The sequence below is a fragment of the Myodes glareolus genome, chromosome X, assembly GCF_982192425.1.
Source record: "Myodes glareolus chromosome X, mMyoGla1.1, whole genome shotgun sequence".
NCBI classification, from domain to species: domain Eukaryota; kingdom Metazoa; phylum Chordata; class Mammalia; order Rodentia; family Cricetidae; genus Myodes; species Myodes glareolus.
Genome location: NC_142053.1, coordinates 32,494,726 through 33,062,399, shown reverse-complemented (window position 1 = coordinate 33,062,399; position 567,674 = coordinate 32,494,726). Strand labels below are relative to the sequence as shown.

Sequence of the window (567,674 nt, the reverse complement as noted above, 5' to 3'; positions counted from 1 at the left end):
TGAAACTTTTTTTGTTCCCAAGTATATGGTCACTTTTGGACAATGTTCTATAATGTGCTGAGAAGATACACTCTTTTATCTTTGGGTAGAATGTTCTGACAGTATTGATAAGATAAAACGTAGATTATTGAATCTACTTTTAAAGAGAAACTATGAGCTTTAAATGTTTTACATTCGATTGGCCTTTTGTATATTGCATATACATGCAAATTTTATATATTGATACAAATTTGAAATTAATTTTGTTAAAACACACTGTACATACATTTCTAATCTTGCTCTAAGTATTGTGCTTATCTAACTCACTTAGCAATGTATTTTGAATTTCTAATCCTTTAAAATTATTATTTTCAACTGTTTGGGATAATAAGAAAATAGAGTTTAGTAGTTAATCACCTAGTATAATAGAACTTTTAGTCATATTAGGTATGTTTTCATGATCAAAGGTATATTTTAGATAGACAGGTCATCTTCAAACAGTTCAGAGATCTAAAGAATATGGCATTTAAGAAGTTTTAATAACCTATGCTCTTTTTTATGACAATGAGACATGTCTGTTCCTGGTAGCACTAATCTAATTCACAGAAGAAGAATGGGTATCAAAGAAAGTCCATGTGGAGTTTACTTTATTTGTGTCAAAAGTAATCCACTGGGCAAGAAAATGCCCCTACCTCAACTGCTGACAGTATGCTGTCCTCATTAGACAAGCAGAACACAAAAGAAAGCAACTGACGAACTTTGTCATTACAAGGCAGAACAGATCTTCAGAATATCCTGCTTCACAGAAAAGTCTGTTGGGTATGCTAGGTCTTTAGGCTGAAGATGTATGCTTCCACCTTGTAGAGGAACTTTGGGTGACTTATCCAGGCAGCCAGCTGTTTCTGTCATTACTCACATTTTTTTTTAGAAGTTGCTTGCTCTCATTTCCTGCTTAGTTAATGTTATTTCCTTCTTGGGTCTTTGATGGAGTTGAATTGTGTTTCAGAATATTTCCTATGCCCATTTATTTTATGATGTCATTTAGCTCTAGCACTTCTCTGTTTAGTTTTTGTCTGGATGACCTCTCTATTGGTGAGAACAAGGTATAGAAGCTAACCAGTATCAGTGTGTGAGAGTCAATGTGATTTTAGCTGTAGTAGTTTCTTTTATAAACTTGCCTTCCTTTTTTGGTACAGAGCTGTTTAGAATTGCAAATTTTCTTGGTGGATTTTTCCTTTGGTGAGTATGTAGTGTCCTTCCCTATTTCTTCAGATTAGTTTTAGTTTGAAGTCTATTTTTCCTAATAGTAAAGTGGCTGAACTAGCTCCTTATTGGGTCCATTTGCTTGGAATGTCTTTTTCCATCCTTTTACCCTGAGGTGATGTTTATTCTTGATGTTAATGATGAATCCTATTTTCAAATATAATCTACTAGTCTGTCTTATTATTGGGGAATTGAGACCATTAATGTTGAGAGTTATCAACGAGCAGTTTTTGTTGATTTCCAATAATTTGTTGTTGTGATTTATTTTTACTCCTCCTTTGATTTGCCTGCTTGAGATTAATTCTTCATGTGTTCTTGGGTGTGGTTAACCTCTTCAGGTTGAAGTTTTTCTTCTAGCACCTTCTTTTTATTTGGATTTGTAAATATGTGTTGCTTAAATTTGGTTTCATTGTGGAATGTCTTTCTTTCTCCATTTATTGTGATTGAGAGTTTTGCTGGGTATAGAAGCCTGGACTGGTATCTATGGTCTCAGAATTTGTAAAAAATCTGTCTGGGTCCCTCTGGCTTTTAGAATCTCCATTGATAAGACATATATTATTTTAATATGTTTGCCTTTATATGTTAGTTGGTCTTTTCCCCTTGCAGCTTTTAATACTCCTTCATTGTAATACATGTTTTGTGTTTTGATTATTATATGTCATGGGGATTTCTTTTCTAGTCCAGTCCATTTGGTATTCTTTCTGCTTCTTGTACCTTTGTATGCACACCTTTCTTTAGGTTAAGGAAATTTTATTTTATAATTTTGTTGAAAATATTTTTTTGTACCTTTGACCTGGATTTCTTCTCCTTCCTCATTACTGTTATTCATAGATTTTGTCTTTTCATAGTGTCCCTGATTTCCTGCATATTTTATACCTGGATATTTTATTTATTTATTTATTTATTTACTTACTTATTTATTTACTTATTTATAAAAATTTCCACTTTCTCCCCTCCTCCCAGTACCCCCCCATTCCCCCCACTCCCTCTCCTCCTCCCTCTCCAGTCCTAAGAGCAGTCAGGGTTTCCTGCCCTGTGGAAAGTTCAAGTTCCTTCCCCCTCCCTCCAGGTCTAGGAAGCTGAGCATCCAAACAGACTAGGATCCCAAAAAGCCAGTACATGCAGACGAAACAAGACCCAGTGCCATTGTCTATGGCTTCTCAGTCAGCCCCCATGTCAGCCACATTCAGAGACTCTGGTTTGATCACATGCTCGTTCAGTCCCAGTCCAGCTGGCCTTGGTGAGCTCTCATTCGATCAGTCCCCATGTATCAGTGGGTGAACGCACCCCTCGTGGTCCTGACTTCCTTTTTCATGTTCTCCCTCCTTCTGATCCTCATTTGGACCTTGGGAGCTCAGTCCAGTGCTCCAGTGTGGGTCTTCGTCTCTATCTCCATCCATCGTCGGATGAGGATTCCCTCTGATTCTGCCTTCCTTGCTCACATTCTCCCTTCATCTGCTTCTCATTTGGACCTAGGGAGTTAAGTCCAGTGTTCCAATGTGTGTCTCTGTCTCTATCTCCATCTATCGCCAGATGAAGGTTCTATGGTGATATGCAAAATATTCATCAGTATGGTTATGGGCCAAGGCCAGTTCAGGCACCCTCTCCTCTGCTGCCCAGGGAACAATCTGGGGACCTCTCCTTGGGCCTGGGAACCCCTCCAGAATCAAGTCATATTTTTATGTTTTGCATTTTCTTTTACTGAAGTATCCATTTCTTCTGTTGTGCCTGAGATTTTCTCTTCCATCACTTACATTCTGTTGGTGAGGCTTGCCTCTGAGTTTCCTGTTCAACTTCCTAAAACTTCCATCTATATTTATTTATTTATTTATTTATTTATTTACTTGCTTGCTTATTTCCATCCTGACTGCAGGTTCTCTCCCTCTTCTACTCCTAGTCCCTCCCCGACCTCACCTCTTTCTCCCCATCCATTCCTCCCCTGTTTCTCTCCAGAAAAACTTCTTCTCTTCAGCAGGCCTCCCATGGATATCAACTAATCATGGCATATCAAATTGCAGTGAGACTAGGCACCTCCTCTCCCATTAAGACTAGACAAGGCAATCCAGTAGGAAAAAAGGGACCCAAAAGCAGGCAAAAGAGTCAGAGATAGCCCGTGCTCCAAACTTTTAGGAGTCCCACAAGAAGACCAAGCTACATAACTGTAACATATATGCATAGGGCCTGTGTCAGTCTCATGCAGGTTCCCTGGTTAGTTGTTCAGTCTCTGTGAGCATCTCTGATCCCAGATTAGTTGATTCTATGAGTTTTCTGTGGTGTCCTTTTACCGCTCTGGCTCCTACGACCCTTCATCCCCTTCTGTAGGATTCCCTGACCTCTGCCTAATGTTTGACTGTGGGTCTCTGCATTTGTTTCGATTAGTTGCTGGATAAAGCCTCCATGATGACAATTGGACTAGACACCAATCTATGAGTATAACAGAATATTATTAGGTATGATTTCATTTTCTTTTTTCTTTTTGACAGTCATGTTTTGTTCTATTCTGTGTCTCTGGGCTATCCATTCTCTGGATCTAGGCAGTGTCAGGGATGGGCTCCCTCTACGGGTATGAGTCTCAAACTAGACCAGTTATTGGCTGGCCACTCCCACAAGTTCTGTGTCACCTTTCCCCAAGCACATCTACATCTTGTAGGCAGAACAAATTGTAGGTTGTAACATGGAGGAGTCGGCTGCGTCCTGCCGCCCAGCTAGCTTAACACCCCAAAAAAACACAAAGAAATTGTATTAATTTAATTACTGCCTGGCCCATTATATCTAGCCTCTTCTTGGCCAACTCTCACATCCTGATCTAACCCATTTCCGTTAATCTGTGTATCATCACTCGTGGCCTACCAGAAAAGATTCAGCATCTCTGAAATGGTGACTTCATGGTGGCTCTCCCTGTCTGCCTTCCTCCTCCCAGCATTCAATTCTATCTTCCCATCTATTTAAGTATTGCCCTATCAAAAGGCCAAGACAGTTTCATTGTTTAACCAATGAAAGCAATACAAATACAGAAGGACCTCCTACACCATTTCCCCTTTTTCTGTTTAAATAAAAAAGAAAGGCTTTTACTTTAACATAGTAAAATTACATATAACAAAACAGTTATCAAGCAAGAATTACAGTTACCATATTTATATCTACTTTATCATTTATCATAACTAAGGAAAACTATTATTATAGCTATCAGTTCTTCAACTCCATCAAAGACTCCAGAAGGATATAATATTACCTAATAAACGAGAAGTAAGCAACTTTCAAAACTCTAGAAGTGACAGAGACATCTCACTTCCTGGACAATCACCCAAAGTTGTTTTGTATCGTTGGGGCATCCATCTTCAGCCTACAGGCTCATAGTATCCAGCAAGCTTTTTCATAAAGCAGGAACTTTCAAAGACAGTTCAGTCACTTTCTTCTGTATCCTGCAGAATGTCTCACAGACTCTTTCATGAATCAGGAACCTCAAAGGATCATCTCACCTTTAGGCAAGTTTATCAGTCCTCTCTCTTCCGGTTTTTTGTGTCCAGTTTATGCAACAGTCCAGGCAAAAAGCAGTTTCTTGCCTAAATGGCTAACCATCTCCATAAGGAGCCACTTCGATGCCCATTTTTCTCTTGAAGTAGATTGGTGCTGCCAGGAGCAGATGTGTATCATGAAAAGCCCTAAGTTATTAAAACATTCAATGCCATATTCTGTAGTCTTTGAAAGATATGAAGAATGCCTATTTAACTGAAATATATCTCTATATATCTAGAAAATCTAACTAACATGACTACAAACTTGACTATTATAGATGAATATCTATTAACCTATATTTCTTAATTATATATTACATTTTTGAATGAACTGCATAATCACAATACCTTAATCAATATCAGAAATATATATATATATACACATATATATAAAAGAAAATTGACCTTAAATTTATATCAATAAAGCAAAATTTATACCAATGTAAATTATTCATATCTATATCATATCCCCCTTTAAATGTAAAAGAACATTTATAAATAATATTTGGGAATATGGGTGTTTTTTTTCTCCAAACTGCTTCATGCTGTATGGGGGTGCTGTTAATCAAGTCTTTCATGGTATATCCTGTTTGCTAGGTTTATTTCAGTCAGCAGTTTAGCAAAGTAATTTTTTGAGGATGTTCATAGCAACCTTTCAGGAGGGCGTGGTCTATCATGCCATATTGGTCTAGAAGCAATCCACAGGGTCTCATCTTCTGTATAAACAAAAGAAGAACCTCTTTTCCAAAGCATCATATCCTTCGACCCAAATTCTGAAGTCAAGATACCTTTATGATGTACATGCTGGATTAGCTTAGATCATACAATGAAATGTCTCTCTGTACCTAGCTCCTTTACAGTTAAAAAATTCAAAGAAAATACAATAATATATAGAATCCAGACTTTATGTGAATTTTCCATTTTTATGTGGCTTATATTTTTTTACTTTCTTTAATCTATGATTATCTATACTCTGTCTCTTCAAAGACTTTACCCCCCCTTTTTAAGCATTAACTTTATATTATGACTCTGTATACTCTTTATCTTTTCTCTTCCAAGCCTACGCACTTTATCTAGCACCGTGATCCATTTAGAGGTCTTTCATGTCTGAATCTGTCCTATTGTGAATCTGTAATTCTTTACTGCCTAGGAACACTTTAGCTTTGTGGTTTTAAAATGCTAAGCTCTTAAGAATCTAAGCTGTGACAATCCTAGGTCAAATACAGGTACTGCTTGTTCGCCCTGCCCAGTCCAACATGACAGAGCCGCTTGTGCCTCTGAGCCATATGCATTGCACCGCTATCATGGCAGAGTTGCTTGTGCCTCTGAGTCACTTGTGCCTCTGAGCCATGGTGCGCAATGCCCCCCTTTTAGACACACAGTGAGTCCAGTTGCCAATTAAACAAACCATAGCACTTTAATCACAAACCCCATTGAAATGCTCTGTCTCCCGCAAGAGACAGAGTTCGCACTGGCAGCACAGTCCAGAAACTGGTATTTCAAAACCACCACTTTTTAGTAGACCTGATCCCACTGCCTACCCAGGCATGGAGCACCAAGCCACAGGCATGGTGTCAGATACTTTGTTCCCGACCCTGAGTGGGCACAGAAACATCTGGGTCCACAAATGTCATTGAAATGCTTTATATACAGAGTTTGCTCTGGTGGCAGAGCCTAGGAAGCCTCGTTTTAAAATGGCGCAGGCTTTTTTTTTTTTAACTGAATCAGGAAAATCTCTCTGTGGCATGCCACCAGCAAACAGCAAAAAGCTGTGTTAAACTGTATTTTTGTGTCTAGAATTCCTTTTCAAGCCCTTTCAAGTTTTATGTGGAGTTAGTCAATCACGTTGGGCACCAATCGGTTCTTCTTCCCAGAATTCTGTTCTGTCTTCCCCGCCTACCTGAGTTCTGCCCTATCAACTGGTCAAGGCAGTTTCTTTACCAATGAAAGCAACACAAATACAGAAGGGCCTCCTACACCAGTAGGTCAAAGACTTTGTGGCTGTTCTGGTATTTCAATTCTTCCACTGGAAGTCTTGCCTGGTTACAGGAGATGACCAGTTCAGGTTCCATATTACCCATTGCTATCTAGGGTCAATTTCACAGATTCTTGGGAGTTTCCATTGTGCTAGGTTTCTTGCCCATCCCAGAAATGTTCCTGGATTCCAGCTGTTTCTCCCAGTATTGTCTTCCTCCATCCTCCCCATCTGATCCTTCCTGTTCCCATCCCCCCACTTCAGAACCCTCACCCTATCCACCAGTATTTTCTGTTCTATTTCCACTTCCCAGAGGGATCCATGTGTCATCTTTTAAGCCCTCCTTGTTACCTAGCCTCTTTGGGGTTGTGAATTATAGCATGATTATCCTTTGCTTTATGGTTAATATCTACTTATGAGTGAGTACATACCATGTTTGTCTTTTTGGGTCTGGGTTACCTCACTCATGATGTGGGAGATCCTTTTGTCTTGATTAATGAATAAAGAAACTGTCTTGGCCTGTTGATAGGGAAGAACTTAGGTAGGCAGGAAAGATAGAACTGAATGCTAGGAGAAAGAAGGATGGAGTAGGAGAGAGACACCATGGATCTGCTGGAGATAGACACTGGGAATTTTACCCGGTAAGCCACTGCCACGTAGTGATATACAGATTAATAGAAATGAATTACATTTAGATGTAAGAATTAGCCAATAAAAACTAGAACTAATGGGTCAAGCAGTGATTTAATTAATACAGTTTCTGTGTGGTTATTTTGGGGCTAAGCTAGTCGGACAGCCAAGATAAACAAGCAGTCCCCTGCAATACACTCAAAATGATCTTTTCTAGTTCCATCCATTTGCCTGCATATTTCCTGATGCTGTTGTCTTTAACAGCTGAGTGATACTCCATTATGTAAATGAACCACATTTTCTTTATCTGTTCTTTGGTTGAGGGACATCTAGGTTGTTTCCAGTTTCCGGTTATTATGAATAAAGCTGCTATGAACATAGTTGAGCAAGTGGCCTTGTATGTAAAGCATTCTTTGGTTATATGCCCAGGAGTGGTATAGCTGGATCTTGAGGTAGATTTATTCTCAGTTTTCTGAGAAACCACCATATTGATTTCCAAAGTGGTTGTACAGTTTATATTCCCACCAGCAATGAAGAAGTGTTCACATCCTCAACAGTGTGAACTGTCATTTCTGTTATTGATCTTAGCCATGTTCACAGGTGTAAAATGGAATCTCAAAATAGCATTGATTTATATTTCCCTAAAGCTAAGGATGTTGAAAATTTTCTTAGCCATTTGAGAATCCTCCGTTGAGAGTTCTCTGTTAAGATTTGTACATTTTTAAATGTTTTTTATTGAGCTCTACATTTTTCTCTGCTCCCCTTCTTGCCATTCCCCTTCAACCCTCTCCCAAGGCCCCCATGCTTCCAATTTACACAGGAGATCTTGTCTTTTTCTACTTCCCATGTAGATTAGATCTATGTAAGTCTCTCTTAGGATTCTCATTGTTGTCTAGGTCCTCTGAGATTGTGGTTTGTAGGCTGGTTTTCTTTGCTTTATGTTTAAAAACCACCTATGAGTGAGTACATGAGATAATTGTCTTTCTGGGTCTGGATTACCTCACTCAAAATAATGTTTTCTAGCTCCATCCATTTTTCTGTAAAGTTCAAGATGTCATTATTTTTTTCTGCTGTATAATACTCCACTGTGTAAATGTACCACACTTTCCATATCCATTTTTCAGTCGAGGGGCATTTAGGTTGTTTCCAGGTTCTAACTATGACAAACAGTGTTGAACATAGTTGAGCACATATCCTTGTGGCACGATTGAACATCCTTTGGATATATACCAAAAAGTGGTATTAGTGGGTCTTGAGGAAGGTTGTTTCCTAATTTTCTGAGAAATCATCAAACTGACATCCAAAGGGGCTGTACCAGCTTACATTCCCACCAGCAATGCAGGAGTGTTCCCTTTAAACCACAACATCTCCAGCATAAGTTGTCATCAGTGTTTTTCATCTTCATCATTCTTACAGGCATAGGATGGAATCTCAGAGTTGTTTTGATTTGCATTTCTCTGATGACTAAGGATATTGAACATTTCCTTAAGTGTCTTTCAGTCATTTTTGATTCCTCTGCTTAGAGTTTGATTCCTCTGTTGAGAGTTCTCTGCTTAGGTCTGTACTCTATTTTTTTATTGTATTATTTGTTCTTTTGATGACCAATTTCTTGAGTTCTTTGTATATTTTGGTGATCAGACTTCTGTCTGATGTGGGGTTGGTGAAGATGTTTTATTATTCTGTAGGCTGTCATTTTGTCTTGTTGATCATGTCCTTTGCCTTACAAAAGCTTTTCAGATTCAGGCAGTCCCACTTATTAATTGTTGCTCTCAGTGTCTGCACTGCTGGGGTTATATTCAGGAAGTGGTCTTTTGTGCCAATGTGTTCAAGTGTACTTCCCACTTTCTCTTCTATAAGGTTCAGTGTGGCTGGCTTTATGTTGAGGTCTTTGATCCATTTGGACTTGAATTTTGTGCATGGTGATAGATATGGGTCTATTTTCATTCTTCTATATGTTGATATCCAGTTATGCCAGCACCATTTGTTAAATATGCTTTCTTTTTTCCAGAAGCCCAGGTAGATAGTTTCATCTCAGAATTCTACAAGACTTTCAAAGAAGAACTAATAACAATACTCCTCAAATTATTCCACACAATAGAAACAGAAGGAACATTGCCAAACTCTTTTTATGAGGCTACAATTACCCTGATAACCAAACTTCAGAAATATAATACTAGAAAGAGAATTATAGACTAATCTTACTCATGAACATTGATGCAAAAATACTAAATAAAATACTTGCAAATCGAATCCAAGAGCATAGCAGAATCATCATTGACCATGATCAAGTTGGCTTCATCCCAGAGATGTAGGAATGGTTCAACATCTGAAAATCTGTCAATGTAATCCACCATGTAATAAACAAACTGAAAAACAAACCACATGTTCATCTCATTAGATTTCAAAAAAGCTTTTGACAAAATACAACATCCCTTCATTATAAAGGTCTTGGAGAGAACAGGGATATAAGGAACATACCTAAGCATAATAAAGGCTGTTGTAGAAGGTCCGCTTGTTCGTTCTGGCCACCCAGTTAGTTTAGGCCCAAAATAACCACACAGAAACTGTATTAATTAAACCACTGCTTTGCCTATTAGTTCTAGTTTCTTATTGGCTAATTCTTACACCTTAATTTAACCTATTTCTATTGATCTGTATAATGCCACGTGACAGTGGCTTACTGGAAAAGAGTCGGCATGTCTGTCTCTGGCAGCTCCATGATGTCTCTCTGACTTTGCTTTCTTCCTCCCAGAATTCAGTTCTGTCTTTTATGCCTACCTAAGTTCTGCCCTATCAGTTTCTTTATTAACCAATGAAAGCAACATAAAGACAGAAGGACCTCCTACACCATTTCCCCTTTTCTGTTTAAACAAAAAGGAAGGTTTTAACTCTAACATAGTAAAATTACATATAACAAAACAGTTATCAAGCAAGAATTACACTATTTATATTTACTTTATCTTTTATTGGAACAAAGGAAAACTATAACTATAAATTCTTTAACTCCATCAAAGACTCTGAAAGGATATAATATTACCTAAGTAAACAGGAAGTGTATCATAAGCAACTTCCAAAACTCTAGAAAAGACAGAGACATCTTGCTGCCTGAACAGTCACCCAAAGTTCTATATCCTGCAGAATGTCTCACAGACTCTTTCATGAAGCTAGAATTCTAAAGTATTGTCTCACCTTTAGGCACATTTAGCAGTCATTTCTCTGTGGGTCCTGCATGCCCAGGCAAGAGCAGTCCAGGCAAGAACAGTTTCTTGCCCAAATGGCTAAGGAGCATCTTTGATGCCCATCTTCCTCTTGAAGTAACTTGTGCTGCCAGCAGCAGATGTGTCTCATTGTCATGAAAAGCCCTAAATTTTTAAAACATTTATAAGGCAATATACAGCAAGCCAAGAGCCAACATCAAAGTAAATGGAGAGAAACTCCCAGCGATCCCACTGAGATCAGAAACAAGACAAGGTTGTTCACTCTCTCCATATCTATTCAATATAGTTCTTGAGGTCCTAGCTAGAGCAATAAGACACCAAAAGGAGATCAAGGGGATACAAAACAAAAAAGAAGAAGTCAAATTCTCACTATTTGCTGATGATATGATAGTTTACATAAGCAATTTCAAAAATTCTACCAAGGAACTTCTACAACTCATAAACACTTTCAGGAATGTAGCAGGATACAAGATTAATTAAAAAAATCAGTAGCCCTCCTATACACAGATGATAAATGGGCTGAGAAAGAAATCAGAGAAACATCAACCTTCACAATAGCCACAAATAGCATAAAATATCTCAGAGCAACTCTAACCAAACAAGTGGAAGACTTGTATTACAAGAACTTTAAATCTTTGAAGAAAGAAATTGAAAAAGACACCAGAAAGTGAAAAGATCTCCCATGCTCTTGGGTAAGTAGAGTTAATATAGTAAAAATGGCAATCTTAACAAAAGCAATCTACAGATTCAATGCAATGCCCATCAGAATCCCAGCAAATTCTTCACAGACCAAGAAAGAATGGTACTCAACTTTATATGGAAAAGCAAAAAACCCAGGATAGCCAAAACAATCCTGTACAATAAAAGAACTTCTGGAGGCATCACAATCTTTGACTTCAAACTCTACTACAGAGCTACAGTACTGAAAACAACCTGGTATTGGCATAAGAACAGACAGGAGAACCAATGAAACTGAATGAAAGACCTGGATATCAATCCACACACCTTCAAACACCTGTACCACATTTTTTAACTGAATTATTTTGTTTCCTGATATGCAGTTTCTTGAGTTCTCTGTATATTTTGAATGTTAGCTGTCTGCTAGATATGAGGCTGGGGAAGATCTTTTTCCATTTTCTAGGCTACCATTTTGACCTTTTGACAGTGTCCTTTGCCCTTACAGAACCTTTTCAGTTTCATAAGATATGCTATGAACTTTCCTCTTAGCACTGCTTTTATTGTTTCCCCTAAGTTTGAGTATATTGTGCATTAATTTTCACTGAATTCTAGGATTGATTTCCTAAAATTTTCATTTACATTTTTCTCTCAGTTTGATCTTTCTTTATTGGTTCTTTTTCTACTTTTTGTTTTTAACAATTTTCTTCATTTATTTCACTGTGCATTTTCATTAATGGATTTATTCAAATCCTTTATACAGAACTCTGACATAATGAGAAAGGGTATTTTGAAGCCCTTGTCTTGTCCTTCAGTTACATTGTAGTTCTCAGGACTACTTTAAGGTTTGTAGTAGGGTTGCTGGGTTCTAGTGGAGACTTCTTGTTTTCGCTGTTAAAGATTGTGTTTTATGGTGTTTTAGGTACCTATGTTTGGGATGCTTATAATTCTAGGTGTTGACATCTGATCTTGCCTTTGTTGTGCGGCTGGTTTTTGTTCCATGGTTTCCATTGCCCTGTCTGGATCTTAGGAATGTGTGATAACTGTAGCTTGCCTGTTAAGGAATGCTTCTTAGTCCCTAATAGGTGTGATCACTGGGGATCTCAGGTAAGCTTGTTTTTGGGTTTTAGGAGCTGGCATGCAAGAATCAGGATGGGCTAGAAAGAAAGGGGCCTGCCAGGTGGTGGTTGTGCATGCCTTTAATCCCAGCACTTGGGAGGCAGAGGTAGGCAGATCTCTGTGAGTTCATGGCCAGCCTGGTCTACAAGAGCTAGTTCCAGGTTAGGCTCCAAAGCTGCAGAGAAACCCTGTCTCGATAAACCAAAATAAAAATAAAATAAAAGGGGGGGGGGCTTGAGAAGGTGCACAGGAAGGAGAGCTGAGTCTGCCAGGAAGATCTGATTCCCTGACTAGTGTGTTTCATGAAGAGTTTCTTGGGTGTTGTTGGGTGAGACAAAGGTATTGGGTGAGGAAGCAGTGCTGTAGGTGAGGATCTGCTTCGTTCCCTTTGTTCTTAGTTGAGTGTAAATGCAGAGAGAAAAGAGAGGCTTAGCAGTTGCTCTGCTACTAAACTGGGGATAAGAATGGGGAATTGGGTGGGAGGGTAGGAAGGAGAGTGAAAGTCGTTCATTTGATTACCTGTCCAGCCCTGCCAGTGGATTTACAAGGAGAGAGACTGCTTTAGGTGTTTGCAGGTGAGACAAAGGGATGGAGTGGGAAAGGAAGGCTGTAGGAGAAGATGTGCTTAGTTTCCTTATACCCTGCTGGTTTCCTGACATTCCTTTTTTTGTATAAGATATTTATAAAAATCAGAGACTCATGCAGTCATTGTTACCATGGTTCAAATATTATGAAAATATTTCTGTTTTGAAAACTGCATCTGGCTATGACTTTTATGTTTTGTTTTTGTGGTTATAAATTTCTGATGCTGCGTCTAATGAAGCTAAAATACACTAGTTTAGGATTTTGCATCATTGTTTAGAAGCATGATTTAATTTCTAAAAAGGAATTTATTTTTTATTATGCGAATTTTTCTGTGTCTGAGTTTGGATTTGTAGTTCCCCTGGAAGTCAGCAAAAGGTGTCAGATCCTCATGGAGTTTCAGTTATAGGTCATTGTAAGCCATTCAAGAACTCTGATCCTGAAAGAGCCCTTTCTTTCAAAATAGTCCTTAGAAGACATGGGTTGTATAGGATCTAATATACTTATTTCCTACAGGGGTAAGAAACCTATAAATGAAATTTATCTAAATGAGAACAGAAATGCTGGGATTCTGTGTTGGTTAAATTCCATATTTTGCAAATGCTATTTCTACATTAAAATCACCCAAGAAACTTCTAAATTTATTCCATTATTCATCTAAAGGGTTTCTGATTCAATGTAGTTATGTAGGGACTTCTAATGATTCCTAGTTTGTAAATATATTACCAGTAAGAATGAAAATTGATTGCCTGTTATTGAGTACCTACTATATAATAGGCCCTGTTTTAGGTGCTTTACATATACTATTAAGATTTAATTCATTGTGGACCAAGCAGTGGTGGCACATGCCTTTAATCCCAGCACTTGGGAGGCAGAGACAGGTAGATCTCTGTGAATTTGAGGCCAACCTGGTCTACAGAGTGAGTGCCAGGACAGGCTCCAAAGCTACACAGAGAAACCCTGTCTCAAAAAAGCAAAAAAAACCCAAAAAACCAAAACCAAAAAATCCAACCCCCCAAAACAAACAAACAAGCAAGCAAATAAACAAACAAACAAAAATAAAACAAAAAAAGAAATATTGTGCACAACAGGTGAGGAAGTGTAATTTATTAGCATTCATCACAAAAGTAAAAATGGACAAAAAAAGTGATCTAGATATGCTGGGAACAGTTTTTCTTACATAGAGATACTGAAAATAAGGTTAATATTGATCATTGTATGGCGTAGGAGATCCTTCTCTCTATGTGTTGCTTTCATTGATTATAGGCTTTGGGTCTATAGCAGAACTGTAGGGTAACAGAGCTAGGCAAGGAAAACCAAATGGAATGCTGGGAGGAAGAAGGCAGAATCAGGGAGAGACACCATAGAGTTGCCAGAGACAGATGCTGGTCAGAACTTTAGCAAGTAAGCCACAGCCACATGGCGATACACAGATTAATAGAAATGGGTTAAATTAATATAACAGTTAGCCAATAAGAAGCTAGAGCTAATGGGCCAAGCAGTGATTTAATTAATAAAGTTCTGTGTGATTATTTTGGTTCTGGGCAGCCAGGACAAACAAGTGGCCTCCTTGCAACAAGTGTAATAAAAAGATTAGTGATGTTATGCTTAGATTTTTTTCAGGATGAATAAAAAGACTTCCTCCACAAAATGTTGAAAGAGAGCATGGAATAATATCCACACAGAATTTACCTCTCAAATCTCATTTACTCCTGGGTTAGTATAATTAATTGCTCCATAATTAGTCTGGAATCCAAGTTCAACATTTCCTGTCCATCAGTACCAACTTACAATTAAATATGATATCCAAACACCTACACTGTCTAGGTCTACATCCTTCACTGAATCTTTCTAGATGAAGCTGTGGAAAGAGTATTTATTCCATCACTGTTAGTCTTAGGTAATTCTTCAGTATACACAATCCTCTTCAAATGCTTTCCAGACACGTGGTATTTTACAACTCATTTCATACTTGTCATAAATAATCACAAATTAAAAATTTATAATTTTTATTTTGATATTTTTGTATTTGTTATTGATGCTTTGAATCAATCATCCCAGAATGCATAAAATGTACATATCTCATAGTGCCCAGCAGAGACACATCCAATAACAATTCATAAATGTTATTTGTTAATGATGAGATATACAACTAGAGATAGGATTTTATACAGCATAAAATTAGGATCATAAAAAATCCATAAACGTATCACAATATCTTTGTGGTTCTGATAAAAGATAATTTATGGATACAGAAGAATTAGTAGCTTTTTAATAACTCAGATACTTGAGTCTGATGACATCATGCTGTTATCTAACAAAAAACAGGTCAACCTAAACTAGGGGTTTAGTAATAGGCCATTTTCTAGCTTATATTCCTGAAATGAAGGCTATTTCTGATTTACAATTGCATACTTATGCATTTTATGTGTGCTATGCCCAATCAGAGCCTTCTCCTTTCCCTCTGTTCCATCCATTAACCACCTCCATTTAGCAACATATCAAAGAAATTAAGCTTTTAAAGCCTGGCCCAGGTAGAAACAACCTTTTAAAAAGTTTCTAAGAATCAGAGCAAGAGGTGGAGGAAGCAATGTACTCACATCAAAATTGCCACATTTTTAGTTGAGATTTCTAATATCCCTTCTCTTGTTATTCTCATCATGTCTAGTTGTATCAGGTAAATACAACAAAACTGATATTGAATTGACAATAATTAGATTCTTTTGAGCAGTTCTTATTGTTTTGAATATGTGTGGATATTTTGCTTGCATGTCTTTCTGTGAAACACATGCATATCTAGTACCCACAGAGACCAGAGGAGGGCATTACATTTTCTGGGACTGTAGTTACAGACAGTTGTGTGACACCATGTGGGTGCTGGAAATCAAACCCAGGTCCTCTGGAAGAGCAGTCAGTGCTCTACACTGCTGAGCTGTCTCTCCATCCCCAAACAGTCCTTTTATATTCAACTCTACATGCAAGAAAAATCTTCTTGGCCCTGACTAAAAGTGTCTCTAGAAATATGATTTCAATTTATATTATTGAATATAAATAAATATAAGTAAAAAATTAATGGGGCTAGAGAGATGATTCAGTAATTAGAGCACATATCTATACCTGCCATCTCCCTGGCTCAATCTCTGCCTTTTGATTGTTTTTTTTATTAATTAGATTTATTTATTTTATGTATTGTTTTCATCATGTATCTTGCTTGATCCCATTCATTCTGTCTCTTTGCATCTACTCTCCACCCCTGCACTCCCACTCCAATAAAAGAAAATTCAAGGGGAAAACATGAAGCACATAAAATGGGAAGAACAAAAAAGGGAAGGAATTAAAAATCTCATCATGGAAGCTGTCAACAAGTCATGCTACATACCCCTACTTGGAAGTGTTCATTTCACAGGTCACTGGTCTGGCTTGAATCCCCTGGTCTCCACTACATGTTTAATACTGGACCCCCACTATGACTCTTTCTGGACATCCTGCTGGCTCCCTGTGTTGTGGAGATCCTGCAGTTTTGGGTCTGTGGGTCAGGTCCTTCCACGTGCTCCAGCAGATCATAGATGGAGTGAATATTGGGGAAGGACACGTCATAACCCAGGATCTGGGCCTGGGCAGCTGTAGGGTTGTTTTGTCAGATGGGAAATGGGGACAGCTGTCCCATACTCATGATTTCAGAGCTGGTTCACCCAGACATCCTCTAACATTATTGAATCTATTGTGCTGTCGCTGGTGGGGAACAGGGCCTGCTCTCCCAAGTATTGCAGCTGATAGGGATTGGGGATAGCTCTGTTACACTTATGATTACTGGGGCAGTTCTCTTATCTGTCCCAGACATTCATGAGCATTGGGGAGGGCTTATCCCTCCACCCATGCTGCTACAATGTTAGAGGTTTCTGTCCTGCCTGGTTCCACAGCTGTTCAGTCCTAATAAAACACACAGAGGTCTACACTAATTATAAACTGGTTGGCTTGTTAGCTCAGGCTTCTTATTAACTCTTATATCTAATATTTCAACCCATAATTTGTGTCTGTGTTAGTCACGTGGCTTGGTACCTATATCAGTGAGGCATTCTCATCTTGTTTCCTCTACGTCTGGGTGACAACTGCAGACTGAGCTTTCCTCTTCACAGAATTCTCCTGTTCTCATCAGCCCGCCTCTATTTCCTGCCTGGTCACCTCGCCTCAATTTTCTGCCTGATTGCCCCACCTATACTTCCTGCCTGGCTACTGGCCAATCAGCGATTTATTAAAATATAAATGACAAATCTTTGCAAAGTACAAGACCATTGTCCCACAGCACTTCCCCCTCTTTTTTCAGAACAAGAATTCTGAATCTAATCTCTCTTGTTTAGCTTTCTTCCTGACCATTATCCATATCAACTTGTAACCAACAGTCTAAACAAAGAAAAATATCCACAGTCCATTTTTTTTTGAAATGTGGGCATAGTTTTCCAGGATATTTCCTGCTGATTAGGGGTTCTAATAATCTTATGGGGACCTATAGAAAATTTAGAATTATGATCAAGTCCTGACTGGAGTATCCTGTGAGTCTTGATCATCTCAGGCAGCAGTCTTGAATCTGTTCTGAATGTAGAACTCAGACATCTCGGTCATCTGCTCCTATCAGAGATTTCTTAGGGGGTCTTCCTTGATCAAACCTGATTTTTCTTAACCTGAAATGATTCCACAGTCTCTCATTTCCTGTGGAAACAAAAGAAGAATCTTTTTTCCAAGGCAACATATCCTTAGACCCAAATTTTGAAATCAAGGTATCTTTAGAGTATATATGCTAGTTTAGTTTGACAGTCTGTACAATGAAATGTATCTTTGTGCTTAGCTCATTGACAGTCAAAGAATTCAAATAAAAGACAATAATATACATAATACAGGCTCTCTGAGTATATTCCATCTTTACGTGGCTTATTTTTCTTTACTCCTTTTAATTAATTACTGTCTGTACTCTGTCTCTTTAAGACTCTGTTTTATTTTTTAAATAATTTATTTCTTTGTATAACTCTCTATATTCTTTTTCTTCTCTCTCCAAAGCCTATGTACATTTATCCAACACTGAGACCCATTTAGAGGTCTTTTCTATCTGAATTTGTCTTTATTGTGTATCTGTAATCCTTTCCGGACCAGGACTGCTTCTTAAAATGCTAATTTTTTTTGTTCTTTTTTTTTTCCTCAAAGTTTATTAAAATACAAAAGTCTCAATTTCCGCCCCTCCTCCCAACACCCTCCCACTCCCCCCACTCCCTCCCCTCCTCCCTCTCCATCCCCATTAGCAATCAGGGTCTCCCGCCCTGCGGGCAGTCCAAGTCCAAGATCCTCCCCCCTCCCTCCAGGTCCAGGAAGGTGAGCATCCAAACAGACTGGATCCCAAAAATCCAGTATATGCAGAGGAAACAAGTCCCAGTGTCATTGTCGATGACTTTTCAGAAAGACTCCAGGCCAGCCACATTCAGAGAATCCGACCTCAATCAGAGAATATGGCTGGATTATGTGTTCGCTCAATCCCAGACAACTGGCCTTGGTGAATTCTCATTAGATCAGTCCCCTTGTATCAGTGGGTGATCGCACCTCTCACGGTCCTGATTTCCTTTTTCATTTTCTTCCTCCTTCTGCTCCTCATTTGGACCTTTGGGGACTCAGTCCGGTGCTCCAATGTGGGTCTCCGTCTGTATCGCCATCCCTCGTTGGATGAAGGTTCCCTCTGATCTTGCCTTCCTTGCTCACGTTCTCTTTCCTTCTGCTTCTCGTTTGGACCTAGGGAGTTAAGTCCAGTGTTCCAATGTGGGTCTCCGTCTCCATCTCCATCCATCGCCAGCTGAAGGATCTATGGTGATAAGCAAAATATACATCAGCATGGTTATGGGCCAAGGCCAGTTCAGGCACCCTCTCCTCTATCCAGAGAACAATCTGGGGATCTCTCCTTGGACCTGGGATCCCATTTATAATCAAGTCTCTAGTAAACCCTAAACTGACTCCCTTAGTTGAGAAATATTCTTCCCTGATCCCATAGCTATCCTTCCTCCCTCCCCCGCTCTCAGTCCCCCGAGCATTCCCCATTCCTCCCCTGCTCCCTTCTCTCTAACCCTCTCCCCTTCCAGCAACCCTCCCACCCCCCCAAGCACCCGAGGTTACCTGGGACTCTTGTCTATTTCCAATCTCCAGGAGGAAAACTACCTGAATTTTCTTCAGGTTCACCCTCCTATCCAGCTTCTCTAGGATCACGAATAATAGGCTCAAAGACCTTTAATTATGGCTAGAATCCATTTATGAGTGAATACATACCATATTCCTCTTTTTGGGTCTGGCTTACCTGACTCAGTAAAGCGTTTTCTGTTTTGTTTTTTTTAATTATTATTATTATTTTTTATTTTTTTATTTTTTATTTAATTATTACTGGGAACCCCTCCAGAATCAAGTCTCCTGCAAACCCTAAAATGGCTCCCTTAGCTGAGATAAAAACCTCCCTGCTCCCACAGACATCCTTCCTCCCTCCCTCCCTCCCATTCCCCCAAGCCATCCCCAATCCTTCCCCTCTCCCTTCTCCCCTCTCCCTGAACATAGTCCCTTACTACCACCCCCCACCCCCCATGCACCCGAGTTTGCCTGGCAATCTTGCCTAGTTCCACTATCCAGGGGGATAACTATATGATTTTCTTCAGGTTCACCTTCTTATTTAGCTTCTCTACGATCACAAATTCTAGACTCAAAGACCTTTAACTATGGCTAGAAACCACTTATGAGTGAGTACATACCATATTCCTCTTTTTGGGTCTGGGTTACCTCACTCAGTAAAGCGTTTTCTATTTCCATCCATTTGCATGCAAAATTCAAGATGTCATTGTTTTTTACCGCTGAGTAAAACTCTAATGTATATATGTTCCACACCTTCTTTAACCATTCTTCTATTGAGGGGAACCTAGGTTGTTTCCAGGTTCTGGCTATTACAAATAGTGCAGCTATGAACATAGTTGAACAAATACTTTTGTAGTATGATAGGGCATCTCTTGGGTATATTCCCAAGAGTAGAATTGCTGGGTCCTGAGGGAGGTTGACTCCCAGTTTCCTGAGAAACCGCCACACTAATTTCCACAGTGGCTGCACAAGTTTGCATTCCCACCAACAATGGATGAGTGTTCCCCTCACTCCACATCCTCTCCAGCATAGGCTATCATTGGTGTTTTTGACTTTAGCTATTCTGACAGGTGTAAAATGGTATCTCAAAGTGGTTTTGATTTGTATTTCCCTTATCGCTAAGGAGGTTGAGCATGACCTTAAGTGTCTTCTGGCCATTCGAAGTTCATCTGTTGTGAATTCTCTGTTCAGTTCAGTACCCCATTTTTTAATTGGGTTAATTAGAGTTTTAGTGCCTAGTTTCTTGAGTTCTTTGTATATTTTGGAGATCAGACCTATGTCTGATGAGGGGTTGGTGAAGACCTTCTCCCAGTCAGAAGGCAGCCTTTTTGTCTTACTGACAGTGTCCTTTGCTTTACAGAAGCTTCTCAGTTTCAGTAGGTCCCATTTATTCATTGATTCTCTTATTGTCTGTGCTACTGGGGTCCTACTTAGGAAGTGGCCTCCTATGCCTATATCTTGTTGAGTATTTCCCACTTTCTCCTCTATCAGGTTCAAAGTGGACAGATTAATGTTGATGTCTTTAATCCATTTGAACTTGAGTTTTGTGCATGGTGATAGATATGGATCTACTTTCATTCTTCTACAGGTTGACATCCAGTTATGCCAGCACTATTTGTTAAAGATGCTTTCCTTCTTCCATTGTATACCTTTAGCTCCCTTGTCAAAAATTAGGTGTTCATAGGTTTGTGGGTTAGTATCCGGGTCTTCTATTCGATTCCATAGGTCGACTTCTCTGTTGTTATGCCAATACCAAGCTGTTTTCAATACTGTAGCTCTGTAATAGAGTTTGAAGTCAGGGAAGGTAATGCCTCCAGAAGTTCCTTTATTGTATAAGATTGTTTTGGCTATCCTGGGTTTTTTGTTTTGCCATATAAACTTGATTATTGTTCTCTCAAGGTCTGTGAAGAAGTTTGATGGGATTTTGATGGGGATTGCATTGAATCTATAGATTGCTTTTGGTAGAATTGCCACTTTTACTGTGTTGATTCTCCCAATCCAAGAGCAAGGGAGGTCTTTCCATTTTCTGGTATCCTCCTCAATTTCTTTCTTCAAAGACTTAAAGTTCTTGTCAAATAGGTCTTTCACTTCCTTGGTTAGAGTAACTCCAAGATATTTTATGCTATTTGTGGCTATCATGAAAGGTGATGTTTCTCTGATTTCCCTCTCTGCTTCTTTATCCTTTGTGTATAAGAGGGCCACTGATTTTTTGGAGTTGATCTTGTATCCTGCCACGTTACTAAAGGTGTTTATCAGCTGTAGGAGTTCTTTGGTAGAGTTTTTGGGGTCGCTTATGTACACTATCATATCGTCAGCAAATAACAAAAGTTTAAGTTCATCCTTTCCAATTCGAATTCCCTTGATCTCCTTATGTGGTCTTATTGCTATTGCTAGAACTTCAAGCACTATATTGAAGAGGTATGGAGAGAGTGGACAGCCTTGTCGTGTTCCTGATTTTAGTGGAAAGGCTTTGAGTTTCTCTCCATTCAATTTGATGTTAGCTGTCGGCTTGCTGTATATTGCTTTTATTATATTTAGGTATGATCCTTGTATCCCCAGTCTCTCCAACACCTTTATCATAAATGGGTGTTGAATTTTGTCAAATGCTTTTTTCAGCATCCAATGATATGATCATATGGTTTTTTTCTTTCAGTTTATTTATATGATGGATTACATTGATAGATTTGCATATGTTGAACCAGCTCTGCATCTCTGGGATGAAGCCTACTTGATCATAATGAATAATTTTTCTAATGTGTTCTTGGATTCGGTTTGCCAGTATTTTATTGAGAATTTTCGCGTCGATGTTCATGAGTGAGATTGGCCTGTAATTCTCTTTCTTGGTTGTGTCTTTGTGTGGTTTTGGTATTAGGGTAACTGTATCTTCATAAAAGGAGTTTGGCAATGACTCTTCTGCTTCTATATTGTGGAATACATTAAGGAGTATAGGTATTAGCTCTTCCTGGAAGTTCTGGTAGAATTCTGCATTGAAACCATCTGGTCCTGGGCTTTTTTTGGTAGGGAGATTTTTGATAACAGCTTCTAATTCTTTGTGACTAACAGGTCTATTTAGATTGTTCACCTGTTCTTGGTTAAACTTTGGTATATGGTACTTATCTAAAAAATGTCCATTTCTTTTTCATTTTCCAACTTTGTGGCATATAAACTTTCGTAGTAAGATCTAATGATTCTCTGAATTTCCTCTGTGTCTGTGGTTATGTCCCCCTTTTCATTTCTGATCTTGTTAATTTGTGTGTTCTCTCTCTGCCTTTTGATTAGTTTGGCTAGGGGTTTGTCAATCTTGTTGATTTTCTCCAAGAACCAGCTTTTTGATTCATTGATTCTTTGGATTGTTTTCTGTATTTCTATTTTGTTGATTTCAGCCCTCAGTTTGATTATTTCCAGTCTTCTAGACCTCCTGGATGAATCAGCTTCTTTTTTTTCGAGAGCTTTCAAGTGTGCTGTTAAGTCTCCAATGTGTGCTTTCTCCGTTTTCTTTAATTGGGCACTTAGTGCTATGAACTTTCCTCTTAGCACTGCCTTCATAGTGTTCCATAGGTTTGCGTATGTTGTCATTAAATTCAAGGAAGACTTTTAATTTCTTTCTTTATTTCTTCCTTGACCCAGGGGTGATTTAGTAGTTGACTGTTCAACTTCCATGAGTTTGTTGGCTTCCTGGGGGAAGCATTGTTGTTGAATTCTAATTTTAATCCATGGTGATCTGACAAGACACAGGTGGTTACTAATATTTTTTGTATCTGTGGAAGTTTGCTTTGTTACCGAGTATGTGGTCAATTTTCGAGAAGGTTCCATGAGCTGCAGAGAAGAAGGTATATTCTTTCCTATTTGGGTGGAGTGTTCTATAGATATCTGTTAAGTCCATTTGATTCAATACCTCCAATAAATCTCTTATTTCTCTGTTTGGTTTCTGTCTGATTGACCTGTCCATTGGTGAGAGAGGAGTGTTGAAGTCTCCTACTATTAGTGTGTGTGGTTTGATGACTGCCTTGAGTTCTAGAAGAGTTTCTTTTACATATGTGGGTGCCTTTATATTAGGGGCATAGATATTCAGGATTGAGACTTCTTCCTGATGAAATGTTCCTGTTATGAGTATGAAATGTCCATCTCCATCTCTTCTGATTGATTTTAGTTTGAAGTCGATTTTGTTAGATATTAGAATAGCCACATCTGCTTGTTTCTTAGATCCATTTGCTTGGAAAACCTTTTCCCAACCCTTTACTCTGAGTAGGTGTCTGTCTTTGTGGTTGAGGTGTGTTTCTTGTAAACAGCAGAATGTTGGATCCTGTTTTCGTATCCAATCTCTAAGTCTGTGCCTCTTTATAGGTGAATTGAGTCCATTGATATTAGGTGATATTCATGACCAGTGGTTGTTGACTCCGGTCATTTTTTTGGGTAGTAGAGTATATGTGTTTTCCTTCTTTGAGTTGTGCTTGTGAAGGGTCGCTAGATGTTTGAGTTATTGTAGGCAGTGTTGGGAATGTTGGATTCCTTGGGTTGTGATTTTTCTTCTAATATTCTCTGTAAGACTGGATTAGTAGCTACGTATTGTTTAAATTTGTTCTTATCCTGGAATATTTTGTTTTCTCCGTTGATAGTGAATGATAGCTTGGCTGGGTATAGTAGTCTGGGCTTGCATCCATGGTCTCTTAGTTTCTGCAGTACCTCTATCCAGAACCTTCTGGCTTTCATGGTTTCCATAGAGAAGTCTGGTGTAAGTCTGATAGGTTTACCTTTATAAGTTACTTGACCTTTTCCTTTGCAGCTCTTAATATCCTTTCTTTAATCTGGATGCTTTGTGTTTTGATTATTATATGGCGAGGGGATGTTTTTTTCTGATCCAGTCTATTCAGTGTTCTGTATGCTTCTTGAACCTTCATAGGAATATCGTTTTTTAGGATGGGAAAGTTTTCTTCTATAATTTTGTTGAATATATTTTCTGAACCTTTGATCTGCAATTCTTCTCCTTCTTCTATTCCTATTATTCTTAGATTTAGTTTTTTTTTATTATGTCCCATATTTCCTGAATGTTTTGTGCTGAGAATTTGTTGGATTTGCTGTTTTCTTTGGTCAGGGCGTTTATTTTCTCTATGGTGTCTTCATAATCTGAGATTCGTTCTTCTATCTCTTGTATTCTATTGGTTCTGCTTGTTTCTGAAGTCTCTGTTTGTTTCCCTAGATTTTCCATATCCAGCCGGCCCTCGGTTTGTGTTTTCTTCACTGCCTCCATTTCAGTTTTCAATTCTTGAATTGATTCCATTACCTGTTTGATTATTTTTTCTTGGTTTCCCAGGGTATCATTTAAGAATTTACTCATTTCTTCAAACTTTTTGTTATATTTCTCTTCCATTTCTTTACTCATTTCTTCCATTTTTTTGTTATATTTCTCTTCTATTTCTTTAAGTGAGTTATTCATACCCTGTTTAAGAGACTCTATTGCTTTCATAATGACACCGTTTTCCACTTCTTCCAGAATAGGGTGTTCAAGTCCTTCTGTTGTAAGATCGCTGGGATCTGGTGTTTTCATGTTGTTTTTCAGATTGTTGGAGGAATTCTTGCCTTGGCGCCTGCCCATCTCTTCCTTCAGATGCTCTCCAATGGCTCTTTCCCTCTGCTGGTTCTTCTGCTACCAGATTATTGCTCCTTGCTATCCAGGAATCACTTTGCCTGCAGTCCTACCTTGCTGCAGGCAGGCTATTAAAACAAAGGAACTCCCTCCTGTTTGCACTCACCGCCCAGTCCCAGCCGCCACCCAGGCTGAGTTGGAAGAATTTAAGCCCCGAAAAAGGGAGAGAGGAAGGGTAGGGGTTCCAGGCAGAAAGCCGGGATGGCGTAGGAGGAGAGGGGGTTTAGCTCGGGGAAGCCGCCCCTTTGGAGTAGCCAGGGAGATAAGGATGGCGGGAAGATTGTGTGTTCCCTTTCCGGACTTGAGTGGCAGTCAGGAACACACTTACCCCTCCATTGTACCTTCTGCTACAGGATCAGAGCACTTGCTGGTCAGAAGTCTCCCTGCCTGCAGTCTTACCTTGCTGCAGGCAGGCTTCTAGAACAAAGGGACTCCCTCCCGTTTGCATTCACCGCCGCCCGTTCCAGCCGCCACCCAGGCTGAGTTGGAGGAATTTAAGCCCCGACAAAGGGAGAGAGGATGGGTAGGGGTTCCAGGCAGAAAGCCAGGATGGCGCAGGAGGAGAGGGTGTTTAGCTGGGGGATGCTGCCCCTTTGGCGTAGCCAGGGAGATAAGGATGGCGGGAAGATTGTGAGTTCCCTTTCTGGATTTGTGTGGTGGTCAGGAACATACTTACCCCTCCATTGTATCCTCTGCCACAGGATCAGAGCACTTGCTGGTCAGAAGTCTCCCTGCCTGCAGTCTTACCTTGCTGCAGGCAGGCCTCCAGAACAAAGGGACTCTGGAAATTCTATTCTTAGTTGTTAGCGAAACTCCATACTGATTTCCATAGAAATCACTACATTAGATTATAGCCCCTTAAATCATGCGTAAGGTCCCTCTTTCTTTACGTCCTCATCCACATTTATCCTTTCTTTGTTTGATTTTAACGTATCCATTTCGACTATGATGAGATGGAATGTCAGGGTAATTTTAAATTGCACTTCTCTGATGGCTAAGGATGTTGAATACTTTTCAAGGATTATATGGTCACGGTATTTCTCCTTTTGAGAAAAATGGATCAGATCATTCATCTATTATTTGAATTATTTGATTCTTGTGTTTAATTTTGTGGGACTTTGTATGTTCTAGACATGAATCACCTCTCTAATGTGCTTATTTCCCATTATATCTCTGTTTATTAATGCCAGTGAAGAAATGAACTTGCCAGTAAGAGTGAGGGCAACCAGGAAAAGAGCAAAAGCTTCCTTCTCCCATGTCTTTTTATAGGCTGCCACCAGAAGATATGGCCTAGATTAAGTGTGGATCTTCCCACCTCCTATGATCCAGATTTAAGGTGGAGTCTTCCCACCTCAAATGATCTAATTAAGAAAAAATTCCACACAGGTGTATCCAGCCACTTGAGTCTTAATTAATTCCAGATAGAGTCAAGTGAACAGCCAAGAATAGCGATCACAATGTGTAATCTTCAAAGTTCATGAAATGAACAAAAGCTCAATGTTTCACTTAGTATAATGTTGTCAAGGCTCAACCTCATTATACAATGTGTTAGCACTTTATTATTGTTTGGGAAAAATCACATTCCCCACTCTTCTTTTCCTTCCTCACTCCTTCTCTTCCTTTCTCTCTTCTTTTCTCCCCTCCCATTTCTCTTTTTGATATAATCTCACCCTCCCCTTACTTCTGTTTGAGACAGTTTCTCCCTTTGTATCCCAGCCAGGCTGGGAATTCTCAAACTTCCTGCCTTAACTACCCTTCCAGCATCCTGGGATACAGACATGCACCACAGCACTTGGTTTCTCTTTCTTTCTTTCTTTCTTTCTTTCTTTCTTTCTTTCTTTCTTTCTTTCTTTCTTTCTTCTTTCCTTCCTTTCTTTCTTTCTTTCTTTCTTTCTTTCTTTCTTTCTTTCTTTCTTGGATTTTTGAGACAGGGTTTCTCTGTAGCTTTGGAGTCTGTCCTTGAACTTGCTCTGTAGACAAGGATGGCCTTGAACTCACAGAGATCCACCTGTCTCTGCCTCTTAAGTGCTGGAATTAAAGGCATCCTCTTCTCTTTTTTTCAAGTAAAGTTAGAGGTGAACAGAGGTTCTGAACACTAAGTGTGGGTGTGCTTCTGATAGAATAAAATCATATCCTTTTGAAGTGGATTTATATCTACTCAGACTAATATTGATGGCTAGTGCTATCAATATTACTACTTTTCCCTTGACGATAATGACTTAGATGTTTAATACTTCCATTTTTTTATTGTTACAAACAATGTAGTGACAAACATTTGCCTACAGTTCTACACAGATGTATGATTATTAGCGGTCAAAATTAGTAGCATCACCTGAATGGCGACCTGAATGTGGTTGAAGCTCCAGCTTTTCTGGTGGTAGGATGGGTAAAAGCTCCTCTCACGTCCCACATTCCCAGTTGACAAGCTGCTCAAATGGTGTTCAGAAACCACAAAGTTCTCTGTGCCATTGGATGACTTGGTCCTAAGTCCTTGGTTACTCTGAGTGGAAAGGAGACAGGTTTTTTTGAAAAGTTATTTGTGGAGCCCTAACAGGAAATATCTAAAAGCTGTTAGTTGCATTGAGGGTGTCTGATTACTATCCCAGAGGCTGAATTGGGGTCCTAAGGTGAAATACATCTGTATATAACTTTTGTTTTATTTGGAATATAGTGAAAATATATTCTTTTTTAGTAAAGAAAAAGAAAAATCACATTCCATTGATGAACTTTTGTTTATTAATTGAACACCAGGATTTTATTCACTTTTTCAAATAAAAATTTATTTTTAATTATTCATTTATGTGTATGTGGGTGTGTATATGTATTACATGTATGTAGGTGCCTGTGGAGGTCAGAAATTTTGATCTCCAAGATCTGAGTTACATGTGGTTGTGAACTGTCAAATATGGGTGCTGGGACCCTAACACCAGTTCTCTGTAAGAGCAGCAAGCATTCTTAACTATCAAGTCATCTCTCCAACCACTTACTCACTTTCAAGAAGTGTGACTCATGGTATTATGAACATTTGTATACAGGTATATATCTAGGCATGGAATTGGTGGGTGAAAGTATAATTTTAGTTGAGAATAGTCAGATTATTTTTGCAAATTTGAACCTAATACTATGTTGTCACAAACAACATATAAAATTCTTATTTCTCGGTGATGGAGAGATGGCTCAGAGGTAGGAGCACTGGCTGCTCTTTTCGAGGTTCTGAGTTCAATTTCCAGCAATCACATGGTGGCTCACAACCCTCTGTAATGAGATCTGGTGTCCTCTTCTTGACTGTAGGCACACAAGCAAACAGAATACTGTATACATAATAAATAAATAAATTCTTATTTTTGCAATATCCCAGATAATATTTCCTACTATCTTTCTCATCATAGTCATCCCAGTTGTAGTGGAGTACTATCTACTTGTGATATTGATGTGCATTTATTTCTCTGATAGCTAATAAAATTGATTCATTTGTTGGATGTTCATCTTCAGGGTGATAGTTATTCAAAGTCATTTCCTATTTTCAGTTGGGTTGTGTGACTTTTTATTATTCATATGTATTTATTAATTTCATCGTTTACAGATATTTAATATAAATCAAATATATAATATACAAAATATATTATCTTATTACCAATTGTTGTGTTTCTATGGTCTAGGTATTAGTTCCTAGTTAAATATGTAGTTTCCAAATGTTTTATTCCCTTCTTTGGGTTGTATTTTCATTTTTAAAATTTTGTACTTAAAGCAAAAAAATTTTACTATTAACAAAGTTTGATTCATCTGATTTTCCTTTTTTGTAATGAATGTGACATAGTCACTGGTAAGTTGCCTATTGTCCTGTAAATTATCTCTCACCTATGTTCCTTACATAAATTTAATCAAGCTCATTGGTTGGCAAAAAAAGACATGGAAGCAGAAAGGTGTTATTGGAAGTGAGATGGGAACAAGAAAGGGTAATAGGAGAGGAGCTGGGCATGTTCAAAGTATAAAAATGTCATGATGAAATGTACTTTATATAATTAATATAAGCAAATAAAAATTTTAAGGAAATAATGAGAGAAAAGTTCCATCTAAATGACAAAAAATTAAAGGGGGATATGAGAAAGAAGAAAGAATATAGAAACATGTCCAGCTAGAGGTGACAGTAAGTCCTTATAGCTGAAGACACTATGCACTTTAGAAACAGGGCCCAGAGACCCCTGAGCTGTAACTAGCATGAATTCCCCTCCCTGGGTATTAGCTTACATGGTACCAGAAGGAACCATGCAAGCATCCATAAAAGACAAGGAAACAACAATCTTACCCATCTATGACACTTATGAACCATATCAGTAACCACTGTGACATAAAATAACACTAATTGTGCAATAGTGGCACACATACCCTGGCAGTAACCAAAAGCTCTCTAATTGGACTTAAGACTCATTCAACAAGAGGAAGACCATGCCTGATGCCAAAAACTCAACTAACTACTCAGCACTATTGAAGTCATGGTTATTGGCCAACAACAATCAATAAATATTGTCCTTATAGCCACATATAAGTGTAGACGTCACCCCTCATCAAGGAAACTTCTCTTTGCAACAGATGGAGGCCACTCCAGAAAACCACAACCAATCAAAACACAGAGTTGTGGTACCCAGTCCTGATGGACACATCTATAAAATACTCCCACACTGACACTCAGGAAACACTTCACAAGAGGGCATTGAAAGACTGTAAGAGCCAGAAGATGAGGGAATTTGCTAAGAGATTGTATCTTCTAGTAATATCAGAAACTGCATTCATAAAGTCTCATCAGCATGCTGTCCAAATGTTTTCTGAACAAGGATAATGTGATTAAACATGCCAAACTAGATAGAGGAACACCCATAAGGACTCAACCCTAGATAGTTGGTTTCTTACTCTCTCTCTTTGGGGGCCTGCCACCCAGCTCCCAAATAAATACAGGGAGACTTATTCTTACTTATGACTGCTCAGCCTTAGTTTGGTTTGTTTCTAACCAGCTTTTTAAACTTAACTTATCCCATCTCTTTACCTATATTTTGTTCTGGGCTTTTTACCTTCTTTTACTCTACATATCTTCCTTTCCTTCTTACTCTGTGACTCGCTGTGTGACTAGGTGGCTGGACCCTGGCATCTTCCCCTCCCTCTCCTTTTATCACTCCTCCCTCTTTTCCTTAGCCTAGATTTCTCCTCCTATTTAATCTCTCTGCCTAACAGACCCACCTATTTTTCTCTCCTGCCTTACTATTGGTGGTTCAGCTCATTATTAGACCAATCAGGTATTTTAGATAGGCAAAGTAACACAGCTTTACAAAGTTAAACAAATGCAACATAAAAATGCAACACATCTTTTCAGCATTAAACAAATATTTCACAGCATAAATGAGTGCAACACATCTTAAACTATATTCCACAACAACCCTCCACAAAGAACTATAGGAAACTGAGGAAAGCTGGGAGGAGAGGTGGTCTTCACTAGGAAAGATCACACTAACCATTCATCCAGTGCCAAACATTCAGCCCCGAAAACAAACACAAAAACAACATTATATGGATTCAACAGGTTATATTTAGGAACATATGCATAACCAAATGCACATATGCATGCAATAAAATTAGTGAAAAGAGGCCATTAATGTAAAAGAGAATGGGGAAAGCATATGGGAGGTTGGAGGGAAGGAAGGGAAGGGAGAAATGTAATGAAATTATAATCTCAAACATTAAAAAATGAAAAAAGAGGTAAAGTAGAAAGAGAAAGAAGAATAAATGATTAAAAGCAGGTCATATCTGAAATATTATGAATAACAGCAACATTAAATAGACCCAGCAAGTTTTATTTAAATATTTATCCATGTGTCTTAGTTAGGGACCTTATTACTGTGAAGAGACACCGTGACCATAGCAACTCTTATAATTGAAAATGTTTCATTGGGATGACTTGCTTACAGTTTCAGAGGTTCAATCCCTTATCATCATGGCATGCTGCGGGAGTACCTTCTGCTGCTTCAGCCAATAGTCACTGAAGCACAAGCCCACAGTGTTGCGGGAGCGCCTTCTGCTCCGTCAGCCAATAGCCGCTGAAATATCAGCCCACTGGCGCGTGGTATATTTCTCTTTAAAAGAAGAGCGGCAAGCTCAGCTCGGCCTCTTGGTTCCGGCGCTTGGTTCTGGCTCCTGCTCCCGGCTCCTGCTCCAGTGACTAGGCTCCCTTCCGGACAGTTTATGGTATATGTAAGTTTTACCCCAAAAAATAAATACCCCCTTAAAACATAATTGGTGTGGGATTGATTTGCCATTATTTGGCGCCCGGACATGGACCCTTTTTCCCACCTCGTGGCGTGGGCCTAACAGCCTGAGCACACACAGCACCTTGGCGGCCCCATGGCCTTTACAGTAAAGCCTGCACTGGATCCCAGCTCTGTTCAATAGAATCGGGCTGAGGACTTTCTGGTTTCTGCAAACACTGCAGAACTCGGGCAAGTGGCAACACTCTACCCCCACTCAGGCAGTGTATTCCCTGCAGCCCTGGCTGAGTTTGGCTTGTGCTGCTAGCCTGAAAGTAACCTCTGGATTTGAGTGTATATATATTTCAGAATCTTTCCAGGTCAGCGCCATTGCCACGTGGATTCAGATGTGCCCCCACCACTTACTGGCAGGCAAGGGTCATTACAGGTAAGATTTTTCTTTTCCATTGAAAACAAATAAATAAATACAATTTCTTTTGATTGAACATGTCAGAAAATATTACTATCCAAAAATTCAATGGCCTTTTTAATTGCACCATGGAGGATATCCTCCATGAGGTTTCTGATATTCCTCTTACTTGGTTATTTCTGGGACTTGTCGCTTTTCTGGTGTTTGGATATTTTTTAAGGACGATGCAGTCCTTCAAGATTGAATCAGCAATGCTGAGGGCAGAGATTAAAACCTTTAGGACAATTCAGACTGACACCAACCTCCTCAAAAAAGAATTTGGAGTTTTCAAGGAGGAGACTAGATCAGAGTTTGGAGTTTTCAAGCAGGAGACTAGATCAGAGTTTGGAGTTCTCAAGGAGGAGACTAGATCTTTGTCTGATATGACTTGGTCGACTGACCAAAATATCAGGAAGGTACAGTCTGATATTGCTTCTTTAGAAGGGAACTTCACTGCTCTGGAGGAGGGGACAACCAAAATGACTCGTAACCTCCAGTCCATGACTGTAAGTGCTGAAACATTAGCTGAGAGGATTATAACCATTGAATGTGAAAATCGGACTTTATCAAAAGGGTATAATAGATTAATTGACAGGATTACCATACAAAAAGGCACAGTACATGCCATGAGGATTATGTCCAAGGAGGATATGGTATCTCTAATGGGCAAGCTCCACGCCTTAGAATTATCAATGAAGGCGATTGTGTCCAAGGAGGAAATGGTGTCTCTGACTGACAAGCTCCATGCCTTAGAATCGTTAATGAAGGCTTTGGAACATAATACTGGACAGGAAATTCAGGACTTACAGAAGGCAATGGTGAGCAGATTTAATAAGATTGAGGAAATCATAGACTCTGATAAACAGGAGCAAAATGTAGAAAGGCAACATTCACCTCAAAAAACTCTCAGTCTACATAGAGTTATACCTGCCTTTCCAGTAATAACATCAGAAAAGATAACTGGCTCCAAAATCCCTAAGGTTATTAAAGAACATACATGGGAGCCTATATGTATGAATGATCTAAAAGAATTTAAACAAGCAATTGTGAATTTTGGACTACATTCATCCTTTGTTAGGGAGATGTTAAAATCCTGGGCTCTGAGCAGCAGGGCCACTCCTCAAGATTGGAATCAATTAACGTCAGCTGTCCTCGAGAACGGACGTTTATGGCATTTCAAATGCCTATTCAAACAAGAGGCCAGACTTTTACAACAACAAGAATCAGCGAAAGGAATTGAGGTTTCACTAGATCAAAGTCTAGGGGAAGGACTTTACTCTGATCCTCAGGAACAAGCTCTTTATGATGAAAACATTTTATCCATATGTGTCACAGCAGCTCTAAGGGCCTGGGACAGGGTTCAAGACTCAGGTCAGAGAGTAGAATCGTATGTCAGGGTCAAACAGGGTCAGAGAGAACCCTTTAGTGACTTTTTACAAAGACTAACTAAGGCTGTACAAATAGGGATACCTGATCCAGAAGCAAGAAATATAGTAATTGAGTCTTTGGCTTATGAGAATGCCAATGTAGAATGCAAAAGGATCCTGAGGCCTTTAAAGATCAGATCAGCGCCTTTGGGTGAGTGGGTTTTACATACAATGAATGTTGATACATTTGATTATGGCAATGAAACATGGGCGCAAGAAGCAATTTCCAAAGGTAAAAGGAGACATCAGATTACAAAATGCTTTCATTGTGGCAAAATGGAACACATGAAAAGGGACTGCAGACAATGGAATTCCAGGAATAATGCCTCTTATAGGAATAACAGGAATAGGAGGACTCAGCCTTCAGGTTTATGTAGGAGATGTGGAAAGGACAGGCTTTGGACGAATGAGTGTAGGTCAACAAGAGATAAACAGGGCAACCTGTTGCCATCGGGAAACTCAATAGGGGGCCTCTCGAAGGCCCCCATGGCAAATGTAGTCCAGTCATTTCTGATCACTGCAGAAAACATGCCTCTTCAAGGAAATTAGAATGCCCCATGCCTGCTGTTAATAGCAATAACGGCCTGAAGGATGAGTTAAATGTGGTGAATGAATCAAGAAATCTAAGAGGACAAAGTAAACAAATATTCTGGCTGACTTCTATAAATGAACAAAGACCACAGCTAAGAGTGTGTGTAAATGGCAAATTTATTACTGGCTTACTGGACACAGGTGTGGATGTAAGTATCATTACTCCAGAATCTTGGCATCCGCATTGGCCTCTTCAGGAGGTAGATATTCAGTTCTTAGGAATTGGAACCCTATCTCAAGTAAGACAAAGCACGAGATGGGTCAATTGTATAGGTCGAGATGGACAAATAGGAAAACTAAGGCCATATGTAGCCAATATTGCTGTGAATTTATGGGGCCGTGACCTATTGCAGCAATGGAATACCCAAATTAACATTCCTGCTGCTTCCAGAGCCTATATTTCTGAGGACAATATTACAAGATATTACAGATGGTGGAAACCAGCCATTAGAGCTATAAGAGAACACAACACAATTGATGACCCTTCAGAGGTACCAACAGCCATGCCTCTACAATTGTTGACTGAGAAACCAATATGGACTAAACAGTGGCCTTTAGCTGAGGAAAAGTTACAGGCTTTAGAACAGCTGGTACAAGAGCAATTAGATGCTGGACATATAGAAGAATCTACCAGCCCTTGGAACTCTTCTGTATTTGTTGTTAAGAAAATATCTGGTAAATGGAGAATGGAGACAGATCTTAGAGCTATCAACAAGGTTCTAATAGCTTGTTAAAATAATTGTTGAAAGAGTTATTCAACCTATGGGCCCTCTGCAATCTGGAATTCCTCTGCCCTCCCTGTTACCAAAGGGATGGCCTCTTATAGTTATTGATCTGAAAGATTGTTTCTTCACTATACCATTACAAGAAAAAGATAGAGAAAAGTTTGCCTTCACAGTGCCTACTTATAATAACTCTCAGCCTGCAAGGAGGTACCAGTGGACCGTCCTCCCACAGGGAATGTTAAACTCTCCCACCCTGTGCCAATATTTTGTAAGCCAACATTGAAAATTATATGCAAACAATTTCCTAAGTCCATAACATACCACTATATGGATGATATCCTGATATCTGATCAAAACAAAGACACCTTAGAAAGGCTGTTTGAAGAAGTAAAAATAGTATTACCTAAATGGGGATTGCAAATTGCTCCTGAAAAAATTCAGAGAGGAGATTCTGTTAATTATTTAGGTTATAAAATAGGTTTACAAAGAATTAAGACTCAAAAGGCACAAGTCAGGAGAGACTGGTTACGAACTCTTAATGACTTTCAAAGATTATTAGGAGACATTTCCAGTCTACGACCAGCTGTTGGGATGACACCTGATCTAATAATTCATTTAAACAAAACCTTAGATGCTGACAAAGATTTGAATAGTCCCAGAATGTTAACAGCTGAAGCAGAAAAGGAACTGACGATGGTTGAGGAAAAATTACAGGAGGCACATGTAGATAGGGTGGATCCAAATCTTAGTTGCATTCTAGTCATATTGCCTTCCAGAATTTCTCCTACGGGAATTTTAATGCAGAGGGAAGATACTATTTTAGAATGGATCTTTTTACCACACAAACCAAGTGAAAAATTGAAAACATATGTAGAAAAGGTCTCTGAATTAATTATAAAAGATAAACTGAGACTTCATCAACTAGCAGGTATAGACCCAGCAAAAATTATAGTGCTTTTCACTACTGATGAAATAAGAAAGTTATGGGAAGACAATGAACCATGGCAAAGAGCTTGTGCTAATTTTTTGGGAGAAATCAATAACAATTACCCAAAAAGCAAGAGACTTAACTTTATAAAGAGAACTTCTTGGATCCTTCCTCGAATTGTCCGTGATGCTCAAATTAACCGGAGCTTGTACATTTTATACTGATGGTAATAAATCAGGGAAAGCAGGTTACAAATCAGAAGAATTGAGTAAAGTGGAACAAAGTCCTTATGATTCTGTCCAGAAGGCAGAATTATATGCCATCCTTATGGTGCTTAGGGATTTTAAAGAACCTCTTAATATAATTACTGACTCACAATATGAAGAAAGAGTTATTTTGCATATTGAAACTGCTGACTTTATACCTGATGATACAGAACTGACCTCATTGTTTATCCAGGTACAAGACATGATCAGGAACAGGCTCTGCCCTATGTATATAATGCATATCTGATCCCATAAAGGTCTGTCAGGTCCTCTAGCACAAGGTAATGCAGATATTGATCAATTATTGATTGGTAGTGTGCTGCAGGCATCTGAATTTTATAAGAAACATCATGTCAATAGCAAAGGCTTGAAAAAAGAGTTTTCTATTACATGGCAACAAGGTAAGGAGATTGTAAAGAAATGCCCTACTTGCTCTTTTTATAACAAAACACCATTGCCTGCAGGGACTAATCCAAAAGGTATTAAAAGGAATGAAATTTGGCAGATGGATATGTTTCACTTTCCAGAATTTGGCAAATTAAAATACATACATCACACCAGTGACACATACTCAGGTTTCCAATGGGCAACTGCTTTAAGCTCAGAAAAAGCTGATTCAGTAATCACTCATTTATTAGAAGTTATGGCCATCATGGGTATACCTACACAGATAAAGACGGATAATGGTCCAGCTTATGTTTCTAGGAAAATGACACGATTTTTTGCTTATTATAATATTAAGCATGTTACAGGTATACCATACAATCCCACAGGTCAAGCAGTTATAGAAAGATCAAATCGAACTATTAAAAGATATGTTGAACAAACAGAAAGGGGTGGAAAATACCCCCAGGAATAGGTTACATAATGCTTTATTAACCTTGAATTTTCTCACTGCTAATGAGAAGGGGACAACGGCTGCAGAAAGACATTGGATATTGGAAAAGTCTGCTAAATTAAATCAACCAATTTATTTCAAGGATGTGCTGACCTCACAGTGGAAGCCAGGAGATGTGCTATGTTGGGGAAGGTGTTTTGTTCTTGTTTCCACAGGAGAAGAAAAATTGTGGATACCATCAAAATTAATAAAGGTTGGGGGTGAGTGTGATTCGGGCCCACGGCAGGGGCCCGGCGAGGAGGAGCTAGGACTTTTCCCGACCCCATAGACTCCCAGGTCACTCTGTACTGCTGCCTCCACCCTGCTAGCTCCCCCGCCAGCCATCCCAGCTGCCATCCAGAGGGCCATCTGAGGGGTGAGTGTGATTCGGGCCCACGGCAGGGGCCCGGCGAGGAGGAGCTAGGACTTTCCCCAACCCCATAGACTCCCAGGTCAGCCTGCTCTGCTGGCTCCACCCTGCTAGCGCCTCCGCCAGCCATCCCAGCTTCCATACAGAGGGCCATCGGAGGGGTGAGTGTGATTCAGGCCCGCGGCAGGGGCCTGGCGAGGAGGAGCTAGGACTTTCCCCGACCCCATAGACTCCCAGGTCAGCCTGCACTGCTGGCTCCACCCTGCTACCGTCCCCGCCAGCCATCCCAGCTTCCATCCAGAGGGCCATCGGAGGGGTGAGTTTGCTTTGGGCCTGGGGCAGGGGCCCTGCGAAGAGGAGCTCGGTCTTTCCCCAACCCCATAGACTCCCAGGTCAGCCTGCTCTGCTGGCTCCACCCTGCTAGCGCCCCCGCCAGCCATCCCAGCCTCCAGCCAGTGGGCCATTGGAGGGGTGAGTTTGTTTCAGGCCAGCGGCAGGGGCCCGGTGAGGAGGAGCTCGGACTTTCCCCGACCCCATAGACTCCCAGGTCAACCTGCAGTGCTGGTTCCACCCTGCTAAGCTCTCCCGCCTGCCATCCCAGCTTCCATCCAGGTACAAATTTCTATATTTCTCCCCTCCCACTGGGGCCATAAAATTTTCCCCAGCTCAGCTGCCTTGCACGCTGGGCCTGCACTGTAGGCGCATCCCGGAAAGAGGGAGTGCCTGTGCTTCAATAGCCTGCCTGAGGAAAGGTAGGCATTCTATCAGTGAACTCCCTGCCCAACAAGGGAACCTGACCCGCTACCAGAAGTTCCAATAGAGAGCATTTGAACGAAGAGATGGGCAGACGCCAAGGCAAGACCTCCTCCAACAATCTGAAAAACAACATGAAAACACCAGATCCCAACGACCCTACAACAGAAGGATTTGAACACTCTAACCCAGATGAAGTGGAAAAAAGTGCCATTATGAAAGCAATAGAGTCCCTTAAACAGGATATGAATAACTCCCTTAAGGAACTGGTCGAGAAGTATAACAAAAAGTTTGAAGAAATGAGTATAGAAATGGATGAGAAATATAACAAAAAGTTTGAAGAAATAAGTAAATCCATGAATGATACCCTGAGAAACCAAGAAAAAACAATCAAACAGGTAAAGGAAACAGTGCAAGAATTGAAAACTGAAATGGAGGCAATGAAGAAAACACAAAACGAGAACCGGGTGAATATGGAAAACCTAGGTAAACGAGCGAAGACTACAGAATCAAGCATAACCAATAGAATAAAAGAGATAGAAGAACGAATCTCAGATTCTGAAGACACCATAGAGAAAATAAATGCTCTGGTCAAAGAAAACAGCAAATTCAACAAATTCTCTTCACAAAACATTCAGGAAATCTGGGACACAATAAAAAAACCAAATCTAAGAATAATAGGGATTGAAGAAGGAGAAGAACTGCAGATCAAAGGCCCAGAAAATATATTTAAAAATATTATAGAAGAAAACTTTCCCAATCTAAGAATGATATTCCTATGAAGGTTCAGGAAGCATACAGAACGCCGAATAGACTGGATCAAAAAAAAAAAACGTCCCCTCGCCATATAATAATCAAAACACAAAACATCCAGATTAAAGAAAGAATATTAAGTGCTGCAAAGGAAAAAGGTCAAGTGACTTATAAAGGTAAACCTATCAGGCTTACACCAGACTTCTCTATGGAAATCATGAAAGCCAGAAGGTCCTGGATAGAGGTACTGCAGAAACTAAGAGACCATGGATGCAAACCCAGACTACTATACCCAGCCAAGCTATCATTCACTATCAACGGAGAAAACAAAATATTCCAGGATAAAAATAAACTTAAACAATTCGTAGCCACAAATCCAGCCTTACAGAAAGTAATAGAAGGAAAATCGCAACCCAAGGAATCCAACATTGCCATCACTGCCTACAATAACCCAGACAACTAGCGACCCTTCACAACCACAACTCAAAGAAGAGAAACACACAAACTCTACTACACACACACACACACACACACACACACACACACACACACACAAATAATAAACGGAATCAACAACCACTGGTCATTAATATCACTTAATATTAATGGACTCAACTCACCTATAAAAAGGCACAGACTTAGAGACTGGATAAGAAAACAGGATCCAACATTCTGCTGTTTACAAGAAACACACCTCAACCACAGAGATAGACATCTACTCAGAGTCAAGGGTTGGGAAAAGGTTTTCCAAGCAAACGGACCTAAGAAACAAGCTGGTGTGGCCATTCTAATATCTAACAAAATTGACTTCAAACTAAAATCAATCAGAAGAGATGGAGATGGACATTTCATACTCTTAACAGGAACAATTCATCAGGAGGAAGTCTCAATCCTGAATATCTACGCCCCTAATATAAAGCCTCCTACTTATGTAAAAGAAACACTTCTAGAACTCAAGGCAGTCATCAAACCACACACACTAATCGTAGGAGACTTCAACACTCCTCTCTCACCAATGGACAGGTCAATCAGACAGAAACCTAACAGAGAAATAAGAGAATTATTTGAGGTATTGAATCAAATGGACTTAACAGACATCTATAGAACATTCCACCCAAATAGGAAAGAATATACCTTCTTCTCTGCAGCTCATGGAACCTTCTCGAAAATTGACCACATACTTGGTAACAAAGCAAACTTCCACAGATACAAAAAAAATATTAGTAACCACCTGTGTCTTGTCAGACCACCATGGATTAAAGTTAGAATTCAAGAACAGTGCTACCCCCAGGAAGCCATCAAATTCATGGAAGTTGAACAGTCAACTACTGAATCACCCCTGGGTCAAGGAAGAAATAAAGAAAGAAATTAAAGTCTTCCTTGAATTTAATGAAAATAAAGACACAACATACTCAAACCTAAGGGACACTATGAAAGCAGTGCAAGAGGAAAGTTCATAGCACTAAGTGCCCAATTAAAGAAAACGGAGAAAGCACACATTGGAGACTTAACAGCACACTTGAAAGCTCTCGAAAAAAAAGAAGCTGATTCATCCAGGAGGTCTAGAAGACTGGAAATAATCAAACTGAGGGCTGAAATCAACAAAATAGAAATATAGAAAACAATCCAAAGAATCAATGAATCAAAAAGCTGGTTCTTGGAGAAAATCAACAAGATCGACAAACCCCTATCCAAATTAATCAAACGGCAGAGAGAGAACATGCAAATTAATAAGATCAGAAATGAAAAGGGGGACATAACCACAGACACAGAGGAAATCCAGAGAATCATTAGATCTTACTACGAAAGTTTATATGCCACAAAGTTGGAAAATGTAAAAGAAATGGACATTTTTTTAGATAAGTACCATATACCAAAGTTGAACCAAGAACAGGTGAGCAATCTAAATAGACCTGTCAGTCGTGAAGAATTAGAAGCTGTTATTAAAAATCTCCCTACCAAAAAAAGCCCAGGACCAGATGGTTTCAATGCAGAATTCTACCAGAACTTCCAGGAAGAGCTAATACCTATACTCCTTAATGTATTTCACAATATAGAAACAGAAGAATCACTGCAAAACTCTTTTTATGAAGCTACAGTTACCCTGATACCAAAACCACACAAAGACACAACCAGGAAAGAGAATTACATACCAATATCACTCATGAACATTGACGCAAAAATACTCAATAAAATACTGGCAAACCGAATCCAAGAATACATTAGGAAAATTATCCATTATGATCAAGTGGGCTTCATCCCAGAGATGCAGGGTTGGTTCAACATACGCAAATCTATCAAAGTAATCCATCATATAAATAAACTGAAAGATAAAAACCATATGATCATTGCATTGGATGCTGAAAAAGCATTTGACAAAATTCAACACCCATTTATGATAAAGGTGTTGGAGAGACTGGGGATACAAGGATCATACCTAAATATAATAAAAGCAATATACAGCAAGCTGACAGCTAACATCAAATTGAATGGAGAGAAACTCAAAGCCTTTCCACTAAAATCAGGAACACGACAAGGCTGTCCACTCTCACCATTCCTCTTCAATATAGTGCTTGAAGTTCTAGCAATAGCAATAAGACAACATAAGGGGATCAAGGGGATTCAAATTGGAAAAGATGAAGTTAAACTTTCGTTATTTGCAGATGATATGATAGTGTACATCAGCGACCCCAAAAACTCTACCAAAGAACACCTACAGTTGATAAACACCTTTAGTAATATGGCAGGATATAAGATCAACTCCAAAAAATCAGTAGCCCTCCTTTACACAAAGGATAAAGAAGCAGAGAGGGAAATCAGAGAAACATCACCTTTCATGATAGCCACAAATAGCATAAAATATCTTGGGGTAACTCTAACCAAGGAAGTGAAAGACCTATTTGACAAGAACTTTAAGTCTTTGAAGAAAGAAATTGAGGAGGATACCAGAAAATGGAAAGACCTTCCCTGTTCTTGGATTGGGAGAATCAACATAGTAAAAATGGCAATTCTACCAAAAGCAATCTATAGATTCAATGCAATTCCCATCAAAATCCCATCAAACTTCTTCACAGACCTTGAGAGAACAATAATCAAGTTTATATGGCAAAACAAAAAGCCCAGGATAGCCAAAACAACTTATACAATAAAGGAACCTCTGGAGGCATTACCATCCCTGACTTCAAACTCTATTACAGAGCAACAGTATTGAAAACAGCTTGGTATTGTCATAACAACAGAGAAGTCGACCTATGGAATCGAATAGAAGACCCGGGTATTAACCCACAAACTTATGAACACCTGATTTTCGACAAGGGAGCTAAAGCTATACAATGGAAGAAAGATAGCATCTTTAACAAATGGTGCTGGCATAACTGGATGTCAACCTGTAGAAGAATGAAAATAGATCCATATCTATCACCATGCACAAAACTCAGGTCCAAATGGATAAAAGACATCAACATTAATCCGACCACTTTGAACCTGATAGAAGAGAAAGTGGGAAGTAGTCTACAAGATATAGGCACAGGAGACCAGTTCCTAAGCAGAACCCCAGGAGCGCAGACAATAAGAGAAACAATAAATAAATGGGACCTACTGAAACTGAGAAGCTTCTGTAAAGCAAAGGACACTGTCAGTAAGACAAAAAGGCTACCTTCTGACTGGGAGAAGATCTTCACAAACCCTTCAACAGATAAAGGTCTGATCTCCAAAATATACAAAGAACTCAAGAAACTAGACACTAAAACTCTAACTAACCCAATTAAAAAATGGGGTACTGAACTGAACAGAGAATTCACAACAGATGAACTTCGAATGGCTAAAAAGCACTTAAGGTCATGCTCAACCTCCTTAGCGATCAGGGAAATGCAAATCAAAACAACTTTGAGATATCATCTTACACCTGTCAGAATAGCCAAACTCAAAAACACCAATGATAGCCTATGCTGGAGAGGATGTGGAGTGAGGGGAACACTCATCCATTGTTGGTGGGAATGCAAACTTGTGCAGCCACTGTGGAAATCAGTGTGGCGGTTTCTCAGGAAACTGGGAGTCAACCTCCCTCAGGACCCAGCAATTCCACTCTTGGGAATATACCCTAGAGATTCCCTAACATACTACAAAAGCATTTGTTCTACTGTGTTCATAGCAGCACTATTTATAATAGCCAGAACCTGGAAACAGCCTAGGTGCCCCTCAATAGAAGAATGGTTAAAAAAGGTGTGGAACATATACACATTAGAGTTTTACTCAGCGGTAAAAAACAATGACATCTTGAATTTTGCATGCAAATGGATGGAAATAGAAAACGCTTTACTGAGTGAGGTAAGCCAGACCCAAAAAGAAGAACACGGTATGTATTCACTCATAAGTGGATTCTAACCATAATTAAAGGTCTTTGAGCCTATTATTCGTGATCCTAGAGAAGCTAAATAAGAAGATGAACCTGATGAAGATTATTTAGCTATCCGCCAGGAGGTAGGAAATAGAGAAGTGTCCCAGGTAACCTCGGGTGCATGGGGGGGTGGGAGGGTTGTCGGAAAGGGAGAGGGTTAGAGAGAAGGGAGTAGGGGAGGATTGGGGAAAGATCAGGGGACTGGGATGGGGGGGAGGGAGGAAGGATGGATATGAGATCAGGCAAGTATATACCTCAACTAAGGGAATCATTTTAGGGTTTACAAGAGACTTGATTATAAAGGGGATCCCCGGTCCAAGGAGAGATCCCCAGATGGTTCTCTGGACAGAGGAGAGGGTGCCTGAACCGGCCTTGGCCCACAACCATACTGATCAATATTTTGCATGTCACCATAGAACCCTCATCTGGCGATGGATGGAGATGGAGGCGGAGAACCACGTTGGAACACTGGACCTAGCTCCCTAGGTCCAAATGAGAGGCAGAAGGAAAGAGATCGTGAGCAAAGAAGGCAAGGGCACAGGAAACCTTCATCCGACGTTGGATGGCGATACAGATGGAGACCCATATTGGAACACCGAACTGAGCACTCCACAGTCCAAATGAGGAACAGAACGATGAAGAAAATAAAAAAAGTAATCAGGACTGTGAGGGATGTGAGCACCCACTGATACAAGGGGACTGATATAATGAGAGTTCACCAAGGCCTGTTGGACTGGGACTGAACGAGGACGTGATCCAACCAGATTCTCTGAATGTGGCTGGCCCGGAGCCTTTTTGAAAAGCCATTGACAATGACACTGGGACTTGTTTCCTCTGCATATACTGGATTTTGGCGCTCCAGTCTGTTTGGACTCTCACCTTCCCTGGACCTGGAGGGAGGGGGGAGGAACTTGAACTTCCTACAGGGCAGGAAACCCTGACTGCTCTAGGGGATGGAGAGGGAGGAGGAGAGGGAGTGGGGGGAGTGGGAGGGTGTTGGGAGGAGGGGCTGAAATCAAACTTTTATAATTTAATAAAAAAAATAAAAAAAATAATGACATCTTGAATTTTGCATGCAAATGGATGGAAATAGAAAACGCCTTACTGAGTGAGGTAAGCCAGACCCAAAAAGAGGAATATGGTATGTATTCACTCATAAGTGGATTCTAACCACAATTTAAAGGTCTTTGTGCCTATTATTCGTGATCCTAGAGAAGCTAAATAAGAAGACGAACCTGATGAAGATTATTTAGCTATCCGCCAGGAGGTAGGAAATAGTCAAGAGTCCCAGGTAACCTTGGGTGCATGGGGGGGGGGGTGGGAGGGTTGTTGGAAGGGGAGAGGGTTAGAGAGAAGGTAGTAGGGGAGGAATGGAGAAAGCTTGGTTGACCGGGATGGGGGGAAGGGAGGAAGGATGAATATGGGATCAGGGAAGAATATATTTCAACTAAGGGAGTCATTTTAGGGTTTATAGGAAACTTGATTATATATGGGATCCCAGGTCCAAGGAGAGATCCCCAGATTGTTCTCTGGACAGAGGAGAGGGTGCCTGAACTGGCCTTGGCCCATAACCATACTGATGAATATTTTGCTTATCACCATAGATCCTTCATCTGGCGATGGATGGCGATACAGACGGAGACCCACATTGGAGCACCGGACTGAGCCCCCCAAGGTCAAAATGAGGAGCAGAAGAACGAAGAAAATGACGAAGGACTGCGAGGGATGCTATCACCCACTGATACAAGGGGTCGGATCTAATGAGAGTTTTCCAAGGGCAGTTGGACTGCGACTGAACGAGCACGTGATCCAACCAGATTCTCTGAATGTCACCGGATTTTCTGAATGTGGCTGGCCCGGAGTCTTTCTGAGAAGCCATTGACAATGTCACTGGGACTAGTTTTCTCTGCATATACTGGATTTTTGGGATCCAGTCTGTTTGGATACTCACCTTCCTAGACCTGGAGGGAGGGGGGACGATCTTGAACTTCCCACAAGGCTTGAAACCCTGACTGACCTTAGGGACAAAGAGGAAGGAGGAGGGGGGGAGTGGGAGGGTGTTGGGAAGAGGGGCGTAAATGGAAACTTTTATAATTTAATAAAATTACTTAAAAAAACAAATGGTGCTGGCATAACTGGAAGTCAACCTGTAGAAGAATGAAAATAGATCCATATCTATCACCATGCACAAAACTCAAATCCAAATGGATTAAAGACCTCAACATTAATCTGACCACTTTGAACCTGATAGAAGAGAAAGTGGGAAGTAGTCTACAAGATATAGGCACAGTAGACCAGTTCCTAAGCAGAACCTTAGGAGCTCAGACAATAAGAGAAGCAATGAATAAATGGGACCTCCTGAAACTGAGAAGCTTCTGTAAAGCAAAGGACACTGTCAGTAAGACCAAAAGGCTACCTTCCAACTGGGAGAAGATCTTCACAAATCCCTCATCAGACAAAGGTCTGATCTCCAAAATATACAAAGAACTCAAGAAACTAGACACTAAAACTCTAACTAACCCAATTAAAAAATGGGGTACTGAACTGAACAGAGAACTCACAACAGATGAACTCTGAATGGCCAAAAGGCACTTAAGGTCATGCTCAGCCTCCTTAGCGATCAGGGAAATGCAAATCAAAACCACTTTGAGATATCATCTTACACCTGTCAGAATAGCTAAAGTCAAAAACACCAATGATAGCCTATGCTGGAGAGGATGTGGAGTGAGGGGAACACTCATCCATTGTTGGTGGGAATGCAAACTTGTGCAGCCACTGTGGAAATCAGTGTGGCGGTTTCTCAGGAAACTGGGAGTCAACCTCCCTCAGGACCCAGCAATTCCACTCTTGGGAATATACCCAAGAGATGCCCTATCATACCACAAAAGCATTTGTTCAACTATGTTCATAGCAGCACTATTTGTAATAGCCAGAACCTGGAAACAACCTAGGTGCCCCTCAATAGAAGAATGGTTAATAAAGGTGTGGAACATATACACACTAGAGTTTTACTCGGCGGTAAAAAACAATGACATCTTGAATTTTGTATGTCATTGTTTGCAAATGGATGGAAATAGAAAACGCCTTACTGAGTGAGGTAAGCCAGACCCAAAAAGAGGAATATGGTATGTATTCACTCATATGTGGATTCTAACCATAATTAAAGGCCTTTGAGCCTATTATTCGTGATCCTAGAGAAGCTAAATAAGAAGGTGAACCTGTTGAAAATCATGTAGCTATCTGCCTGGAGATTGGAAATAGACAAGAGTCCCAGGTAACCTCGGGTGCATGAGGGGGTGGGAGGGTTGTTGGAAGGGGAGAGTGTTAGAGAGAAGGGAGTAGTGGAGGAATGGGGAAAGCTAGGTGGACTGGGATGGGGGGAGGGAGGAAGGATGGATATGAGATCAGGGAAGAATATATCTCAACTAAGGGAGTCATTTTAGGGTTTACAGGAGACTTGATTATAAATGGGATCCTAGGTTCAAGGAGAGATCCCTAGACTGTTCTCTAGACAGAGGAGAAGGTGCCTGAACTGGCCTTGGCCTATAACCATACTGATGAAGATTTTGCTTATCACCATAGATCCTTCATCTGACGTTGGATGGCGATACAGATGGAGACCCATATTGGAGCACCGGACTGAGCCCCCCATGGTCTAAATGAGGGGCAGAAAAAGGAAGAACATGAAAAAAACTCAGGACCGCGAGGGGTGCGATCACCCACTGATACAAGGGGACTGATCTAATGAGAGTTCACCAAGGCCAGTTGGACTGGGACTCAACGAGCATGTGATCCAACCAGATTTTCTGAATGTGGCTGGCCCGGAGCCTTTCTGAAAAGCCACTGACAATGACACTGGGACTTGTTTCCTCTGCATATGCTGAATATTTGGGATCCAGTCTGTTCGGATACTCACCTTCAGGGACCTGGAAGGAGTGGGGAGAAACTTGAACTTCCCACAGGGCTGGAAGCCCTGACTGCTCTTAGGGATGAAGAGGGAGGAGGAGGGGGAGGGCGGAGTGGGAGGATGTTGGGAGGAGGGGCGGAAATGAAAACTTTCATAATTTAATAAACTTTAAAAAAAATTAATAAAGGTTAGATCTGAAGAGAAGAAACCACTTGGAAAGGAGAAATGACAGCATCTACAATGATGATGACCATACAGGTGGTAAGAAAAACATAAAATGGGGGCAAGGTTCTGTTCTTGTCTCCACAGGAAAATACTCATCTTTGAAAAATTCAAAGGACCCTGGATGTTTGAATACTGACAGATGGAAAAATAACTACCCAATATGGATTATCAAGAAAACTGAATAGGATCTGTGAGTATGAAGCTCTGGAATATACTAAATCATATTTCTGAATTTATAGAGCTGGTTTTGGAGTTGGACTCTTGGCTCGGTCCCTCTCTAATTCCAAGCCTGTTGTTAGGAGAAAAACCCAGAGTTTCTGGAGTTTCTGTCTTATGTCAGGAGCCATGATATGAGACAGAAAGAAATATGAGTTTAGAAAACATCTTTGCTTTTCTTCATATCTATCATACTTTTCATTGAATATGTCTATCATACCTTTCATTGAATATATGTTTGTATATGTCTATATAATTATTGTTTAAGTTTTCCACAATGAACAATGAGTTCTTTCTGCACTGACATTTGAAGTTTCCAGGAAGAAGATGGGATCCCCACAACAACAACTCCACTTGGTTGATATGACATCATGATACTGATAGTGCTACTACAAGTCCTGTTTTAGGTATCAGCTGCACAGATGATTCCAACTTGGTTAGCTGAAATGGTGCACATCTTGTACAACATTCTGGCCAGACCTCCACAAAATACTCAGAGACTGTTTGCAATTTTAAAAGACATTGACCTTGAAATTTAACCATCATTTTAGTTTCACAGGATCCTCCAGAAAGAACCATACCCCCATGACAGCTGGAAGTAATTCTAGAGGATGATGTCCCCTCTCTCAGCAAAGTTTGTCCTCAGGTTTAGGAACAATATTTAGGGATTGATTATAATTAGTATACGGTTGAGAGTTGGGAAAGGAATTTTATAAGCTCAGGGATATTTTTGAAAAAAAGGGGGGGATAATTGGATAGATAATAATGGTATTTGTGAGTTATTGTTTATAGATAATTACATCGGCATATATTGAATATTGTATGTATGCATGCTTCTACCTGTTAAAACATTTTTATGTATTGATATATATTATATTGATATATGTATACCATATTGCAGTGTAGTGTACATTTTTACCTCTGATTAAGATACTCATATGTTGTTTATGTATTGATATTTATTGTTTACATTTGGAGGTCATTGTCCTCATTTATTGCACAGTTGTTTATTCTCTTAGTCTTTAAGTTAGATACATGTTAAGAATTGTAGATCAATAGTCATCTATGTCTGTCATATTTATGGTTAGACTAATCAGGTTCTTTAGATACATAGAGATTATATATAAATAATCTTCAACCTCTTCGAAGAGCTATAGAAAATGGCATTTAATTTAATCTTAGAGTTCTGTGTAGTGAGACACAGTCACTCCTGGCAACACCAACCTATTCCCGAGAGATTGTTGAGCACCAAAGACACTCCACTTGAAGCTTGTCTTCTTGACAAAACTGGCCTCTGGGCAAGGAACTGCCCATACCTCAACTACTGACAAATACACGGTATTCGGAAATGGATAAACAGAACTGTCAAATCTTGCCAAGACAGGGTAAGATGGTTTTAAAAAATCTCTTGCCTGTTAAAATCCGGAAATGGATAAAATCCGGAAATGAATAAACAGAATTGTTAAATCTTGCCAAGACAGGGTAAGATGGTTTTGAAAAATCTCTTGTCTGTTAAAAATAATCTGTCAGTTATTCTAGGCCTTAGTCAAATTTGGTTGCCTCAACGCTGCAAACAGGTCTTTGGTGATTGCCCAGTTAGCCAGTTGTTTCTGTGATTTGTTGCATGTTTTGGAAGTTCTTTGATTGCACTTCCTAATTACTCGGGTAACATTATTTCCCTTCTCGGATCTTCTATGGGGTTGAAGACTAGATAAATGTAGCTACTTTCCTCTCATGACTTGGCCAAGTTATTTATTATACAAGACTTTAGCTAATTGGAATAAGATATTTGTACTTTTTGTATATAATTGTGTAGGTTTGTACTTACTGTATATAATTTCGTAGTAGGCTTAGAACTCTCTTACTTAAACAAAAAGGGGAGGTGCTGCGGGATTACCTTCCACTGCTTCAGGCAATAGTTGCTGAAGCACGAGCCCACAGTGTTGTGGGAGTGCCTTCTGTTCCGTCAGCCAATAGCCACTGAAATACCAGCCCACTGGGGCGTGGTATATTTCTCTTTAAAAGAAGAGCGGCAAGCTCGGCTCGGCCTCTTGGTTCCGGCGCTTGGTCCTGGCTCCTGCTCCAGCGACTAGGCTCCCTTCCTGACGGTTTATGGTGTATGTAAGTTTTACCCCCCAAAATAAATACCCCCTTAAAACATAATTGGTGTGGGATTGATTCGCCATTAATGGCAGGGAGCATGGTGGTGTGCAGGCATGCATTGTACTGGAGTAGCAGTTGAGAGTCCTACATTTTACAACCAACAGGAAATCATCTGAGACACTAGTCAGTATCCTGAGCATAGAAAACCTCAAAGACCACCCCTATAGTGACACACTTCCTCCAACAAGGCCATACCTACTCCAACAAGGCCACACCTCCTAATAGTGTCACTCCCTTTGGGGATCATTTCCTTTCAAAGCTCCACACCATGAATGTATAATGAATGTATAACAGTAAAAAAGGAAGAGGTCATGGAGTGAAGAGAGTGTAAGGAGGGGAACACAAGAGGGGTTGAAGGGAGAGGACAGAGGGGGAGTGGGAGAGAGGGAAAAGAAGAGAAAAATTATGCAATTATAATGACATTTTAATTAAAATAAAATAAATATTTATAAAAGGCAGGATGTGGTGGCCTATATCTATACCTCCAGAAATTAGCATCCTGAGGCTAGTCTGGACTATATAACAAGACCCTCTCTCAAGAAACAACACAAGGCAAAGAAAAAAAAGGAAAAATATGTTAAAAGGAATAAAAGGAAAAGATAAAAGTAAAAGGACAGAAATTGGGGCTCAATGAGTAAAGTGCCTGCCATACAACATGAGGAGTTGCTTACCCTTAATACTCAGTTGAAAGCTGAACAGGTTATATTTAGGAACACATACACACACACACACACACACACACACACACACACACATATATATATATATAAAATTTGCAACAATTAGTTAAAAAAAAGGAGCCATAATTTAAAGGAAATCAGGGAGGCATGTATTAGAGGGTCTGGACTATATACCATAATCTCAAAATTAAATTTTTAAGAATGTTTAAAGAGTAAAATGGGGACTGGAGAGATGACTCAGTGGTTAAGAGCATTGCCTGTTCTTCCAAAGGTACTGAGTTCAATTCCCAGCAACCACATGGTGGCTCACAACCATCTGTAATGAGGTCTGGTGCCCTCTTCTAACCTGCAGACATACACACAGACAGAATATTGTATACATAATAAATAAATAAATATTTTTTTAAAAAAGTAAAATGGGTCTGGGCGGTGGTGGCGCACACCTTTAATCCCAGTACTCGGGAGCCAGAGGCAGGCAGATCTCTGTGAGTTCGAGACCAGCCTGGTCTACAAGAGCTAGTTCCAGGACAGGCTCTAAAGCTACAGAGAATCCCTGTCTTGGAAAAAAAACCAAAACCAAAACAAACAAACAAAAAAAGGAAAATGAGTGCAATGACTGCATCTGTGATCTCAGTGTTGACAAAATGACAGGCAAGGATAGGAGAATCATTGGGATCTATTGACCAGTTGGTGAATTCCAGCCTCAGTGAGAGACCCTGTCTCAGAAACTAATGTGTAAAGCAATTGAGAAAGATACCTCACATTGTCTTCTGGCCTCCACACACATGTACACACATATGCATGTGCATATACACACATAAATACATATGTACACATAAAATACAAATAAAGAAAAAAGATTTTAAAATTTATGTAAATATTCAAAGTAATCAGATATGAGCATAAGTTTCCATAGGAAAAATAAACAATATGCCATTAAAATAAAGAAATGAAAAAAGAGACAGGTTTCCTGACTTTTAAGGTTAATAGCACAGACAGAAGTGAAATATCTCAACCTATGCCAAAGAGACCTTACTGTGACTGTGTTTGCTGCAGACCATTGTTGAGGCTGTGTATTGTTTAGGTTTTTCTCCCATTTGTGATACTTTGCTTGCCTAGCAACCAGAGGGCATAGTTTGTGGGCAAAGCTGGATGTAATTATGCTTGGCTGCCCTTCTCGGAACAGGGTGGGGTGGAAAGGAAGATTTCAACTGTCTAATCTGAGCTCTAGTGGCATCCTCTACGAGTTCATTAGACAGGCAAGCCCAGTGGAGCTGAAGCAATCCACATTGCAGGGCAGGCATCAGTGGGATGTGCGCACCTTTTTTCTCAAACATTCTGTGATTTAGAATCCACACGAAATCATGTACAAGTGCTCCTCCCCACTCCCAGAGCTTATACTTGCTGAAAAAACCAGGGGTCTGAACAGGAAGTGGGTTCTCCCTTCTGTGCTCCAGAGTACCTTCTGAGTGCACGGAGTGCTCACAGTCTGATTCAAGGCCCTTCCATTGTAATTAAACTACATTCCCAGACTAACAACAACTAGGCTGGGTCTTCTAATGACCCTTGCTATGAAAAAATGCAAAGACATTTGACTCCCAAAGTCATATGGTCAAACAGGGTCCACTCAAGATGGTGCCCAGTCACTGTATTTTAACCAAATGCAGACCGGGAAGACCATTCACTGGACCAATGAGCTATGCAGATTCCAGGATCTATCTAATTAGGCACAGTGCTAAGACCTGGCCTGGTTGTTTTCTGAATCTCTCATTCTTTCTCTCTCCTCGTCCCCTGCCCGCTATTGCCGAGCCACTCCACTCTCACACAGGACAACGCTCCCTCTATTTCACTCACCAAATTTCCTTGATTTTTTTCACCTTTCAAACACGCATTCTATTCAGCTAAAACTTTATCCCATCAACCTCCTCGCATTATTATATCACAGATGAAAACATTGAGGTTCACAAACACACAACTATAAAGTAAGATTTGTTCAATTAAAATACACATATTTAATACACATATTTCCCTCCTTCCTTTTTCTCCTTTCAGTCCCTCTCATATCCACCTTTGCTTCCTCTTGAATTCATGACCCCTTTTCTCATTGTTATATATATATATTGTCTTAGGTAAGGTTACTATTGCTGCAGTGAAGCGCCATGACCGAAAAGCAAGTTGGGGAGGGAAAGGCTTTGTTTGACTTACACTTCCACTTTGCTGGTCATCACTGAAGGAAGTCAGGACAAGAACTCAAAGAGATCAGGATCCTCGAGGCAGGAGCTAATGGAGAGGCGTTGGAGGGGAACTGCTTACCGGCCTGTTCCCAATGGTGTGCTCAGCCTGCTTACTTATAGACCCCAGGACAACCAGCCCAGGGATGGCACCACCCACAGTTGGCTGGGCCCTCCCCAACTGATCACTATTTCAGAAAATGCCTTTCAGTTGGATCTCATGGAGGCACTTCCTCAACTGAGGCTCCTTCCTCTCTGATGACTCCAACTTGTATCAAGTTGACACGCCAAACCAACCAGTACATATATAAATGCATAAATACGTAACTACAACCTGCTGAGTCCATTTAGGGTTACTTGTGGGTATATGATTTTGGGGATGACCAGTGAGTACTGGTTAAACAACTGGAGGGCTCTCTCCTAGGCAGGACTATTTTTTCTGGTCTCAGTATTTCTTAGTTGCCTGTAGTTCTTTGTCTAGGATTGAGGCCCTGTGAGCTTTCCCTCTTCCATGTTGACATGTCTGTTTTCCTTGCTCAAGTCCTGTTTATACTAACGTCTTTGAGATATCATGGGTGAAGTGTCCCTGTCATTTCTAGAAGACTCAATATCACAGCATATTTTATTAAGAACTTAGGTGACAACAAAAACGTCAGTGCATTCTCTAGCCACCCACCTTGCATGGCAGTTGCTGTCCAACTATTTGTTTCTACTGTGATCAGTGGGTTATAGGAAATTCTGCTATCTTGAGCTGCCCGTTTTCTGAATTTGTAGTTCTTTTGACAAATTTACTCCTAAATAATTCCGTATTTTTGATGGTGTGAAATTACGTTCCTATTAAGTTCCTCTGCTTACTTTCACTGTACAGAAACACAGTTGACTTCTGGTGTGGGAGAATTGTCTGTATTCTGTCAATCATATTTTAATAAAATGCTGATTGGCCAGGCAGGCAGTATAGGTGGGAAAGCCAGACAGGAAGTAGAGGTGGAGCAAAGAGACTGGGAGTATTCTGCCCAGACCACCGGAGAGGTCATGTTATATATGGTGCCAACGTGTGGACAACTGTATCCACATAAAGCCTGAGACTGCTTGGGAAGTAATTCTAGAACAAAATAACAGCATTATGCATGATTTCTTGGTAGCAGCAATTTCTCGGGTCTGCTCTGCTTGCTAGAGACAAACAAATGCTCTCATCTAAGAGAGGCTTCCTGACTCAGCTTTAGCTGCAAAACCTTGCAGCTCTTTAAGAGGTCCTGCCACGAAACACTTGAATGGTGTTGATGAAAAGCTGAATGCATGCTTTTCGGTTTTCAGCCATAGCAGGAAAAAAGCTGCGCTGTTTTAAAATGCTGGCTTTCTGGGCTGTCCTGCCAGAGCAAACTCTGACTCTTTCAGGCAGGCAGTTCGACTAAATGTGGTCTGTGAACAGAATGCTGCAGCTTGCTTGCTGGCAAGGACCTTGAAACACCATAGAGTTGTGGCAGTGAACACAGCTCTGGCTGGTATCTCAGCCATGAGGCTGAAAAGGTAAGGAATGGGCTGGATCTAACTGTCAAAGCTACGGCTTTAGTCCTACCCATTAAAGACTCGTGTGGTCAGAAAAAGAGAGATATACAGTAAAGAGAGATTCAAAGAGGAAGAAAACCTCTACATGGTTTACAAAGTGTTAAAAATATATACAGGCTAAAGGTTAAAGTCATTAAAAATAAAAAAGAGAAATAGGGTGTGGTGGTACACACCTTTAATCCCAATGCCTGGGAGGCAGAGGCATATTGACCTCTGTGACTTCAAGGGGAAGAGGTAGATTGACCTCTGTGACCTCAAGGTGTGGTAGTACACGCCTTTAATCCCAATGCCTGGGAGGCAGAGACAGACAGATCTCTGTGAGTTCAAGGTGTGGTAGCACACACCTTTAATCCCAGTACTGGGGAGGCTGAGACAGTGGGATCTCTGAGTTCAAAGACAGCCTGGTCTACAGAGTTATTCCAGGACAAAGATATACAGAGAACCAGTCTCAAAAAGTAAAAGTAAAAATAAAAGAAATAGAGGTTAAAATAAAGCCATCATAAAGATGGAAAATACACAGAGAATCTTGATACTATATGCTATTATGCTCTCTTTGAATTGTTTGAATGCTGAGGAAGGAGCAACAGTCGCCAAAACACATTTGCTTATAAATACTGAAGAATTTATCCAAGATAGATATTTTGAAAATACCTTGGCTTCAAAATTGAAGTCAAAAGATATGTTACTTTGGAGAAGAGATTGTGCTTTTGTTTCCACAGGAAATGAGAGGCTGTGGATTCATTCTGAGTTAAGAAAAATCAGGTTCGAAAAAGGAAGACCACCTGAGAAATCTCCGATAGGAACAGTTGGCCCAGATGACAGAGTTCTACATCCAGAACAGATTCAAGACTGTTGCCTGAGATGATCAAGACTCACAGGATACTCCAGTCAGGACTTGATTATAACTCTAAATTTTCTTTAGGTCCCCATAAGATCATCAGCGCCCCCAACCAGCAGGAAGTAGCCTGAAATACTATGCCCACATTCCCAACAAATGGACTATAGGTATTTTCCTTTCTTTAAAAAAAAGAGAGGGAAATGGTGTGGGAGAATTGTCTGTATTCTGTCAATCATATTTTAATAAAACGCTGATTGGCCAGGCAGGCAGTATAGGTGGGAAAGCCAGACAGGAAGTAGAGGTGGAGCAAAAAGACTGGGAGTATTCTGGAAAGCAGGAAGCTCCCTCCGCAGTTCTGCCCAGACCGCCAGAGAGGAAAGATGTAAGCTGCCCAGCTGAAATGGTACTGAGCTATGTGGCTAACGTAGATAAAAATAATGGGGTAACATAAGTTATAAGAACTAATAAGTAGCCTGACCTAATGGGCCAATCAGCTTTATAATCTTATGGAGTCCTGTGTGTGATTTTCTTTGGGATTTGCCGGCTGTGGGGTACCAGGCGGGATAGAAACCCCAACAAGCCAGCCCTCATGTTACAGACTTCTGTGTGTTAATCCTGTACTTTTTAAACATTGCCCAATTTATCCTCCTATTTCATTTATTACTTCCAATAATTTTTAGTATTTCCTTTGAATTTTCTACATAACAAAATCATATGATCTTCAGTTTTTCTTCTTTCTTTACTTTTTAGCTGTCTTGTATTTCACTATATTGTCTTCTTCAGCCCCGAACAACAAAATTATGTCGTATTTAGAAAAGTGGAACACGAAGGCATCATGACAAGAGAAATAAACCCAACACAGAAAAACAAATATAATATGTTTTCTTGTATATCTGGATTCTAAAAAGAACACTACTGATTAAAAGAAAGGAACAGAGGAAGAAGTTGTGATGAAGTAGAGAAATAAGGGGATAAATATGATCCATATATGTTATATACACATATAGAATATCAAATGAAACACACTATTTTATACAACGAATGTACATGTTAATAAAAATCATAAACTATAAAACATTAAAAATAACAGGTGTCAGAGAAATGGCTCTGCAGTTGAGTACCTTCTGCTCTTGAAGAGGATGACAATCTGATTCCCAATACCCATATGGGAGCTTAAAACCATCTGTAACTCCAGTTCCAGGAGATCCAATACCTTCTTCTGATCTCTGTGGACCCTGCACACATGTGGTGCACAGACATACATGGAAGCAAAATGCCCATATTTATCGATAAAAACGAATTTTAAAAATGAAATAGATAATCAAGTCTCCTGTAAACCCTAAAATGACTCCCTTAGTTGAAATATATTCTTCCAGGTCCAAGGAGAGATCCCCAGATTGTTCTCTGGACAGAGGAGAGGGTGCCTGAACTGGCCTTGGCCCATAACCATACTGATGAATATTTTGCTTATCACCATAGATCTTTTATCTGGCGATGGTTGGAGATAGAGACAGAGACCCACATTGGAACACTGGACTTAACTCCCTAGGTCCAAACGAGAAGCAGAAGGAAAGAGAACGTGAGCAAAGAAGGCAAGACCAGAGGGAACCTTCATCCGACGATGGATGGCGATACAGACGGAGACCCACATTGGAGCACCGGACTGAGCCCCCCAAGGTCCAAATGAGGAGCAGAAGGAGGAAGAACATGAAAAAGGAAATCAGGACTGCGAGGGATGCTACAACCCACTGATACAAGGGGTCGGATCTAATGAGAGTTCACCAAGGCCAGTTGGACTGGGACTGAACGAGCATGTGATCCAACCAGATTCTCTGAATGTGGCCGGTTTCTCGGAATGTGGCTGGCCCGGAGTCTTTCTGAAAAGCCATTGACAATGACACTGGGACTTGTTTCCTCTGCATATACTGGATTTTTGGGATCCAGTCTGTTTGGATACTCACCTTCCTGGACCTGGAGGGAGGGGGGAGGAACTTGAACTTCCCACAGGGCAGGAAACCCTGACTGCTCTTAGGAAAGGAGAGGGAGGAGGAGAGGGAGTGGGGGGAGTGGGAGGGTATTGGGAGGAGGGGCGGAAATGGAAACTTTCATAATTTAATAAACTTTGAAAAAAAAGAAAGGTTCATTCTCTGCATTAACATACAATGCAAGTATTGATGAAGACAATGCTGTTGTCCTCCTACCAAATGGAAAATTAATTTTATCACTGGATAAAGATACTTATGAGGAAACAGGGCTTCAGGGTCATCCATCTCAGTGTTCTGGCAGAAAACCTATGAAGTTTGTTATTTCCATTGATTTAATGGATTTATCCCTTAACCTGGATTCTAAGAAGTATGAAAGAATATCTTGGTCCTTCAAAGAAAAGAAGCTTTTGAAGTTTGATTTTCTTTTGTCATGGCATCCTACAGAAGAATCAACAATGAAGTCATACTTCTCCAAATACCAAATTCAGGAGCATCAGCCAAAAGTGGCATTGAGCACAGTGAGAGAGGTACAGTGCCCGGTGCTGCAGAGCAGCTCACTTGCAGGAGAGCTGGAGGAGGCCTGCAGTGCCCTGGAGCTCCTTGACTGGCTTGGCGCTGTCTTCTGCAGTGCGGACCTGAATAACCAGCCTTACAATTTAATATCTACCTACTGCTGTCCCCAGCCAAGCACAGCGATAGCTCAAGCTTGTCTGTGCACAATCACGCGTTTCATACTGCCAGAGAAGATACAGGCCCTTCTGGAACAGCTGTGCCACTACTTTGATGAACCAAAGCTAGCACCGTGGGTCACCTTGTCAGTTCAAGGCTTTGCAGACAGCCCTGTTTCCTAGAGAGAGAACGAACATGGCTTCCAGAAAGGAGGAGAGCACTTGTACAACTTTGTGGTTTTTAGAAATCAGGACTATTGGCTTCAGATGGCCGTTGGGGCCAATGATGACTGTCCACCATAAGAAAATGCAAAATGTAAAACTGAAAAAAAAATGAAATAGATAAACAAAAATAACAAAAAGATCCAATCAAACCACATAATCAAGTAAAATTTCTACTCAGATGTACCACATGTCACATGGCTTCCCCAGTCTAACCAGACCTAGGAACTGTTGAAAAGAACTTTCCCAGGTTTCTTTTGTTTGTTTGTTTGTTTGTTTGTTTGTTTTACAGTGCAATAGCAAGAAGCCACCTGTAGTGGGTGCTGTATGAAGTTATAGCTTTGCCAACCAAGTCCCTGTGTTTTCCAACCTTCAGGCAACCAAAACCAATAAGATGTCTGTCTCAATTCATCCCACAAGAGGCACAGCAAGTCCTCTGGGAATGGTCAGTAATATGTAATCATGGTGTTTCTTCCTGAGACAAGTCTCACAAGGTAGCCCTGACTGACCACAAACTCAAGATCCTTGAGCCTCACCCTCACAGTGCTATGATTTAGAAAAGGTGGGGAGAAATATCATCAATCCTACTACTGTTAATTTCTATTACATCTAAGAATTATGAAAATTTCTTAACTAAGCCATAAGTTCAATTAAAAATATTATTATAAAAATATATTGAGACCAGAATTCTTTTTGTGTTCAAGATCACTCTTTAGAATTTGTCCAAGGTCACAGAGAAGATTGTTCTGGAGGAAACAAAACTTGAAAATAAGGGAAAATGATGACTACATCACTTGTTAAGTATAATGGGAACACATTTTCTTCTAAACTTGACTGCTAGCCAGAAGACTGACTCAATGTTTTTAATTTTCACTAACTATCCACAACTAATTTGAGCCAGAAGATGTTAGTCTCATAGAATTAAAAGCTAACTTCCAGATACTACTGATTTGCTTTGGCCAGCAGTCAACTCAAAAAGCTTCAGTGTATTGCACAATAAAAATTAGCCAGAACTGAATGTGAATTAGCAATCTTATTGTGGTGCCTTCCCCCCCCCCAACTCATGATATGAGTTTGTGTTCCTCAAATGTTTTTTGTAGTATTCTGTTTATCTATAGGTTTTTCTCATTAACTGAATAAACCTATGAAGCTGGGTAAAGTGAAAATTTTCAACTTTAAGGCTAGCCTAGGCTACATTGTGAGACACTTCCTCAAGGGAAAAAAATGCAAAGACAGCCACCAGGAAATGAGAGGACTGAGAATGCAGGACCCTGAGTAAGCCTGTCAGACAAAGGACAAAAAGACACCCTCCCACTCATACAATACCCAGAAGCCATTTCTTGTGCTCCAAGTCTTCCCATTTGAGGACCAAGGACCAAGAACAGGACAGGTTTTTAAATACGTCCATGAATACCACAAATTTTATGCAGCCTCTTAGAGACTTGCAATCAAAGTCAAAGGTAGCTCCTCTGCCATTTGTGAGTCTCACCATGGTTAAAACAAAGTCTCCAGAACACTCCCCCCAAAAAATATGACAATATTTCATTCAAGAGTGACATTACCAAATGTCTTTGTGCTTTTATTGACATCTACTCCAGAGTTTGACCTGAATACTTCTCTTTCTAATAATTTGAAAAGAAGAATATATGATGCACATCTATTTGCTGTAGAGACAAAGAATTCAGACCTCATTTGGTTCAGTAAGTTAGAATTCAACCAGGCAGTGGTGACACACACCTTTAACCCAGCACTTGGGAGACAGAGGCAGGTGCATCATTGTGAGTTTGAGGCCAGCCTGGTCTACAAGAGCTAGTTTCATGACAGCTAGGGCTGTTACACAGAGAAACCTCGTCTTGAAAAACTAAAAGAAGAAGGATGAGGAGGAGGAGGAAAAGAAGAAGAAGAAGAAGAAGGAGGAGGGGGAGGAGGAGGAGGAGGAGGAGGAGGAGGAGAGGAGGAGGAGAGGAAGAGGAAGAGGAAGAGGAAGAAGAAGAAGAAGAAGAAGAAGAAGAAGAAGAAGAAGAAGAAGAAGAAGAAGAAGAAGAAGAAGAAGAAGAAGAAGAAGAAGAAGACGACGACAGAATTCACCTGGACACATCTCATAGAAGTGTGTATTGCCATTTGAAATCTATCATTTGGCAACTTATTTAGTTCAACTTTTTAAAATGTCTTCTTATTTAGGTGTTTTAGTTCCTTGTATACCATATATATTAAATTTCTGCAAATGTTGTAACAGTTTCCTGTTGCTATGATAAAAAAAAATGAGACAGAGACCCACATTGGAGCACCGGACTGAGCCCCCCAAGGTCCAAATGAGGAGCAGAAGGAGGAAGAACATGAAAAAGTAAATCAGGACTGTGAGGGATGCGATCACCCACTGATACAAGGGGACTGATCTAATGAGAGTTCTCCAAGGCCAGTTGGACTGGGACTGAACGAGCACATGATCCAACCAGATTCTCTGAATGTGGCCGGATTCTCGGAATGTGGCTGGCCCGGAGTCTTTCTGAAAAGCCATTGACAATGACACTGGGACTTGTTTCCTCTGCATATACTGGATTTTTGGGATCCAGTCTGTTTGGATACTCACCTTCCTGGACCTGGAGGGAGGGGGGAGGAACTTGAACTTCCCACAGGGCAGGAAACCCTGACTGCTCTTAGGGCTGGAGAGGGAGGAGGAGAGGGAGTGGGGGGAGAGGGAGGGTATTGGAAGGAGGGGAGGAAGTGGAAATTTTTATAAATTAATAATAATAAAAAAATGTACCCTGACAAAATCGACTTATGTGAGAACGGATTCATTTTGGCTCACAGTTTTAGAGTACGGTTCATCATGTTAAGGAAGGCATGGCAACAGGAGCTTAAGGCCACTGGTCACATTGCAACCACAGTCAGGAAACAGAGACTGGTGAACGCTGGGGCATAGCTCACTTTCTTCATGACCCCAGCCCAGTAAATGTAAAGTGGGTCCTCGCGCATTAGTAAACCTAATCTAGACAGTGTGTCACAATCTTTCCCAGAGATTTTTCTCTGAGGTAATTCGACCCTGTCTGGTTGACTATCAATTTAAACCATTACAGATGTATACTTAGAAAAGATTTTCTAATTCTGTATGCATTCCTTTCATGTACTGAACTGTTTCTTTTGCTATGCAGAAGTTTTTCGATTTCATGAGATCCCAGCAGTCAAGTGTTGATGTTAATTCCTGAACAATCAATCCTTTTAGGAAGGCTCTGCCTATGCCTATATCTTCACACATTTTCCCTACTTTTTTCATCCATTGATTTCAGAGTTTAGGGTCTTACATTAAGGTCTTTGACACATTTGTACAAAGTGATTTTTTGTACAAAGTGAATGTTAAGGATCTAGCTTCATCATTCTGAATGTGTTTTCCTGATTTTCTCAGCACTATTTATGGAATAGGTTGTGTTTCCCTATTGTATAATTTTTGTCATCTTTACAAAAACAGGTGGCTGTGTTTGCATGGGTTTATAGCTGAGTCCTATGTCCTATCCCATTGATCTGTGTCTATTTATGTGCCAGTAGTAGGAAGATTTTGTTACTATAGCTCTGCAGGATAACTTGAAATCAGATATGATGCTACTGTCAGCATTATTCTTTTTGATAAAAGTTGCTTTGGATATCCAGAATCTATTCTGATTCCTTATTAATTTTATCATGATTTTCTGTATTTCTTTGCTGAATGGTTCTGGAAATTTGGTTCTAATTGCATTGAACCTGCAAATTGAAAATAAAAATCTTCTCCAGGGGCTGGGAGACAGGAGGGGTGGCAAAAATTTCTGTGTTCGTATTTGGGTACAGCAACCTTGTAAGTGTTGTTAGATTATCACTTGATTAAAGAAAGTGACCAGATTCAACACCATGGGGGAAGATGAGAGAGTTCTAGAGTCACAGATGTCAGAAAAGAGCATTCAAACTGACTGAGGTAAGCTGAACTCACTGCGGTGATTACATAGGTGCCATCAACAGCTCTCAACAACAGAGAGATCAACTAGGGGAAGAACAATGGGAAAGGGCAGTTTAGCACCACAATGGATGGACGAGTCCAGTAGTTTTTGTGCTGTAGTGAGTTCACAAGTGCAAAGGTCATGGAGTGCTTTTCCCAATTTCTTCCTCATCTTTTCTTTTTTGTATGTTACTTATGTGTCCTGTCACTTTGCTCAAGTGTTTATCAGATCTAAGAGCTTTCTGGCTGAATCTTTAGGGGTCTCTTATATATCATATGATAGCAAATAAGGATATCTTGATTTATTGCTTTCCTATTTGTATCCCTTTTACTTCTTTCTCTTGTCTTAATACTCTAGATAAGACTTATCTTTCAAAAAAAACCCAGCTAGGTCTTTGTTTCATTGATTCTGAGTTTTTGTTTTGTGTGTATGTGTTTGTTTTGTTGTTTTTCATTTATTTCATTTCATTTGAAAAAGGGTATCCTGTTGTAGAATATTATTTTAACTAGGCAAAGATGTGTTACCTTTGTTTATGCTGCAGAATAATATTTTAACTATGTAAAGAAAGGTATGTTACTTTTGTTTATGTAGAATTTGTTTAATTATGAACAGTTGTTTTTCCTTGCCTGCTTAAGGCACCTGATTGGTCTTGTAAAGAGCTGAACAGTCAATAGCTGGGAAAAGAAAGGATAGACAGGGCTGACAGGGGGAGAGAATAAATAAGAGGAGAAATCTAGTCTCAAGACAGAAAGGAAGAACAAGAAAAGAAAGAAGAGAGAATGAAGGACATGCTCAGGGCAAGAAGCCAGGCACATGCCTGCCAGTTAGACATAGAGAAACAATGAAAGTAAGATATACAGAAGTAAGAAATGTGAAAAGTCTCAAAGCAAAGGGTAGATAAAGAGAAACATGTTAGTTTAAGTTAAAAAGAGCAAGCCAGAAAAGAGTTAAGTGAAAGCCAAACATTTCAAACTAACACGAATTCTCTATGTCATGATTTGGGAGTTGGTTGGTGGCCTAAAAGAAAAAGCCTGGGCGGGTGCTGGAGAGACGACTCAAAGGTTAAGCGCACTGACTGCTCTTCCAGAGGTCCTGAGTTCAATTCCCAGCAACCACATGGAGGCTCACAACCATCTATACTGAGATCTGGATCCCTCTTCTGGCATGCAGGCAGACATGCAGGCAGAGCACTATATACATAATAAATAAATATTTTTAAAAAGTCAGTTCTCAGAAAAAAAACTACAAAAAAAATGACCACCCCTTGACAAAGAGCTGATCGTTTAAAAAAAAAAAGAAAGAAAGAAAACAAAAGAAAAGAAAAAGCGTGGAGCAGTTTCCAGCTCAGATAGGCCTCAAACTTCCTAGGTAACAGAGGATGTCCTTCAATTTCTGGTCATTATGCCTCCATCTTCCAAATGCTGGAATTGCAAAGCTATACTGTGACATCTTCCTTATGCTATGCTATGCTGAAGAGCAAAGCCAAGTTGTATGCATTCTAGGCAAGCACTCTGTCAAGTAAACTCTAACCCTGGTTTCATTGATTCTTTGTTTTTGATACTGTTTTTCATTTCCATTGCATTCATATTTGCCCTGATCTTATTCCCTTTGATTTACTAGTTAGGAATTTGGCTTGTTTCTTGTTTTTCCAAAGCCCTAAAGTATGTCATTAAGTTATTTATTTAAGATCTCATTTTTTAATGGAGGCATATGTAGCTGTAAATTTGTTTCATAGGCTTACTGTTGCTGTATCCCATAGGTTTTTATATTTTATGTTTTCCTTTTCATTTGATTATAGGATTCCTTGTTGGTTTCTTTATTAATTCATTAATTGTTCAATAAAATGTTGTTCATTCTCCATGAATTTGTGCATGTTCAGTTTTTCTCTTGCTGTGCATTTTTAATTTTATTCTACTGTGGTCAGAAAAAAAATGTAAGTTATTTCAATTTTCTATATTTGTTCATATTTTCTTTATGATTTATTATATAATCTATGTTCAAGAAAGTTCTATAAGCTGTTCAAAATAATGTGTATTAGTCATTGTTTGGATGTAATAGTCTGTACAATGTCAAATAGGTTTATTTAAACAATTATGCCACTTAGCTTATGCATTTTCCTGTGTATGTTTTGTTTAGGAGACCAGGCATAATCACCAGTACTACTCTGACACTAGAATAGTGTCTGCAAACTGCAAAAAATATCACTATGAAAGGATACCCCCAAACAGGAATGATCAAATCACATCTTCAGTAATTATATATGTATGTAAATACATAGAAATATATTTTATATAAATGATCATTGCTAATATTTAGTGCACTAAGATATTAGTCACTGAGAATATGAGTGGAAAGAAAAAACAGGGGCATACTAGCAATTAGTATTGTGATAGATGAAAACTAGTGGAGAGAAAGGTAGCTATAAGACACAGGTAACAATATTCCAAGTGGGAAAGACGAAGATCTGGTGAAGGTAGAAAGAAAAGAGGGGCAAAAAATGCAAGCAGACAGCCTAAAGCAACTCCAGCTCTTTTTTATTTTATTTTTTCAAAAAGAAAACAAACTATCCTTTTTCATTTTACATACCAATCCCAGTTCCCACTTCCTCCCCTCCTCCCAATCCCTCCACCTTACACCTGCCTCACCCCAGCCCCCATCCACTCCCCAGAGAAGGTGAGGCACATTGTTTTGGGGAAGGTCAAAGTCCCTCCCTATTATATCTAGGCTAAGCAAGGTATCCATCCATAGAGAATGGATTCCAAAAAGCGAGTTCAAGCAGCAGGGACAAATCCTGGTGCCACTGCTAGTGGCCCTCCAGTCTGTCCCAGCCATACAACTGTCACCCACATTCAGAGGGTCTAGGTTGGTCCTATGCTGGTTCCTTCCCTGTCTGGCTAGAGTTGGTGAGCTCCCATTAGCTCAGTGGGTGACCCCCCTTCATGGTCTTGACCTCTTTGCTCATATTCTCATTCCTCCCACCCTTTAACTGGACTTTGGGAGCTCAGCCCAGTGTTCTGCTGTGGATCTCTGCCCCTGTCTCCATCAGTTGCTGGATGAAGGTTCTATGGTGACATTTAAGATAATCATCAGTCTGACTACAGGGCAAAGCCAATTCAGGCACCCTCTCCACTATTGCTTAGGGTCTTAGCTGGGGTCATCCTTATGGATTCCTGGAAATTTTTCTGGTGCCAGGTTTATTGCTAGCCCCATAATGGCTCCCTCAATCAAAATATCTCTTTCCTTGCTCTCCCTCTCTGTCCTTCCTCCATTCTGACTATCCCACTCCCTCAAGTTCTCCTCCCAACTCCCCTTCTCCCCCTACCCTATGTTATTAATTTTGTCAGGAGATCTTGTCTATTTCCCCTTCCCAAGGTGATTCATATTTACTTCTCTAAGAGTTCACCTTGTTACTTAGCTTCTCCAGGATCATGGACTATAGGCTCATTATCCTTTGCTTTACAGTTAGTATCCACTTATGAGTTAGTACATACCATGTTCATCTTTCTGGGTCTGGACTACCTCACTCAGGATGGGTTTTTTTTTCTAGTTCCATCCATTTGCATACAAATTTCAAGATAACATTGTTTTTTTTTTTTACCACTGAGTAGTACTCTATTGTGTAAATGTACCACGTTTCCTTTATTCATTCTTTGGTTGAGGGGCATCTAGATTGTTTCCAGGTTCCGGCTATTACAAATAATGCTGCTGTGAACACAGTTGAACAAATGTCCTTGTAGTGTGACTGTATATGCCCCAACGAGGTATTACTGGGTCTAGAGGTAGGTTGAGTCCCAAATTTCTGAGATACAGCCATACTGATTTCCAGAGTGGTTGTACAAGTTTGCATTCCCACCAGCAATAGAGGAAGGTTCCTCTTACTCCACATCTTCTCCAGTATAAACTATGATTGGTGCTTTTGATATTAGCCATTCTGACTGGTGTAAAATGGTATCTCAGAGTCGTTTTGATTTATATTTCCCTGGTGGCTAAAGATGTTGAGCAGTTCCTTAAGCGCCTTTTAGCCATTTTAGATTCTTCTGTTGAGAATTCTCTGTTTAGATGTGTATCTCATTTTTAATTGGATTATTTGGAATTTTGATATCTAATTTCTGGAGTTCTTTGTATATTTTGGAGAACAGTCCTCTGTCTGCTGTGGGATTAGTAAAAATCTTTTCCCATTCAGTAGGTTGACCTTTTTGTCTTACTGTGTCCTTTGCTTTACAGAAGCTTCTCAGTTTCAGGAGGTCCCATTTATTTATTGTAGCTCTCAGTGTCTGTGCTATATTTAGGAAGTGGTCTCCTGTGTCCATGCCTTGAAGCTTACTTACCACTTTCTCTTCTATCAGGCTCAGTGAGGGTGGATTTATGTTGAGGTCGTTAATCCATTTGGACTTGAGTTTTGTGCATGGGGATACATATGAATCTATTTACATTCTTCTACATGTTGACATCAATTTATTGAAGATAATTGCTTTTTTTCCATTGTATAATTTTAGTTTCTTTGTCAAAAATCAAGTGTCCATAGGTGTGTGGATTAATATCCGGGCTCCCAGTTGCCAGTCATACCCCTTGGCAATTCTTCGCAAAGTTGGATCACACATGCTAGTCCTGTCTTCAAGGGTCAAGCTGTGAATGCTAGTCTCAGACCTGAGTGGTCTTTTGTGATATCACAGTAGCTGGGCTAGTTTTCATTGTTCAGGTTCTGACTATGGGCTAGAGTCCTTGCATATCACTTAGAACCTGTGTCTATGTTCCCCTGCAGATTCAGAATCTAACCAGGTTTTCACTTTATTGAATATTGCATAGTTCTAATGTAGTGTTACTTCACAGATTCTAGAAACCAAGTTTCTTCATATAGTCAGTTTCATGTGTTTTTCTTTTGGTTTCCTAAGACTGTGGTTCATGCAGGGTCTGAGGTGGCATGCCAATTCAAAGAGCTCTTCTGCTCTTCTCCTCCTCCTCATTTTTTGTTGTTGTTGTTTGAGAGACATTTTACTGTGTGGCCTTGACTGGCCTGGAATTCATTGTGTAGACCAGGCTGGCCTTGAGCACACAAAGATGTGCTTGCCTCTGTAACCAAAATGCTGGGCTTAAAGACATTCACCACCACACCTGGACCAAGGTATTTTTAAAATGGCATTCATTTCTGAGAGGCCTAAGAGATATAACTTCATAGGTAAATTCGCTTGCAGTCAAACCTGATGACCTGAGTTCAAATCCAGAAACAAACCCTAGAAAGTTGTCCTCTGACCTCCACACATGTGCACATGAACACACTGCCTGCTCTCCCATAGATAGATAAATAGATAGATGGATGGATAGATAGATAAAAATAAAAATAAAATGGTACTTTTACTGGTTGTATGTTGCAAATAGAAGATTTGCTTGAAATCTCCGTTCTCTCTCCCAGGGCCATGCATTACAGTCCATGCACACAAACACACCCAAATTTTTCTGCTCTTAAAAATGTTTGTTACTGAAAGCAGAGTGGAAATTTTCTGAGACTCTGTGACTTAAGCTATGGTTCCCAGGCACTGTTGTGCACTCCCTCTCTCTAGGAGAAAGAAGAGCTCCCCAAGCAAAATCAGTCTCCAGGACAGATTCAGGACTTGCTTCATTGTTCTGCTTTGCAAACTTTCTTATTTTGCTTTGCTACTGAAAATAAGTTTTCTGCTGTTACCCACCTCTTCTGATATCTTGTTTTTGATGTTCCCTGGTTTGTTTGCCAGAGAGTCTAGCAAAATGTGCCTACATGTAAGACACCATTTCAAACCTGTCTTGTATTCACTATTACCATCTCAGTCTAAGCATTGTGCATACCTCCAAGAGACAGATGCAGCCTGTTGATGCTCTCTCATAGGACAAGGTGGGAAGTCATCTGAGATTCCAGCCTCTCCTTCCTGCACCTCACTCGCAGCTGTATCTACTAGTGACTCTGGTGCACATGGTCTCAGACAGTACTATCATATGGGAGATGAATGACTAGTCGACGGGAGAACTAAATCTATGCAGCTATAGGGAAATCATCATTCATGCAGGAATGGGGCTCTTTGATGAAGCAACTGTTTTTAAGATAGCCATACTCCTATAAGTAGTCTCTCACTCATCTTTCTTAAGAAACAAAGTAATTACTTCAACAAGCGATAATTGAGGTGGAGTTGCTACTTTGTTCCATTGTCACTGTCCTCTCTGGAATGAGTAGACATTTGCTCATGTCTCCTCATGAAAAGTTCACACAACATTCACCTTTGATTAAAAGTAATTATACCAACCCTGAGAAAAATAAAAAAACTTCTACAATAATTGTTCTATAATTAGAGAAAAGGAGTAAGAACCATTATGGTACAGTGTACAATCTGGAAATCTAGTTACTAAGGCTTCCTACAGGAGAGAGAATGTCTGATTAGACTATCAATCTTCTCCAGTTTATCAATGAGTAGTTCTCCAAAGTTAATCAGTAAGTCAACTGTTTGAAACTTAAGATATAAGTTCCTAAAAGAACAAAGGGTTATTGAGACCTCAGACAAGCTTCTCAAATCCTATTGTAAACTGACTTAAATTATGTGACTGCAACTATTAATCTGTATTCTGGGTCTTGAAAGCTATAGGGAGACCAAGCCTAGGTGTGACATCCTCTACTCTAGGTGTGACTCTCCAAAAGTATTTAGCACTCCCCCCCCAAACCCTTAAGGATATCACAATCCTTAGTTTCAGGTGTGTGCTGTAGCAGGGGATGGAAGTCTGGGCAGCAGGTATTAGAAATCCAGCCATAGTATACCCTCTGTAAGACAGGGACACCAGTTGTTGACAAACTGAGATACAGAACAATGATTTTGTCTATTGAACATGTGTGCACAAATGTGGCTTGCCATGGGGCCAAGAGAAAAATTCCATTAACAAAATCTTCCCTCAAGCTTGAAGCAGATCCAGCAGTTTTAATCCCACTGGGCAAGACTAAGACCACCACTGTAGTTTTTGAGCTAAATTTGAAGCAAGTTTTATTGAATACTGGCTAGGATGATGGACACTAGCCAGGTCCATATCTAGCATTCCCAGAGTATGACACCAAATTACATTAGTCAGAGGCTTATACTGACAAATCCACAAGGCTGGGCACTTCCCACCTTTGTCCAATCAGGGGCAAACATACATCCCAATGTACTTTCTGCCTATGTACCTCCTGCATACCTACTCTTATATCTGAGCAAGCATATCCTGTGCAGCTGGGGCAACCAAGATTGTTTGTGGAAGCAAAAACACATGACTCATTATCTTACATGAGTAACAGCCATCAGCATTCCAGAAAGTCATCTGTCCTTGGGCAAGTGGGGCTCACAGATTACAATCTTTTTTCATTTTGTAGACCTCTTAAGAAAAGTAATTTAAACTTAAAGCATAGCTTTAGCCATCCCAACAGCAAAACTAATCCTAACTTTCAAAAATAACTTCTAAAATTTTCACATTCCTTCAGCCCAGGAAACATAATTGAGACTAGTCTGGAGCTCAGTTTATACGAGGTTAGTGGTCCAAATGATATGAGCTGATGGAAGACAATGGTGGGAATCAAATGCACAATAATCTGTTGAGCTGATTTTAAAAGCATTTCTATTCATTAAAAAAATAGTTCAGTTGGGTGGCGGTGGCACACACCTTTAATCCCAGCACTTTGGAGGGAGAGGCAGGCAGATCTCTGTGAGTTCAAGGCCAGCCTTGAGTTCTGACTTCTGACTGAGTTCCGGGATAGAAACTAAAGCTACAGAGAAACCATATCTTGAAAAAAAACACAATAGTTCATTCCTTTTTCCACCTTTTATTGAAAATAAGTTCTTTTTTTTATACAATATATCCTGATTACAATTTCCCCTCCCTCTACTCCTCCCAGTTCTGCCCCACTCTACCTCCTCTCAGGATCCATTCCATTTCTCTCCTTTGAAAAGAACAGTTTCAAAAAAAACCAATTTCTACAAGATAACAACAAAGCATGACAAAATAAAATGTAATAAGATAAAAACAAAAATAAACAAACAGCACATCAAAGTTGAACAAGGGAAACCAAACAAGGAAAAGATTTCAAGGGAAGACACAAAGATCAGAGATCACTACTTTACACAATCAGGAGTCCCGTAAAATACACTAAACTGAAAGCCATAATGTGTAAGCACAGGTCCTGATATAGACACATGCAGGCTTTCCCCTGGCTTTTCCCTATGCAATACTTACCTTCCCAACCTCTCAGTGTTACTAGGAAATGTAGCATGAGGGGCCGGCTTGTTGGGGTTTCTGTCCCGCCCGGTACCCCACAACCAGCAAACCCCAAAGAAAATCAATCACACAGAGATCTCTATAAGTTATAAAGCTGATTTGCCCATTTGGCCAGGCTACTTATTAGCTCTTTTTTTTCAAAGTTTATTAAATTATCCTTCATCTGGCGAAGGACGGCTATACAGATGGATACCCACATTGGAGCACCGGACTGAGCCCCCCAAGGTCCAAATGAGGAGCAGAAGGAAAGAGAACGTGAGCAAGGAAGGCAAGATCAGAGGGAACCTTCATCCGACGATGGATGGCGATACAGACAGAGTCCCACATTGGAGCACTGGACTGAGCCCCCCAAGGTCCAAATGAGGAGCAGAAGGAGGAAGAACATGAAAAAGGAAATCAGGACTGCGAGGGATGCTACAACCCACTGATACAAGGGGACGGATCTAATGAGAGTTTACCAAGGCCAGTTGGACTGGGACTGAATGAGGACGTGATCTAACCAGATTCTCGGAATTTGGCTGGATTCTCTGAATGTGACTGGCCCGAAGTCTTTCTGAAAAGCCATTGACAATGACACTGGGACTTGTTTCCTCTGCATATACTGTATTTTGGGGATCCAGTCTGTTTGGATACTCACCTTCCTGGACCTGGAGGGAGGGGGGAGGAACTTGAACTTCCTACAGGGCAGGAAACCCTGACTGCCCTAAGGGACGAAGAGGGAGGAGGAGAGGGAGTGGGGGGAGTGGGAGGGTGTTGGGAAGAGGGGCAGAAATGGAAACTTTTATAATTTAATAAAATTACTTTCAAAAAAAAGTTTCCATTTCCGCCCCTCCTCCCAACACCCTCCCACTTCCACTTCCCCCACTTCCTCTCCTCCTCCCTCTCCATCCCTAAGAGTAGTCAGGGTTTCCTGCCCTGTGGGAAGTTCAAGTTCCTCCCCCCTCCCTCCAGGTCCAGGAAGGTGGGTATCCAAACAGACTGGATCCCAAATATCCAGCATATGCAGAGGAAACAAGTCCGACATCAACATTAATCCGACCACTTTGAACCTGATAGAAGAGAAAGTAGGAAGTAGTCTACAAGACATAGGCACAGGAGACCACTTCCTAAGCAGAACCCCAGGAGCACAGACAATAAGAGAAACAATAAATAAATGGGACCTACTGAAACTGAGAAGCTTCTGTAAAGCAAAGGACACTGTCAGTAAGACAAAAAGGCTACCTTCTGACTGGGAGAAGATCTTCACAAACCCCTCAACAGACAAAGGTCTGATCTCCAAAATATACAAAGAACTCAAGAAACTAGACACTAAAACTCTAATTAACCCAATTAAAAAATGGGGTACTGAACTGAACAGAGAATTCACAACAGATGAACTGTGAATGGCTAAAAAGCACTTAAGGTCATGCTCAACCTCCTTAGCGATCAAGGAAATGCAAATCAAAACAACTTATTAGCTCTTATAACTTATGTTACCCCATTATCCTTATCTACGTTAGCCACATGTCTCAGTACCTTTCTCAGCTGGGCAGCTTACATCTTTCCTCTCCGGTGGTCTGGGCAGAACTGTGGAGGAGCTTCCTGCTTCCCAGAATACTCCCAGTCTCTTTGCTCCACCCCTACTTCCTGTCTGGCTTTCCCACCTATACTGCCTGCCTGGCCAATCAGCGTTTTATTAAAACATGATTGACAGAATACAGACAATTCTCCCACACCATTTCCCGCTTTTTTTTTTAACAAAGGAAAATTCCCATAGTCCATTTGTTGGGAATGTGGGCATAGTATTTCAGGCTACTTCCTGCTGGTTGGGGGCACTGATGATCTTATGGGGACCTAAAGAAAATTTAGAGTTATAATCAAGTCCTGACTGGAGATTTCTCAGGTGGCCTCCCTTGATCAAAGCTGATTTTTCTTAAATCAGAATGAATCCACAGCCTCTCATTTTCTCTGGAAACAAAAGCAAAATCTCTTTTCCAAAGTAACATACATTTTGACTTCAGTTTTGAAGCCAAGGTATTTTCAAAATACCTATCTTGGGTTAGTTCAGCAGCATTTATAAACAAAAGTCTTTTAGCAGCTGTTGCTCCTTCCTCAGCATTCAAACAATTCAAAGAGAGCATAATAGCATACAGTATCAAGATTCTCTGTTTATTTTCCATCTTTATGCAGCTTTATTTCAACCTCTATTTCTTTTATTTTTACTTTTAATTTTTTGAAACAGGTTCTCTGTATATCTTTGTCCTGGAATAACTTTATAGACCAGGCTGTCCTTGAACTCAGAGATCCCACTGTCTCTGCCTCCCCAGTGCTGGGATTAAAGGTGTATGCTACCACACCTTGAACTCACAGAGATCTTTCTGTCTCTGCCTCCCAGGCATTGGGATTAAAGGCATGTACTACCACACCTTAAAGTCACAGAGATCAATCTACCTCTGTCTCCCAAGTGTTGGGATTAAAGGTGTATACCACCACACCCAACTACTCTCTTTCTTTCTTTACTTTAAGAACTTTAGCTTATATCTTGCATATATTTTTAACACACTGTAAACCATTTAGAGGTTTTCTTCAACTTTGAATCTTTCTTTTACTATATATCTCTCTTTTTCTGACTACGGGCGTCTTTAAGGAGAGGATGAAAGCTGTGGCTTTGATGGCTGAATCCAGTCCATTCCTTAGCTTTCCAGCCTCATGGCTGAGGTACCGGCTGCAGCCATTTTTCTTGCCACAACTCTATGGCGTTTCAAGGTCCTTACCAGCAAGCAAGCTGCAGAATTCTGCTCACAGACCACACTCAGTCAGCCGGCCTGCCTGAAAGAGTCAAAGTTTGCCCTGGCAGGACAGTCTAGAAAGCCAGCATTTTAAAATGGTGCAGCTTTTTTCCTGCTATGGCTGAAAACCGAAAAGCATGCATTCAGCTTTTCATCAACACCATTTAAGTGTTTCGTGGCAGGACCTCTTAAAGAGCTGCAAGGTTTTGCAGCTAAAGCTGAGTCAGGAAGCCTCTCTTAGATGAGAGCATTTGTTTGTCTCTAGCAAGCAGAGCAGACCCGAGAAACTGCTGCTACCAAGAAATCATGCATAATGCTGTTATTTTGTTCTAGAATTACTTCCCAAGCAGTCTCAGGCTTTATGTGGATACAGTTGTCCACACATTGGCACCATATGTAACATGAGGGCCGGCTTGTTGGGGTTTCTATCCCGCCCGGTACCCCACAGCCGGCAAATCCCAAAGAAAATCACACACAGGACTCCATAAGATTATAAAGTTGATTGGCTCATTAGATCAGGCTACTTATTAGTTCTTATAACTTATGTTACCCCATTATCCCTTGACTTCAAACTCTACTACAGAGCTATAGTACTGAAAACAGCCTGGTATTTGCATAAAGACAGGAGGACCAATGGAACTGAATCAAAGACCCAGATATTGATCCACAAACCTACAAACACCTAATTTTTGACAAAGAAGCAAAAATATCAAATGGAAAAAGGAAGTATATTTAACAAATGGTGTTGGAATAACTGGATATCAATGTGAAGAAGAATGAAAATAGACCCATATCTATCACCATGCACAAAACTCAAGTCCAAATGGATCAAAGACCTCAACATAAAGCCAGCCACACTGAACCTTATAGAAGAGAAAGTGGGAAGTACACTTGAACACATTGGCACAGGAGACCACTCCCTAAATATAACCCCAGTACCATAGACACTGAAAGAAATAATTAATAAAGGGGACTTCTGGAATCTGAAAAGCTTCTGTAAAGCAAAGGATATGATCAACAGGGCAAAATGACAGCCTACAGAATAGGAAAATATCTTCTCCAACCCTACATTAGACAGAGATCTGATCTCTAAAATATACAAAGAACTCAAGTAATTGGTCATCAAAAGAACAAATAATCCAATAAAAATGGAGTACAGACCTAAACAGAAAACTCTCAACAGAGGTATCTAAAATGACTGAAAGAAACTTAAGGAAATGTTCAACATCCTTAGTCATCAGAAAAATGCAAATCAAAACAACTCTGAGATTCCATCTTACACATGTAAGAATGGCCAAGATCAAAAACATTGATGACAACTTATGCTGGAGAGGCTGTGGGGAAAAGGGAACACTTCTGTACTGTTGGTGGGAATGTAAGCTGGTACAACCCCTTTGGATGTCAGTGTAGTGATTTCTCAGAAAATTAGGAAACAATTTTCCTCAAGACCCAGTAATACGACTTTTTGGTATATATCCAAAGAATGCTCAATTGTGCCACAAGGATATGTGTTCAAATATGTTCAGCATTGTTTGTCATAGTCAAAACCTGGAAACAACCTAAATGCCCCTCGACCAATGAATGAATAAGAAAAATGTGGTACATTTACACAACAAGTACTACACAGCAGAAAAAAACGACATCTTAAAATTTGCAGGCAAATTGATGGATCTAGAAAACATCATTTTGAGTGAGGTAACCCAGACCCAGAAAGACAATTATCACATGTATTCACTCAGTGGTTTTTAAACATAAAGCAAAAAAGCCAGTCCACAAATCACAATCCCAGAGAACGTAGACAACAATGCAGACCCTAAGAGAAACATACATAGATCTAATCTACATGAGAAGGAGAAAAAGACAAGATCTCCTGAGTAAATTGGGAACATGGAGACCTTGGGAGAGGGTTGAAGGCAAGGGGAGAGGCAGGGATGGGAGCAGAGAAAAATGTAGAGCTCAATTAAAAATTAATAAAAAAGAGTTAATAAGAAGCCTGAGCTAATAGGTCAACCAGCTTATAATTAATGTAGACCTCTGTGTGTTTCATTGGGACTGAATGGCTGCAGGACCAGGTGGGACAGATATCTCCACCAACAGATGGTACCAACACTGTGTACTGTATTCATGCTAAACCAGAGAAAGCCTAAAAAGGAATTCTAGACAGAAAAGAACAGAGTTAAGCCTGGCTCAATGATGTGGCTCCTTTAAAAGAGGTTTTCCTGATTTATTGGTAACAGAAGAAAAGCTGCATGGTTTTGAAATGGCAGCTTCCTAGGCCATGCTACCAGTGAAAATTCTGGCTCTTTCAGGAGGCCGAGCATTTAAATGGGGTTTGTGGGTAGCATGCCTGCAAGTTACTTGGTGGCAGCTTGGACCAAGATCAACTGGTTATCAGAGTTGAAGTGGAGAGGATGGCTCCTATCCAGCAGTCTCAGGCAATGAGCGAAGTTCCACCATGTTGGCTTGGGCAGAACAAGTAGGCAGGGCCTTATTTGCCCTAGGAATGTCACTGCTTAGGTTTTTAAGAAGCACTTAATTAGCATTTTAAGGCAGGCAGGGAAACTTCTGACCAGCGAGTGCTCTGATACTGTGGCAGAGGATACAATGGAGGGAAGTCTGCCTGCAGAAAGGTAAGACAGCAGGCAGGGAGACTTCTGACCAGCAAGTGCTCTGATCCTGTGGCAGAGGATACAATGGAGGGGTAAGTGTGTTTCTGACCGCCACACAAGTCCGGAAAGGGAACACACAATCTTCCCGCCATCCTTATCTCCCTGGCCACTCCAAAGGGGCGGCTTCCCCCAGCTAAACCCCCTCTCCTCCTACGCCATCCCGGCTTTCTGCCTCGAACCCCTACCCTTCCTCTCTCCCTTTTTCAGGGCTTAAATTCCTCCAACTCAGCCTGGGTGGGCACCTTGGCCAGAACAGGCGGTGAGTGCAAATGGGACGGAGTTCCTTTGTTTTAATAGCCTGCCTGCAGCAAGGTAGGACTACAGGCAAAGTGATTCCTGGATAGCAAGGAGCAATAATCCGGTAGCAGAAGACCCAGCAGAGGGAAGAGCCATTGGAGAGCATCTGAAGGAAGAGATGGGCAGGCGTCAAGGCAAGAATTCCTCCAACAATCTGAAAAAGAACATGAAAACACCAGATCCCAGCGATCTTACGACAGAAGGACTTGAACACCCTATTCTGGAAGAAGTGGAAAACAGTGTCATTATGAAAGCAATAGAGTCTCTCAAACAGGGTATGAATAACTCACTTAAAGAAATAAAAGAGAAATATAACAAAAAAATGGAAGAAATGAGTAAAGAAATGGAAGAGAAATATAACAAAAAGTTTGAAGAAATGAGTAAATTCTTAAATGATACCCTGGGAAACCAAGAAAAAACAATCAAACAGGTAATGGAATCAGTTCAAGAATTGAAAACTGAAATGGAGGCAGTGAAGAAAACACAAACCGAGGGCCGGCTGGATATGGAAAATCTAGGGAAACAAACAGAGACTTCAGAAGCAAGCAGAACCAATAGAATACAAGAGATAGAAGAACTAATCTCAGATTATGAAGACACCATAGAGAAAATAAACGCTCTGACCAAAGAAAATAGAAAATCCAACAAATTCTCATCACAAAACATTCAGGAAATATGGGACATAATAAAAAAACTAAATCTAAGAATAATAGGAATAGAAGAAGGAGAAGAATTGCAGATCAAAGGTCCAGAAAATATATTCAACAAAATTATAGAAGAAAACTTTCCCATCCTAAAAAACGATATTCCTATGAAGGTTCATGAAGCATACAGAACACCGAATAGACTGGATCAGAAAAAATCATCCCCTCGCCATATAATAATCAAAACACAAAGCATCCAGATTAAAGAAAGGATATTAAGAGCTGCAAAGGAAAAAGGTCAAGTAACTTATAAAGGTAAACCTATCAGACTTACACCAGACTTCTCCATGGAAACCATGAAAGCCAGAAGGTTCTGGATAGAGGTACTGCAGAAACTAAGAGACCATGGATGCAAGCCCAGACTACTATACCCAGCCAAGCTATCGTTCACTATCAACGGAGAAAACAAAATATTCCAGGATAAAAACAAATTTAAACAATACGTAGCTACTAATCCAGCCTTACAGAGAATATTAGAAGGAAAATCACAACCCAAGGAATCCAACATTCCCAACACTGCCTACAATAACTCAAACATCTAGCGACCCTTCACAAGCACAACTCAAAGAAGGAAAACACATACACTCTACTACCCAAAAAATGACTAGAGTCAACAACCACTGGTCATGAATATCACCTAATATCAATGGACTCAATTCACCTATAAAGAGGCACAGACTTAGAGATTGGATACGAAAACAGGATCCAACATTCTGCTGTTTACAAGAAACACACCTCAACCACAAAGACAGACACCTACTCAGAGTAAAGGGTTGGGAAAAGGTTTACCAAGCAAATAGACCTAAGAAACAAGCAGGTGTGGCCATTCTAATTTCTAACAAAATTGACTTCAAACTAAAATCAATCAGAAGAAATGGAGACGGACATTTCATACTCATAACAGAAACAATTCATCAGGAGGAAGTCTCAATCCTGAATATCTATGCCCCTAATATAAAGGCACCCACATATGTAAAAGAAACTCTTCTAGAACTCAAGGCAGTCATGAACCACACACACTAATAGTAGGAGACGTCAACACTCCTCTTTCACCAATGGACAGTTCAATCAGACAGAAACCAAACAGAGAAATAAGAGATTTATTGGTGGTATTGAATCAAATGACTTAATAGATATCTATAGAACACTCCACCCAAATAGGAAAGAATATACCTTCTTCTCTGCAGCTCATGGAACCTTCTCGAAAATTGACCATATACTCGGTAACAAAGCAAACTTCCACAGATACAAAAAAATATTAGTAACCACCTGTGTCTTGTCAGATCACCATGGATTAAAATTAGAATTCAACAACAATGCTTCCCCCAGGAAGCCAACAAACTCATGGAAGTTGAACAGTCAACTACTAAATCACCCCTGGGTCAAGGAAGAAATAAAGAAAGAAATTAAAGTCTTCCTTGAATTTAATGACAACATACTCAAACCTATGGGACACTATGAAAGCAGTGCTAAGAGGAAAGTTCATAGCACTAAGTGCCCAATTAAAGAAAACGGAGAAAGCACACATTGGAGACTTAACAGCACACTTGAAAGCTCTCGAAAAAAAAGAAGCTGATTCATCCAGGAGGTCTAGAAGACTGGAAATAATCAAACTGAGGGCTGAAATCAACAAAATAGAAACACAGAAAACAATCCAAAGAATCAATGATTCAAAAAGCTGGTTCTTGGAGAAAATCAACAAGATTGACAAACCCCTAGCCAAACTAATCAAAAGGCAGAGAGAGAACACACAAATTAACAAGATCAGAAATGAAAAGGGGGACATAACCACAGACACAGAGGAAATTCAGAGAATCATTAGATCTTACTACGAAAGTTTATATGCCACAAAGTTGGAAAATGTAAAAGAAATGGACATTTTTTAGATAAGTACCATATACCAAAGTTGAACCAAGAACAGGTAAACAATCTTAATAGACCTGTTACTCACGAAGAATTAGAAGCTGTTATCAAAAATCTCCCTACCAAAAAAAGCCCAGGACCAGATGGTTTCAATGCAGAATTCTACCAGAACTTCCAGGAAGAGCTAATACCTATACTCCTTAATGTATTCCACAATATAGAAACAGAAGAGTCATTGCCAAACTCCTTTTATGAAGCTACAGTTACCCTAATACCAAAACCACACAAAGACACAACCAAGAAAGAGAATTACAGGCCAATCTCACTCATGAACATCGACGCGAAAATTCTCAATAAAATACTGGCAAACCGAATCCAAGAACACATTAGAAAAATTATCCATTATGATCAAGTAGGCTTCATCCCAGAGATGCAGGGCTGGTTCAACATATGCAAATCTATCAATGTAATCCATCATATAAATAAACTGAAAGAAAAAAACCATATGATCATTTCATTGGATGCTGAAAAAGCATTTGACAAAATTCAACACCCCTTTATGATAAAGGTGTTGGAGAGACTGGGGATACAAGGATCATACCTAAATATAATAGAAGCAATATACAGTAAGCTGACAGCTAACATCAAATTGAATGGAGAGAAACTCAAAGCCTTTCCACTAAAATCAGGAACACGACAAGGCTGTCCACTCTCTCCATACCTCTTCAATACAGTGCTTGAAGTTCTAGCAATAGCAATAAGACAACATAAGGAGATCAAGGGGATTCGAATTGGAAAGGATGAAGTTAAACTTTCGTTATTTGCTGACAATATGATAGTATACATAAATGACCCCAAAAACTCTACCAAAGAACTCCTACAGTTGATAAACACCTTTAGTAACGTGGCAGGATACAAGATCAACTCCAAAAAATCAGTGGCCCTCTTATACACAAAGGATAAAGTGTAACATAAGGGCCGGCTTGTTGGGGTATCTGTCCTGCCCAGTACCCCAACAAGCCAGCAAGTCCCAAGGAAAATCACACGGAGTCTACATCAGGTTATAAACTGATTGGCCCATTAGGTCAGGCTTCTTGTTAACTCTTATAACTTATGTTACCCCATTATCCTTATCTATGTTAGCACATGGCTCCGTACCTTTCTCAGCTGGGCAGGTTACATGCTGCCTCTTCAGTGGTCTGCACAGGAATGGCTTAGGGAGTTTCCTCCTCCCTAGCCTTATCCTATTCTTATTGCCCCGCCTCTACTTCCTGTCTGGTTGACCCACCTATACTTCCTGCCTGGCCAATTAGCGTTTTATTAAAATACATGATTGACAGAATACAGACAATTCTCCCGCAATAAAGAAGCAGAGAGGGAAATCAGAGAAACATCACCTTTCATGATAGCCACAAATAGAATAAAATATCTTGGGGTTATTCTAACCAAGGAAGTGAAAGACCTATTTAACAAGAACTTTAAGTCTTTGAAGAAAGAAATTGAGGAGGATACCAGAAAATGGAAAGACCTCCCCTGCTCTTGGATTGAGAGAATCAACATAGTAAAAATGGCAATTCTACCAAAAGCAATCTATAGATTCAATGCAGTCCCCATCAAAACCCCATCAAACTTCTTCACAGACCTTGAGAGAACAATAATCAAGTTTATATGGAAAAACAAAAAACCCAGGATAGACAAAACAATCTTATACAATAAAGGAACTTCTGGAAGTATTACCTTCCCTGACTTCAAATTCTATTACAGAGCTACAGTATTGAAAACAGCTTGGTATTGGCATAAGAACAGAGAAGTCGACCTATGGAATCGAGTAGAAGACCCAGATACTAACCCACAAACCTATGAACACCTAATTTTCGACAAGGGAGCTAAAAGTATACAATGGAAGAAGGATAGCATCTTTAACAAATGGTGCTGGGATAACTGGATGTCAACCTGTAGAAGAATCAAAGTAGATCCATATCTATCACCATGCACAAAAATCAAGTCCAAATGGATTAAAGACATCAACATTAATCTGTCCACTTTGAACCTTATAGAAGAGAAAGTGTGAAGTAGTCTACAAGATATAGGCACAGGAGGCCACTTCCTAAGTAGGACCCCAGTAGCACAGACAATAAGAGAAACAATGAATAAATGGGACCTACTGAAACTGAGAAGCTTCTGTAAAGCAAAGGACACTGTCAGTAAGACAAAAAGGCTGCCTTCTGACTGGGAGAATATCTTCACCAACCCCTCATCAGACAAAGGTCTGATCTCCAAAATATACAAAGAACTCAAGAAACTAGACACTAAAACTCTAATTAACCCAATTAAAAACTGGGGTACTGAACTGAACAGAGAATTCACAACAGGTGAACTTCGAATGGCCAAAGGACACTTAAGGTCATGCTCAGCCTCCTTAGCGATCAGGGAAATGCAAATCAAAACCACTTTGAGATACCATCTTACACCTGTCAGAATAGCTAAAGTCAAAAACACCAATGATAGCCTATGCTGGAGAGGATGTGGAGTGAGGGGAACACTCATCCATTGTTGGTGGGAATGCAAACTTGTGCAGCCACTGTGGAAATCAGTGTGGCGGTTTCTCAGGAAACTGGGAGTCAACCTCCCTCAGGTCCCAGCAATTCCACTCTTGGGAATATACCCAAGAGATGCCCTATCATACTACAAAAGTATTTGTTCAACTATGTTCATAGCAGCACTATTTGTAATAGCCAGAACCTGGAAACAACCTAGGTTCCCCTCAATAGAAGAATGGTTAAAGAAGGTGTGGAACATATACACATTAGAGTTTTACTCAGCGGTAAAAAACAATGACATCTTGAATTTTGCATGCAAGTGGATGGAAATAGAAAACGTTTTACTGAGTGAGGTAACCCAGACCCCAAAAGAGGAATATGGTATGTACTCACTCATAAGTGGATTCCAGCCATAATTAAAGGTCTTTGAGTCTAGAATTTGTGATCCTAGAGAAGCTAACTAAGAAGGTGAACCTGAAGAAAATCATATAGTTATCCCCCTGGATGGTGGAACTAGGCAAGATTGCCAGGCAAACTCGGGTGCATGGGGGGTGGGGGGTGGTAGTAAGGGAAGATGTTCAGGGAGAGGGGAGAGGGGAGAGGGGAGAGGTGGAGGATTGGGGATGGCTTGGGGGAATGGGAGGGAGGGAGGGAGGAAGGATGGCTGTGGGAGCAGGGAGGTTTATATCTCAGCTAAGGGAGCCATTTTAGGGTTTGCAGGAGACTTGATTCTGGAGGGGTTCCCAGTAAAAATTAAATAAAAAAAATAAAAAAATAAAAAAATAATAATTAAAAAAAAAAGAAAATGCTTTACTGAGTCAGGTAAGCCAGACCCAAAAGGAGGAATATGGTATGTATTCACTCATAAGTGGATTCTAGCCATAATTAAAGGTCTTTGAGCCTACTATTCGTGATCCTAGAGAAGCTGGATAGGAGGGTGAACCTGAAGAAAATTCAGGTAGTTTTCCTCCTGGAGATTGGAAATAGACAAGAGTCCCAGGTAACCTCGGGTGCTTGGGGGAGGTGGGATGGTTGCTGGAAGGGGAGAGGGTTAGAGAGAAGGGAGCAGGGGAGGAATGGGGAATGCTCGGGGGACTGGGAGCAGGGGAGGGAGGAAGGATAGATATGGGATCAGGGAAGAATATATCTCAACTAAGGGAGTCAGTTTAGGGTTTACTAGAGACTTGATTATAAATGGGATCCCAGGTCCAAGGAGAGATCCCCAGATTGTTCTCAGGATAGAGGAGAGGGTGCCTGAACTGGCCTTGGCCCATAACCATGCTGATGTATATTTTGCTTATCCCCATAGATCCTTCAGTTGGCGATGGATGGAGATGGAGACGGAGACCCACTTTGGAACATTGAACTTAACTCCCTAGGTCCAAACGAGAAGCATAAGGAAAGAGAACGTGATCAAGGAAGGCAAGATCAGAGGGAACCTTCATCGAACGAGGGATGGCGATACAGATGGAGACCCACATTGGAGCACCGGACTGAGTCCCCAAATGTCCAAACGAGGAGCAGAAGGAGGAAGAACATGAGGAAGGACATCGGGACCCCGAGGGGTGCGATCACCCACTGATACAAGGGGACTGATCTAATGAGAGTTCACCAAGGCCAATTGTCTGGGACTGAGCGAGCACGTAATCCAGCCAGATTCTCTGATTGAGGTCGGATTCTCTGAATGTGGCTGGCCCGGAGTCTTTCTGAAAAGCCATCGACAAAGACACTGGGATTTGTTTCCTCTGCATATACTGGATTTTTGGAATCCAGTCTGTTTGGATGCTCACCTTCCTGGACCTGGAGGGAGGGGGGAGGAGCTTGGATTGCCAGCAGGACGGGAGACCCTGACTGCTATTGGGGATGGAGAGGGAGGAGGGGAGGGAGTGGGGGGAGTGGGAGGGTGTTGGGAGGAGGGGTGGAAATGGAGACCTTTGTATTTTAATAAACTTTGAGGAAAAAAAAAGAATAGAATTTCCACGTGATTCAACTATATTTATCACTCCTTGGTATAAACCCCAAGGACTCTAAGTTAACATTCCACAGATATATTAGCACATCCTTCTTTATTTCTACAATATTCGATGTACCTAAGAAATGGAAAGGCATTTGGACCTGAGGAAATTCCTGGCTAGCTTCAAGCTCAATGAGAAACATTGTTTGGAGGGGATAAGGTGGGTAGTGATAGAAGAAGGCATCCAATGTCCTGATATGATCTCTGCATATGCACACATATGTATATCTCCAAAACCAGGGAAGGAGGGAGGGTGTATATATACATACACACACACATAGATAGATAGATACACACACACACACACACACACACACACACACACACACACAGAGAGAGAGAGATAGAGAGAGAGAGAGAGAGAGAGAGAGAGAGAGAGAACACGAGAGAGTTCAGTGTAAATTTTTACAGGTGTAAAAAATGAAGCCATAACGTTTTCCAGAAAATATGAAACCATGACTTTTTTTTCTGGAAAAATTAAAGGAACTAGAGATCGTATACCAAGTAAAATAAGCCAGATTCAGAATGACATATCACATATTTTAGGCAAAGGACACAGTCAACAAGACAAAATCACAATCTGCAAAATAGGAGAAAAAAACTTCACCAACCCCACTTCAAACAGAGGGCTGATCTCCAACATATGCGAAGAACTCAAGAAATTAGATATCAAAATATCAAATAATACAATTAAAAATGGGGTACAGATCTAAGCAGAGAACTCTCAATAAAGGAGTCTCTAATGGCTGAAAGACACTTAAAGAACTGCTCAACATCCTTACCCATCAGAGATATGCAAATCAAAATGACTCTGATATAACATCTTACACCAGTCAGAATGACTAAGGTCAAAAATGCTAATGACAGCTTATCTTGAAAGGAATGCAGAGTAAGGGGAACACTCCTCTATTGCTGGTGGGAGTGCAAACTTTTACAGCCACTTTGGAAATCAATATGGAGGTTTCTCAAAAAATTGGGAATCAGTCTACCTCAAGACCAACAATACCACTCTTGATACCCAAAGGATGCAAATCCATATCACAAGAAAATTTGTTCAACTATGTCTGCAGCAGCATTAATCATAATACCCAGAACCTGAAAACAACCTAGGTGCCCCTCAACAGAAGAATAGGTAAAGAAAATGTAGTACATTTACACAACGGAGTACTACTCAGTTGTAAAAAACAATGACATCTTGAAATCTGCAGGCAAATGGATGGAACTAGAAAAATAAACCATCCTGAGTGAGATAACCCAGACTCAGAAAGACAAACATAGTATTTACTCACTCATAAGTGGATACTAGAAGTAAAACAAAGGATAACCATCCTACAGTCCACAACCCCAGAGAAGAGAGGAAACAAGGAAACCCTAAGAGAGACATAAATGGATCAACTGGGAAGGGGAAGTAGATAAAATCTTCTTGTAAATCGTCAGCATGGGGGAAAGGGAGAAGGGGAGCAATAAGGAGAACAGGAGGGATCTGGAAGATCTAGTTGGGTAAAGGACAAAGAGGAAGAGCAAGGAAAAAGATACCTTGAAACAGGGAGCACTTGTGGGGTTAGTAGGAAACCGGAACTAGGGAAACTCCCAGGAAACCACAAGGATGACCCCAGTTAATAATCTAAGCAATAGTAGATAGGGTGCCTAAACTGCCCTTCCTGTAATCAGATTGAAGACTACCTTAATTGTCATCATAGAACCTTCACCCAGTGACTGATGGAAGCAGATGCAGAGATCCACAGCTAAGCACTGGGTCGAACTCCTGGAGTCCAGTCAGAGAGAGGGAGGAGTGATATTGTGAACAAAGGGGCCAAGACCATGATGGGGGATACCCACAGAAACAACTGAGTTTAACTAGTCGGAGCTCAGCGACTTTGGACTGACAGTTGGGAAACCAGCATAAGACCAAACTAGTCCCCCTGATTGTGGGTGACAGTTGTGTAGCTTGGGCAGTCTCTGGGGCCACTGGCAGTGGTACCAGTATTTATTCCTAGTGCATGATCTGGTCTTTGGAGCCCCTTCCCTATGGAGGAATACCTTACTCAGTCTATACATGGGGAAGAGGTCCCTGGTCCTGCCTCAAGTAATGTGACAGTCTTTGCTGACTTCCCACGAGAGGCCTTTCTGAGGAGTTGATGGGGGTGGTGTGGTGAGAAGGTGGTGGGGGAAGTGGGAGGATGGGAGAGAAAGGGAACTGTGATTGGTATGTAAAATAAGATTGTCTTAAAAATAAATAATATTTTAATTCATGTGTGATATCTATATTTAAAGTCATAGTGTGTGTGTGTGCGTGCGTGCATGCATGCGTGTGTGTGTGTGTGTGTGTGTGTGTGTATGTGTGTGTGTGCATGTGTGTGTGTGTATCAAAGTAGGAGTGGGACCGTGAGATGGAGGAAGAGATTGAGAGCAAGGAGAGAGTGAGTGATGGAATTCATTTGTCATGGAAACAGAAAGGAGTACTGTGAAGGTTCATTTTAAATGTTAACTTGACACAACCTAGAATCTCCCAGGAAGAGAGATTTAATGAGGGATTGTCTACATCGAGTTAGCCTGTGGGATGTCTGTGGGAGGTTGTCTTGATTGCCTTAACTGATGTGGGAAGAGCCACGCTAAATGTGAGTGGCAGCTTTGGATGGTGGCCTAGATAAAAGGCTAGGGAAGAAGGAGAGCTTGTTGCTCCTTTCCTGCCTGGTATTTGCTGTTCATGCTGAGTTTGTCTACTCTGTTGCTGCTGCTGCTATTCTTCAATAATATTAGAAACAGCTTCTTCATGCTTCTGACATGGGTTAGTGAGTAGAGGCTCCAGAGAAACCCTCCAGGCCAGGACTCTGCCAGATTGGGACTGCTGAAGACATGCAGCCTTGTGGATCCAGCAACCACTACGTTCTCAGCCTCTCTGATGTTGACATTGCCATTACTGGACTACCCAGATCATACTATGTAAGCCAATCTAATAAATCTTGCTTAGATATTCATTCTCTGAGCTCTGTTCTTTCAGAGAACCCTGACTAAATATTATTTGGTTAGATGGAGGCAAGCAGAAGGTCAGGAGAGATGAGGGCAGAACAGTGGGCAAGGGAAACAAAAAAGACAAAAGTATATTTGCATTTTCGTGCAACTCTACCCTCAATTGTGAAGCCTCTAGGACAAATTCCACAGCCATGAAGGAGCTTCAGATTTCTGAATGGAAAACCTTCATTGAAAATGGAATATGTCGAAGGCGTCTGGTGTGTTAAGGGTTCACAAGCAGCAATATCTAGAATTAGAGAAAGTGTAAATCTGGTGTCCACTTCAGATCCACTTGGGCTCCAGAAATCTGAATTTTGGTATATTATACAGATGGCTGTGACCCCCCCCCCCCCGCACTATATTTTGTGACCCATTTCCTTGGGGAAAATGGGATGCACATGAACTGAGAAAATTTTCCATAATCAGTGGAGTATCATCCTCCATGTTGTTCAGATTTCACATTTTGTGCTCAAAGGTGAGTGAAAATGACAAGAAAGAGACACTAGAGTCTAGCAACGAAGAGAAGCCCTGGCTGCTAAGGGAGCTTGGAGCTGGTGTAAGTCCTGTACTTCCTCTGAGAATGAGCTACTGTTCTTTCCAGGCCAGAGACTAGAATAACTTCCCAGCCTGGCAATAAGATCAGGTGCAGGCAAGGGGAAGAGAAATTGGAGAACCCAAGTGAAGGAGAGCTTTTAAGTCCATTGCATCTTACAGACACTACAAAAAGGTTTGCATTGAGGAATGCAGGGAGCTGATCACAACAGGTCTTCATCTATCACCATGTTTCTACTGCCTAGGGGTAGCTTCCATTGGAATTCAGAGAAGGGGTGAGAGTGATGTGTGGAGGGGGAGGGAGGTAGATGGAGGGAGAGGAGAGAGAGAGAGAGAGAGAGAGAGAGAGAGAGAGAGAGAGAGAGAGAGAGAGAGATATCCAGAAGGTGAAGAAAGCCAGGAAGAGACTGAGTAAGGCTTTGGAGGCAAATAAACTTACCAGACAGGCAGAAAGCATGAGGAGTTCAAGTGAACAGTCTGAAAAATAGATGAAAACTAGGCAAGGTGAGTGAGGTGGCTTCTGAAAAGTGGTTCTCTGCGAAGGAATTTGGTTTTACTCTAGTGTCTTTTAGTAGTAATCCTGCCCTAATAAGGATGTTGTTATACCCAAATTACTCTTTATTATACTTTTTGTGAAAAGTAGACACTTGAACAGCGATTTAAATAATAAAGATTCTTCTCAAGTTTAAGAAAACAGAGAAATATTTGTTGTGTTGACATATGTATGAAAATTAAACTGTCTTTGTATGCAACTTTAAAATTAAGTCTAGATGATAAAAAATTACTTCTACAAAAAGGAACATTTAGTGGAAGAAATAACATTGATTTGTATTATTCCAAATCTCTTTGATGTTTATCTTAGTAAAAAAGGAGTTAGATTATTTTATTCTTTTGTATCACTCTGCTATCATGTTATGCTTAAAAGACAAAAGCATTTTAGTAGCCTGTTTAGGAAATGGTGGGTATTGTTTCATAACATTCCAAAATAGGATAAGTGACATTTCTTTGTAGAACCTGAGATTATATAATGAACATTTTGAGTCCTTATACAGAAAAAAATCCTCTAGTTAATCCTTATTTAAAATGGAGTGCTTATTCATGCATGCTTTTTCAAAATTATGAATCGATGTTTGAAAAATGTTACATAGTGTGAATCCATGAGAGTCTGGTAAAGGTTCTCAAGAGTTTATTTAGATATAAAACCGTTCACTGATACAGGACGGTTAGATGCTGCTGCTGATTCAGCTGCATTTGTCCAGTCGTTCTGCGCAAGGCCTGAAGAGCACCAACCACAAGCTACCTCCTCTGTTCCTACCACCCAAGAGAGTGAGAGAGCAAGAGAGTGAGAGATCCTTTCCCTCATCTTATAATTTGTCAGGTAGGCAGACAAGACCATGCCCTAGACCTTGCTGCCCCAAAAGTCATTGGTTAAATGGATTGAAATCCCACAACAATGTTATATCACCTGGTTATTTAGATGCTCTAAATAGTGACATATTTTATGATATAGAATAAAAATCATACTTGTTACTAGATTTTATCAGGAAGATATTTGTGTCATGAAAGCTATAAAATTTATAATGATAATAGCAGTAGATACAAGTTTTCCAAAATTCTAATTTTTACTTGAAAGCTTGAAATTCTTCTTCTTCTTCTTCTTCTTCTTCTTCTTCTTCTTCTTCTTCTTCTTCTTCTTCTTCTTCTTCTTCTTCTTCTTCTTCTTCTTCTTCTTCTTCTTCTTCTTTTCTTCTGCTTCTGCTGCTTCTGCTTCTGTTGCTTCTGCTTCTGCTTCTTCTGCTGCTTCTTCTGCTGCTGCTGCTGCTGCTTCTGCTTCTGCTTCTTCTTTTGCTAACCCAGTTAACTTACCTTCTTTGAAGTGACAGATTAATTCTTGTTAATTTTAGACAATTATCTGCTAAAAACTCCAAAACTGAATAACCAAAAATTTGTTAGTAATTATATTTGGTTAAGATAAGATATTGATGTGTGCTGGTTGAATGAGAATGGCTCCCATCAGCTCAATATTTGAATACTTAGTTCCCAGTTGGTAGACTATTTTGGAATGGTTACAAATTGTGTTACTGGGAGTGGGCTTTGAGCTTTCAAAAAATCCCATACAGGCTCAATCTCTCTCTCTCTCTCTCTCTCTCTCTCTCTCTCTCTCTCTCTCTCTCTCTCTCTCTCTCTTTTTCTCTCCCTCCCTCCCTGTTTCCCTCCCTTCCTCCCTCCTCTTTGCAGATCAGAATGTGAGCTCTCTACTACTGCTCCAATGCCATACCTGCCTGCTTGCCATCATACTCCCTGCCATGACAGTCATGGACTTATGCTCTGAAACTGTAAGCAAGCCCCCAGTTAAATGCTTTCTTTTATATTCTGTCTTGGTCATAGTGTCTCTTCACAGCAAATAGAAAAGTAACTAAAATGTGCTGTGTTGCTGTGGGACAATGGTCTGTACCCTGCCACTTGTATTTTAAATAAATGCTAGTTGGCCAGAGCCAGGAAGGAAGTATAGGTGGGGCAACCAGGCAGGAAGTAGAGGTGGAGCAACGAGAATGCTGGAAAGAGGGAAGTTTCAGTCTGCAGCTGTGATCCAGACACAGAGGAAACAAGATGTGACTGCCTTGCTGAAAAAGGACCGGGTGGGACAAAAACCTCTGTCAACAGAATGGTGTGCCAATGTGGGGCTGAACAAATCCACTTAAAAGCCTGAGAGAGCTTGGGAAATAATTCTAGACAAAAATAGTAGAGTTAAGCATGGCTTATTGATAGCAGCATTTTCTTAGGTGGGCACTGTTTGCTAAAGGCAAGCGCTCTCATTTAAGAGAGGCTTCCTGATTCAGCTTTAGCTATGAAACTTTGCAGCTCTTTTAAGAAGTCCTTCCACAAAACAATTAAATGGTATTGATGAAAATCTGACTGTATACTTTTTGGTGGTGGTAGGGACCTTGAAATGCCATAGAGTTGTGGCAATAAGCATGGCTCCGGCTGGCACTTCTGCCATGAGGCTGGACTCTCAGAAAGCTAAGAAATGGGCTGGATCCAGCCATCAAAACCCTGGTTTTAATTAACCATATTGTATAGCAAATTAAAGACTCGTGTGGTCAGAAAAAGAGAGATACAGTAAAGATAGTTTCAGATGAAAAGGCCTCTAAACAGTTTGCAGTATGTTTAAAAATATATGTAGGCTTGGGAGAGAGAAGAAAAAGGAATAAATCCTTGAAATAAAAAAGAAAAAAAGAGAGTAGTTGGGTGTGGTGGCATACACCTTTAATCCCAATACTTGTGAGGGCAGAGGCAGACAGGTCTCTGTGAGTTCAAGGTGTGATGGCACACACCTTTAATACCAGAACTTGGTGAGTTCAAGGACATCCTGGTCTACAGAGTTAATTCCAGGACAGTAAAAGATACACAGAGAACCTGTCTCAAAAAGTCAAATATTAAAAATAAAAAGAAAAAAATAAAAGAAATAGAGTTTAAAATAAAGCCACATAAAGATGGAAAATACACAGAGAGTCTGAATACTCTATGTTATTGTGTTGTCTTTGAATTGCATGACTGTTGAGGAAGGATCAACAGCTACTAAAAAACATTTGATTATAAATGCTGCTGAATTAATCCAACATATATATTTTGGAAATGCCTTGACTTTAAAAGATAAGTCAAAAGATATGTTAGTTTGGAGAAGAGGTTTTGCTTTTGTTTCCACAGGAAATGAGAAGCTGTGGATTTATTATGTGTTAAGAAAACTCAGATTTGACCAAGGAAGACCCCCTGAGAAATCTCTGATAAAAAGAATGGCCCAGATGTCTGAGTTCTATATCCAAAACAGTTCAAAGACTGCTGCCTAAGATGATCAAGTCTTACAGATTACTCCAGTCAGGACTTGATTATAGTTCTAAATTTTCCTTAAGACTTTCAGTGCCCCCAATTAGCAGGAAGTAGTTTGGAAAACTATGCCCACATTTCCAAAAAATGGATTATGGATGTTTGCCTTTGTTTAGAATGTTGGTTACAAGTTGTTATGGATAATGGTCAGTAGAAAAACTAAACAAAGAAGATTAGATTCAGAGTTCTTGTTTAAAAGAAAGGTGGGGGAAGTGCTGTGGGACAATGGTCTGTACTCTGTCACTTGTATCTTAAATAAATGCTGATTGGCCAGTAGCCAGGCAGGAAGTATAGGTGAAGCAACCAGGCAGGAAATAGAGGCAAAGGAACAAGAATTCTGGGAAGAGGGAAGTTTCAGTCTGCAGTAGTGACCCAGACTCAGAGGAAGCAAGATGGTCCTACAGTAGTGACCCAGACTCAGAGGAAGCAAGCAACTTGGTCCTTGCTGGAAAAGGACCAGGTGGGACAGAAACCTCTCTCAACAGAATGGTGCTCGATCAACAAAGCTGCAGAGGAAGCAAGATGTGACTGTCTTGCCAAAAAAGGTACCAAGCCACGTGGCTAACACAGACAAAAATTATGGACTAATATAAGTTATAAGGGTTAAAAAGAAGCCTGAGCTACTAGGCCAATCAGTTTATAATTAATGTAGACCTCTGTGTGTTTTTTTGGGACTGAATGACTGCAGGACTGGGTGAGACAGAAACCTCTGTCAACAGAATGATGTTTGGTCAACACTGTATCTCCCAAAGCTCGTGTTCTCTTAACCTCAGCCTTCTGAGTGACACGATTATTGATGTGCTTCCACGCCTAGCTTGCCAGTAATTCTTTTAATTAAAAATGGTGTTTCATGAAAAGACTAGATTTTTCTTATTTAGTTGAAATTTTACGTACCATTCCCAGTTCCCACTCTCTCTCCTCCTTCCACTTCCACCACCTTCCTCCAACTCCACCCCTATGTACTTCTCAGAAAGGGTAAGGCTTCTATAATGGGAAGTCAACAAAGTCTAGCACATCACTTTGAGGCAGGACCAAGATCCTCCCTGCTATATCTAGGCTGAGCAAGGTATCCCTCCAGAGAGGATGGGCTCCAAAAAAAAAAAAAAAAGACGAAAAAAGTTCAATAAGTAGGGATAAATCCTGGCTACATTGCCAGTGGCCCTACAGACTGTCCCAGCCATACAGCTGTCACCAACATTCAGAGGGCCTAGTTCGGTCCTATGCTGGTTCCCCCACTGTCAGTTCAGAATAGTGAGCTTCCATTAGCTCAGGGAAGCTGTTTCTGTGGGTTAAACCATCAAGGTCTTGACCCCTTTGCTCATACTATCACTCCTCTCTCTCTTTGACTGGACTTTGGGAGCTTAGCCCAGTACTTCGCTGTGGATCTTTGCATTTACTTCCATCAGTTGCAAAAACACTAGTTTTTAATGGCATAGATGTTTTTTTCTGAGGTAATTGTAGCTCAGAGGCAGCAGAAGTGCTTTTCCTTTTGTCATGTGATAAACATAGCTCCCCACCCCCAGTTCTCAAGGGTCAATATTTATAATACCAATAATTTTCCAATTGCATGTAAAAAATTCTTAGACACAGTAGAATTTGGATAGCTGGCATTTGTGATAAAAGTCCATACCATGGATAGGACACTGGTTACACCAGTGTTTGCTAATACTGCATTAATCTATGTCGGGGTGATAGTGGTCTCATTTTGGCAACTGTCAATTTCCTCAGGCTGGTGGTGCAATGCTGTACAAGGATAATGGTTTCAAACCACACACATCATTTGCTTAATGTTCTTCAGGTCAGAAGTCTGAAATAAGCTCCATTTGGCTAAAATAAAGGTGTTGACGGGGCCAGCCTCCCTCCAGAAGTGTTAGGAGAGAATCTGTTGCTTCACCCTTGGGGGATTCTGTACTTGTATTCGGCTAGCAGTGCCATCCTTGAAGGCACAGGCCTTCCTTTTGCCATAGCAGTCATTCCTGCCTTCTATTCAGTTCTTCCTCTGCCGTGCCAGCACTGCTCATTCTGGAGGGACAGAATGGATGCCCACCTGAAAATTATTTTCGATGTTCAGACTTCTGACTACACGCTCGCTCACCCACCCAGGAGGTAGGAAAGTGTATGTGCTGGTTGTAGGGTAGAAGGACCAGTGGAAGCAGGAAAACCGACCAATCCCTGAGCACCATGACTCTGAACCCAGAGCCAGTGAGAGAAACACACCCTGGACTGAGACCTGAGCCAGAGAAAGAAACATCTCTAGGCCTGAACCCGGAACCAAAGAAACATGCCCCTGACTCTTAAAACAGTGCCAAAGAAACATATACTTTGTCACTAGAATTAGAACCAGTGAAAGAAATATGCCCTGGCACCAAGATTAGAGTTGAAAGACTAAAAAGGACCAGTGAAAGAAACACAGTTTGGACCTGAAATTAGAGCCATCTCTGTCCCTGATCATCTAAACTAGTCAATCCCTGATATATATAGACAGGATTTCTCTGTGAAACAGCCCTGGCTGTTCTTGAACTCACTCTGTGAACCTGGCTGGCCTCAAACTCAGAGAACCACCTGCCTCTGCCTCCCAAGTGCTGAAATTAAAGGCTTGTGCTACTATTGCTCAGCTCAATTCTAAGTTATTTAGTTATTTTCCTCTCTTATCGCCTTTTTTGTGACCTTCAGTATAATCATATATGATGGTGAAGATATTTTTGGCAAATTTATTCTTGCCTTCTTCTTAACATCAGTGGAAATGCCTCTAAAATTTCACAATAATCTTAAGTACAGATGGTTTGGGAATCCCTTTTTATTTTTAAGCTCATTTCTATTCCTGATCCTAGTTCTTCCTCACATTGAAGTTTATTTAGTTCCAATAATCTTTATAAAAATATCTTGGGCCTGGGAAAATCTTACTAGAGAAAAAGAAAAGGATCTGGAGAGATGGCTCAGTGGTTAAGAGCACTGGCTGCTCTTCCAGGGAACCCAGATTCCTTTCTCGGCACCCATACAACAGCTCACTGCCCTTTGTGACTTCAAATCCAGAGTATCTGATACCTTCTACTTGTCTCTACATGCACTTGTCATGGTGCAATACATGTATACAGGCAAAATAACCATATATATATAATGTTAAATAATAAATACAATTTGAAACTCTATTTTGTTCCATATTTTAGGACCTTTGAAACTTGCATGTCTACACAGTTAAAATAACAGATATGAATTTAAAGTTTAGTTTTAAAAATATAGGCTCCTGCTTCTTCCCTTTTCAGAGACAGCCATATCTTCGCATGCAGAGCCAGCCTCTTTCCTGAGACATGGTGGTGAAGGTTGGACTGATTGAATTTGGTGTTCTTGTGTGCCTGGTTATCAGGGCTGCCTCCAACTCTGGCAAAGTAGATATTTTTGCTGTCAATGACTCCTACACTGACCTCAACTATGTGGTCAACGTGTCCCAGTATGCCTCTACCCACAGCAAGTTCCATGGGACAGTTATGGCTGAGAATTGGAAACTTGTCATCCATTGGGAATGTGGGAATGCCATCTCCATCTTCCAGGATTGAGATCATGCCAACATTGAATGAGGCAATGCTGATGCTGGGTATGTTGTGAAGTCTAATGGTGTTTTGACCACTATGGAGAAGGCTGGGGCATACTTGAAGGGTGGAGCTGAAAGAATGATCATCATATTTTCCCCTTCTGCTGATGTCCCCATATTTGTGATAGGTGGGGACCATGAGGGGTATGACAACTCACCTCGACATCATCAACAGTGCCTCCTATGCTGTGGTTGTTTAAATACGAATGGCCCCCATAGGCTCATATATGTGGGTACTTGGTCATTAGGGAGTCGTGCTAATTGAAAGGAATTAGGCGATATGGAGTAGATGTGGCCTTATGGGAGGAAGTGTGTCACTAGGGGTGGGCTTTGGGGTTTCAAAAGGTCAAGCCAGGCCACTGTCTGTCTCTCTTCCTGCTGCCTGGGGAACCAGATGTAGAACTCTCAGCTACCATGCCTGCCTGTGTGCTCCTATGGTTCCCACCATAAGGAGAATGGACTAAACTTCTGAAACTCTAAGTAAGCCCCAATTAAATGTTTCATTTTTATAAGACTAGTCATGGTCATGGTATCTCTTCACAACTGCAAGACACCATTTATGACATACACACTATCCCCTGACAAATTTTGACATTGTGAAAAGACTAATGGTCACAGTCCACGACTTCACTACTATCTAGAAAACTGTGGTTGACCACCCCCTGCCCCGGAAGCTGTGGCATGGTGGTTGTGGGACTGATTAGAACATCATCCCTGTATCCACGGGTGCTGCCAAGGCTATGGGCAAGGCCACCCCGGAGCTGAAAAGGAAGCTCACTGCTGTGGCTTTCTGTGTTTCTACCCTCAGTGTGTCTGTCGTGGAACTGACACACCACCTGGAGAAAGCTGCCAAGAATGGTGACATCAAGAAAGGGGTGAAGTAGGCATCAGAGGCCCTGCATTAGGGGGTCTCTAGAGGAACAGAACTGATAGAATAAACACACACACACACACACACACACACACACACACACTCATCTCTCTCTCTCTCTCTCTCTCACACACACACACACACACACACACACTCATCTCTCTCTCTCTCTCTCTCACACACACACACACACACACACACACACACACACAGGGTATTTATTAGAGTTACTTACAAGCTAGTCTAGCTAGTCCAACAATGTCTGTCTACAAATGGAAAGTTCAAGAATCAAATCCATGAAGCTGGATGTCTCAGCAGGTCTTCAATCTAAGCCAGCATCCTGAAGAAGTAGACTGTAACGCCTGTGAAGGAATGAAGTGGATAGCAAGGTGATGGCCAGGAGGCAAAGAGAAAAGCTTCCTTCCTCTGTGTCCTTTATATAGACTGCTACTAGAAGATGTGGCCCAGATTAAAGGTGGATCTCCCTGCCTCAAAGTACATAGACTAAAAGTGAGTCTTTCCTTCCAGTGGAGAGACTGGGACCTTTCCTTCCAGTGGAGAGACTGGGACACCAACACAGACACAAACACTTTGGCCTACAATTTGTCCTGTTTACAAACTGTGCTGGGGTAAATATGGCACAGAAATTGTAGCTGGAGATGCGTACCCTGAGAGGGAGCTTCCCTTTGAGGGCCAGGACCCACAAGTGGGATACCCCAGAGACCTAGGATAGACCCAAACAGGAATTGCAAAAAAATCAATGAAATGATTCCTAATGATATTCTGCTATACTCATAGGTGGGTGTCTAGCCCAACTGCCATCAGAGAGACTTCATGCAGCAACTGATGAGAGCCAATGCAGATACCCACAGCCAAATATTAGGAAGAGTTTGGGAAATCCTATGGAAGAGGGGAAGGAAGGATTTCAGGACTCAGTAGTGCCAAGGGCACCAAAATAAAAACCTGGTCTGATACGGGCTCATAGAGTTTGAACTAACAACCATGGGACTGACTTAGGCCCTCTGCATATATGTTACAGTTGTATAGCTTGGTCGTCATGAGGATTCCTAGCAGTAAGAGCAGAGGATATCTCTGACTCTGTTGTCTGCTTTTGGGACCCATTCCTTCTGCCAGATTGCCTCATCCAATTTAGTGGAGAAGGGAGTGCCTAGTCTCACTGCAACTTGATGTACCATTGGTAGCTGATATCCAGGCATCAGATGCCTGCCAGTATCTGAAGAGAAACCCTGGAGGAGGAGTAGATGGAGCATGGGGAAGATGGGAGGCACTGGGAAGAGGGGAGGGATTGGAAGCTTTGATGGGCATAGGAATAAGTAGAACAAGAAAATCCATATCCTTATGGAGCTGGTGCTTATAGTCACAAGGCTGTGAGAGGCTCAGATAAGACAATGATGAATCTCTGTCATGTTTTTTTCTTTTTTAAAAAATTTAGATGTTTTTATTTTATCTTGTAGGTATAAATACTTTGCTTGCATGTATTATGTTCATCACACGTGCACAGTGTCCTCAGAAGCTAGAGGGAACTGGCTATAGATAGTTGTGTCTACTTGGATGCTAGGAATTGAACCCTCATTCTGTTTTTGGTTTTTTTTCTTTTTTCTCTTTCTTTCTTTCTTTCTTCTTCTTCTTTTTTTTTTTTTTGGTTTCTGGAGACAGGGTTTCTCTGTAGCTTTGGGGCCTGTCCTGGAACTCGCTCTTGTAGACCAAGTTGGCCTTGAAGTCACAGAGATCTGCCTGCCTTTGCCTCCTGAGTGCTGGGATTAAAAGCATGTGCCACCACTGCCTGGCCCAAGAACAAGTGTTCTTACTGTAGACAGTAGCTGCCTCTCTTCCAAAGTCCACTAGTAATCGATAAGCTCAGGAGGTGGGATGTGGTCTCGTGTGCCATTCCCAAGCCATATTTGATTGATGGCAGGCCTAGTCTTGTGTTGGTCCAGCAACTTATAAATTTTGAGGTTGAAACTTCAAATAGCATAGAGCTGACTCTGGAGAGGGACTCCTTGCATGGCATCATGGTAGATGTTATTATGATGAGAACTTGTCATGTGCTTAACCAGGAAGCTTGAGGACATGGAGAGGGGCCAGACTTGTAATCTCTCACTAGGTTTACCTCTTAAAGTTTCCACTGCTTCTCAACATCACCACATTGGGGACAAAGCTTCCAAGACATAAATTCTTGGACTAACACTCAAGCTATATTCAAATAATGCCATATGGATATGAAGTTTGAATTTAACAGAATTTTCATGAAATTAGCTTGCCCACAGCTTATATAAAAATAAACTGCAGACCACAGTTTTTATAAGCTCTGGATAAGTGTTTCACAGTAGATGGGAGAAATAATATCACACTACATTTATTTTTGGACATATTATTTTATGTCTGAAACGATTTATGAAGCACATATTCTCATCACCCCCTTTTTAGAGTTGAGAAAGTTAAGGCTCAATGATCACTGTAATGTAGTGGCTTTTAACCTTGGTTGCAAGTTGGCATCACTAGGGGGTATTTTTTTAAAGAACATCATGCTGCACCCAGAGAACTTAATTGGTTTAGAACCGCAGCCCTCAACATTGGATGGCTTTGCTTACCTTCCCCTAGGGAGTTATTTGGCAATGTCAAGAGATATTTTTGGTTGTACTGATGTAACATTGGCACATCAAGGGTAGAGTCTCTGTTTCTAAATGGCCAGAAAAGACAGTGTAGCCTTGTCACAACGGAGACTCATCCAGCCTCAAATGTTAATAGAAGCAGAGTTAATCCCAGATGTGCCAGAGGCAATGGAAGACACCAAGGAAACTGCCTTCCAGTTACAGAAGGACTGACACATTATGGTCTAAAAGACAGGTCCAAGTCAAGTGGGGTCACAGTGCTAAGAAGGGAAGTAGATATGATCCCTCAATTCCTAATCCAGGCGGAATACTAAATTGACAACCCCTCGAAAAGGCTGAATTAGTTTTCTCTAATGGAGTCTCTAATGAGTATACAAATTAAACTTAAGGCAGGCCCCATGCCCAACAGTAGATAATACAAAACTAACTCAATGGTATTTTTGGAGGTTTTTTTCCCACTTAAGGTGCTCATTTTATTTTATTTTAATTTATTTTATTTTGAGAAAGTAATTTTATTAAATTATAAAAGTTTCCATTTCCACCCCTCCTCCCAACACCCTCCCACTCCCCCCACTCCCTCTCCTCCTCCCTCTTCTTCCCTAAGGGCAGTCAGGGTTTCCTGCCCTGTGGGAAGTTCAAGTTCCTCCCCCCTCCCTCCAGGTCCAGGGAGGTGAGTATCCAAACAGACTGGATCTCCAAAATCCAGTATATGCAGAGGAAACAAGTCCCAGTGTCATTGTCAATGGCTTTTCAGAAAGACTCCGGGCCACCCACATTCCGAGAATCCGGCCACATTCAGAGAATCTGGTTGGATCACGTGCTCATTCAGTCCCAGTCCAACTGGCCTTGGTGAACGCTCATTAGATCAGTCCCCTTGTATCAGTGGGTGATAGCATCCCTCGCAGTCCTGATTTACTTTTTCATTTTCTTCCTCCTTCTGCTCCTCATTTGGACCTTGGGGGCTCAGTCCGGTGCTCCAATGTGGGTCTCTGTCTCTTATCTCCATCCATCGCCAGATGAAGGATCTATGGTGATAAGCAAAATATTCATCAGTATGGTTATGGGCCAAGGCCAGTTCAGGCACCCTCTCGTCTGTCCAGAGAACAATCTGGGGATCTCTCCTTGGACCTGGGATCCCATATATAATCAAGTCTCCTGTAAACCCTAAAATGACTCCCTTAGTTGTAATATATTCTTCCCTGAACCCATATTCATCCTTCCTCCCTCCCCCCCCCCCCATCCCGGTCAACCGAGCTTTCCCCATTCCTCCCCTACTCACTTCTCTCTAACCCTCTCCCCTTCCAACAACCCTCCCACCCCCCCCCCCCCATGCACCCGAGGTTACCTGGGACACTTGTCTATTTCCTACCTCCTGGCGGATAGCTAAATAATCTTCATCAGGTTCATCTTCTTGTTTAGCTTCTCTAGAATCACGAATAATAGGCTCAAAAACCTTTAATTATGGTTAGAATCCACTTATGAGTGAATACATACCGTGTTCTTCTTTTTGGGTATGGCTTACCTCACTCAGTAAAGCGTTTTCTATTTCCATCCATTTGCATGCAAAATTCAAGATGTCATTGTTTTTTACCGCTGAGTAAAACTCTAATGTGTATATGTTCCACACCCTTTTTAACCATTCTTCTATTGAGGGGCACCTAGGTTGTTTCCAGGTTCTGGCTATTACAAATATTGCTGCTATGAACATAGTTGAACAAATGCTTTTGTAGTATGTTAGGGAATCTCTAGGGTATATTCCCAAGAGTGGAATTGCTGGGTCCTGAGGGAGGTTGACTCCCAGTTTCCTGAGAAACCGCCACACTGATTTCCACAGTGGCTGCACAAGTTTGCATTCCTACCAACAATGAATGAGTGTTCCCCTCATTCCACATCCTCTCCAGCATAGGCTATCATTGGTGTTTTTGACTTTAGCTATTCTGACAGGTGTAAGATGATATCTCAAAGTTGTTTTGATTTGCATTTCCCTGATCGCTAAGGAGGTTGAGCATGAACTTAAGTGCCTTTTGGCCATTCAAAGTTCATCTGTTGTGAATTCTCTGTTCAGTTCAGTACCCCATTTTTTAATTGGGTTAATTAGGGTTTTAGTGTCTAGTTTCTTGAGTTCTTTGTATATTTTGGAGATCAGACCTTTGTCTGATGAGGAGTTTATGAAGATCTTCTCCCAGTCAGAAGGCAGCCTTTTTGTCTTACTGACAGTGTCCTTTGCTTTACAGAAGCTTCTCAGTTTCTGTAGGTCCCATTTATTCATTGTTTCTCTTATTGTCTGTGCTACTGGGGTTCTGCTTAGGAACTGGTCTCCTGTGCCTATATCTTGTAGACTACTTCCCACTTTCTCTTCTATCAGGTTCAAAGTGGTCGGATTAATGTTGATGTCTTTAATCCATTTGGACCTGAGTTTTGTGCATGGTGATAGATATGGATCTATTTTCATTCTTCTACGGGTTGACATTCAGTTATGCCAGCACCATTTGTTAAAGATGCTATCCTTCTTCCATTGTATACCTTTAGCTCCCTTGTCAAAAATCAGGTGGTCATAGGTTTGTGGGTTAATACCCGGGTCTTCTATTTGATTCCATAGGTTGACTTCTCTGTTCTTATTCCAATACCAAGCTGTTTTCAATACTGTTGCTCTGTAATAGAGTTTGAAGTCAGGAATGGTAATGCCTCCTGAAGTTCCTTTATTGTATAAGATTGTTTTGGCTATCCTGGGTTTGTTGTTTTTCCATATAAACTTGATTATTGTTCTTTCAAGGTCTGTGAAGAAGTTTGATGGGGTTTTGATGGGGATTGCATTGAATCTATAGATTGCTTTTGGCAGAATTGCCATTTTTACTATGTTGATTCTCCCAATCCGAGAGCAGGGGAGGTCTTTCCATTTTCTGGTATCCTCCTCTGTTTCTTTCTTCAAAGACTTAAAGTTCTTGTCAAATAGGTCTTTCACTTCCTTGGTTGGAGTTACCCCAAGATATTTTATGCTATTTGTGGCTATCATGAAAGGTGATGTTTCTCTGATTTCCCTCTCTGCTTCTTTATCCTTTGTGTATAGGAGGGCCACTGATTTTTTGGAGTTGATCTTGTATCCTGCCACGTTACTAAAGGTGTTTATCAGCTGTAGGAGTTCTTTGGTAGAGTTTTTGGGGTCACTTATGTACACTATCATATTGTCAGCAAATAATGAAAGTTTAACTTCATCCTTTCCAATTCGAATCCCCTTGATCTCCTTATGTTGTCTTATTGTGTTGGGAGCCACCTGGAGGCACAGGTGGTCCTGCAGTTTGGAGGTAGCCACGTGGGGCTGAGCAACCCTGCCTGCACCCTTGCCTGCACATGCTCAGACCAGCAGAATGGCATTAACCAATCAGGACAGCGTTCAAGCCGCTCCACCGTTTAAAAGCAGATGCCTCGGGACCCTACTCTCTCTCTAAGCTTTCTCTCGTCCCTGCTCTATCTTCCCTTCCCCCAATTTTCCTCAAGGGAATGCTCCAAATAAAGATGTGACCAGAGAAGGAATTCTCGTTTTTGGTGGCGTTCATTCCTGCGGGACAGGATGGCCCCCCGCAACTGGTGCTCGAAACTCCGGGACGCTGAGGGACCCTGACAACTACGCCGGGGGACCCTGAGAAAGCCCGGGAGAAAAAGCCAAGATCAGACACCAGCACAGAGAGCCTTGAATTTCAGAACTCTGAGAACATGGAGCGGTGAGTGACGTCGGTTAAAATCCCCAGAAAGGGGAGGAAAAGAAATGTAAAAAGGAATTTCAAAGGATAGGCCTAAATAGAAAAGAAAAAAAAAAAAAAAAAAATCAAAGTTAAGGTATCTGAAAGAAGGTACAAAAAGCAACGGGGAAGAAAAATCCCTTAAGTTCAGTGCAGGTGGAGCTGAGAAAAAGCGAGGTTTACGGTTGGGAGATCCGCGGCTTCCTCCGTGCATACTCGCTGATAGAGACTGGAGGCAACAGTCTCGTAGGGAGGCGAGCTTGATCACTGCCTTCCCTGTTCTTAAAGAGCCACAGAGCTTTTGGAGGTGATTTTCGCCTAATTTTGTTAAGAGAGCTCAGTCTCTAGCTCTCACGTACAAAAAACTTTAATTTTTGACTGAGAAAGACAAGCTGCTTGATCGTGCTGAGAGTGCTGGCGGCAGCCGGCCCGCCTTTGAGCGGTAATGCCTGATTAGAAACACGGAAGTGGGCCAGGCACGGTGGTGCACACCTGTGATCCCAGCTACTCAGGAGGGAGACGCAACCAGTTGCTGGCGGGGAGTTTGCTGGAGGCCTGCGAATAGCCAGGTCGCGGGCGGGCTAAAGTCCGTGTGACATCAGAGGCCTTCTGGCGGGGCTATGGTTTTTGGAGGACTTTTTCAGCACCTGAGCGGACTCGCCTGACTGAGGCGGAAGCTGCGTGGTGAGCAGCGGCGCCATAGAAAGCAGAGAGGAGCTGAATCGGCTCTGCGGAAAAACTGTGTTTCCATAGCAACATGGGCGAGCGGGGAGGTGAGTTCCCAGAGAACGGGGCTCTGCGCGCGGGCGGACCGGGCAGGAGAAGCCCCTCCACGGGTGGGCGGATGCCCCCCCTCGCCGGAGCTTGGAAAAGGCTCACAGCCGGCGGTGCGAGTTCATTGCCTGAGGTGAACCGGCGAGCCCGCGCACGGCCCGGGGCGGAGCCATGCCTTTGGGCCATGCGGAGCGCGCCACGGTGGGCCGCGCCTCAGAGGCGGAGCCGCCGCCGTCCGCTGCTGCCGCCCTCAGCCAAGGTCGCCAAGAATTCAGTCAGATAAAAACATTTGTCGCCAAAAATTCAGTCAGATAAAAACATTTATCCCCTAAACAACGTCCCTTCGTCAGCAGGAAGTAGCCAGATTGATGAGCAACGCCCATTCTCCCTTAAAGAACTGGTCGTGATTATCATAATAAAGGCATGTTTACCTGGTTACCGTATCCTAGGTAACAAAGAAAGGCGGACCTTTTGCCTGAGGCACCTGGTGAGATAAACAATGCTACCTAGAGGTTTTTTCCATCTGAATAGGGGAGCTGGAGAGATGGCTCAGAGGTTAAGGGCATTGCCTGCTCTTCCAAAGGTTATGAGTTCAATTCCCAATGACAACTGCTTTGGTTTTTAAACAATAGAGGGGGACTACACTACCAGTGACAGCTTCCCCCAGAGAAAGGATTTCTCTTGCATTCTTTACACTTAATTTTAATTCAAAATTTTGCTGGTACAGGCAAACAAGATTTGCTCTTTGAAACGGAGACATGCAAGTCTCTAAGTTCAAAACCAGCCTACTTCCAGTACTGATTGTGCTGAATTTTTACACTGAGAGTTTTTAATACTCTTAAATGTTTATTTGGGAGGAGAGTTTTGTTTATGTTTTTCTAGGAATGCTGACATACATCTGGATGCCAGCGAGACCGACCAGAGAGATAAAGAAGATGACCCAATGGATGCTGAATGTCCTGCTGTGGAAGATTTGTGCGGAGACAGCAGAGATGACCTTCTGGGCGGTGCCAAGAGCAGCTGTTTCACACCATCGACTTGAGCAACACCCTGTGCAACCTCTTATCTCTTACTCTACTTTGCCTTTTCCTTCCTTAGGAATGGGTGGGAGCAGAGATATCCTTGGCATGCTGCGTCTAGGTGGGGACCAGATTGGAAAATAGTTTTGCCTTATTGCTCTTAAAGACAATAATTAGGGGGAGATGTTGGGAGCCACCTGGAGGCACAGGTGGTCCTGCAGTTTGGAGGTAGCCACGTGGGGCTGAGCAACCCTGCCTGCACCCTTGCCTGCACATGCTCAGACCAGCAGAATGGCATTAACCAATCAGGACAGCGTTCAAGCCGCTCCACCGTTTAAAAGCAGATGCCTCGGGACCCTACTCTCTCTCTAAGCTTTCTCTCGTCCCTGCTCTATCTTCCCTTCCCCCAATTTTCCTCAAGGGAATGCTCCAAATAAAGATGTGACCAGAGAAGGAATTCTCGTTTTTGGTGGCGTTCATTCCTGCGGGACAGGATGGCCCCCCGCATTATTGCTATTGCTAGAACTTCAAGCACTATATTGAAGAGGTATGGAGAGAGTGGACAGCCTTGTCGTGTTCCTGATTTTAGTGGAAAGGCTTTGAGTTTCTCTCCATTCAATTTGATGTTAGCTGTCGGCTTGCTGTATATTGCTTTTATTATATTTAGGTATGATCCTTGTATCCCCAGTCTCTCCAACACCTTTATCATAAATGGGTGTTGAATTTATTCAAATGCTTTTTCATCATCCAATGAAATGATCATATGGTTTTTTTCTTTCAGTTTATTTATATGATGGATTACATTGATAGATTTGTGTATGTTGAACCAACCCTGCATCTCTGGGATGAAGCCCACTTGATCATAATGGATAATTTTTCTAATGTATTCCTGGATTCGGTTTGCCAGTATTTTATTTAGTATTTTAGCGTCAATGTTCATGAGTGAGATTGGTCTGTAATTTTCTTTCTTGGTTGTGTCTTTGTGTGGTTTTGGTATCAGAGTAACTGTAGCTTCATAAAAAGAATTTGGCAATGATTCTTCTTTTTCTATATTGTGAAATACATTAAGGAGTATAGGTATTAGCTCTTCCTGGAAGTTCTGGTAGAATTCTGCAATGAAACCATCTGGTCCTGGGCTTTTTTTGGTAAGGAGATTTTTGATACAGCCTCTAATTCTTCACGACTAACAGGTCTATTCAGATTGTTCACTTCGTCTTGATTTAACTTTGGTAAATGGTATTTATCTAAAAACCAATCCATTTCTTGTACATTTTCCAACTTTGTGGCATATAAACTCTCGTAGTAAGATCTAATGATTCTCTGAATTTCCTCTGTGTCTGTTGTTATGTCCCCCTTTTCATTTCTGATCTTATTAATTTGAGTGTTCTCTCTCTGCCGTTTGATTAGTTTGGCTAGGGGTTTGTCAATCTTGTTGATTTTCTCCAAGAACCAGCTTTTTGTTTCGTTGATTTTTTGAATTGCTTTCTGTGTTTCTATTTTGTTGATTTCAGCCCTCAGTTTGATTATTTCCAATCTTCTACTCCTCCTGGGAGAGTCTGCTCCTTTTTTTTTCAGAGCTTTTAGGTGTGCTGTTAAGTCTCCAATATATGTTTTCTCTGTTTTCTTTAATTGGGCACTTAGTGCTATCAACTTTCTTCTTAGAACTGCTTTCATTGTGCCATACAGGTTTGAGTATGTTGTGTCTTTATTTTCATTAAATTCAAGGAAGACTTTTATTTCTTTCTTTATTTCTTCCTTGACCCAAGGATGATTCAGTAGTTGACTGTTCAACTTCCACACATTTGTAGGCTTTCTGGTATTCGAATTGTTATTGAATTCTAACTTTATTCTGTGGTGATCCGACAAGACACAGGTGATTACTAATATTTTTTTGTATCTGTGTAAGTTTGCTTTGTTACCGAGTATGTGGTCAATTTTCGAGAAGGTTCCATGAGCTGCAGAGAAGAAGGTATATTCTTTCCTTTTTGGGTAGAATGTTCTATAGATATCTGTTAAGTGCATTTGATTCATTACCTCTAACAATTCTCTTATTTGTCTGTTGAGTTTCTGTTTGATTGATCTGTCCATTGGTGAGAGAGGTGTGTTGAAGTCTCCTACTATTAATGTGTGTGGTTTGATGACTGCCTTGAGTTCTAAAAGTTTTTCTTTTACATAAGTGGGTGCTTTTATATTAGGGGCATAGATATTCAGGATTGAGACTTCCTCCTGATTAATTGTTCCTGTTATGAGTATGAAATGTCCATCTCCATCTCTTCTGATTGATTTTAGTTTAAAGTCAATTTTGTTAGATATTAGATTGGCCACACCAGCTTGTTTCTTAGGTTCCTTTGCTTGGAAAACCTTTTCCCACCCCTTTACTCTGAGTAGATGTCTATCTTTGTGGTTGAGGTGTGATTCTTGTAAACAGCAGAATGATGGATCCTGTTTTCTTATCCAGTCTCTAAGTCTGTGCCTTTTTATAGGTGAGTTGAGTCCATTTATATTAAGTGATATTATTGACCAGTGGTTGTTGATTCCGTTTATTATTTTTTTTTGTGTGTGTGTGTGTAGTAGAGTTTGTGTGTTTCTCTTCTTTGAGTTGTGGTTGTGAAGGGTCGCTAGTTGTCTGGGTTATTGTAGGCAGTGATGGCAATGTTGGATTCCTTGGGTTGTGATTTTCCTTCTATTACTTTCTGTAAGGCTGGATTTGTGGCTACGAATTGTTTAAATTTATTTTTATCCTGGAATATTTTGTTTTCTCCGTTGATAGTGAATGATAGCTTGGCTGGGTATAGTAGTCTGTGTTTGCATCCATGGTCTCTTAGTTTCTGCAGTACCTCTATCCAGGACCTTCTGACTTTCATTGTTTCCATAGAGAAGTCTGGTGTAATCCTGATAGGTTTACCTTTATAAGTCACTTGACCTTTTTCCTTTGCAGCTCTTAATATTCTTTCTTTAATCTGAATGTTTTGTGTTTTGATTATTATATGGCGAGGGGACTTTTTTTTTTTGATCCAGTCTATTCGGCGTTCTGTATGCTTCTTGAACCTTCATAGGAATATCGTTCTTTAGATTGGGAAAGTTTTTTCTTCTATAATTTTGTTAAATATATTTTCTGGGCCTTTGATCTGCAGTTCTTTCCTTCTTCAATCCCTATTATTCTTAGATTTGGTTTTTTTATTGTGTCCCATATTTCCTGAATGTTTTGTGAAGAGAATTTGTTGGATTTGCCGTTTTCTTTGACCAGAGCATTTTTTTCTCTATGGTATCTTCAGAATCTGAGATTCGTTCTTCTATCTCTTGTATTCTATTGGTTATGCTTGTTTTTGTAGTCTCCGTTCGTTTACCTAGGTTTTCTATATCCACCTGGTTCTCGTTTTGTGTTTTCTTCATTGCCTCCATTTCAGTTTTCAATTCTTGCACTGTTTCCTTTACTTGTTTGATCGCTTTTTCTTGGTTTCTCAGGGTATCATTCACGGATTTACTTATTTCTTCAACGTTTTTGTTATATTTCTCATTCATTTCTATACTCATTTCTTCAAACTTTTTGTTATACTTCTCATCCAGTTCTTTAAGGGAGTTATTCATATGCTGTTTACAGGGCTCTATTGCTTTCATAATGACACTTTTTTCCACTTCTTCTGGGTTAGAGTGTTCAAGTCCTTCTGTTGTAGGGTCGTTGGGATCTGGTGTTTTCATGTTGTTTTTCAGATTGTTGGAGGAGGTCTTGCCTTGGCTTCTGCCCATCTCTTCCTTCAAATGCTCTCTACTGGAACCTCTGGTAGCTGGTCAGGTTCCCTTGTTGGGCAGGGAATTCACTGATAAAATGCCTACCTTTCCTCAGGTAGGCTATTGAAGCACAGGCACTCCCTCTTTCCGGGATGCGCCTACAGAGCAGGCCCAGTGTGCAAGGCAGCTGAGCTGGGGAAATTTTATGGCCCCAGTGTGAAGGGAGAAATATAGGAATTTGTACCTGGATGGAAGCTGGGATGGCAAGTGGGAGAGCTTAGCAGGGTGGAATCAGCACTGCAGGGTGACCTGGGAATCTATGGGGTCTGGGAAAGTCCGAGTTCCTCCTTGCCGGGCCCCTGCCGCGGGCCTGAACCATACTCACCCCTCCGATGGCCCTCTGGCTGGAAGCTGGGATGGGTGGCAGGGGAGCTAGCAGGGTGGAGCCAGCAGTGCAGAGTGACCTGGGAGTCTATGGGATCGGGGGAAGTCTGAGCTCCTCCTCGCAGGGCCCCTGCCGTGGGCCCGAAGCAAACTCACCCCTCCAATGACCCTCTGGATGGAAGCTGGGATGGGTGGCAGGGGAGCTAGCAGGGTGGAGCCAGCAGTGCAGAGTGACCTGGGAGTCTATGGGATCGGGGGAAGTCTGAGCTCCTCCTCACCGGGCCCCTGCTGCGGGCCCGAACAAACTCACCCCTCCGATGGCCCTCTGGATAGAAGCTGGGATGGCTGGCTGGGGAGCTAGCAGGGTGGAGCCAGGAATATCATTCTTTAGGTTGGGAAAGTTTTCTTCTATAATTTTGTTGAATATATTTTCTGGGCCGTTGATCTGCAGTTCTTCTCCTTCTTCAATCCCTATTATTCTTAGATTTGGTTTTTTTATTGTGTCCCAGATTTCTTGAATGTTTTGTGATGAGAATTTGTTGGATTTGCTGTTTTCTTTGATCTGAGCATTTATTTTCTCTATGGTATCTTCAGACTCTGAGATTCGTTCTTCCATCTCTTGTATCCTATTGGTTATGCTTGATTCTGTAGTCTCTGTTTGTTTACCTAGATTTTCCATATCCACCCGGTTCTCGTTTTTTGTTTTCTTCATTGCCTCCATTTCAGTTTTCAATTCTTGAACTGTTTCCATTACCTGTTTGATTGTTTTTTTCTTGGTTTCCCAGTGTACCATTCACGGATTTACTCATTTCTTCAAACATTTTGTTATACTTCTCATCCATTCCTTTACTCATTTCTTCAATCCTTTTTTTGTACTTCTCATCCAGTTCTTTAAGGGAATTATTCATATCCTGTTTAAGGAACTCTATTGCTTTCATCATGGCATTTTTTTCCAATTCTTCTGAATTAAGAGGTTCAAGTCCTTCTATTGTAGGGTCGTTGGGATCTGGTGATTTCATGTTGTTTTTTAGATTGTTGGAGGAGTTCTTGCCTTGGCATCTGCCCATCTCTTTCTTCAACTGCTCTATATTGGATCTTCTGGTACCAGGTTAGGTTCCCTTGTTGGGCAGGGACTTCACTGACAGAAGGTCTACCTTTCCTCAGGCAGTCTATTGAAACACAGGCACTCCCTCCTGCCGGGTTGTACTCACAGCCCGGCCCAGCGCGCAAGGGAGCTGCTCTGGGGAGATCTTGTGGCCCCAGGGGGAAGGGAGAAAGAGAGGAAGGTGTACCTGGATGAAGGCTGGGATGGGATTCGGGAGAGCTCCACAGGGTGTAGCCACCACTGCAGGGCGACCAGAAAGTCGAGGCGGGTGGGGAAAGTCTGAATTCCTCCTAGCCGAAGCCCTCGGTCCAGGAGCAAACTCACCCCTCCTCCAATGGATGTCTGCTAGAAGATCACTGTCTCTTGCTGGCCAGGAATGTGGCTGAGTTGATTTAGGGCCTGCCTGTCAGGCAGGCTCTTAAAGCACAGGAACTGCCCCTGCCCGGCTGAGCCCACAGCCCAGGCTCAGCGTGCAAGGGAGCAGCTCTGGGGAGATCTTGTGGCCACAGGGGGAAGGGAGAAAGAGACTGGAGTTTTTTTTTGTCTCATAATGGTTTGTATGGACATTTTTTTTGTAGTGTTGCTGGTCTTTGCTTATATATTATGGTTTCCAGTTTTGTGTTTTTATGGTATGTGCATTTCTTGTGCTTTTCTCTCTGTGTTTTTTTTCTTCTGGTTTGTTTATTTATTTGTTTACCTGTTTGTTTTTGAGAGAGAGAGAGAGAGAGAGAGAGAGAGAGAGAGAGAGAGGGAGAGAAGGCATGGATTTGGATGAATGGGGGAGGATCTGACAGGAGATGAGGAACAGGAAACCATGATCAGAATATATTAAATGAAAAAGTTGATTTTCAAATAATTGCGGATGTAAGGCTGGGTCCAGGCACTGACTGATAGTAAAGACTCTCCCAGTGAATTCCCACCTAATAGTTTTCTCGGTGATTTAGCAAGACCTGGTGCATGAGAACTAGCAATAACTTCTGAGAGGTGGGTGAGTGAATGCAATTTATTAGGAATTTAAGGACAGAGCATGTTGGTGCTAGCAAGGCAGGAAACAACCACACACACCAGGATAAGGAAGCAGAGGCTTATATGCTAATCTAGGTTGTGAGCTGTTGCCAATCAAAATATAGCAGGGATTTCATAAGAACAAAACAAATGCAAAAATTATACTAGTATTGTGGTGATGAATTCCTGTCACTTCAGCACTTGAGAGATTCAGTCACCAGGATTTTCATTATGAGGTTAGACTAGGAGAAGTAGCGAAACAGACAGAGAGTAACAGGAGGGAGAGAAAAGAAAAGAAAAGAGAAGGAAGGTGAGGACGAGACAGAGGAGGGAAGGAAGGAGGAAGAAATCCAAATATCAGTGGCTGGCACCAAAGTACTTGGTGATTAATCTTAATGACTTTGTTTATTCCGTAGGGTTTGGAATACATGCCAAGGTTACTTGGCAGGATAATGGAGAGCACATTCAAGAGGACTATAGCCATCTCAATGATAACTTGTATAGTTCATATCAACAGACAATTGTGAGTTTTTAAGAAAAGACAATTGCAGCTTTACGTTGGCAAGTTTCTTTTTCATGAGCTGCCAATAAGGTGCTAAATGGACCAGTTTGAGAGCCTTCTTTTGTTTTCTTCTCTATTGTGCAGAGTAATATTGAGGACACCAAAGGTTTCGATAATGCACTCCTTGATAGGTGGGAGGCTTGAGTAAAGAAACAGCTTGTGCATCTACTTCAAGTGGCTCCTGCTCCCAAACTTCTTGGGAGAAGGAAGGCTGAAAACTAAGCTCTGAGGAAAGGTGCAGTTTTTTATGTTTTCCAAAGAAATGCATGCATGAAGACCCCAGAGGTGGAAATATGGAGAAAGAAAGTGTCAGAACTGTATAATGTTTTCTAGACCAGCCTAATGAGATGTGGTTGCTAGATAACATAGGTGGAGGTTAAATAGAGCATGCAGAAAGCACTCCAGAGTGATACTGGAAATATTCATAATGCAAGGATTCTGAATAATGGAATGCCAGGGCGGGAGGAAAATTCTGTGTAGCAATGTTTCACAAGGTTCTTTGACTACAATAAAACTACCTTCCATGGTTGTTAAAATAGAGATTTTTCAGGTTCAGCTGAGGGGTGTGTGTGCAAGAGTACATGTTTGTGTGTGTGCATGCATGACTATGTGTGTGTGTTTGCGGTTTTGTGTACATGTATGTGCAGGCCAGAGGTTGTAAGTAGAAGTTTCCATTGATCATTGATGCCTTTATTTTCTTTCTTTCTTTCTTTCTTTCTTTCTTTCTTTCTTTCTTTCTTTCTTTCCTTCCTTCCTTCCTTCCTTCCTTCCTTCTTTCCTTCCTTCCTTCCTTCCTTCCTTCCTTCCTTCCTTCCATCTTTCTTTTGGTTTTCAAGACAAGGTTTCTCTGTGTAGCCCTGCTCTCCAGGAACTCACTCTGTAGACCAGGTTGGTCGTGAACTCACAGAGATCCTCCTGTCTCTGCCTCCAAAGCGCTGGGATTAAAGGTGTATGCCACCACTGCCCTGCTGGATGTCTTTCTTAATTGCTTTCTGGTTCGGGAGAATTGTCTGCAATCTTTCAATCATGTTTTAAATAAACGCTGATTGGCCAGGCAGGAAGTGTAGGTGGGAAAACCAGACAGGAAGTAGAGGTGATGCAATGAGAACAGGAGAATTCTGGGAAGAAGGAAGCTGATTGCTCCCACTCCTACCCAGATCACCGAAGCAGCAGGATGTGATCTGCCCAGCTGAAAAAGGTACCAAGCCACATGGCTAACATAGATCAGAATAATGGGTTAAGATAAGTCATAAGAACTAATAAGTATCCTGAACTAATGGGCCAATCAGCTTTATAATTTATAGAGACCTCTATGTGATTTTCTTTGGGGCTTGCCAGCTGTGGGGTAACGGGCGGGACAGAAAGACCCCAACGAACAAGCTGGCCCATCATGTTACAGTTTTCTACCTTATTATTGTTCTTATTTAAAAATTTTATTTATGTTTATGCATTTAGGTGAATGTATTCTATGTGCATATTGGTACCCATAGTGGTCAGAAGAGGGCATCAAATCCCCTGAAGCTGGAGTTTCAGTCAATAGCCCAATGTGGGCACTGGGGGCTGAACTGGGGTACTCTGGAAAAGCAGCAAGTGCTCTTTACTTGCTAAGATATCTCTAAATCTCTTCATTATCTGACAATTTTATACAAGTATACACTAAATTTTGATCATTTTTACTTCCCCCATCACACTCTCTCATCCATCCTCCTTTCCTTTACTTCCTAACAAGCCCCTCCTAATTTAATGGTATTTTTCTTATTGAATTTAATTATGAAGGTGTGTGGTGTGTGTGTGTGTGTGTGATGTTCAGTGGTGTAATCACTGATTTGTCCCCTTTTGTTTTTGAGATATAAGTTCTCTCTGACTGTGGAAGATATTGATTTGGCTAAACTGACTTGCCAGAAAGCCCAAGGGATTATCCTGCCTGTCTTCCCAGTACTTGGATTACAGGCTATTATAGAGTGTCAATTGTCAACCCAGCACACCTTGGAAAAGAGGAAACCTCAAATGAGGAATCACCTCCATCTGACTGACCTGTGGGCAAGTTTGTTGGGCATTTTTTTTGGTTGCTAACTGATGTAGGAGGGTCCAGCCCACTTAAGGTGATGTAACCTCTGGGCAGGTGAGCCTTTGCTGTCTAAGAAAGGTAACTGAGCAAGCCAGGAAAGGGAAACAGTAAGCAGCATTGTGCCATGGTTTCTGCTATAAGTTCTTGCTTTGAGTTCCTTCGATGGCTTACTTTAATGACAGACTATAACTTGTAAGCCAAAGGGACCTTTCTTCCCTGAAGTTGCTTTTGGTTGTGGTGTGTATTGCAGCAACAGAAGAGCAAACTAGGGTCCAGGCAAACTTTGCCTTACCTGGAATTTAATGTGCTTGCTAGAGATCCAAACTTAGGTCCTCATTTGTATACAACAGGTACTTTACCAACTGAGCCTTTGCTCCAGTCTTTGCTGAGAACTTCAGAATGAAGCACGTAGCAAGACCTCAGAATATGTATATTGAACAGGTTTTGCAAGTGTTTCTGATCTAGGCTGAAGTTTAAGAAACATTGGTGTAGGCAGACCACTGGTTATGCCTGGAAGATGATCAAGTTGTTGGTGTAATATGAAATACAGACATCCCTTGCTTAGGAGAGAATGTCTTCCTGAGAAGTGTGAGTTAATAGAAGTTTTTCAAACTTTCTTTTGTTGTAATTGTACCGATGGGAATTATTATCACTTACTAGAAGCCAAAGCTTAAAACTTGTACAGAGAAAATGTTCACATTCTCCTAAACTCTTCAATTTTGCAGGGGGGAGGTGCGGCTAGTCTCTTATAATCAGTTATTAGCTAGCTCTTTCATTTAATCTAAGCAAACTTCAGGCATTAAAAATTAATTGTTGTACCTGCTTCTTCAATTCTTTAGCATTTTTGCCTTTCACCAAATATTTTATGTAAAATTTAAATTTAGAAAACAGAGTAAATTAGGTTTCATTAATTTTGACAACTGCGATAACATGCTAGTTATGATTATATAAATGAGATTTTTGTGGCTTCCATATCTGTTGTATCTCATGATTACACAAAGATTTCACATTGGGACAAGAATATGCTGATTAGATAAGTAACATTTAGTACAAAATTATATTGTACTGGGTGCATTTAAATTTTAGACAAAGAACCAATTCAGAGTCTGATTATTCAAGTCTCTGATTGCTTTGTCATTCATAGTTTTGATAAATGGTTTAAACATTTAATGAATTGATAATTTGCTATTGAGTCAATAAAATACCACATTGTAAACCTTACTTCTGAAAATGTGAAGATTAGTTGGATTCTCATTCTTTGCATCATTTAACAGTGTATGTATAATTATTCTATTTTTTTTACTGTCCTTAATCACTTCCACTTGATTTGATAAGCCCTTTGCCAGCTCTCTGGAAGATTTTCATTTTGACAGGATGATAATACTACACGGCGTAATGAAATTACCACAATTCCACTGGAGGAGGAGAATGCCTTTCTAGTGTGGAGATGTAGAGTCTCTATTTAGAAAATCCAGTCAGAGGGCAAATGAAATGCCTTCCCAACTTGTTTCCAAATTATCCATTAACGAAAGCCCATGTCAATCCACTATGTTTTCAGCTTAAAGGAATCTAGGAGAATATAGAAAAGATTGTTAGAGCTGGTAGGAACTTGGGCGCTCTTTAACTCAAATATCTCAAAGTGCCAGGTAATTATCATAAATGAGTGACAATAGACTCAATTCAATAGACTGCAATTCAAGAGGAATTCTTCCTAGGTTGCCTGTGGAAACATGGACTTGGTATTAGCAAGTATTTTGAATTTGAAAGTGACTTCCAAATGTCATCTTTCCTGGTCAGCCTAGGACCTACTACTTCCCCTCTTCATCACAGACACTTGGACTTTGGATAACTGCCTGTCTCTGAGGAATGTTGTCTACGTATACATGGCACTTGACCCTTGCAACCAGTCTTTTTTTTTCCCCATGGAAAACAAATAAGTGTGTTTTGTTTCTATAACAGAGTCAAACAGACATTTGAAAGTATTAATTGCTGAAATAATGTAATGAAATTTACTGATTAATTGACCTAAAATATTTTTCACATTCATGCAAATTTTTCCTGGGCCATAATTTTGTAACAAATATACCATAGATGGGGTAGCTTAAACAAACAAAATTTGGCTTGTTTCTCACAGTCCTGGAGTCTAGGACACACATGATTAAGATATCAGCAAATTTGGTACCAGGTGGTGATACTCCTCTGATTTGCAGATGTCTTCATTCTTATTTATTTATGTATTTATTTAAAATTTCCACCTCTTCCCCGCCTCGCTTTACCCTCCCCCTCCCAACCTCCCCCTCCCTCTCTAGTCTTAAGAGCAGTCAGGGTTCCCTGCCCCGTGGGAAGTCCAAGGTCCTCCCCCATCCACACAGGTCTTTAAAAGTAAACATCCAAACAAACTAGGCTCCCACAAAGATAGTCCATGCAATAGAATTAAATCTCAATGCCATTGTCCTTGGCTTCTCAGTCACCTTTCATTGCCAGCCACGTTCAGAGTGTCCATTTTGATCACATGCTCCATCGCTCCCAGTCCAGCTGGCCTTGGTGAGCTCCCATTAGATCAGTTCCACCGTCTCAGTGGGTGGACGCACCCTTGGTGATCCTGACTTCCTTGCTCACGTTCTCCCTCCTTCTGCTCCTCATTTGAACCTAGGGAGCTAAGTCCAGTGCTCCAATGTGGGACTCTGTCTCTATCTCCATCCATCGCCAGATGAAGGTTCTATGGTGATATGCAAAATATTCATCAGTATGGTTATGAGACGAGGCCAGTTCATGCACCCTCTCCTCTGCTGCCCAGTGAACAATCTGGGGATCTCTTCTTAGACCTGGGACCCCTTCTAGAATCAAGTCTCTTACAAACCCTAAAATGGCTCCCTTAGTTGAGATATTTACTTCCCTGCTCCCATATCAATCCTTCCTCCATCCCACCCATCCCATTCCCCCAAACTGTCCCGAATCCTCCCCTTCTCCCTTCTCTCTACCCATCTTCCCTTACATCCACCCCCCACCCCGTGCACCCAAGCCTGCCTGGCAATCTTGTCTACTTCCAATATCCAGGAGGAAAACTATATGATTTTCTTCAGGTTCACTTTCTTATATAGCTTCTCTAGGATCACAAATTATAGGCTCAAAGACCTTTAATTATGGCTAGAATCCACTTATGAGTGAGAACATACCATATTCCTCTTTTTGGGTCTGGGTTACCTCACTCAGTAAAGCGTTTTCTATTTCCATCCATTTGCATGCAAAATTCAAGATGTCACTGTTTTTTACCGCTGAGTAAAACTCTAATGTGTATATGCTCCACACCTTCTTTAACCATTCTTCTATTGAGGGGAACCTAGGTTGTTTCTAGGTTCTGGCTATTACAAATAGTGCTGCTATGAATATAGTTGAACAAATGCTTTTGTAGTATGATAGGGCATCTCTTGGGAATATACCCAAGAGTGGAATTGCTGGGTCCTGAGGGAGGTTGACTTCCAGTTTCCTGAGAAACCGCCACACTGATTTCCACAGTGGCTGCACAAGTTTGCATTCCCACCAACAATAGATGAGTGTTCCCCTCACTTTACATCCTCTCCAGCATAGGCTATCATTGGTGTTTTTGAGTTTAGCTATTCTGACAGGTGTAAGATGGTATCTCAAAGTGGTTTTGATTTGCATTTCCCTGATCGCTAATGAGGTTGAGCATGACCTTAAGTGTCTTTTGGCCTTTCGAAGTTCTTCTGTGGAGAATTCTCTGTTCAGTTCAGTACCCCATTTTTTAATTGGGTTAATTAGAATTTGCATGTCAAGTTTCTTGAGTTCTTTATATATTTTGGAGATCAGACCTTTGTCTGATGCGGGGTTGGTGAAGATCTTCTCCCAGTCAGAAGGTAGCTTTTTTGCCTTAGTGACAGTGTCCGTTGCTTTACAGAACCTTCTCAGTTTCAGGAGGTCCCATTTATTCATTGCTTTTCTTAGTGTCTGTGCTACTGGGGTTCTACCTAGGAAGTGGTCTCCTGTGCCCAAGACTATTTCCCACTTTCTCTTCTGTCAGGTTCAATGTGGTCAGATTAATCTTGAGGTCTTTAATCCATTTGAACTTGAGTTTTGTGCATGATGATAGATATGGATCTACTTTCATTCTTCTACAGGTTGACATCCAGTTATACCAGCACCATTTGTTAAGGATACTTTCCTTCTTCCATTGTATACCTTTAGCTCCTTTGTCAAAAATCAGGTGTTCATAGGTTTGTGGATTAATATCCGGGTCCTCTATTCGATTCCGTAGGTCGACTTCTCTGTTCTTATGCCAATACCAAGCTGTTTTCAATACTGTAGCTCTGTAACAGAGTTTGAAGTCAGGGATGGTAATGCCTCCAGAAGTTCCTTTATTGTATAAAATTATTTTGACTATCCTGGGTTTTTTGTTTTTCCATATAAACTTGATTATTGTTCTCTCAAGGTCTGTGAAGAATTTTGATGGGGATTGCGTTGAATTTATAGATTGCTTTTGGTAGAATTGCCATTTTAACTATGTTGATCCTCTCAATCCAAGAGCAAGGGAGATCTTTCCATTTTCTGGTATCCTCCTCAATTTCTTTCTTCAAAGACTTAAAGTTCTTGTCAAATACGTCTTTCACTTCCTTTGTTAGAGTTACCCCAAGATATTTTATGCTATTTGTGGCTATCGTGAAAGATGATGTTTCTTTGATTTCCCTCTCTGCTTCTTTATCCTTTGTGTATAGGAGGGCCACATTACTAAAGGTGTTTATCAGATGTAGGAGTTCTTTGGTAGAGATTTTAGGGTCGCTTATGTACACTATCATATCATCGGTAAATAACGAAAGTTTAACTTCTTCCTTTCCAATTCGAATCCCCTTGATCCCCTTATGTTGTCTTATTGCTATTGCTAGAACTTCAAGCACTATATTGAAGAGGTATGGTGAGAGTGGACAGCCTTGTCGTGTTCCTGATTTTAGTGGAATGGTTTTTGAGGTTCTCTCCAATCAATTTGATGTTAGCTGTCAGCTTGCTGTAAATAGCTTTTATTTTTTTCCTTATTTATTTATTTAAAGGATTTCCACTTCCTCCCCTCCTCCCAATACCCTCCCGCTCCCCCCACTCCCTCTCCTCCTCCCTCACCATTCCCAAGAGCAGTCAGGGTTTCCTGCCCTGTGGGAAATCCAAGTTCCTCCCCACTCCCTCCAGGTCCAGGAAGGTGAACATCCAAACAGGCCAGGCTCCCAAAAAGCCAGTCCATGCAGACGAAACAAGACCCATTGCCATTATCAATGGCTTCTCAGTCAGCCCCCATGTCAGCCACATTCAGAGAATCTGGTTTGATCACATGCTTGTTCAGTCCCAGTCCAGCTGGCCTTGGTGAGCTCTCATTCGATCAGTCCCCTTGTATCAGTGGGTGAACGCACCCTTCACGGTCCTGACTTCCTTTTTCATGGTCTCCTTCCTTCTGCTCTTCATTTGGAGATCAGACCTTTGTCTGATGAGGGGTTGGTGAAGATCTTCTTCCAGTCAGAAGGTAGCCTTTTTGTCTTAGTGACAGTGTCCTTTGCTTTACAGAACCTTCTCAGTTTCAGGAGGTCCCATTTATTCATTGTTTCTCTTATTGTCTGTGCTACTGGGGTTCTACCTAGGAAGTGGTCTCCTGTGCCTATATCTTTGTAGACTATTTCCCACTTTCTCTTCTATCAGTTTCAAAGTGGACAGATTAATGCTGATGTCTTTAATCCATTTGGACTTGAGTTTTGTGCATGGTGATAGATATGGATCTATTTTGATTCTTCTACAGGTTGACATCCAGTTATACCAGCACCATTTGTTAAGGATGCTTTCCTTCTTCCATTGTATACCTTTAGCTCCTTTGTCGAAAATTAGGTGTTCATAGGTTTTTGTGTTAATATCCGGGTCTTCTATTTGATTCCGTAGGTCGACTTCTCTGTTCTTATGCCAATACCAAGCTGTTTTCAATACTGTATCTCTGTAATAGAGTTTGAAGTCAGGGATGGTAATGCCTCCAGAAGTTCCTTTATTGTATAAGATTGTTTCGACTATCCTGGGTTTTTTGTTTTTCCATGTAAACTTGATTATTGTTCTCTCAAGGTCTGTGAAGAAGTTTGATGGGATTTTGATGGGGATTGCATTGAATCTATAGATTGCTTTTGGTAGAATTGCCATTTTTACTATGTTGATTCTCCCAATCCGAGAGCAGGGGAGGTCTTTCCATTTTCTGGTATCCTCCTCAATTTCCTTCTTCAAAGACTTAAAGTTCTTGTCAAATAGGTCTTTCACTTCCTTGGTTAGAGTAACCCCAAGATATTTTATGCTATTTGTGGCTATCGTGAAAGGTGATGTTTCTCTGATTTCCCTCTCTGCTTCTTTATCCTTTGAGTATAGGAGGGCAACCGATTTTTTGGAGTTGATCTTGTATCCTGCCACATTACTAAAGGTGTTTACCAGCTGTAGGAGTTCTTTGGTAGAGTTTTTGGGGTCGCTTATGTACACTATCATATCGTCAACAAATAACGAAAGTTTAACTTCATCCTTTCCAATTCGAATCCCCTTGATCCCCTTATGTTGTCTTATTGCTATTGCTAGAACTTCAAGCACTGTATTGAAGAGGTATGGAGAGAGTGGACAGCCTTGTCGTGTTCCTGATTTTAGTGGAAAGGCTTTGAGTTTCTCTCCATTCAATTTGATGTTAGCTGTCGGCTTGCTGTATATTGCTTTTATTATATTTAGGTATGATCCTTGTATCCCCAGTCTCTCCAACACCTTTATCATAAATGGGTGTTGAATTTTGTCAAATGCTTTTTCAGCATCCAGTGAAATGATCATATGGTTTTTTTTCTTTCAGTTTATTTATATGATGGATTACATTGATAGATATGCATATGTTGAACCAGTCCTGCATCTCTGGGATGAAGCCTACTTGATCATAATGGATAATTTTTCTAATGTGTTCTTGGATTCGGTTTGCCAGTATTCTATTGAGAATTTTTGCGTTGATGTTCATGAGTGAGATTGGTCTGTAATTTTCTTTCTTGGTTGTGTCTTTGTGTGGTTTTAATATCAGGGTAACTGTAGCATCATAAAAAGAGTTTGGCAATGACTCTTCTGTTTCTATATTGTGAAATACATTAAGGAGTATAGGTATTAGCTCTTCCTGGAAGTTCTGGTAGAATTCTGCATTGAAGTCATCTGGTCCTGGGCTTTTTTTGGTAAGGAGATTTTTGATAACAACTTCTAATTCTTCGCCACTAACAGGTCTATTTAGACTGTTCACCTGGTCTTGGTTCAACTTTGGTATATGGTACTTATCTAAAAAAATGTCCATTTCTTTTCATTTTCCAACTTTGTGGCATATAAACTTTCGTAGTAAGATCTAATAATTCTCTGAATTTCCTCTGTGTCTGTGGTTATGTTCCCTTTTTCATTTCTGATTTTATTAATTTGCATGTTGTCTGTCTGCCGTTTGATTAGTTTGGATAGGGGTTTGTCGATCTTGTTGATTTTCTCCAAGAACCAGCTTTTTATTTCATTGATTCTTTGGATTGTTTTCTGTGTTTCTTTTTTGTTTATTTCAGCCCTCAGTCTGATTATTTCCAATCTTCTACTCCTCCTGCGTGAATCTGCTTCTTTTTTTTCTAGAGCTTTCATGTGTGCTGTTAAGTCTTCAATGTGTGCTTTCTCCATTTCTTTAATTGGGCACCTAGTGCTATGAACTTTCCTCTTAGCACTGCTTTCATAGTGTCCCATATGTTTGAGTATGTTGTGCCTTTATTTTCATTAAATTCAAGGAAGACTTTAATTTCTTTCTTTATTTCTTCCTTGACTCAAGGGTGATTCAGTACTTGACTGTTCAGCTTCCATTAGTGTGTTGGCTTCCTGGGGGTAGCATTGTTGTTGAATTCTAACTTTAATCCATGGTGATCTGAAAAGACATAGGTGGTTACTAATATTTTTTTTGTATTTGTGGAAGTTTGTTTTGTTACCGAGTATGTGGTCAATTTTTGAAAAGGTTCTATGAGCTGCAGAGAAGAAGGTATATTCTTTCCTATTTGGGTGGAATGTTCTATAGTTGTCTGTTAAGACCTTTTGATACAATACCTCCAATAATTCTCTTATTTCTCTGTTAGGTTTCTGTCTGATTGTCCTGTCCATTGGTGAGAGAGGTGTGTTGAAGTCTCCTACTATTAGTGGTTTGATGACTGCCTTGAGTTCTAGAAGAGTTTCTTTTACATAAGTGGGTGCCTTTATATTAGGGGCATAGATATTCAGGATTGAGACTTCCTCCTGATGAATTGTTTCTGTTATGAGTATGAATTGTCCGTCTCCATTTCTTCTGATTGATTTTAGTTTGAAGTCAATTTTGTTAGAAATTAGAATGGCCACACCTGCTTGTTTCTTAGGTCCATTTGCTTGGAAAACCTTTTCCCAACCCTTTACTCTGAGTAGGTGTCTGTCTTTGTGGTTGAGGTGTGTTTCTTGTAAACAGCAGAATGTTGGATCCTGTTTTCATATCCGATCTCTAAGTCTGTGCCTTTTTATAGGTGAATTGAGTCCATTGATATTAAGTGACATTAATGACCAGTGGTTGTTGACTCTGGTTATTTTCTCTTTTTTTGGGGGGGGGTAGTAGAATGTGTGTGTTTCCCTTCTTTGAGTTGTGCTTGTGAAGGGTCGCTAGATGTCTGAGTTATTGTAGGCATGCTGGCAATGTTAGATTCCTTGGGTTGTTATTTTCCTTCTAATACTTTCTGTAAGGCTGGATTTGTGGCTATGTATTGTTTAAATTTTTTTATCCTGGAATATTTTGTTTTCTCCATTGATAGTGAACGATAGCTTGGCTGGGTATAGCAGTCTGGGCTTGCATCCATGGTCTCTTAGTTTCTGCAGTACCTCTATCCAGGACCTTCTGGCTTTCATGGTTTCCATAGAGATGTCTGGTGTAAGTCTGATAGGTTTACCTTTATGCCACCAGTCCTGAGAGTGAACAATGACAGGTTGTTTCCTTAGAAAGTTTCGAGGGAAAAGGGAGACTTTGCGTGTTGGTAGTAGAATAGAGTCAGACTCAGAGATGGAGTGAAGTTTTGCAAATCATGGTTTATGAAAGGTCTTCAGCTGCTACAACAGAGGTCCCCAGAGTGGGACCCCTGACTGTCTGGATCCTCAATGCTACATAAGAAGCCTTATTTAAACAGTTATCAAAAGTCAAGTAAAATGGACACAGTGTTCCAGGAATATGTGTATGGTGCTAATTGGGGATAATTGTTCTTACCTTCTAGAGTTGTGGAATACGATAGTAAGAATTCCACGTAGGAAAGAGGTTGAAGTTCAAGGCTATCCTAGGCTATGTAGTAATTCAAGACCAGTCTCAGTTACAGAGTGAGGTTCCTGTCTGAAATAAAACGAGAAAACAAGCAAACAGATAGCAAGGAGAATACGCGCACGTGTCTAGGTTAATACCTGATACAAGGAAGGAATTAGTGTTACCCCTTTGGCTCCTTTCTTGTTTTCTCCCCTGTCTGTGTAAATACATAGTAGCATTGACCTCAACCAAGGCAGGCAGGGTGCCAGTGTCTGTGGCTTAAGCCCCCCATCCCCATTTGCTGGCTATTACCTGAGCATACCATTGTCCATACCCATAATTTTCCAGACTCAGGTCTTCAGGGAAACTGATGAAAGATTCTAGATCAGACTCTGGCTGCAGTAATTGGAAGCAATTGAGCTAGGTAGTTGAAGTTTAAGTTGATTTAATGAGGAAATTTAATAAGGGAAATTAAGGCCTCCTTTTGCTGCCAATCTTCCTGTACTCTGGCTCTTCAATTCTCTTTACCCCTCTCCTATGGTGTTTCTGAACCTTGGAGGGGTTGTTAGAGCCATCAAATTTAGGGCTCAGCAATTCACTGTCACTTATTCTTGGGACTTTGGCCAGTTCTGAGTTTGGGCATTAACTGTTGCTTGTCAAATGTGTCTCTGATGCAGGGTGGGCGCGACATCAGTCTCTGGATAAAACGGGAGTGTTTAGAAGGCAACATGACCCTCAAATGAAGTCTTTTGGTTTGTTCCTTTGGCAACTGGGTGAAGACAAACTGTGTTTGATGGCAGTCTTGGCTTGTGTCCAACCTGTCTCTTATTAGTACTGTGCTCTAATTTCAGAAGCAACCGTCACAGCCAGTTAGATGGAGTAGCTGGAAGAAAGTTCTTAGGAAGATTACTTTATGCCTTTCTGTAGGAAAATACAAGTGTTTTCTCTGCCACTTGTTTTCAGCCTTCACTGGCCACTGAATGTCACTGTGGTTCCAAGGAAATGCAATAAAAATAAGACTCCTTTGGTCTTAGCAATGACTCTGAAGGCTTGGTTTTAAAAAAATGTATAGTTAAATTGGCTCCAATATTCTCTAGACGCCTTGTGCAATAACTGCAGTGCACCATTTCTGTTTAATAATTCATTGGTGGTGGTAAATCAACAACGGGAACAAAATATCTGAGTCAATACTTCCAAGTCTTCAAGTCCTATATAGCAAAACCCAAAAGCCTCAGGTTGTGATTCTGGTTGTGCCTAACTCTGATTAGATTTCTTCAATGGAAAAACGGAGAAAGTTACCTACTACAGGGCAGACACAGAGAGGCAGGAAGGAGTTACTGCTGGTGGCCATGTCAGAGGGGCAGCATGTGGATGTTTAGGTTTGGGGGAAGCCAGCCCAAAAGGATGCAAAACTCAAATGACTGCATCTTGGATAGAAAAGGCCCCTAGAGCCTCAGCCCCAGAATGTGTCTTGCTACTGCTGTGTTTGCTGCTGCCATTTTTTTCTCTAGTATCTGGTGTGGTGTGAATGGGTGTGGAGATATCTCCACTGCCCCTAATGTGGTGTGATTATCTCATGGAAACATCCCATTCTACTGGGCATTTTTACCTGTGGATTATTATGAAAACAATTTCTTCGTAAGCTGTACTGTTTAACTAAAGCAATGATTTTATACAGTAAGTGTTAGTTGAAATAGGATTTTGGTGATTGAGGGTCTTTAATAAATAAAGTAAGGGATTATGATAGAGGTTAGCTTAGTGTGAAAACTAATACAGCTAAAAGTAAGATATGGTGTTGCCCCTGCCTGTGATAAAACTGGGGCTGCAGAGGATAGAAAAATAGGAATAAGAAAATGTAACACAGCTAGTTTCTTTTGAGGAGCTGAATAGACTGTGACTTAGGTTAATGAAACAGTTGAGTCTCAGAAGCCCAGATAGTTTAGGTACTTTTAATCTTAATGCTGAGAGATGTGTTTACAGGTTTTGGTATGCCTCATAGCTAAAACAAAGCTTTTTAAGGTGAGATTAAGGGCAATCTTACCAAAAGCATTCTACAGATTCAACGCAATGCCTTTCAAAAATCCCAGCAAAATTCTTCAAAGACCTCAAAAGAACAGTACTCAACTTCATATGGCAAAGCAAAAAACCCAGGATAGCCAAAACAATCCTGTATAGTTAAAGAACTTCTGGAGACATCACAATCCCTGACTTCAAACTGTACTACAGAGCTACAGTACTGAAAACAGCCTGGTATTGGCATAAGAACAGACAGGAGGACCAATGGAACCGAATAGAAGACCCAGATATCAATCCACACTTCTGCAAGCACCTGATCTTTGATAAAGAAGCAAAAGATATCAAATGGAAAAAAGAAAGCATATTTAACAAGTGGTGCTGGCATAACTGGACATAACATGTAGTAGAATGAAAATAGACCATTATCTATCACCATGCACAAAATTTAAGTCCAAATGGATCAAAGACCTCAAGATAAAGCCAGCCACATTGAATCTTATAGAACAGAAAGTGGGAGGAAATACACCTGAACGCATTGGCACAGGGAACCACTACCTAAATATAACTCTAGCAGCACAGACACTGAGAGAAACAATTAATAAATGGGACCTTCTGAAACTGAAAAGCTTCTGTAAACCAAAGAACACGGTCAACAAGACAGCCTACAGATTGGGAAAAGATCTTCACTAACCCCACATCAGACAGAGGTCTGATCTCCAAAGTATACAAAGAACTCAATAAATTGGTCACCAAAAGAACACATAATCCAATAAAATAAATGAAGTACAGACCTAAACAGAGAACTCTCAACAGAGGAATCTAAACATGGCTTAAAGACACGTAAGGAAATAAATGTTCAACATCCTTAGTCACCATAGAAATGCAAATCAAAACAACTCTGAGATTCCATCTTACACCTGTAAGAATGGCCAAAATCAAAAATACTGATGACAAGTTATGCTGGAGAGGTGGTGGAAGAAAAGGGAACACTTCTGCATTGCTGGTGGGAATGCAAACTGGTACAGCCTCTTTGGATATCAGTGTGGTGATGTCTCAGAAAATTAGGAAACAACCTTCCTCAAGACCCAGCAATACCACTTCTAGGTATATATCCAAAGGATGCTCAATCGTGCCACAAGGACATGTGCTCAGCTTTGTTTGTCATATCCAGAACCTGGAAACAACCTAAATGCCCCTCGACTGAAGAATGAATAAGGAAAATGTGGTACATTTACACAATGGAGTACTACACAGCACATCTTGAATTTTGCAGGAAAATGAATGGAGCTAGAAAACATTATTTTGAGTGAGATTACCCAGACACAGAGAGATAATTATCACATGTACTCACTCATTGGTGGTTTTTAAACATAAAGCAAAGAAAACCAGCCTATAAACCACAGTCCCAGAGAATTTAGACAACAAAGCGGACACTGAGAGAGACTTATATAGATTTAATCTACATGGGAAGTAGAAAAAGACAAGATCTCCTGAGTAAATTGGGAGCATGGGAACCTTGGGGGAGGGTTGAAGTCCTGGGGAGGGGAGAAGCAGGGAAGGGAGCAGAGAAAAATGTAGAGCTCATTAAAAATCAATAAAGATGAACCAAAGATAAACAACAACAACAACAACAAAAGGTTAGATTAAATTTTTTTAAAAAATGATTTTGAAGTAAAAGAATCTTGGAAAACAATTTAAAGGCATACTTCTAATAGCTGAGCAAGGCAATTGTTGACGTCAGGAAACAAGAACAATGAAAGCCTGGCTATTGCAGGCTGACCTTTCTTGCTAAGATTGGTTGGTGATGCAAGATGATGATTAATTCTTGTACCCATTTCTTCCCTCAGCTTCCTGATATAAAAAAAACCTGTTGATGAGTGGGTGCATGCTCTGAGGATTTAAAATAGAGCTGGAGTGGTTTTTATTTATATTTTTTATATATGAAAGTTTAGGCTTGTGATTCTTTTAAGATTTTTTAATAAGATTACCTTTTGAGATAAATAATAAAATAATTTGTTCTTTCTTTGTAATGGCAAAATGAAGCCTGACAGTAAAAGGACTGGCTGAGAAAAATACCTTACTTGCTTATACTATGTTAATCTATTACAAGTTGCTTGGACATGAATGTATGTAGGTTCTTGGGATAATTTTTTCATCTATAATATGTAGGATGTTTAGTCCCGTTAAGGGAATAGAGAATTATGTTTTTTATCTGTATTCATTATAATCATTCATTTGAAAAATAATCATTAATTTGAAAATCATTTGAAAAACCACATTGTGATTTTTATATTACCTGAAAGATTTTGCTGGGGAATGAAAACTATGATAGAAAAGAATATAGTTAGTTAGAAGGAAGACATCAAGAGAGATAGAAAGGCTACATCTAGATAGAGGTAAGAAAAGAAATAATAAAAAGAGATCAGAGAAAGACCCAAAATGTGTGTGTGTGTGTCCTTTCCCTTTTTCTTACCCTCAGAGAATTAAGTTTAGCCCCCATTATTGGCCCCGGAGAATTAAGTTTTACTCCCTCAGATATAAAAATCAAATTGAGTGATAGTCCACAGATGCTGTAGGCTTCCCCTCAAACCCTGAACTGCTTGAGATTGGTCCTCAGGACAGTGGTAAGTTTCCTACTAGAGGGCAGACTTAAGAGGTAGGAAGGCCTTACCTAGTAGACAGCCTAAGCACCTGCTGGCTACCAGCAAAATAAAAGCACCAGCTAGTGATGCTCCCTTTGGAGATAGAGGCTTTGTAGGATTCATTTCTATACCACAGAGGTATCATACAGTGCCTGGCCTCTACTAGGAATTTAGTAAATATTTAAATGACTTCCCATACTCTTTTAGTGAAAAGTCCCTCTCCTTTATGATATGAACCTGTACATATTTCCATCATAACACTTATGCCAGTGAATTGCATGATCCATTTGCATTTTCATTGGATAACAGAGAGTATGGTGTCTTTTGATATAGTTTTTCATGCACAAAAGTTTTCAAATTCTTCCCTGCTTTTCTCATCTACCAACTACTCAAGATGTCATAGTATTATGAAGATCCCTGACTGAGTTACAATTTAGAAAAGCTAAAGTGGGTTAGGGATAGGAAGGAAAAGAATGTATTAGCCATTCCTCTTCACACAATAGAAAGGGGCAGGAAAATAGTTATGGAAAGATTTACTCTGCATTCTGACAGTGATTATTTCTAGTGGAAAGTGGTCCTCCTGTCATAACAACCATTGCCCTCCCTCTGTGTGTGTTTGTGTTTTAATCTGCTTATTTTATCATTTTATTGATTTTTTTCATATTTTCCTATAATGTATTCTGATCACAGGTGACCCTTTCCCAACTCTTCCCACATCTTTTCACCTCCCCACCCATTCAGAGGATGTGCAAAGAGCTCTGGGTATGGTCCACTCCAAGGAAACTGTCTTTCAGACATAACGGGACTGATGCACACATGAACTCACAGACACTGTGGCAGACATTACCTTCTTTTTGTCTGTTTTTTTTTAAAGACATAGTCCAGGCTGTCCTCAAACCCACAGAGATCTACCTATTCTTCCTCCCAAGTGCTGGGACTAAAGGCATGCACCATTATACCTGGATAACCACTATCTTTTTAATCCAAGAAGCAGGGATTAGTCCCAAGAGACTGCTAGGAAGGTCAGGTCTATTGGTAGTTCATCATAGAAGGTGATGGAGGGAGGGAAGAACCCATTAAACACTCAAGTGAGATTCCACCTAGTCCCTAACTTCTATGACCCCTCCCAGCTGCATGTAATTCTGCCCCTAGCACATGTGATCTTGGGAGATGCTAGAATATGTAGGAGAAGGAGAGATAACTTAAGGAAGGGACTCTATTTTGCAGATATGGGGAATCTTTCATCTAAGCTGGGGTGGAACTCTACAGTGACACAGCTATTTGGAGGTCGTCCACACTCCTGCATGTAATCCTCTACCCATACGCTTGTAAGTAAGCTCAATAAAGTCATTGATTCACTTAAGCTATAGTTAAATAGAATCATTTCTTGATTTATTGCTAGTGCCCTTTTTGGGGTAAATAGACATTTGTTCTTGTCTCTCCAAGAAGTTAATGCAATGTCCTTCTTCCCTGGACTCCCCTTATCTGTCCTCCACATCATTCATTTCTTCCCTGAATTAACTCTTCTCATTTCTGTTCCCCATTCCTTCACAGAACCAAGATCATCTTTAATGTCTCCATTAGAATGTTAAATTAGGAATCTAAAAATTTTCATGTCCAAACTCTACATCTGAGATTTTCCTACAAATATGATTTTATTCCAGGTTTCTGTATTTCAGTTAATGGACTATTTAATCATTTTAATCCTAGGAGTTGGTAGATGTCTTTGATCCTTCTCTTTCTCTTATAGGCCTCACCAAGTCCTTCGGCAATTTCTGTAGTTATGCATCAAAATACATCTAGAAGTGGATTTGTTTGTAACAACTTGACAGCTACTACACTGCTGTAAACATTATTTTCACTTCCATCTAGACTCAATTATCTTCTAAATGTCCTTTGCCTTCTACAGTCTCTTTCTCAACATAAAGGCTAGATGGCCCTCTCAAAACTTGAGTTAAATTATATCATTCTCTTGTGGAAAGCTCCAATAGATCTTCCTTTATCTCAGAGCAAATCCCCCTCATCCTGGTGACCTGTAAGTGTCTTCATGGCATCACTCACTGACTTATCACCTATTACTCTCACCTCTCTTTGTTTGCTGCGCTACAGCCTTAGTAAGTTTATTGCTGCTCCTAAACACACCCACTGTTCTTATACCTCCATGGTTGCATTTGATATTCTAAATCCCTTAGTGATCTTTACCTAAATATGAACAGAGATCACGTACCATTTAAAGGCCTTCCCTTAAATGTTGACCACAATTATTTTTATGCAAATTGTTTCTTTAGGAATGTGATCTCAGGAACCAGCAGTGAAGAGGAAAAGAAGCACACGAAGGAGGGGGTGAGTTTATATGATGACCACCTAGAGAGTTGTCCACAGTGATGGGCAATTGCTTTTCCAATCCTGCTGGGTGTCTTAAGTGGTTTAGGATATGTGCATCAGCACCGTGTTCTGGGGATTACAAAAAGGCAGACTTTCTCACTAACTGCTTATCCCCTACGTAGAAATGGCTATGTAAACTGTGGGACTCAACACAGAATAGCATAGGACACCTTGCCAAAAGTTATTAGGAGGCTCAAGACAGAAGTGGCAGTAGTCAGAGAAACCTGGAGTATGAGGCAGGAGCTTCAGTGTACAGCTTTTATAAGATAGAGTCTCATTGACTCCACTTGAAGCTGTTTGAATCCTCTGAAACTACTTAACCACTGCTATGACTGAAATAAAGAAAAAAATCTAAGGGAATTCTGAAGTGTTTCACAAGGGGAGTCTAATGAACCCTGTCATGCTTTATGTTTTCTCCTATCTTAATTATCTTTATAGCATTTATTTGCAAGATACTTGCCTACTTCTTCTTTTAGAATGTAAGCGATGCAATACAGGAACTATATTTTATTTTTATTACGGTCACTGCACCTAGAACTTTCTCTGGGTTATAATGAGTACTCGTTCCATTTCTGTTGAATAAATGAATTAGCAAATAAATAGGAATCTGATTCTGAAGCCCAATGGCCTACATTGAATGATCCATGTCAAAGTATATTAATTGTGTGTCAAAGCCTCTCTGTTTGTGGTTCCATTATATTTACATAGGAAGCTGGTTGAGTTATCAGTAATATTTATAGCTGTTCAGTTCATGCTCAAGCATTTTTAACATGCATTATTATTATGCAGTTTTATAGATACAGTAAACAAGAAAGAATATTCTTAAAGTAGCCTAACTGAAACTGGAGAAGAGTACTAGAATAGAGTGAGTTGTTAATTTTGCATTTTGATTACTGGGTGCACTTGTGGTCTGTAAATCTCTAACCTGGTGGCTCTGGACTGTTTACAAAAGCTGGCTCAGCACAGGTTGGAGACAGCAGGACAGTAAATGACACTCCTCTTTGGTTGCTGTTTCAGTTCTTACTTGAGTTCCTGTCCTGACTTCCTCAGTGATGAACAGCTATGTGGAAGTCTAAGCCAAGTAAATCCTTTTCTCCCCACATTGATCTTGGTCAGAGTGTTTTATTGCAGCAACAAAAAGCAATTCAGAACATGACCTGATATTTGGAGGAGTCAGTTGGCTGAGTCATGCAGAGATGAAAATATAAACACAAAGTTAAGATTTCTTGGACATGTGTTTTTAGCATCATTGCACTCAATGAAACGAATGTAAAGGGGGCACAAAGAAGGGTTAGAGTGGAAAGTCAAGACAGAAACTAACATGGCAAGAAATCTTCCTCACTCAACTCAGAAAACATGCAAAGTATTTTGCCTTCTTATACAGAGATCAGTCACACTTTCATTAAATTTTAGAGGTTTTTCTGGAGGTAGATTTGGGATAGAGAAGACTATTGCTAATGATGGAAGTTCAGAACTTTTGAAACTTAATGTATACAATTTGCATATGCATATGATCATGGAATTAATATATTAGGAATATGTAGTACAGTTGTTCATTTCTATTTTTCTTATGTCTATTATTTTTGTCTAGATTGATATATGTTTTGTATTTTTTGATTTTGTTTGTGTGATAGATTTGAAAAGTTCTATCTTAGAACTTACATTGGGTCAGCTCCTCTTGCTAGAAAAAAGCTTTAGTATGGACATAGCAAATAAGGATGATTCTTACTTTTCATTTGTAACGAAGACCACTGGTTGACTGACAAATAACACAGTGCATAACTATTTTCTAGTCCTCATTTAGAGATTGATTTGACCACTGGATTATGTTCTGTCCAGTTGAATGTAAATGCAAATTACATGTCACATTTCCAGACCTTGGATGTGTAATTACGTCTTTTTACATTATAACCTATGATAACCTGTGACCAAGCAGATGACATCTATAGGCTGAAGGGATCAATGAACTGAAGTCAGATTACTAAATGAGAGTGGAGAAGTGCTGTTTTCCTTACCAGGTCAAAATAATTGTCATATTACCTAAAATACATATCATTCACGTACATTTTTATTTATTTAATTTGACCTGTATGGGTACTTTTTGCCCACATATATTTTCTTTTTTACTAAAATTATATATATATATATATATAATTATTTAAAAAAGAAAACAAACTATCTTTTTTTATTATACATACTAATCTAAGTTCCCACTCCCTCTCCTCCTCCCATTCCCTCCTCCTATCCCCCCATCACATCCCTCATCCACTCCTCAGAGAGGGTAAGGCACATTGCTTTGGGGAAGGTCCAAGGCCCTCCTTTGGTGTGAGACAACTGTCTATATTCTGTCGATTATGTTTTATTTTTTCTCTATTTGTTCTTTATTTTTTTCCATTCAAAAATTTACACTTCCTCCCCTCCTCCCATTCCCCTCCCACTCCCAAACTCCCCATCCTCCCTCCCCCTCCCTCCTTAAGAGATGGCAAGAAATCCTGCCCTGTGGGAAGTTCAAGGCCCTCCCCCCTACATCCAGGCCTAGGAAGTTTTGCATCCAAATAGACTAGGGTCCCAAAAAGCCAGTACATGCAGTAGAAACAAGTCCCAGTGCCTTTATTAATGGCTTCTCAGTGAGCCCCCATTGTCAGCCACATTCAGAGAGCCCGGTTTGATCACATGCTCATTCAGTCCCGCTGCAGCTGGATTTGGTGAGCTCCCATTAGAACTGGCACACTGTCTCAGTGGGTGGACCAACCCCTCGTGGTCCTGACTTCCTTACTCATCTTCTCCCTCCTTCTGTCCTTCAGTTGGACATTGGGAGCTCAGTCCGTTGCTCTGATAAGGCTCTCTGTCTCTATCTCCATTCATCACGGGATGAAGATTCTATGGTGATATTTGAGATAATCATCAGTGTGATCGTGGGGCAAGGCCAGTTCAGTCACCCTCTCCTCTGCTGCCTAAGGACCTAGCTAGGGACATACCCGTGGACACCTGGGATACCCTCTAGAGCCAAGTCTCTTGCCAACCCTAAATGGCTCCCTTAATGTAGATATCTTCTTCCCTGCTCCTATATTTGCCCTTCCTCCATCTCCACCCTCCCACTCCCCCAAGCTCTCTCCAGTCTTTCCTTTCTCCCTTCTCTCTCCCTGTCTCCCCTACCCCCACCCCATGCTCCCAACTTTTGCCGGGCAATCTTGTTTGCTTCCAATTTCCAGGAGGATCTATATATGTTTTTCTTGGGGTTCACCTTGTTATTTGGCTTCTCTAGGCTTAATGTCCTTTGTTTATGGCTAGAGTCCACTAATGAGTGAGTATATACCATATTCATCTTTTTGGGTCTGGGTTATTTAACTCAGGATAGTCTCTGTTTTTATGCCAATACCAAGTTGTTTTCATTACTGTAGCTCTGTAATAGAGTTTGAAGTCAGGGATGGTAATGCCTCCAAAAGTACTTTTATTGTATAGGATTGTTTTGGCTATCATGGGTTTTTTCTTTTTCCATATAAAGTTGCTTATTGTTCTCTCAAGGTCTGTGAAGAATTTTGTTGGGATTTTGATGGGGATTGCATTGTATCTATAGATTGCCTTGGGTAGAATTGCCATTTTTACTATGTTGATCCTACCCATCCAAGAGCATGGGAGATCCTTCCTTTTTTTTTTTTTGATATCCTCTTCAATTTCTGTCTTCAAAGACGTAAAGTTCTTGTCAAATAGATCTTTCACTTCCTTGGTTAGAGTTACCTCAAGATACTTTATGCTATTTGTGGCTATCGTGAGAGGTGAAGTTTCTCTGATTTCCCTCTCTGCCTCTCTATCCTTTGTTTATAGGAGGACTACTGATTTTTTGGAGTTGATCTTGTATCCTGCCACATCACTGAAGGTATTTATCAGCTATATGAGTTCTTTGGAATAGTTTTTGGGGTCACTGATGTACACAATCATATCATCTGCAAATAATGAAAGTTTGACTTCTTCCTTTCCGATTCGAATCCCCTTGATCTCCTTATGTTCTCCTTATGATCTTCCTTTCCGATTCGAATCCCCTTGATCTCCTTATGTTCTCCTTATGATCTTCCTTTCCGATTTGAATCTCCTTGATCTCCTTATGATCAATATGTCTTATTGCTATTGCTAGAACTTCAAGTATTATATTGAAGAGGTATGGAGAGAGTGTACAGCCTTGTCTTGTTTTTGATTTTAGTGGAATGGCTTTAAGTTTCTCTCCATTTAATTTGATGTTAGCTACTGGCTTGCTGTATATTTCTTTTATTATATTTAGGTATGAACTTTGTATCCCTAATCTCTCTAAGATCTTTATCATAAAGGGGTGTTGAATTTGATCAAATGCTTTTTTAGCATCTAATGAAATGATCATATGGTTTTTTTCTTTCAGTTTATTTATATGATGAATTACATCGATAGATTTTCATATGTTGAACCAGTCCTGCATCTCTGGGATAAAGCCTACTTGATCATAATGGACATTTTTTTGATGTGTTCTTGGATTCGGTTTGTCAGTATTTTATTGAGAATTTTTGCGTCAATATTCATTGTTCCCATTTCAGTTTTCAGGTCTTGAACTGTTTCCCTTACCTGTTTGATTGCTTTTTCTTGGTTTTCTTGGGAATCTTTGAGGGATTTATTCATTTCTTCTAACTTTTTGTTAGTGTTTTCATCCATTTTTTTAAAGGAGTTTTTCACATCCTGTTTAATGGTCTCTAACATTTTCACAATGTTACATCTAAAGTCTATTTCTTCTACTTCTTCTGGATTAGGGTGTTCAAGTCTTCCTGTTGTGTGTTCGCTAGATTCTGTTGTTTTCATGTTTTTCAGATTGTTGGAGTAATTCTTGCATTGGCGCCTGACCTTCAAATGCTGTTAGGAGAGTCTTGGTGGCTTGGTCCAATCTTTGCTGTGGCTACCTGTGTACTTGAAGGTTTTTCTTGGTCTGCCCTCTCTTAGGTACCCTCAGCACTGGAGTTGTCTCTCAGCTCCTCTCCACTCTGAAGTAGGCCCTCCGGATGGAACTTCTGGTACAGGATCAGGGCCCCTTCCTGGCCAGGGACCTCTCTGGATGGCTCTCCTGGTACAGGATCAGGGCCACTTGCTGGCCAGGGACCTTACAGATAAAAGGGCGGCCTCGCTGGGTGCAGGCTTTGTGGGACAAAGAAACTCCTGCAGTGGTTGCACTCACCACTTTGTCCCCAGACCCCCAGCCCGGAAGCAGGCTGAGTTGGGGGATCCTATGACCTTGCAGATGGAAAGGGGGTGCTTGCAGGGCAAGCTGGGATGGGATAAGAAGAGAAGGCAGTAGCCAGGGAGAAGCCCCCACTGAATGGCCAGAGAGTTTAGGGAAAAGGAGGGTGCTTGTGCTCTATTTTCGGAGCATCTGGCCTGCTGCCTGTTGGGCTCACACTCACCCCTCTGGAAGGACGGATCTTCTGGTCTGTCGATTATGTTTTAAATAAACACTGGTTGGCCAGTAGCCAGGCAGGAAGTAGAGGCAGGACAACTAGACATGAAGTAGAAGTGGGTCAATGAGAATAGGAGAATTCTGGGAAGAGGGAAGCCCCCTCTGCAGTTTGACCCAGCCAGAGAAGAAGCAAGATATGACAGCCCTGCTGAAAAGGGTACCAAACCATGCGGTTACTATGTATAGAATAATGGGCTAATATAAATTATAAGAGTTAATAAGAAGCCTGAGCTAATGGATCAATCAGTTTATAGTTAATGTAGACTTCTGTGTAATTTCTTTGGGACTTAATGATTGTGGGAACTGTGCAGAACAGAAAACTCAGTCAACACTCCCTACTATATCTAGGCTGTGCAAAGTATCTGTCCAAAGAGAATAGGTTCCCAAAAGGCCAGTACAAGCAGTAGGGATAAATCCCGCTGCCACTGCCAGTGGCCCCTCATTCTGCCCCAGCCATGCAACTGTCAACCACATTCAGAGGGACTAGTTTGGTCCTATGCTTGTTCTTTCCCAGTCTGGCTGGTGGTGGAGCTCCCATTAGCTCAGGTAGACTGTTTCCTTGGGTGTGCCCATCATGGTCTTGACCTATTTACTCATATTCTCTTTCCTTCCACTCTTCAACTGGACTTTGGGAGCTCAGTCCAGTTCTCCAATGGAGGTCTCTGTCTCTCTTTCCATCAGTGGCTGAATGAAGGTTCTATGGTGATATTTAAGATATTCATCAGTGTCTGTGCTGCTGAGGTTATATTTAGGAAGTGGTCTCCTGTGCCCATGCATCGAAGGCTACTTCCCACTTTCTCTTCTATCAGGTTCAGTGTGGTCAGATTTATATTGAGGTCTTTAATGCATTTGGACTTGAGTTTTGTGCATGGGAATAGATATGGATGTATTTTCATTCTTTTGCATGTTGACATCCAGTTATGCCAGCACCATTTGTTGAAGATGCTTTCTTTTTTATTGTGTAATTTTAGTTTCTTTGCAAAAAATCAGGTGTTCATAGGTGTGTGGATTAATATCCAGGACTTCGGTTTGATTCCATTGGTCAACCTCTCCGCTTTTATGCCAGGACCATGCTGTTTTCATTACTGTAGCTCTGTAATAAAGTTTGATGTCAGGAATGGTAATGCCTCCAGAAGTTTCTTTATTGTACAGGATTGTTTTGACTATCCTGTTTTTTTTTCTCATATGAAGTTGATTATTGTTCAACTTCTGTGAAGTTGTGTGAAGGTCTGTGAAGAAGTGTGTTGGGGTTTTGATGGGAATTGTATTGAATCTATAGAGTGCTTTTGGTAGGATTGCCATTTTTATTTTGTTGATCCTACCTATCCAAGAGCATGGAAGATATTTTTATTTTCTGGCATCTTCTTCAATTTCTTTCTTCAATGATTTAAAGTTCTTGTCGAATAGGTCTTTCACTTTTTTTGTTAGTGTTACCCCAAGATATTTTATGTTATTTGTGGCTATTGTGAAAGGTGATATTTCTCTGACTTCTCTCCCAGCTTCTTTATCATTTGTGTATAGGAGGGTTACTGACTTTCTGAGCTGATCTTGTATCCTGCCACATTACTGGATGTATTTATCAGCTGTAGGAGTTCCCTAGTAGAGTTTTTGGGATCACTTATATATACTATCATATCACCTGCAATTAACAAAAGTTTGACTTCTTCCTTTCCAATTTGAATCCCCTTGATCTCCTTTTGTTGTCTTATTGCTATAGCCAGAACTTCAAGCACTATGTTGAAGAGATATGGAGAGAGTGTACAGCCTTGTCTTGTTTCTGCTTTTAGTAGAATCGCTTTGAGTTTCTCTTCATTTAATTTGGTGTTGACTGTTGGCTTGCTGTATATTGCTTTTGTTATATTTAGATATGTTTCTTGTATCCCTGGTCTCTCCAAGACCTTAATTATGAAGGGGTGCTGGATTTTATCTAATGCTGTTTTCAGCATCTAATAAATAATTATATGTTTTTTCTTTCAGTTTATTTATGTGGAGGATTACATTAATAGATTTTCATGTGTTGAACCAGCCCTGCATCTCTGGGATGAAGTTGACTTGATCATGATGGATGATTTTTTTGATGTGTTTTTGGATTCAGTTTGCCAGTATTTTATTGAGTATTTTTGCATCAATGTTCTTGAGTGAAATTGGTCTGTAATTTCCTTTTTGGTTGAGTCTTTGTGTGGTTTTGGTATTGGGCAATTGCAGCCTCATAAAAAGAGTTTGGCAATGTTCCTTCTGTTTCCACTATGTGAAACACTTGGAGGAGTATAGATATTAGCTCTTCTTGGAAGTTCTGGTAGCATTCTGCACTAAAACCATCTGGCCCTGGGCTTATTTTGGTTGGAAGTTTTTTGATAGCAGCTTTTATTTCCTTGCAGTTTATAGGTCTACTTAAATTGTACACTTGGTCTTGATTTAATTTTGGTATATAGTACCTATCTAGAAAATTGTCCATTTCTTTTACATTTTCAAATTTAGTGGAGTACAGGTTTTTGTAGTATGACCTAATGATTCTCTGAATTTCCTCAGTGTCTGTTGTTATGTCCCCCTTTTCATTTCTGCTTTTGTTAATTTGGATATTCTCTCTCTGTCTTTTGAATTGGTTTAGATATGGGTTTGTCTATCTTGTTGATTTTCTTAATGAACCAGTTCTTTGTCTCACTGATTCTTTGTATTATTTTCTTTGCTTCTATTTTGTTGATTTCAGTCCTCAATTTGATTATTTCCTGTTTTTACTCCTCCTGGGTGAGTCTGCTTCTTTTTGTTCAAGAGATTTCAGGTGTGTTGTTAAGTCACTGATGTGAGCTTTTTCCACTTTCTTTATGTGAACACTTAGTGCTATGAACTTTCCTCTTAGCATTGCTTTCATAGTGTCCCATAGATTTAGGCACATTGTGCATTTATTTTCATTGAATTCTAGGAAATCTTTAATTTCTTTATTTCTTCCTTGACCAAGGGGTGGTTCAATAGTTCACTGTTTAATTCCTGTGAGTTTGTTGGCTCTCTGAGAGTAGTGCTATTGTTAAATTCTAACTTTCAACCATGGTGAACAGATAAGACACAGGGGATTGCTTAATTTTTTTTGTATTTGTGGAGGTTTGTTTTGTTACTGAGTATGTGATCAATTTTATAGAAGGTTCCATGAGGTGCTGAGAAGAAGGTATATTCTTTTTTGTTTGGGTGGAATGTTCTCTACAGGTGTCTGTTAAGTCCATTTGAGTCCTGACATCTACTCGTTCTCTTATTTCTATGTTAAGTTTCTGTCTGGTTAACCTGTCCATTTGTGAGAGTGGGGTGTTGAAGTCGCCTACTGTTAGTGTGGGGGGCTTGATGTGCAATTTAAGCTTTAGTAATGTGTCTTTTACATATATGGGTGTTCTTGTATTAGGGGTATAGATGTTCAGGATTGAGACTTCATCTTGATGAATTGTTTCTGTTATGAGTTTAAAGTGTCTTTCTCCATCTCTTCTGATTGAGTTTAGTTTGAAATCTATCTTGTTAGATATTAGGGTAGCTACACCCGCTTGTTTCTTAGGTCCATTTGACTGGAAAACCTTTTCCTAATCTTTTATTCCGAGGTAATGTCTGTCTTTGAGGTTGAGGTGTGTTTCTTGTATACACCAGAAGGCTGGATCCTCTTTTTGTATCCATTCTCTGAGTCTGTGTCTTTTTATAGGTGAATTGAGTCTATTGATATTAAGAGATATTAATGACCAGTGGTTGTTAGTTCCTGTTATTTTTTGGTAGTGTTGTTTGTCTGTTATCCTTCTTTGGATTTTGCTGGTGGGAAATTATCTGTTGCCTATGTTTTTGTGGGTGCAGTTAGCTTCCTTGGGTTGGGGTTTTCCTTCTAGTATTTGCTGTAGGGCTGAGTTTGTTGATACATATTGTTTAAATCTGTTTTTTTTCATAGAATATTTTGTTTTCTCCATCGATGGTGATTGAAAACTTTGGTGGGTATAGTAGTCTGGGCTTTCATCTGAGGTCTCTTAGTGTCTGCAGCACATCTGCCCAGAACCTTCTGGCTTTCATGGTTTCCACTGAGTGTAATTCTGATAGGTCTACCTTTATATGTTACTTGATCTATTTCCTTTACATCTCTTAATATTCTTTCTTTATTCTGTATATTTTTTTAAAAATTATTATATGACAAGGGAGCATTTTTTTTAATCCAGTCTATTTGGTATTCTGTAAGCTTCTTGTACCTTCATAAGGATATCCTTCTTTAGGCTGGGAAAGTTTTCTTCTATGATTTTGTTGAATATATTTTCTGAGCCTTTGAGCTGGAGTGCTTCTCCTTCTTTTATCCCTATTATTCCTAGGTTTGGTCTTCTCATGGTGTCCCAGATTTCCTGGATGTTTTGTGTTAAGAATTTGTTGGATTTAGCGTTTTCTTTGACCAACAAATCTGTTTCCTCTATAGTATCTTCAACACCTGAGATTTATTCTTCTGTCTTTTGCATTCAGTTGGTTATACTTGCCTCTGTAGTTCCTGCTTGTTTACCCAGCTTTTCCATATCCAGAATTCCCTCGGTTTGTGTTTTCTTTATTGCCTCTATTTTAGTCTTCAAGTCTTGAACTGTTTGTTTTACCTGTTTGATTGCTTTTTTCTTGGTTTTCTTGGGTTTCTTTGAGGGATTTATTAATTTCTTCCATTTTTTGTTTGTGTTTTCCTTCATTTCTTTAAGGGAGCTTTTATTTTCTCTTTAAAGGTCTCCATCATCTTCATAAAGTTATGTTTCATGTTGTTTTCTTCTGCTTCTTCTGGGTTAGGATAATCAAGTCTTTCCATTGTATAACCACTGGCTTTTAGTGTTACCATGTTGCTTTTTAGGTTGGTGGATGCATTCTTGCATAGACACCTACCCATCTCTTCCTTCAAATGATACTGGCAGTGTCTTTGTGTCTTGGTCCAATCCTTGTAGTGACTGTCTGAGTTTTGGGAATTGTTTTTGGTCTGCTCTGTACTGTCAATGTCTGTGTCTCAGAGAGCCACTGAGGTCTCTCTAGTCCTTCTCTTTTTGTCTTTTCTCCTGGGTCACTCTCTTGGTCCTCTCTCTTGGTCTCCACAGTGTTATAGCCAGATGCAGGAAACTATCCTGTTGGCTGGCTCTTGGTCTTCTCAGTATTGTAGCAAGCTGTGTTTCAGAGTTCCAGCGAGGTTGCAGGAGGATAGGTGAGTTTGGGGAGAGGATGGATCTAATAGCTTGCAGGGTCTAGTGGGTGGGAGTGGGTATTGGCAGTCTACCTGCAGGAGACTCTCCTGCTGGCTAGCTAGAAAAGCCCAGGCAGTTGGAGGAGGGGCCAGGGGTTTTGTCTCACTATAGAGTTCCTAGTGAGTGGGGTGTCCTACCATGTGGCTGATCATTCACCTTTTGGTTCCCTCAGTATTGTAGCAAGCTGTCTTTCAGAGTTTCAGAGAGGTTTCAGGATGATCACCTGCATATATTTCTATGAACCATATGCATGACTGCTGCTCATGGGAGCCAGAAGAACAATGGATATCCTGAAACTCTTAGCCACCATATGGGTTCTGGGAATTAAACCTAGGTCCTCTGAAAAAGCAAGCAGTGCTCTTGATGATTGAACCATGTCTCTAGCTCATGTAATTAATTTGTATTGGGAAGTTCAAAATAGAAGAAAATACATCATCGTGATAAAGGATATATATGACCATCTGATAGTCAACATTAGACCAAATTGGGAAAAATTGAAACATTTTTTTCTATACTCTGGAATGAAATAAACATTTAATGTTCTGAATGCTCATTTATTACAGTGCTCAGAGTCTTAGACATAACAATATGAAAAAGAAATAAAAGGGATACTAATAGGGAAATGTCAGGGTCCAGGCTTGATGGGGTTTGTGGGTTCTAGGGTAGGGGTGTGAGGATTAGAAATATTAGACAGGTGGAGCAGAGATATGAAGGAAAAAGAACAGAGGTACAGAATAGTACCAGGAGGGTGATCCAGTGAATATTGAACTTGCCTGTGCTTATTTTCCATATGCTTATGTGCCCCAATGCAAAAGAGTGGAAAGAAAGCAAAAGACTGCTTTAACATAATACAAAGAACAGAGTAATTACCTGTTTCAATACCTGAAACATCATGCAACTCTATCCTGAGTTAAACATTCTGTTTTTTAGGCAGGCCATGCAGTGACCACACCTTAGACTAGGCATCCTGTAAACAATCACTCCCTGGATCAAACCTCCTGTCATATCCTTGAGGAGCAGGAATAGGCTTGAATTCTCTGATCTTTGGTCAAGGTTGAATGGACCCATTTTTTGGGGGGGCTTACACAGGAAAAGAAACCAAATTACTTCTATTTTCAGATGACAAGATCCTATATGTAAAAGGTCCTAAATCTGAACATTTTCAGTAAAATATCAGGATGAAACATATCAGGGTATGAAAATAATGTGCAAACTCAGTAACTTTTCTATAGGTCTATAAAACTTGCTGAGATAGAAATTAAAAAATACCCTATTTATAATAACTTCAAAGATACCTAGAACAAGCCTATCCAAGGGTATGAAAGACCTCTGAAAAGAAGACTTTAAGACAATGAAGAAAGACATTTAAAATGATACTAGAAAATGAAAACACCTTTGATTCTCAGGGATGGTCAGAATTAGATTGTGAAAATGGGTGTATGAAATATGGTCTACATAATCAATGAAATATCCCTTATAATTCAAATGACATTCTTCATAGAATTATAAAATCAATTTCAAAATTCATGTGGAAACAAAGAAATCCTGATAGTGAATGCAGTCAGATGCAGGAAGAACAATATAGAAGATCACAAACCTGATCTCCAATTATGCCATAGTGACAAAGACAATGTGATATTGACACAAACAGATATCTAGACCAATAGTATAGAATAAGGACCCAGTAATAAGCCAGCATAACTGTAGTTATCTAATTTTTGACAGAGGCATTAAAAACAGACATCCTCTACAACAACTGGTACTGGCAAGGCTTGGTATCCACATACAGATGAAAGAAATTGAATCCATAATTCTCACGCTGCACAAAAATAAACCTTAAAAAGATGAAAGACATTAATATAAGACCTGAAACTATGAAAACTTTGAAAGAAAACATGTGACATTACTCCAAGACATAGTTGTAGGTAAGAACTTTCTTAAAGGGGCTCCAATAGTACTGAAAGAAATCCTGATAACTCACAAATGGAATTACATGAAATTTAAAATCTTCTGCACAGCATAGGAAGCTATCAGAAAAGAGAAGAGGCAACCTATAACATGGGAGAAAATGTTTGCCTATATCAGATGTGGTTAATTACTACAATAACTGCAAAAGTTAAAATGTCCCTCCCCAAAGAAAACAAATCCAATCAATAAATTGGGTAATGAATTGAGTTGAACACTGTTGAAAAAAGAAACACAAGTGGACAATTAATATGTTTAAAGGAATTCAACATTATAAGCCATTATAGAAAAACAAATTAAGACTATTTTGAGACTCCACATCACCCCAGTCCAAAAGGCTAACCTCAAGGAAATATGTCAAAAAGCAGGCATGGATGTGGAGAATGAGGAACTGATACTCACTGATGATAGCAATGTGAACTAGGATGGCCATTATGAAAATTAGTACAAAATTTTCAAAATCTTGTAACTAAAATTGCCATGTGATGCAGGTATTACACTCCAGAGTATTTACGCAAATCAGTCTATAACTTTTCCCAGAGCAAACTCAAGGTCAATCCTGCACCATTAACAGTAGCTCAGAAGTTAAAATAGCCTAGATACCCATTGATAGGTGAATGGATAAAGAACATATGATACAAATACAAGGTGGGCTTTTAATCAGCAGCAAACAACAAAGAAGTCAAGACATTTTCAGAAAATAGATGGAATTAGAGATTATTATAGTAAGAAAAAAATCAAACTCTGAAAGACAAATACTGCATAGCTTCTTTTATATGTAGATTCTAGGTTTTAGTGTATATATGTGTATGTGTGTGTGTATGAGTGTGTATGTATGTGTGTAGGTCATGAAAAAAGAAAGACTATTATAAGAAGAAGAGATCCTGAGGGAAGCAGAAAGGAGAACTGAAAAGACAAGAATATAGGTAACTTAAAGGCAGAAGGCAGCTACTGGTTGGGGAAGGAAGATGTGGAGTAGTAAGAGGTGGCCAGTGGGATGGGGAAAGAGGGTTAGAAGAGGGTTAGGGAAACTAAATAAATAAAAACAAAGTGTGTGTGGAAAGGACATAACCAAACTCATTATTTTGTGTAATAACTTAAAAAATAATGAAAAGTTGGTATGTACAAACAACCTGAAAAATAACTGATGGTAGATATATTCTATATAGACAGGTCATCTTCCAACACTTCAGAGAGATCTACAGAATATGGCATTTAAGATGTTTTTATAACATAGGTTTTTTTTTAAATGACAATGAGACGTGTCTGCTCCTGGCAATCTACTTCAGAGAAGATATTGACATTGAAGAAAGTCTACATAAAGTTTACTTTCTCTGTGGCAAATGTAAGCCACTGGGCAAGAAAATGCCCTTGCCTCAACTGTTGACAGTATGTTGTCCTAATTCGACAAGCAGAACACAAAAGAAAGTGACTGCCAAGCATTGTCATGACAAGGCAGGACAGCCCTTCAGACTATCCTGCTTCACATTAAAGTCTGTCAAATATACTAGGCCTGTAGACCAAAGAAATCAACTGAGCCGCTCATCTGAAAGCTGCCTTTCCAGATGTTGGTGAGGGAGATAGCCTAGGATTTCAAAACCAACTTGAGGATTCTGAGTGCAGCTATTGATGCCCTTCAGGAGGCTGGTGAAGTGTGCCTTGTGGGGTTATTTGCAGATACCAACCTGTGTGTCACCATGCCAAGAGAGTCACCATCATTCTCAAAGACATCCAGTTGACTTGCCGAATACACGGGGAGAGAGCATAAGTTAAAATGTTTTTTTTTTTTAAATGGCATTGTGTAGTAAATTCTGTAAAATACTTTGGTTTAATTTGTGACTTTTTTGGGAAGAAACTGTTTATAATATGTTGCCTTTGTACTTAAGCCATTCCATCTTTCACTAAGGATGAATGGGAAGAGGGGCTGTTCACAGACCTCAGTGATGGCTGTGGCTCAGAAGTGACAGGTTGCTACTATGCAGAAGGGATGGGATACTACTTGCTTCTCATGATGCATGTTTCTGTATGTTAATGACTTGTTGGGTAGCTATTAAAGTATACGAGTTCTTTTACAATAAAGGTACAAAGTACATGGTACAAGGTCCTTTTGCAATAAAACTGATTATGATTTGATCCATCCATACATCACTTTGATAGAATATGGCTATGCTGGAGAGGATGTGGAGAGAGGGGAACACTCATCCATTGTTGGTGGGAATGCAAACTTGTGCAGCCACTGTGGAAATCAGTGTGGCGGTTTCTCAGGAAACTGGAAGTCAACTTCCCTCAGGACCCAGCAATTCCACTCTTGGGAATATACCCAAGAGATGCCCTATCACACTACAAAAGTATTTGTTCAACTATGTTCATAGCTGCACTATTTGTAATAGCCAGAACCTGGAAACAACCTAGGTGCCCCTCAATAGAAGAATGGTTAAAGAAGGTGTGGAACATATATACATTAGAGTTTTACTCAGCGGTAAAAAACAATGACATCTTGAATTTTGCATGCAAATGGATGGAAATAGAAAATGCTTTACTGAGTGAGGTAACCCAGACCCCAAAAGAGGAATATGGTATGTTCTCACTCATAAGTGGATTCCAGCCATAATTAAAGGTCTTTGAGTCTAGAATTTGTGATCCTAGAGAAGCTAAATAAGAAGGTGAACCTGAAGAAAATCATATAGTTATCCTCCTGGATAGTGGAACTAGGCAAGATTGCCAGGCAAACTCGGGTGCATGGGGGGTGGGGGGGTGGAAGTAAGGGAAGATGGTCAGGGAGAGGGGAGAGGGGAGAGGGGAGAGGGGGAGGATTGGGGAAGGCTTTGGGGAATGGGAGGGGGAGGGAGGAAGGATGGTGGGGGAAGCAGGAAGGTTTATATCTCAGCTAAGGGAGCCATTTTAGGGTTTGCAAGAGGCTTGATTCTGGAGGGATTCCCAGTAAAAATTAAATAAAAAAATTTAAAAAATTAAAAAAATAATAAAGAGAAGAAAACGCTTTACTGAGTCAGGTAAGTCAGACCCAAAAAGAGGAATATGGTATGTATTCACTCATAAATGGATTCTAGCCATAACTAAAGGTCTTTGAGCCTATTATTCGTGATCCTAGAGAAGCTGGATAGGAGGGTGAACCTGAAGAAAATTCAGGTAGTTTTCCTCCTGGAGATTGGAAATAGACAAGAGTCCCAGGTAACCTCGGGTGCATGGGGGGGGGGTAGGAGGGTTGTTGGAAGGGGAGAGGGTTAGAGAGAAGGGAGCAGGGGAGGAATGGGGAATGCTCGGGGAACTGGGAGGAGGGGGATGGAGGAAGGATGGATACGGGATCAGGGAAGAATATATCTCAACTAAGGGAGTCAGTTTAGGGTTTAGAAGAGACTTGATTATAAGGGGGATCCCAGGTCCAAGGAGAGATCCCCAGATTGTTCTCTGGACAGAGGAGAGGGTGCCTGAACTGGCCTTGGCCCATAACCATACTGATGAATATTTTGCTTTATCATCAAAGGTTGAATATACAAGTTTTAACCACAGTAACTGTTTCCCCCCCAAAAAGAAGAAGAAAGTAAAGCTGGCAGCTATAGAATACACTATGTACATATATAATAGCTATTTTATATATGTAGTGTTCAACATTTTAAAATTAATGTTTTACATTCGTAAGTGGTGAGGAGTCTTGTCATGAAGGTGTGTGTAATTTAGTCCAGTTGGCATGTCCTGACTTGACTGCATTTGTTTTTAACAAAGTAGAAAAATACTGTACATATGAAACCTTGCACAAGTCCTCATTTTACTGTGTTAACTAACCCTCTAGTTGATAAAGCATTCACTAGTGGGGATTTTATTTATAATGGCTCTAGAATAAAATAATAAGTTATTCACACCAGCACCACCTGTTACTAATCTAGTTAGTGCAGTTTTTCATTGTGTTGTTTTGTCTTATACATAGTTCGAGTTTGGTTTTGTTGTTGGGTCCTATACCTACCTTGAGCTCAGTTTTGCGTCTTTTTTAATCTTTAAAGGGAAAAGCAGCACAAGGCTTTTTTTCCTTGTGTAGTTTAAACATGGGGGTAAAGAGTACAGCTTCAGCTTATTGAACCTCTGCCAATGAAGATAGGTTAGGTTATACCTGGCTACTGTCTTGGTAAAATCTCTTTTATAGAGATGACCTTCAAGTAGGTTTTAAAAGCATCCTATTGAAATTTTTAGGCCAATTATGTATGCTGACTAAATTTCCAAATAAACTTGTTATATATATATATATATATATATATATATATATATATATATATATATATATATATATATCCAGCAATACTTCACTGGTGAAAACTGATTTTTTCCTGTGCCAGAATGTATCCATTGCAGATAGCTTTTTGGTTTGGTTTGGGACTCTATGTCCACTTCATCCTCTCAGTGTTGAGACCCTGCCTGACTTGAACCCATGTAGGTTTCATATGTTCTACCACAGAGATATGAGTTCATATCTACATCACTGTTGTTCTATCTGGAGGACACTGTTTCCTTGGAGTCATCCACCACCACCTCTGACTCTGACACTCTTTCTGCTTTCTCTCCCACACAGACCCCTGAACCCTGAGAGGAGGAGTTTGATGAAGCCATCCTATTTAGGACTGAGTGCTCTAAAGTCTCTTACTCTGCCCATTGTCCAGTTGCGGGTCTCTATGTTAGTTATTTCCCATCTACAGCAAGAAGGAGCTTTTCAGGTGAGGATTAAGTGAGGCACTGATCTATAAATGTAGCAATATGTCATTAGGAATCATTTCATCACAGTGTTACTTTAGCAGAATAATAATAATAGCAAACAAATTGGTTGGAAGCTTATTGAAAGAAAAAAATGACAGAAAACTCCCCAAACATGTGTGTTCATGGATCAAATATCTACAATCACAGAGCACAATTACCTTCAAATTAGATTGAATGTAAAGAAGCATTTAACATGATACATTATAATCTTTAAAAAGTTAAGGGGAAGTAGTTGTTTGAAATAACTCATATAACATACAACATACAAGAGACTCCACATAAGAAACATTGTAGAACAAGAAGCAGGGAATGGAAATATTCAAAAGTAAGAAAGAAGAAAGACTTCCAACCAACCAAGAATGCATAATTGTAATTACCACTAAAGAAATATTAAAAATTAAAACTAGCCAGGTGGTGGTTGTTCAAAAAAAAGGAATAAAGCTATTTGGTAATGATAAAAGTCTAAAGAATACTCTAATAATGTAATGACAGCACATAAATCACTTAGTATAAAGGATAAAAGACAGTAGGTTATGCTTTATTATTTTTCATTTCTTTAATTCGAGACAGGGTTTCTCTGTAGCTTTGGGGTCCGTCCTGGAACTTGCTCTGTAGACCAGGCTGGCCTTGAACTCACAGAGATTTGACTGCCTCTGTCTCCCAAGTGCTAGGATTAAAGGTGCGCACCAACACTGCTTGGTTATGTTTTCAATGGTTGTGACATGCACTGATAATAGAGTATCACAGCTCTTCTCTCTATTTTCGGGCTCTTTAGATGCTCCTGATTAAAATCAAAACAAAACAAAAAGTCAGAATTGTGGTAAAGGAACCTGAAAGAAAAGGGCAGAATGGCAGGACTGGGAGGGAGATAAAAGAGGGTAAGAATGAACATAAAGCAAATGTACTATATACATGTCCAAAATTGCCTAAGAACAAATTTAATCAATAAAAACGAAGAAGATTATATGGGGCCTATAGATCACTTTCAGTAATAAAACCATTTTCACAATATTAATTCTCCCAATCCAAATCTGGGAATTCTTTCCATGGACGAGAATCTTCTTCAATTTCTTTCTTCAATATTTCAAAATTTAATGATCTGTAGATTCAGGACAATTCTACCCGAATTCCAATAAAATTCTTCACAGAAATAGAAACACACCACTCTAAAATACATACAGAAGCAAAAAAAGGAGAACTAAAAAAGAACACTAAAAAGGGCAGTGTAACTCTAAGTAGAAAGATGAATGTTTGAGACAATACAGTACCAGTTCTTGAATTATTTGACAGAGTCATAATAACAAAAACAACATGCTATTGGCAAAAAAAAACCCCACGAACCAATGGAATTAAATATAGGACCCAGAAATAAACCCACACAGAGAAAGGACAACTCCTTTGACAAATGTTCTGGGAAAACACGATATATATGAATGATGAGTCCAGATCTTTTTGTCTCTTACCCTGCAAAAAAAAACCCTATTCAATTCAAAATGGATCAAACAAGTTATTGTAAAATCTGAAACCCTGAAGTTGCTAGAGGAGCGCATGGGTAAGACAGACATGTCAAGACTGGGCATAAGCAAGGACTTTCGGAAAAGATTTACTTCAAGAATAAATAATCTTAAAACTAGATAAATGGGATCACATGAAACTAAAAAGCTGTTGCTCAGCAAGAGGTAACAATCAGTTAAGTGAAAACAGCCTACAGAATGGGAGAAAATCTTTGCCAGCTCTATGTATGGCCAGGATTTAATGTCCAGACTATATGAAAACTCAGATATTAAAATCTTTGCCAGCTCTATGTATGGCCAGGGTTTAATGTCCAGACTATATGAAAACTCAGATATTAAATATCCCCTTCAAATAAATTATGCAAGTCAGCCAGCAGAAAATGAATTACTAAATTGTCCTCCAAAGGAGAAATACAAATGGTCAATAAATATTTTTAAAAATGTTTAATACCCCTAGTTATCAGACAAACACAAATTAAAACTAATCTGAGAGTTTATTACACCCCAGCCAGTATATCTAACATCAAGAAAACAAATAGTAATAAATGCTGGTGAGTGTGTAGTGCAAAGAAAATTCTAATCACTATTGGTATGCATGTAAACTGGTGTAGCCACTATGTAAATCAGTGTGGAGGGTTTGAAAAAAAATATTATAAGAGCAAGAGGGGTCAAAGACATCACAATAAACACACAGGAACAACTAACCTGGCTCATAGGCACTCACAGAGACTGGACCAACAACCAGGGAGCCTGCCTGTGACTGACTTAGGCCCTTTACATATATGTGACAGTTATATAGCTTGATCTGCTTGTGAGACTCCTAACAATAGGCTGTCCCTAATGCTTTGGCTGGTTCCTGAGAACCTATTCCTTATACTGGGTTGTCTTGCCTGGCTTGAGTACAACGGGAGGTGCTCAATCTTACTGCAACTTGGTTTTCCATGTTTTATTAATATTCATGTGAGGCCTGCCACTTTCTGAACAGAAACAGAGGAGAAGTGGATTGGGGGAGGCGAAGTGGAGGTGGAGAGAGGGTTTGGGAGGGGAAAATGCAGTTGGGATGCAAAATAAATAAATTCATTAATTAAAAAAATAAAAATAAAGGCAGAGTTACAACATGACACAGCTATACCATTCTAGTGTATATACCCAAAGAACTATATGTCAACATTCTACAGGAATATTTGACCTCAGTGTTTATTGTTATACTACTTAAAGCACTAATGAAATGGATCCAGCCTAGATGTTCATCAGCAGACAAATGGATAAAAACACATAACAATAAACAGTGGAATTCATGTAGACATAATGAAAATGAAATAATTGCATTTGTAGAAGAAATGGATGCCAACTAGAAATCATGTTGAAATAAGCCAGACTCAGAAAGACAACAATGCTATATATGTTATAGGTGGAACATAGTTTTAAATTTATATGTGTGATAAATATTATAAAATATATCACACATAAATAACCCTTGATAAATAAACTTATAAGAAACTTGTGATGTATATACACACAAAGGAATATTATTCAACCTTAGAAGGAAGGAAATTCTGACATTTCCTACAGTAAATGGTCTGAAGAACATTTACTAGGTGAAATAGCTTAAGTATACTATAAGATCTTACTTATCTATGGAATCTATAATTGTTAAATTCATAGAAACAGAGTAGAATGAGTAGGTGATTGCTAGTTATTGCATAGAAGGGAGAAATTCAGTTATGCAAGAATGCTATATTTGCTGCATTAGATTTTACATCTAAATAATAATACTGCATTCAATATAAAGCTTCTTAGGTCTTATTTCCATATCTCCCCCCCACACACACATGCTCACACAATAATAGCAAAGAGAAGGACCTTTGGAACGTGATGTACATATATTATGATGGTAATTTCATGCATGTATATGTATCTTCAAAATTATTGAGTTGTATATATTAAATGACTATAGATTTTTACATGTCAATAATATCTAGATAAAGTGGTATTATAAGGAGATAGCTTATGAGGAAAATAAAAATCATCAATAATCTTAGGAGTGGGAGAAATGGCCCAGAGGTTAAGAGCACAGGCTGTTCTTCCAGAGGGTCATGAGTTAAATTTCCAGGTACCACATGGTGGTTCACAATCACCCACAATGAGATCTGGTGCCTTCTTGTAGTGTACAGGCATGTATGTAGACAGAATACTGCATATACAATAAATAAATATTTTTAAACTTTTATTCATCTCTACATTTTTCTCTGCTCCCCCTCCGCATCTCCCCTCCTCTTCAACTCTCTCCCATGGTCCCCATGCTCCCAATTTACTCAGGAGATCTTGTCTTTCTCTACTTCCCATGTAGATTAGATCTATGTAAGTCTCTCTTAGGGTCCTCACTGTTGTCTAAGTTCTCTGGGATTGTGGTTTGTAGGATGATTTTCTTTGCTTTATGTTTAAAAACAAATTACAAGTGAGAACATATGATAATTTTCTTTCCAGTTCTGGGTAACCTCACTCAATATTATGTTTTCTAGTTCCATCCATTTGCCTGCAAAATTCAAGATGTTATTTTTTTCTGCTGTGTAGTATTCCATTGTGTGAATGCACCACATTTTTTCTTATCCATTCTTAAGTCAAGGGGGCATTTTAGGTTGTTTCCAGGCTCTGGCTATTCCAAACAATGCTGTTATGAACATAATTGAGCATATGTCCTGTGGCGCTATTGAGCATCCTTTGGATATATACCCAAAAGTGATATTGCTGGGTCTTGAGTAAGGTTGTTTCCTAATTTTCTGAGAAATAGCCACACTGATATCCAAAGGGGCTGTATCAGCTTGCACTCTCACAAGCAATGCAGAAGTTTTCCCTTTTCCCCACAACCTCTCAAGCAAAAGTTGTCATTAGTGTTTTTGACCTTGCCATTCTTACAGGTGTAAGATGGAATCTCAGAGTTGTTTTGATTTGCATTTCTTTGATGACTAAGAATATTGAGCCTTTCCTTATTTCCTTCTTTCAGCCATTTTAGATTCCTCTGTTGAGAGTTCTCTGTTTATATCTGCACTCCATTTTTTATTGGATTATGTGATCTTTTGGTGCCCAATTTCTTGAGTTCTCTGTGTATTTTGGAGATCAGACCTCTGTCTAATGTGTGGTTAGTGAATATCTTTTCTCATTCTGTAGGCTGTTGTTTTGTCTTGTTGACTGTGTCCTTTGCCTTACAGAAGCATTTCAGTTTCAAGAGGTCCCATTTATTAATTGTTTCTCTCAGTGTCTGTGCTGCTGGGTTTATATTTAGGAAGTGGTCTCCAGTGCCATTGCATTCAAGTGTACTTCCCACTTTATCTTCTAGAAGGTTCAGTGTGGCTGGCTTTATGTTGAGGTCTTTGATTCACTTGGCCTTAAGTTTTGTGTATGGTGATAGATATGAATCTATTTTCATTCTTCTCCATGTTGATATCCAGTTATGCCAGCACCATTTGTTAAATATGCTTTCTTTTTTCCATTTGATATTTTTTGCTTCTTTGTCAAAAATCAGGTGCTCAAACGTGTGTGGATTAAAATCTGGGTCTTCCACATTGGAACACTGGACTTAACTCCCTAGGTCCAAACGAGAAGCAGAAGGAAAGAGAACGTGAGCAAAGAAGGCAAGACCAGAGGGAACCTTCATCCGACGATGGATGGTGATACAGATGGAGACCCACATTGGAGCACCAGACTGAGCCCCCCAAGGTCCAAATGAGGAGCAGAAGGAGGAAGAACATGAGAAAGGAAATCAGGACCGCGAGGGATGTGATCACCCACTGATACAAGGGGACTGATCTAATGAGAGTTCACCAAGGCCAGTTGGACTGGGACTGAACGAGCACGTGATCCAGCCAGATTCTCTGAATGTGGCTGGCCCGGAATCTTTCTGAAAAGCCATTGACAATGACACTGGGACTTGTTTCTTCTGCATATACTGGATTTTTGGGATCCAGTCTGTTTGGATACTCACCTTCCTAGACCTGGAGGGAGGGGGGAGGAACTTGAACTTCCCACAGGGCAGGAAACCCTGACTGCTCTTAGGGATGGAGAGGGAGGAGGAGAGGGAGTGGGGGGGAGTGGGAGGGTGTTGGGAGGAGGGGCGGAAATGGAAACTTTTATAATTTAATAAACTTTGAAAAAAAAATCTGAGTCTTCTATTCAGTTCCATTGGTCCTCCTGTCTGTTTTTATGCCAATATCAGGCTGTTTTCAGTACTGTAGCTCTGTAGTAGAGTTTGAAGTCAGTCAGTTGTGATGTCTCCAGATGTTCTTTTATTGTACAGGATTATTTTGGCTATACTGGGTTTTTTGCTTTTCCATATGAAGTTGAGTACCATTCTTTCAAGGTCTTTGAAGAATTTTGCTGGGATTTTGCTGGGCATTGCATTGAATTTGTAGATTGCTTTTGGTAAGATTGCCATTTTTACTATGTTAGTTCTACCTACCCAAGAGCATGGGAGATATTTCCACTTTCTGATGTCTTTTTCAGTTTCTTTCTTCAAAGGTTTAAATTTCTTGTAATACAAGTCTTCCACTTGTTTGGCTCGAGTTACTCTGAGATATGTTATACTATTTGTGGCTATTGTGAAGGGTCATGTTTCTCTGATTACTTTCTTAGCCCATTTATTATCTGGTAAAGGAGGGCTACTGATTTTTTTTAATCTTTTATACTGCAACATTCATGAAAGTGTTTATGAGTTATAGAAGTTCTTTGGCAGAATTTTTGGGGTCGCTTATGTAACAAATAGTGAGAGTTTGACTTCTTATTTATTTTTTTTTCTCAAAGTTTATTAAAATACAAAAGTCTCCATTTCCGCCCCTCCTCCCAACACCCTCCCACTCCCCCCACTCCCTTCCCTCCTCCCTCTCCATCCCCAAGAGCAGTCAGGGTCTCCCGCCTTTGATTTCCTTTTGTTGTCTTTTTTTCTTTTTTTCTTTATAAAAGTTTATTAAATTATAAAAGTTTCCATTTCCGCCCCTCCTCCCAACACCCTCCCAATCCCCCCACTCCCTCTCCTCCTCCCTCTCCATCCCTAAGAGGAGTCAGGGTTTCTTGCCCTGTGGGAAGTTCAAGTTCCTCCCCCCTCACTCCAGGTCCAGGAAGGTGAGCATCCAAACAGACTGGATCCCAAAAATCCAGTATATGCAGAGGAAACAAGTCCCAGTGTCATTGTAATGGCTTTTCAGAAAGAACCCGTGCCAGTCACATTCAGAGAATCTGGCTGGATCACGTGCTCGTTCAGTCCCAGTCCAACTGGCCTTGGTGAACTCTCATTAGATCAGTCCCCTTGTATCAGTGGGTGAACGCACTCCTCACGGTCCTGCCTTTCTTGTTCATGTTCTCCCTCCTTCTGCTCCTCATTTAGACCTTGGGGGCACAGTCCAGTGCTCCAATGTGGGTCTCTGTCTCAATCTCCATCCATCAACGGGTGAAGGTTCCCTCTGGTCTTGCCTTCTTTGCTCACGTTCTCTTTCCTTCTGCTTCTCGTTTGGACCTAGGGAGTTAAGTCCAGTGTTCCAATGTGGGTCTCTGTCTCTATCTCCATCCATCGCCAGATGAAGGTTCTATGGTGATATGCAAAATATTCATCGTATGGTTATGGGCCAAGGCTGGTTCAGGCACCCTCTCCTCTGTCCAGAGAACAATCTGGGATCTCTCCTTGGACCTGGGATCCCATTTATAATCAAGTCTCCTGTAAACCCTAAAATGACTCCCTTAGTTGAGATATATACTTCCCTGATCCCATATCCATCCTTCCTCCCTCCCCCCATCCCAATCCCCTGAGCTTTCCCCATTCCTCCCCTACTCCCTTTTCTCTAACCCTCTCCCCTTCCAACAAGCCCCCAACCCTCCCATGCACCCGAGGTTGCCTGGCACTCTTGTCTACTTCCAATCTCCAGGAGGACAACTACATGATTTTCTTCAGGTTCACCTTCTTATTTAGCTTCTCTAGGATCACGAATAATAGACTCAAAGACCTTTAATTATGGCTAGAATCCACTTATGAGTGAATACATACCATATTCCTCTTTTTGGGTCTGGGTTACCTCACTCAGTAAAGCGTTTTCTATGTCCATCCATTTGCATGCAAAATTCAAGATGTCATTGTTTTTTACCGCTGAGTAAAACTCTAATGTATATATGTTCCACACCTTCTTTAACCATTCTTCTATTGAGAGGCACCTAGGTTGTTTCCAGGTTCTGGCTATTACAAATAGTGCTGCTATGAATATAGTTGAATAAATGCTTTTGTGGTATGATAGGGCATCTCTTGGGTATATTCCCAAGAGTGGAATTGCTGGGTCCTGAGGGAGGTTGACTCCCAGTTTCCTGAGAAACTGCCACACTGATTTCCACAGTGGCTGCACAAGTTTGCATTCCCACCAACAATGGATGAGAGTTCCCCTCTCTCCACATCCTCTCCAGCATAGGCTATCATTGGTGTTTTTGATTTTAGCTAATCTGACCCGTGTAAAATGGTATCTCATAGTTGTTTTGTTTTGCATTTCCCTGATCGCTAAGGAGGTAGAGCATGACCTTAAGTGTCTTTTGGCCATTCGAAGTTCTTCTGTTGAGAATTCTCTGTTCAGATCAACACCCCATTTTTTAAATTGGGTTAATTAGAGTTTTAGTGTCTAGTTTCTTAGGTTCTTTGTACATTTTGGATATCAGACCTTGGTCTGATGAGGGGTTGGTGAAGATCTTCTCCCAGTCAGAAGGTAGCCTTTTTGTCTTAATGACAGTGTCCTTTGCTTTACAGAAGCTTCTCAGTTTCAGGAGGTCCCATTTATTCATTGATTCTCTTATTGTCTGTGCTACCGGGGTTCTACCTAGGAAGTGGTCTCCTGTGCCTATGTCTTGTAGCCTACTTCCCACTTTCTCTTCTATCTGGGTCAAAGTGGTCAGATTAATATTGAGGTTTTTAATCCATTTGAACTTGAGTTTTGTGCATGGTGATAGATATGGATCTACTTTCATTCTTCTACAGGTTGACATCCAGTTATGCCAGCACCATTTGTTAAAGATGCTATCCTTCTTCCATTGCATACCTTTAGCTCCCTTGTCGAAAATCAAGTGTTCATAGGTTTATGGGTTAATATCTGGGTCTTCTATTCGATTCCATAGGTCGACTTCTCTGTTCTTATGCCAATACCAAGCTGTTTTCAATACTGTAGCTTTGTCATAGAGTTTGAAGTCAGGGATGGTTACACCTCCAGACGTTCCTTTATTATATAAGATTGTTTTGGCTATCCTGGGTTTTTTGTTTTTCCATATATAATTGATTATTATTCTCTCAAGGTCTGTGAAGAAGTTTGATGGGATTTTGATGGGGATTGCATTGAATCTATAGATTGCTTTTGGTAGAATTGCCATTTTTACTATGTTGATCCTCCCAATCCAAGAGCAGGGGAGATCTTTCCATTTTCTGGTATCCTCCTCAATTTCTTTCTTCAAAGACTTAAAGTTCTTGTCAAATAGGTCTTTCAATTCCTTGGTTAGAGTTACCCCAAGATATTTTATGTTATTTGTGGGTATCGTGAAAGGTGAAGTTTCTCTGATTTCCCTCTCTGCTTCTTTATCCTTTGTGTATAGGAGGGCAACTGATTTTTTGGAGTTGATTTTGTATCCTGCCACATTACTAAAGGTGTTTATCAGCTATGGGAGTTCTTTGGTAGAGTTTTCGGGGTCGCTCATGTATACTACCATATCATCTGAAAATAATGAGAGTTTAACTTCATCCTTTCCAATTCGAATCCCCTTGATCCCCTTATGTTGTCTTATTGCTATTACTAGAACTTCAAGCACTATATTGAAGAGGTATGGAGAGAGTGGACAGCCTTGTCTTGTTCCTGATTTCATTGGAATGGCTTTGAGTTTCTCTCCATTCAGTTTGATGTTAGCTGTTGGTTTGCTGTAAATAGCTTTTATTATATTTAGTTATGATCCTTGTATCCCTAATCTCTTCAACACCTTTATCATAAAGGGATGTTGAATTTTGTCAAATGTTTTTTCAGCATCCAATGAAATGATCATATTTTTTTTTCTTTCAGTTTATTTATATGATGGATTACATTTGCGTATGTTGAACCAGCCCTGCATCTCTGGGATGAAGCCTACTTGATCATAATGGATAATTTTTCTAATGTGTTTGTGGATTCAGTTTGCCAGTATTTTATTGAGAATTTTCGCGTCGGTGTTCATGAGTGAGATTGGCCTGTAATTCTCTTTCTTGGTTGTGTCTTTATGTGGTTTTGGTATCAGGGTAACTGTAGCTTCATAAAAAGAGTTTGGCAATGACTCTTCTGTTTCTATATTGTGAAATACCTTAAGGAGTATAGGTATCAGCTCTTCTTGGAAGTTCTGGTGAATTCTGCATTGAAACCATTTGTCCCTGGGCTTTTTTTGGTCGGGAGGTTTTTGATAACAACTTCTAATTCTTCGCGACTAACAGGTCTATTTAGATTGTTCACCTGGTCTTGATTTAACTTTGGTAAATGGTATTTATCTAAAAACCTATACATTTCTTGTACATTTTCCAACTTTGTGGCATATAAACTTTCATAGTAAGATCTAATGATTCTCTGAATTTCCTCTGTGTCTGTTGTTATGCCCCCCTTTTTATTTCTGATCTTATTAATTTGAGTGTTCTCTTTCTTCCATTTAATTTGTTTGGCTAGGGGTTTTTCAATCTTGTTGATTTTCTCCAAGAACCAACTGTTTGTTTCGTTGATTCTTTGGATTGTTTTCTGTGTTTCTATTTTGTTGATTTCAGCCCCTCAGTTTGATTATTTCCAGTCTTCTATTCCTCCTGGGTGAGTCTTTTTTTTCCCAGAGCTTTCAGGTGTGCTGTTAAGTCTTCAATGTGTGCTTTCTCTGTTTTCTTTAATTGGTCACTTAGTGTTTTAAACTTTCCTCTAGCACTGCTTTAATTGTGTTCCATAGGTTTGAGTATGTTGTGTCTTTATTTTCATTAAATTCAAGGAAGACTTTAATTTCTTTCTTTATTTCTTCCTTGACCCAGGAATTATTCAGTAGTTGACTGTCCAACTTCCATGCGTTTGTAGGCTTTCTCGTGTTCGAATTGTTATTGAATTCTAACTTTAATCCATGGTGATCTGACAAGACACAGGTGGTTAGTAATTTTTTTTGTATCTGTGAAAGTTTGCTTTGTTATCGAGTATGTGGTCAATTTCGAGAAAGTTCCATGAGCTGCAAAGAAGAAGGTATATTCTTTCCTATTTAGGTGGAATGCTCTATAGGTATCTGTTAAGTCCATTTGATTCATTACCTCTAGTAATTCTCTTATTTCTCTGTTGAGTTTCTTTCTGATTTACCTGTCCATTGGTGAGAGAGGTATGTTGAAGTCTCCTACTATTAGTGTGTGTGGTTTGATGACTGCCTTGAGTTCTAAAAATTTTTCTTTTACATAAGTGGATGCTTTTATATTAGGGGCATAGATATTCAGGATTTAGACTTCCTCCTGATGAATTGTTCCTTTTATCTGTATGAAATGTCCATCTCCATCTCTTCTGATTGATTTTAGTTTGAAGTCAATTTTGTTAGATATTAGAATGGCCACACCTGCTTGTTTCTTAGTTCCGTTTGCTAGGAAAACCTTTTCCCAACCTTTTACTCTGAGTAGATGTCTATCTTTGTGGTTGAGATATGTTTCTTGTAAACAGCAGAATGTTGGATCCTGTTTTTATATCCATTCTCTTAGTCTGTGCCTTTTTATAGGTGTGTTGAGTTCATTAATATTAAGTGATATTAATTACCAGTAGTTGTTGATTCTGGTTATTATTATTTTTTTTGTGTGTGTGTAGTAGAGTTTGTTTGTTTCTCTTCTTTGATCTGTGTTTGTGAAGGGTTGCTAGATGTCTGGGTTATTGTAGGCAGTGTTGGCAATGTTGGATTCCTTGGCTTGCGATTTTCCTTCTGTTACTTTCTGTAAGGCTGGATTTGTGGCTATGAATTGTTTAAATTTATTTTTATCCTGGAATATTTTGTTTTCTCTGTTGATAGTGAATGATAGCTTGACTGGGTATAGTAGTCTGGGTTTGCACCCATGGTCTCTTAGTTTCTGCAGTACCTCTATCCAGGACCTTCTGGATTTCATGGTTTCCATAGAGAAGTCCTGTGTGAGCCTGATAGGTTTACCTTTATAAGTTACTTGACCTTTTTCCTTTGCAGCTGTTAATATTCTTTCTTTAATCTGTATGTTTTGTGTTTTGATTATTATATGATGAGGGGATTTTTTTTTGATCCAGTCTTTTCGGTGTTCTGTATGCTTCTTGAACCTTCATAGGAATATCATTCTTTAGGATATTTTAAGAAAACTTTGGGAAAGTTTTCTTCTATAATTTTGTTGAATATATTTTCTGGGCCTTTGATCTGCAATTCTTCTCCTTCTTCAATCCCTATTATTCTTAGGTTTGGTTCTTTTTTATTGTGTCCCAGATTTCTTGAATGTTTTGTGTTGAGAATTTGTTGGATTTGCCGTTTTCTTTGATCAGAGCGTTTATTTTCTCTATGGTATCTTCAGAATCTGAGATTCGTTCTTCTATCTCTTGTATTCTATTGGTTATGCTTGATTCTGTAGTCTCCGTTCATTTACCTAAGTTTTCCATATCCAGCCGGTTCTCGGTTTGTGTTTTCTTCACTGTCTCCATTTCAGTTTTCAATTCTTGAACTGTTTCCTTTACCTGTTTGATTGTTGTTTTTGGTTTCCCATGGTTTCATTTACAGATTTGCTCATTTCTTCAAACTTTATGTTATACTTCTCATCCATTTCTTCAAACTTTTTGTTATACTTCTCATCCAATTCTTTAATGGAGTTATTCATATCCTGTTTAAGGGTCTCTATTGTTTTCATAATGGCACTTTTTCCACTTCTTCTGGATTAAGGTGTTCAAGTCCTTCTGTTGTAGAGTCATTGGGATCTGGTGTTTTCATGTTGTTTTTTAGATTGTTGGAGGAGGTCTTGCCTTGGCGTCTGCCCATCTCTTCCTTCAAATGCTCTCTATTGGATCTTCTGGTGCCAGGTCAGCTTTCCATGTTGGGCAGGGACTTCACTGACAGAAAGCCTACCTTTCCTCAGGCAGGCTATTGAAGCACAGGCACTCCCTCCTTCCGGGTTGTGCCTACATCCCAAGTCCAGTGCACAAGGCAGCTGAGCTGGGGAAATTTTATGGCCCCAGGGGGAAGGGAGAAATATAGGAAGGTGTACCTGGATGGAAGCTGGGATTGCAGGCGTGAGAGCTTAGCAGGGTGGAGCCGCCACTGCAGGTTGACCTGGGAGTCTAAGGGGTTGGGGAAAGTCTGACCTCTTCCTCGCCGGGCTCCTGCCGTGGGCCAGAAGCAAACTCACCCCTCCAATGGCTGTCTGCAAGAAGTCAATGCCCCTTGCTGGTCAGGAATGTCGCTGAGCTGACACAGGGCCCACCTGTCCTCAGACAGGCTTTTAAAACACAGGAACTGCCTCCTGCCAGGATGCGCCTACAGCCCAGGCCCAGCGCACAAGGCAGCTGAGCTGAGTAAATTTTATGGCCCCAGGGGGAAGGGAGAAATATAGAAAGGTGTACCTGGATGGAAGCTGGGATGGCAGGCAGGAGAGCTTAGCAGGTTGGAGCCACCACTGCAGGTTGACCTGGGAGTCTAGGGGGTCGGGGAAAGTTTGATCTCTTCCTTGCCAGGCTCCTGCCACGGGCCAGAAGCAAATTCACCCCTCTGATGGCTGTCTGCTAGAAGTCAGTGCCCCTTGCTGTTCAGGAATGTCCTTTTGTTGTCTTATTGCTCTAGCTAGGACCTCCAGAACTATTTTGAATAGATATGGAGAGGGTGGACAACCTTGTCTTTTTCCTGATTTCAGTGAGATCACTGTGAGTTTCTTTCCATTTAGTTTGATGTTGGCTGTTGGCTTGCTGTATATTGCCTTTATTATGTTTAGGTATATTCCTTGTATTCCTGCTCTCTCCAAGACCTTTATCATGAAGGGATGATGTATTTTATCAAAAGCTTTTCCAGTGTCTAATGAGATGATTATGTAACTTTTATTTTTCAGTTTGTTTATATGGTGGATTATGTTGATAGATTTTTGCTTGATGAACCATCCTGCATCTCTGGAATGAAGCTGACTTGATCATGGTGGATGTTGGTTCTGATGTGTTCTTAGATTCGATTTGCCAGTATTTTATTTAGTAGTTTTCATCAATGTTCATGAGTGAGATTGGTCTGTAATTCTCTTTCTTAGTTATGTCTTTATGTTGTTTGGGTATCAGGGTATGTTATTTGGGTATTTATGTAGCCGCATAAAAAGAGTTGGCAATGTTTCTTCTGTTTCTATTGTGTGGAACAATTTGAGGAGTATTGATATTAGTTCTTCTTTGAACATCTTGTAGAATTGTGAACTGAAAACATCTGATCCTGGGCTGTTTTTGGTTGGGAGACTTTTGATGACTATTTCTATTTCTTCAACAGTTATAGGTCTGTTTAATTTGCTTATCTGGTCTTGATTTAATTTTAGTAAGTGATATTTTTACAGAAAGTTATCCATTTCCTTTACGTTTTCCATTTTATGGAGTACAGGTTTTCAAAATATGACCTGATGATTCTCTTTATTTCCCCTGTGTCTGTTATTATGTCTCCCTTTTAATTTCTGATTTTGTTAATTTGGATATTCTCTCTCTGCCTATTGGTTAGTTTGGATAAAGGTTTTTCCATTTTGTTGATTTTCTCGAAGAACCAATTCTTTGTCTCATTGATTCTTTTTATTGTTTTCTTTGTTTTTCTTTTGTTGATTTCAGGTTTTAATTTGATTATTCCCTGCTGCCTAGTTCTCTTGGGTGAGTTTGCTAACTTTTGTTCTAAAGTTTTCAAATGTTCTGTTAATTCACTAGTGTGGGATTTTCCCAGCTTTTTTATTAGGCATTTAATGATATGAACTTTCCTCTTACCAGGCAGGAAGTAGAGGTGGGGCAATGAGAACAGGAGAATTCTGGGATGAGGGAAGCTTAGTCTTCAGTCATGACTCAGTCACAGAAGAAGCAAGATATGACTGCCTCACTGAATAAGGTACTGAGCCACATGGCTAACATAGACAAGAATAATGAGCTAACATATGTTTTAAGAGTTAATAAGAAGTCTGAGCTACTAGGCCAATCAGTTTATTACTAACAAAGACCTCTGTGTGATTTCTTTGGTACTTAACGACTGCAGGAACCTGGCAGGACAGAAACCTCAGACTACACTCTAGTCTGGATTTGCTCCTGCTCCCATAGAGTTTATCATCCTAGGCCTGCTCTAGCCCAGTTTGGTAGCTCAGTCCTGCACTTGTGGAGTTTGCTGCCTCAGGTCTGCTCTGGCCTAGGTCACTGGCTCTGTCCCACCCCTGTGTAAATAAATAAATCTTAAAACAATCATCTTAGTTGTATTTGTTGTATCTACTCACTATTTGTCTCTAAAACACTGTGCATGTGTACTCATTCCAGGTCCCAAGTTTAACTCAATATCCTTTTTTTTTCAGTTAAATTTTGTGCAGGTACAACAATCATATTTTCTGCACAAGAACTGGGTAAGATTTGCTCCATCAACATTCTGTCATGAAAGTAGGAGGGTTCCCAAAATTCTGAGGATCTGTACGCAGGTAATGATTGGAAGGGGAGAGGTAGAGACATTTTCTTCAGTGGTGTAGCCACTGAAATGTTGCTGATGCTTCTGTAACTAACTCCTCACCTTTGCTTCTGGTACCTGAATTCAACTCATTGGGTCACAAAAAGACATGGAAATCTATCTAGAAAGAGAATTGAGGATTATTGGGAGTGAAAGGAAGAGAATAACAGAAAGCAATGGTGTGAAAGTATAAATAAAATATATAATTTATATATTTATGAAAATGTCATAATAAAATTTATATTGAATAATTAATATAAGGTAATAAAGCCTGTGTGAAGGTGGCAAAAATTATACCTGTTATTAAAGATTAGCTTCTTCCCACAGTGGGGATGTTAGCAAAGATGTAGCCCTAATAGCCTTTTGCCCTTCCTGAGACTAAGGTCATATGTCAGATTAGCATTGGAGTCAAATGTGCAGGCAATGTCAATGGAGAGCCACCTGAAACACATTGGGATGGAATCCATCCAGACCTCAGCCTTGTGAACAAGTACAAATAAACTTGATTAAAGACCCTCAACTTGTCCTCAGCTTTCCCCAAAGTGTAGAAAAATGTTTTATTAAAAAAATATTAGGGATACTAAACCATTTCAATTCTAATAAAAGATCCCAGGCACAGAAAAGAAAATCAACATTCCCATCATTCTAACTCAGTTCCATGCTCTCTAAAGATTGTCTTCTATGGGAAGTTTCACTTGACTGGTTTACCAGAGCCTCAGATTTTCTTGAGTAAAGGAAAGTAAAATTGTCAAAGAACTTCCAAACTTCAAAGACACAAAGTTTAAGGAATTTCAAATCTTCCTAGAACTGTGAAGCTACCCTTCCTTCAAGGAATCTTTTGTCTTCACAGAAATCCCCAGAAGGCCATTGTTGATGCCATAAAAGCGGATTTGTGGTTTTAAAAGCATTGGCTGGGGCACTTCCTTGATGATATTGAGAAATGCACACTGTTTAAACATGAAAGAAGTAGACTAGGAATTATTTTAGCTGGAAGATTAAAAGGTGATTTTAGAGATGCAATTCTTTAACAAGTAAGATTTACTTCTCTTGTATAATTGGGGGAGAGGAGGTAAAGCTGTGAGAATTAAGCCCACATTAGAATTACATATTCATTTGCCTTCTAAAGGTGGTTGAAACAATAATCACTAAGTAAAAATCTTCAAAAATTTCTCATTGTGTTCAAGGTGGCAATATCTACCACCCAGCTAGAATCAGGCATTATAAGTAGTTGATAAAGTTTTTTTTTAAAAAAAAATTAAGCAGAGTGTATTTTAAATTAACTGGTAGCCATGCACGTTCATTTTTTCTAAAAGAGAAAGGTATGGGATAAGCACATTTACATTCTGGGAACTTTCTGCTACCTCACATCATTGGAATCTGTGGGATCAATTTTGTTCATTCATATTTAGGTGATATCTAATGTTGGCATTACAACCAGTCATTCTAAAATATAGTGGCTTAATTCCATGAACATATTATTTAATTTTTCTTTATTTGAAGAATTTCATACATATAAAAAATGAAATATGCTCAAACAATATTTTCACACCCCCACCTCCCCCAGATTCCTTAGATTCCTGTTGACACAGGCTACTAATCTTTTGGTGTTTTTTAAAATTATCCATTAATTGCACTTAGCGTTGACCATGTGTACATGGGTGTGAAGCCATTTGTAGGTGGAATTTCTCTGTGTCTCAGAAGCCACTCCCAAATAACCACAAAGAGGCTTAATAGTAATTATAAATGCTTGGATGATAGTTCAGGCTTATTATTAACTAGCTCTTAGAATTTAAATTAACCCATTTATATTAATCTACATTCTGCCACACGGTGTTAACTTTCTTTCATCTTGTACTTCCTGTTTTCTCTCTGTGTCTCACTGGTGACTCCTCTGACTGCACCATCCTTCTTCCCAGTGTCCTGAGCCTGGTTTTCCCACCTAACCTTATCCTATCCAGCTATTGGCCAATCAGCTTCTTTATTAACCAATCGCAGTATAATTTACACAGTTTACAGAAGGATTATTCCACAGCAGTTATTTAATAGAGCACGGAGTTTTACCATGGCTTTGGTAAGATTGACTCAAAAAGAGTAATTCTCTGTCCCCAAGTAACTATCAACTGCTCCTCAGGAAGGGGTTGGGGCTTAAGATCATTTAAACAATCTATGCTGAGATTTTGGCTGTCTTAATTTTGTGTGGGTCCTGTGCAGGTAACCATAGGCCAGATGTATTGATAAGTCAACCTTATCTAGATAATTCCTCAATTATTACTCTCTTCCCAGGTGATTTAAAGTTGTGTCAAATTGATGTTTAAAGCTTACATAGAGTCACTTATGTAGCTATGGTCACCTAGTGGCCTGGATGATTTTTGTGAACTAGCATGGTTTTACATTTCTAATGGTTGATTTTTGACTGTTGTCTTGGCCATATATTTTAAGTGGGATATCCTGGGCTTCCTCACATAACATCTAGGTACTAATATGAGTAGCTACAATACCCAGTTTCCAGCTACTGATTAGATTATATTTGTTGATGTTCTAGTGACCTAAGCAAATAACATGGCAAAGTCTTGAATTAATTTGGAAGGGAACCAACAAAGAAAAATGATAATAGATGTGATTTACTAGCCATGCACTATTACTAAAATAATTTATTAAAGGTAGTAAATCTTGGGGTAGAGGCACTTAAGATCCCGAGGGAAAGATCAATAAATATTTTGATATTTTAACAACAGGTATGTTATCAAAAGATAGAAATAAATACAGGTGCATATAACTTATATTTAAATACTGACTGAAAGACTCTGCTTGTTCTAGGAATGAGTAATGCTATCTTGGATTGCTAATAGTAAAGAAAAATAATACAATATGGAGAAAGCCTTTACCATTTGAGAAATGACACTCTTTACAGAAGTATTCTCATCAAAAGTATCATTTGCTGTGTTTGGTGCGAGTCTTTAAAAACATTTTTCTTTATTCAGAAGACATTTGGTGAAGGCCTACTATATTACTGACAAGAGATATGAGAAATTCAACTAAGAAAAGAGACACTAATTCTTCCAAGTTGCAGAATGCAAAACCAACTCACAAAGTAGTATCAGTTGTATGTCTATATAGTAACAATGAGAAATATACATTAAAATGAAATTAAGAAAGCAGTTTTATTTATAATAGCATAATCAAGAATAGAATATTTAGTTATAGACTTAACCAAGACATAAAAAATCTTGTATGCATGATGTGGGAGTCTCCTCTGTGTGCTGTGATTACCGTTAATAAATAAAGAAACTGCCTTGACCTGTTGATAGGACAGAACTTAGGTAGGTGGGCAAGATAGAACTGAATGCTGGGAGAAAGAAGGGCAGAGTCAGGGGGACGCCATGGAGCTGCTGCCAGAGTCAGACATGCCAAATCGTTGCCAGTAAGCCACTGCCATGTGGCAATATGCATATTAATAGAAATGGGTAAAATTGATATAAGTTAGCTAATAAGAAGTTAGAGTTAATGGGCCAGGCAGTGTCTTAATTAATACAGTTTCTGTGTCATTATTTCAGTGCTAAGCTAGCCGGGTGGTTGGGACAAACAAGCAGCTCACTCCTCTTCCTCCTACATATGCGGGCTAGAAAGATGATTGAGAGGTTAAGAGCACTGGCTGTTCTTCCAGAGGTCCTGAACTCAATTCCCAGCAACCGCATGGTGGCTCACTATCATCTCAAGTGAGATCTGGTACCCTCTTCTGACCTGCAGGAATACATGCAGTACAGAACACTATATACATAACTAAATTAATAAAAAAATCTGTATATTATAAATTCAAAATTGTTGCTGAACAAAAATTAAAGAAGGCACATATTAACAGAATGGCATGTGTACTCATGATAGAATCTTTAGTATTGGTAAGATGTAATACTCCTCAAAGCAAACAAAAGATTCAATATTCAATTAAATCCCTGTTAACACTCCATGGTATTCTTTGGAAAAAGCAGAAAAATACGGCTTAGATTAATTCTATTTCCCATTCTCTTCTTCCTCCCTTTTTTCTCCTCTGTCCTTTCCTCCTCCTCTATCATTGATTTCCCTTTACTCCTCCACCTTTTTTTTGCATTTTTACCTGCCCAGGCCAGTCTTGAACATGCAATCTTTTTGCTTCAGGCTCCTTGAGTATCTGGGAGAATAGCTTGTATCTTAAAATTCCTTTGAAAATTCAAGGGACCTTGAATTGCTGACACTGAGCATAGTTGGAAGTCCTGCACTTTCTGATTTTAAAACTTAAAGTATGGTATGCTACGGCATGCATGACAATATGGGAGTGGCATGAACAGACTTTAAGAAAAACGGAAGAGAGCATCCAGCCCAGACATAAACCCTAACATATATTGCCACCTTAGTTTTGAAAAGGGTCAAGACCATTTCGTGAGCACTGCCAGAACTCTTCCAGAAAGTCATCTCTTTGACACACTTGGTACAGTTGCTTTTGTGGCCCACTACATGTTTTATTATATACATGAAAATGATGACACCAAACTCAGTTGCAAATATTAAGTGCCTCTCCCGAGCACAACCCAAGGACAAACATCATAAGGTGTAATAAGGTGCAACAACAGGGCTGTATCCGTAGGCCCACCCTCCACCACTGTTGAATGGAAGGAGGTTCAAGGAAGAAAAGGTCCAAGCCAGAAGACAGAAGCTAATATAAAATCTACCCCAGGTGGTGAGTTACTAGGCTTTGTGGAAGAAATCAAGAGGTTTGAGGGCTTTCTTTACAGGGGAAGGAAACCGTAGTTGCTGGTACACTGGTTTGTGAAGCCGAAGTAAAAGGATGCCAAAATTCTGCAAGTAATTAATGAACCTGGACGGTATCCCTGTCCTGTGCCATTGATGTTATCCCCGTTCATGGTTATGGAAGCTGTGAATGAAGCATTTCATCCAGGGTCCCAAGATATGCAGAGCTCAGGCTTTGGGATTTAGCTTCCTACTAGACAGAGCTGGCACTGCCCATCCCATTTTCTTTTTCTTATGCTGCTTCTTTCTTAGCCGTCTACTCTCTTCTTCCTCTGAAGTTATAATCCAGAGGTCTCCTAGAAAGTGCTTGGTAGTCAGTGAGAGGGGAAACTGTTCAGAGGCCCAAGTACAAATGTCAAGTATCATCCTTGACTCCATGTCATCAGAAAGACCCCAGCTTCCTGCACTGACATTCTGCAGACTCGGGGTCTCTGTCTCTTCATCTACACTGCCAGACCAACAAACAGTCAAGTCATCAACTAATATAAACATGAAAATAAGGCATATGACACGTTTTCAGAAAAATAATCGGTGCCTGAGTTAACCACCTTGGGAAATGGGGAAGGATCAGTATCCCTCTTCTTAACAAATTATCTAGGGTTTTCTCTGTTCTTGAAAGTTTTGCAGCTCAGAATTAAAGATTAAGTTCATTTTGTAGATTTATTTTAGTTTTTAATTTTGTGTGTGTGTGTGTATGTGTGTGAGTATTCATGTGTATGTATTTGTACATGTGTATGGGTGTCTTCAGTGTTCAGGTGAGGACACTGGATGCCCTGGGGCTGGAGCTATAGGTGGTTGTGACATAGCTTATGTGGGCTGTGGGAGCCGAACTCTGGTCCTCTGCTAGAGCAGCAAGGGCTCTTGATCACTGAACCATCTATCTATCCAGTCCCCCATCGTGTGTTTTTAGCAAAAGTTTTATGTAAGCGATTTAAAGACTTCCATCTTTGCACTTTCTCTAAAGAAAGCTCTTTCAAAATCTAATGATTCACAGAGATTCACAAGAGAAAATAAAATCAAATGATTCAAAGACATCTGCAGCCAAGCACTGGGCTGAGTTCTGGGAGTCCTCCTGAGGAAGGGGGGAGGGATTGTATGAGCCAGAGGGGTCAAGATCATGACAGAAGAACCACAGACACAGCTGATCTAAGCTCGTGGGACTACATGGGCTCTGGACCAACAGTTCGGGAGCTGGCATGGACCTGACCTAGGTCCTCTGCATGTGTGTGACAATTGTGTAGCTTTCTCTGTTTGTAAGGTTCTGGCTGTGAGATCAGGACCTGTCCCTGGTGCTAGGCTGACATTTTGGAACCAAGTCCCCATGCTGGATTACCTTAACCAGCCTTTATACAAGGGAAAGAGCTTGGTCCTCCCTCAACTTGATGTGCCCTGCTATGTTCAAGTTCATGGGAGGCCCACCCCTTTCTGGATGGAGACCAAGGAGCAGTGGGTAGAAGGGAAGGGGGATAGATGGGTGTTGGGGAAAGGGAGAGGATGAGAGGAGAGGAAGGAAGGGAAACTGTGGGCTAGAGAAATGGCTCAGACGTTGAGATCACTGGCTGCTCTTCCAGAGGTCCTGAGTTCAATTCCCAGCAACCACATGGTGGCTCACAACCATCTATGATGAAATCTGGTGCCCTCTTCTGGTGTGCAGGAAGAATGCTATATAAATAATAAATAAATCTTTTAAAAAAAGAGGTTTTAGCCTCTTCCCCTGTATAAAGTACTGCATTATTCTACAATAAAGATTATTAATGCTTAAAAATAAAAAGAGAAAGAAAAATTAAATGATTCCTTATTCAATAACTGTAAACAGATTTAGCCATTCATTTTAATTCTATATTGTGTGTATGGTGTTAATGTATATAAGTGCTGATTCCAAAAATTCCAAGAACAAGGAAAATTCTAGGAAATCTGTCAGGACGAGGGTTACTTAATCTCCCCGACATCCAACCTTGGATAACTCAGACACCTATTCTTTTGTTGAAAATGTGTCACATGCTATATGTCATAGGTCAAATCTTATTCTAAATGTTGCCTGAATATTTATATATTTACCTTCAGTCCAACAGGAGTAAGGAACCACATCAACACCCTCAGAGATAAGATCTGATGCAAATGTTACACATAAAATTTAACAGAAATTATTAAAAATCTGACAAAATTATTATCATTATTATTATTATTTTGGCTTTTTGAGACATGGTTTCTGTGTTACTGTCCTACAAGTCCTGAAACTAGCTCTTTTTTTTTTTTTTTTTGCTTTTTCGAGACAGGTTTTCTCTGTAGGTTGGAGCCTGTCCTGGAACTAGCTCTTTTAGACCAGGCTTGCCTAGAACTCAGAGAGATCTGCCTGCCTCAGGCTTCCGAGTGCTGGGATTAAAGGTGTGCCACTATTGCCCGTCAAAATAATTACTTACTAAGCAGATCATTTTTCTTTGGGAGGAGCGTACCATTTGTTTGCTTTTCGAAAGTGTCATTAGCTAGCATTCTATTCAAACCCAGTCCTAAAATCTTGATGTTGTACTTGAAAAGCAATGGCTGGCTAGCATTCAGTATGCTAACAGGCATTCCTGAACTAGTGGTCTCTAAAGCTGATCATGTCCACTTGGTTCTAAACCCATTCTCTGAGCTGCTAGTCCTGGGTGGTGGGTGGGGGTCACAGAAATTCTTACATGTTCACTCGAGGATCCTGGAGTCCAGTGTGTGCCTTTCTCCCATACTCCATTCCAAATTATCTTGCACTTCCACACAATCCACCCGTTAACTCCTCCTTACAAGCTAGAAGGAACGGGCACCATGCAGACAAGCATTAAAGCTCATTCTGGAAGAATGGCCTAGGAGAAAGATTTAACTCCATGCTACGTTTCCACATCCCCGTTCAGTCTCCCTCAGGTCCTCCTCGTTTGGGCCACACCCATCCTTTGTGCACTGAAACAGACAGCACCGACCTCAGCAAGTGGGCAGAAGGGCCAGCGCAACCAGTCAGGTAGCAGTGAGTGGAGGGTGCACAATTCAACAGCTCCTGCATGCAAGCAAGCGCCTGGACGTCGAGCATGAAGAACTGGGCAGCATGCTCGGATCTGAGCATTGACACAATGACGTCACCCTTTCCTCCGTCCTCTCATTGTTTTGTCTGTAGCAGTGCCGAGATTCTAGAACTCGAGGTCACTCATTTTCGGGACCCCAGTCTGTCTGTGGCTCACAGTTGGAGTCATGGCCAAGAAGCTTTATTATGAGTTTCAACTTAATACTACGCAAGATTATGGGGATGAAATAGTGTATGAGGACGGGGTTGTGGCCTCCTCCTCAGCCGCAGCCAAGGAAGCAGTTGGTGGCCATTGTGGATGCTGCATAGGTCTCCCATATATCAGACTCTATGACAGCATCCAGGGCCAGGATAGCGAGAGAGACTCTGAGGAAAGTGATGCCAACGTGGGAGAAAGCAGTGGCCACCCGGAATGTTCTTTGGAGCTTGACCCGGAAGATCTGAACACCTCAGTGGCTGGTGTGGCAAGGATTCCTCAGAGGCACCAGGGTCCTCAAAACCATTTCCGTTTCACACAGCGCCAGATCCAGAAAATGGAAAGAGTCTTTAAAAAATCCCAGTACCCAGATTTGGCTGCCAGGTATGTGGCTTGGACCAAGAGCTCCCCACCCTCCCTGGCCTCTGGTTCATGTTGAGGTGTCCTTTTGTGCTTCAAGACCCTGTATTCCCTATCGCCCATCTCCAAGTCACAGGGGTCTTCTCCTTTGGTGGTGGGTACGGGAGGGTGCCCTGTGTGGGGGCTGAGCTCAGTAACAACATGTAGTGCTGGCGTGAAGCAAGTGTCCCTAGTCAACACCTCTCATTCCAAGTAATATTTTAATTTCTGTGAAATATAGAGACCAGAGTTTAGTGGACCCAAACAACTTACTAGCATCAAGTTCACGAGTGCTAGGGGTTTATACTGTGTTTGGTGACCTCCCCACCAGTAGTCTCCTCATCTTTTCAGGGACTTTGTACCTAACCATCAACTCCTTTTGGGTTCTCTTTCCCCTCCCCAGTGCTTTTTTCTTTTCTTTTCTTTTCTTTTCTTTTCTTTTCTTTTCTTCTCTTCTCTTCTCTTTTCTTTTCTCTTCTTTTCTTTTGTTTCTTTCTTTCTTCCTTTCTTTTTTGGTTTTTTCGAGACAGGGTTTCTCTTTAGCTTTTGGAGCCTATCCTGGAACTAGTTCTTGTAGAGCAGCTGGCCTGGGACTCACAGACATCTGCCTGCCTCTGCCTCCTGAGTGCTGGGATTAAAGGCATGTGCCACCACTGCCAGGCCCCAAGTGCTGTTTTTAAATTAGCATACTTTGCTCAGCATAGACTTTGACATTTATTTTTAATTTTTGAAAGTTTGTTAAAATTATTTGTCTCTATCATTTAGAAACTTTTGCAGGAAATTAAGACATATCAAAAGTATGACTGCCTCTAAGAATGAAAGTTAATACTGAGTGTGAGGGTAGAGGATGGTGATATTTTAAAAGGCATAGAATTCATATATGACATTGTATTGCATGTAAAACAGAATGATAAACATCCGTGGTTGTCTTTACACAGGGAAGAACTTGCGAGAGCTCTGAACGTGCCTGAAGACAAACTGAAGGTCAGTGAATCCAAACACAGCAATTGGACAGACAATCTATGGCCTTCTTTAGGGTTAGCTAGCCTTAACCTAGGCACTTTTAAATGAATGGATTTCATTTTTCCCTCTTTGAATGTTTGATTTTTGGCACAGGGTTTCTCTATGTAACCCTTGCTGTCCTAGAACTCGGGGTTCTTTTACCTCCAGTCCCCCAAGAGCTGAGATTACAGCACCTGACAAACTGAGCTGTATTAACTCTATTTTTACATTAATTAAAACACTGCATAAAAGGGTCATCATCTCTAGGTGGACAACCATCATAGCATATGTTGTTCACTGTGATGCAGTTCCTGACCCTCAGCTGGCCAGACACTTGGCCTCCTACTGAAATACTCCTTGCCCCTCTAACTCTTTGATTGTTCCCGTCTTTCTGTTTTGTGTCTGGAATATCAGGTTAAAAGTACTACACTGCATAAAGAAAAAAATGATCATATCTTGGGACGATGGTAATACATAGTGGCATCCCTTAATGTTAATTTTCTGGCATTCTGTGTTGTGTCTAGTCAAACACGTTACCAAAAGTTATATTAGGATTGAGTGGAGGTAAGGACTGATAGATATGGAAGAACAACACTTAAAACACAGAGATTAATATTGTGCAGGGCAGGATTCTGGAAGTCTTGCTGAAGCAGAGATAATATTCCTCATCCTAATGCTGGAGAACTTTGTATAACATGAAAGAATATGCTGGTCAGATTTACCATGGGTGGAAGTCCCCACTGAAGTGTTTATACTGCAGGAAAAAGACAAAATCATGGCCCTATTTGCAGAGGTTGACACACAGCCGGGGCTTATTTTGTGAGCTGAGTAGGAAGTTCCATGTTAGATGCCTTAAAGTGACTTTTTTCTCTTGTCTCTGGGGGTGGAAGCCAATGCTAAAACAATCTTGTCTCCCTCTGATTTTAAGTGTGGTTTGCCAACCGAAGAGCCAAAGAGAGGAAGAAGAAAACACTCGTACGGTAGAAAACACACCTCCAGTTGAAGACATCATTATACTTAGAGACATAGAAGAAGATTCTTCCTAGAATGACATCATCCTTCGTTCAGGAGCCAAATGGCTAATTGGTGACCCATGTGCCCATTGTTAAGCTTAACTAATATTGAACACTCATGTTAACAATAAAAACATAACCTCCACATGCTTTCTGGTATTTTGTAGGCTATGATGTACACTTTTCAGGAAATTCCTTTTAAACAGAATGACAAAGTCTAGTTTCATGGGGTATCATTTCTAAGTCATGAGTGTTGCTTGCATAGATGAATATTCCCAATATGTGGTGATTGGGAGACAGTGGGTCACATAAGCCTTCTTGATTCAGGCTCAATTGATCCTTTGAGCAAGAGATTCAGAAGTAATCCTGCAAACAAGAAATCTAAGGAGAAGCTGGCATAGATGATATTGATGGTTTGAATGCATTTTACTTGGGAGATTGTACCATTTTTTTCCTCATAATGAAAATAGATTTTTTTTTGTCATATCCTGATTGTGGTTTCCCTTCTCCCTACTTCTCCCAGTTCCTCCCCACTTACCCTCCCATCTGGATACATTCCCCTTTCTGCCCCTCTTCAAAAAAGAAAAAGCCCAGGTGGGTGGACAATGCCCAAAGGCCGGCCTGGACCGGCTGAAGACATTCATGGGCAGAGAGGGTCACTGTGATGAGCAAATGTGTGGTGGAAAGCCATACCGCTGCTGGGGCCATACAGATCTGGATGACCTAGGCTGCCACAGCTGCCATGGTGACATCTGAGCCAGAGATGATGCAGAAGGCCATGTCTGGGTCTGTGGTCCTGGTGCAGCTGAGATTTGTGTTGATGTCTCTGGTCTATGTTACCATAGAAGGCCATGTGTGATGAATGCCAAGGGCCGTACTGAGCCAGCCCTGCCCTTCACTAGCCCTGGCAAAGTTGGCCCTGAACCATGCTAGACACTGTGGCAAGAGAGCTGACCCTGACACTCATGGTCGAGCTGGTCCCAGTGGCCCAGGCATGGAGGACTGGTCCCTGTACTCAGGAGAGATGGCCCCACCCCTCAACACAGGCATGCAGCAGCTGACCCAGATGGAATTGGTGTAGGAGAGCTGGCTCCACTGATCACCTGAGGGGGCAGCTTGAGGACCAGTACTGATGAGGTTACCTACCTCCCAGGGCAATAATATCAGGGCTTTGAGTTCACACACCATAGCATCTGCCCATCTAGGACCTGCTGGCACATGTGAAGGGACTGGTTCTGCAGGATCTCCCCGACTTGGGGCAGCTGCGGGATAGTGGAGAGGAGTTTCTGTCAGGGTCCAGATACCAGAGACCTTTAACCAGACCAATGACTCATCACAATGAACGTTTTTGGGTGGGTCTGATTGGACAGAAAGGTATACTGCATGTCACACCATGGCTCCCAAGCCACTAAAATAATTGGAGTGGCAGGAAAGACAAAGGAGTGATCTAGGGGTTTTTGTTTGTTTGTTTGGTTGGCTGGTTTGGTTTTTTTTTTTAATTTTCTTTTCTGGGAGGGATGCCACACGGGTAAAGGGAGGATATAGAGGGACTGGGAAATGAGCAGACTTGCATGTTGTGAAATTCCCAAAGAATCAGTAAAGTAATTGCATATATTATATATTATATGTAATATATATATATATATATATATATATATATATATAAACATACAGGTTTCTAAGGAGTAATAATAAAAGAAAATATAATAGGGAAAATAGATGCCAATGTTAAAATTGAACAAAATGTTGTGGGTCTGGGATCACTCAGAGATTCACTGTGACCATGAATAAATTTTAATAAGAAGGGGCTTTATCAAATAAATACTAGTGCTGTATACTCATGACCCCAGGACTAAAACTGAGAGCTCTCCCTAGATGTAGAACCTGGATAGAGTAATCCAAGGTTTGTAGAGTCAAACCACAAGATTACAATGTATTGCAGTGCTGAGGAGTTTCATCCAGAGGGTTGAGTGTGTGCTAACCTGGGGCAGACTGTCCCGGAAGAGAGCACAACTCCCCACCTCAACTCCTGCTGCAGGGGCTTCTTTGTTACACGCGACCCTGCCTTCCCCAAGCCTGCCGTATTGTCTGCAAGGTCCTTGGCCCAGAAACAGTTCCTGCTCCTGCACTAAGGCTATCCACCCAAAGGGGTGAGTGTCTGCAGGCCAGGCAGGCCGGAAAGTCCTCATAAGGGAGTGCAGGGCACTTTCAGCTTCTGCTGTAGGGTCTTCTGTGTTCTACTCGACACTGCCCTGCACCCACATTCACCCTTTTGTCTGCAGTGTCCTTGGACTACCAGGAGACTCTGTGTCTGTGCTGAGGAGTTCCATCCAGAAAGGATCAGTTCCTGCTCCTGCACTGAGGAGACCCACCCAGAGAGTCAGTCACAGCAGACTAGACCAAGACACCAAGACCCTCCTGGCTCCTTTTGAAGGAAGAGATGGGCAGGCTCCAAGGCAAGAATTCCTCCAACAACCTAAAAGGCAACATGACATCACCAGAAACCAGGGATCATGAAACAAGAAGAATTGAATACCCTACTCCAGAAGAAATAGAAGAAATCGACTTTAAACAGAACATTATGAAAGTATTAGAGGACCTTAAACAGGAGGTGAAAACCTGCCATAAAAAATAGAGATGACTTGATAGAGGAGGATCATCTGTCTATGTGTTACTTTCATTGGTTAATAAAGAAACTGCCTTGGCCCTTTGATAGGACAGAAAATTAGGTAGGAGGAGTAAACAGAACAGGATGCTGGGAGGAAGAAGGCAGTGAGGCAGTCGCCATGACTCTCCTCTCTGAGACAGACCCAGGTTAGGATCCTCCCGGTAGGCCATGAAATCGTGGTAATATACAGATTATTAGAAAGGGGTTGAATCAATATGTGAAAGTTAACCAATAAGGAGCTGGAGACAATGGGCCAGGCAGTGTTTAAAAGAATACAGTTTTCATGTAATTATTTCGGGGTAAGCTATACAGGATCCAGGTGGGAACACAGCCCGCCATTCTTTCCACAGATGACAAAAAAAGGTAGAGTAAATGGATAAATCTCTCAAATATACCCAAGAAAAATAAGAGAAAGCAATCAAACAGGTAAGGGAAACAGTTCAAGACTTAAAAATGAAATGGAGGCAATGAAGAAAACACAAACCGAGGGAAGGCTGGATGGAAAATATGGGTAAACAAACAGGAACTACAGAGACAAGTATTACCAACAGAATACATGAGATAGAAGAAAGAATCTCAAACACTGAAGATACTACAGAGGAAATAAACTCACTGATTAAAGAACAAAACAAATCCAACAAATACTTAACACAAAACATCCAGGAAATCTGTGACACCGTGAAAAGTCCAAACCTAAGAATAATAGGTGTAGAAGAAAAAGAAGAGTTACAACTCAAAGGCCCAGAAAATATATTCAACAAAATTATAGAAGAAAACTTTCCCAACCTAAAGAAGGATATTTCTATGAAGGTACAAGGAGCATACAGAACACCAAGTAGACTGGATCAAAAAAAAGCATCCCCTCACTATATAATAATCAAAACACAAAACATACAGAATAAAGAACAAATATTAAGAGCTGCAAGGGGAAAAGGTCAAGTAACATATAAAGGGAAACCTATCAGAATTACACTTGACTTCTCAATGGAAACCATGAAAGCCAGAAGGTCTTGCATAGATTACTGCAGACACTAAGAGACCATGGATGGAAGCCCAGACTACTATATCCAGCAAAGCTTGCATTCACCATTGATGGAGAAAACAAGATATTCCAGGACAAAAACAGATTTAAACAATACATTGTCACAACCCAGCCTTACAGAAAATACAAGAGGAAAAATCACAAACCAAGGAAACGAACAACACCCATAATAACACAAGCATCTGACAACCCTCCACCAGCACAACTCAAAGAAGGGAAACACACAAACTCTACCACCAGAAAAAAATAACCAGAGTTAACAACCACTGGTCATTAATATCACTTAAGATCAATGGAATCATTTAACCTATAAAAAGGCACAGGTTAAGAGAATGGATACAAAATCAGGATCCAACATTCTACTGTTTACAAGAAACACACCGCAAACTTAAAGACAGACACTACCTCAGGGTAAAGGGTTGGGGAAAGGTTTTCCAATCAAATGGACCAAAGAAACAAGCGGGTGAGTCTATACTAATATCTAACAAAATTAATTTAAAACTAAAATCAATCAGAAGAGATGGAGATGGACACTTTATACTCATAACAGGAACAATTAATCAGGAGGAAGTCTCAATTCTGAATATCTACGCCCCTAATATAAAAGCACCCACATATGTAAAAGAAACATTACTAGAACTCAGAGCATACATCAAACCACACAGTCTAATAGTAGGAGATTACAACACTCCACCCTCACCAATGGATAAGTCAACCAGATAGAAACTTAACAAAGAAATAAGAGAACTATCAGATGTAATGAACCAAATGGACCTAACAGACATGTATAGAACATTTCACGCTAAAAGAAAAGAATATACCTTCTCAGCATCTCATGGAACCTTCTCAAACATTGATCACATAATTGGTAACAAAGTAAACATCTATAGATACAAAGAAATTGTAGTAACCACATGTGTACTATCGGATCACCATGGAATAAAGCTAGAATTCAACAACAATTCTAACCCAAGAAAACCTACAAACTCATGGAAACTGAACACTCAACTACTGAACCACCCCTGCATCAAGGAAGAAATAAAGAAAGAAATTAAAGTCTTCCTTGAATTCAATGAAAACAAAGACACATCATACCCAAACCTATGGGACACTATAAAAGCAGTGCTAAAAGGAAAGTTCATAGCACTAAGTGTCCACATAAAGAAAACGGAGAAAGCACACATTAGAAACTTAACAGCACATCTGAAAGCTCTAGAAAAAAAAGAAACTGATTCACCCAGGAGGAGTAGAAGACTGGAAATAATCAAACTGAGGGCTGAAATCAACAAAATAGAAACACAGAAAACAATCCAAAGAATCAATGAAACAAAAAGCTGGTTCCTGGAGAAAATCAACAAGATTGACAAACCCCTATCCAAACTAATCAAAAGGCAGAGAGAGAACACACAAGATCACAACTGAAAAGGGGGACATAACTACAGACACAAAGAAAATTCAGAGAATCATTAGATCTTACTACAAAAGCCTGTATGCCACAAAATTGGAAAATGTGAAAGAAATGGACACTTTTTTAGATAGGTACCATATACCAAAATTGAATCAAGATCAGGTGAACAATTTAAACAGACCTGTAAGTCGTGAGGATTTAGAAGCTGCCATCAGAAAACTCCCTACCAAAAAAAGCCCTGGAACAGATGGTTTCAATGCAGAATTCGACCAGAACTTCCAAGAGGAGCTAATACCTATACTCCTTAATGTGTTTCACAAAATAGAAACAGAAGAGTCATTGCCAAACTCCTTTTATGAAGCTACAGTCACCCTGATACCAAAACCACACAAAGTCTTAACCAAGAAAGAGAATTACAGACCAATGTCACTCATGAACATCGATGCAAAAATTCTCAATAAAATACTGGCAAACCGAATCCAAGAACACATCCAAAAAATTATCCATTATGATCAAGTGGGCTTCATCCCAGAGAGGTAGGGCTGGTTCAACATATGCAAATCTATCAATGTAATCCATTATATAAACAAACTGAAGTAAAAAAAAATCATATGATCATTTCATTAGATGCTGAAAAAACATTTGATAAAATCCAACATCCCTTTATGATAAATGTCTTGGAGAGATTAGGGATGCAAGGTTCATTCTTAAATATAATAAAAGCAATGTACAACAAGCTGACAGCTAACATTAAATTAAATGGAGAGAAACTCAAAGCCATTCCACTAAAATCAGAAACAAAACAAGGCTGTCCACTCTCTCCATACTTCTTCAATATAGTGCTTGAAGTTCTAGTAATAGCAATAAGACAGCATAAGGAGATCAAGGGGATTCGAATTGGAAAGGAAGAAGTCAAACTTTCATTATTTGCAGATGTCATGATAGTGTACATAAGCGACCCCAAAAACTCTACCAAAAAACTCCTACAGCTGATAAACACCTTTAGCAATGTGACAGGATACAAGATCAACTTCAAAAAATCAGTTGCCCTCCTATACACAAAGAACAAAGAAGCAGAGAGGGAAATCAGAGAAACATCACCTTTCACAATAGCCACAAATAGTATAAAGTATCTTGGGGTAACTCTAACCAAGGAAGTGAAAGACCTATTTGACAAGAACTTTAAGTCTTTGAAGATAGAAATTGAAGAGGATACCAGAAAATGGAAGGATCTCCCTTGCTCTTGGATTGGGAGAACCAATATAGTAAAAATGGCAATTCTACCAAAAGCAACCTAAAGAATCAATGCAATCTCCATCAAAATCCCAACAAAATTCTTCACAGACCTTGAGAGAACAGTAATCAACTTTATATGGCAAAACAAAAATCCCAGGATAGCCAAAACAATCCTATACAATAAAAGTACTTCCAGAGGCATTACCATCTCTGACTTCAAACTCTATTACAGAGCCACAGTAATGAAAACAGCTTGGTATTGGCACAAAAACAGGGATGCTGACCAATGGAATCGAATCAAAGCCCCAGATATTAATCCACAAACTTATGAACACTTAATTTTTGACAAAGGAGCTAAAATGTTACAATGAAAGAAAGAAAGCATCATTCTTCCAGCACAAATGATGCTGGCATAACTGGATGTCAACCTGTAGAAGAATGAAAGTAGATCCATTTCTATTACCATCCAGTTTTTTTTGAAAAAATAATTTTGAGGAATTTAACGCTCACTAAAATTTCAGACTTACTCAAGGACTACTGGAAACATATAGTTTGTATTTCAGTTTTCAAGCACTATTGAGATATAATGCACAAACAAATTTATGTGCATATAAAATGTACAGTTTTGGTATATTATTATAGTCAAACTGATTAAAATACCCATCATCTCACAGCAAATATTTTATTTATAATAAAACTGTTTAAGAAGTAGTTTTCAGGGGATGTATAGGGAATTGGAATTGGAATGTAAGTTGAGAAAAGATTGTTTTAAAACTAACTAAATAAATATCTTAAAAACTACTCTCCCAAACATTTTAAGTATATAGTATGTTATCAAATGCATTGACCAAGAAATATAGTAGGGCTCTAGAACATATTAATCTTGCAATCAAAAGCTTTTTCTTTGCTTTTCATGTGTTGATTATACAAAATAATAAGTTGTGTTCTGTCATTCTCATATATCTTTAATACACTGATAATATTCACCCTCAGTACCTGTTTTGTTCTCTCTTTACAAATTTTCTCCCTTCTACTTTCATGTCTTTACATTTTTGTTGTTTCCAATTTCCAAGAGGATCTATATATGCTTTTCTTTGGGTTCACCTTGTTATTTGGCTTCTCTAGGCTTAATGTCCTTTGTTTATGGCTAGAGTTCACTAATGAGTGAGTACATACCATGTTCATCTTTTTGGGTCTGGGTTATCTCACTCAGGAGAGTGTTTTTATTTCCATCCATTTGCATGCAAAATTCAAAATGTCATTATTTTTTACCAACGTCACATCCAATAGAAGACTAATATCCAAAATATATAAAGAACTCAAGAAACTAGATATTAAAAACCCAACAATGAACAAACCAAATAATAAAATTAAAATGGAGTATAGATCTAACCAGAGAGTTATTGAATGTAGAGAGGTCAAGCTGATGCTTACATGGAGCCTTCATCTCTATGTTCTAGTCTGTTTGATTCAGGAAAGTACTCTAAAGGTCATGAAAAGAGAAATGTGGACACTGATTGAGCCACAAAACCTTTGACCCACATTCCATCCTGCCTGCAAGAGGTGCTGAGCAATGGTGATACAGAATTTGTGGAAGAGGTCAACCAATGTCTGATTTAACTTGAGGCCCACACCACAAGAGTCTACACATGTTCTACACTGCCTGGATGACCAGAAACAGAAACTGGATATCTCAGAGACCTAGGGTAGAACCAAACATGACTGCCCCCCATCAATGAAATGATTCCTGACGATATTCTACTATACTCATAGATTGGTGTTTTGCCCAGTTGTCTTCAGAGAGGCTTCATCCAGCTGCAGAGAGTCATAGTTAGACATTATGCAGAGAGAGTCTCAATTTAAAGTCTTCATTGATTTCTTCCCCTTGAAGCTCAGGGAACCCTGTGGAAGAAGGGGAGGAAAGACTGTAGGAGTCAAAGGTGATGAAAGATGCCAAGAGAACATGGCTCACTGAATCAACTAAACAGAACTCATATGGGCTAATGAGACTTAAACAGCAGGCATGGAGCCTACATGGATCTACACCATTTCTCTGTATATGTTGTCCCTATTAGCTTGGTGTTTTGTGAGATTTCTAACAGTGGAAGTGAGTGTGTCTCTGACTCTTGCCTGTTCTTGGGACTCTTTCCTCCTATTGGGTTGCCTTGCCCAGCCTTGATAGGAGGGTTTTTACTTTGTCTTATTCTGTAACATGAAAAGGCCTGTTTGTTGGGGGGTTTTCTGTCCTGCATGCCCCCCCAGCTTTTTAGTCTCAGAGAAAAATCACACAAAGGACTCCGTAAGTTATAAAGCTGATTGGCCCCTTAGATCAGGTTTCTTAACTGGCTAACTCTCACATCTTGATTAACTCATTTTTCTGACCTATGTTAGCCATGTGGCTCAGTACCTTTTTCAGTGGGGCAGCTCACATCCTGCTGCTTCGGTGATCTGGGTAGGAGTGGGGGAATCAGCTTCCTCCTTCCCAGAATTCTACTGCTCTCCTTGCATCATTTCCACTTCCTGTCTGGTTTTCCTGTCTACACTTCCTGCCTGGCCAATCAGCGTTTATTTAAAACATGATTGACAGAATATAGACAATTCTCCTTCACCATTTCCCCCTCTTTTTTTAAAAAGACAAAGGAAAATATCCATAGTCCATTTTTTGGGAATGTGAGTGTAGTATTCCAGGCTACTTCCAGCTGGTTGGGGGCACTGATAATCTTATAGGGACCTAAAGAAAATTTAGAGTTATGATCAAGTCCTGATTGAAGTATCTTGTGAGTCTTGATCATCTCAGGCAGCAGTCTTGAACCTGTTCTGGATGAAGAACTCAGACATCTGGGCCATTTGTTCCTACTGGAGATTGCTCAGGTGGTCTCCCTTGGTCAAAGATGATTTCCCAGAATTCTCCTGCTCTTCTTGCATCATTTCCACTTCCCATCTACACTTCCTGCCTGGCCAATCAGCGTTTATTTAAAACATGATTAACAGAATACAGACAATTCTCCCGCACCATTGTTGTATCTTGTTTTGACTTGCTTGGTTGTTGTCTCTTGTTGCCTGCTCCCTTTTGAAAGGAATCAATAGATCTTGGGGATAGGAAAGTGGGATGGGGCCAGCATACCATTGCCATTAGGAATGACTGGTGGTGATATTTTTTTCTTCAGGTTCCATCTTTCTGTCCTAGTTAGGGTTAATATTGTTATGATGAAACACTATGACCAAAGCAACTTGGAGAAAAAAGGGTTTAATTTAAACTTATACTTCCAGGTAACAGTCCACCACTGAAGGAAGTCAGGACAAAAACTCAAACAGGGCAGGAACTTGGACACAGGAGCTGATGTAAAGGTCATGGAGGGGTGCTGCTTACTGGCTTGTTTCCCTGGCTTGCTCAGCCTACTTTCTTATAGACTCTAGGACCATGTGCCCAGTGATGACACCACCCACAGTGAAATGGAACCTCCCCAATGAATCATTAATTAAGAAAATACCCTATGTCTAGATCTCATGGAGATATTTTTCTCAATTATGGTTCTTTCCTTTCAGATAACCCTAGTTTGTGTTGCATAGAAATAGCTAACACAGTACTTTTCACCTGCCCCTTCATCCCATTGCCTATGCTCTCCTCAAAGACAAACAGACAAACAAAATACCTCCAGCAAAACAAGATAAGACTCAGAGCACAGAGCGTGATATAAAGTGACCAATCCAAATGCTTTTCACTGTTTTCCTTGCTAGTGGAAGGAATACAGTATAGTCTCCTAGGTCTGTGGCTATGATTTAAGCCTGTGTATGATTTTAGCATTGCCAGTGGCTGTTTCTGCTGTCATGTGGAGAAGAATGCAGTAGGAATGAATTAATAGAATCAGAGAAAGGCTGTCATCAAAGATAGAGGAGAAATCCCTGATGGCACTGTGTTTCATTCCTCCATGGCTCTGGCTCTGTTTCATTTCCTTCAATTCTCTGGTATAAACTTACATATTTCCTGGCCATGTGTGGACACCAAATCACATATTTTTCTCCTAAGCTACTTTGAGGCAGATCTCTGTCATAGCATATTAGAGTCTTGAATTGAAATGCATGAAACTCCCCCTTAGAGATTCAAAGAAATACTGGGGAGACATTTCTGAAGTGGTTGTGGCTATCTTGGGGATTCACCAATAGGAAAGAAAGATGAAAGGATAAATTTGTGGGGTAATAGATGTTACTGATAACTCATCTGTGTTTAGAAGTTGGTTAGGACAGGGACATTTTTATATTATTTCTGAAATGGGATAATGACAATACCTATCACAAATGGTTTTTGAAAAAGATTATTGTAATGATTTCTTCTATTGAAGCACTGTCAGAAATCACACTAAGTGTTTATACCAGATGGAGATTTAATATAGGAAATGAATTGCAAGCATTTCAGAAAGGCTAGAGATGCAGAAGGAGGAGGTTGCTTGTAGCTGGGGACTGTTATTTTGTTTCCCTGCCTCCAAGACATGGATAATCACAAAAAACTATATTAATTACAACACTGCTTGGCTAATGGCTTAGGCACATTCCTACCTAGCTATTATATCTTAAATTAACCCTTTTCTATTAATCTGTGTATCGCCACTAGGCTGTGGCTTACCAGGTAAGGTTCTACCATTTTTCTCCTTTGGTAGCTACATGGGGTCTGCCTGACTCTGTCTTCTTTCTCTCTGCATTCAGTTTAGCTTTCCCTTCTAGTCCTATTCTACCCTGCCAGAGGTCAAAGTAGCTTCTTTATTAACCAATGTTAATAATACATATTCACAGCATGCAGAGGAAACTTCCACATCAGTTGCTATTGTGAGTAACTGCTGGAAGGCATAACTCTACAAGGATAGATAAACAAAAATAAGAGAAGTTAATGTACTTAATCTGTAAGCATGCATAGACAACATTTCTGGAGTTCCTGAAACTAACCTGGACTCCTAGGAGCCTGTAGGAGCCAGAACCACATGTAGTTACCTGAAGTCACTGCAGAAGTCAAGCACAGAATGACTTCTTTATCACAAGTAATGGCCTTCTATTGGCTGAAGTTAGAATGTAGCTGGCAAGAGAGACTGGAGCTATGGGATTCCTAGCTCCCAGACCCAGCAATGCATGGACAATCACAAGGTCAGATGCACACCAAAGCACCTAAGACAACGTCTACAAACCTACCTCAAAGGAAGTTGAAGGATTAATGAGATAATATGTTCAAATCTCGTAATATGGTTCTTAGCACCTAGCAGAAATGCAAAAGGTTCGTTAAAGTGTTGAGTGTGTTTCCGATTCTGAGTATACATACTTGATGTGGGAGTCCCCTCTGTGTGCTGTGATTTCCATTAATGAATAAAGAAATTCCATGGGACCTATAGCAAGGCTGAATTTAGGTAGGCAGGGAAAACTAAGCTGAATGCTGGGAGAAAGGAGGCAGAGTCAGAGAGAAGCCATGGAGTCACTACTGGAGACAAATGTGCTGAAACTTTGCTGGTAGGCCATGACCTCATGGTGATGCACAGATTAATGGAGATAGGTTAAATTAATAATTAAGAGTTAGCCAATAAGAAGCTAGAGCTAATGGGCCAAGCAGTGATTTAAATAATATAGTTTCTGTGTGATTATATCTGTGCTAAGCTGCCAGGAACTAATTAACGGCCTCCCTTCTACACATACCAATTTTATTAAAGGAAATTTCTCATCTAGGCTAATATTTTCCTCTTTTTTACACCCACCTTCTCTTATATGATGTCAAGGGCAGCATGTAGGAGATTTTCTTATTTATTGCAATACATTTCACAGCCACAAGTAAATTTTAACACTCCAGTGCCATGGTGTGCTCTATAAATGTTAATGTAGCATGTACACTGCTTACCTGTTTCATTTTGCTTCAATATCTACAACGCATGGGCTACCATTTTGTCTATGGTGGGATTGTTGAACTCTTGTAAGCATGAATATTGCTGTGACCCAATTTCATTTCATTTCTCTTCTAATTTTTACATTTCATTGCTCAAAATTCTGAGCTTTAAAGGGCAATGAAGCTTTCATTCATGTAAATCTTGGGAATGATGGTTGTATTTATATTCTTCTATGTAGGCAGCCTCAAGTTAGAGACCTCTACCCTGCAGCATTTTAACTCATTCTGATAAGCGTGTGCTAACTTCTTAGACATCTTCACAGTAGCCATCTGCAGGGAGCAGAGGAAGTCCTGAATGAATGTGTGTTTTAACACGTCATGGACTTGTCAAAACTCCAGAGCCTCAGACCCATGAAGAAAATCACAAAGCCTTCTCCAAGGATGGGGTATGTGTGTGAGGCTCAGAGGGAAATAAAAAAGCCTTCCTTATGTCTGAGTGTGAATGTTGACAGTGTGCAGAACATTGCCACCTTAGCTTTGTCTCTGGAATATTTAAAGCCTGAAGATGGTTGCCTCACAGAGACTTATCTACAGAGATTAGTTAAATATGTCCCCTGGACCCAGTTGTATATTATAAACCCTGTATCTTTGGAGTTCAGGGAACTCCTTAGAAGAGGAAGAGGAAAAATGTAGGAGGCAGAGGGATCGAGGATTCTAGGACAACTCAAACCACAAACATCAACTAACTGGGGCTCACAGGTGCTCCAGGTGGCAATCAAGGACCTGCATGGGTCTGTGCTGGGTTCTCTTTATATATGTTATGGTTGTATAGCTTTGTGTTTTTGTGGGACTAATACCAGTGGGATGAGGTGCCTCTGGCTCTTTCGCCTGCTCTTGGGACTCTTTCCTCCTACTCTTTCCTACCTTACTTAGACTTAATATGAGGGTTCTTGCCTAGTCTTAGTGTATCTTGTTATTTCATTTTCAGTGGATATCCCTGAGAAGCCTGATCTTTTTAAAAGGGAAATGGAAGAGGAGTGGATCTGGGGAAGAGGGGAGATGGGTGGTGTAGGAAATGGGAAAATGGAAGGAGGAGAAACTGCAGTTGGGATGTGTTGAAAACAAAAAATAACACACACACACACACACACACACACACACACACACACACAAACCCTACACTCTTACTTATCTCTGTGTAATAAGTCTGCCTCCATATCCAGCTATGTGCAACAATCCTACTTCTTTGATTAACTCTATATAACAAACACACAGAACTTCCAGCATGTTTCAGTTTCTCTAGCTGAGAGAGTAGACCACTCACTCCCAGCTTTCTGTCTCTATGTAAGTCTGACTGTCTTTTCTTCATCCCTTTACAGTCGCATTCAGGTCTAAGTTCCCAGAGGCATGCTGGATGCAACAGCCATTGAAATAGTCCTCCATTTCTCTAAAGGCACACAGTTCTCCCACTCAAGCAGTTTCTGAATTGTCAAAGTATCTTTAAATTTGATATTCAAATGGTCCTGGTTAATGGTAGAACAATGCCACTACATGGCAGGGAGTGAGTCAGAAAAGTGAAAATGGAATTTGAAAATGAAAACAAACAAACAAACAAAAACCCCGAGAAGAAAGAGTATCCCAGTTTGACTTTATTTAACCAGTTCTGGAATTTCCCAAAGTATCACAAATTATGGCTGGAAATTTTTATTACCAAGTCTTGAAGTCTTGAAACACACACACTATTTTGTTGGTCAGCTACCTTTAGCCTTGTGTATCACTTGGTTTTCTCAGTTTGCATTTGTCCATGTGCTTGAAGCATCATCTGGAAGATATTTAAACTAATCAGAGGCTAGACATATAGTTCAGTTGATATGAGTATCTACCAAGCCTGCAGAAAGCCCTGGGCTCTATCTCTAACACAGTGTTAGTCAGGCATGGTTTTGTGTATCTGCATTCCTAGTATGCAGGAAGTGGGGTAGGTAGATCAAAAGTCCAAGATTATCCTTGGCTGCATAGAAACTTTGAGAACAGCTTTGACTAAAGGAGACCCTGTGTTAAAATGTTTTCTATTATGATAAACACAAACTGTATATGATGGTGGTCAAACCCTAACCTATTTGGATCTTAGATTTTCCATTAAGACTAAAATTGTATAGCTCTCTACCTTATCTGGTACTGAATTTCAGCATGCACAAATACCACCCACTATTCATCACTCACTATCAATAATCAACATCCACTAACTAAGCTCAATTGCCAGGCATGATGCTTAAGTTGGACAGTCCATTAGTCCTCTATGTCCCCAGTCTCACCTCAATAACCCTGGTTACCATCACCATTTCTGCCTCTCACCTATGTGTGAGTTCAGCTGCTCTGTTTACCCTTATTACGAGCTGTATTTTAATTTTGTAAATTTTTATTTTTATTTTTCAGTGGTGAGTACCTGAAATCAAACTCAGGTCATTGGACTTAGCTGCTAGTGCCTTTGCCCACTGGCCTGGTCTAAAACTTTCTTTTTGAGTTCAAGGACAGTCTTTTTTTGTTAATGGTTAGTCCGCCTTTTTGTCTGCAAGGTCCTTGGAGCCAGGCAAGAGGTTCCTGCTCCAGTGCTGAGAGGATCCAGACAGGTGAGTGAATGGGCCCGTGGCCGGACCAGGAACTGAATACAGGCCCCCTCCAACTCCAAAGCTTTTTTGGCCATCCAGCAGGGTGTTTCCCAGCTGCTGGCTCTCTTTACCACATTCCCGCCTTTCCCCAAGCACCCCTTTGCATCTGCGAGGTCCTTGGATCCCTCAACTCAGCCTGCTTTAGGGCAGAGGGCATCTGAGAGCCAGCTCCAGTGCTGAGGGGACCTAGGAGAGGGCAGACCAAGAAAAACCCCCAAGTACACAGTCAACCACAGCAAAGATTGGACCAAGATGCTAAGACTCTGCTGGCTACATTTGAAGGAAGAGATGAGCAGGTGCCAATTCATGAATTCCCCCAACAACCTGAAAAGCAACATGAGAACACCAGAATCCAGCGAACATGCAACAGGAAGACTTGAACACCCTAACCCAGAAAAAGTAGAAGAAATCTACTTTAAATGTAACCTTATGAAAATGATCGAGACCCTTAAACAGGAAGCGAAAAACTCCCTTAAAGAAATGGAAGAAAAGACAAACAAAAAGTTAGAAGAAATTAATAAATCTCTCAAAGATACCCAAGAAAACCCAGAACAAGCAATCAAACAGGTAAAGGAAATGGTTTAAGACTTGAAAACCGAAATGGAGGTAATGAAGGAAAAACAAACAGAGAGATGGCTGGATATGAAAAGTCTGAGTAAACAAACAGGAACTACAGAGACAAGTATAACCAACAGAATTCAAGAGATAGAAGAAAGAATATCAGGCACTGAGGATACAATAGAGGAAATAGATTCATTGATCAAAGAAAACAGCAAACCTAACAAATTCTTAACACAAAACATCCAGGAAAACTGGGATACCATGAAAAAAATCAAACCTAAGAGTAATAGGGGTAGAAGAAGAAGAATTCTAGCTCAAAGGCCCAGAAAATATATTCAACAAAATTATAGAAGAAAACTTTCCCAATCTAAAGAATGATATTCCTATGAAGGTACAAGAAGCTTACAGAACACCAAATAGACTGGATAAAAAAGAATCCCCTCACCATATAATAATCAAAGCATAAAACATACAGAATAAAGAAAGAATATTGAGAGCTGCAAAGGACAAAGGTCAAGTAACATATAAAGGTAAACCTATCAGAATTACACCTGACTTCTCAATGGAAACCACGAAAGCCAGAAGGTCTTGGATAGATGTGCTGCAGACACTAAGAGACCATGAATGCAAGCCCAGACTACTATACCCAGCAAAGCTTTCTTTCACCATAAATGGAGAAAACAAGATATTCCATGACAAAAACAGATTTAAACAATATGTATCGACAAACCCAGACTTACAGAAAGTAGTAGAAGGAAAACCTCAACCCAAGGAAGCCAACAACACCCACAATAGCACAGACATCTGACAACCCTCCACCAATACAACTCAAAGAAGGGAAACACACAAACACTACCACCAAAAGAATAAACCAGAGTTAACAACCACTATATGTTTTGAGTTAACAATTCATCTATTAAAAGGCACAGGTTAAGAGAATGGATATGAAGACAGGAACCAACATTCTGCTGTTTACAAGAAACACACCTCAACTTCAAAGACAGACACTACCTCAGAGTAAAGGGTTGGGAAAATGTTTTCCAAGTAAATGGACCTAAGAAACAATTGGATGTGGCTATCCTAATATCTAACAAAATTGATTTCAAACTAAAATCAGTCAGAAGAGATGGAGGACACTTTATACTCATAACAGGAACAATTCTTCACGATGAAGTCTTAGTCCCCTAATATAAAAGCACCAACATATGTAAAAAAACTTTCTAAACTCAAATCACACATCAAACCCCACACACTAATATAGAAGATTTCAACACTCCTCTCTCACCAATGGACAGGTCAATCAGACAGAAGCTTAACAGAGAAATAAGAGAACTAACAGATATAATGAATCAAATGGACTTAACTGACATCTATAGAACATTCCACCAAACAAGAAAGAATATACCTTCTACTCGGAACCTTGTGGAACCTTCTTGAAAATTGATCACATACTCGGTAACAAAGCAAACATCCACAGATACAAAAAAAAAATTGGAATAACCACCTGTGTCTTATCAGATCACCATGGAGTAAAGCAAGAATATAACAACAATTCCACCCCCATAAAGCCTACAAACTCATGGAAACTGAACAGTCAACTACTGAACCACCCCTGGGTCAAGGAAGAAATAAAGAAAAAAATTAAAGTCTTCCTTGAATACAATAAAAATGAGGATACAAGATACCCAAACCTATGGGATATTATGAAAGCAGTGCTAAGAGGAAAGTTCATGGCACTAAGTGCCCATATAAAGAAAACGGAGAAAATTCACATTAGAGACTTAACAGCACAGCTGAAAGCTCTAGAAAAAAAAAAAGAAGCAGACTCACCCAGGAGAAGTAGAAGACTGGAAATAATCAAACTGAGGGCTGAAATAATCAAAATAAAAACCCAGAAAACAATCCAAAGAATCAATGAAACAAAGAGCTGGTTCTTTGAGAAAATCAACAAGGTTGACAAACCCCTATCCAAACTAATCAAAAGGCCTCTGCTTTTTGAGAACACTCAAAGTAACAAGATCAGAAATGAAAAGGGGGACATAACAACAGACACTGAGGAAATTCAGAGAATCATTAGGTCTTACTACAAAAGCTTGTACTCCAATAAATTGGAAAATGTAAAAGAAATGGACATTTTTAGATAAATACCATATACCAAAATTAAATCAAGACCAGGTGAAAAATTTAGATAGACCTATAAATTGCTAGGAAATAGAAGCTGTCATCAAAAACCTTCCAACCAAAAAAAGCCCAGGACCAGATGGTTTTAGTGCAGAATTCTACCAGACCTTCAAAAAAGTGTTAATACCTATACTCCTTAATGTGTTCCACATAATAGAACAGAAGAGTCATTGCCAAATTCTTTTTATGAAGCTACAGTTATCCTGATACCAAAATCACACAAAGAATCAACCAGGAAAGAGAATTGCAAACCAATCTTACTCATGAACATTGATGCATAAATTCTCAATAAAATACTGGCAAACCGAATCCAAGAACACATAAAAAAAATAATCCATTATAACCAAGTAGGCTTCATCCCAGAGATGCAGGGCTGGTTCAACATATGAAAATCTATCAATGTAATTCATCATATAAATAAACTGAAAGGAAAAAAACCGTATGATAATTTCATTAGATGCTGAAAAAGCATTTGACAATATTCAACACCCCTTTATGATAAAGGTCTTAGAGAGATTAGGGATACAAGGTTCAAAAATAAATATAATAAAAGCAATATACAGCAAGCCAACAGCCAACATCAAAATAAAGGGAGAGAAACTCAAAGTGATTCCACTAAAATCGGTAACAAGACAGGGCTGTCCACTCTCTTCATATCTCTTCAGCATAGTGCTTGAAGTTCTAGCAATAGCAATAAGACAACATAAGGAGATCAAGGAGATTCGAATTGGAAAGGAAGAAGTCAAACTTTCATTATTTGCAGATGATATAATTGTGTACATCAGAGACCCCAAAAACTCTATTATAGATCTCTGACAGCTAATAAATACCTTCAGTGATTTGGGAGAATGCAAGATCAACTCCAAAAAATCAGTAGCCCTTCTATACACAAAGGATAAAGAAGCAGAGAGGGAAATCAGAGAAACATCACCTTTCATGATAGCCACAAATAGCATAAAATATCTTGGGGTAACACTAACCAAGGAAGTGAAAGATCTATTTGATAAGAACTTTAAGTCTTTGAAGACAGAAATTGAAGAGGATATCAAAAAAAAAGGAAAGATCTCCCATGCTCTTGGATGGGTAGCATCAACATAGTTAAAATGGCAATTCTACCAAAAGCAATCTATAAATTCAATGCAATCCCCATCAAAACCCCAACAAAATTCTTCACAGACCTTGAGAGAACAATAATCAAGTTTATATGGAAAAACAAAAAACCCAGGATAGCCAAAACAATCCTATATAATAAAGGAACTTCTGGAGGCATTACCATCCCTGACTTCAAACTCTATTACCGAGTCACAGTAATGAAAACTGCTTGGTATTGGCATAAAAACAGAGATGTTGACCAATGGAATCGAAATGAAGACCTGGTTATTAATCCACAAACCTGTGAACATCTGATTTTTGACAAAGGGGCTAAAATTATACAATGGAAGAAAGAAAACATCTTTAACAAATGATACTGGCATAACTGGATGTCAACCTGTAGAATAATGAAAATAGTTCCATATCTATCACCATGCACAAAACTCAAGTCCAAATAGATTATAGACCTTAATATAAATCTGATCACACTGAACCTGATAGAAGAGAAAGTGGGAAGTAGCCTGCAATGCATGAGCACTGGAGAGCTATTAACGAATCAATCCCACACCAGTTATGTTTTAAGGGGTTATTTATTTGGCGGGGGGTAAAACTTACATACACCATAAACCGTCAGGAAGGGAGCCTAGTCGCTGGAGCAGGAGCCGGGAGCAGCAGCTGAGACCGAGCACCGGAACCAAGAGCCGGAACCAAGAGAGCCTTATCCGGAACTGCTTCTCTTTTTAAGAGAGAAATATACTACGCCCCAGTGGGCTGGTACTTCAGCAGCTATTGGCTGACGGAGCGGAAGTCGCTCCCCGCTGCACTGTGGGCTCCTGCTTCAGTGATTATTGGTTGAGGCAGCGGAAGTTACTCCCACAACACCTCCCCCTTTTGTTTAAGTAAGAGAGTTCTAAGCCTACTACGAAATTATATACAGTAAGTACAAACCTACACAATTATATACAATAAATACAAATATCCTATTCTAACTAGCTTAAGTCTTGTATAAGAAATAACTTGGCCACATCATAAAAGGAAAGTAACTACGTTTATATAATCTTCAATCCCATCAAAGATCTGAGAAGGGAAATAATGTTACCTAAGTAATTAGGAAGTGCAATCAAACTTCCAGAACATGTAACAAATCACAGAGACAACTGGCTACCTGGGCAATCACCCAAAATCACGTTTGCAGCGTTGAAGCAACCAACTTTGGCTAAGGCCTAACGTAACTGACATACCATTTTCAAAGGCAAGGAACTTTTCAAAACTATCTTATCCTGTCTTGGCAGGATATGACAGTCCTGTTTTATCCATTTACGGATACTCTGCAACTCTGTCAGTAGTTGAGGTATGGGCATTTCTTTACCCAAAGGCCAGTTCTACCAAGAAGAAAGGCTCCAGGTGGAGTGTCTTTGGTGCTCAACATTCTCTCGGGAATAGATCAGTGTTGCCAGGAAGGATTGTGTCTCCCTACCACAGAACTCTGAGTTAGATTAAAGGCCATTTTCTACAGCTCTTCGAAGAGGTTGAAGATTATCTATCTATACTGAATATAATCTCTATGTATCTAAAGAACCTGATTAGTCTAATTATAAATGACAAACTTAGATGACTATTGATCTATATTATTCTCAATATCTATCTAACTTAAAGACTGAAATAGTAAACAACTGTGCAATAAATGGGGACAATATGACCTCCAAATATAAACAATGTGCAAGTATACATTGCAATATGGTAAATATATATATCAATACATAAACAATATATAAGTATCTTAATCAGAGGTAGAAGTGTACAATGCAATATGGTAAAATATACATATATCAATACAATATATATATGTCAATACATAAAAATGTTTTAAACAGAGGTAGAAGCATGTATGCATAAAATAGTCAACATAATTTAACTTTGTATCAATATATAAGAATCAATACCAATATATTTGTCAAAAACAATAACTCACAAGTACAAAGCTATTATCCCATAATCCAATTATCCCTCTTTTTTTTTGATTCCTGCGCTTATAAAATTCCTCCCCCAACCCTCAACCCTATACTAATTATAACCAACCCCTAAATGATGTCCCTAAACCCAAGGACAAACTTTACTGGGAGAGGGGACGTCGTTCTCTAGAATTACTTCCAGCTGTCATGGGGGCGACGTTCTTTCTGGGGGATCCTGTGAAAGTAAAATGATGGTTAAATTTCAAGATCAATGTCTTTTAAAATTGCAAATAGTCTCTGAGTATTTTGTGGAGGTCTGGCCAGAATGTTGTACAAGATGTGCATCATTTCAGCTAACCACGTTGGCATCGTCTTGTGCAGCTGGTACTCAAAACAGGTCTTGTAGTAGCGCTATCAGTATCATGATGTCATATCAACCAGGTGGAGTTGTTGTTATGGGGCCCCATCTTCTTCCTGGAAACTTCAAATGTCACTGCAGGAAAAACTTATTGTTCATTGTGGAAAAATTAAACATTAATCATATATATTAATCATATATTAATATCATATATTATATGATTATAATAATATATAATCGTATATTAATCATATAGACATATACAGACATACATATATTCAATGAAAGACATGATAGATATATTCACTGAAAGGTATGATAGATATGAAGAAAAGTAAAAATGTTTTCTAAACTCATATTTCTTTCTGTCCCATATCATGGCTCTTGACATGAGACAGAAACTCCAGAAATTCTGGGTTTTTCTTTTAACAACAGGCTTGGAATTAGAGAGGGACTGAGCCAGAGTCCAACTCTAAAACCAGCTCTATAAATTTAGAAATATGATTTAGTATATTTTACTTACAGAACCTATTCAGTTTTCTTGATAGTCCTTATTGTGCCATTATTTTCCATCTGTCAGTATTCAGATATCCAGGGTCCCTTGAACAACTATGAATATCATCATTGTGGATGAGCTGTCATTTCTCCTTTCCAAGAGGTTTCTCCTCTTCAAATCGAACCTTTATTAATTTTGATGGTATCCACAATTTTTCTTCTCCTGTGGAAACAAGAGCAAAACCCCTTCCCCAACGCAGCACATGTCCTGGCCTCCATTGAGAGGTCAGCACGTCTTTGAAATAAACAGGTTGGTTTAGTTCAGAAGTTTTTTCCATTATCCAATGCCTCTCTGCTGCTGTTGTTCCTTTCTCATTAGCATTAAGAAAATTCAAGGTTAATAAAGCATTATGCAATCTATTTCTGGGGGTATCTTTCGTCCCTTTCTGTTTGTTTAGCATATCCTTTATAGTACGATTTGATCTTTCTATAACGGCTTGACCTGTAGGATTGTATGGTATACCTGTAACATGCTTAATATTATAATAAGCAAAAAATCGTTTCATTTTCCTACATACATAAGCTGGACCATTATCTGGTTTTATTTGTGCAGGTATACCCATAATGGCCATAACTTCTAATAAATGTGTGATTACTGAGTCAGCTTTTTCTGAGCTTAAAGCGGTTGCCCACTGAAAGCCTGAATAAGTGTCAATGGTGTGATGTACATATTTTAACTTGCCAAATTCTGGAAAGTGAAACACATCCATCTGCCAAATTTCATTCCTTTTAATACCCTTTGGATTAGTCCCTGCAGGCAATGGTGTTTGGTTATAAAAAGAGCAAGTAGGGCATTTCTTTACAATCTCCTTAGCTTGTTGCCATTTAATAGAAAACTCTTTTTTCAAGCCTTTGCTATTGACATGATGTTTTTTATGAAATTCAGATGCCTCCAGCACACTACCAATCAATAATTGATCAATATCTGCATTACCTTGTGCTAGAGGACCTGGCAGACCTGTATGGGATCGGATATGCGTTATATACATAGGGCAGAGCCTGTTTCTGATCATGTCTTGTACCTGGATAAACAATGAGGTCAGTTCTGTATCATCAGGTATAAAGTCAGTAGTTTCAATATGCAAAATAACTCTTTCTTCATATTGTGAGTCAGTAATTATATTAAGAGGTTCTTTAAAATCCCTAAGCACCATAAGGATGGCATATAATTCTGCTTTCTGGACAGAATCATAAGGACTTTGTTCCACTTTACTCAATTCTTCTGATTTGTAACCTGCTTTCCCTGATTTATTAGCATCGGTATAAAATGTATGGGCTCCGGTTATTGGAGCATCACGGACAATTCGAGGGAGGATCCAAGAAGTTCTCTTTATAAAGTTAAGTCTCTTGCTTTTTGGGTAATTGTTATTGATTTCTCCCAAAAAATTAGCACAAGCTCTTTGCCATGGTTCATTGTCTTCCCACAACTTTTTTATCTCATCAGCAGTGAAAGGCACTATAATTTCTGATGGGTCTATACCTGCTAATTGACGAAGTCTCAATTTTCCTTTTATAATCAATTCAGAGACTTTTTCCACATAAGTTTTTAATTTTTTACTTGGTTTGTGTGGTAAAAACATCCATTCTAAAATAGTATCTTCCCTCTGCATTAAAATTCCTGTAGGAGAAATTCTGGAAGGCAATATAACTAGAACGCAACTAAAATTTGGATCCACCCTATCTACATGTGCCTCCTGTAATTTTTCCTCAACCATCATCAGTTCCTTTTCTGCTTCAGCTGTTAACTCTCTGGGACTATTCAAATCTTTGTCACCATCTAAGGTTTTGTTTAAATGAATTATTAGATCAGGTGTTATCCCAACAGCTGGTCGTAGACTGGAAATGTCTCCTAATAATCTTTGAAAGTCGTTAAGCGTTCGTAACCGGTCTCTCCTGATTTGTGCCTTTTGAGTCTTAATTCTTTGTAAATCTATTTTATAACCTAAATAATTAACAGAATCTCCTCTCTGAATTTTTTCAGGAGCAATTTGCAATCCCCATTTAGGTAAAACTAGTTTTACTTCTTCAAACAGCCTTTCTAAGGTATCTTTGTTTTGATCAGATATCAGGATATCATCCACATAGTGGTATATTATGGACTTAGGAAATTGTTTGCATATAATTTTCAATGGTTGGCTTACAAAATATTGGCACAGGGTGGGAGAGTTCAACATTCCCTGTGGGAGGACGGTCCACTGGTACCTCCTTGCAGGCTGAGAGTTATTATAGGTAGGCACTGTGAAGGCAAACTTTTCTCTATCTTTTTCTTGTAATGGTATAGTGAAGAAACAATCTTTCAGATCAATAACTATAAGAGGCCATCCCTTTGGTAATAGGGAGGGCAGAGGAATTCCAGATTGCAGGGGGCCCATAGGTTGAATAACCTTGTTGATAGCTCTAAGATCTGTCACCATTCTCCATTTACCAGATTTTTTCTTAACAACAAACACAGGAGAGTTCCAAGGGCTGGTAGATTCTTCTATATGTCCAGCATCTAATTGCTCTTGTACCAGCTGTTCTAAAGCCTGTAACTTTTCCTCAGCTAAAGGCCACTGTTTAGTCCATATTGGTTTCTCAGTCAACCATTGTAGAGGCATGGCTGTTGGTACCTCTGAAGAGCCATCAATTGTGTTGTGTTCTTGTATAGCTCTAATGGCTGGTGTCCGCCATCTGTAATATCTTGTAATATTGTCCTCAGAAATATGGGCTCTGGAAGCAGCAGGAATGTTAATTTGGGTATTCCATTGCTGCAATAGGTCACGGCCCCACAAATTCACTGCAATATTTGCTACATATGGCCTTAGTTTTCCTATTTGTCCGTCTGGACCTATACAATTGACCCATCTCATGCTTTGTCTTACTCGAGATAGGGTTCCAATTCCTAAGAACTGAATATCTACCTCCTGAAGAGGCCAATGCGGATGCCAAGACTCTGGTGTAATGATACTTACATCCGCACCTGTGTCCAGTAAGCCAGTAATAAATTTGCCATTTACACACACTCTTAGCTGTGGCCTTTGTTCATTTATAGAAGTCTGCCAGAATATTCGTTTACTTTGTCCTCTTAGATTTCTTGATTCATTCACCACATTTAACTCATCCTTCAGGCCGTTATTGCTTTTAACAGCAGGCATGGGGCATTCTAATTTCCCTGAAGAGGCATGTTCTCTGCAGTGATCGGAAATGACTGGACCACATTTGCCATGGGGGCCTTCGAGAGGCCCCCTATTGAGTTTCCCGATGGCAACGGGTTGCCCTGTTTATCTCTTGTTGACCTACACTCATTCGTCCAATGCCTGCCCTTTCCACATCTCCTACATAAACCTGAAGGCTGAGTCCTCCTATTCCTGTTATTCCTAGAAGAGGCATTATTCCTGGACTTCCATTGTCTGCAGTCCCTTTTCATGTGTCCCATTTTGCCACAATGAAAGCATTTTGTAATCTGATGTCTCCTTTTACCTTTGGAAATTGCTTCTTGTACCCATGTTTCATTGCCATAATCAAATGTATCAACATTCATTGTATGTAAAACCCATTCGTCCAAAGGCGCTGATCTGAGCTTTAAAGGCCCCAGGATCCTTTTGCATTCTACATTGGCATTCTCATAAGCCAAAGACTCAATTACTATATTTCTTGCTTCTGGATCAGGTATCCCTATTTGTACAGCCTTAGTTAGTCGTTGCAAAAAGTCACTAAAGGGTTCTCTCTGACCCTGTTTGACCCTGACATACGATTCTACTCTCTGACCTGAGTCTTGAACCCTGTCCCAGGCCCTTAGAGCTGCTGTAGCACATATGGATAAAATGTTTTCATCATAAAGAGCTTGTTCCTGAGGATCAGAGTAAGGTCCTTCCCCTAGAATTTGATCTAGAGAAACCTCAATTCCTTTCGCTGATTCTTGTTGTTGTAAAAGTCTGGCCTCTTGTTTGAATAGGCATTTGAAATGCCATAAAGGTCCGTTCTCAAGGACAGCTGATGTGAGCTGGTTCCAATCTTTAGGGGTGGCCCTGTTGCTCAGAGCCCAGGATTTTAACATCTCCCTAACAAAGGATGAATGTAGTCCATAATTCACAATTGCTTGTTTAAATTCTTTCAGATCATTCTTACGTATAGTCTCCCATGTATGTTCTTTAACGACCTTAGGGTTTTTGGAGCCAGTTATCTTTTCTGATGTTATTGCTGGAAAGGCAGGTATAACTCTATGTAGACTGAGAGTTTTTTGAGGTGAAGGTTGCCTTTCTACCTTTTGCTCCTGTTCATCAGAGTCTATGATTTCCTCAATCTTATTAAATCTGCTCACCATTGCCTTCTGTAAGTCCTGAATCTCCTGTCCAGTATTATGCTCCAAAGCCTTCATTAACGATTCTAAGGCATGGAGCTTGTCCGTCAGAGACACGATATCCTCCTTGGACATAATCCTCATGGCATGTACTGTGCCTTCTTGTATGGAAATCCTGTCAATTAATCTATCATACCCTTTTGATAAAGTCCGATTTTCACATTCAATGGTTATAATCCTCTCAGCTAATGTTTCAGCACTTACAGTCATGGACTGGAGGTTATGCGTCATTTTGGTTGTCCCCTCCTCCAGGGCAGTGACGCTCCCTTCTAAAGAAGCAATATCAGACTGTACCTTCTTGATATTTTGGCCAGTTGACCGAGTCATATCAAACAAAGATCTATTCTCCTCCTTGAGATCTCCAAACTCTGATCTAGTCTCCTGCTTGAAAACTCCAAACTCTGATCTAGTTTCCTCCTTGAAATCTCCAAACTCTTTTTTGAGGAGGTTGGTATCAGTCTGAATTGTTCTTAAGGTTTTAATCTCTGCCCTCAGCATTGTAGATTCAGTCTGTAAGGACTGTATCTTTCTTATAAAATAGCCAAACACCAGAAAAGCAACAGATCCCAGGAATAACAAAGTAAGAGGAATATCTGAGACATCCTTCAGAATATCCTCCATAGCGCAACTGAAAAAACCATTGAACTTTTGGATAGTAATATTTTCCGACATTTTCAATCAAAGGAAATTGTACTTGTATGTATGTATGTATTTATTTATTTTCAACCGAAAAGAAAAATCTTACCTGTAATGACCGTTGCCTGCCAGTAGGAGGTGGGGTGCACCTGAATCCACGTGTCAGTGGTGTTGATTGAGAAAGTAAACTCTAGAATATATACACTCAAATCCAGAGGTTAAATCCACAGATCACAAAAGGTCAGAGAGCTTCTAGTGGCCAAAAAACAAGGCAATAAACAAGGCCCTGCTGCTCTGTTCAACCGGATGCAGAGGGTCGTGACACAGCCACTGCGCTGTTGCTAAAGAGGCCTAGTGCTTTGGGCCCCGTGTCCCTGTGCCGGGATTAAGGGTCAAGCTGCTTTCAGCACTCCTAATCAGTTATGGGTTTCAAACAGCTTGCTGGAACTTCAAAGGGAGCTTGCGCTGTGAGCTCTTTGACTCACGTTGCAAGGAGAAATTTAAAAATCCGTGCCGAACAGGGCAAAGTAAGCCGGCAGAGACTGTCCGGACCTGTGTATCCTGGGAGGCCGAGCTGGGGGTGGGGGGGTGGGGCGGTTCTTAAACCAAACGCTGGGCGCCAATTATTAACGAATCAATCCCACACCAGTTATGTTTTAAGGGGTTATTTATTTGGCGGGGGGTAAAACTTACATACACCATAAACCGTCAGGAAGGGAGCCTAGTCGCTGGAGCAGGAGCCGGGAGCAGCAGCTGAGACCGAGCACCGGAACCAAGAGCCGGAACCAAGAGAGCCTTATCCGGAACTGCTTCTCTTTTTAAGAGAGAAATATACTACGCCCCAGTGGGCTGGTATTTCAGCAGCTATTGGCTGACGGAGCGGAAGTCGCTCCCCGCTGCACTGTGGGCTCCTGCTTCAGTGATTATTGGTTGAGGCAGCGGAAGTTACTCCCACAACAGAGAGCGCTTCCTATGTATAAGCCCAGTAGCACAGACAATAAGAACAACAGTGAATAAATGGAACGTCCTGAAACTGAGAAGCTTCTGTAAAGGACACAGTCATTAAGAAAAAAAGGCAACCCACTGAATGGGAGATGATCTTCACCGACCCCTGCTGCGGGAGTATCTTCCGCTGCTTCAGCCAATAGTTGCTGAAGCACGAGCCCACAGTGCTGTGGGAGGGCCTTCCGCTCCGTCAGCCAATAGCCGCTGAAACATCAGCCCACTGGGGTGTGGTATATTTCTCTTTTAAAAAGAGCCACAGATCTCGGCTTGGGCCTCTTGGTTCTGGAGCTTGGTCCTGGCTCCTGCTCCCGGCTCCTGCTCCAGCGACTAGGCTCCCTTCCTGACAGTTTATGGTGTATGTAAGTTTTACCCCCCAAAATAAATAACCCCTTAAAGCATAACTGGTGTGGGATTGATTCGCCGTTACTTGGCGCCCAGCTTTTGGTTTAAGAACCAACCCCCCCCCCCCCACCCCCAGCTCTGCTTGGACAGCTGGGCTTGGCACGAGCCCTCCCTCAGCCATAACCTCCACGCCTCCCAGGATACACAGGTCCGGACAGTTTCTGCCACCCTACTTTGCCCTGTTCTACACGGATTTTTAAATTTTTCCTTGCAACGTGAGTCAAAGAGCTCACAGCGCAAGCTCCCTTTGAAGTTCCAGCAAGCTGTTTGAAACCCCTGTCATCCGCCATAACTGATTGGGAGTGCTGCAAGAAGCTTGACCCTTAATCCCAGCACAGGGACAAGGGGCCCTAAGCACTAGGCCTCTTTAACGACAGTGCAGTGGCTGTGTCACGACCCTCTGCATTGGGTTGAACAGAGCAGCAGGGCAGGAGAGCCCGGCCAGGGTAGGCCAGGCTGCCTTGTTTATTGGCCACTAGAAGCTCTCTGACCTTTTGTAATCTGTGAATTTAACCTCTGGATTTGAGTGTATATATTCTAGAGTTTACTTCATGATTCGACGCCATTGCCATGTGGATTCAGGTGCGCCCCACCTCCTACTGACAGGCAACGGTCATTACAGGTAAGATTTTTCTTTTCGATTGAAAATACATACATACATACATACACACAAGTACAATTTCTTTTGATTGAAAATGTCAGAAAATATTACTATCCAAAAGTTCAATGGTTTTTTTAATTGCGCTATGGAGGATATTCTGAAGGATGTCTCTGATATTCCTCTTACTTGGTTATTCCTGGGATCTTTCGCTTTTCTGGTGTTTGGCTATTTTATAAGAAAGATACAGTCCTTACAGATTGAATCTACAATGCTGAGGGCAGAGATTAAAACCTTAAGAACAATTCAGACTGATACCAACCTCCTCAAAAAAGAGTTTGGAGTTCTCAAGGAGGAGACTAGATCTTTGTCTGATATGACTCGGTCGACTGACCAAAATATTAAGAAGGTACAGTCTGATATTGCTTCTTTAGAAGGGAGCTTCACTGCTCTGGAGGAGGGGACAACCAAAATGACTCGTAACATCCAGTCCATGACTGTAAGTGCTGAAACATTAGCTGAGAGGATTATAACCATTGAATGTGAAAATCGGACTTTATCAAAAGGGTATGATAGATTAATTGACAGGATTTCCATACAAGAAGGTACAGTACATGCCATGAGGATTGTGTCCAAGGAGGAAATGGTGTCTCTGACAGACAAGGTTCATGCCTTAGAATCATTAATGAAGGTTTTGGAGCATAATACTGGACAGGAGGTTCAGGACTTACAGAAGGCAATGGTGAGCAGATTTACTAAGATTGAGGAAATCATAGACTCTGATGAACAGGAGAAAAAGGTAGAAAGGCAACATTCACCTCAAAAAACTCTCAGTATACATAGAGTTATACCTGCCTTTCCAGTAATAACATCAGGAAAGATAACTGGCTCCAAAAACCCTAAGGTTATTAAAGAACATACATGGGAGTCTATACGTATGAATGATCTGAAAGAATTTAAACAAGCAATTGTGGATTATGGGCTACATTCATTCTTTGTTAGGGAGATGTTAAAATCCTGGGCTCTGAGCAGCAGGGCCACCTCTCAAGATTGGAACCAGCTCACGTCAGCTGTCCTCGAGAATGGACCTTTATGGCATTTCAAATGCCTATTCAAACAAGAGACCAGACTTTTACAACAACAAGAATCAGCGAAAGGAATTGAGGTTTCTCTAGATCAAAGTCTAGGGGAAGGATTCTTCTCTGATCCTCAGGAACAAGCTCTTTATGATGAAAACATTTTATCCATATGTGCTACAGCAGCTCTAAGGGCCTGGGACAGGGTTCAAGACTCAGGTCAGAGAGTAGAATCGTATATCAGGGTCAAACAGGGTCAGAGAGAACCCTTTAGTGACTTTTTACAAAGACTAACTAAGGCTGTACAAATAGGGATACCTGATCCAGAAGCAAGAAATATAGTAATTGAGTCTTTGGCTTATGAGAATGCCAATGTAAAATGCAAAAGGATCCTGGGGCCTTTAAAGCTCAGATCAGCACCTTTGGATGAATGGGTTTTACATACAATGAATGTTGATACATTTGATTATGGCAATGAAACATGGGTGCAAGAAGCAATTTCCAAAGGTAAAAGGAGACATCAGATTACAAAATGCTTTCATTGTGGCAAAATGGGACACATGAAAAGGGACTGTAGACAATGGAATTCCAGGAATAATGTCTCTTCTAGGAATAACAGGAATAGGAGGACTCAGCCTTCAGGTTTATGTAGGAGATGTGGAAAGGGCAGGCATTGGACGAATGAGTGTAGGTCAATAAGAGATAAACAGGGCAACCTGTTGCCATCGGGAAACTCAATAGGGGGCCTCTCGAAGGCCCCCATGGCAAATGTGGTCCAGTCATTTCCGATCACTGCAGAGAACATGCCTCTTCAGGGAAATTAGAATGCCCCATGCCTGCTGTTAAAAGCAATAACGGCCTGAAGGATGAGTTAAATGTGGTGAATGAATCAAGAAATCTAAGAGGACAAAGTAAACGAATATTCTGGCTGACTTCTATAAATGAACAAAGACCACAGCTAAGAGTGTGTGTAAATGGCAAATTTATTACTGGCTTACTGGACACAGGTGCGGATGCAAGTATCATTACTCCAGAATCTTGGCATCCGCATTGGCCTCTTCAGGAGGTAGATATTCAGTTCTTAGGAATTGGAACCCTATCTCGAGTAAGACAAAGCATGAGATGGGTCAATTGTACAGGTCCAGATGGACAAATAGGAAAATTAAGGCCATATGTAGCCAATATTGCTGTGAATTTATGGGGCCGTGACCTATTGCAGCAATGGAATACCCAGATTAACATTCCTGCTGCTTCCAGAGCCCATATTTCTGAGGACAATATTACAAGATATTACAGATGGCGGACACCAGCCATTAGAGCTATACAAGAACACAACACAATTGATCGCCCTTCAGAGGTACCAACAGCCATGCCTCTACAATGGTTGACTGAGAAACCAATATGGACTAAACAGTGGCCTTTAGCTGAGGAAAAGTTACAGGCTTTAGAACAGCTGGTACAAGAGCAATTAGATGCTGGACATATAGAAGAATCTACCAGCCCTTGAAACTCTCCTGTATTTGTTGTTAAGAAAAAATCTGGTAAATGGAGAATGGTGACAGATCTTAGAGCTATCAACAAGATTATTCAACCTATGGGCCCCCTGCAATCTGGAATTCCTCTGCCCTCCCTATTACCAAAGAGATGGCCTCTTATAGTTATTGATCTGAAAGATTGTTTCTTCACTATACCACTACAAGAAAAAGATAGAGAAAAGTTTGCCTTCACAGTGCCTACCTATAATAACTCTCAGCCTGCAAGGAGGTACCAGTGGACCGTCCTCCCACAGGGAATGTTAAACTCTCCCACCCTGTGCCAATATTTTGTAAGCCAATCATTGAAAATTATACGCAAACAATTTCCTAAGTCCATAATATACCACTATATGGATGATATCCTGATATCTGATCAAAACAAAGACACCTTAGAAAGGCTGTTTGAAGAAGTAAAAATAGTATTACCTAAATAGGGATTGCAAATTGCTCCTGAAAAAATTCAGAGAGGAGATTCTGTTAATTATTTAGGTTATAAAATAGATTTACAAAGAATTAAGACTCAAAAGGCACAAATCAGGAGAGACCGGTTACGAACTCTTAATGACTTTCAAAGATTATTAGGAGACATTTCCAGTCTACAACCGGCTGTTGGGATGACACCTGATCTAATAATTCATTTAAACAAAACCTTAGATGGTGACAAAGATTTGAATAGTCCCAGAGAGTTAACAGCTGAAGCAGAAAAGGAATTGATGATGGTTGAGGAAAAATTACAGGAGGCACATGTAGATAGGGTGGATCCAAATCTTAGTTGCATTCTAGTCATATTGCCTTCCAGAATTTCTCCTACAGGAATTTTAATGCAGAGGGAAGATACTACTTTAGAGTGGATCTTTTTACCACACAAACCAAGTAAAAAATTAAAAAACTTATGTGGAAAAAGTCTCTGAATTGATAATAAAAGGAAAATTGAGACTTCGTCAATTAGCAGGTATAGACCCATCAGAAATTATAGTGCCTTTCACTGCTGATGAGATAAAAAAGTTGTGGGAAGACAATGAACCATGGCAAAGAGCTTGTGCTAATTTTTTGGGAGAAATCAATAACAATTACCCAAAAAGCAAGAGACTTAACTTTATAAAGAGAACTTCTTGGATCCTTCCTCGAATTGTCCGTGATGCTCCAATAACCGGAGCCTGTATATTTTATACTGATACTAATAAATCAGGGAAAGCAGGTTACAAATCAGAAGAATTGAGTAAAGTGGAACAAAGTCCTTATGATTCTGTCCAGAAGGCAGAATTATATGCCATCCTTATGGTGCTTAGGGATTTTAAAGAACCTCTTAATATAATTACTGACTCACAATATGAAGAAAGAGTTATTTTGCATATTGAAACTGCTGACTTTATACCTGATGACACAGAACTGACCTCATTGTTTATCCAGGTACAAGACATGATCAGAAACAGGCTCTGCCCTATGTACATAACACATATCCGATCCCATACGGGTCTGCCAGGTCCTCTAGCACAAGGTAATGCAGATATTGATCAATTATTGATTGGTAGTGTGCTGCAGGCATCTGAATTTCATAAAAAACATCATGTCAATAGCAAAGGCTTGAAAAAAGAGTTTTCTATTAAATGGCAACAAGCTAAGGAGATTGTAAAGAAATGCCCTACTTGCTCTTTTTATAACAAAACACCATTGCCTGCATGGACTAATCCAAAGGGTATTAAAAGGAATGAAATTTGGCAGATGGATGAGTTTCACTTTCCAGAATATGGCAAATTGAAATATGTACATCACACCATTGACATGTACTCAGGTTTCCAATGGGCAACTGCTTTAAGCTCAGAAAAAGCTGATTCAGTAATCACTCATTTATTAGAAGTTATGGCCATCATGGGTATACCTACACAGATAAAGACGGATAATGGTCCAGCTTATGTTTCTAGGAAAATGACACGATTTTTTGCTTATTATAATATTAAGCATGTTACAGGTATACCATACAATCCCACAGGTCAAGCAGTTATAGAAAGATCAAATTGAACTCTAAAAGATATGTTGAACAAACAGAAAGGGGTGGAAAATACCCCCAGGAATAGGTTACATAATGCTTTATTAACCTTGAATTTTCTCAATACTAATGAGAAGGGGACAACGGCTGCAGAAAGACATTGGATATTGGAAAAGTCTGCTGAATTAAATCAACCAATTTATTTCAAGGATGTGCTGACCTCACAGTGGAAGCCAGGAGATGTGCTGCGTTGGGGAAGGGGTTTTGCTCTTGTTTCCACAGGAGAAGAAAAATTGTGGATACCATCAAAATTAATAAAGGTTATATTTGAAGAGAAGAAACCTCTTGGAATGGAGAAATGACTGCATCTACAATGATGATGACCATACAGGTGGTAAGAAAAACATAAAATTGGGGCAGGGTTCTGTTCTTGTCTCCACAGGAAAACGCTCATCTTTGAAACATTCAAAGGACCCTGGATGTTTGAATACTGACAGATGGACAAATAACTACCCAATATGGATTATCAAGAAAACTGAATAGGTTCTGTGAGTATGAAGCTCTGGAATATACTAAATCATATTTCTGAATTTGTAGAGCTGGTTTTGGAGTTGGACTCTTGGCTTGGTCCCTCTCTAATTCCAAGCCTGTTGTTAGGAGAAAAACCCAGAGTTTCTGGAGTTTCTGTCTTATGTCAGGAGCCATGATATGAGACAGAAAGAAATATGAGTTTAGAAAACATCTTTGCTTTTCTTCATATCTATCATACTTTTCATTGAATATGTCTATCATACCTTTCATTGAATATATGTTTGTATATGTCTATATAATTAATGTTGAAGTTTTCCACAATGAACAATGAGTTCTTTCTGCACTGACATTTGAAGTTTCCAGGAAGAAGATGGGACCCCCATAACAACATAACAACAACTCCACTCGGTTGATATGATGTCATGATACTGATAGTGCTTCTACAAGTCCTGTTTCGGGTATCAGCTGCACAGATGATTCCAACTTGGTTAGCTGAAATGGTGCACATCTTGTACAACATTCTGGCCAGACCTCCACCAAATACTCAGAGACTGTTTGCAATTTTAAAAGACATTGACCTTGAAATTTAACCATCATTTTAGTTTCACGGGATCCTCCAGAAAGAACCATACCCCCATGACAGCTGGAAGTAATTCTAGAGGATGATGTACCCTCTCTCAGCAAAGTTTGTCCTCAGGTTTAGGAACAATATTTAGGGATTGATTATAATTAGTATATGGTTGAGAGTTGGGAAAGGAATTTTATAAGCTCAGGGATCTTTTGGGAAAAAAAGGGGGGGATAATTGGATAGATAATAATGGTATTTGTGAGTTATTGTTTATAGATAATTACATCGTCATATATTGAATATTGTATGTATGCATGCCTCTACCTGTTTAAAACATTTTTTATGTATTGATATATATTGTATTGATATATGTATACTATATTGCAGTGTACATTTCTACCTCTGATTAAGATACTCATATATTGTTTATGTATTGATAGTTATTGTTTACATTTGGAGGTCATTGTCCTCATTTATTGCACATTTGTTTATTCTGTTAGTCTTTAAGTTAGATACATGTTAAGAATTGTAGATCAATAGTCATCTATGTCTTCATATTTATGGTTAGACTAATCAGGTTCTTTAGATACATAGAGATTATATATAAATAGTCTTCAACCTCTTCGAAGAGCTGTAGAAAATGGCATTTAATTTAATCTTAATGTTCTGTGTAGTGAGACACAATCACTCCTGGCAATACTGACCTATTCCCGAGAGATTGTTGAGCACCAAAGACACTCCACTTGGAACTTGTCTTCTTGACAAAACTGGCCTCTGGGTAAGGAACTGCCCATACCTCAACTACTGACAAATACACGGTATCCGGAAATGGATAAACAGAACTGTCAAATCTTGCCAAGACAGGGTAAGATGGTTTTAAAAAATCTCTTGCCTGTTAAAATCCGGAAATGGATAAAATCCGGAAATGGATAAACAGAACTGTTAAATCTTGCCAAGACAGGGTAAGATGGTTTTGAGAAATCTCTTGCCTGTTAAAAATAATCTGTCAGTTATTCTAGGCCTTAGTCAAAGTTGGTTGCTTCAACGCTGCAAACAGGTCTTTGGTGATTGCCTAGGTAGCCAATTGTCTCTGTGATTTGTTGCATGTTTTGGAAGTTCTTTGATTGCACTTCCTAATTACTCAGGTAACATTATTTCCCTTTTCGGATCTTCTATGGGGTTGAAGACTAGATAAATGTAGCTACTTTCCTTTCATGACTTGGCCAAGTTATTTATTACACAAGACTTTAGCTAGTTAGAATAGGATATTTGTACTTATTGTATATAATTGTGTAGGTTTGTACTTACTGTATATAATTTCGTAGTAGGCTTAGAACTCTCTTACTTAAACAAAAGGGGGAGGTGCTGCGGGAGTACCTTCCGCTGCCTCAGCCAATAGTCGCTGAAGCACGAGCCCACAGTGTTGCGGGAGTGCCTTCTGTTCCGTCAGCCCATAGCCGCTGAAATACCAGCCCACTGGGGCGTGGCATATTTCTCTTTTAAAAAGGGCCACAGATCTCAGCTCGGGCCTCTTGGTTCCGGCGCTTGGTCCTGGCTCCTGCTCCCGGCTCCTGCTCCAGTGACTAGGCTCCCTTCCTGACAGTTTATGGTGTATGTAAGTTTTACCCCCCAAAATAAATAACCCCTTAAAGCATAACTGGTGTGGGATTGATTTGCCGTTAGACCCCACATCAGACAAAGGCCTGATCTCCAAAATATATAAAGAACTCAAGAAACTAGACATTATTATTCTAGATAACCCAATTAAAAATTGGGATACTTAACTGGACAGAGAATTCTCAACAGAAGATTTCAAATGGCCCAAAGATACTTAAGAACTTCATTAGATATCAGGGAAATGCAAATCAAAACAAATTTGAGATACCATCTTACACTTGTCAGAATGGTTAAAATCAAAAACACCAATGATAACCTATGCTGGAAAGGATGCGGAGTAACAGGAACACTCATCCATTGCTCGTGGTAATCCAAACATGTGCAACCACTTTGGAAATCAGTATGACCCTTTCTCAGAAAACTGGGAATCAACCTACCTCAGGATCCAGCAATACCACTCTTGGGAATATACCCAAGAGATACCCAATCAAACTATAAAAGCATTTGTTCAACTATGTTCATAGCAGCATTATTTGTAATAGCCAGAACCTGGAAACAACGTAGCTTCCCCTCAATTGAAGAATGGATAAAGAAAGTATGGCACATCTACACATTAGAGTACTACTCAGCAGTAAAAAAAAAAATGACATCTTGAATTTTGCATGCAAATGGATGGAAATAAAAACCATTATCCTGAGTGAGATAACCAAGACACAAAAAATATGAATATGGTATGTATTTACTCATTAGTTGACTCTAGCCATAAACATAGGACATTGAGCCTATAGTTTGTGATCCTAGAGAGCCTAAGTAATAAGGTGAACCCAAACAAAAACATATATAGATACTTCTGGAAATTGAAAGCAGACAAGATCACCAGGCCAAAGTTGGGAGCATGGAGGTGGGGCTGGGATGGGGGAAGGGGAGAGGGGGAGAGTGAAGGGAGAAGGTAAGGGTTGAGGAGAGCTTGGGGGAGTGGGATGGTTGAGATGGAGGAAGGACAGATATGGGAGCAGGGAAGAAGATATCTTAATTAAAGGAGGAGTTGTGGGGCTGGCAAGGGACTTGACTCTAGAGGGAGTTCCAGATTTCCTTAGGGATGTCCCCAGATAGGACCCTGAGCAGTGGAGGAGAGGGTACCTGAACTGACCTTGTCCCATCGTCACACTGATGAATATCCTGAATATCACCATAGAACCTTCATCCAGCGATGGATGGAGATAGAGACAGAGGCCCACATTGGAGCACTGGAATGAGCTCCCAAGGTCCAGTTGAAGGGCAGAAGGAGGGAGAAGATGAGCAAGGAAGTCAGGACCACGAGGGGTTGGTCCACCCACTGAGACAGTGTTCCTGAACTAATGGGAGCTCACCAAAGTCAGCTGGAATGGGACTCAAGGAGCATGGGATCAAACTGGACCCTCTGAATATGCCTGACAATTGGGGCAGACTGAGAAGCCAATGATAATGGCACTAGGGCTTGTCTCTATGGCATGTACTGACTTTTTGGGATTTTAGTCTATTTGGATGCGTACTTTCCTAGGCCTGTATCAATGGGTGAGGGCCCTGAACTTCCCACAGGGCAGGGTACCCTGTTCTCTCTTAGGATTCTATTAATAAAGTAATAAAAATGCAAAGAAATCTGTTGTATTTCAAAATGTTTTATGGGAAATTGTGAAATCACCATATGGGGTATGAAAATCAAAGAGAAATCTTACCCTGATATTTACAATTTGTTGATTTAATCCTATTGATTCTCCTTAAATATCTCATATATTAGTTCCCCTTTCTGTAATTTATGACCATCTCTCTTCCAAAGATTGTTCCTGTATGACCAGGTATCCTTCTTCCAGGAGGACCTCTTTCCAGTCTATTCTATGTATGTCACTGTGGATAATTTCTTTCAGAAATTTATAGGTGATCATACATATTGTTTTCTTTGAGAATCTGGCAGTTACTGGCGTTGTCTCTTAAATGTATCTGCATGCATGTGGTAACAATGAAAAAAGAAAGCATTAATTTGAAGAAGATAGCAGAGGGGTATATAGGAAGGTTTAGAGGGAAAAAGGGAAGGGAGAAACACTACAATCTCATAAAATTTAGACATGTGGTTCTCTATTCTTCTAGGCACTTGATAGAATCATACTTCTGTCTGCCTGAAGAAATTAGGTGTGATCACATGTCATGCTATCACCAGTGGACTATAGGTTAAAGAGATGTGTGATATCTTGAGAAGGATCAGTATTTTTTTCATGCTCTAGTGCAATGATTTCTCAACATATGGATCTCGACCACTTTGGGTTGAGCAACACTTTCATGGGGGTTGAATATCAGATATCCTGCGAATCAGATATTTATATCACAATTCCTAACTGTAGCAAAATCACAATTAAGAGTTAACAGTAAATTAATGTTATGGGTGGGGTGGTCACCACAACATGAGGAACTGTGTTAAAGGATCACAACATCAGGAGGGTTGAGAACCACTGAGCTAGAAGTTTTAAAAGCTAATGTTTTTAAATGTAAATGTAAAAATATCCCCAATCTCTGTCTCCCAGCTTCAGATGGTAGCCACTTCATTGGCCAGGATTGAGGGATTCTCAGACTGCTCAGAATGGCAATGTAACACTAGTCCAAAATAAATCTTGCTTTGAGTCACTTACTTTGCGGGTTTTATTTCATATGTATGCTTTGCAATAATACAAAGATGAAGGTAAAACTAGGCAAAAGTTTGCAAACCTTTTATGTGACCTGTACTTTTCAACTTCATTTCCAATGACTCTTCTTCCCACACTCACCAGTTCTTCCTAGTAGGTGTGCTTGTGCTTTCTTACTTTGTTTGCTCCTTTACCTCAAATACTCAGAGTGGGAAGTAGTTCTGCCCTCCTTAAACTATTGTAGCTTTTTTTTCTGTACCACTATTCTGCTTGTATCAGAGTGTCTTACAAATGTATCTAATTTAATTTTCTTGCCTAGAATTTCCTTCAAGTGAGGATCTAATTTAGAAATACTTTTTGTATGAGCCCACAAAATTTAGATGAAACTCTTTCATGTTCAAGCTCAAGTATTTGTCAAATAACTACACTCTATTCCAGAAATTCAATATACTTGAATTATCTTAATATTTTGTGGCAGAGTTTGATTTGTGTGACTGTGCAGCTGATGGAGAGAGTGTAGTGTAAGAGTCAGGGTGTGGGGTGAAGAGAACAAGAAAGCTAACCAACTGCTAACATGGTGCCATCTCTAAGTCTAACACTGTTCTAAGTATTGTGAGGAATTTACACACAGAAGATACCATTATGACCTTAGTTGTCTTACTGTCTGCTGTGGGACAATGGTCTGTACCCTGTCACTTGTATTTTAATAAATCATTGATTGGCCAGTAGCCAGGCAGGAAGTATAGGTGGGGCAGCCAGGCAGGATGTAGAGGCAGGGCAATGAGAACAAGGGAATTCTGGGAAAAGGAAATACACAGCCTGCAGTTGTCCCCCTGATGCAGAGGACACAAGATAAGAATGCCTTGCTCATAAAGGTACCAAGCCACATGGCTAATACAGACAAGAATTGTGGGTTAATATAAGATGTAATAATTAGTTAATAAGGAACTTGAGCTAATAGGCCAAGCAGTTTACGATTAATATAGACCTCTGTGTGTTTCTTTGTGGTTGAAAGGCTGTGGGACTGAGTGGGACAGAAACCTCTGCCAACAATTGTCCAGTTTGGAAAAAAAAGCACAAACAATCTCTGTAGACTTAAGATACTAGAATTCTGTTCCAAAAGGTGACTTTTCAATTATTTATGAAACATGCTTTTCTTTTATCTAGTTCCTTTTTAATGAAAATAAGTTTTATGTAATACATTCTAATCATTATTTCCTCATTCCCCGACTCCTCCCAGATACTCCCAATCAACCCATCCATCTAACTCTGTGCCTTTTTTCTTCATCTTTCTAGACAACAAACAGGCAAACAAAAATCAAACTAGTATATAAAACCAAAAATTTAAAAATAATAAAATAAAGTAGTAAAAATACACCTTTTTGAGAATTTAATAGATATGCAAGTTATATTTGGATCATTTTCACTTTCACACCTCCTCCTAACTCCTTCCTGATCCATGCTTACCCTTTCATGAAGTATTCTGCCTCTCAGGCAAGTGTTGGGTGCAGATTACCAGAAACTATGTAAACCAGGCACAGCAGCACACATCTGTAATCCAAGTGCCCTCCAGTGAGTTGGGAGGTAGAGACATGAGAAACCCTGGAAGTTGAATTAGGCCACCTAGCCTGCTATACTCAGCTGTGAATAACAAGGCTCTAAATCAAACAAGGTGGAATACAGATGAGGACTGGCACCCAAGGGTGCCCTCTAACTTTCACAACTACTATGACCTGCACATACCACATGTGTGAACACACATACATATAAACAACCACACAATTGCAAATCAAGAAAGCAAACAAATAACCCAAACTCAAACCCAAACAAAAAATTGCTTGTAAACTGATTAATTTTGTTTAGTTCAATTCAAGAGTATTTTCAGTCCACAGAGTTCTTTGGGACAACTTGATATACATGGAATATGCAATGTGTGTGTGTGTGTGTGTGTGTGTCTGTGTGTGTGTCTGTGTGTGCATGTGTGTGCATAGGGTGTAGTCAGTGATATGGCAAATGTTTAGCAATCATCAACAAGGTGAAGGCATCCTGATTTTCAGTAGTTTCCAATTTCTAGAGTATGATACTTTCTTTTTAAGTGTAATACTTTTTACTGTGGCCAGCTATAAAGCATAGGAATACTGAAGGAGGGAGCAAGCTCAGGTATTTGGATAACTTGAAAAAAGACTTATTTATTTTTGTTTACCTATGTATTCATATTTATGTATATGTGTGTCTACATGCATTTATGGGCATCATCTGCATGCAGGTGTCCCAGGAGGTCAGAGGGCGTTTGATCTCCTGAAGCTGAAGTTAAAGACAGAGGTGATCTGCCTAGGCGGCTGCTAGGAAATGAACCCAGGTCCTCTACAAGAGCAGCAAGTGCTCTCAGGTACTAAGCCATCTCTCCAGGTTTGGAAATTTTCTGATGACATAATCAGGCTCTTGAAAAATGGAATACTCTTATTGTTATGCCTGAGTTTTGACTGAGAAGTTTTAGCATTACCAACAAATCACTCCAAATCTCAAGTTAGGGGCTTTCAAAGCACCGATTTACACTAAAAATATTTGTTTATTTTAAAACTAATCTATGGGATTACAAATCAGAAGAATGGATACCTTCTGCATGTGGATGAGAAACTTTCTAGCTGGTGGAAACTTCATACATTGGTATGGATGGTGATTATGTGTGTGCTCACTTATATCTCTCCAGGAAATAATTTTAAAATAGCCTGCTCATTTCGTACTTCTTTCCTCTACCTGTGACATAGTTCTTCCAGGGGTATATTAAATTAAAATTAATGGTAAGGAGATAGGGTCAGGGAAGAAATACAAATGATATGATTAGAAGTGTGCATATGAATAAGTAGTGTTTTTGCATGGTATACGTTTCACACAGTGCATTATCCATCATGCACATGGTGGTGGTATTAGCTGGGAAATTGGGTTCAGGTAAGTAACACCAGGAAGTAATGACTGTTGGCATTACATGTAGCAATCTGTTTTCCTAGAACGAACTGCAGATGTATTCTGTTTGGAATTAATACTGTATCTTATATTTTATCCATAAAAATGACTTATGAGATTGCATCCATTAGTTTAATGGAATATCACAATCATTATTCCAAACTTATTTATATTGTAATCAGTAGAATGGGATGCCTTTTCTGGATAAGAAAATGAATGTGAATGCCAAAGATTTTCTCTTATTTAATTTTAATAATTGTAAATCATCATATCTGATATGTATTTTAATATTTATGCATGAGGTAAATCCCACTAAAGGAAACAGAAGCAGGAAAAAACACATTAAGGCTTGCAACCTGAGACGGCTATGATAGTGTTTATTTATACACAGTATTTGGGGGATAAAGGCGGGAGGATGAGGAGTTAGAGGTCAACTTGTACTACAAGAGACATCTCAAAAGATTTTTCAAATTGCATCCCGGATATAGTTTTGGAATAGTGTATTTGTACAATGTAATGTTCATCATTAAGTTATGGCCCCTAATATGAGAGGTTGGGTAGAAACCAGGAGTTTTGAGCAGGGCAAAGCCCATCAATTGCCCTTATTTCTTCAGCTATTTCTGAGGATATTTGCTTCTTACTAAAATCTCTGTCAAGGTTATAGTTTAGAAAAGAATATTCCAGAATGTTGAGTGGGGTGCTGTTGGCTCTTCTGCCTCTGGAAATGAGCCTGTTAGCAGGCTCAGAGATTTGCTATTAGGTCATTTGTAGCATGACCTCAGCAAGATGACTGAGCTAAAGTGTCCTGCCACTTATGAGTGAAACTCTTAAAAACTTTCTTCACTTCCCTGTGCCTCAATTTCATTCTTGGTGAGAGTACTATAGGATTGTGTTGATTAAATTTGTAAGTTAACTTAAAAGAAGGCATGGGTGACTTATCATGAAATCAAATCTCTCCCTTACAGGACACTAAAAGAAGCAGGGTTCAGGACTTTCCAAGTTTAGATGAAGGGAAGGTTTTGTTATAGACACAATCATTGTTCTTTCTAAGCTGTATTAATGTGCTTTCCTCTTTTACCTTTCTAGATATATGACCTTCTTTTTAGTAGATTCAGGGTATCTGCCTGCCCACAGGTGGTGGGGAGGAGGGTAGAATTAGGATTTGCTGGACTTTAGCAAGAACTCAAAGAGTATTGCATTTCTGGTTTCCAAAATAGGATTTTCAAGTTCAAAGCAAGAAAATAAGTCTGAAAGGCTGACTTTATTAAGACGGAAAGGGATTTTCTAAATTCCTTTATCCTGTTCTTTATCTTATAAAGAGGACCTGACCTAAGTTAATCACGGAGTTTAACCTAAGGGCCCTTTTGCTCTGAAAAAGAGAGGTGGAAGGAGTACAAAGGCTTCTGCTATGGCTCTTCTAGATGATAGGAGGAGCATAGAGAAGAAAAGGGATAGGAGATAAGGTCAGAGATATAGCAAGTGCTCTTGTGGGGGGCTAAAGTTTTAGAATAAAAAACTTTTTTCCAATTAGGGTTCCAGAAGGAGAGGGAAATGAAGGCTACAAAAACCAGCGTGGTGGACAAGAATGATGAGAGACAGAACCAGTGAGAGAGTGAGAAAGACAGACCAAGAGAAACAGAGAGAGACAGAAAGACACAGAGGGACAGACAGAGAGAGACAGAAACACGCACGCACGCGCGCGCGCGCGCGCACACACACACACACATACAGAGAGAGAGAGAGAGAGAGAGAGAGAGAGAGAGAGAGAGAGAGACAGAGAGAGAGAGACAGAGAGAGAGAGAGAGACAGAGAGAGAGAGAGAGAGAGAGAGAGAGAGAGAGAGAGAGAAAGGCACAGACACAGATAGACAGACGCAATCCCCTCCCCGACAGATTTTAGCTGTTCATGCTGTCCCTGGCTTCTGTGCAGTGTGGAGTTATAGGCTTGGAAGTTTTCTCAGGTTCCCAAGATAGCAAGATTCTGGCTCCCGAGACTGCAAGAGTGACTCACCATGACAGGAACAAAATAACCCTGTACCTGGAGCAAGACCAGAAGAGGGTTAAATGAAATTTCAGGGCAGTAGGTTCCCAGCACTGTATGTCTCCTGAAATGGAATTGGCATGGAAATAGGGCCAGGTTGTGAGCCAGGTAAAAGGCACAATGGTCTGTCAGCAATCTCAATTGTAGGCTCTTCCCCTAGACACCAACAAAATGCCAAGAAGTGAGAGTATTGTGCCTTAGGAATTGCTTCTAGAGTTAATACTCATCTTGGGGTAAGCAATGGATCAGGCTTGGCCACCTGTCCCAGAAAGATGAGCAAGGGAGATTTGTTCTCAGCGAGTCTGTGTTAGGAATATTAGAGGCCTAGTGACCTAAGAACAATATCTCCACCATAGGTTCCATCTGTTCACCAGGATTTTAAACCTGTTGAATGCTCCCACATAAGTGCTCTAGCCTTTGCCTAGTTTTTCTCTTCTTTTACACCTACACATCTGTTCCTCCTAACCCCCTAACATGGCTGTCCAACCTCTGGGTCACCCACTGCTTTGGAGAGCTTCTCAGAAATCCATTTAAGATGCCACATCGTCTGGTGGGTTAGTGTACAGAGGTGTGTGCTAGCCTGTTACCAAGGGTCATATCAATAGGTAGAGAAGAGGGGCACTGTCAAGTTTAAATGTGATGCTGTGACCTCTCCGGGTTCTTTTTCAAGCTACCTAGTTGGAAATCAGCCTATTTTAATGTATGTACGCATGAATGTATGTGTGTGTGTGTGTGTGTGTGTGTGTGTGTGTGTGTGTCTGTCTACCTACCTACCTACCTATTTAAATTGTTGGAAGAGGTTCTCACTATGTGGGCCAGGTTGGCCTTGCATAGCCCAAGGCTAGCTTCAAACTTCAGATTCCCCTGCTTAGCCTTCTGAATACTGGTATTGCAGACATGTGCCTCCATGCTTGCCAATAACTTTATTTTAAAAGTGAGTACTTCAGGGACTGGGGAAATGGCTTACTTTCTAAAATGTTTGCTGAGCAAACCTGGTGACTTGAATTCAGATCCTCAGAATCTACATAAAGATGATCAGGTAGGAAGGATATGCCTGTGATCCCAGTGCTACAGAAGATGAGAGGCAGATAAAAGAGCATCCCTAGATACTCCAACTAGCAGCAAACAACAAGAGAAACTTGTCTGAAGCACAGTGGAAGACAGAGACGTATACCCAAGGCTGTCCATTGACCTTTATATGTGTGCCATTGCATGTGTACACACACCACACACACACACGGGGGGGGGAGAGGATTTTAGACAATATCAGAAAGAATGAGTGATCAGAGGATGTAGCCTAAGAGACTGATTACTTTATTGGGGGTTGATACTGTGACTGAGAAAGAATCAAGACTGAGCAGGGAGAGGGAGATCTCAGACTTGTCATAGACCTGAAACATATCCTCCAGTTCAGTAAGGAATTCTGGAGGAGACTTTTACTGGAACATTCCCACACAAGACAGACACAGATTGGCATTTACCCATTCTAGACACTGGCTGGGAACTGCTTTTAGAAGGGGACTTAAGAGCCAACTTTAAAGGTGTTGGAGGAGGCTGCTTGTTGGTTCTCAGCTGCTTTACTTCAAAATAATCACATAGAAACCGTATTAATTAAATCACTGCTTGGCCCATTAGCTGAAGCTTCTTATTGGCTAACTCTTACAATTTAATTTAATCCATTCCTATTAATCTGTGTATTGCCATGTGGTTTACTGGGTAAATTTACTTCTGGCATCTGTCTCCGGTGGCGGCAACATGGCTTCTCTCTGACTCTGCCTCCTTTCTCTCAGCATGCCATTTAGATTTCCCCACCTACGTAAGTTCTGCCCTATCAACAGACCAAGGCAGTTTTTTTTATTCATTAATGGTAATCACAGTATACAGGGAGAAATCCCATGTCATAAAGGTAGATATAATATCATTAAGTCTCCTTAACTTGGGGAAAAGGTCCTTTCCTGAAGAGAGATTAAAGTGACATATTCCAGATCTACCACAGTCTGTGCCTTGTGTTATAACTTTTAACTTCTCTATTCAGAGAGAATTATGAGGCTCTTGTACCCTCCCAGATGAAACTTGTTAGTAGGCTAAAACATTGCCTACCAAACAGATCTCAGTTGGGCTATAACTAGTATTTATTTACCTCCTTTCCATTACTTCATTCTAACCTGTAGCCATTCCCATTGTCACCTTGAGGTGCACAGGTGTCTTATTTATTTTTACTGTTGCTGTGACAAGATATCCTGACAACGGAACTTCTGAGAGGCAGGGTTGATTTTTGACTTACAGTTCAGGTTACAGCCCATCATGGTGGGGAAGTCCTGGTAGCAAGAGCTTGAGGCAACTGATGAGATGACATTGTAGCCAAAGTTAGGAAGAAGGGAGCTGGTGAGCAGTGAATGTCTGTCTGTATTTAGCATGCTTACTCCTTTTTACTCAGTCCTGGACCTTAGCCCAAGGAATGGTGCCACATGCACTGGGTGAGTCTCCCATCTCAATAAACCAACCTAGATAATCCCTCACAGATCTGTCCAACATCTCCTTTCCTAAATAATTCCCAATTCCTTTGAGATGCCAGTCGAGATTAACCATTACAGTGTGGGTTACTTGTTGTTTTTGTTTGTTTATTTTGTTTCAGTTTGACCTATGCTCTTATACCTAAAAAATCAGAGTCTCTGATGATGATATTTTTTTCAGTGTGGGCTTGATATTTGTTTTGGGAACTCATTTCGCCATAGCCTTGAGGTTTCAGCCTTAAGGTGCAGCTTCTTGTCTGCAGACATGATTGGTTAATAGGAGAGAGAGGAGAGAGGAAAGAGGAGAGAGGAAAGAGGAGAGAGAGAGAGAGAGAGAGAGAGAGAGAGAGAGAGAGAGAGAGATCGTGCTTTCTCTTGGATGGTAAAATAAAAACCGGTCAGGTGATTTCAGTGCTGAGAAGTTCTATCCAGAGCTGTCCCTATTTCAGTGCTGAGGAGTTCTATCCAGAGGTGAGTGTGTGCTAGCCAGGGTGGACTGTCCCAGAAGATAACACAGACACCCCCTCAGTTTCTGTGGCAGGATCTTCGGTGTTCCCCTGGAATCTTTCATGCCCCCACTGTCGCCCTATTGTCTCCTGTGTCCTTGGAATAACAGCTGTCCCTATTTCAGTGCTGAGGAGTTCTATCCAGAGGTGAGTGTGTGCTAGCCAGGGCGGACTGTCCCAGAAGAGAGCACAGCCCTCCCACCCCAGTTTCTGTGGCAGGGTCTTCGGTGTTCTGCTGGAATCTTCCCAGCCCCCACTGTCGCCCTTTTGTCTCCTGTGTCCTTGGAATACCAGCTGTCCCTATTTCAGTGCAGAGGAGTTCTATCCAGAGTGCTGAGGAGTTCTATCCAGAGAGTGCTGAGGAGTCCCATCCAGAGAGAAAGAGATGGGCAGGCACCAATGCAAGAATTCCTCCAACAACCTGAAAAGCAACATGACATCACAGGAATCAAGGGATCATGAAACTAGAAGAATTGAACACCCTACTCCAGAAGAAATAGAAGAAATCGACCCTAAGCGGAACTTTATGAAAATAATAGAGGAACTTAAACAGGAGGTGAAAATCTGCCATAAAGAGATGGAAGATAAGTATAACAAAAAAATTGAGGAAATGAGTAAAGAAATGGAAGAGACATATAACATAAAGTTTGAAGAAATGAGTAAATCCGTAAATGAAACCCTGGGAAACCAAGAAAAAACAATCAAACAGGTAATGGAAACAGTTCAAGATTTGAAAACTGAAATGGAGGCAATGAAGAAAACACAAACTGAGTACCAGCTGGCTATGGAAAATCTAGGTAAATGACAGAGTCTTCAGAATCAAGCATAACCAATAGAATACAAGAGATAGAAGAACGAATCTCAGACTCTGAAGACACCATAGAAAAAGTAAACGCTCTGACCAAAGAAGACAGCAAATCCAACAAATCCTCATCAAAAAACATTCAGGAAATGTGGGACACAATAAAAAAAAACCAAGAATATAAGAATAATAGGGATAGAAGAAGGAGAAGAATTGCAGATTAAAGGCCTAGAAAATATATTCAACAAAATTATACAAGAAAACTTCCCCAACCTAAAGAACGATATCCCTATGAAGGTTCAAGAAGCATACAGAACACCAAATAGACTGGATCAAAAAAAAATCCCCTCACCACATAATAATCAAAACACAAAACATTCAGATTAAAGAAAGAATATTGAGATCTGCAAAGGAAAAAGGTCAAGTAACTTATAAAGGTAAACCTATCAGACTTACACCGGACTTCTCTATGGAAACCATGAAAGCCAGAAGGTCCTGGATAGAGGTACTGCAGAAACTAAGAGACCATGGATGCAAGCCCAGACTACTATACCCAGCCAAGTTATCATTCACTATCAACGGAGAAAACAAAATATTCCAGGATAAGAACAAATTTAAACAATTCGTAGCCACAAATCCAGCCTTACAGAAAGTATCAGAAGGAAAATCACAACCCAAGGAATCCAACATTGCCAATACTGCCTACAATAACTCAGACATCTAGCGACCCTTCACAAGCAAAACTCAAAGAAGGGAAACAAACACACTCTACTACCCCCACCAAAAAAAAGAAGAAAATAACCAGAGTCAACAACCACTGGTCATTAATATCACTTAATATCAATGGACTCAATTCACCTATAAAAAGGCACAGACTTAGAGATTGGATATGAAAACAGGATCCAAAATTCTGCTGTCTACAAGAAACACACCTCAACCACAAAGACAGACACCTACTCAGGGTAAAGGGATGGGAAAAGGTTTTCCAAGCAAATGGTCCTAAGAAACAAGCAGGTGTGGCCATTCTAATATCTAACAAAATTGACTTCAAACTAAAATCAATCAGAAGAGACAGAGATGGACATTTTATACTCATAACAGGAACAATTCATGAGGAGGAAGTCTCAATCCTGAATATCTATGCCCCTAATATAAAGCCTCCTACTTATGTAAAAGAAACACTTCTAGAACTCAAGGCAGTCATCAAACTACACACACTAATAGTAGGAGACTTCAACACACCTCTCTCACAAATGAACAGGTCAATCAGACAGAAACCTAGCAGAGAAAAAAGAGAATTATTGGTGTTATTGAATCAAATGGACTTAACAGATATCTATAGAACATTCCACCCAAATAAGAAAGAATATACCTTCTTCTCTGCAGCTCATGGCACATTCTCAAAAATTGACCACATACTTGGTAACAAAGCAAACTTCCACAGATACAAAAAAATATTAGTGACCACCTGTGTCTTGTCAGATCACCATGGATTAAAGTTAGAATTCAACAACAATGCTACCCCCAAGAAGCCAACAAACTCATGGAAGCTGAACAGTCAACTACTGAATCACCCCTGGGTCAAATAAGAAATAAAAAAACAACCTAGGTGCCCCTCAATAGAAGAATGGTTAAAGACGGTGTAGAACATATATACATTAGAGTTTTACTCAGCGGTAAAAAACAATGACATCTTGAATTTTGCATGCAAATGGATGGAAACAGAAAATGCTTTACTGAGTGAGGTAACCCAGACCCAAAAAGGTGAATATGGTATATACTCACTCATAAGTGGATTCTATCCATAGTTAAAGGTCTTTGAGCCTATAATTCATGATCCTAGAGAAGCTAAATAAGAAAGTGAACCTGAAGAAATGATATAGTTATCCTCCTGGATATTGGAAGTAGACAAGATTGCCAGGCAAGCTTGGGTGCACATGGTTGGGCGGCAGATGTAAGGGGAGATGGGTAGAGAGAAGGGAGAAGGGGAGGATTCGGGACAGTTTGGGGGAATGGGATGGGTGGGATGGAGGAAGGATGGATTTGGGAGCAGGGAAGTAAATATCTCAACTAAGGGAGCCATTTTAGGGTTTGTAAGAGACTTGATTCTAGAGGGGTTCCAAGGTCCAAGGAGAGATGCCCAGATTGTTCCCTGGGCAGCAGAGGGGAGGGTGCATGAACTGACCTTGTCCCATAGCCACACTGATGAATATTTTGCATATCACCATAGAACCTTCATCTGGCAATGGATGGAGATAGAGACAGAGTCCCACATTGGAGCACTGGACTTAGCTCCCTAGGTTCAAATGAGGATCAGAAGGAGGGAGAATGTGAGCAAGAAAGTCAGGATCACCAAGGGTGCGTCCACCCACTGAGATGGTGGGACTGATCTAATGGGAGCTCACCAAGGCCAGCTGGACTGGGAGTGATGGAGCATGTGATCAAAATGGACACTCTGAACGTGGTTGGCAATGAAGGCTGACTGAGAAGCCAAGGACAATGGCATTGGGATTTAATTCTACTGCATGAACTAACTTTGTGGGAGCCTGATTTGTTTGGATGTTCACCTTCAAAGACCTGTATGGATGGTGGAGAACCTTGGACTTCCCACAGGGCAGGGAACCCTGACTCCTCTTAAGACTAGAGAGGGAGGGAGAGGTGGGGAGGAGGAGGTTGGGAGGGGGAGGAAAAAGGGAGGCGTGGAAGAGGTAGAAATTTTTAATAAAAATAATTATTATAGCTTCTGACTTCCTGTTGTGAAGTGTTATCAACTTGTCTCTGTTGGTAGTAGTGGGGAGGGTTAGGAATCATTGCCATATCTATGTAATAGACCCTGCAGCCCCTTCTGTTATCAACTTTGGCTTGTAGACGAGATGTACTACTGAATGTGGGGTGATTCTAATGGCACGTTCCTCAGTGTTCTTGATGTTTTAGGTGAAGGATGGGTCTCTGGATCCTCTTTTGCAGCATTGTCCTCTAGTGGATAATTTAATAATAATATATTAGCTACAGCATGCATGCTTCCTTCATCATTTTAATCTCTTTCTCTTCCACATTCTACAGGAACTCAGGATTTTTTTACACTACTTACTGTGTGCCACTGGCTTTCCTAGCTGCCTTAGTCTTGAGTTACAGTGCCCTTTGAAGGTCTATATTGAAGTAAGTAATGTGTCCAAAGAAAAGTTAAAATGTAAGAGTTAGTTAATAAGAAGCCTGAGCTAATAAACCAAGCAGAGTTTTAATTAATATAGTTTCTGTGTGATTATTTCATGTCTGGGAAGCTGGGAAATGATCAGGCAGTCTCTGCTTACAAAATGATGCCCATAAGTTTGGGGATAACCTTCATGGCCAGCCATACACTTCACATGAGGGTGTTTGTAATGCTGCTTGGGGTTAGGAGAAAAGAAAGCTGAGAGCACTCTGGCTGCTCAGCACTCCTGCCTTGGCAAAGCAGCTGGATCAGGTGTTCTAGGTGTGCACAGGCAGGAAAGCATGGCATGTTCCCATGGCCATAAATCGAGACATTTCCAGGCTGCTCAGCACGCTATATGACAGATTTAGATTTTACTCAGACAAAAATGGTTTATAGGCTGTACAGTGCTTCCCACAATTCAGATGGTGAACATGGATTCCACCCAGCAGTCCCAGAGCTGGTGGAAAATGTATCCCCACCATATTGAAAGGCCAAGAGAGATGGAACCAGTATCCAGGACTGCGATGACTACATTGCTCATCATTTTAAAATTCTACTTGTCGGAAAAGGATTTCAGATACACAATATGACATATTCAGACATAAAATACCTCTAAATGAGACACAGTGTGTTTAAAAAAAATCTACATAGGCTTGTGAGAGAGAAGAAAAAAGTATAGATACAAAAGTCTTTAAGGAGACAGTAAAAGTAATATAAAAGAGTAAGATAGTCATAAATTAAAGGAGTAAAGAAAAATAAAATAAACCATGTTAAGAGGGAAAATACACCGAGTCTGAATTATGAATATTATTGTGTTTTCTTTGTATTTTTGACTGCAGAGAGACATTTGATTCTGGGGGCTGCTAAGTTAAACCAACATAAAGGTATCTTGACTTCAAAATTTAAATCTAAGGATATGTTGCTTTAGAAAAGAGGTTCTGCTTTTGTTTCCACAGATGAGAACCTGTGGATTCCTTTCAGACTATTATTGTGGTTTGGAACAAGACTCCCTACCCCTGTAATATCTCTGTGAACCCTAATAATTCTTTGCCCAATAAACATCACAAAGCAGTTTGGAGAAAATTATGCCCAAATTTCCAAAAATTATTGTTTATAAATGTTTATTTTCATTTAAATGTGGCTGATTATAAGTGATTAATGGTCACAGTCAATTTCTAAAATGAATGCTTTGTATTGGTATGGATCTTGGTCTACTGATACAAATTTAAGGTCAATTTTGTTATATGTATATTTATATTTTTTAAAACTTAAAAATGTAATGTATAATTAAAATTTATGAATTAGTAGATAGTCATCTATAATAGTCAAGCTTGTAGTCATGTTAGGTTTTCTACATGTACAGAGATTTATTTCAGATGGATAGATATTCTTCAAACCTATGAAAGACCTACAGATTATGGCCTTTAGAAGGTTTTAAGAACTTATACTTTTCTTGGCCATAAGACATGCCTGCTTCTTGCAACACCAATTACTTCAGAGAGGTTGATGGCCATTGAAGAAACTCATTATGGAATTTGCCTTCAATGTGACAAGACTAATCATTTGGGCAAGAAACTTCTCTTGCTTGCCTGGACTGCTTGATGGTATACTGTATGAACTGAACATGCAGGATCCACAGAATAATGACTGATGAACTTGCCTAAATTTCAGTCCTTCAGGGTTCCTGCTTCTTGAAAAAATCTGCCAGACATTCTACAGGATACAGAAGAAAGTAACATTCAAACTTTCAATAGAGGTGAAACAGTTTTTCAAATTTCTTAAATCATGGAAAACTCTGGTGGATACTGTGGGCCTGCAGGCTGAAGATGGATACCCCAATGTTTCAGAAGAACTTTGGGTGACTGTCCAGGCAGCTAGATGTCTCTGTCAATTCTGGAGTTTTGTAAGTTGCTTACACTGTACAACCTGTTAACTTAGGTAACTTCTGGGGTCTTTCATGGAGTTGAAGAATAGACACTCATAATTATAGTTTTCCTTAGTTATGATAAAAGATAAAGTAGATATAAATATTATAACTGTAAATCTTGCTTGATACCTGTTTAGCATATGTAATTTTAATATGTAAAAGTTAACACTTTTCTTTTTATTTAGACACAAAATGGGAGATGATGTGAAATTCCCTTTTGTATGCTGTGAATATGTTTTGTTACCATTGGTTAATAAAGAATCTGATTTGGACCTATGGCAGGGCAGAATAGAGCAAGGTGGGAATTATTTTTTTATTATTTTTATGAGAAAGTAATTTTATTAAATTATAAAAGTTTCCATTTCCGCTCCTCCTCCAAACACCCTCCCACTCCCCACACTCCCTTTCCTCCTCCCTCTCCATCCCTAAGAGAAGTCAGGGTTTCCTGCCCTGTGGGAAGTTCAAGTTCCTCCCCCCTCCCTCCAGGTCCAGGAAGGTGAGTATCCAAACAGACTGGATCCCCAAAATCCAGTATATGCAGAGGAAACAAGTCCCAGTGTCATTGTCAATGGCTTTTCAGAAAGACTCCGGGCCAGCCACATTCAGAGAATCCGGCCACATTCCGAGAATCTGGTTGGATCACGTGCTCGTTCAGTCCCAGTCCAACTGGTCTTGGTAAACTCTCATTAGATCAGTCCCCTTGTATCAGTGGGTGATCGCATCCCTCGCAGTCCTGATTTCCTTTTTCATGTTCTTCCTCCTTCTGCTCCACATTTGGACCTTGGGGGGCTCAGTCCAGTGCTCCAATGTGGGTCTCCGTCTGTCTCGCCATCCATCGTCGGATGAAGGTTCCCTCTGGTCTTGCCTTCTTTGCTCACGTTCTCTTTCCTTCTGCCTTCCTGTTTGGACCTAGGGAGTTAAGTCCAGTGTTCCAATGTGGGTCTCTGTCTCAATCTATTAACGAATCAATCCCACACCAGTTATGTTTTAAGGGATTATTTATTTGGCGGGGGGTAAAACTTACATACACCATAAACCGTCAGGAAGGGAGCCTAGTCGCTGGAGCAGGAGCCGGGAGCAGCAGCTGAGACCGAGCACCCGAACCAAGAGCCGGAACCAAGAGGGCCTATTCCGGATATGCTTCTCTTTTTAAAAGAGAAATATACCACACCCCAGTGGGCTGGTATTTCAGCAGCTATTGGCTGACGGAGCGGAAGTCGCTCCCCGCTGCACTGTGGGCTCGTATTTCAGCGACTATTGGTTGAGGCAGCGAAAGTTACTCCCACAACATCAATCTCCATCCATTGCCAGATGAAGGATCTATGGTGATAAGCAAAATATTCATCAGTATGGTTATGGGCCAAGGTTGGTTCAGGCACCCTCTCCTCTGTCCAGAGAACAATCTGGGGATCTCTCCTTGGACCTGGGATCCCATATATAATCAAGTCTCCTGTAAACCCTAAAATGACTTCCTTAGTTGAGATATATACTTCCCTGAACCCATATCCATCCTTCCTCCCTCCCCCCATCCCAGTCCCCCGAGCTTTCCCCATTCCTCCCCTGCTCCCTTCTCTCTAACCCTCTCCCCTTCCAACAACCCTCCCACCCCCCCATGTACCCGAGGTTACCTGGGACTCTTGTCTATTTCCTATCTCCTTGCGGATAGCTAAATAATCTTCATCAGGTTCACCTTCTTATTTAGCTTCTCTAGGATCACGAATAATAGGCTCAAAGATCTTTAATTATGGTTAGAATCCACTTATGAGTGAATACATACCGTGTTCCTCTTTGTGAGTCTGGCTTACCTCACTCAGTAAAGCATTTTCTATTTCCATCCATTTGCATGCAAAATTCAAGATGTCATTGTTTTTTACCGCTGAGTAAAACTCTAATGTATATATGTTCCACACCTTTTTTTAACCATTCTTCTATTGAGGGGCACCTACGTTGTTTCCAGGTTCTGGCTATTACAAATAGTGCTGCTATGAACATAGTTGAACAGATGCTTTTGTAGTATGTTAGGGCATCTCTTGGGTATATTCCCAAGAGTGGAATTGCTTGGTCCTGAGGGAGGTTGACTCCCAGTTTCCTGAGAAACTGCCACACTGATTTCCACAGTGGCTGCACAAGTTTACATTTCCACCAATAATGGATGAGTGTTCCCCTCACTCCACATCCTCTCCAGCATAGACTATCATTGGTGTTTTTGAGTTTGGCTATTCTGACAGGTGTAAGATGATATCTCAAAGTTGTTTTGATTTGCATTTCCCTGATCGCTAAGGAGGTTGAGCATGACTTTAAGTGCCTTTTTGCCATTCGAAATTCATCTGTTGTGAATTCTCTGTTCAGATCAGTACCCCCATTTTTTAATTGGGTTAATTAGAGTTTTAGTGCCTAGTTTCTTGAGTTCTTTGTATATTTTGGAGACCAGACCTTTGTCTGATGAGGTGTTTGTGAAGATCTTCTCCCAGTCGGAAGGTAGCCTTTTGGTCTTACTGACAGTGTCCTTTGCTTTACAGAAGCTTCTCAGTTTCTGTAGGTCCCATTTATTCATTGTTTCTCTTATTGTCTGCACTCCTGCAGTTCTGCTTAGGAAGTGGTCTCCTGTGCCTATATCTTGTAGACTACTTCCCACTTTCTCTTCTATCTGGTTCAAAGTGGTCGGATTAATGTTGATGTCTTTAATCCATTTGGACCTGAGTTTTGTGCATGGTGATAGATATGGATCTATTTTCATTCTTCTACATGTTGACATCCAGTTATGCCAGCACCATTTGTTAAAGATGCTCTCCTTCTTCCATTGTATACCTTTAGCTCCCTTGTCAAAAATCAGGTGGTCATAAGTTTGTGGGTTAATACCTGGGTCTTCTATTCGATTCCATAGGTCGACTTCTCTGTTGTTATGCCAATTCCAAGCTGTTTTCAACACTGTTGCTCTGTAATAGAGTTTGAAGTCAGGGATGGTAATGCCTCCAGAAGTTCCTTTATTGTATAAGATTGTTTTGGCTATCCTGGGTTTTTTGTTTTGCCATATAAACTTGATTATTGTTCTCTCAAGGTCTGTGAAGAAGTTTGGTGGGATTTTGATGGGAATTGCATTTAATCTATAGATTGCTTTTGGTAGAATTGCCATTTTTACTATGTTGATTCTCCCAATCCCCAAGAGCAGGGGAGGTCTTTCTATTTTCTGGTATCCTCCTCAATTTCTTTTTTCAAGGACTTAAAGTTCTTGTCAAATAGGTCTTTCACTTCCTTGGTTAGAGTTACCCCATGATATTTTATGCTATTTGTGGCTATCATGAAAGGTGATGTTTCTCTGATTTCCTTCTCTGCTTCTTTGTCCTTTGTGTATAGGAGGGAAACCGATTTTTTGTAGTTGATCTTGTATCCTGCCACATTACTAAAGGTGTTTATCTTTCTGAAAAGCCATTGACTATGACACTGGGACTTGTTTCCTCTGCATATACTGGATTTTGGGGATCCAGTCTGTTTGAATACTCACCTTCCTGGACCTGGAGGGAGGGGGGAGGAACTTGAACTTCCCACAGGGCAGGAAACCCTGACTGCCCTAAGGGATGAAGAGGGAGGAGGAGAGGAAGTGGGGGGAGTGAGAGGGTGTTGGGAAGAGGGGCGGAAATGGAAACTTTTATAATTTAATAAAATTACTTTCAAAGAAAAAAAAAGAAAGAAAAAACATCACAGGAGAGCCTAGCAGCTCAGGTTCTAGTTGGTTCCAAATGCAGGAAGGTTGACATCCAAAATTAGTCATGACAACAGGTGAATAGAGAGGCATGCACAAAAACAATGGAGCAGAAAAAAACCCACAGCAAATCTTGGGATGCCATAAAATTTAAGAGACTTAGGGTTTAAACAACAGAAATGTATTTTTTCCACTGTATTGGAGTTGGTTCCAGAGTTGGGTGAGGCCTCTTTCTTTGGCCTGTAGATGGCCCCCTTTACACAGTGTGCTTTCATGGCCTTTCTCCCTTGCATGCATACAGACTCACCAGTCCCATCAGATTAAGACCTACACTCTCTGATTCTCATGTCTACTCTTGGGACCCCTTTCCTTCTCCTGGTTGCCTTGTCTGGACTTAATACGAAAGGGTTTGTACCTAGTCTTATTGTATCTTGTTATGCCATATTTGGTTGGTATCGCTGGGACCTGCTCTTTTCTGAAGGAAAAAGGTGGAGAAGTAGATCAGGAAGAGAGGGAGGAACTGGGAAGAGAGGAGGGAGCAGAAACTGGTTGGTGTGTATTGTATTAGAGAAGAATTTTAAAAATTACTTCATCAATATGACCTCTTTCAACTTTACTTCCTAAAGTCGAATCTCTAAATCCAGTTAGAGGGGAGGTTTGGGATTAACATAGGAATTTTGGATAGGACATACAGCAAAGCTTAAGAAAAGATAGTCAAGAAAGGGTTGTGTAAAGTTACTCTGAACATATATAACAAGTACACATACTTAAGTTACCTATAAAATGAATGTATGTAAGTAACCCTCCTTAGCTATTTTATTTCTTCTTTGGTTTCTTGAGACAGGGTTTCTCTGTAGCTTTGGAGCCTGTACTGGACTCTGTAGATCAGGCTGGCCTAGATTCACAGAGCTCCACCTGCCTCTGCCTCCTGAGTGCTGGGATTAAAGGCATGCACTACCATCACCCAGCTTTTTCCTTCCTTCTTTCCTTTCTTTCTTTTGCTATTATTTCTTATTTTGTGATCCTATTCAGTTTTGATCTAATATCTCCCTGAAAGGTGCAATATTTATGAACTACTATGTTTACATTAATGGTTTGGGGATCTTTGTTAGGATAGTTTGGGTCCATGTTTAGCTTTCTTGGAGCTTGTATGTCACTCTTTAATGATAACCCTAATTCCATTTTTATCTATATGAATGTAAATCATATTGTATTACCTACTTGTTGCTCTGACAATATACTTGAACAAAGTAGCTTAAAGAGAGAAGTTTTATTTTCCCTCTCACAGTTGGAAGGTACAGTCCCTCATGGTTGGAAAGTCATGATGGTAGAGATCTGGGGGAGCTGCTCACGTCATGTCTGCAGTTAGGAAGTGGAAAGCCTTGAATGCTTCTGCTCAGTTCCCTTTCTCCTTTGTATTTGCTTTGGCAGTTAGGGGAATTCTTCCCTTCTTAGGTGACCTAACCTAGGTAATCCTTTAGATGTCTGTCTCCTAGGTGAATCCAGATGCTGGCAAACTGAAAATCAATATTAACAAACAACCATATTATGAAACTCAAAAGATGAAAAAGTCATCCTAACTTTTTACTCCATCTTCTACTTCTCCAAGTTGGTATTAAGTTGTCCCATTTGCTTTTTGTGTCCCTGTCGTATGTGGGTTCTGTTTTTTGAGTGAAAGGTTGTTTCTTTCATATTGTCACATCTATGCATTTTACACATCTCAATTTTGTCACATTTGACAAACAATCGCATAGATTTTTTCTTGTATTTAAACTCTGCATTAACAGGACTTTAATCAAGAAATACACTCTCAGAAGGAGCTCCAGGCACAGCGAAGTGAGGATAAGAACAGACAATAATTTCTGTATTGGAGTTATCAAATTTCATGGGTTTATGGGATAATTTAAGTAATAGGATCTTGATCATTTGTATAGAATGGAGTTGAGGCTCAAGAGAAACTTGAGATAGGAATAAAGATTTGTGAAGCATCATAAGATAGATGGAAATAGAAATTGTGGGCTATTTCCCAGAAAGAGTGTATAGAATAGAGAGAAAGGCGAACTGTAGGAGACTAGGGCTGGTTCAATGGCTCAGGGGAAAAAGCGCTTGTGTTGCAAACGTGAGGAGCTCAGTGTGGTTTTTACATGGATAGGCCATATAAATGGTAGGCATTGTGACCTATCATAATCTCAGCACTCTCTAGACAGAAACAGGCAGCTCCTGTGATAAGCTGGCTATGTGAGTCAGTGAGCCTTGAATTCGAATGAGCGACTCTACCCTAGTATGACATGCAATTGAGGAAGATACGTGGCATCAACCTCTGGCTTCAATACATGTACCCATATGTGTGAACACCATACACACATGCATATGAACACATACAAAATGAAATAAGAAATAAAAACAAAAAGGAGATAGTAGACTGAGGAGCAAATTAACAGCAGCCAGGTAGAAGAAACAGGGAAGAGTGCTGTCCTATAAGTAAAGAGATAAGTGAGATTATTAAACACCAAAAATCTGGACCTTTTTTCACTGGATACACATGATGTTGAACAGTACCTCTTACTGTATTAGTGTAATAATAGATGAGAAGGATTGGAAGCATCTAGATTATTAGACAACAAGTTGATGCTTAATAAAAATGTCTTAAAAGATATCAATTATGGATTTTTTTCTTTTTCTAGAAAAGGTCTTGCCAAGAATTCCAGGTTGACCTTGAAACCCAGGTCTTACACCGTAGCTTTCAAGTGGTATAACTACGTCACCACACCCACTTACTAAACACTAAAGTCTGGAAAGACGTCAAATAAGAGAATGGCTATTAAACAAGACAAGTAAGGATTGGGAAGCTTTTTCTATAGCACACAGGTTAGTGAGTATTAGACCTTGTGAGCGGTAGTATTGCATATAGTTAACTCTGTCTTGTATAAAGAGAAAAGCAGTCATAGGTAAAACATAGACAAATCAATGTGTTTTATTAAAACAGTGACCTGACTTTAACTTATAAACCAAATTTTGCCACTTCTTGCTGTTTAATACAGATTATAGTTCATTAGTAACCTTGACGAGGGTTGTTTCTATAGAATATACTAATAATAGAGAAAATAGAAATGGAGGGTACAGCAAAATTTTTGAAGTTATACTGTAAGTGTGGGAAAATGTAAATGCTGGAGGGCTAGACTGGGTTTCTCAGGGAAATTCTTGCATGGTCAAGGGAGAAGACTGCAATGTTCCCTACACTTAAGCTTTCTGTGAGCTGCCACTGGAGTTTAACTGACTTGTTCAGGTTTAATGAATATTTATTAAGAAAATTGTAAATCAACAGTTTGACTATAGGACTGAAGCTCAATGAAGCCTCTACAGGGGTAATTTTGTCAAAGCTGCTGACATGGGGAGAGGATTATTTCTTAGGCTGTCATTATAGGTTCTTTTACACTTCTATGACTGGAGCAACATGCTCAACAAATAGGCAAAACCCTTCTGCTTAGCGGGTGGGCAGACTGGCAGAAAAGTGGTCTTTCTGAGGTTCCCAGCAGCTAGATGCTTACAGGTGCTTGGTCTGACTCTGCAGTTGCTAGTGTTAATAGCTTTCCAGGAACAAAGGTCTAATTCTTTATGCTCTCCACACCCTCTGACTGTCTTAGGAAGAGCATGTGTAAGGGAAGGGATGAAGGAGAAATCTTCATTCTGGAGTCCTTATGGCATTTTCTATGAGCGGAGAGTTGGACAGGAATTGATGCAGATTATTTGATCATCATCTACTTTGTCTCTAAGACTGCAGAACTTTCAAAGGCAAGAATCAAGGTTTCTCCTCCTCATCCAGGGAAAAAAGAAAGACAGTTTATCTCTTCTCATAACCCCATTGATGACTTTGGTTGTTAGGACAATGACTATCAGACAGTTTGGAACTCTTCCCTCATATAAATAAACCTTGTGATCCTCTAGTGTTGAGGATGCTCAGGGTGAGGCAGGTAGTAGGTTTAAGACACTGAGTGATCCTTTATCTCCCTCTATCCTCTACTGGGACCCTTGTCCCAATAGAACCTTTGGAGGATTCTAACTGACTGCTCTCTTCTCTGAGAGTAAATGACTTGTCCGTGACAGCAGTCTTAGATAGGCAGGGTGACTCCTTGCACTTTTAGATCTGGAGGCACTAATATTTAGTGCCACTCACCATTCTGACACATGAATGAATCTATTCTTCTGGCTAGAATGAAAGAGGTGAAACATATACATTTTTCTAGTGCCTTAGATTCATGAGAGAGTACCTGGCAGAATTCTGTCTTCCTGTAATCGCAAGCAGGTAGATGATTGCTGAGCATCATGTCTGCTGGATGATAAGCTTCCCAAGAAGATCAGTTCAAGAGAGGAGGGACAAGATGGAGAAATAACTCAGAATAGCTAAAAAGTTGGCTCTAGCTTTGAGAGTAACTTCTACTAGTAATAGATCTTGTTGGTATGTTGATGCATGTGGGTTATAATTCTTGTGAAATATATTAATGTAGCTTTTCATTGAGTCTGAGTTCTGACTAATGATGATTTTGCTTCTTGTTTCTTAGATTGTTCTCTATGTCCATCTCTGTGGGTCATAGACAACTCTTTGTTTAAAAATATTTATTTATTTATTATGTATACAATGGTCTGTCTGTGTGTATGTCTGCAAGCCAGAAGAGGGCACCAAACCTCATTACAGATGGTTGTGAGCCACCATGTGGTTGCAGGGAATTGAACTCAGGACCTTTGGAAGAGCAGGCAATGCTCTTAACCACTGAGCCATCTCTCCAGCCCTCATAGACAACTCTTACACTGTCCAATGGCTGACAGACACTTTATAATATTTTTGCCCATTATTTTACCAATAACTCCTTTAAATACATTTGCCTTTCTTGTTTGAAGATTATTGTACTGTCAGAGCATGATTGGATATGAAACATTTTTTTAAAAAACTTTTTTATTTTATGTGTTTGAGTGTTTTTGTCTGTGCACCACATTCATGCCTGGGGCCTGTGGTGACCAGAAGAGGACATTGGATCCCTTGGAACTGGAGTTACATATGGTCATATGGGTACCTGGGGATCGAACCTAGGTCCTCTGGAAGAACAACAGTGCTCTTAACCTCTCAGCTATCTCTCCTGCTCATAGATATGAGTCTTAATAAGGCATGAAAACTGAAGCAGAGCTCAAGAGTCATTTTACTTTTGTGCATAGGACAAAAGAGTCACTTGAAACTCAGGGTCTTTTGGCAGACGTGGATGGTAAGTGTAAGCATAATACAGAACAATGTAGAGTCCAATTTGAGAAACATAAAAAGTAATGCTTTTTGCTTCCTCCTTCCTCCATCCTAGAGTCCACCTAAACCAAAATAGTGTCTCGCTTTTACCTGCCACAACATTTGAGATTAGCTTCTCCTTGAAGGAAAGTAATTAGAAATCACCTTAAAATGGAAATCTATAATTTTAAAAGAATTGGGGCCATCATTTAATAAAACTTGATCTGATTTCATCAGCCCCTAAGGTGACCATCATTCTACTCTTGTCACTGAATTTGCTCTCCAAATAATCAATTTTCTACTGGTGTGAATGTTACATGTGTCTTAATTAAGGAAAAGAAAGAGGAAGCAGTCAAGGGGTTCTTATAAAGTGTAAGTTACAGTGCCAGGGAGATGGTTCAAGTTGTTAAGAACACTTACTGCTTTTTCATAGAACTTAGGTTCAGTTACCAACACCTACCTGGTGGATCACAGTTGTTTATAAATCCAGTTTGAGGGGATCCAATGTCCTTTCCTGATCTCCGAGAGCACCAGGCATGTATATGGTGAACACGTGCAGGTAAAACACTTGTATACATAAAATAAAAATAAATAAAGCTTTTAAAAAAATCTTAGGGAGCTGGAGAGGTGGCTCAGGGGTTAAGAGCACTGGCTGCTCTTCCAGAGGACTCTGGTTCGATTCCCAGCACCCATGTGGCAGTTCACAGTTATCTGTAACTTCAGTTCCAGGGGACCCAACACCCATGGCAAAACACCAATATGCATAAAATAAAAATAAATAGTGTTTTTTTTAAAAAATCTTAGTGAGCACAGGAGACCACCTCCTACATATAACTCCAGTAGTACAGACATCAAGAGCAACAGTGAATAAATGGGACCTCTTGAAACTGAGAAGGTTCTGTAAAGCAAAGGTCGCTGTCATTAAGACAAAAAAGCATTCTACTGAATGAGAGAAGATCTTCACCAACCCCGCATCAGACAAAGGTCTGATCTCCAAAATATATAAAGAACTCAAGAAACTGGACGTGAAAATTCTAATTAACCTAATTAAAAAAATGGGGTATTGAACTGAACAGAGAATTCTCATCAGACGAAGTTCAAATGGTCAAAAGACACTTAAGGTCATGCTCAACCTCCTTAGCGATCAGGGAAATGCAAATCAAAACAATTTTGAGATACCATCTTACACCTGTCAGAATGGCTAAAATCAAAAACACCAATGATAGCCTATGCTGGAGAGGATGTGGGGTGAGGGGAACACTCATCCATTGTTGGTGGGAATGCAAACTTGTGCAGCCACTGTGGAAATCAGTGTGGCGGTTTCTCAGGAAACTGGGAGTCAATCTATCTCAGGATCCAGCAATACCACTCTTGGGAAAATACCCAAGAGATGGCCAATCATACTACAAAAGTATTTGTTCAACTATGTTCATAGCTGCATTATTTGTAATAGCCGGAACCTGTAAATAACCTAGAGGCCCCTCAATGGAAGAATGGATAAAGAAAGTGTGGAATATATATGCATTAGAATACTACTCAGTGGTGAAAAACAATGACATCTTGAATTTTGCATGCAAATGGATGGAAATAGAAAACACTATCCTGAGTGAGAAAACCCAGACCCAAAAAGGTGAATATGGTATGTACTCACTCATTAGTGGACTCTAGCCATAAACCAAGGACATTAAGTCTATATATAGTTCACAAGCCTAGAGAAGCCAAATAACAAGGTGAACCCAACAGAAAACATATATAGATCCTCCTGGAAATTAGAAGCAAACAAGATTGCCTGGTAAAAGTTGGGAGCATGGGGTAGGGGTAGGGGTGGAGGTGGGTATGGGAGAAGGGGAGCAGGAGAGAGAGAAGGGAGAAAGGAAAGACTGGAGAGAGTTTGGGGGAGTGGGAGGTTGGAGATGGAGGAAGGGTGGATATAGGAGCAGGGAAGAAGATATCTACGTTACAGATGGAGATAGAGACAGAGGCCCTCATCAGAGCAACAGACTGAGCTCCCAAGGTCCAGTTGAAGAGCAGAAGGAGGGAGAAGATGAGCAAGGAAGTCTGGACCACGAGGGGTTGGTCCACGCACTGAGACAGTGTGCCTGTTCTAATGGAAGCTCACCAAATCGAGCTGAACCGGGACTGAATGAGCATGCGATCAAACCGGACCCTCTGAATGTGGCTGAAAATGGAGCCTGACTGAGAAGACATTGAACAAGTAGGAACTTGTTTCTACTGTATGTACTGGCATTTTGGGACCCTAGTCTATTTGTTTATTTGGATGCAAAGCTTCCCAGGACTGGATGTGGTGGGGGTGAGCTTGGACTTTCCCTCTTAAGGAGAGAGAGAAAGGGAGGAGAGTGAGTGGGGGAGCAGGAGGGGAATGGGAGCATGGGAGGAAGTGTAAATTTTTTGAATGGAAAAATAAAAAAAAATCTTAGTCATATGACAGCTAATCAACACTTCAGAGAAGGAAGTCAGTAGTAATTATTCTGGAGCTTACAGGCCAAGCTGTCCACTGTCCACAGTATGAATAGACCAGCATCTATCTATCTATCTATCTATCTATCTATCTATCTATCTATCTATCTATCTATCTATCATCTCTATCTATCTGTCTGTCTGTCTATTTATTATCTATCATCTATCTATCTGTCTGTCTATCTGTCTATCTATCTATCTATTATCTATCATCTATCTGTCTATCTATCTATCTATCTATCTATCTATCTATCTATCTATCTATCATCTCTATCTGTCTGTCTGTCTGTCTGTCTATCTATTTATTATCTATCATCTATCTATCTGTCTGTCTATCTGTCTATCTATCTATCTATCTATCTATCTATTATCTATCATCTATCTGTCTATCTATCTATCTATCTATCTATCTATCTATCTATCTATCTATCTATCTATCTATCTATCTATCTATGTTACATCCCAAATGCAGTTTCTCCTCACTCCTCTCCTCTAAGTCCCTATCCTCCACCTCCTCTCTGCCTTCCTCACCATTCACACCCCTCCATTTCTATTCAGAAAAGGGCTAGCCTCCCATGGATATTGACTAAACCTGGCATATCAAGTTGCAGTAAGACTAAACACCTCGCCTTGTATTAAGGCTGGGCAAGGTAACCCAGTATGAGTAATAGGGTCCCAAAAGCCAGGAAAGGGTCAGAGACAGCCTCTGCTCTCAACATTAGGACTCCCACAAAAGACCAAGCTACACAACTTTCACACAGTCACAGAGGGCCTAGGTTAGTCCCATGCAGGCTCCCTGGTTCATTGGTTCAGTCTTTGTGAGAACCTATGAGCCAAAGTTAGCTGATCCTGTGAGCTTTCTTATGATGTCCTTGATCCCTCTGACTCCTAGAGTCCTACCTCCCTGTCTTCAGCTCGATTCCCCAAGCTAGGCCTTATATGTTTGACTGGGTCTGCATGTGTTTCCACCAGCAGCTGGATGAAGCCTCTTTGATGACTACTGGGCTAAACACCAATTCTGTCATACTCATAGACTGGTTCCAGCGTTTTCTGAGAGTCTTATTTCCTGAATTCTCTGTACCTTTATCTCTTTAGCATCTCTCTTGCACTTTCCTCTCTTCTAAAAATACCCCTCTCTTTCTCTTTGATCAACACCCCCTGTTTTCTAGGGCAACTATACGATAGAACTGGTCTGTATTTAACTTGTTTCATTTGCCAAATAAAGTTGCATTCCATGTTCACAAACTACAAATCAGGCTTGATGATTAGCTTTTCATGTCTCCCTCAGAAATTGAAGACCAATCTAGTTCCCTGCATTCTTTCATTACCCATATGACATTGGTGAGTCTTGATTGAATAAAGGTTCTCCAGTGGAGGAGGGGAAAGATCCCTAATGGTTGCTGAAAGTGAAGGAGAGAGGAAGATCTTCAAGTCAAGCTAATGTCAAATGTGGGAGTGAGGCTCAGTTTGGCTGAGGGGCCTGGAGTCTGAAGACTGACTGATTTGCAGTTGGGCTGGGGAGAGATGCAATCTCCTCATACTAAGGAGGCTGTTAGAGCCCTGGCAGGGCTTCAGGTGAGAAGTTAATTAGTGAATAATGACTTCTTGGCATCCATGCCACGTAAATTTGAAACAGCTAGTCAGAGTGCAGAGACAGAATTCTTTCTTTACAATTTTATTTACAAAATGTATTAAAACTTTGTACAATACCTCATCGCAATGAGGTTCAGTAATTATGCCCGCACATGCAATTTACACTTTTACGGCCATTAGTTTGCTTGGCAATTTTTCTGTTCACTGAAGTACAGCTTTAACAACAAAAAGAAAAGAATTGGAAAAAAATCCTCAAGTGACTACCGCCAAAATCCCATAGCTTGAAGTTAATAGTAGAAATTTGAAGCAATCAACATTTTTTAAACATGCAAGTTTTTTTTAAATAACAAACCAATTTACCCGCTTCTTAATCTCAGTAAAGTTTCCTCTCTGAAAAACTGATTTGAGTCAATAAACATACATTTCTCTTTATACAGTGCCTAGGAAAACATTTGTATTTAGGTTTGTTGGTTTGTTTTATACAACTTCATATTCACACAGCGTTAGATTCCCGCACTGGGACATGATAGCATTCAGAAGTTGAAAAATCACAGTTTCATGAAAACAAAACAAAACAAAACACAACATCTTTCTTTTGTATTTAATACCGTTTAAAATCTGACAGGTGAGTTATTTTGCTTATGACACACTTTCTGGAATGAAAGTCTATATTACACCTTTCTGGAAATGTTTCATTGGAACGAGACCTCTTCTTTTCTTTTCTGAAGACGAGAGCAAATAAGACGAGAGCAAATATGCAGCGAGTCAACTAAGCATCTAAGGGTCACACTTGGGAAATGAAGGTGGGCTCCTAATTTGTACAGTCTGGAAACTTTCCAATGCACGTTACTGATGAGAGCAAACTATTGAACTACATAAAGCATACGTCGTTATATAGGAGGTAATTAGTGAGCGGAGACTGTTTCCTCTGACTGTTCTGATGATGCCAACAGCAGGTGTGCAATTAGTTACTTGACAGCCCATGGAGCAGTGGAGCGATCTTCAGTGAGTCAGTAGAGAAACTGCTCCAAGCAAGGACCTGGGAGTGATGCTGAGGCCCTTCAGTTTAGCAATAGGTTTGGGAATGCATCTTAGTCTTTGCAAACTAGAAAAGGACACATGCAGTCTGACGGAGAGCCACAGGCAGGCGGTAACAGGCAACAGCTGGTCAAACAGACCTAGCAAGAGTAAAGTCAGATTGAGAACTGTGGTCTGAACCCACTGGCCTGCCTTGAAACACGGTCCTGTCTCCGTGTTATACACTTGAAAGGCATACTTAGCAGAGAAAGCAGAGCTAAACACAGTGTTGTTTCTGAGAGAGATAGTCCAAACACAACTGGGAGAATAGGCAGCATTTCCCTCACCTCAATGCTTACTACTCGGCTATGTCGACTTAAAATGCACACCGAATCAAGGAAAACAGATCTGTAATTCCAGGCTTCTTGGAAAGCTCCGGGATCTGCTTTAGGAAAGCACCAAGAGGTTTGCCTGATGGTGCCCACCCCTTGCTACACACAGAAGTCAATTTTGAAAGCTCTATTAATCCATTCACTTCCACTATGGGAAGTTCTAAAATTTTTCACAAAACCACTGCAAGAAGTCAATAACTGAAGTCACCATTCAGTCTCTTTCCCAAAGCATCTGAATTTTCTTAAGTGTCACATTTACATTCTAAAGATATACACATTTTAGCAACATCAAAAGGAAATAGGGTGCACAGAACATCACCACCAACAGGAAATACCAAAAACATTTGATCAGCAGATCCTAGAAGAAATGCCTGTCTGTCTGCTCAAATACTGGGAGACAGACTTTTTTTTTAATCAGGAGGAATTACTTCTTTTAGCTAAGATGGGTCTGTTTGCTGAACTGGAATTAAATTTGTGTGTGTGTGTGTGTGTGTGTGTGTGTGTGTGTGTGTGTGTATGTATGTGTGTGCGTATGTGCATGTATGCATGTGTATGTGGTGTGTGTTTAAAGAACATGGTTTTGTATATTGTGCAGTGGTATCAAACAATGGCTTTTGTTGAATTGATGTTTTTAATAAGATTTTTTTCACATACTGGAATCTTGCATGTCCTTTTTTTGTTGGTTTTATTTTAATTTTTATCAAGCAAAGCAAAACAATTTCAATGATGGTTTGCATTGTCGCAAGTCTCAGAGTGTTCCATAAGGCACTGAAGGAAAAAAAAAATCAGTTTTTCCTTTTGAAAGGTCATTGCACCATCAGCAATATTCGTGTCATGCCCGACACCAAAGAGAGTGAAATCTGGCTCAGGATCCTTGAAGCAGCCACATTTTCAGTGATTTCCTCTCATTGCATGCTTCCAGTGGGAAGGGATCTGCAAAGGCAAGGGGACATTACAATGTGAAGGGACATTTTACTGGGAACCAAGACATTTACTAATGGCTCGCTTCACTTTGAACAACAACAAAAAAAGTGATTGTTTTCTTCAACTGGCATTACTGCAGCCTTCCCCCACCCCCAGTTTGACTGGATATAGTCAACAGGTCTGGTTAAGATTTTCAACTGGATGCAGATGCTTTGGAATAGATTAAATAAAGGTGATTTCTATCATAGGCGTGAGCTATACTAACATGCAGGAAATCTAACTCAAGACTTTAATCACTCAGGGTGTAGGTATATTAGAAAGTTTTAGTGACATTTAAATAGAGGTAGTCCAGAAAAATACATTGCAGGGTATATTCTGATTGCAGATGTGACCAGCATTGTTTTCCCAGCCCAGGACACAGGGTACACAAAGTTACTGCTCACTGAATTCAAATCCGTTTTGACTATGAGAAGAAAATTTATTTGTTCCCTGATTGTGGATTGTTCATTTCTCTTAATACCTTCAACCTTAGTGTTTAAAGTCTGAAAGTAACACAAGGAGTTTAAAGGGATAGCACATTCTAGAAAACAGGCAATGGCAGTGATACCCGTGAAGGTGCTTTGCCTTGAAATTAGTGGCCTGATTGAGAGGATACTGGTAATCCTCTCATTATCATGGCCTTCACTAGATGTAGGGATCCATTGCCCCTGACTCTGTAAACTCAGGATCACACACCTTCTCAATCATCTTTCTCTGTATGCTACTGGAACACTCATTTTTTCTCTTTAGTGAACCCTGAATTTAAGTTGAATGAATAATGTTTTTATCTAATCCTGGTTCTGGAATAAAAACATGTGAGAACGTTAAATATGTGTGCAAAGAGCCAAAAAAGTTAACATGGAAGTAGAAAAAGCTATATCCCCAAGTCCTGAGTCTCTCTTATTGTCAATGGTATATTCTTATCTGGAGTCATATTTCTCTTTCTTATAGTCAAGGGTACATCCTTATTTGGTATCATCTCTATTTTTTTTTATAGTCAAAGGTATATCTATCCCTATCTGGAGTCATTTCCCACTCTCTTTTTAATGGTCAATGATACATTCTTATATGGAGTTGCTTCTCTCTTATAGTCAATGGTATAGCCTTATCTGGAGTCAACTCTTTTTTTTTCTCTTATTGTCAATGATACATCCGTATCTGGTCTCATAACTCTAAGAAAGGGACTTGACCTCTCAGTGACTGTTTCCTGCTTCTAAACAGCAGGAGGGGAAATAGCATCACTACTGAGATAAAAGCCCTCTGAGAAAAAAAGAACATCACTGCCTCAGTTACTCAGGAATTTGTCTCCACTTGACATAAAATTTTTATTATTCGTTCTCTTTTAAAAAATAACTCCCGTAAGCAGTGAAAAAAATCTCCAACAAGAATGTCTGTGCAAGTTGGGCCTGATCGCTCACATCTATGATTCCCAGCATTTAGAGGCTGAGACAGGAGAGTTGCTGGGAGTTTTAGGTCAATGTGGGTTACAGAATAAGCCCCTATCTCAACCTTACTTCCACTCAAAGAATATCTACATATAGGCTGCCAAAGTAAAGCTGATCACTTTGAAAATATTAGTATTTCATTAGATGGAACAGAGTAGACCTAGAGGAAAAATGGAATCCCCCCCCATTCCAGGTTTGTTGAGTTCTTTCCAACGAGAGGGATTTCACAAGCATCACTGAGGAAGCCAAAAAAGCTAGATGTAGTTTTGTCTAGTCTTGAGGAAACTGGAAGATTTCTCAAAGCAGTTAAGATGGTCATCCGCAGGGAAGAGTGAGGAGGAGTCACTTGCCAGGGAATGCTCTCAGGTGGGGTTTACCTCTAAGGCCTGGTCAGTAACTTAGAGAGGTAACAGGCTGTCAAGACAACTTTTGCTCTCAAGTGATGCTAAACAGAATCCCAAACCGAGACATGTGTTCCTGAGACCAGTAAGCATGACATAGAAAATGAATGGAGAGCCTATAGCCTCACTAAGGTGCCTTTTTATTAGACATATTTTATTGGATCTTATTATTCTGGGTGACTTAGACTGAGCACACTTTCTACTCACTTAATGGTCCTATAAACTCATAAGGCAGGCCCCGATAGTTAGCAAAACAAGTAAAACTTCAGGGTACCTTTTCACATGCGTGTCCCTGAATAGACCATAACCAGAAAACTAGAAACTAGATAAGAGATCAGAAGGTATTTAGAGATATTGTAGGACTTGTTTGGAAATCATAGATGTATAGGGGAGGCACTAAATCCCATAATGACATGGGCAGATTGGGCTGGGGATTTCTTTTATACAGAGGCTCTTCTCAGGCTTCTTTATTGTGCTAGAGATGACTACTAAGGAATTGGGTAACTGAGATGTAAACATGATGGTACTGGTGTCTGTTAAAGTGAAATCTTTATCTTAATTAGCCAGAATTTTGCTCCACAATAGTAGCACATTCAAGTTGACTAGAAGAAAGCCAGAAAGCTACAAATTATAGCAAGCTAGGTTTTGAGGCTATTCCATCTAATAATTCTATGACTTCTAATTTAAGACTCTAATAATGTGTTCAAAGGATTGATAATCTAATTCTACCTCTTCCCTTCCCCTCCATTTTCTCCTCTCCACTCCGTCCCTCTTCTTCCATTCTTTCCCCCTTTCTCTTCCAGGTTTCCCTTTCCCTTCCCTTCTTTCTTCTGAAATTTTCTCTAGAATCTGTTAGGATCCTCAATCTCAGAAGATCTCCACGTAATTTGTGGTTGAAAAATATTATTCTGGGGATTTAAGTAGAGACTGTATATAATAATTGGAAAGTATGACCATAATTCTTTGAGTCTTGTTCTGTTGTAAAAGATTCTTTCTCAAGAAACTAGGAATATGTATAGTCGTATATGGAGTGGGATGTACAAAAGTGGGACATGAAGGGTCTGTGCAGTTTTCCAAATGGCTTTTAATGATATCTATATTGCTTATGCTTATTTTTGTACATGAGTGTTTTGTCTGTGTGCATATAAGCACATCACATGTGTACCATGCCCATGGGGGTTTGAAGAGGGCATTGGCTCACCTGAAACTGGAGTTTTATAAGGTTGTGCAACTACTATGTGGATGCAGGGAACTGAATGCTAGCCCCTTGCAAGAGCAGCGAGGGCTCTAAAACTGCTGAGCCACCTGATGGCCTTCATGAACAGTTGTGACATAAACTTACTATCTCTTTTCAAATTGACAAAATCTCGCTAAGGTTTCAAGTTTCCTGAAGATGAGCAGACTACAGTTTGAGGAGGCAGGGCTGTACTTTCGACCTGAACCTGCCACTACTTAGTTGTATTGCCTTGGACAAGCCACTGGCTGTGACTGAGTTTTAGGTACCTGAGAGAAAATACTGCCTGCTCTGTTTCATCACAACTGAGGGAATAGTTGTGACAGAACTGGGAAAACCACTATACATTCTTAAGATGTATTAGATAATTGAACTTCAACTTCTTGGGATTTGCAGCAATTGTGCTAGATTGAAATTGCTCCTTTACAGTCCTATAAAAAAATCAAATAATGTGTCCCCAACTGAATTGTATCATCAACTAAAATCACTAGCACATGAGAACGTTAAATGATTGCATGCCAATAGTGCTAATGACGGATGAACTTATGGGTTGAACATTCACAAATATAGTGGAAACAATTTGTTAACAGGTTAGTTCAGTGTACTGGGTGTGTAGTAGCTGCAATCTATAGGGCAACAGGACAACTAGCAACTTCATCAAATGAAACGGTGCTTTCCATGGTGATAGCAAATGATTTGTTTGGATAAAATATCTAAAAATTGACTAAATATTTATTTGCAAGCTTATATATAAGAGGGTCAAATGTGGAAGTCTTAATAGAAACTAGAGTATATTAACATTTACTGATGAGGCCACAGTTAGCCATTTAAAATAAGGAATAGGAAGTTGCTAATTGTTCTGTTCCACTTTCCATAGGCATGTCAGTTAGGCAAATATACTTGGAAGGTGGTAAAACTATTCTTTGATATACTTGTAGAATGGAGGCATTATTTGAATACATGCTTGCCTAATAACTTAGAGGAGTTATTGGGAGTCAGGTTTTCCTAAGTATTAATTTTGATTTGGTCAGCAGCAAGGAACCTGGACCCTTACTTACCTGAGCACCATCAGTTCCAAGGAAGGGATAACAAAGGGACTCAAAGATTAAGAAATTTGCTTCATGCTCCCACTGATTAATTAGAAGAACCATAACTTCCCCACCTGAGGTGGCAGGGTCTTTCTCCTATTTCCTAGTTTAAACTATAGTTCCAGAATATCTGCTTTCTCTAGAACTATACTGTCTAACATGGTAGCCTTGGGGAACATGTAACTATTGAGTATTTGATATGTTGCTAGTATTGCTTGAGGTATGTCCTAAGTACAAAAGCATCCCAAATTTCAAAGATTAGTATGGATAAAATAACATAAAATGTTTCATTTATTTTTAATATTCTGGTTTACTTGACAGCAATTGAAATGGTATTTTGACATCTTGGCCTCAGTGAAATGCGTCATTATGATTAACTTCAGATGTTTTACTTTTACTATACCTACTAGAACAGTTAAATGTTATTCATGTGGGTCACACATGGTACTCACATACATTTGTATTCAACACTACTGCTTTAAGAATTGTTTCTTTTTTCTTTTGTGTCATAGGCCATAACTTAATTCTAATTATGCTTTTAGAAAAAAAAAACTACTGCTCACCGACAAGAGACAACAATCATTGTTTACATGTAACTAAATAGTAGCAAAACACAATGCTAAAATCAAACCAAAGTAAAAAGAAACAGAACAACAACAACAAAAGGTTAACACACAGAAACATAAGGCTGATTAGTTTACTAGACCTTAACCGTACCCCTAGATCTTAACACTTTCTGTTCCATACACGTTGTAGCCTTCTCTGTATGTAGCGTAATTCTGAGTGTTGGTGGCAGGAGCAGGCTTAAAGTTTTGGGTGTTCTTTGTGAGTTTCATGCGTTTTGACTCTGCCCGTGATTTGTAACAGAATTCTATCAAAGCCACCATCATGGCCAGACCCAGACCTCCGACAAGTATATAGAACACGCCTGCCACATTGCTCAGGCTTAGAGCACTGGTCTTGTCCTAAGAAAAATGAACAAGGCGATTAGTTCTTGAGGAAAACAAAGGCAATAGGACATCATAAGACATCACAACAGTATAGAAAAGGTCTAAATTGTAAAATAACTAAACATTGTGTAAGTGTTAGGACTCAGCTCTGGAAACTGGCTGATGTTTCACAATGACCAGCAAGATGCTAGATTGTGCTTCTGTTGACAGTTTTGGTTCTCACTTAAATGTCCTTTAGTTTTCATTCTTTATGCCTCTTAGTATCTACAAATAATTAACACAGTGTTCAACCACTGAATATGACATCATTTGTTCAGGGGAACAAAAGAGTAAACACAAGCATAATGTATCTCTCTGCTAGCCTAAACACACACCATTTTCCAGAGTTGAGCCATGGCATAATCCCTACAAATGTAACATTCTTTTCATTTGGGAACTGAAGCACTCTTTCCCCCCTCTCTCACAATACCCCTTTCCCCTTGTTTTCTCTGTGACAAACTTTCTTAACAATTAGTCTTTAAGCTACTAGTGAGAATACTAGAGATTCCTTATATTCTTGTGTGGAGATTTACTTCATGGGGAGTTGTGTAAAAAGGAATAAGTCTTCTTTTCTCCCAGCGACTGATACAATGCCCTCTTGGAGAACTGGTTGCTAAGTTCAAAATCAGGGCAGCAAGCCTTTGTACCACTAGATCAAGGGTACAGCACAGAGCTGGCTTCGCTCCATCTTCCTGAAAGTTTAAGGGAGCCATCAGGAGGGTCCTTTGTGTACTCAATTGACTCCACACAAATCAGAAAGATTTTCTAGATCATTGATGATTAAAAACAAAAACCAAAAAAATCAAAAAATTTCAGCTCATTATAAGGTTTTACTCCAGGGAATGTAGGACCAATTTTAAGAAAAATGCTACACCTATCTGCTTTCTACTTAAGGTGGAGCAAAAATCGAAGAAGGTGGTCAGTGCCTTTCATATCAAACAACAACTCTGACTAAGCTGTCTGCTTGCGTGAAAAAGAAAAAAAAAACCTGAACCACTGAATAATGGAAAGAAAAAAATTGGTGTCTCAAGCCCTACCTTGAGGTAGGACACACCAAGGGCCAGGAGTCTTTCTTTGAAAAAAAATAGCATTTTGTAGTCTTTTTAGAGGAAATGTAACCATTTTGCTGCTGAAAGGAGTTGAACAGAATACCCATTTTTTTTTAAAACTGTGGATTTTTAACATTTTCTCTAAATGATGACATAGTAAACAGATGATGGTCATTGCTGGCCATCAGTACTGTGGCTCAGCTAGACCTGATAAATTTAAATGGCCATATCCTTCTAATTCTATTTTCATGGGAACCAACACTATACCTGGTTACTGCAATAAAAAGGCCAAATGAAATTAAATTGTATTTAGAGTGGGTGTGGGGGTGCCTTATGTCCTTGCCAGTCATACATATAGTCACTTTTCTAGAATGAATGACAGGTGGATGAATAGTAAGGACACCTGTCCCTTATTGGACAGTAGTCATTTCCTTAAGGCGGCCCACCAGACTCGCTGAGGGCATAGTTAATAGTCAATCAAGAAATAGACTAATTTCTGGACTCTTCCTTCTACTGTCATAGATGTGTATGTGCATGACACTGAATGGGATAAAAGATCCTTTACATAATCCATGTGGTCTGTATCAGTAACAACACTTCAAATTTCGTGTGTTGAAGTTTTACAGAATTCCCTGCTGTGGGATGTACAAAACCAGTAGCAAAATGGTTCGCTGCATGGGGAAAATGAGTGGCATTTCATGAAATGAATTAACTGATACCACAATATTAGTTCAGAAAAAGGAAAAGGCAAAAATTGAAACTAAAAAGAACTTTCTTAGGGGAGCAAGGGGCGGGGAGAGGAAGGAGGCGGGGAAGAGTGTTTCATGCTTATCAATGTGATGTTAATCCTGACAATGTACACCCTTAAGGAGCATGCGACTAAATTTTAAAAGTATTACATACAGAGATTCAAATTACACCTTTGGAAGAGAAAAGTGTGACAGACTTAATGAGATTTGAGATCCAAACAGATGCTGAATTTAATATCACAGCAGCTGGGAGGGAGCTAATCATTCTGCTTACAGAGACTAGCCTTTGTTACTTGCTTGACTGTTTTCTGATGACAAAGACATATTAATAACCAGCGGTATTTACAACTGCAGTCTCTGACACTGCATGAGATTAAGATAAAGTACTGTCACAATTGGATCTTTTTTTTTTTGAGTTAAGATTGTTTTTTTTTTTTCTCTTTGAACTTTAAAAATGTGAACTACAGCAAAACCCCTTTATAACACAGCTTGTTACTTTATACTTTTGGAAGTGCGTCGAGCCAGATCAAGTCCCTAATCAGAAGAGATCTATATCATAATGGGTTGATGTCACATAGCAGGTCTATGAGGCTGGTATTTGTCTTATTTCTACAGTGCTGGTGTTATGAAGGGGTCCCACTGTGGCAGGGTGTGTGTGTTGGGAAGGAAAGCCATTTGGGGGTAGAAAATAAACAGTGGGTCAAAATGTGATTGCTAATCAGTACAAAAAGACCTTCAGCGACTGACCTTACTCCCGGAGTCCTTGGCTCCACATTCCCCCTTATCGTACCACCATTTGTTTTTCAGCTTGTCTAAGATGCCTTGTTCACTGAGTTTCAATACTGCAAGGTTTACAGGCGTTCTTCACGTGGGAAATAACATAAATAACATTATATTATGTTATTTTATGTTATTCAAGCTTCAAACTACTTTAAAACTATAGAAAGCGATAAAGCAGGGGGCCCTGGCCACAGAGTAATTTTAGACACTGCAGGCAACCTGATCATTACCTTATAAAAAGTTAACACTACAGCAACGCTATATTTACCAGGGCCTGCCCATATCGCTTTGAGTAATCGGCACACACTGTTAAATAATGAGGATAGAAAAAAAGGCACTCTTCAAACAGGCTGTGTGTAGCGAGGAGGGTCTCCCCTCAAGTGACAATCGTCGGCGGCAGCTTGCAGTAACTTTGTGGTGGAGGCGTGCTAGGTTTGATCTAACCGGGTGTCTTGTTGTACTTCCAGACAGAAAGCAAGTTATGGGTGTGGGAGGGGATTGGAAGGGGACAGGGCCAGAAGGGAAACATTTGTATATTGTGGACCAAGAATAATGAATGAATTTGAACAGAAAACGGATCCTGTATAAAGAACATGCCTTTGGATTAATTGTCCCATATTGCACAAATCTATTGCCCAGCTGAAGATAATCTATTCAAGAACTGAACTATACACGTATCCTCACGTAATGACCATACAGTTTAATTCCTACGCACACACTACTCTTAACATTAAAAGTTCATTGTAAACCTTGAAATTTTTGATGAAGGGGCATCTTCAACAGGAGAAAAACAGGTCCATGGGAGGTGTCTGAGTTAGACTGTATGTCTCTCTGATGTGCCTACAATTAGGTCAGATCCCCAGAAAGTGGAGCAGGGTCTTGCATAGCACAATATCAGTACAGTATTGTGTAAAATGGCCAGCTGACATTACTACTGTTGAGTGGTACTGTGGGGAAGAGTTTGATAAAATAAGACCCCTTTAAGTGAGAGACTAATACATCTTCAGGAGGCTAGGTTACTGCATTCTCCTTGGTCCTCTAGTACTCAATGTATAAAGACTGTTTTTGAAACCATTGGGCACAACGTGTGAGTCTGACTGGCCTCATGACAACAATGTTTTGCCCTGAGCGATTTGTTTGGCTGTCAAATAGAAATAGGGACCACTACCCTTTCTTCTTCCTAAATTTCTTTCGAATTTAAAACTAAGTTTCTCTAAAAACTTTAGGCAAAAACTGTGTTATATGGAATGGGCACCCTAATTCTATGATGAGGCAAAAAGCTATATTCAGCTTCTTGTGAACAGTACTACCAATGCTAGTGTGTGTTGGTCTAATGCCACGGGCTTTAAAAGAGGAAGTCACAAAATTTATGTAACTATGGGCATGCTGCAACATTTCTTAGCTTACTTGGGAGAAGTTGGACCTATTAACATAGCTGGTTAAAGACAAGACTTCTTATAGTGACAAAGATCTGGTCTCTGTCATACCAGGTCCTAAACTTTCCTTTCTTTTCCCGTTGCAGTTGAGAGCAGAAAGAGCGTTTTGGTTTGAGATATTCTGAGACATGTATCATCATTTAAAAATAATACGCAATTTCAGAGTACTTGGGATTTGAAAAGCAATAAACCTTTGGCAGCAAGGAGATTATTACCCTCTTCGTTAGTGCAGGGCATGGTAACCAGAATATCTCCATTCTGTGACTTACAAGGTAGTTGAGTTCCTTTCATACTTTAAAATGTTCCTTCCATCAGCACTCAAATCCTAGGCTTCTCAAGTACTAACCAGAATTGCAGCAAAGCATACACAGAATTTTGAGCCTCCTTAAGAAAGTATTGGCAGGAAAAGTTATGTCTTAGTTTATTTAAAGGTAACAAGACCATCTATGGTCCCGAGAGCAATGTGGGAGTTGTCTTCTCCCCTACTCCCAACTGCTATTTCTTTCTTTCTCTTCTTTATTATTTGTTGTGGCATCACCATCACTTCTCTCCAAGTGCTGTGCTTTGGACCAGGTTCTGATGTGAGATATAGCATTATGGAAGTTGCCTCTAGATACAGGGTAAGATGCTTCTAATGACATGAGGGGTGACCTGGGTTCATCGGGACATTTTTTTCCTGTACTTCCTTTTGATTTCAAATGGTTCAGTGACTTCTCATTGCTCTCTGACTGGTTCTCATCAGGCCTCATTCTCCTTCAAGGTTCTGCATTCTTAAAAATATCTCACTCAATTTGTTCAGTACTGCTGCTTTTATTAGATCTTAGGAATGGAACAGCCTCATTAAAGTTACCACACTAGGGCTCCTGAAGGGTTCCATTCTCTAGATACTCTGGTTTTAGAAGATGTTCATAAACATTTAAGTGACATAGATTGATAAAAGGGGGCTACGTGGGTTTAGAGCAGTGGCTCTCAAAGTGTGTTTCAGGGACCCCTGGGGGATCATTGAAACCCTTTCATTAAAGGGTCTGTGAAGTCAAATCATTTTATAGTGATAAGGCATAAATTGCCTGTTCTCACGATTATTCCTTCATGATATACAAATTCCTTATAGGATATGTGAAATCATAACAAATTGAATGAGGAAACAGAAATGATAATCCAATTCTTTAGTATAAGCCAAATATAAGAGATCTGCAGAATAAGCCAGTTTCACTTTTATAACTTTTGTTTTGAAAATAGTTTTTATAAAAGGATATTATTTATTTTAAAATGTACTGTATTATTTTAAAAGTAAATCAATGAATGTATTCTCTTAAAATTATGTAGTTTTCATTTTGGACATGATAAACATTAATAGATACAATATACATAAATAAAACAGTTTTAGATTTTTGCAATAATTTTTAAGAATATGAAGAGTCCCAGAACAAAATGTTTTGTAAGCGCTGCTTTGGAAAATGGATGAATTTTAGGGGCTGTCAACTATGTACTCTTGCCTAAGTTCAGACTTAGTATTTCAGCATATTAGTGTTCTCCTTCTGACAAATGGCCTATACCTGCCTTGGGCCATTCAGTAGCTTTCAGAGGACAGCTAGGAGCTATTTCCCATTCCAGTTTACAGAACAGGTTACCTTAGTGTAATAGCTTTTGAGCAGGCAGGTGGAGCAGGGCTTTTTGTCCTCCAAAGGACATTTGGTAATGTCTGGTGTCATTTTTGTTGTCAAAAATGGGCTAGGGAATGATACAGGCATCCCATAGGTAGAGGCCATGCATGTTGATAAATGTCCTATAGTTACAGGACTGTCTTTACAGCAATGAATGCATCCTCTGGTTCCAAATGCCTAGAGTGCTGAGGCTGAGAGCATCCAGATATTCTCTGAGACACACAGACAATAAAGAACTCTGACAGATCATAGACTCCTGGAAGGTTAGTCTGTGATTAGAAAAAAACCAAAACCAAAACCAAAAAAAAAAAACCCAAAAAACAAACAAACCAAATAACCCAGCGTTAATGAAATTTGGCAGGGAACTAATGTGCTCTTGGGAGCTTCAAAATAAAAACGAGGGCAAAGCCAAACATTTCAAGCAGCAGCACACCCGAGGAACACAATACTTGTCATCAGAAATCACAGATAATGCCACTGAACAAGGTAAGGAGTGCTATGGAGAGAAGAAAGCGCCCCGGTTCTGTGTTGCTGTGGGATAGACTAAGTTTCCAAAATGGCAAAGTAAATATGCTTTGACTCATACAGGTTTCTCCCTTCCTGTGCCTACTAGCTGCATTCTGAAGTATAACTCAAGTCAACTTAATATATTCACACACTCATACACATGTGCACATGCACACACACATACACATGCTTGCACACACACACATGCATGTGTGCACACACACAAATGTACACACACACACACACACACACACACACATCCTGGTGTTTTGGAGAAAAGAGAATTAAATGTGTATTTTGTCATTTTAGAAGTTATTTCTGTCAGGATGCTCTCCCCCCCCCCCCAGCTCAAAAGTTTTCTCCTTCCGTCATCCTCCATATTGTCTTATTTCTGGGTATGTATTGTGACTCCTTCTAAACTGTGCTTCTCAAAGGCATAGATCATAGCTGATGCTTTTGTAGCCTCATTTATTATATATTCCCAGTAAATAACCATTTCAAAGATAACTCTTTTAGTTTTTCAGTTTTCAGCCTAGTTCCTTTACATAAGTACAATAGTCAATTTTATTATTGGTCAAGCTTAATGGCCAGTACAAGAAGGCAGATTTATGGTCTTCACTTTATAAATTATAAAACTGAAGCACACGCAGGTCAGGTAATTTCCTTAAGCCTCCGCATATCACAGGGCAGGCTATAAGGCGAATGAATATACACTGAGCTCTCTACTATGCATTACTGAAACATAGACAAGAGTAGGTAGCTCTCCTCATTTTTTTTCTCTTCAGGCTTAGATGTCCATAACAATTTTTTTTCAGGGACCTCAATTCTCCAAATAACTATCAATCTATCAAGAGTGTGTATATTCCAGCTGGGGCCTTTTACTGTGATGCAGTAATGCTTCTCATGGTTAATGTCTTGAGCAATTACTGCAGCCCCTTGACTGGTACCTGGGAGAATTCAAAGTCAGAAATATTTATTGTGCTCACCTCAATAGAGAACAGAAAGAATTTAACAAAGTAGGTCAGATTTCTATCACGGAAATTAGCCAAACTGTAGCTGTCTGAAGGGCTTGCTATGAACTTTTTTGCTGAGCAGAGCCCTCAAAAGTTAGAGCCATTGGTCAGCAAGCTGAAGGGGAAAACTGGAGGGCTTTCTGGTGAAATTTGATTGGATCTGGGAATATCCCCAGGCCCCATTTTTCATCACTATTTCTAAAATTCCACTGTAAAAAATTCATACTGTTAATTTTGAGCAATGTGGGGGTTTTGTTTTTTAAAATATGCATCTTCCTGAGATACTGGAAATGAAGAAATAGAAACTATTTACAAAGCAGTTTCATATTCTACTTTGTTTAAAAAATGTTTGGGGCTGGGCGGTGGTGACACATGCCATTAATCCAGCACTTGGGAGGCAGAGGCAGGCAAATCTCTGTGAATTCAAGGCTATCCTGGTCTACAAGAGCTAGTTCCAGGACAGGCTCCGAAGCTACACAGAGAAACCCTACCTCAAAAAATAAACCAAAAATGTTTGGGGGTTGTGGCAAGAATGTCCAGTTCTCCAGAGAAGAAAATGTTTTATGGTATAAAAATTATAAACATGATTATCAAGCAGACTACCAAGTAGATTGGAGTGAGTGCAACGGTGTATGTGAATTACACAGCCTTTCAAAATACGGTCAGTAACTGCCATTTGCTTATCGTCTTTTAATATAGGAGGAATATTGTAATTTATACTGATTTGATAGTTAATTCTCTCTATATATTTTTGCCAGATATTTATTGAAGAGTAGTGAATTCATGATTTTTACATACCCTTCCACAAGAAAGCATGATCTAAATGTCCAGAAGACAGTACAAGATGGTCAGAAGGAGGGTGAAGCTGTTTGTCTAAAATAACAAATTTCTATAAATGTGAAGAGCTGAAAACGGGTATGAAGGACTTCCATGGAACAGTGAGACTTATTTTTGGTTGATTGATTGGTTGGTGGGTTTAAAATTCTCTCTGTTAAAAATATTTATTGTTTTAAAAAATGGTGTGTGTGTGTGTGTGTGTGTGTGTGAGAGAGAGAGAGAGAGAGAGAGAGAGAGAGAGAGAGAGAGAGAGAGAGAGAGATAACACATGTGGTCAGGCTAGAGAAGAACTTCTGGGAATCAATTCTGTCCCTTTTACCTTCATGTGGGTTCTGGAGATCTAACTCTGGTCATCAGACTCAAAAACAAGTGTTTGACCCACTCTGCCCTCTTTCTCCCACATCTCTCCCTCTATTCTTCTGTAGCCCAGGCTGGTCTCAGCCTTCATATTTAGCCAAGGCTGACACTGAATTCTTTATATTTCTGCCTCTATCTCCAAGAACTGAGACTAGAGATTAAGTGCCAGGCAAGCCATTAATGAATTGGATTTTGAAAAAAATATGACTAGATGACAAAAATTTTCTGCTTGTCTCAGCCATCCACACCTGGCAATAGCTCAGTTCCAAAGCAAAGGACTGACAGTATACAGAGCCCAGCACATAGCCCATCCAGGTGGTGGTTGTCTAAATTCTAGGCTCTGGCTTATCCAGTCATTTCAAAGACTCAATGTTGTCTTAGCAGTGGTAAACCTTACACATGGAGATAGCTTAAAGATAAGAATACCATTTTTTTTTCTGTGAATGTAGATTCCCTATTGTAAAACCCAAATAAATAAGGTTTTTGGTTAAAACAGCTTCTAAATTTATTTAAAATTTTAATTTTTTTTAGTATGTAGAATAATAACTGAAGCAGCTTGGAGCCATGTTGTGTTCAGTGGAGTTATGTGAGGGTGCTGAGCCTATCTATAGGGAAAAAGAAGAGAATTTGGATCTAGTAAATTCATTACCAAGTAGATATTCCCAAGTAATCTGGTGACCTGGAAGGCACAAGAGAAGAGTTAAAACTGTGGATATGACTATGATTCTGGGAAATATAGAAACCCATGCTATAGTGTAGTGTCATTTATTCAGCAGAGACACTGAATGATACATTCTATCCTAAAGATTTCACTTTCTGTTTCAGTATTCAACAGGAATACTGAAAGAACAAATGCTTGACTAATTAATGATTCCCAAATATCTTAAATGGTGCTCTTACGGGGGATAAATATATATGTCAATATATAGGTTATAGAGAAAAAAATCACACAGAAGCAAAAGAATTAATGAGCAAGGATGGTGAATTTATAGATGTAATTAGAAAATTGCTTAGACAACACGATATCTAGGTGATGAAAATGGAAACAATTGCAAATTAAGTTGGAAAAATTTCTTCCATCTTGTTCTGCCTCCAAACATTTGCGTTTAAATTGCTAATTCTTGCTTCTTGCTACATTTCTGAACAACCCGTATGGAATATCTTTAGCCCAGTGGAGAGAGAAAAGTTATTCTCCACCTTCTTACCAATTTTTTAAACTGAGAATACTTCAGGTAGTCATGGTGATCAGTCATCCAGATGGCAATGCACCGCCCTTCTCAGTCCCTCATTCTGGCCTCTCTTGGAGGAGCCGTAGTACCACTTGGCATAAGAAGTATGTGCAGGTAGGGGCAGATATAATTGCACGGGTGTTTTGGAGTCAAATGGTGGTTAAGAAAGAGAGAAGAATCCTTGCTGAGTGATAGGATCTAACATGAGGCCTTTTGTTTTCCTTTTTGTTAGTTAACTTGAGATATGTGTAGTGTGAAGGGATTTTCTTGTCCATGGGCCAGATATTGGAAGTTATGACAGTTTAAAACATGCCCTAAGGTGCACAGGTGTCTGAAGTCATTCAAAATATTATTTTCCCACTTTTCACAGGCATTCCTGCATGCAGGATTGTAGGAGAATAAAGGTCTATGTCATTTCAAACATTTTGCCTTTGGATCACCCTTTGACTGCTGCCACTAGTAGACTCTGACTGCTCATGTGACCCTCATTTCCATAGAGGAAGATCCAATGATTTGCAGCGCTTTGCAGTGCTTAGCTGCTAGAAGCCACCTCTGAGAGGGTATTTATAACCACGTAGTTCACAAATGTAGCTCAAACCTATTTAACTCCTTGCTAATGGGATCATAATTTAATATAAGTGCAAAGAGCAAATTCAATAATGCATGCATATAACATTAGGAGCTGAAAGCTTTGAGTCATTTTTCTAAGGGCCTAACAATGCTAATGACTGAAATATATTGATGAACATCTGTGCTTGCACAGCAGCCGCAGACGTAAACTTGAAATCTGGAGTTAAAACCAGTGGCACTTCCATATGATAATCTCTCATATTCAAAGCAAAAGAAGTTGCGTTCCGCATATCATAGATTTCTCTGATGGATTTCTTTCAAAAACTAGACCTCTGTCTGGCTTACTCCTCTAAAACAGAAAAAAATAATTATGGGCCATGAATTATTTTACATAGCTTAAATTGTCTGGGAAGATTACTGCCTCGATTTCTTCCCACCAGAGAGAAGGAAACCAGAGAAAATACTAAGGTGGATAAGTGATATATTTCACTGAAAACTTGCATTTTAAATGTGACTCCCACTTGATGTCCAAGTAAGCTTAAAAATTCTATTTTAACCTGCATTAGAAGTTCATACTATCAAATTGAGTTGGCATTTATCATATGAAAGTCTGTTTTCTTTAGTTTATTCCAGCAGTATCAAGAGAGGCCAGAAACTCAAATGATGAGTGTCTCTGAAGACATGTAAGTATTCAGGCTACAAATAATCAGCCCTATCTTGCATCTATATATAGACTGAAATAAATGGTGGCTATATATCAGACCTACAAACTTGGTACAGATTGTCAGCTCAAAGATACATACATGCCACTCTCTTCCAGCACACATTCTAGCAGCCACACAGTCACATGTCTGCATTCCTAGTAGTGATGCTAGACAGGAAACACCAGCAGTTTTACTCTGAGTGCCTGTGTATATATACACACACATATATATAGATACTATATATTATTATATAACCATACGTATATGTAATATGATATACTAAAATACAGTATTCTATTGTTTTGGATCTATTTTGAGAAGTATTTAAGTGCTAGAAAAATTGAATAAAAAAGTCAATTCAGCAATTAGACCACATTTTGCCACTTCAGACTAATGGGTATCAGCCTCATGTGCCAAGGGCCAAATGCTATACCGCTCTCTAAAAAAATAAAGAGAATGGATTTTAAACTTTCCACAACATTTCCCCCCACCCTGTTCCACCAACCCCAACTCCCACCCTAATCAAAAATAAGTTAGGTGCATCAAATCTTTCACGGTTCTTTACATGGTTGTCCTACCTTTCAGACAATGTAGGCTCTATAACCTCTTCAAATGAAATGAAACACAGTGATTTGATCTTCAGGGGAAAGAAGGGGCTAAGAAATGCATCATTTAAATCTTTGTCTTGGTCACAGTGTCTTTCCTCTTGACAACTGGGTAACATCATTCTTACCTTCTTGCTTTTCACTCCTGCTGTTCTTTCTGTAGTTCTGGTGTTGGATATTTTGGTTGTTTCTCAATATGAAACATATTCATGTTATCAGGATAACAACATATGCAATCAATCAAGTCCTAATCATAGAAATCATGTTAAAGCCACATAGTCTATTGTTTTTAAGTCAAAGAATGAAATAATTAAGTGGTATTTTCTTTGCGGGTTACATTTTTTCCAATGGTAGAATTTATCTTTAAGCATCATTTGCAAAATCATTGGTTTTGGCAGTAGTGGACTGGTTCAGTTCTTAAGGCAACAGGTCCCTTGCTTGAAGCAGTCATTTGACAGAAAGTGAGGATTTGCTCTTGGGAGGAAGGCATGTATAAGTTCAAGGAGTAAATTTAGTCACTACCATGAAAGGAAACTGTCAGGATCTTCATATTTCCAGGAGGCAGTACCAGCACAGAAACATGCAAACCAATGAAGAGTATAGTATACTCACCCTACTCCTTGATCCCAAACCAGTCTTGGGGATTCACAGGAACTTCTGCTAAAACCCAGGAAGTGTCATCGTTCTGTAATGGTTCTTGCCTATACACATAACAGTGTCAATAAAGTGTCATTGGGATCCATCTTAACCCTGGGAATCCACAATGTCAACCTTTAGGAATGGCTCCTGCCAGTAAAAGATCCATTTTGTTGCAGAGAAAGGCAGATGCAGATTCATATCCATTCCCTAAGAACCAAGATTGTCAAAGAATTCTGGGTGTGGAAGAGAATTGATTAAGAGATGTTGGCATAGGAGAGGAAAACTGCAGACATACACAGGAGAAGAAATACATACAAAACTGATGATCTTATTTATACACGTGGGAAAAAACCGTTCTAGTCTCATTTATCTAGGTATCACCAACTATGGGTTTGAGGGAATTGAGAAACAGGCTATCTCCATGTGCCATTTCTTTACTGTCTCTGAATAGAAGACTTGCTAAGCAAATGTAAAAGAATTAAAAAAAAGATTGCTAGAGATGGGAAAGAGGAAGCAAACTGTTGAATTTCTTAAGAGAACAAACTTTAAGTGTACTTTAAAAGCACACAGATAAAAGTAGATACAATTAATTTTAATTTCAGGGAGTCTTTGAATATATTAAAGTCAATTCCATGAAATTTTTCTCATTTCTGTGACATACATTTGTTAGTTTCTTCTAGTTCTTATATGCTTCAATTTCAACGGCATTTCTTTAATAATGTTCTATACCATAATGGCCATTCCATTATTTATTTAAATAATGGTGGCTTACCTTCATAGCTTTTTGTCTTTCATTTCCCTATCTTCCTTACAAATGAAGCTACCTACATTTGGTACAATTCTTACTGTAGTCAATGAGTTCAGAATTGTCCCATTTAAACGTTTGGTTTCATTGTTCTCAAAGGAACACAATATGTGCTGATTTTCATCTTCAAAAGTATAGATACTGAGAGTATATTTAAATCCATTGATAAAACTCTATACTGAGATGAGATAAAGTTTGTAATATCTTATCACTCCAGATACAAATAGCTTGCTTTATCGACATTTTTTTGTTCGACTAAAGTAAAGGTATATAGAAAAGCTGAGCTGGCATCGTGAAGTTAGGTGGGTGGAGGGACTCGAGGAATGTAAAATGTGAGATGATTGATAGACAGCTGTAGAAGAAGGTTGATGCCCTTATATGGGGACTCAGCAAAGACATCTGCTGTGTTTTATAATGACAGACTTGCATTGGCTGTCTCACAAATGCCCTGACAATCTGAGTTTATAGCTGGCTGAAACAACTACAGCCTCTTAATTACTGCATTTTCACATGTGCTATAATAAAGCACTAACAACAAAAGGGTGATTGTGATTCCCAAACCACAGTCTTTAGTTCTATGTTAGGATTTACTAGCCCTGCCTTGAGACATTGGGAAAGGCAAACAGTGTTTTGATCCTAGCCTATAGGCCTGATTCAGTGTCTGCTCCAGCTAATGATCTTGTTCTTAATTCCTTATATTCAGGAAAGAAAACAGAGTATCTATTACATTAGTTTAAGAGTGTATTCATTTTCAACAGCATGAAAAGTTGCTGTTCTCTCTATAGCATAGTAACTTTTGTAGACTATGCTCAGAATGCATGATGTCTCGTGTTAGAGAGGGAAAAGTCGACAATTTAACATAATTGCCCATTTATCATAATTTAAAGGTTGTAGAAGCAAGACAGAGAGATAAGTAATACAGGTATTTCCCCCTTTCCTGGTTTCAGAGATAATAGGTGTAAAAGTGTTTCTGAACTAGTAGAAGCTTTATAAATGTCGGGCTTTGTGATTATTGTCATTTTTAGTAATCAGTATTGAGGGTTAGAATGGCTTAAATATGCCATTTGCCTAGTAACAAAGGTGATTGAGAATGAACCTGATTTTTATAGAAATATACAACATGCAATCAGAGTCACATTGTTCATTAGGGGGTAGATGCAATAACTCGTTCTCTGCAATATTAGTAGAAGACATGAGCCTGAGAGTCGGAAGAATTGTGTGGTGGCATTGGCTATATGACCTTCGCAAAGTCATTACCATCTCTGGGTCTCATTTTCCTCGAAAAATGATGGATCATTCAGTGGTCATTTGCCTTGTTAACGGGGGACAAGAGTCAGAAAATAAGTGAAATTCTCAAGTCATTTTATGAATAAGTTAAAAGTTCTTTGATATGGACTATCATAGAGGAACGATTGTCTATGTGAGGGAAGCAAATCCTGAATTACAAAGTAAGTCTGAGGCATGACATTTTCTTATTTTAGTTCTGCTTTGCAATTCAGACTGGCTATAAAACATTGCTTTATTGGAGGGCCTCATGAGAACGATCTTAATAGACAAATTTCTAATGAGTATGATTATATCTGATGAGTGCTCCCAACATTGGCTTTTTAGGTTTGTTCTCTCAAGGAAAAATTCAACTGACAGCATAATCTAAACTCTTCATTTGCTTAACAAACCTCTCTTGTCCATATCCATAATAATAGAAATTTAATTTGTAGACTGGTCCTTGTCTAGTTTATTCCGTATTACTAATGAAAGCACTCCAAGTTAGTGAGGTTTCAATGCATTTCTACCTTCTCCATGGACTTGGGTTGGATGTCACAAAGCAGTGGTGAAACAGAGTCAGTCAAGTTCGTTTCTTGTTCCCTCTTGTGCTCACTCTCAGAAAACAGCAGGTAGCAAGAAGTAAGATGACAAAGGCAGGCTCCTTGGGAATTCATAGGCGGAATAAAGCAGTTGTTGGATACGTAGCACTGATCACATTATTAGCCATAGTTGAGAGTGGGGTTGACTCATTGCAAAAGGTAAATTGAAGGGATGACCACAAAAAGTTATTTGAAAGTTGTCTGGCAGGTAGCACAAAGAAGTTTGAAACAATTAGAATCTATTAAAATATTTTCTATTTGTAGGCCAAATTTTAGATAATCTTGGAACTGTAAGTTAGCAATAAAGTTACTAGATAAAACTTGGAGGCAATACTAAGAAAGGGAGCAAAGAATTTGATTGCTGGTTATGATTAGCAAAACAAGTGGCTTAACATTTTGGAGTCTTCATGATACCAAAATTATTTTATGAAAAGTCAGCCACTTACTTATAGTGCAGGTTTTGTTTTGTTTTGTTTTGTCTTGGTGTGTGTGTGTGTGTGTGTGTGTGTGTGTGTGTAAAGCATCAAAAGCCTAGCGATTGTAAAACTTGTGAGCACGTACACTGGGTGGATTATTTAGAGTCATTTTGATTCAGTCCATGGCTCCTCTGAATGATGAGTTCATGAGAGAAACGTATCCAATCCAGCTCCATTTCCATTCTGTAACTCACTTGAATAATAGAATTAGGTTCTTGGTGGCTTGCTAATAACATGAGAAAACTGCTGGGAGGAAAGTGCTAAATACTTTGGGCATCAGGGTCGCCACTGTAAAAATTAAATGAAGCAAATGATTGGCTAGATTGTCAATGTCATCAGTTTACATTGGCAAGAGAGGAAGTCGCTGTTTTTTGGCACAAAGTAAAACCTTGATTAATTGGAATCCATAGAAATGGATGGGACTGTTAATAAGAATATTCACTTTGTTTCGTCCTTGGCTACTGACATGTTGCCTTAACATGCTTGTATTCACTTTCATGCCTCAGAGAAGTAGCCTCTGACATTTGAGGGTCAATCCAGATGAAGAGAAGTTATAGGAGAAAGAACTGAATGTGATCTAGCCGCAGTTATCACTTGGCAACTACTTAAAAACTCAATTCCTTGAGATCTTCTCATTTTGGGTATCATTAATGTTTTGCATCAATGTGAAGTTTGGAATGGGGACCAACAATTCAGGTCACTGGTTCGGTGTATTCTTGTTAATCAAGGTTTTACAATAAAGGCTTCGCCAATGCCCAGTAAGATTATAAACAGAAGTAGCAGTTTTAAAATTTGTTTCTTTGAAAGTGCTCTGGATCAGTGTTTCCAAACCTGTATTATAATATTGCAGACTGGCAAACTAGCTTTTCTGCCAGGATCCCGAGGGATGGAGAGGGAAAGAGAGGAGCAGAATTATAGCCATTGTCTCTGAAGGAAAAACAAAGTTTTGGCTTGCCTGTCTGTTGCTCTGCAGTTGGGAAATACTGTTCTTCACCTTAAGTTGCCCATGGTATCTTGGTTGTGCGAGAGTTGATGTCACATGTTTCCGTATCATTCTCAAGCCCTTTGGACCTCAGAGGATTCTGTTTTCAGGTCGTCTCCTGTACTTACCCGAAGGGTTTTTCCATGACTTGGTATGTTGATTTCTGAGAGGGCACCTATTTCCTGTTGCTTGGGTGATGACCCCGAAGAATATTAGGAATCAAAGGAATAGCAAGTAAGATGGGTTTTCTCATGATGACAATCTAGATAACAAGTAGACCTACCTGAACCAAAAACATGGCTAAAGAAAAGCCAAATCAGGGATTCACACACAAGTAGTATTATAGACGACGCACATGTTTAAATGCATAAAAGCCCTTTTGCAAAGTCTCTGTATGTGATGACCTATTAAAGAAAGACCCCATTTAACTTGAAATTTATCATTATCTTTGCTTTTCAAGTTAAGTGGGGCCTACTTAAATCAGCCACTACATACAGAGAAAAACATTTCATCACTCATACAGGTAATAAAAGTTACCCCAACACACTCAAACAACTTCTACAAGCAATCATCACATCCCAGAAAAAATAGAACCAAACAAATTATATCCTGTCATCTCAGTGGCGGAATCTGACTTCTTACACAACTCTACTGAGACAAATGGGGAGTCTCACAGGCCACCCTTGGACTTTTGAAAGCCTAGGGCCCTGAAACCCTGTAATGACCTTCATATGGAATCCAGTTTGGCGTGTGAGGGAAGGAGAAGGGTGTGGACAGGGAGCCTCTGTCTGGGAGTTTAAGAAGGGACCCAAGTTAGATCAAAAATACGGGCAGTGCCCTGAAGTCTTTCTGGTTCCCAAGGCTGCCAGGCAGGGGAATAACCTGGTCATTCTACTTTCTGTGTGCGTCTTGTGCTCTCTCCTCAGTAATGAGATAACAGTCTTGCCGATTACTCGTCACTAAGGGTACCCGGTTGTGGTGACATTGAGGCTGACCTTGGAGTCACCGCCCCCGCTGCCGCACTCTCCTTTGTCGTACCACCATTTGTTTTTCAATTTGTCCAAGAGGCCTTGCTCATTCAGTTTTAAAACTGCCAGGTTAACAGCATTTCTTGAAACGATAAAACATAACTTGTAAGAAAATGCACAAATGCTTAGGAAATCGTTAACGTATAAAAAAAGGAGCACAAGAGGACAAATTGGCTAAATTTCACAGAACGTGGAGCTAGAAAAATGTCTGTACAGCAAATACAGGGTTAAATATTGGAAGGTGGCATGGAGGATAACATTTGCTCAAAACTGAAGTGTGCGGGATGGGGAAATTGTCTTTGAGAAAAAAAGTAACAAGAACACCACATCCATGCAATTAACATTCGTCACCATAACTTGGCTTTTACCATTTAAATTGAAAAAGCCGTTGAACTGTAAAATTAAAACAGCAACAAACAGTCAGAGAGGACAACACAGAGAGAGAACATTAAAAAAAAAGGATGCATTAAATAGATGAAACCATAATTTACCGTCTTATTTAACTCCATGGAATATTGTAGATTTTAAACTTTAAAAGTTACCTCAAAATCCACAAGAAAGAAAATGACAACAAAATGCATCAGGGTAGGTGGAATACTATAACAACACGGATATTGTTATATTATTCCACCCACCTTAATGCTGAGCCTTTAGGGGTTGCCACACCATAGCCTTTGGAATCCAGATTTCCACCAACTTTCATCGTATCGCATGGCTTTCTCTGCTCAATGTACTCATTCATGGTTGACTCCAGCAGGAAGGCGAACTTGCCCTTGGACTTCCGAACTCGGGCTACCCCATCAGCTGTTGTTTTGGTAAACACAGATGGCTCTGCTGATTTCATGTAAGACCACATTTTCTCGTACACAGCAATTTTGGATCTCTGTAATAAAAAGAAGAGAATTCTTTGGCTGGCCAGATATGACATCTCATCTCGAAGGGACAACAGTGTAGTAGTTTTCAAATGTAATTGTTATTAAAATTAAAATTTTTATTTGTGTGCATGTATGTGTGCACACATGCTTGTGTGTGTGTGTGTACTCAGGCACTCTCAAAGACTAGAAGAGGTTAGATATCAGATCTCTTAGAGATGGAGTTGGTGACAGTTGTGAGCTTCCTGACATGGGTACTGTGGTGGCTTGAAAGAAAATGTCCCCAAAAGGGAAGTACACTAATAGGAGGTGTGACCTTGCTAGAGTAGGTATGGTCTTGTTGGAGGAAGTGTGTCACTATGGAAGTGGGCTTTCAGGTTTCATATTTGCTCAAGTCATGCCCAGTGAGTCAGCTCACTTCCTGTTGCCTGCAAGATGTAGGACTCTCAGCTACTTCTCCAGCACCATGTCTGCCTGCATAATGTCACATTCACCACCATGATGAAAATGGACTAAACCTCTGAAAACTTAAGCCAGTCCCAATTACATATTTTCTTTTTTAAGAGTTGTCATGGTCATGGTGTCTCTTCACAGCAAAAGAAACCCTAAGACGAGTTCTGAGAACCAAACTCTGATCCTTTGGAAGAGCAGCAACTGCTCTTAACCAGCACCCAAACAAATTTTCTTGCAGCTCATAATATCAAAGCCATGCTACACTATGACTGTCCCCACACTTTCAGACATCTGTCAAACTGTTTTAAAATAGATTTCTCCAAACTGTGCTTATCCTCGCAAATTGTGATGTTTTCTCCTATTTTCAAATTCACCTAAAAATTCTAGTCCTGACCAGCTGACTTGGTTTCATGGCCCTACTAATTGGTTACTATCTGGTTTTGGAAGGCATTTTCTCATTTGAATTTTCTTCCTGATAAAGAAATCCCCCCTTGATATCCCTTTATATGTTTATCCCGTATTTACCTCAGGAGGCAATTGGAATGGCATGGCAGGTCAGTTATGATAAGAAAGTGCTCCCTTGTTTTGAGATGATCTTTTTTATTTCTAGAACATCACTCCTTAACACCACCTGTAAAACTGTGCAAAGTAATTCTGTGTACTGTTCCATATGGTGATCCTTCAAATATTGTAAGGGCTTTCTTATGTCCCTTCCTGATCTCAGTAGGTTAAATTCTATTGGCTGTTACTGCTTCCAAACTCTCAGAACTTTGCTCTTTCAACCATAGGCTTATTTGAATTTGTGATGTCTCTTTGAAATTGAAGTGCTTAGAAATAAAGACAGCACTGCTGAAGTATCGTCAAGACAGAATAAACTGTTGGCTTTCTGTCGTTGGAGAATTATTTTTGAATAATGGGGTTTGAGGTTGTATTAGTGTATTTAGTCATGTGTCTACCCTTGCAACAAATAATTATTGAGTACCGATTGGGATTGTGAAGTATATAACAGGACAAATAGTGTCCTTTCCATTCAAGTGGAAGTGTCACAAAAACTGTTAGTTTTTTTTCTGTCGGTCCAAGTCACTCTTGTCTTTATCTTCTCCATTTCAATTTAATCCTTCTAAAGTTTATTTGAGTTTAGATGGTGTTCAGAATGTGTATCAAATATTTAATATGTTTGTAGCTCCATGTATACCTTGTAGAGAATATAAAGGAAGAATGACCACAATTACCCCAGAACTTCCAATTGAATTGGTAACTAGATCCTTAGGGTTTAGATAGAAACTATGATGACATTTCATCAGGGGTGAGATAATATGATAAAACCCACAGACACATACCATGATTTCAAGTGTCCTCCCATGAGATTTTCTGGTATCCATTCTAGCTTGTTTGATAGGTTGTTTAGTTGCTCTTTTTAAAACTTTGGTTATCTGTATTGCATCTTTTAATTTTTCTCTTAGTAAGAGAAATTTATACATGAAATATGAACATTTATACTCTTTATTTCTCCTGTCATATTCCTCTAACAATGCATTTTTTGAGACTTGCTCAGACTTGTCCAGATAGATCCTGGAATACTTAAACTGTCTCAATGAAAATTCAACCTCATGTTTATGGCAATTAGACACCCACAGAAACACAGAAACCTTCATGGAGTCACTAACACTGCATGCATCTCAAGAAACACATGCAGATTGCATAAGTACAGAAAAAAAACAGGGTGGGCATAGCTGAATGAGCAAAAGGAAGATTGGTAGAAATTGAGTTTAGGAAGATAATCCTGTCAGAGCTTGTAGATCATCATTAAAGGTTTGGATTTATTCTACCTGAGATCAGAAACTGTTAGAAGATTTTGAGAAGGTGTGTGTGTGTGTGTGTGTGTGTGTGTGTGTGTGTGTGTGTGTGAGAGAGAGAGAGAGAGAGAGAGAGAGAGAGAGAGAGAGAGAGACAACATTCAATTACAAATTTTAAAAGAGTACTTTGACTGCTGTGCAGAGAATGGGCTAGAAGGAGGGTCAGAGTAGTGGCAAGGCCATTACTTTGAAGGCTATTCTAAGAGTCCAGGGTATACATGGTGGTGTACAAGACTAAGATAGGATCAATGAAAGTGGAACTAAGGTTAGGTTCCTGATTTGCTTTGAGGGAAAAGTAAATAAGCCTTTTGAGGGACATTTCCAACTGATAGTCTAAAGATAACTTCTTATAAAACATTTTATTAGAAAGCCTGACTCTTGCTACCACTCATCCACTGAACACCTAAAGTAGACAGTTTGGTTTGCCTTTCTCCTGTCCCCTTCACTATTGCTATGTAAAAATAATGTGAAGACTGTCCCTTTTGTCTTTTCATTATCATTGCAGTCTTTCTTTTTAGGGCAAGCTCTCCATCTTTTTGTTTTGGTCTGTCTTGATTCTATTGTCTCCCCACAGATCTCCTTGCTTAATTTATCTATTCAACGGATCCTTCCAATGCGCAAACCCAATCTCATTACAACCTTTTTTATAATTCTCCAAAATTTTCTTAAAATCTATAGAACAAAATTGTAAGTCTTATGTCTGATATCCAAGGGTACTTATGCTCATGGCTGTACTTTCCTTAGGTTCAGTCACACTAGATTGCAGACTATTCACTGCTGGTGCTGGAGAACTGTCTGTATTCTGTCAATCATGTATTTTAATAAAACGCTGATTGACCAGGCAGGAAGTATAGGTGGGTCAAGCAGACAGGAAGTGGAGGCGGGGCATGAGAACAGGAATATTCTGGGAAGCAGGAAGCTCCCTCTGCCATTCCTGCCCAGATCACCGAAGAAGCAACATGTGAGCTGACAGCTGAAAAAGGTACCAAGCCATATGGCTAATATAGATGAGAATAATGGGTTAATATAAGCTATAAGAGTTAACAAGAAACCTGAGCTAATGGGCCAATCAGGCCCATTTTTAATCTTATGGAGTCCTGTGTGTGATTTTCCTTGGGAGTTGCCGGCTGTGGGGTACCAGGCGGGACAGAAACCCCAACATGCCGGCCTTCATACTACACACTGTAATCAATTTGTTGCCTTTGACTATGTTTTTGCTTTTGCCTGAATTACCTTATTATTCCTGTAAGATCCAGAATAAATACTGTCTATTACTTCTAATAATATCTTTCCTGCTACCACAGACTTTGCTACTTAGTCCTTTGCTGAAGAACTTGCTAGATCATATTAAGGGAAGTTGGCTACATGCCTGTCTTCCCCTTGTTATTTGAGGATTTCTTAAGGACAAAGTCTATGCCTTATTCATTTTGCTAGCCATATTGGCAGTTAGCACCATTTCACACAAGGTAGTCACTAATGATATATTTATGTAATAATAAGCTTAGTCTTGGTCAGGGAGACAGCCGCATTACTATCAAAAGATGTCAAGATGAAGCCACTATTTAATACCAGCACTTGGGAGGCAGAGACTGACAGATCTCTGAGTTAGTCTACAGAGCCAATTCCAGGACAATGAAGGTTTCACAGAGATACTTTATCTTGAAAAAACCAGAAAAGTTATTAAGACAATTAAAAATGACCACCACAACTAGCTTCATAATACTGTAGAATTCTAGAGTTCAAGTTTTTCTAAAGATTATTGGGCTTTATCTTTTGCTAAACCTATCAAACTGCTAAGCAATGTCTTTGAAGATTTAAATATGACCCATAGACATGTATGTTCATATCATACATTGCCTCCATCTGCTAGACAAGGCAATTTGTAAGTATCATAATGAAGTACGTTGTCACTGACTTTACTTCAACAGCAATTTCCTGGCTTTTTACAACCCCAAATTAACAAAAAGTAAATAGTTAAGATACACATAAATATATAAAAATCATTTAAGAACACTCATGTGTCTTCTAGAGAATTAAGAAAGTAAGTCATGTAGTTACCTAAAATTGACCCATTTGTCTTCCATAGTCATGTACCTCTCCCTTCTCACCAAAGCTAACCACTATCATAATTTGGTCTTTATTACCAACTTGTACGTATCCTTACGGTTTTATCAGAATAAGTACACCTACTTTTTAATGGTTATATAACCCTTCAATCTGTAATTAAACTATATTTACAATTTTCTCCCTTGTTGTCATTAAAGACAGCATTATGATGGGCATGATTTTTGTATAAATTGATTTATTTTTCATTTTGGCACAATTGGATATGATTATGAGGTATGGTAGGGAGGAGGGAGTTGTTGAACAATTTGCATCCTACATTATTAGCAAAACAGTCATTACTAACATCAATAAATTTCTAAGCCGAAAGTAATTCTATGAATTCTGCTCCAAGCATGTTCCATTTTGGACTACTTTACTTCATCATTTAGTTGAGTCCTTTGATTGATGATACAGAATGGATTTATTCCTTTAGTTAATGATGTATTTCTAGGAGAATAAATGGTGGGCAATGTTTGAAGTGGGCACATTGAAATGTATGCGTTATACACATAGCATGCACTAATGGATACAGTAAAGGCAAGTAGATAAGTTGCAGAAGTGACTGTACCATGGTTGATGACGAGTTTCTGAATAAGGGTGGAAGGGGAAGGAAGAAATGGCCCACAAGAGAGAAAAATTAAGCAGAGGCATTTATCTTACTAGCTAGTATTTTACTGACAGTATGGCATATTCAGATAAAAAAAAGACAAAATAAATATTAGAATTTTATCTTTTAGAGACTTTTATTTTGGCTGAAATACCAAAAGCAATAAAAGGGATTGAATATTAGTTTAGTCATCTGAACTTCAATTTAAAAAATTATGGCTGGATCTGTAATAACAAGTTCATTTTTCCCCAACCTGCCATGATTCATTTTCTTCATTCCATAGAGTGCCATATTGTGTTTAAAAAGGGAAAAAATAGAATCACTTATGTAGTGAAGCCAAGAGATAACACTGCTATATAATTAGCAAAGGAAATCCAAAGAAGAAATATATGGATGGAGGAGGGACACGTTAATTTATCCGTAAGAGCAGATCAGCTAGTGCTCTAGCATCAGTGACTTCCACAGCCATGCTTCTAACTATTTGCATGCAATAAAGCATGAAGGTCAAAGATGTAAATTTTGTGTGCCTGTGTGCAGGTGAAAATTTGAATCCTGGGACCCGCAAATCTGTTATGTGAAAGCCAGTGATTAGTGACTCACTTGCCACTCAGGTCACCGGTCTGCCCGTGCATCTTTGTAATGGTGGCATTTGTTCCCTGGTACTGCAATCCAGTGGTGCTTCAGTGATAATAAAATTCTTCAGTGGACACAAGGAACTACAGCATGGTCCTATAGTGCTATCGTAAGAGCATGGAGAATATGGAAGAAAGCAAGGGGTGGATGACACAAGAAGGGTTGGGCAGCAGAAAAGGAAGAAGGGAAATATAACCTCCAAAGAATATATATATATATATATATATATATATATATATATATATATATATATATATATATATATAAGCGTGTGGTCAACTGCTTGGGTTGGAATCCCTACTGCTAGGTGCATAAATTTTCTAGCCTCTACACCTCAGTTTCCTCATCTGTAAAATAATATGGGTTTTAAACACCTACTTCAAAAGATTTTTAGGAATTAACAGGTTAAAGTATTCTTAGATTCTAAATTTGCTTTAGTGGCAGGATATATTTTGATGGCATCATAAATTACTTTAGTCCCATATTCGCAGAAGCATGACTTTATCTTATAAATGCTATCACGTTTCAATATTCTTTGATTTTTAGGTATAATCCTGTAGAACATCTGTGATCTACTATTAACAAAAATCATTAACCTTTGACTTTTGATTTTTAGTTTTTTGTTGGTAGAGGAAGAAAGGTAGTGTTGACAATTTTCCCTTAAAATTTAAAGTTACAGTTATTTATTTAGTAGTACACACACACACACACACCCCTGTATGGCATGCCTTGGAGGTTATAGGATAATGTACAGGACTGGCTACTCTCTCTCCACCATTTGGATTGTGGAAATTAAACTCTAGTCATCAGGCTTGATAGAACGTGCCTTTAGTCACTGAGCCATCTCACCAGTCTATTTTCCCTATTAAAATTTATGTTTTATAGCATGTTTGAAACTTATACATTAAAATATTGATGAACCAGAACCCTGTTCCTGAGGAAACCTATTTAGTATGATTTTCTTCTTTTTTCCTGTGTTAAAATGGAAGATCTACTTGGTCAACAGAACATCCACTTGAAGTCAGTAGAATAATACAGTAGCAGAGCTGAGACACATTCAAAGCCATCTTGCTCAACCTCCCATCCAGTGAAACTCCCTCTGTTCAAATGCCTCTGCTGATGAGGTATCTTTAGTTCTTACAAGGTAGGTTTCTCTGTAATGGGGAAGGTCAAATAGAAAGAAATGCCTTTCTGTTGTGCTCTCTTTCCCACACAATTGATAGTCTGAAGTCTACCATCACAGTTACCTGCTCACTACTTCTTTTGTAGGGTACACACATAAGGACCCTTTTTTGGTTAATTGTTTGACAAGAATCCTAATTCATTCTCTTTTTCTGGTAAAAATCTTTCAGATGTGTTTTTAATTTTTTCAAAGTCTGCTCCTAAAATGTGCCACCATACTTGACCACAAATGTGTTTGATATATAAATATAAATGTGCTTGAGATCTATCTCTATCTATCTCTATCTCTATCTATATATGGAACTATCTCATCTCATGATCTGGATATGAAAACATTTTTCTCTTCAATAGACTTTCGTCCTCACATGGATAGTCTAGAATTAATTGAATCAATCAAACAGACCAATGCATCACTGTCACCAGAAGAAAAATATGCAATTTTGTTTTATAGTATTAGCTTTCTACCAGAGAACAAAGTACTATGTTGTTCCTAAGGAGAGTAGTTTGGGGGGGCTTGTAACTTCTCTATGGCCCAAACACATATGAATAGTTTGATAACATAGTATAAGGGAAAGGTCAGGGAACCTGGATTTGAGCACATTATGCCCAGTGTTACTGAAGGGAGAATAGGCATTATTTATTTGGTGATTGTTGTTACCAAACCACATTGCTTTTGTGCAAGGCTAACCTCATATCCAAATACCACAGAAGGGCTAGATTTGGCTTTGGAGGGCTCAGATTCTACCTTCCCCATAATATAATTGTCCAACTCCCTCAGAGAACCATATCTTTTTTTATAGCATCTTTGGTCATCATGGAGGGAGGGGTTCACTGATATTAAAGGGGCTTCTGCATTTTTCTAAGGAATTCATTTTTATTTGAATGGGAGATTCATGTCCCCAGAAAGAATATGGCATTTTTAAAAGTTCCACTTATGACTAGTCCATCATGTATAGAACAGTAAGCAAGGGAAGTAAGATAAGAGTTCCAAGGACCCATTTTCCTCCCTCTAAATTTATGATATTGTTTGACAGTTTACTCAGCTTCATGTCTAGACTGAACCTTTAATTAAGAGACTGTAATTGTAAACTATAATGTGAGTTTCCTTCTTTGTGCTATTGACAACTGTTACAAAGTCAAAAAGGTTTCTTTGGGCTTCACCTTGCCTGAACTCAGCACTTACTGAATTCATGTATTATGTGTCCTTCTAAATATTTATAAGAAAATGTGATCTTCACATGACAAGGTGCTGGGGGAAAGGAAGCTGACGGTGCAGTTGATTTGGAGAGTTCTGCCCCTCCCTCTGCTCCATCCCCTTTGTCTTTCTTAAGGCCCAATGGGGTTAGAAGAGACTATTGTTCATGTATGTCCTAGTGAGGTGGGCAGGTAGGAGATTCAAAGAGGTACACTGTCAGCTTCCTTTCCCCCAGCACCTTGCCATGTGAAGGTCACATTTGCTTATAAAGTCACTTCAGATAGACAAGCCTTGAAAGAACTATGCTAATTTTCAGGCAAGTCACAAGCAGCATCCCACCTTAGAGGATATGGAAATTTAAAGATCTGCTGTTGACTGAACAATTTCTCTAAGATCACACAGTGATAAATGATGCTGAGACACTACCCATGTCTGCTGATCTTTCCCCTGAACCTCCCATCGGCTTTACTGGAACATTGACCATCTCCTCTTTGATAAAAGAGAGCAACTTACCTTCTAAAAGGTCTTTTCGGAACTTTTGACAATGGGTAATAACTTTGAAATTAGTCCTGGCCTGCTCCTATCAAGAGTAATCCTATTACTCGCTGTAACGCTGCTATAGACCCCTAGTATTAATTAATATTGCATTACATAAAGGAACAAGACAATTTGAGGCAGATGTAGAAGAGCACATCTGAGAGAGCGTTTGTCTTTCACATGGGCTTTGAAGAACTCAGTACTTCTGATGAGGTGCATTGAGAACCACTGACTCTCACAACCCCCACCCAACATAGGAAATAGTTTTCATTTTTATTTGAACCAAGGAACACCAGAAGTGATTTCATTTCTAAAGCATACCTCAAACCCCAATTTCATTGTTCTTCCTTCAAACATTCAGACAAACACTGTCTCTCAGTTTCCTTTGCTTCCATCAATGAGTGCCTTGTGCCTGAGTATTGGTAAGAACAGGGAGAAGAGAAGGAAACGCTTCCTGGGTTCTATTATTAGCTTTTCTATTGGTGGATTCTGACCCTGTCTGAGTTATTTTGGGGGCTGGGCACTTAGATAACTTCATTGGAATTAGACTTCACTTTCAGCTCTGATGCTGAGCTTTGCCCTCAACTGTCAAAAACTCATTGCAAATGCCTTTGCCTAACATTTTCACACTGTCTTCTACAGTTCACGACAGATTCTTTCCTACCTTAAGGAATGCTATTTCAGATGGCTCCTTTCCAAACTGTAGCTTCAGCGAAATTTCCAGTGACCTCTCTAGTGTCCCTTGCTGGCATACAAAGTCAGATTTCTATTCTGATTCAATTTACCTTTGGCTTCTTTTGCCAAGTGAGACTAAGCATGTTCCAGTTGTCTGAAAGTAGCCCGTTTTTTCACTTCAGTTAGGTGTCCAGAAAAAGTCTTCTGCATTCAGCTGTGATAAAATGGCACCACTAACATTTTATTGCCTCACCTACTTCTTTTTTCATTGCACTAACTCCAGATGAAAATATACTATTATTTGTTGTTTTTAATCTGGAGCAGCATTCGCTTATCTTGTTCATTTGTTTCACTCAACATAAAGGGAAAATATCCATTTTCAGTGCTGAGAACAATGGCTGTCACAGAGTGTACTACCAGTAAATGTTAATTTAATACATAAATGAACAGTTGAGATTTAAACTCAGATTGTTTCACAAGGAAGTATAGATTCTCTACCTTCTCTTTACTTCTACAGCTGAGAAAGGGAAAATGATAATTCTAAGGTAGCAGGGATGGAAACGGAAAGAATTTGCATTCCACCTGCCCCCTCCACACCAAGATACCTCTTAGTGGAGGAATTGCTATGATGAGACTGATCCAAAAACGTCAGTGAACTGGTTGAAATTGAATTTTTTGACTCAGTTTTAAATTATTATTCCCTTTTGTTTGCTCTTATATTGATGGTTTGTTATTTTGCAGTTTTGTACATGCATAAGTGTATTCTGATTATACTCGAGTTATTTGCTACTGATGAGATTCAGGTAGAGGAGAAATCATTGCCTTTACTGGTGATCTCTATAGACGCCAATGGGTAGTGTACATTCAATTAACCCACTGTTTTGATGCGATTTTCTGTGGCCTTTATCATCTCCACTGGTTCATTTTTCGAAGCCACATACCTGAGCTAAAAGGCACAAATCAAGTTAAACCTGCTAGCTTCTCACAAGACTCCATCTATATCCTACTGTTAAAGATAATACCCTCTTCTTGACTTAGGCAAGTTACTTAAATTTCTTAAAGACTCTGATATCTGTCTTTGATAAAGGGATAGGATAGTAAAGAAAATAATTCATAAAATTCTTACCAAAGGGCCTAGTATATGGTAAGTTCTTAATAAATTAGATTATACACTCACGCCCCTGTTTCCATGTCTTCACTGCCATGATGGACTGTATCTCTTGATACTGTTGGTCCAACCTAAATCCTTAAGTTTCTTTGGTAATGTATTTTGCTGCAGGAACAAAAAAGTAACTAATGCAAGAACGAAAGGCAGATAACATTGGGGTACATGATGGCATGTGTACAGATGGTGACAGATTTTGTGTTGCCAGTGCCACTAAGGCATAGATTGAACAAGATCTGATTGACTAGATACTTGGTAAAAGCTATCTTGAAAGGTCAAATGGGGTCATTAACTGCTCAATATATTCACATTTCACCCTTTCCTATGGCTCACCACTTTGAATAGTTGGATTTAGATTTAAGTCTTTTCTTCCTTTCTGTCAGAAGTGTTCCAGTAAGTATTATTTCTAAAGGCGCTATGCTGATTTTCAGAAAAAGTGGCTGGCTGGGGTTTTGTCTGGCAAACGCACAGACTGTGAAAGCTGCAGGAAAATTGATTTGCTGGCATTTGCATGTCCTGGCACAAATATGCTGCATGGAAGCCCGTAGAACCTTCTGGTAAATGAAGCAAGTGAGGGTGACTTCACAGAATGATTACATTTCACTAAGGTTCATCAATGGGGTCAAAGCAGTGGTCTCCATATGACAAAATGACAAATAAAACCACTAATATTCTGTTGATTTATTTAGATAAGTACAAAATAGCAACTTAATCTGATACCTAACACCTAAACACGCACCAGCATATTCATTTACACCCCTAGTCTTCATGCTTATGGACAGAATCCAAGCTGTCCTTATTCTGCCCTAACCAGTGTGAGTACTGGTCATGGGTGCTCTGGAAGGGCCTACCTGTTCACGGTGAAATTTGCAGTGAGGTGGTATTTTTCTTTGTAGGGAATTGGTCTTGATCTTACACAGAGTTGGCTTGGGTACATATTAGCTATGTGATGTTAGACAAATCAGTTAATTTCACTAAACCTCTGGGATCTCATCTGAAAAATGAAGACCTATCTCACAGTACTATTGATGAAATAAAAGACTGCCAATAACAAATTTAGCTTAACTCCCGACAACATAGAAAACACCATTTAAGTTGCATCAGACACCATGCTAGACACAGTAGGGAACAGTGGTAGATACGATGTGGTCCTTGTGTTCAAAAAGCTCAAAGAATTAGCAGAGGTGTCCTGAAACTGATCTCCCTATAGCTGTATTGTCCATTATGCTAGTTTCTGTCTATGCATGTCTACTTGAAATGTGGCTAGTCTGCTAAAGAAGAGAATTTTAAGCTCATTTTTAATTAATTTATAATCAGTAGTTATAGGTGCAAAGTCTTAAAATTTTAGACTTAAAATTGCAGCAAGTAGACAGAAAGAACTGCTTTTGTCTACTGTATAACATTCTCCTGCTTTTTGCTCTTGACGGAGGCAATGGTTGCATCAAATGGAGAAACAGAACTCCTGCTTATTTTTTTTTTTTTTTGCTCTGGATTTGCTTAGCCAGCCTGTGTTTATGGAAAGCCTCTCCAGAGAATGCAAAATTGTATTATTTATACAAGCAAAAATTTCTCACACCCATGCTGAGACTTTCTTTTCAACTTAACCTATTTGTGCAAAATTGAAAATAAATGACCTCCCATGTCTAGGTGTGCTATGAAAGAATATTCTTATTACGTCTAAACAAGAATCACAATTTCCTTCAAGGGAACAGATTATTACACAAGAAAATGCTTGTTAGAAAAAAATTGAGAATGCTATTTCAATTTCCAGCCAGCTTGATACTGTTCCTCTGGTTCTAGAAGTTGTTATGTTGTTTGGACTGTGTCTCCTCAAGTCTCCTTCCCAAGGGAACAATTATAACTGGGATGAGCAGCCAAGAAGCAATGCTCAAAAATCCCCCATTATTTTTTCAAGAGTTCTTTCCTTTATCTGCTTTGCTAGATAGGTTGAGATGTTGTGTATGGTCAAAATTGAAAGTGATAGACCTTCAGAGATACTTTCTTCTAAAATCTGAAGTGACTGTTTGTTGGCTTCAGGTGCTTTTACCTGCTGTTTGTGTCGTAGGTTACATTTGTGCTAAGGTTACTGCTGTACATTTGCCTCAAGTCACCAAAGGAAAATAGGCTTAACATTTTCTATGGTGCTAATTCCCTGGGAATCAGGCAAGTTGAATGTCAAAGTCATTTGGCTTGGTTTCTGTCATACAGTCACCAGATACTTGGACCAAGCTATTTCAAAAGTCCCAAACTAAAACAAATGCTGCCAAATTGTAGATTTGTAAGTTAAACCCCTTTAGGGAATGAATAACAACAATAAAACAGGAAACAGAATAGTGAGCTAAAGCCAAGTTGCTTTTTGTTTAGAGGCTCAAGTAGAAAATGAGATTGCTTTACATTCAGCCTTGTTCATTTTTTCTGCTACTGTTGAGCAGAAATAAAATCAGTCTGAAACATGCAGAGAGTGAGTGACTTTAGACTGATTGGCCCTGAATGGGAGAGATTTATCAGACCCTCCTCCAAAGGTCTTGAACCTCTGTGGAAGAGATGTGAGAAAGATGGGAAGAGCTAGAGGTGGTGGATGATTCCAAGAAAATAGCATCTTCCAGACACAACATAGCAGATGCGTATGTGAACTCACAGACTATGACCTGCCTAAGCTCAAGCCAGACAAAATTCTTGCACAAAAATGGAAGTAGGTCCATAGTCCCTCTCCTAGCAAAGAAGTTATTTGCAATTGACAATTGCTGAAAGAAATGAAATGAGTTTTCTCTAATGGAGTGACGCTGGGTTTATCAACCCAAATCCAGGGCAGGCCTCATGCTCATGAGCATTAGCTAACAAATTGGACTCCATGTTTTTAAGCAGCATTTTCCTTTTCTTTAAGAGGAAAAGAATACGAAGTTTGGTGGGTAGAAGGATCTGGGAAGAGTTGGTGGATAGGAAAGCATATGATAAAAATATACTGCATGAAATTCTCAAAGAATAAAAGAATTCATAATCTGAAAACTTTTTACAGTAAACAGGATCACATTATTATTTCATTTGACTTCAATTTCAGGTAGACTCTAATATCATCTTGGTGTGGGAGAATTGTCTGTATTCTGTCAATCATGTTTTGAATAAATGCTGATTGGCCAGGCAGGAAGTATGTGAGTCAACCAGACAGGAAGTAGAGGCGGGGCGATGAGAACAGGAGTATTCTGGGAAGAAGGAAGCTCTCTTGCAGTTCTTCCCAGATCACCGAAGAAGCAAGATGTGAGCTGCCCAGCTGAGAAAATTACCGAGCCACGTGGCTAACATAGATAAGAATAATGGGTTAGTATAAGCTACAAGAACTAATAAGTAGCCTGAGTTAATGGGCCTATCAGTTTTATAACTTATGGAGATCTCTGTGTGATTTTTCTCTGGGACTAAACAGCTGGGGGACTGGGTGGGACAGAAACCCTAACAAGCAGCCCGACTCTCTTGTTACATCATCTTTTTTTTTTCCAGTAAAGATCAGTAGCCAAAATGTAGGAAGAAACCATAATGAATTTTAAAGGACTTACCAATAAAAGGAAATTGAAAGCAAAGATTGTGTTTCCAAATTTTATGTATTTGCTAGTGCCTGAGAAACTTGGGGCCTGTGGGATAATTTATTGGCAGTCATTGCTTTGAAATGCATTTCCCTTAAATCCTCATTTTTGTGCCAGCAACTTATCACTGAAGAAATATAGTAACTTGAAAAGCATGCCCTCTAAATCCTGAGCAAGAGTGTTATTATCTGTTATTGTAGAAGAGTGGAGTAGGCCAATGATACATTTTATGTATTTCTCCTTTAAGATGCTTCTGCTTGTCTTCTATGTTGACTCCCATCAACCAGTTACAGACTTTTATCAGCTTGAATTACTGATCACTATCTTCCTTACCTGTCCCTACCAAGTGTGTCTCTACATGAAAGTCAACACAGTTAAGAACTGCATACACAGCCCTATTTCAGCCATTAGGATAATTTGTGACCAAGAACCAGGCTGTTTTCTTCCCTGTGATTAAACTACTTGTTTCCATTAATCACCCAAATTCAAAGTCATTTGTAAAAGTTCATTTATACTAGGAGAACTTTCTTTCACTGTCTGACATGTGAAAGCAGCAGAATATTTAATCTCATGCCTTCCTATGTAGTCATCTCTCTCTAAGATGTGTAGCTTTTCCCTCTTCAGTCTCAAAATTATTTGGAGATTGCTCCTCCTTTTTCTACCTAATGGCAATCTGCATTTCTGCTGATTTATATCCAACCCATTCATTATCTGGTTGCTGAAAAGTATGTTATTAATGAGAGGCAGGTAGAAGTCATGCTGTCCTCCCCAGGTTTAAATGAATCCTTAAGATGGTACAATCAAACAGATATGCAAAACAGGCCATTATTAATGCACATTAAGGTTACAAATTTAAACAAAATCAAGGAATGCAGAATTGTCAAGTTTCTCATTGTTTCAGCCTTAGCACCATGATGGTACCTGCTGCATAAATAGTAAGGCATGGATTCAAAAAATATTGAAAACATGACCTGTGTGTACAAAGGAGCATCCAGGATTAACTATTAGACTACTGGAATAACACAACCATGCCAATGTAACTGACTCAATGTAAGTATGATCTAAACATCTTTGAATTCTTCTTTTCCTGGTTTGTACAGTTTTGCTTAGATAAGAGCATGCCTTATAGCAGATAAATTCTTAGAAAAGTCGTCATACAGCAGATTCATTTTTTTGAAAATCAAATTTTCTTTCTCAACCAGTGCATGAGCTGTTCTATGCTTATTTCAGAAAGTTCTCTGTCTAGCTTTCTCTGACAAGTCGTTAATGATCTCTAAACAGCAAAACGCATTAAGAGATTTCTGTTATCCAGAGAAGAATATGTCTCCGGTATGAAAAATTTCCATCAATTTCTTTTGTTTGTTGTGAATTTTCTGATAGATGGATTACTTAAAGTAGACTTCAAGCTACATTGTATAGGTAAAGATTTGGAAGGGAATCAAAGCATTAATGTTTTAACTAGTTCTCCTTAATCTTTAAGTTGGCAGAAGTGCAGGCCCAGAAATTGCTTGGGAAGAAAAAAAAGCCAGTACAAAGTGACTCAAGGTGGGGGGGTCTTGATATAATGGATGCTCTGCAGCATCCCCAAAGTGCCAAGGGCAGAAAGCGGTATCCATGGTAACAATAAGAATCTCAGTGGAACAAAATGTGGGAAAAAACTGGACCAGCCCTACAAAAACTGAGCAGGTCTCTATGAAAGAGAGAAAATTACTCTCCAGCGATAGTAGAAGGCTCTTTTATGTACCCACAGTTTTTTCTTCAGGGGATGATGATACCCAAAAGAAAGCTACGAAGAGGGAACAGGCTCTTTCTTAAATTTTTGTCAGAGGTACAAATGATTTGTGGATGAACACTCTGTGTAACTCGTTAAGAGATGTGGCTTAACCTTGTAGAGATTTTTAATGATTTCCACACTCAGTTTTAATCCATAAAGGCTACACAGATTAGAAAATTTATCAACTGCCTATATGACTACAGGTGTGAAGGAAGGCTGAACTACCTAGCCTCTGGGCAGGAGGGCATGTCCCTTCTGCTCAAGAACTGGAAGTCTACTACCACCCTGTTGCCTATATTGAATAGACACTTTGTGACCACTCTGTGGGGCGGAGACTTTGATGACAACAGTTATACTTCTATTTAACCAATATCCTTAGTATGTTTAAATGGCTATGACAGTGTAGAAGCAATAAAATTGAGAGAAGGTTAAAAAAAAAAACCTAGAGAGCGTTCATTGATTCATTTAAGGCCCAAAATCCTGCTATTGATCATATTACTGTTTTTTAGAAAGATGCATCACACTAACCCTCCTTAGTAAAGGCAGCTTCAGCTCATATCCCTCTTACTGGTTGGTCAAATCCACTCACTCACAGGCTTCACACTTAAATAGGGTCAGATAAAAATTGTGTGTGTGTGTGTGTGTGTGTGTGTGTGTGTGTGTGTGTGTGTGTGTGTAGGCTTTCCCACAAATAGGCAAAGTAAAAAGGAGTAAAGGATAGGAAGTGGTGTATTAAGACGGTGCTTTTGGCTAAAGGGTAGGGGATTCCGGGCTTTGATTCCAGCTTTCCCTTCTGTATTGCTTTTAAGTTCTGTTCAGATTCCCGAGGTCATTGACTTCCTCTGGATTTTGAGCTCTTCCAAGTGATCTGGCTCACGCCTACACAAATACCACTTTCTGAGTTCGAACTTAGAGCCATGGAGCTCCTTGTAGAACTGTCTCATCAGAAAAGGTACACAAAAGAACTAGAAAAGGGAAGGGTGATGTAAAATAAGAGAGCGCTTCAGGCAATGATTAAGAATTCACAGCTGCTGGTGTAATCCCTCATTGTGTCCTTTTTCATTTCGAAAGACATTTCGTTAGCCCAGAGATTCGAACCATGTTTTAATACTCGAGCTACCAAGTGTGGAGTCCTGCTCCGTTTATCACTTACTGGTCTCTAGACTGAGGAATTTTGAAGCTTGGGATTTCCTTCAGCAAATGTAAAAAAACTATTACAGGAATGGCAGACTGGCTCAGCCAGTAAAGGCACCGGTCACCAAGGCTAGTGACTTGAGTTGAATCCTTGGGATTCATATGGGGGAAGGAGAAAACTGACTCCCTCAAGTTGTTCAACAAGCTCCACACACCTGCCACAGGACATACACCCAACCCCTACCACAAATACAAATGTAATAACAAAATTACATATACTGCTACATAAACTTGGATCCCCTGAGATCCAACACATTATACGGGGAAAGAGCAACCTTCACATGCAGGCTTTGATTTATAAGTTCCTGAGTATTAGACTTATTCAGTCTCATTTTCTTTCTATTTATGAAATTTTTTGTGTACTTTTCATTCCAGACTTGACGGCTTCTGTTTCCCCACACCGACTAGTATCTGTGGATAGTCGCCCAAACTATTACCTATGTCATACTGACTGACAATCTTCACTGTTAACCGGTGTTTGGACCTGACTATCCACAGTCTTTCAGGAGATGAAACTTGAACCATGGGGCTCCCTGTATGGTCCATAGAGACATTAATACAGGAGTCCTGTTTAAGCCAGAGCTATCCAGTCAAAGGGCAATGATAAAGGAAGGGGGTTATCTGCCTCAAAGGATGAAATGTAGGTCAAAATTAGAAAAATTTTGAGGTCTTTGGGTATTATTCACCTGTAGTTTCATTCCCCCCATTTGTCATTTTCCAGGGGTCTTCTTGTTCAGCCTGAAACTAAATATAACTGCTTGGAATCACTACAGAGGTCTTTATTTAGGAACCAGCATCTTAAGTGGGGACATAAGACCCAGTAGTCTGGATTTGAAATCATCATCTTGAGTGGGGGAAGACCCAGTAGTCTGGATTTTAAACTCGCCCCCATCTCTGTTGTGGTGATGCATGGCTATAATCCCAGCACTTTGGAGATGAAGGCTGAAGAAGCACAAACTCAAGATGAACCTTGTTTATACAGTGAGGCCTTCACTCGGAAAACAAGTAATGACAGCAAAAAACGTACAACAGTGACAGCACAGATCACACTGCAGGTTTGGTTGGATTGTAACTGTAGTCCCAGGATTTGGGAGGCTCAGGTTCAAGATTTGTGAGGTAACAGGTTCAGTTAAGCCCAAAAGTTTGAAAGTAATCTGTGCAACATAGCAAGATTCCCTATCTCATTAAAATAGAATAAAATAATAAAATACCTCTTCAAGTGATTTTACATGCAGACATCCACAGACCTAGTCCCTTATTCAATATCTCTGACAACTGGCCATTAATCTATTCTTGAACACTGAAGGGGTACAGCTCACTATGAGGACAGCCATCCTCTCTTTGGATTGTTCTAGTTCAGTGATTCTCATTCCGTGGGGCTCCTCTGGCAAGTCTCCATCTCCAAATATATTTACATTATGGTTCATGACAGTAGCAAAAATATAATTATGAAGTAGTAATGAAAATAACTTTATGGTTAGGGTCACCATGACATGAGGAACTGGAATAAGGGTCACAGCATTAGGAACACTGAGAACCACTGCTCTATTAGAATATTCTTTTTGCCTTTTTCTGAAATCTCTGTTTTTGACTATAAATTTTGAACATTTGTTCCTGTCCTTGAGTGTCCAGCAGAACAAGTCTAATCCCTTTTCAAATGCTCACTTTTCTAATATTTGAAAATCATCTTTAATATGTATATCTTGTTACATAGTCTCTTTAGAATAAATGTCTTATCTAAATGTAACGTTGGCAAACAATGTCAAAAACTTGTGATCCTGTCACTTTGGGTTAGTTGTTGGATACTTCCAGACAGCAACACTTTAAGTTAGGATCATGAGTCAACCATGAGAAGTTATGGCTGTTTTCTGTATATCAGCTCAAAAACTGAAGTAGTACCTCACGCTTCTATCTAGTACCTTAGACACCATTCCTTGGTTCTGAGAAATATAGATTTATCAAAGTCTACTAGAGTTTATTTGTATTTATCCTCAAGGTTCACCATTTCCCCTGGCTCCCTTGACATTACTGGAGATTGAACCCAGCCAGCCCAGTGCTCTATCATTTCGCCATATCCCTAGGCTTCTCAAATATTGACTGTGTTATTCTTAACTTTGTTTATAAAATTGACTGAAATCCAAGGCTGAGCAAATGGAGCAGAATCCTTCTTTAGGCTCTGGCTCATAGGGCACTTTCCTTCTTTCTATTATAGTATGTAATAGGCTTCAATAACATAGTAATCACAAGCATCCAAATTGTATGTGTGAATGTGTCTTGCTGTTGGTCTTATGTGAGGATAGTGGCAGTATCCAAACAATTTAAAACCAAACCTCAAAACTATGTAAGAGGGCTTTGAGTTCCTTTGTGGCTACAGCATTCTGAGTCTCTTTGTGGTTACTCCATTCATACTCTTACCATGTTAAAAAAAGGAATTGTTGACCTTGTTTGAAACAATGCCTAATGCAATGGGGTTGTTTTAAAATATGAAACATTTGCTTTGAAGTTTTCCTGCATTTGATATTATTTGCCAAACTGTGTTTGGATTTTGTTTTTCAATGTCAGTTCCTTAGACTCATTTCCAAGACTGTAAAATATTCTTCACAGAGTATTGTTTTAATGAACCTCATTTTCACATATTAAATGTAAATGATAAAATTAGAACTAAAATAAAATTTAGAGGATTTTTGACTTGAGTAACAATTTTCAGTCTACCCTCGAAAGTCTATGTATTGATTTCTACTGTAATTGTCTCAATGCAGCAATATCTTTTAGAGAAAACTTTAAAAAGACAACACCTCTCTCATTTTTTTTGAGACAAGGTTTCACTGTATTGTATAGCCCTGGCTGTCCTGGATCTCACTCTGTAGACCAGGCTGACTTCGAACTCTCAGAGCTCTGCCTGGTCGGGCTATGGAGAGCTGGGATTAAAGGCATGCTCCACCACTGTCCTGGCATTAAAATAATTTTTAAACTCCCTTTTCTCATAAACATATACACAAGTCATTTCATGCAAGAGGATGAGTGATGGGTATCAAAATACAGTGTACATGGGGTAGGGAAAGGATTTCTGATGTTTTATTTATTTATATATTTCAAAATAACTAGATGAGAAGAGTTTGAAGTTTTCTGACACACAGAAATGATGATATTTTAGGGCAATAAAAACATATTTATTCTAATTTGATCATTGCACTTTGCATATGTTTCTTGGAGGCAGGGATTTGGTCAGATTCCTACAGTTTCCTAGTGCCTACATTGCTATAGTAGATACTTAGTATTTATTTACTCTGGGTAAAATATAGAAGATGTGAATAATAGAAATGAGTATGACCATAGACTATCTCATGCTTGCTTTGAGGACAAAAAATCCAACCAAAAGTTTTGTTTGTGATTTGTCCTTTTTATAATAAAAGTGGAATGCGTCTAAGCATCCAAGTTCATTGTTCTTACAGGTTAAGTATACTGAGATGTTGAGTCTTATAATCAAGTATTCAGCGTCTTGCACGGTGATGATGAATAATTATAAATAATGAATTTGTGTAAGTTTGCCAGGTGAACCCAAGGAAAGCCTAATTGAACAGATGGGTCCTCTTCCCTTAACTGGAAGGCTATCAGATGATTTGACTTTGTCAGATGAAAAACAGAAAGTGAGCTCCCGAGATGAATTCTAGGGAAGAGACTTTTAGAGTTCTTGCAAAGATCTGGGAGTCCTGTGTGATGTTAATTACCCTGATGTTGTCAGAGAGAGTTGGCAGCCTCAAGGAGAACTGAGATCTAACCCCCTTAGGCTTTCTGGGCTGTGAAATGCTCTCATAAGCAAGTAGGTTACCTGGGAGGATGAACAGAGATAGGCTAATAACCTCCATATGGTTGGGTACTTTGGGCAGATGGCCTGCATGCCACCTTGAAAGCACCTGAAGTTTCTAGGTGGTCTTGAAGGGCAGCTCTAAATCGTGCACGTTGAAATTGTCGAATCTGTGGGCCCCAAAGGAATGGCTAATGGTGGACTGCTTCGCAGATGAATTCAGTAGTAATTTATAATTAGAAGTAGTAGTGGGACCAGCAGGATGGGGAGATGGGGAGAGGATACAAATGAGCACCCCCCCCACAACCTCACAAGACTTGGGAGAAAAAACATTACATCTCTTCCACCAAGAAAGCAGCAGAAGATTTCTTATTCTATTTTTCAGAAACACCCTTCACAGAGCCTTTTCTGGAGTGACTATTTTAATTGCCCTATTTCTGGGGACTTCTCTTAATATGTCCTGGGATTTATAGAACCCTTCATAGTTTTAAAGCACATTTAGTGATATGCTTTCGCCTACCCCATGAGGGAAGTAGAGCAGGGACTTGTATCACTGACAAATTTGAGAGTTGAGGAGCAATATCCTCTTTTCAAGGAAAAAAATAGGAAAGTCATTGGTGGGTAGAGAACTAAAAACAATTTCATTCTGTTCTTCTTTTCTGCTTTATCCACCATGCATGATGTGAGTCTTAGCATGTCAGAAAGTGTAACAAATCATGTAATGGTAGGAATTTACTGTGCTTACAACATTCCGTTGAGTTTTATAAGTGTCTTCCCTCCTTATTTGGATCAGTTTGAAGTTGTCAGAGCATGGAAAAACAATCTTCTTTAAGTATAGGTTTTCCTTTTTGCACTTTTTTTTTGACACAGGGTCTTATATATAATCCAGCCTGGCCTCAAATTTGTGGCTTTTCTTCCCTCGCCTCCCAGGTGCTGGTATTGTCAGCATGTGCCACTACAGCAGGCTAAGCTTCCTCTACCACCGGCAGTGAAAACAAAGACCAACTGGGAAATGATACAGCTGCATGTGCTCGCTGAGTGAATATCTGCTTAGGAAGGGATGGGGAAACTCAACAGCCATCTCAACGTCTTTATTTCTTTTCTGAGGTCTCAGTATGTTTACCGTGTGGTTGTCACTCAATCTCCAGTCTTGACCTATAAGGTTGATTTCTGACCTTTCCTATCTAATGTAGTATACGACAGAAAAGTGATACTAATTTTTTTATTTTCTAAAACTACTATGTAGTATGTTTAGCTTATATCTCCAATCTGCCACCAGTTTGTGTCAACTCCCCTCTTTCTGTTTTTGTCACATGTTCTCTTGTGTTTGGCTTGACTGTATTCTCAAACATTAGCCACATAATTTTTTAAAGCAATCGATCATTGTGTAGACCAGGTTGACCTTAGGTAGCTATGTTGCTTTGGATGGTCTTAAACTAGTAGCTCCTTTGCCCTAGTCCCCTGAATGCTGGGATGCCAGGTACATGCTACCACGCCCAGCTTGTGTTTTCAAACTAGTTACATTTGGTTGAACCCACCCAGATATATTGGGTGTCACAACTTTGATTGCAACGTAATATTAAGTCACACAAATTTTACCAAAAATAAATTTTATAGTTTGATGTGCTACTTAATATCAGGACATGTAGAAGGAGTCAGGAAGATTAATGGTAACTTTTCCCAATCATCTCAAAATATCAACATACACGGCACAGGTGTACTTGTGGAAGAAATTTGCTCTTTTATTCATGCGTTTGAAACATCATGTTGTAGACAGATACTGAAGGAATGTGGGGTCCAAGTGAAACTGTGTTTGTGTGGTGTTCTGCTGGACTTACACTGTGTTCTACTCAAAACAAAGAAGGTGTCCTCAACGGTTCCCTACTAAAGGTCAGATAATTTGTTTATCCTATGACACAAAGGCCAGGTCCCACTCGCTGCACGCTGTTCCTTTTATATTTACTTTCCTGTGCGCGTGTCTGTTCATGTGTGCGTGCACACTGCGTACATTTTCAAGCACATGAATATGTGCGTGTTGGCACTGAGTGTCTTCTTCAACTGCTCCCCACCTAACTTTTTGAAGATATTCATTCATTGTTCTTGGAGCTCAATGCTTGTCCAGGCAGGTAGGCTAGGGAGCTCCTATTGTCTGTCTGTCTGTCTCTACTTCCACAGTGGTGGCGTTACAGGTGCATACGCCCATATCTGGCTGTTGATGTCGGTGCTGAAAAAATGAACTCAGGTCCTCATGCTTGCGCTTCGCTGACTGAACCATCTTCTCAGCTCCTACATTCACGTTCTTAAATATTTCACTTAAAAAATCCCTCCTTTCTGACCTGAATCTGTACTAATGGCAATGTTGCCAAGCATTTGAAGAGGTATTTTAAGGAGGTCTGAAGACAGAGATGAATTAATTTGTGGTTGCTTTTTCCTCACAGTACTACTTCTTAGTACAAGCCTGCGTCAGGTTAAAGTTTTAGAAACCAGTGGAGAATTACTGTCTTGGTGTAGCTTTTCAAACCATAGTGGTGTTTCTCTGGCCTGTGACAATAAAGGTATCAGCTTGGTTTTTTAGCATGTATGCCTCCACCTTTCATTGGGAGCTGCTGTCTAAGGAAATCAATTTTCAAGTCCAGAGGGCTGATGGTAATATTCCAGATGTCTTTTCCACCTGCATGCATTTGCTCAGTTCCTTCCTGCTTTTCCTGACTGGGCAGGCCCCACTGTTTCAGTGACTTTATGTGAGTGTAAAACAACAGCTAGGGAAAGCTTAGAAAATGAAACAAACAAAGCGATCACTTAAAACTGCCATCATTTTAATGACAGACTTACCTAGGATGAGTAAAAATGTCTACAGGGCAATTAGAAGAGAAATTTATTTTCTTTCTTTCTTTCTCATACTGGAAGATCTAGAGGGCTGGCCCTAGGCTGTTTTATGTTATTACTAGGTAGCCTCTGTGGTTTTGGGATGGTGTAAAAGGGAAGAGAAACGAATTCATGTTATGTTTGTTAATGCTTCATGTGGTCTTGTTTCATTTTCTAAAATCTAAAAGGCATGCTATCGGAGCTCTCCAATTTTTTTTTTAATGTTTGAGCTGTTCCTAAAATTTTTGTGATACCTTGAGACCACTAGGGGCTGAAAGTGAAGGGATATTGACTATAGCCATCAAGTCCTTGTTCTTGCAGGTTGTCTCTTCTGCCCCATTGAGGCCAGGTGGGGTATTCTGCACTAAATGGTGGAGTAGAGAACATAGTGAGGTAAAGTGTCTTGGAGACTAGTAGGTTGCGTTCATGTATTGTATGAATACCTAATATTCTGTTTGCTAAGTTCATAGGACATTTTCAATATAAGCAGTCTTAAAACGGCAACATTTCTATGCCACTTGGCTTCACTCATAGATCACCAACCCTTATTTCCTTTCGTGAACCACTCTACAGAGTTCTAATGCTGCCACTAGTGACTATTTGGGGAAAAAGAAAGTGTCATTCAGGGGTTCAGAAGTTATTTGCACTTTGTTACATCTGCCTACTTCTAATCAATTTTTTTTAAGCTCCATCTTCATGGGAATTGCTCATTGGCTGCAAAGGTCACAGTAGTTTGTGAATATTGGAATCCACAAACCAATTAGAATGGGACGGTAACTTTGTTCAGAACTGAATGTAGCTTCAAATCGGCTGCAGTCATGTGATCCTCTTCAATGAAACCATCATCACATGAATGAGTAGATGCAGACACAAAGTGCATGGGGGATGAGGCCTGGGCACAGTGATTATACGGCCACAGTTTCAAGTTGTCTGCTAACAAATCTCAACAATGCTCCTTTTGCGTACAGTACTGTTGGATGGATTTTGAAAGCTTAATGGAAATTGATGTTATGTACTGATTACCATTTAATACATATCTCTCTAACCTTGTATCATGGTTAAAGGAAAAATGCTTTCTTGTAGAACAAATACCTCTTATCAGAGGGTCCTAGTTTGTTTTTTGATATCCTAAGTGGTCAATTAATTCATACAGCAATTAGATATCTATTGAGATGGTGAGCATAAGCTCTGTTGAAGGTTGATACCAAACCAGATTTCCATGGAGCTGATAATGTGTTGAGTAGTCAACAGATGGAAATCCCTGGCTTCCAGCCCTGACACATGTGAGTGATTTCATGGGGGGTAAGGGACTGTTCCTAAATAAGCTTCTGGGACTGCCATGGGAGCCATCTCAGTTCCAAAGGGGCTTACCATCATTTTGACACTGCTGCCTTAGCTGGGTCTATTCTGTAAACAGGAAGTAAAGGTGAGACATGGATAAGTGGAGGCACTGAAAATTCTTCTAAGAGTCCCACAGCTATACTCCTAGCCTTCTGGGAGTGAAACAGGTTTTAGTTAATTGCTGTAATGCTAAGAAACACACACCTCCTATTTTTCCATCAAATCCCATGGCAGTGCACATAGAAAAATATTGCTTACTAATTTATTAAAACAAGTCAGATTAGAGACATCTGTTTACTCTGGACCTGAGAGGAAAAGCCAGTAATTATACGTGCCACCCAGTAACTTGTTTATTGTTTGACGAGAGTGACAAAAGTTTTCCTGTCCACACTAAAGTGGTGTTTGGAACATTGCTACAACAGCTTATAGTGGCTTTAGAAGAGGGCAGTGGTACTATTGACTCATTTTAAGCCAAGCCCTTTTTTCTTGCTGGTGCAACTAAAAATTTGAGTTCTTACCAATGGCAATGCAGTTTACAGAGCTTTACTAACTTTTGCTCATGAATAACTTGTTCTTTTCTCAATAAGTATTGGCCTTTAGGATGCAGAGGAAATAAATCTATTCAAGAAATGAAAACAGTGATAAAGTGCCCTTGAAAACAGCCTTATCATCATGTATATCCTTGAAACAACTATAACACATTTCAACAGAAAGCCAACTCTAAAATAGAATATATAATTTCTCCTAGTCCATCACTTGTCAGAATCTTACAGTTAATTATCTAACTTGTGTGAACCACTGAGACAAAAGAAATCTCTTTGCTTTTATAAAAGCTAGACAGAAGTATTATTTAGTTCAATACCCTATTTATTTGAGTAAGAGGGCAAAAGCCTACAGAAGTTAAGTGACTCGCCCAAGGAAAAATACTCACTTCATAGCATGATTGAGATTCAAACCTTGGAGTTCAAATTCAGGACTCTCAACATGTCATTTGCTCTGTCTCCCATGAATCTTAATTGTAATGGACAATGGATCCAGTTACAACTAAGCATAACAGTATTTAAGACACCGTCCTTTGATAAAAATTTCCACTTTCCTACAAGCCTCACTTAAAAGTACTGCAGAGTTGTCTTTGTGAAGCTAAAATGAAAGCCAGCAGGCTGAATCAACGACAAAGCACTTACTCTGAAAAATTCCTTTGTTGAACCAGAGTCCAGGGTCCCATATGCAATTTCAGTCTGCTTGGCTAAATCTTCAGCACTCTCAATCGGCGACACCATCCTCTCCACAGTCAGGAAAGCAGCAAGGTTTGCAGTGTAGGACGAAATTATGATCAGGGTGAAGAACCACCAAACCCCTCCAACAATGCGCCCAGAAAGAGACCTACAAAACAAAACAGAGACAAGTCCAGACCCAGAGGGCCCAGATCTCAGTGTTTTTTTTTCTTTTTTTACAAAATCATTGTCTTTACTTATAGAAAGAAGATTGGTTTTTCTCATAGGCAATGAAGGAGGGAAGTGATGGGGCAATGCAATCAAAACAACAGCTAAAACTCACGTGCTGACCACACCATGGATATGATGATCACACGGTCAAACACCCTTTGGGCCTCTCCAAGTTTTCTCTAGTTTGGCTTTTGAATGTCTCCCCAAAGAGTCCTATGCTGAAAGTTTGGCTGCTAGTCTTTCTGTTGTGCTATTGGATCATTTAAGAGGTGGGACTTAGCTAGAGAAAGTTAAGTCACAGGATATGGTGTCCTTGACTGCAATGATAGGACCTAGTCCCTCCTCTCTCTCTTGATTCTTGGCCACCAGGAAGTGAACAGGTCTCAGCAGCCACATGCTTCTGTCAGAATGTATTGCCTCACCAGATGCTCAAAGAAAAGGGGCCAAGTACTTATGGGCTAGAAATCCATGACCATGAGCCAGAGTAAACATTTCCGCCTTGCAGTTGGTATTTCAGTGATTCAAGACTGAACTTCAGTGATTCCAGATTGAAAATTCAACCTTTCAGTCACATAAAATGCCTTTCTCTTAGCCCTTCTCATTTATAATTTCACATGACAGGTTTGCTTTCGATGACCTTTTCTGGGCACATATATGGAAGAATGAACACTGTGATCTACCCAAGATCAATGACATCAAATCTTGGGTGGTGATACCTAGATGGCTGAACTTCTAATATTGCACAAGTGATTATACTTGTGGTTAGTTTAGGGATCAAGGGACATAAAGCAATATACAAAGGACAGGATCACAAATCTTTTGACATTTGAAGAGAAATGGGAAGATACTGGCAAAGGGGCACTGGTAATTTGAGTTCCATAAACTAATGTTGACAAAGCTGTTTTGTAGAGCTGGTCACCCATGAGGCATGGAACCAAATGATAATGTTTCTTTTCATCTTCACATAAATGGTTAATGAGGATCAGGAGATCAAAACACTTCCCCTTCACACGTGGGGATAGTCCTTAGTGAAAAAAACTCCCTCTATCATACGGGTTGAGAGGTATCAAAGGGCTGCTTTCTTCTTCTGAAATTCTAAGACAAAGAAACCCATCCTACCATAGATTTCTTAATTGTTCAAATCACTCTCTATGTTGACTATTCTCAACCTGTGGGTCGCGAATTCCCTTATGGGTGAAACGACCCTTTCGCAGGGGTTGCATATCAGATGCAATTTGTAGCAGTACCAAAGTTGCAGTTATAAAGTAGTAAGGAAAATAAGTTTATGGCTGTGAGGGTCAGCACAACAGGAGGAAGTATATTAAAAGGTCATAGCATTAGGAAGGTTGGAATCACTGCTCTGTGTGTTCTTCTGTGCTCTAATGGTATTCAGTTAGTGTGGAAATGGTAGGTAAGTTTTAATGACTTGAACTTTTCCTTCAATGCTTTGATCTAATTATCAGGGACAGTCGCCAAATATGGATGAATTTTAAAAGGAAAATTTTGTCAACATTACTGTTTGTTGGCTTTATGGGTAGGGTTGTTAAAATGTAGATTCAGGATATCTCCTTGCCCATGAATAGAGGATTCCTAGGTATCATTGGTGACTCTGTTGCAGGTGATGAACAGACTCAGCTTTGCCTGTGTATCAAGAACATCTGCTTGAGTCAAATCAAAACAACACAAAAACAAAACCCAAACCAAGAAAGACATCAAAACCAAACAAAAACCTTGCTTAGAGTCTCCTCTAGACAAGTTCAGAGTTCTGGGTGTTGGCATGTTTTATAAAAATTTAAGAGTCTAATTAGTGTTGTAAGTCATATCCCTCCATCACAAATGCTCCTCATGGAGAGGGACTGTGGAAAGTCAGAGGGCAACAGATGCTCAACAATGGGTAATGACTTGTGATTAGGAATCTTCACTTCTCTTGCAGTGTTGCTGGAGGCTGGTGTGGTCTATGGAAATTGAAATCAGCTCTGTAAGGCTTTATGAAACATTGCCATATCATCATTAGTACAGTTCCAGTGTGGAGCACAGCTTCATCCTGGCTAGCTATGTTCTTCCACGCCTAGAGAAGCTCAAAGAAAGAGCACCCACTCTGCTAGAAAGTAAAGAATCAGCGTAGGTGCCTGGCACATCTCCAGGCTCTGTGGGAAGAGGGCAGTTCTGGGCTGAGAACTGACAAATTCAGTTCTTCTCTGCATGTACTATGATTTTACCACTCTGAACCAAATTCAAATTCCCGTGTCCCAAGATAACCCCTTGCTCTTAGCATGTGGAAAATTCAGCTGTTTATGGGAAACAGTCCGATAATTCTAGCGAGTGTTTTGATAAATAATAGTACTATTTACTGGGTAATTATAAAATATCTATTTGATTATCTTCTAAATCTGCAGTTTCTGTTGGTCTCTGGATGCCTAACACACAGTCAAATATAATTACTCTAGCTTTTTAGATGTGAAAATCTGCTTTGAAACAGATTTCTTTCTAGCTAATAGCTACATCCTTACAATTGCATCTGGAAACATTTCTCTTTAAATCAGAAGAGATAAACACATCTGCATGAGTCAGAAAAGAATGTGTCGCCCTTCCTAATGCTAAAAGTATACAGAATATTTCAACTAGAAATTTAGACATTTTCATAATTATATTCATGCTTGACATATTCAAATTTTAAACACATAGACATATCTGACTCTGAAAATTACTTTACTGCACAGAATATTAATGCTTCAAAATGGCATCCATGGCAGTAGGGTAGTAAAAACGATAAAACAAGTTGTCACTTATTGAACAAATTCTTTGTGACAAACTGTTCTAATTGCCTTATACATACCAACGTTTTACATCTTCCATCTCTGTTGGCCAGGACTGTGTTACAGATAAGCAAGCTAGGGCATCTTATAGATAAAGGAACTGATACAGAGAGGAAAATCAGAAAATAAAACGTCTGTACTTTCATACTAGGAAAGAGATTTCCAGGACTGACGGTATGGCTCAGAAGGTAAAGGTACCTGATAATTTGGCTTCCATACCTGGGACCTGTATGGTGGAAGGGTAGAATTGACTCCCACAAGTTATCCTCTGACCTCCACATAGACACAATTGAATGCACACACACACACACACACACACACACACACACACACGCACACACACACACACACCCTTCTACCCACTCATAAAATAAAAAAATAAATGAATAAGAATAAGGAGGTTAAAAAAACCTAAGAAGAGAAATACCCAGATATTTTGTAGTATAAAATAAACAGGGTTTGGATAAGAAAATTTATAATGGTGTGAAAATAAGAGATTTTAAAGTAACACCAAGAAATGTTTGTCTATTATTATTTGTTGTTCTTTTGGACTGCACCTGTAAAAGTCATCCTGATGTGGAATGATGGGTTTTGCTGAAGCCTTAGTTTGGAGTAATTCCAGACTTGGAGTTTGCTATGGGAAGAGGTATATTACACTATGAATACTAATGGCAGTTTATGCATTGCCTGCTTAAAATGTGGAGGAAAATACAGAAATTTATGGAAATTACATTGTGTCATTTTATTGAGGCTAATGGACTGTGGCTATGTCTGTCTGGTTTTAAATCAGGCCTGCACATCATAATCTGGTTATTTTGGCCACCTCAATACTGACTCAGATCAGTGTTTGGTTTATCAGAATGACTCAGCTGAGATCGGTTGTGGACATGACTTAAAAAAGCCGAAGTGCAAAATGGCCAATTTCGTGCCTTCTTGTCTACTGATTATTACCTTTGGCAATTACATGGTTAATTTCATGGCATACAGTCAGAACTCTGCATCCTCCTGATCCACATCTACATGGTCAACCTGCTGCAGATTGAAAATATCTGGGAAAATGCTATCTCTCTGAAATATGGACAGACATTTCCTCTTGAGAGTCCCCAAACAATAGCCAAACAACTGTTTTCTTGGCATTTACATTGTTTTAGGTGTTATGATTCATCTGAAAATGATTTACTGTGCATGGGAAGATGTACATATATTATATGCAAAAACTCTGTGCCATTTGATATAAGGGATTTGAGCATGTGCAGGGTTTGGCATCTGACAAGGGGCCTGGAACTAATCCATCAAGCTGCAAGGAATGCTGGTATGAATGGGCATGGCAAATTTGAGAGAATATTTTATAGAAATAGTAAAATAGCCTTACAAATCTAAACAAATAGCTTCTGTGGGGTTAGTAGAGAATGCAAACGATTGTATTTGATAATGTCTCCTTAAGACAGAAGTAGATTTGACAAAGGCTTTGGTGAAATTTACATCAACCCTCTTCCATTTCCTTGGCATACATGCTTACATGCTTAAGTCTTTTTACTAAGGAAAAATGCAATGGAACCCATGGGGAAGAAGCTCCGCAAGCAGTTTTGTATTTCCCTTTTTTGCATTAGTAAAACCACAGCCGCTTAAGCCCACATTTCACATAGAGACTATACAAAAAGTGACTGATGGGTCAACCCCATCACATTTTATAAAGGATCTATTAAAATAAGACAAGATTTTATAGTTGAATTAGAAAGACCTATCATTTCTCAGTACCTTTCTTTCCATTAATGCAGCTGCAAATTGCTTAACATTCATTTCAAGTAGTTTTGTTGCACAAGACAGATCTCAAGGTTAGCATAATGAAATGGCTGTAAAATGCTTTTAGACTTATGTGTCTAAAAACACAAAATAGTGTGTATGTCATACTTTGACCAAAGGGTAAGAGAAGGTTTGAAGTTAATGAAAATAAATTAATACCAAATGAAAAAAACACATGCAAAATATTGTCAAATAGATATGTATCAAAAATAGATAATGTTCTTTACTGTAATAATAAGAAATTGGAGTCCCTACATTAATAATAAAGTGTATTTTATGACATCTGAAATGACAATAAGAGTGAACTATGGACCATAACCTTCATCATGTAAGTAAATTTTGTAATCTGCACTATCCTAGCTTTATGAGATGACGAGGGGTAACTAAAACCTTTGCCTTCATCGAAATTTTTTATCATTCCTCTCTTCTGTTCCTAAAGTATGCATCATTTCCATTCTCCATTACAATGCCAGGACTGTGATAGGCTCTTTTAAAAATATGCAGAATCAGTCCTTGTTTCTTACAGTCTTCTCTGATGGAAATAGATAACCACACCCCAAAGACGGAAAACTACAGCTTTCAGCCAGAGTCATAAAATCGTTGTCATAAAAAATCCTGCCTTTACATTATTCACGTAACACTGCATTGCTACTGCTGGGACGTGGGTTTGTGGTGGGCTGCAGAGTGGCATCCACCATGAAAGGAAAAGATACATCACTTAAGATGCAGCTCAAACTCCTGAGATCTTTTGTTATTCTACACACCTTTTCTTTTAAAGGAGGATCCTTGTGTGGAGAGCCCATGTCTAACTGTGACAGAGCCCCTGTCTACTTCTTCAAAGGACTTGCTATCTTGAAAACTTAATAAAAAATACCTTTGGAATAATCCGTACTCAGTAATGAGGTCCAAGTTTGTCTATCCTTTGCCCTCCAGTTTCCTTTTGGTCATATTCCCAGCCCTCATGGCTTCCACTTGGCTCACCCTCAAGTACTCCCTGCAGCTTCACAGAAAGTCAGCAGGGGGAGCATTTGTCTGGACTTAGACTCTAGATGGCACAAGTGGCTCTATCAAAGTTTCACAAAGGAAACATATCTCAGAATTTAGAAAGTTATCCTCTCTTGTCAATGTGAGCAACACATTATGGAACACTATGCTCACAAACACTTTGAAGAAATGGAATCCTTAAAAGTACTAGATGGGATCTAAAAGGGGAGGCTGGCGCTTCGCTATCAAGCAGCAGTTTTAGGAACTCTGACCAAATACAATATTAACGGGTATAGACACTACACTAGGATGATTAGAAGAATCCAATTTCATAATAACAGCAGCTAACATTTATTGAGCTCATAAACCAAGAACTATGCTTTGCATTTTATTGATAAGAGACCGAGGTTTAGCTGGGTTTAGTAATTTGCCCCAGGTTACACAACTCCCAGAGCAGCCTTGGAATGCAGTGAAGGTAACTTTAGCACCTCTTGCTTAACTGCTCTGCCCTCTCCAACTGGCTGTCTCCCCCACCCAGTCTGGCCCTCAGTGCACATTCAGGATGAAGAGGGTTAATCTGAATGCTTTCACACCCCCTCTGGACTTCCCTGATAAATCAGTTGATGTATGACTATAACCTTGGCTTATTACATTGATTACTTTCTTTAATGTTGACTCAGCCTACAGCTTCGTGTCGAACAAAGTAATTCACTCTGAACAATTAGAACAGTTCAAATATCAAACCTAATATTGATGAAGAATCTCTAAGTTTCTGGGTAACTGTCGATAACTGTATTTGATGGCAATGGAATGACGCCAGCAGTTTCCCTCATAAATGCCTTATTGCTGATATTGCAGCCTTAAGCTCTGAGCGAGCACACATTCAGCAGCATTATGAATGCCCACTGCCCACTTTCATTAACAACGAGTGCTGCATTTCTTTAGGGACAGAAATGGGAAAACAGTTTTGGTACCTAAGCATGAAGGGAGCTAGGAAACCAACAGTGTCCCTTCAAACTGGCAGTATGAAGGAGTTGTGGAAGCAATTGTACTACTGGCTCTTAAAAATCTCCGTGAAGTTGTGCTCCGTGTCTGCTCTCTGCGAATGACTGTAGTCTATGACATGAACAAGACAGCATACAGTGGAAAGGACAGGGAAGGCTTCAGGGATTGGAGTTAGGGTTGAGTTCTAGATGGCTTGTCAGCGTGACTAGGCGAATTCACAAATTATTTAACCTGCGCCACTTTCTTCAACTTAAAAGTAAGCATGAGACCTACACCGTGGCAGTGGATTAAAGATTACGATCCAGGTGAGATTGTAGATAATGTGTCCACACACAGTGGGAGTTCGGGGAAGGTTGGGCAGCAGCAGTTAGGTTGATTTTTCTCTGACATTTCTTCCTGTTCTAATACTTGTTAATTCTATTTTTAAAGATAATCTCAAGGATAATTCCTTGTTTTACTTCGGTTTTGATGAAAGTGACAGTGTATAGTCTATGCTCACATTCTTGGCTTTCTAGAGGGTTTGTACTCTGAGCGAGGTCATTAAGCAAGGTATAGTACTGATGCTTACAGCAAAAGCAACCACACATCTCACAGTGCAACCATACTATTGTCAGGACTTTCTGCTATATTACAGTGATACACACTTGATCACAAATATATACTCAATGAATAGAGCTCACAAGACAAGGAGAAGCATGTTTCTTTCTTTCTAGTGTATAACACACATGCTAAGAGGCACAATATTTTAGTAAAAGATTTAAAGGGACAAGCTCTGTTTCAGCTCAGCCACACTCCTGGCCAGCAAGAGAGAGTGATCTTCTAGCAGACATCCATTGGAGGAGGGGTGAGTTTGCTACTGGCCCGAGGGCTTTGGCTAGGAGGAATTCAGACTTTCCCCGCCCCCCTCGACTTTCTGGTCACCAGACAGAGGTGGCTCCTCCCTGGAGAGCTCTCCCAAATCCCGTCCCAGCCTTTATCCAGGCACACCTTCCTCTCTTCCCCCCTTCCCTCTAGGGCCACAAGATCTCCTCAAAGCAACTCCCTTGTGCGCTGGGCCTGGACTGTGAGTGCAACCCGGCAGGAGGGAGTGCCTGTGTTTCAATAGACTGCCTGAGGAAAAGTAGGCCTTCTGTCAGTGAAATCCCAGCCCAACAAGGGAACCTGACCTGGTACTAGAAGATCCAATAGAGAGCATTTGAAGGAAGAGATGGGCAGACGCCAAGGCAAGAACTCCTCCAACAATCTAAAAAACAACATGAAAACACCAGATCCCAATGACCCTACAATAGAAGGTCTTGAATCTCTTAATTCAGAAGAAGTGGAAAAAAATGCCATTATGAAAGCAATAGAGTCCCTTAAAGAGGATATGAAATCTTTTTTTAAAAAAATGGAAGCCATTGTACTATATGATGACCCCTTGAGCAGCATACTAAAATCTATACTGTGGAAAGAAAAGGCATTTGCTACATTTCAGGGTGACAGAAAAGCCACCTAAAATTAAAACAAAAACCCAAACTGGTCAAACTTATAATTTTCGGTGTCAGCTTTGGTTCTTATTTAATGAAGTGATGTGCATAAATACTTGTAAAAATGGCTTTTGAAGAGACCTGTTTGAGTATGCAACATAGTAGGCAGTACTCCAGTGGGAATATCACAAATGTAGTTTTGAAAATTGACTTATAGAAACCAAGAAAATCTCCAGCCCTAATGATTCCTGAGCATTGTTTCAACACTGATTACTAGCCATGTTAGAAATCTTTCAATTATGGACTCATTCAGAGGCCGCAGTCTCTTGAAGTGACTGTTTCACAAAAGCGAAAAGAAACTAGGAAATCAAATGAACTCCCTGATGATATCACAAAATGACACATTCTGAACACAAAAGGAACAGGAAATGGAATAATTTGAAGAACCCAACCAAGCAGATTGAGGGTGGCATTCTTTTTAATAGAAAAATGGGGAAAGGAGTAGTTTGGATGTATGAGGCTGGAAAGCCCAGCACAGGCAATTCTAAAAAGTGGTCAAAGATGGCTACCCAGTCAGTTACTTTTTACTGTAAATGTTTAGTGCTCTCAAAGGCTGTCTCACAAAGAGATATGCAGTAAAAATGATCTGGCCATTCTGAATCCTTATATCCTGTGTGTGTGTGTGTGTGTGTGTGTGTGTGTGTGTGTGTGTGTGTGTGTGTGTGTGCGCGCGTGCACGTGTGGTTGTGTGTATAGAGAAGAGAGGAAGACCTTGCGTGTCATCTTCAGGAACACAGTCCAACCCCTCCTATGAGATGGGGTATGTTATTAGTTTACAGTTTACTAATTAGGCTAGATTGACAGGTCAATCAGCTCCAGGGATCACCCTATGTTTACCTTGTCAGCACAGTTTTAGAAGAAAGCACCACCATGCTTAGCTTTTATGTGGGTTCTGGGGATTGAACTCAAGTCTTCATGAGTGAAAAGAAAGCACTTTATTGGTTGGGTTATCTTTCCAGCCCCAAGTCCTTAATTTCTAACTGAAAATCCTTGTATATTTACATTATTGATTCTTGTCAATATCTGTATTAATGATTTATTTGACTAAAGTTGCAGGGTTTTGTTTTATAATTTTTAGTGTGTATACTGTGTATGTGCTCTACTCTCTCTCTCTCTCTCTCTCTCTCTCTCTCTCTCTCTCTCTCTGTGTGTGTGTGTGTGTGTGTGTGTGTGTGTGTGTATGTGTGAGAGAGAGAGAGAGAGAGAGAGAGAGAGAGGGTGGGTTGTATGTGTACAGTGTACGTATGTAGGGCATGCATGGGAGTGCATGGGTGTGTTAACAAGCAAAGGCCAGAGCAAGACATTGGTATCTTCCTTTATCTCTCTGCGTGTTATTGACTTGAGATGTGGTCTCTCACTGAAACTGAAGCATCGCCTATGCTGACTGGCCAGTGAGCTCTCAGGATTTGCTTGTTCCCTCACAATGCAGGGTTAGAGGCACGCATAGTCATACCTGGCTTTTTATGTGGGTGCTGGCTAATTGAACTCAGGTTCTCATGCTTGCATACTAAGTGCTGTTATCCACTGGAGTCATTTCTCTAATCCCTCAATAATGCTGATGATTATAAATATGGCATATTCAGTTAGAATATTGTATGAGTATGAATTCACTACTATTTGTGATTAGGTAAATTAATCTGCTATGTTGGTGAGGCTCAGGACATTCACCTTCAACATTTCTTCAGGTCCTGGAGGTCTTGCATGTGTTAGTTAAGCTTTCTCCTGAGCTACATCCCAAACCATGCTCAATATTTTCAATAGGTTTGCTAAGTTTGCATCCTATACCATCCACCAGTATAAGTATTAATATTCATGAGAATCATATTTGTTCAACCATTTAAGTAAATGTAGAGTTCTGCAGCCATCACATTCTATTTTTGGAGCATTTTCATATCACCCCCCATCAGCTCCCTCATGTCCATTTGTAGTTAATCCTTGCAGGGTCAGGAAAAGGATGAGACAGGTAAGATGCATGTCCCACATGCAAATGTTAGTGGGTGTCAAGCTCTTCTCCAGAAAAACAGCATTCTAGTGCTATAGTTTTTTAAAAATCAAATAGAAAAAAATGAAGAAGATACGAGACACTTATATAAGTTGTTTCTGACTCTTGTACTTGTTCTGCTCGGCTGTACTTGCTGGACTCTTATCCCGCCTTTGTTACCTTTCTTCCATCAAACTCTGGTCATCATTAATTGTCCATTTTGTCTATATAAATTTGTCTATCTGGGATAACCAGAATGATCTATTATGGGACATTCAACAAATACAGTTCAGTGGCATGTGGCATTTTGTGTTTAAAGTATTTCACTTTGGTATGTTTTCAAGGTTCATCTGAATTGTTAGTGCATGTTAGCATTCTATTCTTTTAATTGAGTAGTATGCCATTGAATGGATAGGCCACAATTTCTTTATCCATTTGCCAGTTGAACACTTGGTTTGTTTCTATCTTTTGTCTATTAAAACTAAAGCTACAATGGGCATTCATGCCTTTTACTCTGGGGGTACCAACAGCAGTAAAATTGCTGTGTCACATTTTAATTCTATGCCAAACTTTATAAGAAATGGATAGACTACTTTCAAATGTGGCTGCATCACTAAGATCCACACTGATTTTCTGCTATTTTGCTTTTTTGAGAAATTCTACAGTTTTATCTAAGAAACTTGAGTAGATACATAGTTCTCGGCAGTCTGAGAGCAAAATAAAACGACAATATTAACAGAGGAAGGCAGAAGAATTTTAAAGACATGTTCTATCTTCTTTCACATCTTGTCTAGACTCAGTCTCTTGACAGAGGAGAAAATGTTTCAGCTCAATTAATGAGGAAACTTTCAGAGTAATATTATGTGCCCATTAATTTTATCCAGAGTTTATGTATTTATGAAAACTGTAGCAAACCTTAGGCATTCAAAGCATCACCAGAGACACACTCACCTCATGAACATAAGCAAACAAAATGGCTTGATGGTAATTTGTCATTGGATGGAATGTTAAATGAAAGAACTCTGAAGTTGATGCAGGTGCACACCAGATGGACATGGGTGGAGTATGACCACAAAATACAAGCAGGTATTCAGTACTACACACAAACAAACCTTGGAGAAATATCACATCCTTGCTGCATAAAAGCACCCAAGGAAAACCAAAGACTGTTAAATATTCCAAATTCGTTCGGAGGATCTGGAGGGCTTTGTGGGTCACGAGGTTCTTCATTGTTGTCTTCCAAATGCCATTCATAAGGGCTAAATCTGCTGACCAGGAAGAGAACTACACTGACTCCGATGTAAGCAAAGACAATGCACATCCAGATTTCATAAGCTAAAGGATCCAGGAATGAAAATACGCCTGGTTTTGATTTCTGAGGCTTCTTTATCATGATGGAGATTCCCAGGCTCATAAATGGCTTTGAAAAATCTATGACTTCTTCACGGACCAATGTTATAGTGAGTGGAGCAACAGCGATATCAGCTCTCTGAAAAACAAAGACACATAGCACTTTTAGGACAGCAGTTCCTTCAGCATTTGTCATTTAACAAATGTTTTTGGTTGAAATATAATATATTCCATCATGGTAACCAAACAATTTGTCAATGCTAAGATCAGAGAGGCAAGGTCATTCAATGGGTTCTAAATTGCGTTAGTTTGATGGTGAAATAAGGGAAAAGGCCTTTTGTCCTCTGAAGCACATTGGCTTGGGGAAACTAATTCCATGGCCTCTAATTTCTTTTTTGCTAACTCACACCTTCTCAACTTTTACTTCTTCATGCCATATCTAATTTAACTTTTCTTATTTTAATATTCATATTCTTATGCTATCTCCCTTATTTGACTGTAATTTTTTGTGCATGATGTACAATAACCTTCATTTCTTATATTTTTTTCCTTTTCCTTTGCAGTTTTCAGTATAAGTCTTAGTTACTGCCTTGTCTGTTAAAATATAGATCACCTGAAGACAGGAGCCCAGTCTTTTGGTTTTGTATCATTTATTGCATTGTGATTCTATATTAAAAATGTAGATTCCTTAAATAGTTGTTGATTTGTTGAACATAATAGATGAAAACATGTGACATTTCTGAATCAGAGATACAAGGATAAAACAGCTACTAAAATATATATTAATTTATTAAGTAAGCAATCTTGTCTGGTGATAAATACAAGTACAACATTCACGCATGTCAGATTGATAAATAAATGTTAGCAGTGCACTGCATAATTAACTCATCATGTAAAGGCATGTATGCCACCTTTTTATATTATTTTCAGGAAAATAAGGCATTAGATTTTTCTGCACTTATTTCTTGTACAATTGTTCCTTTAGAATGATAGTGGGTTTTAGTGTAGAAAGAGGCTTTAAAATGTATATGTGCGAAAATGTATATGACTAGGGGAGGACTTAAGTATGGCATATCAGTTATGCAGTAAATTACTAAGTAGGTTCAGTTTTTCTGGGATAAATATAGTTATGTTTCAATATCTTTACCTATTGGGAGGGATGGAGGAAGAATGATGATGCTTGAACTAAAGTATATTTACCAAAAAAATGATATTTACTTTAGTGAACTGCTCAGGGCAACTCAAACCACTTGAGAAGTGCTCCTTATGTAAGGGGAAACGCAGATGATGAACAGTTGGTCACATTTATTGAGTGCTTACTCTGTGTGAGGCACTGTGCCAAGCACTTTGTACACATTATTTTACTTCATTTTCCTAGCAACCTTGAGATTGATACAATTACCATTCTCTCTTCAAATGATGTATATTTTAACAGACAAGGCAGTAATCAAGGCTCATACTGAATACTGCAAGGGAAAGAGAGGCTGAGATTGGACCTCTGGTACTGAAATTTGGATTCACTCTCTTAACCAGCCTCCTCTTTTTCAATTGACACTTGCATATGTGTACTACATACTACAGTACTTTGATCTACAATCAGTGAGTTGTTTGATGATGCAGCTCTTCTGAGTTACCCATGCTTCTATAAAAGCCCCCAACTCCTGTAAGTAACCCCAACAAAAACTTTGTTTTGCCGAGATGGATGTTGGTGGAATTGTTGCTTTTGCCTGTAATTGGTACTGTACTGGGGATGAGTAGCCATTTGTTCAAGTTTTCCCAAGGAAAGTCAAACAATATTCAGTTGAAATCATAGGCAGTTCTGTTTACTGAAAACCATCCATCCCACTTTTTAATCCTTCTACCACCCTACCCATATTGCACCCCTACCCACCACCATCAATGGTCTTGAAACTATGATTTAACTTATCTCTGACTTAAAGCAGTACTTTTGCTTTAGGATTTAATTTGTAGTCCCTCTGACATATTGAAATTATTTCTTGAGCTGTAAACTTGGTTGCCAGACTCAGACTTATCCTGTCAGACATTAGTTGCTCATGTGACATTACTGGGCTTTTGTATTATATACTCTTTCCTTTGGCTCTCTGACACTAAAGACTACAGGTTCTCTTCCTACCTCTATGTATATTCTTTACATATTTTTCTTTCCTAGTTTTCATTCTCCACCAAGGTGTATTTTGTTTTTCCAGAGTGTCTGGTTTAGGAGGTAATCACTGAAGGTTTGTGGAATAAGGCAGATCATTCAAGGTTCTGTCCTTGAATTTTTCTTCTTTCAGCATTATCATCTACGGCTTCAACTCTCATCAGATTGCAGTTAACTCCTTAGTTCAGTTCCACACTGAAGATGAGATGGAAGCCAATGACATTTTTTTTTTTTTACCTATTTTATCCTTTGGCTAAGGGCTACACCTGGTCATAGGAACAAAGACTGCTGATAAGAATGGAATTGGCCAGAAAGCTAGACGAGGTTTTTGGCAAAGACATCTTGAATCAGCCAGAGTTTTTTCATGCCAAGATAATTCATACATAAAGGCGCTTCCTCTCACTGCCAACATGTTTCTACCTCCCGCTTGGAGGATACAAATCCGCATGTGGTGTAAGTTCCCATTTGATCTTATTTGAATTTAATTACTTAATTTAACTAGTTGTTTTCTTTCCCTCTTTTAATCGTGTAACTCTTGATCCTTCTAGGAGAAATTGCTATTATTTTTTTTTGTCTTCAAAGGTAGTAGCAAGAGGGTATTTGGTGTAAAAAAAATCACTTTATTTGTACTGGATTTAAGGGAGCTGAGCTCTTTTCAGTTAGGTATAGAATGGAAGATTGAGGCACTTGCTCCACTTTAAATGGGAAACTATATTCCATTCTATATTTGGGAGCATTTGCTGAGAGGGAAGGAAGTGGGGAACAGGTGTAATTATATTATAATCTCAAAAAGAAGGAACAAAAGAAAAAAAGAAAAAATGAGATAACAGTTGAAATACAAAAACAAAATAAAATAAAAATACCTCTACCAAAAAAAAACCCACAAAAGAAAACTAACTCAGTAACTGCAACACCCACCACATGGTGAGCACCCCAAACACTAATGAAAGATGACTAGGCAGAGCAGGAATGAAGGTTCATTGTCTAGTTCCTAGGAACTTTTAACAAAAGAACAGATTCCCAAAGGAGGCCATTCTGAGTTTAAAATACTTTTGAATCACATACAAATATGCACGCACGCGCGCGCACGCGCGCGTGCGCGCGCGCGCGCACACAAAATAAAACACCCAATAGGATAAATTATTTCCACTCAGGTACTTGCCGCTTTCCCTAAACCTAGCATTTCGAATTTTCTGAATTCTTTCTGGGAGGCCCTTTCTTTCCACCTTTTTCCACTTATGAGACGGCATGTTGCTATGCAGTCCAGGCTAACCTTGAACTTATTTCATGGCTCAGACTGGACTCAAATTTGTGATAATCCTCCTCTTGTCTTGGTCCAGAAAGTGCTGGGATCTCAGGAACTTTTTCAAAGAAAACAATACGTACACACACACACACACACACGTATATACATATACATATATATGTATATACACTACTATACACACACACATAACACACACACATATTACTACTCTAATGGAAGATGGTGTTAAATATGGGCTCACTCAATTCTCACTGATGATGTGACCTGGCTCTAAAACAAGAATTTCCAATGTATACTTCAGAACCCATAATAAAGAACTATAGATTGAAAAAGACAAAGGGAGAGTTGCAAGTAGCTAGAAGAAGGATCTATCAATAACAGGTAAGAGTGCTGCTGATTTAGCCTCGAGGACAATAAGATTTGTGGGAGACTGAGAAGTTCTTACTTTTTCTCTTGTGTCCTTGGTGAGAGACAAGTCACAGAACTGGCACGTGAGCTCAGAACCAGCCTTGGAGACTCCTTTGCCCTCTCCTACCACTATTCCTCCCTCTGTATTATAAAATCCATCTGTGACAGTGGGTTATTTCAGAGCTGATGACCCACCTGCCACAATGTCTGTGAAACAATCAGCTTGATTTTTAACGGGAATGCGGAGAAACAGACTACTAATAGGTGTCCAAAAATCCTCAGTTAGCTCTCCTGGGACTGCCATGGCAGACGAACGAAAGAGGCTACTTTAAAGGAAAATGAAAGATACTACAAGAGGCAGCCACCCAAATGAAATCCCTCTTTTGAAATATTTGTATCGGCTATGCGTCCACGTATATAACATGTGTGGATCAAATCCACCACCCTGAAATCCCCCCCTTGATATTTGTTCTTAATGCAAGTCAGCTGTGACCGGAGTCAAGCATGAAGAATTATGGCTAGGCCTATGTAGCACATGAGCTTCTGGTTTAATAATCAAGTGTCTCTCTTCTGGTGTCCCAAACCACTCGAGCAGCCTTTTGTCATCAAGCCTGTGCTGGTAACTGCAGCAGGAACGTCACTTCTAGAACCCTAGGTGGGTAAGTGCTCGATATGGGTGTGCTCCAGGTGACAGAGGAAACGCAGCAAACGGTAAGAGCTTAGGGGAGGCTCTACTAGTGTTTTAACTTGCATTTTGACTACTTAAAGGATTTTAATCAAGCAGTTTAAGAATGGTTGTGTGGGCTCAGTAAACACACTAAATTAGGTTTGATTTTTTTTTCCCCATTTAACCAGTGGCAAACCTAAGCAACTGCATTATTGGACGGGATTCAGTTTGAGGGGATTTGTAATCGTTCTCATAGGTGGGTGGCCAAAGTTGTCAGCTTCCTGAGATCTGAACCCCGACAGATTCCCATGCACAGGGACTGCGCACTTAAGGAGCTGACGAGCATTAAGCGGAGATGACATTTAGTTTAACTGTAATTTTACAAATTGTTTGAACTGTAAGGCTTGTTACATCTTAAAGTATTTTCATCTGATTAACTGATATAAAATTTGTATCCCATTTGGAGATTATGTTTGAGCAGGAGCTTGTCAGCCACGGTTTCAGAGCACTTTCTGATAGCAGGGGGCAAAGGAAGAAAGGAAGAAATGTATCACGCAGACCATACCATATACTATGTAAGAGGACCAGATGTGCTCTCCTCCCTGCTCCCTGAATAGGCATAAAGTGCTAGTGGCCTTGGGCAGACATTTTCCCCAGAAAATTTAAATGTGTTAGAAAAAGTGGAGCAGAATTAAACCGGACAATAGGAATATAATTACTGTGTGTTGGGGACACGGATTAAACTGCTTTATTGGCTGTACTCTGAGATATTTGTTGTCTGCCATTGTTAGGATCTGGAGGAAAGGGATGAGGCCTATTTAAATCAGTGCAACAACAAGCAGGGTCACAACAGGATCTCCTCATTTCTTTATCCAAAACAGATGTCCCAGTATGGGTCTATTGATTTGGACTCCTTGTCCTTGGGGAGCTGTGGGATTTAAAGACCCAGTGAAGATAAACGGGCATCCCGGGAACTGGAAAAAGGCCGTGTGATGCTAAATTTGGCTGGAAATATTTCCCCACCCCTCCGCTCAGAATAGAAGACTTTCATGTATCATTAATGTTCTTCCCTGGAGTCTATGTCCTTTCAGTAGAGGATCACTATTTTATCAAGTCATCAGTCCTTTCTGCTAGAGCCCAGTGTAATCAGAAGACTAGAAGTGAATGACTGGCATCTGTTATTGGATCCTTGCTTCTTTGCCTTTAACTGGAAGGACAGATTGACTTTCTGCCTTTGTTAACGGAAAATAAATCTATTATAGGATACTGACAATCCAAGGTAATTTCTTATAGGCAAAGAAATGTCAGTGTAAATAGTTAAATAGTTATCGGTTGAGTTTCCTTTTCTCCCGGAGTGCGAAGCGATCTGGGACAGCCAAGGACTGTGATCTGCAATCAACATATGCCAATCCCATCTCCACTCCTGAGCTTTCTGCTATCTTCTAAGTCAGATGAACGAATCTGAATAATATCTTTCCTGGACTTTCTTAAAAGCAATCCCACGTACTCTTTATTCTTAGTTCTAGGTGCTAAGAACATAAGGAACGTGGCAGTGGCCCACTGGGAGGTGTCCTCTTCATAACTGGGGCTCCAATTTCACTCTAGCCCATTTCTTGCCGTTTTTTTTTTTTTAAAAAAACTTGTTAGGTCATATGTCTTCTCAGAGGACAGAGCTTTCCAGCTATTTACATTGTATTTTTAAATATTTCAAGAGGTAACTTGATATTTGTATTGCATTGTCCTAGAGGGCACATAGAAATGCGATGAGTATCTTGGATGGCATAGTGCATAATCCAGCTAGAATTCAAGCCCTTTACCCCAAAGCCAGAAAGAAATGGCATATCTGACTGAATTAACATCAAGATACCCAGAAGCTGACAAGTTGAATGAACTGATCCAGTGTATACCAGCAGACAGAGCACTCGGCCAGGCAGACTGGCATTCGAGTTGTCAAACTGTGACTTTTGTGATAGTGTCCAAGTTTGCCACCACCCATCCTCCCTGAGAAATTCCTCTTGCTCTTGTCCTCTATGAAGCTTCAATTTCTTGGTTTACTCAATGGGCAATGATAACATTTAGTCCCTGGTAGATCTCCTAGTCATCCGTAAAAATGAATTAGATGTTTGGCTAAGAAATATTTAAGAATCCTGATAGCCACAAAATCTTCTTTGAGAATGCCCTCTTAAAACATTTGCTACTTGAGAGCAGTAAAAACTGGTGGTGTGTGAGCCATTTGAGCTGGAATGATTATTATGTGGCAGTGTTACAGAAATCCAGCTCAAAATCAAAATTGCTAAAACCAGGTGGACAGTTTCAAGACCACGATGTACTGAAGGGCTTATGTAATGGGGCACATTGTATGCTGCTGACGTTTGCTTCAAAAATAACCTTCTTAGAGATACAAGGTGCCCCAACATCAACTTTGATTTGAATTTCTTTAGAGGAAAAAGAAAACGTTCAGGAATCATCTGAAAAGAGACTAATTGACTTCTTTATTCTTTAACAAATTTAATTCCTTTTGTCTTTTTCTTGGGACTTCGTGGAAGATACAGAAATGTCTCTGACTAAGCCTTCTCCAGCTCTGCCTTCCTTCATCATGTACTTGCTCTGATCCATGCTACATCCAAAATGCCTAAGAGGCAACACTGGGAAGACAAGGCAGTGCTTATCTGGGTAGCTTTCCTGCTAAATGCAAGTAATTGTTCCCTGTTCTTCTTTTTGTCCATTAAGCACTCTGGGAAATCATCAGAACCGCCCCCCCCAATACACACCCTCCTTTCTTCTTCTGAAGCAACTTGCAAACCACAAGAGGTCAAGTCTGCCAGAAATGCAAGCCTGTGTTTTCAATTTTTTCTCTATTTCTATCATGAACAGAGACATTGAAAACTTTCTAATGCCAAAAGATTAAAACTTCAACTAGAAGATGAGGGCACATTTAGCTTATGATTTATCTGACAGCAAGCTTTTCCTCCACGCATGACAGGAAAGCCTAGTTTCTATATTCCTAGGTCTTAGAGGAAAGTGGAGTTTGACAGTCCACTTCAGTGGATTGGTTTGCTGTCAGTGCTCCAGAATCACTTTGTATTATTCAGCTCAGAAAACATCAGAGACTTCTTCTGGGTCAGGAGAGGGGAGAGGATGTTCCTTTAAGAGCCCTCTCTGGCAGAAAGGAAAACTCTCCCCAGAGCAGCAGGGGAATGAGAGAAAGGCTGTTCCAGAAATCTCACCTTTTCAAAATTGAGGAGATGAGGTCTGAATTACTAAACCAAGAACTCTGTACTTCTCGAATTCCCTCACTTACAAATAGATGAAGTGGAAAGAGAAAGGGATGTGTAGAGATTAAACCGTGCAGCAGAGAGGACATCCCAGGGGAGAAAGCAAAGCACCACAAGAGAACTGCACTTCATCTGAACAATGTCGGGAAATCTCTTATCCTACATCATCATGTCTTGCTGAATGCTAGGAGGACACTGGTCTATTTCCAGACCATGCCAGGTTTCTTTGGAGACACTACAGTGCTCTGCCCATTCCATTTTGATGAGTCTGTGGCCTTATGGACTACATTACATCAGTTGACTGGAGCAGTAGAAATTGACATCCCTCAATTTTTTGTCATGCTACTACAATGCCTCAATAATTTCTCTTCATAATGGCAAAGGCATCAAATGCCTTTTATAATAAGGTTCAACTCTCATTCCAGATGCAATGGATCTGAAACAACATTTTAGCTATGAAATAGTATAGTGAACCGATTAAGAGCACTGTGCTCTTGCCATGTTCAGAGTGTTGGTGTCCCTCTTCTTATGTTGAAATTCTAATCCGTAAGGTAGTGTTACTAAAAAAATGAGGTACTTAGGAAGTAGTTAGTCCACGAAGCACAGCCTTCATGAATAGGATTATCTTGAATAGGGTATCTAGAATAAGGGGCTACAGAGACCAATTGCCCTTTCCCTAATGTGAAGATGCAACAAGCAGCTACAGTTTATGAGTCTGAAAGTTCAACATTACTAGACAATAGAATCTTTGATTATCAATGTCCCAGCCTCCAGAATGGTGAAAAATCACTATCTGTTGTTTACAAGTCTAATATGCTTTCTTATAGCAGCCTGAACAACTAAGACAGGTCCTGCAGGGTATTTGGTCTCTGGAATGTGACTTTAATTCTTAGCTTAAATATTCTCACATGTAGAATGAGGTTACTAATGGAACTTCTTCAAATGCATGTTGTGAGGATTAAGGTACATAATGTTTGTAAAGTACTTAGCACAGTAGGTAGCAGGCAGTGAATACTCTCTAAGTGTTGGCTAAGAATAACACAAATATTACCTTATTTTTCCCACCATTAGCTCAGATTAATGAACCTTTGTCAACCATTATTGTATACGGGTCTTGATTCATTAGAACAAAAAGTGAGACTTCCCTACATGTAAAATGATATATTAAGTGCAGAGAGAATTGTAGGCATGCCAATACCTTTTGAGTGTTGTGGAAATAAGGGACAAGCAAAAAAAATCCACTGTCACTCAGAAAGGGAGAGACTAGTGCTATGTCATAATGGTTGAGAGAGACTCAAGGTCCTCAGAAATCAATTGGGTTGTCTGCCCCTCTCTGGACGTAGAAAACCTCTTTCTCATCTCTGGACTGACTTGTGTTTCATCTACAACTCAGTCCTGCCCCAGTTCCCAGGGCCAACCTTGACCTAAGACAGGTGGTGACTGGCTCCAGCTCCACAGATGGAGGCGGGGGTTCAAGTTACTGTACTGTTTGTCTGGCAAGAGAAGAGTGTCCCAGTTTTGATACCTGGGGCCCAGCCTCATTTTAAGCCTTAGTTCCCATTCTGTGTCCTTATTTTTAGAAATAAGCTCCTTCCTTTATGCTGGTTTCCAAAGGCCTATTCTAAAAACCACATTGAGTGAGCCTGGTACTCTCTTATGATTGAATAGCAACACCCTATTTTGTGTTAGCTCCCTCTGGAATCATTTTCCTGATCTTCAGTCCAATAGATACATGGATGTTTATTTCTTACCAGCTATGACTTCTCAGCAATCCCCCACCCCAGTTCATTTGTCTTCTCAGTATCTGTTGCCTGGACGGGTACTAAGCATTGTAAGTGATTCTTGTTTATTAGAACCAAATATTTCCTGTCCTGATCTGCACTTAGGTGAGTTTATTAGAGACTGGTTTACCCAATAGGTAATTCTGTTGGTCAGTTATACTTATCCTCATATGCCTCATTGGTTTTCTTAAGATCTGATGCTTCCTGAGAGCAAAACCATTTAGAACTAAGTCACCAAGGAGCTGTGAAGATACCACTGTAGCCTTCGTAAAGTTTTATCCTGGTTTTTAAAATGGGAAATTGCAGTAACGTAGATCTGATATGTTAGTGCGAAACGTGATGTAGGGGTACAGCCAAACGGCAAACAAACGGTAAACATCTTAATTAAGGTGGTAATGTTGTTGGTTGGCATGAAGAGTGCAGTTAGACTTGAGAGACTTAGTAGAATTCAAAGTGCATCCTGGTTCATTAGACATGAACCAGAAAAGATGAGGAAAGATGGCGACACTACTAAGGGAACTACAAAGGTGGGGGCTTCTGACACCTGAACTGGTGAAATATAGAAGGAATAGACTCTCAGTAGAGGGCAGGCTGTGCTTAATTTCACTTAATTATATTTTGTGGCTGAGTAATTTCCCTCAATTATATTTTCATTTTCATAAAATAACCCTCTCGCTCAAAGGATGATAACAATAGTCTACCTTTCATGAAAAACTACTTGTGTTTTACAGATTCATAAATTCTGAAATCTGATAAATCTTAAGCTTGAACATTAAATTGCTCATTTTCTTGTTAACTGAAAAGCACAGAAATAAGTAATAGTGGAACCAAAAATACTTACTCCATAGACAAGTTCCCCAACCATGCCATTCCATATTTTAGTCTCTGGATCCCGTGCGCCATATTTTCCATCACCGACAATGGATAATTTGTATTTGATCCTTACATGTTTTGCTATTTCATAGGCCAAATCAACACAATAACCTTCATAGCGCTCATTTCCTTCTAGTTGCTCATGATTCTTTTTATACATTACGTATGGTGATTCCTTTGGGACCAGAAAAAAGAACAAAAGATTACTCCTATCCATTTTTTCCCTAAGAGATAGTAATTGTAAGAGGAATACATTTTCCCCCTCTGTTGCTACTGAGGCTTAGTGTATGGCTATGATTTTTTAAATTTTTGACTTAATAAGGAGGGAGCCTTATTCCGTTACTCATGGAGCCATGTATTCCTTGGAGTCTTTAACAGATAATTTAATGAAGTAGGGAAGCATTTAAGTCTTTTTTCTAAAGTTTGAAAGTAGGACTAGTTTTCAGCAGCAAAGTCTTTTGATTTAGTTGAATTGCAAGAGCTATCTCCTTCAGTACATAGAGACGAACTAACTGCCTTCCATTTCTAAGAATGCATTAGGGAGAAGGTACAGCCAACTCTGGCAGGCCATAGAGAAACACTGATTCTTGTGAAGCTGGAGTGTTTGGTTCAGTCTTTTTTCCATCTGCAGGGTTATATATAGTTCTTAGGATAAGGTGAAAGAGAGTAATTGATACATACTGTTTAAATATCATACTTCTTTTAAACTGAGTTATGTACTTCACTTAAAAGTAGCTTTAGGAAAACTATTTTAAAACTGACACTACTCCCTCAAATGTCTATAGTGTGTTGAATTTTGTAGAATATGTGGCTAATTGTGCCTTGAAGTGGTCCTAAGACATAGGTAGGAGATTATTATTATTTATTTCCATCCTACAAATAGCAAAGATAAGATCCTGAGGATTAGATAAAAATGTAACTTGTACAGATATATGTAGGAGTGTTAGGTCCCATATTAGAGAATCCTAACTGATTTTCTTTCACACAATGACAACTCTTTACAATGAAGACTTAGATTTTATGTCTGGATGAAGCACCATTCTTTTGGGGGGAAATTGGAAGAGGACACTGTAAAAATGTTCCTCATTCATCCATCTGTCCATCCATTCCCTCCTTTTCTCTCTGTCGTTCTTTATTTGTGTATATGGCAAATAAGCCCATGTCATGATATTTGTGTAGAGGTCAGAGGGACAACTTGCCGGAGCTGGTTCTCTCCTTCACCTTATAGGTTCTTGACATCAGTCTTAGGTCATCAGGATTGGTGGCAAGCAACTTTATCCACTGAGTTATCCCACCATTTCACTCTCCCTTCCTTTCTCTCAATTTTCTGATGGAACTTAAATACGTACTTAGTTGTGGCCAATTCTCCACCTCTTTTTTTTGCCTCTATACCTACTTTCATTCCCTCTGTACCCTTTTGGCTTGAGTATTTTCCCTTCTGTGTTGATATTACATGTGCTCAGTTTCCTTTACACCTGTTCGTTAACATCTTTCTGCTCTCATGGACCCGCCACCTAGTTTCTTGGCCTTTACTCATACTTACTTGCATTTAAATACCTATACTTAACAGTTGGAAAATAATATCTGCATATGAGAGGGAGCATGTAGTATCTGGTTTTCTGAGCCTCAATCATACTAATATCTATAATATTTTCCAGTTCTGCAAACTTTCTCGGAAATTCTACAATTTAGTATTTCTTTATGGATGAGTAAAATTCCGTTGTGTATTGCAACATTTTGTTCATCTTGGAGAGGGGTTTTGAGGGCTGTGGAACAGCTGTTGCTTTATAACTGTTGCATGCATGAACACAACACTGACTGTATAATATTTTTAGACCTGTTCAGAGCACTTAGAACTGAATAATACTTTTAGGATGGTGTTGAGAAAGTTTACTTCTTGTATGTCCACACTTACCAGAATGGTAGTCACGACGATTGTCCGGTTCTCTGAGGATGCACTGTCATTGCTGATTTGCTGGTCTGAGAAGGGCACAAATCTTTCATACTCATTCCAGTAACCAGCCTAGGAAGAACATTTGACCCAGATGACTATTTTTCTTTCAAGAAATACTAAGTGAACTTCAAGGAGTTTGAGATTTACAAGGATTGATGCTCTGTTTCTATCTGTTACCGCCCTCAGGACAAAAAGGATATACACAGAGGAGGGCTTATTGTTCCTTCATCTTGAGAATTCCTTTCCTCACCTCATCCTTACTGACATCCTGCAAAATACTTTAACCCATTGTGTAATCAAATTTCTTTTGCCATTAAATCTCTATAGCAGAAAAATGTTTGGAACTGCAGAATGCCGACATATAGGAGTAGAAAGCCAGTTAGTCGCCTGTAGATGTAACACAAGTTAGTTTATGGTCTAAGAGTTTATTACAGCGCTATGAAATCCTCTTTATGTCTAACTCAACTGTTAATAAGATAGAAGCCAACTGGCCATATAAAATTCAGCTATGGAGAAAGGAATTTTGTCCCAAGAATTTTGGTGGTGGTTTGACAAAACGAAAAGAGACCCATTTTTCATTTTTATTTGTTAAGAAGCATACGTACTTGGGAAGATTCTGCTATAAAGTTGGTGATTCCTTCCCGTTGTTCAGAAACCTGTTAAGTTTTATGCAACTAGCTCAAAAGGCCATCCTCCTTTAAAAAAAAATCGTTAGGTCATTCTGATTCCAAAACTCTATGTATCTTATCTTTGCTCCTCGGCAGATGGAAAGGCAAATGGAAAGACAAAAATACCAAGTGGGACTTTTCTTTGTGTATTTCCACTATATCTTCTTGTGTGAGAATGCTCTCACCTTTGGAGAGACATTTCTAGTATTGTCTCTTTTGGTTACTTACTTTTCGAGAGCCTGAGACTTTCATTTCATATACATCAATGGTATAATTTGTCCGACGCCCATAAGTGTCAAATTGGATGTTTCCAGTCATTCCTTGGACTTGCACCTGGTAAGAAAGGAAAGAGGCAAAGAGTGACACTATCTTTTTCATTGTTGCTGCTAGGGCTCTAGGATGAAATCTTTGAGGATTTTCATTTTAGGTCATTGAATTCCATGTGGCAGATCAAGTTTTCATGGAGTTTTATTTTCTGAGCCATATGTTTTTCTCTGCCTCTAAGTTATGATGCTTTGAGAAGGCATAAGAAGTGGTTAGCTGTCTAATGCAACAAGACATTTATAACCACTGTTTCAAAGATTTTTCTTTTCTAGTATGCCCTTCTTAAGAGTATACTTTAGGCTGAATACTTTAATGCATTCTGCATTTTAATTTTTTGGGGGGAACATTATTGTGTCTACATATTTCCAATATTTGAAAATAATTTAGTTTCCACAACTTGACTCAGTGGTCTTGTTCTGTAAAATGGGAAATCCTAGAAGTACCTATCTCTCAGAACTATTTAGATGATTAAATAAGATCTTAGTAATGTCGGGCATGTAGTAAATATCACAGTGTGGTCTAGATATATTGACATTTAGTTTTATTTATTAATTATTCTGTGTGTATGATATGAATGTATGAACACAGGCGCTCATATTTTAGTGTGTGTGTCGGTCAGAGGACATTTTTCAGGAGTTGATTCTTTCCTTTTCCAATGGGATCTTGGGACTGAACTCAAGTCATCAGGTTTTTGCACCAAACACCTTAACTCATGGAGTCTTCTTGCCAACTCCAAGCTGTATTAATTGCTAACCAAAATGAATTCAGCTATCCTTCAAGAAGGTTGCCCATTGATGGACTCCATCGGTGAGAAAGGCAGCCCTTTCCCCTTATTTAAACTATATGCCAAGGTAGCAGAGAGCATGGATGCCAGGGAGAGATAATTCAAAGACTGATAAAATTTGTTGGCTTTAAGGGATCAGGAATGTAGAATGCTAGATAACAAGAAAGAAGTGCTAGAGCTGCATTCCTGGACTGAGATGCCAAATTCAGAGTCCACATGTGCTATAGTGGTTTCAGGTTCTGGGCCTAGTCTTATAAATATAAGAGGCCACATCTACTGACAAATTTCCTGATCCACTCTACAGTTCAGAGAGTGAACTGTTTATATCAAATAAAGACGATCTGTCTGCCTGTCAATCTATCTGGATTATTTACTTTCTACGTCAGGGTCAGAGACTTCAAAGAAAAAGAAACTTTTTTGTTTTCTTAAGATAAACTGGTAAAATACCTTTTTCTTCATTTCTAGAAAACGGCAGCTGGCAAACAAGTCAGGAACAGTAATGGGGTTCTACTGCCAGGGAGAAAGTTGATAACATGGCTTAAAAGAGGGGATTTCTTAGTACGAGTAGGAGACTATGGAACTACTCTGATATGGCAGCTGGTCCAAAGAAATCTAAGCACTAAGCTTGCAGACCACGTGAAAAGACAGTTCTAGGTAAAGAAATGGACCTTAGTTGATGCACAAATTACTTACCCAGTAGGATGAAACTGGTGCATATTGTGATGTCAGACAGAGCAGAGACAATTGCTTAGGACTTATTAAGAAATTCGTCATTGCTTTACATACTCAGGTCTTCAAGTCTCATTAAGAATTACACATTGCAAAAGACTCAGCTTATCTGAACTTGACTTATGGACTGGACAGTCACTAGGTATTCGAGAGATGCTAGAACCATGATTCAAGTCTTTGGTGAACAGGAATAGAATTGGACTACCACTCTAAGTGAAGTCTATTTCTAGGGATGTGGTCTGGTAGCAAATGTCAGTGACAGATTCCTACCATCTCATCTAGAATCCCTTCCATGTGATTTAGCCATAATTGTAATCATCCATAGCTTTCTGATTCCCATGCTGGATTGGGAGCATCTGAAGATAAGAGACATCCATTTTCTATGTTTCGACACTGAATGCAATGCAATTCAAATATGAGATCTCCTTAGCTTATCTTATATGTGCATGCTAATATAGAACCTGATACATAGGGGCTTACTAAATGCAGAATGAATGGCATGGTTATATATTCATTTCAACATGCCCCAAACATGCTTAGAGCTATCTAAAAATAGTGATTTTGTTTCTATATTTCTTTAAAGGGAAAAATGATTTATGGAGAAACTATGTGTTAGTCATAGAAAAGATGTTTGAACATCATATAATTTTGCTTTTAATGAACTCAAGTAAAAGGGGATTTTTTAAAAAAAATGTAGTAATGCATTTAGTATTTTAGATCAATTTAAGCCTGAATAGTACAGTATTACTAAGGGCCCGTATTCTTTTGGAAAAGGCCATTGATTTCCAGATTTTTCAGAGCAGTAGAAACATGTTGCTTTGTAAAAAGAGTTGAAGGATCCCTGTGATCAGTTGAATAACTGTTAAGGCCTGGAAAGGCAGGCGGCTCTTTTATCTTATCGCTTGAACTGACCAGTGAGTTACACATGCAGAAACTTTTCTATGTGACAGGATAGTTGGTCTAATTATTTTGTAGCCAAGTTTCTTCTTTTCTATTCTGGTGGCCACTTTCTCTTTGGGGAAGGTGGTGGTTTATGTTATGAATGGCCAATCAACTAGAAATGCTGACTCCTGCCCCATGAGGTTTTGTTGATGAAAACTCCTTTTGATTCACTCTGAGGCAGTTTTATAGTTCACTCATCATTATGTTCCACTTGACAATACAAATCTTGTAACTGCTAGTAAGGTTGAATTTAATTAACTGCTCTTCAAAATCGTGCGGTGCTACTTCCATAAAACGACACTTAGGGCATTTGTTAGGGAATTGACATAACAACATAAGAGTCTGCATGATAGGAGAATGACTCATATCTCTTTCTTAGAGAAAGACACAGGGGCTACTAACCTCTTTTGATTGAATGTGTCCAACTTGGCAAATTTAAGACAGCAGTAAGCGAGCCAACTACACAAAACGATGTACGTTATGAGGCTGTTCCCAATTCTTCACTGCTGGGTTGTGCACCGAATTATCTTACGATGGCCTATCTCTTTGTTCATTTGGATGTCCCAAGCATCAAGATAATTAGTTGGAAAGAAGAGATTCTTGTACTCTTGAAGGCTCATTTTAATGCATGCAGGCACATGTGGCAGGCATAAAGTAAAATATTCAGGAAAGAGCTCTTGCTTGGAAAGCTGCAATGAATGGGTGATGTTGCTCCTAGTGTAAATAATGGAATCTGTTCAAAGGACACTGCTTGAAGCCTCAAATGATCTCCTACCCAGTAAATGCTAAAAACAAGTGACCTATTTGATGGTCTATCCATTGATTCCTTGTACTTTTCTTTAGGCTTTTTCTTTGCGGCACTGGGCAAAAGCCTCTTAAGTAGGCCTAGAAATGATTCATGTTCCTGCATTCTACCATGCAGAATAGTACAAGTGTTCTTTTTGACAACAGAAATCCTATCACACTGGCTAAGTTCCACAGTCCATCCAGCTCATAATTTGTCTGATGAGCCCAGGGATGCTGCTGTCCTTTGTAACGCTCATCTTGAAGTTAGGCATATCTTATACTCCTAAGAGAGAATCTCCCTACAAATGTGACATTTGTAGAAGATATGCATTTTGAACCTACTTATGTATTTAATCTATAATTTTAGAGGGTACCAAATTTCATTTACCATTTTCAGTGCAGCATAGAATCAAAAATTTATTAACCTTAAATTTGTTAATTTTTTTCAAACTTCCTTGTAGAACTTTCTTTTGGTGGGATTCTTGATTGTAGTGACCATCCACAATTATCTTTTCTGTACAACCTGAGATGCTGTTCCTTTTAGTATACTCTCTTTCGGGACTGAGGTCTCATTTGTATGTGTGTGTGTGTGTGTGTGTGTGTGTGTGTGTGTGTGTGTGTGTCTTTATAAGACCCATCCACTCCAACAAACAATTGTCTTTACCATTTTCAGAGCTCTCTCAATATCAATTCCTTGACTCCAGGGCACAGCAGGATTCGCTAAGCAGTCTCCAGCACTGCCTCTGCGGGATACATCCACTCGCTGCCTCCTCAGGTATCGGAAGGCTTCAGCTATGACCAGTATTGCATCGTGTGTCAATGCAGATGTATACTAAAACAGACACACAGAAAACAAGATAACATGATAAATGACACTCTCCAATCTTGCCTTGTTCTTTATGATTTTCATCCACCTCTATCATTTGTTCTACAAAGACATCCTAATTATTTGAGCTGGAAATACTCTCTGGGCAAGCCTGGCTTTGATGCATTCGACAATGATGCTTCTTACCTCATGTGTGCACATATTAAGATCAAATGGCTCACGGAAATCTCTTTCTTATTCTCAAAACTGCTTCATATTGAGTGAGTGACTATAAAAGGCTTGGTTCTTTATAAGGAAGAAATGCATGTGATGTTAAGGGATGGCATGTATAGATTAGAGCGGAAACAGCATATCCTAAAGCAAAGCTGAGTTATTGCAGTTTGTAATAGAAAATTCAGATCTGTTGTTTACTTAGGGGGAAAATGGAAATAGCTAAGTTAGACAGCTTGAAATTAATTTGGAAGGAAACATTAATCATTTCTGTCTGGACCATGTTTGCAGCAAGCTAGGACCTCTGGCCAGCAATAAATCAGTTTTTGTTTCCCAGGGGGTAGCAAAAACCAAAGATGCTTTTCAATTGCAGAAAATTACAATTGTTATTGAGTTTTAAATCTGATCACGTCAACAATTTGTAGGCAGTGCTTCATGATGCTACCTCTTTCTGGCAAGAATACTTACTATCTGTTCCTTGTGCACAGTGATATGTTCTACTAGGGATGAGGCTAGTCACTTAACAAAAGGGATTTGATTTTCTGTAGTTTGAAATGGTGGCTGCCTTTCTATTAGTGAATCAACAAAAACATGATTAAAATAAGCTGGCCTCTGTTCTGCAAGGGTGATGAATATTTGTAGAATATGGAATCTCATTGACTTTTTAAAATGTAACAAAATGACCTACAGGGACTTCTTACTATATAAAAGTCTGTCCAAATACAATTGGGAGCGAATACACTGTTGTCTTTACAACTATCAATTTACTTTTCTCATGTTACTTTCTTTCAGGAGCAAGTCATCAAGTATGACTACAATAGGAGCATAATTTCTTTCACGAAGAAAAACCTTTGTGTTTGCCCATCCTAGCACTACCTAAAGCCAACCATGGTAATTTTTTCCCAGCCAATGGCATAAATTGTCACCAATCTTAATGCAGTTATTCCAAAGCTATGCTAAAAGAACTGTTTAATTTTGTGCTTTTCTGTTTCTATTTACCCATGCATGAGATTGCCCTCTCCATCTAAAATAAACCATAAGGTGAAATGTTTATAAAATGTAGATTAAATAGCATCTGAATTTTAATTTATCAATGATTTTCCCTAACTCTATATATTCTGCATCAAATGTTAAAGGGGGATCGTCAATAGATTCAGTACAAGGCTCAATACTTTCTTAAACCATTTCTAGGATTTTCCTTATAAGACTAAACATTTCTTTGTAGCAAACACTAGCACTTTGCATTATACACACTCATTATTAATGGGTACCTGAGATGCTTCTCATTATCTTTTCTATAAGTTATATATCTTCAGCGCAGAAACAATCTACTCTGCACTATCTCTCTTTCTATCTCTTATCCTTGTTCATTTTCTTACATCTAACACCATGTTTTGAAAATTGTTGAGAACCCTTAAAATAATGAATAAATATATCTTTGTCTTCTATAGCTGCTAAGTCAAAACATCAAAAAAAAAAAAAACAGCGTGGTTAGGCAGTTTCATGGAAATATAAGCTTTAATAAGCTCCCCTAAATAAAGCAGGAGGAATCATACCAGTTTAGTACATTAAAAAAGATTTGATTATAAAACATTCCTCATTGGGAATGTGACCGTATTCCCTGAGCCAAATTAGGACACCTGGTCTGACCAAAGGGCAGAATGGTTTAAAATGGAACTGCCCTGGAAAATTCTGGCACATATAGTCTGTACTACAACCATTCAGTTAGCTTTCAACTAGTAAGTGACTTTATTGAATTGTATAATTATGTTTAGCTCCTGAATTTTCTAGAACATTTCAATTATTTAAAATTTTTACTTGTATTAGGTTCTGATGTGACCCATTTAGAGTGGTACGGAGTGCATTGCTTCTTTAATCTATGTCCTCTACTGTTCTTCTCTGCCCTATTATTATTGGGGAGAAGGAGAACTTGAATGTATGAGAAAGGAGAACTTCCTCAGTTTTCCTCTATAAAGTGAAAACTTTGACAGTACTTGATTCCTCATCTTACATTGTGGATATAGTGCACATATTCATTATAGCAGCAAAGAAGAACTAAAAGTTATTTTCATACTTGAATTGATATACGCTCATTCCCTCAGAACACTAATTAAATTATCTGTCTGTCTGTCTATTAGAAAGACCCTTTGTGTACATGAGTAATTTCCCATAATTTATCTGTTTTAAACATGTGAGTAAATAATAGGATTTTTAACCATAGGGAACACATAAGAAAAAATGCATTCTAACTATAACTTTCTACTATTAATATTCTTATCTAGATTTCAGGAAAATGAGCAGCTTAGGTAATTTAAGTATTTTTAAAGACGCTTTTGTAGACAGGCAACTATTTCTGTTCAATATTTCCACACATATAGGTAATACATATTCTATATTAGAGACTAATTCACTTGGGTGTTCTGAGATTCATGGAACTTATTATCATGGAGCAATCATATAAATAATGTAAAATCCAATTTTCTGTTTCAGACTATCAATCCTCTTTACCTATTTGCACCGCCTCCACCCTTTTCCTGATTCAGGTTCTTGCAATAGTGTAAATTTCTATGAGAATATTAGAAATGAAATTCCATTCAAAAATTAAAATTAAAGTTAATTTATTTTCAAACACTAGTTTTTTACAAGATATATATATGTGTGTGTGTGTGTGTGTGTGTGTGTGTATTAAAGTTGGGGTGGTGCTATATAATAGAATCAGGTGCTGCTGTCTTTTTAAGCATCTTTGAATCACTTCTGAAGGAAGACCAGTTGATCACAGGATGGTTCTAAGTATATAAAGTCCATATTGAAAAAGCCCTGGAAAGCTGGCCTTCGTGGTCTATGTGTCACGGAGCATTACCTTTAGTGGTGCATTCTTGGCTTCGGGAAATTCCCTTTCATCCAGTCTCACCCAGCGCTGTATGAACTGCTGAACCATTGGGTTTTCATTGTTGACAATCTGGAAACCTGTAATGTTGGCTCCCCCATGCATGACTCTTTCCAGTAAAATGTCAGTAAAGCCCTGAAAAGACAGTGAGAGCGATTATGACTGTGAGAGACAAATGTTTCTGCTTACATTATCTGTTGGAGACTAAGGATAGAACGAAGGCTTCCTTCACTGAGATTACTTATTAGTAGTAAGGAAGGTCTTCGATGAGAAACCAATTCATAAGACACCATATCTTTGAAGCTATAGGCACAATGAAGAAATGGTGCACACTTCCATTTTCCTGTCTGGGACTTTAAGTACCACACAAACCAACACAGGTTCTGCTTTCAAGCGAATATTTTGTTTCATTTACCTGTATTTTCAGTCTTCCTACATAGAGTTATATTTAATGCTATGTGACTAGAGAATGGTGAAGACATTTGACCGTTAAGAAGTGCTATAAAAACTCTTTCTTCGCCTTAACATGCTGAATATGGCAGAGTGCTTCAGATTCTTGTGATGAATATTTAGACATTTGTGATTCACAGAAATACCAGTGAGTGAAGCTGACAGCTTGCTTGTATATGATGACATAAACCCCAGGGTGCGTCTCACATGAATCCATAAATGAGTCTTGACATCTGTATAGCATCCACCATTTGCTCCTTAGCTTGCTCTGGTTACCATCTGGTGTCTTTGTCACCTACGTTCTTCAAAGTACTTTCCCCAGGGTTCACACCTAAGCCTTTCCACATGGGCACCGCCAACTCCATTGGGTATTGCTGTCTTCTGGGGTACCTTATCCAGGAACTGCTGCTACTTCTATTGGAGATGAGTCTCCTGTGCTTTGTTGCTCATGTGTTAGAATCATTAATGAATGGATACTAACTTTCTATATATCTATATCTACATATAGATATATATTAATGGGAGGGAAGGTGGAGGAAATCTCGGAGGAGTTGGGGGGAGAGGAAACCATAAGAAGAATATATTGTATGAAAAAAACCTCATTTTCAGTAAAAGAAAGAAAAAACGTGCTTCTAGGCAGCAGACTTCTGTGGCTGTAAGAAGGCAAAAGGCACAAGCAGCTGGGAATTTCCTTTGTATTTCAAATATAGGAGTTGGCTAATTCTGAGTTTTCCTCCAACAAGGCTGTTACAAGAATTTAGATTTAGAGGTAATGTTCCTTATTGCTCTTTCATTAAAAAAGAAAACAAGAAAAATAAATTAGTAAAGAAAGTGTATTTATCAGTTGGGAAAATTTGGGGATGTGTTTATGGCAGTTTCACTGCTTATAAAATTCAAGAGATCAAAATTTGGAGAATGTATTGAATTTAAGAGGTAGTTGAATGAGAAAAGGAAGGAGAGGGAGAAGGTAGAAATGATGTAAATACAGTACTCAAGTATGAAATTGTTCTAGAAAAATAAAGATTTTAAGTTCAGATTACCTTCCGATTTGTGTATGTGCATGTGTTCATGTGTTTATGTGTTTAAGTGTATGAATGTACATGTAACATATGGGTGCACATATGTGAGGAGACCAGTGGTCAGTGGTGACTGTTTTCCTCAATTACTGTTCACTGTTCTTCCCCCTAAACCTGGAGCTCATTGATTAGCTTGGTTGACTGCCAATTAGCTCCAGGGATTCTCCTGTCTTTTTTAGCTCCCCTGCTCCCACTCTTGGATAACAGGCATGGATCACCATGCTCACCTTTTGCACTCAAGTTTTAGGGACTTGAATTCAGATCCTTATGTAGAATTTTTCTAACTGGGCAATCTTCTAGGCCAACCTCACTTCTAAGATTTTTTTGTGTAGGAAATTTCAAATATATAGAAATTTTGAAAGTAGTATGCAGTGACCCTTATAGTCAATATTCATATTTTACTACTTATATTCTCTTACCCACAAGTCAATTTTATTTTTGGAATATATGTCAAACAAAATAAATAGTAAGAGCAGCTACTGGTATTCTTTACCCCCAAAGATTTAATACATATGCCAAAAGCTAGAATTTCATGTTTTTATAATTATTTTTATCCCTTCCATTTTGTATTTGTGGTATAAGTATGTGTTCATGTGGGTGTGTCCATGTGTACATACAAGTAGATGTGCCCACATGTGCATGCCTTCTTCCCAGCCTCCTTTTTTCCTTTTGAGGTAAAATTTATATTTAATGAAACATATATTAAAAATCATAAAAGTACATTCAATGTGTTTGGATAAATGTGCATATCTGTATTACCCATATTATTATAAATTCTTTTATTTTCTCTTTGCATTTTCAAACATATTCTTGAAGTGAGATAATCACAAAGAGGTATGTGCATATCTTTAAGTGCTGAGCCCCAGATATAACCAGTACTCAGAAATGCCCCATATGTCTCTCTCCAATCACCAACCTTGGCTTTACTTTCTTAATTTCAGAATTCTTTAAAATGACTCTGAAAATGGTCCTAGAAAATATTTTAGTGAGACACTGTCTCAGTAATTAGAATCCCCATCATCTTCCATTTCTTGTGAGATATGAATTTAAGGAGATTGGAGAAGTAGCCAATTAGTTTGGTTTGAATATTAAGAATCACTCCTCCTTTCTAATAACCACGAGGCATTTTAAAGATAATATTAAGTTGTTATGATGAGTTTTATCCTAAAGGAACCCTTCATGAGAGATACTAAGACATTATTTCCTCTAATTTGCTAACCCCTGCACTAAAGTCACTAGAGAAACAAACCTAGTAGAGGCTATCATTGCTATGAAAGTCAATTACTCAACTTTCTACTCCCCAAATAAAGTAAAATAGAGAACAAAGATTATTACTTTAATTAATAGTTTTAATTTTGCCAAGTAAAAGCACATTGGGCAGTATCAGATACTGCACAAGAAAGCTAACTGCCTATTTCATGCCGTTATGGGTAAAGGGTCAATGCTTTCATTAGATTTCTTCTTTAGGTAGGTGAACTACACTCTTCACAGTGGTCAAATTGGGATAAGGCTTTTAAAAATCTCTCAAAAGATATATCAACTAGTCAATGAACACATGGACGACAAAAAGTTTCAATAAAAGGGTGGTGGGGGAAAAGGTTTTGGTGACTCCTGCTCTGCCTTCTATATTTTTTCTACCTTTAGAAGACTTGTTTCATTTTCTATTTTTAAGTAACTTACTCGAGTCTGTTGCTGTGTACAACAACAGTTGACAAAGTTATAAATTGAGGCCCCAAACTACCCACAGTTAGTTAAATAACTATGATAACAAATCTGACTATCAGACCTATAGTAGGTAGACTAAAAACATGGAATGACAAGCCTGGGCAGAATACAGAGGAGCAGAAATAAGTACAGATTTAAAGGCAACACCACTAGAATCCTATCTCCCAAATTTTAAGGCACTATGCATTGCCATAGTTTGTGGTTAGATATTAGTCATTGGGTTGGACACACACAGCTCTTTATAGTGTCTTATATAAGTCGTGTATTCCTGAAACCAGAATAAAGACACTAAACAGAACAGGATACCCTCAAACACATGGAATGTACAAAAAAGCAGAATCAAGTGATGCTTGCAGGGAGGGTCATGGTAGGATAATGAAGTTGAAGAAAGGAAGTTGACTGGCAACTAGCTCACTTTGTCCACCCATCTGATTAAGACACTGGGCTTTATGATTGTTTATAACTGTTCAGAATTCACTTCTTGCTTGTTTGCCAGAGACTTTGAGGATGATTTTGAGGCCAAGTCTATCCAAAGAGTGTATAAACATAACACTATAGAAGAAACCTTCAAATCTTTGGATGATAAAAAAGAAAAAAGAAAGTCACTTAAAACATGAAGTTTTGAACTACACATTCTGGATAAGGGGAGGGGATGGCTGAGTCCTGATCCACCATTCATCTACTTTCTTTTCTTTTATTTTTTTAATCTTTATTTTATGTACATTGGTGTGAAGGTGTCAGATCCCCTGGAACTGGATTTTCAGACAGTTGTGAGCTGCCATGTGGGTGCTGGGAATTGAATCCGGGTCCTCTGGAAGAGCAGTCAGTGCTCTTAACCGCTGAGCCATTTCTCCAGCCCATTCATCTACTTTCTCAGCATTGTAACTTGTCTAAAGTTCTTACCAAGTTTATCTTTAAGAGTTGGTAGTAAGTTGAGAATAATGAGACCTTACATTTCTAAAAATTCTGCAAGTGCGAAAATCAACATTGACTACTTGGACAGGGAAGAGAAAATAAAGGGAGGTGTGGCAGCACTGCAACAAGGGAGGCTCGGAGAGAGGTGCTGGACAAATTGCAGGATTCAGCTAGATCCTGGACTGACTTCATTCAGATTCAATTTAGCAATGCAGTCCCTGCCTTCCTCTACAAACTGCTACCTTATATTGTGTGATACTGTCATCTCTGAGGACTGAATCAAGCCTGATTTCACCACATATTTACCAATGACTTTGACAGAAGAGAGATGACTATGAATCATTTAACAATCATGAGACGAGGGAGGAAAAGACAGACTCCACTTCTTTTAGGATTGAGGATCTCAGGTAAGGGGACGAGATGTCCAGCTCCTGAAACTCAATGAACAACATTCAACATAGTCAGGGAAATATCTATTTCTATATTATTTTATTACATAATTTTCATCATGTAAGACATTCACTGCTATTGGCGTGTAAGCTTGGTGCCAATCTTTAAAAGCAATATAAGGACAGTAATGAGAGGCAGGAGCCCAGATAGCAACAGGAATATGTGAGTAGGACAATGGATGAGTGTTAGAGGTGGGACACAGTGGCAGGATGAGGGAAGTTAGGAGAAATAGTCTGATGTGGAGACAGGCGTTGGATGGTTATAGCTCACAGTTTGCTGTTATTTCATCATTTAAAGGGATTTCACTGCTTGAACTTGTCAGCCAGACCTCATAGTAAAAGGTAAGTATATTGAAAGGGAGTCTCTCCTAAATCTTTGGAAAGATACTAATTTCAAAGGGATGACAGCAAATCCCATATGAAAAAATAGGCAAATAAAAATGGAACATATCAATGAAAAAAATGAACTTATAGTTGTTATTTAAGACACAAAGGTGGTCTGTTTATTTATGGCTTACTAGTTACCATTTTAACACATACTCAAACATGTTATCTTTATTTTAAATAATACTTGATTGAATTGCTGACATTTGCAGTTAAAAATCCCAAAGCACAAAGAGACTTCATTGTCTGGAGAAATTTTACAAAGAAGACATGATGAAAGAGGTGACTCAAAATTATCTACATGGGAAGAGTGAAGGGAAAGAGCAAGGGAAAGATAAGTCTCCCTTCTTCGTAGTTCAAACTGTACTGTGTTTCTGATCCTATCTCTAGATTACATTTTGATATGTGTAAATACAGTCTATAGATACAGAAATAGATTATTTGAATAACTTATACTTAGACATTAATATAAGGGAGCTTACTGACAAATATCTAAGGTATAGGAAAAGGAAGAAGTGGGTGATTGTCACAAGGGGGGAATATTGGAGATTAATGTTTTTGTTAAAGGCAGGTATGAAGAAGTTTCCTTCCTGTTTTGCCTTTTTAACAACATGTTCAGGTATTTTGAATATGCATAGATATTGTAAAAAGAGGTTCTCTTCTTGTTCTGACAAGAATATTTGGCTAAATTTTACTGAGACCAGTAAAAATTTTCTCTAAAAGAAAAATAGAACCGAAACTTGCACTGATTCCATGGGAGGCAGAAGGAAAACCAAAAATGGGCAGATAGTGAAAAGAACAAAGGAAGGTTCGACAACGGTGTTGGCTGCTGCTGGGGAAGAACCGGCTGATGCAAGGTCATCGGACGTGGTTCAAAGTCTTTCTCCTCACACTCATTATATTCCAAGTCAGGGCATTTCCACAAACTCTGGATAAGTTTCAGTTCTTGAGATGACCACGTATAGGCCCAGAAGAGGGAGGGAATATGTGCTGAGTTGACTGAAAAAGCCATAAATAAAATAATACAGCAGAAACATCCACAGCACACCTGGAAGGTGAAATGGGAAACTAGGTGTTTGAAGATTATTGGTAGAGACAGGAGTGTCCGGAGATAACGGCTTAGTAAGTCAGGCTAGGAACTGGGCAATTATTGCTGGGTTTTCTCTTTCTTTTCTAACATGGCCCAAGTCTGGGTGCCTTTCCATCAGTCTGTAGATTTTATGGGTGGCCTACACAAATACAGCCTGTAGGTACAGAAAACTGAGATTAGATGGGCAACTTCATCAAAGAGGTCACAAAAATTTATATTCATACTACAAGAAGGATTTTGTTTTAAGGCAAGGTTTATTCTAAGGAGTAGAATAATCAAAGTGGAATCACTTTCTATATGTGCTGCAGCTGACTTGGTCTTGCTTCACTTGTCTTTTGATCCAATCAGCTGGAGCCACTAATTTGCTTGCTCACAGATCTGTCCCGAGTTTGATTTCTCCTGATCATCTAAAGAAGTGAGACTATTTTCCCAGTCCCACTGAAATCTCTCTCTCTCTCTCCCTCTCTCTCTCTCTATATATATATATTTATTATATTTTTATATATATTTATATATATTTATTATATTGTTTATATATATATATATATATATATAAAACACAATGTAACATAAGTGACAGCAATAACCAGCAACAAAACAGGAGACACCAGTATATGAGGGTCATGGATAGAATGAAAGGTGAGAGGGTGGTGCCTATTGCTTGCCTTCCAACACGATTCAAAGCATGCCATCATTTCTGGTATATGTTGCTGCATTCTGGAGCATATACGAGTAAACACAATCTGCAGTGTGGAAAACTGAGATAGGTGTCTCCTAACAACTTCATCAAGGAAAATGATATGGCAATAATAACCACATTACATCCCAAGATTGTAGTAAAGAATGGGGCTATGTTCAAAGGGGTCTGACTGCTTTCATATTGTGGAAGATGCTGCAGGTCCTTGATCCTGCTATGCCTCCTATTACAACTTTCCAAGACATTTCACTTTTTCTTAAGTTGTAGATTTTATTTTGTGAGCTGGACACTTGAGAACATGTGAGGATACCGAGTTCGAGTCTCACTTAAACCTTAGAAAGCAATGATACTGTGGAAATATCCACTGAGCACCTAAAGTATGTAAAGGAACATACAGGGTTAAAGTTAGTAACAGAAGTTAAGGCTCATGTCTCTGAGGAAGAGTTTACTGGCTGCTGGATCCTACTCACTTAAAATTCACCGTTTTTAAGGCGTTTCCTTTATTATAATGTTTAACTGGATTTTTCTTTTAGAGTTGCCAATACACCAATCTCAAGTTTGTATATAAATATCTTAGCTTGGGTTACTTTTGCTCAGAAGAGACACCATGAGCCAGGAAACTCATGTAAGAGAAAGCATTTAACTGGGGGTTTGCTTGTAGCTTCAGAGGTTTAGTCTGTTTTCATCATGGCAGAGAACATGACAGCAGACAGATATGGTGCTGGCGAAGTAACTAAGAGTTCCATCCTAATATGTAGACCAAGAGAAAGGCAGGACATGACATGGACTTTGGAAACACACTTCTTCTAAGGCTACACCTCTTAACCTTTTTCAAATACTTCCATTCCCCGATGACTAAGCATTCAAACATGAGCCCATGGTAGCTATTATTACCCAAACCAACACAAATGTCAAATCTCTCTACAAACTTCTGTAAAACATATCACATGATAAAAATGGTTACCAGACAACTGAAAAAGGTAAATTAATAAAAGGGTATCAAGAAATGAGGCAAAGAAGTAAGCAAGGGACAGTAGCTGGTTGAGGGGAGATCTGCCCAGTTTTGAGCTCTCCATCTGTCCCCATCAATTGAGAATAAGTTTCAATTCCTTTCACAAACCCCGAGCTCCAGCTCCAGGCAGAAACAGACACTCTCTAGTGCATTTTGCAGACGGTGGCCTGCTTCCTCCCAAAGCCTCAGCAAAGCACTGCTTCAACCGAGTTGACAGACAAGAACACAGTTTGTGTGCAATTATATGAACACATGGGCTAGCAGTATGCAGTATGATACTGTTAGGATGCTGCGGAGCTGCAGCGAGCCATGATTCCCAGTTAGGTACTACATTAAGAGTCAACAAGCAGAACCTTCAGTGGACTGTGGAGCCAAGCTATAGTGCTCAGTGAGGTAGGCATGCGAAAGCGCTTTTCCTCCCCGGCCCTGTTTCTCTCTGTCTTTGTGCTTCCCCCCTCCCCCTCAGAGTCTTTCTCTGTTGCCCATGATGGGTTTGAACTCCCAATCAAACTGAATCAGGGGCTATAAAGTCCTTGCCACTGCCATGGCTTGATTGAGATGCAGTTTTGATTTAGTGCTACGTAAAGGAGCCTCGGGACACCCAATTATAGGGTGCATGGTAGTTTTATTTTTAGAGATTTTTTTTTGAGGAAATTATCACACACCAAAATGACCATGCTAATTTTATATTCCCACTAACCGTGTATAAGAATTATCCTTTTTCTACATCTTCATTTGCATTTTTAATTAGTGACAAAATGATTAAGAAAGCTCTAGACCAGTTTTTGCCGTATCTTCTACCAAACACTGTGTTCCTTTTTCTTTTGTCTTTCCTTTGCTCTTTCTCTAATGGTTTCTTGGGCTTGTGTACATTTTGATGACTGTTTTTGCACTTTTGTCTTCCCTATTATCACATTCCCTTCTGTACAATAAGTACATTTGTACACGTACTCTACAATGTCATTGCTAAGTTACTTCAAGATCCCAAGGTCCCTGTTGTACTAAGTGGAATTTCTGTTAAGCCCATTTTATTATTTCATGGGGATTTTAACAATTACAACTCATGATTAGATACTCAATTACTTCTGTGGGCTTACACTAAACATCAAAATCAGTGCTACTTGCCTAATTGCCACAGTGGTATCTTTTCTTTTGGTTGCCTCAGTGAACTTTGCACAGGGAAGCGATTAGAAGCTAAAGCTATGAGGGAAAAGAGAGAGAGAGAGAGAGAGAGAGAGAGAGAGAGAGAGAGAACACCTCCTGCTCATATTCAGGGTGAATTAAAATTCTCTAGGTATTAAATATCTGTGCATCTGTCTATTTGCCTCTGCAGTGAAGATACTCATTTAGATTGGAAAGTTATGCTAGATTTCATCAACGATGTTACCTGTCTAGCACACTGCATCTTTCTAATCCAGAGCATTTTTGCTCATATCTGAGTTCAGTTGTGTGAGTCATGACTTTGTGCTTAGAAATTTATTCTAGGTCCTGTAAATGGTCCTTGGTTAATGGTCTAAGCCCATTATTTATAAATTTGGTGTTTGAACAGTTGGCATTCAACACAGTCTGTCCCTAATTTGATGATTCAAACTTCAAAAGTTTCAGATGACTTTGGTATTATCCAATGTCCTTTGATTTACATGTAAGCAAATCATTTTCCTTCAGGTATTGTGGCTAGCTTACACATGGAAATAACTCATTTGGGGCTTACTTTCAGAGTATTTGTTTTCAATATATTATACAAAGATTTATTGCATATAGAGTTGTCCTTACGGTGCATCTTGTACATTGAGGAAAACAAACACAAGGTAAGTTAGATGACTTTTACTAAGTTGATGATAGATCATGGGTGAGAAATGGAAAGTTCCTGCTGGAGGGAGAAGAAAAGCCGTAGAATGTGGGCTTGGAAGGCTGCCAAGGAAATGAACACTCTGTCTTGTCATTTGCATGAAGGCTGGCTCTGTCTTTAGTGCTATTTGAATTGTTCATCTGGGTGATGCTTCAACACAGAAGTGCAAAGTAATTGTGGTGGCTTAAGTTACCAGGTTCCTAATGAAAGACACAAGTCTTTTTCTGGAAAGCAGATTCATCCTCCAGCAGGGTGGGTGTGGGGTTAATTCAAAGAGTGAAAGATTGCACCATTCCAATTAGCACTTGATTACAGGTTACTTGAATTGTTTACCAGCTGCTTTATCCTCTAACTCAATCACCAAATAAACTCTGAAGTCTCCTAAGTGGTTAGAATGGTGAGCTATAACATGCTTGGTCACCACCCCAATGGGACTTCAGTTTTACTTGGAGCTATTTATAAGGAGAAAAAAGTGACTGTGACTTTATAACTGCTACTCATGAGGAAATAGCCTCTGATATCTTTTATTTTATTGTTAACAGCTTGACTGAGGTGTGATTTATTTATTGTAAAATTCATCCACCTGTCTCTGATGACTTTCGAGGCATAAACCAGGTCATGCCCCTCCCCGGCATGAAACGTATCAATGACTTTCCACTGCTCTTTATTGTGCCTAGAGAAGCCTTGCTCTGGTCGGGATAAAACTGCATTTTTGACAATTCAGGGAAAACATGGTGATTGAAATCTTGGCATGTGATGTTCGGTTTAGATGTGTTTTTTTTTTTTCCTGATTTGTCAGGTAAACGAACAGATCTTTCTCATCTTTTAGAGCATCTCTTTGATGTCACAGTTCTGCAAAATTTTCTGACTACAGTACATGCAGTACTTTTCTTCATTCTCTGTCTCTCTCCAGACCAGTTAACACAGCTAGCCATGACCGTTCTCATCAATTTAATTCTAAGTTTCTTGAGGACATGCTGCTCTGTCTTCTTTGTAGTTGGGTGAATGCAATTTGGGACACACAACACAAACAATCTTAGGAACTGGAGAGCTGCCTCAGTGTTAGGTGTTTCTCATCCAACCTGATGATGCAGATTCAATACCTGGAACCCACATAGGAGTTGGATAGAACCAACTCCCACAAATTGTCCTCTGGCTTCCATATATGTGTTCTTCCCACCCAACTCCTATACACTAGAAATGAAATAAAAATAGAGACTGTGTACACTTTTAGGGTCCTACTATCCCAAGCGTTTGTAGACTGGAGCTCGTTCATTTACTGTTGAATGCTGCCAGCCAGATGATAGGAGAGAGGAAACAGTGATTACCATCCATCTTTGTAGTTGCTTGACTTGCCTACTGAGCTCTGGAGAGATCATGCACTGATATCTAAAGAGCCGAATGTTTTATAGAGTGGAGGTGGAGGCATGGGATTTGGAAAGAAGGGGAGGAAGGGAAAAAAAGAGCTAACGTTAAAACATCAGGAAAATATATTATGGATGATACTGTGGCCAGAATAAAAGGAAAACCTTATTGGCAAAGGAACTCATAACTAGTTTCTAGTTTCTGTTACTAACATTTTCCATCTGAAAACTGCAAGCGAGTTTGCTTGTAAATGACCGAGGGACGACAGTCTAAATATAGCCAGTTCCCACCTGATGATGGTCCGAGTTAACATTTTTATTTGCTTTCGAATGGTGAGAAACTGTTATACATTATTACAAACTATATTTGAAGTTTTGATATATTTTGTGGCTAGTGGTGGGACCCTGGGTAGTGATACTGGGCACAGATAGTGAGTTGCTCCTACTCAGTCATGTAGCTGCCAGAGTCAATGACAATGCTTTGCCGTGTCCTGTGTTGCTCAGCTATGAAATTCAGTAGCTTAGGCTACTAAACACATCGCCAAGTTACGGTATTTTCAACCTATGATATAACCTCATAAAATCAAGGAACACCTGTGTATAAATCTACCATGTAGCCCTATTTTAGAGACAGCATTGAGAAGTTTGGGAGAGAAGATATAATTCTACCAAACTCATCTTGTATAAAATTGACTAGGTGGCTGATCTTTTGTTATAAATTTTAGGCAGGAAGGAGGGAAGAGATGGAGATGCATTTTGCATAGGGAAGCATTTTGCAGCAAGAGGAATGAGTAGCTAAAGTTGGCTAATGTTTGTGGCCCTCAACAACAAGATAGGAGTTTAGACTTCAGACAAATCCCCATTCTTCTGTCTCTTGGCATGTTGCTGTATTATATCTCTGTTCTAAGAAGAAACTGAATCCTGAGCTACCAGAGAGGTTGTATACCCAGGGGAGGTGGCTGTGTTTCCTGGCATTTGGGACCAGTGGCACCTTCCCCGCCCCCAAGCCCACTTCCCTTGCTTACAAAACCAGGTTCCAATCCAGTGACCTCTGTGTTTACATGCCATCTGCTGAGAAGATCACAGCATGCAGCTTGGAGCATTTGAATTTTTATATAGAACATTACAATTGGGAGAACAAAGGAAGGGAAAGCAGAGAACAGAACAGGAAGACCTGAAAGGGGAAGGGAGCAGAAGGAATGAGTTGGTATTGGCAAGCATGACTCAACCTTATTTGCTTTCTCTTGAAACAAAGCAGGTTCTTTTCTGGTTTAGGTTCACCCCCAAGATTTGGGAAGCACAGCAGTCATTTCTTCAAGCCTAGGTTGTTCCTGAGTGTGCTTTTGCATTCTACTTTATGAGTGATGATTTTTGTCTTAGTAAAATTTAAAAAACGGTATAAGCTACTATCTTTCTCCCGATTTCTCCTAACATGCTCTTAGGTGAGTAAGGGAGATGTAGAGAAAAAAGCTGACAATAGGGAAAAGGGAGGAGGGAGCTATAGAAGAGTGAGAGACCAAGAGTGGTTGAGCAAGATGGATTAGAGAGTGGAGGTAGCAGGACACAAGATGCCTTTTAGATACATTTCATTTTTGGACAGTTTCAAAACTCAGATTCACAATGCTTTCCTTGTTTTAGTTTTGTGTGTTACTTTTTGAGTCAGCATCTCATTTTAAGGATCCTATCCCATCCACCTCCTAAGTGCTCAGTCTACATGGCCATCATACCATGCTCAGCTTTCTGTCCTTGCCTATAAAGTGCTTTTGTCTTTTATCACTTCATTCCCATAAATCTATAGTGTGTGCTTTATATTTTTATATGTCTTCATATATGTGGAGGTCGATGGACAACCCTTAGGAGTTTGTTTTCTTTATCACGTAAGTCCTGCGGATGGAACTCAGGTTATCAGGTCCGGGGGCAAGCACCTCTACCGAGCCATTCCACTACCCATCCTTGCACAGACTCTTATGTGCCCTTTGTGAAACTGACCTTTTGTCTTGCTGAGATATATAGGTGGATTGAGCAGGAAGCCGAAGTCACTTCACAAACAGATTGTATTCTTTTGGACAAGTTGAAGTGGAGTATCTTTTCTGAGTCCATTTCTTGATTTTAAAAATGATTTGAGAAGGTGATAGGCAAGAAGTCTCTACGCCTGAGATGTTTTAAGATCAAAGAAGTTCCAAGAAAATGGCAAGCACAGCAGGGAGGAGTCAAAGATACATTAACTTCTATCCCTTTTGTCCCCTGCACAATACGCTGCTTGATTGCCTGTCCTTGATATTCCCCACTGACAGCTGACATTAACTCGCTTCCCCTTGCAGGGTCAGTAGCTGTCCCCACCGCGGAGGAACTGTCAGGTCTTCTAAAGCAGTCCTTAAATGCTGCAGCAATGAATGTGCCCTGCTATGGCTCATGGTTTTCCCTGGGCACATCAAGTGCTTGCATTATTTGGCCTGATTTCTGGGGTGTCCTGAACATCTGCTGTTGGGCCATTTCAACATGGATCTAATTTGTCTTTTATCACTGGCTGGGTTACGTTGATTAGTTCTTTGGATCGCCATCTCTGTTTAGAAGTTGGCGAAGGACACTCACAGTCCTCTTGGCTTTTGCCCATCTGGACTGATTTCAATTCTTCAGCCTGCCTTAAGGAGAGCTGGCCTCTGGTTCTGCTCTCCTGCCTATGTGCGTAGCACCCACCCAGGTGTTGTGTTCATTCTCTCATTCACAGCCAACCTGGGTGACATCTAAGAAGGAAGAAATCCAGAGCCAGAGGTGACCTGGGGTGCTTTAGCATTTTAGTTTTAAGTATGTCAGCTTTACATTTTTCTACTAAAATCTGTGTCTAAGCCAAAATTTATGTAATATTTTTTACATCGACTATGCTTTTGAGATTTAAACAGTTATTTCTGCTTTGTTCTAAAAAATATGTCTATGAGATTCCAGTCTTGATAGGATAGTTATTTTAAATATATATTTAATATAAATTCAAAACAAATAAGCCCTAAAGAGGTTTTGCATGTACTACTTGACACCAGCTCATACAAATAATCTGTTCTGGAAAATAGTAATCTGGTCTCTCTCTTCCATCTTGCAAATTGATAAATAGGTGCAGAGATATGGCTAGGTAAATACATTTTTAGAATTTAAGCTTGACTCTTAGTTCAAAGGTCACTGCTATGGTTTGTATCACAGCATAGTACCTTCGTCCTTCACATCAATCCCCAATCAGTTTTTTAATATAACACTTTTTACTAATTAATTAAATATTTTAATTATGTTACATTCTGACTGCTGTTTCCCCTCCCTCCTTTCCTCCCACTCTCTGCCTTCCCTCTACATTTTGCCTATCCACTCTTCCTCTATCTCCTTTTGGAAAAGGACAGGTCTTCTATGAGCATCAACAAAGCATGGCACATCAAGTTGAGGCAGGACCAGTCTCCTCTCCCTGCATCAAGGTTGAGCTAGGCAACCCAGCACAGGCTCCCAAAAACCAGTTCAAGTGCCGGGGACAGGTCCTGATCCCACTGCTAGAAGCTCACAAACAGACCAAACTACACAACTGTCACAGACATGCAGAAGGCCTAGGTTGGTTCCATGCAGGCTCCCTAATTGTCAGTCCAGAGACCATGAACCACTGTGAGCCTAGGTTAGTTGTTTCTCTCGGTTCCCTTGTGATGACCTTGATCCCTCCTTTCCCCACCTCTTCTCAACAGGACTCCCAGAGCTCGGCCCAGTGTTTGGCTGTGGATCTCTGCATCTGCTTCAATCAGTTACTGGATGAAGGCTCTGTGATGACATTAGGGTAGTCACCCATCTGATTATAGAAGGCCAGCCAGTTCAGGAATACTCTACACTATTATTAGGAGTCTTAGCTAGGGTCATCTTTTTGGGTTCCTGGGAGTTTTCCTGGGACCAGGTTTTTCCCTAACCCCCAAATGCCCCCACATCAAGACATCTCTTTTATTACTCTCTTCCTCCGTCCCACCCCACCCCCCGGTTTACCCAGGAGATCGTTTCTATTTCCTGTTCCTACCGATATCCATGTGTCCCTCTTTGGGTCCTCTTTGTTAGCTAACCTCTCTGGGCATGTGGATTGTAGCTTGGTTATCCTTTACTTCACAGCTAATATCCACTTATGAGTGAGTACATACCATGCTTGTCTTTCTGGATCTGGATTACCTCACTCAGAATGTCAATCCCTAATCATAACCTAGGATATTTACATGTAATATCTGAGCTACCATTGCTGACATATATGAAAATAGCCAATCATGATACATGATATGCATGGCAATACAGTGTAAAAGGTCCTGACTTAGGCCCCTGCCTTATGGGAAAGAGTTGATGCTTAACTGATGGGTTGCATATATAATAGTTACCCCCAGGGACTAGAGCAAAGTAATAGCACTGTTCTAGAGGATAAAACAATTAATTACAGAACAACCCCTAGCAAGAAAAGATACTACCAACGGGTGTGGAATTTGTAAGAGGCTTACTTGCTTAACTGGAATGTCTGCTTCTAGCCTGACCAGCTCACATCTCTGGCTTGTGTTCCTGGTATAATTCCTTGTTTCTCCCAGAGGTTTTAGCAAGAGAAGCTTTTCTCCAGCTTGTTTTCCACTTAGCGTAAACATACTGACCTGTGGGTGGCCTCTGTTGAAGCATCGATGAAATTCCCACCTTCTCCTTTTAGGACTTCCTCTAAGGAGGTTTATGTAAAAGGACATGGAAACCTTAAATCTACGGAGCTTAGGATCAAACAGGGCACTTGGAGCTGTGATGCAGGTAATTATAAGAAGTTCAGGCAGGCTGAGTGTTCTTGAATTTGCATTTGTAGGAGAAAGGAGTTCTTCTGGGCTGTTGTAACACCAAGACTGACTAGAGTTTGTTCTCCAAGTATATACACATCCTCAGTTTTCACCCAGCTGGCTCCTCTTGAAAGGCCAGATGGCTCATCTTGGAAGGAAACGTCTTAGTTCCACTTCCTTTTTTTGACCATCCAAATGGCTTCTAAATAGTTTTGCTTTACTCTCTAAGTGTATGTCATTGCTAGAGGTGTTTGAATTATTTTTATGTGCTTTAAAATTTCTGGAAACCATGATAGTGACTATCTGTTTCATTATTACTATCAGAGATGAATAGCAGTTTCTCTACCTATTGCTCAAATAATATAGAGTGCAGGGACTTACGGAAAGTACATGGCTGAGTTCAAATGAAAAGAAGGTCACTAGAGGAAAAAGTGGCAGCTCAAAGCACAATGAATGAGTTCATGTTTTCATGACTCACACTGACATGATACTACACATTACTTTCTTTTTGAAGGAACAGATTTTGCTTGTTCTTGTAGGAGGCATCTCCCTAAGGTCTCATTATCCTGAATAGTGTGCTCCAGATTCAGCTCACCATTCATTTCTAGGACATTGTAGTAATCTTTTTTCCCACTCTTTCTCTGTGTCCCTTGCTCTAGCATTTTCTTGCTCTTGGTTTCTTCTTTCTTTGTGTATCTGTGTCTGTCTGTCTGTCTGTTTCTCTCTCTCTCTCTCTCTTGATCAAACTCAAGCCTTTGTACTCTTGTAGATATTAGCTAAACACTGTAAAATGGAACTACATCCTTACTCAATACACCCTCAACATGGTCTTGTTATGTAGCCTACAATGGCCTTGAACTTAAAATCCTCTAGATTGTACCTTCTAATTACTGTGTACACCACCATGCTAGATAACAATTCTCTCTTGCTGGTCCATCACTCTGTAGGCTATTTTTTTAAGGGTGGGTGTCTGGTCTAGATCTCAATGTTGAAAGCAAAGCAAATCTCAAAGATTGTTATTAGGCATAAGGAGGCCTAACTGAAATTTTAGAATAGGAAGGGTCTCTTATACCAACTGAGACAATCACTCACATGAATGGGCTCAAATCTTCTCAGGCACAACTTGCCTCAAGAAGTACAGTGAGCTGATAGCCTCTAGCTTCAGGTGCCATCAATATCGGCCTTCACTTTCAAGAAAAATACTTGACTGAGTTCTAGAAGCCAATGATTGATCAAAGTGAGGCTGAAACGACGTGTTATTTGCAATCTTTGAAAAGGACTTCATAACTGTTCTGATCAATACAGTATACCAAGAGGTACACCATAGTCTGTGGCTTTTCTTGATGGTTTTCCCTCTTTTCCTTTTTCAGTGATATCAGCTATATAGTGTGGTCTCAAGCCTTCCTTTCCAACTACTGTATCTCTTTCTTGTCTTTCACAGGTATCCCTCCCAAGAAATAGCTTGTCTTTCTATGTTTTAGCATCAATTCCAAGGGTTCCACATGGGAGAAATCCTCTCTTCCCACCTCTACAGCCACAGTAAGGAAACTGGAGTCTCTGTGGTTACTCAAGCAGACCAAGACATTCTAAATTCCAAGTCAACAATCGTTCTCAAACTTCAGTCAACTATGCATGCCATAGGAGCTATGGTTTGCAGACATATGAAGAAACCACATTCTACTATTGACTTGAACATAATCATTATTTCACTTTTATTGAATCTGTTTTAGCTCCAGGTGAGGCAATATCTGAACAACTTTGGTTTTAATGTCTGAATGATTTTCCAGTGTTTATTAAGGATAAGAGTTTTCATTAAGGAAATACTGGTGCACTGCCTAAAGTCACCTTATACACTGTCAGTAAACACATAAAATCCCACATACTGAACACTATGTTGTATATCTAACTGCCTTGTGAAACACATAAAAGTGAAGGAAAGACAAAATGAGAGGGATGAAGGTAGGAAAATGGAAGAAGGAAAACAGACTATTGGTTAGGAAGAAACTGAGAAGCTCATCAAAACTGTCTCTGTAGCATCCATTACTTCGTGCCAAACCCTCGTCTAACCTCACTAATTCAAAACATCCATTATCAATTGTCCTGACTCAAATTGCCCCCTAGATATGAACTTAGGATTTGAATTCTTTTCTTCTAAAAGGATCAATTAATTTATCCTTGAATTAAATGGAAGTGCTCCACTTTGAGCATCTTATTGAAGATCTACACTAAATCAGAAATTAGTAACATTTGGATGCTTTCTAAGAAAGAGGCTTGAGCAGCCTTTCTTTTCTCATTTAAAAATATTTGTAAATAAAACAAGATATTTCCCTTAATTTAAGAACCCCAAGAGCACAATTACACCAATCATTTGCCATTGCTGCTTTTCTTTGGTTTAAGAGCTTTATAATGATCACAATTTTGTTGTGCTGATGAAACAAAGCAATGGTTTGGATTCGTGATAATTTAATAAATTCTTAGTAGTGTGGTGATAATTTAGCATCCCCTTTTCATTCCATAGAGACAGTATTATGTAGAATATTCACCAAATAGTCATTTATAATGTATAAGTCATTTTGTTACCCACTAAACAATCTCTCCTTTTAAGATAAGAAGAAGCATGGGGTAACCTTGATGGAATACTAGCTTCACGACTTTCAAAGGCATGAGGCATTTGAATAGACAGATCCAGGTTGTGTTGTGTGTAAGTAGAAAGGTGCATCAGGTTGTGTCTGATTGGTTAGTCTTTGACAGTACAAAGCAAATGTTGGTGTGCATGTATACTTGGGTTTATTGGGAGTGCACTTCTTAAGTCCTCTGTCTGTTGGCTTACCTTTCAAATCTATTTAAAAGTGTTGACACCCAAATTGAATCTATGAATAGTGAGGAGCTATGTTTGATTACTATTATCATTATTGCTGTAATCTGTGGTTTTGGAGATTTGAACCGATGCCTGCTTCTTCCTAGGCACGCACTCTATTACTGAGCTGTTTCCTCGGTCATTTTTGGAAAAGTTTTTCTTTTGAGACAGGATCTCACTATGTTTACCAGGATGACCTTGAAGTTTCTCAGCAGCACAGAAAAATTTTGAATTCTGACCATGCCCCAGCTTCCCAAGTAGCTGGGATTATAGGCCGGTGCCATCAGGCCCAACTCAAATTATCTTTTAAATAAGAAAAGAAGATAGCTTTGCTGCTGAAAAAGACAGCATAATCGAATACAAAGCTACCATAGGCCAGTTTGGGTATTTACCGAATTTATTTCTCTAAGCATCTAGGGAACACATTAGGTGCTTCCTGTAGTTCCTTTACAGCTGATTATAGATGACACAAACTAAATGGACTATATTGCCCAGGGACACCAGAACTATTTTTTGTTCTTACCAGGTTAGCAAGCATGTAGTGATAACCTCTTGAATGTTTCCCCAGGATCACAACCTGCAGAGAGAAGAAATGAGAAATATTGCTTATTTGGGGGCATTTTTCAATTCCACAATCAGTGGGATGGCGAGAATGAAGGCTTTTAAATGATCACAATGTGCTGATTTTTTTTACATATAATAGAACCATTGCTAATTAGACAAGAATCTTTTTTGTTGTATTTCACTCATAGCCAGATAAAATAGGAGCAGTTGTCAATATCAAAGTTAAAATGTCAAAACAAGGGGATAAAAACACTTGAAACTTTCAGGTCAGTAACACCATTGTCACTTAAAATAGACGGCAAAAGCAAAGCTGATGATCCTTCACCCATGAACTGGATTTCTGTACTTAGCTGGTGAGATGGAAAATGAGCTGAACTTAGCATACAAATTAGGAAATAGATTGTACTGTACATTTTTTTTGTGTTATCTGGAAAGCTTAGGGAATAGAGCACTCAAAGAATGGGGTTAATGGGATTTTCAGGTTAACTGAGGTTGTTTGGCTTATTGAAAACTTTCCTAAATGCTTGCCTTCCTTGTCTTGCCTTAACATGAACAATGTGTGGCCATCTGTGTATATTTTGACACCGAAGGCAATGCCCCAGGGCATTCAGAGGGGTTTTCCTTCAGGGGACATTTGGCAATGTCAGACAACATATTTGACTGCCATTAGTGGGAAGTTTGCTATTAGCATACAGTGGGTAAAGCCGGATATGCTGCTAGATTGTCTTCCAATGTTTAGGACAGTTCCCACAACCATAATCATCTGGTCTCAAATGGCAGCTGCAGTGAGTATGAGAAACATTTCCTCAGTCATCATAGTTATCATTATTTTCATCAGCAATGCTGTATTACATACTTGGCCTTCAGCTTGCAGAGTACGCTTCATTGTCTCGTTATGTCAGTGAACTAAATATTTTCCAACCAAAATGAGCTGTTTTTTTTCTTTTTCTACATGCAAAGGTTTATTTTCATGTAACAAAAGTACAGCAAAATTTTGTAGAACACTAAGGCACTGGAACTGTCCTAGATATAGGGACCAAGGAAGGGAGCAGTATACAGATTAAAGGAACAACCTGATGTGTGCTCAAGTTTTGGACCAACCTGAAGCTAAGTGTATGATAAGTAAAACAAGGAGAACTATGAATATAATGTTTGGAACAGGTCTTAAGGATGTAATGCAAGATAGAGGCTGTAAGATCAAGCTTTATGAATTCCTTTTTGGATACAACTGGATGCAGCTGTCAGAGGTTTGAAAGCAACTGGACAAGGTGCCAGTATTGTCCACATAGCAAACTGCAAGTATATAAGAAAGTCTGAATAATATTAGTTATCACGACTGCCTTTATTCTATGTCTAAAATATGCTTGCCTTGTACTAGATGTTGTATGTGTGAGTAATTTCAAGAAAATCTGAAGTCTAATTTTACACATGAAGGATCACAGACCAAAGGTAGTTGAATTTCGCCAAGGCCATATAGCCAGAAAATGGTAAATCTGAAATTAAAAACTGGCTCTTTCTTCCTCTGGATATGCTGCCAGTGCAGTTAGATCTTCCATATCTGTGGTTTTCACATCCACATATCTAAACAATCCCACATGAAAAACATCTGAAAAATCATTTCAAATAGAACATATGCATAGTATTTTCTTCTCTGTTCTCCCAAGCAATGCAGTACAACTAGTTGTTTGATATTTATGTGGTAGTAATATAAATAATGTACATGTTATTTAAAGAATATGGAAATATGTTAACAGGATTTTTGCAAGTAGAACACTGTTTTAAACAAGGGCCTTAACCATCTACCTTCTTTGGTAAATATCAGAGTTAGAGTACTGCTGTAGAGCCAATACCCTCAGCATGACTGTATGCCATGTTTCAATTTGCCTCATGATTTTTCAACTTCATGGTGGTGTCCAAATTACATATATACAGGAGAGATTGTGCTTTGTTTATCGGAACTGATAGTGATGGAACCTTTGTGCCTGGTAGGAAAGTGCTCTCTTCCTTAGCACCATCCTCAGATCTGGAACAATACTTTAAGCATGCCAGCTGCTTTCCAGCTTCCCTACAGATTACCTGAGCCATTCATCATTTTCTTATAAAAGGGGTTTGTGTTAGATTATTTCACCTGACTAAAGGCTAATATACATGCTCTGAGATTATTTGAAGTAGATTAGGCTAAGCTAGGGTTAGAGATAGGTTCAGAATATTATCTGCATTTTGACTTACTATCTTTTCTATTTCTAATCATTTTATGAATGTTAAATGCTGATGATTGTTCTATTTTTTGAAGAGGAAGAAGACAAGATATCTAAGGCCTGAAGCAGAAAGGGAAGGTCCAATGGAGGATCCAGGTTTAGGTAGACCCATGGAAATGGAATGATTTGAGTAGAGTATCATGGTTACTTTCCTGTTATTATAAGGACTCAAGGCATTTCTCTTTGAGAGAGAGAGAGAGAGAAAGAGAGAGAGAGAGAGAGAGAGAGAGAGAGAGAGGAAGAGAATGAGAGAGCACAAGAGAGATGTTTTCAATTAATTTAAAATATGAACCACATTTCAGACTGATTATTTATGAAGGAAAAGAAAGGTTAATGAATGTCTTGAGGGGTGATTTCTCATGCTGCCATGACACAAAATAAGCTGTTAGGTGCCTTTTGGGATATATTCTTCAGTGTCTGCCTGTGAGAAACATCCTTGCTGGTAACATTTGTTAACTTTTGGTGGCAAGTTGGGACCATACATTTGTTGAATTTTTAATTCACTGACAACCCTCAACATAATAAAACTAGAGAGTTTTGAATTCTTCAAGAAAAATGAGCAATATTCCTAAGGACGTGTGACAAACTCAGAGAAAAATAAGGAAGTCTGTTTCAGTTTTGAGTGGAGGCCAAGTTTATTGTGCTTTTCCACACAAGAAAGGCAAGAAAGAACAATAGACATTGGTAGCATCATTAGAAAAGCCCTGGATGACCATCAAGAGGTTAGATTTGGTCATGCGCTCACTTCTTGACTTTGGACTCGGCTTTCTGAGCTTCTATCAACTTATCTACAGTTTGCCTCTTGCTCTTCTAGCAGGGTCACTATGATAAAACTGGAGAATATCTACAAATGTATTTGAGATGTGAGTAATGAAATATGCCACATTACTTCCATGTAGAGAAAGGGGTTATTGTTCATCAAGACATTGCATTTTCAGCCTCAGGAAAACTTGAAGCTGTTAGAATAACTGCTTTGGTCAATGCCCAGATGGTGTGCTCAGAACAAATGGACTTATTGGAAGGTAGTTCTCGCCCATCACCCTTTCTTGAGTTAGCCTTAAGTTGGAGGAGACGGGAAAGTTATCTAAAGATAGGAACAGTTAGGTGTCACAAAGCTGCTGCACTGAAGCCCATAATTAATTCTTCATCCTTGCTTTCAGTGCCTTTTTAACTCTGATTTAACATACAGTTCTTACCAATCCCAGTAAATTAAACACTACAAGCTAGAAGGGGAGTGTATGGAGGCAGGGAGTGATGTTAGGAGAGGTGCATTAGTACCAGAGGAAGTGACAGAAGAAAGAAACAACGAGAGAAAAGCAGGCAACATTGTGCTCCTGCACAGTATAATCATGGCTATTTGTTGTGAGTGCCTGAGTCATCAGACAATAGTTTACTTTGATCAGAAATTTCTGATGAAAATTCCAGGGACATGTAATATGTTTCATAGAAAGTTTCCAACAGAAATGCTCCCCCAGTTGTTAAGAGAGTGAGCCTCAGTTGTCTTGAGATCTTCTGTGGAGTTGCTTATACTCCTACTGATGGGAGTTAAATGAGGCCTCCGTGAGAAATGTGCTGTATTTTTTTTCTTGCCCTTTATTTTAGACTTGTTTTCTGGGAGAGGCTTGTGAAAATAGGGAGGGATGGGGATATTGGGGATAATATGGTGCACAAAAGAACTGGATATTTAATAGGCATGTTTCTGTTCTGCTAATCCTCAGTCTTTATTCTTTCTCCATCTGTTACAAATGAACGAGGCATAAATTGTACCCTTACTTCTTTAATGGCTCTGGTAGCCAAGAGAATATTCAACTTTGCTTTTTACAGTAATTATAATAGATCTTTCTGAATTAGTTTCAGAACTTCAAGGATAAAAAGCTGTTTTTACACTCAGATGTGACATTTAAGGAAGAAATACCAAATTCCCACATCCATGCTCTATAGTCACTTTGCTTTTGTAAGATTTGCTGTGGATGATAGATAGCCTGCTGTGATGGCAGACACGATAAATGTAATAAGCGAAAATGTGTGAAGTGGAGATAAAATTCATTGTTTTAGGGAAATATATTTCTACCTTCATTTCTACCCTCCCATCTACAGTTCTTATTCACTGAGCCGGGTTTTGTTTGCAGAAGAAAGACCGCATATACACTAACACTGGGCCATGCAGACAGTGTCAAACTTTCTGTCAAGGAAATCAGTGAATCATGGTTTACTGATTTGGGGTGATTTTTTTCCCTTTTTAACCTGTCCCTCATCCAGTTTTCTGTGAAACTGAGTATCTCTGAGGAGTTCAAAATGATTTCTAAGATATTCAGTTGTGTTTTTTTTCCTCAAAGAGACCCTTCCTTTTCCAATTTCATGTTTAATCTAGACATTTTCATAATTTTAGAAATTTGAGATGAAATTGCTCCACAAGACTACTTGAGAGAGGCCCACATATCCTCTGGGAGGCAAAAGCATCTGTTTTTCTATGCTCACATTTTAGAAAAAAAAATATGTGTGTGAAGAAGTGTGTATGTTTTTCCCCCCTTGGATCCATCTGGTATGCAGATTAGGTTATTTGCAGACCTAAGTAGTTCCATGTTTGGTTTTCTACATCAGCGCCAGAAAAAGATCTATGGAGAAAGATTGATCTTGCTTTGAGTAGAGAACATGCCTTGATGTTCACCTTAATTTGTTTCTCTTTGATTTAAGTATCATGTGAAAGTTTGGGCAAGAGGGTCTGGGAGAAAAGGTTGGGTTTGTGGGGGAGGATTTCTGGTTTAATTCACCAGGCAGTTTTCTTTTACTTTATGGATATTCTGTCTGTAAGAAAAAAACCTATTAGGTCACATCCTCTATGTTCAATGAAAAGATATTTTTCAGGCTCACATCTGCATTCCATTTTCTCTTTGAAAAGAAAAGCATTGTTTCCCTATGGCACTGAATATAATTTCAGCAGTGTGGAGCCGCTGCATGAGTGATATGCTGCAGAAACCGGCCTGTGAACATGCCACACCTTTGAGAAGAAATTTTTTAAAATGTGATCATAGGCGTTCATCTTCTTCAGTGTTTGAGTCTTAGTAAACATATCAGAAGTAAATTCCATTGGAGTTATTTCCTAGTAAGTTTAATGTGCGCACACTTACTGTCTTATGTCGGAATAGCAGGGCTTTATATAGCAGCCATCTTAAGTGACTGTGCTGGATTAGAGTGGTAGAGAGAACCCATGACCTATATTGAAATCAGTCCAATGGTAGTGGAGGCTGTGAATGTTGTGCACACAGAGACTGAAGCCTTTCGTCAGCAAGACAAATGTTCCTACAATAGAGGAATCTTGTCAGTAATTGCACTGTCTGTAGGTAGGGAAGCTTGTGTGGAAAGAAGGGACTTGAAAAGGCAAGAAACAAAATTCTAGAATGTGAGGATTAGAAGGTAAGAATTTTTCCAAAGATCATCCTTTAGGGGTAACTCTGTGCTTCCCAGACTCTCATATTCCATTTATCATAGCTTAAGGCAATATTTGGAAGCTTTAATAAGAAGTGGCAAGAGAGGGTCATCAAGATGGCTCAGCAGATAAGGAAAATAAGCTTGATGACGTCAGTTTGATCCCTGGCCCCGCAGGGTGGGAGGAGAATATTGACTCCTGCAAGTTATCTGTCCTCTCCCTTACACATTTGTACCATGGTATGTGTGTGCGTGAGCACACACACACACACACACACACACACACACACACACACACACACGTGCACACACATGCACACACGTTTTAAAATACATTTAGCTAATTAGAGTTATTTTTCTTCTTTTGTAATATAATGTCTCACTATGTAATCCTGGCTAGCCACGAACCAGTTGTGCCTTCCAGACTGGCCTTAAACTTGAGGCGACCCTTATAGCTACTTTCACAGAGACGTTTGTTTTCATTTGTACAGCTTTATTCTAAATGCCTATTCCAGGCTTTGCTTTCTCTGTGTGTTTTGTATGCACATTTATGCTCAAACCATTATAATTTGTGAGCTTATGACAGAGACCTTCTGGGAAGACTTTATGAGTGATGAGTAGCAGGCATTGGAATGGGAGTGGCCTTGTCATTTGAATTTCTTAGAAACGGAATATCTTCTGATTATCTGATGAAATAAGTATAATAAAGCTCCCATATAAACAGGGTACTACAACAGGTCTTCTGAACTAAGTACATCAAGAAAAGGTACAGTGTTTGTCAATGCATCATAGCAATATATAGCATCATTTTACAGGAAATTGTCTGGTAATTATTAAAGATGATGTATTAGAAAAAAACCATGAACTTTGATGTTATGTGGTCCTGGATTCAAATCTTGTGTTTAATTGTTAGCTTCATTATTGTGTGCAAAATCAGGGTGTGAATACAGCCTTAGAGACCCAGGTGTAGCTCAGACTGATGAAGCATCCAGACAGGAAATGGAGAGAAAGAGGCTGGTACGGATGCAGAGACGAGAATAGGTATGCCTTCTTTGAATACATTTCCATTTGTGAAGTGTTTTCCGTATTTGACACAGTAATCTGTGAAAACGTTTGATAGCTGAAGTGAATGACCATGTTTATATTTTCAAATAAAAGGAAATATCTCACAGAAACCCAATGCAATTTTCAGGGTAATTGCTTAGTTGGCAGCTTCCTTCCTCTTCTGGGAGCCATGTCATTTAAGTGGATCTCAATTTGCAAATGGATGACAAATGGCTGGCTTAGTTCATCGGGGCCGGGGGTGGGGTGGGGGCGGACAAACACACAGTTCTTCACACTCAGAAATGCTTCCTTTGGCCTTTTGCTCTTTTGTTTTGAATCTGGCACCATCGTGCCCTGCTCTCCAGCTCACCTACCTTCATGATCACACTGGCATGCAAACAGTTCAAGCTCCCTAGGAAGAACTGCTGATATTCAGTCAAGCACAGGGAGCCTCTGAATGACACTCGCTAAATATTCCGGTTTTCTGAGCCACTAAAGAAACCATGGGTAGCTTAAAATCATCATTGCTGGAATTATTAACCCAGAAATCAGTTGATACTACAAACAGATACTTTTGTCTTTTGACAATAGCTCCTTTTCTGGCACACTGTCAGCATCAGAAGAAATGTGCCTTACAGTACCTACTATATGGAAAGCTGCCTCTATCAATCACCTTTTCATTTTCTTTCCCTTTAATAAATGTTTGTTGAGGGCTCAGTCTGTGCCAATTGTGGGGACAGACCATGGGGAGACAGAGGTCACAAGAATCTGGGCCCTAGTCTGGAGGCTGTCACGCTTGAATGGGAAAGACAGCCAAGTTAACAGATGATTATAATCCAGTGGGAGAAGTGCGAGAACAGAAATATGAACAAAGTACAACTGAGGAGAGAATGATTAACTCAACCTGCTATAGATAGAAAGTACTTTGTCTCCAACGAGAAATCTAAAACATTTTTTCCTTTGGCTTTTATAAGTGGGAACCTGACAAACAGGTAACTTAAATAGAATGCTATTTTGAAAATGAAGAGAGATCTATTGTAGAGGGCTATTTTTCCCGATTTCAGGAGAGTCTTGCTATTTTATGGTGCTTTAACCCTAAAGGAGAGTTTTTTTTTTAATTAAAAATATTTGTTTACTTTAAAACAAGGTCTCTATAGTCTAGAGTAGCCTCAAACTTACCTCAGCCTCCCTAGTGTTAGGCTTATAGACATGTGCCACCATATAAATCTGTTTTTGCAGTTTTCAAAATTAAATTATAATTATTTTATTTTCCCCTTACCTTTCCTCCCTTAACCATACCTCCCACCCCATCCTCCCTTATTCCCTTTCAAATATATAACCTCTACCTAATTATTTTTGTTGAACTCTATGTATTGGACCTGCTGAGGGAAGGCTAATTCTCCCTCTCTTGTCAGTCACTAATACACTGTAGCTTTTCAAATAGGGATGGGGCCCTGTGAGATTTCTCTCCTTTCATGTTAGCTTGTCTAATGGAGTTGGAATTGTTTAGGTCTTGTTGAGGTGGCCATACTGTTGAGATTTCATGGGTGTAACATCCCTGTCATTTCAAGGATAGCTTTTACAGTCTTTCCTCCCCCTCTTCAGAGATGTTCTCTGAGCCTTAGACATAGGGTGGTGTTGCAGATGCATCAGTTGGCACTGGGCAGCCCATAATCATTTTTTTCCGTGCATTTTGGCCAGTTCTGGCTTTCTGTAACAGTTTCTACCTGCTGTAAAAAGAACTTCCTTGATAAGGAGTGGGCACTCTACTTATCTATGAGTGCAAGAATAATATTTAGAATGCAGTCAGGAATTTTACTGGTTTAGTAAAATGGCAGCAATAGGTTCTTAAAGGAGAGAATTATATTTGAGGTAACTATAAGAAAAGTATTTGTTATGAGGTAGCCAGGTATTATATAAAAAGTTGTGATTGAAATGATGGTAGGAGAAGCTAAGTTAGAAGGGCCATGTAAATGGTCAGATAGCAAATTAAAGGCGATCTGCTAAAAGCAATATGCCTTAGGTTTATCAGTTATTAGCTTTATGATCCTAGGCAAGTTAAATTACATCCCAGCCTTAGGTTTCCATCTGTAAACTAGGAAATATAGGGGATATAAATACATAAAGGAATAAAGTATTGGAGACACCAAAGAAGATTGCTGGGTTAGAGATCCTGTTTTTCAATGTAACTTTGAGCAATTAACTAATGCTTTCTAGGTTTGAGCAGCCTACATGGTAAAAGCATCTATCACTAATAGCTACTTCATAGTACCAAAGTGAGAAATGTGTGAGATCTATCTTTAGCTCTTAAGACAGAGTCTAGTGCTTGTCCTATATTGATTGGTTATGCTCTTTTCATGCTCCTATTTGACTTTATCTTTCCCTGCAGAAATCATATCCATTCCTCAAGACCCAGTTCACAGGCAGCCTCCTGAATAAAGGCTTGCTTGATTTCATGTCCCTCTACACCAAGAAAACAAACCACAAAACAAAGCAAAAACATCCTGCAGCTATGGAGTGAGAAGAATGGAGATACATTAGTGCTTAGGTACAGAGGGATGCTGGTGCCAATTATTAGGATAATACTGGGAATAAGAGAGAATGAACCAGAGTTTGCAAATGGAAGTTGGGTGTTGAAGATGTAGCTGCAAAATGATGAGAAAATGGTGATAAATCAAGCACAAAATAATGCACCTTCTATTTACCCCTCCCTCAGGGAGAAGTGAAAAAGATTCTACATGGGAAAAAGCCTTAGCTAAGGCCTTTAGGTGGACTATAACAGAAGACTAGTTTTGTTACAGGCTAGTATTTTTCAAGACTTGTGTACAAGATTCAAAGTTTGAATGAGGATGCCCCCCATAGGTTCCCGCATTTGAACACTTGGGATCCAGAGAGTGGCAGTGTTTGGGGAATATTAGGAGGTGTGGCCTTGATGGAGGAAGTATATCACTGGGGGCAGGCTTGGAAGTTTTAAAGCCTCATAATATTCCCAGTGCTTTCTCTGTATCATCCCCATGGTAAAGCATATAAGCTCTCAGCAGCCTGTCATAGCCAACATGCCTGCTGCTTACTGCCATGCCTCCCTGCCATGAAGGACTCTTATCTCCCTAAAACACTAAACCCCAATACGCTCTTCCTTGTATACATTGTCTTGGTCATGGAGTTTTATCCCAGCAATCAAAAAGTGACTATAACAAAGTACTCTTTAAAAATTTTATTTTCATCTATTATCTATCTATCTATCTATCTATCTATCTATCTATCTATCTATCTATCTATCATCTGCCTGCCTACCTATCTATCACCTATTTATTAATTTGAGGTAAGATGTCACTATGTATTACAAGTTGGACTAAAATCTCTATATAGTTAAGGATGACCCTAAACATATAGTAATTCTCCTATTTTAGACACTCAAGTACTGGACTTAAAGGAGTGTACCACAGCAACCAGCTAAAATAATTTTTAAGATTCTCTCTGTCTCTATCTCTGTCTCTGTTTCTCTCTCTCTCTCCCTCCCTCTGTGTGTGTGTGTGTGTGTGTGTGTGTGTGTGTGTGTGTGTGTGTGTGTGTGAAGGATAGAGTCAACATTAGATATTTTCCTCAATTCCTTCTCCATCTTATTTTTGACAGACATGGTAAAAGGGTGAGTTTGGTGAACCGAGAACTCACTAATTCAGATCAAATGGTTAGCCAGCAAGTGCTAGGGATCCTACTCTCTCCACTCCACCAGACTTGGTTATCTAAACATGGGCTTGGTGGACCTGAACAGAGATCCTCAGGCTTCTGCAGCAAGCGCTTGACTGAGTCAGAGATTTCATTTCTCTGAATCCTCACCACAGTCCTTTAAGGTAGGCTCTATTGTGAATGTATTATTCAGGCTAAGCCATTGAGGCTCAGAAAAGTGTGACAACTTGCCTTAGGACTCATAGGCATACAGTGTTGGAGATGGAGGTCAAAATCGGGTTTAACTGACTCGAAAGCCCAGTCACTGTTAACAGCCATACTACGATACTACTACTACTAATCATTGTCAACAAGACTTGTCATTACTATCGTTATTACTGTAGGATGATCAGCTCCCATCATGCATTCTGTGTAACAAAGACTGCCTACTACTATTATGTATGATTACCTAAGTGGTGATCAGCTGAGGCCCAACTCTTCAGAAAGTCTTCTTTGTTGCTGGGTATCCTGGGAATCTCTTTTTGATTCCCCTAATTATTTCATGAAGCTTTGTGCTTGGCTCATATGATCATGACTCCAATTTTTGATTCCCCCTCAGCATATGACATGAATTGTCATTGTTGAATCACAAGCTGCATTTGTGATGAATGTTGGATAATCAGAACAAAAGCCCAGGAAAAATAATTAGAGGGAACCAAAGGGAAGAAGCACACAGTCTTGAACAAGAGACTGTGTGAAGGTTTCGAGGACTCAGTCCCTGAAGCTCTGACAATGTATTATGATCCTTGTCTGAATGCAAATGAACAACTCCATCAAATCTTAGGCAGCTTGTCACAGTGTGTGTTATTTAGCTAGTTAATTAAAAGTCTGAGTGAGCCAGGGCCTCTCTACACTGTGTTCTGAAGATAACCAAGCTTGTGTTCTGACCAGGCAAGTTAATTTAAAATAAGTGACCTCAATTGGGTAATGGTTGCAAGTTCAAACTCAAGAATCATTATAATTAGTCCCAGATGGATCTTAATTGTTCATTGAGGAAACAGAGGAGGGGGTGGGGAGAGAAATGGTTCAGCACAAAGTAAAGGTTATTGCACACACCTTTGGAAAGCAAGGGAGGTGACTCTGGCAGGGCCCAGTTAATGTACAAGAATTCCATTGCTGCCTTTCCAAATGCGTTCTTTTAGATATGGTACATAAAACGGATTGAAGTTTTCAGGAAATAAGGAATGGAAGGCAACAATCTTAAATATGTGATCTTATGCAAGTTATTTAACCCCTGTGTGCCTGTTTCTCATTGTAATGGAAAATATAAACTCACTACGAGTGTCACCTACTTCAGAGGGTCAAAAAGATATTTTGTGAAAATGTTCTAACACCATGTCAAACTCTGCCACTAAGAAGAAAGTATTTTCTGAACTATGCCTGAAAGATGGTGGCCAGGACAGAGTGCAGTTTGTCCAGCACCATTCAGTGTGTGAGCTGGGTTTCTCTAATGCTTAGAAGCCCTGGAGCTCCAAATGATTCTGGAGTTTTGGGACGAAGTTAGAGTAGAGCACACACGTTTAGGCTTTTTTCCTACCATTGTGAAATCAGACACAATTCATTTAACATAATATCACATATTAATTATTAACATAATATACATTAAACATATCAAACATTAATTCTTTTATATGTATATAAATATAAATATATATATATATATATATTTAAAATATATTTTCCTTGGTACTGCATGCTAGAACAACACTGTGGCACCTGAGATGAAAGTAAGTCAGAGTTACGGTGGGATGACCTTATTCTTACTTCTTTTTTAAAGTGACCACTTAGGTCTCCCTTTAGTGTTCTGATATGTTCTTTTTGCACATATTATGTCTGTGACCATACTACCCTAAACATGCCAAATTTTATCTAATTGCCTCTATCTTCCAAAGCCTTGGAAGCCAGAAGTCATTAAACAGAATCTGTAGAATGCTCAAAATGAAGTAAGTGAAAAAATTATACTGTAGTGGAAAGTGTTGGAAGAACAGTAGTTTGATCACTTAGGGATGTACACAATGACTATTTGAAAATTATTTGAAATGTATTTCTAAGAACTGAGCCCTGCATCCATATTAATCTTTACCACTAGGCAATGTACTTATATTTCATTTGTATTTTAATAAATAAAGCTTGCCTGAAGATCAGAGAGTAAAGCAGCCACATTGATCAGTCTTACAGACCAGACAGTGGTGACAAACACCTGTAATCCCAGTTGCCATACTAGTTGCCATAGAAACCAGGCGGTAGTGTGACAAGCCTTTAATCCCAGAACTAGAGAGGTATACAAAATGAGAGAAGACAGCTCTCACATGCAGTCTTATTCTGAGATTACTGAAGGCAGGATCGCCATTTCAAACTAAGGTCAAGGTAAAAACCAGTGGCTGAATGCTTTGCTTTTCTGACCTTCAGATTGAACCCCAATATCTGTCTCTGGGTTTTTATTAATTATGTTACAAAGAAATACTCATACATGGCTTTGGTGGGAATTTATAAAGGTTTAAGTCATAAGCACAGTGGTCATATATACACGTCTGGAAGGCTCCTTTTGTGCACCAAAAATAAAAGTCACATTATGTAAGCAATGCATATAGGTCTGGGGATTATATCCGAATGACCACTGATGCTCCCCCTCTTCCTCAGTACAAAAAGTCAGGATCTAAATTTGTTAATCCAGCAAATGTTTACTGTTGAGCATAGTGGTACATGAACTTACTCCTAGTATTTGGGAGGCAGAGGCGGGTGGATCTCTGTGAGTTTGAGGCTAGCCTGGTCTACGAAGCTAATTCCAGAAGAGCCTGGGCTGCATAGAGAGACTCTGTCTCAAAAAAACAAAAACAAAAACAAAAAAACAAAAACCAACCAACCAACCAACCAACCAACCAACCAACCAACCACAGACCCCAAATGTTTGTCAATACCTTGTATCTATCAAGCTGGGGATACAGCATGAGAAAAGCACAAAACCCTGGCTTCATGAACACCATCTTCTGTTTCAGTTGTCTAATGCTCACTTATTTTTGTGTTTGGTAGATTGGGATATGGGCTTGAACTCTTATCTTATCCAGTCTACTATCGAGTTACTCCATACAGATACATGTCCCACCATCCTACTTTGCCTATCACTCCTTGAGGGGAGAACTCCAGTTTCCTACTTCATGTGTTTTTCAATGTATTGCTGTTTAGGTAAATATTCAATGTATGATTGCGGATGACTAGAATGGAAAGGATACAGAAACGGTGGAGAAGGATGGGTCCTGGGACTCGCTTGACATGCTATTTTTCGAGCGTGATGTGATTTTATGTGAATAGTTTATCCTTAACTTTAGCACCAGTTCCCTTTGCTTGGGTAGGAAGTGGGTACTATGGGATGGAGAAGACAGATGGCCTAATTAAGAGAACTCATGCACACTTGGCTATTTGGTCCCTGTATTGACATAACCTGGTATCTAAAAGAATATGAGCACTGAAATCATATGCATAAATCCTTGTTCCTTTATTCTCTAGTTGTGATACAGTTCTGCACGCTAGTCCCTCTCTTAACACCTCAATTAAAATGAAAAGGTAGATGAATGCCCAAGCAGTATCTTGTCATGTTACACTATTGGCTGGTGGAAAAAATAATTGCATCTAGAGGATGTAAAGGTCAAGTTGTGTTCTGACCTGTAGTGGCCTTTCAACTGTATTTTAATAAATAAAGACTGCCTAAAGATCTGAGAGAAAAGCAGTCCCACTGGTCAGCCTTACAGACCAGATTATGGTAATACACACTTTTTATCTCAGTAGCCATAATGACACACACCTTTAATCCCAGTAGCCACACTAGTTGCCATAGAAATTTAGCGGCACATGCCTTTAATGACGGTGGTGCACACCTTTAATCCCAGCCCCAGAGAAGATTATAAAATGGAAGGAAACAGCTCTCAACGAACAGTCTCATTCTGAGATGCTGTGAGGCAGGATCACCATTTCAGACTGAGGTCGAGGTAAGAGCCAGTGGCTGACTGTTTTGCTTTTCAGATCTTCATGTTGAACCCCAATGTTTGACTCTGAGTTTTCATTAATCATTCTTCACTGACCAGTATAGTCCATATTTTTATGATTTATTTATTGATGTATATGCATGCATGTCTCTGTGTGTGTATGTGCACATGATTGCAGATGCCCTTGGAGGCCAAACGGTGTCAGATCCTCTGGAGCTGGAGTTGCAAAGATGTGGGTGCTGAGAGCTGAACTGAGGTCTTCTGCAAGAATAGTATATGCTCTTAATTGCTCTACAGCACCCGTAGTCCATGCTATCAGTAGACACTTTCTATCAGTTTACGTTATGACATACTAATAAACCTCAATTTTTCTTCTGTTGCTGCTTATTGACATTCATCCTGATAAGTAAGTGAGCATTGCCATACACAGGCAAATAAAAGTGTGCATCCCTTCCACAAAATTGTGAGTTTCACTTGTCTCTTGATTACCCAGTTAGCTCAATCTTGAGGGAACAGGATTATTGCTTGGCTAAATCAGGCTGAATTAACTATGTTTTCTTTGTCTTCCTGTTACAACCTGTGTGCTCCTTTATCAATACACTTATCATAATAGATTGCAACTATCAGGTTACTGGGATGAATCTCTAGTCTTGAGGAATGAAAGATACCTTGTTTTCACCATTTCTTTAAACTTATGATTAGTTTTCACTCACAAATTGAGAGACAAGCAATAGGAAAATGGAATGTTGTCTTGCTGAAGCCATCTCTTTATATTTCAGCAGATCCACTGGGAAGGATTGGGATAGTGGTCTCCTCACTCCTCTCTTCTTTTGATGCAAATAAGAAGAGAAAGCTATGCATTTGTTCTTCCCACTTCACGTAGTATTCCTATTGTGAGGAATCTATGAAAATGATATTTAAGAGATGGGTCCCTACTATAAACCACTGAGTTTGAGCTGATTCTCTGTATTCAAAGTGTCTACATTAGATAATGTTGAACTGTCTTATAATGATATTGCAGAGAGAAGCATTCCCAGAAACCAAGCCTATCTTCTTCTAGAGTACAGTAAAGGGAAATTTATTACCTCCTAGCAACTTTTCACTAAAGCCATAAGCAGAGCAAATATTATGGAACTCATGAAGAAACTTTGCAAGCAGGATGACTTGCTCTATAGTTGGAGAAATTGGAACATTTTCTATTTGTTTATAAATACTCTCATAACAGGACCATTGTTAATGTCACCATTTATAATTTGCTACCATAAGGTTGCCGCATGAGTATTACTTTTTAAATTAGTTCCTTGAGAATTTTGCACAATGAATTTTGAGCATATTAACCTTCCCTGCCTGAATTCTTCACAGATTCACTCCTCCCCATTCTCTTTCCATCCAATATTGTAATTCCCACCCCCATTAGCATCAAAATTTGTGCTGACCAAAAATATTCTTGGATGGGTGACCTTCCACTGGAGCATGGTTGCCCTATCAGAGGCTACATTCATGTGTATATTCTTGGCATTGGTTAAGAAAGTCAAGAGGATGAGTTACAGTTCATATAATGACAACAACTTAGAAGAAACTGGGTAGGATTTCAGGCATGTTGTCTTGGTAGGATTTCAAAATCACTGGCTATAGGACTGGAGAGGGAGTTTAGTGCTTTCGGCAGAAACATGAAACCTAAGTTCAGAACCAAGGAACCTATGTTAAAGCCCAGAGATGCCGGGGATGCTTGTGACTCCAACGCTGTGAGGTAGGGACAGGAGGATTTCTAGGGCTTGAGGTAAGGGACAGGAGGATTTCTAGGGCTTCTAGGATTTCTACCCAAATCAGTGAACTCCTTTCATAGCACCCACATAAAACTGAGGTACAGCAGAGTGTGTCCGTAATCACTGCACTGGAGAGACAGAGAGAAAAGGATTGCTGGATGGAGCTTGTTGGGCAGTTAGTCTAGATGAATCAATATGTTACAGGTTCAGTGAGAGACCCTGCCTTAAAAGTATACAATGGGGGAGCAACTGAGGGAGACAACTGATACTGACCTCTGTCTTCCATGTGCGTGCGAGCACTCATGCACGAGCACACACACACACACACACACACACACACACACACACACACACACACACACAGAGATAGACAGACAGAGACAGAGATTGACCCGTGGCTGTAGTTTAGTTGATAGATCCCTGGCTATAGTTTAGTTAGCAGGGTTCTTGGTGGAGGCTGAAGTTGGGAGAGTCACCTGGGAAATGTAACACTGGGAAGATTTTTCAAGAAAAAACTCTTCTTTTTTTCCCCAACATGGACACTTAGTGCTTTATTTTCAACAGGTGGAGAATGAAAGCAGCTGAACCCAACTTGGAAAAATTGTGTGAACAGCACTCCTTCTCTCTGAAAACGGAAATGCCTGAGGATTCAGGCATGGGTCTGTTGCCATCCTTTATTGATGTGGCTAATGCAGAAGAGTTAACAGCTCTCCTGGGAGGCGCATTTTCCTGCCACTATTTGCAGCTCTCTCTGAGCAGCTTGGTGGGGGTTGCCATGGATACCAAATGACAAAGTGGTTGAGGTCAGTGCTTGAAGGATTGTGTTGTGCTTGTGTGGGTGAGACAGAAATTAAGTTAATGAGTGTGTAAAAAAAGGATGTGCTTCCTTTGCACATTTGAGCAAACTGAAACAAAGCAGCCCATCAAGTAACAATTGATTTTCTATTGGCCAGGATGCAGGAGGAGGGACAGTTTATTGGGAGAATGTTCTCAAGTTAACCAGCTGTAGTTTGAAATACATCAAGACATGTGCAAAGGACTCTCAGAACTGTTGAAGTGACATCAGTTGAAAGCAAGGCACTTAGGAGTGACCGTTAAGAAGCTTTCTGTAAGTATCCTCTTTGACTGTCTAGACATTTCTTTAACGTGTCTGATTTTTATCTCTTAATCCAAGACATTGTAGTACTGAGGTCAGACTGTATTGGAGTTCTTTTCTCTTATTTACCTTCCAAGGGGGCAGGTATCTATTAACCTTATATGCCGTTTACAATGGACAAAATCACTTATTCACTTTTCCTTTTCCTGATGTTTATGGTCATAACATTGACAGGCATATCTTCTACCAACAGCGAATTTTGTTAGGAGTCCCACTTCTTGCTCAGCTTTTCTAAAGACAGAGTCTCACGATGTATCCCCAGCTAGCCTGGGACTTGGTATCACAGGCTGGCCAGACTCACAGTTATTAGTAATTCTGCCTCCCAAGTGCTAGGATGAAAGGCATGTACCACCATGCGTGGCCTTTCCCAGTTCTTCACAATAATTTCGATATAACTACAGTAAGATTTCTACAAGAGATTCAACTAAAGACATGAAAACAATTTCAGTTCATGCCCCTTAGTTTGAACACCGCTTTGTAGGACCAGTTCACCTCAGTGAGTTAGGAAAGATGTATTTTGCCTACTGCACCACAAGCAAATAAAAAATGAAATAATGGTGGTTCCTGTTTTGGTACCCCTCTCAAATCTAAACCTTAACAATGACCTTGGGAATGTAGCATCAAGCTGCACAGACAAACAGGAAGACAGCCTATGTTCTGGAAACATTCCTTGTGGTTCTCACAGGTGTGTCACTGAGCTTCTCTCTGACTCAGCCAGGTCAGACTCCTTCAGGTTATGGTGTAGGAATTCCTTCTGTCTATGTGCTGCTTTCATTGGTTGAATAAAGAAACTGCCTTGGCCTTTTGATAGGGTTGAACTTAGATAGGTGGAGTAGACAGAACTGAATGCTGGGAAGAAGGGCAGAGTGGCAGATGCCATGAAGCTCCTGAGACTGACGCTGGTTAGAATCTTTCCCGGTAAGCCACGACCTCGTGGTGTTACACAGATTGGTAGAAATGGGTTGAATTAAGATGTAAGAGTTGGCCAATGGGAAATTAGAGCTAATGGGCCAGGCAGTAATTTAATTAATACAATTTCTGTGTGATTATTTCGGGTGTAAGCTAGCCGAACACCAGGACGAAACAAAGGGATCTTCTCCTACAACAAGGTTATATGTGTGTAAGTCCTTTTGAGTTCTCAGGCTGCTTGGCTACAAGTTCCTCCCTTCATTCATTTACTCCTCCTCATGAAGTGAGGTACATGATTCTAATTATAATTCCTTATATTTGTAGACTTGCCCTCAATAGGCATCTTAGAACGCCTTAGAGAAACTGCCTGATTCATCCTAAAGTCATGCTGGTAGGGCAAGGAAGGATTTTTGTCTTTTTATATTTCATGGCTGACATCACTAACATGACAAAAAGATGAGGGGGCTGTGCAAGGGCAGACATGATTTTGAATAAAAACTTAATGAGGAGTTTTAATCTTTGGCCTTGAGCTGTATTCCCTCACAAGGTACTTCATCAGGTGACATTATTTTTCAGAGTGGAACAGGGGTGGTATTTGCTCAGGTGGGAGGTTATTTGATAGCCATATATGTTTACTAAAAATAAGTTGGCTGGGCATGGGTGTACTCAGGAAGCAGAGGTAGGCAAATCTCTGTGAGTTTGAGGCAAGTCTGGTCTATATGGCTAGTGCCAGGCCAGGCAGGGGTAAGATTCTGTCTCAGAAAAAAAAAGAAGAAAGAAAGAAAGGAAAAAAGAAAGAAAGAAAGAAAGAAAGGGAGGAAGAAAGAAAGGGAGGAAGAAAGAAAGGGAGGAAGAAAGAAACAAAGACAGTAAGGGAAGAAAGAAAGAAAAGGTTGATAATAGAATAGTGGTACTTGCCGACTATCTTCTATTTTAGCTCTGCTCCTAGTGAAATGATACTGGGTATAACTAATCTACTTAATCCCTTGCCCTGTCACTTTCAGTTGTCACTTTGTTGGGACCTGTGGGCAAAGACAGTTTGATTCTGCCATCTCTGAACTGAGGCAAAGGTGTTCCAACAAGAAGATTCATGGGTGTTTCATGATAGTGCCATACTGCTTGTTTAGGTCTGCTTCCCACATTCAAAATGCATGAACGTCCAGATATTTGCATCGCTTTATTATTTGCATTTGCCGCTCACGGTTCCATGGTGAGGAAGTCAAATCTACACATTTGATTTTATTTTTTGTTACTGTTCTTATTTTGCATTTGCTTGGTGCCTCTCTGTAGGGGAGCCTAGAGGTCTAAATTATTTTAAATGCAAGGGTCCCGTGGGAACGTGGGTTTGAACAATAGCTAGCTTTTGTGTTGCTCTTGTGAACTGTGGCTCTTGCAGCTTTCTTCAAACAGTTTGTTGTAACATCTGTTAGAATCTGGGAAAGGGCTCCCGTAATCGTGCAGCTGCATGACAAACTTTCTAATTGCTACATTTTTGTTGCTGTTAATCTGAGAAAATTTCCTAATAAAGCCCAATGGTGATTTAAAAAATACTTAGTGTTTCCACGCCAGCAATTGAAACCCACAGGACTGTCACACTCTCAGAGTCTGCAAAGACTTAACTAAGGTGTTCACAGCGGAAGCCACACAAACTCAGATGGAGCGGGGGCTTTCTTTGTGTGCCAACAGAAAATACATGCACTTCCTGTAGATGGATAACATGGATATGCTTGGTTAAGGCTTTCTGCTATTTCTGTTTTTCAATATAGCTATTTTGAATCTCCATTTGATTTGTAACAGGGTCAACTAAAAACAAAGGCAATATTTACACCAGTTTTATTGTTATACTTACATTGGTTCTATGTTTAAGATCAGGGAATAAAGTACCAGACTTAGTCCTAAAATTCTGATGTTAATGGGGACGGATGAGTTTGTCTTTAAGATACATTTTTTTTCCTGATTCCCTCTTAATGTTTCTATATGCAAAGCTCTAGCAGGAGGAGAATAGTTGATGTGGATATAGCCAGGGACTTAGGATAGGTTCGTAATGAACAAACAAATCAGTTAATCAGAACCCAACTACCAGAAGGCCTTAATTAATAGGAATTTTCCCTAGGTATTTTTCTGGAGGCACTGAGGTGATATTCATATCTATACATATGTGGTACTGGCTTGGATCAAACATAAACTCTTATTAACAGGGATGCGTGTTGTTCTGTGCTCTAAGGATAGAGGTACATGATGAACTTCCTAGTGGTGCTGTTGTCTTAAGGGTATACTATCTCATTCCCCTTATCATCTGTCTTCCCAAGTCTTAGAAAACTCCCCGATGCTCAGGCTTTCAAGAATCTCAGTCAGCAAAAACCATTTAATGGCAGTCACTAGCTGGCAATCGGAGAAAGCAAGAAAGTTGACTCACACACTTGTGATAGCTGTCATATTCTGTCTTCCAGAATTATTGTGTTTCCTTGTCAGTTTCTTAGATTGTAAACTTCCTCAGAAAGGAAGGCTTACTCTTTTCCACTTACTGAGTTTAGCATGAGGTAAGATAAAATGAGCCTATTCTCTCTCTCCTTTTCTTTTCCTGCCCCTTTCTCTCTGTTTTTAATCTTTCTTCCTTCCTTTTCCCCCTTTCTACCTTCCCTCATTCTCTCTCACAGCTTCTTTCCTTCCTGTCATTCATCGCAGTGCTGGAGATTAAACCAAGAGTATCACACATACTATCCCATGGAGATATACTATCCCTACTCCCTTCCTTGATAGCTCGTGAACTGAATTCTCTATCTTGTTTTTCAAAGTACTGGGAAGTATAGCTTCTTGGACCTGGACGTCTCTGGGAACATTTAACACATTTGCTTTAGGGATTAGGCAATGAAGTACATTTTGAAGTCTAATGGCTTGGTGCTAAAATCCAGGTCTCCTGCCTCATGTTTGTATATTCTGCTTTCTAAAACTCTTGGATATTTTCCTTCATCGCAGAGAGTCTTAGTCCTTGAGAATTTTCAGAAGGGACTCTGAAGTTAGTTAATGAAAAGTAATTTGAATTTTTGTTGATTTGAAAAATACCCCTCCAAGCCTCCTAGGAAATAAGTTAAAGATGAGAAGAAAAAACTGTTGGTCTAATAGTAACATTTCCTTTTTGGGGCCAACAATTTCTATCATCTGAAACAAACAAGAGTCTTTCTGTTTCAAAGTAATGATCGTGAATGAGTTTTTTCTTTTTATTTCCCCAGAGGGAATTTGCTTCTAAATAGTCACCAAGCCAGTCTAGTGGAAGTATGACCAGATAATCAAACCATTTTTTTTAAAAAAAATAAACTAAAGGTAAAGTCCCTCAATGTAGAATACTACTGTCTGTTACCTACCAGCTCCCAGGATAAACATTGTTGTATGTTAGGGAGCAAGTTTTTTTGTTTTTTTTTTTTTTTGATTGCCTGTGATTGTCCAAGTCCCCCAGCATATTGAAAGGTTTCAATACCAATACAAGTACAGAGACCCACTCACTTAAAAGTGGAGAAGACATTAGATTGACATTGGGAGAAGTCATGTTTACAGTGGATATGTTTTCAGGTAATCCAGTAATATGTTGTGCTTTGGCAATGCTATAGTTTGGAGGTGCATTTATTTTCGCTTCAAAATATTCATTCAAGTGTTTCCACAATGTTAAGTATGGCAATGGAGAAAAAAATGGCACAGGAAAACAAAGAAGAATCGTATCTTTTCTTTTACTGTTGAATCTAGAAGCAGCCAGAGAGACCTCATTCTTCTGTTTCCCTCCTCCCCAATGTCCTATGGACGAGCTTTCAAATATAGATCAGCGTGTAGAAAAAATACATTTTGGCCTCCTTTCATCTCCTAGTGTGTGCTACTTGACTGCGTCATTTCTTTCCTCATTTCCAATCAATTTAAGTTTCCTTCAAGAATTTGCTTGTCTCATTAATCTTTTGTGAAAACCCCCTTTGCTACTTATTCAACCATGGTATCTAGTGGTCTCTAGTTCTTAACCTGAAGACATGATGTTTTCATTTTTTTGCTTAACATTATGCACTGAAACCCTTCAACATATTGCGTGATTTAGACAGTCACTGACAATAGGAAATAGGCCTGCCCTGTAACATGCCTTTTTTTTGTGTGGCCCAAAGGATTTCATTAAAGTTACTGACAAAAGCATAAAAATGAGGTTTCTCATAAGATCAGGGACACTTTTCCAGTGACTACACCACTGAAGAAAGTGTCTCTTCCTTCCTCAGTAACCATTAACCGCTTAGAGAAACTCAGAGAGGGGTGGGGCCTCGTGAGTTCCCCTCCTCCCTCATAGTAAGAAGCTATTGAACAAAAACTTGTTTGTTGCCTGCGGGTAATCACAGCTGTTGCCAGTTCCTTTTATACTAGGGCAGCACAACACGATGATCCACCTCTTCTCCCTCCAGTTCTTTCGTTCTTTCTGTTCTGCCATTGACCTTGTCTTCTGTGCTGTTCCACGAACCATTGAGGGTGTAAAAGACGTGTCCCACGTATGGTTGAGCATTCACCAGTCACTGAATTATTTATTAAACTTTATTGATGTGTTTGTGTGCATATCTATTTGTCTGTATGCGCACCACCACGTGCCTGTGGGTGCCAGAGGAGGTCAGAAGCTATCAGTATACATGAAATGACTGGACACATGCTTGTTTCCATAAATAAAGCAAGAAACTGATGGAATAAGGTTTTCCTCAAGACGGACCCTCCTAGCTGTGATATACAGGAATCTGGGGAGTCGGGGCAGGGAAGGGCAAGGCAGGGTAGGGTCTAAAGTAAGACCTGTGTTCAGACCTTGAGGTGGCTAAACCTACCCTCCATCTGAGAAGGGTGCTTGTTTCAAGTTCTCTTAAGAAGCTAGTAAGATCTCCCTAAAACTCTCTTTAATGACTTGGTCTCATCAAATCATTCTTTATGCCTTCTAAACTTTTGTGATTTAAGTAGTATAGATAAAGAATGAAGTAATTTGAGAAACCTAGATCCTAAAGTGCTCTCCTTTGGTTTGGGGAAGCCAATTCGAAACACGATATATTTTATCTTGTTTTATGGCATCAATTGTTATTTTCTCCTATTTTGCCAGGCTTCCTCTGGAATGTCCTGGGCCTGTGTGTTCTGATTAGGCACGTCCACTTTGGTTTTTTGTGTCCATCTCCTCCTCACCTTGTCCCCCGATGCTCAGCATGCTACGGATCTTTCAAACACTCGTAAGACCACAGAGAAAGAAGAGATCTTTGCGGTTCAGCGTTTGTGGTAGGAGGAGGCCTCTAAAGCTCACCCCTTAAGGAAGTGGTTCCTCTCATTAGAGTCTAGTGGTGGTGGTGGGAGGAGGGAGAACTGTAGGCCTTGCTGTCCTCCTGCTCAAGTCTAAGCACCTTCCTGAAATGCTTCTCCAATAAATATTTACACTTCTACTCCATGCTTGGCTTTCTAAGTGCTAAGGTGGGGGTGGAGTAGGGGTGAGGCATTGCGGGTCACATATTGCCAGAAGACTTTGGTAAGACCGTGGAGGCCACAATTCTTGGCCTAGTCTTTAGCGATGCTAGTTTTATATACAGAGCACTCTGGGCAAGTTCTTCTCGCAATATATGCCTCTGTGAGTCGCATTCCAAATCGTGCGTATTTTAGTACTGTAAGTAAATGAACCTGTTTGTGACAAAGGAGCACTTCAGAAAAGTGTCGATTTGAGGGTATGTTCTCAATTCTCTGTGTTAATGGGATATGACTCCTCATCAAGTGGAGAAAATATCTGTGAAATGCCTGTTGTGTAAACAAAGCCACTTCAGGCCTCATCAGGATGCTTATCTTATAACTTTTGGTTGAATAAGTTCCAACTGAAAAATTCAGTCAGATGCAGGGCCAATTAGTGCAGTGATTAATTGCATATGCAGTCAGATTCCCTGGGTTCAGATTCTAGATTCACCAGTCATTAACTATGTGACTTTTCAGGTTTCCTTTTCTTCATCTTTCAAACTGAAGGTAATATTTCAATCTACCTTATAGATATATGCATTTTTACATGCACACACACAAAAATATGTAAAAAAGTATATAAGTAATTAGTAAATATAAGTATATACTATAATACATAAGTATATATGTTTTACCTTGATATATATTGCATAGTGGTATCTGGAATACTATAATCACTTAGTACTTTTTGTGATTAAAAATGCCCAATTATCATATGTAGCACAAGATTTTTAGTTCCTTTAATTATTTTAAGTGATGCTGAAAATCTAGTGGGTCCACAAATAGTGCTTGAGTTGATTCATCAACATGTGTTCCCTAAAGTTACACTGAAGATAAAAGCAGAGGTGTTTGAACATGATGAAATCAGTGAGATCCAAATGAAAAATGACCCCAAATGGAACTGATAGGTTGAAAAATCCAAAAGGACACTATTCTTGAAGATTATCCTTAAGTGACTTATTTTCCTAAGCAAAAAAACTCTTCACGAGCAAATAGCCACAGTTACCAGATATCGAGGGACTACTAGGATTGAGGTACTGTTATATAATTTTTACACATTCCCCGATGCGATCCTCAACAACAGTTGAAGGATGGTAGTGAGACAGTTATTTTAGTTGCAAAATTAAGTCTTAAATAAATATTTTCCTCAATGTCACATGATAGTGGGAGGCTAGGATTTGAACTCATGTGTCTTCGCTTCCCAAGCGTTTGTTTATTCAACTACGCCACACACAAAACAACTCTTAGAGGCTGACTCAGATTGTCTTATGTGGTCATAACTCAACTTTATGTTCTGTCAGGAGAACTGAGAATAAGGGCTGGGGCTTGACCTGCTTCTGTTTTGTTTTCGTAACAGCCTCTTTGATATCACCCAAGAAGGGATGCCTTGGCATGAGAAAACATTGGGGAAAAAATCCACACATTCTATCATTTTGCTTGGTAGAACATATTGCTTTGGGTTCCATTTTGTCCATGCTGTAATTGAGGCAGAGGATATATTAATAATATTGTTTAGGAAAAAAACAAATGCGGTAAAAACAAAAACAAGTGGAGAATATTTAAATCTCTTTTAGGGGTTAACTTTCTGGATATATGATATATAGACAAGTTAGGAATTGCAGTCAGTTCTCTGTAACTTCTGGTTCTATATCTATGACTTCACCTAACACGAGATCAAAAATACCTTTAAAAACTCACATATTCTAGCCAACCCTAAAATGGCTCCCTTGGTTAGGATAACTTCTTCCCTGCGCCCATATCCACCCTTCCTCCATTTCAATTATCCCATTTCCCCCAAGCTCTCCCAAATCCTCCCCTTCTCCCTTCTCTTTCCCCATCTCCCCTTCCCCTCAATCCACCCCCACCCCCCTGCTCCCAACTTTTGCCTGACAATCTTGTCAACTTCCAATATCCCAGAGGATAAATATATGTTTTTCTTTGGGTTCACCTTCTTGTTTAGCCTCTCTAGGATCATGAACTATAGGCTCAATATCCTTTATTTATGACTAGAATCCACTTATGAGTGAGTACATACCATATTCATCTTTTTGGGTCTGGGTTATCTCACTCAGTAAAGTGTTTTCTATTTCCATCCATTTGCATGCAATGTTCAAGATGTCATTGTTTTTTACTGCTGAGTAGAACTCTAAAGTATACATGTGCCACATCTTCTTTATCCATTCTTCTATTGAGGGGCACCTAGGTTGTTTCCAGTTTCTGGCTATTACAAATAGTGCTGCTATGAACATAGTTGAACAAATGCTTTTGTAGTATGATAGGGCATCTGTTGGGTATATTCCCAAGAGTGGAATTGCTGGATCCTGAGGTAGGTTGACTCCCAGTTTCCTGAGAAACCGTCCAAGGAGATGTCCTCAACTAGTTCCATGGGCAGCAGAGGAGAGGGTGCCTGAGCTGGCCTTATCCTATAGCCACACTGATGAATATCTTGCATATTACCACAGAACCTTCATCTGGCGATGGATGGAGTTAGAGACAGAGACCCACATTGGAGCACTGGACTGAGCTCCCAAGGTTCAAATGAGGAGCAGAAGGAGGGAGAAAATGAACAAGGAAGTCAGGACGGCGAGGGGTGCGTCTACCCACTGAGACAATGGGACTGATCTAATGAGAGCTCACCAAGGCCAGCTGGACTGGGACTAATGGAGCATGTGATCAAACTGGACTCTCTGAATGTGGCTGACAATGAGGGATGACTGAGAAGCCAAGGACAATGGCACTGAGTTTTGATTGTACTGCATGGACTGGCCTTGTGGGAGCCTAGTCGGTTTGGATGCTCACCTTCCTAGACCTGGAGGGAGGGGGGAGGACCTTGGACTTCCCACAGGGCAGGAAACCCTGACTGTTCTTAAGAATGGAGAGGGAGGGGGAGAGGTAGTGGGGGGAGTGGGAGGGTAATGGGAGGAGGGCAGGAGGTGGAAATTTTTATAACTAAGTAAGTAACTAACTAACTAACTAAATAAATAAATAAAAGAAAAACTCACATATTTACTACATACATACAGACCCTTTGCTTGCCATTATCCCCCGAATAACATAACAAATGCATACAACATGTATACCTTATTCATTATAAGCAGTCTAGAAATGAATTAAATTATGTAAGTGGTTATGAATAGGTTACATACAAATGTGATGCCCTTTTATAAAAGGGGCATCTATGAACTTTTGTACCTGATATGAGTCCTGCAAGCACAGATACCCAGGAATTAGGCTTTAGACTCATGAAGTCTTCTCAAAGGATCTTTGTTTGCTAGCACACAGTATGAACTTGAAAATTTTGTGCATTTTAGAAAACTAATCTCAAAAACTTGGTTAATGTTAAGTTTTCACTAATTCATCACAGCCTTACTTTCCATACACTCTGACCTGGAGAGGTTTTCCTTTCTTCCACCCTCCTTTATGGGTCCTTCCTAGTGCTGACTGTCTCTCTAGTCCAGATAGCTCATTTGCCCTAGGCATCCTTAGGCATGCAGAACAGTTGGTCAGTACCCTCTTTATGGTAAGTCTTTCTACTTGGGCATGGTGATTAAACTGCCTCTTGGCTCTCTTTCACCAGGATAAACCACCCCAACTCCTATAGACTTTCCTCATAGGCCCTGTTTTCTAATGCTTTAATCATTTTTTTGCCACTCTTCTTTGGATCGTCTTTAATTTCTATGCCATCATTTTAAGACTGAACCTGATGAGTGGGCCACATTCGAGTTTGAAGACTTATTTATGAGTAACTTAGACATTAAAGGAGATGGTGCAGTTTAGCACAAGAACACTAGATTAAGAGTCAGAAGACCCACATTTTACACTTCTTCTGTCACATATTGATACTGAACTGGAAGTCAAGTTTTGACAAGTCATCTAGAAGTCTCTAATTCTCAATCTATCAACTATAAATTTGTGACAAGGACATCTTCCCTGCTGGCATCCGATTGTGAAGTTCAAAAGGGACCATTTGTGTAAAAGTGCTTTGTTTTGGCATCACAGTGGAATACCAACACTACGAATCAGGAACTTTTCCAAATGATTTGCACAAATTAACTTATCTGGTATAAGTTTTATGCTTTATGATGAGAAAATAGAAATATAGGAAGCCAGTTTATTTGCCCCTTGCCAAAAAGCTAATAATTGACAAAATTCATTCAGACTATATTCCTGGCACAAGGTGACTAGCTAGATTATTGAGCTTTAGGTTCAATGGGAGAACCTATCTTGATAAAAAGTAGAGATTGATGGAGAATGATACAAGATATCAACTATGGACCTATACAACTCTATACACATGCACACAAATGCACGTGCACGCACATATGTGTGTGCCCCACAGAACAGACACACATACTCATGTATATACGTATGCATACATGCAAGAAATAACAATTAATGGAAAAAGAGGCCATGAATTTGAAGGATGGTTGACAGGATATATGAGAGGGCTTGGAGGGAGGAAAGGGAAAGGAGAAATGTTGTACTATATTATAACCCCAGACAAGATAAAAAAAACTATTGAAATTGGAAAAATGAAACAAAATAGTGCCCCAAGTCTTGGATTTATGATCTATAGAGTTTTTTTTTTATCCACTGATCTCTAAGAACTTACTTAGCATGGTCTTATTTGTATCTAGGTCTGTCAATTTCTATTAATTCTCACACTTGCAAATGTATTATACTTTCCTTGTAGCTTAACAGTTACACAGAGGTACTAACGAAAGATAAACATGTAGCTGCTTCTTCTTCTCTATTATTACATGAAGAGCTGGAAAAGTTAAAAAAGAAGGACTTTGGGAAAATGTTGGAAAAATTTCTATTGATCTTATCATTATTTTAATATTTACAGGAAAATAATGTATATGATGCAGTATTGACATTATGTTATATAAAACTACAGAAAATCTGATGATATTTGAATAACTGCACTGCACTACTATATTTTAATTAATACCTGATGGGTTTGGAGTATAATATGAACTTCATACTTAAATCTGGTCTATTGACAACAGTGTTATAAAGGCACCAGAGGCTCTCTTACCTTAGATAGTCAAGTGAAACCTGATTTTGTAGAGACTTTAGGAACTTTTTTAGGAAAAAAACCTTAAATGACATTGAAAACACTTAAAATATGAGGCTGTCTTTTAGAATTTGATATTCATTGAGTTATGAATGTTATTATTGTACTAAAATCTGTGTATTATATCATGATGTTTGTCAGAAGAATGGCTAAACTCCAATGAAGGGATTCAATTGCTTTTTAAAAGAATGTCTTTAAAGAAATGTCATGTTGAAGTTGTTTACTTAAGAAATTTGTTTAATGAGAAATTTATTTATAAATAAATTTCAACAAAAGGAAATAAATAGGAACAATTTTATTATCATTGGAAGAGAGATAAGCAGATTTACTATTTTAAAGATGCGTATTCTAACAATCATATTATATGACTACATGTTCTTTTTCTCTCTGCATCAGTGGTTCTCAACCTGTGGGTTGCAACTCCTATGGGGGTTGCATAGTAGATATTCTGCATATCAGAAGTTTACATTGTAATTCATAACAATACCAAAATTATAGTTATGAAGTAGTAATAAAATAATTTTGTGGTTGGGGGTTAGTACAACATGAGGAACTATATTAAAGCATTGGGAAGGTTGAGAATCACTGCTTTGGATGGAACTGTAGTTAAATTTTAGTGAAACATGCTAAGGTGAGTGTCATCGAGTGTCTACCCTACCATTCCTCCATTGCTATTTACCATGCACTCTGTGGTACATTCTAGCCTCTACTTTGTAGAACATACAGTCTCATAGGAGTTACTCAATGGTAAAAAAAAGCAAACACTTTGACACCTTTATTTTGTTTCATTTTTTAAAGAAGATGAATAAAATGGCACAGAGGGCATTCTGAGGGATATTTTGAAAGTACATAAATAAGAAAGGAAGAAAGAAAAGTGAGCAATGAAAAACAGACTTTTTTAATTTTAGCAGTTTGATTTTCCTCCTGTGATACTGATTTTTCTCTCCAAAATTTTATGCCTTGTAGGGTGGTTGTGCCAATCTTGTGTGATAGAGCAGATTCTGTTTTGTCCATCATGTAAATGAGGAAGCTTAGATAGACAGCTAAGTGGCCAAAGTTTCAGAGGTATATAGAACTCCGAGCTTCACACACCACTTTTTCCATTATACAGAACTGTAAAGCCCCACAGTCCACACCTTTCAGAGAATACTGAATACTCAAGTAGCCAAAGTCCCCAATGAAAAAGAAAGGAAGCAAAAAAGTGTGGCAAGAAAGATGTTCTTCTGTTTGGCCCTATTAAGTAGGTCACCCACTAAAAGGCTATTTTGGTCTAAACATTTTGGAGGGCATGTAGTACATATAGCATCATCACTGACCTGATTCTTCATTTTTAAGATTTGAGAAAATCAAAGGAAGGCATTTTTTTTTCACTGAGGGAGAGCATGGATCATTTGTGCTGCTCAGGAGAATGCTAGTTGGGGAACTAACCAGGCTTGGGCTCTACATTTTCTGTGAACTTCCATCCATTAAAAGCAGTGCTGAGCTTAACAAGGGAGCAGCTTTGTATTTCTAGCCTGTAGCACCATCAGTTTTCCCCCTGCCCACCTCTTCTCTCTCTCTCTCTCTCTCTCTCTCTCTCTCTCTCTCTCTCTCTCTCTCTCTCTCTCTCATCTTTTTGTCTCAGTAGGGGCAGGGGCAGATCTGGCAAACTGTTAATATTTCATTTCCTATAAAGCAGCTCTCACAGGCAATGGCTGCTCACCCTACTTTTGATCTCTGAAGCTCCTTTGGCTTCCAGGCACACTGGGCTTGAATTAGAATCGATGTTTCCCTTACAGTTTTGTTCACGGCAAGACAGGCACTTTGTTATTAACTTGCAAAGGGAGACTTTTGAGGAAAACTGTAAACTTTCAACACATTTCAGTTCGGCCCTCTGTCCCAAACACAGTTTCCCTCTAGCTTAGGGCAAATACTTCCAGTAATTTTAGTCTAAAATTTCCATGTTCGTGCTTAATAATGAAAACATCTTGGTCCATTGAGTTGTATTTTCTCCTTAATCTTATTCATTTTTTTAAAAAATTGTTTATACTTTTTAAATATTTTTATTCTTTGGGGATTACATACAGTATATACCAAACATGCTCTTTTTCCTTCCTTGGCTCCTCCCAGATCCTCTCCCACTCTTCCTATTCACCTAACTTCTTGTTCTTTCTCTCTCTTAAAGCAGAAACTAAAGAAAAAACCAGAAAAACACATGGAATCGAACTTGTTTTGAACAACTACAACTATTCCTGGGAATGGGGCCTGTCCTGTAGTGTGGTTGGTATAGCCAGTGACACTCCATTAGAGAAAACTGACTTCCTCTCCCAGCAGGTATCAATAACTTCTTGGTTAGGGGTGAGGCTCTGTCTTCAATTACCTCCCTGTGTGCTGGGGTTTTTGTCTGGTTTGAACCTGTATAAATCTTATGTCTACTTACCTTGCCCTTTTTAAAAATAAAAGTTCACACTTTTAAAAGCATTTCCTTAGTATGTCATCTTATTTTTAATGCACTGCATGAAAGCTACAGTATAACATGAGAGAGAGAGAGAGAGAGAGAGAGAGAAAGAAAGAGAGAGAGAGAAAGAGAGAGAGAACAAAGAAGCATAAATGTAAGGGGATGAGGAAGGACTGGTGGCAGGTAGTGAACATGAGTTATGAAAGAGGACATAAAGCTAATTGTTTTCCTAGTTCTAAGTCTCAATTTGGATCTTTGTAGTTTTGGTGGTGGATAAATGCATAAAATATGTTTGATATCGAAAGTGTAAATTTTAGTGTGACTCTTCACAGTTTCTGTTCCAAATGCCAATTCTAACTATATTGAAGTCTGGTTAATTTTGGTGTGTAATATTTTTATTTATTTGCAAGATTTTTTATAATAAAGTTTGTGAAATTAAAAACATCTTAAACTATTATCTTTCTCTTCTACTAACCCATAGGCTTTATTTAGAATAATCTAGACAATTTGAACCTGGTAAGTGGTGTCTTCCCACATTCATCAACAATAGCTGATGTTCCCTAGAAAGGTTTGGGGAAGTACATATTCTAGTAATGAGAAACAAAACTCCTACCTGCCAGCCTGCCTAACATATTGTCTGTTCCCTGTTGGGAAGCAGATATAAGAAAGGAAGGGGATTACTTTGAAATAACCAGCTATCTATTAAACAGAGGAGTGGAGGGGTGGATTTATCTGATATGTAGCATTAAATTGTAGAGACATTCAAATTAATCATGCGATGCATTTTTTATGAGCTTAGAATTTTCTTTTCTTTTTTCCTTTTCCTTTTCTTTTTTTTTTTTTTTCGTGCAGCCGCTAGGGAGGAAGAAAGGATTAGAGAGGCTATAAAAACGGTTGGCGTGCTTAGTGTGTTGGCTACTTAATTTATTAGCAGATATGGCAACTGACTCAGGAAAATGCTTTAGCATGCAGGCTGGGAGTGAACTAAATCTCAGACATACCTGTTCCAAAATTGTGTTAATCCTTTCGACTTCACAGTCAATCAAGTATCGTTTTTCCTGCCTTCTGTCCATTTCTTCAATGATGCGTCTGAACTCCTGGATGTCCTTTATGTTTCCGACAGACCTTGCTGTCACTTGCCAGTTGTTTTGCACTGCTGCCTCCATAATTGCTTGTAGGATGGAAAACCCTAAAGGAAGGAAAAAACAGCTATACTATTTTTTTCTTTTAAAAAAGATTTCTGAAGGTGTTAACGATTCTACTGAGTTTCCATTCACAGCCCATTGGGTCTTTTCAAACTGGATTCACTGGAGAGAGCAGGTGAGCTCACAGCTTCAACCCTGACTCTCCAGATAGTTGACACCTCCATTTTGGTATTTTTTTTATTTTTTTTAGGTAAAGGAGATTCTATCATTTGTGAGCACCGTGGGGATAGGTGTTTATGAAGTCACCTTTGTTTTGAAATGCAATATCAAAAAGACCCGGAATAAATGCCAAGATCTTCTTACATCTGACTGTAGTTTTGTGTTGCATTTGAAGCTCATTTCTTCTGTCTTTCACTTAAGAATTCTTCAGAATTAGATATTAAAAAAATATACAACAAAATAAATTTAGTAGCGATAGAGCTATACATGGATGTAAATGTTCAAAAAGATAGTGTCTCCCAGGTAATATCAGCATGATTTTATGAGAGACAGCCCCCAATAGAGACCATTACTCTTTTATTACACAGAGTCTATAAAATATTCAATAAAATTAGTTTTGGGGAGTTCTTTCATTTTCCTGAATAAAACTTACCAGGAGTTCCCAATTTAGCTAATTTATATCCAACAACCATTAGCAACTAACATACCGGTGCCCTGATCAAAGAAAGGAAAGATCGGATGCTTGAGTTTGGGCTAACCAATTGGGAATTATAGGCAGCTCGTGTTTATGATGTCAGAAATGCAGAGGCTGAAGCAGAACTGCCAAAAGGCCAAGGCCAGCCTGAGGTATACAATGAGATTCAGTCTCAAAAATCCAAAACCAAAACAAACCAAACAGACACATTAGCAAACAAACGAAGCCCCAAGAGCAGTGTATCTAAAGTACAAAACACAAAGGCACAAACATTTTCTTACACATAGTCTTTTATAGTAGTCACGTCCCCAATTCTATATATCTCCAGTGTGCTTCTTGTATGAATTTATAATCCGAGTATAATTTCACCAAGAATAGACAGCTTTATTGGGACATTATCAAAACAATCTCCCTAGTCACAATAGGAGTAAGTGACAGAGATGATTTGCAAATCCCAAATTATCTGCAACATAGCAGTTCAACCAGCATGTAAACAGAGAATGGAGGGAGATGCCTTTTGAACACACTCCAAGTTCTCTGCTGTCTTGGGCCTACTCTGTGGTGTAAGCAGGCTGTGCTTCGGAGTCGTCCTCACTGTACCATAGAAAATGGTATTGACATTTGGAGAACATGCTTCGGGGAGATGGCGGTAGTGACTCAGTCGGTCATTATAACTCCTTTGTGTGCTGGATGTGTGCAGGAAGACGACCACAAACGAGACCCAAGCACTTGGTAATTTCCAAATGAGCAATTTCAGCACAGGAGCTCAAAATTACAGATCAGAGTAAATTACCATTGCTTTAAATGTTAATTCTTACTCTTATAAAACCAACCACGCATATTTATTTCTCAGATTTACATTTTCATATGGGTTTTCTATGTACTCTCTGCTTCAGAGGGAGTTGAGGGCACATAGTGGGCCAAGGCATGGGATTAAGAAATAAACATAGGAAGAAAGAGATTAAAGCATGTGAAAATCTTTCTTAAGCAGTGTATAATAATGCCTCATTATTTTGAATGCCACTAATTAAGAATTTATATGAAAATTTAGCAAGGACTGTGTTGAATTTTGTTTATGGACTATTTATGAAGAAAATATTGGCTGAATATTAACAGTGATGAATTATATACAGAGTCTTTGATATAAAGTAAACATTTTTTTTAAAAAAGTCTCATCAGCAAAACACAAGTGTTCACATGTTTAGTAGAACATCTAAAGTATTGTTATCTCTGCTTAATGGACCTTGTACACAATTTGAGATGACATGGAATAAGATTAATCTCTTTTCCATGTGACAATCTTCCACATTTTTAAAAACTTTTAACATGTCTTACTTTAACCTTCTCTTCCTCAGGTAAAGGTGTCCCAATCCTTCAACAATTCCTTTTAGGTGATGATAACCCTTTTCCTTTCAATTCTACTCTTTTTAATGGATGATTCTCAATATATCTAAGCATACATTAATTTTGCATAATAACAGGTTTCACAATGACACTTTCATACATGAATTCAAAGCATTTTTATTATATTTATCTCCTATTATCCCACTACCTCCTTCATCTTCTTAACTAGTTCCCATCTATTTTCATGTCTTTAAAAATAATCTATGAGTTTCATTAGGGTTGCTTACAGAGACACATGGGTAAGGGGTTCTTCCTACAAGCATGGCCTTCCTACTAGTGGCTACACTACTAAAGAAAATGTCTCTCTCACCTTCAGTAATGATTAAATGTCCCTCCACACTGGATACTATTATTTGCCTAGACACTCTTAGGTAGGGGTGGATCTTTAGTGAACCTTCTATACTCATGACAGAATGTTGTCTTGTCAATATTTTATTGATTCTAATATTTTAAATATTATCTGAACAGTGAGTGGTAATGGGACTATTGCTTATATTGATGTGGGTTATTTTAGCAGTGTAAAACATCTTAGAATAAAGTCCAGGGCCTAATGAATGCCAAGCTTGCACCCTACCACTGAGACATAGTTCCAGCCTGAATTAATAATATATTTAAATAACCAAATTATGTTAATTTGTCTCAAGATTGAATTTAGCCAAAACCTGCTAGTTCTGATAAAGCTTTACTCTAGCAATTTACTCTGCGCCTATTAATATTCATACTATTTATTCCATTCTAACCTACTTTTATCTTCACTTTTACTTGCTCTACCTGTACTGGTCCCTACTTATTATGCTCTTTCAAGTGTGGAAAATGTTATCACCTACTCTCATAGTACTTTGTTGGCCGGTTAGTGTAATTGTAAATTTGTCCCTTTACCAAGCATGCTATGCTACCTGTAGACCTTTCTGGGAGTTTCTCCTCTTCCTGTAAAGCTTCCTTTAATGGCTTCTTATTAATTTCCCCAGAAATGACTTGTTTTGAATTCAAGATAAATAAATTGCAAACAATGAAAAAGCAGTTTGAATAACTGTTTCGCAGATGTGTTAAAAATGCAAAATACAGTGATATAATAGGTACATTATAGTATACACACACATACAAGGAATGTTATGCTAAAATTTAATAGTCAACAGTGTATATATACTAAACAAGATTTCCACTATATATAATATACTATGCAATGTAGAATCGAAAAACCTAGCAACTTATCATTTATAATGTGTCATGTAATTTTATTTTATTTTTCTGGCTAGAAAGACTCACAATTGTATATGTCGTGAAAAAAATCTGCAAGAATTGCGAGCGTTTTCTCCGAGACACAGGATTATGAAGACATTCCACATTCACTGTCATTTGGTTATGTAATGTTTGACTTTTTACAAGAAGCAGGTATTGTTCTCTGTAAGGATAAAGCCGATAAGGTTTTAAAAGTCCGGCTCATGCTGTTCTCTCAGAACATAAGCTGCTAGAATATTTAGATGACAAATCAACACTCTGCTATGTGATTCCTCTTAATAAGCAATGGTTTTTATAGATCTTTTTATACTTCTGTTCTTTGAACCATGGGAATGTGTTACCTAATCAAAACCTAAGCAGAAGAGACACACTGATTTTTGATGAGTGTGTATCTGGGCTTTTTTTTTTTTTTCTGAGCAAGTCACCGCTCTGACTTAGCACGAGAGTGTCATTTTCCATGCATCGTTTCTCTGTGTCTGCTTGAGCATGGGGCTGTTGCACTCTAGAACTCTAGGGGAATGGTCAGCTCAGTTCAGTATATGTCAGCAAGCAATTCAAGCACATCTTTTTATTTGTTTTCATACCCAATTTATCATAGTTTCACTGGCTCTGTTACAGCTGACCAAAGCACAAATAGAAGCTTGAGGGAAAAGGAAAGAAATGTTTGACTTGGCAGAGTCAAACCAGGTGCTAGTGTTTGTAGGAGGTGAGGTTTGCAACAAAGCCCTGGCTTTGTAAAAATGAAGCCTGCTGTTTTAGCAGCTTCCCGAATTGTCATCTACTCTGCACGAGTTTTCACATGCCCAGCTTTGCAAGTCTCAAAGCTACTTTGATTTGAGTAGCAAATTATCTCATCTGGATTCCAGACCACCATTGCTGCTCCTTCTCTTACTCATCCTTATTTTAAATGGTGGGAGTTGCCATGTAGCTGAACTGGGTGATTACAACCTTACCCTCTGCATTTGAACAAAGTAACAGGGGAGTATGGCAGTGAAGGAAGGACAGGGCAATTAGTCCTGAGGAATTGGGTCATAGCCACGACCAGCTGAATTCTACTGCACCGCTTATTGGTTTGCTATGGGTAAACAAAGAGACTATCTTGATTAAAGGCTGTGCTTGGATGCTGGGCTGTACAATTTGATCATCCTTCATTACCAAAGGGCTTACTTCTTCTGCTGATGGGAAAGTTGTTGGTGGAAGAGTGATGCCTGACTTAAAATTTCATCTCCTCCCCAGGGCTTCTGGCATCCAATGACTTGTAGCAGCAAAGTATAAGGCACAATCACCCCAAACTCCCAGTGGGATAGCTAATGGGCCATCCCAGCTTCAGAACTCTAACGACTTATCATGGGTTTGGCACAGCTCTTCTTAGCCAACTTCATACTTCTCTTCTTCTCGCAAATGGTGCCTACAAGTAGACTCGCCAAGAACCTTTTGGCATGTGAATTGCCATTTCAACACCTCTGCTCTTAGAGTACTCCATTCATGACCTTTAGTTTGACCTCATAAAGGGGATGAGAGTAGTTACAAAAAAGTTCTCAAATCTATATAGTCAAAATCATTTTCCCAGGGGAATAGGTCCAGAAGTATTTTCACTGTCTAAACAAAATGTAAAAATACTTCATGCTGAACAAATTCAGTATTTTGTCTGCAAAAACCCAGAGGAACAATCAACAGGATTTTAGCATATAGAAATTAATAATGAGCCATCCAAGAAAACATATCAACAATGAACTTCTTTCTGCTTTGTGTCTTCAAGTAGGGTCTGTCACCTCCTGTTCTTACTCAGAACTTGTTCTCAGAGTCATATGTGTATATACTTCTGGCATGGTCTCTACACGTGTGCCAAATTATCCCAAAGAATCTGGCATTTATTAACAGACTTCACAGAAGTGTTGACTAGTATTTATAGACTCTGTGCCTGCTAGGGCTTCTTAGAGGGTCTGTGACAAAAATTTCAAAAGTTTCTATTGGCTAGACATGCTTACTTTTCCTAACTAATTTCTCTGCCTCCTAGAATCTCATATAGCATAACCTACCTTTAAACTTATTACATTAGACAAAGCTGACCTTACAACAACCAAGTACTAGTACAGACATGCATATCTGACAGTATTGCTGCTGTCCCGTTCTTTCTTTCTTTCTTTCTTTCTTTCTTTCTTTCTTTCTTTCTTTCTTTCTTTCTTTCTTTCTTCTTCTTCTTTCTTTCTTTCTTTCTTTCTTTCTTTCTTTCTTTCTTTCCTTCCTTCCTTCCTTCCTTCTTTCATTCTTTCCTTCCTCCCTTCGTTCCTTCCTTCTTTCTTAAGTATCATTTTTTTTAGGTTCAAGTTGATTCCTTGAGCATAGCTTATTTCATCTTCTTTTAAAAGCATTTCTAATAATGTTAATGTTTTTATTGCATCTGTAATATATGCAATGTCTAGTTTAACTCAGTGTATTGTACTTCTAATGTTGCTTCCAATACATTTTGATAAGCAAGTGCCTAGCATTTTTATGAAATTGGTATTCTTTTTCATTCAGATGACACTAGTCAAATGAGAATTGCTCTTCTATTCTTAAGCCTCTGCTTGCCTGGGCTGCAAAGCTAACCTTATATGACTTTATACTCTCTATTTCTTAAACTTCTTTGATCTCCATGGACTTTGAAATAAATTTATCTGGTATGCTGTGGCAAAATAAGGACATGGGCTAGCTTGATATAGAATATAAAAGTGTTTTCAGGGACAGAAGTGAGCAGTGAAAACAGAGGCAGAGGAAAGAGAGAAGATGAGAAGCCCAATCAGTGGCTTGGCATTACATTTTGTCACATCTACGAGGCCTGATGTATAAAACTCTGAACTCAGAGTCAATGATTCAGAGGATGGTTATTCATATCACAAACTTTACCTTACCTTATAAATAACTAATGGGAAAGGTCCCAAAGCACAATTGGACCATATTTTATTGTTTTGTTGTTGTTGTTAGCATTTATTTTAGCTTCATTTGCACAGTTTAGTATCATATAAATCAATATAATGATTGTCTAAACATGAGATGTTAATACTGAAACTGTTCAGTATGTGAGGAGCTTTAGATCAAAGGATCAAAACCCTCTCTCTGTTTGCATATGGATGCCAATCTGTGAATTTTATGGAATATGATAAAACAAATATTCACTCACACCCAACCCAATTTACCCATGCAAATTAAGATTTCCCTGAAGCCTTTATTCTTTATAACTGTGTTTGATAAGTCATTCTTGAATTAAGAACTGACCCTCTGCAAACCTCTTCTTCCTTACAGCTGCATCATTAGAATGGCCCTTAGTCCATTTGTGGACTCAATGAACAAAAGGTGCTCTCCAGTTTTGTGTCCTTTAACTTTTCCCAAAATTATTTCTTTTGATTCAAAGCATGCTCTTTACCTTTAATAGACTGTCTAATACTTTTAACTGTGAACCCCACTTCCTGAAGAATTTATATTTAACTAACTTGAAATTAAGTCTTAAAGAAGCAAGTTTTAAACGAGCATTTCTAGACAACAATAGCTGTTAGCATATTATTTGGCAACTTTGGGCATCCAATTGCCCCAATATCTTACAAAAGGAGGCAACTGCTTCTTGTCAAGTTTAAGGGTGCCTCTGAAACTGGCACTGCATATAATCCTGCATTTTCCATTTTTCTCCTTTTTTTTCCTATTCGTCATTATGAACCTTGTCTCTGTGCTGGTGAATTATGTAGTTCATTTTCCTTCTCACTCTAAACTGAAAAAATATGCCCAAAGAGATACGTCAGTTTCATTGAATGTACACTTGCTTCGCATTATCAGGTGCAAGGGAATTTAGAAGACCATCTGGAGGAGATGTGCTCAGTGTCTGGGAGAAGCAGAATAGGCAAGCTTCTGATTGTCAGTCACTCTAGGTTTGATATACAGTTATAAAAGCAACTGGGGTTTAGAGTAAAAGGAGTTCCTACAGTACTATGTATAGTTCTTTTATATTTATGCTTGGTGCTTATGCTGTTTTGAGAGGTTCTCTAACCTTTAGGAGATGGAGACCAGCTAGAGGAGGAAATCTTCTTGTCCTGTTACTGCTTTATTATCTGCTCAGTTGAGAGTGAGCACACTTACACCCCTGTGCTCTGTGTTCCCCACTGTAGGCTGCGTCTATAAGCCACAAGACAAAATAAACTCTTCTTCCCTGAAGTTGCTTTTGGACAAGGTTTTCTTCATAGTAATGAGAAAAGCAACCAATGGAGATTGATTCCAAAAAATGGTCCTTCCCATTAACATTTTCTCACTTGGTTTCTTAACCCCATTGGAAGTATAATTTCCAACTTGGATTCTGTGACTAAGTCTCCTTTCTAAGAAACCGGTGAGTGGCTTAGCGTTTCTTGGGTACTTGGAGACAGGGAGTGCAATAGAACCAAACCAGGAAATGTGCTCGGTAGTTTAAGTTGGATGATGGTGAAGGAAATGCCAGACACATAAACAAAAACAACCTATTTATAGGAGAGGGAAGAGCTGCTACCAACCGACCAAAATGCACCTTCATCCCAGGTGCAGTTTCTTATGGAGAGAATCCAGTGACTACAAATTAAAGAGACTGCCCACTCTATTACCCCTCCTGCATCACAGGATGACCTTTGATGGTGTTTCCAGAAGCGAACGTACTTTATGGTAAATATCCATAGTCTAATCTTGCCTTCTGTCACAGTGTTTATGTTGTGCCCTGCGCCTATGGAGTAACTGACCCAGATTGAACTTGAGCTTGGAAAATATGTGCTTGATTTCTGTTAAACAGGAGTCTTTTCTATGATGAAACTCTTCACATTTTTTGAACTACAAATGTGAGGATAGAATGATGGAAGACAGTGAGAAATAGGGGAAGATTTATGGCAAGGATGAAAGGTGTATGGATCTGCTTACAAAATGATATGGAATGTCCTGCTTGCTGGCCATTCCTGGATTGCTATGGCTTCTTGATCTTGATACTGCTGAAGGGAAGGGTAATATTAAGTGCAAACTATTGCCTAGAGGACACAGAAGGGCTGAAAATTAAGTCCTGGGACCAAAAAAAAAATGTACGACTCTCTTTTTTCTGGGCAACTGAACCTGTCAGCATAAGTTGAGTTACTGATGAAGAGAAAGGAGAATATCACTTGCAAGTCAATCCTGAGCATATAACATCCCACCTGTGAACTGTATTAGTGAGGTACATTTATCATGAATACAGGAACACCCTCTGAAGCTCGTTTTCTTCATCTGTTCACTTAGAATAGCTGTTAGTGTTGTTGAAAATATTAAATGTGATGATATGTTGATATGTATAATTGTTCAACACAGTGTCCAGTTTAAGATATGTATTCAAAAACTGTTAGTTTCTTATCTTGTCCCAACCTTGACAACGAAAGAAAAAAAGAAATGAAGAAAGGAAAAGAGGAAGAGAGGGAGGGAGGGAGGGAGGAAGGAAGGAAGGAAGGAAGGAAGGAAGGAAGGAAGGAAAGAAGGAAGAAACCAGTGTAGTTTAAAATCTGAGGAAGAGGCCTGGAGAGATAGCTCAATGGTTAAGAGTATTTGTAGCTCTTGTAGAGGACCCATGTTGAATTACTAGGAACCACATGGTGGATTACAGCTATCCATAACTAACTCCAGTTTCAGTGGATCTGATGCTTTCTTCTGGTGTCCACAGGCACTAAGCACACATGTGTTGCACATACACACATACTTGCATGCAAAACATACATACACAAACAAATTAAAAAATAAAAACAGGAGGAATTAAGCTGAATTCATTTTGTATATCACAATACTTAAAGAAAACTTTTCACATAAACCATAATTTAAGCATGGAATTGACCCATAACCCATTAGGGACGGTGGCCACCCTAACATCCCCTACAGGATGAACGTGAGAGCCCAGAAAAACTGTCTCAAGCAGATATTTTCCTTGATAAATATGACCTGAGTCTTGATGAATAGAAGGATATTGGATGGAGGTAAAGCCTTGCTAAGAAGGCAGCCAGAAAAAAGAAACCACTGGAGAATAGAGATTTACAGGCAAGAGGCAATGCACGAGAATTCGTGACACTAAGAAAGATGAGCCAAGGCTAAGCTCTAACAGCTGTGGACGTTACAGTGGGCCCCAGTACCAAATAGGAGTCCCAGTGTGTAATGGAAGAAAACTATTTTTTGAATGCCTAGACTTGTTGTGGACTGTCTGGCTTCTCCATACATAGGTATTAAATGAAGGAGAAATGGATTCCACAAGGAAGTCATGAAAGGCTTGCGGGCAAAGCCAAGAGGAACACTTCTGCTGAATTTAAGCTTTTACTCTGTATCAAAATTAATCCCTACCCATAAAACAGCAGAAATGTCATTTTACATTAACTCTGAAAGTTAAAAAATAAAAGACAAAAATGCATGAATATAGGAACTATAATTGGCGAGGCTGTTTTCCTGTCTGGGCTTCAGTTTCTCACATACACAATGAAGAGACCAAGGTTATCATTAGTTCTGATTCGCATATTTTAAAATTGTAAAAGACATGGAAGGCCTTTGTTCACCTCAGACAGCCTGATGTCGTGCAACTCAGGCACAATTCCATCATTTTGTCTGGAGGCCAAGACGAACAGGATGACACATTAGTTTGTAATCTTCTTTTGTACTGCTAAATACACTCTCTTTTTTTCCCTTTCCTTTCTTTCCCAACTGAAAGAAAATGAACAATCACAATAAGGTGATCTTGGAATACTTTCATGTGTTCTTAGTATATGTGGCACAGGAAATTATTTTCACTGTAAATTTCTCACAGTTTTAGAATGTGGTGTTTTGCAAATACTTAAAAATGCCTTTGGGTATTTTGGGTCTAAGAGAACACATATCAAGCAATCAAAATATCAAGAGCCTCCATATCCTTAACATAGATTTCTCTGCATGATGGCATCTCTCTCATCACCTATAGAACTGATTTGAAGCCATTAGACTAACAGATTCTTTGCAGACTAAGTGGGTTTTTTTTTACATCCTTTTGGTATTCCTCAGATTGCCTCAGAGGTTTCCCTGCCTCGAATCCATCTATTTCTTCTGACTTCCTTATTTTTGTTAATCTCTTAGTTACAAATTCTGAGTGCTACCTTGGATTCTTTCATTGCCCTAAGCATATGTGAAGCAAAATTAACTCATGTTTTATGTGTCTGCTTCTACTTTACATCCCCAGTAATGCTACCTACCTTCAAGCTATTATTAGTCTATGCTTGGGCTATTCCAATAGTTCTTTCCTTTCCATTCAAGCTTCTTAGCCTTCTGATTATGTTACAGCCATGTCATTCTAAAAATATTCATAACTATTTCCTTGCAGATATTAAAAATGTTCTATTTTGTTTGAAAATTTGGATTTACTATCTAAGAAAATCTTAGGGAAATAGTTAAACTTCATCAGCTTGTGGTGTCTTACTTTCTCATTCTAGAACTCAGTTCCTTAAGTAGAATGATATTCTAGTCCCAGGGGTTCCCTAATGATTGTATAAATAGGTACAACCAGATTCAATTGCACTAAGAGGTAAGTGGAAGATAGATGTTAGAGATGAAGGAGAAAAAATAAGAATATCTCTTTAAACATTTCTGTTCACTAACTCTTAGTCTTTCTTCTGTTTCACTGGGAAATTGGTTCCTTGACTAGAGTTATTGGGGTTTAAATTAAGGAAACTTAAAGTCAGCTTAGTATTTGGCCAGCTAATCTTGAGGGAAGTGTATAGACTCATTGACTTGACAGGAAGCATCTAACTGACACTATCAGTTCTGACTTTGATTTCACTTAGTCACAGGATATATCCAGCGGGGCTAACATTTCACAAAGGATAAACAACCACATGGCTGTGAGTGAATTTAGAAATGCTTCAGGCAACGAGAATATATAGGGGTTTTCAGAGGTCAAGTCCATAGTCACTGACACTTAAGGTCCTACCTCTGATATTGGCTTGCTGGGAAAGTTCAATGGTTAGAAAGTTACATGAATAAAATGCATCTAGGAATCATGAAGTTAGTTATTACAATGGTTGATTAACCAAGAGGCTAGTCAGCCACACCTCCAAAGCTTCTATGCTCATTCAGGCAGTGTACTCAGTAAGAGAGAATGACGGAATTCCTAGCTAGAAGTTTGATTTTACTAGCCACTATGCTAGCTCTCATGTGTGACTTTGAGTGAGAGATAGAGTTGTAAAGTCAGATGTACATGAAAGTATTGATCTGTTAAAGAGTTAGGTACTTACCTAGAAAGGGAAGAGATATAGAGCACAGAGAATCAGTTAATGGTAAATGTTTATTTCTTTAGTGTGGAGACCCCACCAGAGGCAGTAGTAGATCTGTGTGGTAAACACTGTTTCCATGAAGTCACTGGGATGTGAAGGCATGGAGCTGTTCTGTATCTTCAAACTGGCCTACTTTTAAATCTGTGCTAAATTTGCCAGTGTGTCTTAAAACTGTTTGACAACTCCCTTAGGCCATAAAACATGTTTATATTTTAGATTGCAGCCGGATGATCATAATGCTCTGGAATCTTCTTAGGGAAGCCTTCCAATCTGTAGTGTTTAACTCTCCAAATATCAACAAGGGAGCATCTTGTTACTTGTAACAACTTGGATGAATCTGGAGGGTATTATCTTAATTGAAATGAGCAAGGTACAGAAAACCAAGTATCATACCATCTCATTCATATATGGATTCTAAAAATATTGGTCTCATGGAAGTAGAGAGTAAAATAGCTGTAAGTAGGAGCTAGGATGTGTGGGTGTAAGGGTAGGTCAAAAGTGAATATTGGTGACAGGACACACAGTTACAATTAGAAAGAATTAATTAATTTCAAGATATCTATTGCATATAAACATGTCTATAGCTAATAACAATAATTTTTGAAAACTACCTAATGAATATTAGCTGTTTGCACCACCAATTAATGGTGGTATGTATTTATTCTTTAGATTTAACCATTCCCCCATGTCTATGCACATTCTACCAGCTCTTGTAGAAGCTCAAACATATGTGGTTCAGATGTTCGTTAAGAGTCACTACCTCTTTTGAGTGAAGAACACAACCATCAGCAATACACGAGATGGTGATCTGGGAATTATTTAGGAGAGAAACAAGGCAGCCAATTTCTATTGAAAATTTATGTTTTAGCAACTTCAGGAGTTTTACGATTCATGCCTTAGAAGAGAAAGGGACTTTTCCTGTGCAATATTATAGTGGTAAACTTAATGACACCTGGGCTATCCTCAAGGGATACTTGGCCGTCTATGGAAAAATTCAATGGTGTAAAAGGCACATTGCCTATAGCCTTAAAAGTATGAAAACTGCCCAGCTTAGCTGGGCCCACTTGGACAGAAGACTATTTCTCAGTATGAAATAAACGCCTTGTTCTTTGTATGATGTACCTGCTTCTTCTATCTTAACCACTGATCCAGATCGCAGCATGAGTGATACTGTGGCAGCAGCCATCCAGAGCCACTGGGAAAGTGGATTTGATAAAAGCAGTTTCTGGGTGTAAAACGAGTTTGGTCGGCATAGTTGGCTTTTAAAAGCAGAGAAAGTACTCAGGATGATTTATGCTAATAATCCAAACCCAAAGAATGGTATCTATGCCAGGGTTCACTTTACCACCCCTCTGTACAAATCTGCCTATGAAATGTTTCTTTTAGCCTTAATAGGAAAGGAAGCTATTGCTAAGAAAAGATGTTGGTGTGCCAGCCTCTTATTCTAAGCACACTAGTTGGGTTTAACTAATTTATAAATGGGATATATGTTCCTTCTACTCTCAGGAATCTCTATCTCAATGGCAGAAATCAAAAGATGTTGTACCTTTAGAACCTAATATATACCCTATGGATGAACAACATTGCCATCATCAAAGTCATTTGTTAGAAATGCAGACCCTTCATTCCCTCCCTACACTTAATGAACTAGAATACACGTTAAATAAATGTCCCATGTGATTCATTAGCACATCGCAATTTGAGTAGTAATAGTCTTGTCACTACTGTATAAATTACTCAAACCCACAGTTTGGCTATTAACATAGACGGGCAATTCAGGTGTATGAAAGACTCAGTATTCAGTGGATATAACAGAGGGAGAATGAACATTGATGAGTTAGGAGGAAACTGGGTCATAAATTGACAAAGTTTTCAGAATGACCAGCTTGTTTAATATATGCCAACAATAAACCTTTTAGCAGCATTTTGAGAAATTTATGCAACTGATCTTGTGGCATACCAAGCAGCATATCAGGATCTTCATCTTCTGGCTACAAGCAAAGCAGATGAAGGGAAATCCCAGCATCACTGGGCTGAAATAGACTCTCCTGTATTCATTTCAAGCAGACATCCAAATTTTGTCTGTTATGTTGTCTTTCCCATCATCCACGGAGGCTCTTACAGGTCTGTAGCCAGACTAGAGAGTATAGCAGCTTCCTATACAAGTAGGAAGAGATGTATGCAGAAAAGCCCTTGGACTGAAGCTTAGAGCACAGATAAGCAATCTAGTGTGACTGAATTCATTTTCTTTTCTCTGCGTGTGTGGCATGGTGGAGGTAGACACCTGCTAGAGAAACTTCAGACTTGCTTGGAGGTGGAGAGTGGGAAATTAAAGCCACCTGGGGAAAATCTAAAGCAACATAGCCCCTGTGCTATATGAAATACTGCTGGATTCCAATTTTTAAAATTCACCAAAATTTGGTCTTCGGTGGTTATTTTGAAGGAATAATTTCTGTAAATCTCATGTCAATTCCTGTCAATTTACAAGCCATTTTTTGTCTTTTTTTTTTTGGAAAAAGTACAAAAAAACCCATTTGACAATAAAGAGAAATAATATTTTTATAAGCTTCCTCCCTGCCTACCCCCTGCACAATTTAGTTATCAAGAGATATGTGGTAGTGCACAATATTATAGATGATGAGATATTTGCATTGATGAACTCTAAATGTGGCCTTCAAGTGGTTCCAGGTTGTGTCAAGAGTAGGGGGTTGCTGTGCCAACTTTGTTCTGGCTTTGCCATAATTGTGGCTGAAATGAATATGAAAGGTATTTATAAAGTATTTCCTGTCTCCAGAGCTTGCCATTTTAATTTGAGCTTTTTGAATTGGAATAAAATGAATGAACAGAGGAGGTTAATTATCCTAATTATAAAAGAAGTAAAACCATGGTCCTTTTAGGTCAGACATTTGGACAAACCCCCATTTGCTCTGCATGTTGGGCATTAGAAAGTTACTTGAATGCCAGAGGAATCAGAAAGCATCCTCTCCAGTCCTCTGCCAAAGTCCCTGAAGCACAGCAGAGGGGACTTCTTTCAGGAAATAGTGTATGAACAGTCTGTACACCAGAGCTAGAGACGGGGTTATCTGGAAGTGGCAGGCAAGGGGCACAGCTCGATCAGGATAACTGTGTTGGTTCAGCCCCAAACTTCCCTACTTTGTTTTGGTTGCCAAGAAATCTCAGGGAAATACTAGTGTTTTGAGCATTTCAAAAGACACCATCATTTTCAGTCTTTCATGATACTCTTTTATTCAGCTGACTAAGACTCTGATAGTATCTTTTTTGTTTACAAGGCATACTCCTCTGGACAGGGAATTGTGGGATTTTCTGGCTCAATATTTTGTTGTTGCATTTCTTGATTCACAGAGGTAACACCTTTCTCTTCTCCAAAGAGACATTTAATATCAGAATAGAACAATCCAGCTACCTCTAGAAAACATGTTTTAGATGAGATGTGTCTGTTACACAGAAGGTGTTTGCTCATGCTGATTTACCCTTCCTTTCTCTTAGGAAAGAATATGATCAAGACAAAAGAATGTCCCTTTGTGCTTCCCTTTCCACATTATTATGTACAATATCTGTTCATATATATTTTGTATAATATCTGTTATATATTTGTGATCTGGTGATGCAGGGAAACATAAAGCCTTGGATAAAGCTAAAATACTGATTACTGATTGTTCAGTATTGAAAAGCAAACTGGACAACTAGTCAGACAGATATGCTTTTAAATTATCCATGTACCTATGGGATTAATAAGGAAAGAACTTAAATCTTCCAAAGTAGTCCTTAGATTGTTGAGAGATCTGTCTATGGGTGTATGACAGTTTGCCTAATCCATGCAGAATAGTTCAAGAACACTACCATCAGTGACTCTTAACAGAATGCTCGAGAAAACAGAAGTCTCACTAGACGTTTAGTCTACCAACCCTGCTTCTTCCTGCCTTTCCTTCTCTGGCCATCCTGTCTAGCCAGTCTTTGAGATTATTTGATTATTTGAGATTACTTTTGATTATTTGCAGCAAGGCTAGGAAATCCAAGGTATGGACAGTATTGCATAATACATGCATTTAAATTCACTCATATTTAATTTTACAAGATTTTTATATTTTGTATTTGAACCTATCTACATAATGTGGGGATGTTTATTTAACTGAGAAGACATGGTCCTGGAGGAAATGGGAAATGATTCCAGCTTCTTATACTTATCTCTCATGCGTGTTTTTCCTTTGACTCTCAACATTCTCTATCTCCAGAATCTTAGGCTTATAAAAGTACTCACCCACGTGGAATTTCTTTCTTTCAACTCCCTCTGGTACAGACAGGATATTTGCCAGCTTTAGAAATGATTGGAAGGGCTGGGGTGTAACTCAGTGTCAGAGTGTTTGCTTAGCATGCACAAGGCCCTCAGTTCAACCCTTAGTAGCCCCAAAATTAAGCAATCAATCAAGCCAAAATGAGAAAGTAAATTTTAGAAATGGAAAATAAATGGAAACTTTGCGGCATCGAGAAAGCATTTGATGTGTGGGGAGAGATGGCTCATTGGATAAAGTGCTTGCCACACAAGCCTGACGACCTGGATTCAGATTCCAAGGATCCATGTAAAAATCAAATACAGTATTGCATGTATCTTTAGTTCCAGCACTCCAATAGGGAGATGGGGGAGACAGAGACAGGACAATATTCACATGCTCACTGGCCAGTTAGCCTGATGTGTGAAGTTACAGGGAATAAGAGAGATCTCGTTCCAAACAAATTGTAATGCTTTTCTCCTTTCTTCCTTCTTTCCCTCCTTCCCTTTCTCCCTCCCTCCCTCCCTCCCTCCTCTCCCTCTCCCTTTGTCCCTCTCTGTCTCCCTCTCTCTCTCCCTCCCCCCCACGCACACATTTACACACACTGTACACAAATAATTGAAAAAGGATTTTATGTTATCCACATCTTCACCAAAATAAACAAAGAAAACAAGTACACGTGGTATTTGGCGATACATAGAGGACTTCCAAGGTAGCTAGCAAGATTTCTCATTGGCAATGATTTGAAGGGTATTTTATAATACATTAACTTGCACACTTGCTTTATACAAACTTCTATAATCTATGTTATGTTTAAGTAAAAGTAGGCCACTAGAAACAGGCCTGGGATTAAAAATAAGGAATTGTGAAAAATAGATTTTGATGATGCAGCTCAGAGACATAGTGGTACGATAAAGAGCTAATGCCTTTTGATACAGGAAACGAGCCTTCCAAAGTCTTGATCTTTATTTTTGGTACATGAAGTATTTTTCTAAAGATCTGTGTAGGAAATTCCTACATCAGGATATAGAGCTGATAGAGACACTTGTAATGGTCATGGATTTTTAAAAATATCTTGATCTTTTTGTTCGTTGCTATTGTTTTGCAAGTTTTGACATGTTTCTGTTTTGTTTCACTAAGCAGAATTGGTAACAGAATATTACTTTGTGTTTGGGTGTGTGGGGTTCAAAATCATGTCAGATGGTATGCATTTGATGAAAGCATCTTTTTTTTCACATGATAAGAACCTGAGTCCTACATTTAATGGATGTGGTCCAGGTAAGCAACTAGACATTTTCCTTTATTGTAGGAGGAAGTATGCAGGTCTACCACTACTTTGGGTACTTTGGGGAGTAAATTGTGTCTTTAGAGATATTTAATACTTGCAGACCTTTTGGGGATTGTTTTTGGCATTATATATATATATATATATATATATATATATATATATATATATCGTTTGGGGAAGAGAATATATAGAAATATATTTGAACCTACTGGCAAAGGAAATATGAAAGTATTTTGTTAAGACTGTGGCCAAAAGCCAAGACTGCCTGTGGTGTTCCTGTCAGTAAGTAAAATAATCTGTGTATTTTTTTATCTGATATATTCTAAAGTTCTTTTCTTGCTTTCCAATTAATGATACAAATTTAATTTCACAGTATCTTGAGACCAGTGTAGCCTTTCGGAAGCAGCTACCAAACTGTCCTTTATTGAATTCTCCCAGCTGCTTTCCTGTGTTTGTCAGATAGATATATCCCAGCCTTCTATGTGAGTAGTCCTCCCATTTCAAAGATATTCTTCACTGACATTCTGTAGCCTTCCATAGGTGGGATAAGCAAAATGTCTTGGTCAATTTGTGCTAATAGTCCTGAGACTGCTCCCTAGCTCAAAGTCCAATGACAGAAGGACACTGACTGAATTATGTTTCATATGAGGTAGGTTCTGTTAGAATTGTGCTTAATGCTATCTATACAGAGGTCAATCAAGGAATTACAAAGATGATGAAATTATTGGACATCAGAATTTGAAAAAACTTTAGATATCATCTAATCTAGTCTAATCTTTTTTATTTGACAGATGCATGCACTAAAAGCCAGAGGGTATGTGATATACCCAGAAAATTGTAAATGAGAAAGGAACTTGAGGAGTAACTTACAGTAAAATCTTGATGATTTGTTGGGTTCCTGAGCACTAAAAAGAAAGTCTCTTTGTAGTTATATTATTGTTATTGAAATCCTATTGTATCTCTAATATACATATGTTTTTTAGATATACAATTTCCTTTCATAATAAATATGATCATATAAATACTGCATATTGTTTTTGTTGCCTGAGAATTTTTTAGTATCTTAGGATTATCATTTCAACATAGATATTAATTACTCAGGTCTGGAGAAGTAAAAAGTGGAGGAAACCAGCCAAGTGTACACTAACCCTGGAATAATAAAAGAAAACTGCCTCTTCTACTAAATCAGTGCTGCTGACTGATCATAGTTTGTAAATGGTTCTTTAAAAAAAATCTGAACAGAAATTCCAGCCATTTGATTCATTAGAGTCTGGTTGATTGAAACTTTAACTATAAAGGAAAATTAAAAAAAAAAAAACAAACAAGCTTAGAGCCTGCTTCTTGTTGGCTAATTAATCCTGGGCATGGGGTGCCCAGTATTTTGTTTGTTTGTTTGTTTTACTAGCTCTTGATTGTTTTGGTTTTCAGGGTTTTTTTTTTCTGAGAGGGAGGAAGGAAGAGAGATACAGAGGATCTTGGAGGAGTTGGGGAAAGAGAAATAGTGTGATCAAAATATATGAATTGTATGAGAAGCATTAACAAATAACAAAAAGGAAAACCTAGTGCTATTTTGGAATCTGAAAATAGGCAGACACATTACAGGCTTTCAGCAAAATCTCCTTAGGCTTAGTGCTAAAACTAGGGCCTTGGGACTGGAATTGGGGAGAAAGCATCCCCAAAGGAGAAATTGTTTGAAGCGCGTTCCTGGTGTATGGAAGTCAGAAGTTGGTGAGAGAATGTGGACCCAAAGGATGCTACCTTGTTTCAGAGTGACCCTATTTAGAATGAACACAGATGTAAAGCTGGGATCTCCAAAGGTATTTCAAGGAAAGGCTGAAATGTTGAAATCATAGCACTTCTCCAGGTACATGTTTCCTTCAATGTTTAATTGGCATATCATGTGATTCACATAAATGGATGAGAAATCATTCCCTGCATTCGCTATCCTGTGAACAAGTTGTATATTCTTTTTTTTCAAAGTTTATTAAATTATGAAAGTTTCCATTTCTGCCCCTCCTCCCAACACCCTCCCACTCCCCCTCTCCCCTCCTCCTCCCTCTCCATCCCTAAGAGCAGTTAGGGCTTCCAGCCATGTGGGAAGTTCAAGTTCCTCCCCCCTCCCTCCAGGTCCAAGAAGGTGAGTATCCAAACAGACTGGATCCCAAAAATCCAGTATATGCAGAGGAAACAAGTCCCAGTGTCATTCTTAATGGCTTTTCAGAAAGGCTCCGGGCCAGCCACATTCAGAGAATCCGGCCACATTCAGAAAATCTGGTTGGATCACGTGCTCGTTCAGTCCCAGTCCAACTGGCCTTGGTGAACTCTCATTAGATTCTTAATACTATTTCCCACACACACCATACTGTCATTCAAACACAGATAACACGTATTCCCTCGACATGGTCTTTTATTCATTTCAATGATCTTAGTCTTGGGAGAAAAAAAAGCTTTCTTATCTGGACCAAAATACTGCCCTGAAAACAAGTGAGTGACGTTATAACTTGGTGAGTCACTGATAAATCTAGATATTTGTAATCCTACTAAGTAATTCTAACCTTTAATATGCTTGTCCAGTAACTTAGAAAATGCTCTTTCTTGGTCCCTCAGACTGCCTTTTTTCCCCAAAGTGCCACAGAATATATATACAATAAAATTAAAATGCATAAAAATTAATTTGATTTATATATTTTTTCATGAAAATATAATACTTTTAAGGGGAAGTAATAGGATATACCTGTAGGTGAAAAATGCTCAACAGATTCACTAGAGAAATTTTTTGCTTTGAAACCTGGATTGGGAATAGTCCTTAGAAACTCAGGGCATAGAAAAGAAATCCTATTGTGAGTGTGTAGTATTGAACACTGGTCCTTTAAGGTTTAGACAGAGGGTGGAAGTGCCGAGGGAAAGCGCTGACCTTTGCAGTAGCTAATTTCACAGCATTTCTCTGACCTTGTCAAGAGATTAAAGACCTTCAGTGGAACTTTCTGGTTTATAGGGAAAGATATCAGTGTTAAGAGAGGACATGGGCCCATGTTGACCTTGACAGCTCTTGAGACATACAAGCTACTGCTCAAAGCAGAGAAAATCAGACACGTGTACTGAGTCTCCGAAACCAGTTGGCTAAATGCTTTCAATTACATCTAAATCCCATTTGTCTATAGTCTGAGGCCTGTAGGTGTGAATATTATTATATGTAGGAGGAAACTGAGACCCAGAGAGAGGTGTGGTGTTAGAGGTTAGGGCAAAACATTAAGTCTCAATATCTCTTATTTATCACACAAGACATGAGAGAAGAGAAAGATTTTCTACCATGCAATATAGAGCTGAGAACTGTGAGTTCTGTATCTCACTGAGTTCGTGTTCTAGCTCTGCCCACTCACAGGCTGTGTGACTTTGGAAAAGCTTTTCAAAGTCTCTGTGCATAAATTTCTCCATTTATAACATAAAGATAGTAGCCTTGGATATTTATTGGATGGTTACTATATGCTGGTCTAAGTGTTTTGTACTAATGGTAATAAAATTATTAAAGAAATGATACAGTATGGAAAGATAGTTTATAATTTTTATCTAGCAGAAATTAAAAACAATTTTACACTAAAAATCATTATGCCAAGGCACAGGGAACTTAAGTATCTTGCCTATGATCACAGAGTCAGTGAATATTAAAGACAGGATTTAAATGCAGACTATCTGATTTTAGTGCTGCTAGAGCTAGCTACTGTAGTATTTCTAACATGTTAAACTGGATTGTATGTGAAAAAGTCTAGTCATGGGCATTGTTAAACAAATAAGTACTTGGTAAATATTAGCTATTATTGCTGGCTTTCCTTATATCCCCAAACACTGACTAATAGCTTTTAAATGATTCTTCATCCCAACAGCCTTCCATCAACAAGCCAGTTCACCAGATCTTCTCTATGATTGTATTATTGCAATAAGAACTACCAATGTGGGATTAGGTTATAGATTATCCTAGGTGACAAGTAAGCCTCTGCCACTGTATTTTCTAAAAAGTCAGAGGGGCTTAGGAGGTGTTTATGAACTGGAGCATGCAGTATGCCTGCTGCTACTATGTAACGGGATGAGCAGGCATTACAGTAGTGCACATATGAATTATACAAAATTTTATATACATGGACTCTGCTTTTTATAGGCCTAGAATTTTATATCTAAAACGTATGAAGGTGGTAGCTATGTTTCTGCCCTATGGAATCCATGGAAGGTAGCATAGCGGATCTGTCTTTGAAGAGGTATGACTGACTGCATTTGATAAGCAGTAAGTATATATCACTGCATAAAGTGAAATCCAGCATTTTATTTGTATAAGAATTAATATAAGGGACTAGTAGTAGGGCAATCATAAATTTAGTAAGCCACCCTTAAGGACACGATCCCATGCATGACTGTGTGCTAACAATTCTTATGAACAAAGTAAAGATATGCCCGAGGTACACACGGTACATTGCTAAGGGCATTGTTGGCTCTGGTAAAGTTTTCCATTTTGTGTTCCAGTAAACTAAGTAGACTTTTTCATGTCCTAAATGAACTTTGGATGGAAAGTGGTGTAATTATTTATCTGTGCACGAGCATTAGGAATACCAATTATGCCTATTTAGATTTGTTGGTTGTAGTTAATTAAAACTGTCTTTTCTATTGCTTATTATTGGAACAATTGTGTCAGATTTCTGAGGGCGTACAGCATGATTTTTTTCCTTCTCCTGTTCAAGTAAGCTGAGGATTTCAGTGTGTTGAGTAGTAGCTGGAGAGAGGGACAGATGTGTAGATTTGGGTGCAGAAGATGGAGGAAGTGGCACTGGAGCGTGAGAGGGAGACAGGGAAAACTTCATTAATAAATGTAGTATAAGAGAACAATATCCAAGAAGTTTATGCTTTTCTCAGACTAAATTAACCAGGAGCAGGACAAGTTCTAGGTGGCACAAATAAAGACATTGGGCCAGAAATCAGGGAACATACAACCTAAGTTGCCCTCTACTTCAATTTGGCAGTAAGATCATGGGAGAGTTGCCTTGCTGCACTATGTCTGGTGATGTATTCATACCAGTGGTTAAAGTTCAGATGCAAAGACTGTGTCTAAGGACAGTAGGCTATGATCAAAAGTGGTATACAAAAGTGGTATACAAAGTCAAGATAGCAGGGGAGAAACAAATGCACACCAATTGGTTGTATAGTACCAAATGGTCATTCCAAAGATATATCCAGATAAAGTAATATGGACCCAACAGGTTATATATAAGTTATATACACATTTATATATATTCATATATATATACATATTTACATACATACACATAGGCACATAGTGACAATTAGTGAAAAAGAGGCCTTGAATTTGAAAAAGGAAGTGAGCAATAGTGCAATTATAATCTCAATAATTAAAACATTGAGCTGGGTATGTTGCTCAACACCTTTAATGTCTTCCATTCTCAATTTGAAATGAAGGGAGAATGACCTTTGGTTTTTCATTTTACATACATACATATATATATGTATGTAGAACATACAAATATATATGTATGTAGAACATACAAATATATATGTATGTAGAACATACATATATGTATGTATGTATGTATAACACACACATATGGAGTTGGAAGAAAAATTGAAATGTGTGCCAAACAACAGTTATTTACTTGGCATTTTAAAGGTTTTTTGAGATCATACTTTAATTAATAAGAAATATCAACCCACTTGCTGAGTATCTTTTGTTTCAGGGAAAGAACATATTTAATCTATTCACCTATGGCTTATCATAGTGATACATTTTAACACCATAAAGGATGGAGAGAAAACAGAGGCATAGGAGATTGGATTGTTTTCCACAAATTTTGTCAATTACATTCCTCATTGAAAGAATATTACTATAAGTCTTATATGTGTACTTATGATATGCTTACTGCATGAAAAAATCAGAACCAATCAATGTTGCTCCCCAGTATTCCCCTAGTCAGCTGGAGTTTTATTGGAATAATTTTAACTTCCTATTTTATAGGTCCTAATCCCCCACGCAATGAGCTGCAGTTACAGCTATGAGCCAACCTCCTTAAATCACAGTGTACTTTAGATGGTGTTCCTCTCTCGGCACCACCATAACTCAGAACACTTCCGGAGCATGCTATTTAAATATCCAACACAGCATCCTGTGACATAAAGAACCCTTCTACACCATTCATTATAATAGAGCATGTAAGGCACAACTCTCGATCTGGGGACTTCAGGGCACAATAAATTCAACTATACACTGTTGGCAGTTCACATAATTATAAAATATGCAGAATCCTGGTTATTAATTGGTTGCATGGAGAAGATCTATTGTGTCATGCAGGACATATTTTGGAATGGCAGTAGAAGCAAACATTGATTAAAAAAAATCTCCACATCTCTTCTGTACTGTTAATCATTCAATCTCTAAGAATTTGTAAGCATTTAATGAATGGGAAACAATAACCATTCAAACAGACTAGCAAAAATTACTGTTCTTAAGTGAGGTAGATCCTGATTTTGTTTTAATATGAAATAAGTTATTGTAACATTTTTAATGCTGTCTATTCAGAAATAGAGTCAGGTATAAATCAGCTAGGAATTATCTGGGGAGCCACCTAATAGAATTTTTTTTTTTAATGGAAGCCATTTGTAATCTTTAACCATTTGAATTCTGGTAGGATTCTTTGACCAACATTTATCCCCAGCAGGCAGGCTTTCTGCACATTAAAACAACAGCCACAAAAGCTTTAAGGGTGTGCTCACATTCTTTTGCTGTGAAGCTACTGCAGTTAACTGTAGGACACTTGTGGAAGAAGCAGAGCTCACAGGGATTGTCTGAAAGCCTCCAAGGATGCTGCGAGTCTCTGAGGGGAGAGGCTGCAGGCATGTAAGGATCAAAAGTAGGCTTTGCTCAATTGATGTTGGCTTTGTGAATCTTAGGATGGAGCTTCCCAGGGTGGCATGCTGCTGTTTTCTTATTCTAAGAAATATTTCCAGTACTAGCAACAGATATATCTTCATCATAATTTCTTTTTACTATCTGAAAGAGATTTTCTTTCTTTATGAGTGTGTGTGTGTGTGTGTGCCTGTGTGTGTGTGTGTTGCTAAAGTTCAAGCTCCAGGCTTATACAAGTTAAGTGAGTCAACCACCACTGAGTTACCTCCCCAGTCTGGAAGGGAGTGCCACAGGACACAGGAAATCCTGGAGTGAGCTTTGGTTTCAAAAGGGGATACCTCACTGGAGAGTCTGAGCTTCATAGGATCAGAAATTCTGGTTTCCCATCAGAAAGGAGCCTCCAAGTAGAAGCTCAACTTGTGTATTTCCTAATTTCTTTGGAATATGAAAGAGTAATTATATATTTGCCAGGTTACTCATTAAATCAAATGCTTAGAATGAAGTTACCTTTGATTTCCACTATTCACCGCTGACTGGTGGCATGGTCTTCTATTTTTTCACCCAAGATTAGCATAGTTGCTAAACACACTGAGTCTGGAGTCAGGCGGCAGGAGATCAGCTCATACTTCTGCTACTTAGTAGCTGCATGACTCAGGGTAAGTTATTTAACCTCTCTGTGCCCTAGTTTCTTCATTTTCAAACCAGGAATAATAATAGCAGTACCTAATGCATTGAGTTGTCAAGATTAAGTGAGCTCATACATTTCATTTAACTAAGAATTCCTTTGGTTATAGGAGACAGAAACCAGACTTAAAGTGACTTAAGAAAAAGGATTATTGGCTTACATAACCTAGAAGTCTGAAGATCATTCTTACTCTTCTTCCATTGGCTCTGTTTTACAAATATAGAATTTTGACTTAAATCTCTGCACTTCATTGGGGACCAAGGGAAGGAGAAGGGAATGGGAGAGGGGAGTAGAAGAGGAAACTCAGTAAGAAGGAAGTATGTTGCATATGCCACCATGAAACCTATTACTCAGTATACTAATATAAAAAATCTGTGCCTTCATTGTCTTAAGTCTGCAAAGTGTACTAATAATAATGAATCAACTTCATAGGATTATTGCAAAGATTTAAATGAGTTTATGTGTGCTAAGTACTTCCAGCAGGGTTTATAAGGCATATAATAACTTATATAAATGTTATTTATTGATAGTTTCAGTGTTAATTACTTTAATATCCAGTGTCTTCTTTCTATATTTTTTACTTTGTCATATTCATCTGCCTTTTATCTTTAATCATCAACAAATTCATTTATTCCTTTCTCTATTCCCCCTCCCTTACATGATCTCTTCCATCCACACCAGAACCTATTACCACACTCCCTAGCTACAGATTCCAATGACTCATATCTATAGAGATGTCAGGTCAAGTTTCAGATGAGATGTGGGTGAACCAAAACCCAGAGGATACACACTGAACGATGTAAGCTATGAATGGGTGTGATCACTCATTCCACTGACGTTCTGTCCTTTCATCAACTTTATCCTGTCTCTTAAAATTCTTTATGAAATCTTTCACGATGCAGATTCATCATTTATTTTCTATCAGTGTAACATGACAGGCCTGCCTCTTGGGGTATCTGTTCCCGCCCGGTACCCCACAACCGGTAAGTCCCAGAGAAAATCTCACAGAGTCTACATTAGGTTATAAACTGATTGGCCCATTAGGTCAGGCTACTTATTAGTTCTTATAACTTATGTTACCCCATTATCCTTATCTACGTTAGCCACATGGCTCAGTACCTTTTCCAGCGGGGCAGCTTACATCTTTCCTCTCTGGTGGTCTGGGCAGAACTGCAGAAGAGCTTCCTGCTTCCCAGAATACTCCCAGTCTCTTTGCTCCACCCCTACTTCCTGTCTGGCTTTCCCACCTATTCTGCCTATCTGGCCAATCAGCATTTTATTAAAATATGATTGACAGAATACAGACAATTCTCCCACACTATATCAGGGTCTGTAAGACCCTGTATTAGAGCTTTATGTCACCACGTTTTATTTAAGAGATGGGTTAAATACTCCAGACAAGCATACTCTTCTGATTTGAGTATGACTTTATCAAAACCAAATGTCATAATTGTCTGAATTATTCCATGGGTCTACCATTTTCTTACCCACTTCTTTTTTTTGGATTTCATTGGGTTCCTATATTATAAATTTATAATTTCTTACCGTTTAAATAATTTCTACATTGTCAAATTGTCCAAAAATGTGTTTCAAGTCTTTTGTTTAATATTTGTCTTCTGATAAATTCTTTTTAATTATTATATTGGACTATACATTTTTATCTGCTCTCCTCCCTGCTTTTTCCCTACCCTTCAACCCTCTCCCATGGTCCCCATGCTCCCAATTTACTCAGGAGATCTTATCTTTTACTACTTCTGATGTAGATTAGATCCATGTATATCTCTCTTAGGGTCTTCATTGTTGTCTAGGTTCTCTGGGATTGTGAGTTGTAGGCTGGTTTTCTTTGCTTTATGTTTAAAAACCACTTATGAGTGAGTACATATGATAATTGTCATTCTGTGTCTGGGTTACCTCACTGAATATGATGTTTCCTAGCTCCATCCATTTGCCTGCAAATTTCAAGATGTCATTATTTTTTTCTGCTGTGTAGTACTGCATTGTGTAAATGTACCACATTTTCTTTACTTGTTCCTCAGTCGAGGGGCATTTAGGTTGTTTTCAGGTTCTGGCTTTAGCAAATAATACTGCTATGAACATAGTTGAGCATATGTCCTTGTGGCATGGTGAGCATCCTTTAAATATAGACACAAAAATGGTATCCTCTCCAACATAAGTTGTCTTCAGTGATTTTGATCTTTGTAATTCTTACAGGTGTAAGATAGAATTTCAGAGTTGTTTTGATTTGATTTCTCTGATGATTAAGGATGTTGAACATATCCTTAAGTGTTTTTCAGCCATTTTAGATTCCTCTGTTGAGAGTTCTCTGTTTAGTTCTGTACTTCATTTTTTATTGGATTATTTGTTCTTTTGATGATCAATTTCTTGGTTCTTTGTATATTTTGGAGATCAGATGTCTGTTTGATATGGGGTTGGTGCAGATCTTTTTCCATTCTGTAGGCTGTTGTTTTGTCTTGTTGACTGTGTCCTTCGCTTTAGGGAAGCTTTTCAGTTTTAGGAGGTCCCATTTATTAATTGTTTCTCTCAGTGTCTGTGCTGCTAGGGTTATATTTAGGAAGTGGTCTCCTGTGCCAATGCATTTAAGTGTACGTCCCAATTTCTCTTCTATGAGGTTCTTTGTGGCTGGTTTTATGTTGAGGTCTTTGATCCTTTGATTTGGACTTGAGTTTTGTGCATGGTGATATGTATCTATTTTCTTTCTTCTACATGTTGACATTCAGTTATGCCAGCACCATTTGTTAAATATGCTTTCTTTTTTCCATTTGATATATTTTGGTTTTTTGTCAAAAATCAGGTGTTTGAAGGTGTGTGAATTAATTTCTGGGTCATCGATGTGGTTCCATTGGTCCTCCTGTCTGTTTTTATGCCAATACTAGGCTGTTTTCAGTACTATAGCTCTGTAATACAGTTTGAAGTCAGGAACTGTGATGCCTTCAGATGTTATTTTATTGTGCAGGATTGTTTTAGCTATCCTAGGTTTTTTGCTTTTCCATATGAAATTGAGTATCGTTCTTTCAAGGTCTGTGAAGAATTTTGCTGGGATTTTGATGGGCATTACATTGAATCTGTAGATTGTTTTTGGTAAGATTGCCATTTTTACTGTTAGTTCTGCGTGGGAGATCTTTCCACTTTCTGGTGTCTTCTTCAATTTCTTTCTTCAAAGATTTAAAGTTCTTGTCATACACTTATTTTGTTAGAGTTACTCCGAGACATTTTATGCTATTTATTGCTATTGTGATGGGTGATGTTTTCTCTGATTTCTTTCTTAGCCCATTTATCATCTATGTAAAGGAGGGCTACTGATTTTTTGGAGTTCATCTTGTATCCTGCTACATTCCTGAAAGTATTTATGAGTTGTAGAAGTTCCTTGGTAGAATTTCTGGGGTCGCTTATGTAAACTATCATATCATCAGCAAATAATGAGTTTGATTTCTTCTTTTCTGATTTGTATCCCCTTGATCTCCTTTTGTTATCTGATTGCTCTAGCTAGGACCTCAAGAACTGTATTTAGTAAATATGGAGAGTGAACAACCTTGTCATGTTCCTGATTTCAGCGGAAGTGCTGTGAGTTTCTCTTCATGTAGTTTGATGTTGGCTGTTGACTTACTGTATATTGCCTTAATTATGTTTAGGTATGTTCCTTGTATCCCTGCTCTCTCTAAGACCTTTATCATGAAGAGATGTTGTATTTTGTTGAAAGCTTTTTCAACATCTATTGAGATGATCATGTGGTTTTTATTTTTCAGTTTGTTTATATGGTGGATTACATTGACAGATTTTCGCATGTTGAACCATCCCCGCATCTTTAGAATGAAGCTGACTTGATCTTGGTGAATGATGGATCTCATGTTTTCTTATTTAGTATTTTTGCATCAATATACAGGAGTGAGATTGGTCTGTAGTTCTTTTTTTTTTAAAAAAATAATGTCTTTCTGTGGCTTGGGTATCAGGGTAATTGTAGCCTCATAAAAAGAGTTTGACAATGTCACTTCTGTTTCTATTTTGATTCTTGCCCACTTCTATCTATTGTGTGTGCATATATATATATATATATATATATATATATATATATATGTGTGTGTGTGTGTGTGTGTGTGTGTGGTCATATGCCCAACTATATGCCAGTGCACATGTATGTGTATTCCTGTGCATGTTGAACTCCAGAGGTTGACATTGGGTGTTTTCCTTTTCCTTAATTGCTCTTTCATCTACATTTTGAGAAAGGCTCTGCCATTGAACCTGGTGATCATGAATATAGCTAGAGTTACTGACCAGTCAACTTTAAGGATCCTTCTGTTTTCACCTCTCTGATGCTAGGATACAGGCATGTACCGCTGTGGGGACTGAGATCTGAAATTAGTTTCTCAGGCTTTCGTGTTAAACACCTTACTGACTGAGCTATGTTCTAGTTCATCCTGCTTTTTTTCAATGTACTCCCTAAAACTCTAGGGGCTATTTGTTCTTCCTTGTTTAAACTGGACTTTCTCCTAAGGCATCCCACAGAGCTTTGCTTGGTTCCCAAATTACAAACCGTCATATTCCTTACTCTTGAGACAAAAGTGTGCTACTGAAGGCTACCATAGTTTTTGAGGTCCGATCTTTTCTGGAAGACAGAACAGCAAGCAGAGAAACTAGTTCCAGCTAGGCCATTTTCCTTCTGTAGGAATGGAGTAAACCTATTTTCAGACAGTCCCTAAGAATAATATTAGTGGGACTTTCATCATGATAGGCCAAAGACAAAGAAATTTTCGGAAATAAAATTTTCTCTCAAATCACATCGTATAGGCCATCAGTACCAAACTATAGCAAGTTTGATTTTGAAGACTTGATGCAAAGTGATTTCCCTGATTTTTTTTCCAGTGTTCTTTCCTACTCTGATTAAGAACAAGTGGCTATGAAGATTGAGTTTAACTTCACAGGACATTTCTGATTATTCCTATCATCCTCAAAACAATGCAATGAGTCTTTCATCTCTTGGAGGGTTAGACTCACAGAGAATGAACTTTTAATAGAAATAATTCCAGACTTTTTCATATTTTTCCTTTGCTTTTTTTTTTATTGGGAGTGCAAGGGCAAAGGCATCTACACCTCTTTTAGATTAGAAAAATTCATCTGTGTTGCACTTTCAGCAACTAGGATGAGCTTGGAAGTTGTGTAGAAATAATGGTGCAGAGGTGAGCTGGCACCTACAGTGCTTGTGCCATTGTATTGCTGTCCATAGCTGGAATCTATTCTGTAGTCCATTTTCAAAAGCAATTTGCAGCACATCCAGGCATAAATCCAATTAAAAAGCAGAGAGGGATTTGCATGCATAAAATAACTCCAATGCATGGTTTTTGAAAAAACCACAATGATAGCTACAGTTCAAAGGCCTTTCTTTGTGAAGCTCCATATACGGACTGGGTAGAGCTGAATAAATTATAGTTCCAAAATCCAGTGTGCATCAGTGGCTAGGAACAAAATAAAAGTAGATACAGTTGGATATTTGCCCTGGAACTGTACCTCTGTAGAAAAGTTTTGTTTAATCAAATTTGGTTAGCCTAAAACAAAAGTCTGACCTCCAGGCCTGTGACAGTATTTTACATCTACTAGGTGCCCAACAAATATTGTGTGGGATTGAATTAGAGCGCTCAAGACCAAGTTTTAGTTTTTGATGGACTTTTGTTTCTGACTCAGTGCCAATTTTCTTCCTCTTTGCTGATGGTTCTGAAGGCAATGGAAGAGTTAAATGCCCTCTTTATTAGGAAGTTTTTGCGCAATAGTGTTGAGTGGGTGGGGCACGCGACAATGCTTTGGTCCAAGACATTGAAATGAAAGTGTGTTGGGAATTTCTGAAAAAGTTATGTTTTTGATAAACAGAAAGCAGACATGATTATATTCTTTCCTTGTGTCATTTTCCTGTCTCTTAAGTGGATTGATGTCAGAGTCACCTTGTGACAAAGAGCTGACAAGTGCTCAAGTATGTCAGCTGAAAGGAAGAACTTGGGTCTCCGATTACATTCATGTGCCTACAACTGTACAGTGAGAGGCTTCATCATACAAAATGACTACTATATGTTTAAGCTACTGGTAAGATTTTGAGAGTTTTAGCTAATGTGATACGATTAGACATTTTTCTCTCTACCATCTGGCTTCCAGAACCTCCAGCTTAGCTCTCTCTACTAGGGCACTTTGTCCAGCTGTTCTGACCCTTATCCATTACTACTCAAAGTTTAGCTTTCTATATGTCCTGTCTCCTCAAGTCCTTTCAAAGTGATGCAAACCAATCAAATAGATGTCTATGTGTAAAGCCTTAACGTGCTGCAGAGTTTTCAATGTGTTAACCTCAAAGGATGACTTCTGACTATGGAAGTTGGTACTGATGGCTGTGGCAGGCAGATCAAAGGATGGATTGGGGTCAGAAAAAGATTTTGAGTGCCCATCAACTCCATCCTGCAATTGACCACCTTCCAAATATGTGTTTTTTTCCTGGAAGTGTTGTGGAGATAACAATGATATTACATCCATAGTTTTTCATTCAGGTTGTCAACATATACATAATTTTGAATGGGAATGCAAAACTGAAACCAAAGGAACAAAATTGCAGAAGATATTGATGGGACTGAAACTCATCATGTTAAAAGAAGTAAACCGTATTCATAAAGACAAACATCTAATGTTTTTCTTTATGTGTAGAATTTCAGAAAACAAGAACAAGGCTTGAAAGTAAAATGAAGACTATTAACAGATATGAAAGGTAAAAAAGGTATGAAAAGGAGGTAATATGATTGAAGTATGTTATGCACATGTATAGAAGTGTCATGATAAAATCTAGTTACTTTGTACAATGATAATAATTTTTACAAATTAAATTTGTTCTTGTACAATCACATACATGTATGCAATGCATCCTGATGACTGTCACCGACATCCTCTTTAAACACATTCCCCCACGCATGTCATCTCTTCCCCTCCCTATAGGTTCCATAAATTTTGAGGAAAAATAATTCTTTTATATAAAATTAAGGACACAATTGATTATATGATGTCTAGAGGAAATATATTTTCTCACATGTACTTGTGCATTTACACACTATTGGAGAAGGAGGACAGAATTTAGAAGACATAGCTGAACACGGGACCTTGTAGGAGCCCTCCCATAAACAGGATTCACTTGCTTAGATCTGTGTCCTAGTAACTTATGTGTCTGTCACAGTATTTTCTGAACTTCATTAGTAAATGCACCTTTATGCAGAATAGTATCAAGACATCCGTAATGAGAAAGTGCATGATATACAGTCACTGTCCCAGGAGACACACTATATGTATTTGCCATGACTTGACAATAAAGCAAAATGTGAAAATACAGGCAGACTCATAGCTGTCAACCCAAGTGAAAAGACTACATTTTATCTGCAAACTTAAAAACTCATTTCCAACTCTAGAAACAGAGGAAGAGAGGAAGAGACTAGGACAGACACTATTTAGTGCTGTGGGAGGAGAGGTCCGGCCTTTGTATCTAGCCATCTTTCTAATTAATTTCATGTTCCGTTATCTCCTTACCATGTTTTAGAATTTACTCTCTCTATCAAAATTTAATTGATTATTTCAGTATAAACTATGGCATCACAACAATTACAAGACAAAGACAGATGGTTTGTCATGAAGTTTTAGTCATCTTGGGCTACTTACTGATTTCTATACAAGACGGGGCTACAGAGAAATACCCTGTCTTCACACACACACACACACACACACACACACACACACACACACACACAGAGAGAGAGAGAGAGAGAGAGAGAGAGAGAGAGAGAGAGAGAGAGAGAGATTTCTTAGAATACTAAAATGATTAAAAACGATGTGGAGTAGTAGGGCACATCATTATGGTTTTAAAGGCTTTGAATACCTCCAGTATGCCAAAAAGAAGCATTCAAGAAAAAAACAAACGAAAACAAAAGCACAGAACAAAAATATATTAAAGGCATCCTTTAAATACAACTCTTTTCCTTTCTGGCTAGAACTGGTCAGGCCCTTATGGCCATGTGCTTTAATGACCTGAGATATAGCCCAGGCATGGATTCATGTAATATGGGATAGAGGTGAGGCATCGTGTGGAAAACTGAGTGATGGAAGGACCTGCACCCATTGTAGTTTTGTGAGGTTTAATTATCTGTAAATTCAGGAAGGGCGTACTACAGGTCAGTTAAGAAAAGTGAGATCATGTTTAGAGTTCTTGCCCACTGTGTTATTCTTGGTATGAGTAGCACTCTAATGTGGGTGTACTTCAGAAATGCCCAATAATTGAGGCATTCGGGAGTTCAGAATCTTAGGTGTCACTTCAAGAAACTCTGCTTTTTCGTGTCCGTTCCTCATTATATACCAAGTGCTTCTGCCACTGTTCATCTGGGAATGTGCCTGTGAGAAACACTGTCCTATGAAGTGACAAGAGAGGTGCCCCTTTTGATGTGCCCTTGCTGACTCCAAAGCAGAAGGCTTTCTAGCTCTAGAGAAAGGAAAGTGAAATTGTTTCCATTTGGACTGGCTCCACTTCATGCAATTATGGTAAAAATGTGATTATTTTCCAGGTATCAGGAAGATTTCTTCTGTGACTGAGAAGCATGGACACATGACTCTTTGTGGGCAATTAAGGAAAAAAGGGTGGGTGCATACATCACAGCTTGTTCTGTCTCCTTTTGTCTGATTTCCTCTCACATATATTCTGAAATATTTTCTTTACGTCTTACAATAGCAGTAAGATTTTAAATAACATCCATGCCTCAAATTATGTTCCTTGAACAAGCATCACTGACAATGCCTGGAAATTTGTGAGAATACAGATTCTTGGGGAACCTCTTCTATACCTACTGAAGCAGTGTCTGAATTTAAGTCAATTGTTGAGATGTTTATAATGCAAGTTAGAGTTTTTTTTTTTCTTGAGACAGGGTTTCTCTGTGTAACAACCCTTGCTGTCTTGGAACTAGCTCTTGTAAACCAGGCTGGACTCGGGCTCACTAAGATCTGCCTGTCTCTGTCTCCTGAGTGCTGGGATTCTTTTAAAGACATGCGCTACCACCATCCAGTGCATGTTAGAATTTTAAAAATATCTATGTATGTGGTAGTTTGAATGTAACTGGCCTCCATAATCTCATAGGGAGTGGCACTATTAGGAGGTGTGGCTTTTTGGAATGGCATGGCTTTGTTGGAAGAAGTGTGCCACAGTGGTGGTGGGCTTTGAGGTTTCCTATGTCCAGGATGCTGTCCAGTGTCTCAGTTGACTTCCTGTTGCCTTCAAGAGTTAGGACTCTCAGCTACTTCTCTGGCACTGCCTGCTATGTCTGCCTGTGTGCTGCCGTGCTCCCCACCATGATGATAATGAACTGAACCTCTGAAACTAAGTGAGCCACCCTGATTGAAAGCTTTCATTTATAAGAGTTGCTATGGTCGTGGTGTTGCTTCACAGCAATAAGAACCCTAAGACCAACATTGAATTCTTGAGTCCTCTACACCTTTCATGTCTCCATTCCCATTCAGCTTCCAACCATAGGTATAGGATTGACTACAGAGTAGGTGATTATGAAATTGATGATTGAAGCAGCTTTCGTTCTCTAGTATCTTAATGTCCTTAGTCCCAGGAATAAAATTATAGAAGTTGATCTTCATAGTAGTCATATGAATTTCACAGGGTGGGCAATTTTCAGTATGTCAGAGATCAATCTGGGAAAGCAGGTTTGTCGAAAACTTCCAGGCCACGCTCATGATACGTGAGCTTTGTTAAATACCACAGGGAACACAGTTATGTGGCCCATGATAAGATACCCTAGAGATATAGGTGAGCTTTAGGTCCCACTTTTGCAAAAGAGTAATTTAAAAAAAAAACAATGAAGATGGCTACTTTTTAATCACCCAAAGGCAACACTAGCAATCTTAGAACACATATCCTACTGCGTTTCACATAGTTTGCTTTAGCCTCTGAGAAACAGAGCAGTGTATTTATTCTTGGGCGACACTAAAACCTTTCTGAAAAAAAAATATCCCACAGACAAGTGTCCTCGGAAGAAAGATGCAAATGAGCATTTAGCATGCCAAGATCATATTATGCAAAATAAATGGCTCTCAACTGGGGCGCTTAAGGACATTATTATGGCAACCATTATTATCTAACCCATGGCTTTCACCTAAGCTATTCTTAGTGCTACTAAAGCTGAGTACTTATTCAGATATTACTCCTACTGTGGTGAGATTAGCTGAGACCCGTCAGTGTGGACTGCTCGAGAGGAAGCCGATGAGATATAGAAAGGGAAGAGTTGTCATAGACATCACAGTACGGGGTGATCCCAAAACAGTTGGTAGTCTCAAGTTACAGAAGCTGGATTAATATCCTCCCTGGACAAGTTCCTTAGCATCTTTCAACCTCCAGTTATAAATAAGAAATTTATCTCCCAAGAGTTCAGGCACAGAAATGTATGGACATGTTAGAAGTATTACATTTTATGTAACTAGAACCTTCATTAACAATATTGTTCCATTACCATGTGTGTTGGTTTGAATGAGCATGGTACTCATAGCTCAGATGCTTAAATACTTGGTTCTGAGGTAGTGGCACTGTTTGGGTAGGCTTAGGAGTTGTGATCTTGCCAGAGGGATTATGTCAATGGAAGTGGGCTTTGAGGTTTCAAAGTATCATGCCATTCCCAATTTACCCTCTGTTTCCTGCTTGTGGTTAGAATTATGAGCTTGCAGCAGTTCGTGTCAGCCATGCTTGCTGCACGTTCCCACCATGATGGATTCTTATTCCTCGATAACCATAAGCCAGATAAATCCTTCCTTCTGTTAGCTTCCCTGGTCATGGTGTTTTATCACAGCAATAGAAAAGTGCACCAATTCACCATGCCATGAACTTATTAAAAGAAGCAGCAAACTATAAACCTCTGAAATTGGATATTTTCCCCAAGTTGTGTCCTGAGCTTAGTTCAAGTTTTAGTTATAACCTCTCCCCTTGTAATCCTGAACCTTGAAAATACATGCTCAAAATGGTAGCACAAGTTCCATGCAAAAGTCAGTGATATTTTATATGCAGAACACAGAACAAGATACATCAGGAAATTGTCAAAAGTAGTCCAAACTAAATGAATTATTTCAGCATACTTTCAGTTCCAGCTCAAGCATTTATTAGAAGACTCTTAATTAGAACAGTTCATTCCTTGAGAATTTTTATGGACTAATCCTCAGCTGCCTTCTTTTTAATAAAAAGAAGTGAGCATATTTAATTTGGCTTTTTGCCACAGAACTGCTTCACCAGCTGAACTAAAAAGCACACAAAAAGAAGAAGCAGTCTCTGTACAGTCTTGGGCCAACAGTTGGGCAAGTAATAAAGTGAGACAAACTATAGAGTATAAAGGAAATGTCTGTGTGATTTGCTTGGGTTTGGGTATCCAAAGCCTTGGCCAGGTTTTTCAAGATGAACTCAGGAGGGCACTCTTTTTGGGAATCAAGATGGTGATTCTTGCTTTGGCCTGGGAGCTTTTTTCCTCTGGAATTATACCACTTGTTTGTGAAGCAGAAACTCCCGATTTCCAATGTGATATTTCTCCTTCACCTGAAAGACGGAGTTAGAAACCCCTGTAGAACTTGCAAAGGTTCTGTTTTAGGTACAGTGGAAATAGAATGTCTTGATCCATCAAATAGTTTTGAGTGTGTTTCTATAATTCACCTGACAGGACTTTGTGATCTCCATGGAATAAATATAAAGTAAAGTATAAGTAATCGTATTGCACCAGGCTGAGCAAAATTCTATCTTTCTTTGGTAATTTAAGAAGACACTTCAGGGTCTTGAAAATTTCCTGAGCCAGGAGGTGGAAGGCCAGGTCTCCATGCACTGCTGATGTGGAAGAAAATCATAGAGAAGTCTGTGGAGGATTAAATTGCTAGGAAAGACAGTTTGCTGTGCTCTTCAACTGGGCCTTGACAAGATGCTATTTGAATTAGTCAGAATATTCTCCTCCCATCCCTCTCTCCCTTTGCCACCTCCTCTCTGTTCTTCATCTTGCATATCTCTGTACTTCCATCTGCCTGCTGTTTTGAATCTTCTATTTCCCTGGAGTAAAGCAATTATACATGATAGGAACAACATTTGAGCCAATACCCCAATCCTAAATCCACTGGTTCTTTTAAATAACTTATTTTCAGACTAATAAATATCCATGGTATTATAGTCCTGAACTAGGGATTCTGGGAGCATCCATCGTTTGGTGGGGAGGGACCCTGCAGTCTCTCAAAGGCAGTTTTATGTGGAAATCCAAGCTACTCAACGTGGCCAAAACATTGCTTATTAATGAAGCCTGCAGCATGCTGTAAGGAACTTCCTAAGGATTTTGTCGAAACTGATTGCTGACCTCTCTTAGTGTGGGTCAGAGTTTGAATTTCAAAGCTTGAAGGGACTTCAGAGATCATCTGGTTCGAAGAGTTTGAACTGTATTTGCTCCACAAATCACTTAGAGTATGTGTTGAAGTCCAGACCATTATCTCACCTGCCTCATTATCACACTTATCACAGAACTCGGGAGAATATGTATTACTGACTGTTTTACAGACAGGCAAACAAGCCCAATAATGCTAAGTGCCAGGATGAACATTACATTTCTAATAATAAGCGAAGTTGTAACTGATAGTCAGCAGAGTTGGAATTTGACCATAGATTCCGTGACTACATTTCAAAGGTCAGACGTTTTCTGTACACATCAGAATCCTTGTCGCTGCTGGAGAGCACCCAGTCACCAGTGTGATGTTAAGACCTTTCTCTCAGGCTTCCTCACAGAGGCATGTTTGAGCCTAGTGTCAATGTTCGCTGGGCTCTCTCTATTTCAGGGAGGAAGTCCATTGTATACAATAGGATTTGGCCTCACTTGTTTGATGTGGCATCGCAGGGCTATCATCCCCAGACTCCCACACCTTTCTTCAGCTTCACGTTTTTCCTCTTTTCTTTTTCTGTCTTTGTGATGACAAGCTAGCAGGTTTCCATCACGATGCAGTTGACACACTAGGCAGAGGAGTTGAAATTTCACTCTCTACAGAAACATTGCCCAACAGACATGTCTACAATAATAGCAATAATCTGCTTGTGTGCTGTCCAATTTTTAAAAGATTTATTTTATTTAAAAAAATATTTGTGTCTAGGTACACGTATATGAGTTCAGTGCCTGTGGGGTGTGGGCTGGATTTACCAGGGGCTGTGAGTGCAGCCTCTGTGCAGACCAATTTTGTGAGCACTACCTCCACATAGCTGCTGGGTACTTGCCTTGTGGCTGGTGAGTCTAAAGAACTGCAGTTTAACTTTCATTTATAATTATAACTGGTTTAGAGCTATATTTAAACAGTCATATGTGTCTAGTAGCTACTGTACTAGAGAGTGTGGCTTGAGGAGCAGTAGAGAAGAACACAGTAACAGCAGAGCTTAGGGAAAGCACTTTTGCAACAGCAGTATGTCAGTTACTCTAGAGTGGGCTGAATAAAGACTAGGAGCATGGATGCTAAGTATAGACTGGGTTTAAATTCCAGTTGTATCTCTTATGAGCAGTGTAATCTTAGGAATCACTTAAGCTCTCCGAACCTTAACATCTTTGCCTGAAAAATAACACTGCCTGGGTCACAGGGTTATTGTGAGGATGAGATAATAGCCGTGCACTGTGATTATGCTGCTGAGTTGGGGAGGAAAGAAGCAGGGCTCCCAGGCTTCTTCGTTCTTACACTGGAACAGCTGGACCTGTCAGTGTAATGATATGATATTCTGAAGGTCAGTACCTCCACATAGGAGTTTGCAGAAGACACTGAAGATGTGATTTCAAGGGAAGGGAGTATGCTGTAGGAAAAGGAATCAGCGTTTTCCAAATGAGCCATGAAAACATTGAGCCAGGGAGTTCTTGAACTAAAAGCATAAGTGTTAGAAGGCAGATGGGGAGAAACTCATTTAGATTCTCCAGAAAGGTATCCTTGGATAGGGGATGGAGTACTGGGTTGAGAGTGAAACGATAGCCCATGAGCTGTTGTGGGACCTTAGGATGAGTGCTGAGTACTTTTCTTTTTCTGGCCTTTGTCTTCTTATGTGAAAAATGACGATTTAGAATAACTTCATTTGTTTGATTAAAATCTCTCTCTCTCTCTCTCTCTCTCTCTCTCTCTCTCTCTCTGTGTGTGTGTGTGTGTCTGTGTGTGTGTCTGTGTGTGTGTCTGTGTGTGTCTGTGTTGTAAAATGATATAAATATGAGTAAATGATCTTCAGCCTCAACATACTTACATTGTTGCGGGAGAGAAAGATAAGTGGAAAGGCAGAGTTGGAGGCCGAAAGGAACAAATGATTTCACCTGGGAAAGTTAGAATGGCCTCATAGACATGGGGATGCTATTTAAGATGATACTCAAAGGATATAAACTAAGATATCAGAAGACTCATATGAGGCTAAGGATACCTCAAAACTCTTGAAGAACCAGCAGCTATGTATGATCTAGCTCACATCACAAGGACCAAAGCCAAACCCTAAAATCTTAGGTCTGCTGTATGACAAGGTAACAGTGGTTGTCAATTCATTGAGGGCATGATGGGGCTGAGAAGGCTCCTTGTGCTCTAGGTCCATAAAATACCTTTGTCTGTTTGACCAGCCTTGTGTCTCTTGTGCTAAGAGGACCTAGGTAATGGTGTTGGGAAGGACTTTGTAATGCTTATCCAAATTTGGGAAAGTCTCTTCAAGAAGAGATTACTTGAGAGGCAGACACGGGCCTTGATTTCAAGGTTAGTCTGGTCTACAGAGCTAGCTGTGTGCTAGTTTAGCAAGACTTTGAGAAAATAAATCTAAGAAGCAAGTGAACAAAGAAACTGACAAACAAAAGACAGTATTTGAGCAATGGGAGAGTCTAGCATTTAAATACGTGAGCTTTGGCACCTGACGGCCTTAGGTTTGATTTTTGTCTGATTCATCCATCATTCAATACTTGCGTGAATCTAGGCAAGTTATGTAATCTTTCTGCACATCATAAAATGTGGGTGACAAGCCTCATAGGTTGTTGTCAGGATTAAATGAGTCAATTCATGTAAAGTACAGAGTGCTGCGCCTGCACGTAATAAGCTCTCAGTAAGGTCTGCTATTTTTGTCATTATCATCACTATTATGATTACCATTCAACGGTTTCATTTTTGGAGTTCAGACTCCTCAGCCCCTATAATTGTCTTGCATGTGAGCCAGCCCCCTGTTGGTGTTCTAATTTTGTCATTTTCTCCATTTCAAAGTCTTGGTAGATGCTTCAGCCACTGGACTAGCTTGACTAGCAAGAGTTTAATAGGATCCCCTCCCTTGGGTTCAGTTTGGCTTCTCCAACGTGAAGGCACGAAGTTGCCCGATACTGGCAACATCTTAAACTTTGATGCTGTGCAAATTGTTAATTAGGCTTGTAAGCATTCTCCACTCCACTTCCGTAATATATTTTCTTTTGGTCATGGAACTCTTCCCACTGTCACTCTTGGGGTCTGTGCTTGGCACTTAATTACATTTGAATAGCGCTGATGTCTGTGCGGCGGTTTGGCTGCACCCTGCAGCCTGTCTTGCTGTTTGCTTGTGATGTACCTTATGGGGCCCAGATCACTCCCAGAGAACACATAGTCTGGCAATGCCAATACGTATTCCTTTTTCTTATATCAAAGGACAGAAAATGATAGCGGAAAACAGCACACCAAGTTGGAAGATAGATGGTAAGAGATGGATAAAGCTAGTTCTGTTGTGTAAAATGGTTCGATGGCATTACATTTTTTTTGTCATATAGAGGTGACAAGGACCAGTCTTACAATGTGATAGTTTCTCCTGTCTTATTGCTTCCCCACTCACAGTCCTCAGTCCTTCAGCCTTGTGCTTTGGAATTAGTCACAGGAAAGGGTCATAAGCAAGCAGATACCCGATAGTCACTTTTGGATGAGGATTCTCTTTAGAATAGGACTTTGAATGATCTCAGTTACCAGATACAATAACAAACAGACAAAACTGAGTAAATTTGAACTTCAAATAACATTATTTCAGTTTAAGTATGACCCTTCTATTTAGGTTATACTCATAGTAGAAGAATATCTATTTTTTATTTATTTGAAGATAAATTTTTATTGGGTACTTACATTTTATCTCGCAAGTCTAAATTTGGTAGTTCAGATTGCCATTTAGGTAGTTCAAACTATTGGAGCTGAGAAACCCAGTCCTTTTTCTTTCACTGGCTTGACTCATTACTTGCAATCCTAATCATGTACAGTGTCCCTGAATTGAGTTATTAGAGACTTCCGTTAAAACATGTGTGTTACTTGGAATGAGTTGTGCATTGAGATGTTAACCAGCATGCAATTCCCTAACCAGATTAATTTAGTAGGTGAGTTAAATGGACATTTCATAAACTGTGGAAATGAGACACAAAATAGATGAATTTCTATTGGGGGAGTGGAAACTGCCCTACAACTAAGTCTAGGTGATACCTAAGAATAAATACTACAATGGAGAGGCCAGACCTTGTTCATACAAAGAATACCTACTGTGCAGCATCAATGAAGAGGTGTTGCCTCTCTGTTCCTATAGTTGCAGTGTTGATATGTCAGCATTGGCTTTCTGTTTGGGTTACCATTGCTTTTTCTTCCAGCCTTCCCATAGGCCAGAGGTGTTCTGAGACCCCAGATCTTAGAGTCAGACATGTGTTCCAGTCCTAAGTCTGCAATTTACAAGCTGTATGATTCTTTTTAGGCAAACAGCATCTTTCTTATACTTAAAAAAATCTTTAAGACGGAGAAAATGATTTTTACCTTGAAAGTCTAACATGTTGAAAGGAGGTAATGAAAGCCCAGTATGTATAAAATCCTTAGAAAACAGAACATTAACAAAATCCTTATTTCTTTCTTTTCTTATTTAAAATAATTTATTATTACTGAGTGTACATGTGTGTGCATATACATAGGTGCATGTGTTCATATGCCATGATGCATGTGCAGGGGGCAGAGGACATTTAGGAGTCAGTTTTCTCTTTCCACCATGGGTGTTACAGATAGAATCCAGGTCATCAAGTTTGACAGCAAGCAATTTTACCTGCACCAAACATCAAAACTTCTTGCTTAACAACCAAATAGTTTAAGTTACCAAGTATATCTTTTAACTTTCCTCCTAGAGTGTGGAGGGTTATACCCATAGGCAGAGTGGCTACTAGTGCGGGGTGGGACTACTGGGTTGTGGAAAGAAAGGCACAGGCAAAGAAAGCCATGACTGAACTTGTAGCACCCCCCCACATAAACTTCCAGCTACAGAATTTTGCCAATGATGAATCCTATGACATGCTCTCACAACAGGAAGGCAGGACTGGAGGGAGGTGGTGCAGAAGGCTCCCTTAAAATACTGCGGGTGACATTCACCAGTTCTCAAGGATGAGCTCCAAGTTTGGGGGGACAGGTGGCCAACGGAGGTTTTGAATCTACCAGAGAGAATTATCCTCCCTCTGTGTGCCCAGGATAAGATCTGAGAGCCAGGGAATGTTTGTAAATGGTCTCTCTCATTTAAATAAATCCCACTTAAATATTTATCAGATCATGAATATGCATGGTTCTCTCTCAGAGCTGGAAAGAGAACGGGAATGTAATTTTTAGATGGCCCATAAATAATGTAAGGGGGGAAAAAGGGATCTTTGTTCTGTGTTGCCTGTGTATTTACAGCATCTCAAGAGATCTTAAAATAATGGACTGATTTTTCCCTTTCCAGTCTAAGTGTTCACTTGGAGCTTCACCTTTCCTGCCTTTAGAGTGATTTGCACCGATTTGTATCCTCAAGGGAAGATTTATGATATCAAGAAAATGAAAATGGTCAACTTCAATAATTAGTGAATTAGGCACGGCAACCTTTCCCTGGCTTCCTCTTTCCTAACCGGCCCTGCTCATTCTTGTTTAGATGCTTAAAGGAAAAAGCCCAGAAGACTCTCCTTAGTATTTTGATAATAATTTTTATTTCATGTGTATGGGTGTGTTGCGTGCAGTTATGCCAGAATACTACATATGTCCAGTACCTGGGGAAGCCTTGAGAAGGTGTCAGATCCTCTGTAATGGAAGTTACAGATGGTTGTAAGCTACCATGTGGGTCATAAGAACCGAACCTGGGTTCTCTGGAAGAGCAGTGAGGCACTTAAAAAAGGCAGTGACATTGAGATGGGGACCACTGACCTCATCAGTCACAAGCACGTGGATGTGGCTCCATCATTCTGATAGAGTTCTTGATAAAAGGAATCAGGGTAGTTTTGACAACGGATATGGGTAAGTGAGGATGTGGCTAGATTTATAGAAGTAGATGAAGCTAAGAATTAAATAACGTGTTTTCACTCTTCATTTTGGCTGAGAACCAAATATTGGGAGACCAGGGTGTGAGTAAATGAGAAAGAATGTCCCCTTGCGCAAGTCACCTCTATTGGACTCCGAGTCCCCTTCTGAGGCTGCAAATTCTCAGCTTCCGGAATAGACAAGATGTGCTTTGTATACCTCTCCCTTCTATCAGTGTGAGGAATTGAGAGAGTACCACTTATCTTCCTGCCCTAAAGCATCTTTAAAAATAACATCTCTTCCTTGTGAATAGGAGAGCTGAAGGTGGCTGTCAATGTGGAGTGGTAGGAAGAACATTTTAAAAACAAGAAGCAGAATGCACACTGCTAGCTCCATCACTTTCCAGGAGAATGATGGGAGATCAAATCACTTAACCTTTTCATGCCTCTACTTCCTCATCTGTAAAAGGAGAACCACAGCAATCCCTCTCTACTAAAACTGCTCTGAAGTGTGAGGGATATGATGCATTGTGGAGGCTTATTGCAGAGGCTGGCACATAACAAGAGCTCCATCAAGGGTAGATATTAGTCTGAGGAATTGGTGATTCGTTAGCACTCAGACTTTCCCCTCAAGCCTGAATCTTTCATGGTCCTTAAGAAAATAACCCCTTGCCTTACAGGTATATGACAGCCTGAGGGAGAAGAAAGATTTCTGGATAGAGTGTTTGGAAACTTTGGGTTCCAACCCTGCTTGCTTTTATTTTTTATTAGTTGTGCAACCTTAGGCAAATCATTCTCATGTTTGGAGATATAGGGTTTATTTTGTCTTCAAACCAACAATACATCTGTCCTGCCCTGCCCTCCTCACTGGGTATAAATAATGATAATAGGCACAGGAAAGTGCCTGGAAGTGGAAAATGATAGGTTTTGTTTTGAACAATATTAATCAGAATAACTAAATGTTCTTCCATTTCAATGGATTCTCATCAAGCAACATTTTTATCTCAAAGTTACATATTGGATGAGGTCATGAAAGCAAGTAGTATATGGAAATATTTTGATAATTTCAGGCTGGAACACCCAGAGAACAAAATAGATAGGTGCTAGGAATAGAAATCAGATTCCTAGAGTTCCGGACAGTTTATCAGAGCCTACAGGGAATTATGGGGTCAAGAATGTTGCCTTTGTCTCTATTTTTGGATTTTTCCATCATTTCATTTAAGATGCTTTGTTAAACTATGGGGAAAGTATATAGATAGATAAAGTGATAAAACATCTAGAATTTTCTGTGGACAGTCCCAATTTTGTGCATCTTTCTTCTTTTTTTCTGAAGGTGATTGCTGCATTTAATAAATATAGTTTAATATTGGTGCTTTTGAAAGAGTTTAATCATTATTATAGGCAACAATAGCTGCCACTTATTGAGCATATTTCTCTTATCAGAAATTGTACTAAGCATGTTTATCATATCTCATTTAATTTTTATAGCAGCTCAAAGAAGTAGAGACTATAACCACTGGGATTTTACAAGTACACAGAGAGGTTGTAGCTCAACTTCATACAGCTGATTGATGCCGCCATGAAAACTGAAGCCTAAGATTTTCCTTAAATAAACAAAGCTATTTTCAGACCACTGTCTCTGCATTTGGAAAAGATGCTAGTGTACTATAGATTTCTGAACATCTGCTTGGTGTGACCAACCCTTAAGACCAAGTTACGAGGACAGGCATAATGGTGCGTAAGTGTAATCCTAGCCCTCAGAAGGCTGAGGCAGGAAGATTGTGAGTATGAAGTGACACTGGGTTACAGAGCAGAAACCCAGTCTCAGACAAACAGAATGAAACAAGAACAAGTGATGAGAGAAGTTACTGTCTGGAGGATACTAGCTTCAGATCTTTAATGAGGATAGTCATTAACGTATCTTTTTTTATTCACCCTTAAGAGCACAAAATTGTCAATTCCTTGATCTTCATAAAATGAATATAGACTCTACATGCTCTCTAATATCTGTTCTTTGCTTTCCTGTTATACCCCACTCAGGTTAATGTACGCAGATAACTGGGTCCATCCAACAATTTAATAATAACATCAAGGACATGGTCTGTAGGCAAAGGGGAATCTGGGAGGAAACTTGGAACTAGATTCTAATTTAATTCCTCCTAATTTCTAATATTCAGCAGCTTAAGCCAAACAAATGAAAGATTGCAAAGTGAGGTTTACTTCCAATTTCTTGTTTTTTTTTTTTTTTGTCTTACATACTATAGTTTAGGTAAATTTAAAAATATGTTAGTAAAAACACACTGAGTTCTCTCAGCTTAGTTAAGAAGGAATGTATATGTATATTTTGGGCAGTGTCACTGACTTCTGTACCTTCTGAAGAAGTTATCTGCTCGGGTTAAGTTACCTTTGTGCATTTCTAATTAATTAAAATGCAAAGAATACGATTTTTGCTTTATTATTCTCTGAAATACATGCTGAGTAAACCCTCAAAAAAGGCATGGGTCTGAGCTTTTCTAACCACATTGTTTTTCATCAGTGGGTTTACTCTTAGTAATATGTAGAACAGATGGAAGGCTGGCCATGAAGTTAAGACAACAGGGGAAAAACAAACCCTACTTCCTGATCATCAGTCTAGCAATTCCAAGACCAAGGTTTCCTTCCTTTGGGCCTGAGGGTGTCTGCACTTAGACAAATGTCATATCTAAGCCCATTGTCCGTTTGCCATATCTGCCATCTTCTGTGAGTTTTCAAGCTCTTGTCATGGGAACAGGTTGTGAATCTGATAGAGTAGAACCAGAATCAGCACATGAAAGGATGGGCAGCGTGGCACTGTGGCACAGGTCGAGGGGAGCTCAGGCACTAGGGCTCATCGTTCACTGTTGAAGCAGCACCACTTTCCTGTGGCCCTGGTAAGAGGTCAGTAACAATGCCTAACAGTTACAGAAGCCATGTGCCAGGAACTGTCCTAGGTACCTTTTACACATCTAAAGCGTGAGGCAATCCTATGAGTTAGGGAAAATTATGACATCCATGATAGGACCCAAGACATTTATTGTAGGGATCCCTTGTCTGATAATCATTTGCAGATTTTTTTTATTAGATGAACTGACTTGACTTGCTAATTACCAGAGAAAATGGCTAGACCTGGTTGGATTGCCTGAGCAGGTTAATACATGCAGAACATAGAAAGTTCCATTAACTCTTTCAGTTTGATTGGGTAGAACTTTACAAATAGGGTGGTTTTTCTGTAGACACAAAAGGATGAGTCCTTCTCACACCCAAATCACTCATCTACAGAGCTGTTAATTTAGCTTTAGAAAATGGCCTGGTCATTCTCCGCATTTGATTTTAGCTTACATCATATTGTTCTCTTTTATTCCTATATGAAAAGGTATAACACACACACACACACACACACACACACACACACACACACACACATCATTATGCAGGGTATTTGAAACAGGGTAAAAAAGGCTTAATGTGATAAATCTTAGACTAGCCTTTAAATTCTTTTAGAATACCACTTGATAAGGTAGAATTACAGATTAGAAGACTCATGAACATGACAAAATATGGGACTGATTCATTTTTTAGAATTCCAAACCTCGAATTTAAGAACTTTCAAAGCCTTTCCAGCTTGACATGTCTAATAAAAAAATCTAATGTTACTATTTAGTACTGTGCAAGGTGAATAAAGTCACTTAATAAAGTTACAGTTTTTTTTGATGAATTATGACAACTTAGTGTTATTGAAAGGAGTCAAAAAATGGCTAGCTTTAGTAAATAGTACTGTCCTGTACCCTTCCATGTTTTGTGCCCAGTGGAAACCAGAAAGTCTTCCTTGAGATTTTCAGCAGGAATATACTTTCCTGAGACCTTCTAGAGAGAGAAGGCAACCCAACTAAGCTTTGGTAGCCTTGGCTCAGCCTTTCATTGGCATAAAGTTTATCTTTGGAAGAACACTGTGCTTTGATTGTGGAAACCTGGAATTTCCACACGTGATACAATGTGAGTTTATTATGGAATAAAATGTCTTATATCAAATCTACTTAGCCAAACGTAACAAGCTTACAAGTGTTTATTGCTCATTCTCCTTGCTCCTTATTGGTATCACTTAATCATGATTTCAGGTATAATACTGACCAGCATTTGTTGGTTTTTTTCTCTGTTATGATGTTTTTGATACTGCTTCATTTTTTGTCTTCACCTCTCCTAACTAATTCTGGTCTCATAGATCATTGTTTTGTGTTCTATGGAATCCTGTTAATACCGATGGGAAATTTATAATCAAAGTGGCATCCAAAGAATCCCTTTCCCTGGAATATCTTCCTTACTTTCCATACATAGGCAAGCCTTACTAGGTTGGAATGAAAAGGAAGATCTGTTTTCACAGGATACTCTTTTTTTCTGACATAAATACCCTTTAGATAATCAAGGCCTGGCTTTCCTCTTGCATGGATAATCAAGAACTGACTGCATTAGCTCTCATATCGCTTCTTGTGTTTGTAGCATTACCTACACAGAGATTTTGAAATAATTTTCTTTCTTTAGTTTTATAGTTGGATATGTGGAGATTAATGTCATTTTGATCTCATCTCCAGAGAATTCATGTCGTTTGCGTGAAATAGTGTAATGGCTACATCCTAAACCTTGAGAGTCCTCAATAATGAATGGCTTTGTATTGGCAAGGTTCAAGAACCATGCAGAGTCTTGAAAAATCTGTCCATTACCTAGAGCCTCTAACTAAAGTTTCTAGCATTCAAATATCTGCGTTGCTTCTTAGTTGGTTGGGCTAGGAAAGTGGTATATTTGGTACAGAGGTTGAATCACAGGCTAACACACAGGAGATCGATAGCTATCTAATACATGATTTGAGAACATATTCTACTCAGAACTGTAAACACATGTCAATATCCTTCATTATGTCTTCAAAGCCTATGCAATTCTACATTCTGTTTTCAGCTAAAGTTCTTTCACTCACTCATTTATTTGCTTAATAGTAACGACCAGCCACTATGTTTTATCTAGCCCTTAACACAGTTCTTGCAGAGATGAATAAGACAGAAACCTCATCTTCAATAGGTTGACAATATTGTTTCGAAGACAAATATGTAAACAAATAATAATCCTGCCATTTTCTGTTTAATACTGTATTAGAGGTATAGGCAAAGAGTAGGAGGGCAGAGAGCAGTAGGCAGAGATACCTACACTAATGGAAACACATATTTGTGCAAGACTTTGGAGGATAAGGTATTTTCCAGAGTTTTGTGTAGATATATATTTGTGTGTGTGTGTGCATGTGTGTGTGTCTGCATGTGCGTGTGAGTGTGTATGTGCGTGTGTGTGTGTATATATATATATGTGTGTGTGTGCATGTGCGTGTGTATGTGTGTGTGTGTGTGTGTGTGTGTGTGTGTGTGTGTGTGTGTGTTGGAGGGAAATTGAGTGAGGGATCTAAATAAAAGAAAGAAAAACACCACACACAAAAAACTGAAAGCTGAAATGAGTATCTTCCATGTGGCATATTGGAGCATTCACAATTATAGAGTACTAGTATAGAGGAGTTTTTGGTAGTGGAATGTGAGGGGTGGTAGGGGAAGGCTCAAAGATGAGGTTTTATGGATGTAAATGCCTCAGTGACCAAGAGCACTTATTCTTTCAGAGGACCCTGTTTGAGTCCTAACACCCACATGGTGACTCATAATCACCCATAACTCCAGTTCTCAGGGATCTGTTACCTCTCTGACCTCCTTAGACACCAGACACAGACATGATACACATACATGCATGCAGCCAAACACTAATACACATAAAATAAATCTAAAAGATTCAGAGATGGGAGTTCTGGAGAAGTACAAGGAGCAGAAGGGTTTACTGGGGAAGAAGAAGTATAGAGAGGGCATCAAGGTAAATGGTTACGAAGAAGTTAAATGTAGAGATCCATCATTGGGAATGGGTCAAAGCCCCTGTAAAAGTCTGCTTAGTGAAGCACTTTGAATCTTTAGAGAAACTGGATATATTCCAGAAACAAAGCTTCTTTACCTTTAATTATAGAATTTTTTTCATATAATTTTTAGTAAGAGATATTTCTTTCCTTCTTAGGAAGCCTAGAGATTGAAAATGACAATGGGACCGTGTTTTAAGATGCCTAAGGGTGCTGGAAGAACAGGCTTTTTGCATGGCAGGAAGGCCACTGTTCAGAAACCCAGCAAACTTTGTCAGGAGAAAACCCATCACAAGTGCCTTATGGTACTCACTGGTGTGGAAATTTACCTGGAAGGATTTTTCAGATTTAATAACACATCTGATTCTATCATCTAGGCATTGTTGCCTTTTCTCCCTGGTCTCAGAGGACATTGATAAGGCTAAAGGTTGATCACTAAGTGATTACCAAAAGGGAAACGTGTGGATGCTCTGAGTAGTGACCAGCTAAAAAGTCAATGTAGATAGTTACCTGCATATTCAACTTCCAATAAGAATATTCATTTGAAAGGCAGTTCTAGTTTCATTATAAACAGAAGTGCTATAGTAGCTCCCAGGATTTTACAGCACTTAGCATTCATGTTAGATTCTATTGATTTACATATTAGGATGTCTTTCTAAACTGTGGGCTTGTTATGAAGAGGCACTCTATTTCAGTCACTTATGTAACCCCAGTAGTGCAGTGACGGACAGTTTTAATTGCAGGATGACAGACTCCCTCCTTCATTTTACAAATGTGGAAAGTGGAGGCTAAAAAGGTCATGTGTCTTGAGTTTGATCACAACTATTTGGTGGCAGAGGTGGACTTAGAACCAGTTCTGGTTTGATGATCTATTCTCTCAGTGCCATTAACTGAACCACTCACCTCTTACAACAGGGGGCTCTTGTTGTGTGGTGACAAAGATTATTAAACTCTTGGCAGACTTCTCTAAGTCCTCTACTTGAAGGGATTCCAAGTTTGGTCTATCAGAACTTGAAAAGAACTCTGACAGAATCTCTAGAATCTCAAGGTCACATTCCTAGGTTGACCATAGCCCATTTTAAAATGCCTGCCTGAGGAACTCCAGGCTGAAAAAAAATGAATTTCTTATTTGTCATATAGCAAAATATAATGCCTATGTATTCCAACATCTAATGGATGGTAAGAGCTTGAGTTCAGTAAGTACCACTTATCAAAACTGCATGAATTTCCCATAGACCAAGTTTTCTGGTTATTTGTGACTTTTCACTTACGTGATTGAGACCCCTACACAGCGGTTCCTATTTACTCACTTTTTCTCTAAAATACCCAGGAACGTTTGGATAAATTGAAGGCGACTTCAGTTTATGCTGAACTCTTTCCTTATTGCAATGGTATGGTACCGCCTAAAAGCTGTTCCGAACTGTGGGGTGTCGGGCTGTGCTTACCTTTGACAGTGGTTAGAGACTCTGATTATGTGAGAGGAGACAAAATGTTCCTGGATAACTTGCATCTATTCCTGAGCTTTCCTTCATACCTCTTAGATGTTTTAAATCTTTGAATATTAGGGGATAGAATGCCAGTGTTCCATGTGACTGTATGCCTATAAGAAGGTAAGCATGGCCTCAAAAAAAATCTGCTATGTGATTTGTGACATCCTCAGTTCAGAAAAGCCTCCAAACATCTCTTCTGCTCTTAATAACTCACTGTAAAGCTGTTATTCACGAAGTTATCTAAACCTTTATTTGGGGGAGGGGAAGCTATTTATATTTTCAGTCTAATCTACCACTTGGTATAATGAGTTCCATATGCTTCTCCCATTTTCTACCTTCTGTGAGAAGCAGAGTTTCCTTTATTTATCCTGAACTCACCTCTATACGCTGTATGTCGGTAAGACATGCCGCGCACAAACGCATGGTTTAGTAGGAAAAATGACCCGACTATTAATTGTTGTCTTTGTTTACAAGCATATTAAAAATTCAAATGAAAGAGAGCCAGAGTAATGCAATTGAAAGCAAACACACTGGCACCTAATTACCCTAAGTAGAAGGATGTAAATCCTTAACTAAACGGAGGCCTGGTAATACAAGAGCATGTGGAAGCAACTAGAGGCCTACTATGAAATCAGTGCCTAGCCAAGTGCTGCCTGCCTGCAGTGAAGTTGAAACACCATCTATGTGTTTCATGCTCAGTATGGACCATGAACATAACCTGTCAAACTCCTTGCTTGACATGATCTTAATTAGCCTCTTTTCTACTGTCGAGAATGCCCGCTGAGGCAGTTAGCACCAGAGAATTCATCAGATCGTTTGTGGAGTCGACAAAGCAGGATAGCCGCCGACACTGGCAACTGAAATGATTGGAATGAATCCAGGAAAACGGGGAAGCAGTCTTGATTTGAATCCCTCTTCTTCCATGAACTAAGGTGCTCCACAGAGAATTTACCGAGCAGACAAACTGTGTTCTGTGTAAATGCCCCACAATGGCCGTGGCAGTTCATAGTCATCCTCCTTACCGCCCCCTCCACCTCCTTCGCAGTTCATATTCTGTCTCTCTTGCTTTTGTACATTATTTTTCAGTTGAGGCATCCTGTGTAGCCATGCTGATACCAAACAATGTTTTTGACTGCAAGACAAGGGGAGAGAGCTCTGTTGATTTTGCTGCAAATTGCACTTTTGCTGGAGCATTAGTTGAGAAAATGGAATTTTGCCAGTATTGCCCTTCCTTTCTTTGTTTACTGCCTATTTTCAACAGCCCTGTAATTGCTTTCCATTTTGTAAAAGGAACAGTGCTCCTTTTTTATTTTTTTAATTATGTGTCTTGTCCTGATCTCTTATGTTGGAGAGCGTTGATGGGAATGTCATGTTGTTTTGGTCCTGGAGGCAAGTTTGGCATTAACAATGGAGGTGGGTCATTGCTAGGTGAAGTAGCTTCATTGTGTGCTTAGAAACATATCTTCTTCCATGGAGCCTTCCCTGATGATTCTAGCCTGCCCATCAGGAACTCTATCTTCTTTGGTCTCCCTTGGGAGTTGAAATCCATACCACAAAATATAGTTCTTGCCTTATGCTATTTCATACTCATTGCTATTTCACGGGCATTACTCTTAACACACTTCTCTTTGCATGGTATGAACTATTCATACTCAAAGATTATTCCATTTTGAACATTACTGTTCACACCAATGCAGGCACAATGAAACTCTCAATTTTATGTTGGTTTCTAGTCAGTCTTTTGAGTTTCTGCATCCAGTCCTTCTACTCAATTCTGCCTTCCCACCATAAACATTTTGTGACAAATAATTCCATGCTGGGAGAGGATACTTTCTTGTACATTACAGAATGTGTAATAGTATTCCTGGCTTCTCCCCACTACTAAAATGTGTCTATGTACTGCCATATGTCCCCTGAGGGGGTAAATTTCATTTCTCGAGGGAAAAGTTTTGAAACTATAATAAACACAAGAGCTAAAATTCATTGAACATGGTATTCTGCTCAGCTGGGTACTAAAGACTTTATATACATTGTCTTCGGTAATTCGCAGTCTGTGCCCTCACTTGAATTGATGTCTACCGGGCTCCAAGAGACAAACCTCAGTGTCAGAGTTGCAGGATGACTACAAAATCTATCTCACTTTCAAGAACCTCCCAGGCTGAAACCCAGTGATTGTAGTAAATCGCAGCTAGCCCCTATTGGTCTAAAGAATATTCATTCATTAATGATTAGATATTCAGCTTATTGGAGGCTAATTCCTCAAGAAACCTGATGAAAGCAATGGAAGGTCAGAGGACACAAACTAAAACCAAAACCTCTGCCAGACATAGACACACTTCCAAACAAATGAAGCTGATGGTGGTGGTGGTGGGAAGAAAGATTTGTTTCTTTTGCTCCACTGATAACATTGGGGCAAGAAGCAATATTTCTAGCTAGTCTATTGAAGGAAAGCTTACCCTAAATCCTGACTAGCTGTCTTGGCAAACAATGCAGTTGGTCACAGGAACGGCAGAGCCAAAGCAGGCAAGTAGTACAGTGTAGACTTCTCCTTCAAAGAGGGAGGAGGGGACTCAGTGCAAACCTTCTGAGAGGAAGCACCATTTCTGCATATGAAGGACAACCCAAGGGAGAAATTTGACATTTTTGTTTAATGTGTCTTTGGAGACGAATGTACCTCTGGTTGTGAAATCAATTCAGCCCCAAATTCACTGCCACCAAGGAGTTAACGATGTATTAAAATTAGTCATGTCGTTTGATGGAAAAATATTCTACTTATGGAAATACCTTTATAGGAAAACTGCCTTTCTGAGTCTGAGCTGGAAATATTACAGTAAACAGGATCTAATCACAGCGAAGCCTTTTTTCAGCTTTGCATGACAGCTGTAAAATATGACAGTATTTATTAATAGTTGCTGCAGTCTAATCTGCAGCGTTGGAGAGCTACAGCAAAAATATGTTAAGCCACTAAGAGAACAATTTCCACAGTAACTAATATTCAGCTTTTGAAAGGATACTTTAATGTCTTGTGATTTTTTTATTCTTCCCCTACAGATAGTCCGACCCCAGGAATGAAGGAGCTACTAAGCTAATAACCTTTGTGGAGAGGAAGTGTTTAAATGATAATTTATTTCAAGAGCTGACAACAAATTGCTCGGCACTTTCTCTTTTTATGCCCCAAAGCAGTCAAGGATGTGCAAATCGAAGTATTAAAAATATGACAGCTTCAGTATTTTCATTTTCAATGAAACCCTCATTATAGACATATGTACAGTCTTTTATTCACAATCCAGTCCAAATATTCATTCACTAATATTATTGTACAGTCTCTCAAGATGCTCTCATAGTTGAAGACTCATCACAATAGATTAAGCAGCCTGTGGAAACTACCAAGTGTCTTAGGTCCTGTCAACCCCAATTTCTGCTGCTCAAACAGGGGAATTTAGTATCTGTCTCTCACAGGATAATGTACTCTCTGGGCCTTCCTAATTTATTCATATATAAAAAAGTAGCTTGAATTTCAATAAAAAATTCTCTTGACTTTACTTTTCCCAGAAGACAAATGGGCATGACTAGAATTGTAGCCATCTTTTACCTTTGTCCATCCTTTCCCTAGTTCTTGAAGTGGTTAAGCAAAAAAACAAGACAAAACAAAAAACCAAGTTTTCTTTTGCTGGCGACACCTACTACACACAGTACCTGGCTGCAAAACTGAGGCAATCTTTGACAGTTACCTTTGACAGTTGCCACAACCATATATCACTCCTTTGCAGTAGGAACATTCAGACTTTTGTCTTCCTGAGGTCTTAGCTACAAAAATGAGTACAGGAATTCTCTTTGTCTTAGATTCAGGCATCATCTCAGCTGTCTATTGGAACTTACATTCTGCCTGCATCCAGAACTTTGTTCTTTCAGTTGTTTCCAGGGCTTGGACTCATCTGTCCTTTAATTTGGGTCTTTTGCCTTCTGTCTACATTGATCCCTGATATTCTGGTGCCATAAGATACAGTATTGAAGCCAACTGGAGATGGGTGCATGCCTTTAATTGCAACACCTGGGAGGCAGTGATAGGTGAGATTGAGGCCAGCCTCGCCTACAGAGTGAGTTCCAGGACAGCCCAAGCTACACAGAGAAACTCTGTTTTAAAAATAAGAAAAAACTAAAATAACAGCAACACAAGATATTTGTATTTATTTGTGAGCACCAGGCTATGAGAAGTAAATTGAGAACTGGATTGCATCTACACAGATACTATTGAAGTAGAGAGGACCTTAATAGCATGACCTTTGAAGAACTGCTACAGGAAGAAAATGAATGAAAACACAACTAGTGTTTTTAAATGTTAAGACAGTGGGAATCAGTATGCCAGCCAGAGGAAGGCACATATTCTGCGGAGTGTAGCAGATCTAGGGTGATATGGGATTTTGTTACTTTGGTATTATATAACTGTAAGAACCATTATTTGAAGGTTTTTTTCTTTGCCTTGGTTCCCTCTGTTCTAGAGATGTATAAAGGTTGCCATAATGAAATGTGATAATCTATAAACTCAAGACCTAGCATTATTAAATACTTAAGAAATGGCATCCACTCTTATTTTAAAAATATGATATACCCCAGCATGAGTGCAAGTCTACCTGAGCTACAAAGTGAATTTAAAGTCAGCCTGGGTAACTTAGTGTGACATTTTCGAAATAAATGTTTTGGAAATATAGGCAAAGACCTAGGTGGTAGAAGCTTTCTTAGCATGCATTCTCCTACACACGTTTGCAGAGTGAGAAAATGTATATAGAGACAAAAACATATGAGAATTACTGATTTGTTTTCACTCCGTGTATGTGTGTGTGTGTGTGTGTGTGTGTATGAAGAGAAAGAGAAAAATCAGAAGAGGAAGAAGAAGAAGAAGAAGAAGAAGAAGAAGAAGAAGAAGAAGAAGAAGAAGAAGAAGAAGAAGAAGAAGAAGAAGAAGAAGATGAGGAGGAGGAGGAGGAGGAGGAGGAACAGAGAGACATGAAAGAGAAAGAAGACAGAGTAAAAGGAAAGATTGTGTGCCTTCTTTTGAAAAATAGCATTATGAAGTTAAGCCATTTGAATAGTCTGAATGACAGCATTCAGAAAGGTGTGAGAAAAGGAAACCCTGGTCATCTCAGGAGAATTCAAATTCAACCAGTCTGAAAGCATTCATAATCTTCTGAGGAAAGTCCTCTTTCTCTTTATCTTAGGAATCTCTTTACTACTTATGACCTCAAGGACCTTCTGGAACTTTCTGGGCATCTTAGCTGTCTGAGAAACTTTATTATTTGCCCAAGGCTCATGCTGTAATGAACGCAAATGTTACCAGTAGGGATGGCAACAGTTGGTTTTAATTTTTTTTCCTGAAGCCATGAAACAAATCAGTTTCCACAGTAGAACTGTCAATTCCTCAGAAGCCAAGCAGAAACTTGGCTACTTTTAAGTCCCGTGAGTGAGCTAGGGTGATCTAATGCTATAGAAAGCTCAATAATTGCATGTTGACCAACAGAATGACTGTTATGGCTTCCCCAGTTCCTGCCACAGTCTTTCAAATAAGATAGCAATGTCCCTTAAAAGGTTTCTGTCTTTCAGAGAGTTTCTTGGGAACTGAGTAGGGAGAGTCAGATTCAGAATGGGAGACAGCAGGAGTTTATTGAATGCTGGGAAGGATTGGCACTAGTTGTCCCAAAAGGCACCCAGACTCTTATCTCATTATCTAAGCCTACAGTCACAGCTGGGTCAGATTCTTTCATCCCCATGGGTTCTGCCCATTGAAGCTAAGAAGAGGCATTGTGTACTCTTGCTTTCAGTTCTCAGGTGTGTCACTATCGTGGAGGAGGTTGCTACTATTTAGAATGCTTGCACCCAAAAGCATGTGTAATAACTGGAAGAAGTGGCCATATTCTTGGAATGGTTTTAGAATCTTCTGTATAGGAATCCAAACTGGATTCCTGGTACCTGAGAGCTTGGGATTAATGCTGACTTGTAGAAGTAGAGAACAGAATAGTGGTTACCAGATATAGAGGGAAAACAGTTGAATAAGGATTGGTTAATAGGTACACAATTACAATTAGAAAGGAGGAATAGGTTTGGGTGTTCTGCTGCCCAGAGACATGAGTAGAGTTAACAATATTCTGTGTGTTTCAAAAATAACCAAAGGGACTTTTGTGAGTGTGTTTGCTCTAAAGAAACGACAAATAGATGAGGTGACCCATATGCTAATTACCTCAATTTTGATCACTATGCAATGTATACATGTATCAAAATATCACATTGTCTCTCATAAATATGCATAACTAGTGTGTGCCAATTAAAGGGATAATAATAAAGAGAAAAACATTTTTGGATTAAGGTTCTGTTTCTACAGAAGTTCTTTCCTGAATAGAAATTTCTTTTCTCCTGAATACACTAAGTCATTAGGAACCATATCAATTGGCATGAATAAATTGGCAAGCTGAGGTGTTGTCATTAGCAGAGAAAGACTATAAATCAGGGGGAACAAAATGCAGGACACAAAGATTCATAAAGGTGTGGAGGAAGGATAGGCAGAGATGTAGTTTTGCTCCTAGCAGGGAGGGCAGGCCTAGAGATGTACGGTGAGGAGCACTAGGTAAACAAGAAACAGGGAAGTTAATAAAAGGAAAGATTATAGAGAGGGTAGGTGACGTACTTAGTCAGCCTCACAATTTCCCTAAGAACTGATCTTTTATGTAGATAGAACCAAATGCATATTTTCTAACTTGGTGTTAATGAAGCAAGGTGACATTTTTATTAAGTGAAGCAGTGACTTGCAAATCCTGAATCAGACCTTCCTCTGCAGACAGAAATCAGAGCAGAGCCAGGGTATCCCTCAAATTCATTCAGTGTTTGATAACACCAGAGAAAAATGGCCATGTTTGCACAACATATCTTTTAAATGACCTCCAAAGTTTAACCCATTCTTTGGCTTCTTCTTCATTCCTGGACCTAACTAGAGCAGTTCCAACACTGTATAGTTAGCTTATTTGAACATAACGAGGGATCCCTCTCTCTCCCTCTTTGTCTTCCACATCTAGTGTAATTTAAACTATTATAAAATTATATTTGGTGCTATAATATCTCCCCATCATTTTAATGCTGATGCAATAGATGATCATTGAAGAAAAAAGAAATAGAACAGATATGTTGCTGAGTTATTTCAAGAACTGATTATTATCTCATTGGAGATACGAGGTTAAGGTAGTTTATATCAGACCAACTGAAGTAACAGTGCAGAAACCATTATGTTAAATGTTAAGTGAATGGTGTGGACAGAGGGGATTCTCTGGGTAGTCAGAGGAAGGCAAGATTTCTCCTCCTCCAAACTGGTTCAGTAAATAGCATCGCCATTTTTACTCCTTAATACTTTTCTCTATTTCTAGCTTTGCTCAAGTTGTCATCATTCTGACCTGCATAACTACAATGGCTGTTTTCCCACTGATTTTCCTTAGTTCACCACTCTATTTGCTATAAAAGCTTACATTAATTTGTTTGACCCCTCTGCTTAGAATCGTGCAATACCTTTCCCCTGAAGAATCCACTCTCTTTACAGTGGTTCCTGGTCATACTCCATGACTAAAATACGACTCTCCTTTATCTCTGCAGTCTTTATCCAACCAGCCTCCTTTCTTCTCACTAATTTTGACCCACATTGGTCTTCTATTAATTTCTGCAGGTTCTATGCACTGACTGTTTCCACATTAGGCTGTGTCTTTCACTTTGTTAGTTACCAGATTATAATGCCATTTCTCATTAAGGCTATCCATGAACACCCTTTGCAAATTAGATCCAAGCATTATAATCTTTGTTTCTTTCATAGAACACTATGTAAATGTACAACAATTATTTATTATTTACTTGATTCTTTTCTGTCTCTTTTAGAAAAAGTTTTATAACAGTAGGAACCATATGTGTCTTATTTACTATTGGAAGCTTAGCAACTATTAAATGAATAAGGAGGGAGGTAGAGTTTGCTATGGGGTTAAAAAAATTGAAACAAGTTTCATTATCAAGATATAGGAGAGTGTTTTAGGAAGTAGTAGAATAAGTGAAGTTGATAAAGCAGAGGCATGGATGTGGCACATTTTGAAAATAGTGACAAATAGGAATCACCTACAGGAGATGAATCTTAGGAGGTTGCATAGGGAGAACTTGACAGTTAATGGGCTGAGGCATAAGCATACTGAATCTTGAAGAATAGACTGCATTTTCTCTCATGTGGGTAATAGAAAGTTATTAAAATTTTGGAGTAGTTCTTGGTACAACATTTTGAAAATACTTTCCAAAGTGGACATTAATGTTCACGTTTATGTAATATATTTCTCGAAAACATAATAAATTAGTCCCACCTGATAAATAGCTAAAGAGGAAATAAACATGAAAATAAACATTCAATCAGAAATGTTTCTTTTGGATGTCAGATCATAGAATTGCTATTTAATGAGATGGTTTAAGGATTAAAGGAGGGATAAGAAGCAGACTTAGATGGTGTCAGCTTTCTTTTTCACAGTAGAGGTCTAATGAGCAGAGATTGCTTATAGGTGAGGATGAGCGAATGCATGCATTGGGTATTCTTTGAAATGAATGTAGTTATGGTATTGAGAGAACTGATCTTTAATTTAAAAAAAGCTTCAGGAGAGAAACTGATGATTTTCAGCCTTTACTTATGAAAACCACAGTGCTCCAAATTGCATTACATGCAATATATGGAAATTAACTAATTCACTCTCAGTGTTTTGAATGGAAGGAAATGCATTAAAATAGAGTACATCATGAATTAGACATTTTTAAACAATGTTTAAATAACGTTGTTACCCTAGGGAATCAAGACTCTGTTTGAACACACAGAGCTTTGTACTCTGTCCTTTGTCTCTATTCTTTTTAAAAACATATAACAATTTTTGGTTTTGAATCTATAATATAGTTACATCATTTTCATCCTTTCTTTCCCTACAGCCCCTCATGCACCCTTACTCATTGCTATCTCTCAAATTCATGCTCTCTCTTTTGAAACTGCTGTCACACATATAAAAATATTTCCAAATATATAAATATAACCTGCTCAGTCCGTGTAATGTTATTTGTATGTATATGATCTCAGGACTGACTACTTGGTAGGTCTTTGTTTAGAGTTGAGGCCTCATGATGTTCCTGTTTTCTCTTCCTCAAGAAATCCTGCTGTAGAGGTTCATTTACTCTAAGGAGTTGTCTCTGAAAACTCAGCTTTTCTTGAATGCTACCTTTTTACAATATTTAAAGCAATCAGAATCTAGTATAGCATGAATTGTCACATAAATGATCTCTTTTGCTCACACCTATTGCAACTTTATTTTATATAATTCTGTCTTAGAGGTAGAATATACTATTAAAGATAGATAGTAGTTTGCAAAATCATTAGATTGACTCATTGATAATATCTAAGTTACAATTATTTCCAAGATATAAAGTTTATTGTATCTGGCATATTGTCAAAAGAAATCACAGAACCATAAAATTTTATATATATAAAAAGGGACATGCCTTAGGTGAGGAGACCAAGTTCAAGAGAGTACCAGAGACTTGGTCAAGATCAGAAAGCTAGTTAGTATCAGATCTTGGGTTAGAGCTCTCAGATCCTGATTAATGAGTTTCAACCCCTCTTTGCTGGTATGTATCCGAGGCAAAGGCAGGCTTGTGTGTTCCATGATAAGATCTGGTGCTGCTGCTAGATCAGAGGAATGTGAATAATGCTTCTGTTTCTCAGGAGCAAGCTAACATTTCAAATTATGTTGATGAGAAAGAGCTTTTCTTTAGCTACCCCAGGGACCAGGAAGAAAGACCTTTCATTTGTTTCTTCCGCCTCTGAATCTGAAGTGGTAGACTCAGAGAGAACCATCCATATTTAGTCTATAGGCAAATAACTTATATCAGAACACTGATGGAACATCATCATAATAAGGGCCCTCAGTTTCATTTTGGAAAACAACAGAAACAACTGGATTTGGTGGAGGGTACATTTAGTTGTATTGTTATGTGTATGTTTCAACATATTAATTAGTATATCTTGAAAGGACAATCATCACAATCTCGCAAGATTCATTTTCTAACACCTTCCAGATTGGGCTTCCATATCTTATGTGGCACAGAAGATCACACATATGCACACATAGTAGTACATGAAAGTTTGTAGTTTTTAGATCAAAAACATTATTTGATAGTATTCTACACTTTATTTATTTTACATCAAATAAAGTTCTTCTTGATGAGTTCTCTTACAAAAATTATGTCCACGGTGTATCCCAAATCACATTTTAACAAGGAATTTTGTATATGACTGGGAAAATTTGGTTCTAAGATTACAATTGATTTCTCATGTTTGATTTATTTTGAATACTGAAAATAAATTTAAAAGGGAATTAAACTGTATCTACTGGAAGAAAGGGATGCACTGTGATGACATATAAAAATCATTTTCACATGAATACCCATAGAGCAAACTAGATGCATCTTCTTACCTCGTTCTGTGTCATAGAGGTATACAAACTTCTCCCACTTGTAGTAGCCCAGCAGACTCAGAATGGCCCCCTTCAAGGCTGGGCGCATCTGAATGACAAACTGCACATCTGCATCAGTGGGGAAGCTCGGTGTGACAAACGATGTGTGTAGGGCCCCACAGAAGGAGGTCAGAGTGTTCATTGACATCTGGTCATAGAATCCAAAGATAGCATACACCCCTCTGGAGAACTGGGAGCAGACTGCGAGGAGAAAGAGAGAAACACATTTCAATAGGTCAGCTGTCCCCTGCGGCAGCTTGTAAGGTTAGAAAGCCAATGCACAATTAATCTCTAAATTACCCATGTCAAAAAGCAAGCAGGCAAACAAACAAACAAACAGCAAACCAAAAGTAAGAAGCCAAGACTCTAGAGAAATATATAGAACCCTCTAAAAGTCCAGTTGCCCCGCAGGAAAATAATTAAGAAAGAGAAATGTTTATTGGTGATAATTACATATTATTTGTGTCTACAGTGGCCAAGAAACTCAGAAAGAAAAGAGGTGGCCATTGTCTTAACAAGTCTCCCTGCTCACCTCCATGGCACTTCAGGCTCTTATCTTCCCACAATGGTTGCCCAATGACCCCTTAGTGTGGTGATACAACTATCAAGGCACACTTATCTTTCTCGCCTTCATTTCTTTTCTTTCTAGGTCAATACAGTGGATACAGTTTGAGTCAGACTAACCACTAATGTGTCTGCCTGGAAATGTGTTATTCTTGCTGTTATATAGAGCTACAACCATGGTTGTATTATGACAAAGACCCTTCACATAGAGTACTAATTTAGAGGATTTCAGATTGTGGACAGGCTGTGGGAATGATTGACCTTTCAGAGGCTATTGAACCACAGGAGACAGTTGGCTGCTTGGTCTGCCCAGGCATAATTGGCCAAGTTCTACTTTGATCCTATTCCATTTATCTGGTGGACTCATTAGCCTAAATAGAAAAAATTCTTTGCCCCCTCATTGTTGTTAGTTTTCCTTCATTTCAAAGTGGGCCATGCCATTGCCTCTTCTCACTTCTAGCCCAGAGGAGCTTAAAAAATTGAACCAATTTCAATATTAGCTTCAGTAGAACATAATTAGCAAAGCAAATCAGCTACAACAACACTGTGTGGTGCATTCCCAAACGAAGTGGAAATGATCTTTCGATTATCTGCACCACTGCTCCCTTCCATTCATGCGAAGCAGACATAACAGGCATAATGCAATGTGATTTAAGAGGTCCTGCCTGGTCTCCCTTATCTGCTATGAAACCATAGATTTCTGTGTTAGGCTCATTTCTTTCGTTTTATGGCGTTAGAAAAGACTGTGGCTTGGGAGAAGGATTAAGTAGAATCATTAAAGCCATTATTATGGTGAAACAAATTAATATGTCCAATTAGTTGTTGAGATGAGTGGAAAAGCAGAAGGATAAGTGGTTATGGGAATGAGTGGGTCAGAGAAGAGAATGATGATGTCTGAGATCCTCCCTGAGAGGAGAAATAGTAAAGGCATTCAGCAACATAATGAAAGAAAGCATTGAAAGTAGAAGGTTCTTGATATCTGTGGTATCTTGCTTTCCACACATGCTGTTTAAATCTATGTTGGTTAGGGTCACTCACTGAGTAAACTAACTTGTCATTAGGTTGAGGAAGACATCTCAAAGATTACCGTTTACTCCTTCATCTCTAGCACCATCTCCAGCATAGTAGATCACCTCCTTTGATTAGAGGAATTCTAAATGGTCTCAAGACACATGGACAGGAAAGTCCTTTATATTAATTAAAGAATGGCAGCTAGTAGCTTGATTGGAGGTACTAGAAAATGAGAGCCAAAGGGAGTACTTGGAACCAAAAATATCTTTGATTATCTGCAGGGAAATACTAAGGTTATCATGAAAGGAAATGCTAAGGAAAATTCCATTCTAAATTTAATCATGTAAATGGAGGGCTTGTGATATCAGGTCAAATAATGACCAATAATAATACTTATAGTCATACTAATGATAAAAAAGTACACAGCAGTACCAGTAATAGTTATTTAAAATAGGAATAATCAATGAGTGATAAATAATACTTATTTAGGGACTGTATTTACTACTACAACTATAATCTCATTTAATTTCTCCATGGACCTTTTGAAGTATTGATTCTTTTACTATTCAGTTGCTAATTTAAAGATCAAAAATGTTTCAGCTACTAAGTAGAGAAATGAGCACTCTGAAACCTAAAGTCCTTACAGTCCAAATCCAACAGTATCGTTAAATAAATATTCACGTGTATGAGATAGAGTTTTCATATTTAGTAAATAAAGATAGATTTCCAATTAAATTTTCATTTAATATACATAATAAATTAATTTTAGTACAAATATGCTTCAAATTCATAAAGTAAAGCTTGCTTGTAATTTATCTGAAATTTAAATTCAACTAATTGAAGATCTTTATTTTACTTATAATTCAAGAATGAAGATGTCCCTATGAAGGGCTATGGATCTAAAAGGCTTGAACAAGCAATCATGATCCTTCAAACAAAATGATTCAGAGGAAAACTGACAGTGGTCAGCTCCATACCAACTAGAAAACATGAAAAGGAAGACCCCAGGGGCTCTACATAAAACAGGCTTTGGAAGAGATGCAACATGTTTTTAGCATAGAGAACCCCATTCCGACTAGTTTGTTTTTGGCAAAAAAAAAAATGAAAGGAAATTATAGTGATGAGATTCTGGTTAATAGAAAAATAAGTGCTATTTTCCTCTTATATCTATTATTTTGAGACTAAGGAGTCATTTATGAAGCTTTTATACTTCATTGAACTTGCTTATTTATTTAGAGTATAATAAATATCCAGAAACTCATCACTCAATCCAAGAAGTGTAACATAGCTAATGACTTTTTAGCTGTATGTGTCTCTTCTCTTTGGCTTGTTTTGACAAACTTTTCCCAAGTCCTAAAAACAGACACGTGATGGTGGCTATCAGCAAGTGTTAAGAGAACCTCAGTAAATGTTCTACTGTCTTCATGTAATGCAAAGGCCTAGGAAATACTGACACTTGTAGAGGGTTTCCTTTGTTCCACCCACTGCAATAAGTGCAGATAACACAAATACAAGGCTCAAAGAAACTGAGGTCAGTGAGGAGAGCTGGCACAAGAGGACAATTGTAGTATCTTCTGAAAGAAACTGGAACACAGGGTACCTTGGTGGAGCCTCTCATAAGAGATTCTTCTAATCTTCTGTGGCTACAAAGTGTACAACTAAAATGGAACACTGAACTTACCCACAGAATAATCTCCGTTCTACACACACACACATACACACACACAGTATATGTGTATACATGCCAATATTAATATTACTGTATTTAATTATGTGTAATATAGAACATCAATATTGAAAAGAAAGGTTATGAATTTATGAGTTAGGGGAAGTAGAGGAGTTAGAAGGGGAGAGAGAGGTAGATATGATGCAAATACTGTACTCATGTATAAAATTCTCAACAGTTAAATTGAACAGAAAGTATGTTTTTAGATTACTAGAGTGAAGTGGAAGGAATCTAATGAGATCTTTCCTTATTTACAGCGTTTTCAAGCATAGTTATTGATGTTGGAAACGTTTGAAATAAAAATTTTTAGATAGAGTCTCACTATGTATCCCTGACTGTCCTAGGACTTGCTATGTAGAATGCGTTAGCATCAAACTCACATAGATCTGTCTACCTCTGACTCCCTAGAGCTGGTATTAAAGACATGTCATCAACCCTGCTTGAAATGAAATTTTATGTGCGAAAGTCCAATATCTATATAGAAAGATAAATATATAAAAGAGACAAAATGGAGCTTATGTGTTTGAAGAGATTTCCACTGGTCTTACATTCCTTACCATAAAGAAACTGTGATATAAAAAGTGTCTTCTTTAAGGTTGCACAATGAATTATGAATCAGGCTCTTAGAAATGCTTTACCAGCATGTCTTCAGCATCCCTATTCTGGAGTTATCTAGGGTACTGTGGATTAGGATTTGCCTATCATAAAAGTAATTTACCTTCAATTCTTAACTCTTAGTCATCAACATGTCAGCTACCTTTCTCAGCCCCTTCCAGTCCCCAGAACCAACAAGAACCAGTGGCAGGTTGGTGACACTTTTGGTACTTGAGATTTTTTGTGGGATGTCTGTTTGCTGAATCCTTAGTGAACTATACCTACTTCTTCCACATCCTAGAATACTGTCCTTGGTAAAATACCGATGGAAGAGAAATTTATGTAATTTAAATGTTATATAATTTATATGTATTATGTAATGTTATAAAAGTATAAGGAAGGAGATAAGGGCCCCATATTTTAAGACAGGCAAATATTGATTCCAATCAGCTGCATGACTTAATGTTGATTAGTTAATATCTGTGATCCTTAGATAGGAACTCTGTGATATATGTAGGTTTCAGAATTAGACTCTTGTGATGATTAGTATTGATTGCCATCTTGACAAGATCTAGAAATCACCCAGGAGTCAAACCTGTGGACATCAGAGAGTTGCTAGGTTGTTTAATTGAGATGGAAAGAACCATCCTAAACATGAGCGGCACCTTTCCATGGGTTGGTTTCCTGAACTGAATAAAAAGGACAAACCAAAACGAGCCCTAGCATTCATCTCTCTCTGTTTCCTGACACGGGTACAATGTGACCAGCCATCTGATGCTCCAGGATCCCATGAATTCCCTATCGTGTTTGACTTACCCTTGAACTGGGAGTCAAAATAAACTCTTCCGTAAGTTGTTCTTGTCAGAACTTTTGGGTTTATCTTCACAGCAATGGGAGAAGTAACTAATATAAGCCTAGATGTTGAAATAGTGTATCTATCAGATGTTCTCTGACTCTGACCTTGTTTCTTTTTTATAGAATTGAAACAGTAATAGTACCTGTGTTGGCACCATTGTGAAAATGAAACTGAGTAAATTGATGAGAGGCATCTAGTGTGGGTATATAGAGATACTCCATTAACACTAGCTCTTAATTTTCTCAAAGTGTTAATTGGGTTTCAACTCTGAGCTAGATGGGCACTCACAGAGGTATGAATAACTATCCTCTTCCCATACATCTTGTTTATTATTGACAGGAAAATCCAACAAATGATATAAATAAGTAAAACATGAGAGTATATTGACTTCATATAGTCAGCTCTTATTCCCTTGGCATACTTTGCTCTGTATTAACTCGATCACAGTCTTCCCCCCAGCAGTCATTGCACCCCAGTCTCACACTGCATCTCTAGGTAGCACTGGCTGGCTTCTCGCTTGCCTGTTCAATCCATTTCTTCACTGCTCCTTCCCATCTCAGTCCTGGGTAATAATGGGTTACAAAAGAAATCCCGCTAATTTGGCTCAAGAATGTGCTATTGTCCTCTGCCTCTTGTTCTCCCTATATAATGTCTGTGTGCAAGTGAAATACTTTTCTGGCCTGTGGCCTCTGAACTTTCCTGACATGAAAAAGATTAGCTGTCTTTTTCTTAGGAATGCCTATCTCCGTCTTTTCCCACTAACAAAACCGAAGTGTTTCCCATTGAAGATGTCATTTTTGACTATCTCCTGCTTTCCTAGGGACTGTATTGTAATGTTCCAGCTGTGTTCCCTTCAGTGGAGAGTGACAAGCAACGCTAGACCCAGCTGTCATGCTTGTATTTATAGTTCCCCAAACCTGTAAGGTTGGGACAGGCACCATTAATGTACAGCATAGTATCTAATTACACCACACGTATTCCAAAACGTGTAATTAAAAATGTCAAACAACTCAATTATTCTAAATATCCAAATAACAATATTGTGGAAGGTTTATAGAACATTTTTTCATACCCCTTTGAATCAAGTGGAAAAAAGGAAACTGATGTCTCTTGCTGACTTAACATGTGAAGCAAACACAAAGCAGAACAATAGAGCTATGAAGGAACTGATCCAGATGGATCATAAGAAGCTTCTTTACATAATACCAGAGTATATTGAATTCTAGCAGATCGGTGAGGACACTTGAAGAGATCATATAAACTAATGATTTCTGAAGCTGTTTCCTTAGTTCACTGTGAATTTCTAGTCTGGTGAAATGAGTATGTGTGTGGTGTGTGTGTGTGTGTGTGTGTGTGTGTGTGTGTGTGTGTGTGTGTTATGTTGGGAATGAGGTCAATGTCATACACAGAGACACATCCTCAGACAAACTCACTTGAAAGGTTTTATTCATTAGTTCATTGACAATTCACACACAGGGCAGGTCCTCACACAAACTGGAATTAAGACACCCATACTTTGGTTCTTTGTGTTGTTTTATTTTGTTTTATTTATTTTTTTATTTTGAGACCGGGTTTCTCTGTATAATCGTCCCAGCTGTCCTCTTGTTCCAACCGTTCAATGAAGATGTTTTCAAAGACGTCACTGGCCCTCTTACCCCAAACATAATGTTCTTTCAACAAATATTTACAAAAGACATACCCTACTATGTGCCAGGCAGCCGAATTTCAACTCATTTTCCTTCCATGTAACTGAATTTTAAGTAGATACTTAAGAGTTCCAGATCTAAATTTTTAACTCCTCACTAAACAACTCGGAGGCATCACAGACTGAGCATATCGTTTTCTTATTGACATCTTCAACCCAGGAATCTTCTCTCTTGTCCATGTTTCTCCTAACCTGTCACTCTTTATCCAGTGTAAAGCCTGAAATGTCATATTTGCCCTCACTTTCTCCCCCACTCCTTGGTTCTACTGTTTTGTAGTGCTTCATGTACTTAGCCTCTAACCCAGTGGTTCTTAATGCTGAGTGACGCCTTTTAATACAGTTCCTTGTGTTGTGGTGACCCTCAACCATAAAATTTATTTTCTTGCTACTTCATAACTGTAATTTTGCTTCTGTTATGAAATGTAATGGGAATATCTGTGTTTTCTGATGGTCTCAGGTAATCCCTGTGGAAGGGTCATTTGGTGTAGGAGGTCCTCTGTTTACGTGTTGTATCATTGACTAATGAATAAAGAAACTGCTTTGGGCCTGATAGGGCAGAACTTAGGTAGGTAGAGTAGACAGAACCGAATGCTGGGAAGAAGGGCAGAATGGCACATGCCATGGATCTTCTGCCTGAGATGGATGCTGGTTAGAATCTTGCCAGTAAGACACAGTCACGTGACAATACACAGATTAATAAAATGGGTTAAATTAAGACGTAAGAATTAGCCAATAAGAAACTAGAGCTAATGGACCAAATAGCAATTTAATGAATGCAGTTTCTGTGTGGTTATTTTGGGTGTAAGCTAGCCAGTGGCCGGATGGAACAAGGGCCCCCTCCCCATGCAACAGTCATTTGGCTCCCAAAGGGTCATGACCCACAGGTTGAGAACCACTGTTCTTAAAGCATGAAGAGTCTTTATCCTTGATTCACTTTTAGTGCATGCTCTCAGTCTTTTTTATAATACGGACAATAGTCTCTTAACTGGGCTTATGCTTGCAGCATTTTTCCTTTTTCACACTCCTCTTCTCCTTTATGTTCTGAATGATTGGTCAACATATAGGCACCTTAATTCTATTTATTCCTGTGAGTGAGTTATTAATGGACCAGTGAAAATAACTTTGCAAATGAGTCAACTTAAGGTTTCTCAACTTTGACACTTTTGTCATTTTGTTTTAGATACCATTATGAGAGTTGTCCTGTACACTATTGGGTGTTTAGTAACATCTTTGGCCTCTATTCATGAGTACCTCTTCACCACAGTGATAATAGCTCAAAATGCCTCAAAACCTGTTTACTATTTTCAGGAGACTTCTATCTGTCCCACACAGTGAGAAACATAAATTCAGCTGATGACTTCTTTTCTGAATAGAAAAAGCCCTAACCCAAATGATAATATACAGATGTCTACAAAATCCCTAAAGTGTCCTTTTAATGGTGGAAGCGTAGGAAAAGTAGATACTTTTAGAGACTTCAAAACTTACCAAAGGAGTACTTATATCCCTGGCCTTGAGTTTTGATTGTCTATATTTAATCTGGGGATGGACGAGAAGGGGAACTAGATAGAGAAGAGATGTGGTAGAGCTTGTGTGGAAAGGAAGAAAGGAAGTTAGCTTATGGCATCCCTGGGTTTATACAGATCACTTCCCACTAGCCGCAATGGCCTTTGGTCTTGGAGTTTCATAACTGTAATGGGTGTTCATAGTTTTGAGTCAGAACAAGGTATCAGCCCTACTCTCCAGCTGATGATTTCATGGTCTAATTACTGTTTTAGGGTTAATTCCCTTTAACATTCTGTTCTGCTCTCAGGAGTGCACTTCCTTCTGACAGTCTAACTAGTTATTTTTGCAATTATGTGGCTTATATCTAAATGTCAAGAAAGAAAACACTTATTATCAACATTTGATCCTTCTTGAATATAATGGCTTATAAACAGAACATTAACATAAAAATGCATGTATTTTGAAAAATTCATTTTTCACCTTTAACTATAAATGGTCTTTCTAGAACAACACTGTCAGAAATGTCCAGGAAGGTACTGAAATAGGTCAACACTTTTTTGTTGAGATAATACGATTAAAATTTTGAAGCTTGGTAGTAGGATATGTGTCTAAAATTTGTTTGTTTATTCATTTATTTATTTATTCATCTACTAAAGTTTGAATTTCTACTACATGATGAGCATTGCTCTCATGACAACCCCAGATACTTTGGTTGCCTCTTGCTGAGCCTGTTCTTTCACTGAACTTCTAGGCCTGTCATTTGTACCATCTGTCCTGCCTACTTCATAGGGGTATGCAAAGAATAAATGAAAGTAGCTGAAATTCCTTTAGAAAAATGATCAAAACTGTTCTCTGAGTGTCAGTGAGTAAGCAGTATTGGTACTGAGTTCCCAGGGATCATCATGGTCTTTATAAATAACTCAACAGGATTTCATTCTTCTCAGCTTTGGTCTCTGCCATTCACCATGTATCACTGTCAATCATTGAACATAGTCACGGGCCCATCTTGACTTGCAACTCACTTAACATGAGAATGATCAAGACTTTTAATTAAAAAATTGAGCCACTGATCCGTTCATAGTAAATAAAATAATTTCTATAGCTAGCTGGAAAACGGATGCTCTTATGGTGCCTTAAATTCAGCCCTAGAATTTGTCATGGACGGGTAAGAGCTTCAAGCTTGGTAACATGCCATAAATGATTTGAAAAACGTTTCTTTCATTTTGTAGCTCATGCTGTGGGGGAGAGAGTAGGCCTCCAAATAAAAGCAATTCTTAAAAGATTTTATTTGGTTTACTGTAGTTTATGTCTGTAGGTCATTTTTATAGACTTGAAAAAAATTCACAATTTAAAGATCATATAAAGTAATAAAATAGTCTAATTATCAGTTATGAATTCACACCTCTCTTTCACATTCTGTTTTAATTTTCTCACACATTTTTTTTTCTTTAGACAGAGTCTTTCTACAGTTCTGTTATCCAGGTGGGCTTTGAACTTCTATAGTCATGCAATGCTTCTGCCTCAGCCTCTTAAATTCTTGTAATAATGGGTGTGTTTCATTATGCCTGGCCTTTCTCATATTTTTAGTGTGTTTGTTAGGCTTGGCCATCCCCTCCAATCTCATCTCTGTAACTAGACTGACATACCATGTCCTCTTAAATAAGGCTGATGATTATTGCCTCGCCCTGTCAGAAAACAATGCATTCTATTTTTACATGATTCTATTAGAAATGTCCTTATTTTATTGAGCACAAATCTGGCTTCCTGTAGCTTTCACCATCTGTTGATCCTTTCTAGAGACAGGGGTTGAAGCTCAAATATTTAATTCATACTTTAATAGTACACATCAGACACATGCAGTTATTATTCCTTTCCTTCAGACTTACTAATCTTAGTACCAGCTATTTTTCAGATGTGTAAAATGAATCCAGGTCCAGGCCCACCCTCACTCTACCCATCCTCCTCTTAATATGTCCCGTTTTATCAAATCCTACTCACATCCTCCTTGGAGTGTGTGGCCAGGGTTGAGTACAACTGCTAGTAGGTTGATCTCATCAAAAAAAAAAAAAAGAAAAAACAAATAAATATAAAACCTAACTGATCTGTCACCCTCATGTTGGTATACCCATGACATATTTGTCGGTGCTACCTATAATAGTAATATTTTGTGAAAAGCCCACTATGTGGTTTTATAGAATAGCTTCCTACTTTGTGGTCTTGAATGTATAAGTCATGAATTATTAAGAATTTCTGGGGCTGGAGAAATAACTCTGTGGTTGTGAGTACTTATTGCTTTTACAGAGGACCCAAGTTCAGTTCCTAACACCCATGCTGGGCAGTTCACAACTACCTGTAACTCCAGCTTTAGGGAAGCCAATGACTTTGTACAGCTTCCATAGTCGTCTATACCTACATACATATAAAAATTTTCTGTCATGGCAGGTACCTCACAAACATGGATATATGTTGTCAACATCTTTTTGCACTTAGAAGACTTCTATGTCTTTAAAATATCTTCATAGTTTTGACTCATTTTCTTGCAAGTAATTTAAAACCTGATTTGATTAATAAGTTTATTCACTGTTGTTCTCAGTTATGCGTCATTTGCAAATTGACCAGCTGGCTTTAACTAGTGATATCTAAGTTATTGACAAAATGCTAAAGATGGTACAGTTAAGGACTGTATTGCTCAGAAAGCTAATTCCTCCTTCACCTCGACACTTTCCAGGATGAGGAGGATTAGGTAATAAATACTCAGGCTAGAGTTCCTTAGTCCTGCAAATATATCCTTCAAACACTTGGAGTTTAGGCAGTATGAATGATTGATCCTGACCTTAGTGGGTTTTTTTCAACTTGTTCCTGAGCACAAAAATGGAATTTTTTTCTCATCATTTCTGACCATGTATCTTTACTATTTATCATTGAGTTTTATGGAGAGGACCTGAAAAAAAGAGGGTTCTGAGAGAAAAGGGGATATTGAGGCAGAGAAGTGCCTTTCGGTAAAAAAAAAAAAAAAGGAATCCCTTCTTCCTAGAATTGCGAACACTGTGTTATTTATTACTTAAGATCAAAACCTGACTCAGTACTCTCTACTGTTTTGAATCAAATCACCTGCTCATTTTGTAGGTACAATAACTGCTACCTGACCAGCTCTTAAATTCCATGGTCCCCAGCATTTCGGGTTTCCAGAGAAGTCCTTTTTTGAAAAAAAGTTAAGTAACCTTGTGAAGATTTTCAAATGCAGTCCTGATGGAACGCTACCCTTGAACAGTCATCAGGTTTCTCATAAAGCCCAGGCTTGGTGTTCATTAAAAAAATTACCTTAGTGCTTCAATAGAAATCTATCCTATAGTGATATTTAATTTGTATTTTAATAAATAAAGCTTGCCTGAGGATCACATAGTAAAACAGCCCCACTAGTCAGCCTTACAGACCAGGCAATGGTGACACACACCTTTAATCCCAGTAGCCACACTAATTTGCCATAAAAACCGGGCAGTAGTGGTGCACGACTTTAATCCCAGCCCTAGGGAGGAGTATAAAATGGGAGGAGACAGCTCTCAGACACAGTCTCATTCTGAGATTCCTGGAGACTGGATTGCCATTTTTGACGGAGGTAGAGGTAAGAGCCAGTGGCTGGCTGTTCTGCTTTTCTGACTTTCCGGTTGAACCCCAATTTCTCTCTCTTGGTTTTAATTAATCATGCTGCACTGTTCAGTTTCTATTCCTTTAAATATGGCCTAACAGCCCAAATCAAACAAACAAACAAACAAAACCAACAAATATTTCCATCTAGAAAAAAAGTGAGTTTAGATTAAAGGCATTTTTGCTAACTTAAATTCAACTGATTAAATTATCAAATTTTCGTTTGCTAACAATTTCATAAATATATGGAAAATATTTTAGTAATTTCTACCCCCACCACACTCTCACAACTTTCTTTTCTTATGTAACCCTTCTTCTTCCAAAAAAGGTCCCCTCCAACTATCCTGCTTAGCTTTTGTACATGGCCCACTGAATGTAATTAGGATTGGCTTGCATAAATGTGAGTAGGAGGCTATTTACTGGAATATAGACTACTTTTTATCATCTTGGCCATTGGGGTCTGTGCAGAATTATGGACCTCAAAATCACTTGAGGGCCCTGCTGTCATCTGTTTGAAAGGTATTTTCATTGAGAGCAGTTGTTTGGGTTTGATCTGAGAACTAAGACTTCTAAAACTTGCTTTTGTATATCCTTAATAGCCCTTTGGCTAATGAGACAAAGACATTCCTTGTAAGGCAGACATTTTGGCTCTGGGAGGTAATTTAGAGAAAGTTCTAGGTTTGTAAAATGCTACTAAAGAAAGATGGACTGTTATTCAAAATGTGTTTCTTATGTCTAGTGAATGGACATGTTTTGTCCAATCTGGTAGCTACTAACCATACATTTAAATTAATATAACTTAGCTAGGTGTCAGAGGGGCACATGCCTACAATCCATGAGCATGGGAGGCTTGGGTGAGAGTCAATGATAGCTCAAGGTCAGCCTGGTATACTTTGTGGTTTCAAGCTATCCTGGGCTACCAAGTGAAACCCTGTCTCAAAAATTTAGTGTTGGAAATAAGGCTCAGCAGGTAAAGATACATGCTACAGAAGCCTGAAGATCTGAAGTTATTTTCTGGAAGTAATGTGAAAGTAAAAAAAAAAAGAGAACTGGCTTCTATCACCTGCAACCTCAGTGGAAATCTAAAACACAAGCTGCAAATTCACAGAGGTGGCCAAGGGAGAGAGGACCAAAAGAAAGTACAGAGACCTTCTTTCGCCAGCCAAAAGGCAAGCTTTCTGCAGAGAGGACCAAGATAGGATCCTGAAGCAAAGGCTGCGACTATACAAAGACCAAGAGAGGAACTCTGAAGCACAGAGACTGCACAGAGTGGACGAAGAGCGCAAACTAATAGAGCAGACCAAGAAAGCAGACCAAAAGAGGGCGCCAAGAAAGACTTACATAGCTCCCTAAGACACAGACAGCGACAGTATAAAGCAGACCAAGAACAGTTCCCAAAGACACAGACAGCCACTGCAAGGATTAGCCCAAGAGGCAAACACATTGCCAGGACTGATTGGAGGAAGAAATGGGTAGGCACCAATGCAAGAATCCATTCAACAACATAAAAAGCAGCATGGTAACACCAGAACCCAGGGCCAAATAACAGGAAAACTTGATCATCCTAACCCAGAAGAAGCAGGAGAAGACGATTTTAAGCCTAACTTTATGGGAATGATGGAGACCTTTAAAGAGAAAATGAAAAATTCCATTAAAAAGTGGAGGAAAAGACAAGCAAAAAAATGGAAGAAATCATTCAAATAAACCCAAGAAAAAAGCAATCAAACAGGTGAAACAAACAATGCAAATAGTTCAAGACCTGAAGACTGAAGTAGAAGCAATAAAGAAAACACAAATTGAATGAATTCTGGATATGGAAAATCTGGGTAAATTAATGGGAACTACAGAGTCAGGCATGACTAATAGAATATAAGAGATGGAAGAGAGAATATCAGATGATGAACATATATAGAGAAAATAGATTCATTGGTCAAAAAACCCATTAAATCCAACAAATCCTTAACACAAAACATCCAGGAAATCTGGGACACCATGAAAAGATCAAATCTTAGAAAAATAGGGATAGAAGAGAGAGAAGAACTCCAGCTCAAAGGCACAGAAAATATATCCAACAAAATCATAGAAGAAAACTTCCCCAACCTAAAAGAAGGAAATCCCTACGAAAGTACAAGAAGCTTACAGAACACCAAATAAAATAGAACCAGAAAAAGGCCCCTTGCCATATAATAGTCAAAAGGCAAAATATACAGAATAAACAAAGAATATTAAGAGCTGCAAAGAAAAATGGTCAAGTAACATATAAATGCAGACCTATCAGAATTACACCCGACATCTCAATGAAAACCATAAAAGTCAGAAGGTCCTGGACAGATGTGCTGCAGACACTAAGACACTATGGATGCAAGCCCAGACTACTATTCCCAGCAAAACATTCAATCACCATCAATGGAGGAAACATGATATTTCATGAAAAAAAACAGATTTAAACAATACCTATCCACAAATCCAGCCCTACAGAAAGTAGTAGAAAGAAAACTCTAACCCAGGGAAGTTAACAGAACCCACAAAACACAGGCAATAGATAACCACACACCAGCAAACCCTAAAGAAGGGAAACACACAAACACTACCACCAAAAAGTAACAGGAATTAACAATCACTGGTCATTAATATCTTTTAATATCAACGGACTCAACATCAAACTAAATGGAGAGAAGCTCCCAGCGATCCCATTAAAATCTGAAACAAGACAAGGTTGTTCACTCTCTCCATATCTATTCAATATAGTTCTTGAGGTCCTAGATAGAGCAATCAAACAACAAAAGGAGATCAAAGGTATACAAATCTGAAAAGAAGTCAAACTCTCACTATTTGGTGATGATATGATACTTTACATAAGCAACCCCAAAAATTCTACCAAGAAACTTCTACAACTCATAAACACTTTCAGTAATGTAGCAGGATACAAGATTAACTAAAAAAAATCCATAGCCCTTTTGTACACAGATAATAACAGGGCTGGGAAAGAAACCAGAGAAACAGCACCCGTCACAATAGCCACAAATAGCATAAAATGTCTCAGAGTAACTCTCATAAAACAAGTGGAAGACTTGTATGACAAGAACTTTAAATCTTTGAAGAAAGAAATTGAAGACACCAGAAAGTGGAAAGATCTCCCATGCAGAACTAACATAGCAAAAATGGCAATTTTACCAAAAGCAATCTACAGATTCACTGCAATGCCCATCAAAATCCCAGCAAAATTCTTCACAGACCTCTAAAGAACAGTACTCAACTTCATATGGAAAAGAAAAGAAAAAAAAAACAGGATAGCCAAAACAATCCATTACAATAAAATAACATCTGGAGGCATCACAATCCCAGACTTCAAACTCTACTACAGAGCTACAGTACTGAAAAAGAACCTGGTATTTGCATAAGAACAGACATGAGGACCAATGGAACTGAATCAAAGACTCAGATATTAATCCACACACCTTTGAAAACCTGATTTTTGACAAAGAAGCAAAAAAGTATCAAATAGAAAAAAGAAAGTATATTTAACAAATGGTGCTGGCATAACTGGGTATGAACATATAGAAGAATGAAAATAGACCTATATCTATTACCATGCACAAAACTCAAGTCCAAATGGATCAAAGACCTCAACATAAAACCAGACACACTGAACATTATAGAAGAGAAGGTGGGAAGTACACTTAAACCCTTTGGCACAGGAGACCACTTCCTAAATATAACCCCAGCAGCACAGACACTGAGAGAAACGATTAATAAATGGGACCTCCTGAAACTGAAAAGCTTCCGTAAAGCAAAGGACACGATCAACAAGACAAAACAACAGCCTACAGAATGGGAAAAGATCTTCATTAACCCCACATCAGACAGAGGTCTGATCTCCAAAATACACAAAGAACTCAAAAGTTTGGTCATCAAAAGAACAAATAATCCAATAGCTACAAATAAACCAATAAATAAGGTCTGAAGAACAGACCTAAACAGGGAACTCTCAACAAAGAAATTTAAAATGGCTGAAAGATACTTAAGGAAATGTTCAACATTCCTAGTCATCAGAGAAATGCAAATCAAAACAACTCTGAGATTCCATCTTACACATGTAAAAATGGCCAAGATCAAAAACACTGATGACAACTTAGGGTGGAGAGGTTGTGGAGAAAAGGGAACACTTCTGCATTGCTGGTGGGAATGCAAGCTGGTACAGCCCCTTTAGATATCAGTGTGACAAATTCTCAGAAAATTAGGAAACAACCTTCCTCAAGACCCAGCAATACCACTTTTGAGTATATATCCAAAGAATGCTCAACTGTGTCACAAGGACATATGCTTAATTATGCTCATAGCAGCATTGTTTGTCATAGCCAGAAGCTGAAAACAACCTAAATGCCCCTCAATCAAATAATGGCTTAGGAAAATGTGGTACATTTACATAGTGAAGTGCTACACAGGAGAAAAAAATAACTACATCTTGAATTTTGCAAGAAAATGGAGCTAGAAAGCATCATTTTAAGTGAGGTAACCCAGACACAGAAAGACAATTATCACATGTACTCACTCATAAGTGGTTTTTAAACATAAAGCAAAGAAAACCAGTCCACAAATCACAATTCCAGAGAACTTAGAAAACAATGAGGAAACTAAGAGAGACATACATAGATCTAATGTACATGGGAAGTAGAAAAAGACAAGATCTTCTGATTAAATTGGGAGTATGGGGACCTTGGGAGAGGGTTGAAAGAGACGGGAGAGGCAGGGATGGGAATAGAGAGAAATGTAGAGCTCAATAAAAATTAAAAAAAAAAATCAATGTACTCAATTCACCTATAAAAAGACACAGGCTAAGAGAATGGATATAAAACAGGAGCCATCATTCTGTTGTATACAAGAAACACAACTCAACCTCACAGACAGATATTACCTCAGAGTAAAGGGTCAGGAAAAGATTTTCCAATCAAATGAACCTAAGAAACAAGTGGATGCAGCTATCCTAATATCTAACAAAATAGACTTCAAACTAAAATCAATCAGAAAAGATGGAGGACGCTTTATACTCATAAGAGGAACAATCAGACAAGATGAAGTCTCAATCCTGAACATCTATGCCCCTAATACAAGAGCACCCACATATGTAAAAGAAACATTACTAAAACTTAAATTGAGCATCAAACCCCACACAATAATAATAGAAGACTTCAACACCCCAATGGACAGGTCAACCGGACAGAAACTTAACAGAGAAATAAGAGAACCAGCAGATGTTATGACTCAAATGGACTTAACAGACATCTCCAGAACACTCTACCCAAACACAAAAGAAAATACCTTCTTCTCAGCATGTCATGGAACCTTCTCTAAAATTGACCACATACTTGGTTGCAAAGCAAACCTCAACTGATTAAAAAAAAGGAATAGGGTGATTAAGTCTTCCTGGTGTATGATCACTGGGTTCTGGTGTTACCATGTTGCTTTTTAGGTTGTTGGATTGGTATTTAAAATGACAAAAGATTGATTGCTTTCTTTTAAAAAAGAAATTCATTAAAAAATAGGAATAACTCCCTGCATCTTATCGAATCATCATGGTTTAAAGTTAGAATTAACAACAACACTAACTTCAGGAAGCCTACAAACTCATGGAAATTGAACACTGCTCAATTCAACCACCCCTGGATCAAGGAAGAAATAAAGAAAGAAATTAAAGACTTCCTAGAATTCAAAGAAATTAAAGGCACAACTTACCCAAAACCATTGCACAATATGAAAGCAGTTCTAAGAGGAAAGTTCATAGCACTAAGTGTCTATATAGAGAAAGTGGAGAAATCTTACACTAGTGGCTTAACAGCACACCTGAAAGCTCTAGAACAAAAAGAAGCAGACTCACCCAGGAGGAGTAGAAGACAGGAAATAATCAAACTGAGGGCTGAGATCAATAAAATGGAAACAAAGAAAACAATATAAAGAATCAAAAAAACAAAGAGCTGGCTCTCTCAGTAAATCAACAAGACAGACAAACCCTTATCCAAACTAATCAAAAGGCAGATTGAGAACATCCAAATTTAAAAAATCAGAAATGAAAACTGGGACATAGCAACAAAGACTGAGGAAATCCAGAGAATCATTGGGTCATACTACAAAAACCTGTACTCTACAAAATTGGAAAATGTAAAAGAAATGGACAATTTTCTGGATAGGTACCACATATCAAAATTAAATCAAGGCCAGGTGAACAATTTAAATAGACCTATAACCTTCAAGAAAATAGAAGCAATCATCAAAAGCCTCCCAACCAAAAACAAGCCCAGGGCTGAATGGTTTCAGTGCAGAATTCTAACAGAACTTCATAAAAGAGCTGATACCTATACTCCTCAAAGTGTTCCATATAATAGAAACAGAAGGAACATTGCCAACTCTTTTTTATGAGGCTACAGTTACCCTGAAACTGAAACGACACAACAACTCAACCAAGAAAGATTATTACAGACCAATCTCACTCATGACCATAGAGACAAAAATTCTCAGTAAAATACTGGCAAACCGAATCCAAGAACACATCAAAAAAATCATCCAAAGAAAAAAGAGAAAGTGGGAAGTAGCCTTCAATGCATGGGCACAGGAGACTACTTCCTAAATATAACACCAGTAGCACAAACACTGAGAGCAACAATAATTAAATGGGAACTCCTGAAATTGAAAAGCTTCTGTAAAGCAAAGGCACAGTCAATAAGACAAAAAAGGAAGGCTGTGGAATGGGAAAAGATCTTCACCAACCCACATCAAACAGAGGACTGATCTACAAAATATATAAAGAACTCAAGAAATTAGACATCAAAATTTCAAATACCCCCTTAAAAATGGGATACAAAACTAAACAGAGAATTCTCAACAGAAGAATCTCAAATGGCCAAAAGACACTTAAATAAATGTTTAATATCATTATTCATTAGGAAAATGCAAATCAAAATTACTCTGAGATGCCATCTTATACCAGTCAGAATGGCTAAGATGAAAAACACCAATGATAGCTTATGCTGGAGAGGATGTGGAGTAAGAGGAACAATCCTCCATTGCTGATGGGAATACAAACTTGTAAAACCACTTTGAAAATCAGTATGACATTTTCTCAGAAAATTAGGAATCAACCTACCTCAGGATCCAGCAATACCACTCTTGAGCAAATACCCAAAAGATGCTCAATCACACTACAAGAACAGTTGTTCAACTATGTTCATAGCAGCATTATCCATAATAGCCAGAACCTGGAAACAATCTAGATGCCCTTCAAGAGAAGAATGGATAAAGAAAATGTGGTACATTTACACAATGGAGTACTACTCAGTGGTTTAAAAAAATGACATCTTGAAATTTGCATGCAAATAGATGGAACTAGAAAAAAACTTCCTGAGTGAGGTAACTCAGACCCAGAAAGATGGACATAATATGAACTCACTCATAAGTGGATATTGGCTGTCAATCAAAGAATAATGAGCCTATAGTCTATAACCCTAAAGAAGCTAAGTAACAAGGTGAACCCTAAGAAAAACATATATAGATCCACCTGGGATGGGGAAACAGAAATGTTCTCCTGACAAAATTGGGAGCATGGGGGTGGGGAGATAAGGAAGGGTGGGAGATAAGGTGGGGAGAAAAGGAGGGGAGAAGGAGAAAGAGAACTTGAGGGAATGGGAGAGTCAAGAGGGAGGAAAGATAGATGAGAGCAAGGAAAGAGATATTTTGATGGAGGGAGCCATTATGAGGCTAGCAAGAAACCTGACACTAGAGAAATTCCCAGGAATCCACAAAGATGGCCCCAGCTAAGACCCTAAGAAATAGAGGAGAGGGGGCCGGATGAGGCCTTGCCCTGTAGTCAGATTGATGAATATCTTAAATGTCACCAAAGAACCTTCATCCAGAAACTGAGAGAAACAGAGGCAGAGACCCATTGCGGAGCACTAGGCTGAGCTCCAAAAGTCCAGTTGAAGAGTGGGAGGAGTGAGAATATGAGCAAAGAGGTCAAGACCATGATGGGGACACCCACTGAAACAGTTTACCTGAGCTAATGGGAGCTCACCAAGTCTAGCCAGGCAGGTAAGGAACCAGCACAGGACCAAACTAGACCCTCTGAGTGTGGGTGACAGTTGTATGGCTGGGGAAGACTTCAGGGCCACTGGAAGTGGAACCAGGATTTTTCGCTACTGCATGTACTGGCTTTTGGGGAACCAATTCTCTTTGGATGGATACCTTGCTCAGCTTAGATATAGTAGGGAGGGCCTTTTACTTTCCCCAAAACAATGTGCCTTACTTTCTCTGAGAAGAGGATGGGGGCTGGGGTAAAGGGGAAGGTGGAGGAAGGGAATGGGAACTGGGATTGGTATGTAAAATGAAAAAAAGATTGTTTTCATTTTTAAAAAAAGAAAACTATGAGAGGGAACTGACTCCATCTCTCTCACACACACACTTGAAAATACTAAAGTTAAATGAGTTTAAAATAAATACAGTAAAAGATACTCTTTGTGGGTCACATTAGACACATTTCACATGTTCCATAACTGCAGATGGGCAGTAACTTCCAGAATGGGCAATTACCATGAGTCATGTCCATCATCACAGATAGTACTAGACTAACAGGTACTATTAAAGTTCTCCCTCCCACTACTAATATATGTGCTTAGACCCTAGTTCACTCTCTACTTATTCAGTACTCCTTCTGGGCAATGTGCTAGTTACTTCCCTATCCTCCTTTGCTGAGGACAAGGATAGTTCCTAAGGATTAATGACAGCTGCCAATGTGTAAACACTTAGTAACTCAGTAACCTTGGAGTCTACCGTAAGAGCCCATGAAAGATCTGCCTTTGTCTTCTCTATTGACAACTACAAGGCGGAAACTGACTTTTAGTTAGGTAGGATGAGGAAGGCCTTCACAAACCTGCAAATATGGGGTAGAAGGTGAACATATAAGTCTGCACTACATATGACTTCTTCAGTCTAATTGGCTTATATTCACCATCTGACTGAGACCACACACTAAGAAAATAAACAAAACATAGTAGCAGAAAATATCTGGGCCTCTGTGTTGCCTCCTAGGAGACCATCTCTCTGTTTGGAGATAGCATGGTAGGGTGAAATTTCACCTGAGAAAACAATGCTGGGTGCTGGGGGACAGAGACAAAGAAGGGTAAAGCGGCTAACACCAACCCCTGCCACCACTGATATCTGCCACTGGTAAGTTCTGATCTTTCCTACCTTTAGATCAGATATGTAAATTCAAGCAGGCTATGTGTTTTGAGAGTGACAATTCAGCAGACTTTGTAAACTACATTTTTATTGAGCAGTATCAGGCAATCATAGAGACGGTCCCCTTTGTAAGACCTCCTGCTGGGAACTTCTGGCAGCAACCTAACCTCACACTTGCTCTTTACTCTGCTCTCTCTGTGTCTCTGTCTCTGTCTCTGTCTCTGTCTCTCTCTGTATGTGTTATTGTTGTTGTTTTTCACCATCCTTACTTTCCGTTTGCTTCCGACCCCAGTTGGAGAGTTCAGGGAGAATGGAGACAGTGGATGAAAGCTAATCCTTGTTCCCTTTCCCTATAGTAATGGTTTTGCAAACTGCAGGATGCAACCCATTAGTGACTTATGAAATCATTATAGTGAGTCATGACCTAACATTTAAAAACTAAATGAAGCAAGACAGAAAATGCTACAGAGTAACTATATGGTAAAGGTAAATACTGTTTCCGGAGACTGAAGTACTGGTTATCAAACACATCTGTTAAATGTGTTTCTTTATCGGCTCACACAGTTGTGTCACCATACTCTGTCCTATGCTGAATACTGCTTTTCTACACAGAATTTGTACCATCATTGCTTATAGCCTGTGAGAGGTGACATTTTATTCCTTTTTCTGTTCCCCCGGTCCCTCTCTCTTCTTCAGGCACTCTGAGCACCTTTTAGATGCATTGCCCCTAACACACCTGTAAGATCATTGAATTGGTATCTGATGGTGAGATCTGAAGGGCTTTCTTCTCTTTCTGATTCAGCTAGCAATGATTAGGGAAGTTTAGAGGTAAGAAGGTGAGCACACCTTCCCACAGAAGTATTTGAATGGAATGGGGTTGGGTTGCTCATTCCAGCACCCAGCCTTCAGTTCCAGCCTAGCTATACATGCTTCAACTAGAATCTCTGGCGCTCAGGCGACCTGCGTGTCTGCCAAGTTATACATCTTGTTTTAGAACTCAATCCATTTGTGAAGCGAGAAGAGAAGCCACTGATGCAGAACATCATTTAAATGGATTCCCGCACTAACCTCCTGCAACACACAACATCTGAGTCTTCTTCCACCGACTCCACAGCTGCTCCTTCGGTGGCTTTAAAGGAAGTGTGTATCTTCTGAAGCACCTAACTTGCTCCATGGGGAAGAATCTAACTACTAAAAATAGCTATCAATATCGATCATCAAGTAAGCACATGAAATGTGTAGCATGTAGTTTCTTCTGCAGATGATGTAAGTTCGACTCTCCAGTGCTTTGCTGCTCAGTCACGCATGAACTTGTAAATTTTGTGTGCTATCAATGAATACATTTGACCACATCAAAGTCGTCCATTTCCTCTAAGAGAAAGAGGAATTAGGACTCTGTGATTCTCTTGAAAATTGCCATGCAAAAGTAAAAGCTTCAGATTTTCAGGTAACAATGGCATTTCCCAAGAAAATCTGCATATTCAGTCACAAAAAAACATTCAAGATAGTCCTCAGAGGTTGTCTAAGGATATGCAAGGAAGATAGCTGAGTACTCTCATTTTAGGTATTGGAACTCTGAGAACCTGGGCCCTGTGCTCCATATTGCTTTTTAGATATAGTCTAAATCTTTCATCTTAAAATTTGTGCTAAGAAAACAAGAAGCAAGGAGCTACATGTAATGGCCACTTAACAGGTATTCAGAAAGTAGTGTTTGATTTCTATTACATAGCTCCCCATTATTAAAACTTAAGAACTATCCAAATTTATTTTCCATAGTTCTTCCTCGTGCACTTTCTGTTCTAGCTGGTCTTTCTATGCCTTCTCCACTGTTTGCTCATGCTGCACGCTAATCATGAAATGTCAGTCCCTGAAGTCTCTTCCATTTTGACTTTTGCTCACCTTCAGAAAACTAACTAAAACTTTGCCCCCATGGAGCGACAGGTAGCTCCCTCAGCCTCTAAGAGACCTTTTCTTTCTCTGAGTGACAGCTGCCCTCATCCTGATATTCCCATTTCCATGTTTGATAGTAACATGCCAATGACCAAGAAGCTTTTGGAGAGTGAAGAAATGTGTTCTGTTTATTTTGAGTCAGGCACTGCATGATTTGCTTCATTCTCTAGACTCTTAAGAACTGATGGCGCACATTGGTACTGATAAGCAAACTTCTCTATTTCTATTTCCCAAGTCACTGCTGACTCCATCTGAGACCTTCATTTCACCTTTTCCTGAGCTTCACTTTCTAGGCAGCATGCTGACAAGGGCAGTATTTATATACCCTAACGTGATGTTTTGTATTATCCATAATGAATATAAAATATGAAGATCTTTGGGAAACCAATTATTATAGGAATGATAATAATTACAGTTGTAGTTAGTTAAATTGTTCCCCAAGTCATATAGAAGACGCCCTCTCTGAGGGGAGGGGAAAAACAGAGTTCCATACCAGCAATTAGGCAATTATGAGTATTTTTTTTTCATTGCTTGTGATTTTTGGTTCTATACACTACTTGAGTTTTGCTGTCTTTTGGCTTTTTACATGGAAAAGTTGGTTTAAAATCCATTTTTACAAGACTTAGTCTCCTTAACACAATGAAGCAATGCTGCATCTTCATCCTTGCGGCTTCCACTTCAGCCCCAAACTCTTTCTCATGTTGGTTTTCATCTATCTTTAGGAAGGTATTACAGCTCCAGAGTGGTGTGGGTACTGAATCTGAGTGTCAGCCAGGCAGCAATGATGGGATTTGAGGCTGGCACACTAAGGGCAGAGTGCTTTGGTTGCTGCCTGAGAAGGTTATAGAGACAATAAAACTTCCGCTATGGAAGAATCTTTGGGCCCCGTGAAATTCTTAAAGAGGCCCCGATAAAATTTGGAGAAACTGTCTGTCAACATACGCGTGAACTTATTCCTTATATCCAGGAACATTTCTCTTTATTCCAGTGTGGAGGTTGAGAGATGACCTCGAGGTAGCTCTCTCCGCACCATGGACCTCCAGGAAGCACAGTCTAAGGGAAGTGATCTTTGAGTCTCATCTGTCTTTCCCTTTCCTTACTTACCTGAGCGCCTCAACCATTGTGTGAAGTAAATTTTTTTGTAAAGCCTTCTGCAATTTCCAAGTCAAATCCTTCTGGGCATGATTACTTCTCAGAATATCTGAATGAATACATTTGTTACCAAACATAATTGAATGACGACACAATTTCCCATCTCTCTCATCCACACTGTTCAAACCGAACTGTATTGTCACTCATTAAATAAATCCTTACGTGCCTGCCCATCAAAATTAGAAATCAGAAAGCAAAGCGTTTATGATTATTGATAATATTGCCTTTGTTTTCTGTTCATCAGTTAGCAAGCACTATCTGAGTTTCTGGAGGTTGGACTGCTGCACGCTTATGGATTAGGAGGCTTTTGATTGCGCCTTTTTCTCTGAAGATCTTAACGCAAGCAGCTTTGGAAAGATTACAGGGAATATACTTTTAAAGACATTCGGAATCTAAGAAAGCATTCCCTCTCATGAACACTGCATTTGCTTTTAAGGTGCTCTGAATTCCTCCTTCTTAGAAAGTCACTTCTTTTCTAGCCCTGCCTTGCCTTGTTCCTCTTGTCTTTTGTGGGTGCTCCAAAGTCAGGTAGCCTTTGCCTCTGAGGTATCATGGATACAGGCGGGACTGTCCAACTTTCCCAAGTGGCCACTCTAGGAGTCACCATACGACAAGGAGCTGATGATGCAGACAACGTTACATTCCTTCGTTGTTTTGCTATGTGTTCCAAATTTTAGATTTTTCTGCAGTTGCTCTCTCATTCTTTTTTGTTATTGCTTCTTATTTCTGATTATGTATTCAGCACACACTACAGGGTGCCAATTTAATTTTATTGGACCATTTAAAGGGCAAATAAACCTTTGTTTTTATAAGGAGAAGATAAAGGACCAATTATCTTGGCCTTCGATGCATATTTGCTATTTGAGTTTGCAGTCCAGTTAGGCCTCTTTAGAAGAGAGTTGGTCATTTTGCATCCGCTTGCCTTATTCCCTGGTATGCTGTTTCGACGGCATACCACATTTACCGGTGGATGCCTTAGCTCTTAATGAACAGAGTTATTTTACTAGATGACATTGTCTTTTTCCTGTGCTAAGGTCCCATCTGGAGCAGGCCAAGTGTGGAAGGGAATGTTCCATGCCTGTGGAATGAAGGGTCTTTTGATCTCACTGTGTTTCCTCAGTCTATGAAATGATCAGATACATTGTAGTAATTGGATTGTCACCTATTCGATTTCAAAGAGCCAGGATGGCAGTGCGAGTTGCCTGCTTAGAATGCAGCTTCCTCTAAAGAGCTCGCTCCGTACTGGCCCACCACGTGGCGAGTGAGCCCTTCTACGTGTCACTTTGCCACTCTGCTTATAATAATACCCTCAGCACATCAGAGTTAGGAACATTTGTGAACTTGACTCCAGAAGAGAGGCTACAAATCCTTTCAAAGAAGAAACCTGGAGGAGTGGCGTGAGGAGGGTATTTGTCATGGCCAAGGATGTTGCTCTGTGAAATAGCCATGGACACAGAGATTACGAAGAGACTAGAAATTGACTGTCTTGCTGAGGCCAAAGTCACATGGAAACTTGCAAATCAATCAGTTTTGCATCAATCAGAGCTCCATTACTAGGCAGGTCGGTAGAGCCCCAACATCTGAGTGCTAGGGATCTGAATAAGTGGGAGCTCCAAAGGAGGAAGGGGCACAGACGAGATGATGATCTGTAAGCAAGCCTGTTACAGCAGTATCAGCTCTTAACATTGTATTCTTTTTCTAGCACCCCATTATTACTTATGGACATGGAAGAAAACATGACAAAAATGAGTGGAATACTTTTGAATATAAAATGGGGACTATTGTTTTCCTAACATTGGTGTGCTAGTTCTCTTGAGAAGAAGTAAAGATAGAAAAAGAGTATCTATGTACGAGCTATCCATACAAGCAAGCCCTTCTAGGCCTTAGCCTCCAGGTAACAGCTTTATAGAGCTAATGCTTCTCCTCAAATACTTACTATTCATGGCCCCAACTTCTGATCATAACTCTCTGGCAGAAGAGAAGGCATTTTATTCATTCATTTCTACATCTTTAGCATAAAAGAACTTTGGTAAATATAAAGGCACAAGTAGTTGGAATGAATTTTCAAAACAGGCAAGACATGAGTGAATTCCGCATATTGGTGCATGTTAACAGATGCCTCAGAAACAGAAAGCCTAGCAGGTTCTTAAGCTATCAGGCCTAGTTTCAAGACTTTTATAAGGGACTCCTGTCAGGGGAGGTAAGCTGTTAAGAACTAGAAATTTGGGATTCCGGTGTGTTGTCCATGAGTGTGTGAGTACTTGGAAAGAACTAGAAGACAAACCAGAAACCAAAGCTCAGGGACAAGAAGTGATTTTCCATGTGAATCCCCATTCCACAGATGAGGAAACTGAATCCCGGAAGTTGCATGACTTCATGAATTTCACAGGAATAGAAGGCAAATATTAGACCTAGGTTGTAAACGAAACTGGGTCTGTGGAAGAGTGTGCCCAGAGTTTATCCTTAGACTTAAATCTTCTGTTAGGAAGAGTTATACAAACTTGAGATAGCTATGAATGGTGACAGTGAAGACAAGAAATTATGAATATACTGTAGTTTCCAGATAAGAGATAATAAAGATCTAAGAGTGAGGTCTACAGGAACGGGAATGTGGAGGTGCCCAGTGGCTAAGTAGACTCTAGAACAAGACTGATTTGGTTGGGCTCCAACTCCACCAACTATTTACTCAGCCCTTGCTTCACTCCGGTTAGTATTCTCCATACTGAGGCTAGGACAGTAAGCAAGACAAACACAATAATTCCTTCTACAGAGCTAATTTCCTTATAGGAATAGGTCTTGTGAGAATTAAACAGTACAATTCATATAAAAGAAGTACTGGCTGTTGCAGAGTTGCTTTGACTATGGCCATACTGCTTGTGAATGATCATAGTTTAAAAATTAGTAGATTCAATTTTATTGTGGCAAAATACAGATAGCAACAAATTTCGCACCCCAATCATTTCAAGTGTATAGTTCCATGGTATTAAATATATTAATAGAAATTCATCACCACTACTCATTTGTTTTAAAACTGAAACTCTATCTATTAAACAATCATTCCACATTCTCCTTACCTTCAACCCCTGGTAAACATATTTACTTTTTTATGAACAGTTAATTTTAATCTTAGGTGATTGTAAGAGATTAGACTGTTGGTACTTCCAAGGTAACAGTAAAGGATGAAGACCCATAAGAACTTCAGAATTATTATGCCACATCTAGGGATGCATGACTCCAAGCCTTTGAACTTTGCACCTGCCATACAATTTCAGTGACTTGTTCTTGTGGCCAAGACACTTCCAGTAATTGCTGGAAAGGAGGGATAGATGCACAGTTGCTGCATGGTAACATACTGTAATATAAACGTATGTGCAAGATTTCCATCATCTCTCATTTCTACAATATCTATGGGCTCATTTTCAGTAAGCATTCCCAAAAATCAAGTACTTTTAGTAGAAGTTTATTCTAATTTTTAGTGCTGTACAAAAGCATGAGGATTTGACCTTTAGCAAAGTTTAAAACACTGATTATATGTTTTGCTATATGATATTGGGGAGTATAAATAACTGGTTAATCAGGGAACTGATTTGGTAAGTATTTTAATATGATTAGATGGCTATAATGCCTTTATTTCCACTATACACCCATGCTTTAAAACATATTGGCGATCTTGCTGCTTTATAAAATGCACAGGCTGGCAAGGAGAAACATAAGAAAATTGGGATAACTTTGGCCTACTTGGGCCACGCTGTCTAGAAAGCTCTCTTCCCTGGGCCTCATCAACCGCCACATGGCAATTTGTATTCAGTGATAGGATTCACTCTTTGTTTTTAATTTCTTAGCCTAAATCATGGTCTCTCCTCTTTTTTTCAAAAGGCCAAATTGATCTCATAGCTTCCTGTACTTTACTCTTAGAGTGAGGATCATATTGATAATACTGAATTTATTTGCTTAACATCTGTCAATAAAGATGGGAGTAAGGATTACCTATATGTCTCTCCCATAACCTAGACTTAGTACAATGTGTGAAACATAGTAGGTGCACAAGAAATTTGATTGACTGAATAGACAAATTAGTAATAAACATTCCAGCCCATTCAATTCTGACCCCTTTTTCATTTTCTAGATATGTGGCCAAAGGTATGTCATTTGTGTCTAAGGTTTTTATTTTTTTTCAACAGACATCTTAAAATCCCATTAAAGTTAAGTTGATAGTTCTTGCCTATGGTACAAATGATTTCAGTTAAATATTACTTGGTATCTGTGGCCCCTGTTTTTCCTTGGGTTCTCTGGTGCTCTAATATTTTGAAGGGCCATGGTAGAAACATGTTTTGTTAGTGAGTTCCTCCTCAAAGCCAAATGCAATGTCAATTTGTTTAGAGGAAAGAACGTCAGTTCTGTGAACATTTGCTCTGCGTTTAGCTTTCACCTTTAGATGAGGTTGCTCTCACAGGAAGAACCTCATTGCCTTTGTGTGTGAGACAAAGAGAAGTATTTAAACCTGGGAGGGAAGTCTCCGGTGGTGAGCAGCTATAAGCGAACAGCTGCTAGCCTTTTTCCCTGCTGTTTGATTTCCTTTGCCAATCAAATCAGTAGCTTGAAGTTTTGTTTGGGCCCCAGCTGGACCATAGAACTAGGAGCTGCAGAATGTGTCATCGGCGTCTTTGTATCCACAGCAGCCAGCTCAGTGCCAGGTTCGGAGTAGGTGTTCAAAATGTCTACACAATTAACTAAAGTGACAGCTGGGAGGCCCTGCACATAGGTTGAGTAGGCAATTTTCTCCTAGTTTTGTTATTTTTATAATTTATACTCAGTTAACTTGCTAGAATGATCTGAAACAGAGCTGCCCACATGGTAGAGTTTAAGGGCTACTAAAATGCTCCTATACGGCCATGAATAGCTCCCATACCAGCCTACTCGGGTTCCAGAAATTTCTATGGAACTGAATTATGTTGGCACAAAGGGCTCATTAAATGAAAATATTACATCCAGACTCTCCAGAATTAAAAGGGGTATTAGTAATCATTAGTGCCTCAGAATGAATTAAGTTTTTGTTTTATATAAGGTCAGGGTCCTGAAGGCATGAAACACAAGATGGGTTGGGTGCTCTTTTTCTTTTTCTTTTTTTTTCTCTTTGAGTGGAGTATTGCCATGCAGTCCAGACTGGCCTTGCACTCAAAGCTATCTTCCTGCCTCAAGACCTTAAGTACTGGGGTTACAGGCGCCCATTACAGCAGCTGCTTTAACATGGCTCAGTTTGTGTTAGGAAGTTAGTGGTAAATTAGGAAGATAATAGGCAATTCAGTAGAATTAGGCAATGTCCCAGTAAGCTTCCTTCAAGTAGCCGGTGTTCAACATGAGGCACTATTTTCTGGAAGTGAACAGTGTCTCCGGAAGCCTGTTGGTGCAATGACAACCACCTAGGAGCACTACACAGAGACAAGAGGTCTTGCATACTTCAGGGGGAAATGCTGAGAATTTGCACTTAAATATAGGAGCTTTCAGTATTTTCTACTTCCCTAATTCAACCGTTTAGTAAATATTCCTTTTCTCTTGGATGTTTCTCTAGCTCAGATTGACCTTAACTTTACTCTGTAGTCCAGGCTTCCCTTGAACTCACTATCCTTCTGCTTCTGACTCCTGAGGGCTGGGATTACAGAGGTATACTATCCTGGATGCTAGCCCTGTTATTTTAGCATTTCATGTTCTTTCCAGTATCTGATTCATGATCCAGACCCCCTAGCACACAATTTTGCTTCATAATAATCACACGAATGAATACCACCTGATGAGCACTTGCTCTATGCCAGAAACCATGCTAAGCGCCTACATATCATCTAAACTTGGATCTAGGCAAGCACAAAGATTCAATTTACTAAGCCCATGACTCTCTTCTCTACTTCTAGGAGAGCTTTGCAAACTGGGAAGCTCTGGAATCAACCAATGGGCTGTTACTAAGAGAGAATGCAAACTGATTGGGGTAGGGACTAGTGTCCAGGTTCATTTCAAATTTTAGTTAGCAGTGAATTCTTTTAGACATGAAAGTTAAAGGAAGGAAATGCCATGAAGATCACAGCATACTTGTTATTCTCCTGGGGAACTGCATTCCCCAGGAGGCCCCTATGTGCAGGCGCAGAGTGAAGCGTGGTCCGCCTGACTCAAAAGACTTCATTCCCCAGAAATCACCAGCACCCACAATCCAACAGGGACGCAGAACGCAGCGTCAAATGCACGCTTACGCTGGATTGGTCTTTAAAAAGGCAGAACTGCGGTACCCCCTCTTCTTTTTCCCCCTTCCCACTTCCAGCCCGCACTGCCCTCACGCCCCTTTCCTATAATAAAGCTACACGTGGGTTTGTTTGTACCTCGTGGTCTATTTCGTCTTCCGCAGAAAGAACAACAATACTGGCAATAGTAGGACCAGGCTATGGTAACATGTAGTAACTGGAATTTTTAGGGTCATCTGCAGCTTCAGGGACATCGTGATGAACATATTATAAGCATTATACATAAAAGAATGAGAAGTTTATACATTTTGGGGGTCAAAGTGACCTTAGTCTTATTCTTGGGGATTAAACCTTGGATACACTCCACGCCTCAGTTTTTCTAGGTGGAAAGATGAGAAGTCAGTCTTTAGTGTCTAATCTCTTATATTTTCCACCAAACTCTCTGGGCCCAACATGGATTTAAGCAGAGTCCTAGTGGGTTGAACAGAATTTCTAACATTTCTCCCCCAGTGAGACAGCCCTCCTTTTCAATTAAGCAAGTGGGTTGCCTTTGGCTATCCGGCTTCAATAAAACATGTGCCCCAATTTGTAAACACGTGTCCTATAATTAAATGGTCTGCTTTATGGAGCTTTGTGTTGAGCTGCCCTTTTCCTCTGGCAACCCTAACTTCCTTCCATCAGAAACATCTTGCTTTTTCCATGTCTCCCATATTAAATCTAACCTCCCTAGCCTCCTTAGAACAATTTCTTGGTTGGCCTTTGCACTAGCTGTGCTATCCAAGTACTGCGGGGTGAGGGATGAGAGTGAATGATGTCGGGCATAGATAGTGATGGGTTGCCCTAAAACCACAGACTTAGACGTCTGCTTATGAATGGATCCTTCATACTAGAAAGCCTCACCGAAGCCAGACATTCTACTGTGGAATTACTAAATCTTTTCATAAAAAATATCCATTCTGTCTCACTTGCCAAGTATTTTGCATCTTTAAAAACATCTATGCTAGCCCTTAACCAAATTCCCAGCCACAGCCACCAAAGTTTCATGTTACTGAACCCATTTGCTTCCAATGGGCTTATCCCCAGCATGGCAGTGTTTCAAAACACTGCTTTGAAATGTTCCCTTGGACCTTGGAGTCCCTCGTAGACACCCTGGAACTCAGTAAATGTACAATAATACAATTTGCCATAATACAGTTTCCCTTTTAAAGCAGCCCAGCTGTCTGTGATCTCCAAGTCCCAGCTCACTATATTTGATGAAGGGTGTATTTAAAATGAGCAGCTGAAATGGTCCCATAAAATGTCTCCTCCATATCCCTTTTATCTTCTCATTGACAAGCGTAGGGCAGCTCTGTGGGGTTGACTGTTGAGAGACTGATAGTGTTGGGGCAACAAGCCCATGCTATTATGATAATTTCCATTTTTTCAGTTTTGCTGTCCTGCTTCTGTTATTGAAGCAGATCTTCCCTAAGAGGCACCAGGGGAACATCACTAGAATCTGGAAGGCTACAGTCCTTGAAACAGAAGAAGAGGGATAACAAGGAAAGTACAAAAAAAATCCCCTTGATTCTTTCCTCATATGCTAAGTCCTTCTCCATTAGTCTTCAGCCAGTTGGCTTCAACAGTTTCACTAGAGGTCACACTGTCCCTCAAACTCATTTCCCATTGGATGAAAAGCCTTGGGGGCAAAGAAGATAAAGAACAAAATACACGTTCCTATAATTGAGGCATTCTATAAACCAAAAACAAGAACTTCATGCAAAAATGGCAATATTCTGGCTCTATTTTTTTAAACCTCATGTGTCAGAGATAAATATTTTCCTGAGTTGCACACAGATAATGACATAAACTCAACTAATGGCATGGTAGTTTCATTTGTGACTTATATACACAACCAATGTTCAATTCTAGACCTTATCCTCTACTACTTCGAGAATAGCTTGAGTCTGACAGACAGTAAATTTTCAATAACTGTTCTTAACTGATTTATTAACATTTGTTAACCACTCTCCTTTTTGGAATGTGCTGTGAAATCCATTAATCAGCCAACTAAGTAATTTTCCTTGGCTATACTATTTTGCCATCCGTTCATCCATCCATCCATTCATCCATCCATCCATCCACTTATCCAACTATTTGGTGAATATCTCCGCTGACAGGTACTGTAATAACTGCTAGAGAGGCAGGGATGAAAATGACACAGTGTTTTCCTGAAGCAGCTCATAGTCTGTATGACAAGTACCACAGCAAATAGAAAGGGAATAGCAGGTAGGAACTGTCAAAAACTTCATGATCTTGTCAAGAACAGAAGCCTTAAATATCTTAAATGATTTAAGGACAAGACAATACAATCTTAAAATCTAGCATCAAATCAGTTAGCCAGACAATTAAATGAAAAGGGGGAAATCAAACGAGGAGAAATGTATAGGCTGTAGAAGGTACAAAAGATAATAAATGAAGATAATTTGAGAAACAAGAAAAAGAAAGCTGTAAGTCTAAACTTTCATTAATGTCCCTCTCAGGTTTTCATGAACATAAAAATGTGATCTAAAATAAATAATACAAAAATGATTTTCTTTATGTTTGTGGCCCTGGTGGGTCAACTGTGTTTCAGTGGATGGCTCCACACTCATGACTATCTGAGCAGCATAAATTAGACTTTGGTTTCTCAAATTACCTTCCTTTATTATCTTTTGTACCTCCTACAGCCTATACATTTCTCCTCTTTTGATTTCCCCCTTCCCACTTAATTGTCTGGCTGATTCATATTATAAAGTTTGGATAGAGACATAAGTCTAAGAGGGGTTTAGAGGAGGAGTTGGAAGTGAATACGATCAATACATGATATTTGTACATATTAGATTGTCAAAGAATTAATAAAATGATTGTACTAAAATATTACCTGGCTTCTTAGCTGTGTGTATGGAGAGGTACAGGAAGCTAAAAGTTGCTGACATCTATGATTTACCATATCTCTAAACATCATATCCTTTCTGCTCTGATGGATAATCAATGGTGAAGTGAACACAAAAATGATTATTTGCATTCTGAATTATTCTTTTTGGATGTCAGTGAAAATTTTGATTATTCTCCACATTTAATACTCATTTTTAAATATCAATATTAATGTTATTATCATTTGAGATTTTCCATCTTCTTCTTCCTAAATGTTTTTCATAATCTCATCCTAAATGTTTTTCACAATCTAAATTGAAATGTAAAGTGTTAGCACCAATCTTTGTTCAGGCTGGTAATAGACATGGTTGGTTTTCAGATGGACACCAAAGATCCGTTTACCAGCTAATCCTGAATACTTGTGTTTAAAAGGATCGTATGCACAGATATTTTATAAGAAAATTTATTTCTTTAGACTTGGGGTATAGCATCTATACTCCTGAGTGTATTTCTCTGAAAAACTGAAACTGTGAGAAACCTTGTAGACAATCATGATACAATGAGAATTGCATTATTTTTTTTCTGAAATTCTTAAAATTGTTCAAATGTAAGTGGGAGTGCTCAGGATGCAGGCTTTGAGACAGAATTGTCAAATATGTGGGAACGGAAAACTATCACCAAGTAATGCTAATTGTATTTGGATGAATTAAAATACTTTTCCAGAGTTTTTTAAATTGATGTTATATTGTTTTAAGTAATAACCATGATGATGATGGCAGCAGTGATCAGGGTGATGAAGAGAACACTTCACGTGTCTGGTTTTTATGTTTACTCACAATTAACTTGATCTTTGTATTTTCCTCTGGACCTTTTACTAACACTAATGAAAAGTGACTAACATTGGGTTTTTTTTCTCAAATAACAAGCATCTTATTTAGAGTATGCCAGAATTTGGCTTTCATCTTTATCTTTGCATGTGTGTGCTCAGAAACATGTTGTGCATCTGTGCATGAGTATATGTGTGTGCATCTGCATGTGTGTGGATGTGTGTATAGGTGAAAGTCAGAGGACAACCTTGAGTTTTGGTCCTTGCATTTAACCTTGTTTGATACAGGATCTCACGCTGTTTACCACTGCATATATCAGGTTAGCTGACCTGTAAGCTCCCAAGAATTCTCCTATTTTTTCTGTAGGAGTGTTGGGGTTATAGATATGTAATACCACACACTGCTTCATCTGGATTCTGGGGACTTAAAATTAAGTGCTCATGCTTACATAGTATCACTTTCATCCACTGAACCATTTTCTCAGTCCTGAAATCTGACTTTTTTGAAGGATGTTTTTTGTCAAGGGATATTAAACAGATTACTGTGAGTTGAGTGTTAAACGTAACCTTTTAGGAATTTGCAACTGAAATGAAGGTCAAAAGATCAAAATGGAGTATAGGTGAAAGAGAGAAAAAATTAGAAATACCATTACTTCAAATTTTTTATTGGTTGAGGAGTTTAGAATGAACTAAATCTCAAAAGTCCCAACTGCAAGGCATATTGCTGAATATTGCTCCAATAATGATACTTTTAAAAATACTGGTTTCAAAAACTATTGCACCTTAAAAGTTATTGTTCGTTGTATAAAACAATCACATTTATTAGATAATCCTCTTCGAATGTTAGAGTAGGAAAAAAGTCTTCGGATTTATCTGAGAACAATTTGAAATGTATACTTCAAAATACATACTTGTTGGAAAAAATGATCAGACAGTTCACAATTATGAATACAATGATATGATGCCAGAGAAAGAAATTCAATATATATCCCCATTTTGGTGATGCTGAAAGGAATACAAAAATCAATAAAGGAAGAAACTGTCCACTTAGCAGGTCTTCTCAGAGCATCCATGCTATTGTTAATTTATTCAGTGCTCATTTATTGAGTACTCATTCTGTTAAAGGCCATATGTCAGCTACCGAAGAAAAATAGTCACAGCTAACATGTATTGAGTGTTTATTGTGTGCTTGGTATTGTAATCGTTTTATGGAGATTATCTCATTTATTCTTCCTGCAACCCTATGTTGGCCTAAATCTTGAACCGAACACCAGAACCAGGAAACACCAGTTCACTTGCCTAAAGCCATATATCCAATAACTATAAGCACAAATAGTCAATTCTTGGTTTATCTGCTATCAGAGTCTGTGGTATTACACATGAAGGCTGAGGTAGAATTCTAGTCCTTAAATAAAGAGCTCTCATAATGTTAATTATAAAAAGAATGGAGATGAGTGCTAGAATTATGAGCTATAGAAAGTTCAGAGTTCAGAGGAGACCATAATTAATCCTGCCTGAAGATTTTACAGAGGAATTGGCATTTTAATTGGACAAGGTGATATTTTAAAAATACTCTTTGGAAACAGGAATGGGGAAGGTTTCTGTAGCTACTGGAAGTAGTATAAAAGAAAACACCATGACTTGAGTTTGCAGGGCTTATTTAAGAAGTAGTACATCATAAGACAAGTGGGGAAGAGTTCTTTGTGAATGGAGTGATGGTAGGTCAATTAACAAAAGTAAAACTGGAAAGGCAAAAGGGGCACAGCTTATTGGGTATCTAGACTACTATGTGACAATGGGTAGATTCATTCTTTGGCAGAAGGAAGCCCTACTTTTTTAACTTTAGAAATAAGTAATATTTTATTTTTCTTTTCTTTTTTGTTTTTTCCTGGTGTCCTTTTTTAACTTATTAGATTTTTTAAAAAAAATTACAATCCAAATTCCCACTTCCTCTCACTCTCCCATTCCCTCAACACACCCTACCATCCCACCCCCATCTAATCCTAAGAGAGGGTGAGCCACATTGCTTTGTGGAAGGTCCAAGGCCCTCCCTATTCCATCTAGGTTGAGCAAGGTATATATCCAAAGAGAATAGGATCCCAAAAAGCCAGTACATACAGTAGAGATAAATCTCAGTGCCACTGCCAGTGGCCCCTCAGTCTGCCCCAGTCATGCAACACTATCCTGAGTGAGATAACCCAGACCCAAAAAGATAAATATGGTATGTACTCACTCATAAGTGGATTCTAGCTATAAACAAAGGACATTGAGCCTATAGTTCATGATTCTAGAGAATCTAAGTAATAGCATGAACCCAAAGAAAAACATATATAGACCCACCAATATCACCTGACAAAATTGAGAGCATGGGGGGAGAAGAAAGGGTTGAAGGGGAAGAGGAAGAGAGAAGGGGGGGTTGAGGAGAGCTTGAGGGGATGGAATGGTCTAGATGGAGGAATAACAGAGATGAGGGCAAGGAAAGAGATACCTTGATTGAGGGAGCCACTATAGGGTTAGCAGAAACCTGGCCCTAGAGAAATTCCCAGTAATCCACAAGGCTGACCCTGCCTAAGACCCTAAGCAACAGAGGAGAGGGGTCCCAATCTTAACTTGCCCTGTAGTCAGACTGATGATTATCTTAAATATCACCATAAAACCTTCATTCAACGACAGATGGAAACAGAGGCAGAGACCCACATCGGAGCACTAGACTGAGCTCCCGAGGTCCAGTTGAAGAGTGGGCGGAATGAGAATATGAGCAAAGAGGTCAAGACCATGAAGGGTTCATTCACTGAAACAGTTTACCTGTGCTAATGGGAGCTCATCAACTCCAGCTGTACTGGAAAGGAACAAGCATAGGATCAAACTAGTCTCTACTATTATTTTTTTAAATATAGAGCGATATCAGATGTACATTTATATTTTCAAGAGAAAAATCTGGAAAATGATGGTGATAGATAAGCGGTTCAAAAAAGACAGGGTTTGGGGTCAAGTTATAAATTTATTACAGCAAGTGGAATAATACAAGAGAGGAACTGAGCTTAAAATGGGGATAAGGGTTCATTAGATTTTTAATGAAAATGTCCAAAATGGGCTTGGCAATATAGGCTTGGAGTCTTGAAGGCTGTGCAGCAAAAGAGACATGGAGATGGGTGGAGGGAGTGAGAAGGAAGGAGGGTGGGACTTCGACAGTCCTATAAATCATAGAATGTATGAACTTAGAAAAGTGAGAATGGAGGACTGGAGCAATGTTTCAGTGCTTAAGAGCACTGGAGTCCTTGCAGAAGACCGTGATTTGATTCCTGTCACCCACATGGTAGTTCACAATCATCCACAACTGCAGTTCCAGGGGGATCTGGCAGCCTCTTCTGGCCTCTACAGTCACTGTATATATGTGGTATACTTACATGCATGCTGGCAAACACCCATCTACATAAAATAAAAACAAATTAAAAATAAAAATTTAAGATTATGTTTGCTCTTTGGTTTTTTGAGAGAGGGTTTCCTCTGTGTAGCCCTGGCTGTCCTGAAACTCACTCTGTAGACCCGGCTGGCCTTGAACTCACAGATTTGCTTGCCATTGATTGCGTTCTAAGTGCTGGGATTAAAGGCATGCGTCATCATTACCAGGCTTACATTTTGAAATAACTTCAAGAAAAATGTTTATCATATAAGGAATAGATAAAGAAAGACTAATCTAACCAGTTGAAAATAAAAGTAGAGAAAACCTGAAAGAGGGTGTCAAAACAAAGGGGTGCAGAGATGGTTTACAATGGCAAATAGTTACAATAATAATGCCAATTGGACTTAAGACTTGGAGCTGACAGCAGGATGTGGCTATTAATGGGTCACTAGTATATTAGTGTGACTCTCTTCTTCAAAGTAGATTATGTGGCAAGTACGGATCACATAATCAAGGTGGATATATTACTACTCCTTCAAAGTATTTGTCAGTGAAGGCAAAAATAAACTTAGGTCCCAGTGGCATTTGACCAGAAGCCTACAACGAAGAACCTCTGTTCTTATCTAGCTGTGAAGGGCTTCTGAATTATATACAGCTAAAGGGCCATGTCATATTCTAAGTTTTGAAATTTATATCTTAGGATCTTGGTAATATAGGGATTTTTTTTAAAAAAAATACAGATTCCTTTATAGTTTCTTTTCCATTCTATACTGTTTCAGCCCTTATCATCTATACGCAGATCAAGCAGATGTTATAAGCAGATGTCTAGAGTGCTTCTAGAAAGATGCCATCTTATGACCTTGAGGTACTTTGTGTTGCCTGAATAATATTTACACCATTCTTTGGCAGCCCTGCATTCTGATAAAGCATTGTTGATAGAATGCTACTGGTTAAAAATGCTCATGTCTTTTTGAAAATAGCCCAGAATATTTTAAGCTGACATTTCTAAATCCTTGACATGTCTCCTCTACAACAAGCCCACAGCTCATGGGTGTTTTGACAAGTAAAGAAAATGCTAAGATGTCACTACATTGGTGTTCCTAGCTGATGAGGTATTGGTCCTTGCTGTAGCATTCAAAGGCCATAATGCAGTCTGTATGTTAAATCAATACCCAATAAAACTCCTGCATAACTGTTGGCTTATTATTTAAAGCAAAGGAAGAAGAAATCAATTCCTTTAGTGTCAAGGACATTCTTGACAAAGGGCTGAATGGAATAGGCAGGCTGATTGCCACGAAAGAATCCAATGAAATGGAAAGTTGAGACCTGTACTTATAGATCCCTTCCAGATCAGTGGGAGCCCTCTGAACTGCTCACACTTTCTAGTTGAGTTTTCCCAACCTGGAAGCAGGAGCAGGTCAGCTCATGCTTTCAAGGCAAATACTATACCAGGGAACCTTCTTTGGAGGCAAAATGACCCACATGACATTAGAAATTAGGTTTAAATCGCACTGCTTAGGAGCCCCTAAATAAATAAAGTGAAGAAATAAAGTTTTAAGTCAATAGGTACACAGGGTGCAGCAAGATGCTAGGATAGATGGAGGGCTGTATAGGGGAGAATAAAACAGGCAGGTAAGCAGAGTAACTCTGGTACCATGAGAGATCCAGTCATACTCAGCACATTGATTTCCAAAGTAATAAGAAACCTCAGGGATCATCTAACCCAGTGGTTCTCAACCCTGGCAGCATGTCAGACTCACTGGGGAATTTAAAAATGTTATCAGTGTTCAGGCCTTGCCACCAGCAATTAAGTCAGAAACCCCGAGGCTAAAATTCAGCATTCATATTTTTAAAAGCTCCCAAGGTGATGCTGAAAAACAATACTCTAGATCAACAGTTGGGCTTAATGTGGGGAAACTGAGACAGAAAGAGGGCAGATGTCTTCTACTTCCTCTGATAGATGCTATTAGACGGGACACTAGAGCAAATGTTGCAAAGTTAGTGGTTGGGAAAGATGAACAATTCCTAGCAACAACTAACCATCAGCTTTATCTCAATTTTTATCTTGTTTGTATTATAATTTTTGGTTAAATTTATCTATGGTTTGAATGACATTAAAGAACAGGGTTTCCACTATAACCATAGCCTGTTATTTGCCAAGGACGAAAGCTCAGATCTGCACTGTCCTGAGGATTCTTTCACGTGTGTCCGGAAACGCTGCAACTATTATCTTAACATAGTCCCATATTTCCATGCCTACCACATGCACCTAAGGACTTTTGATTCATTTGGCACCTTTGTAAACACTCCGTCCATGTGCTCACCTTTACCCTGAATATCTTCCAAATGTTATGCTGCTATAACATAAATTATCGAAAGTACCGCGTGGTTTTTCACATTATCGATACAAACCAATGCTGTGTTGACGTGCTGTGACATGGTCATTTGTAACGTGGGTCCAATTATTTGTGTGTCATCTTGCTTTCCTTTAGAATGAAATTTGCTTATTTATAAGATAGAAACCAGATTTGGAACACAGTAATGTATTTTATCATAATTTTTATCCCTTATCATTTTACTTGCAGGAAGTAATATCCACTTCATAGGATTGCTGTCAGGATTAATGAAACTAATGAACGTGGAAATACTGGACACATAATAGATGCCTGATAAAAGCTGATTTTCATGTACCTCCTGAGTATTTCTAAAGACAGACAATATATTTTCGTACATTTGGAGAGTATTGGGATATTCAAATGTTTTTCTGCTTTCTGCTTATCTACACTAATATTTTCTTACGCTGACCCATAAGGCAGGTAGCTGTGAAACCATACTTTGTAAAGGAGAAAGATGAAACACAAAGATATGCTGTTCTTAATGTTACCAAGGGAGTTAGTATAGCCAAAAGTTAAATGTGAGGCTCAAAAGAAGGCCCAGTTGTTACAGGGAGTTGGTATTCTGATAACAACTGTGGGTGCCCAGCAAACCACATACAAGAAAGCTCACAACCATTTGTAACTTCAGTTCCAGGGGATCCTGTGCATTCTTGTGGTCTCTGTGTGGATCTGGATTTACATGGAACTCGAAAATACGCCGAGGCCCACCCACATAAAGATAAACTCAATCTTTTTAAAAAGGTACATTCAGACTTCCCAAATTCAGACAGGACTTTTGCTTATTCTGTTTGTCACAGAGAAGTCAGTTACATTAGTGCAAAGTTGACAGTAGAGGGGTCCATTAGGAGAGTCAGACTGTTCCTAAGAAAGAATGAAGGAGTCCTTTCTAGAGATACAAATAAAGGCAGCAGGCATAGTATCTATCCATGCTATTCACCTATATCACACGACTACCGATTACCACAGTTTGAATCTCTAAGCCACTTGATGGCAAAGGACCCAAACTATCATCATTCCTCCCGATCTCTGTTCACTAATACCCTTCCAAGGCAATTCCTCAAGTTCTCTACCAGTGAAGAACATGAATGATTTGCCTAGATCTTTCTGGTAGAGTGGGGTAGCTCAACAGCTCAATTTGACCCTGCTGTGGGGCTGTTTGTTCTTCCTTACCCCACTCAGTAGACTGACTCATCATATGACCTTGAACAGTGGCTTTTGTTCTAAGCTTGAAGCAGGAAGCTAAGAATACAGACCTGCTCCCAGGGTGCTCAGGTGGACTAGATAATTTCAGCTTTTCAAATGTAAAAGATTTTCTAGTGAGTCCCAGGAGACTGAGGATCCCCTGAGGTGATGTGACAGGGGGCTGGCCCATAATGCCCACAGCCTGTGTCTCCTGTCCCCATCTGAGTCTAGGCTGCCTGCCAAGTGCTATTTTGGAAACAAGGATCAAGTCGTCCATCTTTTGAAGGTCGTGGATGTTCTGCTTCATAGAAATGCATGGAGCGGAGTGTACTAAGACAAATGTCAGTGTCACTGTTACATCTGTGGTCAAAGGGATGGTGGTCCACATTCATGGACACAGGCAGTACCTGCTGCTTAGTTGCTTTGTCATTGTGGATGATATTGACGTGGGGCAGCACAAGAAGCAAGTCAGAATAAGTTCCAGGAATAGCCTTAAAGACTGTGCCAGGCATCACCCTATTAGTCACTGGATCTTGTGGAGCTCTGGAGATAGCAGAGTAGAGTCTGAAGCATCCAGTGGCTATTTACCAGCTGTTACAGGAGTAGTAAATATTTTAAGAACTGCTGTACCTTATTGCTCAATTTGGCTAAAGATCAGTACTTTGCTTATTTGTGGGATGAATGCATCAGATTATCACTACAGGGATGGATTTCATTAGATTGATTTAATGAGGTGTCTATGATATTGCCTTCCCCATATATATGCCATATTTTAGTAATACAGTTCTTGGATAAAATAGAATCTGAATCTTTGGGGTTTTTTTGGCATGTTTCTGTGTGTGTGGTGTATATTTTATGCAAGTATGTGAGTGTTTGTATAAATATATAACTGCACATGCATATGTGTGAATGTATAGTGGAGACCTGAGGCTAATGTCAGGCGTCTTCCATTCTTACTCTCCACATTATTCGTTGAGGCATGGTCTCCCAGTTGAACCTAGAGCTCACCAGTTTGCCTAGTACAGCTAGCTAGGTCGACCCGGGAATCTCCTGTGTTTGGAGCTCTGGAGTTAAGGGGGACTGCCCTATTCAACCAACATTTACATGACAATTGGAGATCAGAGCCTTCAGCACCCTGCTTGCTTTGGCAAGCCCTTACTCAATGAGTTCTCTTCCTAGCCCTGATGCCTACTTCTGGAGTCCCCAAAATGTGTTGGGAGTGGGGACTGGAGAGGGAGCTCAGTAGCTTAGAACACTTGTACCTCTTACAGAGGACGACAGTTTGGTTTCCAGCACCCAGATGATGACTCACAACAATCTGCAACTCCAGTTTCAGGGTTTCTGCTACCTTCATCTGTCCTCCAGGGGCACTGCATGAATGTGCTGTGCTTAGATACATGCAGACAAAATACAATACACACTTAAAGAAAACTAAAAAAAATGAAGAGATAAAAGAATTGAGGGCTAGAAGTCAGAAGTAGGAATATTTCAAGACATTAGTAAGGAAAAAATAAAATACCAGTTGCGCAACCTTTCAGTAAAGAAAAGCACAAATTAAAAAAAATAAAAAATACACAGCATTATTTAGTGATGGACACAGGACAAGAGGAATAGATTCTCATTGATTTAAGCATCCTTTAAAAACTAGAATGAACCAAAGCCCCTAATACCTTACATTTAGGGAAATATAGTTAACCATTTCTACCATGTGATGGAAAGATGCATCACTAATCCCCTTGCTCATCATCATCATTATTATTATTGCCACAAGACTAACATACACCTTAAAATGATATCTAGAAGTGTATTCCTTGTTTGTCAGACTGCTCTAAATTTGAAGGGCCAGGAATTTAAGTTGCTATTTACCACGACGAATTTAACACATAGCAAGAGCTCATAAGTCTTTCAGCTGTTTCTCTGGGAAGCAGGAATCAGGATTCTTAGACAAGGGACAGAATCTTTCTATGGAATGGGGCAAAAAGATAAGGAACCGCAGACTGTGAAAGCATCCTTAGCCACCTGGCCTGAGAAAAGCTAAAGGGAACCCTAAACTCCCAGGAAAAATGGGATACAATGACAGGAGTATAGGGAGGCTGAGGTATAGGATAGGCAGGGGAAGGAAACCAGATACAAGTGTGGGTCCTTCCTACTCAGGCAAGTCCACTTGGAGGCCACAGAGATTGCACTTTCTTTGTCCAGAGAAGTCTCATTAAAAAGCATCAGCATCTCCAAATGCTTTCTTGGTCTGGGATTTACAATGCTTAACTAGATGCCTTGTTTGGAACCCTCAATTGTGACTGGGCACAGTATGCTAGGAAATCAGATCCATCACAAGTCAAATGTTTTCCTCAGTAGTCAATAGCTCCTAATATCCAAATCATAAATCCAAACCATAAATGCCAGCTATGTAACTCATCCCCAATCATCTCAGGACAAAGCTCCCATTTCTAATTACTGCCTGTATTGTTTTTACCATAGCCATGCTCTCTAGTCTAGTCTAGTCTAGTCCAAGTGCCAGCTTCACAAACTGAGGCCTTAGGTAGGTTTTCCAGATTATATACTCTCTTATTCAGCACCTGTGGAGCAGTACAAGGTTTTTTTCCTTCCTTCCTCCCTCCCTCCTTCCCTCCCTCCCACTATCCCTCCCTTTCTTCCTTTCTTTTGTTTTGCAGGCAATTTTCATCATAAAGTGAATTGGGTTTTTTTTAATAATTTCTTCCTCACAATTTGAAACACAGCTAATCCTCTTAATCCTTGTATTTACTTCCCAGGTACCAAAGTGATCAAACTACAAATTAGGAGTTTACAATTTCCTGGTAATAGTTCAGATGAAGTTCTTGTGCCTTGAGGCCTATGTAAGGAGTCTTGTTGCACCAGGGGCTGATTTTGCATCTAGGTTCTTTGCCCAGCTGCTAGTTGCATGGCCAGTTTATGTTTAACAAAGAAGGGAGGGAGGGAGGGAGGGAGGGAGGGAGGGAGGGAGGGAGGGAGGGAGGAATTGCTTCACATAGTCTTGAATGTGAGGTTCCGCAGGATCTTTCTCTCTTAGATCCCCTCTTTATTGGAAACCTTTCCCTGCTTATACTCTTTTGAGTAGAAGTACTCAGTTACTAAGAGACAACTGTTTAATCGCCAATATTTGACCCTAGTGGGGACTACACTGACTCATGAATTCTGCACTGGCCCAGAGCAGTTTTAAGGAAATGGCGAGGCAGAGCTTTGTTGATGAAGGGACCATTACTATGAAAGACAGCGGGATAGTGGGGAGGGTTTGAGAATGGTGAATTTCTTAGGGGATAGCGGTTCCCTGGGAGTGGTATAGATAATTCAGGCTTAGCTGTCATCATTGAGAGCATCTTTGACTGAGGAGAGAACTGAAAGTGGAACATATGAAGGATAAAGAGCATCTGTTTTTCTCTTTCACCAATGCAGAGAAAAGATAGTTTGTCTTTTCTGTTGTTTCTTCTGCCCCCACCCCCATTATCAGGATGCTCCAGGTTCTTAAAGAGTTTTTGCCTTGGCGCCTGTGCTAGAGGTCTGGCTCTTGGGACTGGCTGGGCTTTCTCAATTCTCCTGACTCATCCTGCAGACTCACTGTCCTCTCCAGCGACCTTCTGAGGGCCCTGAGCTCATGGCTTTGACTTTGCTGGCTCAGGGAGGTCTCTGGTTAGGGGGAGTTTGCATCTGACCTGTGCTGTAGTTTTGTCGACTTTGCAAGATCTGAACACTATTCGTTCTGCTGGGAGGGTGGCATTGCAGAAATGCCTGTGGTCCCATCAGCACCTTTTGCCCTTTGACAGCATCAGATAGTACAAAAAATCTATTTGAGGATTCAAATAAGCATCAGTTAGGAAGGAAACACAGTTATTCAGTGGATTCTGGGCTGAATGGCTGAGGTTTGTACAAGCTTCATACCTCACTGTTTGCTGATGTCTTACATAGTTTACTCTTAAGTGTTCGTTCAGTTATAGCTCTTTATTGTTGTCTCTCCCTATACACAATTCTGGAGGAAAATCAGGGGAAAAATAGTGTTTGCTTAATATAATCCCTTAGTCTGTCACTCCTTTTCCTACTTAAGAAACAACAGCCAGGCGGTGGTGATGCACACCTCTAATCCCAGTACTCAGGAGGCAGAAGCAGGCACATCTCTGTGAGCTCAAGGCTAGCTTGGGCTACAGAATGAGTTCCAGGATGAATTCCAAAGCTACACAGCGAACCCTTGTCTTGAAAGGAGGGGAGGGGGGGAAGGATAGAAGAAACAACACTTGTGCTATTCATATAGAGTCCTCTTTATTTCTGGCATGGTTTATCCTCAGTGGTGGTGGTGGATTCCTGACAAAAGTGTGAAGAGAAAGTGCAGGAGTCTAGCCTTGCCTCTCAAACACTGCTCCCGCTCCGCTCCAAGTCTGAGGAGTCCCACCCTTGTTGATTCCCAGACTCTGCTGTACATGAGAAGAAATACAAGTGGAGAGGGGAAGGGCAGCAGCTTCTTTGAGTTTGTTCCTCTGACTGAAGGAGCTTAAGACTCAGATGGGAGCACTCACAGGCAAGGGACTGTTCATGCAAGCATATCTAGAACTGACCCTCCATTCCATCCCTTCTTTACCAACCTAAATGGACAGGAACCGAAAGAGAGAATGATGGGAGCGAGCTGGTACTTATCTGTTTGTGCGGTGATGGCATTTTTATTGCATTCATGTGCTCTAGTGGTTTGCCTTCATCAGTGCTTTCCTTCCTCGAGGGCAGAGGTCACCTGGTTTTGTCCTATATGTAGCACAGCACCGGGCACAAAAGCACAAGGCAGCCTGTGACCAGCGCTGTGCTGGCTGCTGGAACTGAGCCTTAGAACTGCAGCCCTAGGTTAGGCTAGTGTATTTTCTTCTGTTTTGTTTTCTGGGTAGATAAAGATGACATTGGATGTCCTTGGTCGCACTGATTTTTCTTAACTGTAATGCAGTTTCCATTGCTTTCGCTGACCTCTGTGATGAGGTAAATCTCTTTCTTGGGCCCCCACCTGCTCATGTTTCTGCCACAGCTAGGCACACTCGGGTTTGTTACCACTCTTCTTGGAGTTGCATGAGGGCCAGAACTTGTCCTTGCATCTCTATGAACCACAGTCCATGTTGTTTCCTTGCAGGTGGAATTGAAGAGCTAGCTCAATACCCTGCACTTGCCCTTGAATTACCGGCATTGGAGTTCATTAAAGTAGACTGTCCCCAGAAGAGGATAGCTGCTTCAAACCCAACTGCAAAAATTCCCTGTCTAGTTGATGCACTAACGAAGCTGACATCACAGTGCTAGGCCAGGAGAAGAGAGGAAGGGAAATAGGTAGGCACATATTTTAAGCTTCATATTTGAGATAAAAGATTGGTGTACATTGCCTCATTTAGTTCTAAATGTGGCTTTCTGAGAAGAATCTAAGACAGAGTGGTGAAGTAGCTTTCAGGAAGTCCTACAGGGCAAGTGGGAGGGTGACTCTACCCACCTATTGCCTCCACTACACTCTGAGGTGGCTGAAGAACTGAGGTCCTATTTTATGTATGATTTCTGGACCCCAGTTACATAATTACAAGTACTTCACACTGTATAAGCAAGCTGCTCTTTTTGGGTGTTTTTTTTGTTTGTTTGTTTTGTTCGACTGAGCAAATGGCAAATATCAAGCATCAAAATGTAGCTATCATGTAGTTTCCATATTTGGAATTTATTTAGTTTCTAGTCAACCTTGCTAGTGCAGCTATAATGATATCCTCAGCTGTTGCCACCTTTGGAACAACTGATGGTTCCTTAGGAATCAAGATTCAAGGAGCTCTCCAGAGAGAGATGGATAACATATGAGGTAGGGTCCCTGATGTCACTTTCCATGGACACTAAAAATACCGAGGAACATAGGTACATAGTTACACATTCTCCACACTTCAGATGATTAAATAATACTTAGTAACTATGAGTTAAGAAAGAAATTTCTTCATTTCTTTCAGGATTTCTTAGAACCCTTAATATGTTCATGTGTATTGCGAGTGTTCAAGAGGAGGTTTCAGTATGCAAATTTATTTCACAGGGTCTTTTAATGTCATGATTGTGCTCTTGCATGATATAAAGCTAAATTCATCTGATTTATGTTTGAACATCCCAAATTGAGAACATGAAGCCTGAGAGTTTTATCACTGCATGTGATTCTCGAAGTTAGCTGTGTTCCAAGTCATCTGGAGCACTTGTTAGAATGCAGACTTAGAAGTTGTGCTCTCAGAAGTTGGGTTTGAGAATCCGCTATTTTTAACAATAGTTTCAAGGCATTCCAATGAGAGATGCTGACATAATGTTTCTGTTTGAGCAAGCTGTTAAAGTTTTCTGACAACAGAGACTAGAGGGGCTGGATTCTTATACTCTAGGGGAGAACTAACGGCACAAAAGTGTTAATTCATCTTCCCCAAAAGCTACCTGGATGGATGTGTCTGGAGCATGGTTTCAATCTGTTCCCACTCTCTGCTCCGAAAGATAAAATTGATCAGAATGCTAAAGACTTGTATTCAGTAGGATTTTAAAAAAGGGTCCATATACAATTTATACTTGGCAGTGACTTGGGATTGACTTTCATGATTAAGATTTTGGCTTCATGAAAATAATGGGTAATTAAAATATGTTCATAAGTTTATTTGTACACTTTATAGTTTCTTTGTAGTAGAAAGTGGTGCCGTTTTAGTATACAACCTACTTAGATTAATACCCTAGTTCTACCCTCACTAGTGTTAAGACCTTGAGAAAACTTAACTTCCTGTACCCTTCTTTCTTTCATCTATAAAATATGTCTAAAAATAACAGCCCCATAAGGCTGATGAGAACATTAAGTGAATCAACTTACATAAAGTCCTTGGCCCAGTTCCTGGCACATGGTACATGCTTACTAAATATTGTTTCTTCATAATAAACAATTAAAATGGTTCTGTGGTGAAGTCATTCTGTCTGAATAATCCTACAGACCTATATATACTCTCACTTTTGTAGCTTCATTGTCCCTTTTCATAAAATGGGACCACCATCAGAACTGGTTTCTTAGATTGCTGAATGGATTTAAATGGCATTATACATGTAAAAGCATTCAGTAAATACTTGACATAGCATAAATCAATGTTTAATTGCTATTATTACTGATATTACTTTTATCCATTTTCTCCTTAATGATATAAAAACTTTCCAAACTTTGAAAACTGGTATTGCTTTAAATGAGAGTGTTGAGATGATTTTTTTTTGTTTTTACAAAAGTTATAAGTAATTAGTAATTTGTGCCAATAAATTAATTTGGCACATAGCAACATACACTTTGTCATTGGCACTAACACACCTGGAGCTCGTGATGGATAAATTGGCTTTTGGTAGAAGCTTTTAAAGTCTAAAGTTGTGACAATGCAGTTATAGTATGATGACCTCTAACGGTAACATCACAAACATCCTAAAGCTTTTTTTTTCAGAGAAAAGTAAATAATACTTTAAAATAAAATCATTTTTAAAAGCAGAAAACTAAGATTTCTGACATAACAGTAAAAGCTGGTTGGAGAAATATCAGGAATATTTGAATTTACAATGGCAAGGTAATATTTTTAGATGTATTTATTTTTACTGTGTGTATGCGTGTGCTCTTTGCCTGCATGTACGTTTGTGTGCCATAAGCATGTAATGTGGGTGGAAGTCAAAAGAGGGCATCTGTGGTAGAATATTATTTTACCTGGGCAAAGATGTGTTACATTTGTCTATGCTGCCTTTGCTAGCGTTGTAAAGTTGTGTTACATTTGTTTGTGCTGCATTTGTCAACTGTGTAAAATTGTGTTGCATTTATGTCAATTAAATAAAACTAACCTGGGCTCAAAGAGGCGGGATTAGCAACTTGTTGACAGGAAGTAGCAGGGAGGAGTTTAGGGTAGGTTTTTTTCAGTTGCCATGGTGTGAAAGGGAGTGGCTTCCGGTGTCACCAGCAAAGAGAGAAGTTAGTCAGTTGCAGCATTACTCTCTGAGCTCTCAGGTTCTCACCCTAGCCTTTGAATCTCCAGTTTTACTAGAAGGATGGAGATTTAGAAATACCTTTAGCAGCAGCAACAGAGCCACACATTCCCCCAGGCTATGATTGCTTTAGTACCAGGCCACTAGCAGTTTAAAGCAGAGCCACTGTAATGTAGGTAAAACAGCAGGCATCAATTCCACTGAAACTAAAGTTGTTGCAGATAGGTGGTTGTGAGTCTCCAAGTGGGTGCTCACAACTGAACTTGAGTCCTCTGTAAGCGCAACAAATGCTCTTAACTGCTGAACCATATTGTATTGGTATTTTATGACAGTTCTGGCAACATTTATTCTCTAGACTGTTTCTTTTCCTAGAGACCTGAGGATCAGTTTTTTTTTTTCTTTCCCAATAGTCACTCATGGTACCACCATTTCAAAGGTGGCAGCTTTGAATTAATGATGTGAAGCCCTTCTAGGGCACTGTTGAATCACATATGAATGATCACTTCATGCAGTGTATTTTTAAATCAGGAGCAAATTCTATTTTATTCTGACTCTTATAAATTGGTATGCCTGACATGACATATTAGTGCTTCTGTGATAACTTTAATACTCAAGTCTACTAATTGAGTATTCTAGGCCTGGAAAATGCTCAACAATAAAACTATATGATATAATAAAAAAATCACCCTATCTGGCAGATTTTGAGAGACACTTCAGTGGTATATGGTTTACTACTGGTGAGAGTGCAGAGTGGAGGGAGAAGCAGGGGGAGGGCTGAGCTCAAGGGTGTGTCATGGCTTGTGTAAATTCATCCATTTGGAGTTTTTGACAGAGATATGGGGTCTGTTGACATAGCCACCGAGCTTCTCCTGCTGGGGTAGAGGCAGCAGTATATCATCCTTTGCCAATGCACTGACACATTTATGTCCCATGCATCACAAGAGCTCCTCAGTGCTCAAGATCTTTGAAATTCATCCATTCTTTGGTGGTAAACTAGAAAGAAACCAACAAAGCCTCGGCTGCTTTTCCTATGACATGACAAGCTTTGGGAGCATCTTAAGGACCCTTTTTCCCTCTTGACCAGCTTCCTTAGCAGAGACGAACATTCTCTATTTTATACACTTGAAGTTGCTTTTTTTTTTCCATTTTGTCATTACTAAGATGTATTTACTGTGTATCCCTTGGATTCAGGAATTGCCTTATTATTGCCTTTCAGTTGAAACAAGAAAAACTTCTTATTCAGAGGATTTGGCGGAGGGGGGAGGAGCTCAGGGATTAAGGCATAGGTAACCAATTTTTTCTTTTGTGGTCTCAAGCTTCCTTTGAAAGTATTATGTATAGCATTTAAATTGTGGGAGAGAGAATAAAAATCAGTAAACATTTTATAATGCATCCTTTTGAACATTTTCAAGGGCTATCACATGGACAAATAGGAGGGCTCACTAAGGCACTGCAGTGTATTTCTGTATGATATACAACTTCAATAATTGTGGCTATTTTTTAGTGACATTGGTGAATTCTGGCTCTTATACTTTGCCATGCCTTCACTTGGTTAAATAAATGTTCCATTTTCTAAGTAGCCAAATTGAATCAAACATAGAGGAAAATATCTGTCAATATACATTTGAAAATATATATAGCACAAACAACAGGATATTGCTTCAGAAAGGACCTTCCATTTATTCTTAAGAAAGATACCATGTAGTATACACATATTTCAAATGTGTATATAAACTGGTTGTGGTCACACACAAAGGTAGGATTTGCTGAAGGAGGCATATTCAGAAGATCATGAGTTCAAATATGCATATGCAAATATAGAAGAGAAGAAAACATAAATATGCATAAAGCAGAGAAACCCCAGTCTAGGGTAGTTTGTATACATAAATCAACTGCTAACATAGACAAGAGAGGCTATAAAACATTGAACTGTATTAGCCTGCTTTAGTCAACTCAGGAATCACAGGCATATCTCATTCACTCTCAGCCACTGAATGGTTGATGTGGATATGACATTAGATAGTATCTTGTTTTCAAACCTTTGTGTTTACTGATGAATATGTCCCAGGCCTAGAAAGAAGCTACTGGTTTCTTCACAGAAAGGAAGGAACAGGTTGAAAATTAGAGAATTAGCAAACTATGTCAACAGAAGATAAGGAAGAAAGTGCCTCAAAAAAGAATAGAGGGGGAGAAATAGAGGGGCTGTGAGAGTGGATTCAAGAAAGGAATATTAAAATATTGCACGCTTCCTTTAGTGCGGAATCCAGATTTAAACACACACATATGACGTGAAGGCAAAAGTGGGACTGTTTAGGGGTAAAAGGGGACTAGTTGTATGGAAAAGGGTGGTGAGAAACAGTAACAAAGAGGTAAAAGCAGGTAAAATGCAGTATTGTGTTATTGAAATTTTATAATGATATTGATTATTGTGCATGATAAGTTTTAAATTAATAAAATGAACAAAATGGATAAACCAGTATTTAACTACCCCTGAAGAGACTGAGGAAGATAAAGAATTTAAAAATAATCTTGGATTAGTAAGACCGTGATTAGTGCTGGACATAAAAAAAAGAAACGTTGATAAATTAGTGGGGAAAACATATTTTAACACTGAGAAACAGAATGTGTGGCAGGAAGTGGAAGCAAGTCACATAAATCCCAGAGGAGAGAGGTTGGAGGAAAAAAAGGAAGGAAGATGAAAGAAACAAAGGAGGAGGAGAAAACAAAGGGAGGATGAGAAAAAAACAGCAAGATAAACTAATAATTTTTAATTTATTTTTCGTTTATGGACATTGGTGTTTTACCACATTCATGTCTATATGAGGGTGTCAGATCCCCTGGGATTGGAGTTAAAGACAGTTGAGAGCTGCCATATGGGGACTGGGAATTGAATCCTGGTCTTCTGTAAGAGCAGTCAGTGCTCTTAACCTCTGAGCCATCTCTCCAGTAGAAATAATTTTTTTTTAAGAAACTGTTTGGTCATCCTACTATAACCAGCTTGAAAATGTTTGGTAAAGGAAGTGCAAGAGCTCTAAGCCCCAAATTTAGCAAATTTTTTTAAATCATTGAATTAATTTCTTTTTTAGGTCCAGAGTAATCATTTAATCACTGGGGTTGATTAGTCTGGCAAATCAAAACCTATTTCCAAAGAAAGGGAAAAACACAGCCAGGTGCAGTCCCACACCAACATTCAGGTTAACAAATAGCATAGAAAGAAAAAACAACTGATAAAAAAAGGCCATGAATTTGAAGAAGAAATGGGAGAAGTATACAGGAGGGTTTGGAGAGCCAACAGGGAAAGGCAATATGTATTAAAATACAACCTCAAAAAAATAGAATAAAATAAAGGCAAGGCCAGAAACCAGAACTCAAGACTATCCAGCAATATTATGGGAATTCAATCCCCCAGCATTCCTGTCATTATCATTGACAAATATATGGAGATGGCACCTTTCCCCAAACTTTGAATTCATAGAGAAACCTTAACATTTCATTTGTTGACTGTAGTTTTACCATAGCGAGGTTGAAATGCAACTTGGGATCATTTTTCATGAAAACTGCTATGCATGTTTACTGTTGGTTAGCGATAATTAATTAGGGGAAACTACATAGTAACTGGACCAAGCTGAGACAGGCTTGAAAACATCAGATCCCCTTAAATGATGAACATGGAAGTTCTCTCTTTGTGGTTGCAGTTCTTCATAAAGTTCTAGGGAAGCATTTTAGTTGCTTGGTACCTGATATTCTGGCTAGTTCTTGACTCAGTTTTTAGTGACCTCTAAGGATGATCGTGGTAGTTAAATGTTTTACAGGTAGTGCAGAGCTGCGCATCAGCAGCATTTGAACCCATGAGTACTGCACAGCCACAGTCAAGGACAAGCACCTTAAAAGCCATCAAAGTACAATAACACTATAGATTAAGAGCCAAAAAATGTACTTAAGAATACTGTAATTATATCTTAGCAAACATCCTTTTTTAGCCTCATCACTTGTGTGTAACGGATGATGTTATCCAAGACTAGAGTGTGTAAGTAGTTGAGTCATGGCGGTGTAAAGGTAGGATAGCAACTTGTATGATGTGACTGCATTGTAAACCCAGAGTTGACTCCAAACACATCCCTATTCGTTTACCACATGAGTGTATCCATCCTTCCTTGCCATCTTGCTTAATGAAGTACATTGCCTTCTTCACAATGTATTTTATGTCCTCAGGTTCTCTTCGCTGTGAAATATGCTCTTATGATATGACCTGCTATACAGTCACATGTAGCGTGGGTGGTGCGCGTATTTAGATGTGATCATGTCTTCCATGGGTATTTCTCTCTTGTTTGCTTCAGGGCAGAACAAAAGTCTAGGCCCTCAATGAAAGGGATTAAAAGGCATCCTGGAATCAGGAAACACTAGCAGGGGTAGGACTGTTCTGGAGAGCTCAGAGGAGGAGGGAAAACCTATTCAGGGCCGAAGGTCACAGGACTCCACCCAACACCTGCAACTGGCGTCCAGGTGAGCAGGAAGTCTGCTGCTGTCCTGCCCACTTTAGCGCCACTACTTAGATCAGCTTTGTTTAGGCAAATGGGAGCTCAGCAGGTTAGGAAGGCATGACCTTTAAGGCTCTTTTTATTTCAGAGTTTCAAAGAGCCTATGATTTAATGACTCAGAGGGGAGAACAATTATCGAATGCTATGTCTGAACTGGGACTGGCTCCAGTGATCTGAGTTGGTCAGTAAGACTGCAAAGCAGATCAAATGTTTCCTTCTTTTGGTTAAATAATTTTTTGTGCTTACTTGTTTAAAGAGGGGGAAAAATCGGGATTTATTAACATGGAGTGTGGAAGGCTAAAATCCTTCAAGATTTGATGTTGAAAAGGCCTTCATAGGGCCTTTTCAGTTTAAAGAAAACCCACATGAGTTTTAAGGGCCATACTATGTTGAAGACAAAGTGGGTAATGGAAGCCAGGAAACATAGCTTTAGAATTATCATCTCCTGCAATCTAATAACATCCCCTTTTCAATTTCCTCCTTTTCTTTAATCCCTAGGAAGGCCAGAAAAATACACTGACAAAGCAAGGTTAAAGGAGGGAAAAGACTGCCATTCTGCTCTACGCCTTTCCACTTTAGGGATTTTCCTTTCCTTTCTTTCTATTATCTATCTGTCTATCTACTTATCATATTTGCAGCATCAAATATCACATCTAGGGATCTAGAGCCTTTTGAATGTTGGGCAAACTGGGCTAAACTCCCAGTTCTAGGGGAGGAAAACATTGTCTTTGGCTGTGTAGTCAGAGGACAGTCTGGACTACTAGTTGAGATCCTGTCTCAAAACAAAATCAAGGATCAAACAACTCCCCCAAACAAATAAATCCCTAGGCATAGGGTGCTCCTCTTTGTTTGGAAGAATCATCTTCTATTGCTTGCTTTATAGTTTATCTGGTTTCTGGCAGCAGGAGTAAGGCTGGGTTTCTATGGTATTTTCTTTGTGTGGTGGCTCTGCCACCCAGAAACACTGAGTTTGTATTTGAGTGGCCTGACCCACTAAGACTCAGCAGGGAGCCCCAAACTAATGGTTTACTTCCCACTTGGGTTTGGTAGGCCTAGCCTCCTTTGGGCTTCTTTTGTCAGCCCTGTTGTGCAGACTCAGGGTACAGGGCCCAGAGGATGGGCCTAGTGATTAGCATCCTCCTTCCTACCTTCAAACCCCAGCTTTTCTTCCACCTGCTCTGACACCTCAGCTTGATTTGCTCGAGTTACCTTAGACTTGATGGCTGTGACACTTGGAAGTAGCGTATACGTTTAGCATGGTGCAAGCCTCACTGATGTAGAAGCCTTTTTACACAGCTTTGAGCAAATAAAGCATTCCATTGATCAAAAAGAAAACAATAACTTCAAAAGATGCAGGGATTTGTGGCCCTTCCTACAGTGCAGAGTGATGGTTGAAAGTTAAGGTCCTAGAGCTGAGCTATGTGTTCTCTGCTTCTATGACTTACTAGTTGGGTGACATTGGGCAAAAGATTGAACTATGCACTTGCTTCCTTATTTGTGAAACAAACAAAAGTTACATATGGTTGTCTTGATGAAGTTAAATGAATTTAAATCACTTACAGGGTTTTGTGCTATATAGCAAGCGCGGTTTGCTATTGCTATTCTTGGTAACACTTCCTAAGAGTGTCTACAAAGAAGTCATGGGGGGGGCAGGAGAAAATGGACAGGATGGTCTTCTGTGATTGGTTGAGGTTGGCATTTTTTGGGTGCCTAGACTTTTTCTAAGTTGAGACAAGGCGATTTTCCTCCTTTAGGCATGGTAGCACCATTGTGTTCCCTTCTCTAAATTGACGTTGAAAAATTTGTCTCACATAGATGATGATCTTGCACACACATCCATTTTCCCTAAAGAGAGGTGCAGTCCTGTTGCTGCAGCAGAAATGAATACTGTGCTGAGTGCATAGGAAGTGAAGGGCCCTTGTAAATAAAGTAGCAAATTAGCAATGATTTTGCCAGCAGTTTTAAAACAAATGGATTGAAAGAGATTTCAATAACTACATGCCTAACTTAGAGCTGCACTTGAAGCATTTAGTAAACGTGTCATTTCAGTATTGAAAACAGCATCTAATCAAAGCATGTTTATAATTAGACATCACATATAATATCTCAAAATTATGTTCAGGTGAGATGCCGTTCCCCGAAACACTGAAATGGAATGTTTGTTAGGCCTTTGTTATTATTAAAAAGAACAGGTTGGGGGTGCCACGAGAGACTCAGAGAAATGAAAGTGCTTAATTTTAATTAGAGAGAGAGAGAGAGAGAGAGAGAGAGAGAGAGAGAGAGAGAGGAAAATCACATAGCATGCATAGCCTGTATAGAGAACCTTGTGCCTGTAAAACCTGCTTCAAAAGGTATGACACTATATTAATTTAAATCAGACAGACATTGGCACTGCGTGCTTTTATTTTTCATTAACATTTTGATTTCGAACAACAGATTGCTGCAGCGAGGGACAAGAGCGGCAGCCAGTGAGCCATCTGCCGAGCATCCCGCCGCCGACTGCACTAGGGAAAGGACCCAGTGACTGTGGAATGTATGCAAGAAGGACACACACCATTAGCTAAGTGACAGGATGAAAGATGGGAAACTTTGTCGGGTCAGAGGAGACAGAGATGGAGAAGGCAAAGCAGAGCTCATTCTGATTGGAATCTGAAAAGATCCAAGTACTTGCAGCAGGCCAATGGGTTGGCAAGCTAACGAGGGCTTGCAGATAGGATATTCCTTTTTTTTTTTTTAAACGAAATTACAGGTGGGACAAGGAAAAGGAAAGTGACAAGCTAAACACGTGATAATTTGCTACGCATCATACAAGGGACATGTTTTCCAGATCACTGAAGATTCACTCCCTTAGACACACGACCTGAAAGAAAAATCTTTCCGAAACCAACCTTTCCTGGCTTTTTAAACATGGTAGCACAGTGGTGAAGTGGGAGGAGCTGTCTGCCCTGGAGCAAGCAATGAGAGGGTAGATTGTGTGTGCAGAATTTGAATGCTATAGCTATACATTTTATTATTACAATGGACAGGCACTTCTAAACAATACCAGTGGAAGAAATGTTCCTCCCATCTGTGATGGGCTTCTCCCATCTCCTGTTCCCCATGGTGGATCAGTGCAGCAGAATGAATACAATTCAATTTTCTATTGACATTTCTGAGTGTTTATTGAGAATTTCAAATGCAGTATCAAATTTGTTGTCTTTGAAGCTATTTAACCACTTTGATCTGCATGTCCTGTATGAAATAGACCCAGTCTGCTTGCCTTTTGTAGCTGGGAGTCTGTATACTCTTCCTTTACTGACAGCTACCATATTTTAGTAGCTCTGCATTTAGAAGAACTCCATTTCAAATACACTGGCTTCAGTAACCTAGGAAGTCGTTAACATTGTGTGTGTGCGTGTGTGTGTGTGTGTGCGTGCATGCGTGAGAGAGAGAGAGAGAGAGAGAGAGAGAGAGAGAGAGAGAGGACTGTGAAAATAGATGGAAGATTAAAAGTGCAGTAATCTGTTTCTTCTGCACAATAAGGCCTAGAGGTGTGAAATGCAGTATAGACAGTTTTTCTTCAAAAAATGGTTCAAATAAAAATAGCACTTTCACTGCCAAAAGATGACTGCTTCAATTATCTGGAAAATTAGTTTAGATGGAACTCCTCATTCCCTCATAAAGCTAGTTAAATGGAAAGAGCATGGTGAATGGGAAGAGCACAGGATTAGACCTAGGTTTGCATCCCAATCTGACACTTACTAGGAATAACAGCTTCCCAAACCCGTTCCTCTAATCATAAAAATGCAGACACTATTGATATTTTCCTTGCTAACCTTCTTGTGTAATAAATTTATTTTTACTAGGTTTCTGTCCTGGATTCTTACGGTTTGGACCTTGAATTTTTCTCAGGGTTCTATGAATTGCAACCCTAGTCACCTGTCTAAGGGACTGGTGAAAGGAAGCATGCCTTTGAAGTGAATTTGGGAACCTTGGTCTCTTTTTCCTTCTCTTTTTGCTTTTTGGCTGCCATGACGTGAACAGTCTTCCTCTGCTTCAAGCTCTAGAGATGATGTCCTAAGCAAAGTTGTCATAAGAACAAAGGAAAGGAATCAAGCAATCACGGATTGAAACACCCTAAATCACCATCCACATTGCTAGAAGTTTATTATCTTAGGTATTTCGTTACAGTGATGCAAAGGTGTCTAATTAACAAGCGTTCTCTGTATAGAATGCCAGCAATCATTGTAGGCCATGCACTTTCTCATCTTCGCTTGCCATGATCGCGACACACAGTTTCAGAGATCATCTATCTCTATCTCTGCACTTCTTTTCCTCATCTACAATGCAACGCCCACACTTAAAGCTGAGGGAACATTGTAGAAGAGGGGGCTGAAAGACTGTACACATCAGAGGCACAGGGAGTTTACGAAATTGAGTCTCCCAGAAATGTCAGAAGCTACAACCACGAAGTTTCGCCATCAACACAACTATCTAAACACGAGGCGAACGAAGACAATAATAGACCTGATATATTAATTTTATGGTATATTTAACTTCACTTATAGATCCCAGTTAATTAACAAGATCTTGGCACCAAAAGTTGATGACTTTTTACTCAGAAAAGCCAGAGAGGAGGTTCTATCACTGGGAGGATGTCTTGGAAGTGGACTTTGGGATTTGGTCTCTTTTTGCCTCTTTATTTGCTTTTTGGTTTTTGGTTGTCATGAGGTAAACAGTATCTTCCTCTGCTTCATGCTCAAGAGATTATGTGCTAAGCTAAGTTGTCATAAGAATGAAGGGAAAAACCAAGCAACCATGGCTTAAAGATGACCAATGGAGTTTCCATGTCAAAGCTGATCCTCCATATCTCTTGTCATTCCCCTTTCAATTTTTGAGTATGTGTACACACATGCACACACACACACACACACACACACACACACACACACACACAGCCTACAAGACTATAACTAATGTTTCTTTATCAACCTGTCTTGCAATATTGTTAACTTTAATCTTGGCTTACCTCGTCTTCATCATATCATCGAGCCACCACAAAGCAGTTTCTCCTGTCTCAAAAATTAGGGGGACTCACCCTGAAAATCTTTGGCTTTGCCTTTCCAAGATAAGCTGCTTTCTTTGTTCTCTCCCCATGGTCGCCATACAGTAAAAATCCAACAAGGCAGAAGATAGCGGTGGCCTCACACACCTTGTTCCCCCCATTTCAGTTTCACTTTACATCTTCAACAGGAAGGGTGAAATATTGCATAGCACCATGAACACATGAGCTGTCTCAAGGAGTCATTTTGGGGAACCTTCCTCTGTATCAGCCACCCTGTAGGATTCCCATGGACTCAACTTGTTCCATGGGAGGTGGAAGTAACATTTACCTAGTAGTATCTTTGGAGGTTTACCCGAATGCCAGTCTCATCAAAAACAGTTCTCTTGGTTGTCTGTCCAGTTTCCAAAATAGTCCTGATGAATATATACATATCATTACAGGAGATAGAGCACACAAAGCCCGAGAAACCAAATAATTAGTCTCTGCTTCAATGTTATTGGTATTGCCAGGCATGGTAGCAAACCCTTTTAATCTCAGCACTTGAGAGTCAGAGGCAAACAGATCTTTGTGGGTTCAAGGCCAGTGTGGTCTGTCTACATGAGGAGGTCCAAGCCAGCCAGGGCTACATAGTGAGACCCTGTTTGAAACAACAACATAGACTTATTGCCTCAGTATTTATTCATTTATTGATTTAAAATTTTAGCTAGATATTTACTTGGTAGATACTGACGAAATTACACACAGATGCCAGAATATAAACTGTGTATCATGTATTATGCTGAGCATCTGGTATCTGAGCATTAAATTTCCTCATTTAATCCTGAAGCTTCCACTAGAAGAGGAGCAATGCTATGACTGTTATTCCACCAATGGGGAAACTGAGGCAAAGGTTATTAGACAACTTGTGAAATCTCTTAGCTGAAAGTGACAGAACCACACCCCCCCCCCCCCAGGGCAGCTAACTCTACAATTCGGTAAAGCCTGGAGTATCTGAGCTCCTGGAAAGCTCTGGAGTCCTTAGTAAGGAATGCTCAGAGCTCCAGAGGAAGCCTGGGTCGCCATTTGAAATAAATATTATTGAAACTAGGAAGGACTCCCGGGGTCACTTACGCTAATGACCTTATTTTCCAAATGGGAAAAGGTGATGCTTAAGGAGGCTGTCATCACATAGCTAGTTTGTGGCACAGAAGAAGGGGGTGGGGTGCCACCATGTCTTTCTTTTCCCTTTTTCTTTTCCCTCCTGCCCCCCTTACATGTGTGTGAAAATTTTACTGAAGGCAAATGGGAGATTTTAGCATCTCAGTTTGAGACAACCAAAGGAAATACCACGTCTTTCCCTACCCCCTTATTCATGGGAAACTACAGCTGCGGTTCTGGAAGCATGCATGTTTTCAGGTCTCATTTCATGAGGCTGTCGGAGGATCTGTTTGTCCTCACTGATTCTGAGCTCAGAGATTAAACTTCTCCCCAAACAGCCTCACTTTCCATAATAACCTATCATTGCCTTAGCTGTCGCAAATGTATTGAACCCTCTCTGACAGTGTTCATATTTCCTGGGCTAAGGACTTTGCTATATTTACTTCCCACGGTGGAAAGTGGGTCTGACTTTGACTTGCCTGGAATTTGTTCCTTTTAAGGGCCCATGAATGATCCCCTCTCATAAGGTAACAACACTAGTAGAAAAATGCTTTGCCCCACTTGATGATTCCAAAGCTTCAGCACCAACTCCAGATTAGGAGACCTGATTTCAGCTGCCTCTAAACTGGTAAACAACAGGTGCAAGAGACTCCCTGTGATTCATGCAGCACGACAGAGCTCTCTCCCTGCTTTTTCCAAAGCTCCTAAACCAGGGCAGCCAGGTAGTCCACCTCTGCAGAAGCTGTCAGAATGACCAAGGAAAGGACAGCTGCCTCGAGAACTAGGGTCCTTTTCAACTAGAAGGCAGAAAGGAGTGATTCAACATTACAGAAGAGGATGGACTCCAACAGAGATTCTTTAGGCTCTAGTAGCAGCTAGTGAAAGAACTTTAGAGCCAAGAGTAGTGAGGCCTCATCTGAGTTTATCATATTAACACATTGCATGCTACATATTTTAATGGGCTGCCTTGTTAGATGGCATTTATAGTCACCTTTGTCGCCTTCCATTGAGAAACTCTTTCCTTGTTTTTGTTTCTCGTCTAATAACTTTCTGTGCCATTGAACTTGAAAAGGTTGGCAGACGCAAGTGTTTATTTGCTCTCGCCTCAGCTGGAACAACTAATGGAAAGATCAAAGTGCCCAACACATATTTACTCAGCCCCTAGAGCCATAAAATCCGAGAGGTGTAGTGAGAGCCGAGGTGCTATTGGTGATGCAGTCCTTCACTGGTGTGGACTTCATGCACGCTGCCGTAAAACAGACAGTGCCCTGGCAGTGACTGCTGTATCCCCTTCAGAGAACTGAAAACCAGATTTTCAAGGAACTGGCCCTTTTGTCCACTTCACCAAGTTGTTTCAAAACATGTAACTGAGAAGCAGCTGCAAAGATAAAAATGTTAATAATCAAAGAACGGTCCTCTGCTGCAGTGGTCATCACTGAGAACTGCCAGCCCTTCCGAGTCTAAGCACCTCTCCTGCTTGGCTTGCCTCTCACCTTCCTGACTCCTTACCTAGGTTCTGTTTTCTACATAGCCACTCCACAGCCTATAACCTGGCATCAGTTGCTTTGCTAATTTTGGTCTTGGTTTTTTTCTCTACAAAGTGGGGTCAATAATATCCGAACTGTATACCTTACATGAGCGTTGTGAAGATCAGATTAGCAAATGTATGGAAAGGTGCTTTGGAAACTGTGAAGTACATAAAATTAGATGTAATGCATAGGAACTAAGCTCAGGGATTTGGCTTCTGATTATAACTGCATTTTCTATAAGTTTTGGTTGAGTTTTATAACGTATTTGCCCTGACTCTTTTTGTTCTTTTTTACTTTTAAATTAAAATATAATTATATTATTTTCTCCTTTCTATCCAATCCCTTCTATACATTGTCTTGTTCCTTCTCAAATTCATGATCTATTTCTCTTTAGTTATTATTGTTACACACATGTATATATATTCATAAATATATAAACACAACATGCTGAGTTCATATAATGTTATTTGTATGTGTGTGGGATAGTTTTATGTCAACTTGACACGAGCCAAAGTCATCTGAGAGAAGAAAACCTCAATTAAGAAAATGCTACCATAAGATTAGGCTGGGGGCAAGCCTGTAGGGCGTTTTCTTAATTAGTGATTGGTGGGGGAGGGCCCAGCCCATTATGGGTGGTGTCACTTGGGATTGTGGTCCTGGGGTCTATAAGAAATCAGGCTGAAACCATGAAGAGCGATCCAGTAAGTAGCACCCCTTTGTGGCTTCTGCATCAGCTCCTGCCTCCAGATTCCTATCCTATTTGAGTTCCTGTACTTCCATGGTGGACAGTGATATGGAAGTGTAAGCCAAATAATATTTTTCCTCCCAGTTTGCTTTTTGTTCATGGCATTTTATCACAGCCATAGAAACCCTAACTAAAACAGTACATATTTAATTCCAGGGCTAAACACTTGGTATCAGATAACCAATAAAAGGGCTCATTCCTGGGAAAGACTAATTCTCCTTGTCTCAGCATTGGTAGGGCCCTGTGAGATTTCTCCTTTCATGGTAACATGCCTGTTGGTCAGATTCTGTTGAGACAGTTGGAATAACTTCTCTCTCCTTTTCTGCGGCAAAGTCTTATTGTATATCCTAGACTGAGTTTGATGATCCTTCTGCCTCTGTCTTCTTGAGTGCTAGGGTTCTAGACATGTGTTGCTCCACTTTTTCTGCTGTGTATGGTGGAAGAATAGTGATAACTGCAGAAAGGATAAGCCACTATTTGTTACATGCTTGCTATAATTTCAAACCTGAGCTAGAATATTGGTGCTACAGCAAATTGGTGCATAATTGCAAATGTCTGTGAACTGAGAATGAACATCCCTGAAAGCGCACAATTTGGTAGTAGTGTTATATGTATAATTCTATATAGGATAGTTGTTTTATGTATCACAAATATGTAATAAAATAACTGTGATATAGTAAGTACATATAGTAATTGATCATTTTTTTTAAATTTAGGAGGTCTAGAAAAATCTTCCCAATATAATTAAGATATGAACCCCCAAAATATAGTAACAGTCAATGTTTCTTACCTTCCCTCCCTTCTTCCTCCTTCCCCTTCCTTCTCCTCCCTTCCCCTTCCTTCCCCCTCCTTCCCCTTCCTCTTCAGCTGAGCTTTGCCCTCAATAGGCATATGCTTTATCACGTGCTACATCTGCAGCCTCGGTTTTTTCTCTATGCAGTTAATTTAGTCTTCTATAGTTTCTAAGTATTTTGAGAACTCTAATCATGAATTCATTTGGCATTTAATTTCTATAATCACTAAAAGGTTGATTACATTTGGAAATTGGTTTGGGGTACTATAGCTTACAAATGTGACGTAATTCAAGAAAAAGAGATGCCAAAAAATAAAAGCAAAAATAACAGGCTGTATGGTAATGCTTTAGTATAGCTTTCCAGTGGGAAGACTGCAAAGGATGATGGGAGAGACCACACTGAGAAGTCCATATTCTCATCTTGCTTCTGCCACCAGGGAGTTGCATCATCTCTGGCAAATGTCTTCTTTTTTGTCCTCCCTTTCCTCATCTACGAAATGAGGTAGCTGGATTCGAAGTACTTGATATAGCTCCAAAATTCTGTGATGTGTAAATGGACTCTACACCGTTAGCCTTTGTTTTGCTCACTCTTGGCTATAAATCAAAGGGTAGTAATGCCGAGAAGTTAACACTGGGGGCGCTAAATGAAAGATGTCATTGACTATGGCCCCTGAAAGGCGAACTGCACTGCATTTCTAATTGACTTGCTGTGGATTTATTTTTTCTTTCTAGCTCCTGTTTAAAACTGACAGGGTTGTCATTTTTGTACAGAGTGTGACTGTGCAGCAGTGCAAGCTAAGAGCAGACAAGCTGTGTTAAGAAGATGTCTTAGAGAAGTGCCAAGAGTTAGGAGCCCGACTGCAATCCCACTTCTGCTATTAGCCGTGGGGCCTTGGGATAGTCACTTAGCCATGGGATCCCTCAGTTCTTTTTTCTGAACGAGAAAAACAGCAGCAGCTCACATAATAATGAGAAGAGGAGTCAAGGCTGCTGGATACCTCGGGATACGAAAGAAAACAACCACCCTGCTTTTGGTCATCACCCAGGCTTCAGCCTACTGGAGACAGTCTGCTGATGACAGGAAGTCAGGGGACAGCATTTTCTCAGCTGCCTGCATTGTCTGGTGGTCCTCAGAACCGTCCCCCCTAGTGAATCTATGCCTATGGAATTAGATAGTTAACCTTTTGCTCTGGAGAGAAGGGGACTGAAATGCGGAAAAAGTCACGCTAGCAAAATTTCTCTGTTAACCTTTTTCATATCGCCGTCTTTTGCTATTTCTAGTCTGACTCCGGCAAGTACCATCAAAAAGAGAAAAAGCCATCCACTCAAAAGGAAATGCTCTAAACATCCATCTTGCACATGTCGCCTGAAACTAAAGAATGTACAGAAACTTTGCCCAAGGAAGCTCAATTGGTACTACACCTTTCCCCCTAGATTGTGTGAAGATTCTTGGGTTCATTTTCTATTCTGCTACTTTGAAAACAGTAAAATGAAACAGATTTCATATTGCAAGAAAGTTTGTTCTTTTCTCCAGTCCAGCAAGTGCCAGTGTTATCAGGCCAGCTTCCATGCTGCTGGATCCAAAGCAGCTTGATCCTTTATCCAAAACACCATGGGCAGTAATCAAATCATACCCAGTTCTGTGACAGTAAATTGGGAAGGATTTTATCCTTCAGCATTCCGCTCAATTGTTGTATCGTTGGTAAAGGCTTCATAGTGAATATAACCTGATTTTCTTTTTCTTTTCTCTTTTTGGTTTTTCAAGACAGTGTTTCTCTGTAGCTTTGGAGCCTCTCCTGGAACTAGCTCTTATAGAACAGGCTGGCCTTGATCTCACAGAGATCCCCCTGCCTCTGCTTCCCAAGTGCGAGGATCAAAGGCATGCACCACCACCGCCCTGGCTAACCTAATTTTCTGTTGTACCACAGAAAGTCTTCCTCTACCTTTTTGCTCCCAAACCAAGTCTCTCATACTCAAGGTATTCAGTATTCAAAGTCTGTCTCAGCCAGCTTGTTCTCAGCTATAGAGTCACAGGAAGGAGGTGAATTGCTTTGCAGGGCTTGGAGAATGGCGAGAGACGGGGAAAAGTCCCTCCCCAGATTAATTTTGAAGTCTTTCTTTTCAACCACCTTGTCATTCTGTGTTAATAGTAGCTCACATTTTACTCAACACTTACTATATGCCACACAGCATGATAAATGTTACGCATCAATGATCTTCCTATTTAATATTCACAGCATCTGTATAACATATTTCCTGCTATATTCATCCTTATTTCACAGATGGGAAAGTAAGGCTCAGGGGTGTGAAGTAATTTATCCAAGGTCAGACCATTGCTAATAAGAGAGCCAAGATTCCAATTCGAACACTTCATTTCAGAGCCACTCTTGTCCTTTAAGCGCTTCCAAACAGAATAGGGGAAACAGACCTCCACTAAGGAAAGCTTAAATAACAACCCTTTGCCCCAAAGTCTAACAGGGGAAAACACCAGAACCAGGAGTGAATGGTATTTAAAAATCTGGGCAGTTCCAGGTCACTTTTAGCCCCAGGAAGCTGCAGCTTGCTGTCCTCACTGCTTTCATGTCCTCGCATTCCTATAGGCTATCGATGGAAGAATCAAGGGCAGTGAGTTGGTTTTGGCAGAAACCAGGAGGCCAAAGAACAGCACGAATACCGATTGTGAGAAACGGACTAAACTCTTGTGTACTCGAGGAGTGTGCAGACTCAGAAATATGACCAAAGTGACTCTCTGTTTTGCTTTCACCATCATTAGGGCAAGGCATTAAAAGGGTGACCAAGGAGGGGGAAACTGTGGTTGCTATGTAAAATAAATAAAAAGATAAAAAAAAAAAGAGTTGTCAAGGGCTTAGTGGTAGCAAGGGGTGGAAAGAACCAAGAGAAGATGTTTGAGCAATGACTGTGTGCAAAGCATTGCCTACCAGGAAGAGAATGTGTGGATTGTTTTTCTCCTCAGTTCCTTAGGCTCTTGATTTAGGACTCAGGAAGAAAGCTCACCCACTAATGTAATGCCCATAGGAATGAAACGACCAGAGAAACCCTAAGCAATTTCTTGCCGCTTTTCCTGATGCTCCTCAGTGGGCAGTTTCATTTCTAGAAAAGTTCTAGATCCTGCCTACAGAGCCAGTCCACTGGGGACTTGGCCAGAGTTTCTTTTGAATCGTTTTCTTAGGACAAATAGATGCAGGCTGGGCTTTTGGGAAACTGAAGTGTTAGCATGTATACTGTTGACTAATAAATCTCTCTCTCTTTCTCTCACACACAGACACACACACATATACTGCCTCATAAAGATGCCACAATTTGTGGTTAAAAGCATATTGAATTGCCAAAATATATAGTTTCTTTGGGAGGAGAGACCATAGGTCTCCCTTTGCAATTTTGTCTTAGGTTGTGCAGAGATGTGCAACTCAGTTTCTTGACGATCAAGTGTCTGGGTAGCTATTGCTGCCAGGAGTTAATCTTGGCTTCATGTGTGAGAGATGTTTGAGGTTAGTTTGGTGGGCTGGAAATAAGAGGGATGTCTCGATGTGTTTCTTGGAGGAAAAAAAAATCATCTTTGGTTTGAGGAAGAAGTTAGAAAGGTGCAGAGAACAGTTGTTCAGGAAGGAAATCTGGTTTCTGAAGGGACAAGTGATTTCAGTTTTCAAGTGAAAGCAGGTTTTCGTTTTTAGGAGAAAAAGCTCAAAATAATCTTGAATTAATGATGATATCAATAATAATGGCCCATGAGTGCTGGCCATTAAGATAGTGTTTTATATGAGTTTTTGATTTTATTTCAAACTCCCAGCAAACCTATAAGAGTTGTTATTATATTGTCATAACTCATGTTGTATGTGTGTGTGTGTGTAAGAGAGAGAGAGATATATATTAATTAACTCAACAAAATACATGCTACCACTCCAACATCCCAAAGGCATAATGAAGTTAAGTAACTTGCTCAGTGTCTCATAATTAATAAGTAATAGAGGTTGAGTGAGCAAGCGTAAGTGATAAATAACTAGAAGCACTAACCACTATTTTAATGATCTGATAACTTGATCATGGAACCTAACAGTGTGGGTGAGGTCAATAGACATGAATGGAACTTTCTAGATACAGGAAATGTTGAGAGATTCCATTCGGATGTTATTTCCTCAGTTAGAAATGAAGAGGGCTGATAAGACCTAGTGATAGGCTATCTATGATAAAAAGTCTCAGATATCACCCAAAAGGGTCTCTCCAATAATTACAGAAACTAGAGTCAGGGATCCTGAGACCAGCCCATAGTGATTGAGGCAGTTAATGTAAGATCCAAGACTTAACTTGTCTTAACTCGTGGTCCTGTTCTCACTCTCATAAACCTCTGTTCCCCTTTCATTGTTTCCCAAAGAAACAGAAACATGGGCTCCAAAGTGCTCCCTTTTCTGTACTTTACTTTGTAACTTCAAAGTAAATTGTATAGTGGTATATGTGGAAGGTTGGTCTTCATTCACACCCTAGGCAGGCCTCTACTGAGAAGCACATGGTTCTAGAGTAGTTATCTAGCATTTATAAAATTCTAGCCAAGAACAGCTTCTGTAGGCACCTAGTCATTTATCTCCAACTAACAATGAAGGCTTTGTTCATTCAATCTCCCATCGGTGAATTAATAGTGGCCAATGTTTCTTGATTGGGTACACGTGTGTCAAAGGTTATCCGTTTTCAACCTAAAAGAAAGAAACTATTGATAGGCGTTCTTGGATAGCTGAATTTTGCCACTAGATGTTGTTTTGTCGCCTCCAGAGAATCAGCACAGAGACTACTGTTGGCACTCCCAAAATAACAGGGGACTGAACATGACTGAGTCCAAGAACAGGATACCAAATTGTTTTCTTATTTACTATTTTAATGAAAAGCAGCATTTGTTTGTGTCCTGCTTTTATTTCTGGTAATGGGGTTATGATGAGAAGACTTATTGCTCTCCTTCTTACTATCGCAAGCTATGCTAGCCTACAAGCAAGCAGTGCCTAGTGATGGGACATGACCAAGTTAGCTCACATTGGTCTGCAACTCCAAAGAAGTAAGAATACACGCCCATTTTGGACAATAATCCTCTCTCTTGAAATACAGGAGAGGATCTTACCCTAAGCACTTTCTACAAAGCAAGCCCCATCAGAAGACCTCTTCTAATCTGCCAGATATAGATTAGTGACCCCAGGCCAGCATTCTGCCCTTGCTATAAACCTCATCATTTCCTGATGGAAGGGTTAGAGTTGAGGTGGCATTACTTACAGAAAGCATATATATATATATATATATATATATATATATATATACATATATATATATATATATATGTGTGTGTGTGTGTGTGTGTGTGTGTGTGCGCGCGCACGTATAATGTTGCGTATGTAACATTACTTACGTGTATGTACACAAGAGACAGATAGTTCAGTTATGCTGGTATACCTTAATGTTTTGTTAAGAAGAGAAAAACAAATGGTTTTTGTTGCTATCTGAGTACAGCTTTTCTCTTTTCTTTCTGCTCTTCTCATTCATTATAATGGCCAGTTAACAGTTTTCCGCAAACCAGTAAATTAGCTGCTAAATGGGGTATACCATATATTGTGGGATAGATGTCAGAAACAGGCACCTTCCACACCCAGTCATCTTATGGACTGGACTAAGGAAGGTATCTTATTTCTTTCAGGGTAAGTTAAAAATGGTATCGGAATATATTCAAATGGGGACAAGGAATATAGAGGTCATCAAAAGCTTCGCTATTCCTTATTAAACATACCCGTCTAATGCGCCAATTACGTGATGTGTCTGGCCCTTATAATCATTTAAGATTTCAGCTCCATTTGAAATTGAGTAAGGCTCTAGAGGCAGGAAATTTCCTCGGTGCTACCATGGAGCCAGCTGTGTAACCTTGAGGTAGCTGCTTATGAATTTTGAACCACTTCTGATTTCTATGTTGTATAAAATTGGAGGGAGAATGCCTCACTTCTCAAATTGTATTGATTCCTTCAGATGGAACATATAAAATTCCTTGGACAATGCTTTCCACATGGTACAGCATCAATGACTGGTAGTTTTTTTTTCAGCTCTAGTTTTATATTTGTTGATTACAAACATGGGGAGGAGGGTGACAGTGAATGCTACAGTAAATGATTATAACACATCCATTTTAATAAATGGACTGACATTTGCCATGACATCTAATTTATAGCATGGTTAAGGAACCATCATTGGCTAACAAGCAAAGATGGGAAGATGCACTATAAAAATGAAAATCATTTCCTTGTTTCTTCTTGCTATCTCAGAGTTGTTGCTTTATTTGCTCCCAGGACTATAGGCTAGTCTTTTAGCTTTTCCAAGACCTATCCAAAATTTTCAGCTTGAGAGCCAAACTTGCTAACGATGACATGGGCCAAGAGTACTTCAGTTGCACAGAGAAGCAACACGTATGAGAGCGCATAGGCACAATACTTGTTGCTTAGTGGATGTTTAATAGTGGATGCGTAACTCTGTTTCTCCCATCAGAAATTATCAGATATATGATTCTCAAACTGAGTGAATGTTATTAGTATTACCCACAAAGCTTGTTAAATAGGTTTACCATGTATTTCCTGATTCATACATTGAAGGTATGAACTGGGAATTCATTTTTAATAAGCATCCCTGGTGATGCTGATGCAAATGGCCCAATTCAAGACACACTGTTTTAAAACATTGGACAAGCAGCTTTGGACACTGCAGTGAGTTGAAAGGGTAATTGAGACTCTCTTAGTTTCTGGCTGACTGCAAATGTCAGAGGCCTTTCTGTCTTAAATTTACATTTCACCTACACAGAAAGTACCATATTAACACCTTTACCAATATACTTACCTTTCTGTGGACTGAGTCTTGATCTCTACCAGTTTCATCCATTACCTGAACCGCTTAGGGCAACAACAAAAGTGGGCCTTTCTCTCAGTAAGTAATTGGCAACCGATCAGCCAACCATGGACAAATGAAGTGTGAGTGTGTGTGTATGTGTGTTTATCATAGCAATGTTCAAAAACTTAAAAAGTTACTGATTACCTTCTCTTACAAACAGATTTCACTTCTGAATGCTTTCCACAGTAACTACAGCAAATCCTAGCATTGCAATTAGCCATGGGAACAAACAACCGTGCACAGAGCAGGCAGCAGGCTCACTGCATCAGAAGGGAGCGACTACACGGGTCAAAAGCCACTAACATAGTCAAATAGAGAAAAGATTCTAGTGAGCAAAGGACCAAAGTTTACTACGTAGGACAACCATGGAAAAAGAGATAGTGGCCACTTCACTGACCCATCGTCCATCAAGGATCTCCTACTACCTCCTAAATGTCCACCAGTCATCTTTGCTCAACTTCCTTTGGCATATAGGTGTCTTATTTTGGGTCACTTACCTGACCTGGATATTTTCTTTTGAGGACTCTGTAAGGTAATAGGTGGTGATCTGAATAAATAAATCTGCTTTAAATGTTAGTAGGTAATAAGTATTTAGCTCATGCCCTTCCAAATAGCGCACTAACATTCCAGTGCAGGTTTCTAATGCAATAACACAGATAAGTTACACTGTAAAATTTATGACTAAGGACAGACTAGTAGAGTGACAATATTTTGAGGTGGGATTGTATTAGTTTTAGTCTTCAAATGTCATTGAATACTCTTTTAATGTCTTTCTTGGATCATCCCTCAACTAAGATATTTTGGAAAGCAGCATTAAACTTCTCCCCTCACTTTGAGTATCTTGAAAATTGAGTCAATTTTTCATTCTCTTCTGGCAAAAGATAAAATTGCACGGCACTTTTCGTTTAAAACCCTTTTAAAGAGTATTCAGGCCTCCTAAAAGCTGATGTTACATGCCTCCTTCTAGCATGTCTTGACCCAGAGAAGTAAAGTGGAAATAGATTTGGAACCACAAACCAACCTTCTATCTCTTACATATGTGGTTTCTAAATGTGACACTTTAAGGTGTGGCAAGGAGCTAAGACACAGTCGTTGTGACTCGCGTACTGCATTCTCTCAGCCTGCCCTGTAGCTCCTCTCCCCTCCACATTCCTACTAGAACCAATTCTAAGTGTATGTTCTTAAAAGGCCACCTTCCTGACTGAAATGGACACAAGATTATTGGAAATATGATTGAGGTATCTGTGAGCCAGATAAAACCAAATGTATCTTTTACAGAATTTCATTTCATTAGTGAAAGGTTACAAATCTTGATGATAAAATTATGTCTGAAAGAGCCTTTTCTTTGGTGAATATGGTCTCCCAGTTTCGGACTCCTTTTGTTCAAAGTGTGATTTCAGGACCATCAGCATTAGGATCACCTGGGAATTTGCTAGAAATGAAAAGTCTTGGGTCCATAGCAAACTTTTAAATCAGAATCTTTAACATGCTCTTCAGACACATGAAAGGTTGCTAAATGCTACTTTGCACTGAATTGTGCCAATATGGTGAGAGAGCATCCCCGAAGTGCTTTGTATCTTATCCATGTTCCTTTGACTTGTGCGAAGGAGAACAAATAGCGTCTGTATTGAGGATAACTGATTAAAAAGCAAGTGGCATTTGGGAGCCACATAGTAGGAGGAGGTTGTTTGTGTTTCTCTCTAATGTGTAGTGTGAGTCCAGAAGAGAGTATGGTGGTCACTTCCATTGGATAAAAGGAAACCCCATGTACTTGTGCTGCTTCCCTAAACTGTCCCAAAGACTTTGAAGTTTTGCACAGAGAAAATGACTCTATGGTTTTGCTGTACCCATACTCATCCTATTATGGGTAGCTATCTTTTCCCTGTTAAAAAAAAAACCTTCCATAACCAAAACCAGCTAACTTTGATTTGGGTAAGCACACAATCTGAGCATTGTGTCCTAAGATCCTCCCATTTGAGTATCTTCTCTTGAAATTGTGATATGATGATTCTTATAGTTTCAGGTTTTAAAATTAAATTATTTTAATCCTTTACTCCACCACTTTAGGTTATATTGCTATATTCAGGAAAAAGCTGGTATCCCCAAAGTATATAGTTCTTAAGGAGGGAGAATGAACTAAGAACAAGAACATTGAGAAGGAGGAAGAGGAGGAGGAGGAGGAGGAGAAGGAGAAGAAGAAGAAGAAGAAGAAGAAGAAGAAGAAGAAGAAGAAGAAGAAGAAGAAGAAGAAGAAGAAGAAGAAGAAGAAGAAAGATTTAGACTTTCGATGTATAAATTTTCCTGATGTTAAGTTGGTGTGGATGGGCCAGTAATGCATAGGTGATTAGAGACCAGCCAATAGGCTGGTCAACATCCAGAGTAAGAAAAGAAAACAATAAATGAAGTAAAAATATGAAAGACAAACTCTGCCCCTCTGCCCACATTATCCTTTTGCTAAGCATTGACTCTTTCTGGAGACAGTATCCCTAAACCTGTGCTGATTGTAGACTTTAGTCTGAGACTATCTGAAATTCTGTGTCTGGGGCTTGGGTGTTACCTTAGCAGCTTTCAGGAAGGAGAGAGATGTTTTTGGCAAGTCCAACCCCTCGTTCTGTTGATGTACACCCTTTGCCCTGTTGGTTGTTTTAATGATGCTCTCTCCTGGACATTTCATCTAATTAGACCTAAAGTATCAAATACAAAGGAATGGAGTCAAAACATGATTTAAAATTGGTTTTCTTGATCTTCATAGGAGGTAGAAAGTTTTACAAAAGCTCTTTTAAAATATATCTGTGGTCCTCATCTAAAAAATTCAAAGGAAAATCATTTACATAAGGACATTTAGTTCTCTGCTCCTAAGTAATGAATTCTCATTCCTAAATGTCTGGTCATCTCTGAAAATCTTTGTCATCTTTTAATCCTGAAAGCAGTTGTATAAATGTGACAAATCTCCTGTCCAGAAAGGCATACAAACAATGACACCTCAGTACCTTTTCAATCTGTCAAAATAAAACCAGCCAATCATTTCTGAGTACCCAGAATAATGAAATTTAAAGCTATTTCTGGGGCCAAAAACATTAAAGCAGCTCCCATTCCTCTCAACTCAATTTTAGAAACTAGGGAGGGAAATGTACAATTAAGAAAACAACCTCTGTTGAGGTTGAAAAGTCAGAGGATATGGAATACTAATTTCATTTAGGAAGAAAACAAGTTTAAATTGTAGAGAGAAAAGAAATCTCATTTTTTTAGTAAGCACAGGTAGAATGACACAGTAATTCTCTTTCGACTTTTTCCCCAAACCCTCCTTTTCCCCCTGCCTTCACTTATTAGATCAATAGGGAGCTTTCTTCTTAGAGAGGTAATACACTTTGCAGGAAGCTCACCTTTACAGCCAGATGATTGCCATCTCTTTTTATGGCCCCAATGAACAGTCTCACTTTCCTCCCTCCTCCACTCCAAAATATAGATGAAGAAAAAATGATAATAATAAACCTTGGGAGAAGGTGACTTAAGTCTTTGACTGGCACCACTGAGGTGACCCCTTTGTGCTTCAGTGGCCAAAAGGACCAGGACCGAGAAGAGAGCTAAGCCAGTGTGCTTCCTGAGATCTAGCCAGCAAAGAGAGCAAGGGAGGCAGGGCAGCAAAGGTACAAAGATCCTTCAGCGATGGGGGAGGTGGAGCCAGGGAAGATAATGCTTAGGAGGTGAAACTCTATTGGAAGACAAGAACCTTGATGTCAGGATCTTTAGCTTAGTTTCTGAGCTGATATGAAGGAGACAAATGCTCAAACAAAGCCCATACAAAACCCATCCAATTGCAGAACTTGTGATCAAGCGAGGCATTTCCTTTCCAAAAGGACCTAAATGGTTAAGCGGCTCCTTCCTGGCAATTAGAGTAATTAGATAATTAGATTGTGACTGTGGATAAGAGATAGAAGCCTGTCTCGGCTAAGTACACTTGGTAGCAAACCACGTTCAGTTATAAAAGGAGCAAGTTCTCAGTTTGCAGGTATCTTTCAAGTCGTTTGTAAAAATTAACAGAAGGAAATTTTGCTGTTAGTAGGTTAGGTTTAGCCGACAAAAGAGATTTTTTGCCCGGGGCTCCATCAGAGCTTGCACTCCTAAGTCGCACTCCCGGTCCCACCGTCAACGCTGAGCTTCCGTCAACAGATTGTTATTTAAGCTAAGGCGTTTAGAGCACAGTTCCGTGGTGAATAACCTTTAAGGTTACGTTTGCCTTTTCCCTGCTTCTCGCAAACAGTACGGAATTCGCGAGCGCATTTGTTGGCTGTAAAGGTGTACAACAGCAATTTTTGCAATGACAGTGCGGAGAGGGAATATGAGATCTGTGTGCTAATGAGCTGACACTGCAGAGGCTGGGGCGGTGTAGTGTGCAGTGCACTACAAGTGCACGGCAGCAAGACCCAGGAGGGGACTTCAAGGCAATCAGTGGGATTTCCTGAGGAACCAGGACAGTGAAGTCACACCATGGGACCCAGCAGTCTCCTGATAGTTCCATACCCTTCTCAGCCTGAGAATGATCAAATTGGTTTGTTTTTCTCTCCTAAATGCTAGATCTGTAACTTGCAAAAAAGGTGTATGCGTTGCTTTTCATATGCACTAATAAGGTGTGTGCCTATGTATGGCTATGTCATACATACTGAAACTGGTCTAGCCACACCACAATTCTCTCTGCATTTGCCCTGCTAAACTGCAAAGGAAGGCAGTGAGCTCTATTAATTCCTATGAAATGGGAGCGTGTGCTCTAAATCAGATGGGGCTGTCTGCGAAACTTCAATTCTCTTCTGAGCTAAGATCCCAACTGAACCACCTTTCAAAGCCAGGGAGGCTTTTATTGGCCTCTTAAGGCACAGAATGAAGTTAGAGTCTGTCTTAAGCAAACCTCTTGAGGCTTGTGCAAAAAGGCTTGCTTGCTAGTAGAGTCTTTAAATAACTGGTGCCTTAGATTCATTGTAAGAATGACTTCTGAATACATTGTATGAAGCAAGGTGACAATGCAGAGGCAAAGCAGAGGGAAGGGGCATTGCTGAAGGCATTGCTATTTGTTTACCGGCATATTTCTGTTTACCTGCATACCTGTGCCCTAAAAAGTACATGCTTGCTTTGAGATTGAGGTTGCAGAAAAGATCATGAGATGAAAGTAACTCTGACTCCAAAGAAAGCTGAAACCAGTAATTCTTCAGGACAATAAGTAAGAGTCTTTAGTTTTTGCTAGCTCAGTTTCACACTGAACTAGATAGGAGGGGTAGATGACCAGATTTGGCCTCATCTGAGGTTTCCCCTAGATTTTTCTCAGCTAGGAAGGTCAAAGGATACTGGAGTTACTTGTTTCCTCTGTGTAGTTAGGTAATCACTTGGAGGAACGGGATCTGAAATTATTTGCTAGGTTCAAGTGCTGTTAGAATTGTATGCGTGTATATGAGATATTTGATTTGTGCTCCCACAAGAAAAAAAAAACAATCAAGGCTATGGGGGAGACAACAGGCATTTCTAGGGTTCCTCTACCCTCTTGAATTTCTATTTCCAGAGGCTATAGTTGGACTAGATAGATATCTGCCTCACACTAAGCCACCAAGCAGCAGCTTCCAAGAGACAGCTTTGACATCTGACATTCAACAATTGTGACTCCAGGTGGGACTGTTTCGGGGACCACAGGAGATGGGAGCTTTGCTCCTCTGTGTTCTGAGCTAGCTGGAAAGTTGGAGAGTGCAACAGGCAGCTAGGTGCATATCACTGACTTCTAGATAGTTCTCCCACATGTGTTGTGTGGTTGTGCGTGTGCACATGTATATTTGGCATAGCAGGGGAGGCAGTTCCCTTATTGCCGACTAAGTCTTACCCCTCCTCTCACACTTCCAAGTGTATAACCATAGCCTGGCCTTGTAAGTAAAAGTGCTGTAGATTTAAGTTCAGATTTTGATCAATTGCTTTTCCTTCCCCATCATTGTTTCTTTATTGCTGTGAGAGGTAAGGAATTAAGACAATTAAACAGCAATATGGGTGAATTATTGCCTGTTCCTAAACCTGAGAGTTTCTCATGGTGAAGATCATTTCCTGACTGTTATTCAGGTAGGGTTCTAATAGACATAGTGTGGTGAGTGTCAGACCAGTTTGAGCATAAGGACAGGACTCAGAGTGTTGGAAATCAATCATTCCTGAGATGCAAACTGGATCTCTTAGTCCAGTGTTCCTCAGTGGAAAGAGAATGAAGGGAGATGAAATACATATTATTTGTTGTTAGTGATAGCACAGCCCGCTAGTTTCATGTATTTGCCTTTGATTCTGTTCTCACTGATATTTAGGAACTTGCATCTGAGATTCAGCCTCTTGAGGCAATCACAGTGTAGTGGGAATAAGAGGCAGATATGCTTTGTAAATGCTGGAGAGAGGACGTAAGACACAAGGTACAGCCAGACATCTTGTAGCTTCCACATTTAAACCAAAATAAATAAATTTCTTTTTTTTTGTCTGTATTGGAAAGCCAGAGTGTCAGATAGTGTCTCAGAACATGTCCATCAAAGGGTCTGCACCGTCAGCTGTTTTTTTCTTAAGGCAGGTAAGTGTTACATGTTTTGAAAAGTACATCTTCACTCCCTCTTCCTTTCAGCCCTAGTCTTTAAATCCAAAGGAAATGTGTTCTTGCCAATTTGTTTAGTGATTGCTAGGGATTACATGTCTTTTGAGATGAAAGGATTTGAAGAAAGTCATGCAAAGTTAAACTTGACCAGACACAAATATCATTTATCGAAATGGAATGAAACTTCAGATTTCAAAGTACACCATCCAGGGAAATAAGACATATTCTGTTAATTGGCATCATTTGGGAGAAACTTTTAGAGAAATAAAGTAAGCTTAGATGAAGAACTCGGTGTTTCTCATAAAACATTCCAGTTTTAAAAAAAACAAACAAGACAAAACTCAACAAAAACCTGTGTCCAACAAGCTAGTAGTCATTCGGGTTCCTGTGATTTTACATTAAAGTCACCCCTTTGCACAGAGATAATCATTGTTGGTACCACTATAGATTTCAGAAATGGTTTTGGGGCTGAGGAAATCCCCCATTTTAGCGTTCAGTGTTGCTGCTTCAAGCCTCTCCCCACAACCAACCTCTTGCTCTAAATTACGAACTGTGTTGTCCTTAACAATTGTGTGTGTGTGAGTGTGTGCATGTGTGCGCGCGCGTGTGTGTGTGTGTGTGTGTGTGTGTGAACGAACGCGCACAGGACGTGTGTCCACACACTCATGCGCTAGCACAGACAGGATTGGCTTTCCAGAAATTCACCTGAGATCTCTCTCCCCTCTTCCTTTCAGGCTGACAGCATTCATCACTTGCAATCAGTTTGTAGTCTTATCAGTTCCTATGGAGCTCTCTGGGTAGGACAGAAAGAGGCCAGGGAATCCAGCCCCATCTTTGCCTCAAGGTCACTTGTTCGCAGGGTTCTCATATTTTGTTCCTATGTGTCAGGCAATCATTAAACCCAGCTCAGTCCTCCCACCAGACCCAGCTTTAACACTTAAGTATTGTACGCCCTGCATTGACTCAATCAAGGAGCTGCTGTTGCTTCTTTTTTAAATCCCATCTGAAATTTCCCTGAACAACCATGCTATTTTCTTTCTTTCTTTCTTTTCCCCCAACAGAAAAGGGTGCGGGGGAGGGAACACCAGTTTAGCAGGGAGGAAAGTGAAAGTTTTGCATCAAACATAATTCATCAGAGTTTTGCCCACTGCTTTTAGCCCCGCAGCAGAATCCTTCAAGGTTGATTTATGCAACATGAACCCGGGATTGACTCCTGCCTCAGACTGCTTATTGAGGCAATTGCCCCCAAGTACACAGACACGTAGACCCCCATGCATCACAAACAAAATGCAAATGAGGTTCTCTAAGGTCCCAAAGGGAGGCCACGCAGATCTACTTACAAGCATTAGTCACAGAAAAACTATTGGAGGAATCCAAGTGGTCTACGTGGTAATTCAAATGGAAGGGTTTCTCAGTGGTGTTCTGGTTGGTGTTGTATAACTGCACGGCAAAGCGGAAAGCACTGTGCTCCTGCACCGTGTTTCTCATGAAAAGTCCACCTAGAAGCAAAGGCAATCAAGATTTCGCTTGTGTCCCCCCACTTCAGGATGAGTTACAAAGTAGCAAACAGGAGATGCCAGGCCCCTCAGTGTGACTGGGAAGCTTAGGATTGATTTTCAACCTGTGTCTTTTCAAGACTTATCAACTCGGATCTCCACTGTGAAAAACCTGAGTTTTTCTACACCCAGGAAGCTAGAGAGAAGGGAGAAAGGGCGGGGGGGGGGGGGGGCTGCTGGAGGTGAGATGAAGGAACTAGAAGTGGGACTTGGTTCTTTCTTAAGCTAGAGTCTGCCTCCAAACCCTGACTCCAGCCCCACCCCCACCCTGATCCCCACAGCTGGTTCATTTTTCTTTCCTGGGGTACAGGGTTAGGGTGGGAAGAAAAGCACTTTCATTCCCATTGCTGTCCCAACCCATTCCCCCATGAACCACCTTCCCCCATGACAATACAGGGGATTAGTTCAATAAAAGCAACAATTCTAACTTCTCTACTTGTAAAAACAGGCAGAGGCGGGGAGAACTCCCTTCCGGCTCCTGGAGCTGGTCTCCAGACAGACACAGCAGCAATTCATGAATCTCTAGTCTGCGTGACTTCCCTGCTTGCCCGACTCCTTGTGTCACCCCCACTTCCTACCCCATCCTCCACCCACCCAGCTACTTCCTTGGTCTGGGGGATTCAAAGTGGGTTCCATCTCCTCTAACACTATCCTGTCTCAGTGAAGGCAGAGACGCGGGACAGGGCGACCTGGGCCCAGGTTATGCGTCCTGGCACGGCTAGACAGGCAGTATCACCCTGGGACAACTTCCAGCGGCTGCAAGCATGCCGTGGCAAAGTCCAGAACAGCGAGCAGGAGAGCCGCGACTCTTAGCCTCCTGCAGCATCCCAACCTCCAGCTTGACTCCCTTGCTCCTTGGTCAGCTCAGAAAACCTGACCACCCACCCTAATTAACCCCAGGAGACCCCCCTCTCTCATCTCGGATGCTCCCCATACTAGTCAGCTCCTTGCGGCTCAGGTCCCCAAGATCTGCTCAGTCCCCCATCTCCAGTCACCGTCCTCAAGCATGCAGGACAGCGACCCGCGTTGCGATAGCCCCAGCCCCACTAGGGTAGTGGGTTTCAGATGTAGAAGAGCCTGGCCCCTCTGGCAGGCTCTGGAAAGCTTACCTATGCTGATGGTGTTGGGGAATCCTCCGTGAGAATGACCCAAAAGCCCCAGGACTAAAAAGAAGACCGCCCGGAGCACGCTTTGCCCCATTTTCTTCTGCTTGTCCGTGCTACGCCTAAAGCGAAGCTGACAAGAGCATGGGCGCAACTCGGGAGTCGTCAAAATAATAACAGAAAAAGAAAAAGAATTCGGTGGCTCTTACACCCCCTCCCCTCAACTTGCTCTCGCTCGCTCACTCTTCCTTTCCACCCCACACTAATCCTCCTCCTCCGCCGCCTCCTCCTCTTCTCTCTCTCTCTTCTCTCCTCTCTCTCTCTCTCCCTCTCTCTCTCTCCCTCTCTCTCTGTCTCTCTCTCTCTCTCTCTCCTCTCTTCCTTTCTCCCCCTCTCTCTCCCAGGATCTCTCACACCCCCTTCCCACCCCCCCCACCTCACTTCTGTCTTCACACCAATCTGTAAGGCGGGTTCATTGGCTGCAAGCTAGGTTCCCAAAAGCGATTTCTTTGAGAGAGAGAGAGAGACACAGAAAGAGAGACAGAGGGAGAGACACACACACAGACACACAGAGAGACAGAGAGACAGAGACAGAGAGAGAGAACGAGAGAGACAGATACACAGAGACACAGAGAGACAGAGAGAACGAAAACCGGACCGAAAACAAAACAATGAAAAACAAAAACAAAAACAAAAGGTAAGAGATAAAGAAATAGAAAAGAAATTATAAAGAAAACCCAAGGGCTCCCCCGGCCCCGAAGATGGTGGATCTAAAGAGGGGGTAAGAAAAAAAGAGCTAAAAGCCTCAAAGGCTCGGCACTGGTGAATTGGGTTCTTCCAATTGGGCCGGTAGGGGGATATTGATCAAAGTTGATCTGACGTGGAATTAAAGCCGCACACCGCTTAGCTCCACTGCAAACTGCAGCTCTGGACTGCAAAGGCTAGGCGCTGGCGTTTGTCAACACCGGAGATGGGATCAACAGAAATACACCAGTCCTCACGTGGACCAGACTTTCAAGCTGCAGCCAGTTTCCTCTTTTTAAAAGCTGCATTGTCTCTACATCTGTATGTGTGTCTTAAAGATGAGGGGTCTTGAGGGGCGGTTAGTGGTTACTCTTGAGTCTTTGTGAAGGGACTCAGAAAAGCAGTTCCCATCACAATGCGCCCTAAGATGCTGCGCATGCCTGGTCTCTGCCGCTCAGCTTTTACAGCAGAGAGGGATCCGAGGGCAAGTGAACAACCCCCACCCACATTCCCCCGTTCCTCCCGCAGCTTTGGGAGGTGTGTCCCTCCCCCTACCCAAGTGCTGAGGCAGGTTTGCCAGTTGCAGGTGCTTGTGACTGCTGACTGCTTTGGAGGGTATAGGAAAATAGTATGTGCATGAATGTGGGAGCTAAAAGGTTAATGAAAAGGACGCTCAATTCTGCAGACCAAGGAGAGAAGTGTGGAAGCGAGCTGGGATGGGGGTGGGGGTTGAAAGTTAGGGTTGGTGAAAACTGTCCCTAGCTACCTTGCTCCCTTAATGGGCTTAATCTTAATGGGCTATTCCCTTTCTTATTGAGCACAGACCACAGAGATTCCCATTCTCCCCCAACTCCACTTCCTTTCTCTAAGCAATGAGGAGGAAAGAACCTAGGAACTCCTACAGTTCAGCCTGGGCCTTGGTGAGGAGCAGTCTCCTTAGCAGCATCTCCTGTGTGATCTTCCATCCCTACACTCTTCCCCACAACCCCATTCCCCTATTAGGAGAAAAGGTATCTTCTGCCACAACTTTCATTCTTACCCTAGAGCTAATCTCTAAAACCCGGATTTTTACCCCCACCCCTACTGTTTTTCCTTTCTTAGCTTCTGGTCTAAGTGGCGAAAATGAGACTTTATACCTGAGGAAAGCAAACTCTTATACATGGGGCCAGGGATGAGGAACAGCGGACCAACACTCACTACTCTAAGTCTTTGACTTTACCAATGCAGAGACTGGAACTGAAAATCAGTGGCCTCAAAACCTTGTGGCAACAAGAAATGTAGTTCTCAGCGCTTCTCGTGTTGCTGACAATTCTGACAATGTCTAATCTCTAACTCCATCTTTCACATAAATCCTCTGTCTCCATTTTGACAGTCCATTATTGGAGTGAAGGAAAGACTCGGGCAGTCTCCTTCTTCCAGTCGAAGGACCATTAGAGGAATAGGGTGAGCAGAGTCAATGCTGATTAGCCCTTGATGAATGCAGAGAGTGCCACAGTATGATTGGGGATCAGAGGCCCAGGATTTGGGTTCAGGTTCAAATCTAACTTCCATCACACATAGGTGTGTGATCTTGACCAGCTTCAGGGATCTACATTCTAGTGTTCTTGTCTTCAGATTGGGAACATTACCTTTTCTTTCTTTGTTGAGCTATTGCATAAATGAAATAAGATACCGGGTGCAAAAGCATCTAATTTGCTATCTGCCTCACAGAAGAGTCAATACATGTTAATTTTGAAACTCCCTTCTCTCTTACTTTGCAAGCTGCTCTCAGAAACCCCTAGTGTTGTCATCAGCCCTTTGCTCACCACTCCTCTGTACAACTCCAGACTTGGCTACGTTTTTACCAGTGTTCCACGTCAAAATCTTCCCATAAGGACTCTTTGGGAGTCTCTGAAGATTAGATGGAATCTAGTAGATGAATTTGTATGAAACTTTTAATGGCAGGTAATGACAATTTACTATTAAAATGCCACCCTCCCCCCTTGTGTCAGACTATGTGCCCCCCATTTTAAGATAAAATAATTGGTGTTTTAATAGGAACCTTGAATGTCGTGACCCAAAGGAATAACTCCAATGAGTAGCTTTCAGGTTGAATGTCAGGTGGGCAGATGTGTACTTCATGTTGGGGGATGGTGTATGTCTTTCATCAGATCTCACTTCACTCTCAAAATCAGTCGGGTTCCTATCTATGTTTGGTCAGCTACGAGAAAAGGTAGAGGAAGCAATTTTTGGCCATCTCTACTATCATAAAGAGTACTGAGAGCAGGTCAGGAACAAAAGATGAGAGAAAGGGGGACCCTTCAGTACCTCTACATTAGCAAATCTAGCTTCCATCACCGTCATCACTCAAAGTGTTTCCCATCATTTCTGTTTTCATCTCTCCTGCCTATCATCCATTCCCCTCTTCTCATCTTGCAATGTTTAGCTCTCAGCGGCAGCTATTTGTCTAGTCTTATCTGAGCCAAGAAAGGCAGACACAGTGGAAGAAGCATATTGTTATTGGTTGAAAAGCTTATGTTACACATGTGAATTATTTATATATTGACCCCTTCTTCAAAAGAGCCGTGAGACACCATTGGAACTTCACATCTCATATTCCAATGCAAGGCTTGGAAGTAGATTAGTAGCTTCACAGCCAAAGAAATCACCAGCAAAGACTCAGATCTCAACTGTCCTTCTTTGGTGAATAAGTATATCACCACTAGACTCAGGATTACATGTTTCTTTTATGGTTTATAACATAATTTTAAGATTGATTTAAAATACAGCTTAAGTAGTAAAAGACAAAACAGAACCAAACAAGAGAACCCTCTATCCCCAATCCCAGTTGATTACAATTTTTTTTTTGAGACAGGGTTTTGCTGTAGATTTTGGAGCCCGTCCTGGAATTACCTCTTGTAGACCAGGCTGGCCTTGAACTCATAGAGATCTGCCTGCCTCTGTCTCCCAAGTGCTGGGATTAAAGGCATGTGCTACCACTGCTACCTGGCTTGGTTACAGTTTTTATTGAAATGGAAAAGTAGTACTTCTTTTCATGAGATTTATAGCTCGTTAAGGTTTAGGTTAGGCACACTTGGATAAGCAGAAAGAAATATTGGCGGTAACGTTTGGGGTGGGGGAGCTATATACATTAAGCCTCATATTTGCTAACTTGATATTTAACAAATAAAGAAAACAGCAACCAGGATCATTCTGATCCATTGATAGGTTACTTCTATACCTCTTAAAGGTCATAAAACAGAGATTTCTACCCCCCCACTTTACTCTACGGGAAGATAATTTTTCTGTCATTTAACTTGAAACTTCGATTTCTTCAACAAGCACTTATTGATCACCTGCTTTAGGACAGGCTATGCTAATTACGGGGAACAGAAAAGAGTGAGGAAATTTTTGCTTTCAATGAATTTCAAGTTTAGAGCAGATGTATTCATTGACAATGACAATGCAATATGGTAAGTGATCTGAAAATGGTACACACTAGGTTCCATGACAGCACACAGGAGAGTGTTTTTATATGGGAATCAAGACTTCCCTTCAACCTTGATTCAGTCCCAGTCCACTACAAAAACCAGTATGAACAAGGTGTCTTCTAAGCTCTCTTCTGCTTTTCTGTTTTATACTCCTGGAATCCCATGAGCTAGAACTGTTCCAAGATCTGAAATTCTGTCCAAATTTCAGTTAGATGCTAGTCAAATCATGAAGTTAAGAACAACTGAATTCTTATGGCTATTTCTTAAATTTCTAAGTCTAGGTTTTTGTTTGTTTGTTTACCTTTCTGTTCTTAAGAAGAGTAGAGAATTCAGCCATATCTGGAGCTTCATTGGGTTAAATAAGACCGTAGACCTGCTATTTGATTTCTCTATCATTTTATCTTTTCGGCGATATAAACTCTCTGGACACTTTGTTGGAATTCTACATGTGGATAGACTTTGCTATGGCTGAAATGACAGACATAGGCTAAGTTGGAACTTCTTCTAATAGAATAAATCTGTATGCCAGTACAGAAGCCTTTTGAATTGGGTTTACTGTGCCCAAAAGTAGAGCTAGAGCAACTCCTTTAAAAGGCAGTCATACCAAGTGATCAGTAGGCAATAGAATAGTTTATTAGAAATACTTTTAGAATGGTTCAGCTTTTATATATTGCATAAGTGTTTAGAGGTCAAACTTTGCCCTGACGACATCCTTAGGAGGTTTTGGAATACAGATATTTTGAAATGATCCTGTACTTTTAATATCCTTCATCTCCCACTTTCGTCTCCGCACTAAGCACTTTTACAGTGCCTTCTTCAAAAATTCTCAGAGCCAGTGACCACACTTTGACCCTATCATCTCCTGTGTCACTAAGGATGCTTCATGCTGCAGGCGAGCACACAGTTCTAAAACTCGTGTAACCAATAATAGAGATGCATTGGCTAATACACCTGGAAGGCCAAGAGGTACAGCTCTCTTCACAATTGATTTGATTCAGTAGTTCAACAATTTGATCCAGAACTTCCTTTCTCCCTGACTTCCTATCTGTTTCTTGCATGAGGGCAAAATAGTTTGGAGCATTCTTTGGTTTCAAATCTCTATCACGTCATCTTGTATTAGTTCACACAAAATGCTATGACTTTTCAGGATCCAATCCAGAGCCAAATAATAACCTATTTAGCCCTAAATTACCAGAATAAGTTACCATTGTGTGTGTGTGTGTGTGTCTGTGTGTGTGTGTGTGTGTGTGTCTGTGTGTGTGTATCTGTGTGTGTGTGTGTGTGTGTGTGTGTGTGTGTGTGGACTATGTCCCATTCACAGAGCTTAGTATAGGATCACTTCTCTGCTTCCCCAACCAACTCAGGTTATTGGGTCGAGGTAAAAAATGTAGAGACTGGAAAACAGCCACAGTAGCTCCTAAAATGTATTTTTTTTATTGATTTTCTCCCCTGACAAATGTGAACAGTAATAATTTGGCTCTTGAAATTTTAGAAGACCCTGACAACTTACTTTAGTCTAGTCTTTGGTGTGTTACAGTTTGATAGTTCACTGATTAGATCTGAGAGACTTGTGGTATATTGAGAGTTCAAGGTGAGAAACTGATAAAGATTAATTCCTATTTTACAAAATGTCATGATAAATAGAAATCTACAGACAATGAAACTAAAAAAATCAGAGAGGTTAAGTGAACCCCAAAGGTCACACAGCTGAATGGTGAAGAATGAAGTCTTTTTTTTCCCTCTAGGGCTTTATCCAGCAAACCAGAGTCTTCCTCATGCTGTGAGACTGAGTATGTGAGAAAATTGAATTATAACAGAAATATTCTGCTGGGATGGGCACATCTTAAGAAGTAATTATCCCCTGGTGGGTTCTGAATGGGTTTGAAACCTGCAGATGGAAATCACATGGTTACGGGACTCCCAATTCTCACAGAGTGACATTCCTATAAGCTGCAACATCTCTCTGATGGGAAGTGTTAATTTATTGTGAAATATTCCAGCTTATCTCCCACAGATGATATTGTTGACATTTTTATTAGTGTACACTTTTTTACTCCTCTGGGAAGGTTAGAAATTGTCACTGGAACACACTATGGGTAAATCAGGGGGAAATTAACCCCTCAACCTAAAGTAGCCTGACTTGCTAGCTCTACCTTGGAAAGGTTGCATTTAGAAATGCTGAGAAATTCTGGGCCCCAATTGTTCATGAAGTTATTCTTTACATTGAATTGGAAAAATTTCTGGTTACTTGATGGATTCTGAAATTTATATATCTGCATGCTAAGAAATGGGCAGATAACATCAGCTGAGAAAAATGGCCTTTTCCTACATGTATATATAGGGAAGGTAACAATAGGATTGGGATGGGGGAAACTTCTATTAACTATTTGCCCCCTCTTGAATCTGTACATTTATCATGGTATTATTATTGACAGTTTTATTTTGTTACCCTTTGATGTGATCACATGACTTTCACATTGGTCTTTCCAATGAAAATATTGAAAGTATACCAATTCCAGCTTTTGTACTTTCTGTATTTCTGCTTGGTATCTTTATCTTTGGTTAGTGTCCTGAGTAGGGGAGGTACTTCGTTGTCCAAGTAAAATGAAAGCTCTGTGGAACAGAGCCACTATGGTTGACACACAGGCATGCAGGGACTGGCAGATCCATATTAACTACTGGCAAATCCATCTCAATTACTACCGCCTATGGGCACAGTCTTGGTCGTCCATGAGTGGGTGAGAAGTGATAGATGATTTTAAGCCACTACAGGTTAATAACTAATTACAGTCTGGCAGTGGTGCTTCTGTATGTGAACAACCATGATGTCTTATTTGTCCAAGATCATTCAGTTTATGCCCATTTTCCTGGGGCAGCTATCAGTAATGCCTTCTTTCACTCTCAAAACTGACTTGAGTCCATCCAGTGGATATAATGTGATTGCAGATGATTTTCTTTTGCTTTTACAATTTTTTTCATATATTACATTCTGACTGCAGTATCCCCTCCCTCCACTTTTCTCAGTCTTCTACTCCACAATATCCATTCCTCCATTTCCCTTCAAAAAAGAGCAGGCTTCCAAGGGATATCAACCAAATATGACATAATATGATACAATAAAACTAGGCATTTGTTCCTAATTTTAGTGGAATTGTTTCGAGTTTCTCTCCATTTAATTTGATGTTGGTTCTAGGCTTGCTGTAAATTGCCTTTATTAATGTTTAGGCGTGTTGTATCCCTGACCTCTTCAAGTCCTTTTTAACATGAAGGGGTATTAGATTTTATCAAAGACATTTTCAGCATCTAATGGTGCTGATGATCATGTGATTTTTTTCTTTCAGTTTGTTTCACTGACAAATTTTCATAAGTTTTCATATACTTCATCTCTGGGATGATGTATACTTGATCATGGAGGATAATCTCTTTGATATATTCTGTTCTTGGATTCAGTTTGTCAGTATTTTATTGAGTATTTTTGCATCGGTTTGTAATTTTCTTTCCTTGTTGAATCTTTGCACGGTTTAAATATCAAGGTGACTGTGGCCTTATAAAATGAATTTGGCAATGTTCTTTCTGTTTCTCTTTTGTGACATAATTTGAGGAGTATTGGCAAATTCTGTGCTAAAATCATCTGACCCTGGGATTTATTTATTTATTTATTTTTGGTTGGGAAATTTTTAATAACTGCTTGTATTTCCTTAGGGGTTGTAGGTCGGTTTAAATTGTCTGTCTGATCTTGATTTAACTTTGGTGAATGGTTTCTTTTTTCTTTCTTTAGATTTTCCAATTTTGTGGAGTACATTTTTTTTAAAAGTATGATCTAATGATTCTTTGGATTGCCTTAATATTTTTTGATATATCCCCTTTTGTCTCTGGTTTTGTTAATTTGGATATTTTCTCTGTGTCTTTTAGTTAGATTGGATAAGGGTTTGTCTGTCTTGTTGATTTTCTCAAAGAATTAGCTCCTTGTTTCATTGATTCTTTGTATTGTTCTCTTTATTTCTATTTTATTGATTTCAACTCTCAGATTATTTTCTGCCCTCTACTCCTCTTGGGTGTGTTTGCTTCTTTTTGTTTGTGAGCTTTCAGGTGTGCTCTTAAGTTGCTAGTATGAGATGTCTCCACTTTCTTTATGTAAACAATTTGTGCTGTGAACTTTCCTCTTAGCATTGCTTTCATTGAGTTCCAATGGTGTTCATTCCTTTCTTTACTTCTGCCTTGACCAAGGAGACATTATGTAGAGAGCTGTTCAATTTCCAAGTGTTTGTAGGCTTTCCATTATTTCTTCTGTTGTTGATATCCAGCTTTAATATGCTCTGATAGGAATCAGTGAGTTATTTCAATTTTCTTTTATATGTTAAGATTTGCTTTGTGGTAGAGTATGTGATCAATTTTGGAGAATGTTCTGTGAAGTACTGAGAAGAAGGTGTTTTCTTTTGTGTGTGAGTGAAATGTTTCTATAGATTTTAGTTAGGTCAATTTGGTTCATAACTTCTGTTAGCTCCAGCATTTGTTTAGCTTTTGGCTGGATGACCTGTACATTGGTGAGAGTAGGGTATTGAAGTATCCCACTATCAATGTGTGATGATTGATATGATTTAAAATTTCATAGAATTTCCTTTACAAACTTGGATGCCCTTGCATTTGGGGCATAGATGTTAAGAATTGAAATATCATCTTGGAAGATTTTTCCTTTGATGGGTATGAAGTGTCTTTTCCCATCTCTTCTGATTAATTTTTGGTTCGAAGTTTATTTTGTTAGATAGTAGAAAGACTATGATCAGTTTGTTTCTTAGGTATATTTGCTTGGAAACTCTTTTTCTAAGGTAATACCTATCTTTGATGTTGAGATGTGTTTCTTGTATGTAACAGATACTATGATGGATCCTGTTTTCACATCCATTCTGTTAGTCTGTTCCTTTTTATTGAAGAATTGAGTTCATTGATATTGAGAGATATCAATGATCAATGATTGTTAATTCCTGTTATTTTGCTGTTGTTAGTGGTGGTGTTGGTGATGGTAGTCTCTCTCTCTCTCTCTCTCTCTCTCTCTCTCTGTGCGTGTGTGTGTGTGTGTGTGTGTGTGTGTGTGTGTGTGTGTGTGTGTGTTTCTCTCTTTTTTTGGTTTTGCTAATATGAAGTTATGTATTTCTTGTGTTTTCATGGGTGTAGTTAACTTCCCTGGGTTGAAATTTTCCTTCTAGTACATTCTGTATGGCTGGATTTGCGGCTAGATATTGATAAAATTTAACTTTATTGTGGAAGATTTTGTTTTCTCCATCTGTAGTAATTGAAAGTTTTTCTGGGTATAGTAGTCTGGGATGGCATCTGTGGTCTCTTAGAGTCTACATAACATCTGTCCAGGCACTCTAAGTCTCCATTGAGAAGTCTGGTGTAATTCTAATAGGTCTGCCTTTATATGTTATTTGGCCTTTTTCTCTTGCAGCTTTTGATATTCTTCATTGTTCTGTGTGTTTAGTGTTTTAATTATTATGTGGCAAGGGAACATTCTGGTCCAATCTATTTGGTGTTCTGTAAGATTCTTGTACTTTTATAGGTATGTCTCTCTTCAGGTCAGAAAAAATTTCTTCTATGACTTTGTTAAAAAATATTTTTTGGCTTTTGAGCTAGGAATCTTCTCTTTCTTCTATTCTTATTTTTCTGGGTTTGATCTTTTCATAGAGTTCCAGATTTCATGGATGTTTTGTGATTAACATTTTCTTTGACTGATGTATCTGTTTCTTCTGTAGTGTCTTCAATGCCTGAGATTCTTTCTTCCATCTTTTTTGTTCTGTTGGTGATTTTCAAGTCTGTAATTCTTGTTCACTCACCTGTATTTTTCATTTCCAGAATTCCCTCAGTTTGTACTTTATTTATTTCTTCCATTTCTACTTTAAGGTATTGAACAGTTTTATTTGTTTCTTTCAACTGTTTGTTTTTTCTTGGCTTTTTAAAAGGAATTTATTCATTTCCCCCAATTTTTTTGTTTGTCTTTTCCTCTTTTTCTATAAAGGATTTATTCATTTCTGTTTAAGGGCCTCAATAATCTTCATAAAGTTGATTTTAAAGTCATTTTCTTGTGCTTCAGTTGTGTTGAAGTATTTAGGACTTGCTGTAGTAGGAATACTGAGCTCTGGTCGTGACATGTTGTCCTGGCTGTTGTTGGTTGTGTTCTTACAGTGGTATCTAGACATCTAGGTTTATATGTCAAGGTGAAGATTTCTGAGTTTGTCTTTGTTGGATGTGTATTTTTTTCCTTGGTTTCTGTTTCTTTTCTGATCTTCTGGCCACGGTGGCCTGTGGTTGAGTAGAACATCTCTATCGGACTTGGGATCTGAACTTCTAATGACCACAGTGGCCTCTGGTCAAGTAGGGGGGTCCTCTGTTTGAGCAGGGGTTCTATCAGTTGGCATGGTCTCTGCTGGATCAGAGTGCTTCACTAGAGTTGTGGGTAGATCAGGTGGTAGTAGTGGCCTCTTCTGGAACATGGGACTTCCACTGGATTTGTGGGCTGTGGTTCTGGTAGTGGGCATGGCCTCTAGTGGAGCAGAGAACTTTCATCCACGTTGTGGGTAGGTCAGTGTTGTTGACCCCTGGTGTAGCCTCTTGTGGATTTTCTGGTGGAGTTGTGGTAAGTTCAGAGATTTTGCCAGCATGGCTGCAGAGGATTTTCTATGTTTGGCTTACCACTTCCACTTGTTAATTTTCTGCTGCCTTAATTTAACAGTTTGGCCATTGATTGTGGCTATCTTGAGGAATACATTAATTTTAAACATTTCTTTAGATGTAGCAAGTTTTGGGTTTCTTGTTTGAAAGAGAATTCAGTCTTCAGAGGAATGAAAAAGATAACCGGAGACAGTTAAATTTTAGCCTGTGGCTAATTCTTAAGGAGGAATAGCAGTTGCTGATTTTATGAAATTTTAATCTGTTATAATCTGTGTGCTGTTGGCATATCCTGTTAAATCATTGTGATATCAATTTCATGAACATAGTAGTAGTATTTTGAAGCAAAGATAAAAAAGTATTAAAAACTTTTCAGTGTTCTGGGTGATTACCCACAAAACTAAAATCAGTGACATTTTTTGAAAATGCATAAATGATTTAACCACTTGAGAGGCAGAGGCAGGAGGATTACTATTCATTTGATAGTGTCCTTAATTATGCAGGGAGTTTCAGGTCGGTCAGAGGTGCACAGTAAGACCCTGTCTACAAAAACAACAAAGCTATGCTAAGCAATGAATAAGTGAACAAAGAAAACCTATGAATGGTCGAGCTCTGCCGTGTGTTGAGTATGAGAAAACATGAATTTGGGGAGAGTTTTGTACCTTATAAAAGATTCACAGAAGGTTTTCTTTGGGTTATGAACGTTTTGGGTGGGATTACTCTCAGGTGCATGTGATGATACTGGGGGTGCTTTTTGTCATGAAGCTTAAAGTAGAAAAGACTCCAGGCACTTTGAAGGGAGAGACCATGGATGCCACTATATCTCCCAGGAAACATACATCAAACACTGAGTGTGTGGTACACAATAAAGGACATTTTAGCTCCAAATGACAACTGTGTCATTGTTGAGGAGCCCAATTCCCATGTGTTCACAAGAGAGGTTTTTTTTTAAGTGGTATTTTATACATATGTCTTTAGAAACATGGGTGTTACCCTAAGACTCTGAAAACTTCGACTGTAATCATAGTTCTATCAAAACAACTATGAATGTGACCTCAGGCACCATTTAACTTTCTGAGCCTCAGTGAATTTGTCTATGAAATGGGGATACATTCTGCTTTTACATATGAAGCATTAGAGACAGATGGACAACGAAGGAAGAGAAGGGAAGCAGATCTTTACTATCATCCGTTAATACTGTGTTAATAATGTGATAACATTGCTAATTGATTATCTCATATCATGGAATTAGCTGAAATATTCATAGAGACTTTGCAAGTGATAGCTTGTAGATGAAGATGTTAGGAAGGGCAGGGCATATGACACTTTCCCAAATCACAAGCAGAATTCCAGCCCCTCTGGCTTCTTTACTCATATTCACTAAAAGGTTGCTACAGAGCTACTGCTAAGTCAAGGACTCTTGTTCTTATTGCTCATTTATTTTGAGAAACTATGCATGGAGATGAGAATATGAAAATATCTCTGCAGTTATTTTCAGGGTTCCAAAGAGGAAAGCAGTTAGCTTCCACGACATTTAGAAGGGCTCACATGTAGTATGCGAGGTCATCTTGTGTGGTGGTACCTACTTACATAATGCCTGCAATCCCAGCACTCAGGAGGCAGAGGCAGGAAGGACTGCCAAGAATCTTAGGCCAGCCTGGTTTGAACTGAAAGTTTGAGGCCAGTCAGGGTTGCACAGTGAAATGCTATCTCAAAGAAAGAGAAAGGGGGGTGTAGAAACAGGAAGGAGGGAAACTAAGAGATCAAGGCCCACCCAGTGTTTAGCTTACTTTTTTTTTTTTAAATCAACCTACTCATTACAGACAGGACTGACTAACTTGTGGGATGCAGAGCATAGAACACTGGACCCCTTGTTCAAACATCATTAAGAATTCTATGACAGAGAAAGCAAAGCAACTACACAAATCACACTCTTGAGGGCAGTACTTGCTCTAGATGAGAACGGTCTGGTGTGGAGCAGCTTTTCCTCAGTTTCCTAGGCTCTTGACTTCAGTCACCAGAGAGCAAGTTTATTCACTAAGCTCATGAGTCCCTGAGGGTCAACAGTAAGAGAAGGAACTTGGGCTAGGGAAGCCATCGATAGCTCCTTGCTGCTTCTGTTGGCCTCCCTTAGGATGTAGTTCTGATCTCAAGAGGAGTTTTAGGGTACAGAGAAAAAGGAAATTCAATGGGCTGTCCTCTGTCTTGGCAAGAGGCCAGTCAAAGATGTTAATTTACTGATCTTAGGTGCTGACCAGCATGGGGCAGGGGATTATTCTATGATCCTGTTTACTACACTGGGGAAGGTCTATGGAGGAACTGTAAAACCAAACCAAACCAAATAACTCTTTCTCCTTCTACAGTCTAAAGAGTACTGTTAAGACTTTTATTAAATTGTCGAAGAATTTTCTAGTGATGATGACGGTATTATAATAATGAAGACAATAATCATGATGACAATGACAATGATTACTGATACTTTTTCCTAATGTTAGGTATTTGGGTAAGTGCTTTAGATGTATGGTCCCACTGAATTCCTCCAACAAACAACTTTTTGAAGTAAGCATTATTAATATTCCTAGATTCAAGAAAAATAAAATTAGAAGCATTTCATACAAATATGAAAAGAAAGAGATTCGTAAAAACATCTATCAAACAAAAGATGTGAAATGGAAAGTAATTATACAGTTCCCGTTATTAACAAGTTAGAATGTGCACTGATTTTCATCTTTTTAAAGATACTTTCCTTATTCTAAACTCTTTTGCATACAATCTATTTTTAAAATGCTTTGTATAATGTATGGTGACTAGAGGCGTATCAATAAAGGTTGTTTTGAATAGATTAATAAATGAGAAATTTCATGGTTTCACTCAAGATTTAAATTTTCTTGACTCTGATTATAGTGATACTTGCCTGTAATGCCAGCGCTCCCAAGGCCGAGGCAGCAGTATTAGAGCACAAAGTTAGCTTGGGCTACCAGAGTAAATCCTAGGTTATAGTAGATTATACATCTAAACCTGTCTCAAAGAAGTAGAAAGGAAAATTGTTTCATGAATATACTGTAATCTCTTTCTCTCCCTCCTTCCCTTCCTCCCTCCCTCACCCTCCTCCCTCTTTCTTTCTATGAGTATGGGTGTATGTGCATGTATTTGGGTGTGTGTACCTACCCAGATGCCAGAGAACAATGTCAGGTGTCTTCCTTTATTATTCTTCACCTTAATTTTTTGTTTCTTTTTTCTTTGAGACTGGATTTCTCTGAGTAACTTTGTCTGCCTGTTTTGGAACTCACTCTGCAGACCAGACTGGCCTCAAACTCACAGAGATCTTCCTGCCTCTGCCTCCAAAGTGCTGGGATTAAAGGCACGTACCACTATGCCCAGCCACCTTAATTTTTAAGACAGTGTCACTCACTGAATCTAGAGTTTACTGGTTCAGTTAGATTCAGTGACCAGCAAACTCTAGGGAGCTGCCTCTCCTCACTTCCCTTAGTGCTAGAATCATAGGTGTGCCACACCAGGCTTTTATTTGGATGTTGAAGATCTGAACTCAAGCCCTCGTATTTATTTGACAAATACTTTTTCATTAAATCAACTAAGCTTTTAAAACTCTTTAATCATAAATTAAGCTGCAAAGCTTTTAAAAACAAAATTTTGTAGCTGGAAAAATGAACTGCATCATTATGCCAAGGAAATCCACTTCCTTTCCATGCTTTTCATATGGTTATAAACTGAGGCATTATTACCACCATCAAGTGACAGTTTCCAAAAATTGCAGACAAATTACTCAAGCATGAAGCCACAGTGACCCCATCTATTGAACCTTTCATTTCTCCTCTGATATATTACTGTGGTATTTGATTTATGAATAAAAAATAATATAATAATCTTCTGTGACTTTTGCTTTATATTACTTCAAATTTTTTTGAATTAGCAACAATGTCATTAATAACTGCATAAAATAATAGGATATATACATTTCCATATTTAATTCATATTTTAAATTGTCGATATTTAAATCATATAATCTCTTTCAAATTTTATATTAGAACTATAACTTCATAACTTAATTAAACTTTTAACTAATTTTGTTTGATTTAGATTGTGACATTGAAAAAATCGAGACTCATTTATCTCTTATTTATTTTATAACATAACACTTATAGACAGGTATAATATATATTGTAGAGATAAAAGACATTGGCAACATAGTTTCTATAAAGAGTTCTTGATTATAACAACAATATTTCTTTTTTCTTTCCCTTCCTTCCCTCTTCCTCCTCCACCTCCTCCTCTTCCTCTTCCTTCTCCTCCTCCTCCTCTTCTTCTTCTTTTCGGTTTTTCTAGAGAGGGTTTCTCTCCTGGAACTCTGTAGAACAGGCTGGCCTCTCCTGCCTCCACCTCCTCCAACAAATCCTACTAACCACAACTGGTAGTAACAGCAGTATTTCAAGCATTCCTTTTCATATACTATTGAGACAAAAGAACAGGAACTACAGTCTTTGAGGATTCTTATAAAAACTTTCACTTATACCTCCAGGCCATTTATTCCATTTATTGATATAATCCAAGCACCTAGAACAATTTCTGGAACATAACATATGCTGAATATTTCTTTTCCTAATCATTAGATGGGCGTTTGAATTAATGAAAAGCAAGAACCAATGCCATTCTACTTAACTCATCAACAAGAATGTAAGGGAGCAAAACGTTCCAATTCTGGAGCTGGCCTTAGAGAGAAGAGATCAAATGTCTAATTGATCAAGAACATGGCTGCATATTACAGTTAAAGGTGATCTCCTGAAGTACAGAGCATTATGGGCAAAAGTTGGGGCTGGAACAAGATGGGGGAGGACAGGAGAATACATTGTCCCTCCTGCTTTCTCACTGTCAAAACTTCCTCCATTTTCCTCTTTTTTTGTGGGCACTCAGATAAAAGTAGTTGGTATATCCCACAGTGTTCTTGGGGGAAAGCAGTTCTTGCGTTCCTATTAAGAGACAGTTGGCAATTGAGAACTGAAGTTCTGAGTTAGGGTAACATTTCCTGTTTCTGAAGATTATAGAAAGTAGTTGACTGTGTCTGGGGCTGGCCACAGCATGATAAGAGGCTAGGTTGTAAATGCCGACAAGGCGGAAATGGACATCAGCAGTTTGCTTCTATACATTATAATGTGGGAAAATCTTGCTTTATGGAATGCACATGCATTTAAAATTTGAGTGGTAAATGAATTAGGTAAATTGAATCTTATTTTAAATTCAGGACAGGTGCTTGCCACTTAAAGAAACTCGAAAGCAAACTTTTTTCAACTAAAATTGACTATTTTGTCATTTTTATGATTTCCTGAGTGTTGTACTAAAAATAAAACATAATCTCCTATAATGTAGAGGAAAGATTCCTTGGAATTAAGATGATGGAGTTTTAGGATAGTTAGTTTTCAAAACTTCTCTGATATCAAAGCTTGAATAAGGAAGATTCTGGCTCTGTCAATTCTCTGATACTCGAGCTCATTGTCATCTCCTAGTGTACTTCTGAAGCAACAAAAGATGTTCATTAGAGCCCCTCCCCTCCCAAATCACCATTTACTACTTTATTAAAGCCTTGGTTTTACAACGTAAGCGAAAAATCTTTTATATGTGAAAATAATTATAGTGGGAGTTATTGTTTATCAAATACTTGCATAAGCCATGTTCAAGGGGCTCTAATATATTGCCTCGTCCAATCTGAATAGTTCCCCTTTGTGTCATGTATTATAATAGAAATAATAACAATAATAATAATCATTTATTATTTGTTCAGGGTCGCTCAACTCCAAGAGGCAGAGGTGAAATAAAGCTTGGGAAGCAGGTGAGTTATTTTTTTCACATGCCTCCAAATCATTCTCTCTCTCTGCCCCTCCTTGTGTGAGTGTGTGTTCTCATTCCAACTAATCCGTGTCTTCCCAAAGGGTGGAGAACAGATAACTGCTTCTACGACAGCATGAACTCAACGACTCCTCGGTCAGTATTGCACATATACTACAATTACATAAACTTTGGAAAGAGATTTTTTTAAATAAATCTCTTTCTCTGGACTTTAGCTAAAGCTGATATTTATCCAGGGGAAGGAATAATATTTATATGCTTTGTAAAATGATTATTTTTCTGAAAAGTAACCAGAATGCTTAGTAAACTTCATGGTTTGAGATGAGGCGAGCTAACATGTGTACTGGAACAGCTGTCTCTTTCACTCAAAACTATGATTCAGAACAAGAATTGCTCTGTCAGAGGTCACATCCCCATATCTGTGATTAGTATTCAGGCATTTCCATCCTTTTGGCACCGAGACATGACATCATCAACCACACAATCAAGCTAGTTGCATTAAAATAATAGCAAAAAACAATCCTCAAGTCTCTAGTAAGCCCTAAACTGATTTCCATAGTTGAGATATATTCTTCCCTGAACCCATATCTATCCTTCTTCCCTTCCCCCCTCCCAGTCCCCCCGAGCATTCCCCATTCCTCCCCTGCTCTCTTCTCTCTAACCCTCTCCCCTTCCAACTACCCTCCCAACCCCCCATGCACCCATGGTTACCTGGAACTCTTGTCTATTTCCAATCTCCAGGAGGAAAACTACCTGAATTTTTCTTCAGGTTCACCTTCTTATTTAGCTTCTCTAGGATCACGAATAATAGGCTCAAAGACCTTTAATTATGGCTAGAATCCACTTATGAGTGAATACATACCTTATTCCTCTTTTTGGGTCTGGCTTACCTGACTCAGTAAAGCGTTTTCTTTTTCTTTATTTTTTTATTTTTCTATTTATTTATTTATTTATATTTAATTTTTACTGGGAACCCCTCCAGAATCAAGTCTCTTGCAAACCCTAGAATGGCTCTCTTAGTTGCGATAGAAACTTCCCTGCTCCCATAACCATTCTTCCTCCCTCCCCCTCCCATTCCCCCAAGCCATCCCCAATTCTCGCCCTCTCCCCTCTCCCTAACCATCTTCCCTTACGTCCACCCCCCCACCCCCCATGCACCCGAGTTTGCTTGGCAATCTTGCCTAGTTCTATTATCCAGGAGGATAACTATATAAATTTTCTTCAGGTTCACCTTCTTATCTAGCTTCTCTAGGATCACAAATTATAGACTCAAAGACCTTTAACTATGGCTAGAATCCACTTATGAGTGAGTACATACCATATTCCTCTTTTTGGGTCTGGGTTACCTCACTCAGTAAAGCGATTTCTATTTCCATCCATTTGCATGCAAAATTCAAGATGTCATTGTTCTTTGCCGCTGACTGTAAATGGGATCCCAGGTCCAAGGATAGATCCCCAGATTGTTCTCTGGACAGAGGAGAGGGTGCCTGAACTGGCCTTGGCCCATAACCATACTGATGAATATTTTGCTTATCACCATAGATCCTTCATCTGGTAATGGATGGAGATAGGGACGGGGACCCACGTTGGAACACTGGACTTAACTCCCTAGGTCCAAGCGAGAAGCAGAAGGAAGAAGAACGTGAGCAGGGAGGGCAAGATCAGAGGGAACCTTCATCTGGCGATGGATGGCGATGCAGACGGAGACCCACATTGGAGCACCGGACTGAGCCCCCCAAGGTCCAAAGGAGGAGCAAAAGGAGGAAGAACATGAAAAAGAAAATCAGAACCGCAAGGGGAGCGATCACCCACTGATACAAGGGGACTGATCTAATGAGAGTTCACCAAGGCCAGTTGACTGGGACTGAAGGAGCGCTTGATCCAACCAGATTCTCTGGAGGAGGCTGGATTCCCTGAATGTGGCTGGCCCGAAGTCTTTCTAAAAAGACATTGACAATGACTCTGGGACTTGTTTCCTCTGCATATTCTGGATTTTTTGAGATCCAGTCTGTTTGGATACTCACCTTCCTGGACCTGGAGGGAGCAGGGAGGAACTTGAACTACCCACAGGGCAGGAAACCCTGAGGGCTCTTAGGGATGGAGAGGGAAGAGGAGAGGGAGTGGGGGGAGTGGGAGGGTGTTGGGAGGAGGGGCGAAAATGGAAACTTTTATATTTTAATTAAAAAAAAACAAAAAAACAATCCTCATCATGCTTTAAGTAAGTTTATGGTTTTTGTGTTAGGCCATGTTCATAGCCACACTGGGGTGTATACTGACCAAGGTATAAGTTGATTGGATTTCAAATCTCACCATGCCTGTTTGCATAGTGAGTTCAGGAATACACACTGCACAAGGCTATCAGGAGGATTGAATGAGATCAAGGACCTGACCTCCAATCAATGTTCAGTGCTGTTATGTGTAACTGTTGTCAGTCCCTAACACAACTGCAAATTTTAGCCTGGTTCCCTGGAGAATTTCTGTGGTTTTTGAGGGCTTTGGGAGACCATTTTGCTAAGTTGGAGACAGCAACACAGGCATTTTCTTTGCAGGTTCTGTCAGCATTTGAGTTTCTTTAGCCCTGGCAAGCCATGCCTTCCTGTTTTGAAAACAAAGAAAAAATGTATTTTGCAAGGGAGAAAACACCTTTAAAGGATTAGAAAACTACTCCGAGGCCTTAGTAGACAGAAAGTAGCTCTTACAGATCAGGGCTGTGGTGCTGACTGAAGGGAAGCATTGTCAATGCCAAGAATTAGATTCTCTTGAATGGAAAAGCAGCGTTGCACAAGACAGAGATTGCTGGGACCGTGGGGAGGGAGAAGGACAGTAGGGAGGTCCAAAAGGTTTGCCAAACGGCTGTGGAGCACACATTGTGCCAGTCCAGAAACCACCTGCCAAATGAAAGCTTCAGCCTCTCTTACTCACTGTCGCTTTGCCATAATGAATGCATTTTTGATTAGCTTTCCTGATTGCCTGTTCTCCATGTATACAGCAGAAGACAGAATAGCAGGGTCTGGGGATTAGGGTTAAGATTTTAGAGGCAAAAAGGTTGTGGGAAGCTTTCATTATCTTTTCAATTTTTTTCTCTCATCACCTGTTCCTTGGCGTGCAATGAGATAACGGTGGCTTTTTCTTTTTTCTCTGACAACAACCGGGAGGCCAGAACCTTGCCCCCACCTCCATCAGTGCTGTTGCTGGGAAATAAAAGAAGTGCCAGAGGGACAAGCAGCCACACTAAAGCTGCCGTGTACTCTACACTGAGTTTTTGTAGCATTTAACTCTCCCCTCAACTGCAGGAGATGAATGTCTTTGCATATATTGAAAAAGAAATTATGCTTTTGATTTCCTAGATACATTATAAGTATTTACCAAGAGACGAGAATTAGGTGGGGAAATACGTTTTAGGCTCAAAAGGCAGTGTCTCTAAAGATTTAGTGCCATTTGGATAGGAACACAAACTTTGGAAAGGAAAAATACAAGTTATCAATTTTAGAATGATTTCCTCCCTGGTGCTATGAGAGCTGGAATTCAATGTTCATAATCAAATGAATCTTTAAAAAAAATACATCGGTATGGCAATTTTTATATTGCATTTTCTATGTGAATAGGCTATTAAGGTTTTTCCTCTTTTGTTGTTCTAGTTGCTGTCCTGGGCTTGGCATTCTACAAGGACTAATGTCTTCCTAACAAGTTGCAGGGTAAATAAATGCCAGACTCATCGATGAATGTCAATCCAGTCTGTTGCTGAATGACCCTGTCTAGAGCAAATATCATTTTCTTCTTGAGTGAAAGTGTAGGGCTTGGCAGCTGTTTGTATACATGGATCAGATCTAACTCTACGTCTAGGCAGAGTGAGGGAGTGCTCCTTTGATGGAGTGTGATTTGAATCACTGCTAATGGTTGCTCTCTACTCCCCTCTCAACCTGACCTCTAGACCTTGTACTTTCTGAAATTCTCATTTTATCCCACTCCTTTGGGAGGCCTTCTATCAAAATGTCTGTGGTGCCCGTATTTGGTATAGTGTTCCCATTATTTCTCCATCATGACGCATGGTCAAGTCCTCTGAATGTGAGTCAGTAAGTCTAGAAACTCTAGCGACTCTAACACGAGCCTGAAAGAAACTAGTGGCTGAGTCCATTACTAATCTAGTCACACAACACCGCCACCAGTCTTACGAAGATAAATATGACATTGATCACCAAGCCTGGAAAACTTCTGAGTTTAGAGGGGAGCACTATTAGTTATTAAGATGAGATATCAACAGATCATCTAATCTGGGAAGTTTCATTTGCCCAGTCAATCTTGCTTTAATGATGTAGGAGCGTCATCTGTCTATGTGTTACTTTCATTGGTTAATAAAGAAACCACCTTGGCTTTTGATAGGACAGCAGCTTAGATAGGTGGAGTAGACAAAACAGAATGCTGGGAAGAAGGCAATGAAGCAGTTGCCATGTTTCTTCTGCCCAAGATGGATGTGGGTTAGAATCTTTCCGGTAAGCCACAACCTCATGGTGCTACACACATTATTAGAAATGGGTTAATTAATATGTGAGAGTTAGCCAATAAGAGGCTACAGATAATGGACCAGGCAATGTTTAAAAGAATACAGTTTCCATGTAATTATTTCGGATGTAAATTAGCCGGGATCTGGGCGGGAACACAGCCCACTGCTCCTTTAACACTTTAATCAAAGCTAGTTTTTCCAAATAGCACCACTGAGACTGGAAGTCTGAGACAAGTACCTTTGTAGTCTGTTGGTTCTATCAGTCCATTTCTTTGTCTTCCATTTATTCCGTTATTATCACCCACAATTGTTTCCCCAACCTCCATTTCACAGACTGAAAGACAGATAAGAGCCAAAATGATGCTCGTCCACATCCCATGTTTCCAGCAGAAGTAAACCATCAGGTAGTACTTTGTCCATGTGGGACCTGGAGGATAAATGGTCAGTCTTTGAATTCCTTTTTGGTAAATTCCTTAACTGTTGTATCCCTCCCTTTTCTATACCTTCTCAGCGCACATTTTCCTTTCATGTCTGGAATTTTCTTCCTTTTCTCATATTCATTAATGTTTAAATATTCTCAATTTATTTTAATTTCTAAGGAATTTACTTTTTGCAGAAAATTTAATATATTCATTTCCCTAGGCAGTGTGTTCATATTTATACAATGGACTTCTAGAGGCATAATTATGTTAGAGCAACGAAGAAGTGATAAACATGGGAATTCAGGAACCTTGGAAACCAGGGTTGCTCATTTGAATAGAAGATACAGTATTCTAGTATAGTCTGGCTGGTATCAATCAGGCCTGTCTTTGTTAGGGCCTTCAAATTTGGATAAGTTATAATGTATTTTGACAAGACTACTGCCAACATCTTGGCGACATGCTCTACAGAATTGTGCCATAGTCTTAGATTTACTTGAATTTGAGATTAAGCAGTACAAAATCTTCTCTTAATGGTTAAACCTGATAAAAGAGTAAAAAAGTCAAATAATCCAGATTTGTGCCTGAACTGCTCCAGGCAGGAACATGAACTCACTTTAAAGTGGTTGAAGTCCAGAAATGATTGCCTTCTTTTGGGAGTAGAATTGCCTTTTGTCTGCTTGGGATGAGAAGGCATTGATTTCCCAGAGGATGGACAAGACCTATTAGATATAAAATTCCCAGTCATTCATTTTAGGAGCTTCCTCATGTAGATCTCTTTGAAAATAAGGTTTCAAACTTAAAGTGTATATACTCATTAGGAAATTAGTTTCAAAGGACAATTATAATTTTTTTTTTTGGTCTTGCTTGTCACTACTATTAGTAGTAGGATGTCACTACTACTGTTGTATCCTAAACCAACAGGAAGATGAAAATTCAACAACTATTTTTTTTTAGATATATGAGAAGAGTAAGATTCAGGGCAAATTACTCCTCCAATAATTGGAAAGACAAGAGTCATAATCTATAGGAGCAGAAACCTAAGAGCTGAAAGCTCTGTGGGAAACAGTGCCTGGGGTAGAAAAGTCTAACAATAATTGGCAAATTACTGGAGGCTTAGTGTAGGCAAGAATGAGAGTTGAAAATTCCAGAAAAAACTTAATTATAGGGTACTTCTACAATTTGATGAGTTTTATCAGCATATAGCCTGTGTGGAGGAAAGTGAATATCCAATTTTAGCTGTCTTTTGCTATCCTATGCTGTGTAAAGGGGAACTCCTATGAAGCACTGGGAAAGTTCACTTTGGGGGGACAGAGATATTGCAAGACTGAGATCTGATCAGAATACTGCAGTGCTTCTCCTCTATATCATATAGCTCTGTTGCAAAAAAATCCTATTTATTATGGTTCTTTTTTACTATGTCCAACTTTTAACAACAGTAACAAAAAACATCGAGGCATACTGAGGGCAGAATATACATTTGAGGAAACTGAGAAATTAGCAGCACCGGATTCAGATATGTTAGGAATATTGAGAAATTCACCAGGAATTTAAAAGAAAGCTATGATTAATATATTAAAGGGTTTAGTGGAAAAGTACAGATTATGTAAGAACAGCTGGATAATATAAACAGAGAGTTGAAATTTTCTAGGGAGGAATGAACAAGTAATGGTGAGACAAAGAGTGTTTTCTAGTAAACTCATTCTCTGTAGTAGACTGGATCTTGCTCAGGAGAGTAGCTCTATACATAAGGTCATGACATTCAAAATTTCCAAAACAAGAAGGAAAAAGGGTAGAAGGAGGAAAGATAGGAGGAGGAAGAGGAGGAGAAGAAAGGGGAGGTGTGATTGTTTCATGGTAGGGTAACTATAGAAATAATATTGTACATTTCTTAAAAAAATTGGAAGTAGGATTTTTGAAGTTTTCACCATAAATAAATAACAATATTTAAATAGATATGTTTAGTGTGATTTGAATGCTAGACACTTTTAACAGATATACAATATTGCATAATAGCTTACTGAGATGTGCTGATGTTATGTATTAATTGTCAATGAAAATCACCTTTAAAAGAGAGTGAAAGATAAATATTTTATGTGATTAAGATGAGGGAATTTGGTGCCAATAGATGTGCTTTGCAGGAACTATTGAATAAATTTCTTGACAAGAAGGGAGATGTTGACTAAAATCTATGTAAATGGAAGGGCAAGACATCATAAAATGAGTAAGTAAAGACAAAATTATTCATTTTTAAAAGTTTCTTATTATTTATGATGACATATACTAAATTGTTTAAAATAGTATTGATGATTTTATTCCATCATTTCTTTAGATATATACATATAAATGTATATAAAGATGTTATATATACTTGTGTGTGTATATATATGAGTACTTATGTATGTTTGTGTATAAGCCAAAAAATATTAGCAATAACACAAAGGAAAGAAGTAGGTTAGGAGCATGGTATCACTAATGAAATGGGATAGTGTTAGTTGAAGGTAAACTTGGTTTAGTTGTAATGTATATTTTAAACTGCACCAACCATGAAAATGCTTTCAAAAATTATAATTAATATGCTAAAAATGAAAGAAAATTGAACTATAACATACCCAATTAGATCCACAAGAAGAAAATGATCGAAGACAGAAATATAAAAATAAATGCAATAAGCATTATGGTGGTGATTAATTCAACTACAGAAATATCACCTGACATTTCAATGATATAAATATGCTAGTAAAATGGTAAAGATTATGAGAGTGGATCAAAAATTAAGACATCACTATGCCATATTTTCTTTATCCATTCTTCGGTTGAGGGTTGTTTCCAGGTTCTGGCTGTTACAAATAATGCTGCTATGAACATAGTTGAGGACGTTTCCTTGTGGTATGATTGAGCATCTTTTGGGAATATGTCCAAGAGTGGTATTGCTGGGTCCTGAGGTAGACTGATTACCAATTTTCTGAGAAACTGCTTTCCAGAGTGGTTGTACAAGTTTGCATTCCCACCAGCAATGGAGGAGTGTTCCTCTTACTCCACATTCTCTCCAGCATAAGTTATCATTGGTGTTATTGATCTTAGGCATTCTGGCTGGTGTAAGATGGTATCTCAGAGTCATTTTGACTTGCATTTCCCTGATGTCTAAGGATGTTGAACATTTCCTTAAATGTCTTTGGGTCATTTGAGATTCTTCTATTGAGGATTCTCTGTTTAGTTCTGTACCCCATTTTTAAAATTGGATTATTTGGAATTTTAATGTCTAATTTTTCGAGTTCTTTATATATTTACACATTTGCATTTACACATTGGAGTACTACTCAGCAGTAAAAAAATTCACATCTTGAAATTTGCACATAAATGGATGGAATGAGAAAAAAACATCCTGAGTGAGGTAACCCAGACCCAGGAAGATGAACATGGCATGTATTCACTCATAAGTGGATACTAGCTGTAAAGCAAAGGATAATGAGCCTATAGTCCATGACCCTAGAGAAGCTAAGTAGCAAGGTGAACCCTAAAAAAAAAATATATAGATCCACCTGGAATGGGGAAGTAGAAAAGATCTCCTGACAAAATTGGGAGAATGGGAGTGAGGGGAGAAGGGAGGGCAGAAAAAAAGGAGGAGGGATAAGAGGAGGGGGAGGAGAACTTGAGGGACTAGGATAGTCGAGATCAAGGAAGGAAAGAGATTAGGGCAAGAAAAGAGATACTTTGATTGAGGGAGCCATTATGGGGCAAGCAAGAAATCTGACACTAGATAATTTCCCAGTAATCCACAAACATGACCACTGTTAAGACCCTAAGCAATAGAGGAGAGGGTATGCAAACTGGTCTTGCCATGTAGTCAGACTGAGAAATATTGTAAATGTTAGTATAGAACTTTCATCCAGTAACTGATGGAAATAGAGAAAGAGACCCACATTGGAGCACTGGGCTGAGCTTCCAAAGTCAAGTTGAAGAGTGGGAGGAATGAGAATATGAGCAAAGAGGTCAAGACCATGATGGGGACACCCCACTGAAAGTCTGTCTGAGCTAATGGGAACACACTAACTCCAGCCAGACATGGAAGGAACCAGCACAGGTCCAAACTAGTCCCTCCGAATGTGGGTGACAGTTGTATGGCTGGCACAGACTGAGGGGCCACTGGCAGTGGTACCAGAATTTATCCCTACTACTTTTATTGGCTTTTTGGGAACATATTCTCTTTGGATGGATACCTTGCTCAGCTTAGATGTAGTAGGGAGGGCTTTGGACCTTCCCTAAAACAATGTGCCTTACATTCTCTGAGGAGTGGATTGGGGGGTGGTTTTGGAGGAGGGACTGCTTGTTGGTCCTGGCTGCCTGGCTAGCTTAGTCCCAAAAATAATCACACAGAAACTGTATTAATTAAATCACTGCTTGGTCCATTAGCTGTAGGTTCTTATTGGCTAACTCTTACATCTTAATTTAACCCATTTCTATCAATCTGTGTATCACCAAGTGGCAGTGGCTTATCAGGAAAAATTCGGCATGTCTGACTCTGGTGTCAGATCCATGGCGTCTCCCTGACTCTGCCCTTCTTTCTCCCAGAATTCAGTCCAGTCTTCCCCGTCTACCTAAGTTCTGCCCTTTCAACAGGCCAAGGCAGTTTCTTTTTCATTAATGGAAATCATAGCACACAGATGGGACTCCCAGATCAGGGTGGGGTGGGGGGATAGGTAGATGGATGGGAGAAACGGAGAGTGGGAACTGGGATTGGAATGTAAAATGAAATAAAGACAGTTTGTTTTCTTTTTAAAAAATACAATAAAGTATAAAATATTTTTTTTTAGAATAAAAACAGAAAAAACGAATTCTCTATGCATTCATTTTATGTATCCACTATAACTCATGGACATACACAGGTTAATAGTAAGTAGATGTAAAAAGTTAGAAGATAAAAATTGCTTTAAAGAGTTAGTTACGGGGCTGGAGAAATGGCTCGGCAGTTAAGAGCACTGACTACTCTTCCAGAGGTCCTGAATTCAATTCCCAGCAACCACATGGTGGCTCACAGGCATCTATAATGAGATCTGGTGCCCTCTTCTGGCATGCAAGCATACATGGAAGGAATGTTGTATATGTAATAAATAAATCTTTAAAAAAAAAAGAGTTAGTTACAAGTAAATGGAAGGGGGCTGTATCTTCGTGCTCTTCCACAGTACAAAAGTTCAATTCCCAGCTTTCACATGGTAGCTCACAATCATCTGTAATCCAGTTCCTGGTAATCTAATTACCTCTTCTTGCATATGCTACACATATGTACACAAAGGCAAATACTCATGCACATAAAAATAAATATTTAAAAAAGTAAATGGATGGAGATGAATATATTATGAAAATGTCTATATAATGATATAAGACTCAATAATTCCCAAAGATATGACAATAGTTAATGTATGTGCTTAATGATAGAGACTTAAAATACAAAGACAACATTGATATAACTTAAAGGATAAATGGATATATTATCATCATTGCTGACTTTAGCAATCTTTTATCAGAAATAAATAGATCCACTAGGTCAAAATTAGTAAGGCCAATTTAACATCACTGTCATTGAATCATAAAATTGAGATCTACAGACCAGTTCATCTAACAACAGCCTAATTCATACTTGAATACATATGATACTTCAAGATAAACCATATTCTATACCACCAAACACAGCTTAACAAAGCCTTTAATTCCTGCACTCGAGAGAGAGAGTCAAGTATGAGGCCAGCCTAGTCTACAGAGTGAATTCTAGGACAGCCAGGTCTACAGAGAGAAATCATGTCTTGAAAAAAATGAAAACAAACAAAAGAACAAACGAACAAAAAAAAAACTCACAGAAGCTAAAGAAGTAATACAGTGTCTACTTTGAGGACACGATGGAATTGTATGAAAGAAATCCATGACAGAAAAATAGGTAAAATTATTTTCCAAATACCCAAATGTTTGTATGCTAATATAAAATAAGTAAAATAAAACCAAAACAAAAACCCTAATACATGGAATTTACAGCTAAGCCTCTTACTCACATGTTAAAAATGGTCAGCCAAACCCCTGAATAGATGTTATTCCTAAGCGTTATTAAGTCAGTATATGACATTAAAATTAAAATATTGATTTTATAAAAGTAAAAAACTTTATGTTGCATAGTGAAAGCCAAAGCAGTATTTAGAGAGCCATTCATAGCACCAGGTTATTATTTCTAGAAAACAAGGAAGATCTAAGACTAAATATGACATCAGAAACAGAGTACCGCAATTGATTCCACAATGTGAGCAGAAGAAAAGATACTCTAAATATTGGAGTAAAATTCATTGAAATTGAAAATAAGAAATCAAAAACAAGTGAACACAAAAGCTGATTTTCAGATCAACAAAATCAGTACTATTCTAGCCAATATAATTAACAAAAGTGAGAGAATATCAGAAATTAATATCAAAAATTAAAGATGCAGTATTACTGTTGAGCACAGACTTCCAAAGATAATAAAACAATACTATTGATCGTTCAACACCTGCCAATTTGATAATATAGATGAAATGGAGCAGTTACCTGCATGACTTAATCTGCTCAAATTCACAAAAAGAAAAAGGTAATCTGGTGCACTTGCCATCTACTGAACAACTGAGTCAATATCAATAACATGTTCAAGTAGAAAGCTCTGGCTCAGGTTGGTTCACTGGTGAATTTTACTAACATTTAAAGAAAAAATAAGGCCAACTCTTTATGATATTTTCAGATAACAGAGGAAGAGAAAGAAATGCATTTTCATTTCTTGAGGTCAGCAATCCCCATCATCAAAATTTGTCAAAGACTATGGGAATAGACTGTAATCCAGTCAGAGAGCTGGTACTGTCCAACAGCAAGATGGCTTGGAGAGCTGTATGCTGCATAGTATGGTCTTACTGGAAGAACAAACTTCTCTAATACAGCAGAGGACTGTTTGTGACATCCTTATACATAGCTGCCAAAGTTTGAAATTAAGCAATATGTCTTTTATCAAGCGAATAGCTAGATAATCTGTGTACATCCAAACTGAGAAATTATTTTTCAGCAGTAAAAAATGAGATATCAAGCAATGAAAACATGGAGGAAAGTGCAATCCATATTAGTAAGTGGAAGAGGCCAATTTGAAAAGCTTATGTGCCTTATGAGTCCAATCGCACGACATTCCAGAATAGGAAAGGCGATGGAAATAGTACCAAGATCAGTGGTTTCTTGAGGGTGTTGTGTAGGGAAAATGAATAATTATAGAACAGAGGAATTTTAGGGTGGTGAAACTATTCTGGTACAAGATATTGATAATGGGGTATGGTGGGGAACAGTCAGTCTAAGAAAATGCTGTGTTATGACTCAGGTCTGATATTAATCTAAATACTGCTCTATAAAGTCTATTGGTTAAAAATTGAACTCATTCATTATTTAGGATTTGAGAATATGTACAACAGTAAAAATGAAAATTTCCCTTAATTCCTTTTGGTATTATTTCATAATAATACCAAACTAGTTAGTTTTTTATAATAATACCAGACAAGTTAGTCTCTCCTTCTTTCTCGTCATCCTCCTTCTCACTCTTTCCTTTTTAAAAAGCACAATACATGCATATGTGTATCATTGGCTTCATACAACAAAACTTGATTTAATACTCATAGTATGTCATATATGGTCAAAGAGAATAGGCATCATAGCCTATTATGGGCCCAGGATGACAGAGAATCTTTTCAACACACATTTCCATGATAGTTAAGGCAGGATAATCATTTTTATCTCTCTCTCTCTCTCTCTCTCTCTCTCTCTCTCTCTCTCTGATGACACATTGAACCAAGTTAAATACAAAACAAAACTTTTGTTAAGACACCCACTTTAATTTTTATTTTTGAAAAAACTTGGTATTTTATTTAGTTATATTTTTTATATTGAAAAATAGACTTCTTTTCAAACAATATATTCAAATTATGGTCTCCCCTTCCCCTCTCATCCTGATCCATGTTGTCTCTCCTTAGAAAACAGGCATCTAATGCAGGGCTATATATGAACTCTTACTGTTTATGAGAAGCATGGGTATTTTAAAATATCATACTCTACAAACTATTGTACAGCTTGCGTTTAAATTCTCTGTGTGCATATACAATATGTACTATGAATGTGTGATGTGTGTGATCTATTCCCATGCTATGTGTGGCAAAGCCATAGGAGTATGCTGGGTGTCATGCTCTACTGTTTTTTGCCTTATTTCATTCAGAGACAGGTGTGTTACTGAACCTGGGGCTCACTGTTCCGGCTAGAGTCACTGATTAGTAAACCTTGATCATCAAACCCTGTCTCTGCCACCCTACAGTGCAAGGGTTATAGATGCATGTGTCACCACATTTGAATTTTTATATAGGTGCTGGTAATCAAACTTAGGTCCTCATGTTTGGACAGCAAGTGCTTTTAACCAATGTGTCATCCCCCAGCCCTCAACATATATTTTAAACAATATGTTTAAAGTTGCATTCTATGACATTGCCCATCACATAAGGTAGTTTTAAATAGCTGTGTGATTTATAGTGGGCTGGTGTCTTAGGGTTACTATTGCTGTGAAGAGACACCATGACCACGGCAACTCTTTTAAAGCAAACATTTAATTAGGACTAGCTCACAGTTTCAGAGCTTTAGTCTATTATCATCATGGCAGGGAGCATGGTGGCAGGCAGGCAGTTGTGCGAGAGCTGAGAGTCCTACATCTTGCAGGCAACAGGAAGTTGACTGAAAGTCACACTGGGGGAAGCATGAGTAAAAGAGACCTCAAAGCCCACCTCCACAGTGACACGCTTCTTCCAACAAGGCCTTATCTCCTAATAGTGCCACTCCCTTTCAGGACCATTTTCTTTCAAAACACCACAGTTTATTTATTAAAATTTTTGGTGTGCTAGAGATTGAACCCAGGGCATCATGCTGGCCAAATATTCTGCTATTGAGCCAGATATATCATCCTACAATATTTTATTTAATCAATAACTCATTATTTAAGTTTATTCCAGTATTTTGCTACAGCAATGTTGCAATGTAAATCTTTTAACATACATCTCTGCTCTCATTTGTGACTTAGTTGGATTACACTTCTGAAGACAGTGTAGCAGAGTCAAAGGACAGAATTAGAACTGTTTTTACTTATTATTAAATTTCCTTATTGTGTGTGTTCCTATAAGCAGTGTTTGAGAATATTCAAGTCTCTGAATCTTATCAATTCTGGCTATTCTTTATAGTTGCTAAGTTTTCTCAACAAGCAGTTATGCTGGTTTTACTTGAATTTGTCACTATTTAATAGTAAGATTGATCATTTTTATGTCTTTTAGACATTTTTATTTTGCGATTTGCCTGCTTGTGCCCTCTGTACTTGTTTTGGTGCTAATATATCAACCTCAACAGTTCACTCCTGTTTAGCTCCTACTCACAGTCACACTTCTTTTTTCCCTTTACCCTTTGGAGCTTAAAAAGCCTAACAGTAACTAAGGCAACGAAACATGCTAGGTGTTTGGACTCTAAAACAGTAGCAATAAGCATCTTGAAATCTTCCACAACAGCTTTTAGCAACTCTGTATAGGTCAAAAATGATGCTGTATTATTCATTCCAAGTGTCTAGCAGGGCGCAATGTCTTTTGTCACACATGCTTTTCTGGGTATTTGTAGCATTATGCAGAAGGCAGGGCAGGCGCATTCTATGTGTATGACATCACATGGAGTTGTTCAGTGTACTTGCCACACAAGTGTTTGAAGGTGTGCCCCTCCCCCGAGGTTGGCTTATAACTACCTCTAACCAATTAGAATACTTATGAACTGTACTCCATTCATGGCTACTTGAGTTCTACTTGCAAAATGAGCTGTGTAGGGGGGAAAACACCTTTAGCCCCAGCAACTAAAAGGCAGAAGCAAGTGAATCTCTGTGAGGTCAAGGCCAGCCTAGTCTACATGGTGAGTTCCAGGTCAGCCAGACTATATAGTGAGACCATCTGAAAACTGTATATTATTTTATAAATGACAACATAAGTTAGCATAGGCAAATTATTGGTTATTTTTAAGAATTATTAGACTATGTTTATTGTATAAAACAATGGGTTTGCTATGATGCTTTCTTACATATGTATCATGAATCATGTACTTTGATCATATTCACCTATTTGTGTTTTTTTGTCTGTTCCTATTTCCATTGGTCTCTTTTCTCTACAAGTCCACCTCCTCTCTCTCTCTCTCTCTCTCTCTCTCTCTCTCTCTCTCTCTCTCTCTCGCTGCTTGTTTTTAAAGGAAAACAATTAGTTGTGGAATGCTGGTTTAAGTACAAATAGACACAAAATATTAATATACAAAATGGATGAATGTAAAGATGAGGTAATTGGAATGTTTGTGTATTAAAGATTTTGCACACTCCTATTTCTGTATAAATCTAGGTGCAAGGTTTTCATAAGAAATGATTTGAAAAGCAGTGGACTAATGAAATGGGCCCTGGGGATGGTTTGGGAAGCATAACTGGCTTTGGATCCTTATATGTGTTTCTTAACATCTTTAACCCTTAAATTTATCAAGCTACAACATGTTGGTAAATCCAAAACTAATTGCATGTGCTGTTCAAAACCAGTGTGACAGTTGCTCCAGAATATTCAAATCATGGAGGACTCAGTTCTTGACCTTAAAAGACTTTATTTCACTTAATACCTATTCTAAGATGTGTATGAGATCTGATATATAGCAGGTACAAACAAAAATGACAACGTGAAAACATTAAAGAGCATAAAAACTGACAATAATAAATGCAAAATAGTGTTGTACAATTGAATTATGTTAAATATTATATTGGAAATGTCTAAAAGTCTCATGTTTTTCAAAAGTCGGATGAGACTGTTCTTTAGAGCTAGAGCAGTCTCCCATCAACTAGGAAGTGGTGTTGATGACAGGTGTTCTGCCCTCTTTTCTAGAGTTTTCTCATTTTTTTCAAGAGTCATGAGGAGTACATCACATCCAGGAAACACTATAGTGAAGACAGGGCATAAAATCACTCTTTGGGAAAGGGCAATTATAGAGAAACCTATCAGGGTTCTGAGTCGTGGTTCGACATGAAGTTCCAAGCGTCACCACAAGGAATCAAATGACAGTCAATCCCTCAGGAATCACCAGGCAATGATGAGATATGTCTATTGGCAGGATCAGAAAACTAATGGAAGAGTCTGTGCCCAGCAGCACTGGGGTCCTAATCAGGAGGCTCACGATGAATTTCAAAGTAGGAAATAAAGTGGAAACCCAGGATAATCGCAGGTTTCTGTTAGGGTTTTCATGCCGCAGATACTCAGGGCCCTTCAAGCTGTAACAGTAATTACATAGGGTGAATAAAAACCAAAAAGAACTTTTTCTGCTGTAATACTTTTGAGCTGGTGGCCAAGCTGGTAAGAAGAATAAATAGGGCATGACTGCTAGAGGAACTCTCTGGAAAGAATCGTTTGCTTATACCCCTCACACAAGGATACATTTTCAGAAAGAATTTTCAGTGCATTCTATCATTATTTTTCCTGTCCTCACGAGCACAAGACACACATTATTAGGTGAAAGTTTAATTCCCTTATGTTGAGGCTCATCTTTCTCAGATCAAAAAGCTATTGATAATTTTCAAAAACAAAAGGTACCTCAGAATTTGAGCCTGACAGTATCAAAATGTTATATATTGCTTTCTGTCTGATCAAGAGTGGTTAGGGCAAAAGCTTGCTGGATTGTCAGCCCTCTTTGCTTTCACATAGAGATAGAAGATGTATTCAAATAAGTGAAAATGGTGTACAGAAATTCTTTGAGTTCAAGATTTTAGCAATGTAGGTAGTAGGTGTTGGAAATGTGGTCTAGTGTGGTAGAGTAGAAATTAAGTTATACAATCAATGGAACTTGAAGACTTCACTGTGTGGCCTGTGAAGAAAGTGCCTTGGGGAAGGGTGAGAGAGACGTCAAAGTTAATTCCTAGACTTACAACATATGCATTCGTGTGTGTGTGTGTGTGTGTGTGTGTGTGTGTCTGTGTGCGCAAAAGTAGGTCCAAGAAACAATTAAGTTTAAAGACAGAAGTCTATAAACCCAGTTTTTAAATAGATTGAATTTGCAGTGCTTTGGAGACTGGAAGAGGAAACATTGTGTAGGAAGTCTGCAGTTCAAGGGAGAGGTCTGTGCTAGATCTGTGTAAATTAGGTGAGTCATTTATGAACCACACTATATACAGAACTCTCTAATTTGTTTTTCAAATTAAATATGTCATATGAATTAATCTTAGTAACCTAATATCACTCATTGTTAAATTCAAATACACCATAATTTAACCATTTCCTTAATAGTGAGCATTTACATTGCTTCCATGATTTTTAAAAACTATTACACATGTTATAATAACATGTTCATATGTAAACATGTTACTATAACAGGTGTAACTATATATTGGTATTCTATTGCCTTTTTTCCTTTTGTTGGGGATGGAACTCAAGGACTCATTCCTTGTACGAATTACATACTATAGCCCCCTTTAAAAATGCTTAAGATGGGGGTCTTGCTAAGTTACTAAGGCTAGCCTTACTCTCATTAGGCAGTTCTCGAACTTGTAACCTTTCAGCATAAGACTCTGTAAGCATAGCTGTAACTACAGGCCTGCATCACTTTGTCCATTATAGTGACATTCTCATATCTGATTGACAAACTCTGTGAAGTGAATTGCATGCGGTTTCTTTTCTTTTCTTTTCTTTTTTTTGGACCATAATTAAAACCTTATTGAAAAACTGACATCAAAATAGAAAATCATTGTTGTATACTTTATAAAATTAACCATAATTACATTGTCTCGGTAGAGTAACTGAACTTGATAAGGGCTTCTCAGAGAAAATATGAACTCAGAAAGCTGTCTAGTGCATTAGGGTTGCTTTTTTTTCTAAAAGAACGGCCTTCTATGAACCCGACTTTCCCTTCTGTGAACTGGCACAATACTGTTGAGCAACCACAAGTCTGAAACTACAGTCACCTTATAGCAACCTTGATATTTCACATCCATGAAATAAGAATTTAGATCTCAGCAATGTTTCTTCTTATGTTTTTTTCTTTTCCTGTTCCAAGGAAAGGCATAATAGATCTCTAGTCAGAGGCATGATGATGGTTTTCCCAGTGGCTCCAGATTTCTGCGAGAAAACCAGGAATTGAATGCCTTGACTTCAATACATATTTCTTGCTTGGAAGTATGATGTAATGGTCAAGGGCATGAGGATCAGAATCAAGGTGTTAGGCTAGAAAATTTGACTTCACTACTTACTGGCTGTGTAACTATGGATCGGTTTTCCACTTCCTTTGCCTTAACCAATTTCTTGTATGTCAGTGCTAACATTTAAACAAGAACACATTCATATAAAGTTCTCAGGAATTCTCCATTACTCTCAACAGAGGAATCTAAAATGGCTGAAAGACACTTAAGGAAATATTCAACATCCTTAGTCATCAGAGAAATGCAAATCAAAACAACTCTGAGATTCCATCTTACACATGTAAAAATGGCCAAGATCTAAAACACTGACAACTTATTCTGGAGAGATTGTGGGGGAAAGGGAACACTTCTGCATTGCTGGTGGGAATGCAAGCTGGTATAGCCCCTTTGGATGTCAGTGTGGTGATTTCTCAGAAAATTAGAAAGCAACCTTCCTCAAGACCCAGTAATACCACTATTGGGTATATATCCAAAGGATGCTCTATCGTGCAGCAAGGACATGTGCTCAACTCTGTTCACAGCAGCATTGTTTGTCATAGAACGTGGAAACAACCTAAATGTCCCTTGATCGAAGAATGGAGAAGTGAAATGTGGTATATTTATATAATAGAGTACTACACAGCAGTAAAAATAATGAAATTTTGAATTTTGCAGAAAAATGGATGGAGCTATAGAAAACATCATTTAGAGTGAAGTAACCCAGATACAGAAAGACAATTATCATATTTACTCCACAATCCCGGAGAACTTAGACAACAATGCGGACACTAAGAGAGACTTACATAGATCTAATCTGCATGGGTAGTAGAAAAAGACAAGATCTCCTGAGTAAATTGGGAGCCTGAAGACCTTGGGGGAGAGGTGAAGGGGGAAGGGAGAGGCAGGGAGGGAAGTAAAGAAAAATGTAGAGCTCAATAAAAATCAATAAAAAAGATTAAAAAGTAAAAAAAATAAAGTTCTCAGGAATTTTGAGGTACATGATAATCTCAGCAAATGCTACTTATTATTCTTTAACATAACAATTATTTATGGTTTTGCCAATGGTTAGAGAATATATTTCTCCCAAAACTTATCAGCACAGCATTTTATAGATTTCAAAATCAAATGTTGCCATTACTTGATGTGGAACTCCCCTCTGTAGGCTGTGAATATGCTTTATCTTCATTAGTTGATAAAGAAGCTGCTTTTGGCCAATGGCTCAACAGAATAGAGCTAGGTGGGAAAAACTAAAATGAATGCTGGAAGAAAGAAGGTGGATTCAAGAAGAAGCCATGTAACTGCCACTGGAGACAGATGCACTTGAACCTTGCCAGTAGACCACAAGCCTCATGGTAAAATATAAATTAATATAAATGGGTTAATTTAAGGTATAAGAGTAAGCCGGAAATATGATTAAGCTATTGGCCAAACAATACTGCAAATAATATAGTTTCTGAGTGATAATTTTGTGCTCTGGGTAGCCGGGAATGAACAAGAGGCCTCTTACTACAATGATTTGTGACTCAGACCACAAAAAATAGTATCAACAGACTTATTCTCCTATCATGAATAGCTATTAAAAATCCAAAGACAATACATAAATCTATTTTAGGCATTGACAGTCCTCAAGGACTAAGCAAGATACTCACTAAGCAAGCTGAGTATCTCTTGGCTAGAGTTTAGTTTTCACGTGGTCATAAAATAAGTTTAACATTTGTCTAATGAATGCATTTACCTTTTGCATGAATATAATGTTTTGTGTTTATATTATGAAACCCTGTAAAAGCAAGTTGGGAACTTTTTTTAGCCTTCTATATTCCCAAGTAATTTTTAAATGTAGTGACTAGTCATGCTAAATGTGACTGTTTTTTTTTTCCACTTAGTAGCAAATTTTAAGGTTCATTTATATTTTAGCTAATATTTGTGCTCTTCCGTTTTTAATCAGTCAGTAAAATTTGATTGTGTGAATACATCATATTTAAAAAATTATTTTGTCTTTTCTTTGAGAATTTCATAAAATACACAACGTATTTAGGTCATACCTCCATTCCCTCCTTTTAACTTCTGCAAGACACCTGTCACTCAACATCTGCCTTGAAATAGTATATCCTCTTCTTTTTAGGTTTACAACCCATTCATATATCTTTGCACATAGGTACAGGGCTGTATGATGGAACCTGGGAAACCTAGGAGAGGGCCACACTGGAAAAGATGCTCTCTTTTTAAGAAGCAAACAACTACCAAATTGTACGTAATATATGTCTTATTCTTTCTGTTGTGTATGGCTATTCAGTTTTCTGGCACCTTTTTCTTAATAATTTAAAATTTTTTGATTTGTATATAATTGCAACATTTCCCGGATTTTCAATCTTCCCGCCAACCGATTTCTTGTCTTCTCCCTCCAATGCCTCCCATGTTCCCCCACATTACTCCCGCTCAAGATTCATAGCCTCTTTTACTTTTGTTATATTGTTATATGTATATGCATAAATATATGTTTGAATAAATTATCCTACATTGAATGTTTTCATAGAACTCCTGTTTAAAATAGTTTTGTGAAGATTGACTGCTGGGTTCTCCATTCTCCTCCACGCATCTAAATATATATTATCTCTCTTTATGTTGGTGCCATGTTGTTGTAGATTTTTATATCATACTCTCTCATTTTTTTTTGGCTATTGCAACTAAGTGAGTTTTACAATCCCAGAGAACAAGTCCTATAACTTTATTTTTCCCTGGTTGTCTTGAATATTTTGTTTCCTTTGAGATTCCTTATGAATCTATTTTTTATTTCTATAAAAATGTCTTTGTACTTTTGTTTGGAAATACATTAACTCTGTAGATTGCGTAATAATTAAATCTTCCATTTTCCATTATATATAATAGACTCTTGCCAAGGTTCTTGACATGTACCTTATAAAAGTTCTTATGATCATTTGTCATATGTGGTAATCATCTCTACTCCCTGACACAGATATTTTAAGACTTTTATAATATCCAGAGTGTGATGTAATTGATTTCTGGTATATTAATGAGACAACTTATAGCTGTTTCTTTGGATAACATTGAGAAGTGCTAAATTTGACATAGGAAGTAGCCATGAGAGGGTAGAACATTCAGACTAGTCTGCGCTCTTCAGGGAGGGGAGAGGAACTTCAGAAGACTGAATCAATTACCAATGCCAAATTATTCAATAAATGATGCCTACATAGAAGAATCTTAATAAAAATATTTAACAGTAGAATTTGGAGAGATTCTATGTTGTTCAATGCTGAGTACTGGCATACTCATTACTCTTTGGGGGCACAAGAGTGTAAACCTGGGGCTATGCTGGAACTAATCTTATATATCACTTAAGTTGACTGTTAATTTCTGCCCATTATGACACAATTATTTATATATTAAAATGTTCTTTTGAATTATTTGACCTACTGTAGCAAAATATTGAAACTGAGGAGGAGTCATAAAAACTCTTATTTGTTTCCAAGTTAGATTGAACTGTAAGTTAGCTGGGTACATTGTATTTGATTTTTGAAGAGGGAAGAGAAAGCTCATGGAACTGAGTTCTTGAGTCATGTAGTATCTGAACCTAATAACCCAGGGTTACCAATTCAAGAATTCAGTGAAATAACTGGACACCTCTCATATACATAGGGAATTGGATAATTACTTGTCATGAGAAGCCCCCTCTCAGATATTTGGTGCTAGAAATGTGATGGGTAGAAACGGGATTTTTTTCTTTCTCACTTATTTTTTGTCTTCTTTATTTATTTCCAGAACTTTTCATTTTTATAAAGTTTTGATATCCTTGCTTAAGTGTAATTGTAAATTATTATATTCGTGTTGCTACTATTGCAAATGGTGCTATAGTCACATAGTTTCCCCCTTTTTCCTCCCTCCAACCCCTTGAAAGTCTCTCCCCTTACTTCCTCTTAAATAAATAGCCTCTTTTTCTTTGATTATTATTGTTGTAAATACAAATACATGAATACATAAATGCAGGTTGTTGATTCCATTTAATGTTCCTTATATGTATTTTATTTGAGGGCTCATGCCTTGATATTATATAGCCAATTAGGGGGTTCATTCCTGGGGATGACTTATATTCCTTATTTCAGCAGTCATTAGTTGCCAGTTGTTCCTGGTAACAAAAATAATCCTTAACACTGAAAACTGTTGAAAGTATCATCACTCCTGATTTCAAGTAGTCAATATATCATAGTATTAGCAGAATTAGACATGCATCTATCCATGGAATAGAATTGAAAACCCAGGTATAAGCCACAACAAATGTTGGTGAGGATATGGGGACAATGAAATCTTTTTTAAAAAATTCATTCATTCTTTCTTTCTTTCTTTCTTTCTTTCTTTCTTTCTTTCTTTCTTTCTTTCTTTCTTTCTTCCTTCCTTCCTTCCTTCCTTCCTTCCTTCCTTCCTCTCTCTCTCTCTTTCTCTCTCTCTTTCCCTCCCTCCTTCCCTCTCTCTCTCTTCCTCCTTCTTCCCCCCCTCTCTCTCTCTGTTTTTTTTTTGAGACAAAGTTTCTCTGTGTAGCTTTGGATCCTATCCTGGAACTCTCTCTGTAGACCAGGCTGGCCTTCTACTCACAGAGATGCTCCTGCCTCTGCCTCCTGAGTACTGGTATTAGAGACATGCACCATCACTACCAGGCTAACAATAAATTCATAGTAGATAGGAATACAAACTTGTATAACAACAATGGAAATCAGTGTGGTTGTTCTTCAAAAATCTAGATAATATATGTACCCTATGATCCAGCTTTACCACATCTGGGCATGTACTTTAAAAACCTTGTCTATGTTCATTGCTGCTAAATTTGCAATAGCTAGGATACAGAAATTACTGAGCTGTCCATCAACTCATGAATTTATATGGAAATTGTTCCCCCTATACATAATGGAATTCCATTCAGCTATAAAGAAAAATGTAGTTATGAAATTTGCAAGTAAATGGATGGAACTAGAAAAAAAAGATATGCTACCTTAGTTGTCCCAGATACAGAAAGACAAATGCCACACATTCTCTTTATATATGAATCTCACTGTTGCCTCTTTAGATTTGTATGTTTAACATTGAGGATCTATAGAAGTCAGGGTCTATGGGGGTGAAGTTTCTTAAGGGAGGGTGATAGTAGGACACAGGTTATATGAAAGAGGGAAGGAAATAATGGGACTGAGAGGTTTAAATGGGAGGGTAGGGAAGTAAAGGGGTTAGGGGAGTGATAACTAGTACCGAGAATGTGGAAACTTCTTTTAACTGAAAGTAATTTGTGTACAGTTTATTTTGATGACATTTTTCCATACCTCATCTCCTTCTAGATCTTCCCCATCTCTCCTTCCAACTCCCACATTCTTTCTTCCCTTCTCTAGAAAATGAATAGGCCAAAAGAAAAAAAAGAACAAAACAAAGCAAAAAGAATCAAAAAGAAAAAGCACGAGAAACACACACACACACACACACACACACACACAGATACACACATGCCATATGTATAGACATATAAAACACAAAATTGAAAGTTGTATAGATAAATAAAAGACAAGTAATGTAAAAATCACGCCTTAATAAAGTATTATGAGGCAAGAAATTCTATAAAATATTATTGAGTTCATTTTGTGTTGGAGAAAACTAATTTCTTTTGTAAGAGGTTGTCAATTGGAGATAACTTCTGGGTTAGGAATGGGGACTTGTGTCTACTTCTCCTCTCAGTGCTAGGACTCTGTCTAGCTTAGGCCTATGCAGACCATGTGTGTGCTGCCACTATCTCTGCGAATTCATATGTCCATCACGCTTGTATCTGGAAGGCACTGAGAAAACTCTTGTTTTATAATCTTATTACCATATCTTAATTTCCAGCATTTCAGATAAGTTTTCCTGCAATATTTCTTTTTTTTGTTGAAATCCCCCCTCATATCTTTTATCAACTTCCTTCTTTTATTTCTCTGTTTGTGTTCTTTATTAGGAACTTATTTTGAAAAGATACCTACCTGCATATTCTCATGTATGTCAGAACTATTTACAATAGCTAAGAGATGGGAAAAAAACCCTAAGCTTCTATGCGGGTGTATGGATAAAGAAAATATGGATCATCTACACAGTGGAATGCAGCCTTTAAACAGATCGAAACCTTGAGGCAATCATGGTAATATACACATATAATCTCATAAATCAGGAGATGGATACTGTTAAGTTCAAGATCTGAAGCAAGTCTTGGTCGCGTAGCAGGAGTCTTTCCCATCCCCAACTCCATCAAATAAAGTTGCAATCCTCTAATTTGGACTAAGGTGAATGGAACTGGAGATCACTATCTTAAGTAAGCTGATCACAGAAAGGCAAACAGCACAATTTTACTCGTGTAGAAACTAAAACCATCAAACTCAGAAAAGGAGAGAATAAAACGATAGTTACCGTAAGCTGGAAAGAAGATTTGGAAAGATGCTAATCAACAAGTAATTTCAGTTAGAAGCAAATTCTGCTAATCCATTGCATGTCATGGTGACTGTTGTTAATATAAAAAATGTTTCTGTTCCATAATATTTTAAAAGGTATGTTTTATGTACGCTCACCATAGAAATTATAAGTAGTAAGAGTGAAGGTACACTATCTCATTTTGATTATTCTACAATGTGTGTATATAAGTTATATTCCTTTCATACTTATACATATGTCAGTTTATATTCCATAGACCTGTGATTTTCGTTTATAATACACGACTATTATGTATTTATATTTATTTACAAGATATATTGAAAGGTCAGACACATTTTAGGGTGCGTGTGATTTATGCCTGTGTGTACACCTATGTATGGAGGTGCAATGTGGCTATGGGTACAGTCACAATGGCTTGAAGTTAATAGCAGATATAGTGGTACATTCAGAGTATATACAGATTTACTCCTCTATTAAGTGTCCTTCTTAATTTTTGATACAGTTTCTTACTGATCCTGGAGCTTTGGTTTTGCCTACATTGGCTGGGTTCATCTTTCTCTATCCCACAAGTGCCAAGGTTACAGATGTGTGTTGCTATACTGACTTTTAGGATCCAAGCTTAGTTTCTTATGCTTCCACAGAGAGCCCTTCATGCACTGAGCTATCTCCTAGCCCCTAAAGCCCTTTTATTAGCATTTAGATAGTAGACTCTTTTCAGGTTCCTAATCATCTTGACATTAATTACAATTTTCTTAGAAATGCTTCTTATTACTTTTATACGTACACATTATCTTTGTCTTGTGTTGTTTAGTGTGTGTAATTTTCATTTGGAAAAATAATTTTTAGAGTATTTTTGTTTTGCATGAAGTATCTGTACTGTATATGTTCTGAACTCATGTCTATACATACTTTTTATTTTGCTCATGTATATTTGATTAAGTGTTTTTTCACTTAAAAGTATATGTACATTCTAATGTCCTCCAATTTCTTGTATCAAAGAAGAGAAGTTTAATGCTGCTCTAATGTCTCTTAAAGACTATTGTTACAAGTCCCCTGAGAATCTCATACCATGTGTGTTGATCATGTTGGCACCTCCCTCTACCCTTCTCAGATCTATCCCCCTCCCACCCCCACTCTCAGATTTGTGTCTTAATTTTAAAAAAAAAATAACCTGAAGTTCAAATTCACTGTATATTCTTGGATGTGTGGACTTCCACTTGAGTATGGATGACTTACAAGGAGCTACACTCTTTAAGAAAATTGACTCCCCCTCTGCCAGCAGGTTATCAATTTCCAATTGTTCCTTTGCTTGGGGTGCAAATTGATGCCAACCTGTCCATTCTTATTTGGAATTTTGTCTGGATAAATTTTGTTCGCATGAGTCTTGTGCATGCTGTCAGAGTTGCTGTGCAGCTGCCCAGCTGTGCCCAGAAGGCACTGTTTTCTTGTAGTCATCTACAACCCTTGGCTCACACATTCTTTTGTCCTCTTCTTCTGTACTGATACCTGAGCCTTGGGAGGAAAGAGCATGATGTAGATGCCTCATATAGGGTTGACCATCCCACATTCCTTATTCTTTTCAACTTGACCAATTTGTGAGTCTATATCTATGCCAAACACCATCTACTTTGATGAAAAGGTTAGCAAGCACATTAATTCGCAGTTATAATAATAAGTCTTTAAGAGTTGGTCTAATTTAACAGAACTCTTTATCGTTTTTTTCCCTTATCTTTCCAAGGCTTTAACATTTTTCATTGTTAATTTGAGGTCTCTCAATTGTTTAAAGTTGATTTTATCTGTATATGTGTTTTGTACAGATGTATCTGTGTGCTGTATGTGTAAGTTTTTGCAGAGGCCGGAAGAAGGTGGTGAAACCCCAAAGAACTAGAAATATATATGATCATAAGCTGTCATGTGGTTGCTACGCCCAGATCTTCCGCTGGAGCAGGAAGTATTTTTAATTGTTGAATCAGTTTTCAGTCTCTTCTCAAAATTTTTAATAAAAGCACTCATTTTTATGAACTTTCCTTTTAGGGATGCCTTTATTGCATCCTATAGATTTTGTTATGTGTGGTGATATTTTATTTGCAAGCTAACAAATCTGGCTTGCCTGAAGATAAGAGTGCAGAGGTAAAGCAGTAGTTAGCCATAGAGGTCAGGCAGTGGTGGCACACACCTTTAATCCCAGGATTTAGGAGAAAGAGGCAAATGGATCTCTGTAAGTTCAAGGCCACCCTGGGCTACAAGAGACTGATCCAGTCTCAAAGAGAAACGGGAGCTCACACAAAGGTGATCCATGGAATCCCATGCCTTTAATCCTAGCACTAGGGAGATGGAGACAAGAGTGATATGGGTGAGCAGAGAGAGGAATATAAAACAGGAGGCAGAGACAGTCTGAGGTTTCAGAGAGATAGTTGCAGTCTGAGGATTCAGTCTGAGCATGCGGTCTAAGGATTTGTCGAAACAGGATTGCCTCTTAGGTCTGAGCATTGGTAGAGGTAAGAACTCTCTAGTGGCTGACTGCTCTGCTTCTCTGATCTTTCAATTTTCATTCCCTAATATCTGTCTCCAGGTTTTCATTATTAAGAGCAATTAAAATTCGTGTTACAGTTACATTTCATTTTCATTCTCTTCTATAAAATTAAAATTCTCCTTCTTGATTTCTTCCTTTATGCAATTATCATTCAGTGGTGTGTGGTTTAGTTCCATAAGTTTGGGTAATTTCTGTAATTTTTTTTTGCTTATAAGATCCAGTATTTTTACTTTGTGGTCAGAATGCAAAATGTTATTGCAAATTTTATGTATTTGTTGAGATTTGCTTTGTGTCCTAATACTTTGTTGATTTGGGGAAAATTCCAAGGGCTGCTGAGAAGAATGTGTAATCTTTAGTGTTTAGGTGCAATGTTCTGTAGATACCCGTTAGCTCTTTGAGATTTTTGATGCCATTTAGCCTCATAGCTTCTTTGTTTAATTTATTTCTTGATACTAGTGAAAGTTAGGTATTAAAACCATCTACTACCACTGTATTGGGGTCAATTAGTAGTTTTAGATCTAACAATATTTCTTTTATGAGATTTGTTGCCCCTGTGTTTGGTGATATATGCTTAGGATTGCAATATCTTGGTGGAGTTTTCCTTTATTGGGTATTAAGCATTTCTCCTTGTTTCTTCTGACAAGTTTGGAGTCAATGTGTTTTGACAGAAATTAGAAGAACTACATGTGCTTGATTTTTAGTTTCACTTGATGAAGTATCTCTAACCATTCTTTTATCCTAAAGTTCTGCCTATTATAGATAATAAATTGTGTTTCTTAGTGGTGGCAAAAAGATGGACCCTGTTTTCCTTTGGATTTTGAGACAAGGTCTTACTATGTATCCCTGTCTGATTTGGACCTCTCTACCTACAACAGGCTAGCCTAACATCCATAGAGATTTATCTGTCTTTCTTTCCAGAATACTGGGATTAAAGACATGTGTCACTATTCCTGGTTACTATCCTCTTTTCTAACCTAATCTGTATGTCTGTCTTTTATATTGGAAAATTGAGAGCACTAATATTTAGAGTTCTTATTGAAAGATGTATATTAATTCCTGTCATCTTGTTGATTTTTATGATGTTTCCTCAGATCTCTTTTGATTGTCTAACCTTCTAGTGTTTATTTGTTCCCTGTTACCTTTTGGGTGTGTTTGCTCTCTCTTCCAATTGAAGTATTCTTCCTAGTATCCTCTTAGATCTTGATTAGTAGTCATAAATTCTTTTTAGCTGTTTTTTTCAGTATAATACAGTATTTATTTATAAAGCTCAGAAATAATAGAGACAGAAATACATTGAATACATTTTATTTATTTATTTATTTAGTTAGTTAGTTTTGGTTTTTTTATTATAAAAGTTTATTAATTTATCGTTTCCATTTCTGCCCCTCCTCCCAACACCCTCCCACTCCCCCAACTCCCTCTCCTCCTCCCTCTCCATCCCTAAGAGCAGTCAGGGTTTCCTGCCCTGTGGGAAGTTCAAGTTCCTCCCCTCTCCCTCCAGGTCCAGGAAGGTGAGCATCCAGACAGACTGGATCCTAAAAATCCAGTATATGCAGAGGAAACAAGTCCCAGTGTTATTGTCAATGGCTTTTCAGAAAGACCCCGTGCCAGCCACATTCAGAGAATCCGGCCACATTCAGAGAATCTGGTTGGATTACGTGCTTGTTCAGTCCCAGTCCAACTGGCCTTGGTGAACTCTCATTAGATCAGTCCCCTTGTATCAGTGGGTGAATGCACTCCTCACGGCCCTGCCTTTCTTGTTCATGTTCTCCCTCCTTCTGCTTCTCGTTTAGACCTTGGGGGCTCAGTCCAGTGCTCCAGTGTGGGTCTCTGTCTCAATCTCCATCCATCAACAGGTGAAGGTTCCCTCTGGTCTTGCCTTCTTTGCTCATGTTCTCTTTCCTTCTGCTTCTCATTTGGACCTAGGGAGTTAAGTCCAGTGTTCCAGTGTGGGTCTCTGTCTCTATCTCCATCCATCGCCAGATGAAGGTTTTATGGTGATATTATTCCATTTTGATAAATATTTTTTCTTTGTATAATGATCTACTTTGACAACTGCAACGTTACAGGATTTGGAGTATATATTTTTTTCATGCCCTCCTGGTTTCAAAGGTTTCTGTTGAATAATATAGTCAGTCCAGTGGTATACTAGGCCTGCCTTTATAAGTGGTTTGAACTTTCTCTCTTACAGTTTTCAATACTCTTTCATTATTTTCTGTTTTAAAATTTATAGTCATGTAATAGAGAAATTATTTTTTGATCTTGTGTGTTTGGTATTCTGTAGGTTCTTTGTACCTGGTTGGACATTTCTTTCTGTAGTTTTTGAAATGGTCTATGATTTCACTGAAGATATTCTCTAAGCCTTTATTTTACTATGGCGTTCTACTTCTATGCCCATAACTTAGAGATTAAGTCTTTTCACACTGTGTCAAAACTTTCCCATGTACCAGTCATAATGTTTTATAGCATTAACTGTGGAAGTTTGAGAAAATGATCCCCAAAGGGAGTAGCACTATTAAGAGTGTGTGTGGCCTTGTTGGAGGAAGTGTGCACTGTGCAGGTAGGCTTTGAAGTCTCATGTGTGCTCGAATTATATCCAGTGAGACAGTCTACTTCCTGTTGCCTGTAAATCAGGATGTTGGACACTTGGCTACTTCTCCAGCATCGTACCTGCCTGCAAACCACCATGTATCATCATGATGATAATGAACTAAACCTCTGAAGATATAAGCTGCCTCAATTAAGTGTTTTTCCTTTATACGAGATGCCATGGTCAAGGTGTCTCTTCACAACAATAGAAACCCTAACATTAACCTTTACAGAGCGATCCAATTTTTCTATTTTTGTCTTTTATTCATGACTTTCTTTTCAGGATGATCCCTTTTATTTGTAAGGCTTTTAATTGGCTTATTTAGTTTATTTTTTCTTGCATTATTTCCGTTTGAGATTTCTTTTAAAAATTTAAACTCTATATTTATGTCTTGGATTGACTACCTTATTTCATTCCTCTCTGTCTTCTTTGAGTTTTTTTTTTAAAAGAAAACCAACTATCTTTTTTTCATTATACATACCAATCCAAATTCCCACTCCCTCCCCTCCTCCCATTCCCTCCACTTATCCACCACCCCAACCGCAACTACTCCTCAGAGAAGGTAAGGCACATTGCTTTGTGGAAGGTCCAAGGCTTACCTACTAAATCTAGGCTGAACAAGGTATCCATCCAAAGCCAGTACAAGTAGTAGGGATAAATCCTGGTGCCGCTGCTAGTAGCCCCTGAGTCTGCCCCAGCCATGCAACTGTCAGCTACATTCAGAGGGACTAGTTTGGTCCTATGCTTGTTCCTTCCCAGTCCAGTTGGAGTTTGTGAGCTCCCATTAGCTCAGGTGGACTGTTTCAGTGGGTGTCCCCATCATGGTCTTGGTCTTGACCTCTTTGCTCATATTCTCACTCCTCCCACTCTTCAACTGGACCTTGGGAGCTCAGACCAGTGCTCTGTTGCTGGTCTCTCCCTCTTTGAGTTTTTTGAGTACAGTAGGTACAGTTACAATTATTCTTTCGAATTATTTTTCTGTGAGTTCTTTCAGTTCATTTTCAATTGGATCCATTACTATGGGACTTATATTTTTTTGTGGGGGTGGGGGTGGAGTGTGAGGAACATGTTATTTGGTTTTCCATTTTGTTTTGTTTTTGTTTCTTTTTCCTGAGCTGAGAAATGCACACCTGGAGTTAGTTGTTTTTTTTTTTTTCCTTGAGTCTTTTTATTCTTTTGTTAGTTTGGTCTTTTTTCCCCCTAAATTATCTTCCTGATTCTATTAGATGCCTTTACAATGTTCACAAATGAGCAGGATTGGGATGCCAAATTCCTCTTTTTGTCTGATATTTACAGATACAACCACTTTCTCATCTCTTCTGTTTGTCTGCTAAAGTCTGGTGACTTCTTCATGTTTGCCAAGGTGCTTGGAACAAGTTTTCCCAGGCAATGTCCAAGATAGGACTAGGTCTTCAATCTAAAGGGTCGATAGGGTAGTGGAAATGTTGTAGCAAGGCCTCCGACCAGGCTTCGGTGTATTGTGAAATGTCTCTGGTCCATGGGTGGTGTTTCGAGTCACTTCTATGGAGTATCCCGAGAACTGATGATGGGAGAGTGTGTAGCCCTGGTAAGCAGCTGTGAAGGGAACAGAAAATGGATGCAGCTGTGTAGGAAGAGGCTGTGTACAGTTAGCTTAGCTGTGTCTTTATGCCGTGTAGGTGGGCTAGATGGTCCCTGGTGGGGAGAGATCTGGAGTATGTCTGGTTTCAAAAGAAGGGAGGAGAGTCTAGAAACTGTGGTTCCTAGAAAGCAGCTGGTTGAGGAAAAGCCAGAATGGAGCGGGCATTTTCAAGGGAGTGTAGATAGCCAACCTCTGTCTGTGCTAAGTGGTCGGGCTATATATATATTCTTTTGCTTTAGACATAACATGTTTTACTCTGTCTGTTGTTAGTAATCTCTGCTTTTTTCTTTTGTTTTTAGTTTTTATTTTTAAACTAATGCCCGGAAAGTTGTTGCTAGCCTTGAACACACTCTGTTAGCTAGGTAGTTTTGATCTTGTTGTCTTTCTGCCTCAGTCTTCTAAATAGCTGTGTTTATAGGCCTGGAGCCTGGCTAAGATGTTCTTTCATTGTTCAGGTATTTCAGTAGATTTTCTAGGTATGTGACATTCACTGAGTTCTTGACCCCTTCCTCAATGTTGTGGGAAAAAAAAAAGACAACAAACACCATCATATCCTTTGGAGATTTTTCAGTCATAGACATACTTAAGACTCTCTTTAGACATTTTCCTCAAGCAAACTAAATAAAAATTACGTTGTCCCCAAACATGGCTACCCATTAAAATTACTTAGGGCGTTAAAAAAAAAAAACACCACAGCTTTCACTGCCTTCCTGCTTCTGCAAGGATAGCATTGGATAGGAATGTCTGGAGGTAAAATTTCTGCACTCGGGCCACCTTTCCTAAATTGTTACCCTGATGGTTTCCTCCTTGTATATTACTGTATCCTTAGGCAATGAGCCAATAAGGTTGCAGTGAATGAAACAACATAGGCTACACAACTTAAAACTTAACAGTAATTGCTTTGAATGTATCTTATTTGTACAGTATATGAATTTTAAAGCCACAAAATGTATTCTATACAGTGAGTTTCCATTTCAACCTTATTTTAGTGACCAGCCAGTTCCTTTCTGTAAAGACAACTACTTGTCACCAGATTATTCCACATATCTCTGACCATCCAAGCATATAGTTTTAACTTTTCTACTGCCAATAAATTATTGAGGCAAAGATTATGAACATCCTTATGTTCCTGAAATTAATTCCACTATGTGATGATGTTTTTGTATGGTGTAAGATTCTGTCTAGCATTTAACCTGGGATTTTGGAATAATTTTTGCATAGCTATTCATGAATAGACCCATGTATATTTTTCTGTAATTTCCTAGTTTTTAAAGAATGAAAACTCTGCTAGGATTGACAAAGGATTAGGTTGCTTTAGAGCCAATGAACATGTCAATATCATCAACTCATATAGCCATCTTCTGAGATGTCCATAAGTCTATCTATATCAAAAGTCCACAGACAAGCATCAGTGGAGAGGTTCTATAAATATTGAGGTTCCTTTAGGTTGGTATTTCAACTACACTCTGGGGAATTACTTAGCTATTCTCATACCACCATGAGGCCTAGTAGATTTCTGTGATGTTCTCTATGGTCCCTTCAGCCTAACCACGGGTGGGAGTCTCTGGTATCTGTTATTGTCTCTCAAGGGGTTTACCTGAAAATGGAGGACAAATGTCCTATCTTTTAGAAATAAAAGAATTGCTGAGGCTTTTGTTCTTTGTCCTCTTTCTGGGATCATTTAACATTTGTAGTCTTATGCTATCCATTCTAACCTCCCTTAGTTCTGTCATCCTGGGAAATCCTTTTTTATTGTTCTAGTAGGAGACAATAGAGGTAATCTTTTGTTTTCTTCCAAGTGTTGTACAGGCTGTGGGCTCTTTGCTAGGCCTCTGAAGACTTTTGCTCCCTATTGCTTTGTTTGTCAAAATAAAATGAGCACAGAATCATTTAACTGTTCAATGAAGGGAAGGGCAAGAAGACAAAAAGAATTCTCAGCAAGAAATGGTTGTATTTGAAGATATTATCCTGCTATTGAGTCATCAGTATTTCTTAATCAATACAGATTAATGTACACATGCCTTGTCACACTTTTCTCATTTCTAATATGCTCTTTTCTCAGTTCAGTCACTGAAGAATTGAAAATATGCTTTCAATTTATCAACAGTTATTATTTATTAAGCACCTGTTCTAGGCTTTGTCCATGTTCCCTTGAAGTGACTCAGGCAGTGAATAAATGTGAAATCTCATTTATTTGCTTCTGTGGCTTCCTTAGATACTTATTTTTCTTAGAATGGCCAATGATCATAAAAGGTTGAGTCCCTGGTGGGTAAAAATGTAAATCAGGACAAATATCAGAAGACAAGTCAACTATCTGCAAATAAATGGAAATATTATGAAAATTCATATCTATTCCTTTAGGTTTGCAGGTTAAGTATCCAATAGAGAGAGTATGTGAAACTTATATTTCACTTTTAAAATTTAATATTCTAGCTGGGTTTCATATTGCCTTAGTCCATTATGTTTATATGCAACATAGTAAGCTAAGAACTATTTAGAAAGTCTTGCCTCCAGAATTCATGTTTGTTTTTCTTCTGCTCGAGCCTGAGTATTTTGTGTTGGTTTGATGTACTGTAGATACTTGGGGTTTAATCTTGTATAATAATTAACTTCAATTGATCCACTGTAGTGTGTTAGCAAAGTGCTGGAGCCTATTAAGTCCGACTAAGAATTCTACATTGCTTTCCTAATTTCTAGCATCATTATGCTGCTAAGAAAATTGATTAATGTTAACATTCCAAACTGGGGATTTTGCCTGGTGAAATTTCATATAGGATGCACAAACTCTCCATGTAAAATTATTGTATCTAATAAATACCAACATAAAGGATCTACATTTTCATCAAGACCTGGTAATGTTTCTGTTCTTTATAATAACAAAAGTCTTTCATTTAAAGGGATAAAAAATATTACTAGAGCTTCACTTATTAATGCAGGACACATAGGGTTGATTTTTCTTAAAAAAGAAGAAAAATGGAGCATTGCTGAAAGTATGCCTTGCTTAGTAGGCCTGAGGAAAAGAAAATGAACGGCTGCCAATGAGAATAGCAGGCTAGATTGAGGGAGAAATTAACAAAACAATTATTAAGAGGTACATGTGAGTGCAGCTGTAAAATGGAGCTTTGACAAATACACATGTTCAGCCTTTGGAGGGACTTTAAATAAAGTATCCAAATAGATCTCTTAAAAAGCTTTGGTTAAGGGTTTTACTTGTTGAAACTTCACCATAACTGAGCGAAGACACAGAAAATTAAAACTTGTTTTCTGTATTTTAGAGACTCTTTTAAAAAACTTGCTTTTATTGGTGAATGGAAATTCTATTTTGAACTCACGTTCTTGGAAATTCTAAAATTGGAGTTTACATTCTTTCTCAGTGAGCAGAATATACTGAACATTGTTACATTGTTACATTTGCAGATTCATAAACATGATTTTAAGCAATAGTGTTTATTTTTTGAGATAACTAGAAAAGATGTTGGGCATAGAACTGAAGCCTGCTAAGGTCAAAATAATCTCTAAGAGATGATTGAAATATAAAGAAGTGGCTAGAGAGATGCACATGCTTAGTATATGTGAAATCCTAATCTTAGTATATGTGAAGTACCACCAAAATTTAAATTAGTTTATATTTTCATTTCATTATCTTAAAACTTATGTGCAAAGATGATTCTATTTAATTAAGGATTTTTGTTAAATGGATTTTCAATAAAAAAGGATTTTTTTCTTGGAAAATGTTTATAATACTAAATGTCATCATTAGAAAGAGACCGAAAAGATTTTTAATTTAAAATTGATGAATTTCTCAATATTAAGCTGAGATGTAAGAGATTCCAAACAGTAGAAGTATGCAAGCATTGCAAATCTTTGTTATAGGGAGCTTGCCAGAGATGGTCACTCAGGCAGTTTATGGTCAACCAGAAGCCATTATTCCATCTGGCTGTGACCACACTCGGGTATTTGGGTCCTAACTATAACCCCAAGCTTTTAGACCAAGGAAAAGACCACATCTTGATCTCACTTGGGAGCTGGCAGCTGCAGTAGGGAGGTCTATACAAGCAGGTAGTTTAACAAGCTAAAACTCAACTGTTAGATGGAGGTTTGCACAAGAAAGCAGTTTAACAAGCTAAGACAAGTGGGGGTGTGGGTATTATGTAAGGAGGCAGTTTAACAGAAGCCAAGATAAGTTGTTATCTGGAGCATCTTTGCCTTGGGTCTTATTATAAATTTGGGTATTTTTCCATGGAGTTCTCCATCAAGGTGATAAAATTCTATTTAAACCTGAAATGGCCTCAGTAAGAATAAAAGATGGAGGAACCTCCACACTGTCTTGCCTTGTCACACATTGAAACAGATGACTAAGAAGTGAGATTTTATGGAAGAATCTATAGAACTTGCTAATTGGCCATCACAAGTTTAACTATACTTTAAGCTTTTCCCCATCTACAGTCTAAAATGATTCTTTCTTTCAAAATAATCAGTTAAAGGTGCTATGTCTGTAAGTCTGACAGTGCTTTATCATAGAAAAGCTAGATCAATTCTTTCAAAGCTTTTGGAGAAATTTGGAGGTACCAGAATAATTTGGAAAACTCTTCTTCATCCATGTGAACGATTTTATAGCTGAGAGGTCAATCAGTGAACTGAAACAAGTATCATTCACAGGGATAAAATCTTGGGACTTGACATTATCACCAGTTAGAAATATGTAATATTTGCATCTTTTAACATCTCTGAGATTCAATTCCTTTATTTCTAACATGAGATTAATGATACTTACCATATTGTTATGGTGTAAACACTAAATGAAATAATGTTTTCTTTTTCTAAACTTTAAAGAACTACTAAAGAGTGAGTGACAATGTTGATAAATTCTCAAGTAACCAGATAGCTTCATTATCTTCTCAATCGTGACAGTATCGAAAACATGGCGTAAACTCAAAGGAAGATTTTCAGGGAGAGAACACAATAAGCTACAATACAGAAGCAGGGGTGTGTTAAAGGGTACTTTATCTAGAAAACTGTCTCTAATTGTGCAAATATTCCAGGAGGGATGATGGAATCCAGTCCAGTTTCAACAAACTTATATATAGAAGTTACCAATATAATAAATTGGAACCTCATCATGAATTACTTATGTAGATGTAAAATTGTAAATTACTTTCGTAAAGATTCTAAGCATTTAAATGACTCAGCATTTACACTATTAGGTATATATCTCAAAGAAATGAAAATACATCCTCATGAAAGCCCATACCACAATATACATACTACATATTGTATTCATAGCGGTTCCTAAGTAGGAACAACCTAAATGTCCATCATGTGATTAAAGAATGATATATTGTTTATATATGCATTAAATATTATTCAACCATAAAATGAATAAGGTATATTAAAATATATAACTCTTAGAAACCTTGAAGGCAAGCTAAGTAATAGAAACTAAGTACAATTGTCACATTTTATATCATTATATTTATATCAAATATCTAGAACAGTCAAACTCATAGAGATAAATGGGAGAATAATAGTTGCCAGAGGCAAGGGGTAGGAGAAATTAGAGAATAAAATCTAATTGAAATAGAGTTTCTTTTTAGTGTTAAAAAAATGTTCTAGAATTAGGTAGTAAATTTGTTTCACAACTATATACTATTGATTTGTAAACCCTAAAAGATAAATACTAAGGCAATGACATTTGTTTGGCCTAAGGGAAGATTTAGTATGAAGGAATAATGTTGCTTGGAGTAAAGGCGAAAATATTTTATAAAACTTTAAAGGATGAGTTTATTATCTGTTAGTTTCATATATAAAAATATATCTGTTCTTTCACACTTCTTCTACTCTCTCGTATTCTCTCCTACTCCATCATTACCTTCCCACTAAGTCTCCATTTTTTCTTTGAAAAAAATGTGGTCGTTTGAATCAAAATGGCTCTCATATGCTCATACATTTGAATGCTTAGTTCCCAGTTGTTGAAACTGTTTGGGAAGGATTAGGAGGTGTGGCTTTGTTGGAGTAGGTGTGACCTTCTTGGAGGAGGTATATCATTGAGGGTGGGCTTTGGGGTTTCAAAACCAGTGTTACTCTCTCTGTTTTCTACTTATTAATAAGATGTAAGCTCTCTGCCACTTCTCCAGCACCCTGAGTGCCTGTCTGCTGCCACTGTGATGAACAAGGACTTAAAGTCTGAAACTAAACTGTAAGAAAGCCCTCAACTAAGTATGTCTTTTATAAGCATTGACTTAGTCATGAAGTCTCCTCACAGCAATAAGACAGTAAGTAAGACAATATGCACATTTCGTTTAAGGCTAATCACTCAATTGTCACTTGTTTTAAGCGCCTTGACCAGCTGTATGTCTATGTCTTACCTCCTATTTTCTGGGGAGAGAGACATCCTGGATGAGAATGGCATTAGTCTATAAGTATCAACAAATACTTGGGAGGTTATAGGGTAGCATGTTCAGTTCACAAAACAGAGAAGTAGATTCAGAAATACTGCTTATGAACTTATCCATTAGCCTTTAGTTCTACAGTACTTAGCATTAACTCCCTCCTGTGGAACAGGTTTCTTCTGGTCTAATCAGAAATCCCTTGTTTATACTTACAACTGTTACACCACTATTGTACCAGTAGGCACATCTAACCTGTGTGGTTGGCTTTGTACCGTGCAAAATCCAAAGTTTTGAATGATAGGGATTGCTGACTTTTCTCTTCCAACCGCTTCCAGAGCAATTTCAGGTTCTATGAAAGCTAGTTAGCAGGGCAGAAACTTCCAAATCAGTTCCAGTATGGTTCTTTTGTGTTCTGAATTCAATGTAAGTGATATCTTCAGTAAAATGCATTTCTCTCTAGGACAATGATGGTCAACAACTCCTCAGAAATTATTCCATACTTAACTAATTTGAAAATAAGCAATATTAAAAGTCAATACAAAGACCAACCAAAACCAATATAATTATGACAGAATGGCCATTTGAAATTCTTACCCCTAGTTTTTATTATTACAATTTTATTTGTTATATTCATATAGTCATAAAATAAAATGTTTGACCTTATAACACAGAAAAAATAATTCTTTAGGGCTGTTCAAAGATAGATAATGCCTGAGGCCATTCTACTAGTATCAATGACACAAAGATATGATAAAGTTATGATAAAACTTGTAAAAGAGAAAGATAGTTATAAGGTGACCCATTTTCTCAAATACCTATTTATGCCTAATGTTTTTATTATACCTGGATCAAAGATGATTTTTCTTAGAAGTTTCTGTATGTTATTTTGAAAATTCTTCTCCTCATCATCAAATTGGTGATAACAAACTGACATTCAATCTTAAATTTTCTCATAAAAATGAACATAATATGTTATACCTTTGGCTTAGATTAGATATAATTAAATAATTGTAAGTCAAAAATTGTTTAACTAGTTTACCAAATTGTCATTTAATAAAAAAATGATTTTATAATCATTATACTATAATTAAATGCATATTTGCTTTATTATACTATAATTAAATACTTATTTTCCTTGCTATACTACAATCAAATATGTATTTGCCTTATTTTGTGAATTAACATGTACATTATTCTACCTAAAACTATCTCATTAATGTAATCTCTTAATAGTCACATAAATTAATCTACATCCATATTTATGTTACTATTTAGAAATATTTAATAATTGTTTTGCATGTAATATAGTTTCCATAATCAACATTCATTATAATTATATTTTATAATTACAGTTTTCTAATAATACATATACA

The 567,674-nt window shown here is 39.2% G+C and overlaps 2 protein-coding genes and 2 pseudogenes across 4 annotated transcripts; 3 read left to right on the top strand and 1 right to left on the bottom strand.

Annotated features, from left to right (window-relative positions):
• Window positions 1–56,500: 56,500 nt before the first annotated feature.
• On the top strand, window positions 56,501–57,339 carry LOC146889279 (ribonuclease P protein subunit p40 pseudogene; annotated as a pseudogene).
• A 43,985-nt stretch (window positions 57,340–101,324) lies between these two features.
• Window positions 101,325–101,514, top strand: LOC148117263 (Nuclear RNase P; annotated as a pseudogene).
• A 66,642-nt stretch (window positions 101,515–168,156) lies between these two features.
• Window positions 168,157–170,791, top strand: LOC125403677 (uncharacterized). Its single transcript, XM_087903034.1, has 3 exons — window positions 168,157–168,616; window positions 169,570–169,615; window positions 170,562–170,791. Exons 1-3 carry the CDS (start codon window positions 168,204–168,206, stop codon window positions 170,634–170,636), a joined length of 534 nt encoding a protein of 177 aa, XP_087759160.1. The 5' UTR covers window positions 168,157–168,203; the 3' UTR covers window positions 170,637–170,791.
• Window positions 170,792–236,221: 65,430 nt separating this feature from the next.
• Gria3 (glutamate ionotropic receptor AMPA type subunit 3) lies at window positions 236,222–512,149 on the bottom strand. Of its 3 annotated transcripts, none has more exons than XM_048439291.3 (16): window positions 511,826–512,149; window positions 510,501–510,659; window positions 432,968–433,207; window positions 371,777–371,964; window positions 339,466–339,519; window positions 320,240–320,401; window positions 317,008–317,175; window positions 313,007–313,111; window positions 312,072–312,179; window positions 310,125–310,331; window positions 299,487–299,863; window positions 287,999–288,197; window positions 261,615–261,862; window positions 260,947–261,061; window positions 243,413–243,660; window positions 236,222–238,497 (listed from the first exon to the last, which is right to left on the bottom strand). In XM_048439291.3, the coding sequence occupies exons 1-15, from the start codon at window positions 511,914–511,916 to the stop codon at window positions 243,415–243,417; spliced, it is 2,667 nt and encodes an 888-aa protein (XP_048295248.1). In that variant the 5' UTR covers window positions 511,917–512,149; the 3' UTR covers window positions 236,222–238,497; window positions 243,413–243,414. The 3 variants fall into 3 exon arrangements, with proteins under 3 accessions (XP_048295248.1, XP_048295249.1, XP_048295247.1); XM_048439292.3 differs by lacking the exon at window positions 260,947–261,061 and adding an exon at window positions 246,230–246,344 and having other exon boundaries at window positions 243,402–243,660; window positions 511,826–512,148; XM_048439290.3 differs by lacking the exon at window positions 260,947–261,061 and adding an exon at window positions 246,230–246,344 and having other exon boundaries at window positions 511,826–512,145.
• Between the last annotated feature and the right edge of the window lie 55,525 nt (window positions 512,150–567,674).

What these genes read in the sequence shown, in the direction of transcription:
- Gria3 (XM_048439291.3), bottom strand. Translation starts at nt 511,916, where the DNA reads ATGGGGCAAAGCGTGCTCCGGGCGGTCTTCTTTTTAGTCCTGGGGCTT. An exon ending in ACTACATGCTTGCTAACCTG is followed by an intron (nt 320,402 to 339,465) that starts GTAAGAACAAAA and finishes CTGTCTTTTCAG; the next exon opens with GGCTTTACTGACATTTTACT. An exon ending in TTGAGAGAGCTCTGAAAATG is followed by an intron (nt 313,112 to 317,007) that starts GTAAAGACAATT and finishes CTTTCTTACCAG; the next exon opens with GTGCAAGTCCAAGGAATGAC.
- LOC125403677 (XM_087903034.1), top strand. Translation starts at nt 168,204, where the DNA reads ATGGCCAAGAAGCTTTATTATGAGTTTCAACTTAATACTACGCAAGAT. An exon ending in TACCCAGATTTGGCTGCCAG is followed by an intron (nt 168,617 to 169,569) that starts GTATGTGGCTTG and finishes GTCTTTACACAG; the next exon opens with GGAAGAACTTGCGAGAGCTC. An exon ending in TGCCTGAAGACAAACTGAAG is followed by an intron (nt 169,616 to 170,561) that starts GTCAGTGAATCC and finishes TCTGATTTTAAG; the next exon opens with TGTGGTTTGCCAACCGAAGA.